Source organism: Astyanax mexicanus, chromosome 24 (genome assembly GCF_023375975.1).
Source record: "Astyanax mexicanus isolate ESR-SI-001 chromosome 24, AstMex3_surface, whole genome shotgun sequence".
Taxonomy (NCBI): Eukaryota; Metazoa; Chordata; class Actinopteri; order Characiformes; family Acestrorhamphidae; genus Astyanax; species Astyanax mexicanus.
In genome coordinates this window covers 19,979,330-20,476,677 of record NC_064431.1, presented here as the reverse complement: position 1 = coordinate 20,476,677, position 497,348 = coordinate 19,979,330, and the positions used below count along the sequence as shown (strand labels likewise).

The window sequence follows — 497,348 nt, the reverse complement described above, 5'->3', positions numbered from 1 at the left end:
TTTTAAAGTAGATTTTACGCATCATTTTTTTAAGTGTAGTGCTGTCGAGCGGCATTTATTAGCGCTACGCACTGCTAACCTTGGCTAGCTCTGCCGCTAATCACGATGTTGAAAATACTGGAAATCTAAGCAGAAGTGCTTTACTCACACAAATGAACTATTATTTTTTTAAATAAGGCAAGACCTGCTGTATTAGAAAGGAAACATGGCGACACCCTTGTTCCTTACTAGTGTCGCTTAAAATCCGATGCGCCTTATGTATGAAATTAAAGCAGAAAATTGACGTTCATTGATAGTGCGCCTTATAGTCTATTTTCTAGTATTCTTCTCAAATTGAGGCCAATTTCTGTCTTAAAAGAAAAGAGGGAGACAGAACAGTGATCAGTTCTGTTATCCTCCAATTTATCGCTCTCCCCACCAGAGCTGATAAAGGGCTGGTAAAAGCAGAGTCTGGATGGGAAGCTCTCTGGAAGATCATGTTATTACAGGAGCAAATGCTACAGGGCTGCCGGGCATTCACCCGCCGGCACTGACGGCTCCAGACGTGAGAACACGTAACAGTGCCCTAAACTGGAGCTCGAGACTTAATCTGTCTGCAAAGAAACACGGCATTTAAACATTCATTTTTACCAGATTTATTTTTTTCCTCGGCACCTAGAAAAAACAAAGGAGCTCAAAAATAATAAAAAAGAACTTTATTTATCTAGCACTTTTCACACATTTCATATCCAGCTAATAGTGCTGTACAAGCAAGATCAAAAAAGGCAAATATTTTAACAGAGGTAGCGTGAGAAGAGCAGATCAAATGAATCAAATAAATATTGAACAAGACTTTTAACAAGTGCAGCTAAAAATGAAAATCATTTAAGAGGAGCCGGTGGAGTCTAATCAACTGTAAAAAAAAAAAAAAAAAAAAGGCTGATTTAATCATCTCTACTATCGCTAAAAGTCTCCAAATTCAGAATGATCATAAATATTGACATTCCTAGAATTTCCTGTAGTGTGTGGAATCCAGAATTCAATCTATAATCCCATATTTAGTCCGGCCACATTTCCTGCCAGTTGCCAGAATTTATTTTACAAATATTTTCTGGTTTCTAGATTTATTATTAATATAATCATAACTATTTGACAGTATTTGACAGTGATAACTCGGCAAGACAATAATAATTGTGAGTGAAATTCGAAAAATGTTACAGATATTTTTTTTCATTAGCTTGCGTTTAGTTTTGTTAGAATTTCCAGCTAAAACTGTTAAAAAACATTTTAAAAAATCAAAATGTTTTTTTTGTAAAATTATGACACTTTGCAAAAAACAATGTGTTTGTCATTTTAACATTTTACACACATATAATTTTTTTTTGCAAGCTTTTCCTAATACATTTTTTTTTCTGGTAAAGAATAATTAAACTGTAAATTGCACATTTATTGAATTTTATTGAGATTGTATAGCTAAATTTTGTATATATGGTATACATGAATAATGTGTTTTAATAGTTGTCATTTTAACAAAACTAAACATGAAAAATGAATTATTCCAATTACAAAAGTGGGCCAATGTAGTGTTAGGAGTCAAAACCAAGGACTATTATTGGTGTAACACAGCATATAGTCACCCAGACCAGGAACTGAACCCCAATCTCACACTTGATGTGGTAGCTTTACTGGCAAGAAGTGGTGTTATCCACTGCACCACACCAACTACTACGCATATTTATATATACGTACACTTTATAAGCACTTCTTGAGATGAACAAATATAAACAATCAATGGATGAAATAACATTAAAAAAAACATTGTCAGGTGATGCAGGGAGAGGACGCAGTGAGCCGACACAATTGCAAGTAATTTATTTACAAAAGAAGTAAACAAACAAACGAGCAATTAACCAAAAGTAAAACTAAAACAACAAGAAACATTAAGAACACTACAGACTGGGAAGATTGAGAAAACAAAGAAACTAAAACTGAAGACACAAGGGCTTAAATACACACACAGTGCGGGAAAGGAAACAGGGAACACCCGCGGGAAGGGAACGAGAGGGCGGAGCTACAAATGGGCACAGGTGAAAATGACAGAGGCACAGAAGAGGAAAGGTAAAGAAACACAGAGAGCAACACAGGCACATAAAGGACATAACAGGGAACAAGGCAGGGGAATTACATATTTAATATATATATATCAGTGGCGATTGCTCTAAGACTGCAAGGGAAGCTCAGCTTCCCCTAAAATGTAAAACAAAATAAGTGATTAAATATATACTGTTGTGTGTTTGCTCCATTCAATAGCGGAGCAAAGCGCGCGACGAAACGAGACGAGCCATTGGATAAATGCTGGGCTTTGTCCCGCCCATCGGACGCTCAGCGTCTCTGGGGGTCTATGGAGCAGTGGGCTGGCCTCGGCCGGCCCGGACGCTCAGCTTCTGCGTGATGATTGGATGATCTGTCTGAGGCGGAGTCCCTTTTTGATTGACAGCGAAATGAGCGAATCAGCGATCTTTTAGTGTAAAAATCCATTTGATAGTCTTCCTTACAAAGAAAAACTTAGAGTTAAACAGCAGGGCAGATCAACTGCTCAGATTAATTTGGTGTAAAAGGTGTGGAAAAGTAAAAGGTATTTTCAGCTGTTCTGGTATGATAAAGTGAGCTGGCTGACTGGAAGTGCTGTAACAAATAAAATGTACTGATGGCCATTCTTCCTGATGAAACTATCTCAGGACATAAATGAACAGGGGCCAGTAGTAAGTATTGTGTTATTATTAAAAATAATTTAAATAAATAAAGGGAAATTAAAACTGTCCAAAAAGGAAATAAATTAACCTGCATTTTTTCCTTTACCAACTTTAAAGATTTTGCGTAATGTTTTTTTTTTACTGATCATTTCATGTTTATTCATGTCATAGCGTCTTTTTTTATGTAATTGTTCAATGTAAAGAATGGGTATCTTTTTGTTGTGTAGTGAAAACTTGAAAATAATGCCTTTTGTTTACAAAAAAAAAAATCTCAGGGAGAGTAGAATTTTTGTATAAACAAAACTACATATGTTAAGTTGTAGGCCGAAATTGAGCTTCCCCTCCTTGAAAGACCAGCATACGCCACTGATAATCCTGCAGCTCTTAAATCACAATCTGGAATATAATCCATATGTTGCCATATGCACTGTGGTTTCTGAAAGTACTGCTCTATAGTACACAGTATCTATAACATTACACACAGGAGCAACTTTAAAATGGAACAGACTGCAAAAAGCTGGAATGCCTCAGAATTAAGCAGCAACTCAATCTTCCCCGTCCCACCTGTGTCTGTAATCGTTACGACCCTCGGATCTCGGAAAACGCTGCCAAGCCAAATGTGGGTGGAGTGGGAAATGGTTTTGTCGATGGAGAGCTGAATAATATTTCAGTATGGAGAACTGCTGACATTGAGCACCTTGTTAAAGTGGGAGAAATTGGGTTTTGCGTGTCACTTTGGGTTCACTTGCCAAGAGAACTTCTTGCAGGCTGAGAAATGGCTTCAGTTGGGCTAATTAATATTGTCAAAATATCATAAAAATAGACCAGCACTTAAATGAAGCAGTTAAAGCAATGCAGTAATGCAGTAAATTACAGCATGCACTGAAAAAAATGATGAGTAAAATTTACTTTAAAAAGTTTCGCAATTTTTTGCATATACCTTTTTTAAGTAAATTTAATTTCAGATAAATTGAAGTAACTTCAACTCGGTTTCAAGACTTAAATGTTACATAGAGTAAATAAGTGAACTGAACTTTAGTCAAGCCTTTCTTTTAATAAATTTTACTTAATTTATTTTTGCTGAATCAGTCCTTTCTTTTAGTAAACTTTACTTCATTTCTGCATACAATATTACCTAGTTACAATTACTTAATTTATACAACATTAATCAAGTAATTTATGATACATAATAAATTATAATTTTGAAATTAAAATATTTTTAGTTAAAACATACATATTACACTGACTTGGTCTGTTTATATAAAAAAAAAAAAAAAATATATATATATATATATATATATATGTAACCCCTATCCCCAGTTAAATTAAAGAAATAAGGGCCTGAGTTCTTTCTATTCTTTCCGTCTCTATTTTGGTAAAATTAAATAAAGTATATAAATGTAAGTTAAATAAAAATAATTAAAAGTATAATACACAACAAAAGGGACTGTCACACAGATGTATACAAAATAGCCAGTACTTTACTGAGTGTATAAAATTAGAGGATGAATAGTCTAAGAATTGAGTGTCCTTTTCTGTGCTTTAAACCAAAAACAAATAAATAGCAGGCTTTAACTGACAATAGTTATATCCTTTTTAAACAGAGCTAGATAGTACCTTTCTTCACAAACAATAGTACAAATATGCAGTGTAAAAATACCCAAGTGTAACTTTTAAACCACCAATTATAAAGTCAGATTTTATACAGTACCCAAATTATTTAATTACTATTAATTATTTCAATAACCAAATATTACCAATTATTTGATGATTATTGTAGCTCAGAATTATATTTTAGGATTAATTTTAGGAACAGGATTTTAGATTTTAGTTTAGAATTAGTTAATTTACCCCTTATTCTCTCTTTTAGAAACACACTGAGTGATATATTTACACCCTTAAACAGAAATTAACCTTAGTATCCTTAATAGTTTGCTTATAAAATAAATTACCACCTTACATTAAATATGTGGGCCCACTTATAAATAATACACTCAAATTCACGGAATAAAGAAACAAAACAAAATGGTGCAGGCCTGGTTCGATGCTGGCGTGCGTTGTGGCCTAAAAACTTAATGGCCGCTTCACTCTAACGAGCCAAAACCAAAGGGTTTCAGAGTACCTCAGAGTCCGTGAATCGGAACGGGAGCAAAGCACGTGTTCCGGCCGCATGGAGCGTTTTCCCTCGGAGCCAGAGGAACTTTGAGCCGCGCGGGGACTCAAAGCGCTATCTGGTGGCAGGATTATTGGTCCTGGTGTCCAGCGAAGTCGGGAGAGAGTCCAGAGCCAGTCCAGAGAACAGTCTTTAGGAGCTAGCGCAGAGCAGGCTAATACACGAGGCTACCTAGATACTTAGCCGAGCTGGCTAAGCTAACCGGGCCAGAAGAACTTGCTTAAAGAGATTTTCCCAGCTTTATCTACTAGAACCCGCTCAGTATGGACGTCTTTGTCCTTAAAATTACCGAGTGAGCAATTAATACTGATTATTAGTTCACCCAGTGAGGAACTTTTTCCTCCTCGCCTGCTACTCCTGCCTCGCTGCCGTTCTCTCCCTCTCTCTCTCTGTCTCTCTCTGTCTGGCCCGTGGGCGGGCTCCTCCCAATCCAGTACTCCACCCCTCACCTGTACACTTCTCCCTGAGTAGCTCCCTTAAAGGGGACATGAAACACTTCAAGTATTTAGTATAATTCACAAGATGTATTTTCACTCTAACTAATTTTAGAAGTTTAACAGTTGTCAGTGAAGCGGAATTAAAATAATAAGCAATCTAAATGTCATTTTTTTTAAGTAAGGGCAGCGCCATCTTGTCCCAGCGCTGAACGTGACGTCACGAGGTTGGTTCTCGAACGCCTCACTACTATAATCTATGAGAATACTGTAATTTAGATCCTCAATAGATCATAAAATCCAAACCAAAACTCAATGCAGAGCGGGGGAGCACTTTTGTATTGCCCCTGTGTGTAGTAATACTGGGAGTAGTGAAATTTAATAGGGTGAGGAATGAGAAATATTCACTTTCACTTTCATACCTTCAGCGGGGGCTCGCAGCACTGAAGCATGAGAATCCTCCGGTTAGCCGCAATGCTAGGGGTTAGTGGCGAGCACTTTCTAGACCAGGACTATGTGAAGGAGAGGGGTTTGAGTCAGGAGCATTAGCGCCGGATAAATAAGCTGCAGTCCGAGGCTTTTTTCCTCCGTTTTTTATTTTTCCTCTGATCAGCTGAGATGTACAGACCGTCCGAATGGGTAACGTTACTATGAGAGCAGCAGCTGTACGAGCCGCACGGAACGAGAACACCGCGCTCACCCAGCAGAGCAGCGAGAGGTACCGTTACCGAAAATCTAGATAAAATGACAATTTAAAGAGAACATAGCTAGCGTTAGCTACTTAGCTAGCTATCTTATTATAGCTAGCCAACGCTAGCTAACACTAACTAGATGAAGCTAAGTACCCAGTAAGCTTTCTAACTTCTAAACTGAACGGTTTATCAACCAAACAGTGCCTTGGTGTTTCAATATCCACTTAAATCATGTTCGTTTCATTCAGTCTTAATAGACTCTGGACTTTACATGTTGAATAGCTAAATGTATATAAATTAGCTGGTTAACTGGATGGTAGTACCTGCTGTGGTCGCGCTGCAGGGTTTCTGCACGGCTCCACGTAGAGAGAGAATAAACACTCCCAAAACCCCTCGCTCTCAGAAAAGCATCTGAAAAGTCCTGCTCAGGTTTATACAGGAAAGATCTCTGAGTATGCTCCATGTTAGCCTAGTTCAGCTTCATCTTCATCCATAATCTCGACAAACAATAAGCGCTTTTCCTCTAGCTATATGCCTGGGATCTTAAACCAACCAACCTCGTGACGTCACCAGCGCTGCACGGGCAACATGGCGGCGCCCTAGCTCAAACGTAACAAAAATAAATATATTATAATTTAGTGTGTAAACATTTTATATAAAAAAATCCCCCCCAAATAAATTCCATTATATATAATCCCTTAGAAAACTTGTACAAACTGAAATGTTTCATGTCCCCTTTAACCACTTTTAAGTGACCTTAGTGCAAAAACACAGAAAATAAATAAAATATCTACTCTGTACTGCTTTTGTATGCTTTTTAAACTATTTACACCAACATAATGACTATTTTTAACCGTTTTAGTACTTTTTTAAACCATCCCTATAAATTTATATGGCTTTATTTATTACTGTATTTATTAGTATCTCTATTTTAGAACTAGAGAGTTTAATTTTTAGCCAGGGCTACATATATATATATATATATATATATATATATATATATATATATATATATATATATATATATATATATATATATGAAATAAATGATTTGAGTAATATTGTATAAATTAAGTTATAGTAATTAGGTAATATTGTATGCAGAAATTAAGTAAAGTTTACTAAAAGAAAGGATTGACTGAAGTTCAGTTCACTTATTTACTCTGTGTAACATTTAAGTCTTGAAACCGAGTTGAAGTTACTTCAATTTATCTGAAATTAAATTTACTTAAAAAAAAAAAAAAATGCTAAGTTGAGAAACTTTTTAAAGTAAATTTTACTTTACATTTTTTTCAGTGTGTTCCACAATAAGGAATTATTCAAAACATGGTTATCATTTATGGTAACACTTTATTTAAAGGTGTCATTCCGCTAAAATCCACTTTTTCTTGTTCTTTGTAAAATACTATAGGTCTCTCTGAGTTGTATATGATGCTGCACATGAAACTCTTCCTCAGCCTCCCTTGTCTGCAGTAGCTGGTAAAAGAACATATTCAGAAAAAAACTGGTCGATCAGAAAAGTACTGTGTCTATGTCACCCCGTGAATTAGTATCTATGCCTCCATGCCCACCTTGGCTCGCAACCGCCCAAAGGCAGCTCGTCAGACAGGAGCTAACAGCTCTAGAAACAACATGGCAGTTCGTTCCTGGGTTATTTGTGCAAATAATACATCAGTGTTGTACTGTTTGTTTTGCCCAGTAATTCAGAGCTTAGGAATAAATAGTTAGGATTTGTCTATGGAACACCAGCAGCTAAGTACAATTTAAATAGGTAGGTGTGTATGTTTAGAACAGCTCTATTTACACTAGTTACTAGCTAATTAGCTATCATGTGTAAGCAGAGGTGGGTAGTCCAGGTCCAGAAATTACAAATCTACACCGGTTGGCTGTGGCTCAGCCAACCAAAACCTGGGGTTGATTTTTAACTTTCTGGACCTGGACTACCCACCTCTGTATGTAACAAACTCGTTTTTAATAGGATCTCCGGTGGATTTCACATTTTACAGAGACTCGAAGACTAGGTCAGTGGCTGAACTGCACTTCGCAGGGCATTACACATGTTGTAAAGTTAACTTACACTTATGTATAAATCCCAAGACAAGGCAGCAGCCTGTGGAGAATGACTACACACCGATGGTGATTGAGAGATTGGAGGAATAGCGTGACCAACATTTTTGATCAGCTGACTTCACCTAAAAATACATTAAGGAGAAAACTATTAAGTTTTGTTTTTTACAATGTAGGAATGAATGTACAGTACTTTTCTTTAGTATTATAGACCCTTTCAGAATTTGGACTTGTTGCTGATAACAATCTGGATCATCTTTTTTTTTGTCACCTTTTGTCTGGATTAGATTGTAGAATATCGATAATGCTGTTTAATTCATCTGACTACAAAATTGATCACATGTTTCCACTAAGTGATGGTGCATCCCAGAAGATCCCAAGCCCAGGAAATATGGGCATGCAAGAATTTGACCAAATGCATTTGTCTTTTCATTTGAGTATGAATATGTTTAACTACATTAAAATCGTACATTTCACCCGGCACTTGATTGCGCCAACTTGGCCGGTGTAAGCACAGTGGATTACTCAATACTAAAGTGAATTTACTGTAGCTTTCATTACTCGCATTAGCTTTTAGAGCAAAATGTGCAAAAAGAGACTAAATTGAGTCTTTGCTTTTAATTAGCTGTGCCGGGAAAACAGTAAAAAAGTATATCTGTAAATGTGATCTTTGGCGAAAACCATGGCTTTTAAAAATCTGCAACTCCAAGAAATCCAGTGTTCATCTTCTAAACTCTGGCCAAGTCCTCAACTTCGTCCTCGAGAGGAATGAGTAATGACCTCCGCTGTCCATCATCACATCGGAAACGACGGGAAGGTATTCAGCGCTATCTGTGGCAGGGCTAAGAACATGTCCAATCTGTCCCTTTGTCAGGTGGGAATTAGGCTTTTCTCGCTACCCCACAGAGAGGAGGTCCAGAGTGTGAGAAGAGAGGGAGATAAATCAGATGAGTCGAGAGAAGCTCTGTGGTCCTGTGATTGTCTCTCACATTCACTTTCTGATTTAAATAGGCAGGAATTTCATACTCCAGTCTAAAAGCTTCTTCTGCCTTTTTAAGGTCAATTGAAGTTGGAGAACTGGCTTATAAAAGACACAGGAAATGGGAAAATGCTGGATTTACTGGGATGAGATTGTCGTAAGCTTGTATAAATTCTCAGTAAAAAAAAAGTATTTACCTTACAGTGACGTTCATAGCATGTCATAAATTTAACTTAATTTAATATTTTATTTATACATGACTGATTTTAACTGATGTGTAAAAAAAAATCACACTTGATCTTCTCCAGACGCAAATTTCAATAGTGGATATTTAAAAGTAGATTAAATATAAGAATGAATGTAAGAAATGTAAAATGCAAATAAGCAATAATACACTCGAGGTTCATGCTATAACGTGTAATGATGGCACTGCACAGCACTGCCAATATTACACGTTATAGCATGAATTTTGAGTGTATTATTGCAATTATACCGCAGTTCCATTATCACTGTTTATTAAAAGATTTTGAGTTAAACAGGGGTTAATATGATCTGTTTGGTTATAGACATTATGCGAGTTAAAATAGTTCCATTGCTGCTCTGTTTGTAGCTGTGCTGTTTGGCTTGTAAGCGCTGCATCATTGCTAGATTACCTGTATGTGGCGGAGTAATACACGAAGAGCTTTGTTTTCAGTGCATTACCGGCTGATAACGGCACTCAGAGAAAGCCTCTCAACCAATCACATTGCAGGGTCGGAACTAACTGTGGTATAATTATATATGCTGCTCTGAAAGAAAAATAGGAAACCACTCAAAAATGATAATTAGCTTTGATTTTACCAAATTGAAAACCTCTGAAATACAATCAAGAGGAAGATGGATGATCAAAAGCCATCAAACCAAGCTGAACTGCTTGAATCAAAAGCAGTGTGTAAGACCGGTGGAGAAGAACATGCCAAGACGCATGAAAACTGTGATTAAAAAATATGGTTATTCCACCCTGAAATATTGATTTCTGAACTCTTAAAATTTTGAGAATATGAAGTTATTTTCTTTGCATTATTTGAGGTCTGAAAGCTGATTCAGAAACTGAACTGATCTCTTATTTTTTTTCCAGAGCTGTACATTAGTGGTGTCAATGAAAATAACAGTGTATACTTGTATGTTTGATTGGAGATAAGCCAACGTAGGGAGCTGGAATAAAGAATGTATGATACAAATTGGATAGAAAAAACATCACAGCTTGGCTGTAAATATTTATGAATTAGAACTTGTTGCTGGAAAATTTGCGGGGTATAAAGGAGGTGTTTGGTACTGCACACATGCTCACAATGGGGGGGATGACCATTTAAATGGCCAGGAGTACATTGCAATTCTGTCCATCATATAGAACCTTTAATTTTAAACAGCTTCCACATAACATTCTGTAAAAAAAAAAAAAAAACACTTTGTCCAAATTGAATACATTTACACAACATCCAGCAATCCAATCCCAGAAGGATTTTACGGAGCTTTACAGTATTACTAAAGTGTTCTTTTCTCGCTGGTGTTTCTCACTTCCTCTCCAGAACTGTCAGTGAAATGCTTCAGTGCTGCTGGTAGCCGTTCACAGTACGGCTGACCAGAAGCTTTAACACCGGCCAGCGAAGGCGTCTCTACCTTTTTAATGAGGTCTGTATTACTGCAGATGCCGAGACACTTGAACGTGGAGCCACTCGGCAGCGGCGCCCCCCACCCCCCTCCCTCCCCGCTCCCGGACTGGTGGGTTCAGCCTGAATAACTTGCTGATGTGCTGAGCTCCAGTGTAGTACAGAAGAATTACTTTGTCTTATCTTCTGCCGGACAGGGGGTGACCTTGTGGAGGAATGAGAAAGGCAATTAATACAGCAATCACTTGTGCGGCATCGAGAGTGCTTCAGCGGCTCCTCCACCACTAACCTTTCAGAGAAAACGCCGGAATCCAGTCCGTTCCAGCGCCTGACTCCACGCTCCTCTACGGCTACAGTTCATAACAAACTCCAGGGATGTTTACTGCAGCCATTTCTGCTCTCAGGTTTTTAATTATCACCATAATATGCTCTGACTTTTTTAGCATAGCGTTGCTGTCCAATAAAAAAAAAAACAAGTATCTAATTTTGGTAAATTTTTGTGTCAAAATTTTTTGATAAATGAACAAATAGATCAATTTTGGCTAATCGAATAAATGCAAACAAACACAAATAGATGATTGGATATGAGGAAGGTGGGTCATTTGCTTGCAAGCTGGCATCAGACAGAAAAGAGTAAAAGAAGATGTTTATTTGTGTGATTTTTTTTGTCTAAAATTACTTTTGTTTTGTTTTAGTTATGAGTAAAAAAAAATGATGCAGTTATAAAAACACCTCTGTCATTTTTAATTTCCGTCACTTTTGACCTCCAAACTTTTTTATCCTTTGTCAATTTAACCTTTATCATTCTGAACTCCATCATTTTTATATTTAATCATTTTTAACTTCCTAATTTATATTTATAATTATAAATATAATTATTTATCATTTTTTTGTCGTCAATAATGTTGTCTTCCATTATTTTTCACTTCCATCATTTTTGTCTTCTATCATTTTTGACTTTCTCATCTCATCTTCTATAAATATGCACCTGTTATTTGCATCTTCCATATTTTTTTTACATTTTGTAAAACAATATTTGTAAAAACTCTTTAGGCTGTTATTTTGTAAAGACACTTTACACTGTCATTTTAATTTGTGCTGTCATTTTTTATCATTGCTATCATTTTCTTTTCAGTTAAATTTATTTTAAATATGGTTTACAGAGTGATTTTGTAAATATGTTTTTTTTACATTCATTTTGTAAAAATGCTTTATGCTTTAATTTTCTTAAGACAATTTTACATTGTTGTTTGTGAAGATGCTATAAATATATATATTTATTTATATATATATATATTATTATATTTTACATTTAATGCTTTACACAGTGATTTTGTATATATACTTTACACTGTCCCTCCTGCAGCTCTTTTCTGAGGATTATTTTCTCTGTAATTTTATAATGATACATTACACTGACATTTTATGGCAATGCTTTACAAGGTCATTGTTTTCCATAATTTTCACCCATTTTTCTCCCCATTTATGTCGCCAATTTTCCCACCCATGTCCCTCCCCTGCTGCTGATGTAGCATTGCCAAGTAACCAGCGCACTCAGAGGAAAGCGCAGCTACTCGGTTCCAATACATCAGCCTTTGGAGTGATGTGGGGAGAGAGCGACATCTACCCAACCAAAAGAGAACAAGGCCAACAGTGCTCTCTCGGGGCTCTGGCAGCTGATGGCAAGCTGCATGACGGGGATTCGAAATCAGCATCCTCTTGATCATAGTGGCAGCGCCTTACTCGGTGCCCACAAGGTCATTTTTTACAAGGATCTTTATGTAAGGATGTTGTACAGTGTTTTTTTTAGATACTTAAAAAGAAATATACATTTTGTTGTAAAGACAGTTGATGCAGTTCTTTTGGATCTGATTTGTACATTAAGTTTATTTCTCTTTTAGGCACTACTATATATTATAATACGAAAATGTATGATAAATATATATATACGCACACACAAGCACACACACTTCTTGTGAGTTGAGTTACGTGACAGTAATGTCGGTGAGTACACAGCAGAGAATAACAGTGTATCCAGTGTATCCAGCACACAGATTATCACCTTTACACACCGGATTCACTCACTGCACTCAGATCAATACCGGCGTTCTCCGGGGAACAGACAGCGACCGGAGCTTCCTTTCACTCAGACACACGAGAAGGAGGCGGGGCCACTGTCATATTCGCCTCTGATCCATAAAGGGGCGAGTTAATACAGTGTTTACGTCCCGCTCCCCCGGCTGCAGGTATTGTTACGGAGCGCAGTGACGGCGCTGTGTACGGTAAAGCAGCACCGCCGGCTCTTTCAGACCGGCTCTGAGTTCTGCTTTGTTGCTTTGTGATAGAAATCCTCAGACCCATTCAGAAGCACACAGCCTGCCATGATTAATATAAACAGAAGAACACAGCAGCTCAACACTGTGTGTCTCTCACAGATGTATAGAACATGTACATAAAAAGGTTCAATCGATTTTGGCAAATCAAATAAAATATAAAAAAAAACAGAAATATATGATTGTATATGAGGAAGGTGGTTCATGTTCTTGCAAACTGGCATCAGATGGAAAAAAATAAAAGAAGAAGATTTATGTTTGTGTGATTTTTTATGGTGTACATTTTTTTTTTTTCATTTTTGTGCTAGTTTTGATAAAAGAATGATGCAGTTATATATGCACTTCTGTTTTTGACTACCGTCCCTTTGGACCTCCTTAATTTTTGTCCTCCGTCATTTTTATCTTCCATCATTTTCAACTTCTGTTCTCATCTAATAATCATTCATTATTTTTTACCTCTGTTATTTTTGTCTTCAGTCATACTTGACCCCACTGTCTGTAATCTTTTCAGACTTTCAATATTTTTGATATCTATCATTTTCATCTTTTACATTTTTTTTCCTCTGTTGTTTTTTTTGCTCTGTTATCTTCATCTTTGATCATTTTTGACTGTCATTATTTTTAACTTCCATCATTTTTGTCTTCCATTAATTTTGATTTCCATTATTTTTGACTTCCAACAGTTTCATATTCCATAATTTGTGACTCTCATTTTTGCCTTTCATAGTTATTGACATCTGTCTATTGCATCTTCCATAACTTTTGACTTTCATGATTTTTTTATCTTCCATTATTTTTTTTTATCTCAGTTGTTTTTGTCTTCAACCATTTTTTATCTTTGGCATCCATTATTTCTGTTCTGTTATGTTCGACTTTCATTATCTTATATTTTTTTTTATCGTTTTTGTCTTCAATCATTTTTTATTTTTGTCATCCATTATTTTTGACTTCCAACATTTTTTGTCCTCCATCCATTTTGACTTTCATTATTTTTGACCTCCATAATTTTGTCTTCCATCATGTTCGACTTCTGTTATCTTCATCTTCCATCATTTTTGACTTCCATAATTTTTTTACTTCCAACATTTTCATCTTTTATATTTATTGACCTGTGTCATTTGGGTCTTTCATTATTTTTGTTTTTATCTTCAATCATTTTTTATCTTTGTCATCCATTATTTATGACTTCCATCATGTTCGACCTCTGTTAACTTCATCTTCGATCATTTTTGACTGTCATGATTTTTGACTTTCATCATTTTTGTCTTCCATTAATTTTGATTTCCATAATTTCTGTTTTTCATCATGTTTGACTTTTGTTATCTTCATCTTCCATCATTTTTGACTTCCAACATTTTCATCTTCAATCTTTTTAGACTTTCTTATTTTCATCTTCCATAATTGCTGATCTCTGTCATCTTTGTCTTCCATTATTTTGGACCTCTGGCATTTTTCACTTTTTTTTACTTCCATCATTCCGACATAATTTTTGCCTTACAACTTTTTTTTGGTTTTTCACATTATGGTGCTTTTTTATAAAACATGCATATAACTAATGTGAGTTTCCGTGTGTCAGCAAAAATGTTTCAAGAAAAAAAAATGAACCGAACTGAGACAAGCTCTTTGTATGTGTTTTTTTTATTAGCCTCCTATGTTTTTTAGTATGTACTGTACATCACCACAACAATCTCCATCATCACCATATTTGTCCTTGTCAGAAGGCTTTGGCTCTGGACTGCCTTCTAGTGGATTTTATGCCACGATAAAGGACAAACAAAAGGAAGTGTGCAAACAGAGTATGGCCGACATGCTGCATCTAGGGGAAGATCTAGTTGGGGAAGATTTGACTAATATGTCTCACACATACAAACTATGGATTTACAAGAACGTCATCAATTTAAAAAAATACATTTGCCTACTTTACGATTGTTTCGTTGCTTTGTTTGGATTCAAAAACTTCACAGACATGCTTAGCACTGGGGATTGTGGTGAAGAAAAGTGCTGCTGGACTCGTACTATTAAACTGACTTAGATTCCATAAAGTCAGTCAAACACGTCTCCGTTCTCACCACCGTTTTTGCCCTTTAGGTTCTCAGCAAGAGAACGTGAGCGCGCAGGACGCTCCATCTGCATGATTGCAATTAGAGGCAATTCCTGTACTCTGGACCGGCGAGGTGGAGCTCAAGGTGGTCCTCATCATGATTGTGACCGCTGCTCGAGGCTATTTTTCGCCTCTCTGTTTCGCACCCTCTTTAATTGGATGACATGAAGGAGAGGGCTCTTTCTCCTCTGACGAGAGGAGCGGGTGGAACCGGGGACGGCGGCGGGAATTAGCCGCACGAGTAGTCACGCTGAGTAGCTGAGAAGTCATGTGACTGCGAATGAGAAACCGCTGTGGAACTGTAGGCTGATGTAGGGGTCTTGTTAAGGTAGTCGTACACCATACCGTACATCAGCAGTGTGGCTAATATCCTGAGCATAACCCCTCTTTGGACAATCTTTGGACAGTTTGTTCGACGTCTACAAGTCCTGGAAGCCAGAGTGTACATTTCTCAATGCCAGGGTACCCTGGAAGAGATTAAAGAACCTAAAGAACATGTTAACAGAGCAAATGGGTGGAACAGTTGGAAACGTGTTTTGGTTGGGTGTCTTCAGAGTTTGGGATGTTTTGGTTGTTTATTCTCAGAATATGAGGTGTTTAGGTTGGGTATCTTCAGAGTTTGGGATGTTTTGGTTGTTTATTCTCAGAATATGAGGTGTTTTGGTTGGGTATCTTCAGAGTTTGGGATGTTTTGGTTGTTTATTCTCAGAATATGAGGTGTTTTGGTTGGGTATCTTCAGAGTTTGGGATGTTTTGGTTGTTTATTCTCAGAATTTGAGGTGCTTTGGTTGGGTGTCTTCAGAATTTGGGATGTTTTGGTTGTTTATTCTCAGAATATGAGGTGTTTTGGTTGGGTGTCTTCAGAATTTGGGATGTTTTGGTTGTTTATTCTCAGAATTTGAGGTGTTTTGGTTGGGTGTCTTCAGAATTTTGGGTGTTTTGGTTGTTTATTCTTAGAATTTGAGGTGTTTTGGTTGGGTATCTTCAGAGTTTTTGGTGTTTTGGTTGCTTAGCTCCAGAATTTGAGGTGTTTTGGTTGGGTGACTTGAGATTTTGGGGAGTTTTGGTTGCTTAGCTCCAGAATTTGAGGTGTTTTGGTTGGGTATCTTCAGAGTTTTTGGTGTTTTGGTTGCTTAGCTCCAGAATTTGAGGTGTTTTGGTTGGGTGACTTGAGATTTTGGGGAGTTTTGGTTGCTTATCTCGACAATTTGAGGTGTTTTGGTCACTTATCCCCAGAATTTAAGGTATTTTAGTTGGGTGTCTTCAGAATTTTAGGTGTTTTGTTTCTTATACAAAGACTTTGAGCTGTTCTGGTCACCTATCCCCAAGGTTTGTATCGTTTTGGTTGCTTATCTCCAGATTTTGAGTTGTTTTGGTTGCTTATCTTTAACATTTGAGGTGTTTTTTGTTGCATATTTCCAGAATTTTTAGGTGTTTTGGTTGCTTACCCAAGACTTTGAGTTGTTCTAATTATTCCCAGAGTTTGAGTCGTTTTTGTTACATAGTTTATTCAGAAGATTAGGTGTTGGTTGCTTATCTTTAAAATTTGAGGTGTTTTTTGCTGCTTATCTCCAGAATTTGAGGTGTTTCGATTGCTTACCTTAGAGTTTGAGGTGTTCTGGTCACTTATCCTCAGAGATTTAAGTGTCTTGGTTGCTTATCTCCAGAGTTTGGTGTGTTTTGGTTGCTTATTTCCAATTGAAAAGTCATTGGTAGGAGTTTAGGATATTCTTGATTGGTTAGTTCCAATTAAAATGCACCAATACAAGGTAGAGTTTTATTGTATTTAAAAAAAAAAACACATATACTTTATTTTGCTATTATTTTCAGCCATGAGATTTTACTCAAATCATACTGGTTTCTGACTTTTGACAAAAAAAGAGTTTAGAGGTTTACAGGTGGCACAACTACCAAAGTGTTTGCTGTATAATGGGTTTTGTTTGATACCTGACAATACCTTAACCAGGCCAGGAATAAAAAGACTAAAAGACTATAATTGACCTCTTTTTCTTTCTCTCTCTCTCTCTCTCTCTCTCGCTCTCTCTCTTTTTCTCTCTTTATGGTGGAGAGTATGATTCCAGTACATTTTGCTGGTGAATCACCAACTGATGCATCCATACTTCCATTGGATCGAGGACTCTCCATTAAGGACATCTGTTGAGTCCTGGAGGACGCGAGTACACACTTACACTTGCAGAAGTCCTCTTCCTCTCCGTAAGGGCTGCAGCAGAGACACTGCGCCTCCTGCTGGCCGATAGCGGCCCTGCACCTGCAAGCGAGAGAAGAAAAATGAGTGTCTGCCAAGCCCTGTTTCAGTATTCCTCCAGCACGCTGCCCCAGCTGTTTCATAATTAACACTAGTGTAAGGAGATGCTCTTCATCCTGCCTTGATTAGATAATTAAATAATTAATTAACCAGGGGGCTTACACGGCCTCTTCAGATCTGTCTTTCTCAGTGGAGAGAGGGAGGGAGGGAGGGAGAGAGTGAGAGAAGAGGGAGTTGAGAGGCGACAGATGAGTTTGCCTCCCATCTGGAGATTCTCTCGATGGACGAGAAATCGTCATTGAAGTCTACGTCATTGTTAGTGATGTACACACGTATTACAGTGCGTATAAGAAATATTTGCAAAAATAGTTGCACCCAAAAGGAAGTGTGGGATTGCCGTGCTGTTAGGAAGGCAGAAGAAAGGTACTAGGAACAAGAAATGACTAAAAATAGATCAAATTAGACTGATATGAGCAACTCTTGGTCATATTTATTGATTTAAACACATAGAAGTAGTAATACATGTGTAACGCATGTGTAATACAATAAGCCAGACATCCAAGGATAAAGTTGTAGAGGTTCCTAATGGAGTCCTTTGATCATCCATCCCATACAGCTCCAATATGATCAATTCAGCAGTATTCTTGCTGCAGATTTTGCAGTAGGGGTGGAGTGTTAATAGTGCATCCAGTAGCACCCCACATTTACAACTGGGGTTAGGTTTGGTGTATCGACAGATCTTTACTATGTCATGGCAATGGTATAGTATCTGAGTCTTCAAGCAAAGTTCTTGAGATGTCAGCACTGTGCAGATTTGCAATTTGGTGTTAATATCTCCAAAAATGTAAAGACTTGTAGAGAACTTTGAATTTGGTACATAAAAGTAAATGGACAATTTTTTATTAATTCCTATGGAAGAGTTTTGACCACAATAGTAGTGTTTTTATCCACAAGCTTTTGTATACAAGAACATGTCTCATCAATATGATGCTCAAATCAAAGTTGCAATTGAGTCGATATTACAAAGATTACAGCCTGTGTAAACAACCCAGAAAAATTACACAAAAAAATGGTCAAATTTAATCACTTTATTTGGATGGTCCATTAAAGATGCATCATAGATGCTTAAATGACATTCAACTGCATGGATAGTAAATGCAACTGAAGTTTAAGGTGAAAGTAAATGATTGTCTATTGAATGTAAACACTTTACTCAACTCTAACCCTAACCATACTACCCTAACTCCAACTCTAATCTTAACATTTTAGGGTTAATTCGTGGTTGAGGTTTGGCTTAGGTTTAGGCTTAGATTTGAAGTATAGGTTAAGGTTTTGTTCAGGGTTAGGTTTTAGGGTTGATTCATTTTTGAGGTTAGATTTAGGGGTTAGGGGTTTGGTTAGGATAAGATTTAAAGTTTAGATTAGGGTTAGGTTTTAGGGTTTAATTAATTTTGAGGTTTGGGTTTGGGTTAGGTTAAGGGTAAGGTTAAATGTTTAGGTTAGGGTTAGGCTTTAGCATTAATTCATGGTTGAGGTTAGGCTTAGGGTTAGGGGTAAGGTTTGATTTAAGGTTTTGGTTAAGGTTAGATTTAAGGTTGAGCTTAGGTTTAAGCTTCGAGTTAGTTTAAGTAAAATATTTAAAGTTTAGGTTAGGGTTAGGCTTTAGGGTTGATTCATGGTTGAGGTTAGGCTTAGGATTAGGTCTAGGGCAAGATTTAAAGTTTAGGTTAGGTTTTAGGGTTGATTTATGTTTGAGGTTAGGCTTAAGTTTACATTTAGGGTAAGATTTAAAGTTTAGGTTAGGGTTAGGTTTCAGGGTTCATTAATGGTTGAGGTTAGGGTTAGGGTTTGGTGTAGTGTTAGATTTAAGGTTTTGGTCAAGGTTGGGTTTTAGGATTGACTCATGGTTGAGGTTAGGCTTAGGGTTAGATGTAGTATTAGATTGAATGTTTGGTTAGGCTTAGGATTAGGTTTTAGGGTTTAATACATTGTTGAGGTTAGGCTTGGGTTTAGAGTTGGATGTAGGGTTAGAATCCATGGTTTAGATATTTAGTTAGTTAAATGCGCTGTGGGGCATCTACAATGGACCATCCATGTAAAATGTTACCAATAAAAACTAGTGCAAAATAATGTTAGTGCCTACTTTAAATAATACTTTGTACAATTCTTGGCTAATTGTACATAAAGATAGTATACACAACTGTGGCTGAACTGTAAAACTCAAAACTCTACCAGTGCTTGAGTAACTGAGTCCAGATGTTGACCATAACAGCGTAAAATGACAAAGCTTTGAAAGAAGAGACGTGAGCTATGGCATATTGTTGCATAATTAGGTGACAAGGATAAAAACAGAAGGAGCAAAAGAATGAGAGAGAGAGAGAGAGAGAGAGAGAGAGAGAGAGAGAGAGAGAGAGAGAATAAGTCATAAAGGGAACATTTTGTATTTCAGGCCGCTCGTGGCTTCGGGAAGCCTGAAGCCAGTAAAACTGTAATAATAATAAAAGGAGCCCAAATGCAGATGTAATGGTCTGTATTTATGTGTTTCATTTTATCTTCAAAGATGGGCTGAAATTAAACAAATGTGGTAGCATTTAAAAAAAATGCTCTTTAAAACATGGTCCCTTTTCCTTTTTTATTCTCTCTCTCTCTCTCTTCCCTCATCTCTGGTCCCAAAGAGAATATTGCCACTGTCAGCACCAGCGAATATTAGGAGATGAATCTGTGCAAGAAGAACAGAACAGACAAAAGAAAGTGTGTGAGAGAGAGAGAGACAGAGAGAGAGAGAAAGAGAGAGATAGTAGGCTTAATGGTCTATTACAGTTGGGTTAGGGTGTAGGGTTAGGTTCTATACATAATCAGCACAAGCGAGTATCAAATATTAGGAGAAGAATTTGTGCAAGAAGAACAGAACAGACAGAAGAAAGAAGAGAGAGAGAGAAGGAGAGATAGTTGGATAAGCTCATAAACCTTAAAGTCTAAGTTTTAGGCTTAATAATTTATTAGAGTTGGATGTAGGGTTAGGTTCTATACATAATCATTTACATTCATACATATTCAGTTGAATGTTAGTTCAAGCATCTATGGGGCATTCTTAATGGACCATCCAAGTAAAGTGTTACCAATTAAAACTTTTAAAAGAAAAATAGTTTTATTTTCTACTATAAATAAATAAATACGATATACAATTTTTGGCTAATTGTGCCTAAGAGACAGAGAGACAGAGTTGGATTATTATTATCTGGATTATTATTTACAATTATTACTTTTTTATTATTGTTGTTAATATAGTTATTTTTGTTGTTATTATTGTCATTGTTGCGTTTTAGGTTTAATGATTTATTAGCTTTACAATTTTGCCAAATATGGAATTTGAGTCTTAAAAAAAATTAGAAAAATTTGAATTTTTGGTTTGAAGTAAATGGACACATTTCAATGCATTCCTATGGGAGAATTTTGGCCACAAGAGTCAATAGTATTATGTCTCTATTATATATTCACAAAGATAATATAGCTACTGTCCGCATCAACAGACATTAAGAGATGAAACAGTGCAAGATTAACAGAATAAAGGGAGAGAGAAAGAGAAAGAGAGAGATATTTATATTCCCAAAGAGAATATTGCCTCTGTCAGCATCAGTGGTCATTAGGAGATGAAGTCAAATGCAAGATTAACAGAATGAAGAAAGAGAGAGAGAGAGAGAGAGAGAGAGAGAGAAAGGAGGTAAAGAAAAGAAAGAGAGCAAAGAACGAGAGAAAGGAAGAAAATTTTACAAGTTGTCCAAACATCATAAATCTTAAGACTATGCTTTATTAGTTTTATGATTGCACCAAATTTTAAGATTACCTGTAGAAAAAAAATCATTTTTCTCTAAACATAAATGGAGAATTCAAATGCATTACAATGGGAGAGTCAGATTAGAAGTTACCATTTTTGGTTAAAAATAAAAAGACACATTTTATTTGTATTCCCATGGGAGAGTTGTGGCCACAAAAGTTATTTTTGGATGATTACTGTTCGACGAATACAATTGCATTAATCCAAATGTGTTTACAAGCCTATATGTTATCAATATAACACACAAATCAAGTTGGAAAAGGGATGGTATTTTACAAATTCAGGCCTACAAATTGAACAAAACTGCTACATTTTTGCAGCTGGACTAACATGAGCTGTAGATAAGTCTGAAATTTTGTTTCAGTGCATTCCTATGGGAAAGTTTTGGCCACAATATTATTATGTCTTTCTTTTATATTCCCAAAGAGAATTTTGAGATTAATCTGTGCAAAAGAGAAATATGACAGAGTGAAAGAGAGAGAGAGAGAGAAAGAGAGAGAGAGAGAGAGAGTGTGTTACAAGCTGTAAAAAAGCATAAAGCCTGTAATTGCACCAAATTACAGATTACCTGTAGGGAAATTTATTTTTTTGCCTAAAATTAAACGGATTAAATGAATGCGTTTTGGCCACAATGGTATTCCATTTTGCCTCAGCACAAATCGATATGTGCAAGCTTAACAGAATGAATAGAGAGAAAAAAGGAGACAAAGAGAAGAGAGATCTAAAGAGAGAGAAGGATTTTTGCCTAAAAGTAAACAGACAAATACATTCAAATACATTCCTGTGGGAGAGTTTTGGTCACCATAGTTTTAGAATGAAAAATATTAAGAATATTAAGATATGAATCTCTGCAGGAAGAACAGAACAAAGAAAGGATGTATAAAGAGAGAAAAAGAGGTACAGAGTCAGATTGTTATGACCTGTAGATAGGTTAGAATTTTTGAAGTATTCCTATGCGAGAGTTGTGGCCACAATAGTTTAGTTTTAAACACAATTGCACTCATCAAAAAACTGTTTAGAAGCATACGTCATCAATTGATCAGTTGATATTTTACAAACTGAGGCATTTTACAGGAAAGTGCATTTTTTACAGCTTAACTAATGTTGAGACCTGTAGAGAAGTTTTAAAATTTGTCTAAGAAAATAATTGGAACAAATTTCAATGCATTCTCATGGGAGACTTTTGGCCACATTAATATCTCATATTTGGTCCCAAAGAGACAATTTCCACCAGCGGACATAAAAAAGTATTATGTGCAAGAACAACAGAGAAAGAGAAGAGTGAGAGAAAGAGAGAAAGAGATGGAGAGAAAATAAAAGAGAGACAGTAAGAAAAAGAGAGAAACAGGTTTTTAGTCATTTTAGTTCCGTCCGGACGCACATCTTTTCTGGGGTTTTGTCTCCTTGTGTTTAATAAAATAGCTATTTGTCCACTGCTACACACCTTAATTTTAACACTTTGGGTGCGTGTTTCCATGGAGATCCACGTAAAAACACAAAAGCGAGTGGAAATGGAGGAGCTACTGAACGCGATGTCACGTGACTGAGAAAGCCTAAAAAAAACTCACTGTTTTTCCCTCTTGTTTTTTCAGTTGCATTCCAGATGTAAGAGTTTTATCACTGAGTAAAAGTGTGACATACTTTTTACAGACGTCCCCCTGAGAAAATAATCCTATCCAGATAGGGAGCCAGTGAAGATCCTGGAGAACAGGTGTAATATGTTTATGAGTGCGGGTGTTACACTTCTCCACATATGTCTAGGGAAACTATTGAGAACTTATACAACAGTTAGTTCCGACCTCACAATCTGATTGGTTGAGAAGTGTTCTAGCCGTGCTGATATTTGTGATAACATCACAGCCTTTTCACATTACATCTGTATCACTCTGCCATCGCATTGCCGAGTAACCGCGTATATACACAGAAATGATCACCAGCGGCACCGGCAGCAGCATTAGCTTAGCACAGGCTAGCGCTAACACACGGCACGTTCACCCGCAGCGCTGGCTCGTCTTTTGTGGGAAAAAAAGGGAAAGAAAACGCTCGGCTAATGCCGTCTGACAGCCAAAACGATAACCAGCCAGGCTAGGCTAAGCTAAGTTAATGCTGAGCAAAAGCAAGCTACGCTAACCTAACCACAGTCCAGCCGGCTAGCTAAAACCAACACCACCCAGCAAAACAAGCAGAAATGCTCATAAAACGCACAGCCAGGGCCGCCGCTCTGCATACGCAGACAACGCAGCCAGCGTTAGGCCTCAACCATTTTGCAGTTGCAGGGAGCCAAATTGACTGAGAATGAAATGTGTTGAAATTATGACATTATTAAATTTAAAACCCAATGTGAATTATTTATGATACGCTCATCTTTTTTGTCTTTAAACATTGCATGGGGCACCTACTCTACTACTTAGAAGCGGCACGTTATTATTTTTGTGCATAATATAATGCCCCCACCCCTATTGCCTGAAATGGCACGGCTCGGTTTGCTCTGTTGGTTGTTGCCAGATGTGACATTTTCCAGTCAAATAAATAATCAAAAAATGCATGGAGGCGCTAAATCTTGCGCATGTTTAACCATTTTTAAAGTGTATGTGGCCATTCTATACAAAAACTTGTCCAGTGCAATATTTGTGTAAGTTAAAAACTTAAAATAAAATAAACAAATAGGATGAAAAATCGTAACTTATCTGGCAACCTTAGTCCTAACTAAAGTAGCAACGCTACTTGAGTTTGGCAGGAGACAAGTTCACCGCGCGAAGTTGCTACTAAATGGTAATTCAACTATGAAGCGACGGTTTGAGTCTGGAGCTGAGAAGAAGAAAAAGAAGCAGAAAGATGAGGCCCATGCATCCCTTTCTGGTGAGTAACTTCGATGATAAAGGTTTAAATAGTTTTGATTACTTCATGTTCAGTGGTGTTGCCTGAGCTAGTCACGTTGGCTTTGCTGATTTCGTAGCTTTAAACGCTTAACTAGAAACTAATCTATAATCTATAACGTTGTAAATATTCACAGTTACATGTGTAAGTTTAATAAATAGTAAAATTTTGCTTAAACCTTTTGTGTTTGTGTGTGTGTGTGTGTTTTTTTTTGTTTTTTTTTTGTTTTTTTTGGGGGGGGGGGGGGTTGGGGGGGTGGCCTCCCTGACCAGTTATGCTTAGGGCCTCCAAAACCTTAGCAGCGGCCCTGCGCACAGCGTTCACCTGAAGATGACTCCACGGAGCAGGAGAAGAGAGTTTCAGGGTTATTTCACGCTCCTAACGTCACCATCTTCGCTTATTCCGAATTTTGATTTAAAGCTAACGTTTGTGGTGTTAGTCTGCCTGAACCATACACCGTTTTGTAGGTAAGTTGTCAGTTGTGGTGGAACTACTTTTTGGCGGAAGGCACAGTCCATATTAAAGCATATTCACTCTGAATAAATTAAGGTTCTTTTATTTATTTTCTTTATTAATTCTGTAAAAAAAATCTAATTTTTAATTTTCAAATAAAATCACAGCCGTGATGTTATTTGTGATAACACACTCCCTCTCATGTTCTATTGCTTAAATAACACATTCTTATCTTAAGTCAATGAGCCAGCAGACGTAAGTAAGTAAGGAAGAGGAGAACAAGCAGTTAATAGCGGCACCAAAATCAGATTTTTTTTTTTTTTTTTAGTACCACTCTGGTTAAATGCAAACTATGGACGGTGCTACAGAAAGGAACACAACAAAATATAACCATATTAAACTACCTAAAGCCAAAGAAAGTACAAAAAGAATATAAAGAAAAGAAACTCCCTAAATGATCACCTAAATACAAGGGATAGCACCTGCCCTCTTACCTAGGGACCTATACAAACGAATTCCTACGTGATGTAACATGATGTACAGGTGCACCTATCTTACCTGTTCGCATCCCCAGGTGGTACAACCAAGACAGTGAGTTTATTATTTTTTTTAGCCAAAAAGGGGTTAAATTAACCACATCAGAGATATGATACATAAAAATAGGCTAGAAGAGCATGTTAGCCTTTAAGCATGAAGCAGGGTCTTCTCTCTCTCTCTGTCGGCCATCTTGGTTCAGGTCCTTTTGTAGTCTCCACCCACAATTCTCTCCCATGGTTCACCTGAGAGAGAGAGAAAGACACCGATAGAGAGAGAGAGAGAGAGAGAGAGAGAGAGAGAGAGACAAAGTGGAGACCTGCACGTAACACCGGGTTTTTTTTGTGTCCTGTAGATACAGTCATTTAGATTATTATATTTGGTTAAAAGTAAACGGACACATGTCAATGCATTCCTATGGGAGAGTTTTGGCCACAATAGTATTCCCTTTTAAAAGTAGTCCTTTTTTTTCTTTTCTTTTCTTTTTTTTCTTCTTGAGAGCGATCTCATCTCTGGTCCCTGAGCGAATATTGCCACTGTCAGCAGCAGCGGACATTAAGAGATGAATCTGTGCGAGGAAGAACAGAACGAAAAAAAGAGAGAGAGAGAAAAAAAGAGAGAAGAAAAGAAAGAGAGAGGGAGAGAGAGGTGAGCAGCGACAAAGACGTTTTAATCACCGGGATTGAGCGGCGCCCCGCACCTTTAAACAAAGCCCGACCAACTTCCTCTCTCGCCAGCTTCCATTTTAAAGACTCCTTTAGCCATAATCATTTTCGTATAATTCACTTTCATACAATTCCTTCTCCTAATCATTATCAGGGCCACTAGCGTCTTAATGACTTCATAAATTTAAGCTATAAAAAGTAATGGAGAAAGACAAATGAGATAATTAGGAATAAATCTTAGTGGAAGCCCATTTATCAAAACATGGAGAGCCACTGAATATTCAGAATCATTAGGCCCGGTGTGTAATTAACAAAGCCCCTCAGTTATGAAGGAAACCTGTTTCCAAAGATATTAAGATCCAAAAGGCTGCGTGTTATTAAATTGACCGATGAATCTGCGCCATATAATGTGATGTGGATTATTAGGATCCTTTTTAATTAAAAAGTGCGTTAAATTTTTTTCTCTTTTTTTTTCCTCCGTATTATTTAAATTTTTAACACTTTAATGGAGGTTCGAATTCCTCCTTTTCTATCCAGAGCAGGCCAGCGTGGGAGTCTAACGAGTGTAACGTCCAGAAATTTTAGCCCTAAGTCCCAATATTTTATCCCCCCTCGCTCCCGATGTTGTACAGCACACGGACGCAAGACGAGAGCGTATTTTAATTTAACACACTTTTAATTCCTATTATCTTTAAAAGTACGTGTAATGAAATGGACTGCTCTGATTAGCTCAAGTGAGAATAAGAATCATGTTAAGTGCCTCAGAAATTAAAAACTGATTTTTTTTTTCTCTCCTCGCCTGTCTCCACAGCCCGAGAACAAGCTGATCCTAATATTGCAATTCATACGGCCGTTCCGACATACTGTCACGACACATTCAGAAAGCGTATGATTATGCACTTTCTGAGATAATCATTTCTATTGGGGAGAAAGAATGATTTGATTAAAAAAAAAAAGAGAACGCGTGTGCATATTGACATTTATACTTGATAGTACATGATATTATGTTTTCTATATATCTATATTTACTGTGATGCTATTGTATTATATAGAATGAATTTAAAAAACAACCTACAGGAAAAAATACTTCTTAACTTTTAATAACTAAAAAAAAATTTTTTTTAATAATTTCAAGGTCATTTATACATTTTTTTATGTGATATCCACCATATAATTAAGAACATCAAACTGTAGATTGAAAAAGATGAAAGTAATTGTAAACATTAATATTTACACATCTATACAGTTATCTATACATTGTTTTTCCATTAATATTATGTCTTCCTCATACTGTTGTGAATAAAGCTCAACGCCAAAATGTAAGATGCAAGAGCCTCTTAATAAACATTGTAAGAGACATCGTTTAAATTTAGGAGAAATAATTCCATTTATCAGAAAATTCAATTTTACATACATTTTAAAACAATTTGTATCTAAAATATTATAATTAAAATATCATTTAAATCTGGCAGTTGTTATTTACATTATATTTACAATTTAGAGTTAATCCTTTATCCACATGCGGTTTTTATGTTAACATATACCAACAATGTATCTTCTGTTCTGTTTATATTAATTTAATGCTTGTAAATTTATTTACTTGTACATTATTTTTTATTTTGCTAAAAGAATATATATATATATATATTATCTCTCTCTCTCTCTCTCTCTCTATATATATATATATATATATATAGAGAGAGAGAGAGAGAGAGAGAATTCATGTTAATATCAGTATCAACAGATTGTAACAGTCTTTAATACATTGAAATAATCTACAATAAGCTATTCAAATATATTTATTAATAAACACATTTTATCCTTTTAATCTTTTTTTTTTTTACATTACATTGCATTAAATTGCATTTGGCGGATGCTTTTGCCCAAAGAGGCTTACAATAATAACGTACATCTAGCAATAGAGGAGATAGAAGTTCAAGGAAGAAAAAAAATGACTATAATAAATGAGTGACGGTCATCATTATATAATATATTTATCATAATATTCAAAATGTACTGTAAATATTTCAATAATTCTTACAGCACTTCACATTTACAACATACAAATGTAAATCTACTGTATATCTATCTACTGTAAATGTATTGAATGTATTGAATTTGCACTAAAAATAAGTTTTCAATTTACGTAGTTTATTATTTATTTAATGTAAAAAAAGGCATTTTGACGTTAACAGACCTGCGCTCCCTTGAAGGCGGCTCAGCGGCCCGACGATAAAAGCCGTAAATGGTGAATGTATTGCAGTGGCAAACTAATGGCCCTTGAGACCGGCGGGCGCGAGAGCCCATCTTCACCTATTACGCGAATGACAGGTCAACCAACCTGCTCTCATTACCCTGATGATAACAGGATCACAGTGCTGCACATCTCTGACAGTTTCACTGCATTTGCGCAGGCCTCGCCGGCTCGTCGGTGGACGGCTGAAAGTTAATCGAATCAGGCCTGTGGGAACGGACTGTTTGTTTGTAGCCGGTAATCACATGAATCAATGACCACCACCAAAGCTGACACCCCCCTCCCTCCCCCCCTCCTTCTGTAAGTCCCGACAGCCCCCCGCCCGGCGCTTGTCGTGCGGGTCTTTGATGAGGTTTATAAATGTGCGACTGTGTGGCTCTTCTTGTCTTCGGCGGGCGTGCGACAGTATTTCATCAGGCGGCCTCGCTATCTCTCCCATCGGCCTTTCTCTGCACACAGATTGTACGTGCTTATCGCTAGAACACACAACAGCTCGTCATTAGAGCATTAATTGAAAAAGTGTAATTAATCCGGCCACACTGGCCGTCTGGACCCCTGCCAGCTTCGTCTGGGCGGGAGGCACGAAAGCGGGAGAGCGAGGGAGAGCGCGAGAGTGCGAGAGAAAGAGAAAAAGAAAGAGATAGAGAGAGAGAAGCTTCCTACACTGAGAAGCTTGGGCTACTCAATATTTGTAACTCAATACTGCCCCCTAATGTCCGGCATTGGTTCATATCTATCTGGAAGGATACAATAGGAGGTTGTGATGGAGAGAGAGAAAGAGAGAGCGAGAGAAAAAGGGCAAATGTGAGAGAAAGAGAGAGAGAGAGCGCACTACTCTTCTTCCAGTGTCTCGGAACGAACGAACGAACGAAAGAACGAACGAACAAACGAATGAACGCCTGGGGCGAGTGTACGCACCTCCTCCGGGCAGACTGACACCCCAATGGGCCGCAATTACCCCCCTGGACAACCCCATTGTCTGCATGTCACCCCCCTGATGACTGCACACTCTAAGCAATAGTTTCTTTTCTGCGCCGACATTCGCCCAAATAGCTTCCAGGCGCACTGAGACAGCCCGAGCAATTGGATATATATGTATTTTTTGTGCGCTTGACAGCCGAGTGGCAAGTGGAGAAGGGACACATCAAAAGAGTAATTTGAACACAGAGGAAAAAAAAAACCTAGTAATAATAATAAGAACAATAATAATAATAATAAAAAGCAATAAAAAAGAACAACCTCGCGCGGAGAAAAACGTTGCTGAGTGAGTGTTGCTAACACCAGGGCTTGGCAGAATTCAATCACGCTAACCTGTGATTAGTCAAATCCATCCCTGGCATGTTTTTTTTCCCACAGCACTGTTCCACTCCACTCAAGAATGTCAAGAAAGTGAGTTCTCAAGCGAGCGATTTGCTTTTACCCAGTGGCCTCCACTCAAGTCGCTACCTTAATTCAGAATAAGCAGAATGTGCAGCATAGGCTGTGTGGGTTTAGCTTGCAAAGCTTGGTATAAAAAACTCTGTTTGCAATATCTACTCTGTTCTGGTTCACTCTATGGGCCCTATTTTAGCAATCAATAGTGATTAACAGCTGGATTAATAATTATCCTAATTAATCATGGGTGTATTTCTTTTGGGCAGAATGTAAAATAAACCATACAGTGTGTCTAATTTCTTGCCATTAACTTTAAGAGGCAGGTGAGCTCTGACTTTGGCACGTTCGTATCTTAACAGTGCAGCGCTTTGTGAGTCTCAGCAGAGGAAACAGACCTGAGCGTTCGCACTGTGAAGGTGCACCAAAAGTTCAAGCAAATGTTAATTTATTCTTTATTCTCTTTATTGTTGAGTAAAAAGTCTGTATTTGTGTGTTTAATGAGTGTGGGTGTTCCCACGCTGGGCACACCTATAAAAATTGAGTCTGATGTGCCAGAAATGTACCTGTTCACATCTCACTTCCAGACCACCATAGCCATCGGTGACGATTTATTATCAAACTCCTACATTACTTTGATGTTGCATGCACAAGATGTGAAAATAGACTGTTGACGGGGTGTAAGATAGCAAAGAATCAGACTGATTCCAAATGTAGTTGAGACCAAGATGAGACCAAGACCGAGACAAAGACCAAGACCAAGGCACAAACAAATGAAGTCGAGACCAAGATGAGGCCAACACCGAGACCAAGACAAAGACCTAGACAGAGACCAAGGCACAATCCAATAAAGTCAAGATAAGGGCCAACACTGAGACCAAGACCAAGACACAATCCAAGATGATCCAAGACACAGATAAGGCCAAGACCAAGACCAAGTTCCAAGACCAAGACACAATTCAAATTAAGTTGAGACCAAGATGAAGCCAAGACTGAGACCGAGACCAATACCAGGGCCCAATCCAAATGGAGTCGAGACCAAGATGAAGCCAACACCAAGACCAAGGCACAAACCAATGAAGTTAAGACCTAGATAAGGTCAAGACCGAGACCATACAGAGCCCTAGACCGAGACCAAGACCAGGACAAAATCCAATGAAGTTAAGACCTAGATAAGACCAAGACCAAGGTACAATCCAATGAAGTTAAGACCTAGATAAGGCCAAGATCGAGACCAAGACCAGGGCACAATCCAATAAAGTCAAGACCAAGATGAGGCCAAGACCAAGACCAAGGCACAATCCAATAAAGATGAGACCAAGACCCAGATGAAGCCAAGACCAAGATCCAAGACCGAGACCAAGACAATCCAAATAAACTTGAGACCAAGATGAGGCCAACACTGAGACCAAGACCAAGACACTTTCCAAATTAAGTCGAGACCAAGATGAGTCCAAAGCAGAGACTACACCTTTGTTCCAGACATTGGTTTTCTGTGACGAGGGGAAGAACGAAGTGTCTCCCGTCAGCAGCAGAACTTCTCAGCTTTCGCTACTGGCAATTTTGCTCCGCAGCACGTATACAATACCATCATTCTGATTTGCATTTAGCCTGCAGTGTCTGCAGTAGCTGCTCTGTACTGCAGTCGCTGTCCGTACCCTGTCAGAGCGCCCGCTGGCCTCCTACCAAGCGCTCCCCAGAGGACTCCTCTTAACACACTCATATGGATGAGGCTGTAATTGGATAACCCTGGACATATAGATCCTTCCGCAGGCTTAATTAGGTTGGCAGCGTGTCCTCGTTTCTTCCCTCCGTTCGTACTCCACCGGTCTGGGAATGGCAGGCGGGATGTGAGGGCTGTAACGGCTGACCGGCGGTCAGATCCGGCCTTTCTGGATCTGCTTTCCAGCGCAGTTAATCGTGACATGGACGGTGTGGACGTAGGATGATCTGATCACGGATCAACGGTGCTGTGAAAGTCGTTAAATAAAGGACGTGCCTCGGATCGGCTCCAGAGCAGGAGATCAGGCCGAGCGGTGATGAGGTCACATCATGACTGGTCTTTATGGACACTGGCTGATGATGTGTTGGACCTAATAGGACTCATTCCCTTCAACTCGCGTTGGAGTTACGACCCGCCTACTGACAGAACTAAAGTTTGAGTTAAACTCAAGTTTGTGGGACAATTTCATAAAATAAATTCTCCTTGTTTTTTTAATTAAGGGATAAAATACAAAAAAACACTCAATAAAATAGCAATAATGATTTAAGATAGCTTTAATAAATATCCTTGCATATTTTTGATAGTGTGTGTAATAGCTATGTAGTTACACATTAATAAGTATTTAAAAAATAAGAGACCACTTAAAAATAATTAATTCTTTGAGTTATCGAATTGAAAACCTCTAGAATATAATCAAGAGGAAGATGGATGATCACAAGCCATCAAACCAAGCGGAACTGCCTGAATTTTTGCACCAGGAGTGGAATAAAATTTTCCAAAAGCAGTGTGTAAGACTAGTGGAGGAGAACATACCAAGATGCATGAACTGCAACTGTGATTAAAAACTAGGGATATTCCACCAAATATTGATTTCTGAACTCTTACTGTGAATACATGAATATTGAGAATACTGTGAATACGTATATACATGAATATTTTGAATACGTAAATATGTGAATGCTGTAAATACTGTGAATACATAAATACACGAATACTGTGAATACATAAATACATGAATACATGAGTATTGTGAATATTGTGAATACTGTGAATACATAAATACATTAATACTGTGAATACATAAATACACAAATACTGTGAATACATGAATACATGAGTATTGTGAATACTGTAAATACTGTGAATACATAAATGCGCAAATACTGTAAATACATAAATACACGAATACTGTAAATACTGTAAATACATAAATACGCGAATACTGAGAATTCATAAATACGTGAATACTGTGAAAAATGAGTTTATTTCAGGTAATTTTTAAGAGTTTCTATTGGTCCGTTCATCAAGAAATTTTGGCACAGTGTAAGGGACAGTTTGTCTGTTTAAATTATGTAGTAAACCAAAAATTGACAAAAATGGAGGTAAGAGTTTTTCATTGGACAGCAACGAAATACTGTGAATACGTGAATACTGTGATTATGTGAATATTGTGAATTTGTGAATATTCTGAAAATGTGAATATTGTGAGCAGCTGATGCAATATGCAGTATTTACACTGTCCAAATGATCCCCTTTTCTCCAGCAGGTGGGAAATGAATAAAGGAGTTCTGATTAGAGTTGATACGAGCGTGGGATAGAGATACAGAGCGGGGTTCTTGAGCCGGCGTCGGTTGGGAGGTTGGTTGCGAGGCTTTTTCCTGAGAGTAAATTAGTGCAGGAGCAGGGCGGCCTGCTTTATTATTATAATCCGCCGCGCTGTCTCCGTGACCTTTAGCGAGATGATTGTTTCTCATTTATGAGTTTGAAGGTGCAATTTACTGAACGGTTTGATCCAGAGGACCTGACCTTTGTAAATTGGCTGTTAAGCATATCAGGACTCGACCAACCTGCCCCACACATGCTGCGGATACACACGCGTACACACACACACACTTCCAGAGCATGCAGAAAATGAAGATGCTGTCAGAGATAACTGCAACATCCCTAATTTACTCTAAACAAACAGCATGCCGCCCACACTTAATTGTGGCCTGTGGCGTTTTACGCTTTAATTACAGTAAACACCGGTGCCTGGTGGGGGCACACCACACACACACACACACACCCTGAAGAGTGTTTCAGGTTATTTGTGGCCTCGCTGATTAGAGATAACACTTATTTTTTTCTTTATTTCCCCACTACGTACAAAAACACAAAAACATCACTATTCAAACTATCCAAATATCACTATTTTAAAAATCTGATAATTATTGTTTGCTAAACTTTGTGATTAATATAACATATATATATTTTCTAGTGGTGTCAATCAATTAAAATATTTAATCCAATTAATCACAACCATATTCAGTGATTAACTGCAATTAATCACGCATTCACGCAATGTTTTACAGTGAATATTTAAATGCAAATAAAATAAAAAGAATGAATGCAAGAAATGTAAAATGCAATAATGGTTATACTAGTGGTGTCATTAACCCATCCTATTATCTTTTTGGTCAATTCGACACATTCATTGTTTAAAGTCTTTAAAAAAAAAAGGTTGATATTAGTTTTGTGATTCATATGTCTTTTTTTTATTTGATGAAGACAAGTTAAAAAACATTTCAAATGTTTCAATTTCAATGTCTGTTTTATTAAAAGGCATAAAACATAAGAAATATCAATATTCTACATATGTTTGTTTGTGTGGTAATAATGGTGAGAAAACTATGACATTCAGTTTAGCAATCTTTCTCTAAATGTTCCATCACTTTAGGCCCTGACTTAACAACACAACACTTATTATGCTTATTGTATACTAATATAACAGTTTACTAATGCCAGAACTTCTGATAAATAAACATAGTTAAATAAACATGTTTATTTAGATAAAAATTATAATATTTATTCAGAGGTTTAAATAGCTGGTATCATATTGATCCAGAGAATAAAGGGTGTTAGTAAAATTGAGGCTAGTAGGAGGGTTAAAAAATATGAGTATAAACTTGGATAAAGAGATTTGTTTTACTTTATTATAAACATCTCAGCTTGGTTGTAAGGATTTCTGAATTAGAACTTAATTTGCTTAGTATTAAAGAACATTTTCACACCTGTAGTTGGTTTCTCTGGTCTGGATCAGTGGATGAGTTTGTTTACTTGGAGAGTTTTTTCCCTGGTTTGGTTTCACACAGGCATAAGCCTAAACGCACCAAAATGCGCACCAATAAACCATCATCTTTTCTGATTGGAGCAAGAAAATAAATATAGTGAGAAGATTCTGTGTTCCGGCTGGTATATCTGTGCAGTGTGAAGATGACAGATGTAGTAAACAGAGTGTCGCAGCTGTGAGCAGTGAACGCTGCACATACTGTGCTCTTAGTCTGTAGACAGCATGAAGGAGCAGCAGAGACAGCTTTGTTTATAGCAGTAAACTATCTGGCTAATATTATATCGGATTAAACTACGCCTTATCAGCAGTTTAGCTCAATTAGAAAGAAGTATATTTGATAGCTGAGTCGGATCGAGACCAGGTCACATTTTTTGTAATTTAACACTAAAATATAAGTTTGGAATTTATTTTTTTCTAATTTTCCAAGTAGATGGCTTTGTGAAAATCATGTCACAGTCTACAAATAATAACTTTGTGGACAAGGGACAAAAAAAGTGTTTTTAAACTTTGAATGAAACACATTTTAAGCCTATTGGTTAAAAATATTTTTTTTAGATTTTTTTGGACATTGGTGTTATAACATTGTTACTGTTCCTTGTTTTATTTGTTACTTTTTTGACATTCTAATTGTCATTATTTTACAAATTTAAATACAAAATAAAAGTATTTTCTGTTGATCTTTGGCTGAATACAATTACTACATGACTTCCTTCATTTGTGTTACATTACGTGTGCTTTTGTATTACATAATGCTGCATTGTGAAACATTCTCTGGTGTTTAGGATTAGAACTGTAGCAGAATCAGGTCTGCATTTGTCTTTTTGACCTCCATTATCCTATCTAGTCTCCAAAATAAATGCTACTGAGAAGAAACTGGATTACTGTAGGCTGTGGATAGCCTACCCTTACTTTATTATGGGTTATTCATACTTGTTGTTTGCCTGCTGCTCATTTCTAAAGCATTAAAACTATTTAAGCTGATTTTGGTGTAAAGCGTCCCATATGTTTCTATCAGGAGATAAAGCAGATTGCAGCTCACACACCTGTGAAATGGAATAATCTGTAAAAGCAGATGATTCCTTTTTTTTAACATTGATGAAACAATGCATAAACGGAGGGACATTTCCATTACGGAAGACTCTGAATTATCATTATGTTAATCAATCTAGAGCCAAACGAGTGCTCTTTTACCAACGAGCTCTGGAGCAGAACATTATAGCTCCCGGCCGCGCTGCAGGTCGACCATTTAAAACAGAGCTCCGAAATCATTTAGCCGAGCAATAGATTCAATTAACGTCTGAATTACAAACCCACCAGGCCGTACCAGCGGCTACTGTTATTGGTGCAGGCCACTGTTAGATTTTTTATCTGTTCTATGTAAAGAAAATGATCATATCTCCTTATTCCAATAACATCGGGATGCTGTTTAAAAGGTAAATAACCTTTATTTTATTTAAACAGAACATGATTTGAGACATTTTACAATTTAGAACTTGATGGCAGCAACACATCTCAAAAAAGTTGGGACAGAAGCAACAAAAGAGTGGAAAATAACAGTATTTATTATTCATTCATTACTCTATATTTAGAAGTATAAATACTAGGGCTTTTAAAATACTTCTGTAAAAGTTATAAAATAAACCAAAGCAAATTGTTTTCAAGTAAAAGTGTAAAAGTACTGCTTTTAAAACTACTTAAAAAAGTAAAAAAAAAAAAAAGTGTAAAAAATAAAAGTAATGAAAGGAAAGCAAAAAAAAAAAAAAAAAATCATTCTTAGGACGCACCACAAGATCCTATAGTGCAGTACCTCCCTCACCAAAAGACATGTTTCTAAAAGACATTTAATTTTTATTATTATTTTTTTAACAATAACAAGTCGGATTGAAAGCAAGCTGAAATGAAATGAAGAATAAAGAGGCTGTTTTTAAAATATAAGAGGTAGAAGTAAAAAGTCGTCTAAAAAAAAAAAAAAGAATTACTTACTACAGTACATTTTATAGAACCAATATTTGTATTTATACTTTGTTACTTGACACCTCTCAAACTATGTTGTACTAATAAAACCCACAACAAGCCACAATTAGACCACTCACATGGCTGGTTAAAAGATCATTTAAAAAGTACTGAAGCAAAGTGTCAAACTGTTCTGTGATCAGATTAATCAAAATTCTGATTTTCTTTAATTGTTGATTACTATGGCTTACAGACAATGAAAACCCAAAGATCAGTGTCTCAGAAAATTAGAATATTATATAAGACCACTTGGTACTTTTGGCGGTGTGGGCAGTGTGCCAAGTCCTGCTGGTGTTACGGGAGAAGGGGTGTTGGATCCAAGTGCAGACTAAAACAAAATCAAACTCAAAACTTTCTTTTCTTTTTTCTTTTCTACTTTTTTCTTTTCTTACCAGTCACTCCTCTATAAAGTAGTGATGGGTCACACTGTGATGACGTTTGAAGCCTCGCTGGTTCAGGTAATGGTTTGAGTATTGGATGAGTTTGTGAATCATACTACACTGTAAAACATCAAGTTATTACAACTAAAGGGAAAGTTGATTTAACTTTTTTTATTTTTGTTATACTGTAAGAAAAGATAAATTGAGTTTACTTAACTTTTTTAAGGCAGCCGGTTTGCTCAAAGTTTTTAAGCCATGCGGAATGAAAACTTGAGTTAGCATAAATTAAAACATCAAGATATTACAACTAAAAGGGAACTTGATTTATTTGTAAGGTAGCCCAGGGGGAATCACTACACACTGATGGTGAGTGTTCGTCAGAAACTGTTGGACACACCCAGTATGCAAATAGATTGTGACAGAAGCCAATGGAAAAGAGGCTGTTAATGGCAACAGAATAAACTCAGTTATTACAAGGTGGTTCAACACAAAGATCTCAGTTTGAATGTATTTATGTACCCACACATGTTCAGCTAACTCAAAATAGTTGAGTATTGTTTAGAAATATCCAATTTTATGTAAAACAGACTTAAATAATTTGAGTTCAAACAATGTATGGGTTTACAGTGTAGACTTTTACATTTTTCACATATTGCTAGTGGTTATTACAAACTGCAAGTTTTTAATTGCTGCAGCAATAACAGATGTGTCAAGCAGTTTACAATACAAACTGTCTGCATCAATTTATTGAATTTATTTATCTATTAAAATAAATTAAATTAATTTATTGACCTCTTGTTACTGACGTGCCCCCAACTGGAAAACTCTGGGCTTATCTAATTTCGAGTTTGTGGTGATGTTCAGGTGCTCTCATCTCGTAAATACAATATTTCACACTTAAAGTAAATACAATATTTCCAACTTAAAGGCAGCATTATTACAGTAGAAAAAAATATTTATCGTAATAAAATTAATGAAACCACAATCACCTTAGTATTCATCACTTTCCTATCAGTTTTAACATTATCTCATGTCCTATTATATTTATTTAGTCATACTGAAGTTGTATTGTATTAATATACCTTTACTCCCATTACCCACATATAACAAACATATTAGATATATAAATAAATGAACAACACCAACTCAAATTAAGTTGTTATTATTTATTTTATTGTCAGTGATTATTTTTGTCCTGACACTAGTGCAAACCTCACAAACTGCTGAAAGATCAATTAAGCTTTTGGCCAGCAGGGGGTTTTGTGTGCACATAAAACCTGAGAATGAACCTTTTCTCGAACTACTTTTAAGCTTCATAAGGCTTCATATAGCCATCACTACTATAAACGTTCTCTGCACTGGTTAAATGTGTTAACAGCTGACTGAAGGGGGTATTGATGGTTAGTGTTGTAAATAAATAACTCTCTCTCAGAGTTTAACTAGTTTAGGCTCCTGCCACGCTCCTCCACAGCCTGACAGAAGAAATGGAATTCATTTTGTTGTACAGTTTGAAGCCAAATAAGGTAATAAAATCAATTTAAATACTAATTTCATAGAATATTGTGTGTGTATATATATATATATATATAGCAAGTGTACAGTAACTATACAAGAACTAGCCATACATTGTATAAGACCCTTTTTTGTTAAAATACTAACTTAGCTGCTATCTGTCTAACTAGCTTTAGATAGCTTAGCATTTCTGTCAGGCGCCAGTTTAAAGTAAGTTAGATTAGATAATAATACATTAAGCTGGCTTTTTAATTATTGTGGTAAACTACTCTTTTTAGAATTGTTGTTTTTTATTTTAGAACAAATAAAATGTACCTGTGAGACTAAAACTAGTTTGAATGGGTCAAATTTCCCATTCGACATTAAATGTAATTTGGTTAGCTAGCTAGTTAGCTTAGCTTTTCTATCAGGTGCCATTTTAAAGTATATTAAATAATAATAATACATTAAACTGGCTTTTTAATTATTGTGATAAACCACTCTTTTTAGATTTTGTTTTTTAAACAAATAAAATGTACCTGTGAGACTAAAGCTGGTTTAAATGGGTCAAATTTCCCATTCCACCTTAAATGTAATTTGGCTAGCTAGCTAGTTAACTTTGCTTTTCTGTCAGGCGCCATTTTAAAGTATATTAAATAATAATACATTAAGCTGGCTTTTTAATTACTGTGACAAACTACTCTTTTTAGAATTGTTTTTTTTTATTATTATTTTAGAACAAATAAAATGTAACCCGTGAGACTAAAACTGGTTTGAATGGGTCAAATTTCCCATTCCACCTCAAATGTAATTTGGTTAGCTAACTAGCTAGCTAGTTAGCTTAGCTTTTCTGTCAGGCACTATTTTAAAGTATATTAATCTAAAACACACTAGGTTGCCTTTTTAAGTTTAACTAGCAGTATTGTGGTAATCCACTTTATTTTTGTAATTGTTCTTAATTCATTAACAGATAAAATGTAGCTGTAAGACTAAAATTGGTTTATCAAATTTCCTATTTCGCCTTAAACGTAATTTGGCTACCTAACTAGCTAGCTGTTGACTGTGTTAGTTAGCTTAGCTTTTTTGTCAGGTGCCATTTTAAAGCAGGGGTCACCAACATGGTGCCCGCGGGCACCAGGTAGCCCGCAAGGACCTTATGAGTAGCCCGCAGGCCTGGTCTAAAAATAGCATTTTTGTTGCTATTCTTTTTTTTTTAAATCACAGTTGCATTGATGTAATTTTAGATTATATTACATTAATATTAGCTTAGAGATTTATAGTTTATATATTATTATACAATATAATGTAATATAATATGTAATATTATATTAAAATATAATATAAAATGTAAACACTTGCAGAGATTTATAATAATAGTGTTGCCTATTGATATCTGTGTCTTCACATAGATGAATGTCATTAATTATTAATAATAACATATAATTAAAGGTAAATTGAGAAAATTTGTAATTTCACGAGTGTGTATCAAACTGGTAGCCCTTCGCATTAATTGGTACCCAAGAAGTAGCTCTCAGGTTCAAAAAGGTTGGTGACCCCTGTTTTAAAGTATATTAAATAATAATACATTAAGCTGGCTTTTTAATTATTGTGATAAACCACTCTTGTAATTTGGCTAGCTAACTAGCTAGCTAGTTAGCTTAGCTTTTCTGTCAGGCGCTATTTTAAAGTATATTAATTTAAAACACATTAGGTTGCCTTTTTAAATTAATGAACTAGCAGTATTGTGGTAATCCACTTTATTTTTGTAATTGGTCTTAATTCATTAACAGATAAAATGTAGCTGTAAGACTAAAATTGGTTTATCAAATTTCCTATTCCGCCTTAAATGTAATTTGGCTAGCTAACTAGCTAGCTGTAGACTGTGTTAGTTAGCTTAGCTTTTCTGTCAGGTGCCATTTTAAAGTATATTAAATCATTATACATTAAGCTGGCGTTTTAGTTTAACTAGCAGTATTGTGGTAAACCACTCTTTTTAGAATTGTTTTCAAATATCTCTAGAGAAGATAGAACCAACACTGAGGAACTGTGAAAATTACAGTCTGTAGAGTTTTTAATTTAACTCTAGAGAAGATAGAATCAACACTGAGGGAGTGTAAAAATTACACTCTATAGAGTTTTTAATTTAACTGTAGAGAAGATAGAATCAACACTGAGGGAGTGTAAAAATTATACTCTTTAGAGTTTTTAATTTAATTCTAGAGAAGATAGAATCAACACTGAGTGAGTGTAAAAATTACACTCTATAGAGTTTTTAATTTAACTCTAGAAAAATAGAATCAGCACTGAGGAACTGTAAAAATTACACCCTGTAGAGTTTTTAATTTAACTCTAAAAAATATAGATCAGCACTGAGTGAGTGTAAAAATTACACTCTGTAGAGTTTTTAATTTAACTCTAGAGAAGATAGTATCAACACTGAGGGAGTGTAAAAATTAGACTCTTTAAAATTTTTAATTTAACTCTAGAGAAGATAGCTGAGGGAGTGTAACACTGAGAGTTAATAGATCAACACTGAAATTGAGTTACATTTCTAAAACTGTTGACTGTGCTGAATTAACTCTAGCCCAGTGATAATTATATAAACACTTTAAAAGAGTTAAAATTAACACTTACAGATTTGATATAACACTGGTGTTTTTGCTCTTCCTCCAGACTCTGGTCCCTTGATTTCCAAATGAAATGTAAAATTTACTGATGGTCAATGATGGTTTGGAGAGACATATCATCTGCACAATGATGTGTTAATAGCAACATAACAAAATGTTTCTATGCTATTTCACATTAATGAGATGTGTAATGTATCAGTGTATCTGTATGATCACAGCATGAGCTCATGCAACAAAAAATAAAAATAAGGTAATAAACTTGAATAAGAGGCTACTGTTATTGGTCAAGGCTGTAGTTTTTAAAGATTTTGTATCTTTCCTTATAAAAATGGGACAGAATGGAGGATGATCAAGCATGTGTTAACCACTCTCTTTCTCTTTTTCTCTCTCTCTCTTTTATTCTTTCTTTCTCCCCCTCTCTCTCTCTCATTCTCTCTGTCTGAACCCATCCACGCTGCGTTGTAACATTTACCGAAAAGCTGTAAGATTAGAAAGGCCATTGGCCAGGATTAAAAGAGATGATTTCATTACGGATTCATGGGTGTCAGATTTCATTTCATGGATTAAATTTTTTGTCGATTAAGCCGTTAGGGATAGTCAAGGGCATCTCATTAATATCTAATGGCAGTAAAATGTAATTTGTGGTGGTAATCATTTAGATTATTTTGGTAAATGTATGCAGTGCTGGAACTCGGGGTTCGAATGCTGCAGGACCCCTACTACTCAACAGTGATTGCTTAAAAAAAAGGAAAGAAAGAAAAATAAATAATACAGAGTCCAAAGTTCCTATCCAATGACCATAGTTGGGCCATTCCACTGAATGGGTGCCATTGGCTTGTTGTAACTCTTCCAAATAAACTTAATGTTTTAATCTTTTTTTTTCAACTCTGATAAGACATCTAATAACATATGTATTTAACTATTCTAAACATGTACCCCTTAAACTCAGGCAGCTTTACATAATTTTTTACAAGGTTTCTTGGCCAAAGATGGTTACGTTTTTCTTAGTCCTGTTACCAAAACTCATGTGACATTTAAAAAGCAAGTCCATTAATAATTTTCTTTGATTTTCTCTTAAGAAAATGTTTATTTTAAAGAAATGGTTGACTGCATGTTCAAATAATTGATATTTATGACAGAAAAATCACTATATATGCATGCAAATTTGTATTTTTATAAAGGATGCAAAGCTATTTTTATCTGTTTAAGATAAAAGAGACCCAAACTTAAAACTGATGAAATTCATTATCATGCAAATTATTAAACAAATGGATAAATAATAAACCAAAGAGAATTGGGAAAAAATGGTTAACATTAACTAATATTCACATTAATAAACCAATAAAACAAGGAAGCAATATTCATTCCTGTTACGGGCACTCATTCCTGTTACTCTTTACGTTTTGAGTAACAGGAGCACTCTAAAAAAAGTGATTTTGTGTTTTAGTCAGAAGAACTAATATTATCAAATAGAGTGAACTTACCGCTCAGTACAACTCACTAAAATGAATTCAGAGAACTTCAACCTGAAAACTTAAAAATGCTTGTTGAGCCAATCAAAAAATAGGATTTCAACCAACTTTCAGTTTACTAAATGTGTCAATGCTTTTTCTGCAGTGTTGGTTCATACAGCTTTCCTATAGGCTCCTGACACCATATATTTCCATAATGGGTGTGGCCTCTCACTTACTTACCATATTTGTGTTGTCTGTTGCCCAAAGCTACCTTATCCTAGGCCAAGTTTAGTGTAACATTTCAGTTGGTTGCCAGATCTCAGTGTTGTAGGCTGTAAGAGCAAGCTATATTGTTTTTGTGTTTTGTTTTGTGCTGGTTCAATATTATGCTGTTGTTTTTGGCAGCTCTATAAAAACAAGCTAAATATATTGAAGATGCTTATATATGTATTAAATAAAATATGTTTAAGCCTGCAATACATTTGAGTTAATTGAACTGTTGTTGTGTGAGGAAAAACTCAGTTAAGTTGAATTTACACTTAACTGATTCAAGTTATAATTTAGTTTTGACTCAGTTAAGTTGATTAAACTTAAAATTGTATGTATTTACAACTTAACTAAGTCAAATCTTAATGATAACTTGACTGAGTTAAGTTGAGCCAATTGATATTTATTTTTCAGTGAATGAAAGAAACAGGAAGAAGTTTTTAGCATAAATTAGCAAAAACATGAAAAATAGCTTAATGGCGGCTGTGCTATTAGCATGAGCACATTTCTTTAAAAATAAACAAATAAGATAAAATATACAGAAAAACAAATAAGGGAACTTAATATTTATAAAACAAATAAAAGAAAGTTTCTTATTACTTTACAGGAAGCTAATGGAAAAAAAAATATGTTGCCAATAAAGGATTGAAAAATTACAGTGGAGTTTACACTGTGGAGAAAGATTGCCACATTTTACTGTGTAACAAGAACAGTAAGTTTTTGCATATAAATATATACATCATAATACTGTAATTATGCATTATTCTTCACAGTAGGCATATGTAATTGCATATGTAATTTAAAGATTGTTATTAAGTTATTGGATTGGCATTATCAGAACTGATAAACTGATATAAAAGTGATATACTGCGCATTCCACCTTAAGCACCACCCGTCCACATCCACCCATGCGCTGTACGCTCATACACATGCACAAACACAAATGCGCAGTCAAATGGTTGCAGGCAAATCTGTGATTACATCTGCTTCAGATTCTCGCAGATGCAGGGAGGGTTCATCTGACACCCCGGGGGGGACGCGACCCTCGTTTGCAGGCGAAAGACTTCCATCAGACATGAAGGACGGCGGAGAGGAAGGATGGGTAACGGGGTGGCGAGGCCAGTCGTTTGCGGGTCGACCGTAGGGAGCGGCGGCACCGGGAAATTAATGATGATCTTCCAGCAGTCGGAGAAAACGAAGCAGGCCCGGGCATTACGGCCCGTCCCCGTCTCCCCGTAGAGACCCGTTCTGAGGCATATGCCTCTTGCCAATCAGCGGCGCCTGGAGCTCTATGGGTTCACTGATGAAATATGGACAATGGCACGCAAGGTGGGCACAAGGGGAGGCAGCCGACTTAATGAGGCAATTTCTCAGATAATAAGATTGGAGGATATGCTAATATTTCTACCTTAAGGAGATAATTATGATGTAGAAGATAGAATATTTTATCTTAAAGCGACAGTGCACCGGTCCCAGTCCTGTCACTATCTCTCGTCCCCCTACCCCCCATCTCCCCTTAGTCCCCTCACCCCATCATATCCCACATACCCCCCACCTACCCACCCCACTCATCCCCTCATGCTTAGTTCTTCTTCTCCGTTCTTCTGTTTCCATTTTCTTTCTTTTCCTTTCTTTTCTTTGAGTTGATGTTGGGTTTGCAGCTCAGGCTGTGGGGGACAGGAGCTCTAAACACTGGTAACAAAGCCTCGCCGTTCTGGGACGTTCGGTGGCCTTTCTTTGATCTTCCGAAAGTGTTTAACACCAGTAACCAGAGCACCATGAGGAGGCACTTAGGAATATTGATGGCACTTGATTATTATTTAAGGCTTAATCAAAGATAATATGTTTGTGTCCATTAAAATGTAATGTTGGATAAAAAAGAGTACCTTAAAGACTGCAGGTATTATGTTCACTTCAAAGACTAAAATATGTATGTTTATACGATTTAAAACAGTGCATAATATCATTAAACTGAAGTGGTGTTAAGCTCTTAGGGCTCTGGAATGGACCATCACAATGGAAATACACACTGTAACAAACGACTTCTTGTTAATTTTACAGTAAGTTAATGGCACACCGTTAATAACTACACACTGATGGTGAGTGTAAGAAACAGGGGGACACAACCAGTATGCAAATAGGTTGTGCCAGAAGCCAATGAAAAAAAGCTGGTAATTTCAACAGACTAAACTCAGATATTACATAGTTGGTTCAACTTAAAGATCTCAGTTTGAATTTATATAACAGTTGGGCCAACTCATTAAACAGACATTAATGCAACTTAAATTCACTGTTTTTACACAATTCCAGCAAATAAATTTGAGCTAACTCATTTTCAACTATTAAAGTAAAATAAGTAGGCTGCAGTTATAAGAACTTCCTATCAAACAGCGTCAACTTAATTCATTTGAGAAAACCAATTGCCTTAAATTGTTTAAGTTACACTAACTCCAATCAAACACTTCAAACAAACAAATTGTTAAATTACAGTGGATACAGTATATGACTGTGTAATAAGAACAGTAAGTAACTTTCAGAGTATTGCAGCTTTTCTTTGAGTAAATTTGGACAATTTCATTGTAAGGAAACAGTTTTCAACTTGCCTACAACACTGTGGCTCAACAGTCAACCATAAATGATAACTGAATACTGAAGCAAAGGTAGCCTTAGTACACAGAAGTCCACACTGTGGTGGTGAGTTTGGCATCGGTGGGCATGCCCATTATGCAAATAATAAAACGTCTGTTGCTAATACATAAAACATATGTACTCAAATGTTTCAGTTAAATATATATATTTTCCAGATATGTCCCTAAAATCAGTTTTTGCCTATCCCCAATGAGATTTAATTAAACTCCTCCCACTTAAGCTCATTATTTGCATAATGGGTGTGCTCCCTCAATCCTAACTTACCATCAGTGTGTAGTCTTGCCCACAAGGGCTACCTTCCATTGGGTATGCCATTACATTTTGTGGAATGGTTGTTTGTTTAGCAAATGTGCTAAAGGTACAATGCATGGAAAACTGCAATGCAGAATCAAAGATCTCTGGTTCTAATTTATTTTTTTAAAGGTTTAAATGTTTTTTCAGGGTTAAACAAATGCAAACTTGAGTTAAAAATGAGCTCTGGCAAATTGTTAAATATTTTTGCTCTTTTGAAAGTATTCATTTTACTCCAAAGAGTGTGGAGGTTTATAAACCAATACATATATTAGGTTTATACTATTGTCTGTAATTTTTATACCATCCCAAAATTTTTAAATTCAGGGTTTAAAAAAACACATACAAACACATAGCTGTCTTTTTCCTTTGTTGAAATCTCTCGCCCTCAAGGTTATTAGACATAGCATTGTTTCATTACAATTCAGCTGGAAATATTGACGCCTTTTAGTAGCACCGCATCACCTCCCAAAAATCCTCTTCTACCATAACGATAAGGGCACCCAGCATGCATCGGTGAACCCGTCACACGGGCATTAACCAGGTGAGAAGTCACGTGACTGCTCTCGGGGTCATTAATTGGTCAGCAATCCAAAAAGGTGCCTGTGCTAATACATGCGAATATCATTTGCATTGTAAAGTGGTTGTTTATCCCCTGTTCAGCAGAAAGGCCGAGGGCTGGCGTAAAGGGTAAGGAGGTCCGTGGGCTTTTTTTTTTTTTCACGCTACCCCTCCAGCTCTCTCTCCTGTGTTTTATTGCCCTAATTCTGAGGACATGGGCGCCCGCGCTGAACCGCTCCAATTACAGCCCATAATGAACCCATCAAATAATTAAGAGCTCAGCTGGACCGAGAAACAAGAGGCAGGAGGCGGTGGTGGTGGCAGTAGTGGCAGTGATGATGACAGGCTGGATAACTGAGCCTCTACATAACTCTGCCCAAAACTCAAGATATTGGGCAGATGGTATCTGATGTTTTCAGAAATTTTAGGAATTGTCTATATAAACATTCATCCACCAAATATAGCTGCACCCAAAAGGAAGTGTAGGATTCCAATGCTCTTCAGAAGGAAGTTAGCAGGAACAATACATTATTAAAAATGTATCTTGATATGGGAAACTCTGGGAAACAAAAATAGTGTGCAACAATTGTTAATCGTTGTTGAGCATTGTCCTGTTAGAATAATGAAGCAAACCAGAATGTATCAATGGGCTGTTATATCAGTGCCTGTAGTGAACATTAAAAGTGATCTTCTAGATGTCCTCATATTGTTGGACACCCTAAGATGTGTTAGCAAGAAGAATGGGACAAAATAACCCCAGAAACACTTAATAGTTTGATGATATATTGGGTTTATATTGCCTGCATTACACTGTAATCACAAATTTGTGATATAAATATATATATATATATATATATATATATTAATAATTATAAAAAATCTTCGTTGATTTCAAGCAGCTTTTATTATACATGTGTCAATGCTCTTTCATCAGTGTTGGTTCATACAGCTTTTCTATAGGCTCCTGGCACCATATATTTGCATATTGGGTGTGGCCTCTCCCTTACTTACCATCTTTGTGTTGCCTATTGCCCAAAGCTACCTTATCCTAGGCATTCGTTAGCATAATAAAATTGTTCATTTATGTGTCTCTGTGTTGTAGGCTGTAAGAGCAACTTGTCAGCTGTATGTAGGCAAATTCTGGGGACTGTACCCACTCAATGTCAGTGAGCTCCTATTCTCATCACTACATGAGCAAAAAAAAAACAATCATGATTTTTAGGAGCCCCTTTTTCTACTCAGCCCTTTGTAGTCAGGTCCACTTTTATAAATGTATATCTGCCCACATATGTTCAGCTAACTCAAAATAGTTGTGTGAAGTTCAGAAATATCCAGTTTTTATGTAAAACAGTGTTGGTTCATTCAGATTTTATACAGTCTTCTGTTACTATATATTTGCATATTGGGTGTGGCCTCTCCTTTACTCACCATCTTTGTGTTGTCTGTTGCCCAAAGCTACCTTATCCTAGACATGGATTAGTGTGATGTGTAAGTTGGTTACTAGGCCTAAATGTTGTAGACTGGAAGAGCAAGTTGCTTCTGCTCTGTGTTTCTAATTCACAGTATGTTGGTTTGGAGCTACAGAGTTTTCTTTTGTGCAACTGCAGTGTCATGCTGTTCTTTAAAAATGTGTTAAAATGTTAGGAATACCTCTACATACATTAAATAAAGTAAGTTGGTTAAGCACACAATACAAAACATTGTTGAGCTAAGCAAGCTGTTGTTGTGTGAACAAAAATTTATTAAGTTGCATAAATATATTTACATCTTAAATAGTTAAATTGAGCCAAGGGATATTTTTGTCAGTGTACAGAAATGAATACTACAATAAATAAAATATTTGGCAGGTAAGCATTACTGAAAAAAATCTAAATTACTACCACTGCTACTATTAAGTAAATAATAAAAGCCATGGGAGAATGTGGTGCTATATTGTTGTAATAAAATTTTCTAAGATACACTAAGTAAAATCTAATTCTAATCCAGTAAATGTGTTGCAAAGTTACATTCACTGAAAAAGTTTTAAAAAGTGTTAAATACACTTCAGTTTATTGGGTTTTTATTTTTTTTATTTCTTTGTTTTGTATGCAGCTGCCTTGTGTGAACAGAAAAGTCCAGAAAAGTGATTTAACTCTAAAATATAAAAACATACTCTAACAAAATGTTACAATGATCAGTCTTTATTTCTACATTTTTATATAAAAATGTTCAGTTTAGTAGCGTTTTTCTGTTAACATGTACAAAAAACACTTCAGAGTTTGTTAATCTAATTAAAAATGTTTTAGCAGCTAATTTCAACACATTTTTAGTCGGCAAGTCTAGCATACATTTTTTTTATTACATCGACTAAATGTATTCAAAATAGTTCAGCCAACTTAAAATATTTTATAATGATAAAAGAACTATGATCAAGTCTATGTTGAAGTTATTCAATGATTCAAGTTTAGCTAACATTTAAGACTTGTTAGGTCAACTTAATTTTGGAAGTGCAGAGAACAAATGAGCCATTTTAATGTACTTAAGTTGAAATTACTTCAAAAATTGAAGTTGAATTTATTTTAAAAAATTTAGGAAACCAGTTGCCTTAAAAAAAGTTAAATAATGGGTAATGAAAACTTAAGTTAGCATAACTGAAAACATCAAGTTATTACAACTTAAGGGGAAGTAGATTTAACTTTTTTTTTTGTTATACTGTAAGACGGGATAAGTTGAGTTTACTTAACTTTTTTAAAGCAGCTGGTATCCTCAATTTTTTTAAGTAATGGGGAATAAATTAAAAAATCAAGTAACTACAACTAAAAGAAAAGTTGATTTTTTTCTAAGGTATCCAAGGAGGAATCACTACACACTGATGGTGAGTGTTAGTCAGAAACTGTTGGACACACCCAGTATGCAAATAGATTGTGAAAGAAGCCAATGGAAAAGAAGCTGTTAATGGCAACAGACTAAACTCAGTTATTATAAGTTGGTTCAACTCAAAGATCTCAGTTTGAATGTTTATGTTCCCACAAATGTTCAACTAACTCAAAATAGTTGAGTATTGTTTAGAAATATCCAATTTTATGTAAAACAGACTTAAATAATTGGAACAACTTCTGGGTTTACAGTGTACTAATTTAAAAAAGGCCAGGAAATGAAATGCTTAATGATTTTAATTTTTATTACAGTGTAGTTTTTGTATGGAGACTTTTTTAAGCATGTTCTCTGTCAGGTTCTACTTACAGTACAGTGGTTTCTAGTGTTCCGTGAAGCGTGTCTGTTCAGATACGGCAAAATTCACTTTGTTATTCAACCGGCACCAAAAAAAAAAGAAAAAAGAAATGAGGAGGTGTCACCGTACACACACATCGATTTCCTCTTTAGCATACTGATTGATCTGGAATGGCTTCCAGCGGCGTGGAGCGCCCGTGTGCCGGCTCTCGGCGGCTGGCGGGCCTTTGTGGCGTGGCGGCGGTGCGTCTAATAGAAAAGATTTTAGAATCCTTGCATCCTATTATGCGCAATAAACTGGGTACTTTATCCTTGACAGCACCTGGCGAGCGCGGGAAAATATGCACGAGCCAATCTGCCAAACACACCCTTCCAAATCAAATTTATTTAGTTAGAGGCGGTTTCAAAGACACTCTTGTAAGCTATCATGTAACGCTGTGATTAGAATACAGACAAGCAAAAAAAAAAATCTAATTCATTTGGAATTCAGGCGGGCGCAGCCGCGGCCTATTATGCGGCAGTATCAGTAAATTGTAAACCTGCTGTCGCCGGCATTACAATTCAAACAAGGTTAGTTTTCAAATGCCTGATTTGAATAAGCTGGAGGGTGGTGGCAAAAAAAAAAATGACGAAACGAGCAGGAAGTGGAGGAGGAACTGGTTCCCTTTTTTTTCTCAGAGAGCAAAAAAATGAGCGAGAGACATGCTGAAACAACATCACGTGAGCTGGAGAGATAGAGACCCTCATACTTTTCTCTTTTTTTGCAGTTTTGTCAATGCAAAGTGAGAAAAAGAGAGAGAGACATGCCCACACAACGGCACGTGAGCTGTAGAGAGAGAGCTACTCGTATTTTTTATTTTTTGTACCCTGTTCGGACGCGATGGCTCAGCGATAGCATCCGTGGAAGTGGCAGTTAATTTCAATGCAGCACCTGCAGCACAATTATTATTATTATCACCAAATCAAGGAAATAAATTAAAAGAGGTGCTCCCAAAATAGAGCGGCGGGGCCTTTGTACTTCACAGGTACGCCCGGTGGCTCCCGGTGGGGATTCGCAGGAAGATGACTTTGCCTCATTATGTACTCTGGGAGTGTGTGTGTGTGTGTGTGGAGTGTGTGTATGTGTATGCAGTGTAAGTGGAGTGTGTGTGGTATGTGTGTATAAGTGAGTGTGTTTTTTTCTCTAGCAATTTTTGTGATACCCATATTTTTTATGACAAGACAAGCCACTAAAAATATACTAATATTTAATAATAATAATTAAAAAGTGTATACTATTATGCAACAATTAAGTTTTAGTATAAAGATGCTACATTTTTCTCTTTTTCGTAAACAACTGTAACTTACCAAGACTTTTCAACAAGTATAAAATAAAAAAGTGTAACAAAATTAATAATGTAAAAGAAAATGTCACAATAGTAAAGTGCAGAATATTTTAGTGCATGTATATAAAGTCTAAAAATAAATAATGATAAAAAAAGAAATCCTTAAAACTTTACTCATAATAAAAAAAACTAATTTCAATTATAATAAAAAACACTAAATACAACTATTACTAAAATATCTATTAAGGTAAACAGAGTAAATAGGTATATTAAGTGTTATACAGTAAATGGCTAATAAGGTCGATATGGTAAGTCAATTAATGTAAATACAGTAAATATGTCTATTAAGATTAATACAGTAAAATGGCTATTAGGATAAATACAGTAAATAGGTATATTAGGGTAAATACAGTAAATACTTTTATGGTAAATACATTAAATATGGCTATTAAGATAAACACAGTAAATATATTTCTTATGGTAAATACAGTAAATATGTTTATTAAGGTAAATATAGTAAATATATTTATTAAGGTAAATACAATAAATATGTTTATTAAGGTAAATATAGTAAATATATTTATTAAGGTAAATACAGTAAATATGTTTATTAAGGTAAATACAGTAAAATGGCTTTTACGGTAAATACAGTAAATAGGTATATTTAGGTAAATACAGTTAAATGACTATTAGTTTAAAACAGTAAAAATGTCTGTTAAGGTACATATAGTAAGTCTATTAAGGTAAATACAGTAAATATGGCTATTAGATTAAATACAGTAAATATGGCTATTAGTTTAAATACAGTAAAATGGCTATTAGGGTTAATAAAGTAAGTATATCAAGGTAAATACAGTAAATATGGCTATTAAGGTAAATATAGTAAGTCTATTAGGGTAAATACAGTAAATATGGCTATTAATTTTAATACAATACAAAATGCCTATATGGGTAAATACAGTAAATACGACTATTAGACTAAATACAAATACGGCTATTAGGGTAAATACAGTAAATATGGCTATAAAGGTAAATATAGGAAGTCTATTAGGGTAAATACAGTCATATGTCTATTAGAGTAAATTAAAATTAATACAGTAAATATGGCTATTAGTGCATATACTATGAGGACAAATACGGCTAATATAGGTATGATTTGTTTACTTGTTAAAAAAGTATTACAATATTGTTGTATATGATATAATATGCAACAATAAGGTATAGGTAAGTGTGTGTATAAGTGTGTGAGGTGCAGGAGAAGGGATAGAGTGCTAGTGAACTTGCATTAATGTGACCACACTACTGCTGCTCCAGCTCCTCCACCATCCTCCCCCCTCCTCCCGGTCCTTATCTGATGAGATGGGGCAATAATTTGAATGCTGGTGGGGGGTAATTTAAACATACGAGTGACAGCGAACACCATGCCCGGGTGACAGACATGCTCTGATCAGCAGTCCGCGCTGTCATGGCCTTTCTGAGGGACCGCCCTCTCCGCAGGGTGTTCACCTCGTCAAGGGATGGCTCTCTCTTGGGCACAGGAATGTTGGGGATGCTGTGTGTGGGCGGGGATTAAGAGATCTTCATATCTCTGGAAGGTAGGGATGTATGTACTGTATGTAAGTGTATTCGTACCAAATCTGGACGGTACAATGGTCATGGGTTAGTGCATGCAGTTGCAGTGCCCCTTACAGTAAATCAGAGTCTACTTTTAGGTAGTGTACCTCCTGGTGAGAGACCGTTGACTGCAAGACATGCCTCTATAATGCACTCAAAGACATTTGCCCCAATGCAATGGACTGGAAATACATCATCTTTAGTTTCAAATGCAGGGTCTATTTGGAATCCAATGATGGCCATATTTAAGTATGGATGCCTTTTAGTGAGCACTGTAATTCTGTTTTTGCTGTGGAGTGATACTCTGCCATACAACTGCTGGTGTGAAGACCTGGGGAGCCAGTCGCAGATTACAGTAAAGTCAGTCACCTCTAGCGTCCACAGTTGGCTTCCAACTGGCATTTTTTAGCAAGATAATGCCCATACACATGCTGGATGGTTGAAAAAATATGGAGAGTTTAAGTTTAGGATTTTTGGTTTATTGTTTTTCATATCCATATTTGTGTTGTACCTTGGCTGAAATGGGCCTCAGGAGTCTCTTCTTAAAACTGGTATAAAAAACGGATAACTGTAACCTGTACTTTGTTGACTATTTGAGATACAGTTGCAAAATAAAAAATGTAAACCCTTTGGGATGGTCATTAAATGTGTTCTAATCTTCATCAAAGTCACAACAATAGACAAACACAGTTTAAACCAATACCACACAAAACCCTATATGTTTTCATGGTTTCATTGAACACAACATGTTAACATTCACTGTGCAGGGAGGGAAAGTATGTGAACACCTAGGTTAATGACTTTTCTAAGAGGTAATTGGAGCCAGGATGTAATGAGATTGGATGTGTTGGTTAAAGCTGCCCTGCCGTATACAAAACACACCCCAGTTTTGAGTTTGCTGTTGTTAAGAAGCGTTGCTTGATGTGAATCATGCTTCCAACAAAAGAGCTCTCAGAAGACCTACGTGCAAAATTGTTGACTTGCATAAAGCTGGAAAGGGTTACAAAGGATTTCTAAAGGTCTTGATGATCATGTGTCCATGGTAAGACTGACGGTCTACAAATGGAGAAAGTTCAGCACTGTTGCTCCCTAGGCGTGGTCGTCCTGTAAAGATGACTGCAAGAGCACAGCACAGAATGATTAATGAGGTGAGGAAGAATCCTAAAGTCTAATGACTACACATAAATGCATACAACCAAAAAAAATGGGTAAAATGCTAAAACAAAAAAAAAACAACCAAAATGCATAACAAGAGATATAGATTGATGATTGTATATAATGGGGTAGATATATATTGCTGAGTATTATTTAATCTAGAACAGCTTCCTAGACATAGTTTCATATTCACTTCTCTTTTATGAAACAGAGCATCGGCTCCATTAGCACATATAAAAAGTGTCTAATGAAGATATTATGAGCAGTGTGATCATATCTCATCGCATTGCTGAATATCCTGAGTAAAGGCTTAATATGAGTGTAATGAAAGGCAGGATGAGCCGAGCTGCTGACAGGCCCCGTCATCCTCCATCCATCCCACTGTCTTTCATTTCCATATATATATATATATATATATATATATATATATATATATATATGGAGTGTGTGTGTGAGGGAGTGTGTGTTGGGGGGTTGAGATATCTAGGAAAGTGACTCATTCTTCATCCACCTACCTCACCCCCTCACACAGCCCCACCTACCCCCCTTACCCCCATCTCCCACCCCACCTCTCTCTCTCTCCTCACTGTGATTCATGGGCGTTTGGGGGGGCTCTATCTCCCTGGAGAAATTAACAGTGATTTTAATTGCGTCGACATCTCCAATTCATTACAGCCACTCGTACAAATTCTCACCCTCTCAGGTGTCAAATGCCACTTAACTTCTCTGCCAATCACCAGCCCCCTCCGAGGAGTGCTGAAGGAGAGGGTGAGTCGGACGAGCGAGGGCCCAGCCCTTATAGTTCACAGACCCGTAGAGGAGGTGAAGGACCCCTCTATAGCTCTAGCTTAATCTCACATTCAGCATGCAGATGTAATGACATACACACACACACATAAAACACTTGACACCAGACTTGTTATGCGTCATTATTTTTTACCAATACAAAATTATTTACAGCTTTTTTTTTAAGAAAGGTTTTGAGGTTTGTAAATAGTACAAATTACATTTTTCATCATTACACATGGCTGTGTAGTAATTCCTTTTTTGTAACAGTAAACACGACTTGTATAGCAGTGACAATGTGTTTTAACAGTAAACATTGTATAAAAAAAATAGCAGTAAAATATAGTTTTAACAATAATATATATATATATTATAAATTAACATTGTTATTTTAAAACAGACATAAGCTCATTTTTAACATTGTAAAAATAAAGTTTTGCAAACATAAATAAGCTTGTTTTTTTTGACTTTCCTACTACCAAAAATGTGGTTTTAACAGTAAGTGTATTATGGATTATGGATAGTTATGGATTATTTTGCTTATAAAAAAGATATAAACCAGTGTCACTTCGTAAAACAGACATAAACCTTTTTGGATAGTAATTTTATTTATATATATATATATATATATATATATATATATATATATATATAATTTTTGTAAATATAAATACATAATTCTATATTATTTTAACATAATCTACCATACATGATCATTCCTTAGGCCTGTATGTATAATTCAGGGTTACTGAGACCCCCTTAACACATTGCATTACCATGTGAGCGTTCTCTGTGATTTGATTGGTCATAAGTGTCCAGCACAAAAGTACAGGTATGAATGGGGATCTGTAATCTGATGTTTAACAGTATAAATGATGGTGGAATCATTTTTTGGCAAAGAAAAGATCACTGTTGCCCTTTCTATTTTTATGTGTTGTAACGTTAGATGGTTTAAACAACCTAAGAATTTAATTTAATTAATATGGTTAATTCATAACCATTAATAAAAGCTTTATAAAGGAGCCTTATTTTAAAATAATACTCAATATTCATATAAAATAATGTTGCTTTTTTTTCGTTCTTTTTTTCTATGAAACTGAAGAAACTCAGTTGATGACATTAAGATAATGAGAACGGCGAGAGAGGATACACACGTGTCACAGAAAAATACAAACATTGTGATACAAGCGGAGGAAAAATAAGCCTGACACCTTGGCTGGCAGCGTCGCCAACGAGCGGCTGCTGAAAGATTAGTAGCCTAATTGAAGGAATTTAATTTGCTGTAATTGGAGAAATATGTCACGAGGAGAAATAGCTCTCGACAGCCTTTTCTCATTCACATGTAAATTTCTAATTCTATCGCCGGCTCCCTTCTCTTACATATACTCCGCCTCTCGGCCCGTCAATCAAACCTCACCGAGTCCAACAAAGGCACAATAGAGAACGTCGAGTGTGAGGGACATCAACATATCACTGCCTCTTTTTTTTGTTATTAGATTAGGAATAATAATTTTGACTCATGGGCAGAAAAAGAAACCCTAATATCCAGTACACTGACGTGCCAAAAGTCATGGGATGGGGAACTAGTATGGTTTTTCCATTACTTGTATTTCCAAAGCTAAAGGCTCAAAGCACTGAGTTTTGTTATACAGCTGCGAGAAAAAAATAAGAGACCACTTAAAAATGAGTTTCTTTGATTTTCCCAAATTGAAAATCTCTGGATTTATAATCAACAGGAAGACGGATGATCACAAGTCATCAAACCAAGCTGAAATGCTTGAATGTTTGCACCAGGAGTGGTATAAAGGTATCCAAAAGCAGTATGTAAGACCGGTGGAGGAGAACATGCCAAGATGCATGAAAACTGTGATTAAAAACCAGGATTATTCCACCAAATATTGGTGTGGCCTCTCCTGTACTTACCATCTTTGTGTTGTCTGTTGCCCAAAGCTAGGCATGCTTTAACGTCACATATGTAATTTTTTTTTTTTTGCCAAGCCTCAGTGTTGTAGGTTGTAAGAGCAAATCATCTTTATTCTGAGTTTTTTTCTGCTTGCAGTATGTTGGCTTAGAGATACAGTGCTGTGCCAGTATAATGTTCGTATTGTCAAGAACATGCAAAATATATTGAATATATATATTTGTTTTAAGTATATATTTGAATAAGATACATTTCTTAAGCCCAAAGAGTGTGGTTAATTAAAACAGTTGTTGTGTGAACTAACCTTAATTAAGTTAAGTTTTTTTTTTTTTTAATTGGACTTTGCTCTAGTAAAAATGTTGTCGGTCTTTACCTCATAAAAAAAACATATAATATTGTTACTGTGCAATTGCTAAAAGAAAACTTTTTAAGATAAGGTTTTTACAAGCAAAATTGTTTATCAAGTAAAAATGAATTAATTTATTTTAAAGTAAAAAAAAATATTTTTGTTTCTTAAAGTTAATTTTTTATAGTAGTAAAATTGTTTTTAACAGTAAAAACAGTAAAAATTAACATTTGATTGATCACACAATACCATTTTAAAGTTTAAAAAAAACCTCCTATAATGTTTTTTTTTAGTCCTTTTTTCATATTTCATGTATTTTTTTACATTGTAGATTAATACTAAAGACATCTAAACTTTAACATTAAAGTTAAACAATACAAGAAAAAGTGATGAAGTAAAAAGGTTTGCTGTTGCTGAAATCTGAATCCTCTTGCTGCGCAGGCGTGTCATGCAGCAGTATGAGTAGAACAGATTGTGCTGGTGATTTCTGCATCTACTGTAACTGTAGATTATCTCTTTATATCCCTTAATACATAGAAATAAAAGAAACCGAAATGGATTCTGTTACACTCATGCTACTGCGGGACACACTTGCCCACAATCTAGTAAACTTCATAGATTGTGCTGTTGATACGCTGTATCTACTGTAACTGTAGATTAATCTTTATTTATAAACAGAAATAAAAGGATTTTGAGGGAAATCTGAAGACAGTTTTCTGTGCACCACCTGTAAATCCAACTCATTGAATCACAACTTAATAACATCTGACCTGCACTCTTTTGTACAACCAATCAGTGTCAAGAGAAAAGGGAGGCTCCACCCATGTAATGTAGGTGATAACAAAGACAGGATGTAGAAACATTCTACACTAATAAACTACAGTGTGAAACCAAAACTGTCTGGATTAAATCTTCTACTGTGTACAATATAACAAACAACACATCAACCCTGGTTCAGATTCTGGTCCAGACGTCCTGTTCCTGTTTTTTATACCTAAAAACTAGACATTTTTGACAACCTTTTATCCAGAATCAGTTAAGAGACCATCTGTCTTCGATTTGTAAGCGTTAGCAGGGTCTGTGTTTTCTCTTCTCCGTCTAGATATTCTGTTAAAGTCACGGCCGCTGGAACAGAGGAACGGTAAACGTGTCTCTCTCGCCCAATCAGTGTGAAATAATTAAAAAACCTGATCCAACACAAACACGCCGTGACCTTTCCCTGTATTTCCTGTCTGAGTGAGGGAGGCACGCGTGGGGAGCCTGGCCACAAGGAGAATGTGATGGAAGTGTTCCAGACTCCTCCAGAAAGCTGAATAAAAGCTGTTACAGCCATGTGCATTAGATTTATATAAAAAGACAACAACAATAAGTATTAAAAATTATGATATTAATAGCAGAAGTTACACTGAAAAAAGATACTTTGGACTAACTCTAATTTGTTACACCTAATTATATATAATTTTTAAAATTTATATTTATGATATAGTTAGGATCAAAAACTGATATTTAAAATAAATTAATATATTATTTAACCCAAGTACCAAAAGTTATTTAAAACAAAGAAAAAGATGTATATATATTTTTTTAATATGCAAAAACCTATTATTTCCTATTACAGCCACATATAGTTTTACCTTTAATAAACTGATATTTTTTTTGTATTCTTTTTTTAACTTCATAAACTTTCCTTTTCAGCCAAAATGCACTATTTGTTTATATATTTTATATAGCCACAATTAGAAAAGCTATTAAATTATGTGCGAATTAATCAAAATGCCTTAACAACCATTATATTAGTCTTCTCTCAGTATCTTAGAGAAAATACCATGAGGGGAACAACTTCACAATGATGGTGAGGGAGGTTTCGCCCTTGACGTGTAATAATGGTGACGGGAGCCAATGGGAAGAGAGGGAGACTTACTGATAGAACAACTCCAGGAGAAGTTATCTTATGTGATGTCATAACCTCTGAAATTAAGTAAAAATTAGTTATTTTTTTATTTTTAGTTGTTTTAATAGGGAAAGGATTTGCTTTTAGGCAAACTGAGGAAAACAGGTTTAAACCAGAAATCATATTTTTTATTAGACCGACATAAAAATGCACTTTAAGTCAATTACATGATTGTTACACTTTTTTTCATTGTACCATTAAACTGAATTTGAGATCTTTGAGTTTAACCAACTAACAATAACTGAGTTTAGTCTGTTGCCATTAACAGCTTCTTTTCCATTGGCTTCTGGCACAAACTTTTAGCATACTGGGTGTGTCCAACAGTTTCTGACACTCACCATCAGTGTGTAGTGTGAGTGTCAGAAACTGTTGGACACACCCAGTATGCTAAAAGTTTGTGCCAGAAGCCAATGGAAAAGAAGCTGTTAATGGCAACAGACTCACCTAAGTTATTATAAGTAGACCCAGGGATACCTTAGGTAAACTCAAAGATCGTGTATTGTGTTTGACGCTTTGGTCTGTGTGTGGTCTGTAAGACCTCATAGTATTTTAGTTTTAAAGAGGTAATACATTTGAGTAGACTTAATTTATTAGGGTTTACAGTGTACGTGAAACCAAAATACATGATTCTGCATGACAATGATTATGTGCATTATTCACACTCATTAAAAAAATTAAGATCAAATTGTTTGAGATTTTAAACTTAAATTGTTTAAAGTAATTAGTTTTATCAAATCATTTGAGTTGACTTAACTCATCAGGTTTTAGTGTGCCCACAAATGTTCAGCTAACTCAAAATAGTTGAGTATTGTTTAGAAATATCCAGGTTTTTTTTCAAACACACTTAATTTATTTGAGTTAAACAGCTTATGGGTTTACAGTGCAAGGTTAAAGTAGGTTTTAGTAAAACAGAGGGTTAATTCATCCCTGACTCGTCATATTGTCATATTGTACGAATACAAAATGTGTACCAAATAAATGTGCATTTGTAATCTGCTGTTAACCTGATGTTTTCCAAAAATATCCAAAAATAATTTATGAATATAATTGATTTATTACTTTATTTATCACCTCATGGTTAGTAATTGCTGAATCTTTCCCGGTAAACAAAGCACAGTAGTTGGACAGCTCTGTATAAACAAAGCCCACTGTTAGCCCGGGGTTAATCAGCGGAATCGGTGCGGTGAGCAGCGGGTGGGCTCGGGGTCAGGGCGCCGCACGCCAGGAGTCGACGCCAAGTCACACAGGATTAATTGGTCCTCGTCCCACGCTAAATAGGTGAGCAATTCAGGCTGGCATGGAGCGTGGAGGTAGGCAGGGCTCTCCGAGCGTGGACAAGCCTCGGTGTGATCCTCCGACTCGAGGTGACAAGATAAAACGAGGGTGACGGAGCCGGAATACTAATTACCGTAAAGTTGTTGTTGTCTTTTTCCTCTCCTCCCATCGCCTCATCTGCCGCGTCCCTGGAGAAGGAGGGCGACATTTGCTCGTCCCGCATTTTTCCGGCGATCCGGGGGGTTGACGGTAAATCTCTTGGTGGAAAATAGCTTTCTATCAATCATCGTCTTTAACACATCCACCGCTGGCAGTGCCACAGAGACAGGGCACCTCTGCTAATGACTTCAAACAAAATGTCATGTTTCTTTTTTATGGTCAGCTGTTAATTATGGCTGATGGTGGTGTGTTAGAAGTTGGGAGTTGGGGGCGATACAGAAACCAAACCACAGTGATGAGCTTCAATCTCTGGACACAATCTCATAACTCAATCTCTTAACTGTGGATCTAAATGATTGTACACCGTCATCGAGCTGTAAAAGTCAAACAGATCCAAAAGTCATTGAGACTCTGAAAAAATCATGGGATCATGTAGTAAAAAAAGTTAGGTTCTTATCTGATGTACTGGTAATTTGTGCTTTCTGAGGCTGGTAACTCTGAGTAACCAATCCTTGGCAACAACCTTTTGAGGTAAACGCTTAGTCTTCCTTTTCTGGGGAAATTCCTGATAAGTGCCAGTTTTATCATACACTGAAAAAACAAGAACTTTTGAGCTGTTGAGATATGGGGGATTTAGGGCCCTTTCTGGTGAGAATAGGTAATTGCACTGAGCACATGGAAGAATTATTTTAAACTGGGTGGATGTGATGCAGTCTCCTTTCTAAAGAGAAAAATCTGATTCCAGGTTATGTTCCATCAGTGTAAGATAGATCAGCCAGCTGTACCACTTTATATTTTAGCAGTTCACATAAAGGAAGGTAGTCTGGGGGGAATAGCTGCTCATGGATGCTGAGTAAAGGTGGGAGTGACACCCAGTATGCAAATAAATGGGCGCAGGAGCCAATAGGAATGTAGTTTTGAGCAAACCGGTTGCCTTAAAAAAGGGAGTAATGGGAATGGAAACTTGAGTTAGCATAACTTAGAACATCAAGATATTACAACTTAAAGGAGACTTACATTACACGTTGATTTAACTTTTTTTGGTTATACTGTAAGACTGAATAAGTTGAGTTTGCTGAACTTTTTTAAGGCAACGGTATTGCTTAATTTTTGGAAGTAATAGGGATTGAGAACATGAGTTAACATAAATTAAAGCATCAAGTTATTACAACTAATAACAAACTTTATCTTTGTTATACCAATTCATTAATTTGCCCAAAAAATCTACTTAGTATCTTGCATCCCAAATAAATAACTAATGTTTTTTTATAATCTCTCTTCTAAATTACATCTCACTGTAATATTTATTTTATTAGGTTTTACACTGCAGATCTAGAAAAGGTGAATTTAGAGCCCAGACATTTAGCTAATTATAAGAGTTGATTCGCAAGTTTACCAAAGGTAGCCCTAGGGGGGAAAGACTACACACTGAGGGTGAGTGTCAGAAACTGGGGGACACACCCAAAGTGCAAATAGTTTTTACCAACAGACTAAACTCAGTTTGCTCAACTCTAAGGTCTCAGTTTGAATGTAGACGTGCCCATAAATGTTCACCTAATTTAAAATTTTACATAAAACATAACTCAATGTTTTTGAGTGGATTTACAGTTCACATTCCAGGTGACTTTACCTCATAAAGCTGACTCAGGAAATGCTACAAGATGTGCAAAGCTGTCTCTATCTTAACAAGAGGTGCGTTTTTTTGTTTGTTTTCTAGATAATTTTATGTTTTTCTTCATAATTTGGATGACTGTAGTATTAATGTACAGTTCAGAAAAGTTTTTAAATAATTTAATTTAAAAACTTTTGACTGGTCCTGTGAGCTGATCAAAAAGTGTTACCTTGATTAGAGAACTGTAGTGTGCATGCTACTTGAACACATACAGTAAGCTGTCTAGAATGAGCTTCAGTGTGATAATACCATTTACCTCTGGCTTTAAAACATGGTGCAGGGAGGGTCAGAATTCTCACTCTGTAGGTAAACCAATTTCTTACCCACTTTTTAAAGACGCTGTTTAAAAAAGCAGTGGACCAGCAGTGAACCTTGCTACTTGCAACTCAGAAATGTGTGTATCTATAAGTGTGTGTGTACGCATGTGTGGGAGTGTGGGTGTGTACAGTATGTGTATATGTGTCTGTGTGTGTATATACTGTAGATGTGTGTGTGGGCGTGTGGCTGATTGAAAAAAACACAGGCAAAAATGCCAAGGTACATCAGTGACTACAGCGTGTCGTTAATTAACCATTGTGCCACACTTTTTACAATTAATTAGCCCCTTAAGCTGCTTTTGTCAAAGCCAGTAAACAAGGCGAGGAGAAGTTAATGACTTACTCACATCAAACGCTCAGCGTTTTTTTTTCCCCCGTTCTTTTTCTTTGGCTCGTTTTTTTTTTTTTGTCTTCGTTTTCACGTCCTGCACCTGTGGGAGGTTCAGTAGCCACTTGAGCAATGCAGGGAGATTTCCTTTCATCCCGACGTATCAACAACAGCATCGCAGCAGCGCGGCCGGGGACAATGGAAGAGCTGGGTGAGATGGGCGGTGAGGAGAGGCTGTTATCGAATCAAAATTATCCAGGTCAAGGGAGAATTCAACAGAAATCCCGCTCATCTCGGCTGGAACGTCCCGGTTTTGATGGTGCCGCATCCCAAGTGCATTGTTAAAAACAGATAATTATTGCCAATTTTTTCTATTGGGAATATGATAATGATGATGCAAGGCGCTCCGAACCTCCGTGTGAAGTAGGCTACGAAAAGAGAAAGAAGAAAGTAGATAAACAACAACAGCAAGGACACCATGTCGCTTTTCTTTTTATCGCCCGTCTTTCTTTCTTTTTGATGTTTTATTTCTTATAGTTCCAATGATGGGTGGTAATGATCATGACCGGCAGCATCTGGCTAGTAGCGTCCATGCAAACAGACAAGCCACTCATTATTTAAACAGTAGCTTCAATTAGACATATCCCATGACTTTTGGTATGTCTGTAATCATTATTAAACAATAGAGTGCCAAACCGTTCAAAAGTTTGGACACACATTTTTTTTTTATTATTGTTTTTGTTTTCTTTTTTTTCCTACATTGTAAATTAATACTGAAATTTGAACTGTTAAACAAACCATAATACTCTGTAAAGCATTTAGATGAGCCCATATTATCTGGGATGCTGTAAACCTGTGGTTTCTGAGGCTGGTAACTCGATAATGAATTTATCCTGTAGGCAACAGAAACAACACTGTAAAATGTTTCCTGTAAATATTATATTAAGCTAACAGCAAGAAAACATTGGAAATAAAAGATTGTAATATTACAGTAATTTACTGTGAAGAAAGATAACAGCAAATATTACTTTAATGTACACAAATGACAGAATACTACACCTTTTCTAGTGTAACTTTTGGCTACATTTTGAAAATGTTTACAATAACCATATACATACAGCTCTGGAAAAAAACAAGAGACCACTTAAAAATGATGAGATTCTTTGATTTTACCAAATTAAAAAACCTCTGGAATATAATCAAGCGGAAGGTGGATGATCACAAGCCATCAAACCAAGCTGAACTGTATGATTTTTTGCACCAGGAGTAAAGGCATAATGTTATCCAAAAGCAGTGTGTAAGACTGGTGGAGGAGAACATGCCAAGATGAATGAAAACTGTGATTAAAAACCAGGGATATTCCAACAAATACTGATTTCTGAACTCTTGAACTGAACTTTATGAGAGATGCATTTCTTTCTTTGTGTAACAGACTAATAACTGTTATGTATTTAATGGGTGCTATGTATTTTTATTGGTAAGATGACCTGAACCTCTGTGTGAAATAGGCTACTAAAATGTTCTTTAAGAAAATTAGAATGGACAGTTTCTTTTATTCATTCTTTCTTTCTTTTAGATATTTAGTCGTTTCTTATGGTTCTAATCATGGATGGTAATGATCGTGACCGGTGATAGTATTGTCCATTAAAACAGACAAGTGACTCTGAAGCAGAAATTACATCTACGTATAATGTCTCATTTAGCGTCTATGCAACAAAAGTCATATTATATTAGTTCCTGCCTCATGACTTTTAGCATATATGTATTTCCCTTATATTATATATTATATAATAATATATGTTTTAAAGTGTTAATTATTACTATGTTGACACAGTATATTTAGCCACATTCCATAGAACAAGACAAAAGTCATGGGACATGATATTTTTTCCTGTCCCATGATGTGTGGCATGTCTGCAGTTATCTTTATTTAATATAAAATAAATAATTGTGATTATGATAATGATGTGTTATTTATCATTGTATTTACATAGTACATCATCGCTGTCCCATGAAAAAACATGTATGTATTTTTTGGTCATTTTTATTTTACTACATAATTTAAAAAACCACAATCTTTCCTTTGTATGAGTGGACTAATAGAAATTAAAAAGGGTTTACTGTTTCTTTTTCTCCTGAAAAATTGCTGTTTTGGAGATACATGTATTTCATTAAATGTAAGTAGTCAAAAAGTCATAGGACATGACATTAGTTCCTATTTCATTACTTTTGGCATTTCTGTATCATGGTCCTCATATAACACACATATATTCAATTATTTTTTATTATTATGAGTATATATATTATTATATATATTCAATAGATACTAACCTTTAATTTGCTCCCCATGAAATCAAAAGAATATGATGTTCTAAACCTCCGTATTAAGTAGGTACTTAAAAATAAAGTAGACAAACAACAACAAGTCCACTATCTCATTTTTCTTTTGTTCCTTCTTTCATTGTTTCATTCTTTCTTCTTGACGTCTCGTGTCTTATGGTTCTATCGGGGCCTTGCGATACTTTTAATTCCAGAGAGAGAGAGCAAAAAAAAGAGAATATCCAAGGTCACACAGTGAACTTCCTGGCCATTAAGAGATCACAAAGACTAGCGGAGAGAGTGCATAATATCCTCACAGCTATTTTTGGCCTCAAATTAAAATATATGACATGTTGAAATGACTGCAATGTGCAAGAGGGGTATTCAAACTAGACACTAATGATGCTTATTAATGGCGTGAATGAAGTCTTGACAGGTCGTGTGTCATTTTCCAAGGAATGCTCCACTGGCATAATGGCTAATGTAAGTGGGTATAATTATATATATTATAACCCTGTCTTATGGTATTTTGGCAGCGGTTTGAAGGAGTCAGGCAGTTAGGATGAAAATCAGAGCGCTTACACTGAAAGAACAGAAAAGGTAAGGAAAGGGGGATTGCAGGTTATAATGATGGAAGGGGGGTTGGGGTGGGGGTCTGATTCGTAAAAAAAAAAAAAAACGGATTTACAAAAGGCCGGACCATGCTCGAGACAATAGCACCCGGCAGTGGTCGAAATAGAGAGATAGCGTTGTAGTCGAGATCGCTAGAGCCGAGTCTGAGTCATGATCAAGACCAGGGCGTATTAAATTAAGTGGCCAAGACTAAGACAAGTCCAGGACCAGGACAAGATCAAGTCCAAGTCAAGAACAAGACTTTTAGTAGTTGAGACCAAACCAAGTCTGAGTCAAGGACATGACTGGGAGTTGCCATGACTAAGACAAGATCATAACCAAGACACTTCAAGTCCGAGTCAAGACAAAGACTTTTAGTTGTCGAGGCCGAGTCAAGACCAAGACTTTTAATAGTTGAGTCCACGTCAAGACCAACACTGAGAGCGGCCAAGTCTAAGTCAAGACCAAGACTTTTAGTAGTCTGAGTCCTGACTGAGACCAGAACACATTGAGTCCAAGTTTGGAGACTGAGGCTAGGCCAAGACACTTTGAGTCCAAATGAAGACAAAGACTTTTAGTAATCAGGTCAGAGTCAAGACTGAGACTTTTAGTAGTTGAGTCAATGCCAAGACCTAGACTGGGAGTGGCCAAGACAAGATCAAGACCATGTCAGAGTCAAGACCAAGTCTTAGGGTTGTTGAGTCAGAGTCAAGAGCAAGACTTAGTTCAAGTCAAGACCACGACTGGGAGTGGCCAAGATTAGGACAAGACCAAGGCCATTACATGTCAAAATCCAAGTCAAGGCCAAGACTTTTATTAGTTGAGTCAAAGTCAAGACCGAGACTTAGACAAGACCAGGAGCAGGACACACTGAGTTTGAGTCAAAACTGAAACCAGGACACAGGACTTTTTGTAGTCAGGACTGAGACCATAAAGGGCAGTGACTGTGACAAGGCCAATGTCTAGGACACATTGAGTCAAAGTCAAGACCAAGACTTTAGTAGTTGAGAGCAAATCAAGACCAAGAGCACAAGTACACTCTTTGATAATCCAGACACTAAGAGTTTACCAATGTGTGCTGGGCATCCTGTAGACACGTCCTGCCACTTGTGTGACGGAACTAGCAGTTGTCAGATTTTTTAGCATTTATGGGGCAAACTGGGATGTTATCTTCTTCAGGATCTGTGCAGGATCTACAGGCCCAGCTAAAACATCTGAACCGTATCTCATCATATATCCAGGATAGAGGCGCACAACAAGGTACTATAGTATATCCTTTAAACTGCACAGTTTTTTCATAACTTCATTCCATTCCAAAATGTACTTGTTTCATAGTTGTTAATGAGTAGGCTTCTTTTAAAATGATTAAAATTTGATATATACTGTGTTTAAAGGCTGTAAGATCATCAGTATACCAGGCTCCTGTATACATTAACATGGCACTGTACTGTACAATATTGAAATATTGGTATAATGTGTCAATGAGAAAGCTATGGATAATGACATATTAGAATTAATCCCCACTAAAGACACAGAAAAAGGCTTGTGGGTCTCTGAGACTTTTTTATATATATATATATTTTTTTTTTATCCTGGCTCGGAAAAAAAAAAAAACTCACTAATTGGAAGCCCAGAGGTAAAGCCTTTCATTAATCGTTAAGCCTCCCAGTCTCGATAACAGATCTGGGAAGCTCAAACACCTCTCTCATTTATTTTATATTTACATTCGCTCCCCCCTGTCCACCACCCCCCTCTCATTTTTTTTTTTTTTTTTTTTTTACCAAAGAGCAAGAGACCTGGGAAAGCGTCAAAAGGTTTTTTTTTTGTTTTTTTTTTTGCGAAAAAAAGAGAGAGAGGGGGAAAAAAGGGATAGGGAAGCACTAACTTATGCTCGCTGGGAATTAACAAAGCTCTTAGTAATTAAATCTAAATTGACATTCTAGTAATTAGCCCCTTAATTACAAGGAATAACACAATTAGCCGGCGAGTCTTTGCTAATTGTTAATTAGCACAAGCAAAGTTATTGTGTGTGTGACAGAGAGAAGCATGTAACAGAACAAATGTTAATCTGTCTCATTCAACACACGCCTTTTTTCCCCTTCTGTTCTATTCATTCATACACAAACATGCTCGTTTAGCTCGTTTCGCTCATTTTGTTGATGGAGCTGATTAGAGAACAGGATTTCGGTGGGTGTCATCAACACGGATAAGTGCTATGATCTATATTAGCACACACGCTAACACTAGACTTCTCTGTTTAAAAAAAAAATCTGCTTAAAAAAAAGATGGTTTATCTGGTTGGCCATAAAACAACAATAGGGTACAATGAACGGTTACTGTATGTTTTTTATCCTGTATAAGTTTGTTTGGAGATAGTTTAGCTTATCGACCAACACAATCCCACTGATTAACCAGCATGAACAGTATGATCTTGATGGTTAACCAATTAACCAGTAAAAAAATACTTTTTTTATTGTATGTTTTAATTCTTTTTTTTCCATTTTTTCCCCATTTTTCATGACCAAATACCCAACCCACTCATTAGGAAAGAGAGAGAACTCACCCTATCACTAGTGATGGTCCAACACCAGAATGAGGGTGAAGACCAACACATGCCTCCTCCGATACATGAAGTAAAGTCAGCCATCGCCTCTTTTCGAAATGCTGTTGATGATGCATCATTGCCAAGTAGCATCAAAGCGCACTCAGAGGAAAGCGCAGCGACTCTGTTCAGATACATCAGCTCACAGACGCAGCCTCGTGCTGATCGACATCACCCTTTGGAGTGATGTGGGGAGAGAAAGAGCACCATCTACCCAACCAGATAGAGAAAGCAAGGTCAATTGTGCTCTCTCAGGGCTCCGGTAGCTGATGGCAAGCTACATGAACAGGATTCGAAACCGGTGATCTCCTGATCATAGTGGCAGAGCTTAGCCCGGTGGACCACTCAGAGCCAAAAGTGACTTATTTTATCACATTTTTCAAAAACTAAATAGTAGGTGAGGCTAAGTGTGATACTAGGCTACGAGTCTGCAAGCATGTCAGGTATAGAATCATGTATAGAATTAAAATGTCCAAATTTACAGCATTTTTACATAGAGGTTGGTCCTGCTTACAATACGAAATTTTGCTCGCTCACTGACTACTGCAGAGATAACATCGTCGTTAGCATTGATATTAGCATTGCTATTAGTGATAATGCTGAGATATTAGCTCTGCTACCACCCTGTTAACATCGCTACTGCTGTAGTATTAGCGTCACTATCACAGGATTAGCCATGCACAATATTGCATGATATTAACCGTGAGACATCACCACTGTGGTGGGTAGCAGCCTCACCCAACATTGCCACCCCAGTGTTAGTCACTAGTGATGCTGATCACGTAAATACAGTACTAGTCAAAAGTTTGGACACACTTTGTCATTCAATGTTTTTATTTATTGCTTAATTTAATGTATTTTCTACAATGTAGATTAATATTAAAGACATCAAAACAATTCATGAAAACAAGAGACACATATGGAATTACATTGTAAACACAATTTCCTGTTCTAAACTTTATTTTTCACCCAACTGAGATGGTGATTTGGGATGAGCTGGAGTTTCACAGTGTAAAGGAAAGGCAGCAGCTATTGTTCACTTTCTAACTCTTTAGAAATTAAATTAAATTATTACATTTATAACAATTTAAGTAAATTTGTAACACGCTACAAATTGTAGTACAGTATATTAAAATTTATATTTATACCCAACGAAGTATATACTAGAAGTGTGCTACTTACAAAAGACAGGAACAAGAAGCATATTTATACTCTAATGTAAATATATTTAACATTAATTCTTAGTACATTTCTAATATACTCAGTGTATAATAGTGAGTTGTAAGACTCATTAAATGTATTACACTTTTACTGTAAGCATATTATTTAAAATATGGGGTTACATACATAAGGTAGTATGTTTAAATGTTACTTAAGTATATTTAAAACAGTTCCATTTTAGTACAGTTAAGTACACTTAGCACAAAATAGCACAAAGACTTTTGTACTATTTTATACAATTAAAATATAATAAGTACAAAAAATATGTTCCATTTTAGCACTCTTTAAATATACTGATTAATAATAATGTTGCTACAAGTTTACTTTATTGCACTATAGCATTATAATGCTTAGTATACTTTAATCTACATTTTTTCTTTAGGGTGAAATGCCCAGTTTTGCTGGACCACCATTGGCTGCATAGAAACGCCAATGACGGTCGAGGAAAACTAGGCTTGTTTTTTTTTTTTTTTTTGTCTTGTTCACTGAACTCACTCCAGGCCTCAGAAAGTCGACACAACACCGCGAGGCAGTCCAGCCTGTTCCGACAGTGGATTGGGTCGGGGAGTGTAGCGCTAATGCCCTGTGTCTGATCCGCCATTGCTCGTCTGGAGGATTTATCAGGAGGCTTTTATCAGACGCTCCGGCGTGTAGCTCCACACACACCCACTCCCACGTCCTTCCTTTCCAGTGGCAGCGCCGCCAGATAAGGGTATGTACCCAGCCATATACATTCCCCTGCCTCCCCAACACAAATATTTGGCCACCAGACAGGCCATTTTGAAAGCCAACCGAACATGAAATTAAGCAGAGTGCGGGGAGGCAGAGGTGCAGAGCCACCGAAAACACGGTTTAGGCCTCGGTAAACATGGCAGCGCAGTAGGTGCATGAGGAGCCAGGCGAAAGCAGGTGAAAACAGAAGAAAGCATTTAAAAGCAGGCAACAGCTGCTAAAAGCAGGTAAAAAAATATACATAAATGCATACAAAAGAGGGTTAAAGCCGCAGAAAGTACCTGAACACAGATGCAGGCATTTAAAGGCAGGTGAATAACAATTAATAACATACAAAAGCAGGTAAAAGCAACAGAAAGCAGCTAAATAGAAGGAGATGAAAACAGGTAATAACAGACAAAAAAAGCAGAAAGAAGCTGGATACAAAATCATTTAAAGATGAAAACAGGTTAAGACATTAGAAAGCAGATAGAAGCAGGCAAAGCAAACAAAAGCAGGCAAAATAAAAGCAACAGAAAACAAGTAAAAACATAAAAGCAGATCAAAGCAAAAAAAAAATAAGCAAAAGCAGATGAAAACAGGTAATAGACGAAAGCATAAAAAAGCTAAAGAAAGCAAAAGCCGCTGAATACAGAAACATTTAAAGATGAAAACAGGCAAAAAGCAGGAAGCAGGTAAAAGCAGGCAAAAGCAGATAAAAGCTGCCGAAAACATTAGAAAGCAGATTAAAGCAGGCAAAGGTAAACTAAAGCTGATGAAAGCAGAAAAACAGGCAAAAGCAAGCCAAATCAGGCAAAATAAAAGCAACAGAAAACAAGTTAAAACATATAAAAGCAGATGCAAGCAGATAAAAGCAACAAAAACAAGCTAAAGCAGATGAAAACAGGTAATAGACGAAAGCATGAAAAAACAGCTAAAGAAAGCAAAAAGCAGCTGCATACAGAAGCATTTAAAGATGAAAACAGGCAAAAAGCAGGAAGCAGATAAAAGCAGGCAAAAGCAAACCAAAGCAGGCAAAAGCAGCCGAAAACTTTAGAAAGCAGATAAAAGCAGGCAAAGGCAAACGAAAGCTGATGAAAGCAGATAAAAGCAACTGAAATCAGGTAAAAAAAAAAACAGATAAAATCAACTGAAATCAGGTAAAAAAAACAGATAAAATAGCTGAAAGCAATAGAAAGCAAGTATAAACAGACAAAAAACACACAAAAGCAGGTAAAAAAAGACAAAAGCAGGTAAAAAAAATGCTTCTAAAATCAAGTAAATGCCTGTGAAAAACAGGCCAAAGCGAACAAAGACAGGTTAAAACAGAAAGTAGGTAAAAGCAGGCAAAACATTTAAAAACAGACAGAAGCAGGCAAACGCAAAGGAAAACTGAAAAAAAAAAAAAAACAGATAAAAGCAGGTGTGGTTAAAAGAGTTACAGGCCCTCTTTGACCACTGTTTTTTAACATGCCGTTGCCAGATCATACCGGTGTTTCCACTCTGCTTTATTTAAGAAGTATTTAAGAGTCTTTTTTTTTTCAGTTTATCAGATCAAGAGTCTGATTCAACACATATGAACAGCTAAGCCCACAAACTAAACACATCCAGATCAGACTCATTTTTTAAAGGACTCTGTAATTACTGGAAAGGATTATATATCTAATAGAACTTATTATATTTCAGTATCTGTTATACATTATTCAATAACTACTATGATTTATTATCTATTATAAATGACTTTGTAATATAAAGAATTGAGGAAATGTTATTTATAATTCATTATCTATTTTGTATAATTGATTCTGTATCTATTAAAAAGATTCAGTAAATTTTAGAAATGATTCTGAATCAATAACAAAAGTTTCAGTACATAAAAAAAAATATATATATATATATATACATCTATTTGTTTCTTCATCTTCTATAAATGATTCCGTGTCTACTATAAATTAATCAGTATATATTATAAATAATTCTTTTTTGAATAGGCATTATTGTGTTCTAATAATAATTTAGTAACAACCACTATAATATAAATTATTCTGTATGTAGTAACTATAGTAGACTATTCATTAAATGCTTCATGTAATTTCTTTTTCCTTTATTACAAATAATCTATTATCTCTCATTTTTAATCTATTGTCAATTATTCAGTATCTTTTATAAAGCATTTAGAAACCACTACAAGGGATTCATTTAATTAAAGCACTCCACTGTCATATACTGTAACTCTATTACACCAAAGGGTGCAACACAGTCCTTCTGATATCCATCAGTTACAATAAAGCTGTATCTGGTATAGTGGTATACAGTGGTGTATATATATATATATAACTGGTATATATAATAAAGTTTTAGTGAAGTTGGTATGGAGCTCTGAGCACTGTGGCTGGTGGCAGCCGACTTGACGTAGAGTGCGGCTTGAATCCGACACCCCCCTACTCACCCACCAGCCCCCCACCCCACTGCTCACTTCCTACTGGGCCTTTAATTGGATCCTTATTACCATTCCGGCTCCCTCCAATGATGAATTTGTATGTGTGAGAATTTCATTAATCATTCTTATTCACAGTCCATGCAGAGAAAGTGAAAGAGAGAGCGAACAAGTGAGAGAGAGAGGGAGAGAAATTAATATATATTCTTTTCTATTTAGAGAGAGAGAGAGAAAGAAAGAGAGAGAGAGGCTGGAGTGAAATTCCTAATGAATATTCATGGCTGGCGGATATTTGGGGTCAGCGGTAATCAGGCAGGTAATTTGTAATTTGCTGTTTTCACTCAGGACTTGCTGGATAGGTTAATATACAGCTATTTCAGCTGAGTTTTGGGGGTGGTTGGGCGGGGGAGTTGGGGGGGTTTGATACGTGTACATTACTTCTGTTTAGCCGAAGTTTGGAGCAACAAGGAAAAACTAATATCGCAATGAAGCGGAGGACGATTAGTCATTTGTTATGGTTTAATAATCCACAATAATCCATATTTTGCCCTCAATATCAGTAGCGTTTTGCTTGGCTGATTGTTCTTTCAGAGCTGCACTATTCTGCTATTAGTACGGCATCAGACACAGCTATTCAAGACTCCACATTCAATTTCAAACAATTTACAGCCGAGACAGACAGAGTAGATCTTAAATACAGAATTATGGAATCACTTTCCTAAATATTTTTTTTTTTTAAGATTTCGTTTGCCGTACGAGCTCAACCAAATCTTTCTAAATAGAATCTGTCCACTGGATCTAATCTCATTTAATCCACTCAGGGATCCAACTAAAATGTGATGTATAAATCAAGGCAACATGGTAAAACGTGCAATATCATGGTTCGTAAGAGCCAATGACTCTTGTGGAAATAAATCTGGAATTCATTTAGAATTGATACAGCTCTGGAAAAAAAAATGAAAAAAAAGAGATCACTTAAAAAGGATGAGTTTCTTTGCTTTTACCAAATAAAAACCTCTGGAAAAGAATCTAGAGGAAGATGGATGATCACAACCATCAAACCAAGCTTGATTTCATTAAGCCATCCAATCAAATTCATTGTTCAAAGACTGCACTAATTTGTCTGTGTGCAAGGTCTACACATTATTCTCTACAGCATTCAGTATAAAAAAAATAAGCTCAGTTTTCCAGCCTTGGTTTTAGCTCAGTATTCCAGAAGCCTGGTTGTAGCTCAATTTTCTAGAGCCATTGGTTTTAGCTCAGTTTTCCAGAGGCTTTAGTTTTAGCTCAGTTTTCAGAAGCTTTGGTTTTAGTTTACTTTTCCAGAAGCCTTGGTTTTAGCTTAAATTTTCAGCAGCCTTGGTTTTACTTCAGTTTCTCAGAAACCTTGGTTTCAGCTCATTTTATCAGAAGCCTTGGTATTAACTCACTTTTCCTGAGCCCTTGGCTTTAGCTCAGATTTCCAGAGCCCCTGGTTTTACTTCAGTCTTCAGAAGCCTTGATTTTAGCTCAGTTTTCCAGAAGCCTTGGATTTAATTCAGTTTTCCAAAAGCCTTGGTTTTAGCTCAGATTTCCAGATGCCTTGGTTTTAGTTTGCTTTTCCAGAGACCTTGGCTTTAGCTCAGTTTACCAGAAGCCTTGGTTGTAGCTTAGATTTCCAGAACCCTTGCTTTTATCTCAGTTTTCCAGAAGCCTTGGATTTACTTCAGTTTTCCAGAAGCCTTGGTTTTAGCTCAGATTTCCAGAAGCCTTGGATTTACTTCAGTTTTCCAGAAGCCTTGGATTTACTTCAGTTTTCCAAAAGCCTTGGTTTTAGCTCAGATTTCCAGAAGCCTTGGATTTACTTCAGTTTTCCAAAAGCCTTGCTTTTAGCTCAGATTTCCAGAAGCCTTGGATTTACTTCAGTTTTCCAAAAGCCTTGGTTTTAGCTCAGATTTCCAGAAGCCTTGGTTTTGCTTCAGTTTTAGTTCCCTTTTCCAGAGCCCTTGGTTTTTCTTCAGTATTCCAGAAGCCTTGGTTTTAGCTCAGTTTCTCAGAAGCCTTGGTTTTTAGCTCAGTATTCTGATATGGTTGCAGAGAGCACCGTTTTAGCAAACCTCTTGCAGCTGCCAGAGAACGAAGTTATTCACACAGCGTTCTAATTGAGACGGGACTAATTTGAGCGTGTGGTTTGAGTGACCATTTTATGTGTTTTATAGTATCAACCAATTTCTCACACGCATTGGCTTTTTTCCGTGGCAGACATTAAGCAGCTGCGCTCTGTCTTATTTATAAAGCACACCCAATTTCAAATATGTCTCTGGGGTTAAAAACTTCAAACCGCGGCCTCTTGCAAATAAGAGTTGGGGAGTGAAGGGGGTGGGGTGGGGGGTGTCCATACTTAGTCTCGCCTGTCCAAATAAGAGCAAAGACCCAGTTTAGGAGGATGGGTGTTTTCTTTTTTTTTTTTTTTTTGAACATGAAAGAATCCACTGTGAATGCTCGCTCGGTATTTCCACAGCGTCTGTACTTTTAAGAACTTGGCCCCAAAAGGTTTTTTGCCTATTCTTTTTGAAATTATGCCCACCTGGCATCATTTAAAGTTGCTTAATTAATAATTAATCAATACATTTTTGCCTGATTAAAATTCATGAAAAGAAAGTGTTTTTAAAATAATGTCCAAAGCCCCAAGGGAGGTTAATCGGTTTGAAGCAGTCGCTAGATCTCGCTAAAATAATTAATTGCACCTGAATGTTTAGCAAGGTCAGAGAATGGTGGCTGGGCGCCCGAGGTGCGGGGGTGTTTATAACATCGCTGGATGGCGTACACAGCGGGAAAAAAAAAAAAATCAACATTTTCATCTGGAAATTAATGCAAGGATCTGAAGCTGGAGGCACCCTCTTACCAACCCTCTCCACAAACCCACCTCCCCCCGTGAGAAACAAGCACTGCTTTAATTCGACTTTGATCATTCCTGGTGGAAGGAACTTGATTTGTCACTTTTTGAAGGGGAGGGGCTGGAAGTGTGGGGAGGAGGGAACAAGAAAAAGAGGAGGAGAAAGAGGGATATGTCTTGTAGTTGTGTCATTTTTTTTTTATTTAGCGCATTTTGTGGCATGCCACAGGGTTCTGTCTTAGGGTTTATTAAGCTGATTCTACACTATATGGATACGAGTGTTGGGATACATGTGAGTCAGTAATTGTATCTCCCAATAAAGAGTTTATCTTGCTTTTGTCGGAGTAACTGTCTCTACTACACTCTAAACCAATGATTAGTTTGAACTAAGTCTTTGAATTAAGTCTGTTTTATGTAAAATTGGATATTATTATAACTATTATAAATTAGGTGAACATTTGTGGGCATTTATACATTCAAACTGAGACCTTTGAGTTGAGTCAACTTATAATAATTGATTTTAGTCTGTTGGGACGAACTATTAGCATTTTAATTGGCTGTCCTCCAGTTTCTGACACTCACTATCAGTGTGTAGTCATTCCCCCCCAGGGCTACCTTTGGTAAACTTATAGATCATATATTGTGATTAACTGTCTTGCCTCTAAATTCACCTTTTCCAGGCTCTTAGTGTGAATAATTATAAAATAAATGTTTAAGTAAAATATAACTCAAAAGAAAAATAATAAAAAACAACATATTTATTTATTTAGAACACAAGATATTCAGTAGAATTTTCGGGCAATGAATTGGTATAACAATATAAAAAATAAAAGTTAAATTAACTTTCCTTTTAGTTGTAATAAATTGAAGTTTCAATTTATGCTAACTCACACATTTAAACTCGAGTAAACTCAAGTAAACTCAACTTATGCAGTCTTACAGTATAAAAATAAAAAAAGTTAAATCAACTATGGGTGGGTGACCACGGCGGCCGTTGTGAAGTCGACCATTTTGGATCCAGCTTTAGTTTTTTCAATAGGTAGAGGGTCATGTGACACATTAAACTTATTGAGAATTTCACAAGAAAAACAATGGCTGGATCCAAAATGGCCGACTTAAAAATGGTCACCACCCATCTTGAAAAGTTTTACCCCTCCACTATACACTGTAAACCCATACGCTGTTTGAAGTCTGTTTCACATAAAATTTAATATTTCTAAACAATACTCAACTATGTTTGGGCACATAAACATTCAAACTGAGATCTTTGAGTTAAACCAACTTATAATAACTGAGTTTAGACTTCTGCCATGAACAGCTTCTTTTCCATTGGCTTCTGTCACAATCTATTTGCATACTGGGTGTGTCCAACAGTTTCTAAATAAAACTCACCATCAGTGTGTAGTGATTCCCCCCTGGGCTACCTTAGAAATACATCAACTTCCCCTTTAGTTGTAATGACTTGATGTTTTAATTAATGCTAACTCAAATTTTCATTCTTCATTGCTTAAAAAATCTCAGCAAACCGGCTGCCTTAAAAAAGTTAAGAAAACTCAACTTATCTGGTCTTACAGTATAACAAAAATAAAAAAGTTAAATCAACTTCCCATTTAGTTGTAATAACTAGATGTTTTAAGTTATGCTAGCACAAGTTTTCATTACCCATTACTTAACTTTTTTTAAGGCAACCAGTTTCCTCAAATATTTAAAGTAAATTCAACTTATCCAGGTTTACAGTGTACTAATTTGCCACAAACAGGAAGTTAATATCACCTACCATATAAATGGCCCACCATGTATTCTATTCTATTCTATTCTATAATATTGACACACATTTGTCATATTAGCTGTACCTGTGGCAGTAATGTAATTATATGAGTAAAGAACTGTAAAAGTGCTGATGTTGGCGATGGTAGCGTCAAGGTTCCTTATTCAAATCAGATCTTCTGCCCCTCTTCAGCTTGTATCTCCCACTTTATATGTTCACCGCTGATTCCAAATAGTTCTAAGCGTCCCCTTGATTCTGCTTTCATGTTCCCCTCCTTTAGCATATAACCCTCATTAGCCTCCGCATTCAGCGCTAGCTGTGGTCCCACGTCCCCCCGTCCTGTCAATTACCCCCCCTTCTCTTCAGGAGGGAACCGTGAAGACCCACGACATGACAGCTTCCTTAACCCCCTATCCACTATACCACCACCCCATCCCCCACCACTACCCAATAACCCTATCCCTGTGTCCACCAGGAAACCAACCCCTCTCATTTATCCTCTCAGATACACCAACACGTGTCAATCAGCGATTCCTCTGGATCCCTGTTTAGCGCATCATTATTCAGGACAGGAAGTGGATCTTTTTTAAATGGGACCGGCGCTCTCCCGGGTAGCGTGTCAGGTGGGGTTTGGTGTTGGTGCTTTATATAAAAAAAAAGCAGCCGATGCTCTATAAAGACATGCTTAAAGTAAAGAATAGAGAAACCTTGTCAAGGCTGGACCCACAGGATGGCACTTCAATGGCGGCGCCACTTTTTTGTATAGAACTAAAAAAAAGTCAACGAGGGCCTGCTGTTGAAAATGCTTTCACTAATATTCCAATACTGAAGTGTACTATATTTGCGAGGAAATCTATTATTTTTAATTTTTTACTTCTTTTTCTATTCATGCTATTCACTTCAGCTTTCTATTTTTCCCTTTTTATTTGGTTTTATTTGGATTTGATTTGGTCCACTTTTAAGCTTTAGCATTTATTATTTTCTTTTCTTTCTTTTTTTCGAATTAGATTTGGTCCACTTTTGAGCTTTAGCATTTATTATTTTTCAATTTCATGTAAAAAAAAAAACTCAATAACGTCCAGTTATACTGTTTTATTGTTGTAGTTTTTCGTCACAATACTCTTTCTTTTTTAATAAAGCCACTGATAGTCAGAACTGTACATTCAGGTTGAAGGCACTACAGTTTTATTTTGTATGTTCTTCAGAACTTACAAGACAAAGCAGATTGGCAGATTTTGTGTGAAGGCACAAAGATCAATGGTTTGTTTTCATGTATATCGTATCCAGAAGGCCTGGTGTCATGGTGTGGAGTGCAATTTCACTTTTGACACTTTTGCTTAATGTTAGTGATGTCCTGCAACCAGTGGCCCTACCTTTTCTTAATGCACATTTTGGTGAACAGAACTATTCCAACAGGACAATGCTCATCCACATACTGCTGCTGACTCAAAAGCTGCCAAAGCTCAAGTTCTTGTTCAAGGCTTCTTTCTTGCTAAATAGCATTGCTGTTCAATTAAGCTGCACTCTTAAACATAAAGTTCAAGTGCCAAAAACGAGTTTTTTTTTTTATGTTACAGCTCTGTAAAAAAAATAAGAGATCACTTAAAAATGATGAGTTTCTTTTTTATTTTACCAAATTGAAAACCTCTGGAATATAATCAAGAGGAAGATGGATGATCACAAGCCATCAAACCAAGCTGAACTGCTAGAATTTCTGCACGAGGAGTGCAGGCATAAAGTAATCCAAAAGCAGTGTGTAAGACTGGTGGAGGAGAACTGCCGAGATGCATTAAAACTGTGATTAAAAACCAGGGTTATTCCACCAAATATTACCTTTTCTGAACTCACACGTCTGTTCACTATTCCAGCAGATGCTTTGTCATGTCCAACCACATCACCAGACCTCTCATCTATAATTGAACATGTGTGTTGGATGTCCAGTCAACACTATGAACATCCCTAATACAAAATCGGTGAGGGCCTGCTGTTAATAACGCTTTCACTAATATTGTAATACTAAAGAATATTTGCAAGTAAAGAAATCTACTTTTTACTTTATTTATTCCATTGCTGTCCAATGAAAGTGAAGAAGTAAAGGAAGAAAAAAAGAAAAAGGAAAAAGGGTGAGCTTTCTGCACTTAGCAGTTAGCGATTAGCGCTTAAAATAAACACACCCGGCTTTCCATCTGAAGTCGGCAGTCGGGTTTATGTATATTATCGCACGTTCATGCATTATATATACATTTATGCTACATACCCAGGTTCAAAGGCCTAGCACCCACGAGGGTTGAGCAGTCTTTTAAAGATATGTGCTCGCTTAATCACTCAAGAAACGGCCCCCTTGAGCGAGCCTAATATTATAATTAATTAATTCGGCAAAAAAAGGGTATTAAATTTCCTCCCTCTAAGGATATTATCTGAATTCATTGACCTTTTAGGAAATCGCCTTCTAATTGTAACCAGGTTCCGTTGCGTTTATGGAATAACTTTTCTTTCTTTTTTTGAGCTTTTCTGTCCTACCTCTCCTCTCGTCTTCTCGTCTCTTTATAGCCACTTTATAGCCACATGGATATATTAATGTGTTGGAGGGGCTGCAATATTAAGCAGGAAAACAAAATAGTATCTCTCTTTTCTTGAATACGCACAGTATCACACTACATCATATATTCAATGTACAAAATTTACTGTATACATAACATAATTACAACATAATTCCTGTATCAATAAGAACAATATACTCTCATCTAAAAGATAGTTTCACTCAGAAGGCATGAAACTTGGTGGGTAGTCATGTCAGTGCCAAGATCAACAGTTTGTTGTCATGCATCCCAAGCTCAGAAGGTATGGTGTCATAGTGTGGGATAAAATTTAGTAAAATGCGAGATTACCTTTGATCATCATTACATGTACTTTCATAGTCAAGGACCTGCAACCAGTGTTTGTACCTTCTATGGTGGAAACAGGAGAGTTTAGGTCCACATTGAATTCTGCCGTGATTTGGGCAGCCGTGGTTTTATGTTTTTTGGATACAATCCGGGTTAGAACCCAAACATCCCTTTCAGACAGCTTCCTCTTACAGCGTCCACAGTTAATCCTGTTGGATGTGGGTCGTTCTTCTTGGTGGTATCTTGCTGACATTACCCTGGATACCGTGGCTCTTGATACATCACAAAGACTTGCTGTCTTGGTCACAGATGTGCCAGCAAGACGTGCACCAACAATTAGTCCTCTTTTGAACTCTGGTATGTCACCCATAATGTTGTGAGCATTGTAATATTTTGAGCAGAACTGTGCTCTTACCCTGCTAATTGAACCTTCACACTCTGCTCTTACTGGTGCAATGTGTTTCAGTTTCATTGTTTAACCCCTGTATATATATATTTGCGCTGCCAGAACTAAAAAAAAAAAAAAAGCACAGCTCTCCTCTTCCCCTCCTCATTATGGAGACGGACGTATTATACCTGCAGGCTCAAATTAATGAAGATTTTTAAAGTTTAATTTAATTATGTTGGTGGAACTTAAATTAGTTGTGTTTATCAAAGAAAACAATCGGTTTAATATTAAGTGAAACAACAGTTAGTCCAACAATAAAAGACTTATAGGGTTTAATCAACAACATGCTAGCTGGAATTACTTAAAAAGATGCATGCAAACTTGTAACCCTCTATGACACAGTGTTGCCCTCAGGCCAAATTCTGTAGCAATGTTATCAGAATGTTTAAAAATGTTAAATAAAAAGGTTCTAGGAACATTCTAAAAACATAATATGACATAATAAAGGTTTGCATCCCGACATTATTAGCGTATTTCTCACATTGCCAGCTAGACGAATACTAACATTATGGAAAAAATAAAGGTAACATTCCCAAAACTAAAAATCAGAACACTGACATAAGTAATGTTACCAGAATATGTTACCACAGTCGGCTATTCCCCACGCACTGTGGAGACGCGACCGCTAAAACAAAATCTGGACACTGTATTATCTAACTGTAACTTTAAGCATTAATAATCAGCAGGATATGAATGTAGTTAACTAATCATCATCACAGCAGCCCTGTAAAAGTTCAAGAGAGAAAAATGCTTCTTTCCCTCCGAGCTTCTTCTTAGTGCGCATAAAAATTGTTTGCACAAATGATAGAAATCGTGAACACAAATTAAAGAAGTTGTGAGCATGAATTAAAGAAATTGTGAGCACAAAAAAAAATGTGAGCACAAATTAAAGAAATCGTATGCTTAAACTAAAGAAAAATCGTGAGCATGAATTAAAGAAAAATCGTGAGCATGAATTAAAGAAAAATCGTGAGCATGAATTAAAGAAAAATCGTGAGCATGAATTAAAGAAAAATCGTGAGCATGAATTAAAGAAAAATCGTGAGCATGAATTAAAGAAAAATCGTGAGCATGAATTAAAGAAAAATCGTGAGCATGTATTAAAGAAAAATCGTGAGCATGAACTAAAGAAAAATCGTGAGCATGAATTGCAAATTATGTACTCGAATTTAGAAAACGTAAACTCAAACTGCTATATCGTTCTCTTGATTTCATTATTTTTATTGCACAGCCCCTCCCAGGCTCCATACAGATTAAGACATTTTAAGAATATTAATTGTAACGTCCAGAAAACAACGTCCTTCTAACGTCCTACTAACACCACCACCTTCCTTGTGACAGGCTTTTTTTTATTTGTAACGTCCAGAAAACGTCCTACTAATTAAAAAAATTAGCTGGTTACTTCCCCTCAATATAATAAATAAGTGTAAAAAAAACTTCTTATGGTTAATTGATGGTTTTATTGATTGTTTTTTATAATAACAGTCTTTTCCTTCTTCTTCTTCCTCTCCTTCTTTTTTTCCTCCATGCCGCAGAGTGTAATGATGATACTGAAGCAGGCTTCTCGGAGCCTGGCGCACCGTTAAGATCTTGCTGGCACCGACTCATCCCCAGCTTTATCTCCTGCGAGCCGGGCTGAGGAGCGGAGAAAAGAACTTTTCTTATTACCCGCGGCCCGAAAATAGATTCAGGGCTCTGAGTGGCGGTGTATCTCCGAGGATGGTGGGATCTGCCCGTGTAGAGCCTGGAAAAAAATAAAAAAAGTTCAGCAAGTTTCGGAGCTCCACACTCCAGAGCAGAGAACGGCTTTAAGTAGGATTGGAGCAGCGACAGGTTTTTTTTTTCTCCTCTTTTTTTTAAATCAGCAGATATGAGAAAAGGGATTATACTGCCTACTGTACAATACTTAATACAATCCGAGATTGGAGCGCCAATGAACGAGATACGAAGAATATGCAAAGGTGGCTTTAGATTTTTTTTTTCTCATAGTGTCTGAAGGGTTGAATGAGTTGCGGCTGTACAATAATGGGGGGGAGGGGGAGTTTTTTTTATACTGTAGGTCTTGTATGTAAATAAGCCGAAATTATTGTCGGACGCTGTTCTAAATATAATCACTTCCTGGTTAGTTTGGTTCACGCAATGACATGTTTTAAATGTTAAAAGTTACTTTGAGTTAGGAAAACAGTAAAAACAGTGAATGCCTAAAAGTGACGTTGCATAGTGGATAACACCACCACTACCTTTACATTACACTACAAGATTCCTTTTCTAAAGAATTTAACACATTAATTTTAAAATTGCCCATGTCCACATGCTTCTATAAGACTTATACATCTGCTTATGTCACGTCCTCCTCCTGTCCCTTGTCAGCCTCCATGTTTTTTCTGCTCCTTTGTTTGTTGTCCTAGCAATGCGGTCATAGTAGCTCCGCCCCCTCATTACCTTCTCCAGGAGTTTATTGTTGCTGTTTACTGTTCCCTCCATGTGTATTTAAGCCCCTGTGTTTTCAGTGTTAGGTTGTTTGGTGTTGTGCTTGTTCTACATCAGACAGGTTGCTGTTTATTTTGTTTTTGCTGTTTTGTTAGTTTGTTCTAGTAGTCCTGTCTGTTCTTGTATCTTGTTTTGAGTTAAGTTTTGGTTTATAGTTTGTTTACTTGTTAATTACCCTGCGCTTATGTCCACCTCACATCCTTCCTGCTGCAATTTCTGACAGCATGAAATGTATTTTTTTTTTTACATTTTCTATTGCTTTTTGTTTTTTTACACAAGTTTTTTCCCGATTAATCTGGCCACTAACTAGGACTAAAAACAAGGGAATGCATAAAAGTGGCGTTGTATAGTGGATAACACCACCACTTTCCTTATGGCAGGCTGCAATAGGCTTTGGTGCCCTAATTGGACAATCTAATCATAATACACAACAAGATTCCTCTTTTACAAAGATGTTTAACACATAAATTTTACATATTGTAACTGTCCCTGCCCATGTGCTCATGCTTCTATGAGACATTTGAATGGATGTCTTTTTTGTTAGTTTTTTCCCCAATTTTTGTCACCAATTAATCTACCCACTCACTAGGACTCCACTTACCACATAATATATAAAAAAATATGAAAATATTTAATATATAACACACTAACCGACTGCAGTTTCTTTCTGTACTCAAATGTGTCCAAACTTTTATTCCCTTTCATATAAAGCTCTGGAAAAAATTTAGACCACTTAAAAATATTAAGTTTCTTTGATTTTACCTAATTAAAAACCTCTGGTTTAATATAATCAAGAGGAAGATGGATGATCACAAGCCATCAAACCAAACTGAACTGCTTGAATTTTTACATCAGGAGTGGCATAATATTATCCAAAAGCAGTGTGTAAGACTGGTGGAGGAGAACATGCCAAGATGCATCTTAGCATGCTCTCCACCAGTCTTTCACACTGCTTTTGGGTCACCTTATTCCACTCCTGACACAAAATGAGTTCAAGCTTTCAGGCTTGTGACCATCCATTTTCTTCTTGATCATATTCCAGAGGTTGAGGTCTGAAGGGGTTCAGGTCTGGAGTTGGGCTGAATGATGCATATAATCCAGAATAAAATAAAAAAAATCAAGGTTATTTCTCCAAAATTCCTCTAGATTTGTGAAATCATAAAACATTTGCATTGTTTTTTTCTTAAAATCTGAATATCAACTTGTTTTCTTTTCATCTGCATTATTTGAGGTCTGAAACACTGCATGTTTTTTTGCTATTCATCTGCATATAAATGCTTTAAATTACAATATTTTTATTTGAAATTTGGAAGAAATGTTGCAGTATATAGTAGTTTACAGAGAAAAAAAAAATTCATTTTACACTTTCAAACATATACAGTAGCTATAAATAGTCAAATCAGAGAAACTGTCCAGAGCTCTATGTATTTATTGTAATTTTAGTATTTTATAAGTATTTAAAAAAAATAATATTATCCATATAGGTTTGTCTAGTTTATTACTTGCAAAAATCTAACTTGCTAAACGTTTTGTAGCTAAATATTATATTATTATATTATTATATTATACATTATGTTTTTTTCTATAATGTTAATATTAAAAAAAAAGTAAAACCACTATTAATTTATTTTATTTTATTTTAATTAGGTGTCTAACAGTTTTGTACAACACTTTTAACTTTAGACTGTACACTTTTATATATCCCTACAAATATTATTAAAACTCTAAAAAAAACATTAAAACATCATTTGGATTGAGTAGATGTATTAAAAGTGTAGTAAAAGCCTTTAGCTTAAAGTTATTATCACACAAAACCACAGAATTATTCTTTTCATTTTTCACACTATTGTCAAATGACAAAATGAATGGACCATCAATTCTGGATATATATTCAAGGTTTGTGATTTTTTATTCTGTTAACTTGCCATTTCAAGAATACAGGGACTAGTTTATAAATGCATTGCAAATGTACTGTATATGGCCATTCAACTCAATTCAACTGTATATATGTTAACATTTATATATTTTAAACTGCTTTGCTTTAAACACTTTGCTTTGCTTTGTTTTACCAGTAAAATGGGGACAAACATCCCAATTCCTCTTATTTTTATCTTTGTGCTACGTTGCTCTTATAACCTTATCCCAAAATCTTCCCTACCACTATCTCTATTGTTAAATCTATTTTATTGCACATCCTGGATACTACGGATACCTATGTGCGTCCATAACTGCTGAAACACCGGAGCTTCATCCTGCGCTTTTTGCCCACAATCGCTACCTGCTCTCCTCCTCCGCCGCTGGTGTGTGGACCGCTGCTTCCCCCTGTTGGATCTGGAGGTCACTGCTCTCAGTGGTTAAAGAGGAGCTCATCCATAGACACTAATGTTGCTCAGAACAGATGGAATCGGGTCGCAAGCAATTAGCACGATGCCATTTTCTTAATGCTAATTGGTGGCGTTTAGCTTTCATTTATTATTAGCACCATTAGCATTGTTGACTGCTCCATTTGTTTAAGGGTAAAGAAAGCTGTAGGCCGTGTCCCATTCCATTCCTGCAGACCCACATTCCGGTTTATTTAGCTTGGAGGTCTGTCCGGCCCAACAGAGGCCTGGAAAAACACAGCTGGACCCTTTTGGAGACTTTTGGATTGTGCTGCATACTGTAGAAGAAAAAGGTAGACAATACAGATATATAATAAATAATACATTCATTCTAAAGCATGGGTTCTTCTACTGTCTCAAAGGATTTGGTCTGAGAAAAGTACTCGTACATTCATTACTCAGGTAGAAGTAAAGATATGAGGGTTTGAAATACTTCTATAGAGGTTGAAGTATCAACTCAAACTTTTTACTCTAAGTAAAACTGTAAGTTCTGAATCAGTTTCTGAATCAGTTTCTCTGATTTTGCTACTTATAGGTATATGTTTGAGTAAAATGAACACTGTTGTTTTATTCTAAAAACTACAAACAACATTTCTCCCAAATTCCAAATAAAAATACTAATTTAGAGCATTTATTTGCAGATAATGAGAAATGGAGGTATTTTTAGACCTCAAATAATACAAAGAAAACAAGTTCATATTTATAGTTCAAGCTTAAAGAGTTCAGAAATCAATATCTGGTGGATTAACCCTGGTTTTTAATCCCGGTTTTCATGCATCTTGGCATGTTCTCCTCCACCAGTCTTACATACTGCTTTTGGATAACTTTATGCCTTTACTCCTGGTGCAAAAAGTTCAAGCAGTCCAGCTTGGTTTGATGTCTTGTGATCATCCATGTTCCTCTTAATTATAATCCAGAGGTTTTCAATTTGGTAAAATCAATTTTCAAGTGGTCTCTTATTTTTTTCCAGAGCTGTAAGTAAAAGTAATGTAATGGGAAAAATGCAATTAAGGACAAAAGCTTAGACTGAACCACAGTGCTTATAGTACCTAAAAAAACATTTATCTAAAAGCCATAATGACTATAATGATCACAGAAGCGTGAGAGGAATGGTATCGTCCACTTTAAGGTTGTTTTTACCCATTTTTTTAGCTCTGGCATTAATTATGGCATCCACATTCAATCCAGAGGACCCCAGAAACATATCCCACAGATCACTGCAGCATCTTGATTGCTTGATTACATTCAATAAATTTAGTAAAAAACTTGAAGCACCTGTATATATGATATTTCCTATACTGATAAAATGATAAGAATATTTAATCAGACATTAAGAGTGGGACAAAGTGGAAATCTGTTTATGTTTTAGCCTCTGAGCCACTGATGATGTTTCCACACCCCGGGCTGCCAGGTATGGAACACAATGCCAGCTAAACACAGTTTGCTGCAGCCTTGGCATCCTTCTGAAAAGCTAAATTAAAAGAGAAAGAGTAAAACACCAATAAATATTGGCAATGCTTTTGATGGACTGAGACAACTTAGAGCCCAGAAGGACTACAAGACGAAAGCTAAGCTGCACTGAACTTTAGTTAAGGTTAGCTAACATTAACTTGGTAGCTAATGTATCACAACCACTAGAACTGGCATTATAAGGTGTGCAGTAAGTATTTGAGATACTGGCTAACATCTTCATGCTACAACATGCTACCTTGGCAGCAACCAGTATATAGAATAAGAGTCACTTTAACTATCAATGTGATTATACTTACGTTGCCATTCCAAATGTTCTTTAACTCACCTTGCACTCATTTCTGTAGGTTCAGTGTTGTGTGCTCACCCTGGCATCCCATATGAGCTATACATCTACACATCTTATCTCTCTCCGGAGTTTTGAAATTGGACTATGATAGTAGCCCTTTTACAAGCTTACTGTAATTTAGTACCTGTTGTTCTGTTAAACTCTAAAGTTTAAGCAAAGTAAAGTGAAGATATGAGCATTAAAAGCAGTATCAGGACTAGGAAACTGATGAGTTAAATTACTGCTTTAGTTTCAGTTTCCGATACAAGTTTCTCCTCCCTCGCTTCTTCTTCTTCTACTTCATCCCCTTACACTGCTGTCCTCCTCTTTTGGCCCGTCGTGTTCCCCTGGGAGGGGTTACATCATTGGGCAGCGTGTCCAGGGAGCAGGGGTTGAACGGCTGCTGATTGAGCTAATTTCGCTCGTGGATGCCAGAGAAAAGGAGGCCTCGCTTCATTCCTAATAGGCTCACATCAAAATGAATCAAAGTGTGTGTATATGTATGTGTGTCTGTGTAGTGGGTGGGTTGTAAAACCTGACACATCGGGACGGATTTATCTTCAGGTTTTTTTGGTCCGAAGGTGGTAAAAAACTTTTATTAACACTGAGTGACATTGCGAAGTTCGTAAAGGTTTATGCATAATTGCCTTGTTTTTAAACTTCGGATATTGCTTATTGATCCAGGCCCCGTCCATTAACGGGCCGTTTGTCACGCCGGCTTTTATGATCTCGTCTCGAAAAAGAATCGACAGCTCGTATTTCTGCCTTGACACGAGCCATCAGAACGGTCCTGCTCTCGGAAGGAAGAAAGGGGAGGTTATGTATTCTTTATGGCGCTGTCCCCCCTTTCGCACATCCGTAATGATCAATAGTACCTTCTGCCCAGCTGCCGCGGCTTATTTTAATGAGGCAGGCAAATCAGGGTCCCTGTCCGTGCCGGAGAACCTCAGAAAGAGAATAATAAAGTTGGAGAATTGACGTATGGTGTATTGTGTCAAAGAGGTAAAAGGGATCTTTTTCCATTTTTTTTTTTTCCGAAGAAAGGTCAGGGGCGCTCTGTGACAGCTTCCTCACTCCCTCACAGGTACTTACCCTCATCTCTCTTCCCGTGCCCGCCGCTTGCGACTTCTTCTCACTTTTCCACTTACATATTTAATACTTCTTTCAGTCTGCCATCAGAAGGAAGATCAAATTGGCAGGGGTGAGAAAAGAGGGCACATAAAATGATAAAATGTTCTCTCGTACGCCGAGGCGAACCGGCCTTTCATGCTCATAAGTCTGGAGCTTGAGCTGGGAAAAGAGAGAGAAAGAGTGAAAGAGCAAGCGAGAGTGAAAGAGAGCAAGGAGACAGAGCAATGACATTGTCCGATCTTTAGGATGCACTCTTCCTTTCATCAGCCGGAGATCAAAATTGGCTCTCAGGACGCGGCCCGTGACCCGCCTGGTGGCTCGCGAGACCCCCTTTCTTCTTTCCAGCATAAGCCTAATTAAAGTAACACGGGATGGGAAATGATGAAATAAGAGGCCAATTTACCACGCGCCAAATGGGGAGATCAAATCAACTGGTGAGCAATTAATGGGCCCGCGATCGAGAATAAAAGAGCGGCTTCTGCCGCGACAGGCCCCTTTTAGTGCCGCACTCCGGCGCCATTAAGGATTAGCCTTAAGGTCGTACGAAACCAGGGGATGACCTTGGAGATTAGAGGCCTGCTTCACTCGTTCCCACCGCGCCCACTCTATCTCGGCGTTACCAGTTTCTGAGTTACCCCAGAGGAGCGAGGCTACCCTTCCGAGGGGCTGCAGTGAAGGCTGGGATCCCTCCAATCCCTGAGTTCTGCGGCACACTCAAGTCCAGTGGTGGCATATCATTAGGCAAAGGATACCAAGTGAGACTTCTGGAAGCTTTGCATAATAGGACACAGCTGTAACAGCAGTGGGCTCTTGGAAATGAAGGTTCCTAAGGTTCTAGGATTAAAACATTAAAACTTTATTCCGAGGTTAATGAAAAGGTTCAACAGTAAGTCTTGAGAGATCCTTGCATTGAAAGGGCTTTAGGGACTTGACAATTTTGAGTCCCTGAAGACCAACAGTATCATTTACTGTACACTATTCTGTATGTCTACATGTTTGTAGACCCGACTTCTAACGAAGGCGAACGCGTTCTTGAAGCACAGCTTCAGAAGTTTTGCCAGTAGAATACTTTTTGTCCCTGTTCCAAATTAGCATAAACCATGTTTATTGGCACAGGTATATTTGATGGGATGAGTTGGGTTAGTTGGGGATAAATGAAGCAAGATGGGTGATTATCCAGCATCCTGAAGTTTCAGCTCTTGTCACAGAATGCAGTCAACCAAATCTTCACAGCAATCTTCACAGGAATGCTTCAAAATCAGTTCACAAAAAATTTCACCAATTTCAAATAAGGAGTTCCTAGTAAATTTGGATATCATTAGGTAAAGGGCACTAAGTGAACAAACATCTAGTAACCTTGAAAAATATAACATTTTAAACAGCAAGTATGAACGTTTAGTGATCATGAATGAAATCTTACATTAGTGGACAACTCTGGAATTTATGGATTTCCAAAAGTGGTGAGGTGATATCTTGTACGTGAGGCTGAGGTTGAACACTGACCAGCATGTTAATGGCAAGACGAATTTTGGGAGTTGGCGCAAGGCCTAATAGAGGAGGCCAGATGGATGGGACATTCAATTTCCAATTTTTTTTCATGTGGGCAGTTAACATTCCCCTGTGTATACTGGAAATACGACATGGACAGAGTGACCGGCGGCATCTGGCTACAGTTGTTCAGACAATTGGGAACAGACAAGCATATCAAACCAACAACAGAAACCATCAATAGAATCCTCAGCATCTAAAGCATATGGATGTGATTAAAGTTATAGAACACAATACTATTAGATGTGTATAGCCTTGTAATGATTTTCTCATCTTTGTTTTATTGCTTCATCACTTCATCATGTTTATAAAAAGAAAAACTTTTAAAGAATAGCAAGGTCTACGAATGTTCACCCAAGCGCCACCTCATTTCGGAAAGGTGGAAACCCAAAATCCTGCTGATGATTCAACATCTGTCCTTAATCTAGGCTCCTGCCTCCATTGCTCCCTCTTCATTGGTCAGCGTGACCAAAGAATAATATAATTTACGCTTTGTTTTCGTTCCTTCGCGGCTGATGAATTTGAACTTTTAGCACAATACAGTCCTCCGCTGGCTTCAGCTCAGCGACACCCACCAAATTACGCTTGGCAGACGCTTCTTCTGTGAGAGAATGGGGAAGTTGCTGGAGTGGGAGCTGAAGAATGAGGCGAGAAAGCGAGCGAGAGCAGGGAGAGCGATGCAAGGAAGGTGGTGGAGGTGGTGGTGGGGGGGGGGTGCTGGATTCTCGTGAACGAGCCATAACATCTCCTGCTCCTCAAATCTACAGGGATTTATTAGATATGGAAGTCCATTAGCATCATAAAGCAGGAGTGGGGGAATGGCGCTGTGCCGGAGCCGAGGCCCGGGGAAGCTTAAAGACACTGGGACGTGAGAGTGGGAATAAGCCGATTGCCTTGATTTAAGCCTGAGAAGGGCTGTTTAACGTAGAGTGCTGAAGATGCATATCTGCTCCGAGCGCGACGCTGCCTCGTAAATCACAGCCTGCTCCGCGGGGGAAGAATAGCGGGCTGGGATTTAGGAAGGGTTGAAAGACCACCAACCGCACACACACTTAGAGCTGACCACGGGCACCCCTGGACCCTGGCAGAGGTAGGACGGATCAGCCGAGGGGGTGTAAACAGACAGGTGAAGCAAAGGTGATGTGTGTATAGAAGTATTAGGGCTGGGAGGTGTGGCTTACCTTGAGAATCAACCAATGTGTGGTGTCAGTTACTGTATATTGGGCATGCTGGGTCATTTCATAGACTGAGTAAACCTTAGATTAACTACACGTACAAGTATTGGGACATCTGCTTGTTCTTGCTTTTGATAGAGTAACTGTCTCTACTGTCCAGAAAAGACTTTTCCACTAGACTTTGAATTTGTGGAATGATCACCATCAGACCTCATCCCCAACTCCTCAACTCATCCCATCCAATAGTTTTGAATGAAACGCCATCATTGTTCCAGAGAACACAGTTCCTCCAATGCTCCACAGCTCCTGGTATTAGTAGGAATGGTCCCAACAGGTTCATTCTCGTTTATCTGCTCTGATTCATTGTGACATATACCAAAATCAAGAGTAATACAAATATTTTATCGTGCTTTTGTTGGAGTAACTGTCTCTACTGTCCAGAGAACACTTTCTACTAGCAACAAAATATGTTAGTGAGATCAGGATGTTGGATGATTACCACCTGTGAAAGATTTCATGTAATTATAAGACAAGTTCTTGTAAAATGACTTATTATTATGTTTTATAAGGAGTGAATGATACTTTTTTTAAGAATTAAAATATGTTAAAAGGGAAAGATTTCATGTAATTATAGGGCTGTTTCTTGTAAAATTACAGTAATAGTTGTTAATCATAGTAAATACAATAACTGTTTTTTTACGGTTTACATCTGTTTTAAATGTGACAGTATTTTTCTGTTTTTTACAGACCTTTTTCTGGTGCTCCCTGCTGCCGGAAAATTACTGTTTTTTTTTTACACTTTTTTTAACACAGAACCTGTAGAGTGTCCTATTCCTTTGGCAATACATCTGTACAGGAACTAGACACAATGTGTGAGAGCATTTGCACGTGTGTCTGCAACCTGTGCAGCAGAATGCATTCATTAGAAAGGGTGTCCAAGTGCTCAAACGTAAAATAGCAAGTTTTAACAGTGACAGCCCTAATATATACTATATATGTCAAACATGGTGGTGGTAGTGTGAAGGTCCTTGGCTGCTTTTCTGCTTTAAGACCTGAACAACCTGCTGTAATTGAACCACGATTTCTGCCCTCTACTGTAGGAGAATGTCCGGCCATCAGTGGTTGACCTTAAGCTCAGGTATACTTGGGTTCTGCAGCAGGACAATGACCTAAAGCACACCAGCAAGTCTACCTCTGAATGGCTTAAAAAAAAAAAAACTAAAATAAGGTGTGCAAAGTCTAGTTAACGTTTAATGGAGATACTATGGCATGATCTTAAACAGGCTGTTCATAAACGCTCAAAAACAATTAAATGTGTCTAAATTAAAACAATTAAATTCTGTAAAGAAGATTTGGCCAAAATTTCTCCATAGAGATGTAAAAGACTTGTTGCCAGTTATCTGGAAAGCTTGACTGCAGCAAGGGCACAACTAAGTTTGTTAGGTTTAACAAACACTTTTTCACACAGGGTTAGGTTGGTTTTGATAGATTTTTTTTCCTCCTGATAAATAAAATTATCATTATATTTTAAAAGCTGCTTTTTGTGTTTACTCAAGGTATCTTTGTCTGATATTTATAAGTGTTTGTTGATCTAAAAAAAATGTAAGCATGATAAAAAGAGCAACACAAAAGCAAAATTAATCTGTAGGGGAGTGAATACTGTATATATAGGTTGTTTCAGATTGTAATTTGTATTTACTGCAGTGCAGTAAAAGTGGATTATGCTTTTCACACCTATAGAGGGAGCCCATGAGCTAAAACTTTTTTTTTTTTGCATAACACTGCTTTACAGCATGACTTCGTTGTGCTCATTATTGTGCTGTGCCATCTTTTGAGGGCAGATTTATGTTTTATGTTGTATCTGGGCAGTCTCCATTTTTCCAACATCATTCTCCAGAGTAGTCTTATTTTAACGATATCAGTACATTGTTTCCTCCAATCCAGAATGACGAATCCATGACTGCCCGTATCCATTGCTCATCAAAGCCTGCAGATTGGTACATGGTGATAATTGGATTTGATGTTGCCTCGCCGAGGCCTTGACTGGAATTGATTCGTGTTTGTCGTATTTGTTTCTGCTCGTAATTGAGAGGTTTCGCCTCGGGTCACTTTAATCATTACCGAACGCGTCCGACGCGCATTAATTCCCTCTTCATCACGCAGACTCTGAGTTTTTTAAGATTGATTTGTTTAAATAAAGCAGCCCAACCTCTGAATGTAGCGAGCGTGCGCCGTGTGAGGCGGAGACGAGCGGCGCTAATTATTCCTCACCTCGTCCTATTTTAAGCCTCTCTTTATCTGGGATAAACTGCCCTAATAAAATGGTATTTAAAAATAGGTTAATTGCATTGCAGTTCTATTTCTGTAATTGTTACAGGGAATAAATGGGCTGGGGCCCGGGTGCGCTGGGAGGCAGCGCGGAGACTGGCACAGGAAGTTCACGGTACTCTGCTGCCCCCTGGAGGAACCAGGCCGGCGCTGCGGCGGCCCAGCTTTTTGTCCGTCCGCCTCTTGAAGATGATTTCCACTTGAATCATGAGGGCTCGAGGAAATTAATTGGTTACGGCAGATTAACTGTGATTGATGCTTGAATTATGACTCTTAGAGCCTGTACCTCATTTTCTTTTCTTTTTCTCCTCTTTTCTCTTTCCTCGCCAAAAATAGCTTTTAGTGCTATAAGCTACACGAGCGGCGCAAATGAAGCTCCTGCTCCAATCACAACGCCAAGGTTACCCAGCGTCCAGCAGCTGACTTACGCTTGTCATCCTAACCTACTGTCAGACACAAAATACACTTTTTTTTGTCAGTTGGTTTAAAAAAAAAAATCTATTAGTAATTAAAAGGAAAAAAAAGGAAAAAATTGATTAAAAAAAGTGAACAGAAAGAAAGAAAAAATGCAAAATTGAACTGTCTAGCAGTAGCCATTTCTATAATATTAGCATTGGTGTACACTTAGAAAATGTCTTTTTATAAAATTGTCTGTGTGTCCAAAGAGTTTCAAAAAAAGAATTTCAAAAGACTGTAAAATCTCTCCATTCAGAATTTCATAATTTAACAAAATATGATCGTACAAAAATATTAAATTAGCAATTTTAGGGAAATATATATTTTCTGTGTAAAACAGTCCGCTCCCAACACATGATTCCACTGGATTGAAATTATAAATTGCAAATAACTTACTATGTGTTTTAGACAAACATTAAAATCTTAATTTTATTTCAAAATTCAATATTTTCCACAACAATTATACATATATATTGCCATAAATATACATTTGTACATTTTATTTTTACTTCACAGACTACCTAATCCCCTGCTGAGCTTCACTCCTACAAAAAAATAAATACACTCTTAAACTCAAGTGTTTAAAACAGAATAAAAGCACAATAAAAAGCATTTGATAAATATATTAATTAATTAAATAAATAAATAATATAATGCCTGTAAAAATGCTAATATCCCTAACCATACCTTAACATAGCCAAAAATAGGCAGGGTAAAAGCTTTTTAATTGAAAAAAAAAATATTTTTTTGTACAGATTAAACAGATATATTTTTAACATTTTTTTAAATTATTATTATTATTATTATTATTATTATTATTATTATTATTATTATTATTATAAAGAAGTAAGAAGTTTAAAACAAACAATACTTAATACATTAAACATAACATGAAATCAATATTGAATCAATTTAAAAGCTCAAATAAATCAATTCTGATGTCTGATTCTGAGATCAATGCTGTATTTATGGATTAGAGATTTTTTAATTAACAGTGATTCCTTAAACATACTTTTAATATCTGGAAATTATTTGGATTACAACACAATTTCAACATTTGTAAAACATTTAACATAGCATTTTTATATGTCATTTACACTGCTAATAAAAAGGTTAAAATGTTGTTATTGTATATATATATATATATATATATATATATATATATATATATATATATATATATATATATATATATACACAATAAAAAAAAATTATTAGCAGTGTAAATGACATATAAAAATGCTTTATTTATTTTATATTTATTTTAAATATATTCGTTTTATTTGTTTAATCTGTCCAGAAAACAAACATCAAGAACCAAAAGTTATTGACAGAACTTTTTTTTATCATTAAAACCTTCAAAATAACTTTAAATATCATTAAAGTAATATATATATATATATATATATATATATATATATATATATATATTTCCTGCCTATTGTTTGGGCACTGTAAGCGATGGTTACGGCTATCAGGCACTGTAATCGAGCTATATATTAATACAGAGATATTAATAAATATATATGTGGTAATTATGAAGGTCTGAAAATAGCAGCGTTATTATTACACTGTAAAATAACAAGCCCGGACAAATACCCACAGTCCTCTGCTCATCTACCATAGCTTTGCCTACAGCGCCCTCTGCTGGCTGTTCTCTATTACAGAACCAGTCAAAAGTTTGGACACAACTTTTCTTATCGTCCAATACGGTTTTTTTTTTTTTTTTTTTTTTTTTACATTTTTTTTATTGAAGTCTATATTTAAAAAAGGCTGTACAGGAACGTGAAATTATGAAATTATCCTGTTAACAAAAATCAGTGTAAAAAAAAACAGAATATGTTTTATAGTTTAGATTTATCATAAGCACCACATTTTAGTAGATTTGAGTACAGTTTTGCACACTCTTGGCTATGAAGTGAGGTTTAGGTCAGAGGATTGTGGTGGATTGTGGATTTTTTTACTACGTAATTCAATATGTGTGTCTCTTGTTTTTATTAATTGTTGATGTCTTTAATTTTAATTTACAATGCAGAAAATACATAAAAAAAGAAAACATTTTCTACTGTATAAGTGTTGTGGTCCAATGAAAAACATGTGAAAAAGTGCATTAGAAATAAATACACAGCAATATATATTAGGGGCTAAAACATTCACATTAAGCTTTTTAAGTTATTATACAGGTCTGATTTCTCTTACCATTGATACTTCTAGTCTGAAGTACTGATGAATTCAAATAAAATGTTTTGTCAGAAACCAAACAGAATAAAACATTTGGCTGAAATCCAAATACTGATTATCGTTTTTTTATTCATTTTCCCCCTTTTTTTAAATTGAATACATTTAATAAAAACTAATTATAAAACTATAATTTTATGATATTAATTAATTACTGAACATTACCTGGAACAGTGTGGAGCATTGGGCCATAAGAGTTATGATACATTATTCACTGTTTGGCAAACATTGGCCACGTTTTTCTCCTATTATGAACACTGAAAGTGTTTTTGGCTATTTGTTACTTAATAATTTCTGCATCCCAAGTGAAAAATAATATTGTACAGCTAATGCTCATACTGTTCTTATTGTTTGTTACATAGACTGTGTATAGCTGGACAGAGCATGGTCGCTCTAAAGTGAAGCCACCACAGGTCGGGCGCCCCCTGCTGTTCGGTTGCAGAAAGCTGTGTAACTCCACCCATCCCCATAGGTTTCAATGGCAAAACAGACAACTTTTAATCACGTTTTTTTCCAATATACTGTAATTCTACCTCCTTTATTTAAATGCAACAGCTAGTGTAACCTCTGCTTATATTGCTGCATTTATATCCTCACAGAATTAGTTTTTTTAAATCGTTATTCAGCTCTATTCAAAAAGGTGTGGTTATTGTAAAAGGTCTGGGTTACACCTAGCCGGGGTGGGACCAATGTATATATGGGCGGGACCATAGACTGTGTATAGCTCTGTGGAGGCAGCCCTCAGGGGCGGGGTTATTTAAATGAATAGGCGGCCTCTCCACAGTCTTTCTCCCTCCTCTGGGGCCTCATGTACTAAAGGTGCGTACGCACAAAAACATTGCGTACGCCATATTTCACGCTCACGGTCTGATGTACTAAATTTGACTTGAACGTGTGAAAGTGCGTTCCCCCACGGAAGTTTTGTTTTGGGCGTACGCCTTTTTTTTGTGCGTATGTATTGTGTTTTTGTCATTTGGCGACACTTAGAGACGATGCATTGAAATGACAACTATTAAGATATCCTTTATGCACACATTGAAGTAAGCATTATTGGGTAAAATAAAGTAAATTAATCAGACAGTTTCATTGTCTTACAGAAATAATCGTTTAACGTGTTTCCACTTAGCCTAGATCAGGTTTGCGCTGGAGTTGTTGGAGATGCAGCGTTGGCATTACTGGAAAATACTGCTAATGGCCGAATTCATTGAGCGCGCATTTTCCATGACCATTATGTTTTTTTGGCCCATGATGATGACTGGCTTATAAGCAGTTTTAGATTTCCAAGAGCATAAGAAAACAAGCTGAGTGCGTGACGTGTGTCTTTTTGGTAGGCAACTCATTTAAAGCATTTAAATGAAAGCATTTATCTTAGAATAATAAAACTTAAAACATGGGTAATTATACGCTATGCGTATATAATATTATTATTATTATTATTATTATTATTATTATTAATATTATTATTATTATTATTATTATTATTATTATTATTAATAATAATAATAATAATATTATTATTATTATTATTATTATTATTATTATTATTAATAATAATAATATAACATTATACTCTGCGTAATTGAGGGAGGAGTCGTGGCAAGTGTGATGCTTTCGTGCATTTGCGCTTGATTTCAAGTTGATTGTGATGTACTAAGAGAAAGTACGTGGAATTCTGCCTACGCACGGTTTGATAAATCCGGATTTTTTTGTGCGTACGGAACTTTTCAGATCTGAGCGTACGGAACATTTTAGTAGGAAGTCCACGCAAGTCTTAGTACATGAGGCCCCTGGTCTCTACTGCGCAGACTCGGTTTTCAGGATCGCCAACATGGCGGAAGATTTTGGCTTCATTTTTATTGAATGAATGGGAACGCCGACACAGCGTCCATCTTTTTTACAGTCTCTGATTTGTTAGTTTTCAATTTAAAAAAATGTTTTTTTTTTTCAGAGTGTGATTGTGTTATTTTTCAGAAATTACATCATATTTAAGAGCTGCAAAGTCTTAAGAACGATTTTCTGAGGTGGACCTGAAGACACAAACTACAATGTGTAATAACTACAATTTCAACTCAAAAGGCAGTTTTTTTGTCTTTAATGACAGTACAAGAAAATGTATCATCTTTTTTTTTTCAGGATAAAACGCACCATGAGAGAAAAATCATGCTGCTATAACTTTAAACTACTAACTGTACAATTGGTAAAATTCACATTCATAAAGCTTGAATGAATTAAAACTTGAATGAAATTAAAGAAATCACTCAATTGCATCTGCTTTGAATAACTATGTTTACAAAAAAAATCTAATCAATATAAAATAAAAAACAACATGATACATGTTATTTTACTTTCTTAAAAGCCTGATGAATTTTAACAATTTTTACACAAAAAAAGAAAAGAAAAAAAAAAAACATAATATGGCTCTCCACCGGCCACACACAGTAAGGCTAGTGGTTTTAAATATTTTCATATTTAATAAATGGCTCGGCACCGAGATAAAAAAGGTCATTGTTTTTTCTTTTTTCTTTTTGGAAGATCAAATAAAATAAAAAGGACAAAAAGTACAATGCAAAATTTAGCATAAAACATTAAGTGGCTTAGTTGCGTAGATATAACGTGAAATAAAACTTTTATATATAAATCATCTATTATAAAGTCAATAAAATCATCATTTATCATTTCTTTCAGTGCTTTGGGAGAAAGAGAGAGCAAGAGAAAAAAGAAAGAGAGAGAGGAACAAAAGAAAATAAAGAAAGATAAAAATATACACTACATTATTTTTCTCTTCATATTTCACTTCCTTTTTCCTACAGTATCCACCTTATTTCACCTTATTCAGCCACGCCCACTTTCAAGAGTCTTTCTTCTTCTTCCTGTGTGTTAGAATTTCCGGTCATTTTGTGTGAAATGGCAAACCCAACGTTCCAAGCTGTTTAATGTAATTTACAGCTAGCTATTTAGCATTTAGCGTAGCTAACTAGCTTTCGAACAAACACACACAACACATAAAGATTAGAGTGAAGTGAAGAACCTTATAACTTATTAGTTATAGACGAAATACTGAACAAGTAATTTTTTTGCAGGTTGTCATAAATTTTGAACCTAAAACAACACAAAAAACTTATATTAGGGAGGTACCTAAAAATGAACATTTTTGGACAAAAGTAAACCAAAATGAAATATCTGGCTGAAGGCTGAACACTGAATACAGTTTTTTTTTCTAGGTTTAAATGAATTTTGCCATTTTAACCATTGCATGAACTGCAACCTACTTTCCATTGTGTTCGTAACACTTAATTTTTTTTTTGCTTTGTGTTTGTAACACCAATATTTTTGTATTGTGTTCGTAACACTGTAATATTTGTTTAGTGTTTGTAACACTTTAATATTTTTGTGTTGTGTTTGTACAATTTTTTTTTGTTTTCTTGAGACTCAAATTTTATTTTATATTGTTTTTATAACACTACAATCTTTTTTGTGTTGTTTTTATAACACAAATTATAATACAATTTTTCTTTTTTGTGTTGTTTTTATAACACTCCTAAAAAATTTTTATGGTTGACTTTATAACACTCCAATTTTTTTTGGTTGAATTTATAACACTCCAATCTTTTTTGTGTTGTTTTTATAACACTCCATTTTTTTTTTTGGTTGACTTTATAACACTCGTTTTTGGTCTGTTTTCATGAGACTCAATTTTTCTTTTTTTGTGTTGTTTTTATAACACTCCAATCGTTTTTGCGTTGTGTTTGTAACACTCCAATCCTTTTATTTTGCGTTGTGTTTATAATTGGCCAATCTTTCTTTTGTGTGGTGTACGTAAGACTTAAATATTTTTATTTTGCGTTTCATTTATAGTTTGCCAATCTTTTTCATTTGTATTGTGTTCGTAACACTCCAATCTTTTGTTAGCATTGTGTTTGTGCTGTTTCAGTTATTGGGACTTCCTCTAACTGAGCATTTTATATTGCTCACTCTGTATGTTTATTATCGCAGTTGTTGTAATCTACATCAATGGATCTGCTGTCAGACCGGAAGTTCTAACACAAAATAAACAAAGATGGCCGCTCCTTGTCATCACAGAAAATAAGGTGGATAGGACCGGATCGCTTGGCGTATTTGACCCGTTCCTATTCAAAGGCACCTAATTGGTGGAGGGCGAGGGCCTCATAGGTCCAGGTGTACTGCTGGACGCCATCGGACTTGCTGAGACGGTAGCCATATCCTTCATTCCGCAAAGTCCGCCTTTAAAAAACACTGAAACCAAAATAAAACTCTTTATGTTGCCCTCAGTGCTACTGTACATGAGCTACCTAAAGCACTGCATTGGCATTAATGCTGCAAAAGCAGGCCCACCTAAGTACACTTATTTCTTTCACGTTTCAAGAACTTGCTGTGCCTGTGGACTACAGTATGTGCATCTGAGCGACTCGGACGAGCCACCGCGGACAACGTACCTCGACTACAGTACCTTCAAGCGATGAACAGATTCTTCACTTCTTATTGTTTCGGACAAACTCCCTGCTCGAGAAAAAGCTGCCTTTGGATGATCACTTTTATTTTAATGTTTATTAATGTCTACTCATCTCACATTAATAAACCCTCTGCTGTGGGATTAATGCTAAAAAATGCCTAAACTTTTGGCACTAGAATTTACAGGTTTGGTAGGCAGTGAGTAGTAGAGGTGTGAGCAAACTGGTTATTTAAAGAGCATTCACACTGCAGTGAAGCAAAGCGAAGTGAATCGAAGTGAAGCATTTTTAACGTCGCTTCTTACTGTTTGCCATGTGCACAAGCAACAGTTTTGCGTAAAGGACTGTTAGAGTGGTAGAAGCGCAAACAAGGCAAAACAAAATCTAATTTGTGATGTAGAAGTAATGAAGAAGCGAATTTCGCTGGGCTTCATGACGACAAAAGCCTAGTTGGTTGCCGTGGTGTTGCCAGGTGGTTGCAGAGATGTTGCTACAGTATAGCTGTTGTATAAGATTTTGCAAGGTGGCTAGATGTTGCAAGGTGGTTGTTAAGGTGTTGACCTACTACTATAGCTGTTGGTTACTAAGATATTGCAAGGTGGTTGTTAAGATGTTGCCCTACTACTATAGCTGTTGGTTACTAAGATGTTGCAAGGTGGTTGTTAAGGTGTTGCCTCACTACTATAGCTTTTGGTAACTACGATGTTGCAAGGTGGTTGTTAAGGTGTTGCCTCACTACTATAGCTTTTGGTTACTAAGATGTTGCAAGGTGGCTGTTAAGGTGTTGCCCTACTACTATAGCTGTTGGTTACTAAGAAATGTCTGGGTGGTTCCTAAGGTGTTGGTAGACAGTTGCTTTGCAGTTGCTAAGGACTTGCTAGGTGGTTGCTATGGTGTTGCTTTATATTTCTGTCAAAATGCTGGAGTCCACAAACATGTGGCTAAATCTTGGCATGCCAAAACGTTTGCCATTCCTTCTTGCTATCTTTCTTTCTTTTTTTAAAAAAAACTGTACTATAGATCATTTTTTAAAGCTTAAAGCATAGAAATATGATATATGTCCTATGTGTCTTCCAAATTTGGTGACTGTATCTCAAAAAATGTGACCTGTAAAGTAAAAGTTTTTGGTTTAGTGCATTCCTAAGTGTTATTTTGTGCCGATTCCCTTTGCTTTTGATTTTGCTTTGCTTCGCTTTTGCGTCGCTGTTGCTTCACTGTAGTGTGAATGTACCATGCAAGGTTGCTCACTTCTGGAATAAATCTTCAGTATAGTTCCTTTTAGATTTTTTTCTTTCTTTTTTTAGATTTTAACAACATTTTGGCAGTGTCATCTTACGTCTTACATATTTTGGGTATATATATATTTTTTCCCTTCTATGGACAGGAACACTTTGAACTGGCAATAATTTCAAGACCCTTTGGCCATGTCGGTAAGTGTGTAAGTGTGTGTGTGTACGACTTTGAAGTGCATGTACGACACAGGTCAAAAGTTTGGACACACCTTCTCATTCAATGTATTTTCATGACTATTTAAATTGTTGATTCTCACTGAAGGCACCGAAACTATGAATGAACACATGTGGAGTTATGATGTACTTAACAAAAAAATTACCTGGCCTCCACAGTCACCGGACCTGAACCCAATCCAGATGGTTTGGGGTGAGCTGGACCACAGAGTGAAGAAGGCAAAGGGGCCAACAAGTGCTAATAAACACCTCTGGGAACTCCTTTCTTCAAGACTGTTGGAAAACCATTTCAGGTGACCACCTCTTGAAGCTCATTGAGAGAATGATGCCAAGAGTGTACAAAGAAGTGGTCAGAGCAAAGGGTGGCTATTTTGAAGAAACTAGAATATATATATTTATATTGTTTTTAGTTATTTAACTTTTTTTTTGTTAAGTACAAAACTCCACATGTGTTCATTCACAGTTTTGAAGCCTTTAGTGAGAATCTACAATGTAAATAGTCATAAAAATAAAGGAAACACATTGAAAAAGAGAAGGTGTGCCCAAACTTTAGGCCTGTACTGTGTGTGACTCGGACCAAGGAGTGTACATGTGTAGTCTGATCGATCGGTGTATGTTTTTATTGAGATTGAGACTGATTAGAGCCAAGGCCGTAACTGTCCTGCTGTCGGTGTGTCCAATCCGTAAAGGCCGAGGATCAGGACCTCAGCTTTACTCAAACGTGTGTGTGCATGTGTGTGTATCGGGGTGCATCTCGATTGGCGTCTGGACTTCGGAAGCCTGGCGGGCGGGTCACAGTATCTCCGCGTCGTCTATGCTGAAGCTGCTTCGGCGGCTGCTGTCCACGGACGCCTCGGGCGACATGGCCGAGAGCAGGGGGTCGCCGCCGAGGGGCGACAGGGCTTCCATCAGCATGTAGCTCATGTCGTTCTTCTTCCCCATTTGGGAGCCACAGCCTCCCCCGCCGCCCAGAGAGCTCAGGTCCCCTAGGCAGCCCAGGCCATCCGAGTAGCCCCCTGGCATCCCGCCGTCGCACAAGTCCAGCGAATGCGCAAAGTCAAAAGGCTGGGTGCTGCCCACAGCCGAGTACTGCAGAGGCGGGGGCTGGGGGTGCAGGTGCTGGGGCAGAGGGGGCAGGCCTCGGGGCTGCTGAGGCTGGCCCGGGTGCTGCTGCTGGTGCTGCTGCTGGTGCTGCTGTTGTTGTTGCTGCTGTTGTTGTTGCTGCTGCTGCTGTTGTTGTTGGGAGTGGTGCATGGGCATATGGGGTTGGTGAGGATTGTGATGGTTCTCCTCTGGGCTGCTCTCCTGCTTCACGAACGGGTTCATCATCTCCATGTTGTTCCCGAGGCCAGAGGGGGAGGTACTGGGGAGGCCGTGCAACCGGGCCTGCATCTCCAGTTCCTGGAGGCACACAAGGACAATTATGTTAAAAAAAAAAAAAGAGTCAAAATCAAGGTGAAGTGTACATTGTGTCTTACACTGTGTACCTATGATGAATGATGGATATTTACCTGGATGCGGAGCCACAGCTGTTTGTTGGCCACCTCCATTCTCTTGAAGTTGTTCTCCACTTCCCTGGTTCTCTGGACGTCCTTCTGCATGCGTTTAATGTACTCCACTGAGGCTCTCAGGATGGTGCCCTTGTTCCAGCGTACGTCCCTGAGCAAGAGCAAGAGTGTCATAGAGTCAGATGCTTCAGTTAACAGATAAAGCATACTTCCATAAAACATCCAAAGAAGAACTAGAGAAACCCTATACATACTCATCGTCAAACAATAGTTGCACCCAGAAGAAAACCCATTGGGATTACAATGCCACAGAGGTAGTGAATAAACATGAGTAAGGGTGTAACAAAGCATTGCACCGCTTGAAGCATCACAACGGAAAACAATTTAAGAAGTGAATCGTGGAAAAAGGCGATTCCATGTTCTGTTTATTAAATATTATGCAGTCGCATTGTTTAAACACCAGAGGTCACAATCCCGCTGATGTACGTCAAAGAACCAGTGGGCGTAAGCAAAGAGTGGAGGATACAGCACTCATTTTTGTCTAAAGCCAATCGCTGTACAAGTTTGGGTCCTCGCCCAGCCTTCACAAGTCAAAAAGAACGACAGAGTTCCAATAATGTAGTGAAAAGTACGATGTTCGAATTTTAAATGCAACCAAATTAAAGTGAAAAAGTCACACAAAATGGAAACACTTTCCATTTTCCACTTTCCAGTCTAAAGTCAGTGCAGTGTTTTCCTGGAAAATCTTACATCACTTCATGCTTCCCTCTGTTGACAACTTTTATGTAGATGCGGATTTCATTTTCCAGCAGGACTTGGCACACTGCCCACACTGCCAAAAGTACTAATTGGTCTTATATAATATTCAAATTTTCTGAGACACTGATTTTGGGGGATCATCAACAATAAAAAAAATAAACTGAAGAAATATCTGATATGATCACTCTGTGTGTAATGCATCTATCTGGGTTTCACATTTTGAACTGAATTACTCAAATAAAGTAACTTTTCACAATGATATTCTTTTTTATTAGATGCACGAGAATATACACACACTACTAAGTATGCTACTATTAAAATGCCTTGCTTTGTGTCCTTGACACATTTAGAGCAGAGCTTTACACAATTTAATCTTGATTATACTGAATAAAACATTTGGACTGTTAAGCGAAAATGAACTTACAGGTCGTTGGTTTTGGGGATCATGGTGCCCAGCTCCTTGATGCGGTCGTTGATATTAAATCTCCTCCTTCTTTCGACTATGAAAAAGACAAAAGGCAAAAAAACAAAAAGGACAGAAAAGTTAAGATTCATAATTTGAAGAACAATATACATATACATTTACAATCTATCTATTTATCTATCTATCTATCTATCTATCTATCTATCTATCTATCTATCTATCTATCTAAAATCTAGCTATACATATAAACAGATAGATATATTTAGTTACGACATAGTAACAATCAGTTCCAACAAAATAAAAGATTTATGTATAAGATATTTATAAGATATTAGCCTTTTTAAATGCCTTCAAACCTTCAGTATCTACACAGCTTCTTAAAAATGACTTTATTTATCAACTTTAAGGGTGGGCAATATTGTAGTATAAATAAAATACTCACAATCCGACTATAACCAGACTCTGATAACCAGTTGTGAACGACTGTATCCTGGCTATAATTGGTGATCCGATCACGCAATGTTGGCACATTATTTGCACTATAATTGGACTGTTAGTTTTAATCTGCACAGTACGTTCCTGTCCTGTAACTGCAGTGCATTGGCCTCACATTTTATGCTCTATCACCATTACGACTGCGTTTGCACCTAAGCATTTACGAAGCAATAAATATGACACTATATAGTGTCAGATAGTGACTGATCCGTGCTGGGAGCCGGCCAAGCTTCGCACGCAGCATTCCTGATGCTTATTGTACCTATTCAGTACCTGCGACCTGTCACAGGCAATTACATTTTAATGCCACAGCAGCAGAATTGGCCCGGGTTAACCATACACCAGCGGGTAGTACAGAGTCAGCTGAATTCACCCACAGTGTGTAGAGGCTTGCGTCGGGGGGAGGGGGGTGGTTGGGGTGGGGGGGGGATGTGGGGGGTGTTGATGTACTTTAAACTGGGAGAGGTTGTAAATGTGGTCCAAGAGGGAGGAAAAATACATTAAAACTCACTCAGGTTGTGGTTGTCTTTCTTCTGGCGCTCCTTGGCCATTGCTCGGGCTTCTGCATCTTGAAAAAAACAAGCGGCAATCAGTCGGCATCGCTGACACCGCGATCGCAGGCTGAACCTGAACGCTGGTTTATGATGGTGTTTTTTTTTTATATACACAGTAAAAGTGCTCTAAATGGGTCAATATATTTCTCCGACGTTACATAACCTATGAAATTTTGTTTTTCACCTATTTATCTATCTATCTAAAAGGGAGGTCATATCTATCTATCTATCTATCTATCTATCTATCTATCTATCTATCTATCTATCTATCTATCTATCTATCTATCTATCTATCTATCTATCTATCTATCTATCTATCTATCACTAGATGGGCTCTAGCTCTATATACAGATAGATATATGTAGTACCCACACATGGATTGTAGTAACAATCAGTTCAAAATTAAACATATATGGATAAGATATTTATAAGATACAAGCCTTTTTTAAATGCCTTCTAATCTTCAATATATATGCACAGCTTCTTGGAAATGAAAGTAAAAAATATTCACCTTAAAGAAACTCAAAATATTTCAAAATCTAAACTTCAAACAGCTTAAATTCCATTTTTTAAGAATGTAGTCTTTCTTATAGGCTTTCAAATGAACAATATTTAAAAGTTATAAAGTATAGTTATGCATTTTTAATTCAAATACATTCAATGTATTGTGCAATTATATATTTTTAAATCTATATATCTATCTAGATGAGATCTAGCTTTTAATAAATAAATACATTTACTGATTTTAAGGGTGGCCAATATAGTAAAACAAATACTCACAATCACAATATTTACCCTAAAGAAAATGTAAATTTAACATATACATTTTAAACAGCTTAAATTCCATTTTTTAAGAGTTTATTCTTTCTTACAGGCTTTCAAACTTTCAATATTTACAATTTATACAGTAGAGTTATGTAATACCACAATATTTATTCAAATACATTTCATTTATTGTGCAATTAATGTTTTTTGAAATGCAGGTTAAACCTCACTGGTTTATGATGCTGTTTTTTTACATAATGCACATTAAAAGTGTTCTTAAGAAGTCAACAAATTTCGCCAAGGCACTAAAATCCATAATACTCTCCTTGCAGAATTTTAAGACAGTTATCCTTATTGATACAGCTCTATCTATCTATCTACGTACACAAATAGACAGACATATATAAATATATAGATGATATCCACCTATATATATATATATCAGTTCAAATAAGTTTATTTCAAAATAAAAGTCATTTCTAAGAAAATACAGTTTTATTAAAAATGACTAAATTTACTGACTTTAAAGGTGGGCAATATAGTAGGAATATTCTAAATAACAAACTAAACTAAACATTTTTCTGTAGTATTTATCTTTTCAAGATAGTAAACTTTATACAACTTTAGAAATGACTGAATTTACTGATTTTACTTCAATTTGGCAATGAGGTTGGAAATATGCAATATTCAAAAATGTTCAAAAACATTTTATTTATTGCAGTTTTTTTTTATGTAAGCTCAACCTCACTGGTTTATGATGCTGTTTTTTTCATAATGCACAATAAAAGTCTTCTAAAGAGGTCAACATATTTTCCCCAAGGTTACATAACCCAGAATTATTTGTATAAAATTGTGTGTAATCTATTTTATAGATTTTTAGGCAGTTTTTCTTGACCGGATTTGGAGCCACCCTTAAGTAACCTTATAACCTTAAGTGCTACCTTTTAGTACTCATCATTAAACAATAAAGAACGGGTTAAAGGACTTTTGAATTGCATTTCATTACAAATTTCATTATGAGACATAGCATTTATTACACTATTCTGAATGAAAAAGGATCTTAAAGCTGATGTTTAAATATATGAAAATACTTATTAAAGTGATGTTCCTGCACTTCGAAATAGACTAATTACAGTCTCTTAAATTTAACATAGACTTGGTTTTATTAACACTTTAATGTTAATATATATATTTTTTGCTATTTTTCTTTTATTTACCCAATTTTTTGCCCAATTGCCCCATCAACTCTCTAGCAATGATATTGACCATAGGAAAGCGGTATGGGTTAATTTAAAAATATATATATTTTTAAAAATTATTTATCATACTAATCAAGACGACATTTTGTGGTTAAGATAATAATAAAAATAAATACAAATCAATCTTAAATTGATAAAATTACCTAATTTCATTCATTAAAACATTTGAAATTATTGCTAAATTTGCTAAAAAATAATATGCTTATAATAAATATAATATATTTCCTTCAAAAAGTCCAACAAAAACAGTCCACATGTCTGGATTTTCTGAGCAATTGATTTTTAATACTAACATGCCTCTAATTACTCATATCACAATAACTAAATTGCTCACAACATCATAGTGCATAGAACTGAATTCATATCATAAAAGGATATTTTTCCATGCATTGTCTTGTTGAAAACTGATTTTTTACTGGTTATGTAATTGAAACTAACCCGTCGTACCTGAAATCTCTCTCTTAATGGCCAGGTTGGCAGGGCAAGAATTGCTGGTCATGGCGATAGTGGGGCCAGCCATGCCCGGTCCAGTGTAGACATCTAGATGGCTGCTGGACAGAGGGAGCTAGAGCACACAGACACACGAAAAAAAGAGAGAGAGATGAGTGATCATTTGCTGGAAAGGGACAGCACAAAGTCACAAAGTAGCACAGAGAAGCACAGCGTTCTGCATTGCTATGTGTTCTATCAATACTCGTCCCAACCTATCTGTTTTAGCAGTACTTAGAACCTGCGATACAACAATGTTAAAATCAAGCCAGCATCTGCTTTGCCCTAAGATAAACACTCATCATTAAAAACATAAAAAGTTGTATGCAGAAGGAAAGTGTTGTAGAGGTTCCTAATAGCGTCCAATGATAATCCTACCATGTAGCCAGATTATTCTTACTCAGTTCCTGCTGCGGATTTTATGGAAAGGTAGGGATGCAGAAGTGTTAAAAGCAAGTCCAACAGCATTCCACACATTTTTAATCTTAGAACTCGCAATACAACAATGTTAATTTTAAGCCGGCATCTGCCTTCCCCAAGATGAACACTTACCATAAAAAAATGGTTGCACGCAGAAAGAAAGTGTTGTAGAGGTTCCTAATGGTGTCCAATGATAATCCTACAATGTAGCCAGACTACTCGTACTCAGTTCCTGCTGCAGATTTTTTGTGATAGGGGTGTAGAAGTTTTGATAGCACATACAAATGCATCCAACACATTTTCAATCAGGAATAGATTTGACCAATGTGGAAAGCTCTTGAGAGGATGAGCACTGTCTTGTTGGAACAGCACAATGGAGTGTGTATTCAGAAAAAGTACATGGCCACTAGTTGCAGGACCTTATTAACATAATGTTGGGCAGCCAAAGTACCTATACTGAAGAGATGAAAGGTGAACTGAAACCTCTTATCTCATATTCGTTAGTCACCTCCATCACGATATAGGCAGAATGGCAGCGGGTCATCTTTAGTGATGAGTCCTGCTTTTTTAAATGTGCGAGTGTATGAATATGTCAGATAAAAAAGTCAATAAAAAATACATAAATTCTGCAAGCATTGTATGATATACTGTATGTATTTTGAATAAAACAAGAAAAACAAACTAGATACATTAAATATATTAGATAGATACATTTTCTGTCAGGACTGCAGCTTTGCTTTGCCATATTTGCGGATGTTATATAAAAAAGACAAAATAAAAAAACAGGAAAAAATTGCCTGCTGTCCTTGCGAGAGCAGATTGTTAACTAGTTTGTCTTGTAAACTGTGTTTTTATGGCGCCATATTCAGCGTAACTGCGGTAAATCATCACGATCGGTGGTAGCCCGATAAACACGCCACATATCTTTAGTGGCGAGCCATAAAAGCGACAGATACCGGATAGATAAAAAAATGACACTTTACACTCTGCGTTTGCTCCGGAGGTGAGAGAAATTATTGACTATCACCTCTCTCTCTTATCGGCTTTATTGTTTTATATGCTGTGTATCTTTTATTCCATCTGAAAGGCTCAATATTACAGTGAATGGGTAAGCACTCGGGTCCTAATGAGCCCTGACTGATAAGTCAGCTATCAGCGGCCTCAGATAGCTTATCATTCAGCTACTGAAGAGCAGCAGCCAAATAAACATGAATCAACAGTAAAACGGACCGTTAACAAGGGGCAGCTCATACTGCTGTAATGCTGTAGTGCTGCATATACAGGCTTAACTTTCTGCTGAGGGAGTGAAGAGTTCGAACTGTAAACTGCAACTTCTCTTAATATCTTAACAGTAAGATATACTTTTACTTTCATTGGTAGATTCCAGAAACATGATCTAGAAATACAATTTCATAATACATTTTAATCAAACAAATGACTAAAATAAGGTCTACTGACCTTTGTGGTTAACAGTCAATCGGAAAATACATTGAGAGTGACCCTCATAATGACCTTATAATGCAATGAGTACTGACAGTATTGACCGACAGTATTGACATCAAGGATCTATTTAGGCATTGCAGGAGGCTAATCGCTTAAACACTACCAACTGCAGGCTAGCTGCTACGTTTGTTAGACTTGTGGCTTTAACCTGGCTGAGCCTGGCTGTTGGCATTGTGGCTAGAAAAGACTAACTTGCAGAAATAATACACAGATTATAGCAAACAATACTAACTCTATCTACTCTGTTTAGTACCCATGGCCTGTCAAAAACCTTCAGTGAGAAATCCAGCTTAGAATATCAGCTAAAATCCAGTGCACGTGTGCTAGTCTGTGATCTGTCATGTTTATAATTCTGTTTATTAACTTTATTAGTACTGTTCTGCTAATGCTTTGATTTAGGATAATATTTTCTGAAATAGTTCTTCTTATAATTTAATAACCTTCACAGAAAGCCTAAAATGTTTTTCAACACCTTAACCCAACCCTGAACTCATCACAAATCTTTAGATCTTCTTTATATTAAAGTAAACCGGTTATTATTTGGAATTCGCCACAGTGACATGATATCTTCATGCTATCATTGGGGGTCCAAGCACTGTGGAAGGTTCTGACTGTTTTCAAGTTTAAAGTGTTTTAAAGAGCGTCTGTAGATTAGATCTTCATTGATCAAAGGTGAGAAATAGGTGGGGTTTACGCGGTCTGATGGACAATAGCCCTAAATTAAGGCTGAAAGTCCCTAACTTCACTATTCATACTATTGGGGCATTGTGGTCACTGTAAGAAACCTAGTTTTTCCCCTCCTTTCATTTAATTTAAAGACAAATCTTTATTTTTTTTTGTTCATTTTCTGAATCAAGTATGAACTGTGGTTTTACTGTAAAGCTGGGTCTGAACCCGCTAACTTGTTTATTTGATTATTATTTTTTTTCAGCACATAAATCAACCAGTATGGCATCAAGCAAGGACAACATTCAAGTCTGCTACCGTTTTTTAAATAAAAAAATTAAACAATAAAAAAAGTGATAATCAATATATTGCAAGACAATTCTCTATGATACTTCATGAGTTCTGTGTTACCGAAGAGGATAAAATACTACTAAATAATTAAATACCAGGAATTATCGATTTATTAGTGTCCGTTTCAAATAATTTGACTATAAATATTTTTCACCGCAGATTTACTTAATTAATTTGATTACCGCCACCAGTTACTAAGTGAAAAAGTAGTAAATTTCTATATTGTAAGTCGCTTTGGACAAAAGCGTCTGCCAAATGTAATGTAATGTAATGTAATGTAATGTAAATTTAGTACATTAAGTTGAGGGGCAAGTCTTAGGGAGTTTAGAGTGCCTATGTTTCAATAAAAATATTGATGTTTGATGCCATGTATCAATACAATACAATATGATACGATCAAAGTGATCAAATTTATCGTGATATCAATATATTGTCCTACCCTTACTCAACGCCACTTACTGCACAGTGGTTCTTCTGAGAAATCACTCCAGGTTTGATCATTGGCCCTGCAGCTAAAACAGCTAAATCACTACCCAAATCTGCTTTAGTTTAATGTTAATTGTAATTTGTTTAGATCAGTAAATCTTAATCATAAACACATTCTATTTAGCACACAGAGTGAAACCAAGGTCTGTGTGCAGGCATAGTGTTCAGGACGTCCTGTTCCAGGAGGTTCTAACCTCAGATTCCTCCAACTGGATAATTTACACATGTAGACAATATTTTTTATAGCAATTAATGATGTAGTTACTATCAAAATTACTATACTGTATTAAGAGTTTAGGGGTAGGCATATCAACTGTATTTAGTAGGGTCTAACAAGTGTAGACATGTTTTCAAGGCCTGTTCTGATTATAGTGGGGCAATTTTTTAACTAATAATATATATATATATATATATATATAGAAAGCGTTACTGGCAGATATGATAAATAGTTGCATTATCGCATTGCTTTAACTCACTCAAAATTCTTAGCAGTTTAAGATTATCAAACTGAACTGTTAATTTATGATAAACAAAAAGCTAGTTACTGATTGATAGTTAGTTTGTTTGCTCTCATTGTTATTCTTTTTTTGTAATTATTGATCATTTTGAATTATTGATTATTGATTATTTTACATTTTATTTTATATAATTGCATTCAGACAAATGTATTATTACAGCTTTGTTTAAGAAAAGAGGAAAAAATAACAATATCTAATAAATATCAATATCGACAAATACTCAAAATTGCAGTTTTTATATCAGTGTCAGATATTTAAAAAATGTGGTATCGTGCTACCCACCAGAATGTACCAAAATCACCCAGTGATACCAGTTACACAGAGAGCGTGAATCCCATCGAGCAGCTTAGAGCAAAGATCAATCATCACCACAGGAAACAGAGCCTGAGGACCTTAATCAATGACAAAAGCCAATCGATTTGCGATCAATGCGCTCTCTGTAGCTCAGAGAGGTCAAAACAGAGCGCACAGACCCGCAATCAAGTAAACAAGCGCTGTTGTGTGATAACAGCAGAATATCGCATCACACTGACTCAAACCTCCTTAAGAAACTACACAAATACAGAAAAGCAAGCATGGAACCACAGGGAATGTGGATCGGTGCTAAATGTGTGTTGAAAGGCTATTTTTTTTTCTAATGCCATTCCTAGTAGTGCAAAGCCTATTGGAACTACCTTTTCTGAATGGACACACTTTGGTGCATTATTTCAAAAGGACAATGCTTGCCCACATACTGCTGCAATCTCGAAAGCTTGCCTTAAAGGCACCTATACTATTCCATGGTCAGTCACATCATGCTACCACAAAATCTGCAGCAGGAACTGTGTGAGAATATTCAAGCTGCATTGGATTGATTACCACAGGACACCATTAGGAACCTCTACAACTCCATGCCAAGACGTCTGCCAAGACGACATGTTGTGTTACACATGTGGTACACACTACTTCTGTATGTGTAGCTCAATAAATATGATCAAGAGTCGCCCATATCAATCTACATTTTTAATAATTTATTGTTTCCCATAAAATATATTCCCATTCATTGCACTGCAGTCCCACATTTCCTTCTGGGTGTAACCATTTCATTGGCTATAAGACTATTATCATTTGGTCAGTGACATAAAATTATCTTAAAATTCACTAAAAAATATTGTTCATCCCAATTATTTCTGGGACAATGTATCATACAATAGAACTGGGTGATTTGACTAAACACAATCATGTTTTTTAAAGTGCTTAAGAAAAATAGTGTTATTAGTCTTAAAATAGCAATAATGAAGTATAATTTTAAATGTATCAGTATTAATTAATGTGAGATGTGGCTGAATGTGGTTTAAACCCAGAAACTAGCAGTAGCACTAGCAGATTTTATACTCAGCAACCGCGGTGTTGGCACAAGCAGCATGGGCCGATTCCCATACTATACTCAGCAGCAGAGGTGTTGGCACAATTAGTGTGAACCAATCCCCATATTACACTTTGCAACTAGGGTATTAGCACTAGGGTCGTGGACCAATTCCCATAATATACTCGGCAACCAGGTTACAGGAGCAAGCAGTGTGGGCTGATTCACATACTATACTCAGCAGCAGGGGTGTTGGCACAATTGGTGTGAAACAATTTCCATATTACACTCGGCACCCGTGTTAGCACAAGGTTTATGGACCAATTGACATAAGATACTCGGCAATAGGGGTGTTGGCAAAAGCAGCATGTGCTAATTCCCATATTATACTCAGCAACTGGCGTACTGGAGGAAGCAGTGTGGGCCAATTTCCATATTATAATCAGCAACCAGGGTATTGGATCAAACAGTGTGGGCACAATTCCCTTACTATACTCAGCAGCAGGGTTGTTGGCACAATGGGTGGGAATCAAATCCCATATTTCACTCAGCTACCGGGATGTTGGCACAACTGGTGTGAACCAATTCCCATATTACCCTCATTAACCGGGGTATTGGAGCAAGCAGTTTGGACCAATTTCCATACTATACTCAGCAGCAGGGGTGTTGGCACAAGTATAGTGGACTGATTTCCATATTACACTCGGGGTGTTGGCAAAAGCAGCACGGGCCGATTCCCAAATTATACTCAGCAACCGGGGTATTGAAGAAATCAGTGTGGGCCAATTCCCTTACTACACTCAGCAACCGGGATTTTGTCACAAGCGGCACTCGGCCCGGATGTGAGCTGAGCCAGAATCTAGGCCAAAATAAGACCTTGGCTCAAACCGGAGTGATAGTTATCTTGGAAATGGCCAAGATGAGTGGTTTTTACTATTTGGGTAAGTCTAAACAATGTATTTAATAATAAACATCAGACAGTTGCAATGGTTGTGCTATTTTGATGGCTCAGTAAACTAAACTGGATTATGTTGTTTGACATGGTGAAATTAAGTCAATATGCTGCTCTTGCTTTAATTCTGATGTTTCTACGACATAATGTGAACAAAACTGTATGTACTCTGATGAGTGGCATCACTGAGAAAACCAAACGTTTATAGCGTTTATAGTTTTTAATAGCTAGTAAAAAGTAGTATAGAATATACCAATATTTATGAAATACCGCCCATCCCTAGTATAAAAAATAGTTATATTGAAAGGCCAAGTTTGATGTGAAATGCATCAGACAAATCAGTCTAACTACCCCTCCCTCTCTCCTTACTCTTAGTAAGTCTCTCTCTCTTTCTCTGTCTCTCTCTCTCTCTCTCTCTCTCCAGCCTGAAGGACATGATGGAATCTGTGCTAATCAGAGGCTGGTGGTCACAACTTAGCGAGCCCACCACCTCCTCCTTCCTCCTGTAGAAACTGAGCAAGAAATCTTAGCTGCTGTCCTTACCAGCTGAATCTTTTCGCCGTCAATCACCTCCACGATGGCGTACGTCTTGTTCATGTCCTTCATATCAGCTGCTGAGTCCCTCATAGCTGCCTGAGCTCGACTGGTGTTCACCGGGTTCACGTCGACCTCTCTGGAGAGACTAACCTCTGGAGCGCCGGCACTAGCCTTCTTCTACTTTCTCCTCAACACTTACTGGTGAACTTTCCCCTAACTGGACTTTCAGCCCTCCCAACCCACCCCCTCCTACTTTCTCCACGGCCTAACCACCTCCTTCCCCTCCCTTCACCTCCTCATTCCCGACCAAATGCCTTGTAAACAAGTTGAAGGCTAACTGGATGTGGCTTAATTGTTAATGTTGAGCAGTCCTTTTATTTAAAAAGCAGCTGCTGAGGGAAAAATAACGCACCAAGGAGTTCATTGTAAGAACTGAGTGGAATGTTATATGTGTGAATGAAATAAAGTTATAACAATATTAGAGAGAAAGGAAATAAATATATACAGCTCTGGAAAAAATTAAGAGACCACTTCAGTTTCTCTGATTTTGCTATTTATAGGTATATGTTTGAGTAAAATGAACATTGTTCTTTTATTCTAAAAACTACGGACAACATTTCTCCCAAATTCAAAATTAAAATATTGTCATTTAGAGCATTTATTTGCAGAAAATGAGAAATGGCTGAAATAACAATAAAGATACAGAGCTTCCAGATCTCAAATAATACAAAGAAAACAAATTCATATTCCTAAAGTTTTAAAAGTTGAGAAATCAATTTATTTGGTGGAATATTTTTTTTTGTAAAACCCTTGCAGTGTGTGGGCGAGCATTATCCTGCCGAAAAATGCCCAAATAAAAGGAAACACACAAGGGCCTCATATCCATGGATGAATTTTTTTTAAAGCTGGTGGGGCACAACTGACTTGAGAGGGGGCCTTGGACTGCATAAACAGTGCCATGCCATTTACCCTACACCTCAAAGCAATATGAAGTTAAAAATATGTAATATTTGTAATTAAATACAAAGTTGTCATACAACAAAATTCACAGATATATGTACACAAAAAATAAACTTTTTTCCAACCTCTCCTCTATCAATCATAGATTTTGATGGTATAGTTACACTATGAGTACATTTTATTTACTCTTGTATTTTTCCCAAAAATGTTTATTCTTGCTGCCTTTTAACAGACAAATAATACATACAAATTATGTTTGTTGCAATTCTACACCCTCTCAACAGTCTATTTTCACGAATCGTGCCCATGCTGTTAAAATAGCGTCAGAGTTTATGAATATATCTACACTGATGGTTGTGGTGGTCTGGAATTATCTGACGTGTTTCTATCTTGGCGGCGGGAAATACAGGGGCGCCAGTGACTGAATAAAACCCTGAAAACAGTCAACCACCCATTCCTGTCTTAGCCATGCAGAAGCACTGCACACTCTCAGCGCCTGTACACCCCTGCTCAGTACAGTTTTCTAAAGAAAAACAGGCTTCAGTTTAAGCATCCTTTTTCCACTTGGTCCTGGCCATAGCAAAGGCAGAATTGAAGCGTTCACCGTGAGGCCTGTCTACTCAAACCCAAAGACCAGTCCTTTTTGTTCTATATAGGACAATATGAAAAGCACTTTTACACCCCCTTGTGGTGGCAAGAACCACACCTGTAATCATTTACGTATCTGCCTGATACATATTCCATTGCATTATGGCAAGTTTTTGGCATTATTAATTTTTTGTCAATGAGAAAAGAGCCTGTCTCTTTCCAAGCACGTTCCTGCACCATTCATGCACCAGCCTTGGGTGCATCATGTGAATAATTGAAGTCAATTAAACACTTTAAACGCTTAAAGACATCCGAACATGAGTTTCCCATGAGCGGCCTGAGGGAGGCAGACAGCTGTTTAAATTTCAATTCTGAATATTTCCACATTTATTTTATAATTTTTTTATTGTGCTGCGGAGGGAAAATACCCGCCGGCAGAATGCCTCTGGCCCGAATGAAAAATTTAAATTCCTTGTTTTTCAAGGTCTCGTGTGGCAATCCGAGCTGCGCTGCATTACAGTGCACACTGATAAGTGGGGAGGGACTGTCTGTTCTATTAATAGGGATGATTATTCATTTTCGATGATCAACAAAGATGCTTTTCTTTTCCTGTAAGTCTGATAACAACCAGTCAACATCTGACTCGGCATAACAGCTCCAGTGAGTCAGTGCGTTGGGGGGTGGGGTGGACGAGTCAAAAACAAGCCACTATTGAACAGTACTGATATACCCATACAGAGTACACACTGTATATAATGAGGGTTAGCCGGTTCATTTTCCACTTACCTTATGTGATTCACTCTTTTGTATTATTCATGTACAAAAAAGGGCTAAATAGACCCGAATACTCAGAGAAAAGCTGACTGTTCTGTCTTTAAAAAGTGCGACTATGTGTCTAACTTACTGTAAAATGATGATGTGATGATCTATCTATGGCTCTATCTATCTATCAGGCATCAAAACTAGGATGGAACACATAAGGAATTATCTAGTAATTAACAAATTTATTTCTTTTTTTTTTTTAAGAAAATGTGCTACTAAGAATCTAAAATATTAAACATATTATGGTTTGTTTAGCAAGTTTTTTGTTTATTACATAAGTCCATATGTGTTTCTTTTGATTCATAATTTAAATTTCTTTATTATTACAGTATTTTACGCACTGTATTAAAAGTGCACTTTCCTTTGAAGCTAAATAAATTTACAAATAACACTGACATTGACTTTTACAGCCCCTTGTGGTGGCAAGAAACACACCTGTCATCATTTACAAATCTGCCTGATACATATTCCTGCATTATACCAAGTTTTTGGCATTATTTATTTATAAGAGTCTGTCTTTACAGGAGAATTCAGCAGGTCTCCTGTAAAGCTAAGCTAAGTAAACAAATCTTAAAATTCTGTAATTCTTAAAAAAACATTTTCTTTTAAAGCCAAACAAGCGCTGGATGTTAATCTACACAGATTTCTCTCCTGAAAACTGTTTATTTGGGTGAGTAAAGAGCTTTCATTTATTTACAGTAAGCTTAGATTTCCATTCCATTATCATTAGCAGCTAACAGCTAGCAGTAGCCGTGGTTAGCGGCTAACGCTGCCCCGTAGCGCTAAACTGAGGAAACCTGAGTGTTCCAGTAAGCCAGGGTGATATTAGCTAGCGTTTTTTCCTACGTAGCTTGTTTTAACACAGTAAATGTGCAGACCACAGGCTGATATACTCACCTCTTTTTGGCAAAAGGGCTAGCTAGCACTTAGCGCTTGTTAGCGGCTAATGCTAATGCTGCTGGAGAACTGAAAACTGAAACTCCTTTATAATGCTGTCCTTCAGAGGAGTGGTTTTATTGCTCCTTACAACCTGACTGTTAAAATTTATACATAAGGCAAACTGGATTATAAAACACACTGAAGATTTTATAGAAAATTAAAGGATTTTATGTGTGCCTTAAAATGCGAAAAATATGGGAATCTACAGTTTATAAAATAGTAAAAATTAATAAACAAAAATTAATGAACTAAATAAGAAGGTGTGTGTCCAAACTTCTGCCTGCTACTGTACTCTACTTGTTTGATTCACTCGTTTGTATTATTTCTATTGTGAAAAGAGCTAAGTAAGCTTTAAATAAGCAGGAAACCTGACTGTTTTGCCCTAAAACAGTATTGTACATGTTTAATATACTGTAAATGATGATCTGATGATGGTGTATTCATAAGTCAAATGGAAATGTATGGTATGTCTATTATAAAAAATGACTATTAGTCAAAGATCTACTAGCAGGTTGCTAATATGCTTGTAGTGAAAAAAGGACAGGAAAATGTGGCAATCTGCATTGTAGATTAATACTAAAGTCATCCAGTATATGAAGAAACACATACGGGTTACTAGAACAATTAGGGTTCCTTAGTATAGCGCTTTACAGGCAGCATTTTTTTTTAAACATTTTATATATATATAGTATTGCATGTGAAGCACTTCGTAGCTTTGCTTGGAAAAGTGCTATATAAATAAATACTTACTTACTTACATTATGTATGAAAATAGACCAAAAAATAGAGGTTCACTGATGTGAAGTGCGTCTTATAATCCGGAGTGCCTTATAGTCAGTAAAATATGGCCCTCATTATATCATAAAAGAGTCAATAATGACAAAAAGAATCAGGATGTAAACTTCTGAAAAATACAGAGACCAGCTCAGTTTCTGAATCAGTTACTTTGATTTTGCTATTCATAGGTTTATGTTTGAGTAAAATGAACATTGTTGTTTTATTCTATAAACTATGGACAATATTTCTCCCAAATTTCAAATAAAAATATTGTCATTTAGAGCATTTATTTGAAGTAAAAAAGAAATGACTGAAATAACAAAAAAGATGCAGTTTTCAGACCTCAAATAAGTTTTCAGTTTTCAGACCTCAAATAATGCAAAGAAAACAACTCATATTATAAAGTTTTAGAGTTCAGAAATCAATATTTGGTGGAAAAACCCTGGTTTGCTGGCATGCTCTCCTCCACCAGTCTTACACACTGCTTTTGGATAACTTTATGTCAATCCTGGTGCAAAAATACAAGCAGTTCTAAAGGTTTTTAATTTGGTCAAATCAAAGGAACTCATCATTTTCAAGTGGTCTCGTATATTTTTTGCACTCAGTGACAAAATCAGTAGAAGCTGGATGCATTCATTAAAAGGGGTGCCACACACTCTATTGCGCATACAGTTACAGTCAGGGTACTAAACTGTGTATAAAGAAGATCACTGTTACTCACCGTGTTTGGCATCACAGGGTCAACGTAATTCTGTATGTCATCATAGCTCGACTGCATGCTGATGATGTCGTCGATAACATCCTCCATCTGTGCAAAAACAGCGAGAAAAATAAACATGCCGCTTGATTACACTGGTTCCCAGTTAAATGAGGAAAATAGGTCAACACCAAACTACAACTAAAGATTACACTAAGTTCAACCACATGATTCAGTTTGTTCCGCATTGCTGGGATTCTGAAACCGAGTTCTCTGTAAAGTGAGCATACACATGACATTCTAAGCAGTAGAGTTTGTAGTTTTAACTTATGTATCCCTTGTTTTCTCAGCTTTTTGTTCCTGTAGCTCTTAAAGATGCTTTAAAGCTTTTAGTAAAGCATCCACCCCCCCCCCTCTTTAGAGGACTAATAATTTAATTTACTGGTGCATCTCAAAAAAATCTAATATCATTGAAAAGTTTATAAACTTTATTTCAGTAATTTAGTTAAAATTTAAAACTCTTCTTAACTATTCTTGAAGATTATTATGCTTACAGCCAATGCAAACCTAAAAATCAGTCTTTCAGAAAATTTTAATATTATATAACACCAACTGGCACTTTTTCCCGGAAAAAACACTGCACTGACTTTAATATGACTTGATATAACACAGTGGATCAACACCAGCAGATGACATGTCTCTCCAAACCATCACTGATCATCAGTAAATTTTATGTTTCATTTGGAAATCAAGGGAGCAGAGTCTGGAGGAAGAGTGGAGAGACACTCAGTCCAAACTGCTTGAGGTCTAGTGTGAAGTTTCCACCAATCAGTGATGGTTTGTAGAGACATGTCTCAACATCTGCTGGTGTTGATCCACTGTGTTTTATTATCAAGTCTAAAGTCAGTGCAGTTTTGTTTTCCCACAAAATTTTACAGCACTTCATGCTTCCCTCTGCTGACTGCTTTTATTAAGATGTGGATTTCATTGTCCAGCAGGACTTTCCAGCACACTGCCCACACTGCCAAAAGTACCAGTTGGTCTTATATAATATTCAAATGTTCTGAGACACTGATTTTAGTTTTTTTGTTGGCTGTAAGGCACAATGATATTCTATATACAAGTTTTTAAGATGCACCAGTATACATGTATACCTAAACAGAAAATATCTGGGATATTAGAAATCTAGGGCTGCAACGATGAGTCGATATAATCGACAATGTCGATTATTTAAATTTGTCGACTACAAATTTCATTGTCGACTAATCGTTAATTTGTAACAGTTTTTTTGCCGATACCATTAGAAAATGTATCACGATTCAATTAAATATCTTTATATTGCCCAGCTCTAGCTGATGCATCCTATTCTGGTGCAACATGTGAACAACAGTGCAGCATTTTTACCTGATGTGCAGGCATCGTGTACCTGTTCTAGAATCTGAATGATTATCTCAGTAGCTTTTGGTTTACTGGCTGTTTTTGATTCTTTAAGAAGGTTTTGGACTTTATATCATTTATATCAGTAAACCTGAACTCACCTGAACTCCAGACTTACGTTTTTCACTCTGCTCACTTCTACAGTTCTCCACACAAACTCACACAAAAACTCACACAAACTCGTGTGTACTTTTTTACTCTTTTTTTTTTTTACTCTTAGTTTCGCAGCTTTTCTACCTAAAAGACGCTCAGTCATGCAGCACACTTTGTTTTTTTGTGTTTTTTTTGTTGTTGTTTGTGAGCGGTGTTTTAGTTCCATTTAGAAAGAAAAGTCGCTCAATATTTCATGATCCTCCCTCGAAATGTTTGTGTTATTTTATAATATAATATATAATAAAATAAAGCGCCACTGAATGAACTGGGTCATAACCTGCTTGTGTTCTTCTGTCACTGCTCTCTCTCTCTTTCTCTCTTTCTCACTCTCTCTTTCTCTCTCTCTCTTTCTCTCTCTCTCTCTCTCTCTGTATGATTGATTAAATTATTTTTTTGTCTTGTTTCTTTTGATACAATAAACTTCAACAAGTGTGTTTTTCAAAAAAAAAAAAAAAATTACACAAAGTGCTGCAGGACAGAACCACAATATGAGATTGGTAAATGTCTCACTCACACTTCAAAAGTCTTCAAAAGTGCTCAAACACAACAGATGTATACATGTTGTGTGTGTTGTAATGTACTCTGTAAAATACTTTATACTGAGTGATTTGTACATTAGTGTTTCTGACTATTTGACTCATTCTTGTTCCGACTTTAGTGGCAGAAAATGAGAAGAAAGACCAAAGTCTGGCGAGTTCAAAAGGTCTCCCAGCATCTCCGGCTCTATCCTGTCACTCTTTAATCTCTAATTACACCAGCACGGTCATAATTGGCCACTTAAACTCCAATGACAATGGAGTTAACACTCTGACCTTCGAGTAAAATATATAAAAAAAACACCTACACTGCAGCCTGTCCGGGAGAAGGAGGGGGGGGGGGGGGGGTTTGATGGAGATGAGTCGGGGCAGAGTGTTCGCTGAACTTTGGAATTCTAAAAAACAATAACAAGTAGCTTGGGGGGGGGGGTGTGGGGGCTGTACTGATAAGACTGAGACATTAAGAGTGGAAGCAGATTGATAAAAACAGATTGAAAATGAGCTGCTGTGTACAGTAGAATAAAATCTCCCATTTACAGGTGCATCTCAAAAAAATGTAATACCATTAAAAACTTAATTTATTCCAGTAATTCAGTTCAAAATGTGAGACTCATATATTAAATAGATGTATTACACACAGAGTGATCTATTTTATTTATTTTACTGTTGATCATTATGGTTTACAGCCAATAAAAACCCAAAAATCAGTGTGGCAGTGTGCCAAGTCCTGCTGGAAAATTAAATCTGCATCTCCATATAAGTTGTCAGCAGAGGGAAGAAGCATGAAGTGCTGTAAGATTTTCTGGGAAAACACTACACTGACTTTGGACTTGATATAATACATTGAGACAACAATCAGAAATTCTATAAATGTCTATTTTGTAAACAGTAACTTACCAAGACCCAGGGTGGTTTTTTATGAAATATTAAACATATATAAAATATATGAAACACAAAAAAATGCTACAAAAATGTAATATAATGCGACAACAAAAATCGAGCACTACACAGCAGTAAAATAGCAGTAAATTGGAAAAAAAAAATATATGTATATATATATATATATATATATATATATATATATATATATATATACATCAACTCACAGATGCCTTGTGCTGATTGACCTCATCCTTGTAATGATGAGGGGAAAGAAAAGAGCACCATCTACCCACCCAGAGAGAGCAAAGCCAATTGTACTCTCTCAGGGCTCCGGCAGCTGATGGCAAGCTGCATGACCGGGATTCGAATCAGCGATCTCGCGATCATAGTGTCAGCGCTGGACCACTCTAGCAGCCCGAATAAAATCATATAATGAGATGATCTGTAACTCCCACCCCTAATGACATGACCGAGCTGCTCACCTCTTTCTCGTGGCTGCCGCTGATGTTTAGCATGGCCATTGGGCTGTTGGGGGCGCTGTTCCCCGCTGAGTTCATGAGCTGCTCAGTGCGCATGTGTGGCGAGGGCAGGGGAGGCGGGGCACCAGCAGACTGCACCTGGGCCATGTTGGGCGGAGAGGGGTGGACCACGCCCGCTACAGCGTGCACTGCCTGCTTGGTGGCGTAGGTGGTGGAGAGGTACTCCTTGACCTGCTGGCGCTGGGACTGGCGGATGTGGTAGTCCGTGGGGTTCTCCAGGTGAGTCTGTACCTGTGGGGGCAAAAAGATGTTATTAAGGAATTTAATAGAAAAGGTTGATGAACTATTTTGAATTGATTAGTCATAAGTGAATTTAAGTGAATTTAATGATCTCCTTTATAACGTTGCTTCTGTCAAGAAATAGGATAGATGAGATATGCATGGAATATACAGCTCTGGAAAAAAAAAAAAAGAGACCACTTTGGTTTTTGAATCAGTTTTTCTGATTTTACTATTTATAGGTTTATAAAGTTTTAAGAGTTCAGAAATCAATATTTGGTGGAATAACCCTGGTTCTTACTCACAGTTTTCATGCATCTTGACATGTTCTCCTCCACCTGTCTTACACACTGCTTTTTGATAACTTTGTCACTTCTGGTGCAAAAATTTAAGCAGTTCAGTTTGATTTGATGGCTTGTGATCATCCATCTTTCTCTTGATTATTTTTCAGAGGTTTTCAATTTGGTAAAATCAAAGAAACTCATCATTTTTTTAAAGTGGTCTCTTATTTTGAGTCCCACCTCACAACTTACAGGGCTTATATACAGGGAATTTCTGCTAAGGTGTCTAGATACATATGCTGCAATAAATATTTGGCAACTGATATTAAGTAATAAGACCAACTAATTTATACCGAATAATATTGTGCTTCTTTGGTACTGTATAGCTTTACAGCTGTATAGCTGTTTTTTTATTGTTACGACTGATGCGGTGCAATGCAGGGCAGCCAATTAGAACAGAAAGATTTCACATATATAATTTATATAATTATGTCTAAAAGTTATCTAAAAGTGTATATGTAAAAGTTATAACTGTGAAATTTAACTGCCCCACATATTGATTTAATTAAGTTAACACAGCTTAAATAATACAAAGAAATTGGGGTTAATTAAGCTGTCAATTAAGTCAAACACACTAAAAACTGAACAATTGAGATGCACACTCAGTTCAGTTGGTATATCGTCATATCATTTCAATGAAATATGGTAAACATAAGTGGCCTCTAATACAGAACTATGATATCATTATTATGCCTGTTACTAAGTAAAGTGTACAGCACTCATTCCCCATTTCCATTCCTGGCCAGGACAGAAAACTGGATTTATTGTCCAGATTTAAAGAGTGCTGTTCGAGTAATGTCAACTTAAATAGGACAACTGCACTGTTTATCCTCAGATCAGTAAGTTATTTAAGCCTAAACCATTTGAGTTTACTTAAGGCAGTTTTTAAAGTGTAGACTATTCCAGTTCCTGAACAAACAATTAAAGTCATTTAATGGACAATACAATCATACTCTTTGTTTATTGGTCAACTTTAAAACCCAAGAATCATAAAAACACAGTTTGCAAGTTTGAGATCAGCATTTTAGGTCTGGGTGCCAAATTTAAGCTTCAAGTTCAATTCAAAAGTCACAAACTAAAGTATGACATCATTTGATGAAGCTACAGTGGTGGAAACATTTTTTATTTATATTTGTGATACTTATATTTTTCAGAATATCAAACAAACATTTATATCAGACAAATATAACGAGTATAACAAATGTATAAAATGTTTTAATTTATTAAGGGAAAAAAAATATCCAAACCAATCCATCTAGCCCTGTGTGAAAAAGTGCCTCCCATAAATTAACTGTGATTAATCACACTTTTTTATAAAGCTGAGTTCAATTTTACTACTAAACAAGAACAGCCCTGATTACTACCAGACCTGTAGAATCATGAAATCACCAGAGTGAAGCAGACCAGAGTAAGAGCTATTATTCACAAATTGAGATCTGGTGAACCTTTCCAGGAGTAGCAACCATTCCGAATTACTCCAAAAGGGCATGGGCAACTCATCCGCAAGGTCACAAAGGAACCACAACAGAACAACATTTGAAGAAATGCACTTGCGTCAGTGTTTATGATTTAACAATAATAAGAATAAGCAAAGAGACTGGTCGAAAATGATATCCATGGAAGAGTTCCAAGATGAAAAAAAAAACACTGCTGTCCAAAAAGAACAAAACTTCCCATCTCACATTTGCCAAAAAACTTTGGGTAAATATTCTTTGGACTGACGTGACAAAACTGGAACTTTTTGGAAGGTGTGTGGGAATACAAAAAACTCACAGCTCAAAAATCTAAAAACGGAGTATAAAGCTGAACACATGTGAGTGTCTCCAACCTTCAGCTTGCTTAAAGGTACAGTCATTTCTACCCAGCTGTAGAATTTGAGTAGAATTGGAACGCCCCACGCTTCAGCAAACTCGGTCCCAGGCAGCGCCTCAGGCACTTATGTAACAGCAGGGTTTAAATCCAGGCACTGAAAGGGGCAGCAGGGCCTCCGTGAGTTCATCAAATCCTGTAGGCACCTGCTGAGGGGTGAGATGCCGGGCCAGATTGGCCCAATTCTTTCACTTCAAAGCGAACTCTCTTTAGGCTTACTGATCTACTGCGTATCACACAGGCCTCCGTCCAACACTGCACCACCAACAGCAGGCTGATACTACACTGTGATGAGTAAAGAACTGCACTACATAATGGACTGGAAGACCTGCATGACCAACCTACTGGCACTTTACAGAAGTCTTTTTTGTGTATGAGGGTCAATGAGGTGATGCCTGTCTGACTGCCTGCTTTTAAAATATCAGATTTACAGATCTGGACCAATTACAAACCTATAAATTAAAGTAGACCTTAATAACAATGTTATTAATGTCTTAATAACATTTTAATGTTTAAAATTTGCACCAGCCTTGCTCTTTATAGGCAAAAGTATTGGGACACCTGCTCACCCATTGTTTTATAAAGTTTATCCTGTCTTTGCTGGAGTCACTGTCTCTACCTTCGAGGAAATAAGGCTTACAACTACATTTTGGAATATTGCTGTAAGGATTTGACAGGATTGACAAGAGCTAAGAGTTAGTGAGTTTAGTCGAGATGATGGATGATCATTATCCCATCTCTACCTAAAGTACTGGACAAAACTGGTCCAGCTGTCTAAAGCACTGTCACTATGAATGGGAGATTGCTGGTTCGAATCCCAGTCATGCAGCTTGCCATTGGCTGCCGGAGCCCTGAGAGAGTGTAGATGGCACTCATCACTCCAAAGGGAGATATCAATCAGGAAATGAAGGAGGCATGTGCTTCATCATTCGTTCCAAAGAACACAGTTCTTCACAACTCAGTGCTGTGGGGTTTTGTACCCCTGTAATCATGGTACCAATAGGTTCAACAACAATAGTTCTATACTTTTGGCAGTCTTCATCTTCTTCATACAAACTGTACACTGTGTTCCAAATTATTATGCAAATAATATTTTCTCAGATTTTCCAAAATTACCTATATGAATTGCAGTTATTGTAATTTTCCAGTCATCAACTATTATAGTACAATTGAAAGATTTTTGAACAAACTGCCAATGATAACAGTATAATAAAAAAAAAATAATACACTCAAAATGCACTCAAAATGCATGTTCCAAATTATTATGCACAGCAGAGTTTTCAACCTTTTCATTTTTATGAAGAACAAAAAAATGGTCATTTGTGAAATTATAAGCATTAGCAAGTTATTACAAACTGAAATCAAACAGTTTTCCAGTCAAAACTTTATTCTAGGTGATGTTACATTTGCACATAGGACCCCTTGTTCGAAAGGATCTTCTGAACTCTCTAGTTCATTGAATTTGTCAGGTTTTGGATGGTATCTGCTTCAATTGTCTTGCATGAGGACAGAATACCCTCCCAGAGCTGTTGCTTACATGTGAACTGCCTCACGCCATCCTAGACACTCCTTTTGATGATGCTCCAGAGGTTCTCAATGGGGTTGTGGTCAGGGGAGCATGGGGGCCACACCATAAGTTTGTCCCCTTTTATGCCTATAGCAGCCAGAGATGCAGATGTGTTCTTTGCAGCATGAGACGGTGCATTATCATGCATGAAAATGATCTTGCTGTGGAATGCACGGTTCTTCTTCTTGAACCATGACAGGAAGTGCTGTTTGAGAAACTCCACAAACATTATGGAGGTCATCTTTACCCCTTCAGGGATCCTAAAGGGCCCGACAATCTCTCTCCCCATGATTCCAGCCCAAAACATTACTCCACCTCCTCCGTAGCTTTGTTTGCATGGGGTGTCCATCAACCAGCCATCCACCACTCCATCCATCAGGATCATCGATTGTTGCACGGCACTCAACGGTGAACAAAACAGTTTTGAAGTCAGTCTTCATGTATTGTTTGGCCCACTGGAGCTGTTTCTGCTTGTGTGCAGTGGATAGAGGAGGTCGACAGGATGGCTTATGCACAGCTGCAAACCTCTGAAGGACCCTGCATCTTGTTGTGTCGGGGGACGTTGGAGGCACCAGCAGCTTCAAAAACCTGTCTGCTGCTATGACAAGGCATTTTTGCAGCTGCTCTTTTAACCTGTTGTAATTGCCTGTTGGAAAGAGTCCTCAATTTTTCCTTATCAGCACGTACACGTGTGTGCTCTGAGTCAGCTACATACTTCTGGATTGTGCGATGATCATGATGAAGTGTCTTGGCAATGTTGATTGTAGTCATGCCTTGACAAAAACACTCCACAATTTGTTGCTTCTCAGCAGCCGACACATCCTTTTTCTTTTCCATTTTGGCTTAAAATGTAGGCTGCTTAATAATGTGGGACAGCCTTCTTAAGTAGTCTTGCTTTTAATTGGACACGCCTGCCAAACTTATTAGCACAGGTGTCTGCAATTGCTTTCAGTGATATAAAGAGCCCTGACACACATCACCATCAATGAGTTTAACTGACAAACAAAAAAAATCTTACCTTATCACTCCTAAACACTTTTTGCATAATAATTTGGAACACAGTGTATGTGGATTTTGTATGCACATCTGTGTCAGCAATATTTGCAGCTTAAAGTAGCTGCATGCCGAATTTAATAGAAAGGGAGTTATATGTGTAGTATCTTTAATTGTAGAAGAAACAATGAAAAAGCAGGTGTCCCAATACTTTTGCCCATATAGTGTATGAGCACAGAATTTAATGAAAGCCTAATTCTTGACTAACAGAAAAAAAACACACTGCAATAGACGCAGCGCTGCAGTTTAGCACAGCGACAAAGTGTCAATGCCAAGGGCATTTCCACCCTGATGATGAACGCCTGCACTGAGGCCTACTGAAGGGCAATGCGGGTACAACCAGCTGCTGCGAGCTCTCAGAAGTGAAATTCCACAAGGTCAGCGCGCCTGGCGGTCGCCGCGCTTCCTCCCAAATCTCTGATCTGTCGAGGCATGGTGGCATGAGCAGCTCCACGAAACCGGAGCCCCGGTTGCTTCATGCTGGAGAATGTGCTCGGCTGCGCTAGGGTGACTCAGTCTTGACACTTCCTATAAGTGGTGCGCAGTCGTGGTGCTTCCAAGTTCAGGACGGACTTTGAAGTCTAAATGATTTGGTCCGGTTAGTTTTGGTTTCACCCTGCAGTTTAGTGACTAAGTGCACCAGAGGAGACTGGCATCATCATCTATGTGCTTGGAGTCTCCTTATACTTAACTGGTTGGTTGGTTGATTGATTGTTTTTTGCAAGTAAGGGGCATGCACCTGATGTCACTGCCAGTGCCTTTCTAGGTGCTGTGCCGTAACCTGCCTTCCTGACAGAATTTGACACTATCTTTCAAGTGCAGGTGCATCCCACAGCAGAATCAGTGTAACAGATTATTCTCTGATTCCTTTTATTTCAGTTTTTAAAAAAGAGTTAAGAATCTACAGTTACAGTAGATAGAGGAATTACAAATGCAATCTGTTGTACCCATACTGCTACATAACACATTTTCACGCCTTTAAGGGGAGTCAATTTTCAACACAACAATCCTTCTTTTTCATCTTCTATTGTTAATAGGAGATCACAGGTTGCACTTTATGTAATAGGTCAGAAAGTCTAAACCATCCAAAAGAAGTGTTCTAAAATGTGAATAAACCAGATCTGGACCAAGATTACCTATTTAAAAGGACAAAAATTTGGTCCAACCAAAAGAGGTGGTCTTGGTCTGGATGAACTGAACAATGGTCCAGTTTGTTTGCAGTGTGAAACAAACTTCTTAGATGGTTTGTGGACAGACAATTGGACCATTTACAGAGGTTAAGGCAGGCTATCGTCAATCATTAAACAATAGAAGAAAAAGATGCAAGGTTGTATCAAAATCTGACTCTCCTTGTCGTTCAGGCTCATCATGCAAGAGTATAGGTAGAATAGATTACAATGGTGACTCCTTTATCTACTGTAACTACTGTAACTGTAGATTAACCATTATTTATAAACAGGAATAAAAGAAATCCGAGGGAAATCTGTTAGGTTCATTCTGCAGCGATAAGTACTTGCATTCAAAGGACCGAGTCGGATACTGGCAGGGTGGCAGGATTTGGCACAACACCTGGAAAGGCAACATGCCTCCTTCTATAAGCCAATCAGTGTCAAGTATAGGGAGACTCCACCTATGTCATTGATGACAACGACTGGAACTAGTAAAGTAGTGCACTCAAGTCGCTAAACTGCAGTGTAAAACCAAAACTAACTGGACTAAATGTACTGTGTACTACGTAACCAATACATTAACCTTGGTTCCGACTTAGCTCAGTTAATTTGGACCGAGACCATATTCTGATCCTGTGGTCTAAGCTGTGATGTGGTTCAGCCCCTAGAAGGTACGTGTGAAAGCACTAAGCACCTAAGTTGCTCTGAAAAATACTTATGCCCTGTCACAAAAATATATGGCTCATCTTGGGTTAAAATTTAAACTGAGGTCATGTACTAGAGTTGCCCTACCTTATGTAATCAAAGCCACTGTTCAAGTAGCTGCACTGATAAGAGCTGAACAGCGTCTTTGATGCAATCTCGTACATTGTTGCCTATTTAGAAAAGGCAAGTGAGGCATAACCAGTGCTGATAAGTATCATTTGTAAAATTCCATTCAGACTACAAATAGCAAGTAGTGTAGTAATTTATTAGTGTGGAGCATTCACCAGGGATAGGCTTGTGTACCAGGGCTGTTCCATGCAAATCTGTGGTAAATCCATGCACTGCATTAAAAACTGAGGCGTACCAGAGTTGTACTTAGTTTGTACTTGTTTGAGTGACACTGGGTTGGCTGTAAACTCTTAGAAACTTTCGCTGAAGTTGAAAGTTAATAGTTAAAATCTTTCAAAATACATCAGAATCGCTCGTTTTTCCAGTGGGGGGTGTATAAAAAGTTGTCCCAGTACTTCAGCTGACAGCAAGTCTCTGCTTTGAATGTGGGGAGCCATAGCGAAGCGTCGCCGTTGGGAAAGTAAGTCAAAACTTTCCGTGTTTTAATGATTTTTTCATGTTTTTTTTTTCAGTAAGAGCAAATAAGCTCTAACTTTCCATGGTAAAGTATACTGGTGAGAGAGGTAGAGGGTACAAAAAGAAAAGAAAAGTAAAAACGAAAAAGTGTTCCTGCAGTGATAGTGGGAAGATAAAGGCAAAAACAGCACTGACAGGAAACAAGCGTTCAAGCGCACGCCACCTGTCAAAAACACCCCCACCTGCGGAACAGGCTTCTCCAGAACACATGTCAACGGTACCTTTTATCTCCTTCTACAAGCTTTTTTATTTCTCTTTTTCTTTGTGCCACTTTTTAATAATCGCAAACCCAACCCCTCCTACCTGCTTGCCGTCCCACCGCATTCTCTGCCAAAGATTCCTCCTCCCTCTCTTCCTCCTCCTGTCCTTTTTTGTCCCGTAATCCAGTTTTCCCAACACAATTCAGCCCCGCCGGACCCACCGAAAGCTACTACGACTTTTGCCCAACTCTTCTGGCTTTTGGTTCCTGGCTCCCACCCCAGTGCGCTTGGACCCCCGGCAACACGTGAAGAGATTACCCCAGTGCTTAATTCCCCTTAATTTGGGCTCTTGTGCACTCTTGGCTTTTTTTCTCCCCCACCCCTGTTGGGACCACTAGGGTGGGCCACCTTACTACACACCCTAATAGAATGTAGGATTAGGCCCTTGTGGGGAAGCTCATTCATGCCCTAAGACCCTGAGCCCCTCTTGATCAGAAGGAGCGTGGGCAGAGATTTGTGGGACGAAGCACTTCCCAACGAGGATCAGAGTTATGGACTTACTGAAGCCTTAAATTTCCGCCTGAATTCCGGAGTTCCTGAATCCCTTTGATTGTGAAAGCAAAAACCTTGTATCTGTTCTTAAAGGACTATATTTATTATAAAGGATTGCAGAGCTTCAGGCAGTATTTTCTTATTTGAACTGTGCAGTATTTAGCCTCCGAACCTGCTCACCGCTATTCGCTTAGTCCCATTTCCATATTCAGTGTTGCAGAATTGCTCAGGTATAGACTACAGCATGCTATTGGCTATTTTTCTGCAAACAGGTCATCCCTGAGCTTCAGTAAGGTTGCTAACCATAGCTGGGCAATTGAACACCACTACCACTAGAGTAGTACAGATGGGCATTTTGGACACTAAAATGTATAATTCACTCATGAGCTACAAATTAAGACTCGTCGTCATTTTCTATTATGTGTCAAAGTGGCATCCGTGTGAGCTTTGCATCTGGGGAGAAGCTGAAGGGGCAAATCTGAAAAGTCTAGACCAAGATTCATGTGCTTGTTATGTTTGGTATGTGATTGCATTTTGTGCAATGGGGCAAGAGTTCAATCAGTCATCTGTTTTTTACATGCATATGAACTTGTGTGACACCCTTAAGTGAACTTGAGTGACATCCCATTCTTAATCCATAGGCTTTGATACGATGTTGGCACACCCTTTGCAGCTATATCAGCTTCACCTCTTCTGGGAAGGCTTTCCACAAGGTTTAGGAGTGTGTTTATGGGAATTTTTGACCATTCTTCCAAAAGCACACTTGTGAGGTCAGACTCTGTTATTGGAACGAGAAGGTCTGGCTTCAATTCATCCCAAAGGTGTTTTATTAGGTTGAGGTCAGGACTCTAGACAGGCCAGTCAAGTTTTTTCACACTAAACTTGCTTATCCATGCCTTTTTGGACTTTGCCTTGCGCAATGGTTAAGTTAAAACAGAAACAGCCAAAGAATTAAGAGTTGCTTTGGGTCCATGCCCAAGTTTTGAAAGACAACCGTAGTCCCCACCCCTCCACCAAAATTTACACTTGGCACAATGCAGTCAAACAAGTACTGTTCTGGTACCATCCTCAAATTCCTTGAGGTCCTGGTGGATGGTGGATCATTACTAACTACTCGCACCCAACAACACCCAACTTATCTGCTCCAAAGTTACTGGATTGAGCACCATCATTCCAGAGAACACAGACCTTACACTGATTTACAGTTCAATGCTTTGATTTGCTTTATACCCCTTTCTCACTTCTAACCCATACCTGGCATTAGGCATGGTACCTAATTAGATGAGGTTGATCTAGTTTATCTGCTGCAGAGTGTCCTCTAGAGGTTTTTTTTTTCTAGTTGGCAATACTACTAACTTTTCTACAAGGACCAGACAAGCTGTATTAGATTTGAGTAATTTACTAACTACATGGACAATTGATGATACTAGTAACTTGGTGTACCTAATGAACTTGCAATAAGCTTTATCTACAGGGCGAGTCAAAAGTCGCAGGGCACATTTTGAATGAAACAAAGAGGATAAATATCATACAGCTATGGAAAAAATGAAGAGACCACCTCAGTTTCTGAATCAGTTTTTCTGATTTAGCTATTAATAGGTATATGTTTGAGTAAAATGAACATTGTACAGCCAACATTTCTCCCAAATCCCAAATATGCAGAAAATGAGAAATGGCTGAAATAACAAAAAAGATGCAGAGCTTTTAGACCTCAAATAATGCAAAGAAAACAAGTTCATATTCATAAAATTTTAAGAGTTCAGAAATCAATATTTGGTGGAATAACCCTGGTTTTTAATCACAGTTTTCATGCATCTTGGCATGTTCTCCTCCATCAGTCTTACACACTGCTTTTGGATAACTTTATGCCACTCCTGGTGCAAAAATTCAAGCAGTTCAACTTGGTTTGATGGCTTGGAATCATCCATCTTCCTCTTGATTATATTCCAGAGTTTTTTCAGAGATTTGGTAAAATCAAGGAAAAACATCATCATTAAGTGGCCTCTTATTTTTTTCCAGAGCTGTATATAGACGAACGATGATACTAGCAACTTGGTGTACCTAATAAACTAGCAATAAACTCTGTCTACTGGGTGATTCAAATGTCCCAGGACACATTTTATCACGGAAATGAAGGGGAAATGAAACAAGGGGGAGAAATTACATATCTGAAGTAATAGGTGAGGGGGTCTTTCTTTTAGACTATGTCTAAAAGTCACCATATTTTGTTTCATGCGATTTTTGACTCACCCTATATAACAGTAGTGTATGCAAATAAAGCTCATTGGGCTCATTTCTCATGTTGCCAGCATTCAGCTGCCAGCGATAGCCATCAGCACATCAAGAACCCTGAGCAACAATCCTTCACTCATTTTGATGTCGAGATACCATCACCCAGTATTATGTCATTCAACATGCCGAACATGAGCCACCCGCAGGTCAGCAGCCACGTGTCGGTCAGGCGACGCTTACCTTCAGCACCTCTACGGGCACCTGCATGGGTGACTGGAAGTGCATGGGTGCGTTGATGGCGGGCGTGGGGGCGGGAGGCCTGGGCGCTCGCTGCTGCATGTACTGCATGGCCGCCGCCTGCTGCTGCTGCCTCTCCCGCAGCTCCTCCTGCTGCATCTGGTCGCGCATGAGCTGCAACCGCAGGCCAATGCGGGTCGCCATGGCCGGGGGGCGCGGGGGCCGGGCCGCTGCTGCTGCCGCACAGTCCAGCCCGAGAGGTGGTGGGGTAGCTGTGGGGGGAGCAGAGAGGGTACAGCAGGGTTCAGTACAGAGTCAAAAACACTGATATGATTATTTTCAACTGATAACAAACACAGACGCACAAACAGCTACTGTGTATTTCTATTACCGAGAGGCACAAACTGACATCATCTGATCATAGTGGTCACATGATTCATGAGGTGATTGCATACGAGCAATAACAACACAGTTTCAGACCAATTTCTGGCATCAAATAGCGTTAAAAAAAATAATATGCAGCTCTGAAAAAAAAATGAAGAGACCACTTCAGTTGCTGAATCAGTTTCTCTGATTTTGCTATTTATAGGTATATATTTGAGTAAAATGAGGATTGTTGTTTTATTCTTTAAACTACAGACAACATTTCTCCCAAATTCCAAATAAACTATTGTCATTTACAGCATTTATTTGCAGAAAATGAGAAATGGCTGAAAAAAACAAAAAAGGTGCAGAGCTTTCAGACCTCAAATAATACAAACAATGCAAGTTTATATTCATAAAGTTTTAAGAGTTCAGAAATCAATATTTCAGGGTGGAATAACCCTGGTTTTTAATCACAGTTTTCATGCATCTCGGCATGTTCTCCTCCACCAGTCTTACACACTGCTTTTTGGATAACTTTACGCCGCTCCTGGTGCAAAAATTCAAGCAGTTCAGCTTGGTTTGATGGATTGTGATCATCCATCTTACTCTTGATTATATTCCAGAGGTTTTCAATTAGGTCAAATCAAAGAAACTCATCATTTTTAAGTGGTCTTTTATTTTTTTCCAGAGCTGTATGTATTGTGATATATTTTTTTTTTTTTTAAATACAGCACTTTAGCTTATGCTCCTGACAGGCATTTAAACAACATTAACAAGTAGCTCAAAGTAGTGAGCAGTGTGAATAAACAGTGTTTTTTTTTTAAATATCTAAATATCAGAGCCCTCAGAATTCCACCAATGAAGTGGAATTATTGAATTATTGATTGGAATTATTATACTGAACATTTTTATCATCCAAGCACAAAAACCAACAAAACACAATATGACAGTGATTAAGTGATTGGTTGAACTTAATTACTTCATTAACAATGTATTTATTAGAATTGACCTTCTTTATAAATTAACATAAATCTTTAGTTGCATTATTTAAGTGATAATGATTACATTTTTTATCTTTATTTCAGCAATAGTCTTAACCTTATTAATATGAATTAATATGATTTTTTTGTATATTTGTTTTTTATTTCTTTCTAGTGCTTACAGTTTCAGTTTACAGTTTCAGTGCTGCGTTTTTTCCATTTTTAGTTAAAAAAAATTTCCACTTAAAAACCCTGATATGTTTACTGCTAATATATGTATAGAGTTCAAGTTCAGTGGATTTTCTACCGTTGTAGGTCATTCACTGGATTTAAACAACATAAATGGCAAAAAATAAACTGGGGGTGTCTTTAAAACTTTTTACTTATTTTTTAAAATATCCAAAATGAATGAAATAACCTAAAAATACCAGAATATTTACATTAATGGCCCGCAAAACATTTTAAGGTTCTGCCTATATATTGTATGATAAATTAAATAATGTTATTATTGTAACAGACCTCTCTACATACTGACTTTGGAACCATCCATCTCATTCAATTCTCCACCAGCGCCACTAATAAAATTCATATACACATACATGACTGTACTATAATGGAGTACAGAGCGTGTGCCAGCGGTACAGTGAGGGCCGAGTGCCGGAATAAATAAAGCCCAAAACTGAGCAGCATAACGAGCTCTGTGATTGGGGAAGTCATGTGAGTGTCATGTGGTCCTCGTGTTTTTCAGCGCTCATGTGAAAGGCCTTTCCGTGCGGGAAACACCCCCAAACATCCTCCTGCCATATCCCCCCCTCCCACGCCCACCCAGCCCCAGAGCGGCCCACACCCAGTCTCAGCTGAGGAGCTGGGGAGTCCCTACCTCCACCGGTTCCCCTTTTCAGGTCGCTATTGGAAACTGAGGCAAACAGCCATGACTGTGCTGTTTTAACCGTCCTGCTGTATAAGATCTGTTGTGACGGGATATGTGGAGAAATGGTCGACGGCTGGGCCTTTTAAAATTAATTACATTTAGTGTTTTTTTACTAGGGATGCATTAAATATTTTGCAACCAAAATATTTTGGTCGAAAATGGTAAAGAAAAAATAGTAAAAAAAATAAAAAATTAAATTGTGTTTGACCAAACAAGTGAACAGACAGAATAATTTATAAAGAACAATTATTTAATTTATTTAAAGTTATATTGCAGTGTTTCCTCCTACATAAGGATTTTATCAGTTGCAGTTGCAAATCCACTAGCAAAGGAAAAGCTGACAAACAGCAAGTTTAAGTTAATTTTTATGCTCTATTCAAAAATGTAACAAAATAAAAGAAACCATTTACGGTCACATATCATGCACTGTATCAGTTTACTCAGATTACCCCCTCTTTACTATCCAATTAGCAGGGATAGGATAGTAATATTAGCTGAGCTAACATAATATTAGCATTTGTTTGTTTACAAAAAGACTGGCTGCCCTTTTCTACACATAATTCTTTCATAAGTGACTTTTGTAGCACTACTGAGGTTAATGTATGATTAAAATAGAACTGCTGAGGTAAATGTATGATTAAAATAGCTATACTAAGGTAGATTTCTGATTAGAATAGCTATACTGGGGTAGATTTCAAATTAGAATAGCTATACTGAGGTAGATTCATGATTAGAATAGCTATACTAAGGTAAATTTATGATTGGAACAGCTATACTAAGGTAAATTTATGATTGGAACAGCTATACTGCGGAAGATTCATGATTAGAATAGCTATACTGATGTAAATGTATGATTAGAATAGCTATAATGAGGTATATTTAGGATCAGAATAGCTATACTGAGGTAGATTCATGATTAAATTAGCTATACTGAGGTAGATTTATGATTGAAATAGCTAAAATGAAGTTAATTTATGACTAGAATAGCTATACTGAGGTAGATTTATGATTAGAATAGCTATACTGAGGTAGATTTATGATTGTAATAGCACTGCTGAAGAATATTTATGATAAGAAAAGCTCTTCTGAGGTAAATGTATGATTAGAATAGTTCTTATGAGGTACAGGTATGATTAGAATAGCTCTTCTGAGGTAAAAGTATGATTAGAATGCATAAACTGTGGTTAATATATGATTAAAATACCTCTACTGGGGTAAACATATGACTAAAATAGCGCAGCTGAGGTAAATGCAAAACAAAAATACATGTAGGCTATTTGATTTATTACATATGAAGGAAAAAAATAAATGTTAGCATGTTGATCATTCAGAATTTGTCTTTTAGCCAATTTCTTTGGTTAAAAATGAATAATTTTGGTGCACCTCTATTATAAACACCCCCTGGTCACTGAGACACTTTAGGGTTTTATCACTGGCCATGGTGGGAAAGGAACAGGGCAGGGAGAACCAGGGCCGGCTATGGAGAAAAGCTTATTGTAAACGAGGTACAATAAGCAAGGCAGCTCCTATTGAGATAGCACTGAAGCAGCATTTAGCCCACAGTGTACATTTCAGTGGCACACTGGGGAGGGGGACATACACTGCCGGCTTTGTGGAGCTGTCCGGTCAGTGGACACTCTCAGGCTTTGTCACCAAGGCTGTGGCCAGAGCTTTGACTCTAGTCCAGCAGATGCTGAGCTCTGGGACGGACTGGCTCTGGAATGGTGGGCTCACAGCTGGCCAGATTCAGAAGAGCAGATCAGCCTCAAAGCTTGGACCACCTGGGGTTGGGCAGGCAGATCGATAGCAAGGTGTTTAATTGGTGTAATCTGATTTATTATTAACCATGAGTGAAGAGTGGAGCATCAAGCTGGTATCTGGGAGCGATGGAGAATTAAGAATATTCATATGCCCACATGTTCCCAAGTGAACCCCTTCATTACAGCATCTAAGATGGGTCCCATCTGGGCCCTATGTGAAGTGTACAACCCAGATGAGGCCCAGGTTTAACCCCTCCTGGTCCTATCACAGTATCCGTTTTCAGATTTCAGTTTATTAAAGTAAATAATTGATTATTCTCAAGACATTCTCAGTATGGGGTCAGCCATGCTGCAGCTTCACTGGAACAACATGGGTTAAAAAAGCCTTGCTTAGGGTAAATTGCATCACACTGTAAGGTACAAACCACGGTGTAAAGCAAGCTATTGGACATTTTCTTTAAAAATGCTCAGCAGCCTAAAGGCCTCTGCATACTTCATGCACAACACAATTTGTGAGCCTTGCAAGAAGCCGAATGTGCCTTTCTCTCGACAGTTCACAAGCCGTAAAGTTCGCCCAGCTTCCACGTGCACGACACAGTGAACAAAGCCCCTGAGTGAAGTCTGCAGCTGTTTGTTTTCTCTGCACTTTCTATACATTGTTTGTCGAAGCCATGCAAACTTTCTCTCTGCATAAAAAATGCTGAGGCCTTAGCGTGTCACCACTATGACCTGCCATCAGCAGCCAGAGTCTAAGCGAGCACAACTGGCCATTGAAGTTACATTTACATATCGCCTTTCTAGAAACCCAAGGACACTTTACAAACATATTTTACACACATCCATTTACATTCACCACACAAAACATAGGTGAGAAGAGGTAGCCAATTGCGTACAGTGTACTCTCAACCGGAAACGACTGCCCACCTGGAGAACTGCATCGGGCACAACAACATTTACCCAGGACAGTGCCAGTCCATATCTGGGCACGTACATTCACATTCACATTTACATCCTACACATACATACCAGGACAATTTGGAGTATCTAACTGAGTTGACCTCCATGGTTTTTCGGACTTTGGGAGAAACCAAAGTAACCGGAGGAAACCAACGCAGAGCGACTTTCCACCTAAAGAACTCTGGTTCATGAACCTACTTCTGTTGATGGAAACACGGTGAATGGTTCAAAATTGAGTTCGCCAACCAAAGCGGTGCCGGTTCCACCCAGAAAGGGACTTGAACCCAAGACCCCAGCACTTCTAGGCAGGCATGCTAGTGTTGGAGGCATTACCAACGATGGAAGGAGGCCTAATGAGTGGTTTGGGTAACTGGCCTTTCAAATTGGAGAGAAAATGGGGTACAATTAGAAATACACATCTAACTTACAATCCATTAAAAGCTTCTCCAACAAAACAGGTACCTTTTATTTCATTCATCATACATACAAAGCCAAAAGCAAAGTTCTAAGCTAGTAGAAATCCAAGCATCAGTAGTCTAACTGAAACCTAAAGACCTAAAGACCAGAAAGTTATTGAATATTCTGCAGAATTCCCAGTCTTTGTCGCACTGGGTCCCGGCTCACAACACCAGTGCCAGTTCGCTTTCGCAGTCCGCCTCCCGTAGTGACGCTGCCGTGTCGCACAACGCTCTCCCACTCCACCCCGTACGGAATGCCGGCATCAGAGTACACTGAATGCGAGTACGTCCAAAAGCGCCAAGCAGAACAAGTCGCCCATTGTTGGAACCGACCCCATATCACAGCATGTCTACATCAAAGCAGAGCGAGAAAAAACTCCAGAAAAACGACTTTATTTATAATACAGCACAGCACTGGAGGAACAGGGGCAGGCCGAGGTTAACACACACAACCACACACACACTTACACACAGGCCTACCAAAATACACACAGCCGTCTCAGAGTGTTAATAAGCCATGCTTTTTATAGCTGCCAACACTTCCATGTTGAGTAGTGGCTTTTTGGAAAGGCCAGCTTAATGCTGCTAAATCTGGGCTGCAGTTAACTGGATTGTGGGTAATAGGCTGCAGCGGTTTCCATGCCAAGAAAAGGTGGTGCCCGGCACACTGATCCAGGAGCAGAATCCGCCAGAGAGCTGAAAGTACAGCAGCCTAGAACTGGTTTCAGATCTTTATAAAAGGGGAATTATAACCAATACTACAGGCCACTATATACAACAAACATTACTGTGCAAAGTGTGAAGAGTTCCCCATGGGATCTCTTTAGAAAAGGCAATGGAATGAATATATATCTAAATATAGAATCCTGACAAATAACAGAAGCATGTGAATCTGCTTTTTAATGAGTGATATTTTAACGAGTCTACACAATGCTACAGCGATAGTACTAAACAAAAGGGGTGTAAGAAATTATAGATATATGAAAGTATCTCTTTTATATCATGTTTTACAATAGTGAATTGATTCTCAAAAACACAGTATCAATTCATACATGACAGTTTTCCAAAAATAAACTATAAAAATCTATAAATAGCTTTGTGGAGCTTTACATACATTAAGAACCATTTAATCATGGTTTATACATTAAAATTAGGGCTGCAACTAACACTATTTCCATACCTGATTTTTTTCCCACTATTGATCAATTAATAAATTAATTGGAAGAGTAAGGTATTAGTTTTTAGTGTTTCACTAAATAAATATATATTTAAATTAAATAAATGAAAAAACACTTAATATTCTATTAGTACATTTTATTTTGACACTGTCTGTTTGTTTGTATTAGTTACGAATTTTGCTATGGTCCAACTGTTTGCCTGTATTAGGGACTTTTATGATGACATACAACGTTAATAATGCACATTATAATGATCTTGTGATGATCTTTGTGTCATTCGTCATGTTATTAATGTAAAGCACTAAAATGTATTTGATATTTTAAATATATATATTTTTATATTTTCTCTCTAAATTCCCTCAAACTGTTGCTTTGTTTCAAAAACTAAAACAAGAAAGCTTGATTTATCGCCCTAATTATTATTATTATTATTATTGTTTTGTTGTTGTTGTAAAAGGGGAAAATGCCGACCTAAATTAATATATATTTATATTAATACTACCATTTAAATATTAGGTAGGTCAGGTAGGTTTAAAAAAATAATAACATTTTGATTTAATATAATTTCCTCTCATGAAAATAATTAACAATACTCAATGCTTATAATTTAGAATTTTTCCTAATAGTAATCAGCTTTTATCCATAGCTGTTATTCTAGCTGACCACCAAGGTAAGACACAGATACATCTTGAACACGCCTCTTATTAGTGACATACTTTGAAATGGTCTGTTTGATTGTATAACTGACTTTTATTTTGACATGTTCTGTCTTGTTCCCTTGTATTAAAGAGACTTGTATTTTGATGGTGTGTTGGTGTGTTTGTTCATTTGTTCTGTTTTGGTATTTGTGTTGGTATTACTGACTTTTATTTTGACATGGTCTACCTGTTTCCATGTACTTGTTTCCAAGTCTTTAAGTTTAATGGTGTGTTTGTTCATTTATATTAATCAAATTTTAAATTAGTTTGTTACTTTTTTAGTGACTATTATTTTAAACAGCCTGTTTGTTTATTTGGCTTGATGACTTTTATTTTGACACAGTATGTGCATTTTTATTAGCGTCATTGATTCCACTTTGCCATGACTAAATCCATGGTTATTCTACTGGTAAATTAGGGACTTAGGTCAATAGGGATAATGTCAAAATGATAAAGTTTTTAGTTTAGGATGTGTTCCCACCATTTTCAAACCTAATCACAGAGTTGTTTGGTTCAATGTCAACGATATCTCACCAAGAGGTTTACTTTTATGTACTGTGTGTGAAAGAAAGCCAGCAATAAGGAGCTTCTTCCCCAAACAAGCCCAGAACTAAATCTGGATGTGGACTTCAGTTTAGTACAAGTGTGAAAACGATCATGATTCCATTTAGAACCACTGAAGAACCTTTTACTATGGGTTTTTCCCTTTCCTTTTTTAAATATAATACTGTGCTTTTATTTTACACTATTCCACCCTATTTTCCCCTATACTGGACAAGTCCTAGCTTGTTCAACTCTCTCTCCATCACTCAGGGGCTGGCACCCATAGCCACAGGCAGGGTATCTTCCTTTCCCAGCTCATGTCTCCCTCGTTCACTCCCTCCCTACCCCGTCTAGCAAAGCAGTGAGGCAAGCCGGCCCAAAATAACCCCTCCTCACTTTCTGTTCCTCTTTTCAGGGACGCCCTGTTCCACTAGGGTATCAGGCAACTCTAACAAGGACTCAGAGGGGTGGCTGAAGCGCGGTGTTACGTTTGCAGACAGCAGAGAACTTTCTGTGCCACAATATAAACTGGCAAGTTGGTTCTGGCTACTAATATTAGTATACACAATCGAAGACCTGAAGGGTCTAGGTTCTGGAACGCTCCGATTGGGTCCTGAGTGGGTGGAAAACTCATTTGACTGCAGTTTTGGCTGCGCAACCAAACATGCCTTTTCCTTCCTCTTTTGTGTCACGGCAAACAGAGGACTACAGCGATGCTGAGAACCACAGATTGGCGGAAAAATATTGCACCAAGAGGTTTTAAAGAAGCATAGAGTGAAAGGATACGTTTACTGCGGGAACCTGTACAAGTGAAAGGAGTCTCCAGTACCATGTTTGGGCACCTTTAGCCCAAATACAAGATTTGGCCGAGCGCATCTGCCTACAGATGTTGCAACTGAACTTATAGATCCTGCACAACCATAGGCGGATGAAGCTGGATTCCCAACTGATCCCATAAAATATCAATTGGCGATAAAACGACTGACTAGGCAGGCCAAAGACGTAAGGCGAATTGGCGGACACATTATTCCTGGGATACCCTTAATCAATATGGGCGAGCATAGCCCTGCTGAAAAATGCCAAAGCCATTTGGAAGCCAGCTCTACCATTAGAGCCGACACATGTAGATGCCGGACGTTCTTAGTGTCAATCTTATTACTACTAGGGGTGACTGACTGTTAAATGCGATGACTTTCCAAATCAAATTAATCTTTGGAGATGTCTGTCACTCCAGCTATGGCAGGATTGAAGCCCTCATCATGAGGTCTCCATCTGAGGTCTCAAATAATTGATCCCAAACTGAATCTGGATTTATTCCCAAAAGACAGTTCAGTTCCAGACTGTAGCAGTCCAGGTTTTTCATTCACGGCACCACTGCAAACCCTTGCCTAGATGGCAGGCAATTAATCAAAAATACCATTCTGCTTCTATCGGTACAATGATGCCTCCCCCCCCTGAAAGTATTTTAAATTGAGCTAAATGTCTTTGCATGCATCGTAGAGGCATCTCCAGCAGTCAACAATCTCTCACCAAGAGGTACACTACCCAAAAGAAGCCTCTAAAAGCCTTTTTATAGGGCAGAAAGGGAAATACTTTTGAATGCCTTCTTGTGGCAAGACACAATGTCTAATCACTTACTATAACACAAACCAATAGAATATTACAATAATACATAATAAGTGTAACAGAGGTCCTGCCCCCAGTTGTACTCTGGAAAGTTCTGGGCATGCTTTAGGAGATCTAAGTGCTTTAGATGGACTTGTTGTTTCATGCTAGCCAGTGGAATTTATCTGGGTGTTAGTGCTGTCAGCGTAGCATATGTGGGGAATAGAGGCTGTAATGCCAACATAACACACTGGTGCTGAGGGCAGTAAGCTGTTGTCGGCCAACAGTGGCCTAAAGGTTAGAGAAGTGGGCTTGGGCCAGTAGAAAGAGGGGGCGGGGAGTAAAGGAACAGTGCTTTCTCTTCTTTCCTTTACACTTATGGCTGAAGTGCCCTTGAACAAGGTTCCTACAGCACTTTGGCAACCAGATCTGCATTCACACAGCAGGTATAAGAGGGCAGAATCAAATTTTCTCCTCAAATATGATGTTTAGCTTAGGTTGTTATTTGTCATTCGTCTGAACTGTTCACACTCCTAAACTGACATCTGTGAGCTGATGTATCGGAACCAAGGGTCGCTGCACTTTCCTCAAAGCTCGCTGTGATGCTACTCAGCAATGCTCATCAACAAAAGCTCGAAAAGAGGCGGTGGCTGACTTCACATGTATCGGAGGAGGCATGTGCTAGTCAAACTAAAAAAAACTGGTGTTGGGGCATCACTAGTAATAGGGGGAGTCCTAATGAGTGGGTTGGGTAATTGGCCATGTAAATTGGGGAGAAAATGGGAAAAAAATCTCCGCCACATACAGGCAACCTAGCAATGATACAGCGCTTACAAGCCAAACCGCACAGCTACAAACAGATCAGCAATGGAACTATTTTTTTTTACTCACAGTGTGTTTATAACCAATCAGATCGTATTTTGTCACCTTTAACTTAAAATCTTTTAATAAACAGCGATAATGGGACTGTGTTATAATTTCTTAAAAAATTGTGTTCAATTTGAATCTATAATTATTATATTAAACTTGGAAAGCAATGTGAAGAGACTAAATAGAATTTCTAAGAAATGTCCTGTCCCATGATTAAAAAAATTCCCCAATATGATGAACCCGTCATGTGCAACACAGTCATGCCACCAGGACCGCCCATCAGAGTAGCGGTGATCTCACTACCAGCTTTCAGCAAAACATCAACATCACACTGCGTCTGATCAGTAAAAGACTTCTGCTTTTACAGCACGTACAACAAGCTTATGTTTTCATAAGAAAATAGAGAACTGATCTTCTGCACATCAGACAGTTTCAGTTTTCCCAGTTTTATCTTTAAAACTCTGTCAAATAGTCAAAAAAGTCCAAATAACTAATGACATTGTGACTGTAGAACAAAATACAAATAAACGAGGGGTGTCAATTGATTTAAAATATTCTGTGATTCTGTGTTTTGTTTGGAACACAAGTTTTCTAGTGGATATTTAAATGTAAATAAAAGAATGAATATAAAAATGGAATGAAATTATATTTATATTAGTGGTGTCAATTTAATAGTAGTATTTATGTCTGAGGGGAGATAAAGTAATAAATAATGTATGATAAAATTGTTAGAGGAAACTTTTTTTTTACTTTATTATAAACATCTATAGTATAAAAGTGCTTTATTTTACACCTGTTCTTGGTTTCTATGGTCTGGATCAGTAGAAGAGTTTGTTTACTTGAAGAGTTTTCTCCCTCTGTTTGGTTTGGTTTCACACAGGCACAAACCTAAACGCACCTAAATGCGCACCAATAAACCACACGAGCACATTGTCTCCTCTGATTGGTCAGAGCTGTCTGGCATGGGAGCATGAAAGTAAATACAGTGAGAAGATTCTGCGTTTAACTGTGTATATCTGTGCTGTGTGAAGCTGCTTAAACACAGAACGCTGAAAATGTGCCACTGCTGCAAGCAGTGAACGCTGCACACGCTGCACACGCTCTTAGTGTGTAAACAGCGTGGAGCAGCAGAGACAGCATTTGTTTATAGCAGTAAATTATCTGACTAATATATCAGATTAAACTACACCTTATCAGCAGTTAAGCTCATTTTTAAAAAAGTATATTTGACAGTTGGGCCAGATCGAGACCAGATCACGTTCTTACCACAAGCGAACTGCGGAGCAGATTACGGCGGAAGTTGGGGTCAAACATGGTGACATAATTAATTGCATTAAGAAAATAATGACGAGTTACTGACATTAATTACATTAATCTCGTGCGTTAATGTTTTTACATATGACTGCCCTAATATAAATACAGTAATATGTATTTTGGGAAGGACGATTTTTTGGATTGGGATTGGTGGCAGAAAGCTTTGGGATCTAGTCAACTAAACCTGTCTCGATAACTTTTATATAATAGACAATATATTGTAACAGGATTTAATGCGATAAACGATTTTAACATAATTTGTGAAATACGTTTATGCAACTAACATAATTATGTTTATGTATGAATAAGTAATTTTCCACATTGCATTAATAATAAAGGATTATCCTCTATTATCTTTAATAGCAAAATAATGCAATAACACTCTTTTGCTTCTGAGACAGAGAATACCATCTCTGTCATTGTCAGTGTGGCCTCTGCATGCTTCTAACTGCACTCTATAAACCATGCTAATCTAACAGCATGTACCATGTAATATTATACATTATATATATATATATATATATATATATATATATATATATATATATATGTGCAATATAATAACCAATATTCTGAATATTATGACAGTGAATGGAATTAACTGTTATTAATTACTCTTTACAGTTTACAGGCCAATCACAGGTCAAGAATGGTCTGTTTACTGTGCACAGGCCAATCACAGGTCAAGTACAGTCAGTTTGGAGTGCACGGGCCAATCACACGTCATGTAGGGTCAGTATGTTTAAAGCCCAATCACAGGCTAATCACAGTTTATGTACAATCCTTTCAAAGGCCTATCGTAGGTCAATCAAAAGCCATATCACAGGTCATGTATACCATACGTCATGCACAGGCCAATCACAGGCCGGTCACTGGCAAATCACAGGTCATGTACTCTCTGTTTATGGGACAATCATATGCCAATCACAGGTTACGTAAAGTTCGTTTACAGGCCGATAACAGGTAATGTACAGTCCGCTTACAAGCCGATCACAAGCCAATCACAGATCATGTACAGTCCACTTACAGGGCAATCATAAGCAAAAGCCGTATCATTGGTCAGGTACATTCTGTCAACAGGCCAGTCATAGGCCAATCACAGGTCATGTAGAGTGTGTTTACAGCCCAATCATCGGTCAATTACAGATCACGTACAGTCCTTTAACAGTCCAATCACAGGTAAATCACAGGTCATATAGAGTCCGTTTACAGGCCAATCATAAGCCAATCACAGGTAAATCACAGGTCATGTAGAGTCCGTTTACAGCCCAATCATTGGTCAATCACAGGTAAATCACAAGTCTTGTAGAGTCTGTTTACAGTCCAATCACAGGTAAATCACAGGTCATGTGCAGTCCGTTTACAGGCCAATCATCGGTCAATCACAGGTAAATCACATGTCATGTAGAGTCTGTTTACAGTCTAATCACAGGTCATGTGCAGCTTGTTTACAGGCCAATCATAAGCCAATCACAGGTAAATCACAGGTCACCTACAGTCCGTTTACAGTCCAATCACAGTTTATTCACAGGTCATGTACAGTCTGTTTAAAGTCCAATCACAGGTAAATCACAGGTCATGTAGAGTCCATTTACAGGCCAATCATAAGCCAATCACAGGTAAATCACAGGTCATGTACTGTCTATTTTAATGTCAATCACAGGTCATGTAGAGTTTGTTTACAAGCCAATTATAGGCCAATCACAGGTAAATCATGCATCATGCACAGGCCAATCACAGGTCATGTACACTTCGTTTACAGGCCAATCACATGCCATGCACAGACTGCCCACTGCCCATAGCTGACCTATGGGCAGTGGTTCAGTGCACCAGGGCTTCGTGACCTCCATTGTCTTTAACACAGACCACTAAGCTTATTACAGTTTGACTCTTTGGCTCTGAATCAAAAGGCCTTTGTTCAAAGCGTGCTGCACAAAGCCGCTATTCAAACACTAATGTTTTTAAATCATATTATATCATCATCTAGTAATGCAAGATTATTAGAGGCAATCCGCAGAGAGATTTCGCTTCAGCACATAGTCTAAAGATACGCTGAACGGCAGCTCTTTCAGACACAAAAGACTATGACAAAATACAGCCTGAAACTGAAACTCCATTCACAGCTGCTCCTGATGATGATGATGATGATGATGATGATGACAACAAAAGCATAGTGTAGGTTGACAGCAGGGATGTAAAAGTACGTGTATTCATATGGCTTGGTGTGCAAAGTTTTGCCAAGTACTTTGTAAAAATATATGTTTGCTCTACGCCACAAACTCCCAGCTGATAAAAAATTATCATATCAAAAAACTACCTCTACCTACAGTGACTTCAGCTATTCCCCAGTAACACACCAGTTAAACAAAGGCTGGTAGTAAGTAGTATGGGTGATATTAAACAGAGCATCCAACTGAGCTCAGATCAGTTTCCCTTTCAAAAGCATTGTAGATCCTGTACATAAATACAAGATACTCTGAAATAAGATTTGGCCTAAAACAACAACAAACTAAACAAGAAAATGAAATGAAATTAAAAGACCACTTCAGTTTCTGAATCAGTCTCTTTGATTTTGCTATTTATAGGTATATGTTTAAGTAAAATTAACATATTAACATAAAAATAGTGTCATTTAGAGCATTTATTTGCAGAAAATGAGAAATGTCTGAAATAACAAAAAAGACCTCAAATAATGCAAAGAAAATAAGTTCATATTTATAAAGTTTTAAGAGTTCAGAAATTAATATTTGGTGAATAAACCCTGGTTTTTAGTCACAGTTTTCATGCATCTTGGCATGTTCTCCTCCACCAGTCTTACACACTGCTTTTGGATAACTTTATGCCTTTACTCCTGGTGCAAAAATTTGAGCAGTAGTTCAGCTTGGTTTGATGGTTTGTGATCATCCATCTTCCTTTTTATAATATTCCAGAGGTTTTCAAATTGGTAAAATCAAGGAAAAACATCATCATTAAGTGGTCTCTTATATCAGATTAAACTGTACATAATCAGCAGTTTAGCTTAATTAAAAATAAGTATATTTGATGGCGGATCACCATGGTGCATTTGTGACTGGACCGAGACCAAAATCTGGTTTGGGGTCAAAGTTGGTGATGTAATTAATTTGCGTAAAAAAATTATAACAGCCCGTTATGATTCCTAATTAACTATGTGCGTTAATGCTTTAAAATTGACATCCCTAGAAAAAACATGTGCAGGCATGTGTCGCAACAGGAACCTATATAACTAAGTTAAACTAAATGACTAGAACTTGAAGTGAATATAATGCATGTTAAGACATTTTCTGCATTGTAAACTTGGATTACTGAGTTAAAGACCAAAGCCAAGGAGTTCAAAGCCAAATTAGACTTGAAATCGGGAGGCAAAGTAACTAGAAAGAGTGGGCGATATGGCCCTAAAACAATATCACGATATTTCATTGTTTTTTCTTGATAACAATACTCTTGGCGATATAACAAAACACTTAACAAAAATGTAAAAATACACTATATACTGCTAGAAAAAAATATATATATATTATTACATACAATATAATATTGCACACCCCTAAGTGAGATATTAAAAAATACATGAATTGTATCAGATTTGTAACAGAAGTCAATGATCTAGAATGTCATAATAATAATAATAATAATAATAATAATAATAATAATACACTCCAAATATCTCCATATATATTCAGAATTAAAGTAAAATTAATTAATTATACTGGACAGATTTAATCTGCACGATATTTTAGGGTATAATATCGTTCACGATATTTAAAATTTTTTACGATATTATCGTGTACGATACGATATGGCACACCCCTATTAACTAGTTAATAAACATAAAATAAGCATAAAACTTTAAGACTGCTTTTTGAGTTGAAGCTACTAATATTTTTATAGTGTGTCATGCAAAATAAATATATAGTCATGCATATAAACAGCATTAGAACAGAAGCAAGTAGAAAGCAATAACTTTTAATTCCGCTTTTAAGAGCTAACCTCTGCCCTGACCTTGGCAGTATGTACTCGGTACTTGCGCCTGTTTAGAAAGGTCTAAAACAGAATTTCCAGTGGGCGGAGCCTGACCGTGCTCAGGGTCACGGTTAGACGGCGCATTCTCCGCGGATTCTCTGCGTCTGTATTTATTTATCTCTGAGGACTCGGAGGACACAGTTACCTCTTTGTGCAGAAAGTGCTGCAAGTGATCCGTCTGTCTTCCCCACGCCGCGCTCTACATTTCCCCGCGCTGGGCCGAGGGGGGTCCGAGAGGCTGGAAGGGAAGCACAGAGGGCAGGGAGATGGTATCAGTGACAGGGACCGGTCTCAGAGAGGCCTGGGTGGAGGTGGCGGTGGAGGTGATCGGAGGAGTTACGGCTCCTGTCAGAGGTGAAATCGCTGCGACAGGTGCGCGGCAACAATAACATACAGCGAGCTTATTTATAGAGCTGATTTTCCACAGGACCAGGGGCGCAAATACGGAGGCTATGTTGCAAAATGTTACGTATTAATAGTAGCCCACACAAACAATTATTATTATGGATGTGTATTAGATTTGGGGTCAAGACTAGAGGTGCGACATATCATATTGTATGCAATAAAAAGCCATTTTTCCTCCCTAGATGATTTGATACTTCATTAATTTATTATTTTTATTTATTGTATTTTTATTTATATTTATTATTATTTTTATTTATTGTAATATTCCTAAAATTAAACATATAAGTATAATTTACTGAATACTGAATCATTTGTGCAATAAGTTATGATAACTCACTCTTTTTCATTTATCTTAACTTGTCAGCCTTTCAACTCTTCAACTTTGTGATACTTAGATTTATTTATATATATTTTTTAATTAAAGAGCCTCCAAATCATATTTTTTTCTATTAATATTTAATATGTGTTTCTTGGAAATAATGAAACATAGCAGTTCTGCTTAAAACTTTCATAAACATTTCCTAACCTATAAAAAAATCATTTTATTTTGGTCATTTCTGCCTCGCCGTCTCTAAGGTATAACTGTACTATAGGATTGGATGATGTTTCTGTGTACTTTTATAGGCAGACACATCATAATATGCAAATAAGTAAATCAATCTGCCCTGCTTCTAAACTCTTACATCACCCATACAGTGCCCCTAACAAACTAGACCTGCTTCTAAACCCATACATCACCCATTCAGTGCCCCTCACAAACTACCCCTGCTTCTAAACCCATACATCACCCATACAGTGCCCCTCATGAACTACCTCTGCTTCTAAACCCATATATCACCCATTCAGTGCCCCTCACAAACTACCCCTGCTTCTAAACCCATACATCACCCATACAGTGCCCCTCATAAACTACCTCTGCTTCTAAACCCATATATCACCCATACAGTGCCCCTCACAAGCTACCACTGCTTCTAAACCCATACATCACCCGTACAATGCCCTTAACAAACTAGCCCTACTTCTAAACCCATACATCACCCATACAGTGCCCCTCACAAACCACCCCTGCTTCTAAACCCATACATCATCCATACAGTGCCCCTCACAAACTACCCCTACTTCTAAACCCATACATCATCCATATAGTGCCCCTCACAAACTACCCCTACTTCTAAACCCATACATCACCCATACAGTGCCCCTAACAAACTACTACTCCCATTTTTACCATTTTTCAAATGTGAGCTGAGGATGGGGTCAACAAAAATCAGGGGGTTTAGTGCCTCTTTAAGTAAACTTGAAACTGTGAGTTATACAGAATCTTAAACAAATTCCTATTGGCTCCTGTAAGCATATATTTGCATAGTGGGTGGTTCTCCCTCACCCTTTAAGTCAACCATCAGTGTGTAGTTGTGCCCCCCAGGCTACCTTCTCTTGTGTGTCCTGTTACATTTATACAAGAATTTACTTGTTAGCTTCAGTGTTAATGGCTATAATCAGAAAATAGACATTTGTTGCTATATTAAAAAATATATATTTGTAATATTTAAGTTACATTTGTCTATTATAGAAGTTCTTGTTTAATCTGACTGTGAACAAGATAAATTATAAATGTTAAACTTGCTAATATGCTTTACTCCAGAGGGGGTTGAATCATTTTGAACAACAGTATACAACTTAAAAATTATGAGCTTCTTTGATTTTACCAAATTAAAAACCTCTGGAATATAATCAAGAGGAAGATGGATGATCACAAGCCATCAAACCAAACAGAACTGCTTGGATTTTTGCACCAGGAGCGGTATAAAGTTATCCAAAAGCAGTGTGTAAGACTGGTGGAGGAGAACATGCCAATTCATAAAGGAATATAAACGTGTTTCCTTTGCATTATTTGAGGTCTTTATTTTTTTTTAGGGTTTTATTTTAGTTTTAAAGGATGATTACAGGAAATAAATAAATATTAGGATAAATAATATTAAATAATAAAATAATATCCACTTTATAATGTAAACTTAATTAATTTGTCATGTGGTTAATTTAATCTAATCAAATTAAAAAAATAAAATCATTAGTTTAATCAATTTAAAAATACTGGGTTTTAATTTTAAATATATTACTTAATCAACTAGATCTATAGAGGCTCAACTAAGTGTTTCTAAAGTCAACTTTTTCCTCTGAGAGCTACAATATAGCTGCTTTTAAAGCTCTGGCTTTAGTAGAAACAAGCTAATACTCTACTACAAAGTCAGTGATTAATCCAAGAGCCAAGTTTAAAATACTGCAGGCCTTTAGATTGGAGCACATGGAGACCATAGGCCTTAACCAGTCAATTCAGGTCATATTCAGATCCATTCAACCTGATACAACAATCAGAACCAGTAGAAATCCAACCAACAAGAAAACTCAAAATCTGACAAGTAGTTCTGATTCCATCTAGTGCTGTTAAATCCTTTACATTCAATTAAAAATCTCACAGCAGCTTATCCAAGTATAATAAACCTGCCATATTCAAACCAAATCGCTCTGAAACAAAGAGTACATTCAGTCAAAAGCCCGGCTGATCTGACATTAAAAAATATGCCTTATTAAGCCTTATTTCACACACATACGAAAAAAAAAACATATAATCATACAGCAAATACAGCTTAGCTTTTCCATATGATCCACATTACAACAACACAGCAGCTATGTGCCATTTACTATTACTATTATTATTATTATTATTATTATTCCATATGCCGACCCCCTGCAGTCCAAATGGGCGTGTATCCTCAACCCTAACTCACCATCAGTGTGCAATCATGTCCACCAGGGCTACCATACTTTGAGTATTTAGTTATACCCTATCTAATATATAATGAATATTTGCTTGGTTACAGTGTTGTAGGCTGTAAGAACAAGTTACCATTTACTGTACTGTTATTTTGACAGAGTGCTGAACAAAACGTGTTTTAAGAGATGTTCTTTCCAGCATTAAGAACCAAAAACCCAAGATAACATTAAACCATGAATAAACAATTGTGAGTCATGTTAATCCACTTACTGTATCTTTTTTTTTGTGTGTTTTATCGTAACAAATAAAGGAGTTAAATGAACAGAACTGTTCATAACTGAGCTAAAAATGGAACTCTTGCAAGGTACTTAAGTTTTTAAGCTTTAAGCTTTTTATGCTTGTTATGATAAAAATTGCCATAAAACTACACATTAAACTTTTTACAGGCCTTGGAACATATACAGGCTACAAGTGTGGGTGATACAAAACCCTTTTTCTCTGCAGTAAAATAGGTTATTCACAATTACAAAGTTTTGGGACTTTAAAGTCTCCAACAGGTTACTTGGAGAAGCTGCCTGTTCACTCTCTACTCCACTTAATAATTTCAGATTAGTAACAGGAATCAACTCAAATTCTGCACATTTGAAAATAGACGTTAAAACTAAACAACCATAAATGTTTGATTTGTACTGAGGAAAACAGAGATTTTTAATTTTATTTTACTAAAGTGCCAATTTTATGATTGTTGATTTTATCATAATAATAAGTTGCAGATTTACTTCATTTTCTTTTTTTAAATGTAAAAAGTTTCTTTTACCATTACAATTAGAATTTGTAGTAACGTTTCTTATCAAACATGAAACCTTTTTACATAAAGATTGAATGTAAAAACTTCAAGATTTAGTTGTGTAATATCAGGCAGAAAATTGACAAAAATGCTGCCTGTTAAGGGGTTAAACTATGATAGTAGTAATAATAATAATAATAATAATAATAATAATAATAATAATAAAATATTTGCCATGGTCAATCCAACCCATTCTGAAACAAGGACTACTTTTAGCCAGGAGCCCGGCTGATCTGACATAACAAATTATGCCTTGTTAAGCCTTATTTCACACCTGTGACAAATGAAAACATACAATATTACAGCAAATACAGCTTAGTTGTACCATATATGATCCACAGTGCAACACCACGGCAACCACACGCCACTTACTATTATTATTATTATTATTATTATTATTATTATTATTATTATTATTATTATGCAGCTTCTATACACCGACCCTCTGCAGTCCACAATGGGCGCATATCCTCAATCCTAGCTCACCATCTATCTTGCCCACCAGGTCTATCTAACTAATGTATAATGGTTATTTGTCTGGCCACAGTGTTGTAGGCTGTAAGAACAAGTTACCATTTTCTGTGCTGTAAACTTTGACAGATTGCTGGAAAAAACAAGTTGACAGAGGTGTTTTATCCAGCATTAAGAATCAAATACGCATAAATAAACAATTGAGAATCATATTAATTGACTTAATGTATGTTTTTAAGTTTTAAAGTAATTTTTTATGCTTGTTATGATAAAATGGTCATTTTACACATATAAAAAGGGAAAACATAACACTTACTTTGAATATGCAGTTATTTTTACGCTTGTTATGACAAAATGGTCATAAATCTACACATTAAACTATGGTAGTAATTATAATAATAAATTATTTGCCATGGTCAAGCTAACCTGCTCTAAAACAAAGAGTACATTCAGCCGAGAGCCCGGCTGATCTGACATAACAAATTATACCTTGTTAAGCCTTATTTCACACCTATAACAAACAAAAACATACAATAATACAGCAAATACAGCTTAGCTGTATCATATATGATCCACAGTGCAACACCACGGCAACCACGCGCCACTTACTATTATTATTTTTATGATTCCCTGTTGCTGAGATCTGCAGCCGCCAAACACAAACCCCCTGTACTCCAAAGCCAAACGCTCACAGAATGAACGTTCATATTCCAGCGCCACTCTTTAACAGCACCACCAGCGGCCGGCTGTGACCGTCCAGAGAGAGAGAGAGAGAGAGAGAAAGAGAGAGAGAGGGACGAGCCACACTCGCTCGTGACCAAGAACCACAAGAGAGAGACACACAGATACAGAGAGAGAGAGACAGAGAGAAAGAGACTGATAGGGAAACCCTTAGTCATGAAGCCTCACTGTGTCCAAAGCTCCCGCTTCCTCCGCCTCCACTTCCCCTAAATTACTCAAGACCCGTCCGCCTACCCCTCAGACAGGAACAGTCAGGCCCCCTCGGTTTCCGGGACGGACCCCCGTTCCTCGACTGATCTTCCTCCCTATCTTATCTAACAGAGGAACAGAACTACTACACAGTGCTCTACAGTCTTCAGAACGCGTCCACTAAGGGTGGGCGTCCACTGAATCACTGAACACAATGGGCGAGGAAAGACAACGTTTGGGCACCGTAATCATCTCTACTGTTACTGTGTCTGTTAATGTGAACAGTGACTTGAAGATGATATTTATATTTAAGCATTAATACACTTGAGGTTATAACTTGTGCTATAACGTGTAACATTGGCACTGCACTGCTGAGGTTGTAGGTCATATATCAGCACAGCAGTTCCAATATTACACCTTATAGCATGAACCTCGAGTGTATTATTGCGATTATAACTAGTGATGGGATGATCCACTTTTTTCAGCTCCAATCCGATTCCGTTATAAAACTGATATAAAACTGCAGATACCAATACAAATACCGATACTTTTAGTTTCAGCCCTTTGAAGAGTATACACAAGTGCATTTAATGTAAATGCATTCCAAAGTCATTTATTTAACACACTTTATACACAAACAGACAATAATTTTCTTTCTAATTAAATATTTAAATTTTTATTAAATATAAAAGATGTTAAATGTTAAATATGTTAAATAATAAATACAGGAGACTTTTATTTTGACATGTAGCGTAGTGGACCGATCAAGAGCTGAGTTGGTGCCAAACGCTCAAAACCTGAGGAAAACAGCAAAACAACAGTAATCTGCCCTTTAATCAGACATTCAAATGGCTTTTTAAAAGGTAAATAAGAGCGTTTTTTCTGGGATTAAAAGCGTGAATTCAGCTGTAACTGGAAATATCTGCGCAAAACTGTGCCGGACTGAGGTGCACAGCTTTCGACACGTGCGTTTGTTCACGCTCGCTCCTCCTCCCCCTCACCCTTGCGCTGCTCAGGTGGCAGCAGCAGCCTGTCACTCACACAGAGACAGAGACAGCGCTGTGTATCTACTTCTTGTGTCGAGAATCAAAACATTGCAACATGATGTGTTTGATTTAATAGCCTTAAGTGACATCGCATGCCCTGCAATGTGACTATTGCCCATGCGCACATCGCGATGACGATGCTTAAACAATATATCACGCAGCCCTACACACAAGGACACGCCACAGTGCACAAACCCAACTTCAACATCAACAATAAAAATAATACAAAATAAAAGTACAATCCTGTTCTCGTATATAAATAACAGGCTTGCGCACCTTCTCAGCGTAAATGCTCAGGTCAGTTTCCTATGCTGAGAAGTACAGAAGTGCTGCGCTATTAAAATACCAATCTGTCAAGTCAGAGCGCACTTAAACTGAATAACAAGTGACACACTGATTGCTTTATATCATTGGTTTATTTTAGTTACGCCCGAAACACACTCATGATTATTGCAGAGAATTAGTGCATTTCCCAGCAACATTTGGAATTCATGCATTTCCACTGAATTAATTTTGCCATCTGTTCTCCTACCTATGAGTTTGTGCTCGTCAGTCGACTTTTCGCGACTTAATTTCAAGAAGCCTGCACTTTGCAGAGGACTGCCCTAAGGTAGTAAGTTGTCAGTGCCTTGTTTTAAATTAAAAAAAAAGTATGGAGCTACTTTTAGCTTGTTAATGATGTAAAAAATGTCCATTTCTTTAGTATAGGCAAATTTATGCCCCAATCACTAGCATTGTAAGCCTGTTGGGAGCATAAACTAAAAGCGCTGTGTTTCAAAAATACTTGGGTGAACAGAGGTGGGCTACTTGACGAAAGTTCAGACTCGTTATCATGTTTTATTACACCCCAAGTCCATTTCGCACCAAAGTTCTCCTTAAATTAAAGGGAAAAAGGAAGCGTCTGATCTCCCTCTGAAATCCGCACAACCGCATGCGATAATACATATGAAAGTCATACACATTGCTGTAGTTCAGCACCTGAGTGTGTGTGTGTGTGTGAGTGTGAACTAACAAAGCGTGAAAAACTGAGAGACTTCCTCATTTTCTCTCTGTAGAAACAAACAGAGCAGCTCACCACAAGTACTGAGACAGTAAAACACAGAGCACACGCACACAGCAGGTTCTGTTTATGATATCTCATCACTGTAAGTGATAAAACACAATTACACAATAAAATCAGCATCAGCAGTGTTTGAACCAACAGCGGTTGCATTCTGTCACCACCTAGTGGTTAACACACCTGCCCTGAGGCTCAGAAACACATTCCAATTCTGATTAAGCTTAATTTAAGCCATTTTCCATTAGATTAAAACCACTGCGTACTCACCTTTTCACTCAGGAGTCCCTCAGGAGAACTATCTATCTATCTATCTATAAGAGTGACGATAACAGTCATAGGTCTTATCTCATTTCTCATTTCTACCCATAGACTCTTGTTTTTGGGGTGTAAGAGGAAGTGGCTGAAATCTTCCCCTTTAGAAACCTGATATGTCGTCTAAATAATTAGATAAATACAAAAGAACACTGCTTCATTTCGAGGCTACTAGCTCTGTTTGGAAGCAGAAAATCGGTAAAGTTCAGCAACCTGCCCTAAATATCAAATATCCACCATAATTTCATAATTTCTCAGACCTAAGGTGCTAAAGTTAGCCTTACACTAGTTTATTGCTCAAACGTTTCTATTCCACCTTAAATGCAGCAGCCTAAGTAACTGTTGAACCACTTAAGGTGGCACAGGACATTAAGCTAGCTAGCTAGATACTGAGACATACTACTATCGATTGTTTATGTTTGTTATAATGAATATGGCCATAAAACTTTAAAACTACACATTAAACTATAGCAAAATGGACGCCATTTTGCCAAACATTGTTTATCAAAGCTCTCTGTTTGGAATGTGCCATTGAAAATCTCTGTTTTAGGGCCATAAAACATTTAAACAGCACATTAAACTACCACAATGCTGTGTAAAATTAACCTATATGTATACCATATCAACCACCCTAGGTATTATTTTTTCATGGACATTAAGCTAGCTAGCTAGATACTGAGACATACTACTATCGATTGTTTATGTTTGTTATAATGAATATGGCCATAAAACTTTAAAACTACACATTAAACTATAGCAAAATGGACGCCATTTTGCCAAACATTGTTTATCAAAGCTCTCTGTTTGGAATGTGCCATTGAAAATCTCTGTTTTAGGGCCATAAAACATTTAAACAGCACATTAAACTATGGTAATATGGCTGCCATCTTACCAGTGATTTCTCATAGCCCTCTGTTTAGAGTGTGTCTTTAAAAAAAGATCAGTTTGAAAAGCCATAATACTTTGAAACTACAAATTAAACTATGGTAATATGGCTGCCATCTTGCCAATGATTGTTTGTAGCCCTCTGTTTGGAGTGTGCCTTTGAGAAATCTCACTTTGTAGGGCCATAAAACTTAAAAAAAAAAAAACACATTAAACTAAGGTAATATGGCTGCCATCTTACCAGTGATTTCTCATAACCCACTGTTTGGAGTGTGCCTCAAAAAACATCTTAGTTTGAAAAGCCATAAAACTTTGAAATTACACATTAAACTACAGTAATGCTGCCGCCATCTTGCCAGTGATTTCTCGTAGCCCTCTGTTTGGAGTTTGCATTTGAGAAATCTCAGTTTAAAAAGCCCAAAAACTTTGAAACTAAGCATTAAACTATGATAATATGGCCTCTTATTTTTCAGCTGGATAACGCTCCACCACACACAGCAAGGGTTTTCTAGGAATTTCATTGGTTTGCCTGGCAGATTTAGTCGAAAGATTTATTGGCAAATGAGTATTAGAAGAATCGACTAGCTGGGGCACCAGCATCAACAACCTATGGGTATGCAGGATCTACAGGATCAGCTACATGGGTAAACATCTGTGGGCAAGTGTGCAAATGCACACACACAGCTTATCTAGACCCCGTAAAAAGGACCACCAATGAAATTTGTTGCTAAAAGCAATGCTCCAGTAGAAAATCTACGAGAAAGCCTTTCCTGGAGAGTAGAGAGTGGAGAGTTACTCCACCAAAAGCAGGATAAACTCTTTTTAATACTCTTAATTTTAGAAGAAACAATGAATGAGTTTTTGTACATATACAGTAGTGTATCTAGTGTATATCTCTAGGTAGGGTAAATAATGACGTGAGCTGCTCTACTGTGCTGTAAGAAGAAATCAAAAAGCAAGTGATTAAAATGCAAGAGGGGGAGGTGAGGAAGTTTTAAGGTCACTTACAAGAAGTGAGTATTTCTCTATATCTGAGTCACTGTCATTCCCTGCCGGCCTGGCTGATTGTTTGCCTACTGAAACCTAAATACAGCCAGGCTGCCCTTTGTTCTTAGTGGCATTTAGGCGGATGATGACAGAAGCATATTATCAATCTGTGGAACACGACCAAAGACCTGAGCCCTGTAAGACAGCAGGGTACATTGAAGGCTTTCCACAAGGTTTAGGAGTGTGTTTAGGAGAATTTTAAATAATTTACAAAGAAATGCATTTGTGAGTCTCTACTTTAATTCATCCCAACGGTGTTCTATCTGGTTGAGGTCAGGACTCTATGCAGGCCAGTCAAAGTCTTCCGCACTAAACTCACTTATCTCTCAATTTATGGACCTTGCTTTGGGCACAGCTAATTTAGAAGTGTGAAATTGTTCAAAAGCATTGAGAGTTCCTTTCACTGGAACTAAGGGTCCGAACCTTTGACAAAAACAAGCCCATACCATAATCTCCCCTCCACCAAATCACTACACACAGACTCTTTCATCAGATTGCCAGACGGAGAAGTGCAATTTATGAATCCAGTGGCAGCATACATATAATAACAATAACTCACATTTCAGGAAATGCAGTGTCTTGTGCAGTGTTAAATGAGCATTTTTTATGGCAATTTAATAAAAAAAAAAAAGAAAATTGGTCCATTAAATTTTCCACGTATTTTCCATAACATATCTACCACAGGCACAGTTTATATGCCACTACTACAATAATAGGTCATGTTACGGCATAATATTGCAATTAAACCCTTTTGTAGTGTAATAAACATTTGATTAGTAAGAAATTCATACATTGGACTAATTCATATAATTCAACTTATTCATACCAGTATATAGTAATAGTAATAGTAAAGTAATTCAAGCTTACAGACCCATGGACACCCTACTCTTTTGCAAGAGCCTTACACTAGATTTTGCAACCTTGTTGTGCTGATTTGATGGCATTCAGCTTTGAAAGCCTTTGTAAAGTCAGGCCCTGATATTGCCTGATTAGATATTTTATTATTAGATATAGTTATAAATCACAAATTCCATTCAACAAAGCAAAACTCTGCTACAAAAACTCAACTGACTATTCTGTTCTACTGTCCTTCTCTAAATGACTGACTCATGCTGGTCATCATGTGGGTTCAATCCAGAGCTGATGAGAGTCCATGTGAGGTGGTTTCGAGGTTAGAGTCGTGACTCTGACAGACACAACAAAATGCCGTGATGACTGACTGCACTGATTATTTTGACATAGCTATACATTGAAAACGCTAACTTCTTTCAGACAGACACGAAAAGGTTTTAGTTTTTTTTTTTTTAGTTTAACTGGATTTTACATTTTTGTGTGCAATTAGCCTATATCCATATGCCTATATGATGACTGGCTGCACAGTTTATTTTGAGTTAACTGAAGATTTTAAAAGTTAACTTCACTCAGAAAGACACAAATAGGGTCAATTAGTCCTGGTTAATTGGATTTGAAACAGTGTCGTGTCCAATTAGCCTAAATTTGTACCATATCAACCACCCTAGATAGACACAACAGAACACCATAATAACTGGCTGCACTCTTTATTTAGACTGAACTGAAAGTTGCAAACTTTCAGAAAGACAAATGCAAACAACCAATGAGTGCTGGCTAACTGGATTTCCCACAGTGCTGTGTACAATAAGCATCTATTTATACCATATCAACCACCCTCCACCCTGGAGAGACACAACAGAATGCCATAATTACTGGCTGCACTGTTTATTTTGAGTAAACTGAAGATTTTAAAAGTTAACCTTTTTCAGAAAGACACAAATAGGGCCAAGTCATGCTGGTTAATTGGATTTGACACAGTGTTGTGCACAATTCGCCTATATTTATACCATATCAACCACCCCAGATAGACACAACAGAATGCAGCGATGACTGGCTGCGCTCTTTATTTCGGGTAAACATAAAGTTGGTAACTTTCAGAAAGACAAATGAAGTGGGCCAATTAGTGCTGTTTAACTTGGTTTACAACAATGCTGTGTACAAGTAGCTGATATACAGTATATACCATATCAACCACCCTAGATAGACACAACAGAATGCAGCGATGACTGGCTGCACTGTTTATTTTGACTAAACTGACACAATAAGGGCTAATTAGTGCTGGTTAACTTGATTTACCACATTGCTGTGTAGTATATATACCATATCAACCACCCTAGATAGACACAACAGAATGCAGCGATGACTGGCTGCACTGTTTATTTTGACTAAACTGACACAATAAGGGCTAATTAGTGCTGGTTAACTTGATTTACCACATTGCTGTGTACAAGTAGCCGATATACAGTATATACCATATCAACCACCCTAGATAGACACAACAGAATGCAGCAATGACTGGCTGCACTGTTTATTTTGACTAAACTGACACAATAAGGGCCAATTAGTGCTGTTTTACCTGGATTTACCACAATGCTGTGTAAAATTAACCTATATGTATACCATATCAACCACCCTAGGTAATATTTTTTCATATTACAAGGTATTACAATACATTGTTATAAACTAATATGCAGGTATCAGTATTACTGTCACCACATCGCTTGAGGGTTCTGCTTTAAACTAGATTTTTGAAATTTGAATATCACATGGTTCACCTCCTTCATTAGCACTGTGCTTTCGTAGCAGCCGAAGAACTCCATCCTGTTTCTCGAGAATACACACCAGTACACCTCCATTCTCTACATTTAATAGTGAAACACACTTTCATTACCCTGGAGACTTAGTCTGATCCACCTGTGGCTAATCTGACTCTCTATATATACACATATCTATTTGTTTAGTTTATTTATTCCGTCCATTAAAGCTCCCTGTTAAACTTAGGAACACGTCACATACACACACAATATTATCATTTACAAAGCATAAAAACTGCCTTGAGATAGAAAAATAAAATGTTATTAATATGCAAATCAAACACAGGGGAGCCACAACATTAAAACCAGCTCCAAATATACATTACACTGGTCAGCTATAACATTATCATCAGCTTTTTGTTTCTGCTTTCATTGTTGCTGGTTTTATTACTACCTTAACAACATTAATGCTAGATTTTTGTATTAATCATTTGTTAAGTTAATTTAAGTTTAATACTTTTGCATTTTGTCAATTAAATATAAATAATGTCAAAGATTCATTATGGACAATAACTAGGGGTGTCACGATTATATATAAAAATAACAGTCATTTTGTCTAGCCTCAAATATGTTAATAGTTTTGGTACCTTAAGGAGCATCTTTCTCTTAGATAAAGTTAATAATATATCTTTGTTAAAGAAAAAAAATTGCCATTCCCAGGGACCGAGTCTTATTTTTTATGTTAAACTGTTATAGTAGGATAGAGTTTAGTTTGTTAAGGCTCTAATTGTTCTATTATTTTGTACATGACTCTTCCTGTATTTTTGTATTATTTATTTTGTTATGTTGCACATTGCTGTTTTAATAACGCACACTGCTGCTACCAAAAAAGCCACTAGATGGCATTACATATATATCTTAATTAAAATGTTTTACATTTGAGCATAAGTGCCTAATGTGGTGTATTACAGATCACCTGTATCACTTTGCATCACTTATATCAAGCCCACCTTTTAGAATAAGATATTGTAAATTTGATGAATCAAACCAATGACTGACCATAGACTAATCTAAAACTGGCATAGGCCTCTCTGCTGTAAAAAAAAAAAAGAAAAAAGAAAATCAAATCGTGACCCTAAAAACAGAAATAAAATCTAATCGAGGATTTAGAGCATTGTGACACCCCTAATAATTACAGATACTTTACTTTAAAAATACCAAATAGTCATTCAACAAGATAAAATAAATCCTGTGTGGAAGAAAATTATGAATCAATAATCATTTAATAATCAGATTACAGACCTCTAAATCGTAATCAAATCAAATCAAATCGTAAGGTGCCTAGAGAGTCCCATTTTACGCTCCTAGAAATAAACTTTCTGGAGCAGGTTTTGGCACCATGCCTTATGCCTGGAAAGGGTTAGATAGCTTTTATTTTTGAGTTTAATTTCTTGCAAATGAATGCAAACAAACCCTTGCAGCAATGATCCAAAATCTAAGAGAAACTTAAGAAACCTGTCTTGTGAAGATTTACTTAAAATGCACATGAGAACACATCAAAGTACCGCATTGGCTTGTAGTTATTTACCAGTAATTTACATACTTATACAGGCATGAAGCACACTTGGCCAAAAGACACATTTTTTTTTTAACTAATAAATAGTAGATAAAAGTAGTGTAGCTCTGTAATCAAACATATATTTTTTCACAATATAAGGCGCACCAGATTATAAGGTGCATTTTAAGAGGCACTATAAGGAACTTCTAATTCATCAGGTCTCGTCGCTGGGTGGTCGTGGTGGGGGGGACTTTCTTTTAAAGTCAAACGAGTACCAAAAGTTAATCTACACAGATTTCTCTTCTGAAAACAGTTTATTTGGGTGAGTAAAGTGCTTCTGTTTATTTACAATAAGCTTAGATTACCAAATTTCTCCAGCGCTAAGGCTGGAGCAAAAGCATTAGCAGCTAATGCTGCCCGACAGCTCTACACTGAGGAACCCTGACTTTTCTGGTAAGCCAGGGCAATATTAGCTAGCCGTTTGTCCCATGTAGCTTGTTTTAGCCTGGAAAACGCGCAAGCTACAGTTCGATATAATCACCTCCGAATGACAAAGAGCTAGCGCGGTTAGCGGCTAATGCTAATGCTGCTCCAGCTGTGCTGGGTTATTGATCAACCTTAATAAACACAGACTAAACTTTCAATTCATTCCCAAAACATAGTATTGATTTTTAATGATCAGTTTATTAATAAAGCTTGATGGCAGACAGTGGTTTATTTTGTGTTGAGTTTAAACCCCGCCCACAAGACTGTACTCTAATTGTACTTTGATCCCACTCTTCTGATTGGATAACATTTAATTCTGAATGTTTAATTCAAACAACCACAATATATCACCTTTCACTTTACAGTATCGCAAGTATGTGTTCTTAAATCTTAAACTGTGATGCAAAACAATACAATGTGATTTAGGTAAATTTTGAACTAAAGATTAGTTTTTGTCAATTAAAAAAAATATTCATAATCAGTTAATTGATCACTTTAAGCTGCACATTAAATTTTTACAGTGTATCAGAATGACAAATAAGCCTAAAAGCTGTGAGTAGGTGAGCAGAGCAGTTTACATAACTTATTTTGAGTGTTATGACAGCGCATTCACTGAAGCTCATGCTACATTAGTCTCATCTTACTAATCTCTGTACCAGCTGTAACTCCTGGGTTACTCTGAGGTCAGCGCAGGCGAGGTTCTCGAACCTTCTCGTTGGAAACATTCGAACGGTTTCCAAAAGGGCGTGTCCAGTATGAGCCAGTACAGTTATAAGGTATCAAAACTTCAGTCTGCAAGAGTTTATAACCCAGCAGGCTATAAAAGCTCCTACAGTGCATCCCAAACTTCTCTTCACATTCTCTACCGGGGATCGGTCAGGTCTGCAGGCCGGCCAGTCCAGTACCTGTAGCCTTTTCTTCCTCAGCCATGCCTTTCTAATGTGTGCAGCATGTGGTTTTGCATTGTCTTGTTGAAAAATGCATGGATTATTCTGGCAGCATATGCTGCTCTTGAGGTCTTACATACTACTGTTGAATGATCCAGAATGCAGCAGCATGTTTGATCTTCAACCAGCCAAAACGGGCACATGTCACCCCACTGCTCATTGAGCTCCATTGGCTACCAGTTGATGCTCGCATCAAATCCAAAGCTCTTACAATCACCTACAAGGTGATGACAGAACAGCTCCTTCCTACCTGCACTGATTACTCCTGAAGGCTTACGCTACCTCCCGGCCGCTGCGCTCCTCCAATGTACGTCGCCTCGCTTTACCAAACAAACATTCACACAAAGCAATCCAGACTGTTCTCATACAGAGTTCTTCAATGGTGGAACAAACTTCCTTCCACTACCAGATCAGGAGAATCTCTCGCTATCTTTAATAAACTCCTGAAGACAGAGCTCTTCAAAGAGCACTTACTCTCCTAACACCTCTAACTAACTACCTTCCACTATCAGATCAGGAGAATCTCTCGCTATCTTTAATAAACTCCTGAAGACAGAGCTCTTCAAAGATCACTTACTCTCCTAACACCTCTAACTAACTACCTTCCACTACCAGATCAGGAGAATCTCTCACTATCTTTAATAAACTCCTGAAGACAGAGCTCTTCAAAGAGCACTTACTCTCCTAACACCTCTAACACACTAACTACTTCTAACCTCAACTGTTTATTTGAGTGAGTAAACCGCTTCCATTTATTTACAGTAAGCTTAGAAAGTCTGGGTGCAGCAGCATTAGAATTATCAGCTAACCGCGGCTAGTGCTAAGCCGTGGTTAGCGCCATGTTTCCCTTCTAATGGGGAAGCTGGGAAAAGAACCTAAGTAACTTGCTACCGTTTATTTACAGTAAGCTTAGATTTCCAATATTTTGTCTTAGGGTGAGTTTTCAGTTAAGTTTCTCCACAACTTAGGCTGGGTTTTTTAGCATTTGCTGCTAACCGCAGCGCTAGCGAGACATAAATGTCGCCCGATAGCGCTAGACTGTAGAACCCTAAAGTACTTGCTTTAAATGGCAAAAGAGCTAGTGCTGCAGTTAACAGCTAATGCTAATGCTGCTGCACCCAGCCTTAGTGATAAGGAAACGTCACTAAAAAATCACCCTTATATGGAGTACATTGTACTCCAGCAGAGTGGTATTTACTGCTCCTGACATGTAACCTGACTGGTAAAATTCATACATATGGTGCACCAGATTAAGAGGCTCACTGCCGATTATTGGACAAATTAAAGAATTTAAGGAAGCGTGTCTTATGGTCAGCACAGTTCAGCACGGTTAAGTTTAAAGTCGTATTTAAACTGCTGTGATTTTACTGTAACTCTGTATTGTAGCTCTTGACAAAGGTTTGCCACAGTTATCTCTTGACCATGTGGCCATTTTCCATATTCTGCCTTTTTTCAGATTTAAGATTGTATTGCTAAGCATTTGTGGTAAATGTATGAGTTTAGTTAAGTTGCAAAAACTGCACATCAGCTTGAATTGTAGTTTCTACATTACTTGTCGGTTTCATTAAGTCAAAAATTACCTCACCAGACTGTGCGTGGGTGTAATATGAGGAAGCTGAGTATTCACATACTGTCTCATTATGTCAAAGTTGTTCAGTGAGACTAGACTAGGCTTGTTTCTTGTGAGCAAATGCTAAAAAAAACTTCATACTGTGTAATTAAATAAATATTATCAGAAACTGTTAAAGAATCCTGTTATCAGGATTTGAGTTGGCTTGATGACATTTGCAGTTTCCATTTACATCACTTGATTAAAGAGAGGAAACTTCAGAAACCATAGCGTACGGTTGTGCATGACCAGGTCAAAAATATGCTAACACTGCACTTGAACATTGTCTATAAAGACTTTTGAGTTTCCTGTTAATTGGTTAAATGCATATACAAAATTTAAAAAGTATAGACAGGATGGTTCTTTCATTTCTTCTAAAATCCATTGTCCAGGACGGAGGAGTTTTTGCTATATTGTGGTGCATTGTCGTGAAGATTTGATTGCAATTTTTTGTTATAATGCCAAATTATCTTATGGTTTTCTTTACAGGCACTTTGACAGCTTAACATTATGTTAATCAGGTCCTTCAAGCAGTGAGCTTGCCTTTAAGGGGGCACTAAACCTCCTGAATTTTCTCTGACTCCACCCTCAGCTCAAATTTAAAAAGGCTAAAAATGGTTGAGGTAGTTTGGGAGGGGCACTGTATGGGTGATGTATGGGTTTAGAGGTGAGACAGGAGAGAGAGCTGATTGGCTGAGCTCCAAAAGCAGCAGTGTGCCTCTGATAGCGATGATGTCAGCAGAGGGGCGGTATTATCGGTTGACAGAATTTTGTGATGTGTCTTTGTACCAAAGTACACTGAAACATCATTCTCGCCTACAGCACAGTTGAACATCAGAAAAGATGAAAAAAAAAAAAAATATATATATATATATATATATATATATATATATATATATATATGGTTTAGGGTTTAGTGGCTCTTTAAAGACACAGATACTCTGCCATGACCAGCTGCATTGCCAGACCTACCTCTAGGAACCGCACAATAAGAGTTTTTAGTAAATGATATATATCGTCCAGAATTTAATGCGATAAACAAAACAAAAAAAAAAGAACAAATCACAGGTTGAGGATCGGAATTAAGATCCGGAATCAGCACAGCCTCGTTTCCATGAGAAACATAATGGTGTCTTACTTATTTACCTGTTTGCAATGTGGTAGTACTTTTTTTTTTAACAGAAAAAAAAGACAAAATTTGTAATTAATTATAGTTTGGGAAATATATACTTTTTTCACCTACTGCAGTCCACGCAAACTGTGTACAAAGTCATTGCATTACTGGCTAAAGTACTGTTCACTGGAGGCGCCAAACGGTCCAGCGGTCTAAAGTGCTGCCACTATGTTCGGAAGATCGCTGGTTCGAATCCTGGTTATGCAGCTTGCCATCAGCTGCCGGAGCCCAGAGAGAGCACAATTGCCTTGCCCTCTCTTGGTGGGTAGATGGCGCTCTTTCCCCTCATCACTCCTACGGTGATGTCGCTCAGCACAAGGCTGCGTCTGTGAGCTGATGTATCGGAAGCAAGTCGGTGCACTTTCCTCTAAACACACTGTGATAATTGGCAATGATGCATCAGCAGCAGTATGAAAAGAGGCGGTGGCTGACTGCACGTGTCAAAATGTGTGGGAGGCTATTTGACATGCTATAACACTATAACACCCCCACCACAGAATCTGCAAAAACAGTGTAAGAATATGGAATGGGGTTTATTATCTTTATTGGAACACTTTATTGTTCCTGGTTGATCTTATTTAAAAAAAGTATTGCAATCTGGCTATTTCTTCTAGAAATAACTATTTTTGCAACCACTTCTTTGGCAATGAATGTATTTATTATGTATATGTATACAGTGTATATACATTTACATGACAGTGTAAACTCTAGCACAATAACCCACTACCCCTGAAACTATGGAGCCGGTATTGTTAGCATTGTTAGCCACACCAAAACACTGTATTTTTGGCCTTTTCAATTCTATTTAAACTCAGCTTCTGTTTAGAGTAGCCTCAGTTTCGAGGCCAGTGCTCTGTGTTTGTTGCTTTCCCATTGTTAAGAATCCGAGCGGGGGTCCAGTAAAGGTCCGGCCACCTTGCATTTCCATTCATGGCTTCTGACCTCATGTCCAAAGGCTCCCACCACTGCTGACCTTTCCTCCAAAAACACCTCCCTGCAGCTACTGACATTGCTCATGTATACACACACACACTCACACACATACACACACTCACACACAGAAAAAATGGATTCAAATGTGTCCACATTCATTGGTCGGAAACAAACCGGCCCTTGTGTTCATACAAACTGAGGCGGCTAAACTGGGACAACAGTGAAAACTGGGGTCATTATCAGAATACTTTGTTTTTGGGTCTCAAATTCTTTTTTTACTTTACTTTTGACTTTTTATTATATTTTTAAAACTTTAAGCCACAGAGAAATCATTGTTTTCCAGCTTAATCAATTTTTATTCTCACCTTTAATTACATATCATGCTCATATCCACACTGTTATGGCGAGCTACACATTAGAACGGTCAATGACAAGATTTTAACATTTTGATTTAACAAAAATATTTTTAGAATTACATTTCGTATTGTTTTTTTTTTGTTTTTTTAACGACAGAGAGGACAGATTACACGCTTTACCTCAAGTAAGTATGGAGACAAAATTAAGAAACAGTAGGTGAATTTAATTTCTTTTAAATGAGCAGTATAAAAGTTGTGATGTCTCAGATGTCAACGGTTACTTAAAGGTTACTTAAAGGTTATTTAAAGGAAAGGGGTTATTCCAAGATGATGACAGGGTGGACAATTTAATTTAAAAAATGTCTATATAATTTGACAAAAAACGCAGGTGACCTACAGTTGCCAAGTTTTTTAAATGTTCATGGTGACCTTGTTCTGTTTCAAAGATACATTTTCATTTTCCCAATTTATTTTAATAATGTTATGTTTTTTTTTTCACAACAGAGTGGTAAGATTATGCTTTACCTCAAAAAAGTAAGAAATTATAGACAAAATCAATAAACATGAATTAATATTAATAAATCTCTGAGCAGTATGAAGGTTGTGATGTCAGAGTTTTAATTCTTTTACTTTACCTTACTTTACTTTAAACAATAAAAATTATTTTAATCACATTTTCCCCCCACAACATATTCTTAGTTATCGCTAAACATGCTCAAGTGTCTTCAGTCCCTTGAAAAAAGTAGATAGTATAAAATTTGTGATGTCACTGAGGTCAAAGTTTACTGTCGTAAAGGGGCTGGGTTATCTCAAGATGGTGACAATGTGAACAGTTAATTATTGGACACATTAAATTAGCTTTAATAAAACGAAAAAATAAATTAATAATGAATAAATAAATTAAAAAAGGGAAAAATCTAAATATATTTTTTTAAATTTTTAAAACTTAAATTTTATATTTTAAATTAATTGTGCTACTCAGCCACTTGAAATAATCATTCAGTGTAACCAGAAAACACTGCAAACATGGCAAAAATCCCACTAACCTACATCAAAGAAAACTGTATAAAACACACAAAAAGTTTTTTAAAGCAAAGGTTAACATTCCTCTATATTTCTAATATTGATTATTATAATTTATTGTCTATTATAATCAATAGTATAAATATAATGACTAATGTTCTTTTAGAATAAATAAAAATATATTGTTACACAGTGTTTGTATAAAATTTGGACAACTATGCTGCATCACAAACGGCACGTTATATTTATATTAACCAGTGTACAGTATAATTTTGACACTGAAGCAGAGGGGGGGCCGGGGACGTGCAAGAGGGGTCAACACCAGCTCCTCAGCTTCAGTGTAGGCGGCCATGTTTACAACCAAGGAGCTGTTGTGTTCTTCACAATGACCAATGGAAAGAAAGGCACGCTCAGGATATTTCTGGGCCTCGCTCGCTCGCTCGGACAAACAAGCCAGTCTTCCGTTCAGTCCACCCCCCCCCCCCCTCCCATCGACTTCGTCCAATCAGGAGAGGGAGAGCAAAACGGACTCACTTTATTATTACTATTACTAGGTCTAGGCACTGGCAGAAATAAGGGTGAGCAATATGGATATGGAAAGAATATTATTAAAAAGAGTAATATTTTAAAAATATATAATTTTTATTTTATAATACATACTATAAGTGCTGTGCGATATGACGATAAATATCATTGTTTCTACAGTAATTTCGTCAATTATTCATGCAAATTTATAGTAGAATTTATAAAATGTATTGGCGTGGTCACTTTGCATAAACTCGGTTTATATAAGTGATAATAAAGTAATCTTCGCAAAAAAAAAAAGCTTCATAATGTGGTTTTGCGACATGATGCTGCTTTACGTTATTTGACGGATACTTTAAAAAAATGTTAATTGAGTTTATTTTGATAACTTAATTTAAATACCTGTATCATTTAAAAAAATGCTACTGCATCTACCTCATCTGTTTTCATTTGATACATATATAATAAAGTTGGAAAAAAGTAAGCAATTATGTTATTTTGTCATATTTTTTGAAGAATAACTGAAAACATACTCAAATGTGGTATATCATGATATATATCTTTAGCGTGATATAAAAAATTCCTTATTGTAATAAATATTTTTCCCCTATATCGCCCAGCACTACATACTATATTTATTTTGATATTTTGACAAAATGCAGAGAAAATGAATTGGAAGTGAATGATTTCTAACTATTGTGATTCAAATACTGTCCCATATAAGGCTGGACGATATAGCCAAAATTTACATCATGATATATTTCTTGATGTTGGCCGGAACAATATATCAATTTCATTATCAAAATAAACAATATAAAAGCCACTCTTAGTGTATATAATCATGTAAAAATAAATTATATCACTATTGTATTATTTAAAGACATTTATATTGTCAATTCAATAGGAATAGAAAATTGATCACGATACCTACCACGATACAATACCTATACATTGCCCAGCTCTGGTCCCATACATACTACAGAAGATTTGTATATGGATTCAAATCTAGTGTTCACACTGGTCATTATGGGGTCTCAGAGGGGTTGCTACTGATTTGCTAGGTGGTTGATATGGTGGTGTTGCTTCTTGGTTTCTAAGGTGTTGCTATGTGGTTGCTACTTCATCCCAGGTGGCTGCTATGGAGTTGCTAAGTGGTAGTATAGTGTAGTTTAGCTGTTGGTTGCTAAGATGTTGCTAGGATGTTGCTTTAGTGTCAATGCTCGTTGCTATGGTGTTACTAAGTGGTTTCTTTGCAAAGTGCAACCATAACAAGTGAATAAGAAATTTCCCGACATGTTAACTTATATATTAGCTAGCTTAATTTACTTCTCTATCTTTTCTCCTCTCCCTGTCTGTCTTATACATCCCTTCTTTCAAAATAAAAGCCCTGTTCAGAGTTTTGTCATTGCAATTACATTATGCTTCCTAACATTAAATTAATTACTCATTTTTGAATACTTATTATAATGAAAATTGTATGTATCTGAAACAATTTATCGTGCTTTGTTGGTATGTATGTTGGGGTGTTAAAATTTTCACTGTTCAATAGTTATTTTTTGTAGTATTTGTTCGGTATTGGTTCATTGCATCTCTTATTTGGACATATAATAGATTTATTTTTTTATCTTGATTATTTATGCAATTAGTCAATTAGTCATAAATTATTCCTGCCAAGCCCTCCACCTAAATCGTTCCAGCCCTAACATATAATGTAAGTTCTCAATGTTGCTTTCTCAATGTTTACTGCAGCACACACTACTATAGGAATGATATACTAAGACTAATTGAGGCAAAACTGGCAGGAAGGGAACTGGTAGAGCAGCATTGCTGTGACGGGCAATAGCAAGAATGCTGGAGACGGAGAGGCCGTTGACAGGCTCTCTGGGAGATGAAGAGATAGATTAGAAGTGCTGGTTAACAGAAAACACAGCAGCCACTACTGCTGCCACACGCTTTGAGGCATCAGGTGCCTTCAGTAGCCCTGAAGAGCTTGTGTCCCATTCATTTCAGTGTTTTCCTGAGGTAATCCAGGACTGCAGATAGTACCAGAAGGTTGCGGGTTCAATCACCTTGACTGGCCGGGGCAGGGGCAGGGGTGGCAGAAGAACAAAACAGTGCTTTCTTGTACACATATGCAATAATTACATTGCAGGGTGTGCAAAATGCAATATAAGGCAAAGTTGGCAAGTTTAGAACATGCCAAAAGGTAAAGAAGAAGTTCAGGTGGATTCAGATTGCAGTAGGAAGCCAGGAATCAGGAAATAAATATAAGAATTAAAGGCGGGTTGGGGAATTGGAGGAGTGTGATACTAATGTAATGCTAACATTCTCCAACTCTGACAAGCTTGACAATTGTGACTGTTAGCATCAAAGCTAACCCTCTCCAACCCTGACAAGCTCAGCTGCTGTGTCTGTTAGCATCAAGGCTAACATGCTCCAACCCTGACAAGCTCAGATCCTGTGTCTGTTAGAATTGAGGCTCCAACTCTGCTGAGCTCAGCCGTTAGCATCGCAGCTAACACTCTGCAATCCTGACAAGCTTGACAATTGTAACTGTTAGCATTGAGGCTAACCCTCTTCTAACCTGACAAGCTTGACAACTGTGTCTACTGTGTCTATTAGCATCGAGGCTAACATGCTCCAACCCTGACAAGCTCAGCTCCTGTGTCTGTTAGCATTGAGGCTCCAACTGTGCTGAGCTCAGCTGTTAGCATTGCAGCTAACACTGCAAATTATCTGTGATATATCTACCAGAGACTACACAATATAATTTATTTTAGTTTATTATTTGATACAGAGACTTCATTATTAATATCATAACATGTTGGACCATTAATATATGTTGCAATTTGGTGAAGATTCTTGTATTTTTTTAATATTGCAATATTTAATTACAGACCAAATAACATTTTAATGCTTTCCCTCAACATCCATGTTTTTAGCAAAGCACCAAACACTATCACAGCAGAGAGTAACTCCCACTGTTCCCTCTTTATCCTCTGACTAAATTCGTATGGCATCTCTCTCTCTCTCTCTCTCTATCTCTCTCTCTCTCTCTCTCTCTCTCTCTCTCCATATCTCTCCACATGCCTGCTAGGCTTCACATAGCTGTCCTACATACTCAGAGTCCCTGTGTATAAACCTCAGCCCTGACTGTGGATCAGAACAGCCTTTTACCTTCATATCCTCCTAAACTGCACCTGGAATAGTGGGGCAGCAAACATATCACCCAGGGATTAGTTGGGGGTTAATCCTTCAGTAAATATACCACATTACATAAGGTGTTTATATTAATATATAAGAACAAAGTTCAGTTCCAGATTTCTCCAAGACGTCCCCAAACAGTGCTCCCAGTGGATGTGTTCAATTCCATCAGCAGCTCACCTGATTATTAAAAACTGAATTATCAAACCAGCTGTTGGTATGACGCAAACTATAAATAATACTAGACTCCATGAGGAGAGCTATACAGATGGTTTAAAGGGTTAATCGCATGAATTACTGTATATTGTTCAGGAGGAAAAATATCATTTTTGGAAGCTTGGGAGTCCCTGTTGATATATCAAACTTAAATTTAGATTTTGACTTTTAATAACAGGCTGATCATTTGAATCAGGTGTTTTAGAGCAAGAAAGTAAGTAAGTAAGGGTGCCGAGTGGTCCAGTGGTCTAAAACACTGCAACTATGATCGGGAGATTGCTGGTTCGAATCCCAGTCATGCAGCTTGCCATCAGCTCCCGGAGCCCTGAGAAATCACAAATGGCCTTGCTCTCTCTCTGGGTGGATAGATGGTGCTCTTTCCTCTGCATCACTCTTAGGGTGATGTCGATCAGCACGAGGCGTCTGTGAGCTGATGTATTGGAACCAGGTAGCTGCACTTTCCTCCACCTAAATGGGTGGGACAATTTGCCACATAATATGTGGAGAAATATCAGAGAAAATTTGAAATAAAAAAAGTAAATAAATAAATAAATTAGGTATGGTATGAAAAGGTGCAATAAAAAATGCCATAGAGGGTTAATGTAAAAAACACAACTTTTTTTATGACTGTTATTCACTATTTATTTTAATATTTGTGTTTTACTCAGCTTTTTTATTGTACTTTTACACAATACGGATATATATATTTGTTGACATTAATTGCTAACACAGATGTGCAATCTCTGGAGCAGATAAACATGAGCCTATTGGCACCATGTCTCACACCAGTTATAGGCTAGAGGAGTATATAAAGGCAACCAAGCACTGAGCTGTGGAATTCTCTGAAATAATGTTCCTCCATCCAAGTACTTTTTTAATGAGATCTTGTTGCTGAATGCAGTCAAATACTGTGCACCTGTAATTATTTAATCAAAAATAGAAAAAAAAAACCACTGTTTAGTAAATTATGTGAAAAGACAGGATAATTTATACTGAACAATAATGTTTTTGATGCCACAATCAAATTGCATCCAAGGATGGTAAAAAAAACTTTTGTGTTTAATAAACAAGTTTAAATATGTTTGAAACTGCATTAAATTTGAAAAATATTTCGGCTATTTATTAATGTGGTAGTAAAAAAATGAGCAAAAAATATATATACAAATTAGTAAAAAAAAAACTGATTTGTCAAAACTTGGCCAATAAAATTGTAATACACACATGATAAAGCACTATTGCTTAAAACTGCTCTGGAAAATACTGTGACTATAATTGAAAACATATTATTATTTTACAACAAACTTATTACAGCCTGGCAACCCTAAAGTGAGGCAAAATCTGTTTGTCACCCATATCAATAATCCTGTACATTCTGCAGATGACCTGTAGACTCTGGCTTCAATATATCGAGCCATTGTTCTCTTAAAAAAAAGCATTTTAATCCCCACCACTTCAACCACCTTTATATAAACCACTCAGCCAGGATTTACTTTATCAAACACATACCTACCCAATAAAACGTGTATATAAATGTGTATAAGAGTCTTTGAAAAAGGACATTCATGGAAGTCTATAGATATAAAAAAATACAAAAATCACAAAAGAGAGGACAGTAAAATGTCCTCATGTGGTCTTTTGTGGTTTAGAAGATTTCAGAGCTTCACGTGAGAGTAAATCACGCTGAGAAGAGGAAGGACGGAGGAGAGTGTGAGGAATGCATGAGAGGGGAAGTTAAGGAAGATCCAGCATGTTTCCGGTATTGCTAAAACCCACCACAACCTCAATCATACCTCGTTACTGTCACTCAGTTAGCTGCAGAGGATTAAATATGCAACATCATGCATATCATGTTGTCATCTTAATTGTATATTATGGAGCTTTTATGATAATAATACAGACAAAAGATAGTAATAAAGCTTTTAGACAGACTATTAATACTGGTTTAAAATTTTAAAACTGTAAATTATATTGTTAATAAGGATTTAAGTGCTTCTAATTAAAAAAATGGCAAATAAACAAAGAGCAGCAGACTCCAAGAACTATTCAGGTTCCTTAGTGTGCTATGCAAAGGCTGGACAGTACTACATTAAATTAAAGACATACAGACACAAAGAAAGTCCCAGTAGATGATATATGTGTAAAATTTACACAGAAAAAAGGCAACCAGTCTTTTTAGCAAACAAACCAATGCTAATGCTAATGTTATTATCCAAGCCTAGTACAGTTTGTACCTTGAATATAGCCATTTAGCATCAAAGCTAACCCTCTCCAACAGTGACAAGCTTATTTGCTGTGTCTGTTAGCATCAAGGCTAACCCTCTCCAAACCTGACAAGCTTTAAAACTGTGTCTGTTAGCTTCAAGGCTAACCCTCTCCAAACCTGACAAGCTTTAAAACTGTGTGCTGTAAATTTGGGAGGGAGAGTAACATAATTTAAATTCTCTGTATGTCCTGACAAGCTTAGCAAATGTGTCTGTTAGCATTGAGGCTAACCCTCTCCAACCCTGACAAGCTGACAACTGTGTCTGTTAGCATTAAGGCTCCAACTGTGCTGAGTTCAGCTGTTAGCATCGCAGCTGACACTCTGAAAACCTGACAAGCTTGGCTGTTGGGTCTGTTAGCAGCTAGTTTTGACGATTATTGTGCCAAAAATAAATGCGCTAAACAACAGTATTGACGCACCATTTAAATGCATACTATGCCACTAATATAACTAGAATATTTGAGCATAATAATGCAGTTACACGCTTTTAAATAGCAAGGAACTTCTTTTAATGATTAAGAATTATTAAGAAGCATTTCAGTCATTGACATTGATTCAGGAATATTTCAAAATATCGGAAATGTACAAAAAAATTTAAAATAAGATCCAAATTCATCATGTACAACAGTTGTACAATAACTCAATAGTTTTCATAATTACTGTGATTTGTGTTGTGTTAAAACTCCACCCACTGGATAGCCGTGTTGCACTCCCACTGTTCTGATTGGATAAAAAGTAAAAAAAAAAAAAAGTACTAATTTTACAAATATGGTAGTGTGTTTTTATACTAAAGCCCTAACTGGACGAGATTAGTGTCTCAGAGGGACGTCTGTGAAAAATATTTCACACTTCTACTTAGTGATAAAACTGCGTCCGGACTGCAGTTGAAAAAATCAGGAGGACCAGTGAGTTTTTAGGCTTTCTCGGTCACGTGACATCTCGTTCAGTAGCTCCTCCATTTCCACTCGCTGTTGTGTTTACATGGATCTTTGTGGAAACTCACGCCCAAAGTGTAATTACGGTGCGTGACAGTGGACAAATAGCTGTTTTATTAAACGTGAGATGATAAACTCAGAGATGTGGATCCAGATGGGACTTAAATTACTGGACGACCCAAAGTTCAGTGAAAAACAGTAGGTAAGTCAGCCTGTAATTTTCGACGTCAGAAGACTTCTGAGGAAAACACATAAATGGTCATTCCAAACAGGAATAAAATCAAAAATGCCCCCCCGTAAAAGAGAAAATTACCACAGGACCCCCTAAAAAATAATCCCGTCCAAATATGGCTTTTGGCTTTTTTTTTCTGAACAATTAGATTTAAAAAATCGAAATACCTTGATTATTGCTTTGCTTTGCTAACAGTATTGTGATATTTTGCAATGTACTGAATCGCAATCCCCGTATCGTAATACGTATCATAGTATCATATTGCTTTTAAGTCCTTGCCAATACACAGTCATACTTCTGAGAGACATTGCGATGTCCATGCTTTCCACAGTCACTGACTAGGAGTACATTTGCTGGAGTCTAAGAATAGACTCTGCCTGTGTCCAAAACATGTCCGGCCTTTAATGTTTATTGACACAAGGTGTCCTTAGACTCGTTTACAGGTGGACGCCACACCAAAACAAAGCCATCAGGTCAGCGCAGGACCGCAGGAGTAAAACACCAGGCCGTGTTTACTCAGAGCAAATGGCTCCATCAGTGGCATAAGTGCTTGGACGCGGGGTAAAAGGGCGCTCGGATCCACAAATCAAACAGGATACTGCGTTGAGGAACTGGCCCAGCAGGTCTGGCCGTCCGTCGCAGCGCTGGAAGCGAGGGATTAGGCGGCGACCTGCGGGCATAATTACAGCTGCTAAAACAAAGTATGGGGGAAGAAGCTGCACTGCAAATATTGACAGTTACATAATGTGGCCTACTGACTCCTGACTGTACCATCCGGAATATACAGTACACTATGTGGCCAAAAGTTTGTGGACACAGCTTTTAAAGAATGCTACTCATTTAGCTACTTTAAGAGCCACCCATTGCTGATATGTATGTGCAAATGCACAAACAAATACTGCTTGTCTAGTAAGTGTAGGAGAGAAGTATTACCAATAAAATGGGAGTCTTGTAGCAGAAAATCATGATCCTACCTATTAGAACCATACCTCCTGCCAGACTGGGGTTAAGTTTGAAGTGTATAAAGCAGTGGATGAACAGTGTTCTGTGGAATGATGAGGCTCCTTAGCCTGTCACGATAAATTCGCTATTGATTTTATATATATATGGACAAAAGCTCAAACTATTTTGTTGCCCTTGATACTGTCCATTCTGTTTTTCTTATGAAGGTTAACAGGAATAAGCGTGTATATCAACTTTAAAAACATTGTTTTTAAATTTTATTTATATTTAATTTTATTATCTGAATATTCTTAATTAAAAAATGGTAACTGCTCCTTAAAGTGTTTAATTGCATTATTTCAATTCAGTATATAATATAATATAATTGCTATAAACAATAATATTGTCATTTTCTGACCATTTTAAACCATTGATGCAATATATATATATATATATATATATATATATATATATATATACACATAATTTTGATGGTAAGACCTTGTTTTGTTTTTGTTTTTCTCTTTCTGAACCATTCTTTTTATCTCTCTCCCTCACTCTTAACCTCTAATTCTCTCTTTCTCTCTCACACTCTTTCAATCTGTCTTTCTCTTTCTCTCACTCTATTCCTCGTTCTGTCTCTTCTGCACTCTCTCACTCTCAATCTCTAATTCTCACTTTCTTTTTTCTCTCTTGACAATCTCTCTCTTTTTGATCCACTTTCCTTCTTTCTCTCTCCCTGACTCTTATAATAAAAATTTAAGTCTTTCCCTTTCTCTTACACTATTACTCTCTCAAACTCTCATTCTCTCTCTCTTTTGCACTTTTTCTTTCTCTCTCAGACTCTCTTTAAATCCGTCTTTCTTTGTCTCACACTATTCCTCGTTCTGTCTCTTTTGCACTCTCTCTCACGCTCAATCTCTAATTCTCACTTTCTCTCTCAAACTCTCTCCCAAGCTGTTTTACTCTCTCTTTACTTCTTTTACTCTCTATTTTCTCTCTCGACAATCTCTCTCTCTTTTTGATCCACTCTCTTGATTTCTCTCTCCCTCACTCTTAAATTCGAATTAGCCTATCTCTTTCTCTCACACTCTCTCTCTCTCACAAGCCTGTCTTTCCCTTTCTCTTACACTATTCCTCTCTCAGACTCTCATTCTCTCTCTCTTTTGCTCTCTCTCTCTCTCTCTCTCTCTCTCTCTCCACGCTCCATCAGCTGTTAGTATCGCTCTGTGGTGTTGGATCAGAGGCGACCAGAGAGGAACCAAAACAGGTTGCACATTTACAGGAAAAAGCTGTTTTACTCACTAAAGTCTCAGTAAGGTCTGCTGCAGAAAAGGGCACGGCTGGGCACTTCCTCATTGCGGGACACAGAAATCGACGTTCATTGGTTGATGCTATAATCCCTTTAAATTTACCACCATTACTTCCCAGTTAAATTAAGTGATTCTCTCATTCAAGTTATACCTTTTCGCTCACCAAACAATAACGCACACTGAATGGTGTTGGGCATTACCAGTGATAGGGGGAGTACAGCTGAGTGGGTGGGATATTTGGCATAGCTAAATTGGGGAGAAAAGCAGGATAAAAAAATAATTAATTCACTATCCAGTATTCGTTATACATTATTCAGTCTGCTCATTTATTTGTTAGAACCACGAGAGTGATTTTTTTTTTTTTATGGATGAAAAATATCTGGTGCATCCTTATCAAATAAAACAAATTATCTGTAAAAAAAACAACTGATTTTTTAGCTGAATGTAAAAGATTCCCTATACAATCTAAATCTAACCCTACACCTAACCCTAATACTAACCTTTACCCTACCCAGTAATCAACCTTAAAACCTAACCCTAACTATTAGCCGAAAAATGTAATCTAACTATGCTATGCTATGGCTGTTGGTTGCTATGTGTTGCTGTGGTATACCTGTTGGTTCCTATGGTGTTGCTATACTGTAGCTATTCGTTAGTAAGGTGTTACTAAGCAGTTGCAATGGTACCAAGCTGCTAAGACTGTTAGTCTTACTAAAATGTAGGTCAGTGTTCCTATGGTATAACTGTTGGTTGCTATGGTGTTGCTAGATGGTTGATATGCTGTTGCTATGCTGTTGTATGACTTGCTTGCTTTGGTGTTGCACAGTGGTTGCAAAGATTTTGCTATGGTATGGTTGTTGGTTGCCTAAGGTGGTGCTATGGTATAATGGTTGGTTGCTTTGGTGTTGCAATACTATAGCTGTTGGTTATTAAGGTGTTACTAAGAAGCTGCAATGCGTTAATGTCACAAAAAAAAAATAGAACTAACCAGCCATGAGAAATTCCACATTTAAAAGTCTCCGAGTCTGAGTGGTTTATGTTCAACCTGGAGAAAAGACTGGAGTGTTCTGGGATAATGACATAATGGGACAGAAAGATTTCTTTCCCTTTTTTTTAAATAAACACAGATCCAGACAGATGTGAACAGGTGTGATTATCACTTCCTGTGAATGTGCTCATCACTTCCTGTGCCCTGCAGTTACCTTTCACCTGACCAGAGTGCTGCGTTAAACACGGATATCTGATCTAACTCACTCACTCGCATCAAAACAAACCTTCCGCCCTCCGCTCAGAGCAGGATTAGGAATTCCAGCCGGACCCGTCAACACACCTGACTGAACACGGGCAGTACTTGAGTCAGTATAACACCAAAATTACAGTAAATACACATAACATTCATACAAAATGTTGCCAGGTGGTTGCTAAGGTGTTGATATGCTATAGAAATTATTGCTAAAGTGTTGGCAGGTTGTTGATAAGATGTTTTAATACTGAAGCTGTTTACAATGGGCTGTATGCATTGCTACGGTATTGCTGTTGGTTGCTATGGTGTTGTAAGGTGGTTGCTATTTTGCTAGAAAAACCAAAAAATGTGTTGCTAAGCAGTTCCAAATGTGCTGCTAGGCTGTTAGGATGTGCTGCTATTGTATAGGACAACTCCTCAACTCCTCAAAACACTGTTAATGAATTTCACACTGCACTTCATTTCACCCCAATTAGCTGGATTAACGGCCTAACTAACCTCACCTGACCTTTGGACTTGTGTACACGCATAAACATGGCTGAATTAATAAAATTACACAAACATCTCAGAGCTTTTCTCGTATTTAAGGATTCTGTTCGCTAATCAACCGCAGGAGGATAAACAACATCAAGGGAGGAGGATAGGGGCTGTGTTCCATTTGTCAGGTCAAGTTTCCTTTTCTGAAAAATATCTGAGATACTTTGATCTATTAGTGTCTCATTAAATCAGTCGTAAACACAGTACTGTCCAACTTCTATCTGTGGACATGTTTCCATCCTGTATGATTTTGCCAAAATCATGTAAATGCATTTATGAGCTATCAATGATTGCTGCTAACCATGCTAACCTAGGATAATGCTAGCTAACAGATATTACCTGAAACAAAAAAGTGGGACATATTTTGGTTGGAATTTGAAAAAAACACTGTTAAATGTCTGTCAATCAGCTTTTTTTTCAACATTTAAAAGAGCATACAATTCTTGGATTGTACATGTGAACTAATTCCCTCCCCACAAGCCTCAGCGCCTACATTTGGGTAGTGTGCCTCTTGGTGAGAGATTGTTGACTGCAATGAGCACTGCGCACACATCACCTCCTCCGCTTGTCTGCGCATGTGCTGCAAGACTTATTGCTGTTTTATGTGGTTTGCACTAAGGCTATGTGCTTAAAAAAAGTTTGTTTAGAAAATATTCTAGATTTTTAAATATTGTTAATTATGTTAGAGTAGAGGGGAAGATCGGTTAAATAATAGGTCTATGCTTCTTCAGTGTTGCAATGTTACAATCATTCTGAACAGATTTCGTTCATTTAAACAGTCCAAAAAATTTTTAAAGAGCTACGTTTTGACGCCAAACTTATTAAAAATAAATATATATATTTTTTCAGTTTATGGGGCAGGTCGGGTCAGGCTCAGGCAGAACATGCACAGGCTCAGGCCGGGTCAGGCTGGATTTTTTGGGCCTGATCTAAGCTCTAACTCCCTCTGCCTGTATCAGTCAATAATAGTCAACAAACAGAAAAATGAGTTAATCTAGAAAAACCCTTGGACTGACGTGAACCCGTAAATTAGGATTCAAGGCCTCGCCCACCTTGGCTTGCGACCGCCCACTGCAGAGCTGTGAGGGACCGACGCAGTGCTGCTAGTCAATCAGAAACATTTGCATGTCATGAATATTAATGATAAGTGCCAAAATCTCAACATTCTTTTTCACCGCAAAATTAATTAATAAAGACCTTTAATCCAATACTTCAATAAACTGACAAAACTAATTGACAAAAAGTAAATAAAGCTCCCTAGATTTAGGGATGCACGATATTGGAAACATTTTACATTGCAAATGTTCTTTTTTCGACAATATATATTGCGATATTAAACAACGCAGGGCCCATGACATCACCAGCCCCGCCCCCACCCATGCACTGTCTCACGTCCGGACCGGTCAAGAGCTGAGTCAGTGTCGAGCGCTCAAAACCCGAAGAAAAACAGCAAAACTACAGTAATCAACCCTTTAATCAGGCATTTAAATTATTTTATCTTTTTAAAAGATAAATAAGATTGTTTTTCTGGGGTTAAAAGCACAAATTCAGCTGGAACCAGAAATATCTGTGCAAAACTGTGCTGAACTGAGGTGCACGGCTTTCGACACAAGCCCATGCTTACAAGCACGTGCCCAACCATGTGGATGGAGGCCATGCGGTTACCTCGTGTTTACTCCTGCTCCCCCTTCACGCTTCTCAGGCAGCAGCAGCCTGTCACTCACACAGACACAGAGACAGCGCTGTGTATCTGCTTCTAGTGTCAAGAATCAAAACACTGCAACATGACGTGTTTGATTTAATTGCCTTAAGTGACATCGCACGTCCTGCGATGTGACTATTACGCACGCGTACATCATGATGACGATGCTTAAACAATATAACAATAATAATAATCATCGTGGTAAATCTCATTACCATTTTAGTGCCCAACATGTTGTCAAACACTTCCCTCCTCACCCACCGGCAGGCTGAGTATTTCACAGGCCTCTCAGGGGAGGGACAGAAATAGCTCCTCTTTACACTGTGTGTAAATAGAGTTGGTACCTCTTTACAGGTGGGAGGGGCAGGAGAGGCTGGTTAGACTTACAGGTTATAATGTTTTCCTGTTTTATTAATTTATTATTTTACCATAATCCTGTTTTCTTTTGGGTGCATTTGGCTTACATTATACAATCTGAGTTTTCCAAAAGTGAAAATGGTGAAAAAAACGTCAAAGAGGTGTGAGTACAGACCTACAGCGAATCACTGTACTGTAAGAGTCAGGCCTATCTCGATAATTACTATAACGATTTATTGTACAATATACAGGGCATGACCTAAACCATTTTTGATGACCTTGATATTGCCCAGAGTGTTTAAAAACTTTAATGCTTAAATACTTACATTTTTTCACATTTCAAAGTTTATAAACACTTTGTCTGTGACAGAATACAGACATACACACTTATTGTTGTGTTGTTGATTTTTCTTTTTTTGGTGAGTACACGTCATGTGAAACAAAAAAAAAGATAAAAGAATTATTCTAACTTAACTCACAATTTAAATGAATACAATTAGTTATAACTGGTGTTAAATTATTAAATATCCAATATTAAATCATAATACATAAAGCAATAACAGACAGACCCAAACTGAACTGTTCAAACTGAACAACAACCAAAACAAATAATGCACTCTGCTGTGTTTAGTCAGAAGTGTTAGGACAGACGTTTTGGGTCAAGCGTGTTAGGACAAATGTGTTAGGACAGAAGTGCTGGGTCAGAAGTGTTAGGACAGAAATGTTGGGACAGAAGTGCTGGGTCAGAAGTGTTAAAACAGAAGTGTTAGGACAGAAATGTTGGGTCAGTAGTGTTAGGACAGAAGTGTTGGGACAGAAGAGTTAGGACAAAAGTGTTAGGTCAGAAGTGTTGGGTGAGAAGTGTTGGGTGAGAAGTGTTAGGTCAGAAGTGTTAGGTCAGAAGTGTTGGGTGAGAAGTGTTTGGTCAGAAGTGTTGGGTCAGAAGTGTTGGGACAGAAGAGTTAGGACAAAAGTGCTAGGTCAGAAGTGTTGGGTGAGAAGTGTTTGGTCAGAAGTGTTGGGACAGAAGTGTTAGGTCAGAAGTGTTGGTTTAGAAGTTTTGAGACAGAAGTGTTGGGACAGAAGTGATGGGACAGAAATGTTGGGGCAGAAGTGTTTGGACAGAAGTGATGGGACAGAAATGTTAGGGCAGAAGTGATGGACAGAAATGTTAGGGCAGAAGTGTTAGGACAGAAGTGTTGGGTCAGAGGTGTTAGGAAAAAAAGTGTTAGTTCAGATGTGTTGGGTCAGTAGTTTTGGGACAGAAGTGTTGGGACAGAAGTGTTAGGACAGAAATGTTAGGACAGAATTGTTTGGACAAAAATGTTAGGTCAGTAGTGTTGGGACAGAAGTGTTGGGACAGAAGTGTTAGGACAGAAGTGTTGGGTCAGAAGTGTTAGGACAGAAGTGTTAGGACAGAAATGTTGGGACAGAAGTGTTAGGATAGAAGTGTTGGGTCAGAAGTGTTGGGACAGCGGGAGTGAGGGGGGCGGAGTGATATCGCTTACCCGCTGAAGGTCAGACGGTACACTCAGTCCGGAGCTGGTGGTTTAAACACCCCGCGGCTCGGTTCCGCTCTCAGACTCTCAGAGTCGCGCCGGTAGCGGCTCTGCTCTCCTCTGCTGGCGGTTAAAGTGTCGGACAGTCTCTCCGCTGCCGCTCCAGAACTTTCCGCGGTCCGCGCGCTCCGGTACTGCCGCCCGCTCTCTATCCGCGCTCTGCGCTGCTGGTGCGGCTCGCGCTGCGCCTCTCTGGTCACCTGTACACACTTGTGACAGCGCGGCCACCAATCACAGCGCGCTGATGCATTGTGGGAAGTGTAGTTGGAAGCGGTTAGATGCTTATTACGCATTTATTTTATATTTTTCATGAAAACAAAATGCTATTACATATATATTTTTTTACTTAAATAATTTTTAAATAATTACTTTTCTCTTTTTTATTTTTATTTTAATGTATTGTGTATATTATCTTTATTTTATCTTTCAAAACGTATTTTATTTTGTAAATTAAATATTTTCAAGCTTTTCTTATTGTAATCTTTTTCTTTTTTAAATGTTCGTGTTTTTTATTTTTTATCTTTTTAATATTTTTATTATTGTATTATGTATTAAAATGTATTAATATTATTATTTATTGTATATTTTAAATATTTGTACATATTGGATTGTTTTTCTTTTAAATACTTTATTATACATTACTGTGTATTTTAAATGTTTTTATTATTAATCTTTCACTTTTTTTGTAAGTTTAAAAGGTATAGTTTTCCTTATTGTATTCCTTTTCACTTTTAAATGTTTATTTCTGATCTTTTAAATATTTATTTTATTGCTTATTTTAAATGTTTCTATTCTTACATATTGTTTTCTTTTTTATTTTAAATACTTTTATTTTATAATGTATTTTATATGTTTTTATTTTGCCTTCTTGCATTTTTTTAGTTCCTACTTTTATTTGATTTGGTCTTTGAATTAGTTTAATTTTTAGGCAAATTTGATTCTTTATGCCTTTTAAGCATTCATAATTTTATTTTATTTTGTGTTTTGAGCTGAAAAGCTCTGGAATATAATTGATTTCCGAACTCCTAAAACATTATGAATATGAACTCTGCGTTTCTTTATTTCAGCCATTTTTCAATTTCTGCAAATAAAGGATCTAAATTACAATATTTTTAATCGGAATTTGGGTGAAATGTTGTCTGTAGTTTATAGAATAAAACAACAATGATGACTTTACTCAAACATATACCTATAAATAGCAAAATCAGAGAAACTGAAGTCTCTTCATTTTTTCCAGATCTGTATATATAGAGCTTTTCTTACACTCTGAAACCACAAGGCGGCAGCATTTCTCTTCTCCACCACCAAAAGCAAAACAAAAACAACATAAATCACTGTCAGCTTGATCTTTTTATTACAACAGACATGTCACAACCCAGTCACTCAAATAAAACCATCTGCAAGCTTTCAATGAAGAACCAAACAAACAAAAATAATCTATTGGATTTCAGCACCACATCTTAAAAGAAACTAAGAAACTGAATTTGAACTGAGTGACATTATAGCTGTATGTGCAAATCAATAATACTTAAAAGTTAAAAATAAACCTCTGAATTCTGTACACCCACCCACAAGCCGTTCAAACAGCCAAACATGCAGGACTGTAGAGCTGGAAAGCTGCATTTAGCATTCGACCCTATGAAGTAATAACACTCAAAAGTCTAGAAAACAGTGACTCCTTGGCCCTACAGTGCTAACACAGAGCTAACAGCTACTCAGAGTGGTTTACATTACATCAACAATGAGCTCCATTGAGTTCAGAACACACCACTGGAAAGGCAAGAGGGGTGGTGGGTGGAGCCAAGAACAAGATCACTATCAGTTTGCCCTCTGCAGAACAGCTCTTTATAGGTCAAAGCAGAAAATATTACATAAAAAAATAACTAAAATCAGCTGCCTTTCTATGTAGCTTACAAAAAAATGTTAAATCTGAATTTTGAATATTTTAATTATATTTAAAAGCATAAATTAATAAAAAAAACTTTAATTTTTTTTTTTAGATGAAGAAAAAAAAAATCAGTTCAAAATTCAGAAATACAAATTCATGCATAAGGACAAACAAATAAATAGCATTGCTAAATTTAAAATAATTCAACTTCTTAAACACCACAATAATATAATTAAAACACACAAAATTCAGACTCAACCCTTAAGCTCCATACCTTTAAAATCATTCTGAATTAAAACAATTTCCTCCTTTTTTTATCATAAAATGATTGTTTTGCACGTGTTCAGCTTAATTTAACTTTAATTTGTAATCAGAGCACAATACCATCACCAACCGACACGTATCCCAATACACAGACTTTTTAGATCAATTATACATAAAGGCTGTATTCAGACTCCAGACAAACTGGATTTGTTCCTCAGATCAGATCTATTGAAATTAATGACTGCATTGCCATCATTCTGGATTTGATGTGAGGGACGAGAAAAAAAAAAAATCTAAAATCTGATTCCAGCAACCTGACCAAGTCCATCTCTTTTCACACAAGCTTTTTTTTCAACCCCAGACATTCAGTCAAGGGCAAAAGCTATTCCTTTTTGTCCAATAAAAATAATAAATAATAGAAAGCAGCCACCAGCTGAAGCGTATGTGAAACTACACACAGAAAACAGAAAAGTGACATATAGGAAGGTAAATCTGTACAAATACAATTGTAATCGCATTTCAAACCAATTCCAAATGAGGTCTGGATCAGATTTGCTAAAATCGGATTTGCGCTGACAGTCTGAATACAGCCAAAATGAATCAAACCTTTTCTGATTTACATATCATTTGTGTGTGTGTGTGTGTGTGGGTGCATGTGTGTTACATATATTACAAATCAGCCATTATCAACAGAGCCTGACCAGAGCAGTGGATTAAACTAGGACGACACAAGAATGAAAAAGTACACGCAAAGAGACTATGTTGCTTCCTCATCCCGCGTTCACACTGGCAAGTCTCTTGTGGGTGTGTTCAATGATGTTTGCGCATTGTGAGTGGGTGTGTATCACTTTAGCTGGTTAGCATGCCAGCAATCTTCCTCTTGAGCCATCTTCTACTTGCTTCCAAGCTTTATTTGTCTCCAAAGTGCCTCTGTATTTGTGCAATGCTTCATATAAAACAAATGGCAAAAACTGTTAGCGGTTAGCGATCATTAGCCTCTCTGTCGTGTTCAGAACAGTTCACCCTGCTGCGATTATGAACGAAGTACGGTAGGAATCTAAAGTTCACAAAGCACAAGGTGGAAACCTCGGATCCCCTTGTTTGTGATTGTTTCAAAGAATTTGCCTGGTTAATCGGTGTAAAATGTTGCTTCGCCGCATCACAATCTCAACCCCTGTTATCACTTGTCACTCTGTAGCTTGAAAACGAAGCTTGGGTAAAAGTAGCAGGCATTGTTGATGTTTCTGGTGGGTTGGTAGCCTGTTAGACAGCTTACTAGATTAGCCAGCATGCTAACCAGCCATACAGATACACGCAAAAAAGGACAACAGCCCAAACACGCCCAAAAAAAAAAAAAAAACACACACAGAGGTAGCAGTCACTGTTGGGGTCTGTTGTGTTGGTAGCCTGTTAAGTAGCTTACTAGATTAGCTAGCATGCTAACCAGCCACGCAAAAGTGCAAAGCAAATGGCCACAAAACACACACACAAGAAACAAACTTGAGGCAACGTCAGCAACTTGCCAGAGCGAAGATTATGTGTGGACGGAAGTAGCAGACATTGTTGGGGTCTCTGTTGGGATGGAAGCCTGTTAACCTGTTAAAATGCTTTGTCCCGTATACAGGCTAGAGGTGTAGGTGAGACAACACCCTTTTTTCTGCAGTAAAATAACTTCTGTTCAAAGCCCTCAGATTTACAGAATGTAATGTAAGAACATGACTCCTACAGGACTCTTGGGCTGGACGCTGCCTGTTTTCTCTTTACTCCACTTATAATAATTCCAGATCAGTAACAGGAATCACCCCAAATTCTGCATGGTTGAAAAGAGACAAAAACTAGACAAACCTAACAAATCTAAAAGGTTTGTAGGACATTAGCTGTTTGATTTGTATTCAGGAAAAGAGCCAATTTTATTATTTTAATCATTATATAGAAGATTTACTTGACTCATTTTCTATACTTTCTATTACAATTATAATTTTCAGTAATGTTCCTTACCCAACATGAAAGCTTTTTTATGTAATGCTTAAATAGAAATCCTCAAGATTTAGTGGTGTAATGTCAGGCAGACTATTGACAAAAATCCTGGCTTCATAATTAAGTATCTTACTAGATTAGCCAGCATGCTAACCAGCCATGCCAATACACGAAAAATGGCAACTGCCACAAACACACCCACAAAAGACAAATCAGGGACAATGTCAGCAACTTGTCAGCTGCCAGCGTGAACGCAGGGTTACACCTCCTCATTTTAATGTTACAAACCAGCTCTCTACATATAGAGATGCTTAAAGTTGCCCTTATTTCTGTAAAGATCTGAAACCAGTCTTTCCCTTCTTGGTGTGAAAGCATTAAAGCCTACAGCAACTTCAACCCAATGACCACAAAAAGGACAGAACTCAAAAGGTCTGTTTCCACCTGCTATGATAGCTCTACTGCATAACACAAGTATGCCACAAAGCCAATAAAGAAAAGAAAGAAAAAATAAAGAAGAAAAAAGATCTGAGGAAGGACAGGACAGTGCAGGATGACTCTCATAGTAGAAGCAGGCCTTAACTCTTTATTCACTACACACATTGTGGTTGTGCGTGGATCGATGGCAGGGCTGTAATCTAAGTGTATGATATTGTGGGGTACTGAGGGTCCCACCAGTCCATGAGACGAACACTGTGGACGGGGTCCAGCACCACCTGGATGCCCTGCTCCCCTCGTAACTTCTTGCCCCGGACAACGGGGGAGTCCTGGAACTCCAGCCGTACCCGGTGGTGCCTCATATCTGTGCTCACGTTAATGTTGAACTGCAAGACAAGAAAAGATGGATTCAGGTTAGTTTACGTGTTATTGATTAGGATTATCAGCATTGGGTTGTGTTAGGAATCAAGAGATATGCTGAATCACTACGAAAATTAAAGGCTCAAACGATAAAGGGCTGGACGATATGGGAAAAAAAAATCAATAATCACAATATACTTCTTAATTAAAGTAGATACAATGCAATTTCCATACTAAATAAAAAAAAACTGTATAAAAGCCTCTCTCTTTGTGTACATAAAATACGCACTGATAGAGCTGCTGGGTGATATGGTAAAAATATTAGACGACAATATTTTAAGACATCAGCAGTGGCAGACTCTGCTAAACCAATACAATCCAATTAAACTGTTCTTTTTTTTCCCTTTAAACACTCTGTAATGAAATGGACACTTGGGTCAGTGTTCTTAAAGTACTGATGTTATTTCTTGATATGCTTACTATCAATACGCTAAGAAAATGTATCACAATACGATAAAATAGATATATTGTCCAGCTCTACGCCCACATAAAGGTCAAACATAAATAGAATAAAATAAACAATACTTGATTATACAAAGCCTTTAAAATACTATAGGAGCGCTTAAAACAAATAAATAAATAAATAAATAAATAACCAAGTTGCCTTAATATAAATAAAATTAATTCCAATATAGGCATATTTGGAATGATTGGCTATCAATCTGCATTATGAAAAAAAAAAAAAAGGCAAAAGCAAGTAATTTTTGAAGCATAAAATTTTGGGAGCAAAGAATAATATCCTGTAACCTGTAGCACTACTTTTGCTGAACACATGTTGGTGGACTATATTCTATTCTATTTAAAACACATTGCCAAAACATCTGGCATTCCTCTGTATGTTTATCTATACCAATATTTGCTCATAGTCAAAAATTATAAATGTGTTTGAATAGAAATGCAATCAGATAATAATCTGATTTGAGTCTATTTTCAGAAATTCTCAAATTATTCTAAAATGAACCAGTGCTGCACAATATATCCTTTAAAAGCTGCCATCGTAAGGTACAATTTTCACAGTGCAGAACTTTCCGCACATGTTTTGGACATATAAAGGGCATTCAAATCCCACGTTCAGCTGTTTCTATCATTTTAAAGCTACAGAGAAGCTAAAAACAGGAGCCACTTGCACAGCAAGCAGAGATGGAGGGCAAGGCAGAAATAATCGCAGACTAATCGCAAAAATAATTGTTTCTAAATTAATCATTAGTTGCAGCTAGAGTTCCTAGGGCCGAGATTTCCCACCACTTTCCTTGAGCGTGGTCAGGCTAAAAAAAAAGATTTTATATAAAGCTATGATGTCATAATCACAATATAGCAAGTCAAAAGTAACAAATGAAACTGTATAAAAAAAAGTGAGCATGCAGCTGTTTTTAAATCTTTTTCTTAATGATAGGTCTATGCTTCTTCAGTGTTGCAATGTTAATTAACATCATTCTGAACAGATTTCGCTCATTCAAACAGCTCAGAAATGTTTTTATAAAGCTCAATTTTAAAAGCTCTTTACTAAAAAAAAAAACCCTTGTGTTTAAATCAGGCTCGGGATCAAGATGGCAGTTTTTAGGGCGGATCGTGCTCGGGCTGGATTTTTTGGGCCCAATCTAAGCTGGGCAATATGCAAGCAATATGCACAGTCATCATGCAAACCTACAGTCAATCACCTGACTGACAGTGCTGCTAAAAAGCCTTTTCAATTCTGTACTTTGATCACAGGCAGATCAGGTCTTTGCTATCTAATCACAACGGTGAGGGTCAATAACAGATTAACCGGCAATCAGCAATCAGAGCAACGTCGTGTCACTAACCAGAGTTAGTGTCATGCCCATGACCACAGAGATGAAGATGAAGTTGAGCGTAGTGACTCGCAGCAGGTAGCAGTCCGAGTCCGGGTTAGTGAGGACGTCCTTATACTGTCTGGGAAGCTCCAAACCTCTGCTGCAGCCGTTCTTCACCTTCACAGGCTGCAAGTTAAAGACATCAATGACTAATCTGACACCACCTGTAGCAATGTGACCCTAGAGTAGAGTCATAAATCTAAAAGTAGAAACTTTACAGTACCTGCTTCACAAATTTGAAGTTGAATTCCCACATGGGTTCAGTTCGACTCCCAGACACCTTGTTGACCCAAAACAACAAACACTGTAATAGATAGGGGAAAGAAATGGATGACTGTTATATAGCTTGAATGACACAACAAGGGCAAAGAAGGGTTGAGAACCCATTTGCACCACATTATTGAGGTCCTTTTTTTCTCAAATTTGTGTCCCATTTTCCCCTCAATTTGGAAGGCCAACTACCCAACCAACTTATTAGGACCCTGCCCCCCCCAAGCACTACTGATGGCGCAACACTAGGAGGGTGAAAACTAGCACATGCCTCCTCAGACACATGTGAAGTCATCCACCACTTCTTTTCCATCAGCTGATGGCAAGCTACTAAATAGTCATTTTAAAAATACTCAAAGGCCCAATTCCATTTCACCCTTTGGTCTCACCACTTAGCCCTACCGCTCTTTTTTATTATTATTATTTTTTTTGCACATGCACGCCTAGGGATAGGGTGTCCCGATTCTTGTTAAACTGAAGTGGTACGTTAGGGGGGGGGAAGGTGTTAGGGAAACATGGCCCTGTAAACAGAGATTCTTCAGAGGCACACTCCAAACAGAGGATTATGAGAATCACTGGCAAGATGGCAATGGCACAAGCAACCAAAAAAAAACCCCAAATGTAAGTATTTTCCTTCTATTATTATCATCAATATGTTACCATAGTTTAATGTGTAGTTTCAATGTTTCATGGCCATTTTCTTCATATAACTCTCAACAATCGCTTGTAGTTTGTCTTAGTAGCTAGCTAGCTAAGCTAACTTTACGGTTCCACCTTGAATGGTGCAACAAATGGCAGAGACTGCAGCATTTATGGTGAAATGGAAATATAAAAAGTTAATAAAAGCTAGCTCTACATTACAGTGGAATTAAAGAATGGGCAATAATAATTAATTGCTGTCCAACTGGCCCCCTCCTGAAGACATATGATGCTCCAAAGTTAAGTAGTTAAGCAGCAGCTAGGTTGCTGAACATCAAGCGTGCCACTGCTAGCTGTTATAAATCTGTGTCAGGTTCTTAAAGGGTTATCCCAATTCTTATGGGAGGATTTTAACCCTTTCCCACATAACTCTCTTCCAAAGAGGAAGGATTACAATCGAAAACAAGGGGCGTGGGTACAAAAAAATAAAAAATAAAAAGCAGAAATGGTCTTCCATAAAGAACAGTGCGATTATTCTGCTTATTTTGACCAAAGTGCAAACCTTAGAATTGAGTAGTGTGGTTGGAGTAGACTCTGGCAGAGGGGGGCACTTGGATACTCTCAGACTGAATGGCTCGTACAGATGAAAGAGGGAGCGGATCACGCGAGCACGGAGACAATACATCCTCGTAATGGAGCCTGGCTGAAGGCGAGAAGGGAGGTCTGCATCAAGATTGTAGTGTCTGAGTGAGAAAGAGAAAGAAAATGATAAAAACAAAAAGCAGGGGGAAATTAAGTTATCAGTAACAGCATCACTCTTATTTAGTCACAGTTAAAGAAAAAGCAGTGGAAGTAGAGCGTATACTACTCATCTAAATATAACAGAAATCAATTGAACAAAACCATTTTCACAGTTTGTCTCTAATCGAAAGTGGCAAGCCTTATTTAAGGAACAATTGTAATTCTCATTTATAATTAGGCTTAAATTACTTGCCTTAAATTATTAAACCATTATTGGTGCATTGTTTAAAGCTCACTTCGTCGTCCTTATTCAATGAGGTAAGCCAGTTATGTAAGATGTTAAGCTAATAAAATTTAAAACTGACAATGATCAACATTTTTTATGACAGATACTGATACAGAAACAACAGGTTTTCATTTAAAAAAGCATATACTTTCAATAACTAAAGTTCTATAATTAATAGGGGTGTCACGATTCTCTAAATCCTCGATTCGATTTTATTTCCGATTTGAGGGTCACGATTCGATTCAATTCTCGATTTTCTTTTTTATTATATATTTACATTTTATTATTTTATGCCTCATAAAATTTAAATAATATATTATTTATTATTATTATTATTATTATTATTATTATTATTTATTAATATATATATGGTAATGCCATCTAGTGACTTTTTTGGTAGCAACAGTGTGCACTATTAAAACTGCAACGTGCAAAATAAAATAAAAAAATAAAAAAATAGGAACAATTAAAGCCTTAACAAACTGAACTCTATCCTACTATAACAGTTAAACATGAAAAATAAGACTCGGCCCCTGAGAATTACAAGTTTTTTTCTTTAAGAAAGATATATTATTAACTTTATCTGAGAGAAAGTTGTTTTTTTAATTCAATGGAAAGCAACAGGTGTAGTCAATCATAAGTTTAAGATTTTTAATCCACCTCACTGTGATCTATAGTCAGTGTTCTCAAGTCACACTGACACACGCATTTCAGCGAGTTCACACGCTCTCACCTGCGCGCACCCACCCCTCCGTTAGATACAGATACAAAACCTGCGCGCCCAACCCCCGCCCCCCCTCCCCCGTTGGACAGATAAAAAACAATGATCACACTCCCGCCGACACTCAAAACTTGAGAGCCCTGTCTATATTTCTATAAATCCGTTTTCAGTTTCTCCTCCGTGGTTGAAAGGCAGCTGTCTCTCACACAGCAGAACTGAGGGCGGGGCTGCGCTCATGCAGCGGCTCTCTATTTACATGAATAGGATGCGCTGTGTTGGTGCTGCCCCATTTGCGTAGCGCGCGCGGGAGGGATCGTCGATTCTCGTTTTGACTTCGATACTCGAGACCATGACCTCATTTCGATCGATTTCGATAAAATATCGAGATCGTGACACCCCTAATAATTAAGCAATAATACACGAGAGTGAGTGCTATAAATGTGTGAGATCGAGTGACGATCAGCACTGCAGTGCCAATATTACACATTATAGCACAAACCTCAAGTGTATTGTTGCGATTATACAACAGCTCCATTATCACTGTTTATTGAAAGATTTTGGGTTAAAGAAGACGAAAAAAATACGATCTGTTTGGTTATAAAACTCTGCGAGTTGAAATAGTTTAATTGCTGCTCTGTTTGTAGCTGTGCTGTTTGGCTTGTAAGCGCTGCATCGTTGCTATGTTACCTGTATGAGGCGGAGTAATAAATGGAGAGCTTCGGTTGCAGTGTGTTACCGGCTGATAACTGCACTCATAAAATGCCTTTCAGCCAATGACATTGCAGGGTTGGAACTAACTGTATAATGTTATAATCCATAATTATACTTATAAAAATTCAGCTTTGTAAAGTACTAAAAAAATAATAATAATTAATAATAATAAAAAAATATATATATTTTTTTTTTACATATACAGCTCTTTACCTCTTATATAGTCGAGTCCAAAATGCAGCAGTACATGTGACAGCCCAGGAATTTCTGCAGATCAGGGCAAACCTGCAGACGTCTTCAGGACGTATGTATGCAGCGAGTACGTGCCATATATCAATGGGATACTCCTCTCCATCAGAGCTTTCGCTATTTTCTAGAATAGAAGCAGAACAAACACACATTCTCATGTAACACCTACAGACAAATGTCATAGCCATGGTGCACCAGTATGAAAAACACATGTTCTTGTGTTGTACTACAGGAGCGATACCTTTGCGTCTCTTATTTTTCTTCTTACGCGAGACCTTGCCTTCACTGTCACCTTCCTCTGAATCCAGCTCTTCGCTGCTGTCACATACATCTTTACTCACGCCAGCTGCTGACGATAGCACATCTTGAACAGGCCCCTGAGAGGCCTCGAGCCCACAGAGTAATTTTACTGAAAAGAAAAGAAAAAAAAGTTGACATATGTTGTATTATTTATGCCATGACATTGTTAACACTGTTATTGTTTACAGAGTTTAGATTATTTTTGTGTTTGCTGAAAGTTTGAAAAATGTTTACACTAAAGGAAAATTATTGTTGCTGTAGTCTATTCTAGAATATGCTAAACATCATATGTTCTCTCTCAACCCCGCCCAGGTTGACAACTACAGACCGGTCTCACTGCTACCCTTTCTCTCTAAAACACTAGAAAGAGCTGTTTTAAATCAGGTCTCTGGCTTCCTCTCCCAGAATGACCTTCTGGACCAGAACCAATCTGGGTTCAAAAAAGGATACTCTACCGAGACGGCTCTGTTGTCTGTGACTGAAGCGTTGAAAACTGCCAGAGCTGCAGGTCAGTCCTCAGTGCTCGTTCTGCTGGACCTCTCGGCCGCATTTGACACAGTCAACCATGACTTCCTCCTAACTATACTCTCAAACATGGGGATCGCAGACAATGTGCTGTCATGGTTCAGATCGTACCTCACTGGGCGCTCGTTCAAGGTGTCGTGGCAAGGACAGCTGTCCTCAGCCCGCTCCTTATCCACTGGGGTTCCCCAAGGTTCGGTACTGGGACCCCTTCTCTTCTCCACATACACCATCTCTCTTGGTCAGGTTATCCGCTCACACGGATTTTCCTACCATTGCTTTGCTGATGACACCCAGCTATACCTGTCGTTCTCACCTGAAGATCACTCAATCTCCGCACGGATATCGCATTGTCTCTCTGACATATCCTCATGGATGAAGGAGCATCACCTTCAATTAAATCTCTCAAAGACTGAACTTCTGGTTATACCAGCAAAACCGTCTTTTCAACACAACTTATAAGTATCGACTCTCTCTCACCGACAAAGGTTGCTAGGAACCTGGGTGTTCTGGTTGATGACCAACTCTCCTTCACGCACCATGTGGCCTCGGTTGCCCGGTCCTGCCGCTTTCCGCTCTATAAAATCCGAAAAATTAGACCGTTCTTGACGCAACAGGCCACCCAACTCCTGGTGCAAGCGGTCGTCATCTCACGCCTCGACTAGTGCAATGCCCTGCTAACTGGCCTCCCGGCCTGTGTAGTAAAACCACTCCAGATGATCCAGAACGCAGCAGCACATCTGGTCTTCAACCAGCCAAAACGGGCACATGTCACCCCGCTGCTCATTGAGCTCCATTGGCTACCAGTTGATGCTCGCATCAAATTCAAAGCTCTTACAATCGCCTACAAGGTGATGACAGAACAGGCTCCTTCCTACCTGCACTCGCTCCTGAAGGCTTACGCTACCTCCCGGCCGCTGCGCTCCTCCAGTGAACGTCGCCTCGCTTTGCCAAAAACTCACACAAAGCAATCCAGACTGTTCTCATACAGAGTTCCCCAATGGTGGAACAAACTACCTTCCACTACCAGATCAGGAGAATCTCTCGCTATCTTTAAGAAACTCCTGAAGACAGAGCTCTTCAAAGAGCACTTACTCTCTTAAACACCTCTAACACACTAACTACTTCTATCCTCATTTCCTTCTTCCTCTCCTTCACTCCTTTATCCTATTATTCCCCTTTGTCCTCCTTTTATCCCTATCCAAAGATGTTTTACCTTTAAACTTATTTTACATTGTACTCAACTATTGTAAGTCGCTTTGGACAAAAGCGTCTGCCAAATGTAATGTAATGTAATGTGTTTCGTTATATTACCAAAAATACCTAAAAAGACCTACATATAGTATTTATGGCCTAGTTTCTTATGTCTGAAGATTACAATCAGAATTTCAGAAAAATACAAAAATGTATAAATAAATAAAGCATTTATCTATTTTAACATTACTGCATTGTGGAACAAACGTAAGTTGGATTATACCATCAGAATTTGTTTCAAAATGCCAAAAAAAAAAAAAAAAAAATCAGGGTCCAACTTTTTTGCTGTTTGTAAAAAAAAAGGGGGGGGGGGGGGGGGCTTTCCTATTTTTTAATTAGTTAAAAATTCACTTTTCAAAACTTTAAGAGGTATAAACACAAAAATTAGAAAATTATTCTGCTATTATGATCTGTTTTATAATAATTTTCTAACATATATTGATTAGCCTAGTAGTATTTATCATTTTGTTATCTTTTATTTTGTTTTATGTTGTTCAATTTCATAAGTATGTTGTATCTATGAGTACTTCATATTCGTATTTGTCTGAAGTTATTTGTATAGTTCCTTGTTGTGGTTAAAAATAAAAAAATAAGAGTCGACCAGACTTCTGCTATAGACTCTCTGTGGAGTAAGAGTGGGCGATATGGCACCGATATAATATTGCTATATTTCATGGTATTTTCGCGATAATGATACTCTTGGCTACTGTGGAGTTCTGAAGCCAGATTCTATCGGGGAATGGATGAGGAGGAGTTCATTCATCGATTCTTCAGAGCTTACCTTCTTTTTCTATCGCATTAGCAACTGCCTTCTTCACTCTCCCGGACTTCACAACGGCGGGATCCGCGTTGGCGTAGTCAGCCACCGTCACTGCGGGGCAAACAGGGGGAAAAGTCACACAAGCAGCTTCAACAACCGGGGAAAAGTCACATTAGCACAGCATGCTAACTCAACTGAGTCGGTGTTCTGTCGAGTTCTGCCACCCATCGATACGCGCTTCCTAAAGGCACTGCACTGCGCATGCGCTGTCCTACAGTTATCCATTATTTCTCGTTGTTTTTTTTTGAAGATACATATACAGATATATTTTGCATTAAACAACCAGGACTCACTGTCATTGCACAAAAGTGCAAATGATATGAATTGTAATCATGATAACTAACGTTACATGACTACATGCAATAAATATGTCCACTCACTGATATAATTTTACAATAGTACAGTGATTTATGCTTCCACTAAGAACAGTGTATATTTAAACGAAACAATTCCAGAAAAAGCTCCAGGATATTTGGAAAGCCTGAATTAATAGATCAGGATACAGTTTAGAGTTATAAGGAGTGATTATAACCCGTATTTTCTAATTGCTCACTCATTTCTTCTTTTAACATCATCACCTGTCATTAATACATTTGTAATACTAATGTATAATTTGTAGTAATAATGTCAATGGCCTCCGGTTGTTGCATTAATTAATGCACCCAAGAAGAACAGAATTACCATACAAAATGTGGTTCCGCGCATGCGCACTGGTGTTGAAAAGTCCATTTCGATAAGAAGCACAACTCAACAGAACACTGGTTTGACAAGGTAGCATAAATAGACAGAACACCGGCTACACCCATTAGGAACCGCACCTACCGGCTAGCTAACGTTAAACCCGCTAACCAGGTTAACTTAGCTAGGTAAGCTAATGAACTTACTGGAGACTTTCTTTCACTATAACACTGTTATTGCGGCGGTTTAGCTAGCGTTAACTACAGGTATCGTCAAACCCCGGTCCGCTCAATAACAGTTACCGCTAGCCTGAAACCGGCAAGTTAGCGTTAGCCACTAGCCTGCTAACCTACCTGACTCCGAGCAAACATCTCCGGCCCGAAACTTCAGCCGTTTTCGGTTCCCTTTCTTGGGCATGACGACGACGCGAGTGTGTGGCCGTTTACCGAAGCTGCGCGCGCTGCCATGTCTGCAGCAGAGGAGGCGGGAAACGGAAAGGAATGAGAGAGAAAACGGGGTAAGCTCCTCCAGGATCTTCAGCCATCATGGAAGTGACCCGGCCGAGCGGAGCGAGTTAACGCGAGACTTCACAAAGGGGCGAGGACCGGAGCGGCGAGGACTGAGGCGATTGGCTGAGGCGCTTCTGTCCAAACTCGGTCCACCAATCAGGAGTGGGACTTTCAAAAACATTACGTCATGTGTGTATATTTTTTAAGTGAGGCCTTAAAAAATAGATGGCATAAAAGTAGTGATTATACAGCTCTTTGATTTTTTTAAATAAACACCTCTGGAGTCTAATCAAGAGGAAGATGGATGATACTTGAATTGTTGCACCAGGAGTGGCATAAAGACATTCGAAAGCAGTGTGTAAGACTTGTGGAGGAGAACATACAAAGATGCATTAATTAAAAAAAAATTAAAAATAAAAAAACAGGGTTATTCCACCAACTATTTATGAATTTTATTAATATGAACTTGAAAACTCTGAAAGCTTTGCACCTTTTTGTTATTTTGTTATTTCTCACTTTCTGCAAATAAATGCTCTAAATGACAAAATGTTAATTTGCAATTTGGGAGAAATGTTGTCTGTAGTTTATAGAATGAAACAAAAATATTCATTTTACTCAAGCATAAACGTATAAATAGCATCAAATAATCAGAAAAAAACTGATTCAGAAACTGAAGTGAAGTAGTCTCATAATTTTTTCCAGAGCTGTATATAAGGGGTGGGCGATAAAGCTGTGTCTGGGGGAGAAGCTGCTTAAAGAAAACATAAAATATACACCAGAAAGGCGCATTCCAGGCCTACAACGAAAATACTCATGAGCATGAATCATTTACACATTACATTTGTCAATGTTATATAAAGTAGCCCTGACAAATTTACTGTGTAGAACTGCATATTGTTACATTAAATTATATTTAAAAGCATATTTTTTCTATTCTTCCATCTCAAACAATGGACATTTTAGATACACAGACACGTGTTTAAATAATTGTAATTAATTAATTGATTAAACTGTTTTGTGGCTTTGGGGTTAACCATTAACAGTAGGAGAGTAAAACCTGCAGGAAAAAAAAACTGTAATTAGAATTAATATAATGTTTAGTGTTTAAATTATTGTTATTGTAATTGGGCACAACTTTGTTTAGGTGTGCTTTTGCAAACTATATTTTAAATAATTAAATAAAGACATACTTATCTGTGGTTGTTTGCTGTGGTTGGGGCCATCCATGTTTTTATTCAGTGGGGAAACTTTTGTATTTGTTTTGGGGGACTTTTATTGACTGATTGTTTTCCCTCCAAAATGGCAGGAGGTGACATCACAACATTTCCTGTTTGATGCTATTTAAGGCTGTGCAAGGGTTTTGGCTAGGTTTTTGTTATAAAGTCGTTGAGCCTGTTTTAATTATTACTGTGTGAACAGAAAGTTTATTTAATTATGTTTAATAGTGGAAAATAGCTTAAACGTTTAGTTTTTTTTCCCCTTCTTTTTCCTTTTTCCTCTTTAAGAACTGGAGTTTTCTAAACACCACCTTCTTATTTTTGACTCAAAGCATCCTCCCACATTTTTTTTTCAAATCTGGACTTTTAATTTATTCTCCAAAATTAAGCAAGATCCAATTAAAAAAAAAAAACAGCCAAAAAAAAAATGAGTCTGCCGCTCAGTTGCAGATGGAGTTGCTTGTGTTTCAGAGGTTGCCAGTTTGATACCAGGCCTAGCTCATCACTAAGGTTAGCTAGCTCTTCGCTAGCTTCAGTTCACTTCCTGCTAACATTAGTGTGTAATTTAGCTCATTGCTAAGGTTAGCTACCTCGTCACTAGTTTTAGTACTGTCCCAGGTAACATTAGTATTTTAGCTAGCTCATCGCTAAGGTTAGCTAGCTCTTCGCTAGCTTCAGTTCACTTCCGGGTAACATTTGTGTGAAATTTAGCTCATTGCTAAGGTTAGCTAGCATGTTGCTGGCTTTAGTACTATCCCAGGTAACAGTAGTATTTTAGCTAGCTCATCACTAAGATTAGCTAGCTAGCTTCAGTTCACTTCCGGGTAACATTGGTGTGTAATTAAGCTTGTTGCTAAGGTGAGCTAGCCCGTGACTATCTTTAGTACCAAACCAGGTACATTATTATTTTAGCTATCTCATCACTAAGATTAGCTAGCTTGTCGCTAGCTGTGGTTGTCTCCTCTGTAACATTAGTATTTTAGTTAGCTCGTTGCTATGGTTAGCTAGCTCATTGCTACGGAAAGCTAGTTTGTCGCTAGCTTTAGTTCTCTCCTCGGTAACGTTAGTATTTTAGTTATCTCATTGCTACAGTTAGCTAGCTCGTTGCTAAGGTTAGCTAGCTCTTCGCTAGCTTCAGTTCACTTCCCGGTAACATTAGTGTGTAATTTAGCTCATTGCTAAGTTTAGCTAGCTTGTCACTAGCTTTAGTACTATCCCAGGTAACATTACTATTTTAGCTAGCTCATCGCTAAGGTTAGCTAGCTTGTAGCTTTAGTTCTCTCCTCTGCAACATTAGTAGTTTAGTTAGCTTGTTGCTACGGTTAGCTAGTTCATTGCTAAGGTTAGCTAGCTTGCTGCTAACTTTAGTTCTCTCCCTAATAACATTAGTATTTTAGTTAGCTTGTTGCTACGGTTAGCTAGCTCGCTGAGTGCACTACTTTGCACTTACTTCTCCTTGTGCTTTCATTCTAGGTCACAATGATTCACTTAAACAAAGAGTATAACTCCAGTGAGCCTGTTTGTTTCTTGGTTTTATAAATCTTAAAGTGCCCATGGAAGTGATTCGAATGCGAGTTCAGTGATTTTCATGGGTCATAAAAACTTTTCCTAATATATGGTATTGTACAATTACTTTCTAAATACTAGTATTTATAGATACTTGTTTTTTTAAACCTGGATTGTTCAGTGTATTTTTTTATCTAGCATGTAAGCCTATGTGAAACCTCTGATAGTTTGAGGCACAGCCAGTGTGGGAGTGTTTAAATAAAGCTCAGTGAATCAGCGCTTCATGAATTAACTGCACCCTCTTCATTTATATATCGACTCCGGTGAGGCACTCTGCCCAGCCTCACAATAAACAGCTCCTTGTTTTCCACACTACATGCTTCCTGCCTCTTCTTCTAGACTCATGCCACAAGATAAAAATAAAAATCTTCCCAGCAGAACTACTGTCGCTATTGGAAGGATATTTAAAAAGTTTTAAAATTCCTTGTTTCTGTCATGGGGAAGATAGAGTCCTGGTCAGTCACTTGTGTATTTATTGCCTTTAATGTTACAGAATTATTTTTTTTGAAAATGTTCCAGGAAGGAGGTTAGCCCTTTAACAATACAGAAATAATGCTCCAGCAATGTTCTGAAAATGTGTGCCATAATAACGGTTTACATCACAACCTTATTAGAACAGTTCTTAAATAATGTTCCCAGTTAGATGAATACTAACATTTATATAAATGTTCATAGTAACATTCCTAAAACTAAACATTTAAATATTGACAGTTATGTTGCAGCAATGTTACCAGAACATTTAAAATTGCTAAATAAGAATGTTTTGAGAACATCCAGTAAACTTTTACTTTGTAAGAACACTTACTTACGAAAAAGTGTTAGCTGGATGGAAAGTATTACAGTGATTTTGAATAATGGTTTAGTATTTCAAAATATTGAATTGGTGTCTCAAAATAAAAACGTATTATCTCAAAGTAATGACTTAGTATGTCAACATAATAACTTAGCATCCCAAAATAACAACTTTATATCTTAATTTAGTACCTGATAATTGTCTTTCAAAATAATGAGATAACATTTCAAAATAATTACTTAATAATTATTAGTATCTCAAAAATATTGACTTTGTGTCTCAGAATAAATAAAAAACCTTTTCATCTCAAAGTAATGACTTACTATCTCAACATAATAACTTAACATCCCAAAATAATTACTTACTATTTAAACATAATTACTAAGTATCCTAAAATAATGAGATAACATCTCAAAATAATCACTAAGTAATGACTTAGTATCTTAACATAATAACTAATGACTAAACATCTGATAACATCTCAAAACATAATGACTAAACATCTGATAACATCTCAAAACAACTACTTAGTGTCTCAGAAAACCTCTCAGAATAATGACTTAGTATCTTAAAATATTGACCTAGTGTCTGAAAATAATGAGAAAACCTCAAAACAACTAAGTGTCTCAAAATAATCAGAAAAACCTCTCAGAATTATGACTTATTATTTCAAAATAATTATTTACTATCTCAAATAATTACGTAGTGTCCTTTTTTTTAGATTATGCGGTGGGAATGGGCTTCCATTCAAAAGTTTTAAGGGATCAGCTTAACAGGGATTAAGCATAGTCCTGATCTTATACATCGCTGTGAATGGAAATTCTCCACTGGAAGTAGTTTATGTAGTTTTATCTCTGTCCAGGGTACCAACCCATGGTCGTTTACAGAGAGCGACCACCAGGGGGCGGAGCGCGTGACACACTACTCCACTACTGTATTCCTGGCCTCTGATAGGCAGAGTCTCTCTCTCTTTCTCACTCTCGCTCTCGCTCTCTCTCTCTCTCTCTCTCGTGCGCGCGTGCGTAATGTAGAGAGAGAGTCATGTAGCTCGAGCGCGCGCGTGGTGGTGCTGATGTGAGAGGGGAGCGTTTCTGCCGCCACGACCTCCGTGCGCGCGGCTATGACATCCCCCACCGGCTCGAGGGCTGCGAGGCGTCGAAAGCGCGACCTTCCCGTGCACCACCCCACCTCGACGAGACATGCGCGCGCTGCTTTGGAGATGAGCTCGTAGAGACGAAGGATAAGAAGAAGGAAAAGAAGAAGAGCAGGAGCAGGAGGAGTGGCCGGGTCGGCTCGGTTCAGTTCGGTTCAGCTCGTGCTGGAGAAAGGTGTAAAGGAGGGATGCTTCAGACCAGTTTAATAACTGGGATATTAGTTACTGTAGCCTAACTGCAACTGGTGGGTGGTGGTGGTGGGTGGAGGTGTTGGTGGTGAAGAAGCCCACCCTGGCATCCTGACTGAAGAGCTCGCGTAAGGTGGAGCACGTCTGGGTGGATGTTATCAGCTACAAGGATGATGGAGGAGCCGCGCGCGACAGCGGAGTGATACACACTGTAAGCCGGTATAAGTGAGTTTGCTTTGAGGTGGTTTAGCTGGTATACAAGCATGGTCAACCTGATCAAGCTTGGCAACCATTATGAGCAAGCTTGACCATGCTGGTCAACCGTGGTCATACTCCTTATCTAGCTAGTTTGGTCATGTCGGTGGTACTGGTCAACCAACATGGTCAGGTTTGGTCATACTGGTTGTCTTGGTCAGGTTGGCCATACTTCAACCAGTAGGACCCAGCTTTAGACAACCAGTATAACAAAACCTGACCATGCTTGTTATCTAGCCTGGTCACACTGGCCATGCTTGATCATGTGGTCATACTGGTCGACCAGCATGTTCAGGTTTGGTCATACTGGTTGTTTAGCTTGGTCATGCTGGTCATACTGGTCATGCTTGTCATAATATTAGACCAATATAATCAAACTGGTTAACTAACATGATCAACCATGGCCATACTTGAAGCCCAACATGATCAAACTGGTTGATCAGAATGATTAATCTAATCAACAACAAGTATAACCAAACTTGACCATGCTTGTTATCTAACTGGCCATGCTTGGTCATGCTGGTCGTACTGGTCAATCAGCATGGTCAAGTTTGTTCATACTGGTTGTCTTTACAAGTTTGACAAAATTGGCATGGTTAGGTTGGCCAGGCTTGTAGTCCAACATGACCAGTCTGGCTGACCAGTATGACCATGCTGGTCAACCAGCAAGATCAACCTGACCAACAACCAGTATGACCAAGATTGACCTGCTTTGTATATGTTTTTGTTTGAGTTTAATGGTCAACCTGACCAAGCTAAACAACCAGAATGACCAGGGTTGGCCAGCATGACCTGATTCAAATGCAGCATACTGTATGCTGGGCTGGTTTTGATCATTTAGATTAGGTTTGATGATTTAGCTGAAGGTGCTATAAAATAAAATGGTCAATATGATTATGATTTGTACTATTTATAGAATATTAGATAGAACATGACTGAACCATAACAGCAAATCTAGTTTTATGCTTTAATGGGTTAATAGCTGATATTAATAACTGATGGGTGGTAACTACACACTGATGACAAGTCTCAGTGACTGAAGAGCACTCCCAGTAGGAAAGTACATGATGCCAGGACTCAGTGGCATCAAACTACTCTTAATTATTGTTGGCTGTTTAACTCAACGACCCTGGTCAATTGTATAAAATACACAAAGACATACGTACAGCAGACTTAATTTAACTGTGAGTTTACAATGCAGGGCGGAGAAGTGGCGGAGAGAGGAGGAGGAAGGTGATGGTCATGGAATAGGAGGCTGAAGGCTCTGAAGATTTTCTGTCAGGAGAGCACTGAGGTCAGGAGAGCACTGAGGTCAGGAGAGCACTGAGGTCAGGAGACCACAGAGACGTCCATACTTCCGTTCTTCTGTTGTTTATCTCCAAAAACCACTTAACCAACATGATGTGCGAAGTGATGCCCACCATCAACGAGGGGGACTCAGTGAGTTCTCAGCGTGGCTCCCAGAACGGGTCGGAGCAGGAGTCCAATTTCGAGCAGCTGATGGTCAACATGCTGGACGAGAGGGACAAGCTTCTGGAGTCCCTGCGAGAGACCCAGGAGGCACTCCTCCAATCACAGGCCAAGCTCCAGGACGCTCTGCACGAGAGGGACGTGCTGCAGAGACAGATCAACTCGGCGCTGCCCCAGGTCAGGCTAACAGTGGTCTTATGGAAATGAATGTTCCTTTAATGTCTGACGAGCTACACTCACACAAAGCTGGTTCGGTCACATTGTGGTTAATGTGTTTCTATATTGATAAAATTAGAATAATACTAGGCTGGAATTCTCATACCTGTATTTCATTTGTTACACACCTGAGGCAGGTATATAGCATTCTGCTGCTCTGTTGCCTGAATAAGGTGTTTGGAAACTGGAATGAGAGGTGATTACCTGGCTGACATGTATTGGGAGCAATGTCATTCTGAAAAGTCTACCTTTTTAACACACCTGAGCCAGGTAAATAGTATTTCACTGCCCTGTTACCTGGATAAGGTAAGTCAGGAGCTGGAAATAGAGTGGATCACCTGGCTCAGGTGTGTCAGAACTGCAACTAGAGTGGATTACATGGTTCAGATGAATAAAGCCACTGGACTAGAGTGGATTACCTGGTTCAGGTGTGTCAGGAGCAGAAACTATAGTGGATCATCTGGCTCAGGTGTGTCGAGAGCTGAATCTACAGTTGAATTGGAACCTAAGACTAGAGTGGATCACCTGGCTAAGGTGAGTTAGGAGTTGTAATTACAGTGGATTACCTGGCTCAGGTGTGTCGGGAGCTGGAACTAGAGGTGATAACATGACTGAGGTGTGTTAGGAACTGCAACTAGAGTGGATCACCTGGCTCAGGTGTGTTGGGAGCTGTAACTTGGTGTGATAACCTGGCTAAGGTGAGCTGGGAGCTGAAGCTATACTGGATACTATATAAGCTATATCTGTATTCTATATCATGTTTCTTTAAACTGTTTTTAACACACCTGGGGCAGGTAAATTACATTCTGTTTCCCTGTTACCTGGTTGAGGTCAGTTGGGTGCTGGAACTAGAGATGATTACCTGACTAAGGTGAGCTGAAGGGGAGCTGATGAGTGAAGAGTGGATAACCTGTATTCCATATTATATTGCTGTATTCTGTTTTTTTTAAGCAAACCTATGGCAGTTAAATAGCATTTTGCTGCTCTGCTACCTGGCTGAGGTGTGTTGGGAACTGGGGCTGGAGTGGATTACCTGGCTAAGGTGAATTAGGATCTGTAACTAGAGTGGATTACCTGGCTAAGGTGAATTAGGATCTGTAACTAGAGTGGATTACCTGGCTAAGGTAAAATAAGATCTGTAACTACAATGAATAACCTGGCTAAGGTGAAGTAGGATGTGTAAGCATCTGTTACGTTTGTGTTGGAACATGGAATTAGAGGTGATGACCTGGCTTAGGTGAGCTGAGAGCTGTAACTGGAGTGGATTACCTGGCTAAATTGAAGCAGAATCTGTAACTAAAGTGGATTACATGGCTTTGATGTGTCGAGAGCTGGAACTAGAGGTGATGACCTGGTTTAGGTGAACTGAGAACTGGGACTAGAGTGGATTACCTGGCTGAGGAGATTTAAGTGCTGTAATTAGAGTGGACTACCTGGCTCAGGTGTATTGAGAGCTGGAAATAAAAGTGATTACCTGGCTAAGTTAAAGCAGGATCTGTATAGTGGCTTAGGTGATCTGAGAGCTGGGGCTAGAGTGGATTACCTGGTTTAGGTGAATAAGAAGCTGTAGTTAGAGTGAATTACCTGGCTCGGGTGTGTTGAGAGCTGGAACTATAGGTGATTATCTGTTTTAGATGATCTGAGAGCTGGGACTAGAGTGCATTACCTGGCTAAGGAACTAGATGTGATAACCTGGCTAAGGGGAGCTGGGACTAGAGTGGATCCCCTGGCTCAGGCGTGTCAGAACTGGAACTAGAGATGAGTTGGGATCTGGAACTTAAGAGGATAATCCTGATCCATATTATATTCATGCATAGACTGTGTATGGCTGGACAGAGCATCTTCTCTCAAAAGTGAAGCCACCACAGGTCGGGCGCCCCCTGCTGTTCGGTAGCTTTCCACATTCTAGTCATTCTAGTTCTTAATTTCATTTCTTAAACACACCTGAGGCAGGTAAATATTCAGTTGCTTCAGTACCCACCTCAGATGTGCTGGGAGATTACATATCTGACCAAATACAATAGCAGTACTGCCAATACAATAGGACTATCTGGAGCAAATAAACAGGATGAACCTTTTGGACCTTCAAGAATTGACCTGTGGAATAGTGGAGCTCTGTGTTTCCTGGAATTACGATTCTCCATCCATTCCTTTTGCAGAGTTGAACCAGTTAATCCAACCGAAACAGGGTGAATAAGCATGTACTACCCTATATATTTGTCCCAGTGTGTTTGGCGAGCTGAAAACCCTTAAAAAACAGGAAATTCCACTGATAGATCAACATTTAACAGGAATTGTCAAGCCATCACTTAAATATAAATGCAACCCTATACCCTCAAGACCCCCCATGGACCCCCCCAGCCCTTGCCCTAAGCTTAGATCGATCTATTATTCATGTCGACACATTTTATTAAGCATCTGAGATGGACGCTGCATGCACTGTGGTTCAGGTGCTGGCGCCGCGTAAACATTTATTTTCCCGCAAAAGGTGCAGCATAATTCTCTCACTCCCATCGCCTTGACTGTGACCCAGAAATGTCAGATACAATGAATATGATTGTCTCCCAGTCAAACAAAGGGCCGACTCACCAGCAAGGTTAAACACCCTGGAACCCCAGAATGGATTTTGCGCCCAGATGTCTCAAAGCGCTTTATGAAATGAAAGAATTTAGCTAATGAAAATTGGACAGCTATATTTTAACGCTCCCTTTCTTCAGGACGACATTTGGCATGCTTCCTCTTGTTCCAGTCCAATTCGTTTTGTTGTCTCACCTCCTCTCGTTCTGTCAGATTGACATGGCTGAGCGGCGCTCCTGTGCACAGGCATTTAGGACTGTCACGATTTTTCTGTCACGATTTATGTATTATGTAATTGACATATTGTACAATTATACAGGACGTGATGTAGTGCTGGGTAGTGTATCATAAATATTAATATTTTAAACCAGTGGTTCTCAACCCAATCTCAGCCCCCACATTTTCTCATGGTCATTAAGTCGTGACCCACGCTTTTAAAAATACAAACCAAACAAATTTATTTGTTTAAAATAAGGCTCCTTTATAAAGGTTTTCATAAATAGTTCACAAAGGAGTGTATTAATGGTTATAAATTTAGTTGTAAATACTTTAAAAGCAGTGAAAATAACTTTTTTTTTTAATATTTCTAATAAAATAATTTAGAAAGTTGATTTAGTCATTTAATTTGTTATTATAGTTAAATAAATAAAGTTATTAACAAACATGTTATTGCTGACTGATGGATAAGACAAAGATAAGCATCTAGTAAGATCTGAGGTTTAACAGCATAAACGTATTTGGCCACTGTTTCCTTTTCTTTTTATGGGCTGTAACTGATTATTAATGGTTTATAATGGTTTATAACCTAATAATAGACATTAATAAACGCCTTCATAAAGAAGCCTTATTTTAAAGTAGTAGCAATTTATCTTTGAAAAATGTCCTTCACAAACCCATTTAAACATACATGTGCAAGCAAATTGAATTTAAGAACAACATTGTTGAGAAACTGAGGAGGAACATGACAACTATGTGTACAAAAGTTACTAAAATAAAATTAAATATTAAGACTGCACAAAATAAATAAGGCCACACAATTAGATACTTCACTTCTCTGCATATCTCTGCATTCAAAGAACATTAAAAAGAAATACTCTTTGTCTCTTTTTTCCCCAATATAAAAGACGAGAACAAAATCAGATCAGCATTAATTATATTTATTTATTTATTTATTTTTTTTAAATGTGTTTATGTTTTACAAGCTGCAACTATATAACACTACTATAATCAACATAGGATATGATTATGGCTTACAGGCAATAAAAATCCAAAAAGTAGTGTTTTAGAAAAAATTAATATTATATAAGACCAATTGGTACTTTTGGAAGTGTGGGCAGTGTGCCAAGTGTTTTTCCGGAAACAGTACTTACAGTACAGTACAGTACTGCTTTCCTCTGCTGACAACTTTTATGGAGATATGGAGTAGGGGTGGGCGATATGGCCCTAAAATAATATCACGATATTTCATGGTGTTTTTGCGATAACGATATCCTTGGCGATATGACAAAACACTGATTTTTTTTTGCCCCCAAGAATACACAACTGCACAATACTAATAATGCACTCCATATATCTCCATATATCCAGTGCTGCAGTAGAATTAATGATACAGGACCGATATAATCTGTCTCTAGTAGATATATAATGGAAAATGAGAACAGTGTGAATTTTTCTTTTGCTAAAAACAGCAAAAAAGTCTTACCCTGATAATTAGGGATGAGTGATATGGCACGATATTTCAGAGTTTAATATTGTTCACGATATTCAAAAATGTTGGCGATATTATCGTGTACGATATGATATGGCACACCCCTAATGTGGATTTCATTTTCCAGCAGGACTTGGCACAATGCCCACACTGCCAAAAGTACCAATTGGTTTTATATAATTTTCTGAGATGCTGATTTTTGGGTTTGTCATTGGCTGTAAGCCATAATCATCAACCATAAAAGAAATAAAAGCTTAAAATATATAACTCTGTGTGTAATAAAGCTACATATATAATATATGAATGTCACATTTTGAACTGAATTACTGAAATAAAGTAACTTTTCTTTGATATTCAAATTTTTTGAGTTGAACTAGTACATGTGTATCTGCATCGGCCAAGAATTCCCACATTGGTGCATTCTGAATTATATTATCAGTATATATGTCGTATTAAACGGTCTTAATATGCCAATTTTATTATATTATTTATCACAATTGTTTCCTAGTCAATACATGGTTTACAAATAATAAAAGTAGTAACAGTGACAGTCCAGTCATATAGATGCATTTGATGCAGGTCAGGTTACTGGTGGTGGCCGGTGGAGCGTAGCCATTCAGACCTCTGGCCTGACAGCCCTGCCCTGGTCCAGGTTGATGGAGCTGTCAGGGGGCTGTTTGCCTGGACGTAGAGAACATTTCAGAATGGCAGGCATGGTGAGGGTCTGGAGTTTATTTAGGGGTTCGGCTAAAGCAGATTCTGCGTTTAGAATACGATCAGAAAACACAGAAATATATTTTGTTATAGTGATAGTCATAATACAGTTATTGAGGTGTTCGGAGTTTAGAGATGTTGGAGGTCATGTATTAAATGAATGGAAGGTCTGTCCGTGCAAAAAAAAGCTATAGGAGAAAGTTATTTAATTTAATAGTAATATAGAGCTCTTCATACGTTATTTTCTTCAGCTCAACTGAGACTCACACTACCTACCTTTTACACAGTATAGAATGGCAGCCTAAATAGAGTCTGACTGACATACAGTACCAGTCATGTTTGGCCACATTTTTCTCATTCAACGTTTTTTTCTTTACTTTATTTCATTTCTACATTGTAGATTAATGCCAAAAAATTAAATACAATGAAGAGACACATCTTTAAGAAACTCGTGAAGACAGAGCTCTTCAAAGAGCACTTACTCTCCTAACACCTCTAACAAACTAACTACTTCTAACCTCATTTCCATCTTCCCCTCCTTCACTCCTCTATCCCATTATTCCCTTTGACCTCCTTTAGGCCCTATTTAAGATATTTTTTTACCTTTCACTTCTATTACTTTTGTACTTCACTATTGTAAGTCGCTTTGGACAAAAGCGTCTGCCAAATGTAATGTAATGTAATGTAATGTATGGAATAACGTAGTAAACAGTACAAATAAAGAGTTGTTCCTCTACAATCCCCTGGCCTGATCTAAACCTGATCAACTGAGATGGACCGAATTGAGATGGCGATTTGGGATGAACTGGAGCTTCACAACGTGAAGAAAAAGCTGTAACTATTGTTCAGCACCTCCAGAAACTCCTTCATCAAGACATTGCAGAGCGTCCATGTGTGTGTGTTTAATGAGTGGGGGTGCGCTATAGGAACGGACTGATGATTGACTGTTGTCTAGGTTCATTTTAGTCAGTGGAGCACCTGTGCTTTCCAGACCACCATGCCCATCAGTGTAGATTTTTTCCTAAACTCTGATGCTAATTTAACAGTGTGGACACAAGGTGTGAAAATAGACTGTTGAAGAGGTGTAAGATAGGAATATTTATTGCCCTGTTAAGGTCTATAGTGTGTCTGTTCAGCCATCTGAAATTACATTATTATAAAAAAAAGTAGTTTAGTACTCTGAACTGACTTTAATTTCAATGGCCCAAACATTGAATATTTGTGTCAATCCTTTCCATTTGGAAAGTGTGCAGTGTAAGAAGAGGAGAGGCAATGGAATCTCTCTACAACAGTGTCAACTGTATCCAGGGGAGTGTGACTGCCATCTGTGATAATAATAATACTAATTAAAACAGCTATACATGACACATGCATTACAGTAACCCACACTAACCACATTCAGCAGCCACTACACACATTTAGTGATATTTTCATCATATACACCTGATTCAGTACGAAATTAGAATAATAATGCCTTCAAAACATGCTAGTAATGTTGTATTTAAACATAATAAAAATATATGCTAATGCTGTATTAAAAGTTGGGAAACTTGGATTTGTCACTGCTTTAATTGTTTGTTTGCAATGGGTGTTTTGTTTGAGTGATTTAGCAAGATTTGCCTGAATCCATTACTTAAATAACAGCCTTGTGCAGGCTGGATATTGGTCAATCACTATTGGTTATTATTAATGCAGAAATCAGAAACATGAATTATTTGGCAAATATTTACTTTAGCATATGTTTTGGTGTCCCACAGGGCTCAGTGTTAAGGTCAATGAAATTGATGATAACAGTGGCAGTAATGTAAGTAATGAGAGTGATGTGAGAGATGATATAAAGTCTGGGTCTATGCACAGGGTTTAATAGTTAAACCTTAAAGCATATGAAGCAGTTAAATTGAAGGGTTGTCCACAAATAATTGTTACACTCAGGCCTGGTGATCTTCACAGGTCACTCAGGATTTGTCGTTTTTATCTGATAATCTAAGTCTCACGTTTCTAAAGAGAGACGCAGAGGAAGCGGCAGTTAGCTTCTCGTTCTGGATCTTGTTTCTGAAAGCTGGATGTGTGCCAGAGATGGGAGATAGGAGTGATCCTGATCCAGTCCACTTCCTCTCTGCGTTTTGGTCCAGAAGTCACCCCGCACTCTTCCAGTCGGGTAAAAGCTGGGGGAAGATGGCGCTGGGAGCAGTCTGCCCGTGGGCGAATTTGCCCGCTCTAGACTATCAGAAGAAATATAATTTAAACAGAGGTGACTAACAACCGCCCTAACCCCCAGTCTCAAAAAAATAGTGCCAGGGACGAGCGCTGAACCAGACAAGAGTAATATTTTTGTGCGGTGGATGTGCTGTATGTTTCTGTGTCTGAGGGGAAATCAAACTCCTGCTTTCTGATTTTCTGTTTATATTTTTTTAGGGCAGCTCAAAGCAACATCTCACCACTGTTCTGACGCTTTGAAAGAAGTCAGTGCAACATATGACACAAATAAAGGGGGATAATGGTTGGTGATCTTGGCGAGAACCTGGCAATATGATATGTATTGCGATACAGTAGTTCTGATTAGCGATACACGATATTGGAAAAAAATAAATTTAGTTGTTGATGTTCATCAAGCTGAAAAAGGTTACAAATCCATCTTCACCAAAACACCAATCCACAGTTAGACAGATTGCATAAGTGGATGAAATTCAAGACCATTGTTACCCCTCCCCAGGAGTGGTCTACCAACAAAGATCACTCCAAGAGCAAGGCGTGTAATAGTTGGAGAGGTTTCAAAGGACCCCAGGGTAACTTCAAAGCAACTGAAGGCCAGACTGCTCTTGGGCGAGTTTGCTCACTCTACACTATCAGAAGAAATATAATTTAAACAGAGGTGACTAACAACCCCCGTAATCCCCTAGTCCCAAAAAAATAGTATAAGGAATAAGCGCTGAACCAGACAAGAGTAATATTTTGTGCGTTAGATGTGCTGTGTGTTTCTGTGTCTGAGGGGAAATCAAACTCCTGCTCTCTGATTTCCTGTTCATATTTTTAGGGCAGTTCAAAGCAACATCTCACCACTGTTCTGACGCTTTAAAACATTTGACACTAATAAAGAGTAATAGTCAGCAAGGTCTCAGAGGACCACAGGGTAACTTCAAAGCAACTGAAGGCCTTTCTCACATTAGCTAATGTTATTGTGCACGAGTCCACCATAAGTAGATATAGTATATATATATTTATACAGCTCTAAAAAAATGAGACCACTCATAGGTGATGAGTTTCTTTGATTTTACCAATTTGAAAACCTCTGTAATATAATTAAGAGGAAGATGGATAATCACAAGCCATCAAACCAAGCTGAACTGTTTGAATTTTTGCACCAGGAGTGGCATAAAGTTATTCAAAAGCAGTGTGTAAGACTGGTGGAGTAGAACATACCAAGATGCATGAAAACCGTCATTTAAAAAACAGGGTTATTCCACCAAATATTGATTTCTGAACTCTTAAAACATTAATATGAACTTGTTTTCTTTACATTACTGTATGGTTTGAAAACACTGCATCTTTTTCGTTAATTTGACTATTTCTCATTTTCTGCAAACAAATGCTCTAAAAATGACAGCATTTGTATTTGGAATTTGTGATAAATGTCGTTCGTAGTTTATATTTTATAATAAAACAACAATGTTCATTTTACTCAAACATATACCTATAAACAGCAAAATCAGAGAAATTTATTATTTTTAAGTAGTCTCTTATTTTTTTCCAGAGCTACATATGTATTAAAACTTGCACAATAATGCAAAATGATGTCTGCATTAGCAGTAATAACTAAATAATAATCCTAGGCTTCAGTGTGTTGAATTACGATGAATTGAATTATGTTTTTGTTTTTGCTAAGGATAATTTTAAAGGATAGTATATTATTGTTTTGTTGAAGTTTGTTCAGCTCTGTGAGTCAGTATACTAATTTACACCTTGTAGAAGACCTTGTTGAAGACAAAAAAGGTCATCAGTGTTTCTGACTCCCAGGGGTCACCTGGACTCCTGGAATGATTGTAATGGTGATGACATTGACGGGGGTGATGATGATGATGATAAAGGTGATAGGGCAGACAGGTAACACCACCACAAATCCTCCGGTTCTGCCGACTCACCTCACAGACAGCAGCGGGCCACAGATGATGGATATATGTGTGAGCTGAGCTCTCCTGGGGTTTGCCTCAGTGCAGCGTTAGCATCCTCCTATAGGCTCTCCCCGGGTGGTCCACCAGGAGAAGCTGGCACCTCAGCAGTGCTGTCAGTCAAGGCCACTGGACTGCTAATAGGCAGCTGGGGGAGGGGTTTACATGGGAGTACAGGAGATGTAGAGTGGACAGTCGACAAATGTGCTTTGCAAGCAGTGGAGATTCTTATTATGGTCTGCTTTTCACAGGGCATCTCACAATACGATATTACCATGATACATTGCCCAAGACAATCATGATATCACAATACTGTAATTCTATATTGCAATATACTTTAATATATCAAAAAACAATTCTCTATGATACTTAACAGCATCTGTTACTGAAGATGATAAGATACTCCTGAATAAGCAAATACCAGAAATTATAGACTTATTGGTGTCAGTAATTCAATATTCATCACTGCAGGCTTACCCTAATCATTTGATCAGCACCACCACCACATAACGTCTTTTTAGCAATCAACAGCTATACTGTAACAAAATCTTAGCAACTACCTAAATAAACTTTAGCAACTAACTCCTATACAATAGCAACAGAGGCCAAAATACTTTAAACCAAATGTCTGGCTAACACACTAATGTTACAGAGAGAGATTTTATGTTAATGCGAGCTAGCTAACCTTAACGACAAGCTAGCTAACCTTAGCGATGAGCAAGGTAACCTTAGTTATGAGCTAGCCAACACTAATATTATTGGGAAGATAACTAACGTTAACAACAAGCTAGCTAACCTTAGTGACAAGCTAGTTATCTTAGTGACAAACTAGCTAACAAACTAATGTTACCAGGAAGAGAAACTAATGTTAACGACAAGCTAGCTAACCTTAGCGACAAGCTAGCTAACACACTAATGTTACCAGGAAGAGAACTAATGTTAATGACAAGCTAGCTAACATTGGTGACGAGCAAGCTAACCTTAGTGACGAGCAAGCTAACCTTAGCGACAAGCTAGCTAACATACTAAAGTTCTCAGGAGAAAACTAACATTAGCAACAAGCTAGCTAACCTTACTAACAAGTTTAGAAGTTTATTTGCTGCTGGTTGTGAATCAAAATGTTAATTTTCATTATTTTTATAGTTTTTTTTTTGAGGGCAAATTGTGATTGTTTTCACAATTTAAAAGAAAAAATGAAATTTAATTTAGTTGACTTCATGTGGTGACTTCTGATTACGTTTTAAAGGAGACAGAGATTTAGTATCACTTTGATAAATAGAGAGGATACTTTAATGTATTTAAGAACCCCCCCCCCCCTAGTTTTTACTCTTAATTCTTAATCTGGTCTCGGTCTTGGTCTAGGTCTTTCCCGGTCTCAATCTTGACTTGGACTACTCTACTAGAGGTTAAATGATTGACTGCTGAGGTGAAGAAATGATGCACAGTCATTCACTGGTGTTAGCTGTAGTGGATATATGGGTATAATTTAGGACTGTTTTGCTTTCTGTTACTGAAAGTGTATCAAAAGTGCATATAAATTTCATGTGTGTACAGCGTTTTAGGGTCAAGTAAACTAGGTCATCCTTATCTTCGCTGTGTAATTAGTGTCTTATCCTGCACCCTGTGATGTGCACGCATGTGTGTATGTGTGTGTGTGTGTTCATAGTAGTTTGGACTAGTTACTAATTTAATGATTATATTAAAACTAGCCTGATTATATTATATTAAATTAGCCTGGCAATGCAAGGGATCCAAGCACTGTTTCTCTTATGATCCTCATTTTTTAAGCAGTGCTGATTTTTTTTTATTAATGTTAATATTCTTAATATAACATTATTCTTAAATTAAATCTAGTTCAAACACTTTATTAAGCAATTCGCATTATTAATAAAAACATAAAATCCATGATGCCTCCATAATCGCACATTTAATTTTTTATTTAAATTGAAATGTATCCATAAGTTTTAAGAAAAAAAGCAAGCGTGATTAATAACATTTAATCAAGATTAATGAGTGAATATTTAATATTTAAATATTAATCTGTTATATATTAATTAATCAATTGTTAAATCGATTGATACCCCTAATTAAGGCATAACTTAAATAAGTGTATTTAGGTTGCACATTTAAAATTTATATCCATATAATTTCTTTCCTTATCCTACTTTTTCTTCTTCTGCTTCTTTTTCTTTTTCTTTTTTTTTTCGTCTTATTATTATTATTATTATTAATATTATTTGTCTGCTGGGGATCCAAATAGTAACTGATTTTTTTTAACCATACAGTGACTCATAGGGCTGGACAATATATTTTGTTTTTGAGAATTATTGATATATTTTCATACAAGGCATAAGATGAGATAATATTGTTTATATTGATATTGACTATGTTACCAATACCGATACATAGGCGATTGATCTTTTCATCTTTCTGTGTTTTTCCATCTTTCCATATATCAGGATATATATCTCATGTTCATGTATTTATTATTACCTAATGGGTTGAAAAAATGTCCAGATATATGTCATATATTACCTTTCACCAAAAAAGAAAAAAATATGTCTGTAATTAATTATACATGTTTTATTTTATATAATTAATTATATATTTTTCTTTTATATAAAGGTTATATCTCTGTAAGTGTTACATTTGCAAATGTTCCGATTTAGTCAAGCATAAAACAATTAAACTCACAGCAAAGCGAATTATCCAATCAGGACTTTGGTTTGTGTGGTATCTGGGCAGAAAATAGGAGGATTGCTCATTGCTTTCTGATTGGTTGGGCATTCATGTTTCTGAGTGAATCCCTAACTGCCTGTTTAACCAAAAACATAATTTTAAAGTGACAGTGGAGTCAACCAATCACTTTTTGACTTACAGTGGGCAGGACTAATTTTGTGAGAAAAAATATTACACTATGCCTTTTGGAGGGCTAATAAAAGCTACACACTGACTGCGAGCAGGAGAGGTGTACAATGTTGTTAAGGCTAGCTAGTTACAGCTACTAGTCTTCAGGCTCAGTCTAAAATGGCGGCAGTGTCAGAAATGAGCAATATGGTGGCTAATTTGTTAGCTTTACCATTTTTAAGACCGACTTTCAGTGACCAGCAACAACTTACAACTGATAACTCATCCACATGGGTCAAGGATCGATTTGTTAGCCTTACCAAATTAACTAAACCTGCCACACGTCACCAGAATTCAACAGAGCACTTGCAAGCTACAGTGAGCTTAACAACTTTTGGAGACCTGCAGCTTAATGAACAGCATCGTAACCAAATTTTGTCATATAACAGCAAAGTGAGGCATAACAGAGGGATTTTCAGGTAGCTCTTAAAATGGTGAGTGACCCACGTTTTTTTTGTCAGAGCTGGTTCTTTAAAATGCCATAAAATGTGTGTTGATTTTAATGGGTGCAGCTTTTACTGATTTAAATATGATGTTAAAGTGTTTATACTGGTCCTTTAAGGTAGTGTATTGTTGGCTCATTTCATTTGGATTATTTTGATGTTTTAAGTAACGAGACTGATTATATCTTGTTATGATATAATGTTAATGAGACTATAGGAAGAGCTGTCATTGATGTTAATATCACGAGTGTTGTGTAATTTGTGTTGAGAATATGATGATCCTAACTCTGCTGTATTGTTCGGTGGCAATTTATTATCGGAATGGGCACTGTTGATGTATGATAACGCTATGTTTGTTTTTTGTTTTTTTGTTTTTTTTTTGTTAATGTTAAATTTCTGCGCGGAACACAACAGAACTAAGCTAGCTGATTAGCTACCAGGTCTGAGGTAAAATACAGCACTAAACCAGCAGCCACCACTATACTACTAACTAGGAGAAAATTTATTAAAACTGAGGAAATTATTTATTAAATTAATATAACGGTTTATTAAAACTGAGGAAATTATTTATTAAATTAATATAACGGTTTATTAAAACTGAGGAAATTATTTATTAAATTAACAGAACAATTTATTAAAACTGAGGAAATTGTTTGTTTACGGTGGCCGAGAAAGCCCAACGCAGTGCAAATTGAAAAGCGCTGCAAAAGCACAAAACACATCCATCAAAATTACAACACAGGCGCAGCAAATAGAAAAACGCGCTGCAACTAGAAAAACGCGCTGCAACTAGAAAAACGCGCTGCAAATAGAACCACAACACAACGGAAGTGAGTCACAACACAACGGAATTTTCCCGGGGGACCTTAAAAGATGCTGTACCAGCTAAGCTGCGTCTTCAGTAACGTCTCGGACTTCACTATGTGTACAAAGGACAATAAGTGGCAAACAAGGCGTTTTGTGAAGCAGAACTTTTAATAATATGCACACAACCGTGGTAATCACAGGTAATAAACATAACTTACTTTTCAGAAGCTTGTTTGCCACTTATTGTCCTTTGTATACAGCTGGTACAGCATCTTTTAAGGTCCCCCGGGAAAATTCTGTTGTGTTGTGACTCACTTCCGTTGTGTTGTGGTTCTATTTGCAGCGCGTTTTTCTATTTGCAGCGCGTTTTTCTAGTTGCAGCGCGTTTTTCTATTTGCTGCGCCTGTGTTGTAATTTTGATGGATGTGTTTTGTGCTTTTGCAGCGCTTTTCAATTTGCACTGCGCTGGGCTTTCTCGGCCACCGTATTTGTTACATTAACAGAATGATTTATTAAAACTGAGGGAATTATTTGTTAAATTAGCAGAACGATTTATTAAAACTGAGGGAATTATTGATTAAATTAACAGAACGATTTATTAAAATTGAGGGAATTATTTATTAAATTAACATAATGTATTAAAACTGAGGGAATTACTTATTAATTTAACAGAACAATTTATTAAAACTGAAGGAATTATTTATTAAATTAACATGATTAAAACAATGATTAAAACTAAGAAAACTGAGGAAAGATTTATTACATGGAAATGTAAATGTTCAAATGTGATACAAAAGTGATACAAATACAGTAGTAACACCCAAGCAAGCACACAGTGTACCTCTGCACACACATGACAACCACCTGAGACACAATAGCACTCATTTGGGAGCATCAATCATTGCAGGTGCTTAAAATACTATTGCAATCATCTTGCATCACAGCAACCACCTGGGATACTATAAAACAGGATAAACATTTGAATCCCTTTGATTACAGAAGAAACAGTGAACAAGCAAGTGTCCCAATACTTTTGTCCATGTAGTGTAGCTGTAGACACCAAAAAATGCATTTCAAATGAAATGTGATTACGTTTATAGCAGTGCCTTTGCTGCATGTTCTCTTTCACCTTCCGTGACGGAGTGTTCCAGTGCATCAGGTCTGAAACACAAGATCACTTTTCCGCCTGTTCCTGCCCTGTGTGTGAGTGGTGTGTGTGTGAGCGGTGTGTGTGTGTGTTTGTGTGTGAGGAGTGTGTGTGTGTATATGAATGACTTCACCCTCTGACTGACTTACTGAGTAAGCGCCTGATGAATGAAGGTAAAGTTGTCATTAGTTGCCAGCTCATAGCCGTTAGCATCTTCGTTAGCATCACTACTGGGCCGTTAGCACTGTCATTAGCATCCATACCACAACAGTGGCATCATTACCTCGCTGTTAGCATTACTACCTCTTACCTACTATTTTACTACTACGTCATTAGCAACGCTACCACACTGTTAGCATTGCTAAAGTGTTGCTTCTGTGATATTTGCTTTGTTATGGAGGCAATAGCCTTCTTTAGCATCTAGTAAATACAGTTGTGTTCAAAATGATTCAACCCCCACAGCAAACTTAACATTTATTTAAGATTTGACGTTTCACAATCGGATCAAATAAGGACTTGTGTAATAGACAAATGCAATTTAAATTGCAACAATACTTTTTTTAAAATACCAACTAATGTCCTTTTTCTATTTTCCTCATTGGCAAAATTGTTCAACCTCTCATTCACATATAACATTAGTACTTAATACATCTCACCAAATCGATTTACACACTTCACTACTATTAATATCAGGTAGCAGTTAGTCCCAAATAGCATGTTTTCACATGGTAAACATGCAGGCTACAGTCCAATATATTCACCTCTGAACGGCAAAAGAGCTAGCGCTTAGCATGGTTAGAAGCTAATGCTTATGCTGCTCCAGCAGTGCTAGCCAGGGTTAGCAGCAGGCTACAGTCTGATATAAGAATTTTAAGTGTGTCGTATAGTGCGACAAATACGGTTATTGTGCTGTCACATTTGGCAGACACTTATTTTTATTCCCTCTCTTTCTTCACCTCTTTTCTCTCTTTTTTTCTGTATTTTTTACAGATACAAGAAAAAACTTATTTATTTCTCTATTCTTTTTCGTAGCTGTTTTACTTTTTTTGTTGTTGTTCTTTAATATGTGTCTTTATTGCTACATTTGATTTTTTTTTCTCTTTCCTTTTTTGTTTTTCCTTTTTCTTATTGTTTTTTGTTTGTTTAGGAGTATTTTTTACTCTCTCCTTCATTTTTTGTCTGTTATTTTGCTTCTATTGTTATCTCTCAATTATGTGCACAATGACCACAGAAACTTTAAATCTATATGAACACTAATAAAGCTTAATTGGCTAAAAAAATTGAAATGAAATGAAATGAAAAAAAAAAAATGTAAGCATCCATATTGTTGAAATACCCTAAAACATTCTATACAGCCAATAGCATCAATATATGTAGCTTTTTCCATACTATTCTATAATGTCTTATAAATTTCCCCCTGATTTCCGGTTCAGTCAAACAGTTACTCCCTGCTAAAGAACTGATAAGAACATTTATGGTTTATTTTATGGCCTAATTTAGAGCGGAGGTGTTGAACTCCTGGTCCTGAAGGGCAGACGTCCAGCACAGTTGGATGAAACCCTAGATTCAGAGCCTCTGGCACACTTTTGTGATGTCCAGCGCCATTTCGACCCTGATGTGTTAACCACCAGCCACACAAAATGCTGTAAAATACACTCACCACCTTATAAACCCATCACATACCCTTAGCCCCAGCGCCGCTGAAAGCAGAGCTGAGCCCAGCACAGCCCAATCACTCAAACAGCGACTCAGCACCCGGCTCAGCTCGTCGTGATAGATGAGCCTGATCAATACCTGCTATTTTCTCATCACACCCCCCCCACAGGAGGACGCTTTGTTTCTGCCGAGTGCTTGAAAATTTAGACTGACCCGAATAAAGACTCTTTAGCCAGGCAGACAGTCTAGAAGCGAGGTCCTAAAAAAGGCACTTGGAAATGCGTCTCCGATTCAGATGCGTTCTTTTTTGGCCGAGTCTTAATACTTGCCTCTTTAAAGAAGCAATATTTATTTAATTTTCAGTACTAAACTACTAAGAAAACAAGCTTTAAGCAAGTTTAAGCACTGGCCAGGTATGGAACACAGTGTTTCCACAGGGAGTGCTGCTATATCCGAAGCAGGGAGTGAGGGAGAGAGCCAGCAGAGAGAGCGCAGACAAACGGCAGGTTTAAGTTCATTTTTTACACTCACTACACTATGGATGTGCCTTATCATGTCAAACGCAATAATACATGCAAAATTGTTGAATATTGTTATTGCAAAAATACCCTAAAATATTGTAATATTACTTAAGGCAACTTGGACCATCAGGGTACGACTTTTTTGCTGTTTGTAGCAAAAGGAGACAGATTATATCTGTTTATTTTACTTCAGTCCTGAATATATGGAGTGCATTATTAGAATCATTAGTCTCATGGTGGATCATTGACTTCTGTTACAACTTGGTGAACATCTGAATTACGGGTGTTCCTTATTATATCTGTGCAATAATATCAACAAACATTTCATATTCATTTTGTTGCAGTAGTGTATTTTTGAAATATATTTTTAATATATAGTTTAATAAATTGTCTTACCGCTATAAATATATCGCTATTGCAAAACAATATTCTTTTCTGAAATATCATGATATAATTTTAGGGCCATATCGCCCACTTCTAGTATACTTAAATTAAACAAAATAAAGCATTCAGCATCACTTATTACACACAGTTTGTATTAGTTTTTTTCAGTTTACTAACTTCTTTACAAGCTGTCTGTTTTCCAGCTGAAAGATACAAGCTATACCTGGATAAAAAAAGTAAAGTTAGATAAGCAAACTTAAAGCTTAGCATTTTTTGTTTACCAAATGCTGTCTGCCTTTCTCTATGTAAAGTTTACTCACATGTGATCTGCTGAGGTTTAATTTAATAACAGTATTACTGGCAAAATGTTACATGAACAGGGACGGAATAAAATGGCAGTAAGAATTGACAATGCATTTAGATAGATGGGTAGATCTTTGGTCCTAGAAAGACTACAAGACAGTCGACAAAGTAATGGACTTAGCTTTGGCTAATGCAACCAGTGATGTATTAAGATAACATTAGCTAACATTTGCTGTTAGAAAAGTTCTTGAAATCGTAATGCGCTCATTTATGTAGGTTCATTTCCCCTCAACCTGGCAACCCATTAAAATTTTGCATCTGGGGAAAAGTGGGTGGAAAAGACAACCCTCTCCAGTGTTTTGAAATTGGACTGCAGTAGCCATTTATACACACTTGCTGTCTTTTCGTATGTACTGTTTCTTTAAGAAACATTACTCAGTAATAATTAGCAGAAATCACTGCTGTTCCAGTTTATTTGGCTTAAGCTAATTGAGACCACCCACCACTGTAATTATATGTCATTACCATCTATTAAAATTCACATTAAAACACAAGAGTTAATTGATTTTTAATACAAAATAGCTGAATGGATTTTATTACAGTTAGGCTTAATCACGCTAATTAGCTTTAACAACATCCAGAGCTGCTATCTTTTTGTATTTTAAGGAAGAATGAATGGAAATGTTCATCATGCCAAAAGTCTTTGTAGAGCTTTCTGGAATTTAATGGAATTGAGGTACATTAAAGATATATAAAGGCAAATCACGATGCAGGAAGTACTAATACAAGTTCAGTACATTACTGTATACACTGACATGCCACATGTCATTGGACAGAAACTAGTATTGTGTCCCACAACTTTTTCCCATGTCTTTGTACATTGTACACACTGCATGTCAGTGTACAAAGTTCTGAAAATCTGAAAGGTTTTTAACATCTCATCAGACATACAAACAACAGTGCTACTTCTATCATGAATTTACTTTAGCAGTGCAGGAAAACAAACTAAGGCAAGACAAGGCAAGTTTATTTGTACAGCACCTTTCATATACAGAGATTTAAGACTCAGTGCAAACAAAGTTAAAATAAAGTTATTAGAAATTATTATTAAAAGAATAAAAATTTATGCATAATAAACTATGTATATCAGAAATTTTATTACAAAATATGCCATTTAAAACGTATTGAAGTGAATAAAACTGGAATAGAATTATCAATATAATAGTGGCATAAGATGGTAGTTAATTAATAGTAATATTGCAATATTTTTGGAACAATATATCATCCAATCAGAAATAGTTATTGTGACAGGTAGGCCTGTTACTATAAAAAATGTGGACTATATATTGTTGCAGACATTTTATTGCAATTGTTGTGATAATATTGTCATTTTAAGACTATTAATCCACCCTGTGTGTATGGAGTCGCAATTATTGTAGCATTGGTCTGGTGTTGCATGACTGGCTAAAATAAATAAAACTGTTCTCTGTTATATATGTGAATAAACATACAAATAAACACAATAGTCGATAATTTTATTATCGTGTATCGGTATACATTATTCTGTTTTGACCATTACTGACCAGATATTTTTGGTTGCCAAATATTCAATGTATTCCTACATATAATAATAAATATGAAGTAAAAAAGTCCATCATGCTGATGTGTAAAATAGTGTAGCTGTTTTTAACAGTAGAGGCCTTAAAAAGAAGGCTATCACATGTTTTTAAGCATTTTTTCTGTGTACCTGTCTCAACGTTATCTCATCTCCAGGTTGCTTCCTCAGTGAATCTGTCGGTTCTGTTGACTCATGCTTCTGTAGTCGGGGTCAGACCCTCTGACTCAAGCTCTTCAACCAAAGCACTTCTGGATAAACCTGAGATTAAACTGGGATCACCAGGGTGAACAATGTCGGTGCTGCTGATTTTTAGAACACTTAATAGTGTTTCTCATAGGACACATTTGTACGTTTCCAAATGTTTTTGAACTCTAGTTAATCAAAAAAGAATTGAAACTGGCATAAAGGACCAATATAGGCTTTTTCTTGCCCATATTGTCACTCATGTGGTCTTCTTGCACTCTGTCTTAAGGTGTGCTCACTTTTCTGTAAACGTTCGCACTGCAACAAAAATTCTGCGTACATCATCATAAAGCTCTAGATTGGTATTCAAGGCATCTGTGTTTCTAAAGAGGATAAAATACTCTGTAAAAAGCAAATGTCAAGAATTATGGATTTATTAACAACAAATATTTTTCACCACAGGTTTACCCAATTCATTTGATTAGCGCCACCATGTGAATAATGAAGTAGTTACTTTTAAAGCACCACCATATTTTTCACACTATAAAGTCAAATCAATGAATGTCTATTTTCTAGTGTTTTTTTTATATTTCATTTATATTTTCGTCTAATTTAGCAGGTCTCCCCCCTGAGTTTTGGTGGGGTGGTGTAGCTAACTTAAGTGATAACAAAACTGTACCGTTCTTTAAAAATATATATAATTTAAAGTCAAACGAGCACTGGATGTTAGTCTACACAGATTTCTCTGTGTAAACTGTTTATTTGGGCAAGTGGAGCACTTCTGTTCATTTACAGTAAGCTTAGATTTCCAGATTTCCACTAAGGCTAGGTGCAGCAGCATTAGCATTAATGGCTAATGGTTTGTCCCATAAAGCTTGTTTTAACATTGTGAATACGCAGGCTACAATCTGACATACTCACCTCTGAACTGCAAAAGAGCTAGCGCTTAGCATGATTAGCGGCTAATGCTAATACTGCTCCAGCCTTGGTGCTGGAGAACTCAACTGTAACTCCTGTATAACGCTGTAGTTCAGCGGAGTGGCTTTACTGCTCTTTACAACCTGACTGGTAGAATTCATGCATAAGGTGCATCGGATTATAATTTCCTAAATAAAAATGAAAGGATTTTAAATACGCCTTATAGTGCAAAAAATACTGTAAGTCAAATTAGGGGGTGAGTATTGGGGCGTTTAAAGCGTCAAAATGGATTTTAACACCACATATCGATAATTCAACGTAAAATTGAATGACACGATATACCACTATATTAATATTTTATCTCATTTTAAATAGAGATTTATGACTAGAGTTAGTTAATCCCTGTCTGGGCAACCTATAGTACACATAGTGTATAAATCCTTATAGTTACATAAATCCATACAGCATAACATCCAACTACTCCTAATCCATTGACGACACAAGGGACCTTTGAGGTAAAGCAAGTTCTGGTCCTCCGGTGTAGACCACAGCGATCTGCTCCTCCAACTCCTCCAGCTTCTCCAGCTTCTCCATTGTTCCGCGGTGTGGATGCTCACATTTTTTTGCATGTAATTACATAAATCTTCCGAGCCCCGGAGCCTGTGACCGGCTTCTGTCTGAAGTCATTTGCGCACTCAAGCTCACGGCACAGCCGCTGATTAGGCTTGAGCACCGTGAATAAGGCTAATACTCTCCTATATCTTCCAGCAGCCTCCTCCTCCTCCCAGACCTTTCATCTTCGTACGGACGGCTGACAGTGCCGGAGATTCAGAAGACCTCCTCCACGCCACCCGATCCGCCCACAGTTACGCCGGTGTCGGGTTCCTATTGCATTTAGCGGGTTTAACCATCCTCAGTGCTTTCGCCAGGCTGGAATCTCATCAATAAATGAAAAGTCCATTAAGCGGCCCATTAGGGAAGGCCCGCCAGGCCGTTTTTTAATCTCGGACAGGTTCTGTAGTTATGTTCTGCGGAGCGAGGGAGTCTCCTGCTATCTAAAGTGTTCAGCTAATAGACAGGAGCAGAACCAGGTGCCCTGGAGAGGGAACTGTTTGGGAACTCTCAGTGGGCATCTCCTGTAAGGCTGGTTAACCCTGTCCTATCTGTCGCGTTTGAAGTACAGTCTGACTTTGGCTTTGGCTTTGTCCCAATTTAGCTCATTAACACTGGCCTGGAAAAGATTTAGCCCTAGGCCTGACAGTATACAGAGAGTATATACTAGAAGAACCAGAAGAAGGTAGTATTGTGTCCCATGCCTTGTGGTAAGTGCATGTAAGATCTCCTACATTAAAAATGTGAAAGTGATTTCTTCTAGAGATGCTTGTTACTAGTTGCTGTTCACGTGGACAATTCTGGCCCTTCATGATCATTACGGCTTATGGAAAATGGGTGGTAAAATTAGCCTCCCATGATGGTATACACATCATATCATACACTGTCAAATCGAGGAATGTTAAGTGCCTACACAACGTCCAGAAATTCCAGAAACGGAATGTCTCATCCATCTACACCCACTATCAGTCAGAGTCAACCTCCCTCACAAGATGGCACCTCACAACTCAATTTATACAAGTGTAGATAACTTGGAATAGCTCTGATGTCAACCCTGAGGTACCACTTGATGAAATTTGGCATGTTTTTCATGCTACTACTGTCAATCTACTCAAGCCCCGCCCACCTTATTCTATGTACTCTCAGTGGCAGACTTGTGATGGGTGTGGAAAAAACAAAAATGTACCAATGTGACACCAAATACAACTTGTGCCATTGGAAGGGCACCTATAGGTCGCATTTAATCCGTTGGTGGGCACTTTCTCTGGGTACTTTATCATGTTTTTTTTCAGTTGTAGGAAGGGAACTCTTTGGGACACTGTCTAGTAAATGTGTGGCATAAAAGGTGCTTCATTATTGTACCTTTTTCTACTAGAAGAGCTGAAGGGCACCTATAGTTTGTAACTCATTTAGACACTTCAAATTTACTAAAAAAGGGCACCTGATCATCATTTATTGCAACAAAAGACACCCTACCGGGCACTTGATCACTTTTTCCCACAAGAAGCACGGCCAAAAGGGAATTTTGCCTCCTTTTTGCCACTCTAGAAGGCACTTTAGACCACACTTTTTCAACCGTAATAGCACCAAGGGTGGCAGTTGCCCCCCCTGCCCCTTCTTGGGTTCACCGTTGCTGTATCTGACCACAGATTTTCTTTACAGTGTTATTCTCAGCTTGCCCTCAGCTTTAGATGGACATCTTTACCCACAGTGTAAGTGCCCTCCCACTGATCCTCCAGTATACTCGAGACACCACCACTCACTCTCACTCTTACTCTCTCTCTGCACTACGTTACTATCTGTCACGTCCAGCAGGGCGCATTTCTAATCCTCTGCCACACTTACTGACCAGCGCTGCAGTGGCATCCACGAGAGAACGACGACCAATTTCAAAATATATAATCTTCTGAGCAGCTTTTTTTTTCTCCCTCATATGGCTGACAAACAACCCAAGCACCCAGAGCTCTTCACCACCCAGTCCTGGAGCTCTTAATCTGCCTGCAACTCTGTCAGGATCGACACAAAAAAGCATCAGAAAGAGGCAGAAATGGAGCTATTTCTGCCTTTAATCTATTCATGGTGGTGTACTCAATAGGGATGTAAAAATATTGATATATCAGAGTATTGCTATATTTTGTTTTGATTAAAACAGTAGTGTTTTTAATTATTAGTTTACATGTAAAGATTGTAGAGATTGTCAGACATTCACAATGTATCATTTTTCTTACTTTATCGCAATATTTTGTGTTGTATTGAATCGTAACCCTTTATCGTGATACATATCGTATCGACAATGCCCTAGTTGATGTGTATAAAACAGTAATCAGCTCGCACCACTTGTGGCAACACCCTGGTTGCAGTGTATAATACGGCATTTGACGGCTCAAGGCTCACGTTGCAAAACCCCAGTTGCTGGGTATAATACGACAATCAGGCACATTTAATATGGCAGTCAACCAAAGATGTATGTACCAACACCTCAGTTGCTATTTGTCAGAAGTTCAAAATGTCAAAATTAGGCTTTAAATTTGGCTAAAAGAAGCTGCATGTGGTCCAGCACACTTTTACTATTACACTATTAGACACTATGACTATGATCCAAGGTTTGGGAGTTTGTTTCTCAGGTCATTCTGCTTCTCCATCAGCAGCCAGAGTCTGAGAGGGCAAAATAGGTCATGCTCTTTCTGGATGGTAGATTGCGCTTTCTCCCCTGCCTGGCACAGGCCTCTGTTGGCTGATGTATCAGAGCTGGGGATCCAGCACTTTCCTCTAAGTGGGTTGTGAAGTTGCTGGTTGATTGGCAGGAAAAGTTGGGAAAAGAGACGGGGTCTGGCTTCACATGTACTGGAGCAAGCTTGCGCTTGTCCTTACCCTCTTAGTTTCAGGGGACTTATTAGAACTTCCAAATTGGAGAGAAATGGGTTAAAACCATTTTTTTCTTTTTAAAAATCAGATTAAAAGTTTTGCAGTGATGTTTTAGTTATTGAGGGACAGTTTTATGAATGAAGGATTGAGCCTAGTTGTAGGCTGTATTTTTATTTCTGTGGTAAATCTTTCATTCAGAATGCCAGTGTATTCCAGGACTAGTCTTAATCCCTGTCTGGGAAACTGGCCCATAGAGTAATATAGTGTGGAATTCTGTCTGTGAGATTAATGACCTCTGTTGAACCCTGTCTTACTTAAGCATAATACTGCAATCGGTATGCACTGCTGGTGCCAACACCCCGGTTGCTGGGAATAATATGGCAGTCAGGGCCAAGATGTATGTGCCAACACCACGGTTGCAGAGTATAACATGGCAATCTACCTGTACAGCTTTTGCAAACACCCCAGTTTTTGAGTATATTACCACAGTAAGGCACTGTCACTATGTTCCAAGAGTTGGGAGATTGTTTCCCAGGTCTTGCTGCCAGGTTTTAGTTATTAGGGGCCTAGTTGTAGACTGTATTTATATTTCCGTTTTAAACCTTTCATTCAGAATGCCAGTGTATTCCAGGACTAGTCTTAATCCCTGTCTGGGAAACTGGCCCATAGTGTAATATAGTGTGGAATCCTGTCTGCACTGTGCACGGCTGCACGGCTCTATCTGATAACACTTTGTGAGATTTATGACCTCTGTTGAACCCTGTCTGTGAGATCATGTGTCTTCTATTGGAAGTATGAATTTTTAGTTCTTTTAGTTTGTTACATTGTGTATCATAAACTGAACAAGATACACAGAGAATATGTTGTTTTATAGCCTTTTATTATAGACAATATATCAATGAAGAATCATCTTTTGTTTTCTATCAAGGACAGAAACTGGCTATAATATGGCAATCGGGCCTAGATGCATCTGTGAACACCCCAGTTGCTGAGTATAATATGGCAGTCGGCCCAAGATGTATGTGGCAACACCCCGGTTGCTGAGTATAATACAGAAATCGTCTTGCATTGCTTTTGCAAACACCTCAGTTACTGGGTATAATATGGCAATCAGACCAAGACGCTTGTGTCAACACCCCGGTTGCACCCCGGTATAATACGGCAATCAGACCAAGACGCTTGTGGCAACACCCCGGTTGCTGAGTATAATATGGGACTTGGACCGTGACACTTTTTTACGGATTTATTTACGGGATATATGACCTCTGTTGGAAGTATGAATTTTTAAATCCTCTATTTTTTTCGTTACATTGTGTATCATAAACTGCAAAAATACAGAGAATATGTTGTTTTATAGCCTTTTATTATAGACATCAATAAAGAATCATCTTTTATATTCTACTGAGGACAGAAACTAGGTATGATATGGCAATCGGGCCAAGAAGCATCTGCAAACACCCCAGTTGCTAAGTATATGGCAATTGAGTATCATAAACTTAACAGAATATACAACGAGTGGGATGTTAAATAGCCTTATATTATGGCCATCAATACAGAATCATACACAAAAATAATTTATGCTGTATGATAATTCATTCTGTGTTGTTGTATATTCTATGAAAGAGAATATAGACAACTCTTTTGTCTCATTTGAGTTGATTTGAGTAGTGATTGTAGACGCGGGATGCCGTATGGAGTATTGAGTTTAATACTAGATGTGGCTTATCGCTGCATCGTTGGAATGTATAACTGATTTCATTAGAGCTGCTTGAGCTGTAAAAGCTGTCAGGGCTTTATTCATTTAACAAACACAGAGCTGGAACAGCGACTCAAGGGAACAGCGTTTAGGGACGCCAGCCAATTCATTTTAAGGTGAGAGTGGGCTTTGCTGAGTGTGGCACATTATGAAATTGCTTCACTGAACAGGAGGAGCTGCTTTTGTTCACTGGAGCTTCATTTTCCGAGCAAAAAAAAAAACATAAGAGCACATGCTGCTCTTAGTGTTAAATAAGCAAATCAGTAATAAGTAAGGAGCAACTATGAATTATAGCAGGGATGGCAGAATTGTGAGATTAAATAATACACACTTACATTGGTGTGAAATAATGTTTGACCCTTCATGATTTCCTAAATCCTTGTTTTTTGAATGTTTGTCACTCTTAAATGTTTTGACAGCTGTTTAAACACAAATGCAGTTTTTAAATGAAGGTTTTTTATTTTTAAGGGAGAAAAAAAAATCCAAACCTACATGACCCTGTGTGAAAAAAGTATTTCCCCCCTAAACCTAATAACTGGTTAACTGCCACCCTTAGCACCAACAACTGCACAACAACTTTGCTGGGTTTTTTTTTCCATCTCATCCTTGCAGAATTGTTGTAATTCAGCCACATTGAAGTGTTTTTGAGCATGAATGCCCTTTTTAAGGTCATGCTACAGCTTCTCAATAGGATTCAGGTCAGGACATTGACTAGGCCTTTCAGAGGTGAACTTGCTGGTGTGTTTTGGATCATTGTCCTGCTGCACAACCCAACTTTGTTTTAGCTTGAGGTCACAAACAAATGTCTGAATATTCTCCTTCAGTACTTTTTGGTAGAGAGCGGAATTCATGGTTACATTTATCACAGCAAGTCTTCAAGGTCCTAATGCCGCAGAACAGTCCCAGACCATCTAACTACCACCACCATGTTTTACTGTAGGTATGATGTTCTTTTCCTAAATGCGGTCTTACTTTTCGCCAAATGTCATTTAATGGACACAACCTTCCAAAAATTCAGTACACAGAGTATCTTCCTAAAAGTCTTGAGGATCATCAAGATGTTTTCTGGCAAAATTGAGACGAGCCTTAATGTTCTTTTTGATCAGCAGTGGTTTACCTCTTGGCATGCTGCCATGTCGGCCATTTTTGCCCAGTCTCTTTCTGATGGTGGAGTCATGAAGACTGACCTTAACAGAGGCAAGTGAGGCCTGCAGTTCTTTGGATGTTGTTGTGGGTCTTTTGTGACCTTTTGGATGAGTCACTGCTGCGCTCTTTGGGTAATTTTGGTTGATTGGCTAGTCCTGGGAAGGTTCCCCACTGTTCCATGTTTTTACAATTTGTGGATAATGGCTTTCACTGTGGTTCGCTGGAGTCTCAAAACTTTAGAAATGGCTTCATAACCATTTCCAGATTAATAGATTACAATTACTTTCTTTCTCATTTGAACCTGAATTTCTCTGGATATTGGCATGATGTCAGGCTTTTGAGTATCTTTTGGTCTACTTCGCTTTTTCTGGCAGGTCCTATTTAAGTGATTTCTTGATTGAGAACAGGTGTGGCAGTAATCAGGCCTGGGTATGGCTAGAGAAATTGAACTCAAGTGTGATAAACCACAGTAAAGTTATGTTTTAACTTTACGGGGCACAGGTCCATGTAGGTTTGGATTTTTTTCTCCCCTAAAAATAAAAAACTTCATTTGAAAACTGCAATTGTGTCGACTTTGACTATGTGACTAATGCATAAAAATAAGAAATCATGAAGGGGGCAAACAACTTTTCACACCACTGGATGTTATCATCATATACATTGTGTGTCTCAATGTTTGTGCACACTCTGTCTAATGAATGCACATCTAGTGAACTACTGTATTTTGCTTAAGTGGAAATGATGGTTCTCCATCCAGTACTTTTGGTATAGGGTGATTTGGGAAGCTCTTGTCACTGAATGCAATCAAATCCTCACAAAAGTGTTCCAAAATCTCATGCAAAAACCTTTTTTTCATCTTTACAGTAGAGACAGTTACTCCAACAAAAAAACTAATGTAGTTACTGTAGTTGTATATGATGTTTGGCTTCCTGGTGTCTTTGTTTCTTTGTGTTCTTTGTGTGAATGCCGTCTTCCTGCCCATCGTGCACGAGTGCCACGCCCATAATGGTTGACTGGTGTGGACCCCTGCTGGGTAATACTCAGCCCTGGCCCTGGTCCCCTCTTAGTGCCATCATGGGGGGTAAAAATGGGGGTTTTGAATGCTAATGAAAACTCTCTCTGAGTGCTTTTGCCCAGTGGGCATCTGTGTTTTACCCTCTGTAGGTTTGCCAAACCATCTGTCATGTCAGGCGCTCTGTGCGATTGGCACCCGAAGATGCCAGTTTGTCCCGCTCTCACTTTGAGGAGGAGAGAACATTAGCGGCGCTCTGGTGTTGATTAACCTGAGTGTGGTGGGGAAATTAGTTTCTTCTCCTCATAATTTGGGTAAGATGGTTTTGTGTGATTTAGGCTTTTTACTTAAAACATCCTGTTTGATTTAGAGTAGGGTAATTAACATCTTTAGGGTTCTAAACGTCTCGCCTGCATTGAGACACAGAGATTTTTCACATTTGGTTAGTAGGGCCAGTAGGATTATCTCGGACTCTGGCTGTTGATGACAAGCAGCATGATTCTTGGTTCCGATACATCAGCTCACAGATGCATTGTGCTGATCGACATCACCCTTGGAGTGGTAAGGGGAAAGAGCACCAGCTACCCACCCATAGACAGCACAGCCTATTGTGCTCTCTCAGGGCTCCGGCAGCTGATGGCAAGCTGCATGACCAGGATTCAAACGGATGTTATTTGTTTTTGATTAGTTTTGCTAAGAACTAGATGGAATAAGAGGTATCACAATGTTATATCACTATTGTTATACTGTAAGTAACATGTTAATGCTTTATTTATTAAGTTTATTAATTTCTTTAAAATTCATTTAATTGGAAACATATTTTTTCCATGGAGTTCATAAAAGAACCATCAATAACAGTTCTATAACTAAGGAACTAAGGCTGTTTTTTCTTCCAGTGAAGGTAGAAAACTTTAGAATTTTTTTTTTACATGGTTCCATTTCCTTCTGTTCTACCAGGAGACTCCATAGACGAGCATAAGATAGAAGGACTTTTAATGTAAACAAAAGCTTTACATTTTGTTTAGAAACAGTATCTGAAGTAAAAGTCTTTGGCGTAGGCCCTGTCGTTAGCTCAGGTCTTGTAGCATCTGGACCCTTGCAGTTTAGCTCAATCTTACATGGGTGTATTTCCCAGGTAAGGGCATTTTTTTTTACCACCTACTGGTCCCATCACCAACATCCATATGTGGAGCCAACATGGAACCCACACAGGCCCCACATGGGTATGTTATCTGGGTATCCTACTTCTTGAATACTGGGTCTCCTCAAGTTTATCAACCCAGCCATCATAAATGTAAAGTGCAGTCAAAGCTATTGGAGCTTTAAAAAGAAACCCGTTCAATTCTTATGAAGCTGGACAAAAATTACTTTGTCAGAGCCAGTGCACTGCCTCCTACATCACTCTATATTATGTGTCAATATCAATAATTCTTGCTGGATTATGGAACCGCAGAAAGCAGTTTCGTGCCGATTGATCTCAACGGACCCAATGCCCATAGATCTGTCCGTCAGCCAACTGCCGAGCAGAGCACCTCCTCCTTCAGGGTCCTGCTGTCAGCGCTGCAGTGCCGGAAAGATCCCTCAAGACCCGCCGCAAGTTCTTAACTAATATTTAAGCGCCGCAAGGCAAAGAGTCGAGGCGGGCTTTGAACCCTTATGGGTCTCAACGCTCTTTAAAAAGTCATAGTGGTGCCATTAGCACAAGACTTTGACGAGTCGAGCCAGAAGAGACGGCGTAAGGGGGATTGTAGGGATAATTTATTTAATTGGTGTTTTAACCGATCCTTTTTGAAAAGCGTTGGGAATGAAAAGTGGAGAAAACACTGAAACATTGTGTGAAAAAGGGCAGTAAAAAGAAACAGAAGAGATGTACATAATGAGTCACTTCAAAAAGAAATCTTTGGCGCAACGCCACAGAAGAAGAATCACTTTCATCTCCCTTAAGAACCTGTTCTGTTGAGTAGTTTCAATTGAGTTTATAAAAGAACCATGAATAGAACAGTTCTATGGGGAACTTAAGATGGTTTCTTCCAGTCAATGTAGAAAAACAAGGTTGACGGGGTTTCATTGTCTACTGTTCTACCAGGAGATTCCAGAGACAAACATATAAAAGAAAGAGTTTTAATGTATACCAAAGCTTTACAGTTTGCCGTGGTGGTCTGAAAGTGAGGTGTGTTCAGGTAAATTTCTGGGGTGCTGCTATTTTGGCGGCAGAAAACACAGGTGCACCACTGACTGAAATGAATCTAGACAACAGTCAGTCGTCAGAGTCCATTCCTATAGGCAGAGCACAAACCCGACTTTTAACTCAACAATAAACAAAATAAAGAATAAAATAACATTGCCATCCCTTAAATATCTTCAATCTTCACAGCGTGAACACACTGGTCAGTAACCTCTGCTGAGATGCACAAAAGCGTTGCAATGTTAAGATACGAACGTGCCAAAGTCAGAGCACATCTGGCTCTTAAAGGGAATGACAAGTGCCACACTGATGGGTATATTTCACATTATGCCCAAAACAGACCCAAGATTAATTACGAGAAATAGTACATGTACGTGTTGTGAGCTGCACAAGGTGTATTTTTAGTGCCCTCACGATAACAAAGACACCGACACACCCTAATTCCAGCTACATGATACATAATTGACCAGTGCGCTATAGATTTCTAAAATAGGGCCTCAAATGTCACAGACTGGCTATGGACTTGGTCCAGCCCAAAAAATAAATTATTGACCAGAAAAACTGCAAATAACTTGGTCAAAAGTGTGTGCTAGTAAGTGTCTTTTTTTGTAATTATATGTTTATTACATTACACAAATAAATAAGAATAATAGTTTTTTTGATTTACAAGCTAGTTAACTATCTCGTCTTACAGCTCGACTACAACTCAGCTACTCCATGTAATTAAGACAACCAGTCTTTTCCAAAGAAGGGGGGAATAAAAACCTGCACAGGAAAAGTTAACTGTTGGAACATTGTTGGGACATTTTTGGGACACTGTGGATGGACTGTTTTATCTTTAAAACGTGACAAAACCTGGGGATTAGCAATAGACCTATGGTGGCCTCTCTTTTGAGAGTTGCTGCACAGTCATTGGTTTCTTCTGGCATTGCTCCAAGGAAGTCTTCTTTTTTTAGGGTTGAAAAGTTGAACAGAGTGCCAGGCTTTGTCCTGTACTGTCCTTTACCATTAAGAGAAATAGAAAGCGTCCAGAGAGGTCTTTCTGCTTCAAGTCCGCTTTTCCTCTCTTCCTCGTTTTTCCCCCCAACAGCGGAGGTTCGATGAGACAGGGACATTGTTAAATGGACCGGGAAACAATAGACCTACACTCACCTCGCTCAATCACATCAGGAGATAAATGGCTCTTCTGTATGCTCATCGCCGCTCCTAAGAGCTTCTCCTAACAGCGCTATCCACTCCAGATCGCCTGATTCGCTGCCTTATTACTCTGTGATAAGCATCAAGGCACAGGCAATCCCCTTTGATTTATTCACACGTTAGGCCGAGATGCTCGGAACGACGGTGCCGCCGAGAGGACCCACCGCTTCAGTCTAAAAGGAAACGTCTTATCTCCGCTGTAATGGAAATGTGAGGGAAGTAATCTGCCTCGTTCTCTCAGATCGGCTTATAATGGACTCTTACGCTCTCCTAATACAGTTCCCAATTATTAAGTTGTGTGGAGTCCCTTCCTGGCATGACTGTAGGAACCGGCCCATCTGTCTGACGATAAGCATTGTCTGATGCATTATTCATAAACTCGGCTTATGCTGGTATTCGGAGAACATCAACTTATCAACTTATTCCAGATCACATTTATTTCTTCTTCAGTCAGGTAGGTGAGATAATGTCCTGTACTTTTCACCTAATCTTTGTGCTACGTGTTAGATCTCAGGGTTTACTCACACTAGGTGATTTGCATCATACCTGAGCACAGTCCCTCCTCTGGTGTAAATTGTTATGTACATTTTGGCCATATTGTTCAGACCTTACTCAGACATTACTCAGCTAGACTTGGGTCTGTGTGCATCAAGTGTGATTGTTAACCATCCAGGCGTAGCAATTGAACATGCCATCAATGATGCTGTCTTCATAAAAAATGTTTTACTGTATACCTGCAGCATGATTAATATTGTGGCGCGCCCCTGGGGATGGGGGCGTGACCACTGTGACCCGGCAGCAGGAAGCGCAGATAGACACACAGACACGAGGAGTGAATTAACTCAGAACATACCTTTATTTCGGCTTTAAAATGCCCTCCACCACACCCAAAACAAACTTAAATAAACATGGCCCAGTGGGGCTCTAGAGTTTATTCGTTTCTTCTTTTTTAGAGTCTGTGCAGCCTCAGCCCTCTCAGCTCTCCAGTGCAGTCTCTCGTGCCGTTCCCTGGAGTGAACTGCTAATCTGCTAATCAGTCCGGACCGCAGATCAGCTGGGGACAGGCAGAACTGAGCGTGTTGGCGTGGGCGGACCAACTCCCCCGCCTCCTCACGCCACAGTATACAATCACTGTGTTAATGGCTCTGAGTGGCTCAGCAAGACCAAGGCATTGTGGCCCAAGTTCCAAACCACCTGGGTCATGCTGCTTCGCCATCAGCAGCTAGAGCCTGAAAGAGTGCAATTGGCCATGCTCTCTATGGCTTACAGCTAATGAAAACAGAAATCTCAGAAAATTTAAATATATTACATAAGACCAATTGTAACTTTTGGCATTGTGAGCAGTGTGCCAAGTCCTGCTGGAAAATGAAATCTGCATCTTCATTTTTTAAATGCACTTTTGTATATTGTATGTTTTGGTGGAGACATACGCTCCTCACCCCCACAGAGTGTTGGTAGCATTGAGCATTGTAGGTAATCGGGGAGTCCTATTGTGCAGGTGAGTTTGTTGATTGACAAAATTAAATGGCTAGTAAGAAAAGTCAATCAAGTATAACTGTGTTGCATTATTGATAAAACTGAAATGCAAGAGAGCCATGCATCAGTGCGCCCTGAACAACATGTAACAAATAAGCTTTTAGTACAAATAAGCTTCAGAGTAAAATTGGGACTCAGTTTAAATGAGTCTTTTTTTTTAACCCAAAAAGATGCATCGTAATGACGTAAACATGCCTGGGCCTAATTGGTTGGATTGCAGGCCCTTTGTAAAAGTAAGGAGTGCGGACAACCGTGCTTGGGCCCAATAGGCTTAGGCTCACTATAAGTGTGAGTACTTATTTAGATCTGGTTTGTACTCTTGCATCGAGTTAACACAGAGTCTACAGCATATCTTTAACAAACATGTTAAAGGTAAAGGCTATAAGACCATCTCCAAGCAGTTTAATGTTCCTGTTACTACAGTTGCACATATTATTCAGAAGTTTAAGGTCTACAGGATCGTAGCTAACCTCTCTAGATGTGCCCGTAAGAGTTAAATTGATGACAAATTGAAGAAATGGTAACCAAAGAGCCCGGAAGAACTTCAAAAAAAAAGATTAGATGTGAACTCCAAGGTCAAGGTACACCAGTGTCGGAGACTACCTTCCGTCCCGTAACTGTTTCATCCAAAGTGGACTTAATGAAATATGACCAAGGAGGAAACTATCGTTGAAAGCAAGTCATAAAAAGTTTTTTGGGAGATTGTACATTGGAGAGATTAGCAAAACTTCAGCTTTTTGGGTAGTCTCTTCGGCTCTATGTTCACAGGCGCAAAAAATGAAGTATACAAAGAAACATGGCAGAGGCACGGTTATGGTTTTTGGCTATATATTTTGGAGTGAAATGTGTTGCCCAGTGTCAGAAAGCTTGGTCTCAGTGGCCTACGCCACTTTTTTGTACATTCATGTGTTTTTATGTTGCTCTACAGTCAGTTTAACTGCAAAGACGAGAATGTGGAGGTGGGAACACAAGGCTCAATGGGCCAATCTCAACTGTTGCTGACTGATTTCTGGGCAGTTGCGCATCATAATACAGTGTAGGGTATGGCGTAAATCTGATGCTGAAGCAAAATATGGCCTTAAGACAGTGCTCTATCTGAGAAACCTACCCTGAGGCAACCTCAGAAAGGGAAGATCATCAATTAGCCTACTTGATCGACTCCATCGACTCCTCAGACACTTTTTCCAGGCTATGGAAACCGGTGCCAATTAATCAATTAATCAAGCATTCACCAATTAAGCACCAAATACCCTCTAAGTGTGCTGTAGGGGAATGTGAGCACATAGTCAATACTGCTGGCTCATGCTAATAGCCTCATAGGCCCTGTATTATGCATGGGGTAGCTGCTGTAATTACAGCATCTGAGGCAGAAGGATAGTGTCTTAGTGCTTAGTTGTCTGCCATTGGGTGGTCTGGTCACGTAGCGCCATTATGTTTATTTTGTGACCGGCCTTGGCCTGTGGTGAATTGCAGAATATATCTGTTGTAATGCTTCAACTAGAGTTCGATGATTAAGCTTTTTATTCCATTTTCTTTCTTCCCTGCCGGCCTTCCTCCCAAACCAAACATGGGCCTTGCGGGATAACCTCATTTCCCAGAAGTGGATGCAATGAATGCATCAATGCATTGCCATTTGTCACTTAGAGGCGAGAAGAGGTGACAGAGCGGATTTCACGGGCAAAATGAAGCATTTGAAGTCCCTCAAATCCTTTCTTTGGGGTGGGGTTCAAGCTTGATTTCTTGGCAGAGTCTATTTTTGACCTCCAACTAGATCATCATTGAGTGGCAATGGTTAGATGAAAGACTGGAATGCTTGGTCTGACCCATCATACGCAACTCTTGACCTCGTACCTCTTGAATATGTCAGTGCAGCTTTAATTTATAATAAAGGACTCAAATAACACCCCGCCTCGCCCTTCGATACACTGTATGTACTATTTGTTTGTGCTAGTTCCCAGCTCATATTATCAACCGTCCATTTGCCGCCACGGCTTATTATATGCAGCTGTAGGAATCGCAGCCTTGAATAGCAATCAGCAGGCCACAGTCGGATGTTTACTTTGAGGCTAGCTCATTTTCTGCATGGCTTTCATGTGAAACCCCATCCACTTCAATGTCAGATAAAGGGAAGACTTTTAAGTTTATGTTTTCTGCTGTAAAAATAGGTGGGAAACCTTGTTTGGAAAGCATTTGGAAAGTGTGCTTTTGCTAAGCAATTTCCCTGTAGTCATATTTTCCTTAACAAGACCTTCAAACTAAGGCCGTTTTCACACCTGTAGTTGGATTCTATGGTCCGAATCAGTTGACTTGTTAAAGGTTTTCTCCCTCTGTTTGGTTTGGCTTCACACAGACATAAACCTAAATGCACCAAAATGCGCACCAATAAACCAGGCGAGCTCGTTGTATCCTCTGATTGGTCAGAGCTGTCTGGCGCGTGAGCAAGAAAGTAAATATAGTGAGTAGATTCTGTGTTTCAGCACATATATCTGTTCAGTGTGAAGCTGTTTTTACACTTAATTACTGTGCTTTCAAACACAGTGTTTTTAATGGAATGTAGTACATGTAGTAAACGGAGTCACGCGGCAGTAAGCAGTGAACTCAGCACAGACCATGCGTGTAAACAACATGAAGCACCAAAGACAGTGTTTGTTCATAGCTGTGGTAATTAGTTTTATCTGGTGAATATGTCAGATTAAACTGCGCCTTATCAGTAGTTTAGCTCAAATAAAAGCATTATATTTGATAACTAGGTCAGATCGAGCACCTGTGTGCGGTCAAAACCTGCTCACTTGAACCGTACTAAGGGTACAATCGAACGAGAGTCCGTTTAAACAGGACCAATAGTGCTGGTGTGAAAACGCCCTAAGATACAGATGTGGACAAAATTGTTGGAAAAAACAAGAAAAAACATTAGTAGTCACTGAAATAACTTGAAACTGACAAAATGAAAAATGTACTGGAAATCAACCAAAAAAAACTAGATATTGCTAGTGATATCTTAATCACATATGTTTGCCCCAAGTTTGATTCATTTAATTTTGAGTATCTGCTGATACTCCCGAGGATCTCCTGATTCAATACTTTGGCAATGCAGTAAAAACCAAAGAAAGAACACATCCAAGTGGTGCTTTTAGTTTTTGTTTTTTATACGTTTTTAAGTATTATTGAAACAATAGTATAAAAAAGTTTTACATTTTATTACATAAAACACATACTAAATAGGCATGTAAATGATTTCCATTTAAATATGCATATTTTACTAAATAAACAAACTATAAAATGTCACTGCCAGTGTAAAAGCAGCTTTGGCATTCTCAATGTTTGCGTGTAGCAATTTAAAGTTACTTTTTTGATAAATCAGTGATCAGGGTCTTTTCCACCCGATTTCGATCCTTTGAAAATAAATAAATAAATAAATATGTGATTGCCCCCGATTTCCGATCATGTGATTTGATCGGATAAATCATTTATATTTTTAATAACTCTCTTGGACCACAATTCAAAAGCAATGTCCGCATTTAATTAGTTGATTTGCAGGCAATTTTATGTGCGATTACTTTTGTCAGTTTCAGGTTATTTCAGTTTTATTTGATCACTGTGGGCTTTTCTTTCTTTTGAAAGGAAGAGTATCAGCAGTTTTGTGCATGAGTGTATGCATCACGTTTTATGCTGTTGTAGCTCATATGTATATCCATATCCTTTGAGGTTATTCTTGTTTTGCGCTGCTGCCAAAGAGGTGCTTCACTGAGCTCAAAAATCAATGGAGAAGAAAATATCTCCAGGAGGTAGACGTGTATTTCTCTTCAGTCATACTAAATGGGTCATCTACCGAGTCAAGTGATTCAATTTGTGAATGCCCAAAAGGTACAACAGCAAATATCTGCAGTGAGTAGTCATGAGACAAGCCCCATCTGAGGGTCTGCTCGGCTTGTTATGAATGGTGCTGATGTACACCATTACCTAGCATCACGGGACGCTATAAAAAGCGGGAACTTTATATCAGGCGAAATGGCTGTCAATAACTGTTGAATAATTAAGTTTGGGGATGTAGGGAAGTCAGGTGAAGGCAATAAATGTTTCAGGGGAATAATTTTATCCTAATTAGGTCAGTTGGGGAATGAGACGTATAATCGACATGCAACGTTCTACAAGGCACCAGCCCTCAGCCAGCCTGACTAACTCTCAACCTTCTTTCTTGTAGATTTCACTAACTGACTAACTAACAAGGACTGTTGGTTCTGTAGGTCATAAATGATGCAGCCGAAGTGAGTAATAGGATGGATTGGGTAATTATAGATGCTAGGGTGTATTCTAGGCTTGCCTTATGGGAAGGTTATTCTGGTGCCTTCTTTCTGGTCAGCTCCTAGCAGTTTATTGTCTCAGCAGTTGGTAATATGGTGGTTTGTAGGGTTTTTTAGCATTTTGTTTGAGAAGATTGTTTGAGTGTTGAGTTCCTTCCCTTCCATTCCGCATTCCGCTCTCAAGAAGAATTCATACATATGCAATTAAAATATTTTGCTAAGAATTTGCTCAAAATCCTTGTGCAAGAGCGCATACTGCTGATGCAACCAAAACTAACATAAATTTAACTTAACCCAAATCCTTACCTTCTTAAAGTACATGGCAGGCAAGTTGGGTGTATTTTGAAAAGAAAGTGCCACCAGTATACAGGAGCTGTGGTGTGAATAAAACTGTCCAATGTGTATGAAAATCTGCAGAACATCGCCTCCAGTGGACGGGAGCTGGATTAAAGGCTTGTTGGTGTGTCTTCAGTATCCTGAGGTTGCAAAAAATACACCTTGCGCAGTTCAAAACCTGCAAAAGGCATGTACTTATTCTCTTAATTAATCGTGGGTTAGGGCATGACATAAAATAAACCAATCAGTGTGCCAGTTGTCATTCACTTTAAGAACCAGGTGTGCTCTGACTTTGGCAGATTGTTATCTTAACAGCGTGGTGCTTTTGTGCATCTCATCAGAGGATTCTGACCTGTGCGATCACACTGTAAAGGTATATGCCAGCAGCTTATTTAAAAGAACAGCAATGTTATTTTATATTTTTTTATACTGTTAAAACTTTTAAAAAGTCAGGTTTGTGCTCTGCACCATCTATGTATGTGTGAGCGGGGTGTATGCACCACTCTGGGTGCAACTATAGAAATAGAAACACACCAGAAATTTACCCAAACACACCTCACTTCCAGACAATCATGGCTATCAATGTAGATTTATTCTTACACTCTGACGATATTTTAATGGCACGGGCACATGGCGTGAAAATATACTGTTGACGGGGTGTAAGATAGGAATGAGCATCGCGACGCGATGCACAGGATGAACGATAGAGCCCTTGAAGTCTGAGCTCATGTACAAAATGTAGTAAAAGCCAAGATAAAATGATCAAAAAGCACGTCGCGAGCAAACACAAAAACAAACATGCTCTATGGGATAAAGTCAAGATAAGAGACTTTTATTGTCATATCATTTTGTACACAGTGGAGCGGCATAGTGCTCCTCCAGGGCCATGGTGCAACATAGAGCAACATAACACCACAGAAGACTGGGAAAAGTGCAATGTGCAAACATTTGAAGAAGGTTTTTTTTTGGGGGAAAAAGATATACGAATATTGACCGAGTTCGAAACTCCACAGCCTCTGTGGTTAGAAAGAATCCTGACAGCAATGTTTCAGAATCTACTAGAAAGCCTTCCTTGGACAGTTCCTTGGACTGGATGAACTCTTAACCCTTGATGGCAGAAGAAACAACATATAAGCAGGTGTCCCAGTGCTTTTGAACACATAGGGCCCTATCCTAGACCCTGAGCAGGGCACATCTATTTTCACGTTGTTAAAATAGAGACCGAGTTTGCGAATAAATCTATAGTGATCGGTGTGGTAGTCTGAAAGTGAGGTGCGTTCGGGTACATTTTTTGCCTTGTTGCTATTTTCATGGCATAAAAAGCAGGTGTGCCGCTGACTGACTAAAACCTTGACAGCAGTCAACAGTCAGACGTGCATAGCTACAGTATCTTAGCACCGCAGGTGCGCTGTGCACCTACACCCTTGCTTATTGCACACACACACGGACACACCACAGTGTGCTAACCCAACCTACCCTATTTCATCAACAATAAATAGAACACACAAGAAAATAACAGCCAAGTGCACCTGTTCCTTAAAGGTATGGCAAATGACACACTGATTTGTTTTTATTTACATTACAACCAAAACAGACCCATGATTAATTAAGAGATTTAGTACATGCCTTTTGCGCGTTTCAGGCTGCGAAACACATGCTTTTTGAACCCTCATGATACAAAGGACAAGTCAGGACAAGTGCATGCCTCCTCCGATACATGTGAAGTCAGACCCTGCCTCATTTCCAACATCTGACAATTAATGAAGCATTGCTAGGCAGCATAACAGTGCACTTAGTGGAAAGTGCCGGATCCCCAGCTCTGATACATTAGCGAACAGATGCCTGCGCCAGCCAACATTTACGATGGAAGCATTGAAGGACATTGTAAAAGGGCGCCATCTACCCACCCAAAAAGAGCATGGCCAGTTCATTGCACTTTCTCAGACTCTGGCTGCTGATGGCGAAGTAGCATAACCTGGGATTCCACTTTGCGACCCTTGGGCCGCTTTGTCAGCGCCCTAGATCATGGTTCTCATGCATTTAACAGAATGCGACAAGTAATACTTCTAAACACTACTGAATCCAGCACCCTACCCAACACGCCAGTTTTCTTCTCATCAGCTTCTTATCCCATCAGCTCCATATCACAGCTCAAAATAACTCACAGCCTGGAAGTGGTTGACCGGATTCCTCATGTCCACTGGCACTTTGATGTACGTCTCTCTCTCTCTCTTGGCTGAAATATGGACAGCGCGCACCTGCTGCTCTGTTTGTCCTGGAGTCTGCAAGGTTGCATTTCTCTGCACGTATGTGGACGGATGGGCTTGTCAGCTCTGTGTAAACTCACCCTGCCCGGCTTTGATCTCACATGTGAAAGTCAAGAAGCCATGCATGAGTAATGAACGGGTTTCGTGAACGGCAGCGGACCTGAAGCTCATATGCAGCCGAAGAGAGCCAGGCATGCGTGGCAGAGATTCTCTCCTCTAATGAGATGAGACACGGTGAGCTCCTAACGTGGGCGGTAGCCCGTGCCCGAGGAGAATTGATTTGTTTATTTGCGGATATTAAAAGAAAAGCCTTTTTAAAACGGCTTCCTAATGGATTGCTAACTTGTGCCAATGGAGCCCATGAGGAAAAAAAGAGACATAAAGTGGTGTATTACATTTAATCGTAGTGCTATCTGCGGTGTGTGCAGTGCTCTGGATTGCATTAGTGATGCTAAGCGTCTGTTGTGGATGGCAAGCAGTTCAGGGACTAATTCTAAAAAAAGTGAATTTCTACATGGATGAAATCCAGAATATAAACTTCAGTTGATAAAGTGTTGCTATGATATCATAGTGTTGCTCTGATATCAAAGTGTTGGTATGGTGGTTGCAGTGGTGTGGCTAGGCAGTTACTGTAATATCACCGGAGGTTGCTGTGGTACAGGTAATTACATGAAAGTAATTTAAGTTGGGGTTTTACATAAACATGTCTGAAATGCCTGTATCTCATGTGCTTGATGTGACTTTTCTAGATAGTTGCTCTGGTGTCTTAGGTGGTTTCTATGGTATTGTTAGGTGCATGTGTTGAAGTTGCTAGGTGCTTACTGTGAAGTTTCTAGGTAGTTTCTCTGGTATCTCTGGTTTCTGTAGTTGCAATGGGTAGTTGTTTTGGTATCTTAGGTGGTTTATATGGTGTTGTTAGGTACTTACCAAAATATCTGGTGGCAGTTGTTATGGTATCTTAGGTGGTTTCTATGGTTTTCTATGAGCTTGCTGTGGAGTATTTGATATGTAGTCTCCGGTATTAAAGTTGGTTGCTTGATGGCTGAAGTTCATTAAAATTTTATAATTCACAGTTTTGACATAATGTATTTATGTGTAGAAGAACTGAAGAGCTATAAATAAAAATTAATAGAATATAAATAGTTTTTTTTGCCCACACATTGTTGCTTTGGTGTTGCTAGGTGATTACTTTGTAGTAACTAGGTTACGAAGTTGGTTCTTATGTTATCTTAGGTGATTTCTTTGGTGTTCCTAGGTGCTTGCTGTGAAGTTGCTAGGTAGTTGCTCAGGTATCTTAGGTGGTTTCTGTGGTGTTTCTAGGTGCTTGCTGTGAAGTTGTTAGGTAGTTGCTCAGGTATCTTAGGTGGTTTATATGGTGTTGTTAGGTACTTAGCTATATAGTTGGTGGCAATTTTTTGTGGTATCTTCGTTGGTTTATATGGGTTTGCTAAGTGAGTGCTGTGGAGTTTCTAGGTAGTTTCTCTGGTATCTTAGGTGGTTTCTATAGTTCTGATGAGTAGTTGTTTTGGTATCTTAGGTGGTTTATGTGTTGTTGTTAGGTACTTACCAATACAGCTGGTGGAAGTTGTTATGGTATCTGAGGTGGTTTCTATGGTTTTCTATGTGTATTCTGTGGAGTGTTTGATATGTAGTCTCTGGTGTTACAGTTGGTTGCTTGATGACTGATGGCTGAAGTTCATTAAAAAAAATTATTCAGAGTTCTGACATAATGTATTTGTGTGTAGAAGAACTGAAGAGCTATAAATAAAAATTAATATAATATAAATAGTTTTTTTGAGTCATCACATTGTTGCTTTGGTGTTGCTAGGTGACTACTTTGTAGTAACTAGGTTACTAAGTTGGTTGTTATGTTATCTTGATGATTTCTATGGTGTTCCAAGGTGCTTGCTGTGAAGTTGCTAGGTAGTTGCTCAGGTATCTTAGGTGGTTTCTGTGGTGTTGCTAGGTGCTTGCTGTGGAGTTGCTAGGTAGTTGCTCAGGTATCTTAGGTGGTTTCTGTGGTGTTCCTTGGTGCTTGTTGTGAAGTTGCTAGGTAGTTGCTCAGGTATCTTAGGTAGTTTCTATGGGGTTGCTAGGTGTTGCCGCAGATTTGTTAGGTAGTTGCTCTGGTATCTTATGTGATTTCTATGGTATTGATAGATGCATGCTGTAGAGCTGCTAGGTAGTTGCTCTGGTATTTTAGGTAGTTTCTATAGTTTCACTAGGTGCTTGCTGTGGAGTTGCTAGGTAGTTGCTCAGGTATCTTAGGTTTTTTCTGTGGTGTTGCTAGGTGCTTGCTGTGGAGTTGCTAGGTAGTTGCTCAGGTATCTTAGGTAGTTTCTATGGGGTTGCTAGGTGTTGCTGCAGATTTGTTAGGTAGTTGCTCTGGTATCTTTTGCGGTTTCTATGGTATTGTTAGATGCGTGCTGTAGAGCTGCTAGGTAGTTGCTCTAGTATTTTAGGTAGTTTCTATAGTTTCACTAGGTGCTTGCTGTGGAGTTGCTAGGTAGTTGCTCAGGTATCTTAGGTAGTTTCTATGGGGTTGGTAGGTGCTTGCTATGGAGTTGCTAGGTAGTTGAACTGGTATCTTAGGTGCTTTATATGATGTTGTTAGGTACTTAGCTATATACTTGGTGTCAGTTTCTTTGGTATCTTAGGTGGTTTCTATGGGTTTGCTAGGTGAGTGCTGTGGAGTTGATAGGAGGTTGCTTTGGTATCTTTGGTGGTTTCTATGGTGTTGCTAAGTGGTTTCTATGCTGTTACCAGTTGCTTGCTTTGTAGTCTCTGGGATCATATGTGGTTGCTTGAAGGCTATTTTAGGTAAAACAGGAGATTTGCAAAAAAGGTAATACACCTAATTTGCGAATAAAGTTTATAATTCACAGTTTTGTCAGAATGTATTTGCTTGTAGAAGAACTGAAGAGCTATGAATATCACAGAATTAGTCCATGCAATTGCAAGCTCTCACTATCTGTCTGTGACAAGGAAACCAGGGCGAAAATCCCAGTGTGCTTTCGACATTACTGATCTTCTAAACACGCTAACAAAACCTTTCAACAAGCATTTAACTGCAGGGACATGCCTGTGTTTGAAATGTAGAAGAAGACACCAGAATACCCTTCCCACGAAGTAGGTCTATAGCAATAACTGGCAGAACGTCCAGCTCTTGTTCCGTCCTATACTTGGACACAAGTGACATAGGACCCCCTCCCCAGTCCATGCCATTCTAACTGTACAGGCCCCATGTCACATGTCGTCCCCCCATTCCTCACTTAACAGCTCATGGAATGGTCTTCCTTTAAATAGTCATGGAGAGGAGTCATGGGAGTCATGGACCTGACCTCTTGTAATCACCCTGGTCCCCCCATTTCCTCACCAACAGACCTTCAGCACCCCCCCCCCCCCCCCCCCCCGAACACTCCCACCACCAGATCATGCCCCCACCCCTGTATTAGAAGCTGTTTTTCAGTGTTAAGGGTGTGTAGTACACTTGTTCTACTTTCTCACGGTATCGCTTTCCCCATGGTCTACATGTGCTAGTGTGGGCTGGGGTAAATCTTAATGCTGATCAATTAAAGAAAGTCTCCCGCTATAGTGTATTTGCATATGAACCATAAAACAAAATATTTAAGAAATATTTCAGACTGCTGTGGGCTGAGCAATATTTTCATGCACGTTTAAAGAAAATGCCTCTAATTTGTGTTTGTCCAAGATATTGAGTGTATATGTTAAGCCCTACATAAGATATAGGCTCTTTAGGTGGTTGCAGTGGTGTTACAAAGTGATTTCTGTGTTAGATGGCTAGGTGTGCATGCTGTAGTCATGCTAGGTAATTGTTCAGCATCATAGCAAAAGATGGCTGCCATGGTATTGCTAGATAAGTGCGTAATACTTTGTAATTAGTATGGAGCAGCTGGGTGGTTGCTGTAGCATTGCTAACCATTGATATAGTATTCTAGATTTTTGCCATGGAGTTGCTATGTGGTTGCTCAATTTTGCTCAGCCAATTACCCAACTCACTCATTAGTACTCCTCCTATCACTAGTAATGCCCCAACACACCAGGAGAACACATGTTTTCTTCTATCCTCGGTTCCGGTACATCAACTCACATGTGCTGATGGCAAAGCTGCATGAGCGGGGGTTCGAACCTGCAACCTCCCGCTCATAGTGACAGCGTATTAGACCGCTGGAACACTTGGCGCCCCGGTAGTTGCTATTTTATACTATATATACTTTGTGTTTGCAAAAATATCAGTGGTTACTAGGGTGAATGCAATGGTGTTGCTAGGAGGTTGTTCTGCAGTTAATAAGTGTTTTGTATTGGGTTGCCATGGGGTTGCTACATGGTTGCCATGGAGTTTTGGGGTGGTTACTATTTTTTGCCAGGTGCTTGCTGTGGTATCGCAGGTGGTTGCTGTGGTGTTGTCAGATGGTTACAATATGGTACGTTTGTGGCTACTAGGTGATTATGTTGTTGCAGGTGATTGCAACACCATAACATGTTGCTAGTAGGGCTGGGTGGGAGATTTAACTAAAAACTCATATTTCAGTATGTCTTAGAGAATTGATTATATAAAATATGATGTGGTTAAACCTTTCATTTCTCCAGAAACTAAAGCATTTCAACTAAAATCACACAATCTGTGTTGGCAACCTGCAAAGTAGATGCAATATTATAATAATATAATAACATGCAATAATGGGTGTAAAAATATTGATATTTGATATGATAAATTGCCTATCCCTAGTTGCTAGGTGATTGCGTGTTTGCTATGGTATCCCATGGTGATTTTATAGTGTTGCTAGGTGGTTGATCTGGCATTAGTAGATGGCATTTATAGAGGAACTAGGGGATTACTAGGTGGTTGATGTGGCATCTCTGGTGATGCCATGCTGTTACTGATTTGTGGCTTGGTGGCATTTATTCACTTACACTGTCACTGACATGGTATTCCAAGTGGTTCCTGTGGAATGTCTGGATGATTGCTAAACAATTGTCAGGTGGTTGCAATGGTATCCCAGGTGGTATGGTGGTGCTATGCTGTAGTGTTGTTAGGTGGTTGTTCTAGCATTACTCAATAGCTTTTATAAAGGAACTAGGGGATTACTAGCTGTTGTTGCTAGGTAGTTGCTGATTTGGCTTGTGGCATTTATTCATTTACAAAGTGGTTGACATGGTATCCCAATTAGTTGCTATGGAGTGTTATGGAGTTGCTAGGTGCTTTCTTAAGCATTTCTATGATATCCTGGATTGTTACTCTGAAGTGTCTAGGCGAATGCTAGTCAGTTGTCGGGAGGTTGCAATGGTATTCCAGGTGGTGTGTTGGTGTTGCTATGCTATAGTGTTTCTAGGTGGTAGTTGTGCAGTTGCTATGCTTTCCCCCAGTTTATCTTGTTGTATATGTGCGTCTTTATAGATGGTACATGGTCGATGGTGGATGATTGAGCACAGCTGGCAGTATTTAATCAGTACTTTGCATTTTCTGATGGCGCAATTCCCACTTTTTTCATTGAATGGTACATCAGCCATTCATGTATTGTGGATCTAGAGTATGTATCTCCATGCTGTCATCTGATACACCTGTTTCCCTCTCTAGCCGTGACTCTCCCTGCACTATACCGAGGCGTCTGCTGCCGCTGCTCTGTGTTGGAGACGAGTGACTATGAGAGGAAGGCCTGCTGAACTGGTGAGCTGCAACATGACTAAAGCAGCTCGAGCTGCGACTGCCTACAGCTGTGTTACATAAAGGTCATGAAGTAGCAGCTCTCCAGCCGGCCTCCCTCCCAGAGCGAAGCATAGCTCTCTCTCTCTTTCACTCTCTCATTTTCTTTCTCATTTTCTTTCTCTTTCTGGCCTTGTCCACATGTTTCCGTATCGACACCAACAGTGTTTCTGGAAATCACTTTAGATTCTTTACAGGAGTGCAAAAAACGAATGGACAAAGCTCATATGACTATTAATTACTGCCAGGGCTAGGGTGGTATAACAGTAATAGTGTATACCGCTGTAATAAAACATTTTATCGATTAAGATTTATTTATAATTTTCTCCAATTTTTTGCTCCTGAATTTAGCTGACATTCAGCTGCATATCTCCCCCATCTCTAGTGATGCCACAACACAAAGAGGTTGAAGACTACACATGCCTCCTCCATCACATGTGAAGTCAGCTACCACCTCTTTTCAAACTGCTGCTGATGCAGCATTGCAGAGTAGCATTACAGCACATCGCGCTCGGAGGAAAGCGCAGCGGCTTAGTTCTGATACACCAGCTCACAGACGCACTGTGCTGATTGACATCACCCTTTGGAGTGATGTGGGGAAAGACTGCCATCTACCCTACCAGAGAGAGAGCAAGGCCAATTGTGCTCTCTCAGGGCTCCGGCAGCTGATGGCAAGGCAAGCTGCATGACCGGGATTTGATACCAAAAAGGCACCGACCGAAATGTCTTGGTACTACCAACTAGCGAAAGGACAAAAAAAGCAAACAAAAAAAACAAACAGTGCTTCTGTTAGACACTTTAAACAGCGGGCACAGCAAAGTTAACATGTCAAAGTGCTCTAAATTCTAGCTCTACTTTGAAACAATCATCTACACATCTTTTCATTTACATTGTTACACACAGCACCGACACATGGATGCTGTACTGAAATCTCAAGCCCTTGCTCTATCTCTCTCTCATTTGCTTTGTCTCTCGCACTCTCTCTCTCTTCTTACAATACAGTAACAAAAAAAAAACTACCAGACCTAAACCACACTACACTATTATTTCTCTCAAATGTACAGGGAAATACCTGCATAGAAAATGTATTATTAATTAATTATTAGTGGACTGACTCCACTAATATAAACATCCTTTTATTTTGCCAATCTAATGATTTTTTACATTTAAATACCCATTACTAAACGCTTAGGAAATATGTGCACTGTTTGATATTTGTACTTAAGTAAAAAAAAAATAGTTAAATGAACTAGAAATATATAGTTTCCATTAACATATTGAGCAACCAATTTTTAACCTTTAAGAACCAAAGGCTATAACAATATAAGACATTTACGAACACATTTTTAATTATCATTATCATCAAAATTATAGTGATGATACCATGAGTTAGGAAACAGCGACCATTTTTATGATTATATTTCTAATAAAGAGCTTTTAGAAACTGATCTGCATCCAGCAGTATGCTAAGAGAAAATGAGGTATAGATTAACCAAAAGTAATGCTGTTTTTTGTGGCACAAACATGCTTTTCCTTCCAACAAGATCCAAAAAGATTGAGTCTTGGTGCCAGTATAAGAATGAGATGCCATCATGTCAGCTGTTAAATTAAAAAGTTGTGTGAGAATAATTATCGCTTTTTGTATTTTCTAAAGTATTGTATTGAAATTTAAAATCATTCACTCCACTGTGTGTTCAGCTTTAAGGTTTATCTGCTAGAATTGTGTAAATTGAGGTTCATTTAGCCAGACCACAGTCCGTGCTGTGATGCTACGCTAGCTGTTAGCCTCTTTGCTAATGTTAACTACCTAAGACTTCACTTCCGAGGTTTGTTTCGGTCCATAATGCACCTGTGTTTTTTGTTGCCAAGATAGCAATACGCAAGAAATTTACCTGAACGCACTTCATATATATATATATATATATATATATATATATATATATATATATATATATATATACACAAGCACTGTTGCTATTTAAAAGACGCAGGCACAAGGCATGACAATAGGCTGTTGGTGGGGTGTAAGCTAGCAATAAGCATTGTGACGCGCCTTGTGCAGGGTGTAAGATAGGGCCTGCAGACTTGTGTTGCAAACTTCTCAGCCTTGACAGTAAGAAGTTGGTGATAATGCCCTGCATAAGTCGTAGGTGCCATTTTGTCACTTTCTCCCCAACCCCCCTCCCGCTCTCTCTCTTTCTCTCTGAGTTAATGAAATGTTGCATCCAGCATGCAGAGACAACTGGGTGTTCTTTATCCTTAGGGCGGACATAAGTGTCGAGTCGCACACACACACACACACACACACACACACACACATTCACACACACTCTGTCTCTCCCTTACAGACCTACCCTCAACCAAAAAAAACATCGGACTGTGTTCATTAATTGTATCAGACTGGGTGCAGTCAGTGGCAGGCACTGTGGTGGCACAGAGGGGCAGTGGAGCGCATGCCTGACCGCCCCGATCCCTTTCTGCTCGGTTAGCTCTCATTAATTGGCAGTTGCTGGACTCGTCCAGGCATGGTGGTCCAACTATCTTTTTGGAAAAATCAACTCCCTCATTAAGTGTGGGTGAGCGTTGGTGGAGGACTGAGTAATATATTGTTTGTTTTTTGTTGTCACGCTCTTGTTCTTCGTACTGGTTCGGGTTGGAGTAGTAAAAGGTTTCATGGTATATCATGACATGAAAATGCATGGTTTTGCCTTCAAAACAGTGGGGCATTACTCTGTATACTTCCAAAATAAACCTGGTTTTCAGACACACTGTCAACAACTATCAGTGAGTAATCCAGCTCAGAAAGACAGTTAGAACCATAAGTTACCCTCTCCAAGCTTGCTCAGACAGACTGTTAGCATTGTGGTGAACCACTGTGTCGGTTGGCTTTGCAGCTTTAACCCAGCTGATCCTGGCTGTTAGCTTTGCAGCTAACTCAATATATATTATATTTTCAAAGACACTTCCTAATTTGCTGTTATATCAGAAAATGAGTCTTCAGTAAATAAGATGATAGTAAAAAGTAAATGTCCACTTGACCAGGAGTTTCCTTTAATTTTGGAAAGAACCATATTTTTCGGACTATAAGGACCACTTCAAATTCTTTAATTTTCCCAAAAACAGACAGTCCACCTTATAATTCAGAGCAGTAAAGCCACTCTGCTGAAGTACAGCATTATAATGGTGAGTTTTCATTGAGGTTTCTCCAGCACTAAGGCTGGGTGAAGCAGCATTAGCATTAGCCGCTAACTGCAGTGCTAGCTCTTTTGCTATTTAAAGGCGAGTACATTGGACTGTAGTCTGCGTGTTTGCTGTGTTAAAACAAGCTACCTGAGACGAACTAGCTAGCTGATAGCACCCCGGGTTACCGGAACACTCAGGGTCCTCAGTCTGGCGCTATCGGGCGGCATTTTTGTCCTGCAAGTGCTGCGGTTAGCGGCTAATGCTAATGCTGCTGCTCCCCGCCTTAGTGCTGGAGAAACTTCACTGAAAACTCACCCTTAGACCAAATTATTGGAAATCTAAACTTACTGTAAGTAAAATTATTACAGAAGAATTACAGTTTTGTTTACTTAGGCACTTCCTCCAGATTCCCCATTAAAAGGAAAACATGGTGACACCCTTGCTCAATTCGATGTAGGCATCCTTACTAGTGTCGCTTAATGAGCCTTATAATCCGGTGCGCCTTATAGTCCGTAAAATATGGTAGAATCAAGTTTTTTTTTTAAAAAGCAAAGAAAACGTACCTACATATTATTTTTTTCCTGAGAAAAAAAAATAGACAATAGACTTGCTAGCATTACTGCTACTGTCTGCTGAGTTTATGTTAGAATTACAGTTTTAGCCTGTTTAAAAGGTTTATAACTGGAATTTATAAGCTTTAAAAATTCTTCAGTCTCCAGTGCTGAAACTTTAGAAATTGTTCTGTTTTGAGAAAATTAGAAACATTAAAACATTTACAAACTGTGATTTTGTTCAGTTGCTCCACATGAACCACTTCATTTAGGACTCACTGGAAAGCGCCATTTGGTGGGCCAAGAAACTCTTAACAGATTCTTAAGCAAGAATTTTTCTCTGTAGAGATAATTACTATCTTGGAAAATTATAAAGAATATTATATAAGACCAACTGGTACTTTTGGCAGTGTGTGCAGTGTGCCAAGTCCTGCTGGAAAATGAAATCCGCATCTCCATAGAAGTTGTCAGCGAAGGGAAGCATGAAGTGCTGTAAGATTTTCGGGGAAAACACTGCACTAACTTTGGAATTGATAGAACACAGTGGATCAACACCAGCAGATGACATGTCTCTCCAAACCATCACTGACCATCAGTAAATTTTGCATTTCATTAATTGGAAATTAAGAGAACAGAGTCTGGAGAAAGTGTGGAGAGGCACATAATAATAACCCATTATTAATAAGCCATAACCATCAACAAAAGTTAACATTTTAAACTGAATTCCTGAAATAAAGCAACTTCTTAATGATTTTCTAATTTTTTGATATGCACTAGTATATGTGTGTCTGTGTGTGTGTGATAGGTGGAGCTCTTACTATCATTAAAAGACACAAAGACATGCAGTAGATGCACATCTGTGCCAGTCGTCTACATGGGCATGCAAGCATGTATGTATGTGCATGGGCGTGTGCGCACTGAAGCACGTCGTATTCCGGATGGACAGAATGAAATGAAATAAAGAAAGTGGAGCAGATCGTGCCATGGTCGCGGATGTGGCGAAGAGGCAGCGTGGCATGTGCACCTCTCTGCTGCTGTTAAAAATAGATCGCCGTCTGATCCGTGCAACACCAAACTGTTTCCATGGTAGCCAGCTGAAGATTAATATGACTCCAAGCTCACGCTACATTTTTTTTTTCCTCTTTTTCTTTACCCCCTCCCAGCATCTGGTGACGAGGCTGAAACAGGGTGTATTCTGTCTGCAGTGAGACAGTACAGGGAGGCAGGGAGACAGGGAGGTGATAGATGTTTGCTCACCGCTTACATACTCTAAACGATGACTTAAAACCAGATCTATGGTCATCAACAGGAATCGCGTTCAATACTCGGGCCTAGCGATCGATACTGATGAATATGCATCTGAGTCATTGAGCTACAACTTCAGAGGAGTTTGCAGACTTCAGACTCATCCAAGCTTGCCTGTGTATAGTTATTAATAGTTCTGTACAATTATTGATAAGAAAATAATACAGTAAGAAGCTGATTGTTGGAATAAAATGACCAAAGCTTTATATAGTATGATGTATGATAGATTTGGAGAAGGTTATCCATGCCCTGATTTCATCTCGCCTACAAAACTGTAACTGACTTTATAACGGCGTTAGTAGAACTGCTCTAGCGAAACCATATCATGCCGGTTTTGTAGCATTTTCGAGTAGCCAGTGCGCTTGGAGGAAAGCGCAGTGACTTGGTTCCAATACATCAGCTTACAGATGAATTGTGCTGATCGACATCACCCTAAGAGTGACAAGGGGAAAGAATGTCATCTACCAACCCAGAGAGAGCAAGGCCAGTTGTGCTCATTCAGAACTAATGCAGCTAATGGCAAGCTGCATAACCAGGATTCAAACCAGTGATCTCCCAATCATAGTGGCAGCGTTTTAGAACTCCTGGCTGTTCCTAGGTCTCGGCTGAAGCTTAAGAATAAGCGAACCTTTGCAGTTGCAGTCCAGAGATTTTTGGAACAGCCTACCAAAGGACATTAGGTCCGCCCCCTTCGGTTTTAGTTCTCAAACAAAGGCTAAAACCATATTTTTATTGTTGTGCTTTCTTATCGTCGTAATGTTCTCTTCTTGTAATTATGTATTTGATGTGGCCTTTTTTGTTTTCCTTTAGTTGTAAGTGTACAGCACTTTGGTTTAAAGGTGCTTTATAAATAATTTTATTTTTTTTTACTTTATTGAGGAAAACTGTTACAATTCAAAGAAAGCTCTAGTGCCTGGTTTGGCACCTCAAGCCTGGATACAACATGAGATACAGTTGAGCATGGAGGTTTGGCAGGCCGGAGAAGTGTTGCAATCTGGGGTGGGTGAGCATTGTCCTGATGAAAAATGCCAATTGGGAGCCCTCCAGATGTTCTGCACATCTGCACATACAGTATCTTTAAGCTGTTATTGTCCCTCTTATCACTACTAGGAGTGGCCAACTGTCAGATATGATGGTTCCCGAGAACTTGTATTCATCGCTAAAAGATGATAATTTTTCAGTCCAGGCTTCTCGTTCAAGACACCACTTTAAACACAGATTTCGGTGGCTTTCTAAAACAGTAGATGCTGGGCCACTTCAGTTTTCGATGCAGTTGCTCTGATTTTGCTATTTATAGATATATGTTTGAACTACGGACAAAATTTCTCCCAAATTCCATGTAAAAATATTGTCATTTAGAGCATTTATTTGTAGAAAATGAGAAATGGCTAAAATAACAAAAAAGATGCAGAGCTTTCAGACTTCAATAATGCAAAGAAAACAAGTTCATATTTATAAAAGTCTAAGAGTTCAGAAATCACAATCACAGTTTTCATGCATCTTGGCATGTTCTCCTCCACCAGTCTTACACACTGCTTTTGGATAACTTTGTGCCACTCCTGATGCAAAAACTCAAGCATTTTAACTTGGTTAAATGGTTGTGATCATCCATCTTCCTCTTGATTATATTCCAGAGGTTTCTGGCCCCTCTCTAAGTCGGTCAGCTGGGTAACATGTCTTCTAGTTGTTTTGGTATGTTATTGTACAATGTACATATTATACGACACTAGGGCTATTCTTATCTTTAGAATTGTGGACCCCTATGCTAGACAAGACAACCCACCCCCTCAGGAATGACGGTTCCCTCTAATGAAAACAGACATGATGGACTCGTGTTTCAGTCTCTGTGATGATGAGCTCACAGCTAAGTCTGGCTTATTCTGGTGCTAATGACATTCCACCTCTCGGGGACTATTTCTGTCCGTTTGAGAACCGAGCCGAGCTTTCGGATCCTCGCCTGGTCTAAGCGCTGTAGATCTGCTCGTCACCTCCGTACTGAGCTCCAGTCATCTCCGGCACATCCCTATTTCTGGCTCCGTGCCTGGGGGAATTAGTTCCAACCGTGCCTGCTTAAGGATCCAGACAGACACAGTCAAACACTCACACACACACATACATACATACGAGATTTTGTCACCCCCTCGCTGCCTCCCCCAGGTCTGGGACAATCCTCCTCCTTCATCTCTCCTCTTCATCTTCTTCCCCCTCTCCCTCAGATCCCTGTGACAAATGTTCTTTACCACGCAACGATAATCTCCATTGTTGGCGTAATGGGCTCTTGTTGTGCATAATTGATAGCGGGCGTGCATCGGTGTGCCAGGCGGGGCAGGCAGTAATTAAAACACTTGGGCTTGCCTGGTGCCACAGCCTGTGCTGGAATGACCGTGGCCTACTGGAGAAGAGCCACACAGGGATTAACTCCAGGCTGGAACCCTGCGTCGGGGGTCACGCCTCCCTTACTACTGCTGCGAAATGATGGGACTGCTTGGCGGTCAACTGCGGACAATGACGCTGCAGGAAGGGAAAGTGCGAATAGACGGTTAAGATGAGACCACTTCAGTTTCTGAATCAGTTTCTCAGATTTTTTGCTATTTATAGGTTTATGTTTGAATAAAATGAACATTGTTGTTTTATTCTATAAACTACAGACAACATTTCTCCCAAATTCCAAATAAAAATATTGTCATTTAGAGCATTTATTTGCAGAAAATGAGAAATGGCTGAACTAACAAAAAATAAATCTATATTTGGTGGAATAACCCTGGTTTTTAATCATAGTTTTTAAGTATCTTGGCATGTTCTCCTCCACCAGTCTTACCTACTGCTTTTGGATAACTTTATGCCTTTACTCCTGGTGCAAAAATCTAAGCAGTTCAGTTTGGTTTGATGTCTTGTGATCCATCCATCTTCCTCTTGATTATATTCAAGAGGTTTTCAATTTTTAAGAGGTCTTTTATTTTTATACAGAGCTATACATTTATACATTGTTGTCAAAAAAAGTCACACCAGAAGGAAATGTTGCATTGCAATGCTATGCAATGATTTGGGAAACTCTTGTGGTCATATTTACTGAGTTACACATATAGAAAGTAATAACGCATGAATAACTCAACAGTTGTCTCAACCAAGAGTTGTAGAGGTTCCTTATGGTGTCTGAATGGTTTGTTGCCTTGCATCTTGCATCCAGAAGGCCTGGTGTCTTGGAATTTTTTAAGATATTTGTCATTACAGGCAGTCTGACAGCCTACTTTATGATAATCATGTCCGGCAATCAGTGGCTCAAACTTTTCTAAACGCACACTTTGATGTAGTATTCCAATAGGACAATGCTTGTCCACATGCTGCTGCCACCTCAAAGAACCTACCTTGAAGAACCTGTTGGATGCTATTGGATGACCTATCAACATTCAAACACCCCTACCCTAAAATCTGCATGAGACGTGTAAATATTTGAGCTGCATAGGATGAATTATCGCAGGACGCTGTTAGGAACCTCTACAACCCTGTGCCGAGATGATTGGCATGTTATGTGTGTTGGCTCTTTTGCATTGAATGTGGATGTGATTTCTGTGATTTCTGTGATTTCTAAGTCACTTGTCTCATTACATGGACAGATCTAACCAGATGCCATCGGTCACAATCGTATAAGACTTCCATGATTTTGTATTTCTGGTAAAGACTGTGAATGGAGAAACTCTAAATACCCATAAAGCTTTGGATATGAAATGTCCCATCCTTCTAGCAACCACTATCATGCCTTGTTCCAACTCCCATGCCATATCATACCTTTTCATAAGTTCAGCCTTACAAGGTAACACCAAACAACATATGCAGATGTGGGCATTCTCATCATTACATGGTCAATTAGGCCAAGCTTATGTCTATGATCTTAGACATGGTCTATTTTACAGTGTTGTGTTTTGTTTAATAATGAATGGCGTAGGTCTCTGCATGGTCCAGCGGTCTAAAGCGGTGGATGGCTGCTTCGAATCCTAGTTATGCAGCTTGCCATCAGCTGCCAGAGCCATTGCGCTCTTTCCCCACATCACTCCAAAGGGTGATGTTGATCAGCATAAGGTGTCTGTGAGCTGATGTATTGGAGCCGAGTCGCTGTGCTGCTACTCACCAATGCTGCATCAGCAGCAGTTCGAAATGAGGCGGTGGCTGACTTCACATGTGTCAGAGGAGGCATGTGCTAGTCCTCACCCTCCTTGTGTTGAGGCTTCACCAGTGGTGGGGGATATACAGCTGACTACAACTGAGTGGGTGGGACAATTGGCCAAGCTAAATTGGGACAAAAATGGGAGAACATTAGAAAAAAAATAGTAATTGGCGTATGATTTAATTTTTTGTAATATACGTGTGTTAGCATGCTCCTCTTGAATTCGGACTAATGGTCTAAACTGATGAAAGGTGTGCAGTACTCCCAGTATCTGTTATCTGGATCATTGCATCACTATTCCTGCTGCTCCATTCATCATGAAACGTTTACTCAATAGAAAGGGCAGCTTAGCATTTTTGAGCAGGTTCTGAAACGACAGTGACGGTGCGCATCCCTGTCGGTATCTGCGACAGTAAACAAGCCGCACCGATGGCCTCGTCTTCACGTACCGCAGATAAGAATAAGGCAGCCCTCAGAGGCACTGAGCTGGTTTGTATGATATGACAGTTATGCCAGGCTCGGGAACGCCAGCCGTGCCACTTCGCTCAGGCTCACGGCTTTTTATCTTCCTCTCTTTTTGCGAGTGGCTCATACCCTGGAGTCGGTCTCCTTGGAAACGTGCGGGGTGGCGCTGTGGCATCTGAAGCCGACTTGCTGGCGCCCATCTGCCCTGATAAGTGTGCACTCTCTCTTTCTCTCTGATTTTTTAAGCAGAGGAACTGAGTTGCATCCTGGAATGCAGGAGAGAAGTGAAACACTTTAAGTCGCACCCATTGCTGACACAGATGTGCAAATGCATACAAAAACACAGCTTTTTAGTCCCTGTAGAGGAGAAATATTACAAAAATATAATACGACTCTCCTTGTCTAATTGCGGAAAATAACAACAAAAAAAAAATCAATGAAGCTGTGATACCCCCACCACCATGTTTCACAGTTGGGATGAGATTCTAATGCTGGAGTGCAGTGTTTATATTAATTATGGAAGGCACAAACTCATATTTTCTATATTATTTATCCATCTATCAACATACCATTCTTACACTAGTCTTCTGGCTTACCTGGAAAGTTGTGCCTAAAAAAAAAAGTATAATTCAATTATCATTATTCATGCTCAGAGCAATGTTTGTTAATGACTATTGGCTTCAGTGCAAGTGAGACTGATGCTTGCTGCTCCTCCTGATGTAACCATGGTATTTTTTGTGATTTTAATCAACACCTTGTGGTTGCTGGAACAAACATATCCTCACAAAGATTTATATAGATTTGTGTCAGTCAACACATAAGGCTTATTTAAATATAGATTTAGTATATATGATATGGAAAAGAATAATTAATCCAGCTCTGAAAAGAGATAAGAGACCACTTAATACTGATGAGTTCTTTGATTTTACCAGATTAAAAACCTCTGGAATATAATCAAGAGAAAGATTGCTTGACTGCTTGAATTTTTGCACCAGGAGTAAAGGCAAAAAGTTATCCAAAAGCAGTGTGTAAGACTGGTGGAGGAGAACATGCCGAGATGCATGAAAACTGGGTTAATCCACCAAATAGAGCAGGGCCAAGTGACTCAGGACAGGTTAGAGCAAATAGGGGTGAGTTAGAGCAAAGTAGAGTGAGGTAGATGGAGGTAGTGTAAGTCAGAATGAAGTAGAAAGGTAGACGCTGGGCTAGAGCATGGTCTAGTGAGGTAGAGAGGGGCAGAGTGAAGTAGAAAATGAGGTAGAGCAGGGTCAAGAGACTCAGAGCAAGGTAGAGTGAGACAGAGTGAGGTAGATCAGGGTTGGGTGAGACATAGCGAGGTAGAATAAGGCAGAGTAAAGTAGAGCGGGTTGAGTGATGCATATTGAGGTAGAGTGAGGTAGAGTGTGGTAGAGTGAAGTAGAGCGGGGTTAAGTGATGCATATTGAGGTAGAGTGAGGTAGAGTGTGGTAGAGTGAAGTAGAGCGGGGTTGAGTGATGCATATTGAGGTAGAGTGAGGTAGAGTGTGGTAGAGTGAAGTAGAGCGGGGTTAAGTGATGCATATTGAGGTAGAGTGAGGTAGAGTGAGGTAGAGTGAAGTAGAGCGTGGTTAAGTGATGCATATTGAGGTAGAGTGAGGTAGAGTGAAGTAGAGCGGGGTTAAGTGATGCATATTGAGGTAGAGTGAGGTAGAGTGAAGTAGAGCAGGGTTGAGTGATGCCAAATAAGCTAGAGTGAGGTAGAGGTTCACAGTAAACCTTGACACCGAACTACTTCTTATGCTGGAAGCAATGAATGCAGCCAAGATGAATTAATTTAGGATTTTTATTTATCGTGTTTTAGATCGATATGGAAATATATCCAACAGCATTATCGTACATAGATTTTTTCATGCATATCGCTCACCCCTACTGTACAGCACAGTCTCGGTTATATCGTCCAGCCCTAGGTAGGATGAATGAAATGCAAGTGGGTTTTTAAGGACAAAATCTGCTCCCTTTGCTTCCTGTAAAATATTGCACATTGAGTTATGACACTGTATCAGGATAATTTTCGGTTGCCTCATTTTCACTTCATCATCCTTCACCACCTTTTAAAGCTCTCTCTCTCTCTCTCTCTCTCTCTCTTTTGATCCACAGCCAAATTATTAGTTCCTATTTAAGACACTGGCGTGATGACGCACCAGTGGAACATGAAGGCTATGAGATGAGTGTAGTTAAGGATCTGGGAGACGGCCTGATCAGACCTCGTAAAAAATTGCGAGGTTGCACACTCTGGGATTTTCAGAGCTCATAAATAATTCAAGCAGCAATTATTTATACTGTTATCCAGTTTTCCTTCAAGCCTTTAGACTGCTAATGCTGTCCGATGCGTGCGGCGGAGCGTGTCTACATGCGTTAAGTTGTGTATTATGGGTGTTTGTGATGCTGTATGCTTGAGGGCCTACTCTTACCTACATTAATTTGCATACAAACTGTACTGTGCCGTCTTGTCTGAGGGGAGGCAAAAGTATTGGGGCACCTGTTCATTCATTGGTTCCTTTGTATAAAAAGACTTTATATTTATATTTATATTTAAGAGTCTTAAAGTGCATTTGTACAGGGTTTGTACAATAATGAAAAAGTTTTGAAAAAATAAAAATACTAACAAATCTAACAAATACGTCAGCTCAGAGTTAATTCAGTAATTTAACCCTACACAACGGAGCTCTCAGGATCTGACATACATATTATTATTTATTTATTTTATCTGATTCATTTTAGACAGTTTCAGTTGATTTTTGGTCTTATTTTTCATGTCTGCACTGATGTTTTAAAAATTGTATGGTCATGGGTGCCGAATGGTCCAGCACTGCCCAGCGCTGCCACTATGAGCGGGAGGTCGCAGGTTCGAACCCCTGCTCATGCAGCTTTGCCATCAAGCTGCCGGTGCTCAGAGAAAGCACAATTGGCCCTGCTCCCTCCGGGTGGGTAGATGGCGCTCTCTCCCCTCTAGTGATCTAAATGGTAATGTCTGCAGCACAGGGCATCTGTGACCTGATGTATCAGAACCGAATCAGAATGAAAAGAAGCGTTGGCTGACTTCACATGTATCGAAAGAAGCATGTGTTAGTCTTCACCCTCCTGGTGTGTTGGGGCATCACTAGTGATAGCGGGAGTCCTAATGAGTGGGTTGGGTTGCTATTCCCTTTAAGAGCCAGGTGTGCTCTGACTTTGGCAGATTGCTATTTTAATGGTGCATCGCTTCTGTACTTCTCAGCTGTATAAATTGGGCTGTATAAATTGTGGAGAAAATGGGAAAAATAGAAAAAAAAATTCGTATGGTCATGAAAATTTGCCTTGAAGGCATGGAAAAGTCATGAAAAAATCATGGAAATTTATTGGATAAAACGTGTGAACCCTGTTTGTAGATACATGTCTAGCAGTTAACTCAACAATCTCTCACCAAGAGGTACACTACCGTAAACATTTTATACTTATCTACAAAGTCTGAGTTTTGTAGCAAACCAGAGGGCAATATATTTTTCTACATAAAATTGATCCTATGGATTATTGTGTAATGTTCAGAGGACTGACTTCAGTTTATTGTAGCTCTAATATTATCTATACAGCTCAGCCTGGCTTGGATCCATTCGGCAGTTTTTTCCCCTGTTCTTGAAAGCCTGACAACCACAGCTTGATTCAGTGCGATTGGGCTGCCACGCTGCCCAAATGAAAAATATTTCTACTGAATCATGGCCACTTGTGGGAGCAGGGCCAGATACGGAGGTGACGACTGCAGTAAGAATCATTTTCACACATGGGCGTTAGTGGGTTGTATTTGTTTAAAATATCTTTTTTATGTGCTGTAAAAAAAAAAATCTGCCAACCTGTGACTTAGTAGCATAGTAACAATGAGACATCCTTCTGTTTCCAAAACACTGTTTTTTTTTCAAAAATCATGTTTATTAAAAAGAGTTTATCTTGCTTTTGTCAGGGTAACTGTCTCTATTGTCTAGGAACGAATTTTTACCGATCTGTAGGAGAATCGTCAACCGCACAGAGCACAGCTTGATTTATTAGGGGGTGTCAGTGTCAGTGTGACAGGAAAAGTATGCGATGCATGGTTTGAAAAGGACACAAAAGGCATTTACTAATTCTCTTTTCAATCAATTAATCATGGGTGTGTTTTGGGCGTAACATGAAATCAACCAATCAGCTAGTCACTTGCTATCTGCTAAGAGCCAGGTGCGCTCTGACTTTGGCAGATTGCTATTTTAAAGGCGCATCGCTTCTGTACTTTTTAGCTGAGATAACTGACCTGCTGGTTCATGCTGGAAAGGTGCACGAACAGGTACTTTACAGGAACAACAATATTATTTTATTTGGTATTTTGTTTACTGTTGATATAAAAGTTGGGTTTGTGGACTGCTGTATGTGTGTAACGATTGAAGGTGAATGTACGTTTAACTTGCATGGTACACCTGCGTTGCCAAGATAGCAATAAACGTTTGACTGTTGACAGTTGTCTAAGTTCTAATCAGTCGGTGGCGCATCTGTGTTTCCATTGCCAAGATAGATAGCAATACGCTAGAAATTCACCTAAACACACTGGGTTCGGAAATCAATATTTGGTGAAATAACCCTGGTTTTTAATCACAGTTCATGCATCTTGGTATGTTCTCCTCCACCAGTTTTACACACTGCTTTTGCATAGCTTTAAGCCATTCCTGGTGCAAAAATTCAAGCAGTTCAACTTGGTTTGATGGCTTGTGTTCATCCATCTTCCTTTAGATTATATTTTAGAGGTTTTTAATTTGGTAAAATCAAAGAAACTCATCATTTTTAAGTGGTATCTTTTTCAAGATTCAACTGTATATTGAAAACAATCTGTTGGCAGGTTGTAAGACAGCAATTTTCCATTTTCAATTAGTGGACACTTTATCAAAAACACCCAAAAAGTGCACCTATATTGGAGGTGTTCCTGATATCTTTTTTTTTTTTTTTTTTTCAGCAGACAGAAAATCGCCCCCAGCCCAGACGGTCTAGTCTCAAAAGGGCGGGGCCGTCTGGAACGGGAGACTAGGCATGTTGCTAGCATCAGTAGACACAAAGAAGAAAAGACACAAAAAAGCTACCCATAATCCTCTGTGATGCCATGCCAGCCCCGCAGGGGGCATCTGTCGCAGGCGTTCTGTTCCGGAGCCACCCTGGCAGGCTGGTCTATGGGTGGGTGGCACCAACACAGCTGCACTCTCACTGTAGATATTATAGCTTAGCTTTTGCTTTTCTAAATAAATGGTTAAACTGTATGGTTAGCGCAGCAGCTAGCATTGTGGGAGGCCCAAGAACAGCGTTCCCAGCCTGGGGTCTAGATTTAGGCCTGACGTAATGATCCCAGACCTGTGTAAACCAGCGATCTGTGCCGCCGTGCTCTGACGGGTAGCGAGTCTGATTAGTAAATGTGCTTGGAGCATTACGTCATGCCAACACTAAAGCCTGAGCCAGCGCCGAGCGGGCACGGTGCCGCTACATTATTTATGGAGAGACTGAGTACAGATGCAGTGGTGCCGCGTGAGGCCTGTTCCCCCACGGCTGTGCCATCGCTCTCACACTCACACACACACACACACACACACACACACACACACACACACACACACACACACACACACACACACATATAGAGGCATAGCTCACAAAACCTACAGCCAAATAGGTCACTTTCTTCTAATAAGTGCAGGAACAAAATATCTGTAAGGTGGTACACTGTGTAATGTATACAGTCTAAACAGTCATTGGCCAGATTATCAGAAACACTTCTGAAGTGCAAAAAAAAGTACCTATATTGGAGGTATTTCCGATAAACTGGCCAGTGACTGTATTTATAGGAAACCCACCAGTTGATTAGCTCCTCCTATCGTGTGCATATAGTACATTCATTGGTCAGTTTATCAGAATCACTCTGAATATAGGTGCACTTCATAGGTATTTTCAATAAACTGGCCATTGACTCTACAGTGTATGCAAGGAAAAGTAGTTGGCCAATTAATCAGAATCACCTCACCTAAAAAGTACCTCTACATTAATGGTGTTTCTGATAAACTGGCCAGTGACTGTATTTAAAAGAAACCCATCAATGGCCAGATTATCAAAACACATCTAAAGTGCAAAAAGTAACTATATTGGAGGTGTTTCCAATAAAGTGACCATTGACTCTATAGTGAATACAAGGAGAGTTAATTGGCAAATTTATCAGAAACACCTCACCTAAAAGGTAGATATACATTAATGGTGTTTCTGATAAACTGGTCAGTGACTTTATTAAAAAGAAACCCATCAGTGGCCAGATTATTGGAAACACATCAGAAGTGCAAAAAAGTACCTACATTGGAGGTGTTTCCGATAAATTGGCCAGTGACTGTGTTTACAAGAAGCCAAACAGTTGATTAGGTCCACCTACCTTGCGTATTCAGTACCTTCATTGGTCAGTTTATCAGAAACACCTTCAATATAGGTGCACTTTGTAGGTATTTCCATTAATCTGGCCATTGACTTTTCAGTGTATGCAAGGAAAATTAGTTGGCCAATTTATCAGAAACACCTAAAATTGCACCCATATTGGAGGTGTTTCTGATAAATTATATATATAATATATATAAGGCAGGTACCAATTTATTAGGAACCCCTACTGCTACACCTTGTATATCTACTGAACCTTGTATATACAGTAATTGGCCAGATTATTGGAAACATCTACAAAGTGAACAAATGTACCTATACTGGAAGTGTTTCTGATAAACTGGCCAGTAACTGAATTTAAAAGAAAGAAACCAGTTTATTATCTCCCCCTATCCTATTTGTACAGTCTGTATGGAAACACCTACAGTATATTAACTGTCCAATGACTATAAACAGGAAATATTTTGGAGCCAATTTATCAGAAACACCTACAAAGTGCGCCTATGCTGGAGGTGTTTCCGATAAATTGGTCAGTGACTATATGTATAAGACAGGTACCAGGTAATTAGGTACACCCACTGCACCTTGTTTATGCAGTCATTGGCCAGTTTATTGGAAACATGAATGAGCAGGTGTTCCAACACTTTTGTCTATGTGCACGCACGTGTACATTGCAGGTGTTTCTGATAAACTAGAGTGTAGTGTGTGGAGTGTGGAGTGCAGTGCAGTGGGTAGTGGGCGTGGTTTAGCGTGGGCTGTGAAGTCCTGTAGGGCGCTTCCTCCTGGGCAAGCCGGGCTCAAGGTCACCGGATCCAGTCTCCAGTCCCAGCCAACACACTCTGCCAAGCACTGCTGCACACTCTGGCCTTCCTCCAGAACCGCCCTGGGCCAAGTTAAGCCAGGCTTGGAATTTATTTAATTTATTTATTTATTCATTTTTATCTTTTAAATAATTAATATTATGTTATTGGTTGAGCATTTTTACACAATATTGTATTGAAATACAATAGAATAAAATAAAAATTAAGACCACATCAGTTTGAGTAAAATGGACATTGTTGTTTTGTTCTATAATCTACGGACAACATTTCTCCCAAATTCAAAATAAAAATATTGTCTTTTAGAGCATTTATTTGCAGAAAATGAGAAATGCCTGAAATAACAAAAAAGATGCAGAGCTTTCAGACCTCAAATAAAGCAAAGAAAACAAGTTCATATTCTTTCAGAAATAAATATTTGGTGGAATAACCCTGGTTTTTAATCACAGTTTTCATGCATCTTGGCATGTTCTCCTCCACCAGTCTTACACACTGCTTTTGGATAACTTTACGCCACTCCTGGTGCAAAAATTCAAGCAGTTCAGCTTGGTTTGATGGCTTGTGATCGTCTGTCTTCCTCTTGATTATATTCCAGAGGTTTTCAATTCGGTAAAATCAAAGAAACTCATCATTTTTAAGTGGTCTCTTATTTTTTTTCCAGAGCTAATTCCAAAAATCACAAAAAATAATTTACAGTATTGTACAGTAAAAGTCCTGTAGAGTTCAAATCCAAACTGTCCTTGATTTTTATTTATTTATTTTGTATTAAAATGGCCATATGCTCTCTGTCTCTCTCTGTAATTGTGCACCTCCCTCTCTGTGTCCTACAGCCCCACAATTCTTCCTATTCTCCTGACACACACTTTTACACACGCACGCACAGCATCGTCAGGCACTTTAAATACGGCTATGAAGTCATGCATTTTCTCCGGGTGGTGGAGGAGGATCTGAGCAGTGCTGCTACAGTGTTGTGCGAGCAGCCATGCTTTATTAATGATACATGCTTTCTCCGCTCCTCCTCTGATGCCCGGACCCCCGCCGCTGCGTAAAGGCCGGACAGTCCGGGTGGTGCTAAATCAAAGCGCTTACAGTATGGAAGCGTGATTGTGGGTCGAAAAAAAAATGGAAAAATGGCTATATTAGCTTTGTGCATTCGCTGATCTCTCTTACCCTTAAACATGAACTGTAGTAATGAACAGAATACGAAAACATATGTATAGAAAAGTATAATGATATGGTGTAAATCACCAGACTAATTACGATGCGATCTTATGTTAATTATTGTAGCCAACGATATGATAATGTAACTCTGTGGACTGCTGAGACAAAAGTTGAACTTTTTGGAAGGTGACTTATCCCATTACATCTGATGTAAAAGTAACACTGCATTTCATAAAAAGAACATCATACCTACAGTAAAACATGGTGGTGGTAGTGTGATGGTCTGGGGCTGTTTTTTTTGCTTCAGGGCCTGGAAGACTTGCTGTGATAAATGAAACCATGAATTCTGCTGTCTTTCAAAAGATCCTGAAGGAGAATGTCTGAACATCTGTTTGTGACCTCAAGCTGAAACGAACTTGGGTTCTGCAGCAGGACAATGACCCAAAACACACCAGCAAGTCCACCTCTGAATGGCTGAAGAAAATCCGATACTGAATCCGATTGAGATGCTGTGGCATGACCTTAAGAAGGTGGTTCATGCATTACTACAATTCTGTAAAGATGAATCGATCAAAATTCCTTCACAGTTCTGCAAAAGAAAGTTGCAAGTTACTGCAAATGCTTGATTGCAGTTGTTGTTGCTAATGGTGGCCCAACCAGCTATTAGGTGTAGTGTGCAAACGGATTTTCACACAGGGCCATGTAGATTTTGTTTTTTTTTCTTCCTTAATAATAAAAACCTTTATTTAAAAAATCATTTTGTCTTTACTTGTGCTGTCTTTGATTTATATTTAAATGTGTTTGATGATCTGAAACATTTAAGAGTGATAGACATGCAAAAAAAGACAAATGTTTCAAGCTTCATTTTGTGAGAATTGGCCTTTCTTGCTCCTGGGCTCCCTCTATAATCAGCAATAGCAATTCTTGTTTTAAGACACTCATGAAGGACAGACTTTACACATGCATTTCTGGACAAGCGGAGAGATACAAAACATTTACTAAGTATAAATGTAGTATGTAAAGTTTGTGGACTGAGGAGTAATTTTATATACAATCTATAACATCTAACTTGACTTTCAGTAGTACTGAATACATTTTTTTTGTTGAAGTTTACTTAAATAAGGTGACAATCTATGAAACAGCTAGATTTGACTCTCAAAGTAAACTGATACCAGCTGTTTAAACATATGTACATATCTGTATCAGCAATAGGTTCAACTTAGAGCACCTAAATGCACTGAATTCAATATAAGTCCACAAACATTTTATCAGAAAAGGCTTTTTTTAACAGTATTTTAACTGGTCAGTGTCTTCTGACTCGGCAATCAGATTGTCTTTTTATCTAAATAAAAAGGAAAGATGATTCAGTCTGATAACCTGGATCTGTATAGCTTGGCCATCAGTAAGAGAAATGGTTCTGTTTTGTTTGGTATGAAAAATGACAGGGTTTAATTTAATAAAGCTGTATGGAAGAAAAGCTTATTGATCCACTGATATGGAATGGTGGCGTGTGTGCTCTGTTAGACTGGAGTTTATAGTTATATTTATTCCACTATGAGAGCAGAATAAGAAACATCAGAGCATACATCAGATTCTTTATTGATGTCCCAATAACACTCTCCTAAAATATAAAAAGGGCAAATGTGTTTGTGGGAGCCATAAAAAAATCATAAAATATCCTTATAGACACTTTTAGTGACTGTAACTGAAACAACATTCTTATTAAATATGTTCTGTTACTTCTGGTACATGTACTTGTCATTGGTATGGGGTTTACAGATTGGTTCACGCAATTGCAATAATTAACATATTGGTACGTGGAACCAAAGTTTACATAGCCTACCATGCTAAGTGTAAGTATTACTGTATGACTTCAAAACAGCATAGAAACATCTCCACAGATTGAAGTTGGACAATACTGTGTGTACAACTGATTTGATGAGACACTAATAGATAAAAGTAATAATAAACTGTGTAATACTCCTTCTGTAACTACTGCCACATGTTGGGAAGCCATCTTGGATTCTGAACTCAGGGTTGTTGAGGAGTTCTAGTTAAAAGTTTCTACTCAATCTGAATTCAATCTGAATTCTAACCCAATTGTAACGTAAAAAATATCATCGTTTTAGCATCAGCGTTATCCTAGCTAACATTTTCTGGCTAGTAGACGTCTTTTGAGCATTACAGTTAGCGTTCTTAGAACATTCAATCTGTCAAGTTTTATGGAGAAATGAATTGCTGAGTAGTCAGAGTAGCTGCACTCGGAGGAAAGCGCAGCGACTTGGTTCTGATACATCAGCTCACAGACATCTTGTGCTGATCGTCATCACCCTTTTGGAGTGATGAGGGGAAAGAGCACCATCTACCCACCCAGAGAGAGCAAGGCCAATTGTGCTCTCTCGTGGCTCCGGCAGCTGATGGCAAGCTGCATGACCGGGATTCAAACTGGTGATCTCCCCATCATAGTGGCAGCGATTTAGACGGCTGAACCACTCGGCGCCCTTTCTTGTGTCAGTGTTTTAATTTGTAGTTTTGAGAATGTTACTAATAACATTTCCGTAATGTTAGTAGTATTTGTCTAGCTGGAAATGTTTGTGCTTGTGATGCAAACCAATATTATGTCACACGTTTTCAGAATGTTCCTAGAATGTTTTATGTTTATTTCTATAGCGTTACAGGTTGACCTTAGTGGAACCTTTTCAACATGTTGCTAAACGTTCTTATAATGTTCTTATTCACACTGGGATGCAGCTCGGAAGCTGCAGTGACAGTGACTGGTGCAGTGTGTGTAGATGTTCCCCCTGTGGTGTCGGTGGTGTAATCCTCTGTGGTGTCATGCAATTTGCTGCACAGCTCCGCCACATGACTCATGCTGTGTAAGGTCCTCTGGAGCGCGTGCAGTGTGTGCGGAGTGTGTGTGGGCAGAGTGTGTGAGTATTGGTGCATGCTTCAGCATACAGGAAATGTGTGTGTGTGTTTTGAGACAGCTCACATCCAGACATGCGGTGTATTCCTCATGGCTTTGATCCCACCATAAAAAGAAATATTATGTTTGGATGCCTATGGGTGTTCTGTAATGGTGTTGTTATTCTGCTTATATTAAAAACTCTGGATCTAGAATTCATCCTGAATTAAGTAGCTGGATTTCTGTACAAGAAACTCACCAATATTCCGCTTTATAAAAAAGACAGTTATCAAATTCCCTGTTTTTTCTTACATATTTTTTTGTACCTCCAAATGTCATGGTATTCTTTGAAGCAGGTGTAGATTACATTTACAGCAGCATAATTCTTTACAAGAAGCATTATACTGTTGTTACAGTGTTGCAGTGTTGCTCCCCCTGCAGTTGAGTGGAATTCACTTTTACTCCACTGCAGTAAAAACAGATCATGCACGAATTAACTACTTGTTTGCAGATATTATCTGGGTATGAATTAAGAGTGTAAACACACTCTTAGGCCTTTCTCAGTTTTGTTTGGATATATATACAGCTCTGGGGAAAAAATGAGACCACTTAAAAAAGTCTGAGTTTTTTTTTTTATTTTACCAAATTGAAAACCTCTGGAATATAATCAAGAAGAAGATGGATGATCACAAGCCATCAAACCAAGCTGAACTGCTTGAATTTTTGCACCAGGAGTGGCATTAAGTTATCCAAAAGCAGTGTGTAAGACTGGTGGAGGAGAACATGCCAAGGTGCATAAAAACTGTGGTTAAAATCCAGGGTTATTCCATCAAATATTTATTTATGAATATTAACTTGTTTTCTTTGCATTATTTGAGGTCTGAAAGCTCTGCATCTTTTTCTGCAAATAAATGCTCTAAATGGCAATATTTTTATTGGAATTTGGGAGAAATGTTGTCTGTAGTTTATAGAATAAAACATGTTCATTTTACTTAAACATATACCTATAAATAGCAAAATCAGAGAAACTGATTCAGAATCTGATGTGGTCTCCTAATTTTTTCCAGAGCTGTGTATTAAAATTATTAGGGATGTCCCCAATCCGATCACATGATCGAAAATTGGGGCTGATCAGAAATTTGCCAAAGGACCGGAATGGGGTGGAAAACATACGGTTCAGTGATTTATCAAAAATGTTATGTTACGATGTTATTCCACGAGTTCACTGTAGACTCACTATGCTACATGCTGCATTCCATTAAGTCACACAAGTAAATGCAGCGGGTTGTTGTTACTGACGGCATGTCGTTTATTGCACGATAAATCAGTAACATAATTATCGCAACTGGCTTAATCATGATAGACCAACTCTTACAGTGTCTATGGTATATTGCAATCACAAGTGGCTGCTGAAGGTAAACCCCTGTTAGTTTTACTTAAATGCACTTGTCAGAACTCAGTAGTTATATCATATAATGTCAGCGGTACCACACACACACACACACACACACACACCCATGCAGATGGCAGCGGTACTACAGTGAATAGAGTGTGGACCCCCAGCTGAGAGATAAAGGGGAAGGTCAGTGGTGTATTTTTAGTGTTGGGGAGTGTTTCCAGACTGAGGGCGAGGGGACGGATGACAGGGTGAAGAGCGAAGCCCGTGGTCGGTTGCCCCTCACCCTGGCGCCACCATCCTCTACTGTCCAAACACACTCACTTTCTCTCTCTCTCGTTTTCTCTTGTTCTCTCTCTCTCTCTCTCTTTCTCTCTCTCTTCCTTTAATCCCTCTGTCCTCTGCTCAGGGTAGAGTTTCAGCACTGTGGATGCCATTCACATACACACACATACACGTATATTTGTGTCTGTAAGTACGATATATATAAAAACAAGACACAAAGGTCAAGACCAGTGACCCGTCTGATGAGTCTGTGTTTATGTTTTTATGGCTGTTGAACAGTTCATAAAAATATTAAATAATTAATCTAAGTAAATAATGAATCACACTTTTATATACTCTATATGTCCAAATGTTTGTGGACATCTCATCTAAGAAACGGCACATTCAGTCTCTGTAGAAAGACTAGAGAAGTACTGCCAATAGAATAGGACTCTTTGAGCAACTAATTAGAATCATGCTTTAATGCCTGGCGTCGGCTACCTGGAGGGGTATAAAGCCCCCCAGCATTGAGCTGTGGAACAGTGGAAGAACTCTCTAGATGGGGGGATGAGGAGAAGTTGAGTGCACTTAGAGCTGAATGCAATCAATCAAATCCTCACAGCAATGCTCCTAAATCTAGTAGAAGGCCTTCTCTCACTGGACAGTAAAGACAGCTACTTCAATAAAAGCAGGATCAACTCTTTTAATATCCTTGACTTTAGAAGTTGCAATGAATGAGATGAAATGAATGAATATACACTTATATAGAGCCTTTACCCTCAGCACTTATCCACACACACTGGTTAGAAGCGACAGCCAATCACGCACAGCATACTCTCAACTGGAAATCACTGTCCACCTGGAGGACTGCATCGGGCACTGGGGAGCTGACCCAGGACAGAGTGCCAATCCATATCTGGGCACAGTCATACACACATGTAAATACTTACACACACACCACTTTAGAGTATCCAATTTTCCAGGACAAATTAGAGTATCCAATTGACCTGATCTCCATGTTTTTGGACTGTGGTAGGAAACCGGAATCCCTGGAGGAGACCCCTCAAAGACCCCAGCGGAGGGAGGTGATGCTAACAAATTAGCCACCATTCCAAAATGATTCCAATGCTTTTGTCCTAAATCGTAAAATAAAACCGCCATGCTGTTAGCATCACCACTGCACCACAACAGACCTACGATGCTGTAAGCATCACTACTGTGGCTTCAACATCGCTACCTCACCATTAGCATCACTACCGCACTGGCTGCTGGCCTCATTCGGCATTACTACTACTGTGATATTAGCATTGCTGTCACTGTGTTAGCATTGCAGTTGTGCTAAATGCCGCCCTCACCCGGCATCACTTCCACAGCATTAGTACCAAGTCATGTTGCTCCTCACAACTACTAATAAATACGTAATCTGTATCTTAAGGCTCTGAGAGAAAGACTCGAGTCCTTTTCCAGGCAAGGTCACAGCAAAAACACTAGGGCTGCAAGGATTAGTCGATATAATTAACAATGTTGATTATTTAAATTTGTCGACTACTGATTTCATTGTCGACTAATCGTTAATTTGTAACAGTTCCACGTTACACAAAGTGCTGAGAACAAAAGTGCCATAGGAGACTTAGTTTATGTCTCCAAAAGTGCTCAAACAGAACAGATTAAATATATATTAAATCACTAAATATCAGTAATTTGCATGTTTAAACAACATTCAGATATTTAAATGCCATTTGAAACTCATGTTCTGCTGTTTCTATCGTTTTTAGTGATGGCAGAAATAATTGTTGACTAATCGACTAATATAATAATATAATCGCAAGATTAGTTTTCTACCAAAATAATCATTAGTTGCAGCCCTAAAAAACACCAGTGTTGAATTTCAAGAGTTACCTAATTCAGAATTGTGTAGAGTTGATTTCATTATAGTCGCTCTGCCCGTTCTCTGCACATGCAGTGTTAAAATTCGCCTGAAGGGGGTGTTGATGGTTAGTGTTATAAATAAGTAACTCTCACTCAGAGTTTAATTAGTTTAGGTTCCTGCCACACTCCTCCACACAGAAGAAGCACAATAAGGTAATATATTAAATTTAAATACTAATTTCAAAGAATATTTTGTTGTTAATATATATTTTAGCAATTGTACAGTACCTAGACAAGAACTAGACATAGTACATATATTGTATGAGAGCCTGTTTTGTTGAAATACTAGCTGTAGTCTGTCTGACTAGCATTGACTAGCTTAGCTTTTCTGTCAGGCACCAGTGTAAAGTACATTAAATTATAATACATGAAGCTAGCTTTTTAAGCTAACTAGCTTAGTATTGTGGTAAACCACTATTTTTTACAATTGTTTTTAATGTAATAGCAAATAATATGTAGCTGTGAGGCTAAAATTGGTTTCTCAAATCTCCCATTCCACCTTAAATGTAATTTGGCTACCTAACTAGCTAGCTAGTTAGTTTAGCTTTTTTGTCAGGCACCATTTTAAATTATATTAAATGCTTTACACATGAAGCTGATTTTTATGTTAACTAACTAGCAGTTTTGTATCAAAGCACATTATTTTTGTAATTGTTCTTAATTTATTAACAAATTAAATGTAGCTGTGGGACTAAAATGTTTTCTAAATGTATTTTGTCTGGCTATCTAGGTTAGGTTAGTTAGCTGTTAACTAACCTAGCTAACTAACTAGCTAGTTAACCTAACTAACTACTGGTAGAACTGATTTTTTTGTGTTGACAAAAAAGCGCGCAGTGGGGCTGTGTTTGTAGTTGAGAATCAACACTAAAGGAAGTGTCAAAATTACAGTCTGTAGACTTTAGAGAAGATATAATCAACACTGAGGGAGTATAAAAACTCTGATTGAAGTTTTATCTTTTAACACTATGAAAGTTAATAGATCAACACTGAAATTAAGTTAAAATTCTAACACTGTTGACTCTGTTGAATTAATTCTAGCCAAGTGACAATTATATAAACACTTTAAAAGAGTTTTTGTTGTGTATGATACATAAAATCTAAAATATATTTCATGCCACAGCATTGTTGGAATGCTATTGATGATTCTATGCAGCCAATGGCAGTCCAGCAAAAAAAAAAAAAACAGCTTATCCTTGTTGTGTGTGACATAAGGGGGTGTGTCTACCCCATGGTAGGGGGAGTCTTGGAACTTGACCTCTTTGTCCTTATACTGGTCTCTATCCTTGCTCTCTGTTTTTTAATCTCGCTCGATCTTTCTCTCTCTCTGTCGCACTGACACACTCTCACACACACACGCACACACCCACACACACACACTTTGGTCGTGCTCAGTAGGTCATGGTCACAGTGACTTGAGGCGTGATTCCTTCGGGAGCAAATTTCCTTTTCAGTCTCTTTCTCTCTCTCTCTCTCTCTCTCTCACTCTCTCTCTTTCTCTTTCACTTTCTCTCTTTCTCTCTCTCTCTCTCTCTCTCTCTCTCTCGCTTTTTCTCTCTTTCTCTGCTCATCAATGTTGCAGGGGTGTTTTTTTCTCAGAATATCACTCCTCACTCCTCGAAGAAGTGTATAGAAGAATATAGAAGAAGTCAGCTCAGTTTTCTTCCCTGTTGTGACATAATTCCAAGTGAATACTGGGTTTGTAGGGGTCTTTGACCTATCTCAGTTGCCTTTCCTACTCCTCCTCTACGATCCCGGAAGAAGGTGGAGAGGTTGCGGAGAGGAGAGGAACAAGAGGAATGGAGAGAAGGAGCAGTATTTGTAGAAATAGGACAGCAGATGCATTTTAATAGGATATTGACTACTGATAATCTAAGCCAATCACAACGCGCGCTTTCAGCTCTCCTAATACTGATCAGTTAATCACATCTACTGCAAACAGTCAACAAATATAGGGTCATCCTTTTAAATGTGGATGTTTAAACTCCTGCTTATTGCAGAGAAAATACAACATTTCTGAAATAAAGTGAAACATTTGCCAATCAAATAAAAGTTTAAGGCACTTATTTATTTGTTCATAATAAGTGATGATATACAGCTCTGGAAAAAATTAAGAGACCACTTCAGTTTCTGAATCAGTTTCTTTGATTTTGATATTTATAGGTATATATTTGCGTACAATGAATATTGTTGTTTTATTCTTTAAACTACAGACAACATTTCTCTCAAATTCCAAAAAAAAAAATTCATTTAGAGCATTTATTTGCAGAAAATGAAAAATGGCTGAAATAACAAAAAAGATGCAGAGCTTTCAGACCTCATATAATTCAAAGAAAACAGGTTCATATCCATAAAGTTTTAAAAGTTTTGAAATCAATATTTGGCGGAATAACCCTGTTTACCGTTTTCATGCATCTTGCCATGTTCTTCTCCACCAGTCTTACACACTGCTTTTGGATAACTTTATGGCACTCCTGGTGCAAAAATTGAAGCAGTTCAGTTTGGTTTGATGGCTTGTGGTCATCCACCTTCCTCTTGATTATATTCCAGAGGTTTTTAATTTGGTAAAATCAAAGAAACTCATCATTTTTAAGTGGTCTCTTATTTTTTTCCAGAGCTGTATGTTCTACAGGTAGGTAAGTGTTTTTACAAAGTTGTACTATTTCTATGCATACACAATTAAAAATATATGAATTAATACATTATTCATTTAGAAACAAAAGAATGTATATATAAATAATGTTTATATCAATGGCTTAAAATTGTCTTAAAATAACAATATTATTGTTTATTAATTAATTCATCAATTAATTCCGGGACTTACAAAACGAAACGAAATCTTGGCAGGCCGAGTCATTTTTGGCTGTTAACTTTCTTGCAGCATTGTGGTCTATCTTAAGGGTAAAACAGCTTTGGGACTGTCATTTGATTAAAATTTAAATATAATGGTTTGGATAAAATACATTAACTCTTTAGCAATTAATTATTATTTATGCTTCTTATATCAAAGTAGAAAATACACTCTGCTTCTGGTCCTTTAGGCTGTGCTGTAAACTTTGAACCCAAGGAAGGTAGTCTGAGACACTCGGTCTAGAAAAAGAAGATGGACATCCCTAATGACTGGTCTCTGGATTTGACGACATGTTGGACGTTTTGACTTGGTTTCTACACAACAGAAGGGAATAAAAGCACTGCTGGCTGGGGGACAGATGTCTTGAAGTAGTGGGCGGGCGGGTAATGGCAGCGGTTGTGGGGGATGATGAAAATTTCTCTTGCTTAATGAGGATCCTGCCAGGAAGCACATGACAGAGACATGCGGACTGGAGAATGGCTCGCGTCCAAACCTCATGATCATGTGTCCAGACTGGAGATTCCACCAATTAGTGAATCGATGAGAGATTAAGGTCTTTTCAGAGGTGAAGAAAGGTTGACGTTACTGAACATTGTACTGCACTGCACAATATAATGTTTCAGCATATGCACAATAATTCTAACTTGCTTGTTATCATAGGAAAAATTCTCAAATAAAATTCTCTTTTTATATGATTTGTATACTGTATTTTACAGACTTTAAGGTGCACCGGACTATAAGGCACGTTATGCGACACTAGTAAGGAACAGGGGTGTCGCCATGTTTTCCTTCTAATTCAGCAACAACAAGACCTGTAAAGCTGAGCTAATTAAACAAAACTCTAATTCTTAAAAAAAAAACACTTTTTCTTAAGTCAAACAAGTGCTGGATGCTAATCTACACAATTTTTATATATATATCTCAGAATATCACTCCTCGCACCTTGATTTGTCATATTTAGAGCTCAGTATTTAGTTTATTTAAAAAGTCAAGCTCATAATTCCAAGTGAATTCTGGGATTGTAGGGGTCTTTGTCCTATCTCAGGTTTCTACTCCTCTTCTGCTCCTCCTTCTCTTCCTTTCCTACTCCTCTTTTTTTCTCCCGAAAAACTGTTTATTTGGGTGAGTAAAGCGCTTCCGTTTATTTACAGTAAGCTTAGATTTCAAGATTTTCACTAAGGCTGCATTAACATTAGCAGCTAACCATTAGCGCTAGGGGTTAGCGGCTAATGCTGCCCGATAGCATTAAACTGAGGAACCTTGAGTGTTCTGGTAAGCCAGGGCGATATTAGCTAGCGGTTTGTCGCACATAGCTTGTTTTAACACAGTAAACACACAGACTACAGTCTAATATACTCACCGCTAAATTTTGGAAGAGTTAGCTGTTAGCGGGTAATGCTAATGATGCTCCTGCAGTGCTAGCCATGGTTAGCAGCAAGCTACAGTCTGATAAAACTTATCTCTGAAGAGCAAAAAAAAAGCTAAATCCAGCCAGAATGTGCAAAGCTGTCTTGAATGTCAAATATAAAACATATTCTGGTTTATTTCACCACTTTTGTGTTTCTTAAATAATTCCATATATTTTTCGTCATGGTTTGGATGAGTTTAGTATTAATCTACAATTAAGAATTTTTTTTTAATTAATTAAATTGAACCAATGAATTTAAGGCTTGTCCAAACTTCAGACTAGTACTGTTTAAAGAAAAACAACAAAATTTTGCGATGTCAGTTTTGTTTCCAATATTGTGCAGCCCTACTGTACTCTTCCTGAGATAAATGACGGTTTGTTTGCGAGAGAAACAGAAGAAAAGACAGAAGAAGAAGATTGCCATGGCAATAGGAAAGAATGTAGTGAAGGAAGAGCCACAAAGGGAGATAAACAGAGAGAGAAATGAGATTTTTGTGGTAATTTTATCTGACACTCGAGTGGCAGGAGGATTGTGTTTGGCTTTGAGTGTCTCGGCTGTTATTACTGACTGTATAAAAGCTGGGTTTATTATGAAGGGCGGGCATTATGACAAAACATATCACAGTAGCTAATAGGAGTGGGATAGATTATCAGTATAGAGATATAGTTACTGCTTCATTACTCCACATGGTGGCGCTATCGATGCCCGTTGCTACCTTACTCCCTGTCATCAGTATATTTTCAGGCCTTGCACACGCACAGTTAAAATAGTGTCAGAGTTTAGGATTATATCTCTGCTGATGGGTTGTGGTGATCTGAAAGTGGGGTGTGTTTATGTAAATATCTGGCGTGTTTCTATCTTGGTGGTGGAAATACAGGTGCACCACTGACTGATTAAAACCCTGACAACAGTCACCCGTCTATACCTAGCATTGCAATTGCAGCTTTTACATCAACAATAAACAGAATAAAGAATAAAATAACATTGCTGTTTCCGTAAATTACCTACTGGTGCATCTTCACAGCGTACACAACGCAAACGTCATTTTTCTCTTCTGAGATGCACAAAAGCATTGCACTGTTAAGATACTAACGCGCCAAAGTTAGAGCACACCTGGCTCTTAAAGTGAATGACAAGTGACACACTGTGTCATTGGTTTATTTCCTTTTACACCCAAACACACACCCATGATTAATTAAAATTAAAATTAGTGCATACCTTTTGCACGTTTCAAGCCGTGCAAGGCGTATTTGTTTTGCGTCCTAACAATACCAAGAACACACCGACACGCCCTTAATTCAGCTGCGTGATGCACAATTGTGATGCCTGTAGATCACTAAAATAGGGCCCCTGGTATTTGATTATTTGATTATATATCGAGTATATATCGAGAATTTTTTTGATATTGGGATATCTTTATCTTGGCCATCGATGATTTACCTAACACTGTGTGCCAAACCTTTTTATTTAAAAGAGACTTCATGAACAGATCTTTACTACTGTCGCTGATGTTGGTGGGATGTTAAATACTCTAGCTGATGTTGGTTAGATGTTAACTACTGTAGCTGATGTTGGTTAAATGTAAACTACCCTATATGATGTTGGTTAGATTTTGGTGTGATGTTGACCACTTTAGCTGATATTGGTTAGATGTTAACTACTCTAGCTGATGTTACCTAGATGTTGAATACTTTCGCTGTTTTTGGTTAGAAGTTAACTTCTTTAGCTGATGTTAGTTAGACGGTAACTAGATGATGTTACCTACATGTTAACTACTCTAGAAGATGTTGGTAAGAGGTTAACTACTGTCGATTATGTTAACTAGATGTTAATCACTTTAGCTAATGTTAGCTAGAACTTCTCTATCTGATGTTGGTTAGACTACTGTAGATGATGCTAACTAGATGTTAATTACTCTAGATGATGTTACCTACTGTAGATGATGTTAACTAGATGTTAATTACTCTAGCTAATGTTAGCTAGATGTTAACTACTCTATCTGATGTTGGTTAGATGTTAACTACTCTATCTGATGTTGGTTAGACTACTGTAGATGATGCTAACTAGATGTTAATTACTCTAAATGATGTTACCTACTGTAGATGATGTTAACCAGATGTTAATTACACTAGCTGATGTTGGTTAGATGTTGACTACTCTATCTGATGTTGGTTAGATGATAACAACTCTATCTAATGTTGGTTAGACTACTGTAGATGATGTTAACTAGATGTTAATTACACTAGCTGATGTTACCTGGATGTTAACTACTCTAGTTGATGTTGGTTAAATGTTAACTACTCTCACTGATGTTGGTTAGAAGTTAACTACTCTAGCTGATGTTAGCTAGATGTTAACTACTCTTGCTGATGTTAGTTATATGTTAACTACTCTAGCTGATGTTACCTAGATGTTGACTACTTTTGCTGTTTTTGGTTGGAAGTTAACTTCTTTAGCTGATGTTAGTTAGACGGTAACTAGATGATGTTACCTACATGTTAACTACTATGTTGGTAAGAGGTTAACTACTGTCGATTATGTTAACTAGATGTTAATCACTTTAGCTAATGTTAGCTAGATGTTAACTACTCTATCTGATGTTGGTTAGATGTTAACTACTCTATCTGATGTTGGTTAGACTACTGTAGATGATGCTAACTAGATGTTAATTACTCTAGATGATGTTACCTACTGTAGATGATGTTAACTAGATGTTAATTACACTAGCTGATGTTGGTTAGATGTTGACTACTCTATCTGATGTTGGTTAGACCACTGTAGATGATGTTAACTAGATGTTAATTACTCTAGATGATGTTACCTACTGTAGATGATGTTAACTAGATGTTAATTACACTAGCTGATGTTGGTTAGATGTTGACTACTCAATCTGATCTCGATTAGACTACTGTAGATGATGTTAACTAGATGTTAATTACACTAGCTGATGTTACCTAGATGTTAACTACTCTAGTTGATGTTGGTTAAATGTTAACTACTCTCACTGATGTTGGTTAGAGGTTAACTACTCTAGCTGATGTTAGCTAGATGTTAACTTCTCTAGCTGATGCATATTGTCAGCAATCACAAATAAACCTTATGTGATGAAATTTAAGAAACGGTATGGTCGTAACAACCACCTGTATAGGAATGTTTGTGTGTGTGCACAGTTAGCTTCATAAGGAAAAGGCATTGTGGGAATGGGAAAGCTCCAGTATCTTCAGGGGGTACTGAAGCACGTATTTGTCACAGATGATATGAAGACTGTGAACAGGTGGAGGGGTGTTATGGTGTTAATTGGTGGACTGGGGTAGTCTGCTCCGGCCCTGAAGGTGGAGAACACTGAACTACATAAGAAACAGACTTTAAAATGTATTTATATAATATCATCTTTACCAGTTAAAAAAAACACTGGCAATGTTCACTTATACAAGAGTACAAAGCTGTATTAACTTGCTGTTGTTAGCTAGATGTTAACTACTCTAGAGGATATTGGTTAGATGCTAACTTCTCTAGACACTGTTGGATAGATGTTAACTACTCTATACGATGTTGGTTGTATGTTAACCACTCTATACGATGTTGGCTAGATGTTAACTACCCTAGATGATGTAGGCTAGATGTTAACCACGCTATACGATGATGGCAAGATGTTAACTACTCTACTTCTCTAGCTGATGTTCGATAGAGGTTCACTGCTCTAGCTGATGTAACAGAGATGTTAACTGCTTTACCTAGTGTTAGTTAGATGTTACCTACTCTAGCTGATGTTAGAATTATCTGCTTTAGCTTATGTTAGATGTTATCTGCTCAAGCTGATATTAGATAATGTTAACGGCTCAAGCCAATGTTAGATATGAACTGCTCTTGCTGAAATTAGATAAATATTAATTGCTCTAGACAATGTTAAATGTTAACTGCTCTAGCTGATATTAGATGGATATTTACTGCTCTAACCGATGTTAGATATTAGCTACATTTGCTCACATTAGATGAATGTTTACTGCCCAAGTCGATGTTAGATATCAACTGTTCTAGCTTATGTTAGATGTTTAACTGCTCTTGCTGTCATTAAATAAATGTTAACTGCTCAAAATGATGTTAGATGTTAGCTGCTCTAGCTGATGTTAGATGTTAACTGCTGTTACTGATTACATTCACTATAGTAAATGTTAGATGGATGTAGACTGCTCTAGTCAATGTTATCCAGGGCTCCAGACTGCGACTAAAATGGTCGCAAATGCGACCAAAAATATTTTTTTGCGATTTATAAAATTAATTAAGTCGCCAGTGGCGACAGGTGGCAAAGTAGGGTTTTTTGCGTTTATTTATTTTATTTTATTTTTTGCTTTTTTTGGTTGTGTTTATCGGCGTAACTATACTACGGCGCCCAATCATATGGACGTTTTTGCCTACCTCAAAAAAAAAAGCCTTGCTTTACCTAAAACGTAACTACCACAGCAGCGTAGCTAAGATGAGCTTTTATCCATTGGCGCGCAGTTTGCACTGGAAAATGCAGACGAAGATGAACATCCAAGAAAAGTACAACCACAGACATTTCAAAACTTCTTGGCTGCAGGAGTTTGCGTGGCTCAGGTATGACAACATAAAGCAGACAATGTACTGCGAATTCAGTTCGAAAGTAAGCAAAGATATCGCTGGAAACACGGATTTTTAACCAGGAACGCATCGTTTAAAAAAAAGAAAAAACACGGAGAGAGTCGAAAGCATAAAAATGCACGCGACTTTAGTGTGCTCCGACAAAACCTCCCTTAGCTCGCGCATGTGATAAAACTGAAAAATGAAATTTAACAGAGCCTACATGCACGTGAGCAACTACCCCGTCTTGTTAATAAGAAAAAAAATGGACTGGATGTGTCGAAAACGTATGATAATGACTCAGCTTGTGCCGAGTTTGTAGGATGTAACGTTATAGCAGACAACGTCAAAGCTCGTCAAAGATCGTGACAGAAGCCCAGAAAGCTAAGTATATCTCTGTAATCACTGACTGTGGGACTGATGTGTCCGGCAGTTTTACGTAATCGCTTATTGAAGACGTTTCTGGTGGTCTACCGGTGTACCGGTGTTTTGTCAAGTTATGCTACCCATCAATACGTGCTTCCTAAAGGCACTGCGCAAGTGCAAACCTACACGTTTTGATAATTTCTCGTGTTTTTTTTATAACAAATCTATTTTTGTGCATAAAACAACCTGGACTCACTGCCCTTGCACAAAAGTGTAAATACAAATTAATAATAATAATAATAATAAATACAATAATTTATTAATTATAATTTAAATACAAAAAAGCAAAAGCAGTTTGTAACGAACTCTCATTGCCTTAAATTTACCATGATACAGTGATTTATGTTATAAAAATATACTAACACTACATCTACTGGGGACTTCTACTGCAAACATGCTCTAACATTGAGCTTCTTTTGAGTTTTTATCGTTAAATATACACTAGGGTAGCACGGTTTGACAAGGTAGCACAACTCGACAGAACAAGGGGCACTCTTTAGAAGTGAGATAGGAAAACTTATTCTCTCATTTCATTGTTTGCCTCAAAGACTGGAACTGGCAATCCTGAACACTCAAAAATCCCTTCCAATTAGCACCAAAAGCAAGCCTAAGCTGAAAGCAATTGGTGTGGAGTTGGGGTGTACCATAAGCACACCTTCTGCAGTAAAGACTTTATTGGCATTATTATATGGCACTTGGAAAAAAATATTGGCGCCCAAATTATTTATTTTAGGAGCCACTGGCTCCTTAAACATTTTTTTTTGTCTGGAGCCCTGTTATCTACGCTAGATGAAATTATCTACACCTTACTGAAGTTAGTTAGATGTTAACTGATCCAGTTGATGATAGGTAGATTGTAACTATTCCAGCTGATGTTAGGGAGATGTTAACTGCTCTAGCAACATACAGTACAGTAAGCATCACTATCAGTATAAACAGTAGGCAGTCCAACTGTAGATCAGACTTCTATTTATGAGCTTTGAGTGCATTTCTCTGTTTATGAAGGCAGTGCGAGAGTGTAAGTGCGAGAGTGCGCGAGTGCAGGAGTGTTTGTGTGTGTTCTTGAGACTCCATGTCGAGTTGTAAAATGGCTCCCCGGTCAAACAGTTAGTGCTGAAGTGTGTGCCTTCTGTGGCGGCGGATTATCTGGAGAGACGCTCTGTGAGAAATGGCAGGGAGAGAGAAAAGCTGCCGGGTGAAAAAAAGACAGAGAGAGAGAGAGAGATAGAATAAAGGAGACAGAGACACTAAGAGAGAGAACGAGAGAGAGAGAGATAGAAAGAAAGAAAGAGACAGAGATGGAGAGAAAATCTGAGGCCTGAATCTGCTGACTCCTCGCCGCTCTGTGGGGAATGTGCTCGGTTTGAAAATGTGTCACTTCTTTTGCGGCGTGTGGTGGGGGTGGTGTGGGGGGAGGGGTTTTGCCCACTCGCTCGCCCGTGTGTAACATTATTTATCTTAAGGCATCCTCACTGTGTGGCAAGATGCAGCTCACGTTAGCTCACACTTAAACGACCCAGCAATGCTAACGTGGCTAACAGCGAATGCTAAAAACTAATAAAACATAGCGGCGCTGTGCACTGGAAAACAAGTCTCCATTTTTGTTGATTTTTTTGTTTCTTGATTAACGGACAAAAAAAAATTCTTCAAAATGACCTGAAATAAACTCTTTTTTAATATTGACATTGCTTAAAAGTTTAAAAAAGGGTTTGGTTCTCTCTTGTAAATTTGCTCTTTGGGATAAGATACAGAAAAAGATACAAATGATGCAAAACTGCCCAGTAAGCCCCCTGGAATTCTGTGGTTCAATGGTAAAGTGCACCGCCTCTAAAGCAGCTGAAGTCACTAGTGTTTTGGAGATCACCAGTAAAAGACTGATCCTTGGTGTTCTTTGGGAACATTGAGTAGTTTTCTTCTTTTTTTGCTTGGAAGCCCAAAAAAGCGAACGAGATACAAATGATTAAAACATATCCAGGAAATCCTTTAGGCTCCTGTGGCTTACTGTAACAAGGGGAATGGCTTGTGTTTCTGAGGAATCCATTTCAATACAGAGTCTTGGTGGTCTTCTGGACCCATTAAGTGTTCTTTTGTCATGGCCAAAAACCGAACAAGATACAAATGATGCAGAACCGCCAAAGAGTGTCTGCGGACTCTTGTGTCTCAGTCACCAGTTTGAGACTTGGCCTCTGGCGGCCATTCGGACGTCGAGGTGTTATCATCTTTTTAGGCTGTAAAACCTGTGCATGGCAGGTGGACTCTCTTGTGTTTTGGAGTTTGCCGCTTCGCAACCGGTCCTCTGCAGTCTTCGAGACACTTGAGGTGTTTTCTTCTTTTTGACATTGTTCTGGCTGAAAGGCCAGAAACCACCCAAGAGACCCTATGAGCTCCTGTAGCTTACTGGTAGAGTCAGCTGCTCTTTGGCAGGTGGAGTTGCTTATGTTATGGAGGTTGCCAGTTTGAGACCAGGCCTTGGCCATATTTGGGACCCAAAACCAAATAAGAGACAAATGATCCAGAACTGCCCAAGAAACCCTGTGGGCTCCTGTGGCTCTTGACAAACTCTTAACCCTTGACAAGTTCAGCACCATTGTTAACTTAAAGCCTCAAAAGCTGACCAAATGCCCCAAGATGTTCAAAGCTGTCATCTAAGCAAATAATTATATACAGCTCTGAAAAAAAAAAACACTTAAAATGTATGAGTTTCTTTGATTTTACCAAATTAAAAACCTCTGGAATATAATCAAGAAGAAGATGGATGATTACAAGCTATTAAACAAAGCTGAACTGGCATAAAGTTATCCAAAAGCAGTGTGTAAGACTGGTGGAGGAGAACATGCCAAGATGAGAACATGAAAACTGTGATTTAAAAAAATATTGATTTCTGAATTCTCAAAACTTTTCTTTGCATTCTGAAAGCTAAATGACAATATATTTTGTTTTTTAATTTGGGAGGAGTATAATCTGTAGTTTATAGAATAAAACAACAATGTTCATTTTACTTAAATATATACCTATAAATAACAAAATCAAGAGAAACTGATTCAGAAATTGAAGTGGTCTCTTAATTTTGTTCCAGAGCTGCATGTTTAGGTGAGTTTAGTATTAATCTACAATGCAAAAACTTTTTAAATAATAAAAAACAACAACACTGAATTTAAATTGTGCCCAAATGCTTGACTGGTACAGTGCATATCATTGGTCACATCCTGTAAATGCATGTGCAAAACTGTCTTGTTCAATATCAAATCACATTAACTGTTTTCTTGATACAAAATTACGCTCTGGCCAGTATTACTTTCTTTATTCCAATATTGGAAACAAGTAAAATTGCAGTACTATTATTATATTATATTATTGCATGTTGAGTTCCTGACATCTGGTAAAATTTTTTGAAAATCCCTGTATTTAAAAAAAAAAAATATTGAGAAAAATATATATTGCAATATCATATTATTCTATTAATATGCAACCTAACTTTTCTATTTTATATATATAAAACATACATATAAAACATACATATGTTGTAAGAACAGAGCAAAGGTTTCATATTGTTCATTAAGCTTGTTATTATTGTCTCATTACTTTTATTATTACACTTATTAAATCACCAAAATAAATGGTATTATTGTTTTTTTTTTTTTCATATAATCAATCACTCTGCATCATAATCATAATTTTGCACCACTCATTAGTCGCGGTTCTGTTATGAGGTGTATTAGATCTGAAGGCTTGGGCTGAACTGCTCATAGCTCAGCTGCTCAGCCAGTAGTTCCACTGCAGAGTCACAAGGGGGCCCAGTCTAATAGCGAATGATGGAGTGGGTTGAGAGCGGTTTTGGACACAGGCGTGGTGAATGCTCCTTCATCCAGAGGAGCAGAGTGTGTGAGAGTGTGTGACATTTAACCCTGTCCGATGCTTTTACAATATTATCACAACCACTAGAACTCAAAGTAACCCCATATATAGCTTATTTTCACTTTCTCTCTTTTACATCAGTGTGTAGCACTAATCCCAGTATATAATTGCACATTTTATGTGACTTTTTGATTTGTGTATTCAACTGCTGCCCCAAAGCCTTATATTTATCATTATTGTTTTTTTTTACATCATAAATTAATACTAAAGTCACCCAAACTATGAAGAAAAACACATGGAATATGGAACAAAAAAGTGTTAAACAAACCAGAATATGTTTTACACAGCTCTGGAAAAAAGAGACCACTTTAGTTTCTGCTATTCTGCACTTTAGATTTTGCTATTTACAGATATATGTTTGAGTAAAATTAACTTTGTTGTTTTATTCTATAAACTACAGACAACATTTTCCCCAAATTCCACACAAAATATTGTCATTTAGAGCATTTATTTGCAGAAAATAAAAAATGGCTGAAATAGCAAAAAAGAAGCAGAGCTTTCAGACCTCAAATAATTCTCGCAAAGAAAACAAGTCCATATTCTTAAGTTTTTTTTGAGTCTTAATAGTACAGAAATCAATATTTGATGGAATAACCCTGGTTTTTAATCACATTTTTAATGCATCTTGGCAAGTTCTCCTCCACCGGTCTTACACACTGCTTTTGGATAACTTTATGCCACTCCCGGTGCAAAAATTCAAGCAGTTCAGCTTGGTTTCATGGCTTGTGATTATTCATCTTCCTCTTGATTATATTGCAGACGTTTTTAATTTAGTGAAATCAAAGAAACTCATCATTTTCAAATGGTCATATTAATTTCAATTGTTTCTATCAAACTTTTAGAAAAAGAAATGTCATTGTATTAAAAACGAGTGAACTTCATATTTATAAAATCTAAGTAAAAGATAAGTACAGCACTGCCCTCTAGTGGTCGGGGTTTAAATACAACACAAATGAACCACTGCCTGACTTTGCATGACTTTACATTTGGAATAATTACAAAAAAAAATCAATACCATGCTTTTGAAAATTAACACAGTATTGCAAAACTAAATATCTCGAAATTATACGATAACAATATTGATATTTGCTTGTTATGCTTGTTAAAACAGGGGTAAAAAGAAGCCTCCAGGATGCCAGCCTGAGAACCCTGATGTGGATGATTTCTCAGAGCAGAATAACATGTAAACAAGTATTACATTAACCCTCGCGTGTCACTGAAACACTTGGGGAATGCAGCATATGGCATGTTTGGCATGCTACGCCATCTTTAGCGCAAGGTCAGGGAGGCTCTAAACTTCTCCAGGTCGTCTTGCAAGAGGGCGAACCTCGAACATTTGAGGAGCAGGGTAACAATAAGGCATGGATGACATCATTCAGTATTTAGTGTCTGGGGATCCAATCATGGCCTAGCTTAGTGCCTAGCGCACCCGAGTACATTTGAATAGCTGGTGTTACATGGAGTAAAGCTGTCGTTGCAACACAACACAGCAGAGCACATTCCATAATCTCCCCTCTCATTGGGCCAAATTTCCACACCATACCCAATGAGATCACCCAGCTACACCCTCCTACTGCACCTCTGCTGCAGCCTGGCCTGTACCCTGCCCTACATCCAGAAAGCCTGGTAGGTAGTAGGGCATCAGTGCTGCATCTAGTCCTGCACTCATGCAAAAGTGTCTGTAGGCTTTAGGGATTTGTAGTTTCAGAACTGTTCACCAGTATTTGTTCACACTTTTTATAAATAAGGTTGTTGATCATTTTAAAAGTCTTTACAGGCATGCTATTCACTTGGTGGCCATCTTTGCAACACCACTGGGCAGTTGCAATTAAGACCAAGACAGAAAACATTTTTTTTTTTTTTTTTTTATAATTTTATTTCTATTTTTTTTCTCCCCAATTTACACGGCCAATTACCACTAGTGATGCCTCAACACCAGGAGGGTGAAGACTAGCACATGCCTCCTTTGATACATGTAAAGTCAGCCACCGCCTTTTTTCGAACTGCCGAATAGCATCACAGCGCGCTTGGAGGAAAGCGCAGCGACTGTTCCGATAATTTTGTTTTACATTTTTACTCATGTTCAAGAGAGTTAGCAACATAGCAAATGGAAAGAAAATTGGCCTTGCAGTGAAAAATAAGCCTATATCTGAAGAGGTGTCTCAATAAATTTGGTCATATTGTGTATATCTGTTCTATAACAGTTTTCCATCAAACTCTAATAAGAAAAACAGATTATATGTCAGAAAAACACAGACGAACACATAGAACTAATGTGGTCTGACTGTCTCTGCACTGCCGTCGTTCTGTCAGTGCTTTGGGACTCGGCTTTCCTTTATTCCGCCCGTTTAAAAAAAGACGAAAAGAAAAAAACCTCCACTCTCTCCCGCTAAGCCTTACGGGAGGTCTCTGTCACTATCTCATTCTCTTAAAGAAGCCTTAAGCTGTGTTCGTTGCTCTGAACAATGGATTCACATAGAGCCCAAAATAGACCTACTTGCTGTGCAAGCTAACGCTAATCCCAGTCACTCCAGAACAGACCTCCATGCTTTTTTGGGGGGGGGGGGCGATTTTGCTTTGTGTTCTTGGCTGGGATCATAACTGCACTTACTGCGGTATGACTAGCTTTATTAAGACCCTCTGAACTGCTTTGTTACTATTGTTAGTGCGACACCAACTATAATTAAGAAGAAATCTGTGTCTGGCGGAATTTATGTCTGATATATATATATATATATATATATATATATATATATATATATAGCTTGGCTAAACTTTTTGTTCTCACACTTAAAAATAAATGTGCTATGAAAAGTTTGTTATGTGATTTTCACAGAGGAACCACATTTAGTTCCATGAAAAGAACTTGTTTATGTGTAATGGCTTTAATTGGATTGATGTTCCTAAAGGTTCTTCACCATCAGTATAAGCTATTTTCTGGTAGCCAACTGGGTCCCAAAAATTTTTTAACTCTAAGGCACACCGGATTATAACATGCATTTTAAGTGACAATAGTAAGGAAAAAGGGTGTCGCCATATTTCCCTTATAAGTGGAACCCAAGTAAACAAAACTGTAATTCTTAAAAAAGTAAAAAAAATTTCAAAGTCTACAAGCGCTGGATGTTAATCTACACAGATTTCTCTCATGAAAACTGTTTATTTGGGTGAGTAAAGTGCTTCCATTTATTTACGGTAAGCTCAGATTTCCATTCCTTCTCATTGGGAGAAGCCAGCTAAGGTGGTTAAGGCATCTGATAAGTGTCTCGCAGTTGCGTCCATCTGGGAGGAGAACCAACCCAAGGGAAGGTCCAAGACCTGCTGGAGGAATGAGTATATTTTCTGGTCATGGACACCTGATCAAAGCTGCTTGGCGTCACAAGCAGGATCTTTACACCATTAGGCAGGTGGTACTGATGTTGGTTGGCTTTTATGGGACCCAAAAAGTGGTTCTTCTGGTTTGAGTGCCAGATACAACATGAAAAACACTTTAAGAAATCTTTCAGGAATCCATGCCTCAACTGTTTAGAGCTGGACTTGGTCAGAGCTGTTTGGCATCACAAGCAGGATCTGTACACCATTAGGGCAGGTGGTACTGATGTTAGGTGGAATTTATGGGGCCAAAAAAGGTCGTTCTTCTTGTTTTGGGGCCAGATTCCACATGACAAACACCTTCAGAGGTCTGGTGGAGTCCATGCCTCGACTGGTCAGAGCTGTTGAGCGTCACAAGCAGGATCACCAATAGGCAGGTGGTACCGATGTTGGTTGGCTTTTATGGGACAAAAAAAGATGTTTTTTTCTGGTTTTGGTGCCAAATACAACATAAAAACACCTTTAGAGGTCTTGTGGAGTCCATGTCTTGACTGGTCAGAGCTGTTTGGCGTCACAAGAAGGATCTTTATACCTTTAGGGAAGGTGGTACTGATGCTGGTTGGCCTTTATGGGACAGAAAAAAAGTGGTTCTTTTGGTTTTGGTGCCAGATACCACATAGCAAACCACCTCATAAAACAACATAAAAAACACCTTTAGAGGTCTTGTGGAGTCCATGCCTCGACTTGGTCAGAGCTGTATGGCATCACAAGCAGGATATTTACACAATTAAGGCAGGTGGTACTGATGTTGGTTGGCTTTTTTGGTACCAAAAAGAGTGGTTCTTCTGGTTTTGGTGCCAGATACTACAAGACAAACATCTTCAGAGGTCTTGTTGAGTCCATGCCTCGACTTGGTCAGAGCTGTTGGGCATCACAAGCAGGATATTTACACCATTAAGGCAGGTGGTACTGATGTTGGTTGGCTTTTATGGGGCCAAAAAGAGTGGTTCTTGGTGCCAGATACTACAAGCCAAACATCTTCAGAGGTCTTTCAGGAGTCCATGCCTCAACTGTTTAGAGTTGTTTGGTGTAAGGAGCAGAATCTTTACACCATTAGGGCAGGTGGTACTAATATTGGTTGTCTTTTTATGGAATCAAACGTGGTTCTTACATTGTATCGAGCAAATCTTTTTTTTTAAATGTGAGTTTGTTGGATTCACTTTTCTCTCTAATTCCCTCTCTCTCTCTATCCTCTCTTTCTATTCCTCCCTTGTTTGCTCAGTCTCTCTCCTCCTCCCCTCGCGCCTGTCTCTCGGCCGGTGGAGCCAGTGCCTCCCTCCTGTTCCCAGTCTGCAGAGTTTCGCTCCGCTGGCCGGACAGCGCTGCCCGAGCCAGAGTTGCTCGTTTATTCTCAGGCTTACTGTCATTCGTCAAAGGCTTAGAGCCGAAGAGAGAGAGAGAGAGAGAGGGAGAGTGTGCAGCTTGCTCTGCCTTTTTCTCTCTCTCTCGTTTTTTTTTTATTCCTTCCACTCTGTCCGGTGCACTCGTCGATCCGCACTAGCTTTTTGCTATGCTTGGTGCGACATGAGCCTGCCACCCTTAAGGATTCACCTGCAGAATGGGCTCTACTTTAACTCTTACATGTACCAGGTAGGGGCGGGGCCACTCGCTGGCTTCAGTGCTTGGGATTTAGCTGCGGCTTTTTCTTGTTGTTGTTGATGTTATTCACATGATGCCAGCTGCCATGGGTGTCTCTTGTTTCGTCCAGTCGGCTTGCGCATAACTTTGGAGTACATGTTTGTGAGTGTGTGGACATGGGTGTGATTTTCCATAGATGCTCTGTCTTACTTTCAAATGGGTTTCTGTCCATTTCTCCTTCAAGAACTTGATTTAAAAAGTAGTTTGTACAGTGTAATATTTGCTAACTGCTAATATATACAGTGGTATCAGAATATTATGACCCTTTCCTTTAACATTTACTGTCCATCTTATTAGCTATAATTACAGACTGCAGTCCTGTATCTGTTTCTCTGCATGCTTTATTATTATTCTACTTTCATCTTGTTCCTCCATGGTCAGGACCCCACAGGAGACCACCACAGGGCAGCTATTATGTAGGTGATGGGTCATTCTCAGCAATGCATTGACACTGGCATGGGGGTGCTGTGTTAGTTTGGGTTGTGCTGGTAAGAGTGTATCAGACACAGCAGTGCTGCTGGAGTTTTTATACACCTCAGCATTACTGCTAGCCTGAGAGTGGTCCAAAAACCAGAAATATTCAGCTAACAGGATTCTGTGGGTAGCGTCCTGTGGGTAGGGTCCTGTGGGCAGCATCCTTTGCAGCAACAAATGTCTACATGTCTTTTGTCTACAAAGTGAAGAAGATCTAATAGTGTGCAAAGTGAGTAGCACTGCTACAGTGACTGATCCACCTGGGAAAACCTAACTCAACATCACCTGGGATACCATAGCAATATTGAGAAACACTGTAGCAACTAATAGGGGGTAGAGGAAGGGTGTAGAGACAGTATAGATGCATGGTTAGAAGCAGAATGTAGAGGCAGGGTGTAGCGGCAGAAGGTAGAGGCATGCTTAGAATCAGGGTGTAGAGGCAGAAGGTAGAGGCATGCTTAGAATCAGGGTGTAGAGGCAGAAGGTAGGGGCATGCTTAGAATCAAGGTGAAGTGGCAGACGGTAGAGGCATGCTTAGAATCAGGGTGTAGTGGCAGAAGGTAGAGGCATGCTTAGAATCAGGGTGTAGCGGCAGATGGTAGAGGCATGCTTAGAATCAAGGTGAAGTGGCAGATGGTAGAGGCATGCTTAGAATCAGGGTGTAGAGGCAGAAGGTAGAGGCATGCTTAGAATCAAGGTGAAGTGGCAGATGGTAGAGGCATGCTTAGAATCAGGTTGTAGAGGCAGAAGGTAGAGGCATGCTTAGAATCAAGGTGAAGTGGCAGATGGTAGAGGCATGCTTAGAATCAGGGTGTAGTGGCAGAAGGTAGAGGCATGCTTAGAATCAGGGTGTAGTGGCAGAAGGTAGAGGCATGCTTAGAATCAGGTTGTAGTGGCAGAAGGTAGAGGCATGCTTAGAATCAGGGTGTAGAGGCAGAAGGTAGAGGCATGCTTAGAATCAGGGTGTAGTGGCAGAAGGTAGAGGCATGCTTAGAATCAGGTTGTAGAGGCAGAAGGTAGAGGCATGCTTAGAATCAGGGTGTAGATGCAGAAGGTTGAGGCATGCTTAGAATCAGGGTGTAGCGGCAGAAGGTAAAGGTAGGGAGAAGATGTAAGGAGAATAGGTAGAGTATAGAGGCAGAATGTAAAAGCAGGGTGCAGAGGTAGGGTGAAGGGGTAAGGTGTAGAGATAGGATATAGCAGCAGGTTGTAAAGGCAGAGTGCAATAGCAAGGTGTAGAGGTGGAACGTAGAAGTAGGGTAAAAAGGCAGGGTGTACCGACAGAATGTAGCATCTGGGTGCTGCTATGCAATGCCACTATGCAACACCCTCTGTTGATGAGGTATGATATGTCATTCTAATGGTTCCACTAAAGTGGAGTCATGGTTAGAGGCAGAGTGTAGTGGCAGGAAGTAGACACAGTGTGTAGAAGCAGGGTGGAAAGACAGGATGTAAAAGTATGGTAAAAAGTCAGGGTGTACCCACAGGATGCAGCAGCAGGGTGCTGAGGCAGGGTGTAGAGGCAGGATGTGAAGAGATGCAGTTGCTTCAGAGGAGCAGCATTTGAATGCAGATGAGTGGATCATCTGGGCTCCAGCCATCACTGAGCCATCTGTCATTCACAGCTTCGCTGCATCAATTAAACCTTTCTTTTTGGAGCAGACGGGTAGAAAAGTTTGTCTGTAAACTCACCCTGACCTCACCAGCTCATGTACACCATCCCGGATATGTTTTTGTATTTGGTATTTTTTATTTAATTTTACTAAGATATAATTAGAGAAAGAATTAATTAGAAAATTAAAAAAAGAAAATGCTGTTGATAGCGCTTTTCCACCGCCTTGGAATCAGCACTGTTCTGGTTCGCAAATTTCCACCAACAAAAGTAGGTTCTGGAATCAGCAACATTTGTTTGCAGCGGAAACTGAAGAATACTTGGTTCTTCAGCGCGAACCATGAGGACATCTGTGGGTGTATCTGTTTGCACAGGAGGTCTGACCCCCAAGACCCAGAACAGTGGTCTGGCGGAGGAAACGCAGCTTTTAGTATCTATTTGGTGTCCTTCCGAGTTTTAGGATAAACTTGAAGGGAGCACTAGGAAGGAGAAACTGTACGACGAACTAGTGGAGGATTTAGCTTGGCCGGCATACTGATTCTGTTCATCACCGCTGTGCAGCACCCTCTGTTGAAGATGTATGATGTGACGTTTTGACAGTTTTACTAAAACTGGAGGAAACATGGGCTGGTTGCCTAAAAGGCACCACGGTTCTTATAAGCCTGAAGGGAACTGGCTTAGGAACCAGAGATCTTTTGGTCGGAAAGCGCTGACAGTGAGCAGTATATCATACAGATATCACAGAGTTAACAGCTCAGAAAATGATACTTGGTTTTATATATTTAACAATATCAAGGCCAGGTAGTTACTTATTATATACGACCTACAGATTCACTAAGGTAGCCTAGGGAGAGTGACTATACCAAAGACAGAGACAGCCATATACAGTATTCTCAGCTCTGGAATTAATTAAGAGGCTACTTTAGTTTCTGAATCAGTTTCTCAATCTTCATTTATTCTATAAACTACGAACAACATGTCTGACAAATTCCAAATAAAATTTTGTCATTTAGAGCATTTATTTGCAGAAAATGAAATAAATGCGGAAATGGCTGAAATAACAAAAAAGATACAGAGCTTTCAGACCTCAAATAATGCAAAGAAAACAAGTTCATATTCATAAAGTTTAAAGAGTTCTGAAATCAATATTTGGTGGAATAACCCTTGTTTTTAAACACAGTATTCATGCATCTTGGCATGTTCTCCTCCACCAGTCTTACACACTGCTTTTGGATATTTTTATGCCACTCCTGGTGCAAAAATTCAAGCAGTTCAGTTTGTTTTGATGCCTTGTGATCACCCATCTTCCTCTTGATTATATTCCGGAGGTTTTCAATTTGGTAAAATCAAAGAAACCCATCATTTTTAAGTAGTGAGGGTTAAGGGCCTTGCTCAAGGGCCCAACAATGCCCTAACTGTGAAGCCACCACTGCTCTATAACTAGCATGACCAGCATTACTTACCAAGCTTGTAGATTAGCATGACCACGCTGGTGTACCAGTATGACCAGCATCATCACACTGGTCTACAAGCATGTCCAGCATAGTATCTTTACCACCATGACCATCGAAGATTGGACAGCTTACACTGTCTAATAGCAGCTGTGTACAACAAATCAGTGAAGCTGTTCTCAGCCAGCAGTGACAGCTCCAGACCTGGTATTCATATTATAATTATTTTTAGCAGTTTTAGCGCAGGCTGTGTTATTACTGCTCTCTGATTGTGTGCTCTAACACAGCTCCATATTTAGTTTAGTGGCAGGTGTCCAGATCTGCCCGTGTCCAGCATGTGTGTACGTTTACTGCTGATTAACACCAAGCTGTCCTCTGCTGTTTCTGGCCCATTGAATGGGCTGGCCGTGATGCTAAGCAATGTTTGTGTGTGTGTGTGTGTGTGTGTGTAGATTTTACATTTTACAGATTAAAAAACATCGCAATTCTGAAACATGACTGAAGTCGAGATAAGGATTAAAAAAGTCTATAGTCTATAATTATACATACTGTACATACAGTCAGGCTAATCATTTAGGTAACAAAATGGGACTTATGTATGACCTCAAAGTTCCTGTGTGTGTGTGTGTGTGTTTGTGTGTGTGTGTGTGTGTTTTGCTCAGGGAGGTGATACTGCAGTCTCAGCCTGAATACACCACACTTACTGTACTCATCCCATCAATACCGTTCCCCAGAGAGAAGGAGGGAGAGACTAAGAAAAGGAAAGGAGGAAAGAAAAAAAGAGTAAAAGGAGCTCAGAGGACAAACAAAAAATGGAAAAAAGAAAGAAAGAATGGTGGAAACAATAAGAAGCGGAGGAAAAAATAAAGAAACGATGGGTAATAAAAAAGATAGAAGAAATAAAGGAAAGGGAAAAAATTAAACAAAGAAGGGGTAGTGGCAAAAAATTATGCAAAGATAAAGAACATAAAGATAAACACTAAATATACCCTTAAGCCCTATCTGGACGGGATTAGTTTCTCAGGGGGACGTCTGTGAAAAATATTTCACACATCTACTCAGTGATAAAACTCTTGTATCCTGCCTGCAATTAAAAAAACATGAGGACCAGTGAGTTTTTAGGCTTTCTCGGTCACAACATCACGTTCAGTAGCTCCTCCATTTCCACTCGCTGTTGTGTTTACCTGGATCTTCATGGAAACCTGCGCCCAAAGTGTAAATACGGTGCGTGGCAGTGGACAAATAGCTATTTTATTTTATGTTCAGTGAAAAACAGTAGGTAATTCAGCCTGTAATTTTCTCAGAGGACGTCTGAGAAAAACATGCACATGGTCGGGATTAAAATCACAGAGGACCCCCCGTAATAGAGAAAAATAACCCAAGACCCCCTGAGAAACTAATCTCGCCCAGATAGGGCTTTAGAAAGTAGGGAGTGATGTAATGCCAGAAGGAGAGGAAACATATATATGGTATCACAATTCATCACACATAACAAAACAAATCTAAAAAATATCTAATGATATAATAATAATAATAATAATAATAATAATAATAATAATATACAAATATAATAATATTAACAAGATCCGTGAGATCACTGGTTCATCACACTTAGAGTTGGGCAATATACAGCTCTGGAAAAAAATAAAAGACCACTTAAAAATTATGAGTTTCTTTGATTTTACCAAATTGAAAACCTCTGGAATATAATCAAATAGAAGATGGATGATCACAAGCCATCAAACCAAACTGAACTACTTGAATTTTTGCACCAGAAGTGGTTTAGAAAGTTATCCAAAAGCAGTGTGCAAGACTGGTGGAGGGGAACATGCCAAAATGCATGAAAACTGTGATTAAAAACCAGGGTTATTCCACCAAATATTGATTTCTGAACTCTTAAAACTTTATGAATATGAACTGGTTTTCTTTGCATTATTTGAGGTCTGAAATATTGTTATTTCAGCCATTTCTCATTTTCTGCAAATAAATGCTCTAAATGACAATATTTTTATTTGGAATTTGGGAGAAATGTTGTTCGTAGTTTGTAGAAAATAAACAAAAATGCTCATTTTACTCAATTATATACCTATAAATATGGATCTATTCGGAGGCGAAGCGGTCAGTGCATCACTCCTGGATGATGAGCAGCTGACCTATGAGGTGGACTCGAACTCATTACAGAAAGTGACACCTTACGTACATGTACCGCAGTACTGCTGTGACTGTTTCCGTTAATTCGGTCATCTGCACTGCATCCATTACTTAGCTGAACCATCTGGTGCCATCGTCGGGTTGATTTAACGTGTGCTGTTTATTTGGCTTATTTTTTTGCGTGTTTTTTTCTGCTTCGACACTTTTTCACCCACATTTCAAGATCGTGGTGTTTTTATGAGTGAGCTGGCACACAGTTCCAGACCATGTGATGCAGGGAAGGCGGAGACGGTCTCAGATATTCTCATTCCCTTCTGCTTGGATAGACTGGTACAATGTTAGAGTGTGTGTGTTGTGGGTGAAATGCTTTTCGGAAAGAAGATAAAGGTTCCCAGGGACGATAAATGAATAACTCTGATTTGACTGATATAGGCAACTCATTTTTTATTGAGCTGCACATGCTGTAGTTCCTTCTGCAGATGTTGTGGTGAGGGTGGAGTGTTGATTGCGTGTCCAAGAGCATCCTACACCTTTTTTAGTCTGGGATAGTTGTGGTGATACCAGGGGTCTTGCAGGGTCTTATAATTAAAAATCTTAAATTTAAGGAGCCCTATCATACATCCTTCGCAAGGCGCGTTGCAATGCTCATTGCTATCTTACACCCTGTTAACTGTCTAGGCTGGGCATGGCATAGTATCTGTGTCTTCAAGTTCAGCTCTTGAGATGACAGTAGTGTGTGGACGAGCAAACGAATCTAGCTCTTTGTGAAAAGTTTGCCTCTCATAAATTAACTGTGATTAATCACAGTTTTTGAAAAGCTTAAGAGTCCAATTTCAGTACTGGCCACAACCAGACCTGATTACTACTTCAAGTAGAATCAAGAAATCACTGAAATAGAACCTATAATAGATCTGTCAACATGAAGCAGCTAAAAGAGCTCAAAAATCAACACTTTATGCTCCAATCTGAAGAAATTCAAAAACATATGAGAAAACAAAAGTCTGGAAAAGGTCGTTTCTAAAGCTTTTCAAAGGGGCATGGACAACTCATCCAGGAGGTTACAAAAGAACCCAGAACAACATTTAAAGAACTGTAGGTCTCACTTACCTCAGTTAAGGTCAGTGTTAATGTTAATTCAATTATAAGCAAGAGACTGGTCGAAAAAGGGTCTACATGGGAGAGCAAAAAGACCAAAAAACGTATCGATTAACCCCAAGGACCCCTGAGTAAATATTCTTTGGGCTGATGTGACAAAAGCAGAAATTTTTAGAAGGTGTCTCATTACATCTGGTGCAAAACTAACACATCATTCCAGAAAAAGAACATCATACTAAATGTAAAACATGGTGGTGGTAGTTTGATGGTCTGGGTCTGCTTTTCTGCTTCAGGACCTGGACAACTTGCTGTTGATAATAGCTGGAACCAGGAATTCTGCTGTTTACCAGACAATCCTGAAAGAGAATATACGACCATCTGTTTGTGACCTCAAGCTCAGGCGTACTTGGGTTCTGCAGCAGGACAATGATCCAAATCACACAAACAAGTCCACCTCTGAGTGGCTTAAAAATAAAAAACAAATAAAGTTTTTGGAGTGCCTAGACGAAGTCTGTCCAGTTTGGCTGAATTAAAACAATTCTGTAAAGAAGAGTGGACAGAAATTTCTCCAGCGGGATGTTAAAGACTCATTGCCAGTTATTGATAAAGCTTGACTGCAGTTGTTTGAGTTATTAGGTGTAGGGGCAAACACTTTTTCACACAGGGCTAAAATGGTTTGGCTAGTTTTTCTTTTACTTTAATAAAGACAATTATCATTTAAAAAGTGCTTTTTATATTTACTCAGGTTATCTTTGTCTGATATTAAAGTTTTCTTGATAATCAGGAAAATATTAGTATGACAAAAAAGCAAAAGCAAGTTTTATGAATGAGGCCCAGTGGGTTCTTTGCTCAACAAACTTCAGCTGTAGATGTTAATTCGTTTTGCAGCAGTGGCCCAATGAGGCCTGACTAAAGACTGTTTCTTTACATAACGAAAGAGAGAGAGAGAGAGAGAGAGAGGAAGAGAGAAGGAGGAGGAGAACGCTGATGGCGTTTTGGCTTGTTGGAGATGAGCAGATGTGTATAGCTTGTAGCGAAGCTTCTGTCTCCAGCACGCTCCAGCACTTTCCTAATCCTATTTCATGCTGGAAACAACAGGGCAGTGTTAGAAACCAGGAGAAAGTTAATGGACAGACAGCAACATCTTCTCCACTGAAGAGTAAACATTGTCATCATCATTATTATTAAGTATTTCCAAAAGAATAGAATTTCCTGAAGCTTGTAAACTAGGTTAACCTATTGGGACCATGCCTAATGCCATGCGTGGACTAGTTTAATTCATAAAGACCCTAGTATTTTTTGTTTTAGCAGTGGAGCAGAAGAATTGTGTTCTCTGGAATAATGATGGAGCTCCATCCAATACTTTTGGGTGGGAGGAGCTAATGGGGAGTTATGGATGCTCTTGTTGCTGAATGGTGAATATAATCAATCAAATCCTCACAGCAGTGCTCCAAAATCTTGTGGAAAGTCTCCCTCCTGGACAGTGTAGACAGTTACTCTAATAAAGGCCTTGATTTTGGGTGAAGCATGGTGTCCCAATACTTTTGCCCATATGTATCAGCATCTTTATAATATTTATGATATTTTTGAATTTAGTATATAATTTTACCAAAGTTTTTAATTTGTCTTGTAGCTGAATGCAATCAAATCCTCACAGTAATCCATTTTAAAGTTACTTTAAAATTATTACCAATTAATACTTTTGTCAGTGTGGGCAGTGTGCCAAGTCCTGCTGGAAAATTAAATCCACATCTCCATAAAAGTTGTCAGCAGAGGGAAGCATGAAGTTTTCCCGGATTTCATTTTCCAGCAGGACTTGGCACACTATCCATACTGCCAAAAGTACCAATTGCCCTTAAATAATATTCAAATTTTCTGAGACACTGACTTTTAGGTTTTTATTGGCTGTAAGCCATAGTCATCAACAAAAATAAATAAATAAATAAACGCTTAAAATGAGTTTCCAATTTTGAACTGAATTACTGAAATAAACTTTTTTAGATGCACTAGTAGCCTTAATACATGATTAAGTGTTGTCATTAATGGCATCACTTGTAGACCTTGTGGGTCATGTAGGGTTAGCATCCCTACCTAAAGTACTTCTGAACATTTTATCTTTGTGCTGAGCAGCTTTGTGAAGATTCAGTTGCGACAGAATTGTGGCTAAATCCTCCTCCCCGAGACTGTGCCGTCGTAGCCGGTGCATATTGCTTTCATTCCTTAATCCCGCCACTTTTACAGAACAAACCGAGAGAAATCCCCCGAGTTGTCTGAGCTCAGCGCCGCTCGTCTGCCACGCCGCAATCTCACCCGGTCAGATTGAGCTGAAAAGCTGCGCTACACCACGTCTGATTTCCATTTCGCGTTGTATTTTCGTAGGTGGCGTTGCGTTTGAAAGCTTCTGGCTGACAGGAGGACCCTTTGAACGTTCCTGAGAGGTGAAAAGTGCTCTATTGAAGAGAGAAATTGAGAATTCGTTTTAAGTCTGAAAGCTTTGATTATTGGGAATGAGCATTTCTGTGCAAATGAAGTGCAAATGAGTTTCAGTCATAACAAACTGTGTTGTGTCTCCTTGTCAAGGTCTGTTTTTGCTTCTGAAGCCTGATAAAATGCGAGAACCTGATGGGGTTTCCCTGCTTTGGTCCCAGACAGCATTAGGAATCGACCAGAGCTCGGCTCATATATGGCAGCATCGGCTGAGACTCAGCATCAGCTACGCATAATTGGGCGAAATGTGATTAATACTTAGCAACCATAGAGTTGGCAAAAGTGGCAGGGACCAATTCCCATATTATACTCAGCAACCGGGTTTGGCAAGCGTGAGCTGAGCAATTGGGCAAGAATAGGACCTTTATTTAAACCTGAGCGATTCCAGAACTTTGGTACAATACACTGATACACTGATTAGCAATAAAAACAATGCATCCCGATATGCTGCAAAGCTTGGCATATAGGTATGCCTCAGGCAGGTATGTAAATGATTACAGAAGGCTCACAAGAAGGCTGAAAAGTGCTTCCTAAACTGCTTTTTGAGGAAGCTTTTTAAGAAATGCTTGTGTTTTTGTTTCATTTTTCACTTTTTCCTTTATTTTTTTAAGTTTCAGGATAAATTGAGCAATTGAAATGATCAAAAATTAAGGCATTCAAAGACTAGGGAAACACTGTGGATCATGGAATGTTAAATACCTGATTTAGAAATGGAATGTCCCATCCATCGGGCATCCTCTATCAGGCCTTGCTGCATCTCAATCCAATAATTCACATGGCCTTGCCATGAGCACACAGGCCACAGTTAAGCCTTACTCACAAAGATTACAACAGCTTACAACTTGCCCAATGGGGTAACAATTAATGATGAAAGTAATTTGCATACTTCTATCCCATGACTTGTCATGTCAGTGTATTACTTCTATATTCTAGTATTGCAAAAAGACTGTTCATGTGTGCTTACTGTGATACACATCCTTTCAACCAGTTCTTAGGTAAGCTCTCTGTCTCACTCTCTTTTTCTCTCTCTCGCAATCTCTCTCTTTCCCTCTCTCTCTCTTTCTCTTTAGTCACTAGTGAGTCTGTGGCTAATGAGGCATGGAGGCCAAGGCACCTCCGGAGGTCAGGCAGAGCTTTGGGAGCCAGTCAGCACAAAAGCACACGGATGACGAGACCTGTAACTGGTTTCTCTTTATAAATAGAAATAACTCAAACCCTGTGTAGTGAACCTTTAGTGGGGCATGTCCTACACATTTAAAGGGGTTTCCCCTTGATATCTACTTATAAAAGCAGTCGTAATTATTTTTTCATTTACATTTAGACTGTATGAAACAGTGCTTCCGTATGCTACATCGATGTGAATAGACTAAATACAGGGCTAAATACATGATAATTGATTGTAACATTTTACGTCAGGGGATGGCTGAGTAACAGCCCACTCTTGTATACGTTGTGAGGAGTTATCTTGAGTTATCATTTCTGCTCCTCACAATCAGAATTTCATGAAAAATGAAAAAAAGGTCTTTAATATACTATTCTCAGATTTTCAAAATGTCCAACTTGTAAATAATAAAACAAAAATAAAATGGGAAAAATCCCATTTCCTCTTCACTATATTAATTAAAGAAATCAATTTTTTATCACAATTTTTCTGTTTTCTGCTGTGTGATGCACCTGAACTGGAAGGCAGTCAGATCCTGGCAGGGAGGTAGAATTCGGCATGACACCTGAAAAAAGCCAACTTACCAATTGAATACACTTTAGTGTCAGACAAATGTTCTTCTACTCTGACTCTGTATGATGGTGATGGTGTACTGTAGAAAGTAGTGAAGTTTACTAATGCGCTCTGTCACTAATCTGCAGTGTGAAACCACAACTAACTTGACTAAATATACCATATATAACATAACACATATGTCTACCTTGGTTTGGACTTTGGTTCAGGCTTTCAGGTATGAACATGCCTTAAAGAACCTAACCGGAGCATTAAATAAGCCAAATTGGGACCACCTCATTTGCTTTAAACCAAAAGTAAGGTTTTGGTCCATGCTAAGTTCGTGGCACGTTTTACACCTGATATTTTAATTCAGACTAAACTTAAAAGCTGAAATATTAGGAAGGGAATCCCGACTAATTGAATTTGTGAAAGTGTGAATTTGTAATTATGAGTTAAGTGGGAGGAAACCTAAAGAAAAACGTTGGTGTTCTCTCCTTATTTTCAGCCTAGGCTCTTAAATCATATGATGGAACTATTCTGATAAAGTAGATCTATTTACAATTTTGAGAAACATTAGCATCGCAATAGCACCCATAAATCTTTAATGGCCTACCTAGATTGTTTTCATTCCCCTCTTGTTTAATTTCAAGCATTTATGAGTCCATGTTAATGGAAAAAGCTTTTTTTTTCGAGATTCATTTATTGATTTATTGATTTATTCATGCAGTGTTTTGTTCATTTTTTCTCATTTCTCAGCACAAAAATGGAGTCCTCCCCTCTCATCAAGCCCTCTGCACCCCAGGGCTGCGGGCGACATATGGCGCAGCTGAGGCTCAAACCTTAATCCCTGCTTTAGCGCACACCTCTGTGATGTTGCGTTTGTTGATTTGATGTATTTATCGATGTATTTAGCGGGTTGAGAGCGTGGAGGGCATGAGGGAGAGGGTTTTTAAAGGCATTTGCTGTGATTGGAAGAGGCAGTAAGACACAACATCTGCTCCTAGATTTGAACTGGCCTCCTGTCTATTGCTTTGCCCCGTGACAAAATCAAATGAACGCGCTGACCCATTTTTTCCCTCTCTCTTTTTTTTGTTCTTTCTCTCTCTCTCTCTCTCTCACACTCATCAGTTCAGCTAGGCAGTGAGCATTATTTATGGGGGAAAAATGCAAAGACAGCGAGCAAACACAATGGGCATGGTGAACTCAGCTGGATCATTAGACAGAATGTAGCAGTGTTATAAGACTAGAACAATAGAGGGACTGAATGGTGGTCTCAGCTTTTGCTAGAGAGCAATGCAGACAAGAAGTGAAGATACAAAGATACGTCCTTCCGTATCATTACTTTTACTTAATCTGCATTTTTCCACATTTATGGACATTGATTTTGACTGCCAGTCCCATGTGGCAGTTGTCCCTCAGTTTGTGTCACAAAGTAAGGCTGGTGCTGATCCAAAGATTGCTGGTTCAAATACTGAGTCCTAGCACTGCTCCATCAGCAGCCAGAGTCAGAGAGAGCACCACTGACCATGCTCTCTCTGGGTGGGATAGATGGCACTGGGGATTCAACACTTTTTTCCAAGGTTGTTGGCAGCCTAGTGTTCCTGAATTTTTGGTGGTTTATATTGGAGGTGGTATGTATTGGTCCTCACCCACAGAGCGTGTTCGAGAAATTGTAAGTGATGGGTGGGTCATACCACACTGCTAGGGGCATTGCCCGTCTGTCTGCTAGGGGCAGTGCCTTTGCCGCTTCCCCAACAACTCTTGTTCCTGAACCAGTTCCGTTCAGGCTTATAAGAATCGTGGTGCTTTTCAGCAAACCAGCTTGAGTTTTAGTGGAACAATCGAAACGTCACATCATACTTCATCAACAGCGTTGAGGAACCTATTTCGGTATTCTTCGGTTCACACTGCGAACAAACGTTCCTGGTTACGGAACCTAGTTTTGTTGGCGAAAAAGTGGCAAATGGTCCAAAATAAGGTTTGTAAACCAGAAATCTGTGGAAAAGCAATATTTGTTGAACTGCCCCTAGCTAATATAAAGCTTCTAATTGGCTCTGCTGCTACATTTGATTGAGGTTATTTCAACCATGAACTGACTGACTGCGCAATAGGATTAAGAGTGTTGGGGTTGGCTTTATGTCTCTACTCTTCAGGAGGAAAAAAGGCTTTGCTGTGAGGATTTGATTGATTGCATTCAAGGACAGGAGCTATGTTTAAGTGAAAGAGCTATTGGTTGATGACGATATGTTGGATAATCATTACCACACCTCATCACCTTCCCAACTCCCCAACTCATCACATTCAAAAGTACTGGATGAAGCACCATCATCAGTCCAGAGAACTCGGTTATTACACTAATCTGGGGGGGGTTATACTAAGCCCGGCTAGTCAACCCCTGGTATAAGGCAGGTTCATGATATTTATCTTTTCTATTTCATTGGCATTACTTCTGTTCTACAGGCACTAGATAAGCCGTGTGTTTGTCTGTATTCTGTATTTGCACATCTGTGTCAGCTACTTAAAGAAACGTAATGCAACATTCACTAACAGGTAAGCAGTGTGTATATATATTTCCCAATATATTTCCCTTTCCTCCCATCTGGTATACAAACAGTTTAGATGCCAGGAGGCTTCCCCGAGGCAGATATATCCCCGCGTCAACATGTGTACCCCCAAAGCATGCCAACGCAGCTTTCGAAGGAAAAAAAACCCGCACGTGCTCGTTCACTCCATTTCTGCAGAATGGATAAAAAAAACCTTTGTGTTTTTTCATCCCGCATCAAAGCTGAGAGATTAGAAGATTAGTCGGCGGGCATAGTGGAAGAATTACACGATGGCCTGTTGTCACAAAGACCCTTCTGAAGATGGTTCTTTTGTCCGACCCTCGTTCCTGACCGGTGCCTCTTTGGGCCGTCAGTTTGACGGCGCATACGCGAGGACAGGGTATGGAAAAGAGTTGTTTTTCTTTTTAATGCTGAAAGATGGAGAGCAGCAGCTGTGGTAATTGAGTTTAGCACCGTAGGCTTTGCCTGGGTTGTTTTTGGAGGGGTTGGCATCGTCGCCTCGGTGATGCAGTCGGGACAGTGGAGCGGAGAAGTTGAGCCAGCGCTCGGGAGAGGAGTGTCTTTACCAGTCCACTGCAGGGATGCTTGGCACACGGCTTGCGGATGCTTGGCAGAGTGTACGGAAATGGAGTGGATGGCGCTACAGGCTGAAATCAGTGGCATGTGTGATCTGGACTCGTTTGACTGGATGGTATGTGTTCTCCGGACGGAATTGGATTTCATCACAATTGCAAGTTTACATTTATGGCATTTTGGGAAATCCATTGTGTCTTAGAGTTTAAATTAGACAAAGTTAGTCAATGAACTTTAAGTTGACCTGAAATCTTAAAGTAATTGTATACAACTTTTGATTGTTGATTGTCTTTAAATAATCTGTAAATTAATATAAACTACTCCAGTGTAGGACTGTACTGTGCTCATGTGACATGAGGAAGCTGGAGGTAGAGTGAGGTAGAGCAAGGCAGAGTCAGGCTGAGTGAGGTAGATGGAGGTAAAGCAAGGTAGAATGAGGTTAGGTGAGGTAGAGCAAGACAGTGAGGTAAAGTAAGGCAAAGTGACATAGCTGGAAGTAGAGTGAGGCTGTAACCAGGTAGAGTAAGGAAGAGTAAGGAAGTGCAAGGTAGAGTCAGCTTAAGTAAGGCAGATCATGGTAGATGGAGGCAGTGAGGTAGAGTAAGGCAGTGATTTAGATGGAGGTAGGGTGAGGCTGAATGAGGTAGAGTAAGGTAAATGGAGGCAGAGTGAGGTAGAGAAAGGCAGTGTTAGGCTCAGTGAGGTAGATGGAGGTAAGGCAAGGTAGAATGAGGTGTAGTGAGGTAGAGCAAGACGGTGAGGAAGAGTAAGGCAGAGTGATGTAGACGGAGGTAGAGTCAGGCTGAGTAAGGTAAAGCGAGGTAGAGTAAGTAAGTAAGGCAGAGGGTGATAGAGTAAAGTAGAGTGAGGTAGAGTGAGGCAGAGTGTGGGAGAGTGAGCTAGCGAGCTATAGAGAGATATAGAAAGGCAGTGTGAGGTGGATGAGGTAGTCTGAGGCAAAGCAAGGTAAATGTAGGTAGAGTGAGATAAATGGAGGTAGAGTGAGGTAAGTTAAGGTAGAGTGAGGCAGGGCAGGGTGGAGTTAGTCAGAGTGAGGTAGAGCAAGGCTGAGTAAAGTAGATGGAGGTAAAGCAAGGTACAATAGCGTAGTGTAGTGAGGTAGAGCAAGACAGTGAAGTAGAGTAAGGCACGTATATGGAGGTAGAATGAGGCTGAATGAGGTAGAGTGAGTTTGAGTAAGGTAGAAGGAGGTAGAGCAAGGTAGATATAGTAGAGTAAGGTAGAGGGTTGAGAGTTGTTGGGTGGTTGCTATGGATTCCTAAATTTCCTTCGGAATAAATAAATATCTATCTGTCTGTCTGTCTGTCTGTCTGTCTATCTATCTATTTGCTGCATTGTGGGAATTGTGGTAGCATCCTGCGGTATTTCTAGGGATGTACTGATACTGTATATCAAATCAAATCAAATGAATTCACAAACTCAGTTGCTACATCCCTCAATAGCAGAAACACATTAAAACATACTTTTATTGTTGCTAGGTGGTTGCTATGAAATTTCTAGATGGTTCTTAGTTGAATTCAATAGGGTTGTTAGGTGATTGCTATGCTTTTCCATGTGGTTGCTTCGTCATTGATATGTGGTTTCAATAGATTTGCTAGTTTTTTTGTTGAATGGCTGCTAGAGGGTTGCTATGCGATTATTAGGTGGCTGCTGTGGTATCCCAACTGGATGTTGTGTTGCTAGTTCTAATGACTCTGCTATGGGATTTTGCTAAAGGTAATTGCTGTAGCATTGCTATAAAGTGACATTCTGTATAGTTACAGATATAGTTTCATTTGCTATAAGGAACATAGGATATAGGAATACAGCTCTGGAAAAAATAAGGTACCGCTTAAAAAAGATGAGTTTCTTTGATTTTACCAAATTGAAAACCTCTGGAATATAATTAAGAGGAAGATGGATGATCACAAGCCATTAAACCAACCTGAACTGCTTGAATTGTTGCACCAGGAGTAAAGGCATAAAGTTATCCAAAAGCAGTGTGTAAGACTGGTAGAGGAGAACATGCCAAGATGCATGAAAACTGTCATTAAAAACCAGGGTTTTTAAAACTTTATGAATATGAACTTGTTTTCTTTGCATTATTTGAGGTCTGAAAGCTCTGCATCTTTTTTTGTTATTTCAGCCATTTCTGCAAATACATGCTCTAAATGACAATATTTGTATTTGGAGTTGGAAGAAATGTTGTCTGTAGTTTATAAAATAAACTGAAGAGGTTTCTTTATTTTTTTTCCAGAGCTGCATATAGGTAAGCATTTATAAAATGTATAGCAAGAAGGATTGTGCTCTCTACTGTAAACACAGCTGTAAGCAGACGTCTGGATGGAAACCTGGCTGCTGTTGTAGTTTTAATTAGTGTAGGAAGAAATGTAGCTAAACAAATCATTCATGGGGGTTGACTATACAGGTCTAATCTGTCCTGTTAGAGGTGGCAGTGTGCCAGCAGACAGCTGGCTTCAATACCATTACTTTGAATGGGACAATACTGGTCTGGTTGTGTGGTCCTGTCCTCAGAAGCACAGAACAGGGGGGTAGACCTTGTTAGGGATGCTCTGATGGTCTGTGTATAAATCTTTTGAGATTTAGACATAGACCTATAGCCTGAGAAGTCACTGGGGTAACATATGGTGGCAGATTTCTTTTGTTTTTGCTTTTTTTGTCAAACCGATTTTTAAAAACTGCAGTCAAGCTTTACCGATAACTGGCAATGAGAATTCTGGCCCACTCTTCTTTGCAGAATTGTTTTAATTCAGCCACATTAGAGGGTTTTCCAGCTTGATCAACCTGTTGAAGATATTGCCACAGCATCTCAATCAGAGTTTGACTAGGCCATTTCAAAACCATTCAGAGGTTGGCTTGTTCATGTGCTTTGGGTCATTGTCCTGCTGCAGAATCCAAGTATGCCTGAGCTTGAGAAGTTTCTTTTATTTTACCAAATTACAAACCTCTGGAATATAATCAAGAGGAACATGGATGCCATCAACAAGCCATCAAACCAAACTGAACTGCTTGACTTTTTGCACCAGAAGTGGCATAAAATTATTTAAAAGCAGTGTGTAAGACTGGTGGAGGAAAAGATGCCAAGATGCATGAAAACTGTGATTAAAAACCAGAGTTATTGCAACAAATATTGATTTCTGAACTCTTAAAACTTATATGAAATTGTTTTCTTTGCATTATTTAAGATCTGAAAGCTCTGCATTTTATTTGTTATTTTAGCCATTTCTCATTTCTCATCAATTAATAATAATAAAACATATACCTATAAATAGCAAAAAAGAGAAACTGGTTTGAAAGCTGAAGTGAACTTGAGCTGTATGTCCACCTCTGGAAAAGCAAATAACATATTTTTTTAGTTATTGCGTAATTACATAGGAGTTAAAATATACTAAATAAACTAAATCTTCCTTTCTCTCTCTCTTTCTCTCTCTCTCTTTCTCTCTCTCTCTTGCTTTCTGCAGGAGTTTGCAACGCTGACCAAGGAGCTGAATACATGTCGGGAGCAGCTTCTGGAAAAAGAGGAGGAAATCTCAGAACTTAAAGCAGAAAGAAACAACACCAGGGTAAGAGTGTGTATATTATTTAGAATGATCTCAACAGAAACTTGTATATATGAGACTATGAGTCTATAGTTTAATGTAAAATTGAATATTTCCAAATATTACTAAACTACTTTGAGTTAGGTGAACCTTTGAGGCTACATGTATGTTCCAATGGTATTTTTTTGAGTTGAATTAACTTATAATAATTAACTTTTGTTGGAACTGGCGTCTTCTATTTTCTTAAAGTTTAAGCTAAACATTACTTAAAACTACTTTTTGGAGGCAACCAATTTCCAAACTTTCTAATTATTTCAGTAAATGCTGCTAATCCAGGCTTACAATGTATGAAACCTTGAATATTGGCATGCAGCGCAAATACACACACCTCCCTCTGAATATATCAGAACAGCAAGACTGGTCTAATTATTTCTGCCGTAGACTGAAAACATTTAGGTTTGACATTAAAAGATAAATATGGAACAAAAGATCTACATTTCAGCTTTTATTTCCATGTATTTATATCTAGATCTGATACACAGTTCAGAGGATTGCAGCTTTTCTCCAAAACCACCCATTTTTCTTATGAAAAAAGTATTGAGACATGTGACCGTCATGTCTCTGCTGGTCAAGAGCTAGTTAACGAGCTTGCCTACCAGCATAGGTCATGGTTATTTTGGATGACCAACATGGTTTAAGCTGGCTATCAGGGCGGTGCCTTGATAGATTGATTATTCAAACAGCAAATAGCATTGAATGTCTATGATTATCTCAAGATTTGAGTTTTGCCTGTGCATTTATATTTAAAGTTGTGACCAACAAAACCAAAATAACAGCTGTTAATGGGTAAAAAAAACAAGCAACTGTGAAGCTGAGGGAAGATCTATCAGAGCCATCGCACAAATATTGGCCATGGCTAGTACAACCGTTTTGAGGGTCCTGAAGAAGAAAGTCATCACTGGTGTACTAAATAACAGATGTCAGTCAGGTAGAACATGGAAAACAACAGCAGTTTATGACAGAAACATTATGAGTGCTGTAAAGAAATACTTAGGCACAGCTTTTAGTGACATCAGCAACAATCTCCAGAGAGTAAGAGTGAAGGTTTTACAATGTATCTACTAAACTAAAGCTTTACCAGGCTTTACCAGAAGATTCCATGTTTCAATGGATTATGGCGTTTTTGTATAAGTTTTGTATTGATACAAAGCACACCTTTGAAGGTCACATTCCATCTTTTTTTTCATTCATGTGAGAGCCACTCTACCCGCGGCATTGTTAACATTACTTTCAGTTAAACTAACGCTACTAAACTCTTACCTCAGACTTGGTGATTCGATACTTGGTTTCACCACATCGAAGCCGCAGAGTCCGCTCTATATCATAGAATCTGACGCAAACAGTGCCAGCTTCGACCAGTGTACTGTCGAGTTGAGCTGCCTTGTCAAACTGTGCTCCCATAGTGTAAATTTTAGGTCTCGGTAAAACACAGAATCAACCGGAGATCCGATTTAAACCTACAGTTACTTACACAATATAGCTAATGCTAAGTAGCTGCTGTAAACAGAGTTTTTAAGCTCTTTAGCTGACGAGAGACAGTGTCGGCTCTGCTGCAGCCCGGGTTTAGCTCTGTCTGTGGGCAGTATTTTCTTTTATTAGCTACTGCAGACAATGGAGGTTGAGAAAGAGTTTAATGTGAGACATGCATATACAACTCAGAGAGACCTATAGTATTTCACAAAACAAGAAATAGTTGTTGAACACAACATTAATCATGACAGGCTACATGTATTTACTTAATATTTTAAGTAAAATCATAAGTGTACCAGTTTGAACATTACTTTTAACAGTTAACACTTACTGCTACTTTTAAAACACACAACTCATGCACTTTTAAGTAGTATTTAAAGGAATTTAGTGCATTTTTAATGTATTGTGTGTGTTTCTGTGTGTAAATGTATTATTGTGCAGCTCCTCCTGGAGCATTTGGAGTGCCTGGTCTCACGACACGAGCGGTCTCTGAGGATGACGGTGGTGAAGAGGCAGGCTCCGCCCCCTTCAGGAGTGTCCAGTGAGGTGGAGGTGCTGAAGGCCCTGAAGTCTTTATTTGAACATCATAAAGCCCTGGATGAGAAGGTATGATCACTTAGAAGTCCAGTTCTTTTAATTTTTTTTACGTTGGTTTTATCTTTAAATGTAATGGGTGCCATTTGCTTGTTGTAACTTATTAAACTTATTAAACTTATTTTTATATATATTTTTTCAATTCTGAATATTATAACACATATATTCAACTAATTTAAACATGTACTGGTCAATCTCAGGCAGCTTCACTTAATTCTTACAAGGTTTCTAAGCCGATGACGGTTACAAAACTCATAGGACAATTAAAAGGCATTTTTAAAAGCAAATTACTTTGATTTTCTCTCAAGAAAGTCTTTATTTTAAAGAAATGGTTGACTGCATGTTTAAATAATTGATATTTATGACAAAAAAAAATCAATTCTATTAATGGCACTCACTCCTGTTACTTTTTAACTTTTTATGTTTTGACTAACAGGAATTCAAGTAACAGCAATTAGTTTTTAGCATAAAATTAGCAAAAACATTAAAAATAGCTAAACGCTGGCTATGCTAAAAGCATATGGACACTCTGAACACATTCTAGTGATTTTCCCAAAATTTTTATTCTTAAAAATAAACAAATAATACCAAAAAAATAATTTAAGTAACAGGAGAGAGTGTTGAGATTGAGCTCCTCATAGAGTCATAGTGAGCATAAGATCAACAAAAATATACATAAAAACTAAAGAGAGAATTTAATTTTGATCTTCCCATTATCTTTAAAAGAACCAGATGATGTCACTTCCTGTTGTAGAATGTTTCAGATGTTTCAGATTCAGGGGTAATGTATTTTACAGTAACAGGACTGAGTGAAACCCAGGGACACAACTAAAATGTGTATTGTAATTTAAATGTTATGGATTTAATATGAAAAAAATGTTTTCTTTTAAAGCATAGATGGGATTTGGAGTCAACAAACAATACAAAAGAAAAATATATATCTGAAGGATTTTAATAATTAATTTTCATGGTAAAGGTTATAATTAGAGAGGGGGAATAGGTAACAAATGCTATTTTTTCAGTGTTCTAATTAGTTTTTGTTAATGTTTTTTTATTACATATTTTACTTTTGCAGTAATAAAATTTATTTTAAAGTAATTTTGTATACACATTTATACATGTAATTTCCTGGGGACAGAATTTGCACCCATTCAGTGGAATGGCCCGTGTATGCTTTATTGTAAATTGTGAATCATAATTTACCATGATATGTAGGGCCTTAAAATGTGAGGAACATGTGGAAATCGGAAATCTAGTGCTATTTCTGTGAAGATGCTATAGTTTCATGACTTACAGTATCTCATTCACTATGTAGGGAGTTAGAAGGTATTTGAGATTCGGTCATTAACATGCTTAAATTTCAATCTGATGCATCTTTCCTGCATGTTTTTTTTTTCTGGTAGGTGCGTGAGCGACTGCGTGTAGCACTGGAGAGAGTGACTACTCTAGAAGGTCAACTGGCGACCACCACTCAGGAGGTACGAGCTTATTGTCTACGATGATCACTAAAGCTTTGTTGTGCATCAAGTATGTCCAATTTTTTTAACACTAGAATAAATAAACCTTCATATATTTTTGTAAAACAAACCGTGCCGTTGTTCCACCACTCCCCTGTGGTGTCACAAAAGGAAAAGCTGCATAGAACAATACTGGCACCACTCCTCATGCTTCAACCCCCACTAGATCAGTTGAAGAGCTGCCATTTTTCAGTCACTTTGATTGAGAAGAAGACTTTGTCTGAGGGAGGGATCTGTACCGACTGTGTTTTGCCATTTAGCACAAGCTAACACTAATGTGTGGTAAACGCTCAGCATTAACATAGGCTGTGACCAGTCACAAATTATTTGCATAAAAGTGACAGAGCCCTTAAATGATTCATTCTAAAAGGGACTGAAACTGGTAAAAGAACAGAGCTGGTGAGATCTCTTTATGTAAGAGTAATTGTGTGCGAAGAACTTCATAAACATCTTTCATAAACATGTTTTAAAATATGATGCGTCCATAAACCATTTAATATGAACTGATTTATGTTTTATTCTAAATTGTCATTATTAACCATGATCTGTAGAGCCTTACATTTTGATTACATTTATTATATTTGATTGTATTATTATTATAACTATTATTTTTATTATTATTATTTTTATTAATTGAGCTAAAGAAAGTGGAGGTTTATGGAGAAAATATATAAATATTTTTTACTTTTACATTTGAATTGGAACAAAAGTGGAAAAATAATTCATGACTGGACAGGACTTAAATCAAATACTTTAGTGAATAAAGTAAGGGCACATAGGAAGTCAAAATGAGCAGGGTCAACACCGATAAACAGCAGCCAGAGAGAATAAACATACCATAAACGAGAAGCATGGGTAATACAAAAAATAGAGAAATTAAAAAACACGAAACACGAAAAAAACAAGGTCATAATGGGAGAGTTAACACAGGCAAAGAAATAAATGCTTTGTAAAATAGAGAACCATCAATAATAAGCAAAAACAAAGTGAGTGAGGTGGAGGTGTATATATAGTGAATGGAAAAGTGTAGTCAGTATTCAGGTGATGAGCTTTCTGGAAGTTCTGTGTGCAGTGTCATGTGATCGAATGAGGAAGTGATCTCAGTGTATTCAGTGCATTCTGGGTATCGTATTCCAGATGCTGTAGATATGCAAGGTGAAAACACACAGGATTAATCCTGGAATTTCAGGAAAATTTGGTTTAATAACCAAAACAAAGCATTTAATATGAACTGACTGGAAATTCTAAGACAAATGCAAAAGAAACAAACTTTTAAAAGTTTTTTAAAAGCGTGCATGACAGAATGAGGTGCATGATAGTGCCATAGAATGGTCATAACATGACAATAATATAGTTTATCACAATTATTTCCTGAACAGTATATCATTCAAATATAAAAAGTTAATGTATCAGGCTTAGTACTGTGTGTATGACTCTGTTAGTGTGTGTGTGTGTGTGTGTGTGTGTTCTAAAGTCTGTAGAGATATTGAAAATGTATTTAATGCAGAGTGTGGTGGAATTTTCTCCAGCCTGTACAGAGCCGTGTGCTCAAACCGATCCGCTGCAGTAGTTTTAAATTTGTGAAGTATTCCTGTTTAATGGTTCTGTCTATTTATCCATATGATTGGATAACTGGGTCAGAGCCTGCAGCGGCTGAATTCCGCTGAGACAGCCAGCGTTCAGCCTGTGTGTGTATGTGTATGTGTGTGTGTGTGTGTGTGTGTGTGTGTGTGCTTTCACAGAGAAAGCTCAAATATTAAGGGTTTTATAGAAAATAGTAGATGAAAAGTAAAACAGAGGTTATGTAAGGTTAAATACTTTGTAAAAAAAACACAGTATGTAATACATTATATTGGCAAAAGTATTGGGACACCTGGTCGTTCATTAATTTATATTATATGCGTTTTATATATATTCATTTCATATATTCATTAATTTATATATATACGTTTATATTTCTTTTGAAATCAAGGCTATTAAAAAGAGTTTATCCTGCTTTTGTTGAAGTAACTGTCTTTACTGTCCAGGAGGAAGACTCTACTAGACACTACAAAGTTTTGTATGTTTGCGGCTGATTTTAATCACTTCAGATTTCCACATAGTTCCTCCACTGCTCAAGAGCTTATTGCTGGGGTTTTTAATACCCCTCTATATTAGTATCGTATTTTTTAGACTATAAGGCACACTTAAAATCCTTTAATTTTTCTCAAAAAGCGTCAGTGCGCCTTATAATGTGGTGCACCATATGTATGAATTCTACCAGTCAGGTTGTAAGGAGCAGTAAAGCCACTCCGCTGAACTACAGCTTTATACAGAAGTTTCAGTTTAGTTCTCCATCATTAGTGCTGGAGCAGTATTAGCATTAGACGCTAATTTCCTCATTCAGAGGTAAGTATTATCGACTTGTAGCATTCTGCTAACCCCGGCTAGCAATGCTGGAGCAGCATTAGCATTACCGGCTAACCACACTAAGCGCTAGCACTTTCGCTGTTCAGAGGTGGGTATATCAGACTGTAGTCTGCGTGTTCACCGTGTTAAAACAAGCTACGTGGGACGGATCGCTAGCTACTATCACCCTGGCTGACCGGAACACTCAGGGTTAATCAGTGTAGCTCTGTCGGGTGGCATTAGCCGCTTAGGTTAATGCTCCAGCCTTAGTGTTGGAGTAATTTGGAAATCTAAACTTACTGTAAATAAACAAAAACACTTTTCTCACCCATAAATAAACAGTTTTCAGGAGAGAAATCTGTGTACATTAACATTCAGCGCTTGTTGACTTTATAAGGAAGTGATTTTTTTTTTACATTTACGTTTTTATTATGTAGCTTAGCTTTACTTAACTTAGTAAGCTACATCCCCACCACCAGCAAAACCTTCTGAATTAGAAGTTCCTTTTAGTGTCTCTTAAAATGCGCCTTATTATCCGGTGTGCCTTTTGTATGAGAATAGACCAGAAAATAAAACGTTCATTGGTAATGCCCCTTATAATCTGGTGTGCCTTATAGTGAGAAAAAATAGGGTAAGTCTGGCATTTGGTGTAGGACCAGTAGTTTTAGTCAAAGGTCCAAATTCTAGATTATACTCATATGTTCCTGGGATGTTTTAGTCCTGTTACCACCTGCTCCTGGAAAAAAAAAAATCCATATTCCATATTCCATAATTTTTTTTTATTTATATTAAAATGTTTAGTTGTGGTCTCTAGAATGAATGGATCCCATGTAAGCTGTTTTTTGTTAAAGGAAAAATTGTTCCGGTCATCCGGTATACTGCTGCTTTATTCGGGTGGAGAAGTGGAGGATTGGCTAACAGCACTGCGACACCAGAAAGCAGCAAGATGGACAACAGTTGGAACGTTTTAAAATAAAGATATTTATAAAGACACTAATAACAGTGTTTGCAATGTCATATGTTACTTAACAACATGTGTGATGCCCTGCTAAGTGCAGTTCAACCACTGATTTAGAGTCTTAGAGTCTCTGGAAAACGCAAATTACACCGGAGATCCTATGTTAACCTATAATTAGGATGTCCCTACACATATAGCTGAGCTGTTTTTGTCCCTTATATCACTACTAGGGCTCAGTACTGGGGGTTGTTATACCCCTCCAGCCCACGTCTGCATTCTTCTTTAAATTGAATTTATGTTGCTAATGTATATTTTGGCACCTGCGTGTCTTTGATGTTCATTGATTTACAGAGATAGGTGACACTTCAAGATATAAAGATGCTCTATTGATCCAAAGCTTACAAAGCACAGCTAAGCTGTTTGGAGAGTATAGTATGTCACCCTATCTAATAAATGCATGAATAATAAATTTAGCTGCTTTAAGTTGCACCCATTGATTACACAAAAGTGCAAATGCACCACATATACACACACACAGCTATTCTACACTTACTGTAGGGCAATATCCAAATCCTCATTTGTAGCAATCCTCCCAATCCAATCCAATAGAAAGCCTTCTTCCTGCACAGTAGAGACAGTTACTCCAACAAAATTAGAATATGCTTTTTTTTTTTTTAAAACAACACACAAGCAGTACTTTTGTCCATACAGTATATGGGGGCAGAAAAATGCTCAGCATGTTCGTTCAATAAAGTCTGCACTTAAAAACGCAACGTAAACTCACTGGAGGCATTTGAGTGAGATGAGCTGGAGAGCCGGGTTTGACAGACACTTACTCACTGCATCTCAAATGACAAGATAGAGAAGATGGGAGAGGATGGGTAGAGAGAGAGAGACAGAGGAAGATGAACACAGACAGCAGAGAATGAGTACAAAAAGGCAGAGGATGACCGAGCGAAAGATACAGAAAAGAGACAGAGAGAAAGTGAATGAGAGAGGATGAGAAAGAGATAAGCACAGACAGGGAAGAAGGAGAGAGAAAGAGACAGTGAGTGAGAGAAAGAGTGAAAGAGAGAGAGAGAGAGAGAGAAGGAAGATGAGCACAGACAGAAGAGATCAAGTACAATAAGGGAGAGAATTACTACAAAAAGGTTGATATAGAGAGACAAAAGAGAGAGACAAAGAGAGAGAAAGACAAAATGACAGTTAAAGAAAGAGTGAGAGAGACAGAAGAGAGAAAAAGAAAGTGAGAGTCAAAAAAGGAAAGAGAAAGAAAAAGAGAAAGAAAGAGAGAGGCCGGTAATTATTACAACACATTTGTAATGTGGAGAGATGTGGAGAGACAATGAGAGATAGAAAGAGAGAATGACAGTTAACGAACGAGAAAAAAAGTGAAAGAGACAGAAAAGAGAAAGAGAGATAAAAATATAGAGGGAGAGAATTACTACCAAAAGGTTGATGTAGAGAGACACTAAGAGATAGAAAGACATAATGACAGTTAAAGAAAGAGAAAGAGTGAGAGAGACAGAAAAGAGAGAAAGAGAGTAGGAGTCAAAGAAAGAAAGAGAAAGAAAGAGGGAGAGGGAGAAAATTACTACAAAAATGTTGATTTAGAAAGAAACTGAAAGATAGAAACAGAGTAAGAGAAAAGAGAGTGAGAGTGTGAAAGTTAAAGAAAGAGAGAAAAGGAAAGAGAGAAAAAAGTGAGAGAGAAAAGAACGAAATAGTTAAAGAAAGAGAGAGGGGGTTAGAGAGGGAGATAGAAAAGAGAAAAAGAGAGTGAAAGTCAAAAAAGAAAGAGAGCGAGTGAAATAGAAAGAAAGAGAGAAAGCAAATAAGAAAGAGAGCGATTAAGGAAGATAGAGAGAGCGAGTAAGATAGAGAGCGAGTGAGGAAGAGAGAGTGAGTGAAGGAGAGAAAGAGAGAGAGCAAGAGAAAGAGAGTAAGAAAAAGAAGTGAGCGAGAGAGATGGAGAGAGAGAGAGGGAGAGGAAAGCCTATATTTATGGAAAGTATCCGGACACACATGACCTCCTCCTCCTGTGTGTGTGTGTGTGTGTGTGTGTGTGTGTGTATGTGTGTGTGTCTTTCTGCTGAGAGGGCACTACCAGAGCCTTCAGTTTCAGCACAGACACACACACACACACACACACTGTGCTAAACAGCACCTGCACTATAAGCAGATGTAAGCAAAGCATCATCTCTTTAATACACACACACACACAGACACTGTGTCCTCTTTATTACAAACACCTACTTAATATATATATATATATATATATATATATATATATATATATATATATATATATGTGTGTGTGTGTGTGTATATATATATATATATATATATATATATATATATATATATATATATATATATATATATATATATATATATATATTAGTTGAATTCATGAGGAATTCTATAGATTCCTATTCTATTATTAAGACTCTGGTCTTAATACCAGACCTGTAAAATTAAGAAATCACTTAAATAATTTAGAACCTGAAGCAGCTACAATATCTCAACACATTAGCAACACATTATACCCCGATCTGAAGAAATTCAGAAACAGATTAGAAAAAAATGTTATTGATCATCTATCAGTCTGGAAACGGTTACAAAGTTACTTTGAAGGCTTTGGGACTCCAGCGAACCACAGTGAGAGCTATTATTTACAAATGGAGAAAACATGGAACACTGGTAAACCTCCCCAGGAGTGGCCGGCCAATTGAAATTACTCCAAAAGGGCATTGACAACTCATCCAGGAGGTCACAAAGGAACCCAGAGCAACATTTAGAGAACAGTAGGTCTCATTTTCCTCAGTTACGGTTAGTGTTAATAATTCAATAATAAGAAAGAGACTGGGTGAAAATAGCAAAGGCAAAGAACACTGCTGACCAAAAAGAACACAACGGCCAGTCTCACATCTTAATGATCCCCAGAACTTCGGGCAAATATTCTTTTGACCGATGTGACAAAAGTGGAACCTTTTTCGAAGGTGTGTGCCATATTCTGTTACATCCGGCGTAAACATAAATATACATAACTTCAGAAAAAGAACATCATACTGAATGTAAAACATGGTGGCGGTAGTGTGATGGTCTGGGGCTGCTTTGCTGCTTCAGGGCCTAAACAACTTGCTGTAAAAGGAACCAGAAATTCTGCTGTTTACCAGACAATCCTGAAGGAGAATATCTGGCCATCTGTTCGGGACCTCAAGCTCAGGCGTACTTGGGTTCTGCAGCAGGACAATGACCCAAAGCACACAAACTCCAAAGTCCACCTCTGAATGGCTTTAAAAAACAAACGAACAAAATGAAGGTTTTGGAGTGGCCTAGTCAAAGTCTGATTAAGATGCTGTGGCTGATCTAAAACAGGAAGTTCATGCTGGAAAACCTTTCAGTGTGGCTAAATTAAAACACTTCAAAATTCCTCCACAGAGAGGTGAAAGACTCATTCTCAGTTATCAGTGGCTTGATTGCAGTTGTTGCCACCAAGGGTGGCACAGCCTTGTTGAAATTAGGATTAGGAGGCAAAAAACTTTTCACACATCGCTAGATTGGTTTGGATATTTTTTTATTTATTTAATAAATATAATTATCATTTAAAAAGTGCTATTTTATATTTACTCAGGTTATCTTTGTCTGGTATTAAAAACTTTTTTTCATGCCACTGTATGTAGTGAAGTAATTTTGACCATAAAAGTGTTTAAAGCAATTCTAGGTCTTACTAAGCTTGTCTCACATCTGGGACTGAGTGCTCCAAAGAGGAGCATTAATCTCCAGTAATATTCTCTCTCTCTCTCTTTTTCTCTTTCTCTCTCTCTCTTTCTCTCTCTCTCTCTCTCTGTCCCTCTCTCTCTCGGGCAAATTATTCTAAAGAGCTCGGTCGTGAATATATGTGCATCACGTTCGCGCTCGCCCTCATCCAAATGCCAACATGAAAACATCATCTGCATATTATTAATTATCGCGTAATTTTGAGTTGCCACTTTCCCTTTCATTACATCACTGCGTTGGGCGGCAGTGAGCGTGAGGATTCATATGTAAATTGCCTCACAGTGTTTTATTAATACTTTAATAACATGCCGCTTTTAAGCGCAATGATAAGTTTAATTCCTCAAAATGGGTAATTCTCTCAAATCTTATCTCCCCCGGAGACTCCGGCCCAATTTATGTGTTTCTCAGCTATTAAAAGCCGGGCTTTTAAATCCTGCCAGCCCTGAAAAAAAAAGCATGTCTTCATATCATTGCACTGCGAGGAGGGAGAAACGGAAAAGGAGAAGAGATGGAGCGCCACCCTACGGATACTTACACACATATTTTTTAACACTCATCATTCAAAAAGATGGTCGGGAGATCGCCAGTTCGAATCCAGTTTATGTAGCTTGCCATTGGCGCAATTAGCCTTGTTCTCTCTTGGTGGGTTGATGGCTCTCTCTCTCTCTCTCTCTCTCTCTCCCCACATAACTCTAAAGGGTCAGCGTCTGTGAGCTGATGTATCAGAACCGAGTCGCTGCGCTTTTCTTCTGAGTGCACTGTGATGCTACTCTGCAATGCTACATCAGCAGCAGGTTGAAAAGAGGCGGAGTCTGACTCCACATGTGTCAGAGGAGGCATGTGCTAGCCTTCACCCTTTTTCCTGGTGTTGGGGCACCACTAGTGATAGGGGGAGTCCTAATTTGTGGGTTGGGTAATTGGCTGTGTAAATCGTGGAGAAAATTGGAAAATAAGCCTATTCTTTAGGTGTATTTCACAATAGTTTTTTTTTTTATAAAACACTTCAGTGCATTGCAAGGTTAGTGGTATTTTTTTTAGAAACAATAGGGTTCCCTCTTTGTCACAATGTATGAATCATGTTAGTGCATTGACACATTCCTTAGTAATTAAGCTTAGTAAATGTTTGACGCCATTTGCGTCAATGGGGTTTTAAGCGTTAAATCCAGGTGTTAAACTTTTTTGGGGGGCCAGGCAGTGTATTTGTACTACATAAAACTTTATTATTTGTTTCACTGCAGTACCTGTAGTATATTCTTAAAATATATGATATTTATTTAATAAATGTCAAGGTTTTGTCATAACACTAAGAATATCGTTACCGTAAAATAATATTATAATATTTTATCGCCCACCACACTGCAGATTTACACCATTTAATCACTCTTTTTGAACTTTTGTTGACTATGTCCATGTCATTTCCACCAAGCCACTCCATTACCATCTGCCATGACTACCCACCAGGTTTCATTCCTGTCAGTTTCTTTCGTCTAGGTGCAACTGCTGTTTGAGATACTAATTGCTTGTGTTCTCTGTCCACAGCTTTCCATGGTGCGACAAGGAAAGTCAGAAGGGAACTCAGTGGATAGAATGGATGGCTCCAAACCAACATGGAAGGTAAGAACTGTACCATGGAATAGTCTACATATTATGCAGTTGCATGAAAAAGTATTTCCCCCCTACAAATTTCTTTTGTTTTTGCTTTTTTTGTCATACTGACATTTTTTCCATTATCAAACAAACTTTAATATCAGACAAAGATAACCTGAGTAAATATAAAAAGCACTAAAATGATCATTTTATTTATTAAAGGAAAAAAAAACTGTCCAAATCAATCTAACCCTGTGTGAAAAAGTGTTTGCCCCCTAAATCTAATAACTTGGTTGTGCCCTTACCTTTGGCGGGAACAACTGCAAACACTGATAACTGGCAATGAGAATTTCACATCTCTGTAGAGGAATTTTGTTCCACTCTTCTTTACAGAATTGTTTTAATTCAGACACATTGTGTATTTTTTAGCATTTAGCACTCCAAAACCTTCATTTAGTTTTTTTAAAGCCATTCAAAGGTGGACTTTGGACTTTGTGTGCTTTAGATCATTATCCTGCTGCAGAACCCAAATACGCCTGAGCTTGAGGTCACGAACAGATGGGCGGACATTTTCCTTAAGTTCAGTATGATGTTCTTTTTCTGAAATTCTGTGTTCGTTTTACGGCAGATGAAACAGAACTCACACCTTCCAAATAATAAAAAATCTTTCCAATTTGTCATGTCAGTTCAAAGAACGTTTACCCAAAGTCCTGGGGATCATCAAGATGGTTTTATTTTTTAGCAAATGTAGGATGAGCCGATGTGTTTTTTTCTTTGGTCAGCAGTGTCTTTTTTTTTTTTTTATTAAATCATTAACACTGACCTTAACTGAGGAAAGTGAGACCTGCAGTTATTTAAATGTTGTTGTGGGCTCTTTTGCGACCTCCTGGATGAGTTGTCCATTCCCTTTGGGAATAATTCTGGCAAGTCAGGTCTGGCAGTAATCAGGTCTGGTTACGTTAAGTAGTGAAATTTAACTTTCCAAAAAGTGTGATTAAATACAGTTTAAATACAGTTTTTTTTCTTAATTAGTTTTAAAAACAATAGTTTTTTTTGTTTATTTAAAAAGTGCTTTTTATATTTACTCAGGTTATATTTGTCTGATATTAAAGTTTATTTGATAATCTGAAAAATGTGCGCATGACAAAAAATACAAAAATTAAAATAGGTTCTATCCTAGGACCTATGACGTAATTGTAAATTATGGTAAAAACAAATGGTAAAACATTCATTAACAGTTATAATAACATAAGATGAATTTAGGAACCTGTACCCAGCGGTACCAGATTTTGTTGTTGAGTCCCACAAGGTTCCATTTTAAGGCCTATGAAATTGATGTAAACTATGTACAGGATGTTTTTCCATGTCATGAAAGAGGAGCGGTCAGGCAAATGCAGGCCTCCAGTATATTGGGCTCCCCATGTGGCCAATCATGGTACTGCTCACTCCAAACAAGAAAACCAGAAGAAAAATAGAAGAAACCACAACACAACAGGGTCATTACAGGGTCTAAAGCATTTAAAGATTTAAAGGTTCTTTTTGTTGTTGCATTTTTCTAAAGTTTTAGCCATTAAAGGGTCAGAAGGTCAAGTGAGCATCACAATGAACATTTTCCCTAAGAATTAGGATGATCTTAAAGCTCCCTGCAAACCAGTAAAGAGCGCAGCTGAAGAGCACTCTTGTTATGTTTATTACATTGTTTTTTAGCAGCATCATCACCATCTATGATATCTTTTTCATGCTTCACTTAAAATAGAAAGCGGGTAAATATCATTTTACCCGCCGCAGGGGGACGGACGACCTTCAGTCTCTGCTAAGCGATGCTGTGTGAAGGACTAAAATGCCAAGTCACTCTCCAGTCACGCCGAGTTCTAATCCAGTAGCTTTTGTTATAAATCACAGCACTGTTTATTCTGCATCCATCCAAAAAGGGATACCCCCTCCGCTCCAGTGCCCGCCCCCGCAGATAGATGGTACTCTCCCAGGCTTCCATTCTGAGTTATTGATTATGTTGCGAGAGCTGCTCCTGCCCTTTCAGACTCGTCTCAGCTCCGGGGAGCTCAATCCAGTTACGCTTCCACAAGTGTGACTCAACTTCAATTACCAGCCAATACTGCTGTAGCTACACTTTGTGGACAAGCTGACTGGGATGCGTTTTCTTTTTTTTTTTTCATCTATTTTAATTTTTTCTAATAGTTTCTTACAAAATCAAGAGTATTAATCAGATGTTATCCTGGTTTTTGTTGTAGTAACTACAGTATATCCTGTCTGTCCAGGGAAGGTTAGGATGTTGAATAATCTCCACCCCACATCATTCACAATTCCTTCACTTCAACCCAAAGATGTCCAAAAAGCATGTGTTGTTCAACATGCATTTACATTTAAATGTATGGCATTTAGCTGAGGCTCTTACCAAGATGTAGTAGTGTTAGGAGTCTTGCCCAAAGACTCTTATTGGTGTAGCACAGCATAGTCACCCAGACTGGGACTTGAACCCCATTCTCCCACATGATGTAGTAGATCACAAACAGGTGGTGGTGTTATCCACTGCGCCACAGCAGCTACATGCCAGACGTCTCTACATGATGTCTTTCAATAATCCATCCCATGCAGTTTAAAGGTTTGCTTCCATCGTTTTTTTCATTTATTTTAAAATGTCTAGTTCTATGTCTCTAGTATTATAAATCAATGCCCCCAGTCCACTTTATATCATATAATCAGATGTGAACGGCGCCCTCTTTGACCGGTGTTCTGTCGAGTTGTGCTACCTTGTCAAACCGTGCTTTCCTAGTCTATATTTACGCAGAATCCATCGGAGATCCGATTGAAACCTATAGTTACTTACACAAGATAGATAACTCTTACTAGCTGACAGTGTCGGCTCTGCTGCAGCCCGGCTTTGGCTGTATCTGTGGGCGGTCCTGAGGCAAGGTGGGGGAGGCCATGAATACTGTTTTACGGGTTGACGCAGATACATCATTTTTTTTCTTAGCTACTGCAGATAAGTTCAGCCAACTTAAATACTAGATAATGATAATGTAACGTGAGGTTGTTACATCACAAGTTCACTATAGAATCTGCTGCAGGCATGCATTGAGAATGCCTATGTTGCGATCACACTACCAGTGACAAGTTACATATGTCATGAGTTGGCTGCTCACACTATTGCGCTATTTATCAGCACTAATGTGTGGCCAATCACCACAGAGGCTAATGCAGAAAGCTACCTATCAAGCCATCCGCAATTTTTTCTCCAAACTGTCAACACAATATCGCTGTACTTTATGAACTTTGTTTATTTTGTGCTAAAAATGATACGTTTTGATACTGTTTGTTTTTCTATAATAATTTCAAATTATTGAGACTTGGGAGCAATGTAATTGATTGGGACATCATTAGATATCAGCATTAGCCTACAAATGTCATATCAGTGCATATCTAATATTGTCGGTTATTGATTTAAAGGAGTGTTTTAGATGTTTTTGCACCAGAACACCCTTCACTGTTCATATAAAGCACCTGCTGGCAGATTTAGACAGGCTAAGAGTTTTTGGGGAGTTTGGATCCCAGGGTTTCAGGCTCATCTCCTTGTGTTGGAATTCTATCTGTCCTCTCCAGGGAGGATTCTCTCAGCCCTCGAGGGATGACATCATTATCTGGACCCAGACAGTTCTGTCTGGACCAGGATGGCTCTGTCTGGGAAGGTCTTCTCAGCTTTTCTGGAGCTCTATTAAAACCCACTGCGGAAGAATCTGCACACTGTCTTGATCCTCCCCAAACACCAGTGGGTCATGTCGCTCTGGGGTGATGTGCTGTTTTTACCACTTCTTTGCAGCGCTGGTAAAAAGCCCCCTGACGACTATAGAGTATTCTGAAGATGCAACACCGCTAATGGTGCTAAAACTTGTGCATTATACTCCAGAGGAGCATAAAGATACAGTAGAATCTTTGATGATCTTCCAGCAAGTCTTTAAACTGAGGCTTCTTTTACAGGGCTACTTTAGATTGTACCCATGGCTGAACATGTGCGTTTGGCACCATGCCTAATGCCAGGTGTGGGCCAAAGGTATAAAGCCCCCAGCTTTGAGCTTGTAGAGCTGTGAAGCTCTTAAAGAACTACAGGGATTGGACAATGAAAATGAAACACCTGTCATTTTAGTGTGGTAGGTTTCATGGCTAAATTGGAGCAGCCTGGTGGCCAATCTTCATTAATTGCACATTGCACCAGTAAGAGCAGAGTGTGAAGGTTCAATTAGCAGGGTAAGAAAACAGTTTTGCTCAAATTACGGCAATGCACACAACATTATTGGTGACATACCAGAGATCAAAAGAGGACAAATTGTTGGTGCACGTCTTGCTGGCGCATCTGTAACCAAGACAGCAAGTCTTTGTGATGTATCAAGGGTAATGTCAGCATACCACCAAGAAGAACCAACCACATCCAACAGGATTAACTGTGGACACTGTGTAAGAGGAAGCTGTCTGAAAGGGATGTTCGGGTGCTAACCCGGATTGTATCCAAAAAACATAAAACCACGGCTGCCCAAATCACAAAAGATTTCAATGTGCACCTCTAGGTTCTCTTTTACTTCTATAGGACATGGCATAAAGTCCTGGACACATAATGTGGCATTAATACATAAAGATCTGTTTACTGTGGTAGGAAGAGATGTTTGCCAATAGAATAGGACTCCTATGACAAAAGAGTGATCTGTTTTAAGAATTTATTGAAAACTCAAAAGTCAGTGTCTCAGAAAATTTGAATATTATATAAGATCAGTTAATACTTTTGGCAGTGTGGGCAGTGTGCCAAGTCCTGCTGGAAAATGAAATCTGCATCTACATAAAAGTTGTCAGCAGAGGGAAGCATGAAGTGCTGTAAGATTTTCCAGGAAAATACTGCACTGACTTTGGACTTGATAATGAAACACAGTGGACCAACACCAGCAGATGACAAGTCTCTCCAAACCATCACTGATCATCAGTAAATTTTACATTTTATTTGGAAATCAAGGGACCAGAGTCTGAAGAAGAGTGGAGAGACACGCAATTTGCCTTTTGTCAATTTAACGCATACAGAATTGATGTTTACTGTCCTAGAGATGTATTGTCAATAGAATTGGACTCTTATGGCATAAGCCAATGCACATGGCATATCAGTTTTTGTTCGTCCATGAACACCGCCATGTTTTTAATGGGTGTAATGCATTAATACCCATCTCATGGCTTTGGATGTAGCCAGTCAAATTTGAGAACCGGAACTACTTGCCTTTTTCTGCAGTTACAGTGAAAACGTGTTGGTGTCAGAGAGCTAATTGAGAGTTAGCAATTAGCGAGGGGGTAAAAAAACAGATGCAGGAGAGAGGGGGAAAGTTTAAAAAGGCTGATTTAGTTGGGCCACCCGCCGAGGTCTCGCATCCAGAGCTCCCTCTGAAAGTTTATTTAATTAACACCCTCAAATTAATTCCGCTTTAGACCGAGAGGTGCATCAAAACATCCGCCTACACACATCAGAGATCTGTGCGCAGATTGATACACACACACGTACACACACACTTTTGTAGGTCAAGATCATTAAAATCAGAATGCTGCGTTAGATGGGTAACAGAGGCATCATGAGACCTAACTGTCTTTCAGCAAACAGTGCACAGGGACCTATACGGGAAACGTACGTCTCGCAGTTTTCAAGCAAACACACACACACACACACATGCCCTGTAAAAGAGAAATCCTGCCAGTAAGTGCCAATAGAATAGGACTCACTGGAGCCAGTGGTGGTTCTAGACCATTTCATGGGGGTGTTTTGTACGTAATGTGAAATAAACAAATCAGTGTGCAGTTTGTCATTCCCTTTAAGAGCCAGGTGTGCTCTGACTTTGGCGCGTTCATATCTTAACAGTGCAGCGCTTTTGCGCATCTCAGCAGAGTATACGTTATATCTCATTGAATACATTGTTTAACGAGCGGCGGTGTACGCGCACTGGGTGCATCTATAGGAATGGACTCGAAATGGTTGACTGTTGTGTAGGTTTATTTCGGTCAGTGGCACACCTGTGTTTTCCACCACCAGAAATTTACCTGAACACTCCTCACTTTGAGACCACCACACCCATCAGTGTAGATTTACTCCTAAACTCTGACGTTATTTTAATGGCACAGGCGCAAAGCATGGAAATAGACTCTTGAGGAGGTGTAAGGTATCAAAGAGCATCACAACGTGCCCTGCACAGGGTGTACGATAGGGCCCTAATTTTCTTTCTGCTTTGTTGTCGAATATTTGCAGAAATTCGGAGATTCACGTCTAATTTACAGATCCAAGTATGTTGTGAAAGGAGCACTGGTCGCTGTTGGCCCTCTCTAGAACCGCCACCCTCTGAAGCAGATAAATTATTATGCGTAATGCTAGGCATGAGCTAGTTAGAGGAGTATGAAGCTGCCAGCATTAAGCTGTAGAGTAGTGGAAGAACTGGGTTCTCGGGAACTGGGTTTTCTTTACGGTGGAAGGCATGCAAGTTCTGTTTGTCTGGGATCTGGCGAGACAGTTCACAAACTGGTGGTGTGATTGAAGATCTAGAGACAGTCACCCCTAGTAGTGATACAAGGGACATTCGTAATAGCTCAGCGTAAATGCTTGTCCACACAGCAAGGGTTTCCCAAGAATTTCCCAGATGGGATGCCAGCTTTGGAAACCTATGAGTGTAGAGCAGGATCTACAGGCCCAGATGCAACATCTCTGGGTAAACGTACCCCTGGATACCATACGGAACCTTGTATGCTTCCACTTGTATCACAAGCAATTTTAGGCTTGCCCTGTTTTCCTCTTGATTTGCTACAAAGACATTTGCTTACACACTCACACTCATACACCTGGGTCCCTGGGGAACGTATCTTGCCAGCACCTGAAATTCTTGCGCACAATGCAGAGGTGACCCGTCCTACAGACTACAGAATATCTGAGTGCCCCCCTTTGCTGGCGATGTACCCCCTTGGTGCCGTGCTGAAGGGTAAAGAATCCTCTCTCAGCAGTGCAGATTGTCAGAGCTGAGCTCGTTTCTGATGTGAAATCGAGCTCTCCTATCTTCACTCAGCTCTCCAGAAGATTCTTCCACTGCATTAGCCAGAGATTCTGTAGGAAATGGGTTTAAATAAACAGATATCGAACCAATTAGGAAGTTCGAAAAAGGTTTATGTGTTTGTAACATTGTTTAAGGTTAGTACATTTGGCCTAGTTAGATTTGGTTTTAAACTGCAATTTTGCAACTCATCATCACCTATGTAGGCGGAGTCTTCCTATGCTTGTCATTGATTGGCTTGTAGAAGATCACACTGCGAGTTCCAGAATTTCTAGAATCTGGTGTCATGCCAAATTCTCCCATCCTGACTGAATCAGACTCCCTTCCATGGGGAAAATCTACAGTTACAGTAGATACAGAAACCACCAGTGCAATTCGTTGTATCCATACTGTTGCATGACGCGTCTACATGCCAAGGGGAGTCCGATTTTGGCACAACACTGCTTTTTTTTCTTCTTCTATTGTTTGTATAATGAGTGCCGATAGCCTGTCTCAACCTTCCCTAATTGTTCTAAACATCCAAACCATCAAAAAATGTGTTTTCACACTGCAAACAAACCAGACCGACGTTTAGTTGACCACATACTTTGGTCAGACCAAAGTTTGGACCTGTGTTTGCGGCGCCAGCTATTTTACACCTCTTTCTTTGGTTTGGACAAAAGTGAAAAGTTTCAAGGTCCAGACTTAACGAGGTAGAGGTGAAGGCAGCCTAAGAAGATATAATGTTATTGAGATAGAAGTCATCTTCTGATTGGCAACCCTGTAATTGTTTTTTATCTTCAGTGTGAATGAGTGGGGTTAACTTAATTGGCACGTCAGTATATTTAAAAATGTGTGTATTTGCAGCTTAGTTCACAAATGTAATGGATGTAAACACTAGTATTTTGGCAATCAACCATGCACTGTGCAGCTTGATTTAGGGCGTCAGTGGGTCTTTGCTATTGTAACTACGAGAAAAGTATGCTTTGTGCAGCTTGAAATGTGAAAAAGGCATGTACTAATTCTCTAAATTTATCATGGGTGTGTTTCTGCCAAGATAGCAATGAACATCTGACAGTTGACATCTGCATAGGTTGTATTCAGTCAGTGGCACTTGTGTTTTCCACTGCCAAGATAGCAATACGCCGGCAATTTACCTGAACACACCTCATTTTGAAACCACCACACCTTTTGGCGTAGATATATTCACAAACACCATTGCTATTTAAACGACGCAGTTGCAAAGCATGAAAATAGACTGTGTTTCTGGGTGTTTCTTACTCTTTGTTAATTTGTTAACATCTGTTTTGTTCTTCTACAGAGGCTACCGAACGGCTCGATAGACGTCCATGACGAGGCCAGTCGCTGTCTGGAGCTGCAGGAGATGCTGGACAAGGCTAATAAAGAGCTAGCGACGAGTCGAGAGCGGTCCAACACCTTGAACTCCCGAGTGGCCGAGCTCGAAGGTGAACTGGCTGGTGTCCGTAAGGAGCTGCTGAAGAGCGAGGAGCTAAGCACCAAACACCAGAGAGACATCCGAGAGGTGAGCGTGATCCACCCAGACAGAGGTTGATAGGACCTACCATCAATAAAGCCTAATACCACTAAGCATTAGACCTGCAAACCACACTCCAAGATACCAAGCTCATTTTAGCTAGCTATCTAAAATGCTAGCTGCCTCAATTACCCAGCTGTGCATGGATCAATGCTGCACTCGAATGTTGAAATTACTTAAAATCCTCACTCTTTCCTACTACGCTAGTGGTAGTGATAAATTAGTAAGACTATTGGTTAGCAAACCTTACTGAAGCTCAGTGATTACCTGTCCAGGAAAAAAATAGCTATAAAAGGTTGACCTACCACCAAACCACAAGCCTAATCAAGCTACACTTGCCACAAAATCAGTACTAAATGAGAACAAGTGTGTGAAATGGCTACATTGGTCCAATTTCCAAACACTAAAAAGAGTTGTCTGCCCCACCCGCCTCTCCTCAGATGCCAAGCTTACTTTAGCTAGCTATCTCAAGTGCTAGCTGCCTTGATAACCCAGATGTACACAGATTCGAGCTGCACTCAAATGTTGAAATGGCTTAAAATACCTATTCCTACTAAGCTAGTTGTGTTGATAAATTAGTTAACCACTTGGTTAGCAAACCTTACTGAAGCTCAGTGATTACCTGCTCAATTAGTGATGGGCAGATTCAGAGGATAAAAAGCACACAATTTTCAACTCACACTTCACACTCAGGCACACCTAATTAACTTTATTATTATTGCTATTGTTATTATTATGTTGTTTTTTTTTTTTCTCTTACTATATGCCTGTTTGACAGGCGATGGCACAGAAGGAGGACATGGAGGAGCGCATCACCACACTGGAGAAGCGCTACCTCGCCGCCCAGCGAGAAACCACCTCCATCCACGACCTGAACGACAAGCTGGAGAACGAGCTCGCCACCAAGGACTCGCTGCACCGGCAGGTACGACCACTTACTCCACGGCTCGGCCCCAGGGGTATGAGGCGGTTATGGGTTCGGCTGCAGTTCAGCTGGGGTTCATCTGGAGTTCATGTGGGCATCTCCAGTTCATACGCCGCCAAAGCTGCAGTTGAGTGATGTAATCGTCTGGCCTGATGGGTTATTCATGCTGGATGATCCCAGACCCCAGTTATCCCAGTTATATGGTCTTGATGAGGAATCAAAGCGAATTTTTAATTTTTTTATGGAAGATTCATTTCTAATTTTCTCCCATTTTATATATTCCACATAACTAGTGATGCCACAACACAAGGAGGGCGAAGACTAGTGCATGTCTCCTCCACCTCTTTTCCAACTGCTGCAGATACAACATTGCACTCGGAATAAACCGCAGTGACTTAGTTCTGACACATCAGCTCACAGATGCCTTGTGCTGATCGACATCACTCTATGAAGTGATGAGGGGAAAGAGCTCCCTCTACCCACCCAGAGAGAGCCAGGCCAATTGTGCTCTCTCAGGGCTCTGTAGCTAATGGCAAGCTACATGACCAGGATTCGAACCAGCGATCTCCTGATCATAGAGGCACTAGAGTCAAAGAGTATTTTAGAGTCTTAGGTGGTCTGCTTGTTTTCAGAGTGTCTTCTGGCTAAGGGTTTCTGGTACAAGCCATGTGTGTGTTTGTGTATGTGAATATTTCATTACTCCAGGAATAAACAGGAGCTTGCAGTTCCAGTAACACTAGTGTCTCTTCCAGCAGGGTATAGACTCAATGGCTTTTGAAAGTGTGTGTGTGTGTGTGTGTGTGTGTGTGTGTCTATACAGTGTGTTTGTGTGTTGGGGGGGGGGGGGGGGGGGTGGGGGGATTTATATCATTGATATAAGGCATATTGGAGTGTCTTTGCTATCATAATGACGGGAAAAGTACACTTTGTATCTCAAAACATGCAAAAGACATAAACCAATCGGCAGGTCACCTTCAATTCCCTTTAAAGGTCTCATTCAATCATTTTTTCATTCATTTTAAACAGTCTAGTTGTGGTCTCTAGTATGAATGAATGCCATGTGAAAGAATGCCAAATATTCATACATGCAAACATATCGCCTCTGACTGGCTAATAGCACCGCAGTAGAGAACGTCTACCTGCCCCCCCCAGTCAATTTTACAGCTCTAAAACTCAAAGGACAAAATGTTTTCAGAGATACAACCCTAGGTATAAAGATACAGCACTGAGTGCTAGGTAAAGTTAACCCTTAAACTTTGCTAAATGCCAGACTCTCAGCGAGGCGAGTGGTCCCGTGGCCGAGAAATGTTGTCAATGCCGCGTCGCCACTCTCCCCGCAGCCACGTAGATTTCCCCCTCTCTCTGCGTCTCGGTAAAATGCGGAATCAACCGGAGATCCGATTTAAACCTACATTTGCTTACACAATATAGCTAACGCTAACTAGCTGCTGTAAACAGAGCTGTAAACAGAGCTGTAAGCTTCACCTTAGCTAACGAGACAGTGTCAGGTCTGCTGCAGCCCGGATTTAGCTCAACCTCTGGGCAGTCCTAAGCCAAGATGGGCAAGGCCATGAACTCACTGGTTGACATGGACTTCAGAGTCTTTCCTGATCAGCTCGTATTTCTTTTATTAGCTATTGCAGACAAGGGAGGTTGAGGAAGAGTTTAATGTGCAGCATCATATACAACTCAGAGAGACCTATAGTATTGTTGATGTCTGTCTAGGTGCATCTGTGTTTTGCATTGCCAAGTTAGTAATATGCCAGAAAGTTACTCTGTTTTAACGATTCAGGCACAAGGTGCAGGCCCCAGATCATACCGTGTGGTGCGCGGTTGATGGCTCAACTATTGATTGCCAAAATCTATAAGAGCCCCTGGTCTTTCCACAAGAGGGTGTAAAAATGCTTTCCCTGCTGCCCTATAAAACTCTATAAAGCTCATAATAGCTACTGTAGGGTAGTGTACCTCTTGGTGAGAAATCTGTGACTGCTAGGCATGCCTCTATGATGTACGAAAGACATTTCGTCCAGTTGACAGCCTTTGAAGGTTTTTTTTTTTTTTTGTCAATGAGTAAATATAGTCGTGCTAGACTGGTGCCCCGTCCACATTGGTGTATATGGGTATTTTCTGCAAGAGACATAAATGCATTCTGAATTTCTTTAATGTGTAGACAGAAATATTTTAGTATTTTTAGTATCTGTGGTTTTCTAAATATATGGGACACTGTGGTATTTTATGCATGTTTATGTACTCTTGTATATAAATGTTGTGTGTATTTGTGTGTGTGTGTGTATATATCAGAGCGAGGAGAAAGTAAGGCATCTGCAGGAGCTGTTGGAGCTGGCGGAGCAGAGGCTGCAGCAGACCATGAGGAAAGCTGAGACGCTTCCGGAAGTGGAAGCTGAACTCGCCCAGAGAGTGGCAGCACTGACCAAGGCAAGCACACACACACACACACACACAACCACCATGCACATGCATGTATAGTAACCCCATTTTCACTGCTCTGTCCACTAATAAACCCTGACCCCTGCAGGCGGAGGAGCGTCACGGCAACATCGAGGAGCGTCTCCGGCAGCTGGAGTCTCAGCTGGAGGAGAAGAACCAGGAGCTGGGCCGGGTGAGTACAGGAACCACAGAGGAACTGAGATACACTACCTGCCTACCTCATGTGTGGCTGCTGCTTCAGAGAGTCCTATTTTTGTATTTGGATTAAATGATAAGAGTTGCATTAATGAGTATCCAGATGTATGTGTTTGTTCAATCAGACTGCATGGCTAGAGGCTTGATTTTATGCATTATTTTAATAGATAGCAATTAATAAACAGTTGGAATCTAACATAGCAATAATAGGTAGTACTTTATTTAAAGGAAGACATTATTTTATGTTAGGGTTATTAGTTTGATTAATCGTTCTTTGCTCAATAAACCCTAAATCAACATTTATAAACTATGTATTCACTACTTAATAATAATTGCTTTATTCAGTGTGATCCTCATAAGCACATAATTGGAGCTCTGTTATGAATTTATTTATTATTAATGTTTTATTTAGCATCTTAGTATTTAATAAGTGATGTGTTGGACCTCATTTTAGAATATGGAACACATATTTGTGAAATTTTGACTTTTATTAAATTCACTATTTTTATTTTATTTATTATTTCATTAACTCAATAAAGTTTAATACAGCATTAAATCTGCCACTGTCTGAATTCTACACTAATTACATGTAGAATTATTAGAATTAGTTGTAATATTAATAAATATAATAATAATATATAATATTAATAAATATAATAATAATAATATTAATAAATTAACTGTAATAGTTAATAGGTCATGTTCAATAATTAGCTTAATAGGATGATGACAAATTGTTTATTACTGTGCATTATAATAAATAAATTATATTAATTATAATTATTATGTATAATTATAATAAAGCAATTATTACTGATTTCCACATATGTCCTATAGAATAAAGCTTAATAAGTAATGAATAAATAATTGACAAATGTGTAATTAGGCTTTATTGAGAAAAATAATAGCACAATTTCATCAGCAAAAACTGTACATATACATATATATTCTATATAATTCTATATAACCAATATTTCTTTTATATTCGGTATGCAATATATACCTAAGAATAATCAAGCAGTGGAGTTAACATTTGTATATATATGTGTGTATGTGTGTTTGTGTGTGTGTACTGTATTGTGAGTAGTAAGTGAACAGTAATCCATATATTATGGCAGAAGCTGTTTAGCTTTAGTGGTTATATTAGTGTTTGTGTGTGTCAGTGTGTAGGCCAAGTGCACTGTGTTTGTGTGTGTGTGTGTGTGTGTGTGTGTGTGCGCTGAAACAGACAGTAGGCATTGTAATAAGTGTTGACCAGGCCTGCAGGCCACAGTGAGGCCTCTGTGTGCTGACCATTCCCATTAGCATAGCTCCCTCTGCTCTGTCCAATTCAATAGCTTCACACACACACACACACACACACACAGAGTGTACCCCCAGCATACATACACACATAAACACAAATACACACACTCATAGTTTTAAAAAATAGACTTATTAACAAAGTCAGTGTACCCAGTATACACACACACAAACACAATTACACACACTCACAGTATAAATACACACAATAAATACACACATATTAACCCATATAGTTACATAGATAAACCAATACACACACACACATACACACACAGTGTATGCAGCATACATACACACATAAACACAAACCAACACACACTCACAGTATAAAAATACACACATATTGACCCATATAGTTACATGGATACACACACACACGGACAAACACACACATACACATGCATGCACACACACGCACACACACACACACACACACACAGTGTACGCAACATACAGACAAACACACACACGCTCACACACACAGTGTACCCAGCATACATACCCACACAAACAGAAATACACACACTCACATAAAAAAAAAAATACATTTATTGACCCTTATATGGACACACACACAGTGTACCCAGTATACACACACACACACACAATTACACACACTGTATAAATACACACAGTATAAATACACACAATAAATACACACATATTAACTTATATAGTTACATAGACACACATACACACACATACACACATAGTGTATGCAGCATACATACACACATAAACACAAACAAACACACTCACAATATGAGTACACACACATTAACCCTTATATCTACAGACACACACATACACACACACACAGTGTACACAATATACATACACACATAAACACAAACCAACACACACTCACAGTATGAGTACACACACATTAACCCTTATATCTACAGACACACACATACACACACACACAGTGTACACAATATAAATACACACATAAACACAAACACACACACATTCACAGTATGAGTACACACACATTAACCCTTATATCTACATAGATACATATATACACACATAAACACAATTAAACACACTCACAATATGAGTACACACACATTAACCCTTATATGCACACACATATAAACACACCCACTTACATACGAACACACAGTGTACCCAGTATACATACACACACACACATAAACACAATTACACAAACACAGAAAGAATACACACATTCAAACCCTTATGTGCACATAGATTGATTTAACTCGACTTAACTTGAGATACACACACAATAACACACAAACACAAACACATGTACATACAGGTCCAGTATTAACACACCCATATTTACTCTCACATGCACAGTGACACACACAGATATATACACACAGGTCCAGTATAAATACACACATATTTACTCTCACATGCACAGTGACACACACAGATATATACACACAGGTCCAGTATAAATACACACATATTTACTCTCACATGCACATTCACACAAGTACACACACAAACACAGGCCATATCATCAGCGTGTCCCCTTACACGACACAACTTTCCCACTCCCTCCGAGCCGAGGGCCGTGATTGGCTGCTATATTTGGAAGTTGAATAATTCATGCGTGGCTAATTTCTCCCTGCGTGAGCCCGTGATTAGATTTACTTGAAGGAACTCTCCACAGAGGCTGAACATCGCCCCCCTTTGGCCCTGCTTACAACCCTGTACTGAAATACTGACAGTGCACTGTCTGAGCAAAAGTATGAGGACACTTTCTTATTTATTGTTTCTTTTTAAATAAAGGTCATTAAAAAGAGTGTATTCTGCTTAAGCAGGTTTTTATAATGTAAGATTTAAAGTTTTAACGCTAGGTGTCGCTATCACATAATCCCAGTTTTAAACGCTTCTCATCTCCTTTCCTTCCTTCATTATGCCTACATTCAGAGTTGCCAGGTTTGTGGTTTTTCCGCTTGTTTGAAAATCCAGTCGCGGGTGAAAAGTCAGGGGTTTTTTTGGGCTACTTTTAAAAATGATCACAGAAAAAAGTCACAAAAAGCAAAAAAAATTAAATCACAATGTAACCAAAAATTACCAGAAGATAAAAAAATGTTAAAAGATCAGTTCAGGAGAGGCAAGAACAGAAAATAGTAAGTAATTTCTTTGCTAATTATGTTACTATTAAATATTAAATTGACTGCAATATAAAACTGTTATAAAAAGAACTAATAAAACACTAATGTTAAAGTATTATTAATGAATTTTTTAGGATAAATTTCAATATTGATAATAAAATCCATATTATAAACTATATACTAAGTCACACACTTATAGCTGTTTTGCTATTTGCTTCAAACAAGTGATAGACATAAATTTTGGGCTAATTTAAGCTTCTGAAGGGCAGATTTTAGACTGACTTTGAGCTGGATATTGGATTTTGTTGGATCTGGCAACCCTGCCTACATTAATGTTCCTGAGCCTTTAGGAAAGTATAATGAAATGAAACATCAATTTGCACAACACTGTCAAAGATAGATAAAGATGGTATAAAAATATAATAATATATAATATATTTCTCCTTCTGGCCCCCAACAAGAAAAGTTTGGACACCCCTGTCCTATTCTATTGGCAGTATTTCTTTTCTACAGGGATTTGCACACAAGCTGGATTGTCAAATGTCTAAACAGTGGATGCATTCATTAGATGGGGTGTCCATAAACATTTGGACAACATATACAGTGCCACATGTCATGGCACAGGAACTACTAGTAGAAATATTGTGTCCCATGACTTTTGCCATGTCCCATACCAAAGCTAAACAATGTCATTTCCAGCTAATGTCCACACAATTCCAAAAATGTAACATTTCATATATCTGGCACCCACTGTGTCTCAGTCTCAATCTCAGATAATGTTACCAAAACCCAAGGTGTTCCTTTAAACAATATTTCCTTCAATATTTCCTTCAGAAAATTAAAGCAGGACAGTGTGAGATCTTTGCCGTTCTATATTTTAACCAGAAGTCTTTGCAGAAGTGTCCTGTGTGGCCTCTCACACGTCTCTCGCTTCCTTCTCTCTCTCTCTCTCTCTCTCTCTCTCTCTCTCTTTCTCACTCAAGTCTTATAAATAAAACAGTCGGGCACAGGACAACAGAAAGAGGGACAGTGTCATCTTCACACACTCTCAAAGTCGTAGTTGCCAGGCAACAGTGTCCTAAGTTTTTTATGGCAAACGGCCGCTGATATGCAAAAAGACCTAGAAAGTCACTGGGATGTCAAAACTGAGGAACGCAGTAAAACAAACATTGACCTGATAAAAAAAATAATAAAATAACAAAGGCGTGTCGTACACTATGTGTCATATGCTTTCAGCTACTTTACGTGCCACGCACAAACACACAACTCATTTTGTCCCTGTAGAAGCGAAGTATTGCCAAAAAAATACATTAAAATAAGACACATGAGCCTGTATTACCAGCTTAGTCTCTCATAGCAACACAGAGTTTAGGTAACTTGCTCTTACAGCCTACAACAGCCCACAACACTGAGGCCCAGCAGCTACCCAATATATAAAATACAAAGTACTTTTGTATCTGTCAAGTGATTTTACGAATGAAATATGAACGATGTGATATTTTATTGTATGAATGGAATACATGAATGATCTGTTTCCAACCATTTTAGCAAAACGAAACAAAGCAGTATTTAATCGAAAAAGCAGCACAATTTTTGTCATTTAACACACGATTACTGTCGTTTTGGTGATACATCGCTGTTACATACAGTTTATAACTGCAAGAGAGTTAAAAATAATTATAAATGTTAAAAAAAAACTTTAAAAATTTTGGTAGCTAAAATATTTTTTAACAATGTAGTAGAACCTTACTCTAACAGAAGTAGCATAAACTCTTTTTAATGTCCTTCATTTCATTAGAAACAATGAAAAAAACAGGTGTCTCAATACCTGTGTCAAAATAAAGTACCATCATCTTGATAAACCCTTGATAAACGTAACTCTGGGGGATGCCACAAAATGTGCTACAGTCATTGAGAATCAAATGATAAGCATGAGAATAAGCATCATTTGATTCTCATTGACTGTAGCACATTTTGTGGCATCCCCCAGAGTTACGATTAAGGGTCATTTAACACACGATTACTGTCGTTTTGGTGTCGTTTCGCTGTTACATACAGTTTGTAACTGCAAGAGAGTTGCAGTTATAAACACAATGAAAAAAGCAGGTGTCTCAATACCTGTGTCAAAACAAAGTACCATCATCTTGATAAACCCTAAAACGTAACTCTGGGGGATGCCACAAAATGTGCTACAGTCAATGAGAATCAAATGATAAGCATGAGCAATGATAAGCACCTGTCTCAATACTTTTGACCAAATGTATGTCAGAAACGCCAGACTGATCAGAGGTTTGTAGGAGAAGCTTCCAGCATGCATCCATAGGCTATGTTCCCTTCTTTTCTAGTGCCCTTGATTTAGCTCATAAGCTAATCCACACACAGTCCTACTTCTTGGTGTGATGATCCAGATGTTTAAGTGTAGGTAACTCCCCGGGTTAGATCATCTCAGACATGCCCAGCCTTCATCCTGTGCTGTATTGATTCATGGAGAACATGAATGACCAAGCCTGCCATCTACTGGCTATTTACTGAAATGTGAACGTAACGAATCACCCAGACTCAATCAAGTTCAGTTAGAAGGACTCTCTAATGATCTAAGGCAAAATAAACTAATCATACAAGGAAAAAAAATCATGAGTAAAATTTACTGAAAAAAGTTTTGGAACTTTCTGCATTTGCTTTTTTTAAATAAATTTAATTTCAGATAAATTTAAGTAACTTCAACTCGGTTTCAAGACTTAAATGTTACACAGAGTAAATAAGTGAACTGAACTTCAATCACTCCTTTCTTTTAGTAAACTTTACTTCATTTCTGCATACAATATTACCTAATTACAATTACTTAATTTATACAATATTACTCAAATCATTTATGATACATAATATATTACAATTCCTATAATTAAAATATTTTTTGTTAAAACACACATATTACACTGTCTCAACACATGGATGACATGAAATACATTCTTTATAGTATAGTAAAAATAATGTATTACATGCCATCCATGTGTTGAGACAGTGAGACTTGGTCAGTATACAAAATAAATCTTTGAGATAATGTGAATATTTGAATGTGTGTTTTAACTAAAATATAAAAATTTCAGGAATTATAATATATTACGTATCATAAATAATATTGTATAATATATATAAGTAATATTGTATAAATTAAGTAATTGTAATTAGGTAATATTGTATGCAGAAATTAAGTAAAGTAAAAGAAAGGATTGACTGAAGTTCAGTTCACTTATTTACTCTATGTAACATTTAAGTCTTGAAACCAAGTTGAAGTTACTTAAATTTATCTGAAATTAAGTGTACTTAAAAAAAGCAAATGCAGAAAGTTGCGAAACTTTTTTGAAGTAAATTTTACTCATCATTTTTTTCAGTGTAGTGTCTTCTTCTTCTTCTTCTTCTTCTTCTTCTTCTTCTTTTTCTTCTTCTCTTTACTCTTACTCTTATCTCTTTGTACTATTTGTTCCTCTCAGGCTCGTCAGCGGGAGAAGATGAACGAGGAGCATAATCGGCGTCTGTCGGACACTGTGGACCGTCTGCTCACCGAATCTAACGAACGTCTGCAGCTTCACTTGAAGGAGCGCATGGCTGCACTGGAGGACAAGGTGAGGATGTTGAGCATTGGCCGATTTCAAGTCAAGTCGAGTCAACTTAAATCAAGAGGCTTTTATTGTCATATTGTCATCTGAGAACAAGTACACAGTACAACCATTGACTTGTTTGGGGTTTGACAATCTTCTTGATCTTCTAGGGGAGTTGTGTTCCCTCATACCTTCTATATAATGTGCACCAATTGAAAATTAGTGAAATACACCAGCGACAAACATGCACTTGTTTGAGCCACAAAACAAATGCCTTGCGTTGCACTATTAAAATAGCAACAATTAAGAGACCATTTTGGTTTCTGAAACTCATCTCTTTTTTTGTATATTTAATATTGTATATCATTTTATCTATACAATCGGGCGAGATAGTTTGGAAGTTCAGGTAAATTTCTGGCATATTTATATCTTGGCAGCAGAAAACATAGGTGCTCCACTGATTGATTTAAACCCTGACAAGAGTCAACCTTCAGACATCCATTCCTACTTGGCAACCATGTACAATTCCATCTTTTACATCAACAATAAACAGAATACAGAATAAAATAACATTGCTGTTCCCGTAAATGTCCTTTGCTGAGAAGAGCAGAAATGCTGCACTGTTAAAATAGCAATCCACTAAAGGCCGAGCGCACATGGCCCTTAAATTAAATATAGGGGCAAGTGACACACTAATCAGCTAAGAGAATAAGTACATGCTTTTAGTACATTTTAAGCTGCACAAGGCATACTTTTCCCGACGTTATGATAGCAAAGATACACTGACACACCCTAAATCAAGCTGCACGATGCACAGTTGACGGCTCACCTATAGATTGCTTAAATAGGGCCCAGAGATTGTGTGTACCTGGCATCTGAGCACCAACAGTACAGCCTCTGTGTTTGTTTGATAGCGAGTTTAATCCTGTTCCTCCTCTCTGCTATGTTTTATCTGCAGAACGCACTCATCCACGACCTGGAGAATTCCCAGAAACAGCTGGAGGAGTTCCACCACACCAAGGTAGGTCTGCTGCTGTAACCCCTGGAGATCTGAGAGCGCACTGTAGTCAGAGAGAGAGAGAGACATGTGTTTGTGTAAATTGCTGTAATTCCTGTACACACCGATAAATTGAAGTATATTACACTGTTATTAAGCTACACGCTGTTCAGTTACGGGTGATTACATTGTTTTCTATGTGGATGTGCGTCTTGTAGGAGAGGCTGATCGGGGAGATTGAGAAGCTTCGGGCGGAAATCGATCATCTGAAGAGGAGAAGTGGAGCTTTTGGAGATGGAACTCATCCTCGGTACTGTTTGCGCTTATAATGAGCAGCAGAGCTGATATCTGATATCTTCTGATATGATCTGATGTGCACCAATTAAAAATGAGACAAATACATCTGCCGCAAAATGAATGTAGTTGCTGTACCAGAAAGAGCTGCCACTATGATCAGGAGATCGCTGGTTCGAATCCTGTTCATGTAGCTTGTCATCGGCTACCGGAGCCCCGAGAGAGCACAGTTGGCCTTGCTCTCTCTGAGTGTAGTAGAGGGTGCTCTCTCCCCACATCACTACATCACTCCAAAGGGTGATGTCGATCAGCACAGGGCGTCTGTGAGCTGTGTATCGGAACCGAGTAGCTACGCTTTCCTCCGAATGTGCTGTGATGCTACTCCGCAGTGCTGCATCAGCAGCAGTTTGAAAAGAGGCGGAGTCTGACTTCACATGTATTGGAGGAGGCATGTGCTAGTCTTCAACCTTCTGGTGTAGTGGCATCACTAATGAGTGGGTTGGGTAATTGGACGTGTAAATTGGGGAGAAAATGTGAAAAAACAACAACATATTTTTAGTATTGAAAACATTCATATTCATAATTACATGCCACGCAAAAGCTGTTAGAGAAATATAAATGTATACACAACTTGTTCTACACACACCTTTACATCTTCACCAGTAGTTACACTTTTATTACATGAATTGTTATTGTGTAACTGCACAGTTTTTAAAGACTCTTATTATGAAGTAAAATCCAAAAACTGACAAAGAAGGGTTAAAAGAAATTATAAAAAATAAAAAAGGTTTAGATTTATCAGGGTAGCAACTGTTTTTGATCAGGATTTTTGTCATATCAAAAAAATATGTAACTAACACATTGTGATGCTATTTAAGAGCCATATTGCCCACCTGTAGTTAACAGTGTAGATTTCTGTGCCTGAATGGAGGTTATTTTTGGATGCATAATGTTATTTGTCTGTAGATTTTACAGACAGCATGTCCTATTTAGCCATAGAAGCTGTAGTTTCTCTCACTTGTGTATTTGTGTGTGTGCCAGGTCTCATGTGGGCAGTGCTACAGATCTGCGGTACTCTGTGGTGGAGGGGCAGGGGGATCACTATTCCTCTACTGGAGTCATCCGACGGTCACAGAAAGGACGACTGGTAGCACTCAGGGACGAGCCCACCAAGGTGCCAATCACAAATCACATTAGTAAAATTAATGTAAAATGTAATTCCTTTTATCACAATGTTTTCATTTGTTATTCGTAAATCTGCTATTCATTTTAAATTAATTTCATTTTTTTGTATGCATGTCACAAAATTGATGCAGTGGTGGCTCAGCTGTTAGAACACTGGTCCCCGGGGGGCACTAAGAGGTACAGCGTTTTTTAAGCGCTGACACTATGTTCAGAAGATCGCTGGTTCAAATCCTGGTCAAGCAGCTTGCCATGAGCTGCCGGAGCCCTGAGAAAGCTTAATTGGTCTTGCTCTCTCTGAGTGTGTAGATGACTCTATTTCCCCTCATCACTCCAAAGGGAGAAAGGGAGAGAGGGAGAATTGGGGAGAAAAATGAGAAAATATTAGAAATAAAAAACACTGCTTCCCATACACTACAGCAATAGCTGCCCACCACTCCGGACACATGTGCTCACAGTCTGACTATGTGAATGTACAATCGCATATGAAGGTCACCCCTTGAGTTCCTCTTGTAATGATACAAGAGAAACTACCATCTAGTTTTTAATCAGGATAATTCTCAACCACACAGAGCAAAGGTTTTCTAGGAAAATCATGCATGTGTATTATATATGATTGTCTTGTCTTGTTAAATGCGTTTGTGATTTTGTCATTTAATGTTTTTTTTGTCTGTTTAATGTTAGCATGATTTCAAATCTGTTATTATTTCCCTTCAGTCCAATTTTCATTGGCTTCAACACTGTAATCGACCTCAGTAGTAGTTTTCAAAGGTTCAAAACATGGAAACTCAGTGTTATGTGATAAGTCTGTTTCTTCTCATATGTGTCTCTGTCTGCTTGTCTCTTTTTGCATCGCTGGATTTTTGTGCCTTCTGTAAGTTTTATATTTTGTGATTAAACAAACTTCACGGCTGGATTTGTACGTATTCAGGCACTGTTTTTGGTGGGACATGAAGTATATCTGAGTCTGTATGTCTGGCATTTTTAGATCCTGCCGATGGTGGAGCAGGACTGGGACCGATCCCAGCCGCCCAGCTTGCGCGCCAGCCGTTCGCACCTAATGGGCAGCGACACCGAGCTGTCAGATCTGGACGATGAAGACCGCGAGACCATCTTCAGCTCAGCAGACATGCTGTCCCCCAGCGGCCACTCGGACGCACAGACGCTGGCCCTCATGCTGCAGGAGCAACTGGACGCCATCAATGAGGAAATCAGGTACATACATTTACAGTGCCTTGAGCAACTGTTGTCCCTTAACACTGCTCCCCGGGGGGGGCTCTGAGTGGTGATCGCTGGTTCGAATCCCAGTCATTCAGCTTGCCATCAGCTGCCGGAGCCCTGAGAGAGCACAATTGGCCTTGTTCTCTCTGGGTGGGTAGATGGCCCTCTTTCCCCCTCATCACTCCTAGGGTGCTGTCGATCAGCAGAAGGCATCTGTGAGCTGATGTATTGGAACCGAGTCGCTGCGCTGGCTACACGGTAATGCTACATCAGCAGCAGTTCAAAAATAATCGGTTGCTGACTTCACGTGTCGGAAATGTGCCTTGAAAATGTATTTGCCTCTTTACAGATTTCTTTTGTTTTTGTTTTTGGTCATACTTACATTTTTTTAGATTATTAAACAAACTTTAAATCAGATAAAGATAACCTGAGTAAATATAAAAAGCTGCTTTTAAAGGATGCTTTTATTTATTAAGTGGAAAAGCTGTCTAAACCAACCTGAATTAATTAACTGTGATTAACTAAATGTATTGGAAAGCTGAGTTCAGTGTTACTAAGGACAACCACACCTGATTACTGCCAGACCTGTAGAATCAATTAATAATTTAAATAGAACCTGTCTGACAGCATGAAGCAGCTAAAATATCTCAAAAAGAAACACATTATGCCCCAGTCTGAATAATTTCAAACATTTATGTTCTGGAAAAGGTTACAAAGTCAATTCCAAAGCTTTATGGCACCAGCGAACCACAGTGAGAGCTATTATTCACAAATGGAGGAAACATGGAACACTGTGGAAACCTTCCCAGGAGTGACCGGCATACAGAAATTACTCCAAAAGGCATGGACAACTCATCCATGAGATCCAAGTTAAGGTCAGTGTTCAGAAGAAAGAAAAAGACTAGTATCTATAGGAGAGTTCCAGAGGAAAAACAACGGCTGACCAAAAAGCACACAAACGCCCATCTTACATTTGCCAAAACAACGAGACAAAGGTGTGTGTCCTGTTACATCTGGCTTAAAATTAACACATCATTTCAGAAGAAGAATATCATACAAAAGTTAAACATGGTGGTGGTAGTATGATGATCTGTAGCTGCTTTGCTGTGTCCGGACCCGGACAACGTGCTGTAATGCCCTCTACCAGAAAATCCTGAGGGATTTGGGGAAGCACAATGGATGTTTAAAAAAATTGCCTACCTAGGACCTGAGGTCCTAGGACTAGAAAGATAAGAAATGTTAAGAAATACGAGTTTATCAGGAAAAGCACTGTCTCTGCGTCAACCCATGAATTAGTAAGGCAATGCAAATGGTTTGAATTTGTCTATGGAACACCACCAGCGAAGTACAATTGAGATAGGTAAGTGTAGGTTTAAAACAGTTCTTTCTACACTGGATAAAAGTAAAAATCCCCCCCAGGGTGGCTTTGCTGCGGCTAAGCCAACCCGAAGGTGGCTTTTTTCACTTTTTTAGACCTGGACTACCCACCTCTATGTAAGTAACTATAGTTTTACATAGGATCTCCGGTGGATTTTGCGTTTTACAGAGACTCTAAGACTAGGTCAGTGGCTGAACTGCACTTAGCAGTGCATTACACGTGTTGTAAAGTAACACATGACATTGCAAAGATTGTTATTAGTGTAAAAATGTTTTTATTTTAAATTGCTTCTAACTGTGGTTTGTATTACTGGTGTCACAGTGCTGTTAGCAAATCAGGCAATATGTTTGCATGTGTGAATTACATGTGCAAGGATAATGCTTGCCCACAAACAGCAAGGGTTTCCCAGAAATGTCTCCATCAGATTGCAACACTTTCTTGGCCTGTTTGATAGCCAGCTTTATCGCCAGTCAAGCATATATGGGCTCAACTGGGAACTGGGAGTTTCTGCTGCAACATCTGTGGTAACATGTTCTGCAGGATTCCATATGGAACCTGTTTGCCTCCAAAATTTAAACACAAGCTTCAGAGCACATTTATTAAGGAAAGTGAGCTTTTAAGACCATTAGAGCCTCTGCAATTCAAGATATTCCAACATCAGTCATGCCAGTCTACTGCAGGTGGAATTGCTCAGCTCTATAAATATCACTTAGGGTTTGGTTTATTTGGGTCATATTTGATAGATATCCTAATGCGAACAGCTGAGTCTGCTTCTGAATGGAATCCAGGCCGCTCTGTGATTGGACAGACTGCTTGTCTGATACGGCATCAAAGTCTGGCTCTATTTCTCAGACCAGAGTTAAAGTTAGATAGCTGAAAAGCTTAAAAGGTTGCAGAGGTGACTCTGACAGTGTTCCAAAGAAAGATGAAAAGGTGAGATCTTCTCTACGCAGATGACAAATCTCATCTTGTCTCAGAGAACACAGTGTGAATGGATATGACACCAGAATTTTAATATTTCTAAGATTTAAACTGATGTTTTTGCAGTACAAGGTGTGGTTCTCTGCTGGTGTATGCTATAGAAATCCACTAAGACGTGTGGATTTTCATTAATAACAAGGCTTTGAATTGATGTGAGCAATGGAAGCAAAAATGAGACATAGATGGCTATCCAGTCCTAATCTATTTAACCTCCTGGGACCTCCTGAGACTTTTGCTTGGTGGGCATTTTCATTTCTCCTAGCCATTTGGGATTAGTAGGACCAAACAAGTAGGAAAACGAAAATTTGTCTTTGTGCAGGGAGTCATTTTTGCGAAAGACAATGTCATCAGTAGTTTATTTTGAAAAAAAGAAAAATTGAATGAACCCTGCCGTTTGGGATCAGAGGGACCCAATTAGGTTTGATTTCTACTGTAAGTCAAAAAAACTAGTTTTAAAAACAAAATAGGATGATACTTTTTATCTGCCATGTTAAAAGTACCACTGCCACTGGGATTCCCGGCATCTCCTCTTCAAGCAATTGAGTGTAATGTTGTCTCTCACCAATTGTATCCTCTGAGAAAAATAAGTAGAGAAGTAATGTTCTCAAAACTAAAAAGAAAAACAAGTGATGTTGCAGTGACGTTACCAGAAAAATATATATATATATCCAAAAAAACAAGAAGGATAAAGGAAAAATCAGTAATAAATGCAAGTGAGTGTGTGAAATGTCTACAGGAATCCAATTTTCAAACATTGGATAGAGTCTGCCCCACCTCCTTCTCCCTAGATGTGTAGTTAATGTGGGTTGCCAGATTGATACACTGTAGAAAGCGACGACGATTCTTAGTCTGTAGCTGATCAGTGAATATGTTTCAATGTTCAAAATTCCTGTCTCTACTATACTACTTTACTATATTACTGTGGTGGCAGTAAATTACCCAGCAATGGAAAGCAACCTGACTGAAGCTCAGTGATTACCTGTTCAGAAGGAAAATAGACAACTCACCCATTTCCATGGCTAATTATCTGCAATCTGCTATCTGTACTAACCTTTTGTTTTGTTGCTGTTGTTCCAGAATGATCCAGGTGGAACGAGAGTCTGCAGAGCTCCGGGCGGACGAGATCGAGAGCCGGGTGAACAGTGGCAGTATGGATGGACTGAATGTGACCCTGCGACCTCGCTCCACCATCCCCACCTCCGTCACCGCCCTCTCGCTGGCCAGCTCCTCCCCTCCGGTCAGTGGGCGCTCCACACCAAAGATGGCCTCCCGCTCTGCTGCCCACGAGCTGGGCATCATGACCCTGGTGAGAACTGTATTCCCATTACAGAATATAGAATTTTCTTTAGACGTCACGCAAAGAATGATGATGAATCATTAAAAAAAATGTATGTTAAACCAACCAGAATATCTTATAGCTTTGATTCTTTAAAGTAGGAAACCTGTTGCTTAGATAGAGATAGTTTTGCACATCTTGACTGGATTTTTTCAGTGAGTTTTATGAGGTAGAGTCACCTGCAATGTGAGCTTTCAGTTAACAGCTGTGCTCTGAACTATGCCTTGAATTTCTTGCCTCTTAATGTTAATATTCGAGAGCATCGATTGTGAACTTGTGAAGAGGTAGAGTTACAGGTATACAGTGAATAGCTCTATTTGAGTTATGTTTTAATCCATATTATGGTAAGAATTTCTCAAATAAGTGACATTATGAAAAAGGTCAGTTGGGCCTCCAAATGGTCCAGCGGGAAAAGCACTGCCAGTAAGATCGGGAGATCTCTGGTTCGAATCCTGGTCATGCAGCTTGCCATCCGCTACCGGAGCCTTGAGAGAGCACCCTTGGCCTTGCTCTCTCAGTCTGGCTGGGTAGATGACGCTCTTTCCCCACATCACTCTTAGGGTGATGTCGATCAGCACAAGGCGTCTGTGAGCTGATGTATCTGAACCAAGTCGCTGCGCTTTCCTCTGAGAGCGCTGTGATACTACTGTTTCATGTATCAGAGGAGGCACGTGCTAGTCTTCACCCTCCTGGTATTGGGGCATCACTAGTGATAGGGGGAGTCCTAATGAGTGTTGGGGTTGGGTAATTGGCCATTAAGATCAGTTAATCCGAAACATTTCAAGATTGTCAAGAAAAGCAGTAGAAAGTTTCCTTAAGTGCGGTTGCAAAGACCTTAAAAAATGTTATGATGAAACTGGCTCTCATCAGTACCCCCCCTTGGAAAGAAAGACTTTTAAAGAGTTACTTTTGTTGCATTGAATAAGTTTATCAGAGTTACCAGCCTCAGAAATAGCAAGTTAACAGCACCCCAGATGAGTATTTTGGTTTGTTTAACATTTTTAAGTTACTACATGATTTCTTATATGTTCCTTCATAGATATGTTGATCTGATGATGTGTATTTGCACTTGCACCTTGTTTAACAGATTCTTTCATAACCTGTCTTATCATAACTTTACCAAAGCATACATGACACCCCTCTGCTGCCCCGACCCGGGTGGTCTTATAAAACCGCATGCGTCCAAATAATATATCTCTGACACCTCAGCTAAAGCTCCTGTAAGGGTGCGAGGCAGTGATTTATTTATCGTTCAGTCCTCATTCATATTCTACACTCGCTACCGTCTCTGAAAGCTCAGGTCTCTCCGCTCCGGCTTCTGACACTCTGCCAGGAGTTATGACGGGACGTCGCGTGTGTTTATGCATCCAATTTATTCGCCTTTATCCGACTCTGTGTGTATTTAATCACCTGTCGACCTGTCTGCCTGTCTCTCCCTAACGCTGTCAGCCTAGCGATTTAAGAAAACACCGCCGGAAAGTTGCTGTAAGTGCTGCTTTCATGTTCTTCTGACTGAAATATGTGTTTGTGCTTTTGCATATTTGTCTGTATGTGTGTGTGTGTGTGTGTGTGTGTAGAAGTATATAAGTACACTCATTGACGAAACTATAAAATAACGCTGCAAAAATGTGTTTATGCAGCTATGTCTCAGATGTACAGTATGTGTAAAGTGTAAATACAATAAAAAGCCCTCTGAGGGGTTGGCAATTAAGTTTGGCCCCAGGAGAGACATTTTCCAAGCCATTCTGTGGTGGACCACAAAAAAAAAAAGAAATCTGTTTTGGAAAATGAAGTGTAATGGGATGGATTGCTACAGACTAGTAGCTCTCCAGCCCACAGGGTTGTTGAACCCAATTGCAGAACAGTTGTATCAAAGCAAGAAGAAAGGAAAAAATAATTCAATAAACACACAGCTCCTCACGCAGGCCGCTGCCCTAGCTAGTGAATTGGGACACAGCCCGGAAAAACGCCCCTATAAGGAGATACGAGTTGAAAAACGAGAACGGGTGAAACTAAAGAGACAGGGGAGGAATGTAAACTAAAGCTCTCCAGAGAAGCATTTTATTTTTTTGATTTTTTCATTATCGTTCATTTTTTCATTTTTCATTTAATTTTTTTTATTTTCGTTCAAGAGCGAAGAAGTTCTTTTGGTGGAAAAGTGCTATAAGAGACTGAGAGAAGAATGATGATTAATAAACCTACAATGTACAAATAGCCCAACTCCCTAAGGCCCCTTAGAGGCTACTTTTGAGAAGTGTACCTCCTGGTGAGAGATCACTGTTGACTAATAGATCTTCTAGACTGCAGTCTCTATAATATCTCATACTTCTAAAATGTTTTTCCAGTTGATACTTGAGACTTTAAAAGATGGGACATCACTGACAGACTGAGAAGAAGAATGCTAGTTAATGAACCTACAATCTACAAATAGTTTGCAATGGTGTTGTGGACAAAAAACCTAGTCATCTTAAGTTTAAAAACTACACTATGTATGTGTAATCCAACGACGAGCCACGGTTTAAGTATGGAGACCTTTACTGGTGATCTTAGGAGCAATCACATACGACATTCAGTCACCCCTAGTAGTGATACGAGGGACTATAGCAGCTCACTAATGTGAGCAGGGCAGGGCTTCTGACTGGCAGTTTTCAGCAGGATAATGCTCATCCACACCCAGCAAGTGATTTTGTCTTTGTCTACCTGGTCGCCAGGTATTACTACTTAGAGCGTTATAGGGTTTTTTTTGTCAATGAGTGTATAATGATTGCATGAGGCTGTATTTTTAACACTATATACAATGATGTATGCATTAACTTACCACTAATAATATATTTAAATGTAATTATAAAGACTGAAATCACGGCACACTGTATTTAATTGTAATTGTGTGTATTTTGGTATTTTGGCTGTAGTCTCCGGTGGAGGCCCGCGAGGATAAAGCCACTATAAAATGCGAGATGTCGCCCCCTTCCTCCCCTCGGAGTCTCAGACTGGATCAGATGAACTTCGCCCAGCTAACTGGAAGCCTGGAGGATGGACGAGGGTACACACATACACACACACACACAATTTACCTGCTCACCGCTTCAAAAACCTCCGCCTCCTCCTCCACCTGCTTCCTGTGCATGGGTGACGTAACGCTCAGCACGCTTTTTCACATTAAAAGTATGTGCTAAACTCCGTGCTCTGCGATTTAAAATTAATTAAACTATTACTCGGGGCACAGAAAATGAATAGATAATTTTTTTTTAAACGAGTAACTCGAAATTCACCCCTAACTCAGATGTAGGCCTGTCACGATAATAATATTATCGACTTATCGTACAATAAATGGACATGACGTCAATAATATTGATAATCGTAATATTGTATATATTGTGTTTATTTGTATGTTTGTTTGCATATATATAGTGAACAGTATTATATAGCCAGTTATAGAATGACCAATGCAAACTGCAGTAGGTGAAGAATAATTTGTAGATTTCCCAAACTCTGATTAATTGCTTTGTTATGCTTTTATATTATTACTACTATCTATGGCAGGGGTGTCCAAACTACGGCCCGCGGGCCATTTGCGGCCCGTTTCCTTTTTTGGAGCGGCCCGCGAGGTATTTTAGAAATAGAATCAAAGTTGGCCCGCTGTTAAGCAGGTTTTTATAATGTGAGATTCAAAGTTTGAACGCTAGGTGTCAGAAACGGGCCAAAGAGTCTAAAAGCGGAGAGGGAGCGCATTTCTAGCACAGAAAAACGGGCCAAAGAGTCTAAAAGCGGAGAGGGTGCGCATTTCTAGCGCAGAAAAACAGGTAAAAGAGTCTAAAAGCGGAGAGAGTGCGCGTTTCTTGCGCAGAAAAACGGAGTAAAAAAGTCTAAAAGCGGAGAGAGTGCGCATTTCTAGCGCAGAAAAACGGGGCAAAGAGTCTAAAAGCGGAGAGAGTGCGCATTTCTAGCGCAGAAAAACGGGCCAAAGAGTCTAAAAGCGGAGAGGGTGCGCATTTGTAGCGCAGAAAAACAGGTAAAAGGGTCTAAAAGCAAAGAGGGTGCGCATTTCTAGCGCAGAAAAACGGGGCATAGAGTCTAAAAGCGGAGAGAGTGCGCATTTCTAGCGCAGAAAAATGGGCCAAAGAGTCTAAAAGCGGAGAGGGTGCGCATTTGTAGCGCAGAAAAACAGGCAAAAGAGTCTAAAAGCGGAGAGAGTGCGCGTTTCTTGCGCAGAAAAACAGGCCAAAGTCTAAAAGTTGCCGTAATTAAGGAGTTTAATATTAAGAGACATCATGAAATTAAACATCAATTTGAAAAAGCTTAGTTTACACAACACTGTCAAAGATAAAGATAGTTAGTCAAGTAAAATAGTGTGTAAATGAAATAATCAGGAAAAAAGTATTATTTAAAGTGGTATATTTCATTATTTGTTAGTGTGGCCCGTGACTTCAAATATATTTCTCCTTCTGGCCCCCAACAAAAAAAGTTTGGACACCCCTGATCTATGGCATTTAATAGTCCTAAAATATCAATAATATTGTTTATTGCAATGATTTCTTAAATGATATATCGTCCAAAAGAAAGTGTTATCGTGACAGATGTACTCAGATGTTCAGAAACAGAAATAAATAGTGCAGTTTTATGGCCCAAATGTATTGGGGCATACAGTATCTGTATAATTAATGTGATATCTGCGGTAATTAACAGACTCAGGAGTCACCCTGCAGTTTGTTTCTCCACAAAGCTGGAAGACGTTGCTGTTGTCCTGTGGTGAGCTGCATGAGTAGAGTAGAGGTAGTCAATAACATCAGAGGATTCCAAACCCATCAAGAACATTGCGTCTGTCACTGATGGGTTTTTACAGAAAAGAAGAAACAATGAATGAATACTTTTCACTTTTCACCCAATACTTTTACAGTACACTGTTATAGAGTGTAGTCCTGTGTAGCTCCAAATGAAGGCTGTGGAGTCCAGTGTATCTAAAGATATATTGTTCAATTATAATTTGTGTGCCAATGCATGCTTTGCTTCACCTTTGTTTAAAAATTCTTCTCTATATAAACTCTATATTAAGCCCTATCCGGATGGGATTAGTTTCTCAGGGGGGCGTCTGTGAAAAATATTTCACACTTCTACTCAGTGATGAAACTCTTGCATCCGGACTGTAATTGAAAAAAGCAACCAGTGGAGGACCAGTGAGTTTTTAGGCTTTCTCAGTCACATGACATTGTGTTCAGTAGCTCCTCCATTTCCACTCACTGTTGTGTTTTTACGTGGATCTCCGTGGAAAAGTGCGGCCAAAGTGTAATTACGGTGTGTGGCAGTGGACAAATAGCTATTTTATTAAGAGCGAGGTGACGAAACTCAGAGATGTGCGTCTGGACAGGAATAAAATTACTGGAGGACCACAGAGTTCAGCGAAAAACAGCAGGTAATACAGCCTGTAATTTTCTCAGAAGACTGTAAAGGTGTTATTTGATGTATAAATACTATTTTATACATTTATTTTTCATGCACGATTATACACATCGGTGAATGTCAACACACTTTTACCTTTAAGCCTAATAGTGGCTCTACTAAAAATTGATATGGGGGGCTGAATACTTTTGAATACATCACACTTTTCAGGTTTTTATTTTAGAAAAAAATGGAAAAACATGTATCATTTTCATTCCAATTTACATGTTCTACTTTGTGTTGGTCTTTCACTTAAAATCTCAATAAAATAAATATTAGCTTCTGGTTGTAAGATGAAAAAGTGAAAAAAAAAATCAAGGGTTATGAATACTTTTGCAAACCACTATAAGCCATCAGAGTGAAATTCACTTTCACACCACTGTCATAAATACAAATCATGCTTTGGAAATGGCAACCCGGGACATAAAAAGTGTGTACACTGTATGATACACTTAATAACTCCTCCCAAGTATGTTATTTATATCAATGTCTCTGTTTCTCTCTCTCTCTCTGTCTCTCTCTCTCTCTCTAACTCGCTCTCTCTCTCTCTCTCTTTATCTCGCTCTCTCTCTCTCGCTCTCTCGCTCTCTCTCTCTGTGGTAATAGAGTCATTCAGTAATCTGCTGTGAAAGCAGTCTGTCTCAGTGGGAGGCAGTATAAATATTCATAACCTCGTCGGGGAAGTGATTCCAGACATTTCATTTAGATGGACATTAATTTTGATGCAGTAATAAATAATTGTGTGAATAACAAATAGCCCGGTGCCACAGGAGGCTGTTTTAATAGAGCTAGATTAATACATAACAAATGATAAATGTCAGAAATATCACAGAGATCTCTATATAACCTGTCTGATACAGAGCTCACTGAAAAAGCACCACCATTAGGCTTCATTCTGGCTTGCATTGTGTGCAGCTGTAACAGAGGTGGAACGTAACAAATTACATTTACTCACATTACTGTAATTGAGTAGATTTTATTAGTAATTTGTCATTTTTAAAGTAGTTTTTAAAATAGGTAATTGTACTTTTACTCAAGTAGCTTTTGAGTAATTTACTTTGCTACATTGGAAAATTCCCCGTTACTGAGTAAAAAATTGAATGCTGGGGGAAAAAAACTTTGAAAAAAATTTGAGTTGAGTTTTGTTCTCCATGGTAGCGCAGCTGAACTTCTCCATGCAGTGTTTATATTGGTTAGCGGGAGAGACGCTCTGTAAAACAGTGTAACCTGGGGACTGTGTGCGCAGCTCGGGGAAACCTGTGTTCTGTCGAGTTATGCTACCCATCGACATGTGCTTCTTTACGGCACTGCACATGTGCCGACCAACAGTTTTTTTGTATGTTTTCTTGTTTTCATGATAATTCCTTAAGTATTTATTGGGAACAGTTTTAAAAATACAAAAATACAGTTTATAGTCACCTACATGACCAATTACTTTTTAACTTTTTAACATTAAGTAAAAAAAATGGATCATAGAGACCTATGCCACTTGTTCTTGAAAATGTTTTATGGGCTGGTCTAAACAAGTACTGCCTGAAAGGTTCAAATTATTATGTGTAATAATAGTTTATTAAAAACTATTTAATTTATGATTTGTACTTTTTTTACATCAAATAAATTAGTAACTAAAGTAACTATGTAACTTTTACTCAAAGTACATTTTAAATTAAGTACTTTTTTACTTTTACTCAAGTAGATTTTTAGATGGGTTCTTTTACTTTTACTTGAGTAAAATTTTAGCAAAGTAAAGGTACTTTTACTTAATTACAATTTTTCAGTACTTTTTCCACCTCTGATAACAGCAAAGCAACACTTACTTTACTTTAAAAATAAGCCCCGCCTCCAGCAAAAATTATCCAATAGGAAAAATCTGATCACAAGAAGACATCTGTAGATTTAGACGCAATACTATTAAAGTGACCAAACAATTTTTTCTTCTGTTTTTCAGAGGAAACAAGAAGAAGGGCATCAAGTCTTCGATTGGTCGTCTCTTTGGCAAGAAAGACAAAGGCCAGCCAATGAGCAAAGATGGTCAGATGACCCCACCCATCATTCCAGGTAGATTCATCCACATCAGGACAGACAAAACGACATGAAGCATTATAAACACTGTCTACTCTTTTAGACACGCCTACCTACAGTAAGTGCTTGTGACATGTCAGGGACTAATATCATCCCATCCCATGACTTTTGCCATGCCCTATAGAAGCAGCACTGACAGAATGATGCACTGACTTGTGTAATATGTACATTACCAATCAAAAAATTGCTTACTTTTAACATTTGTTTAGTCTTTTTGAAATGAAATAAACATACTATATTGATATGCTGATTGTTTGTTAAGGTGTTACTGATTCTCTGTTCAAAGGAACACTCAAAATTAAGTGTTACGAAAAGTTTGGACACACCCATAATTTAGTGATTTTTCATTATTAAAAAAAAGTGCATTGTGAATATTAAAGTGATGAATGAAGACTAAAGTCATCCAAACTATGAAGAAAAACCTATGGATTTCTGTAGCAAACTAAAAAGTCTAAACATTTTAGATTTTTCAAAGTAGCACCTTTTACTTAGATGTCAGCTTTGCACATCTTGGCTGGATTTTCTCAGTCAGTTCTAATTCTTAATATGGCAAAAACTACTCAATGAATGTCAGTCCATCCAAAAATAAATTCAAGAACTTATTAAATTATTCCCAACTACACTCGCAAAGTCTGTCAAAACATTATGCTGAAACTGGCTCTCATCAGAAATGCCTCAGGAAAGGAATAGCAACCCAGCACCCCAGATAAGAGCACCTAAATGTATTTTGGTCAGTTCGTTTTTGGTTAAGTAACTACACGATTCCTTATTTGTTCCTTTATAGTCTGATTCACTTCAGTGTTTATTTACAATGTAGGAAAAAAATAGATAATTAAAAACAGTGAATAAGAAGATGAGAAGGGGTGTCCAAATGTTTGACTGGTATGTGTGGATGTGATTTGGTTCTACATCGGTGTTGCTTATGTGTTCACATGGACAACTCTAGCTAGACACAGCCGGTTACAATCATTACCATCCACTGCACTGCACTGTCCACTGTGGGTGGTAATATTAGCCTTATATGATGAGTTCCATGTAACTGTGGATCACATAGGAATATAAAATGCCCTACACAACTCCAGAATTTCGGAAATGGCACATTCCATCCATCTGGCGGCCACAGTCCAACTCCCGTTCTGCTTATTCACATGGCCTTGCCATGAGCATGTTGGCCAGTGTTCAAACAGACTTACTTCTCACAACCTTAACACCTCACAACATATCCAAATGTGAACAGTTGTTCCCAATCTGTTTTCTGAGGTGTTTTTTCTGTAGCATCCATTAAAATAGTGTTTTTAATGTTGTGTGTAAGAGCTTTACTCAGTTGTGTATTAAGAGATGTGTGTTTTTGGCTAAACAGCAGATTTTGAGATGAGCATTGGAGATACCATGACCCTGGGGAAGCAAGCCGAGCGAGACCGCAGGATGAAGAAAAAGTATGTCTTCCAGATCCTTCTCGCTCTCTCTCTTTCTTCATTTCTCTGTCTCGTCACCTGTCACCTGTCTCCTGTCAGTCACAGCACAGTAGACAGACTTGTGTTGTTCTGTGAGTAAGATGAGCTCATTCAGCCATCACTCACTTTCCTGTTATCTATTAGCCACACATTTGTCAGTGTCAGCCCCGCCCCCTTTATAGCAGTACCACATGTACCCTCTACTTTATTAGTGATTCATTTAGTTCCTGAGTCAAATCCCCCCGAATGTTTGCTAAACTCAAGCAGTACAAGAGGATACCGTATGTTTTGCACTATAAGGCGCATCGGATTATAAGGTACATTTTAAAAGACACTGTAAGAACTTCTAATTCAGCAGCTATCACCACTGGGTGGTGGTGGTGGGGGGTAGCTAACTAAGTTAAATAAAGCTAAGTTAAGCTAAGTAAACAAAACTGTAATTGAAAAAAAAAAAAAACATTTTCTTTTACACTCAAACGAGTGCTGGATATTAATCTACACAGATTTCTCTCCTGAAAACTGTTTATTTGGGTGAGTAAAGCGCTTCTGTTTATTTACAGTAAGCTTAGATTCCTGAATTTCTCCAGCACTAAGGCTGGAACAAAGCATTAGCAGCTAATGCCACCCGACAGCTCTACACTGAGGAACCCTGAGTAATGTGGAAAGCCAGGGTGATATTAGCTAGCGGTTCGTCCTGCGTATCTTGTTTTAACACGGTAAACACACAGACTACAGTCTGATATACTCACCTCTGAACGTTGAAAGCGCTAGCACGGTTAGCGGATAAGGCTAATGCTGCTCCAGAAGTGCTAGCCGGGGTTAGCAACAGGCTACAGCTGGAGAACTAAACTAAAACTCCTGTATAAAGCTGTACGTCAGCGAAGTGGCTTTACTGCTCCTTACAACCTGATTTTAATAAAATAAAATATGGTACATGGAATACTGAAACCATGTCATTTAGTCTGAGGAGACCAACATATATAGAGATATATTCTCTGGTGTACACAGTGGGGTAAAGAAATGCTTAGTAAGCAGCAGTGTAACAAATCTAGCCTGAAACCTAAGAGAATTAAAGAGAAAGACAAGACAACTATATTGACCTTAATTGTGTTGGACAATTGTGTTGCCAAGATAGCAATGAGCGTCTGACAGGTTGAGTGTTGTCAAGGTTTTAATCAGTCAGTGGCACACCTGTGTTTTCTGCCACCTTGCAATATGCAAGAAATGTACCTGAAAACACCTCACTTCCAGTCCATCACCCTCATCAGTGTAGATATATTCACAAGCACTGTTGCTATTTAAACAGTATAAATTAGAACCCAGTGTGTTTTATACTTTTTATGCTATGAGTTTTCCTCAAATTTACATTTTACACAAATATTTCAATATATATGGCGATTATATTATATAGTATCGTATCCCCTTTATCGTGATATGCATTATCAAATACAAAGCTCTGTACACAGTATGATCAGATTAGTGCATTTTTGTTTGATGATATCTGATATCTATATACAGTATTTATTGTACATATTTATATATCTCTGGTCTGCTCTCGTATCTCTCAGGCACGAGCTTCTGGAAGATGCCAGGAGGAAAGGCCTGCCATTCGCTCAGTGGGACGGCCCGACGGTGGTCTCCTGGCTGGAGGTACGGTGTTGCGGCGCTCCCAAACACACGCCCGCCTCACGCCGCCTCGGCGCAGTAACTCCATGGCACCATTATCTCCATGATTGTAATTACAGTAATCATCCTGATGAGGATGACAGTAATTATCATAACGCTTCACTGCGCCTGTGATGATGATGATGATGATGATGATGCCAGTGATAACTCCGTTGACAAAGATTATCTCTGACGGCCCCCTCTCTCTGACGTCCCGCAGCTGTGGGTGGGCATGCCGGCGTGGTACGTGGCGGCGTGCCGGGCCAACGTGAAGAGCGGCGCCATCATGTCCGCCCTGTCCGACACGGAGATCCAGAGGGAGATCGGCATCAGCAACCCGCTGCACCGGCTCAAGCTCAGGCTGGCCATCCAGGAGATGGTGTCTCTGACCAGCCCGTCTGCACCCCTCACCTCCCGCACTGTAAGAGCCACGCCCCCCCCCCAGGGCCACAACTATTTACCCATTCACCTATTCACTCTAATACTACCCACTGAACACTATATTACTGTACTGTAGTAATAGACAGTATTAAGAGGTTCTGGCTGTAAATATCAGTGGTATCATAGCAAGACACATTAAATTGTGATTGAAATCAGGATTATTCAGGATTATCACACCCAAATATTGGTTTCTGCATGAGTTAAAACATAAATATTTTGTTTTTTAAATGATATGAACTTGTTTCCTAGCATTATTTGAGGTCTTTTTCATTATTTAAAAAATAAATGCTCTAAATGGCAACATTTTTATTTGAAATTTTGAAGAAATGTCAGTAGTTTATAAAAAAAAACATTAATGTTAGTAGCGAGCTAGCTATCATACTAACATTAGCAGCAAATAGGTGACATATTAACATTAGTAGCGAGCTAGCTAACATACTAACGTTAGCAGTGAGTTAGCTAACATACAAACATTTGCAGCAAGTTAGCTAACATACTAATGTTAGTGGCAATTTAGCTAACATACTAACTTTAGTGTCAAGTTAGCTAACATACTATTGTTGGAGGTGAGCTAACATACCAACATTAGCGACCAGCTAGCTAATATACTAATGTTAGCAGCAAGTTAGCTATGTTACCAGAGAGAGAACTAATACATTATTTTCTGTCAAAGAAATTATGAATTCATTTTTAGGTCTTACATTTTATTTATTGGGCGCTGAGTGGTCCAGCGGTCTAAAGCGCTGCCACTATGATCGGGAGGTCGCGGGTTCGAACCCCCGCTCATGAAGCTTTTCCATCAAGCTGCCGGCGCTCAGAGGGAGCAAAATTGGCCCTGCTCCCTCCGGGTGGGTAGATGGCGCTCTCTCCCTACATCACTCCTATGGTGATGTCTGCAGCACAGGGTATCTGTGAGCTGATGTACCGGAGCCGAGGTGCTGGCTGCTCAGTAATGCTGCATCAGCAGCAGCTCGAAAAGAAGCGGTGGCTGGCTTCACATGTATCGAAGGAGGCATAGTCTTCACCCTCCTGGTGTGTTGGGGCTTCACTAGTGATAGGGGGAGTCCTAATGAGTGGCTTGGATAATTGGCCGTGTAAATTGGGGAGAAAATGGGAAAAATTAGAAATAAAATTATAGCAATAAGCAATAAAATTGACATTTAAAATGGTGCAAAAACCCTGTATATGTATAGTTTTTACACTATAATAATAACCAGGGTTCAGACACAGAAACATTCCCTATATACAGCCTGTCACACTCCTGCTCACTGTGGGTGACTATTGATCTATGTGTATGCCTTTGTGTGTGTTTTTGTGTGTGTGTGTGTGTGCTCTCCCTCTCTGCGCAGTCCTCCGGAAATGTGTGGGTGACTCACGAGGAGATGGAGAACATGGCAGCCTCCACCAAAGCGGTTAGTCCATCTGGGTGGCACCCCCCTGCCCCTGCAGGGCCGAACATATGCCACGCTTCCTCGGCCTGACCACACACTTATCACCCCTACCCCACACCTATCACCCCCCCCCCACACACACACACTCACCCCTCCCTCTCTCTCCACCCCCAAAACACCCCAAACCTGCACCCTGCTGCATGTCTGTGATTGTGCCCTCAGGCCGGGTTTGGACCCAAGGTCAAGCTTTGGATTCAAATGAGTCACTTGACTGAAATGTGCTTCACTGAATTGATTACAATTGAATATGATGTGAATATGATGAAATGATGTTCCACTAAAGATCATCTAAAGCCCTATCTGGATGGGATTAGTTTCTCAGGGGGACGTCTGTGAAAAATATTTCACACTCTTGAATCTGAACATCTGACTGCAGTTGAAAAAAACATGAGGACCAGTGAGTTTTTTGTGGCGTCAAACGAGTGCTGGATGTTAATCTACACAGATTTATTTTCAGAAAATTGTTTATATTTAATCTGTTTATTTACAGTTAGATTAGATTTCCAATATTTTAATTAAGGGTGAGTTTTCAGTGAAGTTTCTGCATCACTAAGGCTGGGTGCAGCAGCATTGGCATTAGCCGCTAACCACAGCGCTAGAGGGGTGTAAATTCCGCTCGATGGCGCTAGACTGAGGAAGCCTAATGGGTTCCAATAACCCAGTGCGCTCTCAGCTTGCAGTTTGTTCCTTGTAGCTTGTTTTTTAACACGGCAAACACGCAGACTACAGTCTAATATACTTGCCTATGAACAGAAAAAAGAGCTAGCACTGCGGTTAGCGGCTAATGCTAATGCCTATAACGCTGTGTTTATTTTAGTGGAGTGGCTAATTTCAGTTACTAATCCTTAATACCTGACTGGTTGATTTTTTGGAAAAATAAAAGGATTTTAAGTGTGCCTTATAGTCTGAAAAATACGGTAAATATGGCTTTTAGATAAATGTGTTTTGGGGAGGGGGTAGTGCACTATAGGCTCCTGTGTTGTGGCCTAAGCTTTTGTTCTTAATGGCTTTATTTTTTCCCCTACATTACTTTAAATGTTTTTACTTTAAATAGTTTTGAAAGCAATACTTTTAACCTTTTACTTAAGTAAAAAGCTTGAGTTGATACTTCAACTTCTACAGAAGTATTTTAAACTTGTCCTCCGAGTGGTCCAGCAGACTAAGCGCTTAGATCAGGAGATCGGCAGTTCGAATACCGGAGCCCTGAGAGAGCACAATTGGCCTTGCTCTTTCTCTCTCTGGGTGGGTAGATGGTGCTCTCTTTCCCCACATCGTTCGAAAGGGTGATGTCGATCAGCACAAGGCTGCGTCTGTGAGCTGATGTATCGGAACCAAGTCGCTGTGCTTTCCTCCGAGCGCGCTGTGATGCTACTCAGCAATGCTGCATCAGCAGTAGGCCTGGTTATTCTCCTGGTGTGTTGGGGCATCACTAGTGATAGCATCACTCCTAATGAGTGGGTTGGGTAATTGGCTGTGTAAATTGTGGAGAAAATGGGGGGAAAAAAATGTAATCAAAATGTAAAAAATATATTTTAAACCCTAGTTTTGATACTTCTACCCGAGTAATGAATGTGAATACACTTTCACCCTTTGATGCTTTCTCTGATGTCTGATGATATGGCATTCCCATAAACCCCTGCCATTGTCCAGTTGTGTCGTGCTTGTGTTCAGTAGTGTTGCACTCAGCTAACTGCACTCTGTCTCTAAACGCTCTGGACTGACTGTGTCTCTGTTGGTGTATTAACACGCTGTCACTCGGGGATTTGATGAACAGGATAACGAGGAGGGGAGCTGGGCTCAGGTAAGAGAGAGAGAGAAAGAGAGAAAGAAAGAGTGAATGTGACTCGTCCCGACAGCCACAGCCGATCATTAAATAAGAGAAAGCCTGGCAGAGCAGCTTCATGTCCTTATTCATTTATACAGACATGCCTTCTGGATCTGCAGGGAATAAGAGTCCTGTTAGCCTGTTCACTGTTCTTTACACGGACACACACTCACACACACTTACACACACTCACGTTTAGACTTTTCTCAGCTTTGCAGAGGAGCTGGAACAGAAGAAAGTTAAAGTGTTGTTAAGTGTACGTAAAATAAGTACTTAAGAAGAAGCAGCAGAGCAAATCAAACAGTTGTTAAAAAATAGTCATGAGCATAATGAGCATAATTAGCTGACATCCCATCTGAACAATGAATCATTACTTAATATATGTACAGATTCACTGACAAAAAGCTTCAACATTGATCCAAAACAGTATTTTAAGTATGGTGAATTCATTTTTCAGTTATACACTGTAAAACCCGATAAGTTGACTAAACTCAAAACTTTTGTTGTAACCGATTACCTAATAAATTTTAAGTTCATGTAATATAATTTTTAAGTACATTGAACTTAACAAATACATATACAAATATATTTAAAATCAATATTTTCCTGAACTTGTTTTTAGTCTTCTTTCTGGTTTCATTCAACTATTTTTTTAAATACTCATAAAAAAAGTAGATGAAAGAAAAGAATTAAAAGTACTGAGAGCACAGCGAGAACACAGAGTTACTGCAGTAACTTACTCTTACAGCCTTCAACACTGAGAGCAGACAGTTACTGTATAACACATATGTGAAGCTCAAGAGAAGCAGAAGAAGCCTGTGGGGAATAACCTTTGTGTTTTCATCAGGAAAACTAATATTATCAAGTTGAGTGAATTTACAGGTCAGTGCAACTCAATAAAATGAGTTCAGAGAACTTCAACCTGAAAACTTAAAAGTGTTTGTTGATCCAATGAAAAAATGAGATTTCAACCAACTTTTAGAATACTAGACGTCAATGCTTTTTCTACAGTGCTGGTTCATACAGCTTTCCCATAATGCTCCTGGCAGCATATATTTGCATATTGGGTGGGGCCTCTCCCTTACTTACCATCTTTGTGTTGTCTGTTGCCTGAAGCTACCTTATCCTAGACATTCATTAGTGCAGTATATATGTGATTTTTGTGAGGCTTCAGTGTTGTAAACTGTAAGAACAAATTACCTTCATTCTGTGTTTCTAACTGTCACAGTATGTTGGTTTAGAACTGCAGTGTTATGCTGTCAATATGGGTAGTTTTTTTGAAAACATGCTAAATTTGTTCAAAAAAAATAGTATATATATATATATATTTTTTTTTGAAAAATCCTTTAACCCCACAATATTTGAAAAATAAAAACAGTCAGGGTGATAAAATTATTGTTGTGTAAACAAAACTCAAGTTAACAAGTTAACATCTAACTTTGACTTAGTTAAGTTCATTAAACCTAAAATTGTATATATTTACAACTTAACTGAGTCAAATCAAGTTAAGTTTGAGTTAAGTTCAGAAAATAAATATATGTTTTCAGTGAAATATTTGAGAAAGTACACTAAAAAAATATTTACTGGCTCAACTCAGTCAAGTCATGTTTTGATTTGACTCCGTTAAGTGAACTGAGACAAAGCTCAAAAAAAAAAAACATATATATATATATATATATATGTGTGTGTGTGTGTGTGTGTATGTGGTAACATGTTTCTCCAGCCTACAACACTGAGGCTAATATTTTAAACATTATGCTAATGCACGCCTAGGATAAGGTAGCTTTGGGCAACAGACGACACAAAGATGGTACGTAAGGGAGAGGCCACACCCAATATGCAAATACATGGTGCCCGGAGCCTATAAGAAAGCTGTATAAACCAACACTATAGAAAGAGCATTGACACATGTAGTTTACTAAAGAAAACTTTTTTTTTATTGGCTCAACAAGCATTTTTAAGTTTTCAGGTTGAAGTTCTCTAAACTCATTTTATTGAGTTGTACTGAGCGGTAAGTTCACTCAACTTTTCTGACTAAAACTCAAAATCACTTTTTTTTTAGTGTAGTGATGTTACTGTTTACAGTGTAGATGTTGAATAAACTCCACCAGAAGGGTTAATTCTGTAATCCTGTGTTTCTCTCAGACGCTGGCGTACGGAGATATGAATCACGAGTGGATAGGGAACGAGTGGCTGCCCAGCCTGGGTCTGCCTCAGTACCGCAGCTACTTCATGGAGTGCCTGGTGGACGCCCGCATGCTGGACCACCTCACCAAGAAGGACCTGCGCACACACCTCAAGATGGTGGACAGCTTTCATCGGTAGGATTCAGACTGTGATGATATTTTCTGATACTATACTATATAAAAAAATCGCTTTTCTCACTAACTCCTGAAATTCTGACTCAATCCATGCAGAGCCAGTTTACAGTACGGCATCATGTGCCTGAAGAGGCTCAACTATGACCGAAAGGAGCTGGACAGAAGGAGAGACGATTGCCAAAATGACATCAAAGGTAACATTATGGAAATACTAGCATTGTCACTCTATAATTTACATTCTTAATGAATCTACAGCTATAATTATAAATGCATTTTTATTTTCCACACATTAACAGCTCTGGAAAAAAATAAGAGATCACTTGAAAATGATGAGTTTCTTTGATTTTACCAAATTGAAAACCTCTGGAATATAATTAAGAGGAAAATGGATGATCACAAACCATCAAACCATGAAATTTATGAAAATGAACTTGTTTTCTTTTAGGTCTGAAAGCTCTGCATCTTTTTTGTTATTTCAGCCATTTCTCATTTTCTGCAAATAAATTCTCTAGTTAACAATATTTTTATTTGGAATTTGTGAGAAGTATTATAATTTGTAAATTTTGCAACACAAATGATTTAGTTACACAACTTTTAACAAGAAACTTAATAATTATTAAGTTGAGGAAACTCGTTTGCTATAGTTTGTGGTGCAATTCAATATTTCTTGTTCAGCTGACTTAAAAATCACATTAAGGAGAACAATTATAAGTTTTGTTTTTTTGTGTAGCCTATCAATTCCAAAAAATAATTTAATGATATTGTTGATTTGCTCATATAATATATTTTCCCAACCTTCTTTATTGCCCCTATAATATCAGGTTTATTGAAGTTGTCTTAATAAGGTCAAACAAGTAATATCAATATTCAACAGTATGATCAACTTTATTCAATACTTTGGTCACACAGCTCATCCCTCACACTGTAAAAAAATAGCTCTCTTTCTTGTGATTTTTAAGTTAGCTAAACAAAAAAATATAAAACTATAGCAAACTAGTTGCCTCAAATAACATTATTAAATTTCTTGTTAAAAATTGGCCGAACTAAATCATTTGTGTTTGTAAAATTTACAAATTGTAGTTTGTTTTCTAGCCGAGGCCAAGCCAACTACTCTGCTCTACTGCTCTACTGCACATGCTCAGATTGACCTTTTAGTTCAACAGGGTCTACAGAGCAATTCTGCAGGGGTTTTCACCTGATGTTGCTCATTCTATTTGCATATTGGGCGGGTCCTCCCACCTCTCACTCGGCATCAGTGTGTAGTTATTGCCCACAGACTGACTTCTCATGGAATTTTTTTGCATACGCGTTATATGCTATTAACAGTCTGGTCTCAGTGTTGATCCTAAAGGATGGTCAGCTAAACTTATACATTGCACATTTTGTAAAACTTAAATCAGGCCAACTAAAAACACAAATTAAAGTTGGTGAGATTTAATATTTGAAATTTCAATACATATAAAAGAAATTAATTATCTGTGCTAAAGATTTCTAGTTGACAAACTGCATGTGGTTTTCTTCAAAACTTAAAAGTTTGAGTTGGCCTCAAAACTCAAAAAATCTAGTGCAGAAAGTTGCCTTGAATTTTTTTTTTCATTTTTACAGTGGCACATGTTTAAAACTAGTGTCTGGTGGAAGTTCTCTAGTTTTTTAGAGTGATCTCTAACATGTCCAAGTGGAAGAAATTCAAATAGATCGAAAAATTCATTTGTTCAATACAGATAATGAAGTTGTCAGAAAATGAATTTTGTATTTTAGTGTTTAATGGAATATAGTTAGTCTGGGTTAGTCAGGAAAAAGTGTTGAAACAACACCTGCATTTTTTGTCACAATAATTTAGTAAAACAATTAATGAAAATAAAAACCCTGCAAAATTCATATAATGTATATATAATTTATGTATTGGCATTTATTTAAGTATTGGATAAAGGCCTCAAAACTACTTTTTAGAGAAAACTGATATATAACTTAATCCTAACATGAAACATCTACATATAAGGGAAGCTAGCCTGAGGGGAATAGATGCTCATGGATGGTGAATAAAGCTGGGGCGTGACACCCAGTATGTAAATAAATGGCCACAGGAGCCAATAGGAAAGGTGTTTTACTCATTAATGCAGCACTACACAAACATAAGAAACACCCTAAAGTGTTAAAAACATATTTTAATGAAGTGAGTTAGTTTGATCTCATCAGGTTAAGTGTTCCCAAATTTCTGTGGTATTTAAGTTACAATAACTTAATTCATTCAAGTAGTAGAGCAGTTAGATTTGACCTTGTTCTCATTCAAAATATTGCATAACTTCAACTTCTACTACTCAAATACACTTTTTACAGTGTAGTATAGGCAGTGGCTGTTGTATTCTCCAGGGACACAGCCTCCTCTAGTGGTGTGGAGCGGTCACTGCAGTGCGCGGCTGGAGGGTCAACAGCTGAGGCTTGTAGTGTCAAATCCATTTAAAGGCACAGACGCCCTGCTGAACCTGAGCTTGACACATGAACTTGACACAGCTGCCACGACCTTTCATCTCCCTCTGCAACAATATATACCACACACACACACACACACACACTTAGATCCTATAGAGAACCTCAGACACACGCGTGCTGCCGTGCTTTGTTCTTTAAATCAGCCGGAGCAGCTGTGCCAAAACATCAAGAGCAATATGCATGTGTTGTTCCACACTCTGGTACTGTGGGTTAATATCAAATCATCCTCCTGAGCAGCTGCACACTGTAAACCTGTATACGTTAAATTTACTTATTTTTTAAGGAAACCAGTTGCCATAGGATTTTTACTTTAATTAACATATAGTATATAAGTTTCCATATATATGATATATATAACATATATGACAACATACATAACAACGTATACATATAAACATAAACATAAATATATACAAATGATCTAAATGTACCTAAGGTAGTCTGAGGGGAAACACTTCACAGTGATGGTGAGTGTCAGAAAATGTGGAGTATAGATTGTGCCAGAAGCCAATGGAAAAGAAGCTGTTTTACTGTTTATATATATATATATATATATATATATATATATATATATATATATATATATAGTCCAGAAATCAAAATATGGTGTTTTTAACCACAGTTTTCATGCATCTCGGCATGTTCTCCTCCACCAGTCTTACACACTGCTTTTGGATAACATTATGTCATTCCTGGTGCAAAAATTTAAGCAGTTCAATTTGGTTTGATGGTTTGTGATCATCCATCTTCCTCTTGATTATATTCCATGAATTTTCAATTTGGTAAAATCAAAGAAACTCATCATTTTTAAGTAGTCTCTTATCTTTTTCCAGAGCTGTATATATTTATTATGACCCATTGAGTTTTATAAAGGTACAGTTCAGTCAGTGACCTGCTGCACTTCTGCCTCCTCACAGACACTCTGGTGTGGACCAATGATCACGTGATGCACTGGGTGCAGACCATCGGGCTGAAGGAGTACAGCAATAACCTGCTGGAGAGCGGCGTCCACGGTGCCCTGGTCGCTCTGGACGAAACCTTCGACTTCAGCAGCCTGGCTCTCATCCTGCAGATCCCCATGCAGAACACCCAGGTAACAATCAGGATTAATAACCATATTCATAACTGTTTAATTAATGGTCCTTTACCACCACAAATATCTGCTTAAATAAGTCAAGTTTAAGGTCAATTCTGTGAATAATAAATGATGAATTCTCAATTTAGTGTTTTATATGCTGGATGCTTTGAAAACAAGTTTTAGAATGTATTACTATACAGTTTAAATCATTCTAATGTCCTAATTTCTTGTTTATCTCTCAGGCCCGGCAGATTCTGGAGCGAGAGTTTAATAATCTCCTGGCCCTGGGCACCGACCGCCGCCTGGAGGAGGTATGTATATTGTCAATCTCCAACAAAAAACAAGTATCTCCGTTTTTGTTGATTTTTAGTTTAATACATAATTTGAATTTGAACACACAAGCTGTCTCTAACACTGTGTCAAAATTTCCTGATGAATGGCCCAATAGAAATTCTCTAAAATTATCTGAAATAAACTTTTTTTTTACATTCTTTTGGATTTCTATTGAAAGTTAAGAAAGTTTTATCTCTCTCCTGTAAAGTTGCTCTGTTGTAGATACATATTTTTCATTGAGCTAGGGCTGCAACAATTAGTCAGCATAATTAAATCTAATGTTGATTATAAAAAAATTGTCAACTCCAAATTTCAACTTCAACTTTTCAGCTTATTGTTCATTTGTAACTGCAATGCAATACACAAAGTGCTGGAGGCAGAAACACAATGGGGGAGTGTTTAGGGCTGCACTGAAAAAAAACATTATTGGCAGGGCGCCGAGTGATCCAGCGGTCTAAAGCGCTGCCTCTATAAGCGGGAGGTCGCAGGTTTGAAGCCCCGCTCATGCAGCTTTGCCATCAAGCTGCCGGCGCTCAGAGGGAGCACAATTGGCCCTGCTCTCTCCCCACATCAGTCCTAGGGTGATGTCTGCAGCACAGGGCGTCTGTGAGCTGATGTATCAGAACCGAGTTGCTGCGCTTTCTTCCTCGGAAATGCTGCATCAGCAGCAGCTCGAAAAGAAGCGGTGACTGGCTTCACATGTATCTGAGGAAGCATTTAGTGTTAGTCTTCACCCTCCTGGTGTGTTGAGGCATTACTAGTGATAGGGGGAGTCCTAATGAGTGGTTTGGGTAATTGGCCATGTAAATTGGGGAGAAAAATTAGAAATAAAATTACAAAAAAATAAAAAAATAAAATAAAAAAAACACAACAATAGTTTAATTAACTCAACTATTTCGGGCATAAGGAACTTAGTTTACCTAAAAAAACATATATATATATATATGGGTATGTGTTGGTTTTCTCACATATTTAGCATACCTTTAAAGAACTGCTAAAATACTGACAGCATAATACTACAGCAACCCTGACTCTGCAGCTCCAAACCAGTGCAGTGTGAGCACTAAGAATAAATGTGACTTGCTCTTGCAGCCTACAACACTGAGGCCTGGCAGTAAACCAACCTATATTATACTACTGTATGACTAGGATAAGGTAGCTTTGGGCAACAGACAACACAAAGATGGTAAGTAAGGTAGAGGCCACACCCAATATGCAAATATATGGTGCCAGTAGCCTTATGGGAAAGCTGTAGGAAGCAACATTGTAGAAAGAGCATTGACAGGTGTAGTGACTAAAAGTTGATTGAAATCCCATTTTTTTCTCATTGGCTCAACAAACAGTTTTAAGATTTCAGGTTGAAGTTCTCTGAACTCATTTTATTGAGTTGCACTGAGCGGTAAATTCACTCAACTTGATAATATTATTTCTCCTGACTAAAACACAGAATTACTTTTTAGAGTGTATTCATAAAGTTTTAAGAGTTCAGAAATCAATATTTGGTGGAATAACTCTGGTTTTTAATCACAGTTTTCATGCATCTTGGCATGTTCTCCTCCACCAGTCTTAAGCCAGGCGGACACTGTGCGATTTTTGTAATCGGATGTGTTCTGGAGAGCTCACACTGCACGTTTGAATCGTTTGTCGTGTATGAACAACGCCTGCGATTCATCTGCACACACTGTACGGTCCGACTGACCTGCTGCGACGGGGGAGCTTACACTGCACGTCTAAACGCAGCCCGTAGGCGGAGCTTTCTTTGCGTACAAACTCTCGCTTCAACACAACATGTCGCCTTGCAAAAGAAAGCGCTTAGCTTTGCTCATTTGTGCCCTGTTGTGCGCTGAAAGTCCACGGAAGAGACGTACATGGACTCGCAGGTGGCTGAGGCGACGTGGACTCTACGGGTTGTCCGTTTTACAGAACGAGAGCGCATAGAAAAATATCTGCGCGTCAGGCTGCGAAAGAAACACCAGCAGCTTAAATAAAATAACATAATTTTATTTTTTATTCTGTTTATTGTTTATGTAAAAACTGGTTTTGCAACACTGAATATTAAACAAGCAATCGATTATTCACACTGGATAGGGACCCTCATTTACAGTGCCGCTGAGCATTAACAGTTTAAAAGGGATTAAAAAAAATTATTAAAATAAAAATCATAAAAATTGACATAAGGTAAAAAATGTATATCTTATGAAGATATATATTTAATGATTTGATTAATAAAAGAAGAAAAATAATTAAAATGAATAAATAAAAAATATAAAATACAAAAAAATTCGTTTAAAATAACCCAGGCTTTCTGCAGAATAATCAAAGTTTCAGTTAGTTTCAGTTTCAGATCATGAAAACAGCTCACCAAAACCTCAAACTATTCTTTATATTTGACAATATTTACTTACAGGTCCTTTGCTTGTACTTACAGGCCCTTACTTATTTTTATTCAACTGAACTGAGTTTTATATTTTCTGTAGCCTTGCGCTGAATTCAGCTCCACGCTGCGAAAGAGCGCGAGAGAGAGGTGCAGCGCATTTTGTCCGATTTATCTTTATTAATTATCAGTACATTTATTAGCTTTAGTAAGTTTAATAGCACTAATTTTACTACACTTCTCCGACCTTATTTATTAAAACGTTTATTTTAGAAGACAGAGGTTATTCTGCGTGCAATGCCGCGCACAATGCCACGCGCTGCGCTGAGCTGGCTTTGCGTGGCTAATATTCTGGAGCACTGGACGAAATTTAAATTAATAAATTAATATATTTATAATTTTAATAAATTTGCCCTGGAGAAAAGAAACGAATTATAAAATATAGCTTTATATTTCCGTGCATGTTTTAAGTTTTATATAATTGACGGGCAGCACCAGATGCTGACAATGTGCTTTATTTTTCAGATATAATAGCAAAGTGAAATAAAATAAATTTATGTTTGTCAAAGTTATTTTCTCTTTTAATTTATCTTTTCAAAAACTCCAGCTATTGACTGAGAATAAGCATCTGTTGAAATGATTAAACAGCAGAATGCCTGTGGCTGCTATATTAAGCTATAAGTCTGTGTACCGAACATAAATATAAATCCTTATATTTAACTTTATTTATCCTTATATATAACTGACAGAAATAAATATGACTAATAATAATTTATAGTTACTGTGCAGATTTTTGGGAAAACAGGTCGTGACGTTAAGAAATCGGCCCGCAAAACAGCTCACACTGTGAGACAAGCGACCAAAATTTCTGGCATGTCAGAAATCCCTGGTCGCGTCCGACTGCTCATTCGCAGCTCCTATGGGCAATTAATCGGACATCGCTTCCCCTCTCACACTGCACGACAAACGACGCACGATCAAGCTAAAATTCGGCCCGATCATGAAATTCAGTCGCATCCGACCAGATCGGGCTTAAAATCGGGCTAAAATCGCACAGTGTCCGCCTGGCTTTACACACTGCTTTTGGATAACTTTTTGCCTTTACTCCTGGTGCTAACATTCAAGTAGTTCACCTTTCTCTTGATTATATTCCAGAGGTAAAATCGATTTAGTAAAATCAAGGAAAACTAAATCATTAAGTGGCCTCTTATTTTTTTTGCTACTAATCTCTCACTCTGCACTCCTTTGCAAAATTTTCCCTACAGGGCGATGACAAGTCTTTCCGGAGATCTCCGTCATGGAGGAAGCGCTTCAGGCCGCGGGAGGGCCAGGGGCTGGGCATGATGCCCGGCTCCATGGAGACGCTACCTGCTGGATTCCGCCTCACCACCATGTCCATTCCCGCCTCCATGGCCGTCGTGCCCAAGAGGCAGCTGCAGCCCGAAGGTACAGAACGGCTCCCGGGGGTGGAATGAGCTCTGCTTTCTTATTGGCTGCCTGCAGTGTGTGTTTTCTTTGTGCTAGCAGTGCTAATAATATGAATCAATGTATCAGTGCTAATCTATTAATGATGAATGCCATGGCAATACCCATATCTACAGCATTTTTGGAATGGCTTAAGATATCACTTTGCTGTTGATATGATATTGATATTGCTGCAGCTGTTCTACACTAAAATGAAGCTGTTCCTCAACTGTTCCAGGTGTTTCTCTACAACTACTTAAAAAAAAAGCTAGTTAGACAGAGTTTAATAAGCTTAATAAACTTGCGAAAGTGTTAGCGAGGTTGATCACATTAACATTATATTATGGTTTGAATCCCAGTCATGCAGCTTGCTTGCCATCAGCAGCCGGAGCCTGAGAGAGCACAATTGGCCTTGCTCTGTCTGGGTGGGTAAATAGTGCTCTCTCCCCACATCACTCCAAAGGGTGATGTCCCTTAACACAGGCATCTGTGAGCTGATGTATCTGAACCGAGTCGCTGCGCTTTCCTCCGAGTGCACTGTGATGCTACTCGGCAATGCTGCATCAGCAGCAGTTTGAAAAGAGGCGAAGTCTGACTTTATATGTATCAGAGGAGGCATGTGCTAGTCTTCACCCTCCTGGTGTTGGGGCATAACAAATCTCCTAAAATATGTTAAGTTGAAAACCTTTTTTTCGAAAAATAGTAAGAAAAACACTAAACTGTAGGATTAAAAAAATATGGAACGTAAAGCAAATAAATGATTTTTTTGAGAGAAAAAAAAGTAAAAACTTGTAAGGTTAAAAAGACAATTATTAAAGACAGTTGTTTTATTATTTCAAATGTAAGATAATTTAAGAAAGTAAACACTAAAATTTCAAAATGTAGGAAAAATTGAGTAAAGATTTTTTTAGAAAAAATAATTTACAATTTAGAAAATAAGTAATTTGATAAAAAACAAAAAAAAGAAAATTGTCTAAACAATTTGTAAATTTAGTGGCCTTTATTTAAATGTTTGAGAAAATAAGTAAAAATACGTGTATAAAGCTATTTTACCTTGTCCTGTCACGATTGTAATTTTTCGAAAGATATATTGATGATATATTTGGATGATGTCCATGAAATACCTGTAAAAAATTTGATTTATTACTTTTACTATTACAATTTTGCATTTTAAAGTAATTCTATTACACTAATATACGGTAATAGTATGTAATTGAACAATAGTGTAGTTATAACCCTTTTAAAAGTAAAGATTTTTTAATTATCCCTTTAAACAAAAAGTTAGGCTTAGATTTACTATCAGACCTGATTAAACTGATTAAGCTTTAGTATTAGTATTTAGTATTAGTATTACTGATTAAGCACTTAGTATTAATGCTAACTGCCTCACCTTTAGCCGCATAGCTAACTGAGCTAGCTGAGTCATTTCAGTCATAGTGGCTGCTTCCTGCTGCTTGTTTGCTCTTTCATCGCATGTTCTCTCCCCTCTGTTCCCGTGACATCATAGCTGGACCCCCACCACCTCAAAGAATTGACCCCTCAGTCGTCAGGACTTACTCCTGCTAACTCCGCTTTACTAACTGCACTCATGCTATCAGGTAAGATGTTCTGTGGAGATCTACTCTAATGACTGATATCACTGTACGGATCTTGTGTTTTAAGCTTTGAAGTCTGGAACTAGTGAACTTATCCAGCTAATATCTCTACACTCTTAGAAATAAGCGTGCTTTAAATGGTTCTTTAAGTGATGCTAACCGGCATTACCTACACTGTAAAAATAAAAAAGTTGAGAAAACTCAATTTCAAAGCAACTTACTGCACTAGATTTTTGGAGTTTTGAGGCCAATTTTTTTATATGTGTTGAAACTTCAAATATTATCTCACCACCTTATAAATATAATTTGTGTCTTTAGTTGGCTTGATTGAAGTTCTACAAAATGTACATGGCTGACTATCCTTTAGGACCAACTAAAATAATAACTTGCACCAATGAAATGTTTCACATGAATCATTTAACAAAACTTTAATTTATGTCTATTACATATCCACCTTACTGTCAGCCATCTAAAACTATTGCAATTAATGCAGGTCACCAGATGGATTTAGCAACACAAAATACAGTAACTTGCTCTTACAGCCTTCAACATGGAAGCCAGGCAGTTACTATTATATCACACGCCCAATATGCAAATAGCATGATTAACATCAAGTGATTACCCTTGTAGAATTGCTCCGTAGACCCCAATCGAAAAAAGGGTCAAACTGAGCATGTGCAGTAGTGCAGAGTAGAGCAGAGTAGATGGTTTGGCCTCGACTAGGGTTCAACTACAATTAGTAAATTTTGCAAAACACAGATTATTTAGTTCAACTTTTAACATGAAACATAATAATGTTAGTTGAGGCAACTAGTTTGCTATACCTTAGAGTATAATTCAGTATTTCCCATTCAGCTTAGGAGACTTAAGAATCATCTTAAGCTCAACAGTTTTTTTATTTTTTTTGCAGTGTATAGTAAACTGTACTAAGACTAGACCAAAGCTAATACTTGTCAGCACGCCCAACACTCAAGACTCTTTTCCATGTCTGTCTATTGATGTTTAGCTGTGTAATAAATATAATATGAATATAAAAGTGTTGTTTTTTTTCTGATTTGCTTGTGTATTCTGCTCTATTCTGACAGTGCATTCCCACTACCTGTATGGACACATGCTTGCGGCCTTTCGAGAGTGATATGCCAAATTTCGGGGGGAAAGTGAAGGAGGTTCTGATCTGTCCTCCCGTCCCTCTTCCCCCCCGAGCGAAAACCAGTGCTTTCGTGGACTCGGTGCAATAGGGGAAAAACACAACGGAACTCTGAACTCTTGAACGCATTCGCTGCGTAGCTGCTGTTATCGGAGAAATCTCGTCACGTCGGTCACTTCCTAGTAACCCCGAGTAATTTAGTCGTCGTGCTGGTCGTTTAAACTGGTGTACTTGGCCCCTAGTCTGTCAGTTCTAGTCTACTTCCCTGGGTGTGTTTTGATGGCAATTTACTCTGTAAGGTTTCCCCCCGCCCTCCGGTTATGCAAGGTATTATTAATCTGTGTCTCTTTCTGTATATAAAATGGATTATAATATGTTTTTTATAGAAAATATATATAAATATAAATATATATATATATATATATATATATATATATTGGAATTGTATATGGAAAAGACTATATCATTATTGTTGTGACTGTTTATGTTTGTTTGTTTGTTTGTTTGTTTGTTGCTTCGTTCGTTTGTTTGTTTGAATCTCTTTGTCTGATCGTGAGATCTGAGAAATGATCGTTGTTAAACGTGTAGCCACTGTTCTGGACGCGTTGGACGCTGGAAGTGTTGGGAGTGGCCCATTTATGCTGACCTGAGACCAGCTTTTGACCATGCTGTTGTTCTGATCATCTGGGCAGGCAGGAGGCAGCTGATCCCAGATAGAAGTAAAAGGGCTCAATATTCCAGTAGCATCTGATTCCTTAGGTACTATTTAGATACATGAGATAGAATGAGTGTGTTTGCAATCTGATCATCTCTCTCAGCAGTGCACAGTGCAAGAGTTCATTACCTAATAATTGCAGGGATGCAACAAAGTTTTTACATTTTTATTATATTCTGTCACCACTTTTTTGCTTTTTGCACTTTTGACCACTGCGTAAAAGTTAAATAGTCTAAATTAGAGATGGGACCGATCCGATACAATATCGGTATCGGGGCCGATATTGACGTAATCCGACGAATCGGATATCGGGCGGGCGCTGCCGATCCACTTACCGATCCATATTCCAGTCCAAAGCTTGAGCTGAACAATAAATCCGCCATAACGTTAACACAAAACGCATCCCTGATCAGGATTCCAGTTTAACAGTTTACCCTGAACCCCCAGCAGCTTCAGTCTGCGGCTGACTGAGTAACTTTAGCTGTTTATCTACAAAAAAAGTCCATTATCTGGAGAGTTTTCACTTTGGAAACGCTGTACAGCAGAACGGTACACGTAAAGTCAGCGTCTGAGAGGTAAACAGATTAACACCAGCAGTCTGTTAGCCTAGCTAGCACTGAACTGACAGCAGCTGCATTCCGGTGTTGTGAAGGTATGAACTACAGACTGGAGTAAACTATATTCATAATCCACATATCCTATAAAACCACAGCATCTACAAACACTAACCAGCACAAACACACCCATCTGTTATTAAAAAACAGTCATTAATTTAGTTCGGAAATACAGTTAGCATTGCCACTTAGCCGTTAGCCATCTCCATTAAGATCTGCAGTCTGTTAGCCTAGCTAGCAAAATCATTCCGGCATTGTGAATGTAATAAATAACTATCTTAAGTGAACTACAGCCATAATCCACATCTAATATCAAACCACAGATCCTACCAACCCTAACCAGCACTAAGAAATCTATCTGTTATTAAAAAACAGTGATCAATTTAGCTCGGAAATACAGTTAGCATCGCCAGTTAGCCGTTAGCTATTGCAGCTAATCCTCTATGCTACCTGTCAAAATAAAAGTCTCCTGCACAACCGTTGCAAAAAATGCCCTGAATTTAACATTTAACGTATTTAATATTTTACTTTTTTTTATATTTAATAAAAATTCAAACATTTTATTTGAAAGGAAACTATTGTGTAATTGCATATGAAGTGTGTCAAATAAATGACTTTTGAATGCATTTACATTAAATGCACCTGTGGATACTTGTCATGGTGGGGTACAGAATACAGACACTCGCGGAACCAGTTAAGGATTTTATTAAAAACCCACAGGGTACAGAGAATGAGATTAGCAATGCAAACAAAACACCAGTAAAGGTATACCTGGGAGCGAAGAGCTTAACAGGATAGTGAGGCAGTCCAGTGGTCATACACGAAGTAAGCAGTATCAGAGGCAATCCAAGAACAGAAACGATAAACAGTCCAATGGTCATATACGAGGCAGGCAGTATCAAAGGTGATCCGAAAAACATAAACGATAAACAGTCCAGGGTAATACACGAAAAAATCCACAACGAAGGCAAAGGCAAAAATCGGTAGTCAAAAACAAAAGGCAAGGTCATACACAGAAAATAATCACAGAAATAACGCTTTGTAATCTCGGACGAAACCTAGGCAATACCTGGCGCAGGTGAGCGTCTAAGCTGTACTTTTATACTGGTGCTAATACTCAGGGCTTCCTGGCCGGGGTAGGTGAGGTGTCACGTGATCAGCAGTGTGTGTGTTGTCAGCGGGTGGTGCATTCTGGGTATTGTAGTTGTTAGGCTGACAACCTCCGTTGGAGACCAGTGTGGAAGGACAGGAAGTCCCTACAGCACCAGACGTGACAATACTCTTAAAAGGGCTGTGTGGTCTGTTTCAGCCTCATTATTTAACCTTAATCATAGTACTATTAATAAACTAAAAGTATCGGTATTTGTATCGGTATCGGCAATCTTATATCAGTTTTATATCGGTATCGGATCGGAGCTGAAAAAAGTGTATCGTCCCATCACTAGTCTAAATTAGCACTAGACATAGAAATCGGCTGAAATTGATGAAATATCACAATATATTATATTTAAAATTTAAAAGTAAGTAATAATACACAAAAAGGAATACTATAACCCAGCCTGTCACATTAAAGCTCGAACCTCCAGTGTATTATTGCAATTATATCACAGTTCCATTATCACTGTTTATTAAAAGATTTTGAGTTAATAAGGTCACTCGGCGAGTTAAAATAGTTCCATTACTGCTCTGTTTGTAGCTGCACTGTTTGGTTTGTAAGCGCTGCATCGCTGAAATACTTGATGATCTTCGGTTACAGTGCATTACTGGCTGATAACGGCACTCACAGAACACCTCTCAGCCAATCACATTGCAGGGCCGGAACTAACTGTGGTATAATATTCAATAACTGATATTTTTATGAACAGTACAAGAGCCAGATTGTGTCGTAAATCATACACCTAAAATCAACATTATTTTACAATAGTTAAAGACAAACACAGACAAAATGCAATTGTATGCAAATACTCCATACATACTTCCATACATAGCACAGTGACTTGCTGCTGATTTCAATTCATTACAGAATATTTTTGAAAAAATATTGCAATATGATAAAATATTGTCATTTTGACAATATTTGAATTAATTTCGGTTATGTTCAGAATGACCTTCCAAATTAAATTTTTAGTATATCTAAATTCTATCCACATTGATTTTTAACAGTCTGAACAGTCAGATAACACATTTGTAGGTGGTTTGAAAACGGAAAACAATCAGATTTAAACAGTTTCTCTGATTGGATCGTCACAACTTCACCAAATCCAGTGTGACAGAAGTGCAGGGTCTGAGAATATCAGTAAAGATTAGATACTGATAGTGAAAATATGCAGACCTTGTTACCACGGAAACCCATGCAGATAGGCAGTCTGAACACTGTCTTAGTCTTGCTATTCAAAGAAAATGTCCTTAAATGATGTGAATTAATCTGTCTTTTCACTTTTTTAGTTCCTTTTCGTGCCACTTTTAACCAAATAACTTTCTGCATCCCTGTTATAATCCCTAATAATAGTAATACTAATAATAATCATCATCATCTTGAAGTAGCACTGCACTGAATTTAAAGAAAAAACTTTCCATATCAGACAGAAATATGCAGAACTAAACAAAATATCTGCCGAGGAACAGAATAATAAATCCCATGTCCTTCCATGTCCTTTATGTCCTCCCAAGCCTGTAATATGTAAAGTATATACAGTATAAAACAAATATAAACACTCATTAAAATTCATCAATATTGTAGCCTGCATACTCCTGCCAAAAAAATAATGTTATTCAGCAGTAAATTAGTTTTGTACATAATTTTATATCATTTTAACTTCTTAAGTAAAATATAAAGTAATAACAAAAATAGATAAATAAATAAATAAATAATGAATACAATTAAAATACCAACTGTCTTTCTCTATATCTTGAAAAGTAATTAATAAAAAAATAAATAAATTATAAATGTAAATTTTTGAGATAAAATTAAGAATTTTAATATACAAAGAAATAAAGGTGTAGGTCTTTAGGAAACATAAGACTCTTAACTTAGGAGTTAAAAGTACTAATTAATTTGATCAATTTGATAAGAGAAAAAAAACTGGTCAAACATGTTGACAATAAGGTTCAAATCTAAGACAAATATTACTTTAAAATGTAGAAAATAAAACCAGTAAAACATTTGAGGAAAAACAAAACATATAATAAATAAGAAAATAAATAAATAATAATATTAATAATAAATGAAAAGTTTAATTCGTTACTAAAAAAAAGCTAATTGTTTAGATAAAATGTTTACATTTTAATGTAAAGAGCATAAAGTTGTAAGCATCCAAACAATAAGATAAGTAAAAAAAAAAGAAAAAATACATATAATAGTCAAAATCTTTGACAAAATACAGAGAAAATGATTCACAATTTCAAGGCAGTACATCTAAATATATATATTTGAGTTAATTCAATAAATATTTAAGTTACAGTTCTATATACAATAAATCAGTTTTTCTATCAAACGAAACAAAATATAGAGAAATTTAGTCACAATTTTGAGACAAAACATCTGAATATAAAGAGCTGATATTTAATATTTGAGTCAATTCAAATAATATTTGAGTTTTAGTTCTATATACAATAAGTCAGATTTTTTTTTTTATAAAACTATACTAAATATAGAGAAATTGAGTTACAATCTTTAAGACAATACACCTAAGCTGATATTTAATATTTGAGTCAATTCAAACAAATATTTAAATTATGGTTCTATGTATTGTAAGTCAAATTTTCTATTAAATGAAAACAAAATAGAGAGAAATTGAGTCACAATTTTGAGGCAATAAATCTAAATATATAAAACTAATATTTATTATTTGAGTCAATTCAAATAATATTTGAGTTACATTTCTATATAAAATAAGTCAGTTTTTCTATTAAACGAAACAAAATATAGAGAAATTGAGTCACAATTTTGAGACAATACATCTAAATATATAGAAATTACATTTGAGCCAGTTCAAATAATATTTGAGTTATGGTTTTATATACAAGTCAGTTTTTCTATTAAACAAAACGAAATATAGAGAAAATGAATCACAATTTTCAGCTCTATATATAGAGCTGATATTTATTATTTATGTCAATTCAAATACTATTTGAGTTATGGTTCTATACACAGTAAAGAAAGTCTTACAGAACTCTTATTATTAAGTATAACTGCTGTCAGCAACACAGCCCAGTTTCCACAACATGCTCTAAAACCAAAAGCCGGCCTGGTCTTAATTCCATTTTTAGCTTCAGTTTTGCATAAATCAGTCAGAATGATGAGACGTAACGAGTGCGTAATAATGGTGTTTTTATTTTCTTTTTTTATTTGTCTTTCTTTTTATTTGATTTTATATATGGTTTCTTTTCTTTTTTTTTACAGACAGTATTTTAATTACATTCGAACAGATGTACAATGTGCCACTGTGGCAGCTATTTTACTTATTTATGTATATGTATGTATGTAAGTATATGTATATGTATTTAATGCCAAGTGTAACACTATATGCTGATTATATCGAGCCTTTTTTTCTTGTTTGTTTACTTGAGAAAGTGCTATTTATTAAAACTCTACCAACTGCAGTGAATCTGTTTGAACGATAAACAGATGACTGTGCCCCAATAATCAGATTATTATAATTAATACTTGATTTCCATCGAAGTTCATATCATATGGAGTGCGGGTGATCAGTAGGTGTATAGTGATCAGTTTATTTTGGTGTTGGACACTTTTGGCAGGAGAGGGATGTGTTGGAGCATGCATGCCGCAAACCTGACAATCATTCTGCTGCCTCAATCACCTATCATCTATCTATCAATCAATCAGTCGATCAGTCATCGTATTTCCAGCTGAGGAATCAATCAGTTGAACTTGAACTTGAAGCTCCTGTGGTGTGCTGCTCTTTTTTTACCTCTAGATCTGCTAATTGTGCCTGATTTCATTCAGATAACTCCAAAAGTCTTTGGCCAGAACTCCTGAAACAATGTGATGCACTGAATTAACTTGATTCACTCGTTTTTTTAAAGGAAGATACACTATATTGCCAAATGTATTCACTCACTATGATGTAAACTCTAGAACAGTGGAGACATGTTCTCTGGGGTAGCATTTGGTCGCCAGGGTTACAGTACTGATTACACTTTGCCAAGAGGGGGGATTATGGTACGGTATTTTTTAGGAGATGGGTTTGGCCCCTTAATTCCAGTGAAAACAACTTTTCAAATGCATTTTTCAAATTTGTGCTGAGAGTGGAGTTTAGCTACCCTTTAAAGAAACTAAATATTATTGGATGATAAACATAATAAAGTGAATATCAATTAATCAAGGTGCAGAATGTTCTGAAATAAATCAATCTATACATTTACTGTAGAAGACGCATTGACGCATCATTTTTCACCTAAATAAAATATATCAACACTGAAATATATACAGCTCTGGAAAAAAAATAAGAGACCACTTAAAATGATGAGATTCTTTTTGATTTTATCAAATTGAAAACCTCTGTAATATAATCAAGAGGAAGATGGATCAAGCCATCAATTCACTCACTATGATGTAAACTCTAGAACAGTGGAGACATGTTCCCTTGGGTGGCATTTGTCTGCCAGGGTTACAGTACTTGTCTGATATCATTGTGCTAAGTGTAAAGTTTGGTTGAGGGGGGATTATGGTATGGACTTGTTTTTCAGGAGTTGGGTTTGGCCCCTTAATTCTAGTGAAAGCAACTCATAATGCTTTTGCATATCAAGAGATTTTAGACAATAAAATGCTCCCAACTTTGCACAAACCAAACAAGGTCCATAAAAAAGTTTGATATGGAAGAACTTGACTGGCCTGCTTAGAGTCCTGACCTCAACCTGATAGGATGAATTAGAGTAGAGACTGTGAGCCAGTTCTTCTCATCCGACATCATCATGTCTGACCTCACAAATGGTCGATAATTCCCATAAACACACTCCTAAACCTTGTGGAAAGTCTTACTAGATAAGTTAAAGCTGTAATATCAGCAAAGGGTGCGCCAACAGCATATTAATCTCGATTAGTTTTGGAATAAGAACGGGATGGCACTCAAGTTCAAATACATGTAAAAGCAGAAGAGCGAATACTTTTGGCAAGATAGTGTTTATATTATTGTATCAGTATCAATGCTCATTTTATACACTTATAGCCAAATTGAGTTTGCAAAAGATGGAAAAAACTTAACTTTTTAAAAAGAAAGTGAACAAAAATATAAATAATAAATTATTTTAATTAAAGATCCCTTGAAGGAAAATATTTAAATGCACCAAAATTGAGATTTATTTATTATTATTATTATTATTATTTATTTATTTATTTATTTAATTTATATATGTAACTATATATATGAAAGTTATGAATTCTGTACCTGTAACACACAACCTAAAGAAGAAAATGTTTAAAGCACTAAACCCTAAACATATATATATATTTTTTTTATTTAATAGCTGAAATATGTTTGTTTGAAGCTGCAAAACAAGTTTTGAAAAACATTTCCTAACCTTTGAACTTTAACGCTTTTACTATGGTGATTTCCGCCTCTGCAACGCCCTCTCAGGTTCAACTGTGCTATAGGCAAGGATGATACTTTCGTGTACTTTGGTACGCAGATACTCACAATATACAAATTAGTTAATTAATAATACCACCCCTGGTAACGTCCAACCACCTGCGTCTCACCGCTATCAGAGGCACACTGCTGTTGCTGCAGCTCAGCCAATCAGCTCTCACTTCTTCCCTGCTTCTAAACCCATACATCACCCATACTCCTTCCCTTTTTAGCATTTTTTTTAATACAATTTGAGGGTGGAGTCAGCTCAAATCAGGGGGTTTAGTTACCCTTTAAAGAAACAAAATTTTATTTGATGATAAAAATAAAAGCGAAGATAAATCAATTGCGGTGCAGAATGTTTTGAAATAAATCAAGCTGTAAATTTATTTTATATAAAACCTGGCATATCCCTGTTAGATTTACTGTACAAGACTCAATGGTGCATCATTTTTCACCTAAATAAAATATATCAACACTGAAATATATACAGCTCTGTAAAAAAAGACTATTTAAAAATTAGTTTCTTTTTGATTTTATCAAATGAAAAACCTCTGAAATATAATCAAGAGGAAGATGGATGATCACAAGCCATCAAATTATGCTGAACTGTTTGAATTGTTGCACCAGGACAAAAAGCATAAAGTTATCCAAAAGCAGTGTGTAAGACTGGTGGAGGAGAACATGCCAAGATTTTACTCAAAGATATACCTTTAAATACTGTAGCAAAATCAGAAAAACTGATTCAGAAACTGAAATGCTCTCTTAATTATTTCCAGAACTGTATACTTGATATAGACACTATACAAGTGATTTAATTAGAAATAACACAAATAGCACATACGAGTGAATCAAGTAAGTTCAGTGTATTTCGTTCAGTCTTTAAATTTTTCTCTTTCTTTTTCCAAACCGTACACAGTTTTCCATCGATTTATTCATATTCACGCCTTGAACTGTTAAACCCTGACCTGCTCCGATCCCGGGAGTCAGTTTAAGCGCACCGGTGAGGCGGTTCCTCGCGTCCGCAAGTCAGCGGTGTGCGCACCGTAAGAACTGAGTGAAAGACACCTGCTGTGCAGTGTGTGCAGTGTGTGTTCTCCCGTGATTGGTAGCGTTTTACGCCCCGCCGTTTCTGTAACTCTGACAGTAATGTGAAGTGTAGGACAGGTGCAGCTCTCTCTCTCTCTCTTCCTCGCTCTCTCTCTCTCTCATATTTCAGTCCGTGTGTGCATGTGTGTGTAGGGTTAAATGTCAGTGTAAATAGTCCATTTGTGTACAGAATGATGTATACAGTAGTTCCTGCAGATTTCACGCGAGGCATGTGGCTTAAGTCTGTTACAGTGAGAGTTTTTTTCTTGCTTTCGGAGGGAATTTTTATTTGTTTTTTTGTCATTTTTTTCAGTAGGTGCTGTTGAGGTTACGACACTAAACCTCAAATTTTAGTTTTCTTTCCTTTCACTGTAAATGTATAAAATGTCACAAGGAGAAAACATCTCTAAATATTTGAAATAAATATTATAAACTCTGTAATAATTTATGACATGTTTTTGAATATGATTTTTTTTTTGTTAGTTTGTTTTTTAACCCGCTATGGCAGTGGTTCTTAAACTGTGGTAAAAGTACCACTGGTGGAACTCAAAGCACCCCTAATGTGGTACATACAATAGATGATCTCAGAAAAAAAGTTATGCTTGAATTCAAATATTAAGAACTAAAATCTATAAAGTTTCCACCTGTAATTTCCAACCTGTAATATTATATTTGTAATAAAGGAGAAAAAAATAAGATTTTTTTTTATGATAAAATACAAATGCACAACAATCTTTATTATAAAAGTCCAAATAAATTATCCCAAACACAAAACAATATAAAATAAACATAGCAAAAACAAAAAAAACAAACAAACAAACAAAACAAAATCGTAAAAAAATTAGGAACGTATTTACATGGCATTTCAGAACTAGTTTAAATTAAGCAAATATTGGTCAAAACTGTCGTAAAACATTGGCCCCACAAATGGATATTTGTTGGTAAGCATAACACACACTCAGAAAGAGAAGAAAATTAACAAATGCAAAAATGAAAAACAAGAACAAGATAAAAGAATCAAAAGAAGGAAAGATTTCAAAGGACAAAAATGTGAATTTGCTGTCCTGCGATAAGTCTAGACTAGCTAGCCTAAATTGTTCAAAAGATAAGAAACGATTGGAAATAGTTGTTATGGACCTCAAAATTAGTTTGGAAGTTAGGGCGGCCTGTCACGATAATTGCGTCATCAAACTATCGTATGATATGTGGGCATAATCAAACTACTTGTTTTGTTTTATTTTTTAGAAAAGTACATCATTAGTTACCAAAAATCTTTCAAACTATTATTAAAGAAAGCATGTGCTGATATGACCTAAAAAAAGAGTATCATGATTAATTGAATTATTTCACCTCGATTATTAAGATATAACTCACAGCTCATGCAGAATGTGTGATCTGTAACCTAGTTTGGGGGAAAAAAATGTGAAAAAAGAATGAAAAACATAAATAAATAATTTAGAAAGTTTTGAATGTCGATTTCAAAAAAATAAATTATCATTAATAAATATATAGTTAAAAAATGAAAAGTTATCGTGACAGGCCTATTGGAAGTTCAACCCCAGTGACTTTTCTTTACATTTTTTTCTTTTAATGGAGTTTCTCGCTTGGCTTGGCTTTAGTGTCGTCGTAGGTAGTGCTGCTGCCTTTATACTGGGTTTCTGGACCTTATGGACATTTTAAAGTGGGGAAATTTTCCAAAATTCCAAATTTTCTTCACCCCACCTTTTCTTCGTATTTTCTTCATTTGGTTATGTCCACTGAGTAAGTGACCGCCGCAGCCTCTGTGCCCGTGATGCTGTCCACGATGGACGTCAAGGATCTGAGGTTGGCTTGCTCGGAAGAATCTTCGTTGAGGAGATCTGGAAGGAAAGATGGAGGTGAGAACTTTTTTAGAACTTTGCGGTTTAGAGGTCCAAGCCATTTCATTTTTTTTTTGATTGCTTGTACTTACCATCATGAGTGGAGTTGTAGGCCGTGGCACAGTGTTCCGACGCACTGCTCCACTCGGGACTGCTACAGCAGGTGCTGCCAGAGCCCTGCTCACTGGAGGATGACACCTTTAGGGCACAAACACATGCACTTGTCAATCACAGCTGTGCCACTCCCACTCGCAACCAAAACAGCTTGACAGTTGGCTAGTTTTGAGGAATCTTGAGGATTTAGAGGTTCATATAATTTTGTTCATTCTAACTAACAAAAAAAAGACAATTGCCAAGACAACTAAACTAAACTCAACTAAACTCAACTCAACTCACCCTCTGAGGGATGGTGCCCCTGTAGTGCAGTCCAGCTTGCTCATGCTCCTGCTGGTTAAGGGAACTGACCAGTGCCTGCAGCTTCTCAATATACTGGATGGCACTCCTCAGGATCTCCACCTTGGGGAGCCTCTGGTTGGGGTTCATCAGCGTACTACGCTTCAGGGCCTCAAAAGCCTCGTTCACCTTTTTGAGCCTCCGCTTCTCGCGTAGGGTAGCCGCCCGCCTCCGGTCCATGGTTACCGACTTGCGCTTGCACACCTTGCAGGCCCACGGTAGGCACTGCCCCGGGCAGTGCTGCTGCTCTTCGGTTGGCGAGAGCGAAAGGCTCAGCGAGGACGACGGTGACGGCTTGTCCTCCAGCCCTACGCCACTGGAAAGAAGTCTGCTGTCCCCGCAAAGCCCCACCATGGAGCTCCTGTCTTGGTATCCTGCTTGGTCAAATCCTCCGTTCAGCCTGGAGCCTGGAAAGAAGTTGTCACCGCCTTCGTAAAACCTCTGGTCGGGGAAGAAGTACGGGTTGGTCTCGAAAAGCTCCATCTCAAGGCTCGAGGACGCAGACGTAGTTTGACGTAGACTCCTCTGGCTCCCACCGGCTCTGTCCTCTCTCTTCTGCCTGCGATCTCCTTCTGGCTCCTGCCTGCCTCGCTGCCTGGTGGTGTATCCCCAAGCTCGTGCCGAGGAAGATCTGTGGGCGACAACTGCTCCAACACCAACTGCAGGGGTGGCATTTAAACCCTCTGCCTCGTGTTAGATCACTAGGTTAAATATAGCAGAGGGCCTGGAGAAACCCGACCCGGCCTTTAGCTGTTGCCGCACATCTAAACTTTACATCTCTGTCCAGTCACGCCCCCCCTCACCCAAATCCCCAGGAGATACGGAGTTTTGGGGTTTTGTTTAAGGAACGGCGTCAGGCCACTGCTGAAAGTCCGGCAACATGATCCCGTAGCAAAGGGAAATCAAACGGATCACGAGAGATTTAAACGAGCGATCAAGAATCGCTAATTCAAGTGCCTCAATCAAAAAACACCACCCTTCACCCTTTAAAGGGTTAAATTTTATCAAAAGTATATGCATTTTATATAATACTGTAATATTGTCCAGGCAGAATAAACATCATTTCATTATGTACTGTACACTATAAATATACACTATATGCATATACATATATATGCATATAAATTAACATCCCAATAACACTTCTTTGCATTCTTTAGAATCAGTGCCTTAAAAATAATTAAGGGACATCACCCTTTATCCTTTACCTTATCCAAAAATATATACAATATATTCCAGGCTATATTATCATTATATAATTATATACACTTATATATTGACACACACACACACATTTATATTAATAAATGTATGTCCCAAGAACACTTTTTTAAAAGTACACAATCCCTAAATAATCTTTTTAGTAACACTTTCTATGAATGTCAAATCTACAAGATTCTATAATGCATTTATAAGGCCTTCTAAACATGGGCATACATATTAATAAAACAAAAGTAACACATTATAATTATATGTCATGAGGTTATAATTATAGCCCTACATTACGAATTGCAATTATAATGCGTCATAAGCTGCTCATAGTATGTTACATGTCTGGGTTAAGATATAATGTACCTATTAATAATCATCTAAATAATCATTCCCATGATGAAGGTTTGAAAGTCTGTTACTTTCCCGAAACATACAGAAGCAACATTATCGATTACTTTTATTCTTATTAATTAATGAGTAATTAAATATAAATAAAATGGATTTGACACCACCCTTTACCTCTTAAATTGATTGTTCCCTTTTGGGAAGGTGTCAAAAATGTGTTTTTTATATTGTAATTTAGTATTTATAATAATATATGTACACACACACACACACACATTATATATATATATATATATATATATATATATATATATATATATATATATATATATATATATATATATATATACACAAAAATTCCTATGATACGCAGGTGTATGTAAAAGGGTATGTATAAAGTATATAAACTTTATAAACAAACCTACAGTATATAAACATTTATTTATGATGGCTTTATTTATTAAAGCAGTTGTGCTAAATGTTATATTTGTCAATTCTTATGTAATTTTACCTTTTTTAAATGTAGTTTTATGACATCAGATACATGAAGAAATAAATATATATCAATATTACACTACCATGCCAAAAGTCATGGGACTGAAACCAGCATTGTGTCCCTCTGAGGTAACACCGTATTATAGTATTTTTATTATTATTATTATTACGTTTTTTTTTTTTTTTTTTTTTTTTTTTAATGTCTGGTGCTGGTCCTGGTACAGCGCACTGGACTGGACCTTCACTGTCCGTGACCCCGGCGAGGGAGTTAGCCTCTCCGGATGCTGGAAATCCCAGTTGGACATGTCTGACCTCGTAGCTCACATGCTAATTCGGATGAGCTTCCGATTGGAACCTGTAATGAAGCTCAGGCTTATTTCTGGCTCCTGATGCCGCAGCAGCAGCTATTCGAGCCTCACACAATACATGGCGAAGGGGGTTTTTCACCATCCAGCCCTGGCACAGCTCGTACCCCCTCCATCTTCACGCTGTCAGGAAACGCTGTCCGCTAACTGCGTGTGGAAGCTTCATCGCTCATCTGAGATTCATTTAGAGTTTTACACATAATCAGGTGTAGTGGCAGCCAGTTACTTAAAACATCTGAGGTATTCGTGTCGAGTTTAATACTCAAGAGATAAATTTAGGGAAGTAAAGCCGTGTACATTAGCATGCTGCGCTAAACTTCCCAGCTACTCTTATTAGCTAGACTGTGGGTTAGGTAATACACTGTGTCAGGCCTTTTCTGTTTTGTTTACCTTAGAAGTTGGATGTTGGAGCTGAAAGGTAAGTGTTGTCACACCCCAAGTTGATATTATTCAAGTTAAAAGTGCCAATAATTAAACATTATATCAAAACATAGCTAGCTATAGACTTTAACCAGTTTAACTAATGTTCTAACAATAATTTACCATTGTTATATGGTAAAACTATGTCCCAGTTCACCATTGTTGTCAGTGTACCAGGTAAGCATTGTTAGCAATGCCAGTTGAGAAAATTAAGAAAATGGATGAATAAATAAATGAATGAATATACATCTCACTATGTGCTGCCACTTTTGAGATATATCAAATAAAGTATGCGCCAAAAAAAGCTACTTTTATTAGCTTTTGCTATGAGCTTTTATTGATTCTTATGGAGTTTATTATGGACTGCTTATTAGCTTTTGCTATGGGATTTTACAGATTCTTATTGGCTTTTGCAGCATTCTGTTTACTTTGTTTACACACTGTTTACTCAATCAACCAACCAACCCATCAACCTACACTCCCAAGTAACCCACCAACCAACCAACCATCCCACCAACCAAACCACTCCAACAAAAGCAGGATGAGGTCCCAAAACATATGGAACATCTGCTCTTCTTGTCTTGTACTCTCCTTTCGAGTATGTTTACTTGCCCTAATGTTAGAGCTTTTATCTCTGTCACTGGTTCCACCAATTAACCCATTAATCAACCCACCAACTCATCACACATCCAATCAACCAACCCACCACCTAGTCAACCAACCAACCAACCCACCACCCAGCCAACCATCCAACTTACTCAACACACAGTCAGCCAACCAACCAACCTACTAACCTACCTCCCAGCCAACCATCCCAACCTACTCACCAACTTACTCGCCAACTACTCAACCAACCAACCAAACCAAACCGTCAACCAAAGTGTCAACTACACAATCCAACAACCCACCATCTACCCAACCAATCAACCCACCAACCAACCAAACATATAAAACCCAGCCAACCACTGGTGATTTTAGAAGAAACAATGAATGATTTCAGAAGAAAAAATAAATGAGCAGTTGTCTTCTCTCTATATCAACTTGGTATATGTTTACTTGCCCTAATCCCAGAGTTTTTATCTCTGTCCCTGGTCCCACCAACTCATCACTCAACCAACCAGTCAACCCACCACACAGACTACCAACCACCCAGCAATCCACCACTCAGCCAAGCAGCATCCAACTAATTCACCATACAGCCTACCAACCAACCAACCCATCAGGCAGCTAACCAACCCACCAACCATCTAACCAACCAACCTAACACCCAGCCAACCATCCAACTAACTTACCACACAGTCAGCCAGCCAACCAACCAACCCACCACCTAGCCACCTATCCAACCCATAACTCACCACTCAGCCAGCTAACCAACCAACCTACTAACCAACCACCCAACCAACTCACCACCCAGCCAACTACCCAACCAACTCACCACACAGCCAGCCAACCAACCAACTAACCAACTACTCAACCAACTCACTAACCCACCCACCAACTACCCAACCAACCTACCAACCAACTAACTAACTCACCACACAGCCAGCCAATCAACCACTTAACCAACACATCAAACAATGCCAGACCTTAGCTACCTTTCTCCACAGGTCTGAGTGGAGGCACCGGTGGCCCTCAGCCTGCAGTAACCCTAGCTCTGCAGGCCTGGCAGGATTAGGAGGCAGTGCAGTTGGCTGTCAGGTTAAAATGTGATGGATGGTCACTGATGGCAGCAGGAGCACAATGGGGCCTCTGTGGCCGAGAGCTGGACGCGGCACCACGCCACACTCACTCACTAGGCCTGCTTTTAACCCCACTGTCAGCACAGGCCCAGGCCTAGATTGCAGGGTGACAGCCGCACGCACCCCAGTGTGCGCACACACACACACACACACACACTCACTCTACGAGAACACCGCTCAAAGAGGAAAGTACTTCCTCAGCGTTTAGGAGAGGTCGTCCATCTGCTGCTCCATGTTATAACACAGTCTTACTCTGCGCTTTTCTGTGTGATGTTTACACTACCATGTGTTTGGTGTTGTTAGTGTTTGGACTGCAGTGTCACACAAGAAGTGAGCTCATTTTAGGGATGACACTTTGCATGCACTATATGTCGAATCTTTCTTTATTAAATCATTTACAGTATTTCTGCACCCCTGTATTGTATCCTATTTGTATGTTCGTTTATTTAATATACCTTTATTTTTAATATGATTTAATTGTGGCACACTAATTTCATTAAATGTTACTAATTTGAATATATAGAGAGCACATACTGTATCTTTCTCTTTGTTTGATTTTTTTACATTGTAAATTTAATATTGAAGACTACATTAAAGCTATTCAGGAACATTTCAGTGTTTTCGTGAGGTAGAGTCACCTGGAATAGTTTCCTCAGCGTTTTGATGGAGGAGTTCCTGGAGGTGCTGAACAGTGCTGAATAGTTGCTGCTTTTCCTTCATGATGTGAAGCTCCAGCTCATCCAAATTCACCTCAAATCACCATCTCAGTTGGGTGAGGGTTAGGTCAGAGGATTGTGGAGGACAAACACTGTTTACTAAAAGATTAATTAAATAAATAAAGAAAGAAAAACATTGAATGAGAAGTCATGTCCAAACTTTTGACTGGTACTGCAATATATGTTTATATTTAATTAAATGTTTACCTATTGTATCTGTCTATACACACCTTACACAAAAGAGTATTTGAGGAGTTAAGATGGGCAGAGGATCTCCAGTTTATAACACGTTTATAATGTTCATCAAAGAAAGATTGAAATGGATCTGCCTATTTCTACCTCTTCAGTGCATAATATCATTGAACCAGTCAAAGAATCAGGAGGAATTTCAGTCCATAACGGGCAAGGACACAAGCCCAAACTGAACACCTGTAATCTCTAACCCCTCAGGCGGCAACAATCCATATCTGAACTTGCTACATATATAGCATAGTTTTAAAGAACTGCCAAAATTGACAGTTTAATACTGCAGCAGCAAACAGTGGACACTGTAGCTCCAAGCCAACACACTGTGACCACTAAGAACACAGAATAAAGGTAACTTGTTCTTACAGCCTACAACACTGAGAGCAGGCAATATACCCAACATGTACAGTACTAATGCATGCCCAGGATCAGGTAGCTTTGGGCAACAGACAACACAAAGATGCTAAGTAAGGGAGAAGCCACACCCAACATGCAAATATATGGTGCCAGGAGCCTATGGGAAAGCTGTATGAACCAACACTGATGAAAGAGCCTTGGCACATGTGTAAATTACAAAAAGTTGGTTGAAAACCCATTTTTTCATTGTCTCAACAATATTTTTTTAATTTTGAGGTTGAAGTTCTCTGGTAAGTAAGTTCACCCAACCTGATAATATTAGTTCTTCTGACTAAAACACAAAATTTTAGAGTGAAGGACCCAATCTTACACCCTGCGCAAGGCGCGTAGCAATGCTCATCGCTATCTTGCGCATGCATCATTTAAATTGCAAAGGTGATTGTGAATATATCTACGCTGGTGGTCTGGAAATAAGGTGTGTTCAAGTAAATTTCCATATTGCTATATTGGCAGTGGAAAACACAGATTCACCAGATTCACGCATGCAGTGTGTCTGCGCTGCCAAGACAGTGATGAACATCTGAAGGCTGACTGTTTTGTTGGGGTTCAAAACAGTCAGCCTTCAGATGTTCATCACTATCTTGGCAGCGCAGACACGCTGCATGCGATTGAGCGATTCAAGTCATGCAAGCATACTTTTCCCGTCTTTACAATAGCAAAGACACACTAACACACCCTAAATTAAGCAACACGTTCAAATAGGGCCCTAAATCTGGGAAAGACTATCACAAAAAGGAAACACAGTGTATTGGGGTGAGATAAATCAGTATTCCACATTCCCATATTTTTTACAGTAAGAAATAAATTATTTGTGAGGTCCAGATTAAATGTGAAAAGGACCATCCAGACTGTTATCAGCAACAAGTCCAAAAGGGTTAGGGTCTATTATAGTATGAGGTGCGTTTTCCAGGGATGTTCATGCATTATTCAACAAAACAATGCAAACCCACATTCTGCATACATTACAAAGCCATGGCTGTAGAAGAAGAGAGTTAGGTTAAGGTGGGACAGATGATGAGGGTGCGTTTGATTGGGTGGTGGTGTGAAGCGACGTGCTGTGCATTGCTGCTACTGTGAACAGTGCTGTACTCTTCCTCAGTGATGGGCAGCAGCACATTGCGGGACAGCTGCCGGGGGGAGGAGGGGATTGGCCTCTGGTGAAGAAATGCCCAGAACGTGGCCGCATTAGCCACGAATGTTCACTCTCTTCTCTAGAAAAAAGATTAAGGCCTGCGTTATTGCCCAAGCTCGAGAGTGCCCCGTGCCCGTAGTGACTGCGACAGATGCTCGGCCACTCCAAGGTTTGGAAATGGCCTGCTGCAGGTTCCTCGCTCCGAGGGGCTGCTTTCTGGGCTTATTTGCACTGGCTAAGCAGCAGGTCAAACCAAATAAGTGCTGAAATGGTGTGTCACGGTGCGAAGTGCAATTTCGTATGATGAAAGATTACTTTCATTCTTTGTTACAGGCAAGATGACAGCCCAACGTTGCGTTAATAAGGTCCTGCAACCGATGGCCCTACCTTTTCTGAATGAGCTCTCATCCTTATACTATGCCATGGGAAAATGAAAAGGCTTGGAATGTTATTGAATGCACTAACAACAAACTTCCAAACCTACGCAAAATCCGCGGGAACCACATGAGAATATTTGAGCTGCATGGTATGGTTTATCACAGGACGCCATTAGGAACCTCGTCAACCCCATGTCAAGGCTTACACACTACTTTTGAGCTACTACAGTAAGTGTCGCTTAGTAAATATGACCAAGAGTTGCCCATATCAGTCTGGTAACCTTTATTTTAGTTCCTTCTGGGTGCAAATATTTTCTATTCAACTATTTCTTTGTTGATGACATGTATTATATTAAAAACTCTTTAACCCCTGAGCTTATTTTTCTGTTATTAGACTTAGGGCTGGTTTCCCAGACCCAAATTAAGTCTAAGTTTCCATAGTGAAACAATATCAGCAATATTCTATCGTATTTAAAATCTATGCTTAGTCTACATCCAGAGAACTAGTCTTTAAAGTCTATTTACCAATAACCACAATAGTTTTATGCCAAACGTAAAGCATCCCCAAAACATAATACTTCCACCACCATGCTTAACAGTCGGTAAGATGAATTTTATCGAGGGACAGCTGGATCTAGACAAGTTTATAGGTACCCTGCTTTAGGTGGTAACTGGTTTTAGATGGTCTAAACTGGTTTTAAACGGCCATAGTTTTTTTTGAGCTAGCCAGACTATTTGTTCTGCAGGGAATAAACATAAAAAAAAATCTACACTAAATCGAATCTAAAATGCAGTTTCAATAATAAAACAATATTGACACTTCAATGTACAACTCAAAACCAATCTTAGCTTAACCTACATCCAAGAAACTGGTCTATAAGGTACATTTACCAATAAACACAATAACTGCCACCACCATGCTTCACAGTAGGTCAAATGAATTCAGGGAGGCACAGGTGTATTTAGACAAGTTTATGTGTATTTACAAGACCTGCTCATCCAGAGAAAATCATATTCTATACTGGTAAACTAGTTGTAAAAAACATTTTGGACATCTTGTGACTATGTTGATCAACCAGTATGGTCAAGCTTGATCATGCTGGTTATATACAGTATCTAGGTTATTAAGAAAAGCCAAACAAAACATGACCACATATTGGCCTGTAAAAAATGTCCATAAAAATTACAGTGAAAAACTGTGAAATGGCAACAGAAATAAACTGTAAAGCAAGAAGAAGCTTATCGGTGTAGAATAAACATTGAAGGACCATAAATTAAAAAACTGTCAAAAATGTTATTTTTAATTGTTTTAACATGCGAAATATACACTGTAAAAAAAAAGAGTAAAATTTACTGTGAAATACTGGCAGCTGTGGTTGCCAGAATTTCACCGTAAAATTAAAATAAACGGTTGTCAAGAATTATACTGTAATATCTTCTACATGGCAGCCGTTTTAATTTACGGTAAAATTCTGGCAACCACAGCTGCCAGTTTTTCACCGTAAATTTGACAAGATTTTTTTTACAGGGTAGGCTTTTTACAATGTAATCTACTTTTTTCACAAGAATATACTGTAAACAAAATGGTTTATGAATATGAAATTTACTGTTGACAAGAATTAAACTGTAGTATCTTATACATTTGCAACTGTTTATTTTACGGTGAAATACTGGCAGCTGTGGTTGCCATAATTTTACCGTAAAATAAACGGTTTCCATGTAGAAGATATTACAGTATAATTCTTGGCAACCGTTTATTTTACAGTGAAATTCTGGCAACCACAGCTGCCAGTATTTTAACGTAAGTTTTACGTTTTTTTTTTTTAACAGTGCAAGAGCTAAGCTGGCCACCTACTCTTACTGCCAGCTGGCCAGACTGTTTGTACTGCAGTGTATAAAAAAAATACAATTCCAGATCCATCCATTCTTACAGTTCAGCATTATGATTTAAGATCTTTTATAATGCAGTACATAATACATACAGAACTGCTTATGTGAGCCTAGTCATATTTAACTGTAGGTGGGTGATGCAACCTGTGAGTAAGCAGTGGGTATAATATTAATCTACAACTTTGCATTCTGGTCTGTCGACGCTGAGTTGCTAATGACTCTTGCAATTACGCTCACAGATTTAGCCCTGGCTCTGGCTTCACTGATTGGATCACTGGTTCATTTCCTGCCTGATCCACTCTACTTTAGACCCGTTCTCAGTTTCAGTACTATTTTTAATAGGTATGAAGTGGCTGACTTTCCCTCACGGACTGGAAATGTGGAACACTTAAGTGGCCACTCACTAAAATAGGGCAGGAGGGAACAATGAGTCTGGAAGTTTTCAGTTTCCAGAAACACTTGGCTAGGGTTTTCTCAGTGAGCTAATTAGCTAGCTACGCTAACTTTGTTTTCCTTTGTTTTTTGACAAATTACTTTGACATCATTTTGTTGGCTAGGATATAATAGGTGAGCTAATTAGCTAGCTAAGCTAATAATAATGCTAGGTGTTTTTTCTGACATAATATACCCAATTATTTTGAATAAAAATATAATTACTTTGTCTTTTGTGTGCACAATGAGTAGGACAGTATTTAGTTTCCAGGAGAAACACTTGGCTAGACTATCATTAGAGGGCTAATTTGCTAGCTAAGCTAACTTAAATTATCTTTTAAGTGTGGGCAATGAGTAGGACAGTTTTCAATTTCCAGAAACACTTAGCTAGGCTTAGCTAAGCTAACTTTGTCTTACTTTTAATTTTGAGAAATTACTTTGACATACTTTGACTTAGCATAATATACAGTACCTAAGCATTTTTAATAAATAAGCATGACAATTTTCTGTTTTCAAGAGAAACACTTTTCTAGGCTATCATTAGTGGAATAATAAGCTAGTTAAGCTCATTTTAATGCTAGGTGTCCTTCTGAGAGTGGTTAGCAGAATATATCTAATCTTTTTGAATAAAAATTTAATTACTTACTTTTGAGAAGGTGATGAGTACAGCAGTTTTCAGTTTCCAGGAGAAACACTTGGCTAGGCTATCAATAGTGGGCTAATTAACTAGCTAAGCTAACTTGAATGCTAGCTTTTTTTTCTCAATAAAAAACATAATTAATTTGTCTTAAGAGTGCACAATAAGTAGGAGAGTTCGGTTTTCAGAAACACTTGGCTAGGGTATTCTTAGTGAGCTCATTAGCTATAGCTAAGCTAACTTTTTTCTTAAAAAAACATTTAAATAAAATTACATTGTCTTTTAGGTAGATAATAAGTACGACAGTTTTCCATTTTTAAGAGACACTCTCACATAGCTAAGCTCATTTTATTGCTAGGTGTTCTCAGAGCACTTAGCATAATAAACTAATTAACTGATCTTTTTGAATAAAATTCAATAAAAAAATTAATTAATTACTTTGTCTTTTCATATGTCATTTTATCATATTTACTTTGTGTTTTGATGCATCACTTTGTCATAATTACTTTTTCTTCTGATGGGACAATGAATATGACAGTTTTCAGGAAAAACATTTCAGTAGAACGGTTTTATTTTTTTTCTGTTATTAGACTTAGAGCTGGTTTCCCAGACCCAAATTAAGCCTACTTCTTAATATTAAATCTAAAATAGACTTTTAATAGTGAAACAATATTGAGATCATAATGTACAGTATATAAAATCTAGACTTAGTCTACATGCAGAGAATTAGTATTTAAGGTATATTTACCAATCACAAAAAACAAATCCACAACATAATACTGCCACCACCATGCTTCACAGTTTTTTGAGTTGAGAATGAGTAGGACAGTTTTAGATAACTAAGTATAAAATACTTGAGCCATGTGAAAAATTGCTTTGTTTTTTAAGGTAATTAATATTACATTAATATTTTAATATTAGACGTTAAAATCAGCAGTTACACAGCATACACTGATCAGCCATAATATTAGTACAAGTGAAGTAAAAACACTGATTAGTCAAGTGGCAAACTGGTAACAGGGTGATGCAATCACTACCAATGCCAGCCTAGGCTAATGCTAACAAATGGTTGCTTGGGGCATAAAATGTAAGACATATTTTGGTTGGACTTGCCTTTGACAAAACATTGATAAAGGATACTACTGTTTCGCTACACACTGCCTTTATGGGCTGTTGGTAAAGCCCGCATATTTGTTGACTTGACCTCTAGCACCTCCAAGGCACCATCTCAAAAATTCCCTTGAGCTAAATACAGTAATGGGATGGCGTCTAGTATTCCACTATGGGAAAAACAGCAAGGCCAAGCTTACGACAATACTCCTACTCCCATTCCATTCTATTAGCAGATCTAATTCCTTCACTGCTATGTGTACTACTGTTTACTACACTGCTGTCTATAAATGCCAATTTCCTTTATTGACATAATAAGAATACTTTGGTTCACTCGTTCTTCTGTGTGACCAGAGGCCCGCGGGTACTGCTAATATTCTTAAGGTCTTCTGAGAAGGCTTTTAAGTCTGGAATAACCAGTCGACTGCACTGGACCCAGTGATACCGCAGTCACTGGGTCCTTTTATCAGCTAATAATCCCCTACAACAAACAGAATGGAAGGCATGCACATGTGCAGCTGTCCGAGTCTTAGTGCAAGTGGTGTCATGTTAAGTCACAAGAATGATCCCAGCTCCCAGAGTGCCCTGCCCGCCTCACCCCGCACTGGCATGCTACTTACTGTTAGCAAAATGCTGCCGTCCAAGAGACCGCAAACAAATCGGACATGCTTTAGGGCTGAAAAAATGCTTAATCATGCTGATATTGTGGGATGAATGTGTGTAATGGTATAGGGTGTGTGTAGACTGGCAGTTCGAATGAATCGCTCAGATGTACATATGTCATGTACTGAGGATGGGCAGCTGTTTTGGATGTATTTGAAATGTTTTATTTGTACCCCTGGGGTGGAGAACCATTCAAAAAAAAACCCTGGTTTGCCAACAGGACAATGATATTTAAAGTACATATACAACATGGTTTAATTTTGCCTTGATGACCTCATGATTGTTAAGATTTGATGATGACCTCAGACAGTTTCAGTGTTCATTATAGAGCAAACTATAGATTATTTATGAACAGATTAACTGTTTGTTTTACAGAGCTAAATGTGCCATTTGAGGATGAGGTTGGCGAAGCTTATGAAAGGAAAAGGTTGAAACAGAGAGCAAGTCATGAAGGAACTGTCAGTGGTTGCTGGAAGCTCTAGTCCTGTAATATCCTATATATTGAGCTTTATCCGGGGTGAGTCTGGGACATATATCAATTAAATCTACCCAGTGGATAGAATTTACTGGGTTGAATCTAAATTTTGGGGAGCATTATATCCACAGAGCTGAAATAATATTTGTGTAGGCCAACTGCTGGATTAGTGGCTATCATAGTAACAACCCAGCCAATGGGTCAATTTTCTAGTACCTGAGGACGCTGAATAAAACTTTACAGGATTTTTATAGTGTTTCTTAGTAACCAAAATACTTAAATAGCATGAATATAGTTTGAAATAACAAATGAAAACAGATTCACCAATTTATTTATTTATTATTCTCTTGGACTTGGACTACATCAATGGAGAGATGTGTTCTCTGTAGTGACTCATCACATCGATACGTTTGGGTTTGCCAGTTGCCGGGAGAAGAGTACTTTTCAGACTGTTTTGTGTCAAGTGTAATAAAGTTTGATAGCGGAGGGATTACGTTTTTTTTTAGGAGTTTGGCTTAGCCCTTTAGTTTCAGCTTAAAGGAGAACTCCAGTGTAAAATTGACTTTTGTTTTAGTAAAACATGATAAAAAGTACTTAGCTTTGATGAAGAGCACACCTCCGTTCTCCCACTGCGTTCCAAGATTCAGAAATTTTAACAGTTTGTCCAAACACCCTTCAGACTGGGTGATGGGTAAAGAAATCGCTAAACCGATAAATTGCTTTTTCCACCGTTATCCAGGCTCAAAGTAGCTCAACACCTCCTTGCTAGAATCTGTCCCTGACATTTAAAACAAGGCATTAATACGTTAAAAAGTGCACAAGAAGCTTAATAAAAACAATGTTTACATCCTATAATGCAAGCTTCAGCTCAGAGAGGCGCCATTACTGAAATAAAAATAACATAGACATATATATACATAGACTCTGCATAGCGTAGCAGCCAGCGCCAGGAGGTAACGGTGGAAAAGGCGATTTATCAGGGCAAATTATGCCCTGTGTCACCCAGTCTGAAGGGTGTTTGGACAAACTGTAAAAAATTCTGCATCTTGGAACACTGTGGGAGAAAGGAGGTGTGCTATTCATTAAAGGTAAGTTCTTTTTATCAGGTTTTACAACACCACTGTTCACATTTAAGGAACTCTTCATGTTTAGGCATACCAAAAGATTTCGGACAATTTCATACTCCCAACTTTGCAGTAACAGTTTAAGGATAGACCCTTCCTGTTTTAACATGACTGCACACCAGTGCAAAAAGCAAGGTCCATAAAGACCAGAGTGAGTTTGGTGTGGAAGAACTTGACTGGCCTGCACAGAGTCCTGAGAGACCTCAACCTGATAGAACAACTTTTGGATGAATTAGAGCCTGTGGAGAATGCGAGCCAGGCCTTCTCTTCCACCACACTGATGGTCAAAACTTCCCATAGACACTTTTAAAATCTTAAGGAAAGCATTGCTAGAAGAGTTGGATATCTTAAAGCAGCAAAAGTTGGGCCGACATAATGTTAAACCCTATCAATTAGGAAAGATATCATGATGACTTCAACGTATTTTCATAACTTTCTTTTATTTCACCTTATAAACATGAGCATACAATTTTATTAGCAGAAGACCGGTGTGGCTTTAGGTTTCTATTCCATGGGTGGACACTATACTTGTCCATTGATACCTGCACTACTGCAATACTTGCACTGTCATATACACTTTAATTCACCATAAAACTGTGAATTTTAAGAACTTTACACACACACTTTACCAGCCTTAAGCTATTATACCATAATTGCACTATTGTCTTCTGTCTCACGTATGTCTGTTTGTGGCCTTGTTGTATTGTACATATAGTGTCTCCCATTCTTTTATATTTATAATCTTTTTTTCTGTACTTGCTGTAATTTTTGAGAAGTAGAGTAACGTAATTTTAATTAACTGTATGTCCTCTACATATGCAGTGCTGACAATAAAAACTACTTGACTTGACTTTATTGGAGAGTACACTAAACTGTCTAATCACAGCCTTTACTTCACTAATGATGCCACAAATACTAAATCTGTTACATGTCTCTCTCACAATTAGCAACAAAGACATGCTTGCTTATTGCTAATTTAGTTGCTAATTCAGCATTTACTAGTAGCCTACATACAGCAGTCCACAGTTATTGCCAGATGTGGCTCAGGCTCAGGTTCAGTTTATATCACTGTTGCTATCTGACAATCAATACCCAACAATTCACACTGGATTTATAAGCTCAGCCTGTATCAGCCAGGAATACCCTTCTAATGAAACACAACACAGGGCAGCCAATCAGAACATGGGCTATTTCCTGCACATGTGCAGTAATCATGTAAAAACTTCACCACACAAGTTGACCACATGTATTCTCAGATCACTGAAGCTAAGAGACTAAGTCCCAGTAGTTTGAACTGCAAGTAATGAAGCTATAGCTCCGTCACATTAGGCCTGAATCATGGCCTCTCTCACAGCTCCTACACAGAGGCTGCACTTTCTGTCAACCACCCGTCACTATATGAGTGGGCCGTAATGGCCGGCGTCCATGTGGAAAGCTCGTTAAAGGGACTCTTGACACTGTGGGGTCCGGCATTAGAGGACAGCTGACAGACCCCCATAACAGCCCATTAGCTCTCCCGGGGAAAAAAAGGGCCTCAGCATTTTCTCTGTTTACAATTCAGCGTGTGTATACCACCAGACCACCTATACAGACAGAAGAAGAGTCTAGAGGAAAAGAGGTGGATGGTAAAAGTATACAGTAAACTAGTTAAAAGTTTATGGTACATTTCTGCTTATAACAGTACTTATAGTATTAATAAAATAACATGATACAACATATGGTATCACAAAATATCATAAGTAAGTTCCACTTTTTGACATTACTTGTAATAACGAATTAAACATGGTATTCAAATGGTCATGGTCAATGTAGGAAACACTGTTGGTTAAACACTGTTATCGGAATCCCCTGTTGGAGGAGGGCTCCTCCCGTTAGTTGCTGACAGTAGACAGCCAGTCAGGTTTGTGATTCCTGCAGCCAGTAAAATATGAAACTTCATAAAGTACAGTTATCCATCAGGAAACCAGAATAGAAATGATAGAAAGGAAGAAGAGGAAAGTAAAAAAACAAGTCAGCAGTAAGTGATAATGTATATTGGATCAATTAGGCCTATATGTCCTGTAGCAAGTGGCATAGCTTTGCAATGTAGCTATTCTACCATGATAACTTATCTAACAAATGGTAACAGGAATAACCTATAATCATTTTGTGCATAATTTAACCAGACTGAAACATTCACTTCTAGTCATATTTTTTACTTTTTTGCTTAGGGCCTCCAAATGCCTTGAAACGGCACATTAGTGCCACTTCCTAGAAACACTTTACAGCAACCAACCATTTTGTTAAACACTTGGTTTAGCATATCTTGTGGACTCCCATAGGGTTCTACTTTAAGGCCTATGAAACTGTCAAATGTTAAATTTGGGAGTAATGCAGCTCCTGATGGTGAAGAACTTAAGTGTTGAAGTACCTGAATTTATAGATTCAAGAACCTATGAACCTTTTTCTGAATCAATGTTTTGACCACAAAATAATGGCAATCTATAAGTTGTGTAGCAAAATGATCAGATCCTGGCTTTGCTATCCTGTTTGGAGATACAGGAGATTTATGCCACTTTATATCACTTTATCTGATTCATCCATTTAAAACCAGGAGGTCAGGAACATGGAAACATTAGAGCATAGTGATAAATTAATTAAAATAATTACTTTTTTGACTTGTTTATGTATGGACATAACAGTCATTTTATCTGTCTGTGATATCGTTCATTACATTTATCTTGGCAAGGAGAGGCCAGTATGTTGACTTTCTTTCTTAAAAACATTTCTTTGTGTTCTGTGGATTGATGAGTCATTCAGTGTAATTTGGAAAGACATGGGTTAATAATAATAACATCTGGAGTAGTAACACCTAAACATGGTGGTGGTAGTATTATGAAATGGGCTTTTTGCTATGCTGCCTTAGAGCCAGGGCAACTTAACATAACCGAAGATGGAAGATGAGCTATAACTCAAGTGCAATTGGGTAATGCAGCAAGACGATGACTTGAATCACAAAGCAAGTCCACCTCTGAAGTTTTGGAGTGGCTTTGGCCATGTTCAGGCTACCAGCACAAATCTGAGTTTGCCATATCCAGATTGTATCTAGAATGATGTTTGATTGTGCGGACAGCAAAAGAAAAAGAAAACAGTTAAAAACTTTATTTTAGTATAAAGTTCATTGCTGGGACAATCTAATAATAACCAATAAAAATAGTTACTGTGACAGGCCTATACTAATGGTTTCACGTACAGTACTGTATATCAATTGAAGCGTTTCCTAGAGTCATACATCCAAGCCAAGGACCATTCAGAACCTCCAGGCACTTCTGAAATGTTTTAAAATGATACCGGTCGTCAGTTTACTGTTTCAGCATTCTTGGAGGTCAGTAGGCCCGAGCTGTTTACATTCACCCCGGTTCCTGTCTTCTTCAGTCAGTAACCATATCGGTTATCCAGCCGTGTGAACATTCTCACCCACGTCTGAATGTTGTCGGCCTATTTGGTCGCTCCAGAAACCGGAGCACTAAATTTGTTAGTCTGACACGGGAGAAGGTCAGTGGATCCGGAGCCTGATTTAAACTCCGAAGCGGCAGGGAGAGTGGCTCGCCCGGCGTATTTTTGTCCGTCCAGTAAAGCCTGGGAGGGGGCTCAGCTTTTTTTAGTGTCCCAACCGGAATCTGGATTTGGATGACAAACAAAATCTGGACCATCGCGACCATAGTTTCCATCAAACAATCACACGCCTCCCCCCAGGCCTCGCCCCTACTGTAAAATATACAGCATGCTTATGGATATGAGCGCTAGTCCCAGATGTGTGAATTCATGACTATATTGATTTCCAAACACTTGAAATATGCCTGCGTTAAAATTCCATGTCACTGCTGGGAATGAAAAACATCTATTGAAAGCAGGGGCAGGATGGCAGCACGACTCTGTAATGTTGAATGTAAATTCCTTACACTAAACTTAGCTAGACTGTAAAAGAAAAAAAAATAGTGAGAAAAAATAATAAAAGCAGTTTACAGACTGCAGACTGTTCATGGATCTACTGATGGATCTGAGTTCAGGGTGTCCAGTCATGGACCCATGAGTGATCCTGGTTCTTTTTACTCACCAACAAAAAGACTTATCAACGAGGATGAGAAAACAACTGGAAAATGTCAAATTTAAGGCAAAGTCAAAATGTGAACTCTGTGTAAAAAAAAGTTATAAGGCAAAGAAATTTAAAAACTAATCTCTGATTCCCCCCCCAAAAATAGTGTGGAATAGTGTGCTGTGGATTGATGAGTCATTGAGTCTAATTCTAAAAGAGGTGGTTGTTTATGGAATGGGCTTTGCTTTGTCGCCTCAAAGCCAGGAAAACTTGTCATAATCAAAGGAAGTGAATGGAAGATGATCTATAGCTCAAGTGCAATTGGGTAATGCAACAAGACAATGACCTGAAGCACAAAACAGGTCCACCTCTGAGGTTCTGTATTAATTACACAAAAATCAAATCTGATCACTTGCAAATGACAGTGCTCTGAAAATGGCTTTACTTGATCATCGTTGAGATGCATTGCAAGACCTTAAATGAGGAGTTTGTGATTAAATGTGGCTGAATTAGAACAAATCTGTGTAGAAAAATATGCCAACTTTTGTTCCACAGCAATGTTAAACTACAGTTAGAGAGAGAATTTGATAGGAGGGCACACTTTGTTATTGATTGATTGATTATTATTATCCTAACCTCATCTCCTTCTCTAACCTCATCTCCTTCTTCCTCTTCTCTACTCCTCTATCCCATTATTTCCCTCTGACCTCCTTAAGGCCCTATCTATAGATGCTTTATTTTTAACTTCTATTATTTTTGTACTTAACCTCTTCTATTATTTGCACTTCAATATTGTAAGTCGCTTTGGACAAAAGCGTCTGCCAAATGTAATGTAATGTAATGTAATGTAATTATTAATTTAGTGGCACTTACTTTTCTCATAGACAATAAATTAATCAATAATGTAAAGCTGTCTTGCGGACACTAAAAACGCAAATGTATAAACGCACACAGCACCGTAGGGCACTCGCACAGGCTATGCAGAAGTGTGAACCAGCCTTAAAGGAGAACTCCAGTGTAAAATGGGCTTTGGGTGTGGTAAAACATGATAAAAAAAGTAATTTAAATATCAGGGCTCTCTGAATTCTACCAAAGAGGTGTGGAGCTACTTTGAGCCTGGATAATGGTGTAAAAAGTGATTTATCGGGGCAAAATATGCCCCAATACAGTCCTTGTACAGAGTGCTGGGCAAAAAGCACAAAATTACTAGATCTTAGAAAACTGTAAGAGAGCAGAGGTGTACTTTTTATCATGTTTTACCACACCCAAAGTCAATTTTACACTGGAGTTCTCCTTTAACCTTAGCTAGCTGACTAAAAACTTTGATCTACCAAATAACTACGTACAGAAATAACAATTGGCAAAATTGATTAATACATTTAAAGCCTTATTTTTTTTTACATGGATGATGAATTAAACCTTGTCTTTTGTCACTGGTTGTATGAGGTTCTACCAGCTCTAGACTGTGGCATGCGCTGGGTGTTTTCCCGGAGCGTAGAGATGGCACAGAATGGCAGTCATGTCATAGCTGTGCTGACATGTCTGCAGCATGTTCATACCAGGACAGTGGCGTCTGCTACGTCACCATTGGGTTACTAATCTGTTTTTCCACTCTCGCCTGGCCCAGCGGGTTTTAAATAACTGACCATGCTTTGACCCGCGTGAAGGATACTGGTACTGTAATACCCGTGCAACACAGTGTTATTGTAAGGTCATGATAAAGGCTATTTGAATTCTTCAGGATTCTTCGGATTTGACTAAAACTCCATTTACATATATTTGAATGTTCTGCATTATTTATAATGAATTCTGCTATATTCAGTCTGCTTATACTGTCCCAACCACTGACTGTATAAAGAATGGACAGTATGAACACAATACAGGTCTATAATGCCAGGTCTACCCGGCTAGATGTAGTATAATGTTTAGCCCCGCCCATTCCCATACTACAATGACAAAACAGCCCCCACATGTGCTATCATAACCACAAAACCAGTTTTCAATCCTTATTCTGCTGCATCATAAGAAGGCGGAGCTACATTAAGGGAGTTTTCACACCTGCCTTGTTTGGTCTGGAAACAAGGTCTAGGAAATCTTTTCATTAAACATCATGTCACTTTATTGGGAAGAATAAAGAACTTAATATAAGACCCTTTTTATGAGTTGCTATTGATTGTCCATTTGGGTAACTTTTGTTGAGTGGAATTTTTTTACACACACACTTTTGTCATTTTTTTAGTTCTTAAGACTCAAGTTTTAATAGTGGATATAGTGGATATATATATGAAGAAATGTAAAAATCAATTATATTTTTTAGTGGTATCAATTCAAATACTAGTATATACTTGTATATTTAAGGGATTTAAGGGATAAGGTCAAGTGGGGTGCTGGAATAAAGAATGATTGAGAAATAATTTTTTTTTACTTTACTGTAAACATCTGAGCCTGGTTGTAAGAATTTCTGAATTAGAACTTAATTTGCTGAGTATAAAAATCTCAGGAATTGTTTGGTATTAGACACTTGCTCACAATAGGGGTGGAGGGGGAATGATCATTTAAATGGCCTGCCCCAAAGCTCACTATCTGAGTCAGAGCTGGAAGTCTGAACCGAGACTGGCTCAGAAACATTACAACTGGTCAACGAGGGATGTCTCCTCTGTTATTATTCTGTTGTCTGTGTTAGATTGTTTCAGTTATTCAGCCACAAAAAAAAATTTGCTCACATAGTGTAAAAAGTTTTGGGGATTTTTGACTTTTTGTATTTGGACGTATAGTCAGTCTGCTGCAGTGATGCTCCACATGCAGTAACTCCAGCTCCTGACTGTGTGGAGGTATCTGCTGGCCCCTGGTGGTCTCTGATTAGCTTCAGAAGCTCTGCTGACTGTACCAGTGTCCCGGCGTCCGGCTGTACTGAGCACAGTGGCAATTAGCAGTGCAGTAATGTGTTTTGGCAGTAATGCGAGGTGGACTGGGGAGAGGGTTTCTTACCATACTTGGTGAACGGCGGGCAGGTGGTTGAGCAGGCGCTGTCGTGAGGAAGAGCAGCGAGGACAGCTGGGCCTGTCAAACAATGACTTATTCTTCACCATCCAACTGCCCGGCACTGTACCACGCACCCCCGCACCCCCAAACATATACTGTATCAACAGCACTATCGTCTGAGCAGGTTTTATACTGAGCAAATTTACCAGTACAGAATATTTATGTCTTTATCTGCACTTATGTAAACCCAGCTAACATTTTTTGGTTAGCAGAACGTTTTCTGACTGTTACAGTTAATGTTCCTTTAATGTTGGAGCTGTCAAGTTGTCTGGATCTTATTAGAATGTTTATATTTAACAAAATGTCCACAAAAAAAATGTTTTATGATATATCACAGTGTTTGTATTATTGTTATTATTATTTATTTTGTAAATCTAGGCTCTTACAGTAAATAGGTTTGTGATTTACTCTTCTGTTAGGAATACATATAATATAAAAAAATGTAAAAAATAAGACTGCATTAGCAAAAAAAAAAACAGCTAATGAATGTAAACAATAGAGATATGACAACAACTTTAACACGGCTTCCTTTTTAAAACTAAATACCATTTAAAGTAGTTCTATAAAAACTATATAACCTCAAATTAGATATTTCCAAAAAAAATTCTATTGCACAAGTTAGAAACCAGTTTAATATCAATTTAAAATATATGTTATTATTGAAGCTATTAGAGGTATTACAGCATTAAAATCAGCCACAATTTCCTTTTTATCCAGTTAACAAATAAATTCAGTTCTGTGTGCATTAATATTGTTATCATTCAAGCTACAGTATTAATATATTTAACCAAGGCTATAGTTACTGCTCTTGAAGTCTTTTTCACAACATACTTGAAAAAAACAGCAACAGGAGGTCCTCAGACAAAGTGCTGTTTTCATTTCTTTCCAGTTAGGAGAGAGCAAGACGAGCGTTTGACTCCACAGAGCTGAGCTACCTACCAATACGCCACTGTATTAGCTTGTTATGCTAACTGGTAAGCGTTTGAAGAGATAATCTGTTCCCATCCCTAAAAAATCTGGTCTGATTTTAGAAATTCCTCATATATCTTGTGAAAACTTCATAAAAATCAATGCAGTGCCAGAATATGTAAAAAGAAAAAGGAAAATAATTATGAAATAAATGTCTGAAAATCATGTATTGAGTAGAAATGTGGTCTACTTGATGATGCAGAGATAATGAGGGTCACACCAAACATCAAATTTACACATAGTCCAGTCTACCATTACTGAGATACTCCGTAGAAACAGAGGTTAGTAAACAAACTTGCCCATTTATAAGAGGATGACTTTAGTGCAGTATTTTCTTCATCATATGAATCAATCATACTGTTTCTGCTGCTGTTTCCAAACATGGTGCACAAACTGTTTACACATGGCTCTCTCTAATAAAGGTTAGAGGTATGGGCATGTCCTTAGTGAGTTCCTGAGGTCCCATTGGCCAGTTACACACAATGCCTAGAATCGAAAATCCACCAATTACAATGGAGACTGTGATGATGGACATATATACGATCCACCAGTCAAGTTGTTGTGCCCTAATTCATTGGCTCATAACTCAGGCTGTGACTCAAGATTGGATGCAATCAAAAGGGCAGATTGTACTGATTCAATATTTTTTTAAATCGTATTTCTGCACTTCACTGTCGCAAAACTACTGAGGAACAGTAAGTTTGATGCACCAGTATTTCAGTAGACACCAGAAGGATTGTCTGTCCAGCCATCTGTCTATTTCTATCTAGCTATCTACAGTGGTATTAAAACGTTTGGGCACCCTTGATAATTTTCAGGATTTTCCTTTGTTTAGATCAGCAATTTAAGTTAAATATATCACATAGCAGATGAACACAGTGATATTTAAGAAGTGAAATTAAGTTTATAGGAGTTACAGAAAGTGTGCAATAATTATTTAAACAAAATTAGGCAGGTATAAATTAATTAGTATAATTTGTATAAATTTGAGCACCCCAACAGAAAAATTACATACTTCTTTTGCAGCAATAACTAGCCTCTAAATGCTTCCTATAGCTTCTGGCTTCTGGTTGAAGGTATTTTGGACAATTCTTCTTTACAAAACATCTCCAGTCCAGTCAGGTTTGATGTTTTCCAAGCACAAACAGCCCGCTTTAAGTCACACCACAGATTTTCAATAATATTCAGGTCTGGGGACTGAGATGATCATTCCAGAATGTTATACTTCTTCTGCATCAAAGGTGTAGGAGTGGGTTTGACATGGGGGGGGGGGCACATTTGCTAATATTAATAAAAGCCCACCCTATTGTGACTAAGAACATTTGTGGAATTATAGTTAATCATGAATAAACCAAACACTTCTGTTTACTATTAGTTAAATCCAGCTGAAGGTCACTTTAACAACCTATACACGTTACTCCACATTACATTTACTGTTTTTAGAAAAATATGCGTGCAATGTCTGAATTCTATACATGCAGGGGTTGGACAATGAAACTGAAACACCGGTTAGCACCCGAACATCCCTTTCAGACAACTTCCTCCTGCGTCCACAGTTAATCCTGTTGGATGTGGTTGGTCCTTCTTGGCTGTATGCTAGCTGACATTACCCTGGATAACGTGGCTCTTGATACGTCATAAAGACTTGCAGTCTTGGTCACAGATGTGCAAGCAAGACGTGCACCAACAATTTGTTCTATTTTGAACTCTGGTATGTCACCCATAATGTTGTGTGCATTGCAATATTTTAAGGAAAACTGTGCTAAACTAAATTTTAGATTCATCATTCCACAGTACCTTGTTCCAAACTGAAGCTGGCTTGTCCAAATTTGTTCATACCAACATCCATCCATCCGTCCCATTTCCAGTTGAAGCATGTTTGGTAGGATATTCTCCTGCCTCTCTCCGGTTCAGCAGATGGCACCAGTTTCAGCAGTACCGCACTCATCCCTCACAGCGCCCCTGCAGCAGAAGAAGCAGCATCAGCGGGTTCTGGAGCTCGGAGCGGTTATTGTTGTAGGATTAGCGGATTTTCTCAGCGCTCCTCTCCGATATATGTCGAGTTTCCTCCACATTTCGACGGCTCACTCGACACGGCCATGGCCAGCATGCAGTCGTTAAGCGTGTTCGTGACGGAGCGGCTGACGCTGGCGGCGCAGGAGATCTTTAAAGCAGTGGAGGTGACCGTCTCCGAGTACCACCAGGAGATCTCTCGCTCCAGGCAGGAGAACGAGCTGCTGAAGCGGCGGCTGCTGGAGGCTGGCATCGACCTGTACACGGGTGAGTGTGCCCGGCACGCCCTGCCTGCCTCCGGGCGGAGGAACAGCCGTTAAACCGCTGCTGGGTGTGTTTTTAGCTGAGTAGCTTTAGCTATGGAGCTGTTAGCTAGCTACACAAAAAGATAAACGGTGCCAAACTAGGCAAATCCAGAGTAGAGATCCGGAAATTACAAATCCACTCCGCGGCCTGGCAGTCGGATCAAAAACACGGTGCGGATTTATAATTTCCGGACGTAAATGAGCTAAAGCTCAACATCTAACACTGAAAATCAAGCTATTTAAATCTTAAATGCGTAACAGCTCAATTTAAAAGGTATTCTGATGAATTAATTGCTTTAATTAGCTGTTTATTGCTAAATTAACAGTGACATTATTAGTTAAATAGCTAATGTATTTTAATGTAGTTTAGCTAGTCCATTTGTTTAAGTAAGTTAGTTACTTAATGCCAACCTTTTAAATGATCATTATCTGGACCTAAATAAGCAAAATGTCAATGTATAACTCAAGCTATTAAGCTGTCAGTTTAAAGTGTTTCAGGATTGATACATTGCCTTAATTTGGAGTTTATTGATCAATTAACAGTTGCATTATTTTAACTGATATACCAACACAAAGTAGCACATAATTTTGAAGTGGAATAAATGTTTTTCAAAATTTTAATCAAATAAAACCTGAAAAGTGTGGTGTGCAAAAGTATTTAGGCCCCTTTACTCTGATACCTCTCTATACAGTAAAACCCAGTGCAATCAATTGACTTTAAAGTCCAACTGTGTAAATTAGTCTCAGTATAAATACACCTGTTCTGTGGTTTGGTAAAGAACTGACAGTATCATGAAGAAGCCATGTAGGGGACAGAGCAAACGTGGAAGAAAGATGCTGTGGTCAGATGATCTATAATAATAACTGATGAGTATATTAGTAACACGCTCATCACCCTGAAAAAACACCATCCCAACACTGTGAAACATGGTGGTGGAAGCATCATGCTTTAGGGATGTATTTCTTCAGCAGGGACAGGAAAGCTGGTCAGAGTTGATGTGGAGGTGGATGGAGCTAAATACAGGGCAATACTGGAAGAAAACCTGTTGAAAAAGGCTGCAAAAGACTTGAGACTGGGAAGAAGATTCACCTTCCAGCAGGACAATGACCCTAAACATACAGCCAAAGCTACAGTGTAATGATTATGGGTACAGTGTGATGGGTAATGGTTTAGATCAAAGCATTTTTTATGTGTTAGAATGGCCCAATCAAATACCACTGGGCTTCTGTGGCAAGACACAAAAATTGCTGTTCACAGATGCTCTCCATCCAACCTGGCTGAGCTTAAGCTGTTTTATAAAGAAGAATGGGCAAAAATCTCAAGCTGATAGAGACAAAACCCAAAAGACCTACAGCTATAATTGCAGTTAAAGGTGGCTCTACTAGTATTGATATAGGATGGCTGAATACTTTTGCATGTCACACTTTTCAGATATTTTTTAAATAAAAATTGAAAACCATGTATCATTTTCATTCCAATTCACAGTTGATTGTGTTTTTAAGGTGAAAAAAGTGAACTGTGAAGTTTAAGAGGGTATATATGGGATTTGGCCAATATTGTGATCAGATGCCGTATAAAGCATTAATTAAATAAATCCTATATCTCCAAGATGTCATCCCAGAAATAAAGAAGATAAAAATAATCCCCTTTAAGCACCTTTACACAACACACATGCATCACTCCTATAAAAAAATTAATAAAAAAATAGTTTCTCCATTTTTTTTTGTAGTCTGGGTTTAGTAAGTAGAGATATACTTTTTATTCTTTGGTGTTATTTTTATGTGTTGATGGTTTTTATTGTATGTTATATGTATGTGATTTATATATACACTTTATAAGTGTTGCACGTTTTCCAGTTTTTACACGGGTCTGACTATCAGTGCCTCAGACAACAATGGGGGCGTTCACATGCACTCAGTAATCCGATGACTGCAGCAAATCAGATTTGCTCAGTAATCCGATCAGCGTGTTTACATGCATGCGCTTGGGCAATCAAATAATGGGTGTCAGGCAGTCGGGCATTCCTGCCCTGGCTTTTTTTTTTTATTTCAGTAAATATGGACCCACTTTACTGCCAGATGTGTTTTTTTTTGTTTTGTTTTTTATAAAACACAGTGCTGCCTTTTTTCCCATGTTGCTGCAAAGACACACTTTCAAAGTGTCACATTTTAAATATAATATTTATAAATATATAAATACATATATAAATACTATATATGTCCTATCCGGTTCCGTATGCTTCTGTGCATGCGCAGACACAGAAAGCCGAAAGTAATCAGAGTAACCTTATACATGTGCCGAGAAATCTGATTGCAGAGCTGAAATCCAGCCCTCTATTGGGTTTCCTAATCAGATTTCCTGGGTTTTAATCCGATCTAAGAAATCGAAGTTTGCTGTGACGGCTTAAATAATCAGATAACTGCAGAAACTCAATTATAATCAGATTACTGATTGCATGCAAACGCAGTCAGGGTTGTGCTGTGGTATATCCTGGGAAGGGGGTCTCAGAGACTGAGGCCTTCTGGGAATTTGTTTCTCTGCTAGTGAGGCTAATAGATAGGCCATTTTTCTGTGTTTTTGTCTGTCTGCTGTGCACTGATTATTAGAATTGTTAGCCCCCCAGACAGTTCAGGTTTTGCTTTACTGGTATTTGTTGGTGGATGAAATCTAGGGGAAAAAAAAGAAAGATAAAAGGGAGGGGCATCCAAACCTGTGTGTACACTACAAATGATACAATCTGGCAGCATCACATCTAAAAGCAAGCAGGTATTTTTGTTAAAACAATAGTATTGGCAATTTTGAAAAAAAAACAATGAATTTAATAACATTTATTTCAAGAACATTTATTTCAAGAATATATATATATATATATATATATATATATATATATATATATATATATATATATATATATATATATATATATATATATATATAACTAAATACAAATAATACAAAATTATGCCAATATCCTTGTGCATCCTTAGTAAATTGCAAGATATTTTTTACTGTGTCAGAATTTTTGGCACACTCCTTCTGCTACTGCTGATTTAAATAAATAAGCAGCATTATTTTTTGAGAGAAATTGTCCTTTTACTTAACATAAAAAAGGGAATAAAAATTCTGAAGTAAAAAATAACAGTATTATTGCAATTTACAATTATGTGTTTAGTGAAAACACCGTAACCTCTATTTAGCAGTTTTGGAAAGTTAGTGGAGCTAAACTTGGGTAAAACCAAGTTGTTGGTGTGTGTCTGTGCTGTTTCAGGTTGTGTTTTTTTCTGGATGCGAGTTAAATTATTTCTTGTATTTTTCGCACTACACGGCGCACTTAAAATTCTTAATTTTCCCCAAAATAGTCAGGGCACGTTACAATCCGGTGTGCCTTATGTATGAATTTTACCAATCAGGTTGTAAGGAGCAGTAAATCTATTCTGCTGACAGACAGCGCAATACAGAGTTTTGGTTTTGTTCTCCAGAAGTACTGTAAGCATTAGTCGCTAACCGTGCTAAGCGCTAGCTCTTTCAGCGTACAGAGGCGAGTTTATTGGACTGTAAATTGGACCTGCGTGTTTATTAACAAGCTACTTGGGATGAACCGCTAGCTAATATTGACCTGGCTTACCTTAGTGTAGCGCTTATAATCTGGTGCGCTTTATGTATGAAAATAGACCAGAAAATAGACGTTTATTGATAGTGCGCCCTATAATCCGGTGTGAAAAAGACAGTACAAGGAAATGGCATAAAAAAATAACAGTTTGCATTACAAGCAACAACTAATTTACTAATTGACTAATTTACTTGCGTTTGAATGTCTGTTGGGATGATAGAAACATTCTGTTTTAATAAATATTTTTAAATTGTGTGTTTTTTTTTGTTGTCATTTTTAACCAAGACCAAAAAAAATCATTTGGGCCATTAAAAATTAAGGAAAACCTGCAAAAATGTATTCTGTTATTTGGTAAAAAAAAAAAAATCTGGTCTATCTTTACTGGATTTGTTACAGAATTGGACCAGATTAATTTCCCCTACCTTCTGTTCCTTCAATTCAGCCTTTCTACTGATATCTGCTTTTTTGACCAGTGTGCCATTTCCTAAATTCAGTTTTTCACTATGAGCAGCTTAAGTTATAGCTGTAATTTATTTTTTATCTAATGGATGTAAATATTTATATTATTAATAGTAATAAAACACTACTATACTTACTACATTAACAAATGCACTTCTGATAGTGGTGCACTATTGTAGCACGATTTAACACAGTATTTAATGCAGTAGTGTGTGGTTTGGGACGCAGGCCCTGTTTTCAGTGGGAAGGACCGTCTTTGTTGTGCGCCGATGCACGTTATGCAAATCGATGAGTCGCCCCAGCCATAATCTGATTACCCCAGTGCATGTAAACACTTTGATCGGATTACTGGCGAAATCTGTTTTTTTTCTGCAGTTATCAGATTATTGAGGGCATGCAGACGCACTCACTGTGAATGTCATAAATATTGAAGGCACTGGTGAGCGCTACCTTGCACAAAAATTTACACACATCTTGTTTAGACTCTGTGGAGACGTATTGCCAATAGAATATGACTTTGCATGCCTGTTCTCTGAGCTTTTAACATCAATATAGCATAGATAGTGTGAGAAATATAATATGTTGTATTGTCCTTCGGGTTGTCCTTTACTTTAAACATCTCAAACATCTCAACATCAATGCACTTGTTGTATGGAAACTAGATCATATTGCTTCAGGTTGGCCTTAGACCAAAATCAGTGTACTTGTCTTTAAACCAGAACTTTTGGTTGCTTCAGGTTGCCCTAAGACAAACATTAATGTACTTGTCTTTGAACCAGAACCTTACATTGCGTCAGGTTGCTCTTAGACCAACATTCTTGTGTTTGTTATCTTTTAAACCAGAACATAATTTTTTTTTTCAGGTTTCCCTCAGACAAACATTAATGTACTTGTCTTTTAAACCAGCTCTTCGCATTGCTTCATGTTGCCCTTAGACAAACATTAATGTACTTGTTGTCCTTAAACCTGAACATCGTATTGCTTCTGGTTGCCCTTAGACAAACATTAATGTACTTGTCTTTAAACCAGAACCTAATATTGCTTCAGGTTGCCCTTAGACCAACATTCTTGTACTTATGTATTAAACCAGAACATGATTTTTTTTTTCAGGTTTCCCTCAGACAAACATTAATGTACTTGTCTTTTAAACCAGCTCTTCGCATTGCTTCATGTTGCCCTTAGACAAACATTAATGTACTTGTTGTCCTTAAACCTGAACATCATATTGTTTCAGGTTCTTTTTAGACAAACATTAATATACTTCTCTTTCAAACCAGAACATCACATTTTTTCAGGTTGCCCTCAGAGAAACATTAATGTACTTGTCTTTTAAACCAGCTCTTCGCATTGCTTCAGGTTGCCTTAGAAAACACAAATGTACATGCTGTCTTTAAACCAGAACATCACATTGCTTCAGGTTGCCCTTAGACCAACATTCTTGTACTTGTTGTCTTTAAACCAGAACATCATATTGTTTGAGGTTGCCGTTTTTTTAACATTAATGTCCTTGTCTTTTAAACCAGAATATCACAGTTCTTTGGGTTGCCCTTAGACCAACGTTTTTGTACTTGTTGTCTTTTAAACCAAAACATAATTTTTCTTTTTTTTCAGAATACCTTCAGACAAACATTATTGTACTTTAAACCAGAATTTTACATTGCTTCAGGTTGCCCTTAGACAAGAACTGAGAAAACCACGTATACCGTACTTAAATTATTACGTAAATTATGCTTATCTGCTTCTTTCAGAACTACAGCCCAATATGCCCAGCATGCCCATCATGCACGATGGTGACGGTGATGCCGGGCAGGGGCCGCCAGCCTGTGGAGAGCAGTGGGGGCAGACCAGTGAGGAGATCCAGGTCAAGCTGGAGCTCAGCGCCGCACAGGAACAGCTTCAAGATGCTCCGTCCCAAATAGCCGTGGCTAACGAACCTGTATCCCCGAAGCCGTGCCTCCAGAGCGAACAGAAAATGGAAGACATGTTCCAGTCCCAGACGGCAGAAACCAGTATGGATAATCTACTCCTCGCTGGTCCCTACATTCAGGTCAAACAAGAACCCAACGAGCTTGTGTCGAATTTGGGTCCACAGACTCTGTGTGATGTTCAGAGCTGCATCCCTTCTTATCCCAACAATGCTGCTGCTGCATCTGGTCATACTAGTGGACTTGGGGGTGAAATGGACAGCCAACGAATGTCGTCATTGCACAAGCCCGGACGATCTAAGGCAAGTGACCACACTCAGATCTTTGAGAGGGGGAAGCAGTCTTCAGGTTGAGCTTTATTAAGGTTCTCATAGGTCTGATTTCTCAGACAGGATAAAGCAAGTCTTATCATGCGCAGAAGGATGCCATTTGTAGGCGCAATTTAGCGACAAGCAACTCTGTTGATTGGGAAATGTGTTCTTGATAAGAAAATAAGGTTGGCGTAGCCATAGGTGATAGATAAATAGTGCAGTAAAGTATTTAATAAACAGATGCTGCTATTCGGCATCTTCGCCATGTGGCCTTCTTTTACTAACGATGCATGCGTGGTATAAAGCCAGCTATAAAGCACTATGAGAAACCCTGCAGGAAAGTTGTATATTTGTACAATGTAAAGCTTCTTTTATGCTGTACGTGGAAATTTGCAACTGCAATTTCAAAAAGCTTTAGCACATGCAGCGTTCACTGTGTAAACAGCCTAGAATGCAGCAGCTACAGAGACTGCTTTTGTTCATAGCTGTAGCATTTTTGTGGTTAATAAAACAGGTTTAACTGCACCTGAACAGCTGTTCAGCTCAAATGTTGAGATATATTTGATAGTTGGATCCTCTTGTCTCAGTACAGTTGTTTGGGTTAGTATCTGAGTGTGATTACTGTTTTTACAATGTTATTTCTTTCACACCTGCCGCTACAATTTTGTGGGTATTAAAACAGGTTAAACTGCACCTGAACAGCTGTTTAGCTTAAAACTGTGAAGTACATAGTAGTGATAGTGATCGACAGATTACTCAACTATCGTAATAAATAATCATAATTAGTTTTAGCCCAAGCTCAATGGGTAGTTTGCTAGATTAGATACACACCTAAAGAGACACACTTTGGGCAATGCGACAAAAAAACTTTGTCTTCTGCATATTAAAACGCAGGGATAGACTATGTTTTCCTTTCAGTGGGCTCAGCTTAACCCCTTTCTGGAAAACTGGGCCTTAAAAGAGTTGAAACTCTCTACTTTCTAAATAGTTCCTCCGGCTAGGTGATCTTAAAGAAAGTGACGGCACTCGTCAGACAGTGTTGCGTTCTGATATTATTTTAAATGGAATTGAAAATCAGTTGGATTGATGGATTTTGTTACGCTGCATAAAGTAAAGCATTCTGTTCTGCTGGCAGTGTGGATCAGTATGGCCTTTGCTGCAAAGGTTGTTTGATAAAGTTCTGTACACCACATTGTGCCACCACATTACAGTTCACCATGGGAGGTGCACACCGGTGGGATTCTGTTGTTCAGTTGGTACAGAGATATGCTAGCATCAGCAAAGAAGGGAAATTCAAAATTACGATCTTGTCTTTACACATAAGTATAATAATACTACCTAAGAACTTTTGTTTTACCTACATTTTTAAAAAAGATATTAAAAATGGTGCCTTAAATTAGGTCACACCTCTTTTTGAGACTGATTTGCATACCTTAATGTTTTAAAATCTTTTTTTTCTAATTACACAAATTATTTTTTTTCTACTAAGACAGAAAGGTAATAGTTGGATCTGTGTACAGTAGGGATGAGTGGAATTATTTTATCACTTCTTTATTTTTATATGTGACCATTGACCTCAGACCAACATTGTCTTATTAGGCAACTAGTGGGATTATTAGTGCTTGGTCAGCGTTTTTATATTTGAAGTTATAATGCCAAACATATCATATGTGATACATTAATTCTTGAGCCCTCCACGTGAGCAGTGTTAGTTTTTTTTTTTTTTTTCTGAAAAACCAAATGTATACCATGAGGTACATGCAGTGCACAGATAATTCAACAGGGGGCAGTAATTTATCCACTAGAGGGCTCTTCAGTGATGCTACAAGATTGCTGTTATTAAGGAACAGGAGGACACAGGTGGTTTTTGAAGAAGAACTTTGCCAATTCTGACAAGGTTAAGGTAAGAAAATCATTATTTTTTATGGAGTATCAATAGGAACAGTTACTGGATTGATGCAATGTAAAATTTCATAATATATGTTTTAGTAAAACCGTGTTGAAAATGATGTATTAAATTTGATACAGCGGGTATATAAGGTCATGTAAATCAATCAATTATCATTTTATTGTGTTTCTTGCATTTTACATAAAAAATATTATTAGCATTAGCTGCTTACTCCAGTGCTAGCCCTTGAGGTGGTTAGCGGCTAATGCTGCTCCAGCAGTGCTAGTCGGGGTTAGCAGCAGGCTACAGGCTGATAATACTCACCTCTGAATGGCGAAAGAGCAATCGCTTAGCGTCTAATGCTAATACTGCTTCAATTACAGGCCTGCAGAACTAAACTGAAACTAGTTTATAATGCTGTACTTCAGCGGAGTGGCTTTACTGCTCCTTACAATTTGACGGGTAAAATTCAAACATAAAGGTGCCCTGCGTTACAAGGCACAATGGTGAATTTGGGAAATTTAAGAATTTTAAGTGTGCCTTATAGTGTGAAAAATACGATAAATGTTTAAATTACTTAAATTGGTACATTTTAGAGCAAAAAAATTGATACTTAACTTTCTGTATCATGATCGATGACTAGTTGAGTGTTGCGATACTACAATTACTAGTAACTTCTTTTTGCTTACTGATTTTTACCGAAAATAAAAGGAAAAATACACAGTAATCTGTTTATTGTTTGTATATGTGTTCTTAGATGGCAAAAAAATACAGTGTTGAAGATGCTTTGAAGAGGATTTTGGATGGAAATTCTATATTCCAAGTGACATCAGAAAATCACATCTACGGTGCTATATGCCAGGAAAACCACACAAGTGGGGGTTCAAGATGTGGGGATGTATCGGGCAAAGTGGCTATCTCTATGATTTTGTCCTGCGTCAAGGAGGAGAAAATCTCGATGAAAAGAAGTCTGATGTTGGTTCTACAGAAGATGTTGTCCTGAAAATGACATCAATCCCTCCAGCAGGAAGAAATCACAACGTTTTTGCTGACAACTTCTTTACATCAGTTCCTTTGGTGCAGCACTTAAAACAAATAGACATCTACTACATAGGCACTGTCCGAATGAACAGGGTGAAGAACTGCCAACTGTTGGATGAGAAAAAACTGAAGACAAAGGGAAGAGGGTCTATGGATTTCAGAGTAAACCAGGAAGACAACATCATTGTAAAATGGTATGACCACAAAGCTGTGAACCTGCTCTCTTCTTTTGTTGGCATTGAGTTGAACCACTGGGCAATGTGAAGCTTTGGGATCAGAAAACATAATGGTTCCCAGACCATATCTTATTGATATGCTATCTGCACTCTACAAGTTCAGCTTCAAAGATGGTACATCTACATTTGGTGGCACACTGTTACAATGGCAGTAATCAATGCGTGGATCCGCTACCAAAGAGACCTGAAAGAGACCTGGCCCTGCAAAGTTTCAGGTGTGGCAGATCATTGTCATCTCTAGAAACAATGCCAACCCCTCACCGGAAGAAGAAAACCCTTGATGCCCCCTGATGTGAGAAAGGACAGCCTTAATCATTTCCCAACATGGGGAAACCTGACAGAGATGCAAGCACTGCATAGACCACTTTGCTTACTGTGAGAAATGCAGAGTGCATCTTTGTCTGAACAAGGACAGAAACAGTTTTCAAGCCTACCACCATGCAAAACGAAAAGGTTGTGAACTGCAAATGAGTAAAAATTACTGAAATGTTACATCTTCCTGATTTCCACCCTGCCAGTTCTGTTGGAGTATTTCACATTCACACACTTTGGAATTCCCAATTTGTTTGTGTATTACTTTTTTAGTTCAAGAAAAAATCATTTTGGACACCCGTTGTGTCAAATATGATTTAAATGTAATCTATATTTTTTGTTTATTCAGAAGGACCAATAAAGGCTCCAGTTTCAAAGAATTTGAATTTTCTGTCACTTATTTAATGGTTTGTGCTTTACACATGGTTAAAGATGTGTATATTTTAAGAGTCATTGTTCATTCCAAAACTACTATAATTGCTTTTGTTCTGTCAGACACGTTTTTCCCATTTAAGCAACTTATTTAATTAAGTGTTGCTCAGTTCTCAAACTGCGTTACCACTGATTAGGAAAAATATATCGGGCACCACTTTGAGAACTGCTGGCTGAGCAGATACTTAGTAGCTGTTAGTAACTGTAATTAGTCTGTAAAAAATAAAAGCTTCCATATGAGTTAGTTATTGGTTTGTTTTAATTTGATAGCAGTAGGGGTGGGCAATATTGCCCTAAAATAATATCACAATATTTTATGCTATTTTCGTGAAAAGATACTCTGAATTAAACACTGAATTAAAAACAATGATTTCAAGAATCACTACTCTAACAAAATGAAAATTTTATGTAGTTATTGCATTCTATATGATATGGCACACCCCTAACTGAGATATAAAAAAATACAAGAATTTGATCAGATTTGTAACAAAAATCAATGATTCAGAATGTCATGATACTAATAAGGCACTCCAAAAATCTCCATGTATCTAGGATTATAGTAAAGTAAATGATACTGGACAGATATAATCTGTCTCTAGTAGATATATAATGGGAAATGAGAACAGTGTGAATTTTTCTTTCACTAAAAACAGCAGAACAGAAGTACCCTGATGTGATAATTAGGGGTGGGTGATATAGCACAATATTTAAGAGTAAAATATCGTTCACGATATTCAAAAATGTTCAAAAATGCGATACTATTGTGTACGATACGATATAGCACACCCCTAGATAGCAGTTATATAAACCTGTGAGGAACCTTGATCCTTAAATGATTTTGTACACACAGTATGAATGAGCAATATGACTTAAAATCAGTATAACAATTCATTATATACTGTACCTCAAGAACGATTCATGAATGATGGCATTTTTGCTTTTCTTATTTAATTTTTTTGTGTTACTAATCATATGGTGGTAAGTTTGTACAGGGAGAGTATCTTAACACACACACACACACACAGTAGGGCAAGTATTATCATTAAAAATAATAATAATACACTGACCGATTGCATTATTTGTCTTTTCCGATACATTTTTGGGTCATATGTTGAGTATAATTCAAGAATTCTATTAAATACTTGTCTATGTAGTTTAAGTGCGCTATTTATTTCAAAGGTTTTAACTTCACTAATCAACGAACTGATGCTAATTTTCCACACAGGTAACTTCTTCTCATTTGTTTACTTCATTCACAAGTAAAGATGTGGGGAAAGTATATCCTACTGTATTTTTCCCACTTTAAGGCGCACAAAATCCTTTTAATTTTCCCAAAAATCGACAGTTCAGTATTAGCATTAGCCGCTAACTGCAGTGCTAGCCCTATATTGGACTGTAGTCTGCGTGTTTATCGTGCTAAAACAAGCTACGTGGGACGGAGCGCTAGTTAATAGCGCTCTGAGTTACCAAAACACTCAGGGTTCCTCAGTCTGTCGCTATTGGGTGGCGTTTAATAGCGCTAAGCGCTGCTAACCGCACTTCTGCTAACCGCACTTCTGCTAACCGTGGCTAGCGCTGCTGCTAACTGTGCTAAAATATTGGAAATCTAAGCTCACCGAAAATAAACGAAAGCACTTTACTTACCCAAATAAACAGTTTTCAGGAGAAATCTGTGTAGATTAACATCCATCACTCGTTTGCCTTTTCTAAGAATTACAGTCTGTTGGAGGATCTGCTAGAAAGCATTTAGTATTTGCTGTTTTTAGAAATACAGTCACTGAACAGAGGTGCAAACAATTTTTCTACCCCCATTGCCTGCATTAGCCAATAAAAGAAAATGGACAGAAAAACAAGTGGATGGCAACTAAATGCTGAAATTATGTGACCCAAAAGGGCAGAAAACCTAAATAAGTAAGATTGCTTTTTTTTTTTTTTTTTGGACTGCTCAAATGTTAAATGTAACTGGGCAATAAATATTTTTAAATTAGTAACTTTTTTTTAACATTTAGCCTATTTAATGTATGTAGTGCAAAAACAAATTGGTATGCAACTTTTTATTGATTATTAATTAATTGACAGCTTCGGGTAACCAGCGTAAGCCTGTTATTTTTTGATCAATCTTTGTAAAACTGGACTGCTATTCAACACCTGAATCTGAATATCAAAAGGTTTTATGAGTGATTAATAAACATTTATCCAGGATAGAATTAGAACAACTCTGCATAAACCCCTTTAAACGTACCAGTACAGCTGAAGTATGTTTTACTGACATCTTGATCATAGCAGGAGTGTTTCTGCTGCATATTTTGTTCTTAAAGTGAGATTGTTACCGTTTTTGTGAGGAAAAATGTTGCTTCAGGAGACATCGCAATCTGTTAACATACGTGCTTAGATAACATACTAGACTATAGTAAATGATACCTGTAAAATATGGCGGTAGCGTACCAAGATTTTTGTGTGAAAACACTATTGAACAGAGGGATACCAGTCAGCTCGTTGGACACTGAATGCTGAAAGCAAAGACGGTAAGTTTTCATTCTCAAAAAAAAAAAAAAAATGTTTTCTTGATCAGTAATGCGTTGCTAGTATTGATGTTGGTGTATGTAGGTGTTGTGTAGGTTCTGTGTGGTTAGGTATGTGTGTAAAAAGACATGCAGGCTAGTTCTAGTGAAAAGAGTAACCTCGCTGCCCTGGCATGTGTGTCAAATTCCTGATTAAATAAATTGTTCATGTATAAAAGTGGTTTGGTGTGAGAGACGGTGTACAATTTCAATATCAATTTTATATATATTTTTTTTCATATAAACACTGTTGGTGAGTAAAAAATGCTATATTAAATGTTGCAATTATAAATTAAAATGTTAAAACCATTGTAAACCCTGGTTTCAGCACTGTAATCAATTTCACACCAAACCAGCACTGATTAATAACTGTTAATGCCTTAATGGTCAGTGGAATTTACATTTACTTGAACTTGGCTTGGCCTGCTAGCTAGTTATCTATTATCAGATAAGAACATTATTTTGCTTTTAAACTTGTGCTGCACGACACTGAGAGTAAATATATGAAAACATACATAGTAACAACTATTTCTCCAGAAATGGCATGAATGAGGTTATGATATTAATCCACTCTGTATGTCTTGATGTCTTTAAGTGATATTGTTCAGATAATGTGGAACTTATCGATACATTATGTAAACAGAACTATTGTGACATAAAATCACAAAAAAAAACCACATTAAATCATAGAATCTCCTTTAGATAAAATGTTTATGTATCCCAATATTTCTGCCTGTATAGTAAATGTAATGTTTGTTGTCAAGCAACAGCAAAAAATATATAAATTGATGAGATTATTGAGATTATATATATATATATATATATATATATATATATATATATATATATATATATATATATATATATATATATAGATGATCTATTGTGCAGCCCTAGTTACTACAGCATTATGCTTCTGTGTGTGTGTGTGTGTGATCATTTGCTCTTTTCTCTTTTCAGATGCTTCGCAGAAACAGACGTAGAGTAGAGGTATATACACACTTCTGTATATATTCATCATTAATCTCAGAGCCAAACTACTATCAGTAGAATTTATAAAGTATATTGACCTGATGAGTGACTGCAGTACTGCAGTAGTTTTATGTACAGTGAACTGGTCATTATTCTAAAAGCAGAATTGTATAGATTTAATACTGTAATACAATATCCAAAACATGTTTTTTATTTTTTATTTTAATTAAACCTATCTACATTTTTTTTTCAGTTTTACTTTAAATTTAAAGCAGATTTGTTTTCTGACTATTTCTATACAATTAAAGCTAAAATTTCCTAACCTCTTCTTTAAAGTCAAACTTTAAATTTCTTTACACTTTAAAAATAAAGATAAAGTTTCTCATTTTTTTTCCTTAACATTTACAGCTAAATTTTTCTTGCATGTTCTTTACAATAAAAGCTAAAATATTATAACATTTTTCTTTACAATTATTGGTCAAATATTTTTCTTTACAAATAAAGCAAAAAAATTGAACTTTTTCTTTAGTCAAAGTTAACATTTCTTTATTCTTTAAAATTTAAGCTAAATTGTTCTACTTTCTTTCTTTAAAGATTTTTTTCTTTTCAATTAAAGCAAACATGTTTTGTACAATATATATGTAAATTTTAATCTGAGGACACAGAGCACTACACGTTTGCCAATTCTTCAATTTTTAAAATTTTCTTACTCTGAATGTAATTTTAATTATTTTTCATTTATTCATTGTTTATTCAGCCCAGCATGGATGGAATTTCTACAGAGAAAAGCTTCATGGTGGAGTCCCTCTTGAAATCGTGCAATTTCAGACAAAAACTGAGGTACTTTTTATGATTTATGCTTTATGTTGCAGTTTGTTATTAATATGTGTATTTGCAGAGTACAGGTTTTAAATGTTTGTCGTTCACAGGTACAACGTAAGTGTGGAAGAACTCAAGCGCCGGGTTGGACCACCTGAGTTCATGTCAATAAATGGGCTTGTGTCGCATCTTCGGACGTCTCAAAGCAATAAAGTCTCCCTGAGGAAAGTGTTAACAGATGTGGGGGTAGTTCCGTCCCAGTCTACTCGCCTTACATCCCTGTGTTCCAAACTAACAGAAGGTATTGTTTTTTTACAGTACAACATTTAATCTTTTTTTTTTTTATTATTTTTATTAATGAATATCGCCACTGTCATGTTAGTTAAAAGCGACTTTCTAATGTTTTACATGTGTGTAAATACACTCACATACACATTGCATACATTAATGCAAAAATAGCTGCACCCAGAAAGAAGGGAAGGTTTACAATGCTATTCAAAAGGGAGATAGCAAGAAGTTACCAGGATGGTTCCTAATGGTGCCCTGCGATAATCCATCCCTTGCAGCACTAATTTTCACACAATTCCAGCTCGTTCAATAGCATCCCACACATTTTTTAATAAGGGATAGGTCTGGCGATGCAGCTGATGACTGTATACAAAAACATTAATAAACAGACTGTTTAGATAATTTTGGAAATGTTGTCTTTGCAGATGAGGCCGCAGACCTGGCAACGGACCTAGAAAAGCTTGCGTGCAATTTTATTGATTTTAAAATGGCTGCTGAGGCTCGGCGGTCATCCGGAGATAAGACGACAGAATTGTCGAGAACAAAAGCTTTTCGGTTTGTAAACGCGATTTTCATAGTTTTTTTGTGTATAACAAGAAGGCAATGAGTTGTTTCTTTGCTGTGACTGATAGAAGTTTGTGTTCATAAGCATGTTGTAGCCTCACGGCATTGGCCAGCACTAGTCTGGATCACTTTCCCCATCTTAAACACACTCATTGCCTAAATAACCCTATTTGCCCATCAGTATTTGCTAAGATTAGCTGAACTGTTCAGGAGACACTGAGCAGCTTTAGCATCTGTCTTGTAGGCCTTCTGGGCTCAGTTTTGCACATAGAGCTATAGAAGCTATAGAAGGTTTTATAATCCTGCTATTGTGTTCCATACCTGGCAACCCGTAGTGTGGAAATAGAACTGTGAAATAATGGTTAGAGCAGAGTGTGAGATCAGAGACCGGCCTAAGAACATGCTGGCCTAAGCACTACTGTAAAGAGATGGCCAAGTTTAAATGTAGCGTTTTTTTTTTAAGCAACAGTGCCAAAGGTTTTTTTTTTTTTTTTTTTTTTTTTTTTTTTTAAGCAGTAGTATTTGAGCAGTGTCTAATACTGTTTTTTTTTTTTGTTTTTTTTTACTTTTCCGAAAACGAGTGGTCTGGTAGGTTTGTTGGATATAATTGCTGTCTACATTTTGACAGTATTTCATAAAATAAAAAAATGTATTTAAAGTAACCTGCATTAAAAGTACTTAATGCTCTGTGCAATTACTCATTCTCACTAGAGAGGTCTCCAAATCCCTAAAACTTACACACTGTTGCTTTAATATCTAATAAACACATCTGCATCGTTATATCAGATGCTACAAATATTTTAAGACATTTTGCTTCTTTAAATATCACATTTTATAGTCCCTGTACTTGATTGTGAATTTTCATTATTTTTTTGCTTTTTTCTTACAGAGAATTCTTGGCCCAAACTAAAAAAGCACTGATTCCATTCATGAGCTGGTATGATACAGTAACTCATGGTCTGGGTCCAAAGGCTTTTGGCATCACTGTACAGATCATGGACACATACTTGAACCAAGTAATACAGCAGCTCTCAGAGGATCTGGGAAGCTAATATAAATGGACAGACCATCTGCACACAGTTTGATGGACGTACCAGACTGATCTTTAAAAAAAAAAAACACGTCAGTCAATTTTTTGTACACTTTTGTTTGCTATTTTTATTTCATATTGAAATAACACTATAGTATTCATCATAATAAAATGATTTGCACAGGTAGTCAGTCGTGACTTATCATTAGTGTTTTTTTAATTATTTATTTGTTTATTAATGTTTTTGATTATTTTTGTATACATCTCTTATTAACTTTCCTTAGGTCTTCTGCACGCTGTGTAAATTTTACCCCAAAAAGTTTAACTCAGATTTTGTGTTTCAGGAATTTTCCTGGTCTGTAATCAGAAAATTAGGAGTGCCTGTCACGTGGATGTGTATAAACATTTTAGTTATTTAGTAAATATGGCTGAATTGTACCATGATTACCTCAGTGCTATTCCAGTGTACATTATAGTTCAAAGTATTTGTGGACAGCCATTGTCCATCTTCTCCTCTGCTGTGACTGATAGCAGTTTATGTTTGTAAGCATGTTGTAGCCTCATGGCATTAGCCAGCACTAGTCTGGGTCACTTTACTCATCTTAAAAACACTCATTGCTTTAACAGCCCATTTGCTGGTTGTGATGAATTAGCTGCCTAGCTGAGATTTAGCTACGTGTTAACCAGTGCTAAACTGTTCAGGAGACACTTAGCATCTGTCTTGTAGTCCTTCTGGGCTCAGTCATAGAGCTCATAGAGCTCTTGAAGATCTATGAAGAAGGATGCCAAATCTACAGCATACTGTGTTAACCTGCTATTGTTTGCCATACCTCAGTCAGATTTCTTAATCTAATTATTAAACCTTGCTAAAGCTTGAGGGTGTTTTCACAGCTGTAGTTTGTTTCTGTAGTTTGTTTCGAAGATGCATCAGAATGCACAACAACAAACCATGTGAGCACATTCCCTCTGAAAGTTGGTCAGAGCTGTCTTGGGCGGGGCTAGAAAGTAAACGCAGAAAGGTCCTGTGTTCTTGACTAGCCTGTAAATATGCGCAGTGTTAAGCTGCTGTAACACTAACTGCAGAAAACTGGCAGCAATTTCAATGGCATGGCAGCGTAGACAATTTGTTTTTGTGTAGTTGCATTGGTAAACAGAGTTGCGCCAGCATGAGCAGTAAGCCCTGCATATACAGTGTTCACCGTAAAAACAGCTCATCATTGAGCAGAAGCAAGGGCAGCATTTATTTATTTATAGCTGTAGTAAATACCTGGGTGGTAAATCAGGTTAAACTGCACCTGAACAGCAGTTTAAGCATGAGGAGTATATTTGATAGTTGGTAAGGATTGAACAAAATGAACTAAACTCCTTTTTTAACTAGACCAAATAGTGTTGGTGTGAAAACTCAAAATGTGCTGTTTACATGACTACATGAATAGTTAGATAACTGCAGTAATCGTATTATGAACATGATTGTAAATGCACTCAATGATTGACCATGTGATCCAGTATGAGTGACTATATAGTGTGTATGTGTGTGTGTGTGTGGTGTATAGCATAGTTTATCTAAAAAACGTTAACTCTTGCCATAAAAAAAATATAATTGTGAAATAAATAAATAAATATGGTCACTGTTTCCTAAGCTTGTTTTTGGGACGCCGCTACTTACTACCTTGGACGATTTCGCTCTCGAATTCATTTTACTCCAGCACATTCTGCTCATTAGTTAGTTGTCAGGATCTTCATGAGCTAGATGTAAAAATGGTTAGGACAGTATATAGCCTAGCAGTGTTTCGTGCTAACTAGAGGTTTTTGTTTCAGATTATGGTAGGAAAACGTAAAATTAAGAAGGCTAATTCTGCCGCTCACCCAGCCAAAAAAAGGAGTAAAGGTAAGGCTTCGTCCTGATAACTAATATATTTAATATTATTTTTTATCATTATTGTTATTTGACATTAAATGCGATAAATAACTTGTTTATTCATTGTTATTTTAGGCCAGCTGACTGTCAAACCATTTCAGTGGAACAGAAGAATGAGCCCAGAAGAAGAGGAAGATAAAGAAGCGGAACAGAGCAAGGGAGCGTATAAAGTATTGGGACGTTTGACGGTCCAAAAGAAACACTACTGGGTTAAACGTGATGAAGTGGAGAGGCGAGTCAAAGGAGAGAATATGTCAACCAACGTCTTCCGGTCTTTATTGAGGGTTGGTATATATATTTTTAAATAAGTACTAAACTTTTCACACTACCCTTTGGCCTGGCTGTTAGCATCTTGGATATCTTGCTTCCACTTTTCCATGCCTAGCTGCTGTGTTTGTTAGCATTGTGTCTTTAGACTCGCTAAGCCCAGCTGTTAGCATCATGGAAACACAAACACTCCAGTCTTGCCGATACTGGCTGGGTTGTGTACTTTACTCCATCTTCATGCCTTCTGGCATGCACATTGTTGTGAGGCTACAGGGTGAGACTATACACAAAAGGTGGATTTTTTTCTCTGATCAGAAGGCCTTTGCTCCGCTACATCTTAAAATATAAAGATATGAAATTTCTAATATGCAGTCAAAATGGAGTTAAAATCCATGTTACTCAATATTCAAACTCACATTTTCATAGGTTGCAAGAAAAGACCTTCCCAAAGACGTCCTAAACCAGCCCAAAAGTGCCAAAACTAGGGTCTCAGTCTTCAGCGCTCTAACCGAAGGAGAGGCCCAGGACCTGGCTGAAGGTTTTGGAGCGGCGCTAATGAGGCACGTACCCAGGTATCACCTTCTGGATGGAATTCACGAGGTGGATATAGCCGCTTCACAGTAAGTCTGTTTCTGTGTAGGTCACACTTGAGCTACAGTATCTGTGATGTATGTTCAGACTGCAGGCAAATCAGATTTGCTTCTCAAATCAGATCTTTGTGGATTTTATTTGCAAGTGATCAGAACAGATTTACATGTCCAGACATCACAAGCCTATTTGCATGGGTTGGTTTGGTAAGGATGTAGGCTGCAGTAACTTGTAGCCATGCTGTAATCAACTCATCGTTTTGTGCACTTGTACATCTAAAGTTTATTACATTAGCAGCAGTTTCTCAACAAGATGGATAATAGAGCACTCATAGCTTTGGTGTGCACCATTTAAAAATGAGCGAAATACGTCAGTAAGGAATTTTTCATATTTGCAGCCAAAGTTTGTTGTGTTGCAAGTGACGCAAAAGGGCATTTTGAAATGCACTTTGTAATTTGAGCGTCCAGAGCATCCAGGCTCCAGAAATCCAATTGTAATCATATTTCTTTTTTTCGCTGTCTAGACAATGAAAATCAATCCAAATTAGGCCAATCGCAATAATTACATTATCGACTTATCGTACAATAAATGAACACGACATCAATATGTTTTACACCTCTCATTCTTGTCTGCTGCATTTGTTTGCATGAAGAAGGCTCCACACACATATCCATACAACAGTTTTTCTGCTGCTGTAGTCTTTCACTACTATCCTTAATTCAAGCTATACACATACAATTGTAAATTTATCATTTAAAAAACAAAAAAAAAAAAAAAAAACAAGTGGCAGGCCTGATCTGAACATAGCATAAGATGGTCTTTCAGAGCTATGAACAGGAAGTTTAATTAACTTTCTAATGAAAGTTTTGTTTTTGTTTTTTTTGCAGCCGTACTATTCAAAGGATAAGAACAAATTTCCAAAGTCTTGGCCTGGAGTCCGATTTTGACTTGACAACACATCGTTTTGGCCCGACAGCTGTGGAAATCTTTTTGTCCTTCTTAGAGGAAACCCTGCAGTCAACACTGGGCTTCATGCCTTATATATAAATATTATTGTGAAACAGACAGTGGTAAAATCAGTCCTAGCTCAAATATTTCTGCATCAAAATGAGCTCTACACATGGTGGCAGTACCATCATCGTTTCTCCAGATGTGCCCACCTCTGGATTGTTGTAGATGCGGGATTGGATGCAAATGGGTTGCTTCTGTTTAAAGAGGCTATTGCTTGTAAAGATCTTATTTATGTTGTGTCAAAACATAAGTTATTCTTTTATATTCTAAACTACAATATTATCCAAAGATGAAACTTCCAAAAAAAGGTGTAAGAGCATGGGTAATGCCTAAGCACTAAGTACTGTGAATGTTGAATCATACAATGTGTACACACACACTTTACTATACTTTTGAGTACGATTTTCAGTAAAGCTGTCTTTATTATACACTCCGGATAAATAGTTGCACTCAAAGGGAAGTGACTGATTCAGAAAGAAGATTAAATTCATCAGGAGCAATAAATGATTAAAACTACCCACAAAGTTTCAAATTCTGTCAATTGGTTACTGGCTATTTTTTTTCACAATGTATACGGTATTTGTTAATGTCTGTTTTCAAGCTCGCTAAAAAAAACCCATCATTCCAGATGTTTAATGAGACACTTATTTATTTATTTTATTTAATATTTTTTAAATAAACATGTTGGTCAAAAATATGGGCAGCCTCTGCATCATTTCTCTTATTTCTCCTATTTTTTAATAAATTTAATCAGCCTGGGGTTAAATTTGTGTGGCATGATATAATACCTTTATTGGAAGGTAGGAGTGGGAATCACAGTGCATCTCTCAATGTAATATTATGATTCATTGCCTGTAGTCACAATGATAATCATGCTACTGTGATACTCTACACAATAAACATAAAAGTTGTGGAATTATGATACCATAGGAAACGTCTTATTTTTCATTACATATCTACCAGTTATTATGGTTTACTTTGGTCCAATATTGGAATACAGTGGACTATTTTCATCATGACATGTTGGATCGCTGAATTCTGGAAAAATGTAGTGAAAATCCCTTTAACTTTTAATATCGCAATTAATATTGGGGACGATGAGGAAATGTTGGTCTGAGATAAATGGTCACATATCTAAATATGCAGGATACGCACCTGCTCTCAGCAGTCTACAGTTGCTGCTTTGCATTTTCAGTTTCTTATCAGTCAAGTCCAAATTTCCACCTCATTAATTCATATCACTGATCAGATTGAAAGTGGTTCATTATATCATTTGTATGCATCTTTGTACGTCTGTCATCATCACCACGCCCTAATACTACTATTATGGCTACATTTAAGAAGATTTTACGTTTTATCTTTTTGTATATTGCAATTTTACATTGCATTTTTGCTTTCAGATTATGGACGAAAAAAAATATTATTCATTTTTGACTTAAAGCAGTTTGTTTGTTTTTTGTTTTGTTTTTTCAGAAAGAGCAAGCATTTTGACAGTTCTGTTAATTTGAGAACATTTAATTTTATGTTGTCTATCAGGAGAACAACTCTCTGTGAGATTCTATTTTTAAGAACAAAACCTGTTACAAAAAATTCTGTTGACAAGCAAAATTTAAATAGAAAAAAAAAAATAAGCAGAATTATGATAAATCACAGTGCTAAGGTTTTCCAAATGCATGTTAGCTATATTAGCCTCATAACACTAGTGTAAGAATAAGCTTCAATGGATTGTTAGCTACATTAGCCTCTTAGCCGTGGGAAGGAGGTCACACCCGGGTTTGCTGCGTTCCAGTTACACAGCTATCGTTCGCATTGCCACAGGTTAGCCTTCTAGTGATATTAGTTATAAAAGCAACGCAATATAGAGTAATTTGTGCAAGTGCGCACAAGTGCTAACTTGTGTGGTGTGAGGGTAAATTATTGTCAGCTACATTAGCATCATACCACTAGTGCTTACTTGTGGGACTGTGAGGTTTATTTACTTGTTAGCTACATTATCCTCATAACTCTAGTGGTAACTTTTGAGGTTTAATTACTTGTTAGCTACATTAGCCTTATATATTTAGTGTTAACCTGTGGGGTATGAGGTTAATTACTTGTTAGCTACACTACCCCCATAATTCTAGTGCTAACTTGAGGGGTATGAGGTTTAATTACTTGTTAGCTACATTAACTTCATAACTCCAGTTCTAACTTGTGGGACTGTGAGGTTTAAGTACTTGTTAGCTACATTAAATTCATAACTCCAGTGCAAACTTGTGGGGTATAAGGTTAAATTACTTGCTAGCTACATTAGCCTCATACCTTTAGTGCTAACTTGTGGGACTGTGAGGTTAAATTACTTGTTGGCTACATTAGCCTTATATATCTGGTGTTAACTTGTGGGGCATAAGGTTTAATTACTTGTTAGCTACATTAGTTTTGTAACTCTAGTGTTAAATTGTGGGCTATGATGTTTAATTACTTGTTAGCTTCATTAGCCTCATAACTCTATTGCTAACTTGAGGAGTACGAAGTTCAATTACTTGCTAGCTACATTAACTTCATAACTCTATTGCTAACTTGAGGAGTACGAAGTTCAATTACTTGCTAGCTACATTAACTTCATAACTCTATTGCTAACTTGAGGAGTACGAAGTTCAATTACTTGCTAGCTACATTAACTTTATAACTCTATTGCTAACTTGAGGAGTACGAAGTTCAATTACTTGCTAGCTACATTAACTTCATAACTCTATTGCTAACTTGAGGAGTACGAGGTTCAATTACTTGTTAGCTACACTACCCCCGTAATTCCAGTGCTAACTTGTGGGGTATGAGGTTTAATTACTTGTTAGCGTTATTATCCTCAACTCTTGTGCTAATTAATAGGAAATAAGCATTTACAACTTGCTGGCTAACTAGCTATCTGAGCCCCATAACACTAGTGCTCATTTGCGAATTGGTTAGTGGTTAGAATATTTACAAAATTGTAATAAAATGTTAATAGTTTTAATATTTAATATAATAGAGCTTCTAACTTTCCTGCACTTCTTGTGCTTGGTATGTGTTTGTAGTGAGATGGTTTCACAGCACTAGATGAAATTGATTATGCTCCTCTGAAATTTTACCGCAGTGGTGGGAGATTACACTTCCCTCTCAAACGGCAGCCATTACGGAGACCACCTTAACTCTGATTAAGACCACCCTTCCGCCGTTATCCGAGGAGCTTCTGCAGTTGTTAATGCAGCGGCTGGACGCTCTTGGAGTCTGTAGCGTTGAGGACCTCCGTCGGGTAACAGCTGCCGATTTGGAAGGACTTCTGCAGCCAGCGCAATGTGGAACACTGATCGAGGTCTTTAATACAGGTAAATTTAACCAATGTCTGCTTCTGATTTTTATTTACACTAATATTAGCGTTCATTAAATATCAAGGGCTTCTAATACACACTCATTTCGGAGAACACAGCTTCAATGCTGCACAGGGAGACTTAACACCACTCTAGCTTTTCCATGCCTGGCATTAGTAGGCCGAATATTTATCGGTGTAATAAGTGTAAAGACAGAATAATTTATACTGAACATTGTTTTCCACATAAAGATACAATACAAAAACACATTAGATTAAATGTTTTTTTTTTTCTGGCGAAATGTTTCACTTTGTGCAGTTTTGTTTTATGGCTAAAAGTTTTGCTTTGCGTTTGTCTTTTGGCAAATGTTTTGTTTTGTATGCTTTTGTCTTTTTTTTGGCCTAACAGTTTGCATCATGCGGTTTTGGTTTGTGTGGTTTATTTTTTTGGCCAAATGTTTTGCTTTGTTTCGCTAGTTTCTTATTTTTTGGCTTCATGTTTTGGCCAAATGTTCACAATTTTATGCAGTAATGATTTTTAAAAAATATTCTCCTTTAAAAGTCCATTTTGAAAAAAAAGGGAGATTTCTACATCTAAACTACATAAAGTTTGACCTACTTTTATTCTACTTTTTTTCCTAGCATCATCTGAAAATGAACTAGCACATTCAACAGCAGGACCGATTGAACCACCAGCTGGCGCATCTGGAAAATTCCAAATTCCATGGGAAAAATTTCCACCAGAACTCGTAAAAGCCATGGTAGAGAAGACACGGCCACATCCATCACTTAGACGTGAAATGGTTCGTATTATCATTGACGATTTCTTCTCTGCAAAAATGAAAAGACCGGGACGGGACACTATCCGGCAGATCTCCCATGAGCTCGTTCTGAAATACCCCAATTCTTTCTGTGATCTGTACGGGGAAGACGCGTTTGGCACGGGGTTCAAATCTCTGATGGATCAGATGGAGAACAGAGTGGAGAACTGCTGGCGAAGTGGAAAACGAAAATCCAAGAGACCGGCTGAAAGTGACGCTGGAGCAGAGAAACCCAAACGATTCGTTCATTATGGCTGCGTGCAGTGGGAACCTGACCTTCCAGCCAATGAGGATGGACAAAGCCAGACTGGCAAAAGGGCGGAGCTACAGAATTCTTACACAGTGAAAAATCTTCCGGAGGCAGACATCAAAAAGCTAATGGCTGAAACATACTACAGTCAGCGCATCTCAATTAACCACAACAATAAGACCATTAGCGAGTTAAAGGAAAAATGGCCGTACTTGTTTGAAGCAACGTATTTGTTTGAACATTCTGAGCGACTGCTTGGGATACCTGTTCAGAAACGGCTTGCGGAGGAGCTGGCAAAAAAGGGAAAAACAATAATGAACTTTTTGGCGCAAGCAAAGGTGACACCAGGCAATTTCCAAGGCCCTTTGGAGCTGCTCTTCAGCATTGGAAATTACCTTGGTGACAAAACAGAACTTCTACTGATCAGAATAGAGGTGAATATTACTTTTTTTTTTCTCTCAAAAGTTTTTATTCTCTACCAGTATGTTGTCACACTCTTCAAGATGGCCACCATGTTGATGACATGATCTAGAAAGGTTTCCCTCTTAGCCAGAAGGGTTTCCTTACATTTGAGGTCCTCCTGTACATGATCTTTAAATTTATATTTAGTTGTCTAGCCTGAGTTTGTGAGTTTGTTTTGTTTGCATTTTGTATTTTAAGTATTGTTTTTTTTTTTCCTTTCTTGATTAAGGGCCACAACTTCACTGCGCAAAGTTTGCAGAGAACACCATGTGTCCTTGTTCTAGGTAAGAAACTTTTGATCTTTATGCTTTCACAATAAACTGTTTCAAGCTAAATAAAGCTTATTGGATAAACTGGGGAGTTTTCAGTTTATTTGCCTTTGTAACTTTATTGCTATTGCTAGGCATGAATTATCAGCCTCCCTTTAATCCAACATTCAAAAGGGCCACCATAGATCACCTACTAAGTCAGACTACCTGCAGCTAATGAGGATTTTAGAGGATATGATTATTTCTGTTGTGCCCTCCAGCTCTGCTTCTGTTTGGTGAGGCTCCTGTGCCAGTTCAGGTATTACTACTGCACCTTAACTGCAATATTTATTTCTGTGGAGCTTATCTTAAGTGGAAGGGATGGAGGGTTGATGGCGTGTCCAGTAGCATCCCACACATTTGGTGTGGTGTAGCATCTGTTCCTTCGAGCCCAGTTCTGGCGGCAGCAGCACATGGACGAGCATTGTCCTGGTTGCAGAATCCCATTTACGTAACTTTGGGCCGTCGTACAGTGCCTAAAATGAAGACCAATGGTGATCTAGCATGTTGCACCCCACATCATGACACCAGGCCTTCTGGATTCATGACGTCATCACTAAAGATGACCCACTGACTCTCTGCTTTTGTCACCTGCTGTACACTTTATCCAGATGGTGGCATAACTACATCATAAGTTGCGTCTTCCTCACCCCATGTTAAAGGACATTTCAGATTCTGTTCTAATATTCTAATTTTCACACATTTTTAAAATGACAAGCTTTTTAAAGTGTTATCCTGCTTTATCGTAAGAAGGATGCACCTAGGAATTAAGTGATTCACAGCCTTGGCTGGAAAAGGTCACCTGCAGTTGTGGTGGTCCCTTTTTATTAATTGATGTCATGACCTTTTTATTAATTGATGTCATGAAGGGAGGCTGATATCCTGTACTGCTACAGATTGGAAGATTGGATGCAGTCAGTTATTGTAAACCTGAAAAACAATAGCCTGAACCTGTATGATTGTGTGTATCATATTTCAGATGATGAGCATTATCTTATGGCAGTAGATCAGACAATAGTGAATGGCCACATAAGCTGCCCACTGACCGCCTTAACCTACCTGATCTGCCTCTTCTACACACTCAACATTCAGTTTCCCAAGGACGCAGCTCTGGCACTGGACTATGTTATGAGGTTGGTGTTGTTTTAGAATAGGTACACTGGGCATTTTCAGCTGGTTTTGGATGAAATTGAGAAAAATCTGTCTGTGAAAAATTGTCTTGACATACTTTTTTCTTTTGGGATCAGGTGTCTCCTGGGGATCAGTCCCAAACGAGGACCCAAAATGTCGCGGAAAGAGAAAAAACAGCTCAAGATCCACCCTAAACTGATGAAGTTCCTCTCTGAACTCAGTGATTATCAGAATCCGTAGAAAATCTGATTGGGTCAGCACAAGAAGCGTAAGTACTCCTAAATGCTTAGGCACATTATGCTTAGATTCTCAGACTTCCAGTAATATTTATGTAACTATCTCATTTATCCACTAGCTAACAGTGTCTGTCATGAGACTTTACTATGCCAGACGAATCAACAAGCTCAAATGAACAAATATTTATTTTTGCAAATATTTTACAATGTTTACTTTGCAAAACAGAAAAATAAACGTTAAATAAACGCACAACAGCGGCACTAAACCCCCTGATTTTTGCTGACTCCATCCTTAGATCAAATATGAAGAAAAAAAATGGAGGGGTAGTTTGGGAGGGGCACTGGCTGATGTATGGGTTTAGAGGCAGGGCAGGAGGGAGAGCTGATTGGCTGAGTTGCAGCAGCGGTAGTGTGCCTCTGATGACAGTAAGACCCAGATGGTTGGACATCAGCAGAGGGGCGGGGTTATAGATTGATACGTATATTGTGGTGTGTTTGCATACCAAAGTACACAGACACATCATCCACACCTATAGCACAGTTGAGGGCGCTGCAGAGGCATAAATTACCACAATAAAGGACTGGTATGTTTCATTAATTCAAAGGAACACATTTCAGCTATTAATGGAAAAAATATGGTTTAGAGTTTAGCAGCTCTTTAATTTCAAAAACTCTGGGTGTGTCCAAATATTGTACAAGTTATTCATGTGTGTAACTACATGACAGGCCTACTTCTACATTATGGAAAAGCAATGTTTAATAATGTCATTATATTAAAAATACACAACATAGAAAAGTTCATGTCTCTAACATAAACTTGTTTGTTTATGTACAGAAACCTCACCTACAAAGTTCTAGAAAAGCTTCTCTCTGACATCCTCATCATTCAGCTCTCAACTAGTCTTCGAACATGACCATCAACCAAGCAGCTCTGATTTGTACCATGAGTCTGGCTACTGAAGATCATAAGTGGACTGTTCTGTATGTCTGGGAGTAGACATGCTGTCTATTAGACGGCCATCTTGTTTTTCTGTCCTGCTGTTGGTAGTCTACAGAATAAAACTCAAACAGCAGGACTTCATGGGAGATGGGAGCTGTTAATAGGACTGGACAATATATGGCCAAAATTTATATTACAACACACTTCTTATTTTAGGTCAATAAGATACTGTTCTGATATTGGTATGTATGATGTGCACCACATAGGTGGCCCTGTGCCCTATAATGAACATTAGTGACAGATTCTGTAAAATTACTAATTGGAAATGTGTTTAAAAATCACTGTTATTAAAAGGTTTTCGATTTTTACTTTTTTCCATCATACAGTATATTGATATTGATCCAGCCCTATGGGCTAATCAGTGGGATAACACAAGCTGATTTACATTTGTTGAATCAAGGCTAAAAATGGGCGTTTACTTCTTTTTAAAAAATTTTTTCTCCAAATACTCAGGCAGCATTCGAGGGTCATGCTTATTTAAGTATTTGGATACTGAAGTTTTTGTAAATGTTGGAACATATACACATATAAAGTATGTATAATGTGTATATATAATGTATATGTACATGACGAGACATATGTATGTGTCTAATGAGTCCTGAACACGATTTATGTTTAATAGTTCTGCAATATTTTTGTATGTGTATATATATATATGTATGTTGATCCACAAAATTAATAGAAATTACTAAAATAGAACTTTTTATTCCCTTTTTGTTTATCCTGTATGTTTAAAGTTCACCCACAAAATAATAATTACACCAACAAACCTGACCATGCTTGACTAATTCATGTATAAGTATTAGGGGTGGGACGAAATATCGATATTGCGATATATTGTATTGTTTCCATATGCAAAATATTATCAATTTGCGCCATCAAATATTGATATTATTACTGAAACATAGATGTTCTGAACTCTCTAAGACTCGTCCCTTAATTTGCATTCTTAAAGTTACTGCATCGTTTCTCCACATGGTGGGGCTTTAATCAAATGTATAGTGTAAACCTTGGTGAGGGTGAAGACTATTGGTTATCAAATTCTGTGAAACTTCCACCAATAAATCCATAATTCTTGGTACTTGTTTATTTAGTAGTATTTTATCCTTTTCTGTAACACAGATACTGTAAAGTACTGTAAGGAATTGTTGTGATATATCGAGAATTACAGTATCATGAGATCATTGTTATCGTGGACAAAATATCGCGATACTATCGTACCCTGTGACACACACCCCTAATATGTATATATTTAGTTACATACATGTTACATACATGTTAGAGGTCTGTTTCTAAGTAAGTAAAATTTGTTTGTCGTTTTTATGGGCATTGTTTTTTCCCTTTATTATTTTAAATCACTTAAATAATTTGTTTTGAAATGATTACTGTTTTATTTAGATTTCTTTAGTTCTGTAAGGTTTTACTGACTTTAATGTGAACTGTGTAGAACTTTAATCTTCACTTTTTTTATGCCCGCATTTTGTCTGCAGTAAACGAATCTATATTTTGTACTCTGATGCTTTTCTTCTTTATTAAAAAAAATTAAGCAAACATCATTGTGTTAAGCACTGTTTGAACAGAACTAAGTGTACATGATGCCCTGAAGTGAATGCCATTTTCACAGGAGCTGATTCTGTTTCATTGTCGGAGAAAAGTTATATAATCTATATATTTTATTTTTGATACATTTATTTATTTAATAATTGTAGATATTAGTGTTGCTCTGATATTTTTCATTTAGGATTTATTTAAAAACACACACCACTGTAGCCCTGAATTGGACTGAATGGTTAAGATATTTTTATATTGTATGGTGCAGTTTTCTAGTAACTACAATTTAAGACTTACAAAGCACATATTTACATTTGGAAGGTCAGCAGAATACATATTGGACTATTGATTAGATGTCTGTTATTTATAAAAGTGTGTGTGTGTTTGGACTACTGAAAGTGTTTAAGTGCTTCTAAGTGAACAGAAACAATAACAATTATTTTATTATTATTTTTAAAAGATAATTGTCTTTTCTGTCATTGTAGTAAAACGGCAATACATTTATTTTTATTTCTTTTCTCACCACAGCTTCCATTGTCTGGTCGAGCGAGATATGCCCGTCACAGGAGATTCGGCAGTTTCGATGCAGTGGGTCAGGATAATAATTTCAGCCAATGGAGAGAGAGGTAAGTTTTGCACTTTTACTAAATTTAACCCTTTAACTGTCCACTCGTTTTTCTAGTTCATGTTTACATTCGCACAGTTTTTTGTAAAGAAGGATCTGTTTGATTGAACTGGTATATTTGATGTAATTACAGGATATTTTACAGAGATTAAACAGGACATCAAAATGATATGATGTGTTTTTTGATCATAAAGCTGTTATCTTTTCCAGTATGGCCAGTATTACTGTGCCACTTGGTGCCACTTTAGCTTGAACATGATATTGTAACTTTGTGAGCAAAATTCTCGCAATAAACATTTTTGTAATACCTGATTAGTAAGTGTTAAATTACTGGGATTACAATAATGTCAGCTGTGTAAATGTCATCTATCTGCAGAGCTGGAGCTAGCTGTTTCAGACCAGCAGCTCTAAAACATGCTGTAGTGTTAAAAAAAAGCTAAGCTAACGCTATCTAAAAGTTAAATTTTTTTTCTCACTTAAAGTAATTTACTCTACTAGACTAGTAAACAATATGTGTGAGTAAATTTCTGATATTTCACTTGGATTTAACAAACAAGCAAGAGTTTTCCATTCCACCTTAAATGCAGCCGGTCTTGACCAGCAGTTTTAAAATACAGCGTAGTTTTACAGAAGCTAAGCTAACGTCAGCGCTAAGTTTTATTGTTCTCTCATTCAATGTTACTTGAGCCTGCTCGACTAGTTAATCGAGGTGTTAATAAATGTGAATTTACCTTTCCACCTTAAATGAGGCAGGTCTAAACCAGTAGTTTCAAGACATGCTGTAGTTTTAGAGAAGCTAAGCTAATTTTAGCGGCAAGTTTTATGTTTTCTCCCACTCAGTGTTACCAGAGCCTTCTAGACTAGTTTTAACAAGTTAGCATTTTCTATTCCACCTTAAATACTGCCGGTCTGGCACAGCATTTTTAAAACATGGTGTAGTTTTACAGAAGTTAGTTAGTTAGTGCCAAGTTTTATGTGTTCTCTCACTCACTCTCAGAGCCTTCTAAAATGAGTCAGCATTTTCCTGAGTTTTCCATTCTACCTTAAATGTGGCCCTTCTAGACCAGCAGTTTTAAAACATGCTCCAGATTTACAGACACTAAGCTAACGTTAGCGACAAGTTTTGTTTCCTCTCAGTCAATATTACCAGAAACTTCTAGACTAGTTAAACGAGTTAGCATTTTCCTGAGATTTCCATTCCACGTTAAATAAGGCAGGTCTAAACCAGTAGTTGTAAGACATGCTGTAATTTTAAAGAGGCTAAGCTAACGTTAGCAGAAAGTTTTATGTTTTCTCTCAGTCTATGTTACCAGAGCATTCTAGACTAGTTAAATATGTAAGCCTTTTCCTTAGTTTTCCATTCCACCTTAAATGTGGCCTGTTTAGACCAGCAGTTTTAAAACATGCAGATTTACAGATGCCAAGCTAACATTAGCGACAAGTTTTGTTGTTTCTCTCACGTTATTTTATTAGAGCCTGCTTGACTAGCAATTTGAGGAGTCGGTAAATGCGAGTTTTCCTTTCCACCTTAAATGAGGCAGGTTTAGACATGCTGTAGTTTTAGAGTAGCTAACAAGTTGTATTGTTTCTCGGAACCAATGTTAATAGAGCTTGTTAGAGTAGTTAAACGAATTAGCATTTTCCTTTGTTTTCCTTTCCACCTTCAATGAGACATTTAAGGTACATTAAGGTACTGTCTTGGTTTAATTCTTTATGAAAACAATAATGTGTTTAATAATAGTTGTACAATTACAACTTTAGTTCTCAAAAAATCTCTTTCATGTCTGAACAAAACCTGTAATTGTAATGGAAATATTTCCAAACGAATCAATAATAAAACGATTCAAATTAAATCAGAAATTGAATCGAATTGGGGCCTTGTGAATCTGAATCGATTTTGTAAATCACTGATGATACCCAGCCCTACAATTTAGTTATAAATTACCACTGTATGTGGTACTAGAGGCTTCATGTAGAGAGTGGGGTCAGCAGATGCTGAGGGGCATATTACACGGAAGTAAAAAAAAAAAAAAAAAAAAAAGGTCAATCACCAAACACATTACAGGCAAGCGAATACTTTTGGCAGTATAGTATGTATGTAAATGTTGCTCCGCCTCTAGTCTGGATACAAGATTAAACACAGTTGGATCTTTTACCAAGAGGTATACTACCTAAAAGTAATTTCTGAGACTCGGACTGCACTTGTAATCATTTACATACCTGCTTGAAACATAACAAAACTGCTAGCCAACTTTTGCTGCAATACATGCATTATTTTTGCTCCTTTGCCTTAGTCAACAATAAATGTTCAACTCTGTCCCGGACTGTCTGTGCTGAGCATTTGGTAGAGTTAATAAACTTTGCTATAATTAGGAGAATCTGGTGACATGCTGATTCCTCTACAGGCAAAATTGGGATGAATTGGAAGGAAATGAGCACATAGACAATACCCAAATAGAGCACAGTCGATGCCCGGCGTCTGCCCGGTGCTCGGACGTTCGCCTGGACTGTACGTCACACTGGCCGACCATGAGTGGCAAGAAAGGAAGATGCAAATTTCCTGGATGCAAAGGCATACCCAGAGTTCTGTGCATGAAATGTAATGTACACCTTTGTTTCACCAGGCAGAGCAACTGCTTTGTGAAGTTTCATATGCCGCTTAACTGAATGTAGAACTGGATTTGGTAATCTTTTGAATGCAATCGCATCTTCTGTCTTTACTCTGTTTTTGCTGTTAGCAGTAGAGTCACAGTTTGTATTTAGTGTTGACTCTGTAATGTAAAACAGGGGTGGTTGTTGTGACTTGAAGATTTTGGCACTTTTGTATTTCTGTTGTGTATTGAATTTAAATTCAGATTATGTTAAATTTTGTGTAGAATGAATATTGTACTCAGTTTAGAGAGTTGTCTGCTTCGTCTCCTCACTTTGGATGCCAGGTAAAGGACACTAAACCTACACAATTGAGCACTAGCCAGCAGTAGTCAGGTCCGACCCTACCGGATCCTGTGCATGTTAAGTCCGAGCCCAGAGATTGTTAAATCTGACATTTTTAACTAAAATTCTGAGTTGTCTAAATGAGTGGAATCTGTATAGAATGATTTTAATGAACAGTGCAACACAGAAGAAGCATAGGTCTATTGATTAACAAAACTGTTACGCACAGCACTGCAGTGTTGTGTAAAGACCAGTTAATACAGTCTGCGAATTTGTTGAATTTGCAAATTTTGTTGAATTTGTTGAATTTGCGAATTTCACTGAAAGCAGCTGATGGATGCATGGATGGATGGTGACGTTACTAGTTCCTATTCTATGGAATGTCAGGATAAAGTGTCCTTCAGCGACTTTTACATTGCATTGTTGCATGTTGTGATTTTGTCTTTAATTCTGCATTTACTGATTAAATAAAGTATCAATAATATTTTCCCTGATTTCAGTAGCTTTGTGGAACATTGTTGCCCTGGGGGTTAGGGTAACACTCTTATTCTTTTTTTGTTGTTGTAGTAGTAATAGTCAGCTATATAAAATTAGTAAATATTATTTAAATGGTGAGTCACTCTCAGCACTGCAGTAAAACACCTCAGTTTTACTGCTGACTGAGAATAGTCCAAGAACAGCAAGCTTTGGGCATTGTCCTGTGGACAGTGTCCTGTGACTACTGATGAAGGTCCTAATCATTGAAGAACAGGGTGAAAGGAGGAGGATAAAGTATGCGGAGAAACAGATATATGTAGATAGACTACAGTCTGCAGTTATAAAACTACAAAGTGTCCTGTATGCTAAGTCGAGCTGAAAAAATACAGGGGTTGGACAATGAAACTGAAACACCTGGTTTTAGACCACAATAATTGATTGTCCCTACAGACAGTTCTGGTGGAAACAGGAGAGTTGAGGTGCACATTAAATTCTGCCGTGATTTGATCAGCCGTGGATTATTATTTTTTTGGATACAATCCGGGTTAGCACCCAAACATCCCTTTCAGACAGCTTCCTCTTACAGCGTCCACAGTTAATCCTGTTGGATGTGGTTGGTCCTTCTTGGTGGTATGCTGACATTACCCTGGATACCGTGGCTCTTGATACATCACAAAGACATGCTGTCTTGGTCACAGATGCGCCAGCAAGACGTGCACCAACAATTAGTCCTCTTTTGAACTCTGGTATGTCACCCATAATGATGTGTGTATTGCAATATTTTGAGCAGAACTGTGCTCTTACCCTGCTAATTGAACATTCACACTCTGCTCTTACTGGTGCAATGTGCAGTTAATGAAGATTGGCCACCAAGCTGCTCCAATTTAGCCATGAAACCTCCCACTCCCACACCTGACGGTTCTCAGGTGTTTCAGTTTTATTGTCCAACCCCTGTTGAGAGTGTAGATTATGGAAACTAGGAAGTGATCAAAGTGGGACCGCTTTGTACTTTCCAAGCAATGTACTAGCTGCAGCTCTGCATTTTGAATTAAACCCTACCTTAATATAAAGTTAAATGCGCTGTGGAGTGTAAACTTATTGCATACAGCACGGTTCTGATTGTGTCATCAAACATCATCGGTATCAGCTGAGGAGGCAGCTGTGAGGTCCGCCCCCTGCCGCGTACAGACAACACATGTAAGATACCACTCTTGTTTTGTTTTGTTAATTATTTAATGCTTTCTGTTAATGTGAATATAGTAAAGTATGGATAGTAGAGTAGTCACTCCAGCAAAAGCAATATACAGTATACTCTTTAATACCCTTGATTTCAGAAGAAACAATGAATAATAAGTAGCTGTCCCAATACTTTTGTCCATAAAATATGATCTTTACACATTTACTCGGGTGTCACGGGTTAGACAGGAAAAATAAAAACCTGGTCTGAGTAGTGGAAAAAAAACAGCAGCTTAGTGAAAAGAGCAGGAGTCACCAGATACAAGTCTAGAGAGCCTTTTTAAAGTCCAATTCACGGGTGCTGTGAGTGTCTATTAAAATCTTAGATTAAAATCCTAAAATATATAAATATAAATGACACAGAAATGCAGTAACTTGCATTTAAACCTTTTTTCTAGGAATCCAGAGCTCTAGGAACAAGTTATATAGAAGATCATAACTAATTCTAAGGAATTTAACCGTTTAATTAAAGCATTTGATGTGCTTAATGTTTTAAAACAGACCTGAAGAAGCATAAAATACATTTTACACACAAATTAGCTAATGTAGTTTTATCTCCAGCACTAAACCAGCACTCCTACATTCTGTAAATAAGCTCACATGAAGAATCACAGATGCTCTAAGGATGTTCAGTACATTTCACTTAGGAACTCCATGAGTTGAGATGGCGGACAGTGTGCTGTAGGCAACTTTACATACCTTTTAAAGAGTCTGTGACGCACGTCACCATGGGCAAATTTGGGCATTTCAGTCACTTCAGCCTGGTAATTTTCTGTCCCAGAGCAGAAAGCTATTTACCAACCAATGCTGAAAACAAAACACACATATAAAGGATAATTAAGAAATATACAGACAAAAAAAACACTTGTAGCTCAAATTTCCATTCCAGACACACACAAAGCACTTGTGCCTGATTATGCATGTGTGAAATGGGCTTTAGTTCACCACAGTTTCGCTATTTTCCTGCTCTAAGTCATTAATTCACCTAATTCAATTAATTAATTTATGAATTAATACATTTAGTGAAAATATATCGCCAAGCTGTGAGTACACAGGCTCGCCAGATCAGAATTGATCAGCCTGATTATTTTAACAATGTTTGCAGGTAGAAATGCTGTTTATAATAAGCAAAATAATTTATGTAATTTAATACATTATTGTCAACTATATATAATTAATTTATTTTCTGTTTGTTTTACAGTTAGTTTGAGGGGAAAATCTTTCAGGGCCTCCAGTTAATCAGCTCTGTCTTCTGGGACTGATTGCTTGGTTCAGAAGCCCACCCTTAAAAAGACGGCTGAAATGAGGTAATCATATGCAGTAATATATCACTTTTTAATTCAGTGTATCTTATGACTATATGGATTATGGTATCTGCAAAATAGAAACTGCGGTAGTTACTAGATAGACTATATTGCCAAACATATAACTCTGCCTATGGGTCACTCTCAAGAGCTCACTGAATTTCAGCATGGTGCTGTGATATTCCAATCGTAAAATTTCTTCACTATCAAATATTTCACAGTCACCTGTCAGTGATGTAAATTCCATGTAAATGACAGAGCAGGGTCAGTGGTTGCACAGGTCACCAACATTTTGCACTCTCTCTCAATCACTACAGACCTTTGAACTGGCCTTTAAATTAGCTCAAGAACAGTACAGCGTAGAGAGCTTTATTTAAAAAAATCCATGGCCAAGCTGCTGCATCCAAGCCTTACATCACCAAACAAGATGCAGTGCAAAGCATTGGACACTGATGTAAAGCATGCCGACACTGGTCTCTGAAGTGACAAATCACACTCCGTCTGACGAGTCTGGGTTTGGTGGTTGCCAGGGGAACAGTACTTGTCTAAATTGTCTGCATTGTGCTAAGTGTAAAGTTTGGTTGGGGGGGGGATTATGGTATAGCGTTATTTGTCAGTATTTAGGCTCGGCACCTTAGTTCAATAGAAAGGAACTCCTAATTGCTTCAAAAGACCAAGAGATAAGTGCAGACAGTTTGGTGTTGGCCCATTCCTGTTCCAGTCCTGCACTTAACCGGATAAAACACCTTTGGAATGAGTTAATGCGAAGACTGAGTGGCTGACCTTCTCGTCCAACATCAGTATCTGCTTCACAAAACCGCTTCTGAAAGAATGGTCTATAATTCTCATAAACACACTCCAAAACCTTGTGAAAAGCCTTTTCAGAAAAGTTTAAGCTGTTACAGCTGCAAAGGGTGGGCCAACATTATGTTAAACCCTAAAGATTATTAAAGTTTGTGTGTGTTCTAAGTGAATATTTTTGGCAATATAGTTTAGTTATCCTAGCAAAGATGATAATTAAACAAATATGGCATGGGTAGGTCTATAGTTTTGTAAACTTTAATTCTTTATTAATTTATGGAAATGCTAGGAAACAGCTCGTCATGTTATTTTACTCATTGTGTGACCATCTTTTTTGTTGTCCTACATAAATGTATTTAAATATTTATAACCTCATTGTCATATTTCATTTTATAAAAATGATTCCAGAAATGTCCTCCATGTTTGTCGGTTTTGCTACCAGAGTCTGCCCAGTAGAGACCAGAGGCGGAGCCAGACCCGCCTACTCATTTGGTAGGCCCGCCCCTTTGTCCCAGACCCAACTGTCATAAACAATGGAGATGAAAAGACAGTTTAGAGGAAAAAATGTGATGGAAAATGGGAGGGGCTGTTGCCACTGAAACATTTAGAGATGGGCGGAGCTACATATCATACGGCAACCAGTTTTTTGGGAAATATTGTGCTCTCCATGCTTATTGTATGTACATTTCTGTATGCTGACAGCAGCTATCTAGTTGCATATGTGGGTGATGTTACACATACCTGTCTATTTGTCTACCATGTTTTGTTTGCATTCAATTTTGTAGCGTAAAAATGCAATAAACTTGGTTTTGTTGAACCATATCTCATCATTAGTCCTCTGTTCAAAAATGTGCTACAACTTCAGCCATTCACTGTAAACTGGTTAAGATATTTTTTTACTGAATTATACATTTAAATCCCTGAGATTGGTAGTTTAAGGGTTGCCAAATATGCCTTTCTTCTTGGGATGCAGCAAAATATATATATTTTTTTAATTACATAAAAGGTGGTGCATTGTTTTACTGTGCAGCGACTCCTGGGCTAGTATAATATAAGTGTCAATACTAAGAGTGGCAGTTAAAGGGTTACAGTTTTACCGGAACTGCTCTCGTCAAATTTTAATAAATGTGTGTTAATGCAACAGATTTTAATGAGTTTTACCAAATGTTGATTTTAGATCGCATATGAAACGTGCTCGCGGAATAAACAAACTTCCGAGACTTGGACGAGAACGGAAACTGGAGATGAGGACTGATAATCCGAGAGCACTGAGAAAAAAGGACGCAAGTCCGGACGTGGTGGTGGTCCTGGACGAAGACGAAAGCCTGCCAACACGTAAGTAAAATAATGCTGTAATCATATCAGTATCAGCAGATACAGGCATGTTATGTTTAGGAAACCCTGGCTAAGTTGCATGTTTTGTTCATTTTTTTGTGTAAAAATATGTTACACAAAAAGGTTCTCGGAGTAAAGCCAAAGAAGATTTTTTGTAATAAAACTTTGTTATTGGCTCTTTTAAAACAAAATGTATACTACACACTTAAGCTAAAAGGTAAAAATGCTATGAAGTGTTGGTTTGGCAGGCCAATTACCCAACCTACTCACTAGTCCTATCACTAGTACAGCTTCCAACACTAGTAGGGTGAAGACTAGCACATGCTTCCTTTAATACATGTGAAATCAGCCACCGCCTCCTTTCCAACTGCCATTGATGTAGCAATATTGGGTACCCAGCATGCATGAGGAAAGCACAGCAACCCAGCTCCATTACATCAGCTAACAGACATCACCTTGGTGGAGATGAGGGGAGAGAACATTTTTGTGCTCTCTCAGACTCTGGCTGCTGATGGCAAGCAGCATGACCTGGGTTCAAACCACTATCAAACCAATCATAGCACCATATTGAAATTTGAATATTTCCAAATATATTAATATTTTTTGAACATGACTAATAAATACAAGTGACATCAGACAAATGCAAGTGACAAAGAGAGAAAAAAAATATGGGCATGTGTTTAAAAAATGTGACAAGTTTCTAACAATTGGATATATTCAGGAAGAATGCTTGTTTTTACATTTACATTTATGTTTTTCTTTTGGCTAAGTGTGAAAGAAAAAGTGTCCGTTTTATTGCCACTGTGCTGAAGTTGTTTTCCTTTCTGTGATGTAGAATTCCTGCCGGGCTCGGGGAACATGAGCAAGGAGATGAAGCAGTTCGACCCGGAATCGCTGGAAATGTACGGAAGTCAAGCGAAAGCCCTGGGCCTATCGGACGGTAATCTGTGCGTGGTGTGTGGGCGGACCTTCACTTCACGAGCTCTGCTGAAGATTCACCTGAGGGTTCACTCAGGAGAGAAACCGTATAACTGCCATTTCTGCGATAAGAACTTCCGACAATCCAGCCACCTCAGCGTTCATCTCCGGATTCATACCGGAGAAAAGCCCTACAGCTGCCCCACCTGCGGGAAGCGCTACAGCGACCGGAGCGCGTGTAACAGACACGTTAAAGCTCATCTGATGGAGCAGACTGAGCAGATTGAGTAGCGGGAGGCATGTTGGAGATGTTTAGTTTTTATCTTCCTCTATTGTAGAATTTTAGATATAGTTACACTACATTCTTAATATTAAATTCAAGAGATCTTAATGCTTTGCCTTAGGAGAGCCACTTTTTAAGGCCAATTTATGACTCTCCGTCAACCCTACGCTGCCCCCTAACATGTACCTCCCCAGAAACATCTTCGCATCACAGCAACACAGACTTCATCAACTGTGTTCGGTTTGCTGAGTATCGTATTTAAACTTCCATATCTCCACCTTTTTTTTGATGACCACTGTTTTGCCAGTGTAAGTGCAGAGCGATTTAGGTTTCCAAACCTAAAGGTCCAGACCAAAGTCTAAACCAAGGTTAATTTGCTCTTTTCGCAATTAGTTTTGGTTTCACACTGTGTCTAGTGGCTGAACCCAACAAAAAACACCTTGACATGTCTTGTTGTCATCCCCTACATGGGCAAAGAACCTGAGTCTCCCTATACATGACATTGATTGGTTTGTAGAAGGAAAATAAATGTCACACAGCAGCATTTTTTTTGTCAATTTGGCCAGTTGTCTTTGCAGATGTTCTGCCAAATTTTGCTTCTTTGCCACAATCCGACAGCTCAGATTTTTCTTTTTGGTCAAAACCCAAATAGAAGCTGTGAAAGGTTCTATAAACCATGTTCTGGAGATTCAAAGAGGCGAATCAATTGATTGATGGTCCAGTTTGTTGGCAGTGAGACAGTGAGGCTATTGTCACCCATTAAATAATAGAATAATTTGAGTACAACAGATGATGCTGGTGATTTCTGTATCTACTGTAACTAGATTATTAACCCTACTACAGGATGTGCCAGCACTCAAAGTGAGGCAGAACACAACACCTGGAAAAAAAAGAACCGAACTTACTACATTCTTCAAAACGATCAGTGTTTGGTAAGACCAAATTTGGGTGGTTCTTGGCACCTGCTCTTTCACACCTGCTCTGTTGGTTCGGCCCAAACAAGGTAGGTGTGAAAGTGGCCTTAAACCACTAAATACCCTTTGAAAGGTTTTTCTTTAGAACCGTGGTTTTCAGAGCAAAGTTGGGTCCATGATATGTAGCTAGAGGTTCTGCATTTTCTTTTTTTCTTTTCTTTTTTGGAACCCATATCAAGTTTGGTTGAATAAGAACCAAAAGAAACAACTTGTTCCAGGCAGTTTTTTATTACTGTATCCCAGGTTTCAGGATGTTTCACTTGCGTTACTAGATGGTTACTATTGTATCTCAGGTGGTTTCTAGGGTTTATCACTTAATGAAAAATCTATGTAATAAAAACGAGTTCCTGACTGTAAAAGGTATGAGAAGCTTTGCTTTAGAAAGTAGTTTTTGTAAATGGAATGCATGAAGAATTATTATTTATTATTAATTATTGAAGGTTAAGCGAAAAGGTAAAGGTTAAAAAAGTCCAGAGGCCCAAAGGTTTCAGAAAAACCCTTCAAAATGGTACATTTAATGTATTTTACGTTATGTTAATATGTTTTTAATCCTGGTTCTTCTGTGCCACCTATCAAAAGAACCCTTTGCGCCAGCTCTTAATTTATATATATTTTTTACTTTGTTTTAAAGAGTGTGCTTATAATTCTGTATCATCAATTGTATTCTGTTTTGTATTCTGTTACTGATTTCTTCTATTTCTTTCAATGACATGAAGTATTCTTGAGTTTGATGGGTACTTTGTTGGTAATTTGAATTTAAATGTAAAGCTAATTTAAGCAAAATAGCTGTAGGAACTTTTAGAACTTTGAACCTTTTAAACTTTGGAAAAAAAAAACTTGAATATGCAAACATGACTAGCTAGTGAGCTCTTAATGTAGCTTTTATTTATTTACGGTAACATTGACCAAACCTTAGGGCTGGACAGTAATTCAGTATCAATATAGATTGTTATATAATCTGTTTTAATATTAATTCATTTTACTGAATTTTATTACATTTTATTTTTTTTTTTTTTTAACTTTTCTGATATTTATACATACTGTTACATATTATTTATAGCATCATTCACTGACCGACCTTCATTATAGGGCATCCGTTATGGCCGGTATTTTTATTTTTTCCAGTTTACCTGTGGCTTTCATACTGTTCAAATTAATATCAGACTGAAATTATAAAAAATATATTGTGATATAAATGTTGGCCATATCGCCCAAACCCTGCATTAAATCTTTCGATTCTGTATTTTAGAGGTTTAACAAAACCCTAAAACTATTATAACTATTAAATAGATATAAACATTTTTTTACAAGATGCACCAATCAGCCATAACGTTAAAAGGTTTAAGGTTTGAGTGAAACTGATCTAATATGAAGGATTTAAATATTTCTTCATCTTCTAGCTGATCAGTGTGTAAATTGCGACTCATTGCAACATAAAGTTTGGGTTTCAAGTGGTTTACATCACACCTTATTAATTATTGAGAGTTTAATCTTCTGTTACAAAGAAAAAATCTGATTAGTGGCTGACTGAGGTGAATGCTATGAGTTTTCCCATTATCTGATTTAAAAAAAGTACATATAAATGCGATGATCAGACTGTTGTTCTGATCAACTTCGGATGTTCTTCAGTAATCGAATTATGATGTGCATGTAAGTGCATGGCTGAAAAGTGTAAAAAAAAATATTTGCGAAACTCTCAGTGCTTTTCAGTTCAAATTAGTTTTTGATAGTTATTTATTGTTTATATTTTTTGTTCTTTGCCACGTTTGTTCATTTTCCCCTCCGCAAGACATTTGTGTGACCAACGAACTGTGTAAGGGGTGCAGAAATGATTAAATATTATAACACTAATAAAGGTTAGTTACATAGGAAAACTATTTTATTTATTTATTTGTAGCATTGTGTGAAGCTTTTCTTAATATTTGATTGATTTTTGTCCTGTGCGTTTCATTCAGTTTGCTTTAAATTGAGTTGTTACTATATGTTATTGTACACTGTGACTTCTCTTTTTTTTAATAGAAAATAAAAGCGTGTTCCTCCAGTCTTAGAGTGTTCTGTTCTGTTTTTTTTTTTTGTTTTTTTTTTGTATCTGGATCAAAAAGAGAATTTTGCAAACCCAAAATATATAAGAGGAATAAATTAGAAGCAGTGAAGCTGGATTAATGTGTGGAATATGTTCCTAACTTAACTTAAGGTTGGACAGTTACAAACACAACACAAAAAGAGTTTTATGAATACAGTACAAAAAGATTTAGTTTTAGTTTTATGAACCCAATACAAAAAGATCTGAGTGTTCGAACCATAACTCAATAAAAATTTGAGTTTTACAAATACAACAAAAAAATCTGAGTGTTATGAACTCAGCATAAAAAAAAATTGGAGTGTTATAAAATACAAAAAAATTAAAGTGTTCCGAACAAAATCTAAAACGATCGGAGTGTTACGAACACAACACAAAAAGATGGGAGTGTTACAAACCCAACTCAAAAAGATCTGAGTGTTACGAACACAACACAAAAAGATGGGAGTGTTACGAACACAACACAAAAAGTATGGAGTGTTACGAACACAACACAAAAAGATTGGAATGTTACGAACACAACACAAAAAGATCTGAGTGTTACGAACCCAACACAAAAAGATAAGAGTGTTACGAACACAACACAAAAAGATTGGAATGTTACGAACCCAACACAAAAAGATGGGAGTGTTAAGAACCCAACACAAAAAGATGGGAGTGTTACGAACACAACACAAAAAGATGGCAGGGTTACAAATGCAACACCCAAAGATTGAAATGTTATATCAAATTAGTGTTACGATCACAACATAAATATGTGTTGTGGAGATCCGTTTAACTTATATCCACATGCCTTCCAAGTAAGAGGAGCTGCATTTGTGGTTAAAGGAGTTATTTTAAAGCAGCCATTCAAAAAATGCCTAAAACCCTAAATCACATTAGTGTAAAATCATGAAATATCACTCTTCCATCAGTCCACATGCTTATTTAACTTTTAGTTTCTGTGTCTCTCAGCTTGTCCAGAAATGCATGTGTAAAGCATGTCCATTAGGGGCAGCTCAAAACTACTCAAAAATTACTTCTTTAGACTGTAGGGGAATAGACTGTCATTGAATAAATACAGTAAATATGGCAAATATAACTAATTTCAATGGAAATGAAAGTTAAATAAAAGAACATGCACATAATATTTGCACAATATAATGTTGCACTGTACACTCCAACCACTCTACCATAACTTACAGTACATGTCTATGTTGCACAATTTATATCATACTGTTATAATATAAATATATTTCAATAACATGCCAAAAGGTCATGGAATAGTAGTATATATTCATCATGCAGTGATGCCCTACTACTAAATCTACATCTGTATACATTGTAAGGTGTTATTCTGTAAGTGTTTGGTTGCCAACATGCTCATGGCAAGGCCACATAAATGACTGATAGATGAGATGTTTAGCACGCACAGTGATAATTGTGATAATGATTGTGACCAGTGGCATCTGGATGAAGTTGTCCGTGCGAATAATAACTAGAGACAAGCAACTCTCTAGACTACCACTATCAAGACCCCACACACATACTGTATCTCATTGGTCAGTGCATTGTCATTAGCTTCCATAGGACGTGGCAAAAGTGATGGGACACAATACTAGTTTTATATTCTTGATTAAGCTTAATTTCTTTCTCTATTTTCCATATAAATTCCATATAACTACTACTGTATTGTAGTATTCAGTGCATTGCCAGGGCTTTGTCAGACTTGTTGGACAGCACAGAAACATGGTAACTTGCTCTTATAGCCTACGACACAGTGACTATAGTTTTGCAATAAGTTGGCAAAGTTTAATCAAACCTTTGTGGAGTTGATTAATAAATGTGTTTGTTTGGTTTAACAATGAAATATTTAATTCTTTTAAATGACTCCAACTCCATTTAAGCCTGAATGTGTTAAAATTACACTCTCAACTCTCAAATGTTTAGATAGAGATAGATAGATACTTTATTGATCCCCGAGGGGAAATTCTATAAAGTTTACAGTTTATCTCTGAAATTCTAAAAATCTACTCTCCAGTTTTTGCTGTGTAGCTTTCATGTTTGTGTTTGAATCACATTCAGTTTTATTTATTTTAAAAGTTTTTTCTCTCTGTTTGTAGGCATGCGTTTACCCAGAGGTTTCTGGACGACGGCCGACCACGCTACAGGAGTCTCCACCCCCCAGCGAAGGTCGGCGGTCAGGCGAATGGGCAGAAACAGTGTCGGATCTGCGGCAAGAGCTTCAGCTCGTCCACCCACATGAAGGTTCACGAGCGCGTCCATTCTGGAGAGAGGCCGTACCATTGCCCTTATTGCGGGAACACCTTCAAACAGAATGGCCATCTTCAGACTCACATGAGGATCCACACAGGCGAGATGCCGTTCTTCTGTCCTAAGTGCGGGAGGAGGTTTAAAGACCAGAGCGTGAAAAACAAACACGTAAAACGCTGTAAAATCATCCTTATGAAAGGACATTACTCTGGAACAAAGACCACCTAGATATACAGAGTTGTGTTTTTATTACTATTATTATTTTTAAGACGTTGTTATTGTAGCATTCAAATACTTTAGTGTTTTAATATTTTTCATTTTAAGGAATGCACCTACTAGTGCATCTCAAAAAAAATTATATCATTAAAAAATTACTGTATTTCAGTAATTCAGTTCAAAATGATGTATTACACACAGAGTGATTTATTTTAAGCCTTTATTTCTTTTATTGTTGATGAGTTTGCTGATGAAAAACCAAAAATCAGCATCTCAGAAAAATAGAATTATATATGAGACCAATTGGTACTTTTAGCAGTGTAGACAGTCCTGTGCCAAGTCCTGCTGGAAAAGTTGTCAGCAGAGGGAAGCATGAAGTGCTATAAGATTTTGCACTTAATATAACACAGTGGACCAACACCAGCAGATGTCTCTCCAAACCATCACTGATCATCAGTAAATTTTACTTTTAATTTGTAATTTGCTAAGTGCGGACCACGCCTTATAGAAGTAGAAAAGGAAGAAAAAGGGGAGGGAACTCGGGGAAATTTGGGCTGGAGTTCTGAACTGCGTGCTGAAGAAGCGTGCAGTTATATCCCCCCCTTTTTATTTAATGAGAAGTGGAAGAGTAGAAAAAAGGGGGTTGTTGGGGAGGAGGTGGGTTGCGAAGTTTTCGTCACGAGAGATAGTTAGTTAGGGGAGGTATTTATAGGACGGTTGATTGATACGGGGTGGAGTTAGAACGTAGAGTTCGGGCGTGGTCCTTCTCCCAAACTTTTGTTATTACATAACATCATTTTGCTAAGTGCGGACCACGCCTTATAGAAGTAGAAAAGGAAGAAAAAGGGGAGGGAACTCGGGGAAATTTGGGCTGGAGTTCTGAACTGCGTGCTGAAGAAGCGTGCAGTTATATCCCCAAAATATGGAGCTTATAATGAAGCTAGTTTGAGATGAGCCTGTCTCGAATCGTCTGGTTTGGAACGGATGTATAAGTGGTACGCCTGAGAAGACCACCGTCCGAGAAGCTTGATGACGTGCTCGGGGATTCCTTGTCTGGAGGCGTTGGATGCTGCACCGATGCGGAATGAGTGGGCGGAGAATTGGTCTGGTGAGTAACCGTTGACTGAAAGGATGAGGCGGAAATGTGTGTGGAACCAGTGCCTTGTGATTATACTACCAGATTCCGTAGTGAACGGAGGATCCGAAGGTGATGCTTGTTGAGAGAGCCGGAGATTTAGGTGGTGGACGAGTGGTTCGTACGGGCTGAGGGGTGAGTCAAGTTTAAACAGATGGAGGATCGTGGTTTTGCCAAGTTGGTCAGTTTTGCTTCGCTTGATTTTAGAGGTGAGAGTATCCGAGTCCAGGATGCTGAGATCTGATATGAGGGGGTATGAAAAGGAGTTGTGGGAGATTTTAAGTGAAGTGAATTCTGAGCATCTGAGGAATCCGACGTATGCCAGGAGAAATAGCGATTGGAGCGTGGAGGATGTTGTCGGAGGGTAAAAGCCTGATCGGAGGGTTTGAATGCAACGATGGAGGATTTCTGGTGAGATGGGAGCTCGTTCGTGTGAGGATGGAGTTTCTGATTTTTGGATTCCTTTCAGGAGAAGGGAAATTTGAGGGTGATTAGAGGAAGGGTGTGGTATGCCAGTAATTAGTTTAGTGAAAAAATTGATAGCTGCCAGATGGACTCTGAGTGATGAGGAACGGGCTGAATGTTGAATGTGAATGAAAGTAATATAAGCTGCTATTACGGATGGATGATGAGAAGGGAAAGATATATTATGTGTGGAGTGGAAATTTTTGTATGCTTTCCAGCTTGACCAGTAAGTAGAGAGTGTCTGTGGGGAAACGGCTGAAAGGATGGTTTGTTGTGCTTGGAGGATTAGTTCGTTCAGACGGGGGTTAGGTGTAGTGTAGTTAGTGAAAATGGAGGTACCGGCGTTGGGTTGCAGTCTGCATGCGGAGCCAAGGATCTGGATTTCTGGAATTGAAAGCGAGAAAGAGAGTCAGCAATAGAGTTGGATAAACCTGGGATGTGGACAGCTTTAATTATAAACTGATGCTTAATGGAGTGCCAAGTGAGGCAACGGATAAAAGGCATTATGTCTAGCGATTTTGATCGATTTTTGTTGATGTGGACCGCGGCGAGATTGTCTGAATGGAGTAAAATTGATTTTCCTGACCATTCATGTCCCCAAAGGAGGGCAGCGACGAGGACCGGATATATGTCCAGAGAGCGCAGAAGAATCGCGCGGCTGCGCGGCGGAGCAGATGAAGTTCTCCGGCCGAGCAGAAGCGACCAGAGGAAGGAGCGGCATCTGTGAATAGCTTAATATCAAAAGAGCTGGAAGCTGCGTTGGCGTAGAAGAAAAACCCGTTAGATTGCAGAGGAGGCACAGCCAGAAATGGAGCTCTGACGTGCAGTATTAGTTGAGCATAACGAATGGTGGAGGGCTCGGACGAAAAGCCAAGCGGAGGAGGCGGGAAATGAAAGAACGACCCTGGGTTCGATTCGGGTTGTGAATAATGTGGCCGAGAGGGGAAAGACGGTGCTAGGTACGGGCGGGGAGACTTGAAAGGAGGCGGAGTCCAGAAAGATCCCAAGAAACTCGAGAGATGTGGAGGGACCAACGGAGTTCTCCGACAGCGGGGCACGGAGGCGAGTGAAAGCGCTGGTCATGGCTTCAAGACCCATCGAGAGGGGCGAGGAAGGAGGATCGATGACGAAGTTACCCAGGAGGTGGAGCACGAACTGGGGCCCGTGTTAAGCAAATCCAGCAGAGCGCCTTAGCAAAGGAGTCGAAGCTTGGGGTTACTTTTGCACCCGAAAGCAAGGTGAACTGAAAAACGGACTCTGAAAAGGCGCCAGGAGTCAGGATGGAGAGGGAGGATTTTTGAAAGCCGAAACCACGTCAGCCTTAGACAGCCAGGCCCATCGCGGGATGGGGAGCTTCGTCCCGCAAACACACGTCAATGAAGGTCCAGATCCGGGGCGTCTTGGAATGTAGCAGGGTTCCAGTGTTGGAGATGAGCCGCAGCGCGAGCTGAGAGGGGGCGGCGCTGTAGATGGAGAATGAAGGTTAGGAAGCTCCAGCAAGGAGCTGAGCGGGTGCTGCAGCCCGGTGAGAAACGGCGAGAGAGGAGGCGGGGAGAGAATTGACGGAGTAAAGGAAGGAGAAAGGCTGGCTGGAAGGGACGGGTTGGAGAATAGTGTTGCCAACTGCTCAGTAAGGAAAGTAGCCATTGGCTGCAGTTTGTGAGTAAAACCCCTTAAATGTTAGAAATGTTACAAATGAACTCAGTCTGTCGCTTTTATAAATATAGGCAGAGACTTCTGAAAATAACTGCATTTTAACGTAAATTACATGATTAAGTTTTTTTTTTTTTTTTTTTTTGTTTTTTTTTTTGACAGTCAGCGGCGGCTGTAGGTATGCGCAGTTCGTTGCAGCGTGTTTGAAGAGCAGTGTGAGTGTGTGGTCTGACTGAGACTGCGCTGTGAGTGTCGTGGGCGGGGCTCGCGGCAGCACCTGCTGCTCGCTGAGGAGAAACTGAAGAGCATGTGTGTTCATTTAAACTCTCAATAACAAACAAAAACTAAGTCGGCAAGTTGGCAACACTGTTGGAGAACAGCAGGAGGAACGCAGAAATGGAGAAGGAGGATGACCGAGAGAGGGGGTTTGAACGACTGAGGGGAAGAGGGAAACGAGAAAGACGAGAGAAACGAGGCGCTGAGGCGAAGTTGGTGCCGCGCCAGGTGTGCGAGAGCTGCAGCAGCGGCGAGGGGGTTTGGACGACTGAGGGAGGGGGAGTTGGACGACAGAGGGAGGGGGAGTTGGACGACTGAGGGAGGGGGAGTTGGACGACAGAGGGAGGGGGAGTTGGACGACAGAGGGAGGGGGAGTTGGACGACAGAGGGAGGGGGAGTTGGACGACAGAGGGGAAGAGAGACGAGAGAGACGAGAGACGAGGCGCTGAGGCGAAGTTGGTGCCGCGCCAGGGGTGCGAGAGCTGCAGCGGCGGCGAGTTGAGCGGGTGACGTCATCAGGCCGCGACACTGGTGCGGCTCATGTGCGCTGTTCAGAGGTTCAGTGAAAAGTTCCGCTTTTGGAGCAGAACGGGGGAAAGGGACGCCACGGTCCTTCAAAAACCCGCTGTAGCTTAACAACAGTCCAATCGGACATGCGAGGAGGCTGGGACTTACTAGGAGAGAGGGGCCCAGGGCCGGCGAGGCCGGCCGAGGAAGACGGGCGTCCGGAGCGACGAGCCCGCGCAGGAGGAGTAGGGGGAGAAGAGCGGCGGGAGCGCCGAGATCCGGGGGTGCACTGGTGAGGACGACCGACCCGGGAGGAAGAATAAGCAGTAGCCGGAGTAGAACCAGGAGTAGCCGGAATGGAGATTACGGAATTCAGACGACGAGCCCAGCGAGGTGGAGTAGGGGAAGGGGGAGAAGAGCAACGGGAGCGCCGAGATCCGGGGGTGCACTGGTGAGGACGACCGACCCGGGAGGAAGAATAAGCAGTAGCCGGAGTAGAACCAGGAGTAGCCGGAATGGAGATTACGGAATTCAGACGACGAGCCCGGCGAGGTGGAGCAGGAGTGGAGACAGGCTGGCTAGGAGGGAAGAGGTCCTCGTCGGAGGCGGTGAGTTAAAGGTCCATGGTGGAGAACAAGCTAATGCGAGCAGGCGGGTGCGGCAGATTCGACTGATGCGAAGTTTTCGTCACGAGAGATAGTTAGTTAGGGGAGGTATTTATAGGACGGTTGATTGATACGGGGTGGAGTTAGAACGTAGAGTTCGGGCGTGGTCCTTCTCCCAAACTTTTGTTATTACATAACATCATATCAAGGGAGCAGAGTCTGGAGGAAGAGTGGAGAGACACAGAGCCCAAGCTGCTTTAGGTCTAGTGTGAAGTTTTCACAATCAGTGATGGTTTGGAGAGACATGTCATCTGCTGGTGTTGGTTCACTGTGTTATATCAAGTAAAAGTTTTTCACATTTTGAACTCAATTATTGACATAAATTAACTTTCAATGATATAAAAAAAAATTAAGACGGCGTAATATCACAGTTTACGTTCGTTTCGGCAGTGGCAGCGACTTAGAAGCGTTTTTTGTCAGAGATATATAAAGAAGATCACATCGGATTGTAATAAATTTAACTGATTGATCAGATTTCGATGCGTCCTCACAACACTGTATCCCATTCACACCTTTACTTGGTGCTGGACACTTATGATCAGATGTTCGACTCACCCAGAGTGCATGTTTAGGCCAGGTGTGAACAGAGCCATAGAGTATGCCAGCCGCAGAGATAGAACAGAGCATTTAGTCTCTCTTTTTGGCAAAAAAAAAGTTAATTTAATAAGATTTTAAGATTTTGTTCCAAGTAATTATGGACCGATTCTGTTGGTCTGCGCATCATTAATACATAAATGACAGTTTTTTCTTGCGCTATATTGTTGATATGCTTGTGTATAGTCATGTTTTAGCAGTAAATATATTGTAGAATATTAAAACTTTCAGTGTATGAGTTCAGTATTGTTTATCTCAACTGCAAATTAAAGTTAGATGGTTGACTACAAACAGTAGTTTTGCACAGTTGTGGAATTCAATATTTTTATTAGACTGTTATATATTGCTATTCTTATGTCTTACAGCCATAATTGCATGTTATTTTTATAAGTAAAGGTTATAATGGCGCAGAGGGGTCCAGCTTTCTAAAGTGCAGCCACTTTGATTGGGAGATCACTGGTTCGAATCCCAGTCATGCAGCTTGCCATCAGCTGCTCTCTCTGGGTGGGTAGATGTTGCTTTTTCCCCTTATTACACCCAGGGTGATGTCAGTCAGCACAAGGCGTCCTTCCAATTGAAATGTCTGAGCAGTTATTGCTGTTTTGTTAACTACAAATTTCATCTTTACTTTGTATTTGTCAGTAGATAAATACACTTAATGAATAAGTGCATTTTTAAATAAAATCTGCAATAACTGTTGAATATTGTTGTAAATGTTTAGTTTCAGAAGCAACCTAAAGAAATGTGTGATCTTTGAAAGTTAAAAAGTTATTTATTCTGTTCTGCATTTCATATTTTCATTTGCATATTTTTGTTTAATTCATGCTTTTTCACAAAAAAGTGGCTTTTCTTTATATATATATATATATATATATATATATATATATATATATATATATATATATATATATATATATATATATAATAAAAATGTGAGTTTTTTTTCATTCTCAAAGTGTTCTCTTCTTGTTTTTTTACCTAAACACATGGGGTGTAATAAACACATCAAAAAACAGTTCTAAAATAAAAAAGTATGTTTTAAATAGTCCTGGATTCCTACATATCCTTAACATACCACCTTTCAGTAATACATTTTATCTCTAATATATATTTTTATAACTCTTTTCTTTCATACAAAAAGTGGATACGCGGTCTTCATTTTGGCAGTATAATATGTCAGTATAACTCAACACATAAAAATGAAAAAAAGGTACTTTTCAGATTTTCTATGTTGAAAAATTTGCATCCAAAGGCAGAGCCATACTTTTTACTTTTTCAAAAATCTAAAATTTCAGAAGCTAAATTTTCCCTTGTAATTGTGGATAGCAGACACATTTGTGTCTTTTGCTTTTTTGGTTGAAAATGTTAGAAACTGTTAATCTGTCTTCCTATTCAAACAGTCAGGAGCTGGTGTTGTATGACTGGATATACAATAACTGCTCAGCCAAGTTACCAAGATGGCCACTGAGTGACTTGCCTATAAAGAATTTGCTACAATGGCAGAGGACGAGGCTGGCTATTTCCACAAATGGAGATATTCTCATTACCATATTTTATGAACTATAAAGCGCACCGTATTATAAAGCGCACTATCAGTGAACATCTATTTTCTGGTCTATTTTCATACATAAGGCGCACCAGATCATAAGGCACATTTTAAATGACATAAGTAAGGAACAAGGCTGTCGCCATGTTTCCCTTCTAATTCAGCAGGTCTCGTCACTGGGAGAAAACAAAACTGTAACGAAAATATATATATATTTTAACGTCAAACAAGCACTGGGTGTTAATTTACACAGATTTCTCTCCTGAGAAAAAAAATATATATTTGGGTGAGTAAGCTAGCAACAGCGAAAGAACTAGTGCTTAAGGACTAATACTGCTCCAGCCTCGGTGCTGGAGAAACTTCACTAAAACTCTATTTATTTATAAAAAAACTCTATTTATTTATTTATAAAGCTGCACTTCAGTGGAGTGGCTTTAGTCCTCCCTTACAACCTGACTGGTAAAATTCATACGTAATTCGCACCAGATTATGAGGTGCACTGTAGACTTTTGGAAAAAAAGTTCTTTGAATTTGCTGAATACAGAGAGACCAGGAACCAAAGTCAGGTCTGACTGATGGTAACTCAAGGATAAATTAACAGACTAGTTGCAAGACACGTAATGGAGAAAAATTATCCCACTGTCTACTGCACAATATTTGAGCACTTTCCAGATGTGTATGTTTATTTAATTCCAGTTTAGATTAATTTCTATGGGTTTTAACTTAGAGGTAAATTTTAAACTTAAGTATTTAGGATTGAGATTACATTACATTACATTTCCCAGGTAAATACATAGTAAGTAAAATAATCACATTTACACAATCAGTAATGGATTACTTTTTTGTGCAACTCCCCCAGCAATGGTTAACAATGTATTATTTATCCATCCACACATCACGTTTACTGCACAAGGCTGTTTTTTTTTCCACTATCCTGCTGTTTCATACAAGAAACACTAGGGGGCAGCACTACTCCACTGTTAGTGTTGTGTACATGTGAGAGGTCTTAACTGCAACAAAACTAATAGTTCTGTCATTTGATTTACTTTGGTTTTCTTCAGAGCAGATGGAGCATTTGAGAACCTGTGGCGAGCTAGTCTTTAGCTGTACACAAAATGCTTCAGACCGAGCTCAGAAATGAGCCCAGATGGGATTTAATTATTTTGCCTGGATTGCCAGTCTAACTTTGTATTTAATTCTGAGTCTAATTCTGAGGCTTGAATTGCATTAGCTTCACTTCAGCATCTAGAGTGGAAAACATGCAGGGCTATAATGCTAATAGTATCCTCATGTATTTGAATTAAACAAGATATACTGAAATTAAAATATTCCTCCATTAAAAGTAGAAGTCCTTACCTTAGACTTTAGACATTGTTTTATTCACCAGAAAAAAATAAAAAATAAATCTACATGGCTGTAATCTGTAATTTAATACAATTTAGCACATTGTAAATGAATACTGAAGTCACTCAGACTATGAAGGAACACATATGGAATCATTTAGTTACTTAAAAGTGTTAAACAAACCAAAAGCTTTTATGTGGCTCTTATCTGGAGAGCTGTTAACTTGCAGTTTCTGAGGCTGGTAACTCTTTCTTAAAACTTAGTTGAGTAGTTATTGCCGTAATATGGATTAGAACATTATTCAAATAGAGATATTCATTGTATACTTGTAACTCTACCGCTTCACAACTTCATTACTGATGCTCTCAAACACATTAAGAGGCAAAGAAATTCAAATAATTACCCCTTGACAACTTGAGCACAGCTGTTAACTAAAAGCCTCATTAAGCTGACTGAGAAAATCCGTCATTTAAGCAAGAGGTGCTGCTTTAAGGAATCTAAAATATAAAACACATTCTGGTTTGTTTAACATTTTTTGTTTAATATAAAATAAAACAATATGTTTTTTTTTTTATAGTCTGGACGACTTTAGTATTAATCTACAACTTTCTGTGATCCAATACAGTTACAGTGATTAGATAAATAACATCAATAATAAGTAATTAGATTACATTTCATAGAGACGAGAATACCTTGAGACGAGAATAACTTGAGAAACTCTTTTGGATTTGTTTGACCACCATTCCAAAATGAATGAGTTAAAATGGAGCAACTGAGCAAAATCAAAAATTTATAAATGCTTAATAATTGTCATAGTGAAAAATGTTCTTATTTTCTTAACACAGATCAATATTAAATATTTAAACACTGCAGATATAATTTAAGTCCAAATATAAGCCTTTTAAACAGGCTAGAGTGTAGTTTCAGAAACAGCTCAGCAAACTGCCTGCTAATATTAGCAGTAATGCTAACGTCTTTATTACCTAATATTTTTTAACTAAAATACACAGGTAAATTTTCTTTCTTTTCTTTTTTTTTAGCAAAATATTTTGTTCTAGTGTCCAAAATTAAAGAAATATCCTGGCCAAATATTTCGTTAGCTATTTTGAAGATTTAAAATCTAAAACATATTCTGGTTTGTTTAACCATGAGTTAAAATGTAGCAACTGAGAAAAATCATGAGTTTCTAAATGTTTAATAATTATTATAGTGAAAAATGTTCTCATTTTCTTAACACAGATCGATATTATATATTTCAACACTGCAGATTTAATTCATAAAGCTTTTTTTAAAGTCCAAATATAAGCCTTTTAAACATGCTAACTTAGACTGTAAATCTAGCATCAGCTCACCAAACAGTACGCCAATATTAGCAGTAATGATAACATCTTAACTGCATAAAAACTGAAATATATAGCTATTTTTTTTCCTTTTCCTTTTAGAAAAATACTTGTTACTAACGTTACTTGTTACAAAATATTAATGTTATTGGAATATCCTGGCCAAGTAGTTAGTTAGCTAGCTAGCTAACTTACTATTTTTATTTTGTGTTTCTAGCCGTTTAGCTCCACTCACCCCTATTCATTAAGGACTCACTGGTGGGCTCCCTCTAGCTGTTTGCAGTAATTTAGCTACTGATAGTGAGTAGGATGTTACTTATAAACCAGCTCTGATATTACCTTGTTTTCTTTCTTCAGTAGAGTGAATGAGCAGTAGGTTGTAAAATGCTACTGCTGAAATATCTATTTTTCAATGACTCACCATTTTTTAATAACCCACGCTGCGGTAAACAGCGCCCCGGTAGAGAACTTCAGCCTGTTCCTGCCTGACTTACTGTATAAAATTAATTTACTGAGGAGAATTTCTAAAGAGCTTAATTTTACTCAAAATAAAACTATATTAAATATATTAATTCAGATTCATAACATTTAACACAAATGGAAAGAAACACTGGCAGGTAAGACAATGTATCCATGGAGATGAGTTAGCACTGCAAGTTAGCTAGCTAGCTAACTACTGGATACTGTTGGGTTATTTCTATCTTTTGTTCTGGGGTTAGGCGAGTGTACAGGTGTTTTCTGTGTTCTATTTCAAAACTAATATTATTTTTTACCACAGTAACTTGAATAAATCTTATGTATTCTTGCTAACACGAGGAAACCTGCTCACATATGCTTTTATTTTTTTTACACAAAAAAGGCAGCTACTAGTGAAAAAAACAGCAAAGTCTACACCAGCAAACTAGTCCAGCACTAAACAACATTATTATATGAAAAAATTAATTCATGCTGGTCTAAGCTGTCAACCAAATCTAATAAATAATACCAATCTTATGTTTAATACCAATGTAAATATAGACTATTGGAAAAAAAATTGTGCCATCTTTTTACATGAACATAAAGATGTTTTCATCCAGAGATTTTCAAAACGTAAATATAATGTAGTACACAGGAAATTTATTTCATGAAGACTTTAAGCATTTTGTCATTTAGTAAAAAGGCACAAAATGTACAATCTTAACACAAAATTCAAAGTTGAGGGTGCCAATAATTTTGTCTGTCCCATTGTAAAGTGAATTGTACATTAAATTATACCAGATAGAGCTTTTTTACTTTATTTTTTGTTGTTGTTCCAATTACAATTTTCTGGATGAAATACTTAAATTCTGAACAAAAATGCCCATAAATGTATATGTTACATAATAATATAATATTTAAGTTTTTATTTGAAAATAATTTATGTGAAAAGACAAGTAATCATGCCCTGTGATACAAATGACTGCAATTATCTTTTTTCACATATTACAGTTCTTTGTACTAATTAATATTTTTTTCTTCCCAAATTGGAAGGCCAATTACCCCACCCTCTCTTTAGGACTTTATTAATAGTAATTAATAGTAATAGTAATACTTTATTAATAGTAATAGTAATAGGAGGGTAAAGATGAATGCATACCTCCTCCGATACATGTGAAGTCAGATCCCAGCTGTTTTCCAGTTACCACCAATGCTGCCCCTCAATAGGCAGCATCACGATGCACTCAGAGAAAAATGCCCGATCTGCAGCTCTGATACATCAGCCAACAGATGCCTGTTGAAAGTACCATCTACTATACCGACCCAGAGAGAGCATGGTCAGCCGTGCTCTCTTGGATTCTGGCTGCTGATGGCAAGAACCAGATCACCTTAGTCAGCTGGACCATTTGGAGCCCTCAAATTCAAAATTTTGGACACCTGATCAAAGATGTTTCACTCAGGCCATTATTTATTTATTTATTCAGAATTTGCCACAGCAAGCTTTCTCTGCATGTTGGCATCATGGTGAAGTCGGTTCTAATTTTTATTTCCATTCTGCTTGGCCGGAATGACCCGATGACTCTGGCTCTGTGGGAGCTGAAGGGCTTTTGTAGCACATTGGGCCGTGTGCAGTGTGTGTCATGACCACTGTGGTGGATAATGAATACTCTCCTACTCAACCGCTGACTCAAATCTGACCCCTCGTTCCCGGGTCCACAGCAAAGTGTCCTTCTGAGTGAGTGTGTGGACTGTGCGGTACACTGATGGGTTTGGAAAGTGGAAAAGTGCTCAGTTGTAGTTGGCTTCGCTCTGTGCTATGATGTTATTAATGCTCTCTTATGATACTTTACACTGTTATTACCTGTTGTATGCAATAGATCAGTCAGAAACATTAGGTGCAAAACAACATCACGCAAATTGGTGCCTATTGCTTTCAATGTTTCTTTTTTTTTTATCTGTTATGAAACTGGTTTTCAAAACAGATCAGTCTGGCGTATGAACCCTAAGCCTTGCAGCCCCGGCTGAAAAGTACAACTCAAGATCAAGTTTTGCTGCTTTACTGCATTGCAAATAACACAGTCTTAGCAGATGAAATTATCTTATTTAAAGACAATGAATCTTAATTTTTTCACTGATAAAATTTCTGCCGTACTTTTCTGTCACATTATAAATGTAAGATTACTTTGCTTATTTTAGGAATAATGATCTTATTCAGTCTTACAGTCAATTTAACTCACCAGTAAACTTATTTTGATGTTTGTGTCATAATTTAAGACAAAAAATCTGTGATTATTGCTTTATTTAAATCTTCACTGAGACTTTGCCATTCCTTATTTGAAGAAATCATACTAAGACAGTGTTCTCAAGTCTCACGCTTTGACACACGCACCTCAGCGAGTTCACACGCTCACACGCCACACATGGTATTTCTCACGCTTGCCAATGCATCAGCTGTATATTATAATGTACTCTCGTTGAGCCAATCAGAATAAAGATCGCTCTGTTGTTAGGCAGACCTAGTCAAAGAGGGTGTAGTTTCAGCGTGTCAGGCGCGAAGAACTGTCCGATTCGGAAGTTCTGAAACACACGTTGGTGAACAACGGCAACCCCCCCCACCCGTTGAACAACTGAAGAAGAACAGCCCCCCCCCAAACCAATCTCACTCCCTCAAAACTTCAGAGCCCGGTACTAAGAAAAGTTTCCTACCTTCCCGCTTGGCAGATTTGTTTTGCTTTTTATAATTTTAATTTACATATATTTTATTTATGATTTTTTTTCTTTTTTTCCAATACCAAACTTATCGACCAGCAAGACCAGCATTGGCAAACTAATCAACCGGGAGGATCCAGAAAAACTATTTGACTACATAAAATTAATATTATTTTAACTGTTTCAATATTATTTTGTTATATGGTAAGATTACAGGTAAGAAGTTATACAGGTGCTGGTCAACGAATTAGAATTAGAATAATAGTGCAATAATGAAATTCTTTGAATGCATTTTTTGTGCAGAAAGCAAATCAGGTGTTCACCGCACCTGTCCTACTCGTTAGACTAATCACAGAACTCGTTACCTGGAAAAAAATTTGCTCAGTTGAGCTTTCCAAAAGGCCCATTTAGGCCATTTAACTGTGACACTGTTGTTTTATTGAATTAGAATAATGGAGAAACCGCTTCATTGAATTAGAATAATTTTTATTATAATTACAATCATCACTTTCTCAGTATTTTGTGGCTGCCCCCTTGGCTTGTATGACTGCCTGAAGTCTCCGCGGCATCGATTTGACCAGCTTGTCGCAAGTTTCCGCACTCACAGCTTCCCAGGCAGTGGCGATGTTCTGCTTCAGTTGGTCCAGCGTAGTAGGCTTTCTGTCGCGAATTTTCTGCTTGACGATGGCCCAAAGGTTTTCAATGACATTGAGGTCAGGCGAGTTGGCCGGCCATGCCAAAACTTCAAGCTGTTTTTTAGTGACCCAATCTTTGGTCGACTTTGCCGCATGAGCCGGTGCAAGATCCTTTTGAAATATGAAGTCTTCTTCGCCGAACTGTTCCTCAACAGTCGGAATCAGGAACGTTTCCAGAACATCTTGATATACGGCAGCATTGACAGTCTTCTTGAGGAAGCAGAGTTTCCCTACACCTCGAGCGGACATGCATCCCCAGACCATAACGCTCTGGGGAAACTTGACGGATCTTTTCACGCACTCGTGGTTGTAGGTTTCGCCACCACGACGCCAGACACGAGGACCTTGGTCACCGAAGGAGATGCAGAAGCGTGATTCGTCACTGAAGACCACTCGTCTTCAGCAGTCCACTCGCCGTGTTCTTTGGCCCACTTCAGCCGTTTCTCCATTTGTTTCTTGTTCAGCATCGGTTTTACTGCTGGAACGCGAGATTTGAAGCCGAGTTCGCGCAGACGACGGTAAGTGGTTGATCTGGAGACGTCAGCGCCGGTCTGCTTGTTCCACAAGTCGGTGAGCTCGGAAGTGGACTTGAACCGGTTGCTGACTGCGATCTTTCTCAGCTGCTTGTTGTCGCGAGCAGAAGTTTTTCGGACGCCGGAACAGTTGGTGCGCTTGCTGCAGTTTTTCTTGAGAGCTTTGCAGACGGAAGACTGGCTGATGCCGAGCTGCTCAGCAATTTTAGTTTGGGTCAAGCCTTGTTGGCGAAGGGCTTGAATTTGAGCCACTATTCCGGTTGAGAGGTCGCGCTGCTTACCCATGATTGATTTTACAACTTAGAAATTCTACTCAACCCTGACTTTATACTGCACAGTGAACACTCTTCACAGAAAACAAAAATTCGAGCATTTATTCTAATTCAATGAAACGGTTTCTCCATTATTCTAATTCAATAAAACAACAGTGTCACAGTTAAATGGCCTAAATGGGCCTTTTGGAAAGCTCAGCTGAGCAAATTTTTTTCCAGGTAACGAGTTCTGTGATTAGTCTAACGAGTAGGACAGGTGCGGTGAACACCTGTTTTGCTTTCTGCACAAAAAATGCATTCAAAGAATTTCATGATTGCACTATTTCAAATTATTCTAATTCGTTGACCAGCACCTGTACTTAGGAAAGAAGTGATTTTGACAGTCTTGGTCATTAATCTACCTAATAAGAAGATGAGTCTGACACTGTCTGTAGTCTCTACTGTGCTGGTTGATTCTGGTCGCAAAATTTTCAATTTGGCAACCGACTGTGGCTTTATTTCTATAGTATAGTTCTATAGTAGGCAAAAGAACGACACAAGCAGCTTTGTTTTTCTTTTACAGTCACTTGTTTTATCTACTTATAAATGAATGTACTTACTGTATGTTGCATCCTTTTGAATTTTAGCAACCCACTAACTCTTTTATACACATCTTACAGCAGCACTCAGGTCCTCCAGGTCAATATTATCTGTACTAAGTAATAGAGAACAAAGGCCTCCCTTCAGAGGGATGAGTGGCTGTCTGAGGAGCTGATGTGTTTTTGGAGAGTTTAGATCATTATTCACATCAGAACTTCCATTATCACACAGTGACGGAGATGACATGCAGATGGGAGAAAAGATTGCACGGTTTGAAGCCCGTTAAAATCTTCATCAGAATCAGCCGCGGCGTCGGGATGCTTCTTTTGTTCCGTTTAGCGCCTAAATTATTGATTTGGCATTTCATTATAACAAGTCTGGCTTGCAGTTGAAAGAAATATTTATCCGAATTCCACTTTTTATCATGCAATTCCATAATCAGTGGAATGAATGCGCAATGGGAAGAAGAGATAAGCTCTACGGCAAAGCTTCAGCTGAACAATGGCTGTTTTCTTCAGATGAATAAAAGGCCAAAAATAATTTAATTTGCTATGACGTCTGCTGCCCTCGCTCATTAGTATAAGCAGTGAATAGTGATATATTTCTTTATTTTTCTGCACTAAAAATGGACAAATATTAACAAACACATCCTCATCTGGAGCCCAGTTCTTAGTTTAATTAATGAATTTATTTACTTATTTATTGTTTGCCGCATGGTGACCTGTGTAAGGTCAGCCTTCTCAAGTTTCTCTTTAACCTTGCCGAGGGTTCTCTGCTCCGACTTGTTTTCTTGCTCATAATTATGTAAAACACTTTAATTGAAAGAAGAGGGCTGCACACGTGGCCAAAGTAGCGGCAAATGACCTGAAGTAAAGCTAAGGACGAAGTCTAAACTTCTAAATGATTATACTGTAGCTTACTTCACTGTGAACCCAACTAATTACGTCTGCTTTGTGTAAAATTGGATATTTTCAAACATTACTCAACAGTGTCAGAAACTGGGACACACCCCCAGTATGCAAATAGTTTTTCAATGAAAAAAGAAGCTGCCAATAGCATCAGACTAAACTCAGTAGTTAAACTCAGCTATAGCATAATTTATGCTGCATTGATTCTTTCTAGTGTGGATTGTAAGGTGTATCAAAAGTAATTTATACTGCACATTTTGTACCTCAAGCTTAAGACATTGAGATGTTGGGTTTTGCAACAGGAAAAAAACCTCTTGTGATTTGAAATGGTAAAATCATAGTCCTGACCTATTTCATTTAGTTTATTCATTATTAGTTTAGCTAGACTTTGTACCATATTTTATCCATAAATTAAACTGTAATTCTTAAGTAAACCATGTTCTTTTAAAGTCATACGAGCACTGGATGTTAATCCACACAGAGTTCTCTCCTGAAAACTGTTTATTTGGGTGAGTAAATCGCTTCTGTTTATTTACAGAAAGCTTAGATTTCCAGATTTCCACTATAACTGGGTGCAGCAGCATAGCAGCTTACTGCTAGCGCTAGCCACAGTTAGCAGCTAATGCCACCCAAAAGCGATACACTAAGGAACCCTGATTGTTCTGGTAAGCCAGGGTGATAATAGCTAGCGGTTTCTCGTCCCATGTAACTTGTTTTAACACAATAAACGCGCAGGCTACAGTCTGATATACTCGCCTCTGAATGGCAAAAGAGCTAGCATTTAGAATGGTTAGCAGGTATTGCTAATGCTGCTTCAGCAGTGCTAGCCTGGTTAGCAGCAGGCTACAGGCTGATAATACTCACCTCTGAACGGTGAAAGAGTTAGCACTTAGAGCAGTTAGTGGGTAATGTTAATACTGCTCCAGCAGTGCTAGTCGGGGTTATCAGAAGACTACAGTTCAATAATACTCTAACAGTTAGTGCTTACCGTGATTAGCATCTAATACTAATACTCCTGGAGAACTTACCTGAAACTCCTATATAATGCTGTACTTCAGCAGAGTGGATTTATTCCTTACAACCTGACTGGTAATATTTTTGGCAAAATTAAAGGTAAAATTATAGTGCGAAAAATAAGGTATGTCTATAATTGTGATTTCAAGTTCATAATCAGATAACATTTAATAAGCAATTAATAGAGAAATCAAGGCCATTCGAAGGGTTCATCTGCGTTAATATATATTTTTTGCAACTGAATGCATGTTTTTTTAGGTTCTTCTTTTAAGTTTGCATTCAGTTTTATATGAAAGGTGCTATAACAATACAATGCATTATTTAAATTTTTGCTAGTGTTATAAAAATAAAGATCACATACCAACCTCGTGAGCATGTGTGAAATATTGTTCGTGCTATATTCCAGTTCACCTTGGAAGCTGAGATTTCCCACATGCCAGGATGGCATAAGATATTCTGGGTGTTAATTACTGGCCTGTATGGTGAGATTCAGTCTTGCTGTGCTGTGAAATGGTGAGAAGTATAAATAAATTCAGTACATTTTGTGAGAGAGGAAGTGTTATTGTTATAAAGTGCTGTACACATTGCTCTATTCAACACATATTAAATACCCACCTACCAAAATAAATGTACTTTGTACAAAAACATACATATTAAAAAAATATTTGAGAGAAAAATCATGTTTTAGGGGTAGATTTTAGAAGTTTAAAAAACTAATGCAACTTGTGTGAAATCAGCTGGAACATTGGTTGAAAGCAGGTAATTGGGCACAGTTAACATTTCCATTATCACAGGACACCATTAGGAACCTCCACAACTCCATGCCAAGATGTCTGCCATGTTGTTACACATGACTTACACACTAGTTACCCATATCAGTCAAAAATTCTTACGATTTGTTATTCCTGGTAACTTTCATCTTACTTTGGAATATAATTCTGGCTGACTATTTTTTGAGTATAAGAGTAATTACCCTTATGTAAAGGGCAGCTAATGCTTTCAGGTTGTGAAAAAAAAAAACTAAACAAAAATCTGTGAAGAAAAACAATTGGACAGAATAGAGAAGCTGTATAGAAAGAGAACCCCCTGATCTCCCCTCCTGGGGTCGGATTTCCATATAGCACAATTGTTTCTTTCTTCAATCCTCCACACACTGCCTTTACTCTACAAAATATGGAATAATGTGGCGGCAGGATGATAGAAGAAAGGCCGCTAACAAGCTCCGCAAACGCGGAGAAAGGGCAAAACGAGGCAGAGTGAAGCCTCGCCTCAAATCTGATTGAGCTTTAAGGTGACAGCTCTCCGTGACAGATGTTTCTGAAACAGAATGTTCTTGATGTGGCTGGCAATGCGTCCTGCCTACACAAATCAAATAATCACAGGAAGCGAGGGAAGACGGTTATGTCTACAGAGACGTCAGCTCCAAAATGGAGAAAAGAAACTGTTCCTGTGTTTAGTTTAGTTTTTTTTTTGGTTCACTTTTTTACCCCGTTTACTATAGCATTAATATTTCACATTTTATCTCAATGCATCAAATCACGCAAAAGAAATGGTTCAATTGAGGGAGTGTCGATTTGCATCATGCTTTTATTTGGTCCAGTGATGGAAAATGCTGAAATAAGAGAAAGAACCCAAACCCAAACTTGTTAAGCTAGTGATGTTGGTGGTCCAGTTTTGATTTGGACTAGTATAGGCTTTGTTTTGTTTGAGTTTGATGGATTTACTGGTCTGCAAGCATGGCCAAGCTGACCATTCTGAACAGACTGATGTTGGTCAACCAGCATGATCAAGTTGGCTGACAAACCTGGCTAGGTTAACCATGAACAGCAAGACAACGCTGGTCAACCATCAAGATCAGCATGACCAGGGTGGCTAAAAAGCATGACCAAGATGACTAACTAGCATGACCAAACTGGCCAAGCTGATCCACCAGCATGGCCAAGCAAGGTTGAGCAGCATGACATGTTGATCATCTGGTATGATCAGCAAGACCACAATTGGTTGACCATCAGGACCAGCATGATCAATCTGGTCGAGAATCATACGATGTATCATACGATGAGCTTGTCAATAGCTGGTTAATCCCCTAGCTTTACAGTATAGGGTGTGATTTCTTTGGGATGACAATCAAAATCCAGTCATCCAAGTTGGTTGACAAACCTGGCTAGTATCAAAAGGTTGACCATGATCAACAGACCACCCTGGTCAAACATCAAGATCAGCATGTGCAAGGTTGTTGAAAAGCATAACCAAGATGAAAGACAAGATTGACCAAGTTGGCAGACCAACATGGCCAAGCTGATTCACGACAAGTTGGTCAACCGGTAGAACCGTCAAGACCAGACTAGTTGACCATCAGAACCAGAATGATCAATCTAGTCGAGAATAAAATGTAACATCCACTATGCTGGTCGAGAGCTTGTTAAACCACTAGCTTTTCTTTGGGATGACCATCAAAGTCCATATAAAATCTAGCTGCTTCACAAACCTGGCTAGAAGCACTCAGTTAACCATGACCAGCAAGACCACGCTGGTCAACCATCAAGATCAGCATGACCAAGGTGTTTGAATAGCATGACCAGCAATACCAAAACTGACCGCAATGAACACTGTGCTGCTCAAGAGCTGGCTAAGCAGGTAGTTTACCAAAATATGCTATGTTTCCAACCACAATGACCATCAAACACCAGCTTAGACCATCTGACACCAGTTACCAGTAAAATAAGTCCTTTAGCCGTATTTTTGACCAGGGAACTCAAAGCACACCTCTGTCTCCTCAAAGAGACAGTAATAACATTGTGTTGTTTAGCTAAAAGCCTACATTATTGATGGAAAATGTTCTGGCGATCTGACATGTTGGCACCTCCTCATGGCGTGCATAAAAGCCCGCATAAAAGTCCATCTGAAAAGCGATGGTAAGTGGTGGAGGTGGGGGAGTGGACTCTGCAGTGAATTGTTGGCCTGTCCAGCTCATTGGTATGTCCAGGCCTGTCTTGATGGCTGGATCGCCTCAGGCAGGGTAGAAAGGGGAGAAATGCACTCAAGAAGCTCTCCAACTATAAAGCCAGCTATGGTATTGATCATGCATATACAGTACATGCTCATCATTAAAAAATAATTGCACCTAGAAAAAAATCTACCGACAGGAAAGAAACTTGGTGGGTTGACGTTTTAGACTGGCAGTGGGTCATCTTCAGTGATGAGTCTCGTTTTTGTTATGGTGGTGATGACCAAAGAAATGCATGCTAATATTTAAGCTGCATTGGATGGATTAATGCAGGACACGATTAGGAACCTCTAGAACCTCTAGGAAATACATGCCATGATGTCTGGCATGATTTATTTGTTTTGTTATAAATTACTCACTACGTCTGTAGCTCAGTAAATAAACTATTGGTCCTGGTAACCTTCATCTTCCCTCCGAATAGCCTTGCAATCTGGGTGCTACTATTTTATTAATGATGATGATGATGGTGAGTGTATATAAACGTATACAGAGTGTAACAGTTTAGTGCCGTTTGAGACAAGTGTTCTCAGTTGTCCTCAGTGTTAATTAACTGTCTATTTGCATCCACTTACTGCTGTCATCTCAAAAGCTTGTTTTGCAGACTAGAGTTAGTCTTCTTTGATACGATAACCAAGGCCAGCCACATCGCCAGACCTATCTTTGATTGAAAATCTTAGCTGTCCAATGAAAAACACTTCTCTCCAAAACAGCAATTTTACAGGAAAGAGAAAAAAACTTGTAAACTTTCAATGGAAATCAATGTAAAAAGAGTTTATTTCAGGTAATTTTAAAGAGTTTCTATTGGTCCGTTCATCAATAAATTTTGTGACAGTGTAAGGGACAGTTTGTATGTTCAAATAATGTAGTAAACCAAAAATCGACAAAAATGGAGAGGACAGTGACGAAATGTGAAAATCAATTGGATGCACATACTGGATCAACACACTGGCCCTACTGCAAAATCTGCAGGAACTACATGAGAATATTCAAGTTGCATGGGATGGATTATCGCAGGACACCATTACTTACCACTCTTACCACTCTTTAGTTTCATTGTACAACCCCTGTATAAAGCGTAACAGATCAGTGCAGTTTGATACAAGTGTCTTCAGCTCTAAACAACCGACTGTTTTCTTCCATTTCTTCCAACAGCGACCATGTCTCAGTGGGAGTTTGAAACAACTGAAGAAAAATCTCAACATATCTGTTTTGGGTTTGTTCTTTTAAAAGCTATAATAAGGCAAAAGGAGAAGTTAAGCTTATCTAATATCAATTGATGTCATGGTTCACTGTGATTAGTAATCTGCTCTTGTTATGCTCGTTATACCTGCTTGCCATCCGAACTCTGCCCCTTTGACCAGACCTCCGGGCCAATCAGAGCTGCGGCCTTCCCTGCCGAAGTTCTAGAGTGTTTCCATGGCAACCCTCCTCCTCAGTGACAGGAGAGTTGCAGCTGATTTTTCTTGCAATTATGGGATGAACTGCTGTACACACAGGAACACCAGAACCTGCGGCATTATTTTAGAGCTGCTGTCACTCAGAGCTTTGCACGTCGCGCTCAATAAACACAGCGCTAACGTGGCACTGTCCAGCTGCGTCACTCAAGAAGCGTAGATCGCCCACACAGGAAGAGCAGAGTTTTGCCTATACAGTCCATTGTCGGTGTGTTTTTACAAAAAGTGATTCTCCTGGAATCCTATTTGCAGTTGGGTGTCCAGGGATGTCCAGGTGGCGGGGGTATACAAAGGGTTGCACCAGGTCTTCTCAGGTATATTGCCCCCTGCTTGCTTATCCAGTAGTCAATTCTAGACATTGTAGACTAGATACAAGATGAGATAAGGTTGGGGATGGGCAGGTTCTGGATGGCTGGGGAACCTGCACACTTGTAGATTGCCAATATACATTGGCGATGTCTCCCAGTCTGTATGGGCGAGCATTAACCAGGCAACATGTGTTTGCAGGATGTCTTGCACATACAGTATCACTGAGCTGTTAATGTCCCTCATATCACTTCTAGTTGGGGCAGTCAAAAGCTGGAATGAAACGCTGACAGTGGTTGGGCTTCTACAGAGCATGGATTGCAGGCAATTTGCAATATGCTGAAACTATCATCCTGCTTGTTTCAGTACACTGATACGCCGCCCCCTCTTAAAGTCTGTCAACTTGTGATGAGCGGATCGATATGCTCTATATGCTCTAAAATCGATTTTCAAATCAAAATATCGATACTTTCGATACTTTTCATTTGAGGCAATATACTTTTCATTTGGGGCAATAAATATATATATATATATATATATATATATATATATATATATATATATATATATATATATATACTATATCACTAAGAGGAACACAGTGGAAAGTAACTAAACTATTGATCTTGTGTAAATAGAATGGATTTCAGTACTTCAGAGTTGTTCAAATAAATAAAAATGGTTATAAAATAAGTAGCGAAATAAATACACGCTTTAACAAAAAGCTGCAAAAGTTCAGTATGTGTATTACTGAGATGATTTATTCAGGTAAAGTTTCCTAAAGAATGGATCATTTAATTGATAATCTAAAGTAGATATTTTATACTAGGTGTCATTAACCCTTTACTGCAGATCCATTTTCATGCGATTTGCACTACTATGCTATTACACTGGATATCTTAATTTTAAATATATCCAATGACCATTCAGGGCTTAAACTGAAGACAAAACAGTAATTCACTTGCAAGAGGGAATTTTCATTATTTAGGTTCTATTTGAGAACATTAAATGCAGAGGAAAATGTAAAAAAAAAAAAAAAAAAAAGCGCCTACTATATTTGGAGTTTATAATGTATGGATGTATGGATGTTGGTGATGACTAGTCAAACAAATTACAAAATTTTTAAAAGATACAAGCAAGCATAAAAAATCTACACAGCATTATATTAGGTGTCCACCAGGCGTCTCCAAAGGGTTCAAAATCTTTCCAGAGTGCCCCAACCTTTCTAAATACAAGGAAGAAGCTGTCACTATACAAGTATATATATTATAATATTTTTTCGTTTGTTTGTGATAAAACAAATTAATGTAAGTACGTTTCAGAGTAATATTAATATTTTTTGAATAAAATGACACATAAAGTCACACGTGTGCGCACAGTGTGCTCCATGCAGTTCAGCGCTGTTGTTTTTTTGGTGACAGTGCACCACGTGGTGACGGTTTGGCATGCCCCTCCCCCAGTCAGAATGGGCCAACCGACTGGCCCGCTAGGGGGTGCTTCTGCAGTAAGAGGTTAAAAGGTACACAGTATATAGAAACACTGACCTACACAGTGTCATGTGACACTATGACATAGGAGCTTTCCCATGATGCATTGGGGTGACCTTAATTTTTTCAATTTGGTTCATTATTAAGGAATTGTGTATGTAGGATTTTTTCTGAGGTATTGAGGTGTTAGTTTGTGGTGAAATAGATGTTTTAGGGTTGTTGTTTTGCGTTTTTTTGTGTTCTTGGAAAATCCTGAGCAGTCACCATGAAGAAGTAAAACGTGCCGGGACCGTGCTTTAAAAGGCCCCCGTCTCCCAGGCCTAAATGTATTGGCTCTGTAGTCATTACTGAATACTGGGAAACTTGTGTTTGTCTAAAGTGTCTAACGTCAAAAATACATGGGAAATCTAATGGGAAAGAGTGGGAAATTAGCCGAAATTTGCATTTTTCTATAATAATTTTTTTTTTTTTTTTTTTTACAAATCTTTACTTATGTTTCAATATCAGTCCTTTTTTCCATCACATGTTTGTCATGAGCTCTTTAGTAAGTTAGTTTAGTTGTTTTGTTTTCACTGTCTTTGCTCTTATTTTATATATTTATATTATATAACCATTTACATATCTGCCTTAGATGTACAGTAACTGCATGCTTGGCTTTGCAGCAATTCGTGGTAAGATTTTTTTATTAAATCAATGCAGTCCATAAAATGTTATGTGGGGATGCCCCTCCATCCCAATTGGAGTAGATTAACACGAAATCAAACTTTTGCCCACCAGCCATCCTGCCCCGAACTATGTTCCTGGCCGTTAATAGGATCAGCCAAGGGTCGATGACATGTCAGTAATCATTCAGGAAGGCACCGGCACGTACCCCCCACTCGTTCCCCACAACCCGCTTTAATTACAGACATTTTCTCCAGCCTTTTGTTAATTGGGTCCTAAAATATTTCATGATAGCCGGAGACTGGAGGGATTAGTTAAATGCAGTCAGCCCCCGTACTGTTCCTCATCACAGCTGCTGAATTATTGAGTGAGCTGAACGTGTCGCTTATCAGCCGCTCTCTCGAGGCCCGCGGCTTCCGCGATGCACACTGATACGGGCAGGCAGACGGGTTGACCATTCTAATGTTAGGGCTAAGGATCCTGAAGCATGATGGCAATAGGCACAGATTAAACCACAAAATGAGCAAGTGCAAAAATCTGAGCATGTGACAAGACACAAACGGTGATGGGTAGATGACTAGGTCAGAATACTGGACAGGTCTTGTGAGGTGTCCAAATGTTTGTACATTCATCTTAAACTGTTCATTTCGTCCATTTCTGGCACAGATGTGCAAATGTGCATACACAACTTGTCCGATCCCTATAGAACAAAAGTACTGCCAATGGAAAAGGATTCTCTTTCTATGCTTCCTATACTACCCTTTACTTAATTTGTATCCCATATAATACCCTACACACCACTACACTCCCAATACTAGCCTACAGTAACATATACTATACTTAACTCTCTATAATCCCTATACGAACTAATACTATATATATATTCCCTAGACCATTCTATACTCTCTATAATCCCTATACTAACCAATACTTTCTATAATCCCTACACTACCATATACTTACTATACTACCTATACAATCCTATACTCTCTATAGTCCCTATACTACCCAATGCTCTCTATAATCCCTATACCATCCTATACTCTCTTTCATGCCTATTCTAATTAATACTTTCTATATTTCCTACACTGTCCTATACTCTTGATTACTCCTTTAAACTATCCTGTAATCCCTATACTACTCTACAATCTATATAATTTATATACTACCCTATACTCTCTATACTACCATATACTTGATATACTCTATGAAAACAACCGTATAGTATACTCTATATAATCCCTATACAATTGTACACTGTGGATCCTCATTTTAAATTACCATGCACTCTTAATTATTCCCTATACTACCCTACGCTCTGTATAATCCATATACTACAATATAATCCCTATGTTACACTATACTCTCTATAATCCCAATACTACAATATACTCTCTATAATCCCTATACTCTATAAAATCCCTATACTAGACTATACTGTATAATCCCTATGCTAAACTATACTATCTATACTCCCTATAATACCCTATACTCCACTATACTCCATATATATACTCCCTTAAACTACCTTATACTACTTTGTAATCTCTAAAATTCCTATACTACCCTAAACTCTCTATATTCTCTATACGTGCTATATTTCCCTATCCTCCTTATAAAATATATAATCCCTATACTACACTATACTCTATAATTCCTATACTACCCTATACTCTCTATAATCCCTATACTACCCTATATTCTTTACACTTCCTATACTCGCTATACTACCCTGTACTCCACTATACTCCATATACTCATTTACACTACCTTATACTCACCTATACTCTCTTTAATCCCTACACTATCTGTAACTGTTGATACTCCCTATACTACGTCCCTATACTACGCTATTCTACTTTATACTCCCTATACACTATATAATCCCTGTACTACATTATACTCTCTATAATTCCTATACTCTATAAAATCCTTATACTGCAACATACTCTCTATAATCCCTATAACCTATAAAATTCCTATACTGCACTATACTCTCTATAATCCCTATAACCTATAAAATTCCTATACTGCACTATACTCTCTATAATCCCTATAACCTATAAAATTCCTATACTACAGTATACTCTCTATAATCCCTATATTCTGTAAAATCATGATACTACAGTATACTCTCTATAATCCCTGTATTCTGTAAAACCCTTATACTACCCTATACACTCTATAAACCCTATACTACCATATAATCCCTATATTCTGTAAAATCCCTATACTACCCTATACACTCTATAATCCCTATACTACCATATAACCCCTATATGCCCTATGCTCTAAATACTTCACTATACTCGCTATACTACCTTATATTCCATATAGTTCCTATTATCCCTATCCTATACTATACTGCCTATAATCCCTAAACTACTCTATACTCTCTGTAATCCCGATACAACCCTATAACACTGTACTACCATTGACTCTATAAAACTGTCCAGCTTGCATAAAGCAATGGCGATTCTCTTACACAACTTTTGTCACTTTTTTGTGCAATGTTTGCAAAATGTTCAGTCAAAGTCAGGGAGGTGTGGGTCAGCAAACTTCCCGGCTGTCCGGCCTTGGCTGGTGCCCGGATACACTACAAATACAGGCCCAATTTCACCCAGGCATTTCACTGCAGATACATCAGAGGCCCAACGCTTGTAATTCTTGACATCTGGTCTGCCCATTAATAAAACACAAAGCTTCTGGCTCTGCTGGAGTGAAATATGTGTGTGTGTGAGAGAGATGGTGTTTTGGGAGTAAAGTGGATGGAAACAGCCTCCAGATGAATTTCAAACATAGCGTTTTAAGCTATAATCCTCTGAGCTTCTCTCACAATTTAAATGCAACCAAACAAGTGAAAGTAACCACCATTAGTTTGGGGAAGGATTGTGTCTCAATACATTTTGGATCAATATTGCTGATGCTGTGTGACAGCTTATCAATAATGGTATCCTTATCGGAATTATGCAGTTCGTTGTTTGCTGTTATGCTGTTTGTTGTACATATCTTTTAAAATATTCATGCCTTCTAATGAATGCATTTTGAATGAGTGCTGCATCAAGTTGCACTCATTGCTTAAACAGATGGGGTTTATTAGAATTTCAAATGTACATTTAGAAAGGGCTCTGTAACCCAATACAAACTCACTGTTGCAGTATTTCGGTATTTTCTATTGAACTGTGGCATCACATGCTGATACAGTTTAATGTGACAAATATGAAGACTATAAAAGAAGACTATAGACTGGGTAGATCTCAAATCTGACTTGCACTTTATCAGCCAGTTTGATAATGTTTCCTCTTAGATAAAGGCTGAAGACGTAAGGGTTCATGGACACTCCAACCTAACTGGTCCACCATGTACAGTAAAAGTCAGAGACAGAAGTTTTGAAACTGTTAATGAACAGTTTGTGCTGGTCATCCTCTTGCACTGCTGTGTCTGATCCACTCGCACCAGCACAACTCACTCTAATTACACACTTTGATTTAGGGCTGTATCCTGTGTCACTGGTATCATGAGGGCGCAAAATATATGCCTTGCACAGCTTTTAATTATTCTTGGGTGTGTTTTGGGTGCATAACATGAAATACACCAATCAGTGTACCAGTAGTCATTCCCTTTTAGAGCCAGGTGCGCTCTGTCCTATCTAAAGAACGCTACGCTTTGTGCGTCTCAGCAGAGGCTGTTGACTGTGGACTATTGTCCTGGTTTTTATTAGTCAGATGCGCACAGACCCGCAGCTAAAGCTCACATTCCAGGTGACTCTACTTCACAAAGCTGACTGAGAAAATCCAGCCAAGTCGTGCGAAGCTCTCTAATCTAAGCATGATGTGCCTACTTTGAAAAATTTGTACATTAAAACTAATTTATAATACTTTTTCCAATTTGCACCAGAACATCCCAGCGGAAACTCTTAATACTTACATATAGAGGATTAGGAATTTAAGTTTTATCTTCTAGGGATTGAAACATTTGCTATACATAAAAAAGAAAACCTTCCAGATTTAACAGGACTGATCTAGTGCTCTGCCCATCAGCCAAAGCCCGGCTCCAGATTACCCTGTGAGATGAATTCGGCTCTGACGAATGAATGTCTAAAAAAATCCCAGTCAAATAAATGCGATTCAGGTCGAGTGGCAAGGCCCACTTCATTTTCGGACTTGTTAGTTGGCCTTGTACACACGCAAGTTCCCGAGCTTTTGAAGTCGCAGGAGCGTGAGCATGAGCGTGAGGATGGGAGGGGGAGTGTTTCTGCATATGACTGGAGGAGTCAGTTGCTAGGCTACACTGCTAATGAAGGCCTGGCACTGGAGAGCTGGAAGGCTCCATGCTTTTTGTGACAGAAGGGATCAGTGGCCCATAATTTGTAGCTCATGAACTACTAGACTTTAATCAATGAGAACATCGGATTATACACATTCTGGAGGTACTGTATTTGTGTAGACTTGACCTCAGCTTGGTTCTTCTTAACTGATATTTTTTGTGCTTATGCACATACTGTACTCCTGGGTATCTGTAGTGATAAAACCTTTAGGGACTATGTTGGGAACTTCTTTGAAGCACTACCAACATAGAGGGCCCTATTGTTGGATTTCAATTCTTGTTGCTGACTTTTTACACACCTTGCTCCCACGGCGTTAAAATAGCTTCAGAGTTTAGGAATAAATCTACGCTGATAACCGTGGTGATCCAGAAGTGAAGTGTGTTCAGGTAAATTTCTGGCATGTTTCTATCTTGGTGGCAGGAAATACAGGTGCGCCACTGACTGATTAAAACCCTGACAGCCACCCAATCCTGTCTTACCTTGCATTCACACTAGAACGTGATGAATCTCTCGTGCTGTCAAGCGTTTGTCGCGCGTGGGCATGTCAAAGCTCAATGCGTGTGTGTATCATGGTCTAAATTCCGACAAGAAAAAAATCACAAACAATTGTATTACTCCAATGGCCCTAAAAAAATATGTATTAAATGTGTATTTGTATTTAATATGTATTTGATGATTACATTTTTGATAACAAAAATAAGTCATTTTTAGTCCCACTTGAAAAATATACATTTTGGAGGAAAAATAGGGTATAAATATGAGGAATCGCTAGGCCACTCTTGGCCGTTTCTGTGTGGTAGGAACGAAATGCGAAAAGAACCAAAAGTTATGGGGCAGAAGTTTGAGGACTTCGGGCCGCCTTGTATGTGATAGGTCCAAAGAAATCCTAGCCAGTCGGGTTAGAATGTCGCTTCACAAAATAATGTTCATTCCCTTAAATGAGCTGCTGGAGTCCCTTCACAGTGTGAATGAGCAGGTCAGTATCCTCTGCTAAGACGCGCAAAAGCGCCATGCTGTTAAGATATCAACATGCCAAAGTCAGAGCACATCTGGCTCTTAAAGGTAATGTTCAACTGGTACACTGGTTTATTTCACGGTACGCCCAAAACAGTAGTCTTTTAGGACTTTTAGGACTTGTGTGAAAATCTGTTGATGTTTTTATAATATATTTGTGGAAATATAGAAAATTGTAAATGGTTCACAAGCTTTCAAGCATCACCATATGTGGTTGTATCAGTCCACACCTGTGATGCAGTGTTAATGCAGAAAAGTACATTGAAATCTTTTCTGACAGTGCAAAACCGCATGCTGCACACGTTACAAAGGCATGGCTGCGGATGAAGAGATCATGTGATATCAGGACGACAACAGCCAATCGGATGAGACTTTCAGGAAAAAACAGATAGTAAATAAAAGGGGAATGAGGAGTGGGGAAGGTAAAAGGTTGTGGTGAGAGGAGCTAGCGGCGTTTTTAAACAAGTTTGATTTGGAAGATCTACTTTTTTAACCAGCACTGGATGTACAAACTTTTTTATTTCTTTGTAATTTTCTCTTATTTGTCTCCTAATTGTTTCACCCATTGGACTTGGTAGGTAAAGTTGCCGGAAACTAGTGTTGCCTGTTCGTTAGCGCAGCATTGTTCACTTGGCACACAGAATTAGATATTGGTATTGGAGCCTCGATTGTGATTATGAGTACGAGTAAGACCCAATTTCATTTCACCCCTTGGCCCTACCCCTTACCCCTACCCCTTATGTTCAAGTGTAACCCTTGGAAGGGGAGTTACAAAGTAAAGGGGTGAAATCCTCCACCCTAAGAATTGGGACAAGCACCCAATACATCATTAGGAGCGCTAAAGTTCAGTAACCTAGACGCTTCTGGTTAACTAGTTAACTTTAGGGCATCGTATGTCTACAGAGAAGGGGGGGGGGGGGTGCAGAAATTAATTATTATAGTCCATTCAAGTCAAGTAATTTCTCTGTGACGGGGAGCTGAAATTAGCTTTGATTAGCTTTTGTGATGAGCTATTATGATAAGCTGCAGCCCCTGCCATCTGTTGTACCATTTAAGGTGGAACGGGAAAGTTAGCTACTGAGTTAGCTAGCTACTGAGACAAACTGCTAGCGATCTTTTTTATGCTCGTTATAAATAATTCGGTCATAAAACATGAAAACTACACCCTAATCTATGGTAATATAGTGCTTATCGTACATTTGTGGGTTTCCTTGGCTGCTTGCGCTGTCATCTTACTAGTTATTCTCATACCCCTTCGTTTTAAGTGTGTCTCTGAAAAATCTCTGTATGAAGGGCAAACAAGCCATATTCCTTCCCTCTTAACCCCTCCAGCCTAACAAGAATTAGGACAAGGAGGGGTAAAGCCAAGGGAGAAATGGGATTGGACCTAAATGATGATGGTATCAGGCAAATACCCAAGTGCAATAAATTGTTCAGTCTTTTCACGTTATATATATTTTATTTAGTTGACCTAAGTTCAGTGCATTCCTAATATTAACAAATGAAATAAAGTTGGCCAGACAAAATATAAAATATGTATCTAGTAACATCTGTTCCACTATCACAACTTCTTCTGATTCAGAGTTGTAGAACTAAAATATATTGAACTGAATTGCTCTCAACATGAGCACTGCATTCTTTTTTTTTAGTGTTTATGTTTGATCAAAGACAGTCTGTATCAGTAATAAAGTATGCAGCTGCATCAGATTCATATCAGATATCCTTCATCTAAATCATTTACTCCCTTCAAGGTCTCGGAGTCCGTGCAGGCAACGTTCTGAAATTCACTGGACGAGGGCGATAGCGCACAACGTGACGGACGAAAGCAACCACTGACTGATTCATTTGCGCAAGAAGTCGTCTACAAAACCTTTGATTGCGCACTTTACTTCAAAGGCGGAGTCATTAAATCAAATCTATTTGACACCCAACGGATCAATAATTAATTTATGCATTCATGGACGCAACACCCATCCTCGTTCAGGCAAATGCAAGCAAATTGGATTGGTTTCTCAGATCAGATCTGTTGAGATGACTGTCCTCATCACACATGAATTTGCATGAGTTGCTGTTGTAATCTTTTCTGCTCTTCTTGGACCCCCCCACTTGTGCACTCTGGATTTAAGGGGGTTGGTGTTTGTCGCATTGTGGGTGAAGAAAAAGACAGAGTGAGTCTCCAGAGTAAACAGAATCATCTGTATAAATCTGAATACAATCACATTTCAAACAAACCACCTCCAACTGCAATTGCACTGCAGTTTTCACACCAGCACTATTTGGTCCAGTTAAAACAAAATCTGTTTTGTTTTTAACTTTAGTGCGGTTCGATTGAGCAGGTGTGAAAACAGTAATCTCACTCAGGTGCGGATCAAAAGAACCGGCCTGTGTGAAACCAAACCAAACAGAGGGAGAAAACGCTGCAAGTAAACAAACTCATCAAATGAATCTGACCATAGAAACCAACTAGAGGTGAAAAAACACCCTTAGTTAGTGTGTGTTGTGCTGGTACGATTGATTAGATCAGACCAGACACAGCAGTGCTGCTGGAGTTTTTAAACACTGTGTTCACTCACTGTCCATCACTCTATTCGACACTCATACAGTGTAAAAATTAAAAAGTTGAGAAAAAAAGACTAACTTACGGCACTAAATTTTTGAGGTTTGAAGTTTCAAAGAAAACCACACATCTGTTTGAGCTAACTAGAAATATTTAGTTCAGATAATATTTTTATATGTATAAACTATGTATATGTATAACTTTTTGGTTGGCATAATTTAAGTCCTATAAAATATGTATAGTAAGTTATGCTGACAAAAAAAAAGTTCATTATTCAGATTCATGTAGTGAGCTCAACACTATATTTTATGTTGATTTAAGTTAGCAACTGGGAATGAATGACTACTACATATATGTATTTACTGTCTGTCATATAAGTTTGTGGCAATAAAAATGTGACCAGCTTATGGTCTGTATACACTCAGCAACACAAAACAGCAGCTAGTAACTTGCTCTTATAGCCTATAACATTAAGACCAGGCAGTTAACTATTATAAAACACACACATTATATAAATCCCAAGAGAAGGCAGCAGTCTGTGAGGAATGATTACACCATGATGGTGAGTGAGAGGTAGGGGCAAATACCAAATATGTAGTTGGCTTGGCCTCAACTAGGGTTCAACTACAATTTAAAAGTGTTGCCAACACAGAATATTTAGTTTATGTAGCTCTGAACCCATTGCTACACAGTTTGTGTGGGTGATCCTTTAGCTCTTCATCGCTGAGCACAGGACTCTGCCCACAGGACACTGCCCACTGGATGCTTTTGAGAGACTATTCTCATTCTAGCAATCAAACTGTGGTGTTTAAAAACTCCAGCAGCACTGCTGTGTCTGATCCACCCGTGAACACGGCACAACACACACTAACACCTCATACACCACCACTACCATGCCAGTGTGTCTGAAAATGCCATGCCAGTGCTGAAAATGACCCACCACTCACATAATTGATACCTGCTCGGTGGGGGTCCTGTGGGGTCCTGACCATTGAAGAACAGAGTGAAACTGAAGGACTGCAGTCTGTAATAATTAAAGAACTACAAAGTGCTCCTATATGCTCAGTGGAGCTAAAAAAAAAAAGAAACAATGGGTTGACAATAAGTGTAGAAACAAGGATGTGCTCACAATGTTATGCCAGATGTGTGTATGCCAAAAATGGGATTTGGACTGGCAGACTAAACATAGCCTTTGTTAGCAGGGGGGTGTGGCCAAGAATCATCAAGAAGTGTTTACATGCACAGCTATTCAATTTGTTTTGGTCGAGTCAATAAGGGAGGAATAAGAACACAAGCTGATAAACAAGGAAAACAGATGATTTATTAATATTCGGCCCAGGAGACGGCGAGCGGCGAGCCGCGCCAGCCCAGCTCCGTGCCACATCACATGGTGCCAGTTTACACAACAAATAAGGCACAGGTTCAGTCTAATACTGCATTTGATCTCGAGGAAATGCGTCTGACTGCCAGCCAGACGCAATCGGCAGGAGATGGTTCCTGGACCTCCCGGGCTTCCTAGATTCCCCTGGAACCCCTGGACCCTCAAGACCCCAGCATTTATAAAACAGGAAGACGCACCGGGAGCACGGCCGTCTGTTTCTGAGCCGGCGCTGAAATTAATTGCGAGGGTTATTAAAATGCCAGTTTGTAAGGCAGGTGTGTGTTTGTTCAAATCTCGACTTATTGGCACGCCGTCTCTGCGGGCACAGTCTCAATAGCAGATAACGGAAAAAAAAGAGCTTTGTGTTTATGTTAATGAGGGTTTTACATTGTAAGTGTTCGGAATAATGAGGAGGGATGGAAGTGATCGGAATGATGAGGAGGGAAATATTTGAAAGGTGATTATAATAAAGCACTTAGAGTTTTATGGATTTGCTCAAAAAAAGCAGATTAAACAGTCTTGCGGAGAAGGAATAGACGTTATTAAAAACGACGCTGTAAATTGAAAACAAGCCGTTTGGGACTTTGAAGTTTAAAGTGGTTTGAAGATGGCAGAAAGAGGATTTCAGTTTTTTAGAAGTGTTCAGCATTCTTTGTATGCTTACCATACTAAAGCTCACTTAGGGACCTTGCCTACCAGCACTTTGTCTTCTTTTTTGGGCCATTACGTTTGGGCTACCTCAAGGGTCAATATTAGGGCCAACACTGTTTTCATTATATTTGTTGCCTTTGTGCATTATTATTAGGAATTGCAATATCTTGTTCCACTATTATGCTGATGACATGCAACGTTACATCCTGCTGAGGCCCCCAGCATTACAGAACAGTCGATGCTCCCAACAGGCTTACAATGCTGGTGATAGGGAATAGCGTTGACCATGCAAATAAATCACTATTTTTTTAACACCATTATCAAGCTCAAAGCAGCTTCATACTTCAGTTGAATTGGTAGAATTCTGAGGTCCCTGACATTTAAGACAAGACAATGAGAATTATAAAAGTGCACAGATAGTTTATTAAACAAGAAGCTTTAAACACACTTTGAGGTAGTTCTTTGGATGCAGCCATCTTGAAATTATGTCATGATAACTTGGCTGACAATAAATTCCTTGGAAATTCTATAGAAATAACAGAACAGTCTTTTTAATAAAAGACCTGTGCAATGTTAAAGTTCTCTGTGCCCTATTTTTAATGTCAGTTTTAATGAAGTGTGGAGATATAACGATCTGAAAAAGTTTGGGCACCCATAATAATTTTCATGATTTCCCTTTGTAAATCGTTGGTTGTTTGGATCAGCTTCAATTTCAGTTAAAAATATCAAATAGCAGAAGAACACAGTGATATTTGAGAAGTGAAATGAAGTTTATAGGATTTACAGAAAGTGTGCAATGAGTCTTTAAACTTAATTAACAGAAAAACTACATCAATATTTAGTAGATCCTTCTTTTGCAGCAATAACAGCCTTTAAACGCTTCCTATAGCTTCCAATGAAAGTCTGGCTTCTGGTTAAAGGACCATTCTTCTTTAAAAAACAAGATTCACAATACCTGCGCTGAGCACACAGCCCCACAGCATGTTGGAACCACCACCAAATTTTACTGAGGGGAGCTGTTTGTCTTGGAATGATGTGTTCTTTTTTCCTCCATGCATACCGCTTTCCAAATAACTCGATTACAATTTTAGTTTCATCAGTCCACAGCACTTTATTTCAAAATGAAGCTGGCTTGTGCAAATGTGCTTTAGCTTTAGCGTACCTAAAGTGACTCTGTTTGTGACGTGTGCTCAGAAAAGGCTTCTTCTGCATTACTCATTACCCATACAGCCTCTCCTTTTGCAAAGTGTGCTAAATAGATCATACTTTTTTTTATCATGTTTTACTACACCTCAAGTGTTCACTATACCTAACAGGGTTTTAAGAGAGTATTTGCCAGAATGACCGCCTTAACCATTAAACATCAGCTTAAACCATCTTGAGCTGGTTTCTACAGCAAGGTAGACCCTTTAAATGAGCAGTAAATACCAGTAAATTGAGCCATAGCCATAATACACTTACATCTGGTTCTGGGTGTGGTAAGTAGATAAAGGAGAGTATTAAAAAAATTACAATAACTAACATCACACACATAACTACACCTATAGTGTCCCCAATGGATTATTCCTGCATCTCTGTAAGCATACAGTACCAAATACAGTGTCCAGGGGGAGCTGTCCCTCAAACTACTACACAGCACAAAGCAGAGCTCTCCTCCATCACTTTGTCCTCCACCTCTCAGCACTCAAAATTCATATATCTCAGTAAACACATGCACAATGAACTAACCAGTGTTCTGAAAGGGTTCTCAAACCGAATGTACTCATAGGTCTAGGGAAAAAAAACTCTAATATAGTGAACTGAAGCTATATTTAAAAGCATTTAATGGAGCAGAATTTTCAGTCTTATTCTACTTATGTGCATTATCTAATCTCCTCTGTGTCTTTAAGAAAAGGGATTATTATCCAAGCATTATTATTTCACAGTTATTTACCTCTTTTTTTATGTTCATTTTAATAAGTAATTCAGGATTTATCCTGGATTAAAGTAAAGGTTTGTTTTGGCTTACTGAGATTTTAACATATACAGTCACATCATGATGCTCTTTGTTACAAACAATATATTTTAATGCCTTCCACCTGCATTGTTTAAACAGCGAAGTTGCTTCTGAATGTATCTACGCTGATGGGCGTATTGCTATCTTGGCAACAGAAAACACAGGCATGTTACAGACCGAAAACAACCTAGACAGACAACAGTCAACTGTCAGACATTCATTGCTATCTTGGCAGTGAACTGTCAACACAGGTGCATCACTAATGTCCATACACCCTTGCTTGTTATGCACACATGGACATGCAGCAGTGCACAAACCCATAGCACGTGTCTGTTGGCAGCTATGCAAACTTTTACATCAACAATAAGTAGAATGATTGAGCATGAATGGGCAAGTCAGTTTTCTCTGCTAAGAAGCATTGGACACGTCCAGATAGCTGCGCCCCTAAAATAGCAATCCTCCAAAGTCAGAGCACACCTGACACCTCTTAAAGTGAATGGGAAGTGACACGCTGTTTGGTTTCTTTCTCGTTTTGCCTAAAACACACACATGATTATTTCAGAGAATTATTACATGCCTTCTGCACGTTTTGAGCTGAGCAAGGCTTGCTTTTCCTGTCTTTATGATAGCAAAGACACACTGATACGCCCTAAATCAAGCTATGCGGCAAGGCTGAATTCTCACCTATAAATCGATAAAATAGTGCCCATAGTCTTAACTACACTCCGGTACATCTGGAACGACATGAAACTAAGTGTGCTGAGAAAGTACAGAGGCAATTTTCACCGAAACTATCTTTAAAGATGGCGCTGGGATGTGACTGATAAGATGAATTTCAATTCGGCTCCGAAGGGCAGCGATCCCGGACTCCTCAGAGGTGCTAGATTAGGCTGGGAAAGCAATCATTTCGCCCAGCGCAGCTATTAATCAATGATCGCTGTAACCCTCGGCTGTTGTCTTTGTACAGACAAAAATTCAGGAGGGCAACACTTGCGCTAATGATTCCGCTAATCCTCGCTTGTTCTACATGGCTGACATTTGCGGGCACTGCCACACAGGCTCTTCTTTCAAGCAGGTTACGCATACTTTTCTGTGAATCGACTGACTGGCTGACTGAAAAAGTTTTGTGTACTCAGTGGTGTGTTGGAGAATTGAGGATGGAGGGGGTGGTGTAAACTCACACCACAGCTGCCCGGTTTTGAAAAGGTTCTAGGAAGTTTAGTCTCTAAGTTACAGAAATAATGTCCCAGGAATCTTCTGAAAATGTAAAACGACAAAATAATGTATTGTATCACAACGGGTCAAATTGTCTGTGTGAACAGACAAGCAATGCAGAAATCAGACCCAACTCACATACCCCACATCTTTTTCTACAGTTTTAACTGCAATTATCTACACATGATTGTGAAATATATGATAGTGAAAGTGGTGACATTGTCACTTGTGTTACTGTCACTGGTGCTACTGTCACTAGTTTTACTGTCATTGGTGCTACTGTCACTAGTTTTACTGTCATTGGTGCTACTGTCACTAGTTTTACTGTTATTGGTGTTATTGTCACTAGCAGCAGTGTCACTGGTGTTCCTGTCACTAGTTTTACTGTCATTGGTGCTACTGTCACTAGTTTTACTGTCATTGGTGTTATTGTCACTAGCAACAGTGTCACTGGTGTTACTGTCACTAGTTTTACTGTCATTGGTGTCACTGTCACTAGCAACTGTGTCACTGGTGTTACTGTCACTAGTTTTACTGTCATTGGTGTCACTGTCACTAGCAACAGTGTCACTGGTGTTACTGTCACTAGTTTTACTGTCACTGGTGTTACTGTCACTTTTTACTGTAGCTGGAGTTACTGTCACTGGTGCTACTGTTACTGGTGTTACTGTGACTGGAGTTACTGTCCTTGGTGCTACTGTCACTAGTGTTACTGACATTGGTTCTACTGTCACTGGTTTTACAGTCACTAGTGTTACTGTAACTGCAGTTACTGTCACTGGTGCTACTGTCACTAGTGTTACTGACACTGGGTTCACTGTCACTGGTGTTACTGACACTGGGTTCACTGTCACTGGTGTTACTGTCACTGGTTTTACTGTCACTAGCATTACTGTCACTGGAGTTACTGTCACTGGTTCTACTGTCACTCGTGCTACTGTCACTGGTGTTATTGTCACTAGTGTCATTAGTGTTGCTGTCACTGGTGCCAAAGTCACTGGTATTAATGTCACTAATATTACTATCACTGGTGTTACAGTCCCTGGGTTCAATGTCACTGGTGTTACTATTACTAGTGACAGTGTCAATGGAATTTTTTGTCACTGGTGTTACTGTCACTAGTGAGACTTTCACTGGTTTTACAGTCACTAGTTCTACTGTCACTGATGTTATTTTCACTGGTGTTACTATCATTAGTGTTACTGTTTCTGGTGACAATGTCACTGGTGTTACCATCACTGGGTTTACTGTCACAAATGTAACTGTCACAAATGTTACTGTCAATGGTGTTTCTGTCACTAGAGATATTGTCACTGGTGTTACTGTCACTAGTGTTACTTTAAGTGGTGTTGTTCTTGTCACTTACCTTTCTTTGGTACCCACAAACTTTAAATAAATAAAAAATAATTTATCTGTAATTAATTTTTCCAGACAATACGCTTAGTAATAATATAGCCTACTGTAAGTTTATACGTAAATTCTGCTGCCACTGCAATACGAAGCATGTCCTGCACTTGAAACAAAAAGAGCCACTGCTATTGCTATGGAAACCGCCTGGAAAGAATCGGTGGCACAAATACCTGTTGCTGTTTTCTCAACAGCAAAAATCCACACCCCAACCACAGCACAACCATAAGCTGGCAAATTCTCCCCAGAGAAACAGAACCACATCAAGGAGAATGCAATTAGAGGCAAAAGCCAAATGTCTTGGGCCTGGAAAATTTTTTGTCACCATCACTGATTGTAGAAACTTCACACTTGACCTTGAGCAGCTTGGACTGTGTGTCTCTCCACTCTTCCTAAATACAACATTGATGATGATCAATGATGGTTTGGAGAGACATGTCATCTGCTGGTGTTGATCCACTGTGTTCTATCAAGTCTAAAGTCAGTGTAGTGTTTTTCCACAAAATCTTACAGCACTTCATGCTTCCCTCTTGTTGACAACTTTTAATGGAGATGCAAATTTAATTTTCCAGCAGGACTTGGCACACTGCCCACATTGCCAAACGTACCAATTGGTCTTATATAATAGTCTATTTTTCTGAGACAAAACGCTTAAAATATATCACTCTGTGTAATACATCTGTATAAATAATATATGAGTTTCACATTTTGAACTGAATTACTGAAATAGTAACTTTTCAACGATGTTCTTATTTTCTAAGACACACCTGTATTTTTAGCTCCAAGTAGAACTCAATCATCTGTCAATTGTACAGAAATACCGATACACTGCACAGGTCCAACCAAGTTCTACACAACTCAGCAGTGCTTGACAGTGCAGCTGGATAACAACCCCGAAACTTCCACTGAAAGATTGATGTATTTTTTAAAGGGCCAAAAGGTTGTTGACTCGCCAACTCAGCCGGCCTGCCTGAATCTCTCGAGCATGCATTTTACGTAATGAAGACTAGACTAGAGGACAAAACCACCCAGAAACAGAAAAAAGCTGGATACTGCTGAGTATTGCCCTGCTTCTGGTGATGTCATAGGCTGTATTGATTGCAAAGGATTTGCAGTAAACACGAAAAACAAGAATTCTATGTCTGTTTTACTGTAAAACTGTGACTCACCCATGCTCGGCCCAAGCTTTACTGAATGATGATAAACATCTAGTTGTTATTCATTTTAAGAGAATGTGTAGCGTGGAAAAGTTAAATTTTAAATCCATTC

At 38.1% G+C, this 497,348-nt stretch overlaps 7 protein-coding genes across 23 annotated transcripts; 4 read left to right on the top strand and 3 right to left on the bottom strand.

Annotated features, from left to right (window-relative positions):
- Window positions 1–97,538: 97,538 nt before the first annotated feature.
- tfeb (transcription factor EB) lies at window positions 97,539–184,938 on the bottom strand. 6 transcript variants are annotated; one of them, XM_007247755.4, is made up of 10 exons: window positions 184,694–184,938; window positions 149,394–149,486; window positions 133,551–133,819; window positions 122,702–122,989; window positions 119,236–119,322; window positions 107,609–107,726; window positions 105,095–105,151; window positions 104,089–104,164; window positions 102,909–103,056; window positions 97,539–102,798 (listed from the first exon to the last, which is right to left on the bottom strand). In XM_007247755.4, the coding sequence occupies exons 3-10, from the start codon at window positions 133,749–133,751 to the stop codon at window positions 102,190–102,192; spliced, it is 1,584 nt and encodes a 527-aa protein (XP_007247817.3). In that variant the 5' UTR covers window positions 133,752–133,819; window positions 149,394–149,486; window positions 184,694–184,938; the 3' UTR covers window positions 97,539–102,189. The 6 variants fall into 6 exon arrangements, with proteins under 6 accessions (XP_007247817.3, XP_007247819.3, XP_022538436.2 ...); XM_007247757.4 differs by having other exon boundaries at window positions 105,095–105,145; window positions 184,694–184,937; XM_022682715.2 differs by lacking the exon at window positions 184,694–184,938 and adding an exon at window positions 154,354–154,590.
- Window positions 184,939–186,075: 1,137 nt separating this feature from the next.
- Window positions 186,076–200,520, bottom strand: tmem183a (transmembrane protein 183A). 2 transcript variants are annotated; one of them, XM_022682714.2, is made up of 8 exons: window positions 200,451–200,520; window positions 198,035–198,124; window positions 195,419–195,586; window positions 195,142–195,301; window positions 193,032–193,212; window positions 191,784–191,864; window positions 191,531–191,686; window positions 186,076–189,694 (listed from the first exon to the last, which is right to left on the bottom strand). In XM_022682714.2, the coding sequence occupies exons 1-8, from the start codon at window positions 200,485–200,487 to the stop codon at window positions 189,509–189,511; spliced, it is 1,059 nt and encodes a 352-aa protein (XP_022538435.1). In that variant the 5' UTR covers window positions 200,488–200,520; the 3' UTR covers window positions 186,076–189,508. The 2 variants fall into 2 exon arrangements, with proteins under 2 accessions (XP_022538435.1, XP_007247822.1); XM_007247760.4 differs by lacking the exon at window positions 200,451–200,520 and adding an exon at window positions 199,105–199,325.
- A 3,334-nt stretch (window positions 200,521–203,854) lies between these two features.
- On the top strand, window positions 203,855–384,324 carry ppfia4 (PTPRF interacting protein alpha 4). 9 transcript variants are annotated; one of them, XM_022682703.2, is made up of 31 exons: window positions 203,855–204,389; window positions 205,635–206,080; window positions 311,497–311,598; window positions 313,546–313,710; window positions 315,102–315,176; window positions 323,884–323,958; window positions 332,305–332,526; window positions 333,317–333,463; window positions 335,765–335,899; window positions 336,000–336,083; window positions 343,002–343,133; window positions 344,068–344,130; window positions 344,325–344,416; window positions 345,442–345,574; window positions 346,571–346,797; window positions 350,240–350,468; window positions 351,948–351,983; window positions 353,411–353,541; window positions 357,883–357,992; window positions 359,377–359,452; window positions 361,039–361,120; window positions 361,356–361,556; window positions 362,926–362,988; window positions 364,802–364,828; window positions 366,998–367,173; window positions 367,270–367,367; window positions 370,581–370,756; window positions 370,984–371,052; window positions 374,714–374,894; window positions 376,420–376,510; window positions 377,593–384,324. In XM_022682703.2, exons 2-30 carry the CDS (start codon window positions 205,832–205,834, stop codon window positions 376,476–376,478), a joined length of 3,615 nt encoding a protein of 1,204 aa, XP_022538424.1. In that variant the 5' UTR covers window positions 203,855–204,389; window positions 205,635–205,831; the 3' UTR covers window positions 376,479–376,510; window positions 377,593–384,324. The 9 variants fall into 9 exon arrangements, with proteins under 9 accessions (XP_022538424.1, XP_022538433.1, XP_022538428.1 ...); XM_022682705.2 differs by having other exon boundaries at window positions 203,856–204,389; window positions 333,329–333,463; XM_022682706.2 differs by having other exon boundaries at window positions 203,856–204,389; window positions 346,592–346,797.
- A 3,051-nt stretch (window positions 384,325–387,375) lies between these two features.
- myog (myogenin) lies at window positions 387,376–448,566 on the bottom strand. 3 transcript variants are annotated; one of them, XM_022682702.2, is made up of 5 exons: window positions 448,459–448,566; window positions 394,186–394,362; window positions 388,915–389,602; window positions 388,611–388,716; window positions 387,376–388,518 (listed from the first exon to the last, which is right to left on the bottom strand). In XM_022682702.2, exons 3-5 carry the CDS (start codon window positions 389,452–389,454, stop codon window positions 388,400–388,402), a joined length of 765 nt encoding a protein of 254 aa, XP_022538423.2. In that variant the 5' UTR covers window positions 389,455–389,602; window positions 394,186–394,362; window positions 448,459–448,566; the 3' UTR covers window positions 387,376–388,399. The 3 variants fall into 3 exon arrangements, with proteins under 3 accessions (XP_022538423.2, XP_049327918.1, XP_007247821.2); XM_049471961.1 differs by lacking the exon at window positions 448,459–448,566 and adding an exon at window positions 412,650–412,752; XM_007247759.4 differs by lacking the exons at window positions 394,186–394,362; window positions 448,459–448,566 and having other exon boundaries at window positions 388,915–390,126.
- On the top strand, window positions 412,816–442,487 carry si:ch211-86h15.1 (uncharacterized). Its single transcript, XM_049471960.1, has 8 exons — window positions 412,816–413,132; window positions 418,989–419,462; window positions 436,511–436,747; window positions 437,371–438,233; window positions 438,491–438,545; window positions 439,549–439,702; window positions 439,817–439,968; window positions 440,772–442,487. The coding sequence occupies exons 1-7, from the start codon at window positions 412,952–412,954 to the stop codon at window positions 439,938–439,940; spliced, it is 2,088 nt and encodes a 695-aa protein (XP_049327917.1). The 5' UTR covers window positions 412,816–412,951; the 3' UTR covers window positions 439,941–439,968; window positions 440,772–442,487.
- LOC103038137 (transcription factor AP-2-alpha) lies at window positions 419,517–431,431 on the top strand. Its single transcript, XM_022682700.2, has 6 exons — window positions 419,517–425,910; window positions 426,907–426,936; window positions 427,676–427,758; window positions 427,848–428,038; window positions 428,451–428,580; window positions 429,479–431,431. The coding sequence occupies exons 1-6, from the start codon at window positions 425,893–425,895 to the stop codon at window positions 429,639–429,641; spliced, it is 615 nt and encodes a 204-aa protein (XP_022538421.1). The 5' UTR covers window positions 419,517–425,892; the 3' UTR covers window positions 429,642–431,431.
- LOC125780471 (zinc finger protein 205-like) lies at window positions 445,795–455,415 on the top strand. Its single transcript, XM_049471962.1, has 4 exons — window positions 445,795–447,720; window positions 448,961–449,066; window positions 451,042–451,199; window positions 452,035–455,415. Exons 2-4 carry the CDS (start codon window positions 449,062–449,064, stop codon window positions 452,406–452,408), a joined length of 537 nt encoding a protein of 178 aa, XP_049327919.1. The 5' UTR covers window positions 445,795–447,720; window positions 448,961–449,061; the 3' UTR covers window positions 452,409–455,415.
- The last annotated feature ends 41,933 nt before the right edge of the window (window positions 455,416–497,348 follow it).

Excerpts from the sequence above, each read along its gene's own strand:
- tfeb (XM_007247755.4), bottom strand. The coding sequence starts at position 133,751 with ATGGCGACCCGCATTGGCCTGCGGTTGCAGCTCATGCGCGACCAGATG. Across the intron at positions 119,323-122,701 it reads GCGGCAGCCACGAGAAAGAG|ATGGAGGATGTTATCGACGA; the intron begins GTGAGCAGCTCG and ends GTTTTTGCACAG. Across the intron at positions 102,799-102,908 it reads AGCTGTGGCTCCGCATCCAG|GAACTGGAGATGCAGGCCCG; the intron begins GTAAATATCCAT and ends GTGTGCCTCCAG.
- tmem183a (XM_007247760.4), bottom strand. The coding sequence starts at position 199,168 with ATGCCCAAGAAAGGGAACCGAAAACGGCTGAAGTTTCGGGCCGGAGAT. Across the intron at positions 195,587-198,034 it reads TAATGCGATAGAAAAAGAAG|TAAAATTACTCTGTGGGCTC; the intron begins GTAAGCTCTGAA and ends TTTTCTTTTCAG. Across the intron at positions 191,687-191,783 it reads ACTTCAAATTTGTGAAGCAG|CCTGTGAAGGTGAAGAACGG; the intron begins GTACTGTAAAGT and ends TTTAACTTGCAG.
- ppfia4 (XM_022682703.2), top strand. The coding sequence starts at position 205,832 with ATGATGTGCGAAGTGATGCCCACCATCAACGAGGGGGACTCAGTGAGT. Across the intron at positions 315,177-323,883 it reads TGGCGACCACCACTCAGGAG|CTTTCCATGGTGCGACAAGG; the intron begins GTACGAGCTTAT and ends CTCTGTCCACAG. Across the intron at positions 343,134-344,067 it reads TGGCTGCACTGGAGGACAAG|AACGCACTCATCCACGACCT; the intron begins GTGAGGATGTTG and ends TTTTATCTGCAG.
- myog (XM_022682702.2), bottom strand. The coding sequence starts at position 389,454 with ATGGAGCTTTTCGAGACCAACCCGTACTTCTTCCCCGACCAGAGGTTT. Across the intron at positions 388,717-388,914 it reads GGGGCACCATCCCTCAGAGG|GTGTCATCCTCCAGTGAGCA; the intron begins GTGAGTTGAGTT and ends TGTGCCCTAAAG. Across the intron at positions 388,519-388,610 it reads CTACAACTCCACTCATGATG|ATCTCCTCAACGAAGATTCT; the intron begins GTAAGTACAAGC and ends CTTTCCTTCCAG.
- si:ch211-86h15.1 (XM_049471960.1), top strand. The coding sequence starts at position 412,952 with ATGGCCAGCATGCAGTCGTTAAGCGTGTTCGTGACGGAGCGGCTGACG. Across the intron at positions 413,133-418,988 it reads TGGCATCGACCTGTACACGG|AACTACAGCCCAATATGCCC; the intron begins GTGAGTGTGCCC and ends TGCTTCTTTCAG. Across the intron at positions 436,748-437,370 it reads GATCGAGGTCTTTAATACAG|CATCATCTGAAAATGAACTA; the intron begins GTAAATTTAACC and ends TTTTTTTCCTAG.
- LOC103038137 (XM_022682700.2), top strand. Across the intron at positions 426,937-427,675 it reads GAAACAGACGTAGAGTAGAG|CCCAGCATGGATGGAATTTC; the intron begins GTATATACACAC and ends TTGTTTATTCAG. Across the intron at positions 428,039-428,450 it reads GTGTTCCAAACTAACAGAAG|ATGAGGCCGCAGACCTGGCA; the intron begins GTATTGTTTTTT and ends TTGTCTTTGCAG.
- LOC125780471 (XM_049471962.1), top strand. Across the intron at positions 451,200-452,034 it reads AGACGAAAGCCTGCCAACAC|AATTCCTGCCGGGCTCGGGG; the intron begins GTAAGTAAAATA and ends TCTGTGATGTAG.